General features: G+C 46.9%; 2 protein-coding genes across 3 annotated transcripts; both read left to right on the top strand.

Moving 5' to 3' along the window:
- Window positions 1-130,347: 130,347 nt before the first annotated feature.
- REXO1 (RNA exonuclease 1 homolog) lies at window positions 130,348-476,624 on the top strand. The gene is made up of 16 exons (XM_069218223.1): window positions 130,348-130,659; window positions 160,097-161,871; window positions 178,182-178,280; window positions 196,568-196,823; window positions 199,530-199,678; window positions 199,922-200,059; window positions 236,353-236,476; window positions 237,906-238,019; window positions 258,612-258,749; window positions 259,009-259,122; window positions 273,213-273,286; window positions 294,887-294,997; window positions 335,571-335,686; window positions 335,845-335,983; window positions 429,794-429,914; window positions 476,436-476,624. The coding sequence occupies exons 1-16, from the start codon at window positions 130,461-130,463 to the stop codon at window positions 476,522-476,524; spliced, it is 3,756 nt and encodes a 1,251-aa protein (XP_069074324.1). The 5' UTR covers window positions 130,348-130,460; the 3' UTR covers window positions 476,525-476,624.
- A 28,903-nt stretch (window positions 476,625-505,527) lies between these two features.
- Window positions 505,528-574,957, top strand: LOC138267882 (diencephalon/mesencephalon homeobox protein 1-B-like). Of its 2 annotated transcripts, XM_069217116.1 has the most exons (5): window positions 505,540-505,660; window positions 508,839-509,058; window positions 509,941-510,116; window positions 540,017-540,184; window positions 572,154-574,957. In XM_069217116.1, exons 2-5 carry the CDS (start codon window positions 508,902-508,904, stop codon window positions 572,157-572,159), a joined length of 507 nt encoding a protein of 168 aa, XP_069073217.1. In that variant the 5' UTR covers window positions 505,540-505,660; window positions 508,839-508,901; the 3' UTR covers window positions 572,160-574,957. The 2 variants fall into 2 exon arrangements, with proteins under 2 accessions (XP_069073216.1, XP_069073217.1); XM_069217115.1 differs by lacking the exon at window positions 572,154-574,957 and having other exon boundaries at window positions 505,528-505,660; window positions 540,017-541,159.
- Window positions 574,958-576,716: the final 1,759 nt, after the last annotated feature.

Genomic DNA, 576,716 nt, shown 5'->3' with positions numbered 1-576,716 from the left:
ATGCCCTCGTGGAAGCTGTGTCTGGCCTTGTCTGGTTCGCTGGAGAGGATGAGTTGGGTGTCGTCGGGGTAGGAGATGATGTTTATTCAGTAGCTTCTGACGATGGTGGCTAGCAGGGCCATGTAGACATTGAACAGCATGGGGCTGAGGTAGGATCCTTTGGGCACTCTGCAGGTAGTGGATGTGGGTTCTTCGAGGAAGGGGGCGAGTCTCAGTTGTTGCAGTCTGCCGGAGAGGAAGGATTGGATCCAGTAGAGGGCCTTGTCTCTAATGCCGGCTTGTGGAGTCTTCTTATCAGGATGTGATGGAAGACTGTGTTAAACGCTGACGAGAAATCAAGTAGGATGAGTGCCGCCGTCTCTCCCTTGTCCAGTAGGGAGCGGATGTCGTCTGTTGCGGACAGGAGGGCCATTTCAGTGCGTTGGTTTGACCTGAATCCAGATTGGGAGATGTTGAGGATATTGTGGCTTTCTAAAAACGTGGTGAGTTGGCTGTTTAATGCTTTTTCTATGACCTTCGCAGGAAATGGAAGTAGGGAGATGGGCCTGAAGTTTTTGAGGGTGGTGCGGTCACCCGAAGGTTTCTTGAGCAGGGGGTTGATCTCGGCGTGTTTCAAGCCGTGGGGGAAGGTGGCGGCAGCTAGTGAGCAGTTGCTGGTGAGGCAGAGCTTGGGGTCGATGGTGTCTGCAGCTCTGTTGAAGACATGATGGGGGTATGGGTCCGTGGGGTCCTGCACTCCATAAATGTTACAAAGTTTATTTAACGCTCATGCGTATCAACCAATACGGTCTTCGTAAGAACATATATATATTCACTGGAAAAACAAAACGTTACAGCGCAGTTATAGTGAGGCTCCCATTTTATATGTACAAAACCTGTACATAACTCACACACCTGACATGCAGTTTTTTCGTCAAAAATGTTACTGCAAATACTACATTGATTTCATCGATAATGTTATCAAAGATGTCATGAGTAACGTAATTTGTGGGGTAATAAGCAGTGCATGGCGAGGGTGCGAGTTATAGTTACCTTAGTGCATAAGTTATAGTTACTTGAGATAACTCTAACTATAGCTGGAGAATTTCTATGGTTTTGTACGTTTAAAATGGGAGCCTAACTATAATGTTCCTGTAGCCTTTGTTTTTTTCAATGAATTTCTATGTTTTTTTAACATGTAGTAATTTTCATTAGTGTACGTTAATCCAGCCATTGAGGTGGTGGTCAGGGCAGCGGAGGGGCAGGGGGGACTCCCTGCAGCATATTTACTTCATGTCACGGGGAGGTGGTGGTCCACCGGGTAGCAGGGGGAAGGTTGCAGCGGCCCCCTGCATTAAAATAACAATGCCCCCAAGGCCTTATTAAAAAATAAGCATGGGAGCCAGTGCTTTTTTTTTCCAGTGGATCCACCATGACGTCTGCCGGAAATTTGAAAAAACATGCCTTTTTGCCGCCACCAGAGCTTTTCTTATTGTTTACATTTTCTTTTTGGGACTCGGCTATATAAATTATATATTCAGTTCAGTTCAAAAATGTTATTGTATAGTTGCTATAACATAACAAGTAGCAACTTTCTAATTAAAATCCAATAATCAAAGTGCAATGTGCAAATAACCCATATTCCCTTACAATGCTAATAAAAACCTGCTGCTGGCTGAATCTAGTCAATAGCTAAAAACGATCAAAGTGTAGTCTGCAAGCAACTAATAGGCTATATATCCATTAGAATAAAGGATATAAAAGCTTAAACCCCCTACAAGTAAGCTGGATCCTATGAAATCAGCAAATATGCTCACATTACTGTTGTAGAGGGGGTCAGGAGTGTTCTAAGCTCGGCATGACAATCACATGCTCATGCTGTGGTTGAATGTCCCTACTGAATCAGCTATGATAGGTAGCTAAATTGTTCAAAAGTGTGGTTGGCAAGTGGTCTATGTGCAAATACCATAACTATTACTTATGTGGTAGGCTGAACAGACACTGCAGTTTACCAACTCCTATGACAGTGCTTAGCATTAGATGGCAGACCCCAAAGGGAACACTGGCCATTTTGGAGGGATCCCAGCTTAGATGGCTTACTTTGTTATTAGTGTCTGGCAATGATTGCAACTGGGAGCTGCTGCCCCTGACTGATGAAGCAGGTGTCTAATTGTTTTGACAAATTTAGCGCATCTTGCCAGTGCCCAGGGAGCCAAGGTCTTAAAGCAGATGGAAGTTGCATCCTGCTGTGTATACACCACAGTGGCCAGAAAGACTGGTTTAAGCAAGATTCTCCTTTGATAGTCAAGGGCTGGGCAGTTACATAACAAATGTAACCTTGATTCATACTTGTAATTTCATAGCCTGCAGCCTTTATTGTCTCCTGATCCCATCCAGCCTGGATTAAAGTCTCTTATTGGGAGCACTAATAATCTCATATAAAGGAACTGTCTTCTTATTTTTGCTTTTATGGCTTCCATAAATAAGGTTGTGGTTTCCCCACCAGATAAGTATCATTCAGAGGCTAAAACAGTACCGAAGTATGTCTTGTTAATAGGCCATGTTCCCAGAAGGTCATTTTCAATGCTTGTTGATTACCATTCTCCAAGCAGAATATGCAATAGGTCCATTGTGGAGGACTGCTTCTTCTATCCGTGGGATTGAAATCTCAGTTCTTAATTGGTTGAAACAGGGATTGCCAGGAGATTCAAAAATACATTTCAGGAAGCTTTTTAAAGTGTTTGTTAAGGCTGTTCTGGTTCTAATTAGGCCTGGGTGAAAAACTCTGTTCCGCTGGCGGAGTTCACAAAATTCGGCAACTCCGCATTCTGTGAAAAACGTGGAGTTACCGATAGACTCCGCACTCTGCAACTTAGTGGAGTTTTTTTCTGTTTTTCCCCCATTGGCGTGTGCTTAATGCCATTTCACAGGTGCAGATAGCGAGACGAGAGACTTCCGGTCACTCAGAGCACAAATTAGATTTTTTACCCACCCATGAGATTTAGTGCCACGTCAGCGACTTTCGGCGCATCTTTTGTGGTGTAGGTGAGCGCGATTTACCGCGGCTGCAACCTGGCGAAGCTCAAGCAGCTAAACTCAACGGGAAACAGCCTTAACAACGAAGCTCAAATCACCCTGTGAATTTACAACGCATTCCTTAACCACACAAGTTATTACGACATGCCTTAGGGAAAGCATTGTTGGACTGATGTTGGACATTAAGCCCAACACTTTCCCTACTTTGGTGCTGACTGGAGTTGGAAAATAAATTAAACTATTCCAAAGTCCAGTGCGTCCCCAAGGCAAGTCGCTGTAATGACCTGCGTGGTAAAGGAATGCATTGTAGAAACAAATTTGTGGTTCAGGACGTGTTGTTAAGGCATGAGTGGTAAATGCCTGTGTTGTTCCGATATACAACCAAAATCTACAACTTCCAGTTAAAAATCTTCTCTAATGAACCATTCTCGTTTATTTTTTTGTGCGAGGAGTATTTTAAAAAAACAAATTTTCAACAGCAGGGAGTGACCCAGAGACTCCAACTTCCTGTTCCTCTCCAGGAGGCTTCTCCCAGTGCTTTGACCATCTCCTGGTCACTTTCAACTTGGATTTCAAGCTGGAAGGATCACTTTCTTTGTCTCCTGGATGTATCATTGGATTTAAGGACTTTGTTATATTTGCGATTTCACAAGTTAGCGTAAAAAAGACCTGTATAAGGGTGTTGTATAACTTGTTCGTTTGATGAAGGGCATGCACCAGGATTTATCTGTACTTTTATAAAATTTTTAGAATTTACTGTGGTGGGTGGCCTGCATTTTAAAAACTTTTTTCCTAATTTAGTTTTTGTGGCTTTTTGACTTTTTAATGTTTTTGCTTTACTTTTTTCCCCCTTGATTCTTATCTCTTCCCCCCCAAGCCCTCAGCACCATGGCAAAGCAGGGGAGTGGCAGTGTCAGGCCCCCAACCACCACTGGCAGCTGCCTTCCTTGCAGTGGTGGTGACATGAAGGAGTGCAGCCGGTGCCATTTTTTCTGAAGTGGAGGCGCTGCCATGGTGTTTTATGTGCAGTGCCACCTACCCTCCACCTCGGCAGCAGGTAGCAGGCCTGGGTCTGGGTACCGCCTCGGGGGGCCCCAGCAACGCTAGGAGAGGGTGCGCCAGGCTGTGCTCCACAGCTCTGAGGTCAGGCGCCCCCAGCAACTGCTAATGCACCGGTGGGTCAATATCTTGGCTCGTGAAACAGACCTGCTCGACATGCTAGAGATAGAGGTTGCAGGGCTCGGTGAGTAATAATTAATTATTAGTCGTGTTCTATGCTAATAGTTTCTTACCAAATAGCAATCATGCTGCTCACATGCATTTAAGTTAACTTTATGTTACAAATATATTATGTGATTGTCATAAGTGTGCTCGGCACTACCTAATTATACTTGTTTTTGGCGCTTGCTTGGGCTGATTATAAAGTAATGCAGACACTCCTCCTGTGCCTTATCTAAGCTAGTCATAGTTAATATTTGTATTAGTGGGTTCGCATATTTTCTCACTTCTCTGTGCCTTTATTTTTTGTAGCTCATGCAGTGCCAACTGTCAGGCAATTTCCCAGTGATGTGGAGTAGTTTTGCATCAATGCATCCAATCTATGCGTTGAGAGATTGAGAATGAGATGAGAAGTGTAGAGATCATTCATTGCAATTTATTAGTAATTCTAAAATGTAGTTTAGGAAATCTGGAATAGGGTAGGAAATTTGGAATAGGATGGTCCATGATACTAGTATTATTATTATAATACAGGCGCTCTGAACCTCTGATGTAGAAATGTTACTGTTCGCCTTTTCCTTTAAAAAAAATAATATTCTTGGAGAGATTATTTATTAACTGTACCACTAATATTTTCTAATTTTTTTCTTACATCATTCAGCATCCAGGGGCAGGAAGAGGGCTGGTGAGGTGGGTGAGGGAGGTGAAGCTGCCACCTCCACTTGTGCCAGGCAGATGGCTCTGCTGGCTCCAGTAAGTCCTCCAGTTGTTGTTAATATTAATATTTATGTCCCTAACTTTTACCACTCCACATTTCGAATTCATTTTTACCTTTTTACTGTGCCTGTCTCCTGTTTTTTTCCAATACCACTTCGATCTATCTGTTTCGTAAGTTCTTCTTATCCCTGCATTATCCTATTTACTCATTTTCTATATTTCAAGCTTCTTTACTTCAAACTGTCTGGCTGTACTAGTCTGTCTGTAGCTTCCTTTCTTCTGCTTTGTCTGTGAGCTTTCTCTCTCCTCTTATATATCTTATCTTGTGAAGTGGTGGTACAGCTCAGAGAACCCATGTACTGAAGATTGCATGCCCATGTAAGGGATTCTACACATATTTCGTGAGAAGGCTTTCTTTTTCTTGCTCCAGCTCAATCATTAAAAAAGGGGAAAAAAGGGGTTTTTGACCATGGTCATGTAATTCTTTGTACCCTCCAATGCTGTGTATGTATTATTAGTATACTAGCAGTTGATGATCGTGCACCATGGTTGAAAGTATGAGGAGGATGTCCCCATTGCATTAGACAACCAAGACCATATGTCCTTCATTGACCAATTCTTGCACCCTTTTATTTCTCTTGAAAAACTCAGATTCATCAGTAGCTAGTTTTGCCCCTTAATTACCGAAAGTTTTTTTTTTTACTTGACTAGCTTACTTGTAAAAAAAGACAACCAACAAAATGCCCACCTGATATTTTGATAGAAGAGAAGTCTGTATCCAAAATATAGTGATGTATTGCAGTTGTATTTTGCTATTAAACAAAATCAATAGTGGGAGGCGTATCTGGCGTCTAACTTGTGTAATGTTTATTTCTAGCCACAGTGACCACCAGTGGAGGGGCCAGCAGCGACAGCACAGACGCGGCTGCAGAAGCGGCTGAGGGGGTAGTCTTTGCGGCGGCTGTGGCGGGCGGTGGTAAATGCTATTGCTTGCTTCTTGACAATTAGTAATATATTCACTATGAGGGTGTACTAGTGTTGTTGACTCACTCATCAACACCCTGCTTTAGCAGATGCAGCGGGAGTTAAGTATTAATGGCCTGTTCTATCTGCAATTCAGCAGACTAAGGTTCATAGGATGAACTTGAACTATGATGTGGTTTGGAAAATTGAAAGAAGAATGGAAGGAGAAAGGATGGGTGAAATATAATATGAGTGAAAGGAAATGTGGATGAAAGGGTGCATAATAATCATATAGGTGAGTGAAAAGGATGATAGGATGCATGGGTGGTTGAAGGATGGATGAAAGGGCATACAGGTGAAAGGATGCCTGCCCAGGTGGGTGAAAGGGTACTGGAGAAAGGATTCCATGCTTGGATGAGTGAACAGACTCCTCGGGTGGGTTGGATCTCTTGGATGGGCGAGTGGGTGAAAGGATGCATGGGTGGGTATTGGGTAAATGGATGTTGGTGAAAGGTTGGTTGAGAGCCTCTTTTAGAATTTGAATGGTTTTAAATGGCGAAGAACCGGATGAGAGAATGTAAATCTTAAGTGGTGTGTATCAAAGCCAAGGGTGAAGAATAAGAGTACTAGAAGAACACACTTGCAATGATGAATAGATAAAAGCTTGGAATGAAGAAACAAGGGAGCTCTTCTGGATAGGGGTGTTCTTCTCACGTCTTTACTTGCCTGAAATGACCTTTTTATTAGCTTGGAATGATTTTTTATCAAAGGTTTGATTCAAAGGGTTGGATGGTATTTCTGAATATTCCCTTGACTCACAGTATTTTTCAAGCAAGGCAGGTAATATGTATGCCAGTATCCGTTAACCATCACCTCCCTCCCTCGCTATGGCCATACACCAGTACCACTCATGATGACTTAACAGCTGCATGGTTCAATTCAGCAGAATCGGCACTACATTGTCGGCTGTGCAATGTGCGTCGGTCTGCTTAAGTTAAGTTAATGGGTCAAATACTTTTCAGTGCATGGCAATGCAAAAACAAGGTGCGTTTCCCTTCCCTCCAAGGGTCAGTCGCTTCCTAATACTTCACTCATTTAACCTTTCTTAAGTTAGAGAGAAGAATACTTGGAGAGAGAAGAATACTTGTACTCCATAGTGCAAAATGGCTGTGACTCTAATCACCTTAAAATTGAATGGCCTGGGGTGACCAGCAAATGTACTGCTACTGTGCCACTACACTACATGATCTTAAACAAGTATTCTCCTCAGAGCATTGTTTACAATTTCTCTTTTTTCTTTCTTGATATAGCTATTCCTGCTGGTCCACCATCACGACAGGAAATAGCAGCCAGGCTGTGGCGGCAGAAACTGGAGGCCATGTGAGCCGAGTATCAGCAGCTGGTGGTCCTCGAGGAAGATAAGGCGGCAGCAGCAATCACTGCCAATACTCAGGACCCCAGCCAGCCCTCGGCGCCTCCAGCCATACAACACCAGCGATGCAGTTTCAGGGCAGCCGCCTGCTGTCATACTATTTTCCATCACCATTTTCCAACGCTGCATCCTTCGAAGGCTGCCACTATTAGAGGCCCAGCAGGCATGTATGGAGGGGCTTCTCAAACCAATCTGGGGCTGCCTTTAGTGCCCTCTTCTGCCCCTCTTTTAACCTTTTTAATTTGGTGGGTGGGACTTGTGGGTAGAGAGGGTGGGAATGGATTTTTGGTCTCTGGACTTTTCAACTTTGTTTTGTTTTATATGGACAGTTTTTGGGGGGCATTGGTTGGGGAAAGGGACACTTGTTTGGAGATGGGGCCAGTTGTAGGTGAATGGGGTGGGTATTTATTCTTTTTTTTAGGGACGGGGGAGAATACATATTTATTTACAGCTGTTAATGCCTAAAATCTTTTTTGGGGTGTTTTACTTTGTTCTGCTGCCTTTAATCAACAAGTTTTTCATATCTGCTGATAGTGTATTCCTTTTAGCCCAGCATGTTTTAAAATCTGCTGATAGTGTATAACAATTCATTACGGGGGTAGGTACCCTTGTCCTAATGCTCTCCTAGTCTCTGCAGTGCATTCTGCTAAATTTGAGCCATAGGTGTAGGACAAAGAGATTTGCCATTGCCAATTATATTGCCTAAACTAGAAGTACAACAGTGGTGCATAATTCTCTTACCAGAATAGATGAAGCGAGGGCTGCATGGTTTCTCAAGGTACCATGGCGGTGTGGTAGTATCATGCTAGCGCGCTAACAGTTAAGGCATCGGAAGCGAGGTACCACTCATCCAGGCGAACTCAAATGAAGATCCTGCACACTGAGTTAGTGTTGCTTTCACCACATCCATCCCACCAAGTATGTGATTAATCAGTGGTGTAAATTATTAAGTAACACCTCAGTAAATCACACAGCCCAGGGGAAGAGTATTAGGGATTTGAATAATGGATGGGAAAGGGATTTGGGAACAGGTGTGACAAAAAACAAACACTAGACAACCACAATATTCATCTGGGAAATGATCAGCAGCCTGTTGTGGGAGGAATAGAAACAAGAATTTGCAATGCAATGGGTCTCTCATTTGCTCGAGTTAGTGCTATTAGCGATGCAAACTCCTAACCAGACAGTTCTTGCCACATAAACTGATAATGAAAAGTAAAACAGTTTCACATATGCAAGCCGACGGTCACCATGAGCGTGAAGGAGACTCAGAAAAGAAAACAGAAGTTTGCTTGCAATTAAACATATCAGCAAAAGTGCAATTGTTTATGGAACCAGCAAAAGTAGAATTATCCATGTAACAGTGTCGATGTCATGCAAAGCGCTCGCTTACTGTCCAATGAGATTGTGCTGCATAGGAAATAAAAAGAAACAGTGCAGAAGCCATTTGGAAAACACAGAACCGCATATGTTTTCAGTAGTTTGCCGGTGCTGTAGAGGAGGGCTAAATTTTAAAAGGCAAGCCCATGAACCAACCAAACTGATGGGTGTGGTTAAAAGCACACAGAGAGATTACAACAGGGGCCAGAGCGCTTGCACGCGCTCAACCCTAAAAATGAATATGTGTGACACAGATAACTTTATATTCCATCAGCCCCAGTGAGACCCAAGACGTTAAATATCTAAAAAGCTTTGGTCACCTACGTTTGCAAAAAGGTACATATAATTAATGTTGGACTGAAGCTAACACACAAAGTTCTTAAAAAAAGATTATTGAAAGACAAATTATACTAGTCTGTATTGACACATTGGGTGGTGCATCTGCATTCTTCTTACATTGCCCAGTCAATCTTCTTGGGTGCCTGCCTGAAGCGGTACGATAAGTTAAGCATGAGTGTTATGGTGCATGAGAAGAGAAGGCCTTCGGATTGTAAAACAGAAATGATTATCATGATATTGTAAAATCAAGAAGGATTGAATGGACGGTAAGCTTCATGAGGAGTAGTGTACCAAGAAGACTCAGAGGTGGCAGAGCAAGAGCAAAGATCTTTGCACTCATTCATTTTATGACTGATGTGTGATCAATTAAGTGAGAGCAATTACAACAGCCAACAATTACAGACAAGTGTCTGCATGTATCAGGATGATCAAATTTGCAACCGTCATAGAACATAATGTGACATCATCCATCACATGTCTGACTCCTCCAGTTACCTACAACAACAGGCCCCCCCACCCAACCACATAGTTTCAAGTTTTGAGCCAGCCAGCACACTCACGCAGCAGCATTGCATTTCTCAAATCGAGTAATCAACACACCTCTCACCACAAGTCCACAGATTGGAGTAGGCTTCTTAGACTCATCATCTTCCATGTTGATTTCCATGATGTTGATAACTTCCTTCTTTTAGCAGTTGTTTAAGTTGTCAATTCACACGCAGAGTCCTTCCAACATCCTCCAGACTCTAATTAAAGATTATTATATCCAACTCCATGCCAACTGCTCCCGAGAGTCATAGTCTCCTGACCCAATTAAGATAGAGCGACCTGTAGCACACAGCTGTGTTTAACAACAAGAGAGACATTGAGTACGTTTTTTTGTCTAGACTAGATTCTTGTTTGTTAGCTAAATGGACTGGTCAGGTCTTCTTTGACAAATGTGAACTAAAAAACAAAGCACCAGAAAATAAAGCAGTGTGAAAATGCCGGCAAACAAATTTTGCTGAGTGTCAAAGAGGAAGGAAAAAAAATCACTGTCAGAAAAAAAATGATCACCCATTATTCGGCCACCAAAATTGCAAATCAATCATGACACAAACACAAGCAAGCGTAATACTATAGTTAAACAATAAACACCCACTTTCACTATCTGCCACCACTAGAAATGAGTCACATGAACCATCTCAACACTGAAACAAGTATCCCTCATATCACTTGTTGGGGCATATAGCATTACTTACCTGTTCTAATCAAGCATAGTGGCACATTGCTGATCCTCTTTAATTCATGAAACAAATCCCACATTCGTCAGTAAGTCAAATATCAGGGGTAGTCATGCTAGGGGACAAAAAGGAAGAATAGGCACTTAATGGAGGCAGGCATTGTCTCTCAAATCTCCTTGAAGCTATTTTGGAGTTGGGGCAAGGAGGTCTTCTTTAGTACTCACTGGCCCAACTTCAAACCGGTCATACATGTGCCTAAGACAGTTGCAGTTCATTAGTCATTTAGACAGAAACAAACAATATGAAATAATAATGTTCCCCGAGCTAGCTATATTCTTTTTTTCTCAAAGCAGTTCATCAATAAAAGAAAGTAGAAAGTTCTATGGTGCCCCAGGCTAGTCAGGGAAGTAGAGTTCATCCTCAAACTCAGGTGGTTCGCCAAGACGTTGGTCAGCTAAGACATACCATGACCTGAGTCTGACCAATCACCCTCATCCACCTCCTGTTGTACTTCATGCTGTAATTCGGGGGATCATGGTCAATCTCTCGACGTTTTTGGGTGAGATATTGGTCCTTCTCACTGTGACAACCGCACCAGCTGCACTGAACACATGCTCAGCAGACACCCTTGCTACAGGGCAAGCAAGATACTTTATTGCCAGCCTGCTGAGCACTGGCCATTGGCACCCCTTCCCATACCAACACACCAATAGGTTTTGATCCAGATAAACCTCTGTTGGGTCATCCAGATAGGCCTGGACTATCCTTTCAATAGTCATTGGTGCTCCACCTTGCTCGACCTCTTTTGCCTTTGCCTCTGCAGTGGATTTAAGCCCTGCCTTTAGAAACCAATCAAATGCAGATTTTGGGGCTATTGCTCCTGTTCCTTTTGTTGTGGCTGGTGTTGATTTTGGCTGCTGTGAGCCAACAGCACTGTCTGCAGGCTCTATGGAAGTTGTAGGCTGCACCCCAGAACTTCTGGCTGTGAGTGGGCTTCTAATTTTCAGCCGTTCTTTTTCTAGGTCTCTGGCTTGCTCAGCAATTCATGTCTTTTAGGTTGAAACATGCCTGTCTGAAAAAAGAATGAAAGTGGCCAGTAATTGTTTTACAGAGGGTCAAGAATTGTAGCACAGATGTAATGTTTGGATGAGACAATGTCTCTTTGCAGCCTTGTATTAACAGATAAGCGAAGGATTAAGCTCTCTGCCAACTCCAGCGCATCTTTTTTTTCATCCACACCTGCGTACGGTTCAGACACCTCCATTAGCTGTTTCTGCAGCATATGCACCAGTGGGATAGCTTGGCCTTTGGTGGTACAGTCCTCCTTGCTGACTTCCAGTGTGAACATTTCAAAATGAAGCACCATCTGTCAGGCTTTTGACCAGGACCCATTGGTCCAACGCAATGATGATGCCTTTCACAGTTGCATCCCCTCTTTGCATGACATATTCATTGATCAATCTGTACTGCTCAAACTCAAACTTGTAATAAGTTAAATTCCAACGTGTTGGCATCTCCTGTATGAAGGCTTTAACTGGCATTATATTATCATGCTTAATAATCCTCAACAGCTTACGGGCTTTAAAAGAATGGCTACAATTAGTGCAGTTTCTTCTGCATGCCGACAATAAGTTGCTGACTCAGGGTTCTTTTCTGGGAATGTCCTGTACAATGATATTTATGCAGTGCGCCAAACACAGGACCCTGAAATAGCCAGCATCTGACATGGCCTTATCTATATGACTGCCATTGTCCATGGCAACAAACCCAATGTTAAGCCCTCTGGGTTGTTAAAGTCATCCAAGATGTTTGCAGCTATATGGGATTTCTCCATGGTGAACATAGCTACCTTTGCATGTTTCCGAACACCATTAAAAATGTCAGCAGTGTCAACACCTGCAGATATAATTTCTCAAACCCCCACAAAAGAGATCCAGTGTGCAGTAATGCACATGCAATCAGTGGCTTGACAAGTGGTCCACATGTCTGTCGTCAGGTGGATTGTGTGGACAGCACTCTCCTAAAAAGCTTGTCCAACCAGTTCCAGCACATCGTGATGTAGCACTGGAGCAGCAACTCTGGCGAAATAGGTCTGCTGGGAACCTTCCATTTCAGGCACCACAAATTCTAGAAAGAAAAGGGAGGAAGTCCAATGCTAAACTTTTAGCCAGCTTCCCTTTGCACAACCTTGCTATTGGATGGTTGCGTTTGTCTGCCCCTCCTACCTAAACATGGCAGTAATAGTAGCCTGGATTTCTTTCTTTACTGGTGCCACTGATGCAGACGACTTCAAGGCAGAAGGTAGAGATACGCTCAATGTCAGTCTCTGGGGTAGCCACTGTATGTTCTTTCCTTGGTGTTTTGACCTGACTCTGCTGGGACACGGCTGATTTGTGTAACTAAAAGGTAGCCCTCTTCTTTACCTTCACCTTCCACCATGATCAGATCAGATTCCCTGCTTTCAACACCTTCACCAATACCACTTGCAGGCTTTTGGCCGCTAAGGTGCGTCTCCCAGCGGATTGCATGGTGTTATCTCAAATGGGTTGTTTGGCCTCCGGTTCCAAAGTTTGTACCAAGCTTACCCCTACTAACACTTGCTTGGCAAATGGAGCATGTGGTAATGTTTGGCTCCTTTTCATTAACTGTAAAGAAGTCCCAATCTGGGTTAGTCAACTTTCTAACACTCGGGCCATTGCCAATGTCTGAAGAAGTGGCGGTAGGTGAATGTTGTTTGATGACATTTGCCTCTCTGCAGTGCCTTCCTATGCTGAGGTGTCTGTGGATGTAGGACACAGCCGGGGCCTTGTAAATATGGAAGCTGGTGGAGATAGTGGTATCTGTGCCACATCACTCGGAGCAGGTTGAGAAGATGAGGTAATGTTGGACTCCACTGGGTTTGGGCTAACATCCATGATGGCTGGCTCGTCATCAGACTCGTCATCCTTCTCTTTTCCATCCATAACTCTAAGGCTTTCAGGGACCTTCCTTTTCACTCCTTGCCTCTCCTGGCATGTCTTAAACTGAGTTGGCATCCAAGTGGAGTCTTGATAATCAAGAGGGGCCTGAAGAAGAAGATGACAGAGATCTGGAAGACTGTGGATCTTGTGAAACAGGGGCTTCTTTGGCTTCCTCAGCATGAAGCTCAACATTCTGATGTGCTCCTACTTCAGGAGGAACTGCTTTTGCTGACTGCGGCTGTTGTTGTCCACTGGCCTGAGTTTCCAGCAATGATTGGGTACTACTTTGTGAAAGAGATAAGTCCAATTCAGTGTCACTGCTCGGCTGCCTCTGTGTCTGACATGGGCTTGGGCCTAGTTTGGAATGGGGCCACTGATGCAGAAGTGCTTCTCCCAGCTTGTTCCCAGGTGCTGGTGTGGCAGGCACACGTTTTTGCCCAAAAAAAGGTCTGGGCGACATACCAGTGATGGGAAGCTCCTTCTCATCACTGGCTGCTTTCTTGGTAGCAGCTTTCTTTGGGGCCATCTTGAAGCTGTCAGTTGGCAGTAGCACTTAGCTTCACAAGCTGAAATCAATCAATCAATCAATCATAGTATTTATAAAGCGCGCTATGTACCCGTCAGGGTTTCGAGGCGCTGAGGGGGGGGGGGGGGAGCGCTGCTGATTTAGCGGTCGAAGAGCCAGGTCTTGAGGAGCCTTCTGAATGCGAGGAGGTCCTGGGTCTGGCGAAGAGATGTGGGGAGAGAGTTCCAGGTCTTGGCGGCGAGGAAGGAGAAGGATCTGCCGCCGGATGTCTTGCGCTGGATTCGGGGTACGATGGCGAGGGCGAGGTTGGCGGATCGGAGTTGACGTGTTGGAGTGTAGAAGTTAAGTCTGGTGTTGAGGTAGGAGGGTCCGGTGTTGTGAAGTGCCTTGTGAGCGTGGGTCAGGAGTTTAAAGGTGATCCTCTTGTCTACCGGGAGCCAGTGGAGTTCCTTTAGGTGAGGGGAGATGTGACTTCGGCGGGGTATGTCGAGGATCAGTCGGGCGGAGGCATTTTGGATACGTTGGAGTCGTTTGATGTCTTTGGTTGGGATGCCTGTGTAGAGTGCGTTGCCGTAGTCAAGTCTGCTGCTGACGAGGGCCTGGGTCACCGTCTTTCTGGTTTCTGTTGGAATCCACTTGAAGATTCTGCGGAGCATTCGAAGGGTGTTGAAACAGGAGGAGGAGACGGCGCTGACCTGTTTGGACATGGTGAGGGCGGAGTCCAGGATGAAGCCGAGGTTTCAGAGATATCTGTGTGGTCGTGAGTGTGGTCACGCATCATATTGAGCACAGGTCTTCTGTCTGGCAGTACTGTGGGTGATGTCTCTTTCTCTTCGTGCATCTAAAAGCAAACGTGCAAGAAGAATCAGTGAAACGTGGCATTGTTGCAGTTGCATTAGTAGTAGAAACAGTATCATTTAATGGTTAGTTAACCTATAAATAATCATGAAATAATACAGTGTATCCATTCATAAAACCACACCAACATTAACTTTCAATATCATAAAGCATAACAAAGAGCAACAAATACAACATACAGAATATAACTGTTAGCTTTATGTGCATCAAGTTGGCATGTGGCACTCAGGGAGGTGCTGGTGACAAATGGAATAGTCCTTGAATAACGTAATGTAGCACTACTGTACACCCATGGCAGACCTGGGGCTAATGGGGAAAATAGAAAAAAAATAAAAATAAAAACATATAATTTTTTTTAATATTTTTAATTTATTTAAAAAAAGTAAATCTAAAACCAAGAAAAAAGAATTCAATATTATTATTATATTATTATTATAATAAAATTAAATCAAATAAAGTTAGTGAAACAAATGATAACAAAAAAGAATAACATTTAAAAAAATTGAATTCAATTGCTGATGTACTAGGGGAAGGAGACTACCATGAAAAACCACAGGGATTTGGGAGGCAAGGAGTGGTGCGGGTGAAAAATCCAAAAAATGTATATCATAAAATGTAACACACTGCTCATACAGTATATTTAGTAATAAGCATTGACCTACTAGGCCTGAAGCATAACACACAAAATGGCCGCTGGTCACATGGTCAAACAACAACCAGCAAGGAGTCATTGTCACCACAACAAAGAAGAACTCATGCAGGCCTAAAAGCGCACTGGCTGCTTACACAAAATGACCGCCAGCCACATGGTCAAACAACAACCAGCAAGGAGGCATGGCCACCACAGCAAAGAAGAACACATGCAGGCCTAAAAGCAGACTGGCTGCCTACACAAATGGCCAAAAACCACATGGTCAAACAACAACCAGCAAGGAGACATGACCACCACAACAAAGAAGAACACATGCAGGCCTACTGGCTGCCCACACAAAAGGGCCAACAGCCACATTGTCAAACAACAAGCAGGATGAATACCAAAAACTCATATAGGTATAGGACTATAATTGACTATACAAAAAGGGCCCCTGTCCACATGGCATGGGGTACATAGACAGCTGGTGGCCTATGACAAACTATCGCATGCACTGGCCAGACAAAGAAGGCATTGGTACAGGAGAAAAAACAGCATTAAGTCAGTAATTCCAAAAATGAAAATTAAAGGGGCTAAACTTTTACAACAACACACATCATACAAAAGCATCAAGTATTACCCCACCATACACTGTTTGCAGAAAAAAAATTGAAATACCACCTAACAACATTTTGTTATAGTTAATCCAATGCCATCCATGGTGTTTCGGTTCAACAGACACCACAAACAGTTGTTTCATCATGCACCCATGACTAGTACTGGGCCTACAGCTTGAAAGCCTATTCCATTAGCAGACTAGGCCACTTAACATTAACATAGTGATTAAAATTAATATTGCAAATTTACAAAACAAAACATCAAGAAAATGTAGTGAACTGTAAAAACAAATTCCTTTAGAACACAAATTACAAGTAAAGCTATACCAAGGGATGGGACAGATATAGAAGGAGATAAAACCAGGCCCCAACACCATAACAAGCAAAAAACAAGATGGCCACGCCCATGTCTTGGTGCCATTTGTGTGAGAATTCCAACGGAAGGACATACTTTGCATTGACAGTGACGTTAAACGTCACGTGAACAGGGGCGGCAAGAAGCTCCGCCCGCTAGTGGAACTCCACATAGTGCAACTGAGTTTTTTAGCGACTTTGCGGAGTTCCGCGTAGAGCGGCTACACAAACTCCACCCCAGGCCTAGTTCTAATGTAGAATTTCAACTGGGAAGCTTTTCATTCTAATGATTGATTTACTAGCCCCAGTTCCAACCTTAGTCTGTGCGGTGTGTGTATCTCAGTTGTTCAAGCGTTTTTTTTATATGCTGTATTGTGAATTCGCCCCAAGGTTGAATCCAGTGCTCCTTGGTATGCGTGATGACCATACTGTAATGCTGGGAGTAGCATCACCTTCATTACTTTTAAAGTGGGGGCTGCAGATGTGCTGCTTAGGAAGTGATTCAATTATCAATTCCAGATGTAATTGTGGTAGCTGCTCTACCATTTTCACTAAATCAAACACCCAGGTAATTATAGTTCCTCGATGTGCTGATTATCATGCTGCCCAAGACCACATTGCCATTTTCTTGCAGCGGTATCTCCAAAGATCAGGACTTTTGTTTTGTTCTGATTAACCTGTTAATCATTTGCCTCATTAAATCTGTTCAGGGCACCCACTGCCCGTTGCATTCCTGATTTTGTGTGTCCCATAATCACATATCATCTGAATATTGTATTGTTTGCTGCTTGATGTTTCCTAACTTAGGAAGGACTAGAGAGCTGTAATGCAGTGATTTAACTAAATCAGCTGTGTGGAGGTTAAAGAGCAGAGGGGCCAAAACACAGCCATGCTTTAGTCCACAAATTGTGTAAATTTTACATGTAATCATGCAAGGACTGGTTTTCACCGAACCCATGTCTCCATATACAAGGAGCTTACTTCTCTTAAGAGGTTAGGGGTATGCTCCAGGTCACCCTGTCAAATGCTGCACTATAATTTATAAAGCAGCAAAAGAGAGGTAACCCATTTTTTTGTTGAGCTTGATGTCTGAGGAAAGATAGTGCTAGAATATTATCTACAGTTTATGCCCTGCTGGAATGACAAAAATACCCTCATTTCTTACCCAAACTTCTAACTGATCCAGCAGGGTCGAAGCATAAACTTTTGCTTCAATATCCAATAATGCTAGTGGACGGTAATTTGAGGCTATAGTCCAATCTCCCTTTTAAAATGTTGGGCATAGAATGGACCCTTTCCTGGCTTCTGGAATGATAGCAGTGTAGGAGGCTGGCCTGGCTTGTAGTGGGTACCAAGGGGTACTTACACCTTGCACCAGGTCCAGGTATCCCTTATTAGTGTAGAGGGGTGTCTAGCAGCTTAGGCTGATAGAAAAGGTAGCTTAGCAGAGCAGCTTAGGCTGAACTAGGAGGCGTGTAAAGCTCCTACTATACCACTGGTGTCATATGCACAATATCATAAGAAAACACAATACACAGATAAACTAAAAATAAAGGTACTTTATTTTTATGACAATATGCCAAAAGTATCTCAGTGAGTACCCTCAGTATGAGGATAGCAAATATACACAAGATATATGTGCACAATACCAAAATATGCAGTAATAGCAATAGAAAACAGTGCAAACAATGTATAGTCACAATAGAATGCAATGGGAGCACATAGGGATAGGGGCAACACAAACCATATACTCTAGAAGTGGAATGCGAACCACGAATGGACCCCAAACCTATGTGAGCTTGTAGAGGGTCGCTGGGACTGTAAGAAAACAGTGAGGGTTAGAAAAATAGCCCACCCCAAGACCCTGAAAAGTGGGTGCAAAGTGCACCTAAGTTCCCCAGAGAGCACAGAAGTCGTGATAGGGGAATTCTGCAAGAAAGACCAACACCAGCAATGCAACAATGATGGATTTCCAGACGAGAGTACCTGTGGAACAAGAGGACCAAGTCCAAGAGTCACGATCAAGTTAGGACTGGGCAGATGCCCAGGAAATGCCAGCTGTGGGTGCAAAGAAGCTGCAACTGGATGGTAGAAGCTGTGGATTCTGCAAGAACGAAGAGGGCTAGAAACTTCCCCTTTGGAGGATGGATGTCCCACGTCGTGAAGAAGCTTGCAGAGGTGTTTTCGTGCAGAAAGACCGCAAAGAAGCCTTGCTAGCTGCAAGGGTCGCGGTTAGGGTTTTTGGATGCTGCTGTGGCCCAGGAGGGACCAGGATGTCGCCAATTGGGTGAGGAGACAGAGGGGGCGTCCAGCAAGACAAAGAGCCCACTCAGAAGCAGGCAGCACCCGCAGAAGTGCCAGAACAGGCACTACGAAGTGGAGTGAACCGGAGTGAACCCAAAGTCACAAAGGAAGGTCCCACGATGTCGGAGGACAACTCAGGAGGTCGTGCACTGGAGGTTAGAGTGCCGGGGACCCAGGCTTGGCTGTGCACAAAGGAAATCCTGGAAGAGTGCACAGGAGCCGGAGCAGCTGCAAATCACGCGGTACCCAGCAATGCAGTCTAGCGTGGGGAGGCAAGGACTTACCTCCACCAAACTTGGACTGAAGAGTCACTGGACTGTGGGAGTCACTTGGACAGAGTTGCTGAGTTCAATGGACCTCGCTCGTCGTGCTGAGAGGAGACCCAGAGGACCGGTGAAGCAGTTCTTTGGTGCCTGCGGTTGCAGGGGGAAGATTCTGTCGACCCACAGGAGATTTCTTCGCCGCTTCTAGTGCAGAGAGGAGGCAGACTACCCCCACAGCATGCACCACCATGAAAACAGTCGAGAAGGCGTCAGGATCAGCGTTACAAGGTCGCAGTAGTCGTCTTTGCTACTTTGTTGCAGTTTTGCAGGCTTCCAGCGCGGTCAGCAGTCGATTCCTTGGCAGAAGGTGAAGAGAGAGATGCAGAGGAACTCTGATGAGCTCTTGCATTCGTTATCTAAAGAATTCCCCAAAGCAGAGACCCTAAATAGCCAGAAAAGGAGGTTTGGCTACTTAGGAGAGAGGATAGGCTAGCAACACCTGGAGGAGCCTATCAGAAGGAGTCTCTGACGTCACCTGCTGGCCCTGGCCACTCAGAGCAGTCCAGTGTGCCAGCAGCACCTCTGTTTCCAAGATGGCAGAGGTCTGGAGCACACTGGAGGAGCTCTGGGCACCTCCCAGGGGAGGTACAGGTCATGGGAGTGGTCACTCCCCTTTCCTTTGTCCAGTTTCGCGCCAGAGCAGGGCTGGGGGATCCTTGAACCGGTGTAGACTGGCTTATACAGAGATGGGCACCATCTGTGCCTATCAAAGCATTTCCAGAGGCTGGGGGAGGCTACTCCTCCCCAGCCCTGACACCTTTTTCCAAAGGGAGAGGGTGTAACACCCTCTCTCTGAGGAAGTCCTTTGATCTGCCTTCCTGGGCCAAGCCTGGCTGGACCCCCAGGAGGGCAGAAACCTGTCTGAGGGGTTGGCAGCAACAGCAGCTGCAGTGAAACCCCGGGAAAGGTAGTTTGGAAGTACCCGGGTCTGTGCTAGAGACCCGGGGGATCATGGGATTGTCTCACCAATGCCAGGATGGCATTGGGGGGGGCAATTCCATGATCTTAGACATGTTACATGGCCATATTCGGAGTTACCATTGTGAAGCTATACATAGGTCGTGACATATGTATAGTGCACGCGTGTAATGGTGTCCCCGCACTCACAGTCCAGGGAATTTGCCCTGAATAATGTGGGGGCACCTTGGCTAGTGCCAGGGTGCCCACACACTAAGTAACTTAGCACCCAACCTTTACCAGGTAAAGGTTAGACATATAGGTGACTTATAAGTTACTTAAGTGCAGTGGTAAATGGCTGTGAAATAACGTGGACGTTATTTCACTCAGGCTGCAGTGGCAGGCCTGTGTAAGAATTGTCAGAGCTCCCTATGGGTGGCACAAGAAATGCTGCAGCGCATAGGGATCTCCTGGAACCCCAATACCCTGGGTACCTCAGTACCATATACTAGGGAATTATAAGGGTGTTCCAGTATGCCAATGTAAATTGGTCACTAGCCTGTTAGTGACAATTTGGAAAGAAATGAGAGAGCATAACCACTGAGGTTCTGGTTACGAGAGCCTCAGTGAGACAGTTAGTCATAACACAGGTAACACATACAGGGCACACTTATGAGCACTGGGGCCCTGGCTGGCAGGGTCCCAGTGACACATACAACTAAAACAACATATATACAGTGAAATATGGGGGTAACATGCCAGGCAAGATGGTACTTTCCTACAAGCAGTTTTAAAGGCATGATTAAAAAGTGGAGTCAACAGACTCGCCCAGCTGGAGTAGGCACATTTAAATAGACTCACTGGTAGGCTGTTCGGGCTCGGGCCCCATCAGTTTTCAAGCGTCTGATAATATTTGCAACCATCCTGGAGCTTAGTATGCCTCCTGTGTCGAACGGATTCTCCCCTGCATTTTGTCCTAATCATGCGCATGACTGTCTTGAATTCCCGGCCAAATCTCTACCAACCCAGATTTTGGATCTGCGATGGGGTTAGGCTTCCAGTCTTTTGCCACGTCCTGGCTAGTTGCTGGAAGTAGGTTTACTGTATGGCCCCCATAGACTGAATAAGTTGTGCTGCATTTTCAATTATCAATATCGGGCATTCTCAGGCTTTCAGTCTTGGTATTCCACCTGAAAACAAGGCTCTGTTAAAGGAACTCACACACCCAAATGGGTGTCATGCTTCATCATCGGACAAGCTCCTCGTCAGACCGGCGCTGCAATGTCTGACGGGCACCACCCATAGGGGGGGCTCTTTGCCGGAGATCTTTTTCGATGATGCCTCACTGTCCCGCAAATGAGTAGGGAGGAAGAAGAGGGGAGAGTTAAAAAAAAGATGGAAAAATAGAAATAAAATTGGCTCAGGACCCTTGATAAATGCTGATTTTATTCTATTTGTGTAGGGTAAAGGCCAAGGTTAAAATAACAGAGAAAGTGAGGTAGAGGTAATGCTCAACCACTTTCAAACTACGTGTCTAATGGTAGGGTCAGGACACTGTGAGACCCTACCTCAAAATGGGGTCGACATGTTTCGCGTCCCGGTGGTCCAGGATGGATCCAGTGACGCTTCTTCAGGACCTAGTGTAAAAGAACTTCTCCAATTTTAAAGCTAAATTTAGCTGTTATATAGTGTTGCTAATAGTCAAAAAAAGTAATCGTCAGTCACTTACACAAGTCTATTGTGACCAAGTGTATAGTTCCTAATCGTCACCCTGAAAAAATATCAAATATCAAACATAAGTTATATCCCAAGAAATTTTCTCGAGGCAAACGAAGCAGAATGAACAACAAACTGTGTGGCACACGGTGGTAGTGTATGTGATCGCACAGCCATGCTTAAGTATACAAAAATTATGCTTACCCTCCCAGATTGAGTAGGGGCTTCATGGGATCACGCGGGCCATAAGCCAGATCAGCACAACATACTCTTTGTCATGTCAGAAATTAAAAATGAGGGAACAGTTATAAACATTGTAAGGTATGTCATGCCCTTCACCCAATGGAGAAAAGAAAAAACGAAAAAACACGAAAAAAACAATAGATATTTATGAGTATCACAAGTCAAATCAGAAGAGAGTTCCCTCTGTAGAAAGACATCTTATTCATTTGGTGGTAATGAAAGGAACACTTATTAATGGTGGTTATACTTCAAGTGCATGGGTTTTCAGTGAAGTTGAAACAGTTACTAAATGTCCATAAGTGGTGTTCCTACCTAATCGTGGAACAGACAAATAGTAGATCCACTGTACAGTTAGACTGGTAGTCGTGCATGCCTATTTGCTGCCGGTTCGTTGAAAAACATAAGAAACGGAAGCCTGACAAAAAAACCTTTTTCTCATCAATACGGGCAAAGGGAGCCAACTGCCGCACACATGCCAGAATAACATTCAAACAGCGCGTAAAAGCGCACTTACTTGTTTTGGATCTGGTGGAGGGCGGCTCAACCTACCCCACGGACGCGCTCCCGGCTACCCCCGTGCACTTTATTATGCACTGTGCCAATTTAGCTATGACAGAAAATTTCTTTCAGTTTGAAGACCTGTTATTCCACCAGATTCGAGGTACCTCAATGGGTAGTACCTTTGCTCCCAGTTTAGCGTGTCTCTACATGTATGATTTTGAGAAACAATTCATACTGCCTGAGTCGAACCCTTTTTTTGACAATATTAAATTATGGCGTCGTTACATTGACGACATCCTGGTCATCTGGCAGGGCCCTACCGAGGAGGTAACAGCCTTTACAACTTGGGTCAATAATTTGAACCCCTTTCTACATTTCACATCATCAGTTTCAACAACCACGATCCCGTTTTTAGATCTGATGATCAGTATCGTTGGAGGGAAATTGGAGACCCATACATATAAAAAGATGACAGATCGCAACAGTTTATTATTGTACGATAGTTTTCATCCTAAAGCACTTAGAGACAATTTACCCTTTGGCCAATTTTTACGGCTACGTCGCAATTGCAGTAGTACCAGCTCGTTTGATATACAAGCTACTGAATTAAGACATAAACTAAGCGACCGTCACTACCCCACCAGAGTGGTACATACAGCTTACAAGCGAGCCAAATATAGTGACAGAGACTCACTATTGCATCCGGCACCTCGATATTCAGAAAATAAACTGACCTGTGTCAGCACTTTCACACCATTGTCTAATACCATCAAGAAAATCATCAACCACAGATGGGATATCCTTTGCAGTGGTGGTGTGAATGTCTCGAAACCTGTATTTGCCTTTAAAAGGACTACAAATCTTAAAGATATACTGGTCCACACTCGACCCAAACCTCGGTCCCCGCCCAACAAGCAAGGGACCCTCTGGGGACTACCACCAGTGACTGGCCATTTCCCTTGTGGTAGCTGCAATGTATGCTCACTCACGAAACAACTAGATTCATTGGATTTAGCACCTATTGGCAACTGGCGTTTACTTAAGCACACTAATTGCAACACTAAATATTGTGTATATTTAATAACTTGCCCATGTAACTTACAATATGTTGGGATGACCACAAGAGCGGTTAAACTTAGAATTAATGAACACCGCAGTAACATCCGCTGCGGACGAGCCACTACCAAACTTAGCATGCATTATATTGAAACACAACACAGCCCTGATGACATGTGGTGGGTTGTATTACAGACATGTGCTCACAAGGAGGCTAGGCCCCTCTTTGAACTAGAGCAGCGCTGGGTATTTAGACTTGGGACCCATCAGAGGGGACTGAATGATGATATCCCTTGGATGAGTCTCTCCTCTTGAAACACATGATAGGCATAGTGACTTTTCAATGAGGCAAGTACTTTTGTACTAATTAGTCTATTTTTTGACATTTAGTTATCACTAACCAGTATAAGAAACACTAGTCGACAACTGGTGATAGACTATGAATTGAGAACATATCCCTTCTCCCGATGTCTAATGTAAATGTATCAAATGAGGCACATTGTAACCGTTTCTAAAAGTTTTTTCAAATAACAATGTCTCTACTGCATTATGTAATCACCAATCATCACGAGAAATTGACCTCAAACGATGAAATAGGTCTTTACCCCTTCCGTTGGTTTTTATATAAAGGAACCAATTAGGCGCATTGAAGTCATCCTGGTTATATGTTGAAACCGTTCTTCGACTGTCTGTTGTGACAAATAGATAATTTCTATTCTGTCCCCTTTAAGATGGCCGCCATATCAGAGCCGGACTCTCTATGAGTCCGTCGGCTATTTCTTTGTACGTCGCTTCCGGGACACACCCGCGTCCCTTAGCAACGCAGACAGCGATCTCCGATCGCGCGCGCAGGACGACGTATTCTTAAACCCTGGGCTCGCGCTTCCAGCTAATATCCGGGAGCGCGTCCGTGGGGTAGGTTGAGCCGCCCTCCACCAGATCCAAAACAAGTAAGTGCGCTTTTACGCGCTGTTTGAATGTTATTCTGGCATGTGTGCGGCAGTTGGCTCCCTTTGCCCGTATTGATGAGAAAAAGTTTTTTTTGTCAGGCTTCCGTTTCTTATGTTTTTCAACGAACCGGCAGCAAATAGGCATGCACGACTACCAGTCTAACTGTACAGTGGATCTACTATTTGTCTGTTCCACGATTAGGTAGGAACACCACTTATGGACATTTAGTAACTGTTTCAACTTCACTGAAAACCCATGCACTTGAAGTATAACCACCATTAATAAGTGTTCCTTTCATTACCACCAAATGAATAAGATGTCTTTCTACAGAGGGAACTCTCTTCTGATTTGACTTGTGATACTCATAAATATCTATTGTTTTTTTCGTGTTTTTTCGTTTTTTCTTTTCTCCATTGGGTGAAGGGCATGACATACCTTACAATGTTTATAACTGTTCCCTCATTTTTTATTTCTGACATGACAAAGAGTATGTTGTGCTGATCTGGCTTATGGCCCGCGTGATCCCATGAAGCCCCTACTCAATCTGGGAGGGTAAGCATAATTTTTGTATACTTAAGCATGGCTGTGCGATCACATACACTACCACTGTGTGCCACACAGTTTGTTGTTCATTCTGCTTCGTTTGCCTCGAGAACATTTCTTGGGATATAACTTATGTTTGATATTTGATATTTTTTCAGGGTGACGATTAGGAACTATACACTTGGTCACAATAGACTTGTGTAAGTGACTGACGATTACTTTTTTTGACTATTAGCAACACTATATAACAGCTAAATTTAGCTTTAAAATTGGAGAAGTTCTTTTACACTAGGTCCTGAAGAAGCGTCACTGGATCCATCCTGGACCACCGGGACGCAAAACATGTCGACCCCATTTTGAGGTAGGGTCTCACAGTGTCCTGACCCTACCATTAGACACGTAGTTTGAAAGTGGTTGAGCATTACCTCTACCTCACTTTCTCTGTTATTTTAACCTTGGCCTTTACCCTACACAAATAGAATAAAATCAGCATTTATCAAGGGTCCTGAGCCAATTTTATTTCTATTTTTCCATCTTTTTTTGAACTCTCCCCTCTTCTTCCTCCCTACTCATTTGCGGGACAGTGAGGCATCATCGAAAAAGATCTCCGGCAAAGAGCCCCCCCTATGGGTGGTGCCCGTCAGACATTGCAGCGCCGGTCTGACGAGGAGCTTGTCCGATGATGAAGCATGACACCCATTTGGGTGTGTGAGGACTCTTGCTCCTATTAATTAGGATCCTAGAGTACTTTCCTTAGTTCACCCTTATCTCTTAGGAACAGTGTATCACTTTATAAGTCACATGTATTGGAGGGTATACACTGGACCTTTAATCCTCCTCATCCCCATTATTTTTGTTCTGTTAAAGGAACCCCTAGGAAGGTTGTTTCTTCATGACATACAGTCACATCACAGAACCTTTTGTTTTGAATAGCACCGTAAGGGCAAATGTCTAACATTCTAAACCTTTTTTAATACTTGTGACATTTTTAACTTTGCCCTACATACACCTGGATTGAAGTTAGAACAGTAAATTTGCCTTCTCAGCATCTAGAAAGCTCTCTGCTGCCCAGTGTCCTCTCTGGGGTGGTTGCCGGTGAGGCCAGTGCCCTATCCATAACTGTTCGGGGGCCCCCTTATGCCACCACGGGCCAACAGACACAGTCAGGCTGGATAAACAGACACTGCCCCCTCAGTCTAGGAATAGTGATGTTCTTGTTTACATTTCATGTTTTATTTAGTCTTGTATTTCCTAGGAGTGTTCGCTTTTTCCAGGATGTGTTTCTGTAGTTGTTTTTATGCAGCGTACTATATTACTATGAAAAGAGTCACCTCTATGAATCTGTGAGAGTTCACGCTGTGGGTGGGTGTTTATGACGGCTTCCTGATTAAGAGCTGTGCAGTTCAGGCCGAAGGCAGTGCAGATTTCTCTTAGAGCCCTTCTGTGGGTCATTAAGGGGTTCAGAATATGTGCTCATGTCATGTTTGGCCTCTCTCTTCAGAATCCACTGAGCAATGGTGTGTGTGTGTGGTGGGTGTATGTGTTTTTCTGTTCTATTATAGAACCAGTACAAGTCCCAGAATTGGGTGGAAAATAAACAATGGACAGAGAGAGGCGGGTGAGGTGAAAGCAACACGAGGGAGGGGGACAGCAACACCAGGAGAAGGGTGGGGTGAGTGAGGGGAACTGCGGACATGTGCACTCTAAAAAACTGCATGTAAAAGTACCTGTAAATGCCATTGGAAGGACACTGGACGCAGACAAGAAGGTCCATGTTCCACAGGACAAACATGAAGCCCCAGGAGGAAGGGATGCTGACCAATAAGAAGCTAGGTACGAGGGTGACATCACAGCCAACAATGGCAAGTAATTCTAAGTTATGTGTGGGTGCTAAGCTTGTTTTAAACTTTTTTTTGTTAACAGATTTCACTGCATGTACGCAGTTCAGGCAAAACCTAAAAACCTGGACTGCAGCAGCTCATTACAAATGGACATGGGAAACTATATGGGGGGAGGGGGAGGGTTTGGGGTGGTGGTGCAGATAAAACTGGTATACACAGACAATCATTAAGATGTGCATTTGTGGTGTAATATATATTTAACTTGTATATATATATACAATAAAATACACATAATCTTAATTGTATGGGGCCACACCGGTTTTATCTGTGCACCCCCGCCCCCACACATTTCGGCGCCATTTTGAGGCGCAGCTGTGAGTAGTTAGTTTAGTTAACTTTTTGCTTTGCGATCCGGGACGTGTACTCTCGTGGACAGGCGCAGACACAGCGCTGGCCCGTCAATGACTCTCTTGCGATCAACCAGAGCACAGACAGTGACTGCTCAGGCCACAGCAGTTTTTTCGAAGCACCTGCTCGCCGCGGATGCTCACGGTCGCCCCTGGGCTAGTAAACGGGCTCCATTGTGCTCCGGCAGCTGTCTGTACATGCGGTTCACATACACAAACACAGGACCTCATTATGTGGAATTTGAATAGTGCATGTGTGCGGGGTGTGGGGGCTGGGAAGAGCACGTGGGCCGGTCTGTACAGCTGGGGCGGAGGCACAAAGAAGGCGCGAAATAACGCAAGTAGACGCGCTGCAGGTCACTGTGTCATCATAAATGCGCCTCAAAGGCCAAACTGTGAGCTAGCTTTTGGTATCCAAAACCAACAGCCAAAGAGGAGACCTCACAGCCAGGCAGTATGGGAAGGGAAAAATAAACAGTTCTAGCAACTTCCGAGACACTCTTGCGCCAACTTTTGTAATTGCCCGTTGACACGTAATATGAACACAACTTCAAACAAGTGATCCAAGCAGGCTGGGGGAAACGGCTGCTTCCCAGGGATGTCTTCACTCACCCGGCAGAAGTCACGTTTTTGCAGTTCTTTTCTGCTAAACAACAAAGGATGTGCAGTGAGCATAACAATTAGTTTATTAAAACCGGGAAACATATGCTTTATTATTAAAAACATTTGGGCTTCTTTTTTCAGGCTCGAGAATGGTTTAAAACTCGCGAACCTGATTGTCATCCATATTACTGCTTATTTTCAGCATTTAAGAAATGAAGGGTAAAGGCATAAAAGTCACACCACGTGATATATAATATATATATATATATATATATATATATATATATATAATAGATCCAAAAAAGAAACCACTGCACTCCGTTTCTCCAGAAATAATTACCAGTATTTTAATCAATAGCAACAAATATCAACCAACGCATTTCTACTCCGAAGAGTCTTGTTCACGGCTTCTTCCTTTCCCTGGAGAAGCTAATAGGTGGGTTCCTTTCCTCTGGACAAGTAGGTGGCTCTTTGGGCCTTGGATTAACACGACCTCAGTACTTTTTGGAATGAAATTCATATTCTCCAACACATCATAGTAGAAGTCTCTTCCGAGCAATTCGACTTGTCAAGTGTACACACTTGCCAGGCCTAAACCTTCCCTTTTACTACCTATCAGGCACCCCTAAGGTAGGCCATAGGTAGGCCCAGGGGCAGGGTGCAGTGTATGTTTAAGGTAGGACATTTACATGTGTGTTTTATATGTCCTAACAGTGAAATACTGCCAAATTCGTTTTTCACTGTGCAAGGCCTATCTCTCTCATAGATTAACATGGGGGTTGCCTTTAAATATCCTTAAAGTGCAGATTCCCTTTGAGAGCAGATACAAATTTGGAGTTTAGGATCTCTGAACTCACAATTCAAAAATACATCTTTTAGTGAAGTTGGTTTTTAAATTGTTTGAAAATGCCACTTTTAGAAAGTAGGCATTTTTCTTGCTTAAACCATTCAGTGACTCTGCCTGTTTGTGGATTGTCTGTCTGGGTCAGTTTGACAGTTGGGCTGTTTTGCACCTCTCTAGACAGTGACACAAAGGGGTGCGGGGTTGTAGCCTGCATATCCTGATGAGCCATCTGAGCTAGAAGGGAGGGAGGAGTGGTCGTTCACACCTGAAAGGACTGTGCCTGCCCTCACACAATGCAGTCTCCGATCATCTGGTGTGCGTCTGGGGCCTGGTCTGGACAAGGAAGGATCTTGCAAGCACTTGAGACTTTGTTTTAAGTTTGCCAACTTCAAAGGCAGAACAGGGTATAAGAAGAAGACCCAAAGCCCCAGACTTTTAGAATCTTCCTGGAATCAAGAGGAACCTCTGCCAAGGAGAAGAGCTGAAGGAGCATGTTGCTTTGCTGGGCTGGCCTGCAGTTTATGCTTCTGCCTGAAAAGAGTGCAAAGGGTGAACTTTGCTGTGTGTTCTGCTTGAGAAAGTTCTCCAAAGGGTTGGAATGGAGCTTGTCTCCTGTTGGAAGTCTCAGGGACACCAAAGACTTCAGTTTCCCCAACCTGCAGCACTGGGAACTGTGTGTTTTGTGCTGTTCAAGAGGAGAAACCACTACGACGCCACCAACGAAGCTGCTGGCCGCACGTGACCTGCCAACACCGCACGGAGTCGCATTAGCCCCGCTTCGCACTGCGACCCTGGTCTCACCGACGCCATCATCAGATGACTTCACCGACCCACTGCTCTCACCGTGACCTGTGGGTCCCGCATTCCGGCATCGCCTGCTCACACCGCAGCCTTGGTCTCCCCGATGCTCCTGCTGACACCGGCACCACTGCCTTCACCATGGCCTGTAGACACCACTTGTGAGGAGCATGAAGCACAGTCCCCTCCCTGACCCGCAGCGCCGGTGCACCGACTCCAGCACCATCTACTCCAGTTTCGTCACCAGGCATCCCTACCTGCACCGTGGCCTGTGGACACCGCTTGCGAGGGTCATAAAGCACCGCCTGCACCGTTGGCTTGGGCCTGCCGATGACAGCGGTTCCGCAACGACGACGCCGTTGCCTGCACCGTGACCTGTGGACCTGTTGCACCACCCCGCTTCACACCACAGCCCTGGTCTCACCGACGCCACTGGATGCGTCACCGAGCCGCTGCCTGCACTGTGACCTGTGGGCACTGTACGTCACATCATCCCACTTTGCACCGCAGCCCCAACGCCATCCACACCAGCGCTCCTGACTTCCTCAGCCCAGAGTATGATATGCATCGCGTGTGACTTCAAGGGCCCGACCACTCCTGCACCGACTCTGGAACCAACACCACGACATCAGCGACGCCGCTCACCGGAGCTCACCGCGAGGATCACGGCACCCTACAAATCCAAGGTACTGTTTGTGGGTCTTACTGGCATCGTAGCTGGCCTGCGATGCCGCGGCTGGCCTGAACTGTTGGTTTTGTTGATCACAACGCCGGGATAGCCTTAGGTGGAGCTATTGACTTCAAGGAACTATATTTTTTTAGTAAATCTTGCAAGATTCAAATGTTTAACACTGTATGTTGGATTTTTATCATTTTGGTCTGGTTTTACACAGATAAATATTGGCTATTTTTCTAAAACTTGTGTGGTGTCCTTTTGTAGTGTTTTCACTTGTTTCTGTAGGTTATGTGCAAATGCTTTACACATTGCTGCTGAGGTAAGCCTGACTGCTCGTGCCAAGCTACCAAGGGGGTGAGCGGTTATCTGAGTGGGTATCTCCCTTATCCTGACTAGAGCGAGGGTCCCTACTTGGACAGGGTTCAAACCGACTGCCAACTAGAGATCCCATTTCTAACATTGGTTGTCAGCGGTGAGGATAGGACTTGCATTTGCACTTGACCCACAGTGATTGGTGTACACTACTACCATATTGCGGACCATTACGTGCTACATACAGATTTTTGTTTTCTATTTTTTTTCTCTTTGACCTATTTTTGATCTTGAGTTCAGGTGAACCCCAACGACATAATGTCTCAATCCAGAGCATCTTCAGTTGCATCCCAGGATTTGATTTTTGAGGAGGATAGGTTGGAAACCTATTCCGTAAAAGATCTGAAGGCAGTTTGTAAAAACCTCAAAGTTCAGGTCAGAGGCCTCACAAAAAGGAGGAGCTACAAAAGGCACTGAGGGCCTGGGTAGCCAGCAGAGCTGCCAGTGGGCAGTCTGAGGATCCAAATGGAGAGTCTGCTGACACAAATTCCAGGGAAGATGTACTGAGGGTGCAGGAGCTGCCAGAGGGGGAGGTACCCACTGTACCAAACAGCAGTGGTGTATCAAAAGGACGGACTCCAGAGGAGCTGGAGGACAGGAGAGAAGCCAGGAGGCACCAGATTGAGTTGGAGAGATTACAAATGGAGGCTCAGAGGGAGCAGCGAGCCAAGGAGGAAAGGAAGATGCTTTTGGACCACAAGCTCAAAGTGAAAGAGCTGGATTTGAGGAGCAGGTCCAGCCAGGATGGTGGCAGCAATTCCTCAGTGCAGTCAGACAGAATTGTGCACATTCCTAAAAACATAGGGATAGAGTATAAGAAGGGAAATGACATACAGAGGTGGTTTCAGGGATATGAGTCGTCCATCCACATGTATGGGGTCCCTGAGAAGAATTGGGGAGCAGGATTGTGGAACCACTTCACAGAGGAGGGGAGGGACACTTTTCTAGCTTTGGGTAAGGGGTACAACCTCACGTACGCTGACATGAAGGAGGCCCTTCTCACTCGGTATGGTCTCACTCCCGACAAGTACAGGGATCAGTTTAGGCAGCGTAAGAAAACTGAGTCCCAGACCTAGTTAGAATGTGCAGAGCACTAGATGGTTGGGTGAAGGGCTGTAATGTGACAGATTTTCAGGGGCTGTACAGCTTAATTGTGTGGGAGCACTTGTCTAGTCTGTGTTTTGTGGAGCTGCGCCAGCACTTGACTAATAGTAAGCTGACTGACCCCAGGAAGCTTGCTATGGAGGCAGCCCACTGGGTGAGTACCAGGGTCCACAAGAAGGTTTATGGGGGAGACTCTGCCAAAGGTGGGCAGGGTACCCAGAAGAAGGAGAGGAAAGTCAAGGGAAACGCAGACAGGTCCCAGGATAAGGAGGGAGAAAAAGGGTCCCAGGTCCCTTCTGTCAGGAAGGATGGAGGTTCAGGTAGGTGGTAGCCCACTGCATCCCATTTTCAACCCTAGTACTTTGAGTGTTCCCAGTTAGGACACATGAAAGGGGCCTCTGTCTGTCCTAAGGCAACCTACACTGGTGTCCCCTCTACTGAGGTGGCTAATGTGGCCTTAGGGGGATGTAGTCTCAAGGGGCAGGTCATAGACCATGCCATGATATCCCTTAGTTGGGAGGTTGCTTCAGAGGGTGAGTTGGTGATCCCTGAAGGTGGGTGTCGTCACTTCCACCAGGTAACAGTGAATGGGGTCCCAGTCACTTCTCTGAGGGACAGTGGGGCTAGCCATACCATGATGATGGAAAGGCTTGTCTCCCCAGAGCAGTACACCGGCCAGGTGTGTAGGGTGACACCAGCCCATGGGCAGGACTTCTTCCATCCTATGGCCCTGGTATCCCTAGAGTGGGGTGGTGTGGTGACCCAGAGGTGGGTCATAGTCAGTCCCCAGATGCCCATAGACTGCCTTCTGGGGAATGAGTTGCCCCAGGTGTCAGGGGAACCGGGAGGGGTGGCCCCCAGAAGTGCCCTCACAGTTCAGTTGTCTGGGAGTACCACTCCAGCCCAAGGCGGAAGGTACTTTATCCCAGCAAGAGGTACAGGAGGAGGGTGAGCCCACCCCTGTCCCCTGCTCAGCCTGAGGGTACAGACCCAAAGGTGAGTGGCCAGTCTCAGGATACCACCCCTGGACTGGTAGGAGGTGAAGTGGAAAAAGGGTGCAAGTCTCCTGGGGTTACTGCCCCCCACATTTCAAAACCACAGAGACTAGAGTCCCTAGGATGGCCTGGGGCCTGGCTCTTGGCACTGACAGCTGTCAGTGGCCTCTGTTAGTTGTTATCCTTGTAGTTAGAGTTTTCCTTGGGAGGGGAACTAAAGTCAGACCCCAGGGGACAAAGGGGCCACATCACAATATTGACTCTGGTGGTACTGTCTGCCTACTGGGATGCATCTGTGAGCAAGGTAAGGTTAGGTGCTGCACAGATGGAGTTCTCAGATGAGGAGAAGGGTCCCCCCAGGATTAGTTCAGTGGGTCCTGAGAGTGTTGACCGAAGAATCAACCTGGGTTCAGAGAGGCGTAGTATCTACAGTACTTGTTGTCCCATGGCTATGCTCCTCTAGTCCTGTTTTGAAAATTCAGCATAGCTCAGCCACCTCGTTCTGGTGGAGCTTGTCCATATTTAGACCTCAGGCAAGTTTCCTGGTTTGTCTTGGGGCTGGTTACAGTGAGACTCCGCAGCCCACTGGGTAAGCCTTTGTATCTTGTATCAGTATTGTTACATGCTTTTCCTTCTAATCTGATGATTTAACTCCTTTCACTCTTTGTTTTGACAGATAATTGTGTCTTATATGTGTGTCAAGGAGCCCCTTCTAGTCATAAGAGTCTCTGCCACCCAACCTGCTGGCAAAAATATTCTTTCTGTTGTCTTAATAAAGGAGTGGGGTAATATATAAGGGGAAAATATAGGATTGGGCTTCCTATTCAGTATCTGAGTCTTCAGACATCATAATAGCAGTTTCTGTCCATGGGGCTCACCTTTTCCCAAGTGATGACAGCATTAATAAGGAAATTAGTTACCTCACTAGCTAGCAGCTTGGGTTTGAGTGGCATAAAGTAACATATAATTAAGATTACGTTCTGTAAGAGTTTTTGCTCACCTACATTTCTGTGGGCATGTGATGGATGCTGGAATCGCCCACTATCGGCATACAGAACTGGGAAGGCATCTTTATCAAGAGGGGCAGTTTCTACACCCAAAGGAGAGACAAGACGCCAGGGTGAGCGTTGACGCAGTTGTGGCTGGTTTTAGGGTAGGCGGTGAACTCAGTGTGTTTGCAACTTGGGAGCAGTATAGTATGCACCAGAATAGTGACCTACTGAGAGCCCAATCCTGAGTCATACACAGTTTGAGGTTTTGCTGCAATCCTGGTTTTAGCTTGGGAGTCCATTTTGTGGATACTTTGCCGAATCAAAGATGCATGGTGATACCTTCCTTGGCCATTGCCTCGCTTTGTGTGCCCTTTACCTATTTAAGGATATACTGGGTACTGCTCAGTGTATCACAAGTTTGTCAAGTTGTTGCTCGCTCTGGTGGATTTTCCTGTGAGGCTGAAAATGTAAACCATGCTTTTGTTTCCCTGCTTAGTTTGCTTGGCAGCTCTCAAAGTTTTTTATCATCTGCTACAGATTTTTTTATCAAACTAGTATTCCCAGTTGCTCAATTGTGTGTTCTCACTCTAGTGTTTGTTCCTAATCAACCAGAAGGGAGATCAGGCGAAGTTGAGCTCCAGGGCTTATCTTAGTGCCAGGAAAAGAAGAATGCATTTTTCGAGACCAGCTCTTGACAAATACCCTGCTGTTGTTTTACTGTGAGCTACTAGTTGTGGTTGTGCTGCACAGCCTCTACATAGTTGGGGAAAATCATGACGACGAGGTTCTCAAATCCTGTAATGCCAAAATGTATCGCCCGTTCAAGGATGACATCACAATCCCTGTACCCGAGGAGTCTTGCATGATAGGCCGAGGTGGGGCTTCTGAAATAGAAACAACATTTAGTGGTTTATGTGGCAAGTGTAGAAAATCCATAGGTTCTTCAAAAAACTCTGCAAAATGTAATAATTCCACTGACTGCCTATACCCCTTAACAATGGTGCTATATAATATCTTGCTGCTTGCAGGGTTCAATTTCACATGCATTAGGCTGCACCTTTAGTGACATCGACCACACGTGTAGTGGAGGTTTCTTAGAAAGGCTTTATCCCTCCATCGTGAGCGCTGTGTCCATTTTAGAAGACCGCTTCAACAAAAGAATAATCATGAAGCAATAGGCAGCCCCAGGATGGAACGGCACAATATTGAGTCAAACAACAACTACTTGGAGGAGAGGACCAAGAGTTTTAAAATGCATATACTGGAGAAATTGTGTTTTATGGTCCTGTGATACAGTCACAAAAATTTGTAAAGGCGGTAAACACAGTATGGATGCATCATTCTTCAGAAGAACAGTTCTCCTAAAACAGTTTCTAGAGGACATAAAGTTAAAACCAAGGTCTGTGCAGGGTCCGGTTGCCTTGAGAAGGTAAAAAGTGGCCTGATGTGTTTTACCCCACCTTCAAATGAACTTTTTCATTGACGCCTACTAGGGTTAACCATGGGTGGAAGCTCCTGCCCGACTCACCCTTTGGGACCACATGCACTTCCTTTTCTGCCCTTGGTCTTGGTGGCCATGGAGGAAGCGATAGGATACTTAGGCTTTCCTTAAATGACCCGAAGTAATTCTGGCTCAAGCACAGATGGTAGGTGGTAAAACCTAGAAATATTTGTGTGGGAAAAAAAAACACACAAATATTTCTAGGTTTTGTGAGTTTTGTGACTCACAATGGTTGAAGGTGTGTTATTTCCAATTCCAACCTACAGAATTGGAATGCAGAGTAACTGAATGATATCATCAGCGATCAAGCGGTGTGTGATTTAATTTCACAACTCCTTGAATTGAGGTGAATTGATGGTCATGCATAATGTTTTCTTATATTCCATCATCATCTGAGAGAAATAACCATACAACATGTAAGAGTGCTTGGGCCTCAGCCACTACATTTCCCACGAAATTGAGAAAAGAAGTGACCTCACAGAGGCTGGTGGCCCATGACATCTGCTGAAACATTTGTTACTTTATTACTTAAAATTTGACAACTGTTTCTCATTTTTTTCATGCGAAATTCAAAAGCAGTGTTAAATAAAACGTTGGTAGTGTTGTATACTGAGTGCCACTAGAATTATGCGGCAGGGGAAGGCCAAATTACTAGGCAGTGTAGACAAAATTAGGACGCAAGGAAAGCCAAGTTATGAGGTGTATTGCAGCACTTTCTGCGATGGCATAACTTCATTATTTTCTTATTTTTATGCTTGTTAATACTGTCTGGTCATAGGTTGCACCTCAATAGCACCGGTTTACCACTCAAATATAGCAATAAGCAACAGAAAGAAGATCATTCGACCTTTGCAAACTTGAACCATTTGAGCTAGAAACAATTTTTTGTTGAAATCTGCAGATTAGGTAGCAGGTGCGGGATTATATGGCAGATTCGGCAGATCCATAATTATGGAAAACATGCCACAGCTGCATAATTCCAGTGGCCCTGGGTATAGTTATGAGCAGATAAATGGATGCAGTGCCCGCCTTGGACCCAAAATCAGATGACAGAAATGTTCAAACCAGGCCTGACCTGCTCGGGGCCACGAGCTCCAGGGTCGGCACGTGGCCAGTACTTTTATCTCCCTGCCAGTAAAAATCTGTGACAAGCAGTGAAATACGTTTGTATTCCGCTTTCGAAATAAAATCTTAAACTAGCAAACTCATTAAGAATTCCCTTAAAAAGTATTTGAGAGCTGTCTAAATCGTTTTAAAATGGTTACAAAAGCAACCAGAGGTATCATTGTCATGTTTATAAACAATGCTGCAAAGTTTACACAAATACAATTTCCCTTATCAGCTCTTGACTCTTTCAGAACAGCAAAACATAAATAAATGACTGGTATATTTAAAAATTGGTAACTAGTCCAGGGTGAAGATTCGAGAATTTCATGTTATGCTTGTTAATCGAAATTCCGCATTTATACTAGTTGGCATAATTAGGCACAATTTGCAGTAAAAAGTGACTGTGAATGCTGTTATTTGCTTAAAAAATTACCAGGAATGAACAGGAACAATAGAAAGGCTGTTGTTCATAATGCTCTTGTTTTGAGTGAGCGCTTGCGCCAGAAATGGATGCAAACAATGGCACGAAACATGGGAAAAAAACAAAGGTTACATGGCCGATATAATTAGGAAATAGAATTTTAAAAATCATAGAAATTCACTGAGAAAACTAAAGGTTACAGGGACTTTACAGTTAAGGTCACATTTTTAACATACAAAACCATAAAAATTCACCTGTTATAGTTAGAGTTATCTCAAGTAACTATAACTTGTGCCCTAAGGTAACTATAACCCACACCCCCGCCAAGCACAGTTTTTTCATCTAATATTTTACTGCAAATATTACATTGATGTTATCAAAGATGTCATGAATGCTGTAATTTCTGGGGCAATTAGCAGTGCATGGGAAGGGTGCAAGTTACTTGAACTGGGACTGAAAACCAGGCAATTATTGTGCAGGACTGTTTCATGAGGAGGGTATAACCCCTTCCTAGATCTTCCGTTGGGATTCAATCTTATGATATGAGGGGTTATACATAGTGTTGTTGTTCATGAGATGGACATTTGTTGGAATTGTTATACATTTTTTTGAACTTCCTGAATCCTTATTGAGTAATATATTGAATTGTAACTGTACGGAGTTGTCTTATTCATTAATTGAAGACTGAATCATATGTACGTACACTTTGGGCCTCATTCTGAGGCCGGCGGGCGGCGGTCGCCGCCCGCCTGGCGGGAACCGGCATATGGCCGCTCCGCGGTCGAAAGACCGCAGAGGCCATTCTGGCTTTCCCGCTGGGCTGGCGGGCGACCGCCAGAAGGCCGCCCGCCAGCCCAGCGGGAAACCCCTTCCCACGAGGAAGCCGGCTCCGAATGGAGCCGGCGGAGTGGGAAGGGTGCGACGGGTGCAGTAGCACCCGTCGCAAATTTCAGTGTCTGCTAAGCAGACACTGAAATTCAAAGTGGGGCCCTCTTATGGGGGCCCCTGCAGTGCCCATGCCATTGGCATGGGCACTGCAGGGGCCCCCAGGGGCCCCACAACACCCCTCACCGCCATCCTGTTCCTGACGGTCGGAACCGCCAGGAACAGGATGGCGGTGAGGGGGTCGGAATCCCCCATGGCGGCGCAGCAAGCTGCGCCGCCATGGGGGATTCCTCAGGGCAGCGGAAAACCGGCGGGACACCGCCGGTTTTCCTGTTCTGACCGCGGCCATACCGCCGCGGTCAGAATGCCCTGCGGAGCACCGCCAGCCTGTTGGCGGTGCTCCCGCCGACCCCGACCGCCGGGGTCGGAATGACCCCCTATATCTAAATAATTCCTCTAGGAGCATTTTTAAGTGAGACATTGTCTGTAACCAGTTCCTAGGGGAATACTGGGTTGCCTCTAAGTGTGTAACTTTACAGAGGCGCACTGATAAAGTGAAACTAAAACATCTTCCTTACTACAAACATGGCAGCCATCTTGGAAGAAATAATTAAATAAATGTACTAAAATAGAGCAAGCTAAGTAGATTAAAAAACACTAGGTGACGGGGCACAGGCCTGCAAGCCAAAGGCTAAGCTAAAATCCTGATTCCCATTAAAACTAAATAGGATTCACTACACCCTCCCCATTATCAGAACAAGTATGATGCCATAATGATGACACCAGTGAAAGTGAATGAACCCAAGCTAAAAATGCTCTAGACTAAAACAAACTAAAATCATATTAAGACATAACTAAAATCTATTAAAAACTTATTAGGGATGACCTAAAAAACATCTACACCATCCTGGTCACCACAGCAGGGGTGCTGGCTGACATGGGCAAGACCATGATGGAGGCAGTGGCACAACAAAGGGCCCCTGACACTAGCCACGCCGATGAACAGCTTTCCACCTCTGCTGGCGCTAGTGGACAGGAGGCCCCACCACAGGACCAACAGGCCACCAGCACCCCACCCCCTGCAGAAGGAGAACCACCCTGCAAACAGTCCCTGTGATCCAGGCAGAAGACAGAGAACAATGCCAAGACCCCCACCAGGAAATAGGACTCTCCTGATTGTCACCCTTCTGTCCCACTCTGTCACCCTGTCCACCTTAAACTGCCATTACTCCCCTTCTTATGCCCCATTGGACAATGCACCTGTGATACCAAGAGACTGGACTCTACTGTGGACCGTCCTCCACCATCACCCCAGCCCCTTGCCCCTACCCCCATACTATTTAGCAAACAAAATAAACATAATTGAAATATAAACCATACTGGAGTCAGTGTAATGATTGGAAAGATGTATTCTTACAACATTCTCAAAGCATTGCAACGTCCATGTTCATTGAATTATAGCAATGTATGACAGTTGGTGGGCAGCAGTACACATAGCAGAAGCCAGAATGGGGTACACAGATCTGAAAAAAGGAAACCCAAAGGGAACAGTCAGTGGCCATACACAGACAGTAAGAGGATGCCATGTGCAATGTCCTAAAGTATACTGAAATGTGGAGAGGAGTTACAGTCACTTACCTGTGTGTCACTGGAAGTACTGCTGGATAATGTTTGTTCTGTTGTCCACATCTTCTTCATCTGCCTCCTCTTCCTCACTTTCCACAGGCTCCACCGCTGCCACAATACCATCACCAGGCTCATCCTCCAGCAGGAAAGGCACCTGGCGTCTCAATGCCAGGTTGTGCAACATACAGCATGCCACGATGATCTAGCACACCTTCTTCAGTGAGTAGTACAGGGATCCACCTCTCAGATGGAGGCACTGGAACCTGGCCTTCAGGAGGCCGAGGGTCCGCTCAGTTATCCTCCTTGTTCACCCATGTGCCTCATTGTAACGTTTCTCTGCCCTTGTCCTGGCTTCCTCACTGGGGTCAGTAGCCATGACAGGATGGGGTAACCAGAGTCACCTGTAAATATCGAGGGACAATAGTGAGACACACACTAACCCTTAGGGACAACCCCATACCCAGACACCTACATATACTGTGTGGGGACCTTGGCCTCACCTATTAGCCACACCTGGTGTCTCTGGAGTTGGGCCATCACATAAGGGATGCTGCTATTTCTCAAAATATAGGCGTCATGCACAGAGCCAGGATATTTGGCATTCACACGGGAGATGTACTGGTCCGCCAAACACACCATTTGCATATTCATCGAATGATAGCTTTTTCTATTCCTGTAGACCTGTTCATTTCTGCGGGGGAGGGACAAATGCCACATGTGTACCACCAATGGCACCAATGATGTTGGGGATATGTCCAAGGGCATAGAAGTCAGCTTTTGCTGTGGCCAAATCCTCCACCTTTGGGAACATGGGGGGTCATTCTAACCCTGGCGGTAAAAACCGCCAGGGCGAATGACCGCGGTAGCACCGCCAACAGGCTGGCGGTGCACCGCTGGGCATTCTGACCGCGGCGGTTCAGCCGCGGCCAGAAACGGAAAGTCGGCGGTGTACCGCCGACTTTCCGCTGCCCTTGAGAATCCTCCATGGGGTTTCTGACACCCCCTACCGCCATCCTGTTCCTGGCGGGAGACAGGATGGCGGTAGGGGGTGCCGCGGGGCCCCTGGGGGCCCCTGCAGTGCCCATGCCAATGGCATGGGCACTGCAGGGGCCCCCGTAAGAGGGCCCCAAAAGGAATTTCAGTGTCTGCCTAGCAGACACTGAAATTCGCGACGGTGCTACTGCACCCGTCGCACTCCAGCAACTCCGCCGGCTCCATTCGGAGCCGGCTTCATCGTTGCTGGGTCTTTCCCGCTGTGCTGGCGGGCGGCCTTTTGGCGGTCGCCCGCCAGCACAGCGGGAAAGCCAGAATGGCCGCCGCGGTCTTGTGACCGCGGTGCGGTCATTTGGCGGTAACCGCATGGCGGGCGGCGACCGCCGCCCGCCGCAGTTAGAATCACCGCCATGATGTAGCTGCGCATGTGTTTCAGCAGGGAAGACAACACTCTGGTCAACACGTTAGAGAACATTGGCTGAGACATTCCTGATGCCATGGCCACTTTAGTTTGAAAGGACCCACTTGCCAGGAAATGGAGCACTGACAGGACCTGCACCGGCGGGGGGATTCCGGTGGGGTGGCGGATAGCTGAAATCAGGTCTGGCTCCAATTGGGCACACAGTTCTTGGATTGTGGCACGATGAAGTCTGTATGTGATTATAATGTGTCTGTCCTCCATTGTCAACAGGTCCACCAGGGGTCTGCACACCGGAGGATGCCGCCATCTCATCATCTTCCTCAGCGGTTGTAGCCTATGAAAGAGAACGGTGAGCAGAAGGTCATTTCCCACATAGATAGCACAACTGTGTTTGCATCAATGTCACAGAAGCAGTATGTGTAATCTAGAGTCAGTATATCTGCCAATATGTGCTGTGACGCAGTTAGGTGCCATGTGGCCCCCTGAAATAGCATCTGCCTGACCTGTGAGGAGGGACAAGGGGAAATGAGGTAACTGCACTGGCGTTGTGCAGTGTTGCGGTAGGCAGTCAAACACCGTCGCGCAACTCCGCATTGGTTATCATTGGGCCCTGTGGGTTCCAGGAGCCAATGGCGATGTACACCGGCGGTGATGGTACGCACTGCCGCGGACGTCACCGACATTTTCTAGCTATTCACTCATTTGCTACCTGACCATCAACAGGAGAGGACCTACACTGCAAGTGCTGCTGTGACCTGAGTCTGGAAGCGACAATGGCTAGAGTGTCTGGGGAAAGGGCCCCTGCCTTCACTGCGTAGGAGTTGGAGAAACTGGTGGATGGGGTCCTCCAGACAAACAGGTGAGTACACTGTGAGCATGATGCGTGGGCCATGAATGTAGGGAGTGCTGTGTATGTAAGCCACATGTAGGGGGGGCCGAGGCATCCTGGCCTGAATGTTGCATGAGAGGTGGTCAGTGTATGTGCGTCATGGCATGGGTGGGAACTGGTGGGCAATGAGTATGACGGTCTGGACGGGTGAGTAATTACATTTACTGCTGTCTTTTCCCTCTAGGTCAGCTCCCACCAGAAGAAAGGTATTTGGCGTGCCATCACCAAGGAGGTGCGGACCCTGGGGGGTCTATCACAGGCGAAGCACCCACTGCCGCAAGAGATGGGAGGACCTGCGCCGCTAGACCAAGAAGATGGCGGAGGCCCAGCTGGGGCTGGCCTCCCAACGTGGAAGGGGTGCCCGTCGCACCATGACCCCCCTGTAGGCTATGAAGCACCCCTACCCCAATGGTACAAGTGGCCAACTACTACTGGGCAGGGTACTGTGGGTGTCAGGTGTGCAGGTGCTGGCGTTAGGCATTGTACCCCATGGGCTGGTGACTACTGTAGTGAGTGGTTGGGCATGGCTTAGTGCATAGGGCAGCTCAGTGTGTGTTGTTTACACCAATGGTAGTAGTGTTGCTGGCATTGGCCATGTGCATCATCTGTTTATCCCCCCTTCTTGTTTTGTCACACTGTTCTTGTGTGCATTAGCATAATCTGGCGGAGGAGCAGAGGCACCGGCGACGGAGAGAGTTGCATCCCACATGGCCCATGAGGGTGAATCCACTGAGGGTGAAAGCACCAGTGGGACAGAGGGCGAGGGGAGCTCCATGACAGGGACAGGAGGGGATACCAGTGACAGTGACTCCTCCTCTGATGGAAGCTCCCTGGCAGTGGCAGACACCTCTGTGCCCACCCCAACAACAGGTACAGCCGCCACCCCCCCTACCTGCACCGCCCTCCCAGCAGCCCCTCAGCGTGTTTCCCGTGCCCCTTCACCCAGGAGGGTGGGCATCTCCTTCGCCCCAGGCGCCTCAGGCCCTGCCCCAGTCAGCCCTGCTGCCCTCAGTGAGGAGGCTATTTACCTCCTGAGATCCCTCACTGTTGGGCAGTCAACCATTCTGAATGCCATCCAGGGTGTCGAGAGGCATTTGCAACAAACAAATGCATACCTGGAGGGCATTCATTCTGGCGTGGCGGCCCAACAGAGAGCATTTCAGGCTCTGGCCTCAGCACTGATGGCAGTCATTGTCCCTGTGTCCAGCCTCCCCCCTCCAACTTCCACTACCCAGACACAATCCCCTCTACCTCAGCCTATCCCAAGCACACCTTCAGACCAGCATGCATACACATCAACACACAGAAGTGGCTCAGGAAAACATAAGCACCACACATTATCACACAGGCCCTCACACAAGCACGATGCCCATGCACACATACCAACATCCACTTCCTCCACTGTGTCCCCCTCCTCCTCTTCATCCACCTCCCTCCCATTAGCGTCTCCAGTCACACCTGCATGCACTACATCATCAGCCACTGCCCCTATCACCAGCACGCCCATCACAACACACCCCTCACGAGCAATCACCACCCCTACAACCATGCACAGGTCCCCTGTGTCCTCTACTAGTGTGTCTGTGAGCCCTCCTCCCAAAGTACACAAACGCAGGCACACACCCTCTCAACAGCCATCCACCTCACAACAGCCTCCAGCCCATGCACCTCCACCCAAACTCAGCAGACGTACACCTCCTACAACCACTTCCTCTTCCTTCACTCCCACACCCCCTCCATCTTCCCATCCCAGTGTGTCAAATAAACTTTTCCTGGCTAACATTGACCTGTTCCCTACACCTTCCCCCCGCCGTCCTTCCTTTAGGGCCAGGATGTCTAGATCCTAGCCCAGCACCTCAGCCACCAAATCGGCATCCGCTGTGGTCCCTGCAAGTCCGAGAGGATCGAAGGGGGAACCCGTCATGGCTGCCAGTGTGCCACCTACCGAAGCTCAGGACCACCCGATTCCACCACCTGCCAAGGTAAAGAAGGGGCCGGCATGCAGCAGGGAAAAGACGCACCACACACCCAGCAAGGCCTAATCCAAAACCAAAGAAGACAGTGCCAGGGTCCCAGCAGCGACTACCAAGGTGGGGAAGGGACACAAAAGAAAGGGCAAGTCACCTCAGGGGACGGAGTCTCCTGGTGAGGGACTGGTGACCACCATTTCTCCTGACAGGCCAGCAACCTGTACCACGGTGGGCACCGCCGCAACGACTGCCACCTGCACCGCCACCTACCCTGCCATCTGCACCGCCCCCTGCACCGCTGCTGCCACAACTACAGTCACCGTCACCAGCATCATCCCCTGAGGCTGCTGGAGATGGCCTGGTGTCTCCCTCCACTACTACAGACACCTGCACCACGGGCAGCACCGTCAGCATCTCTGCCGCAGATACCGCCGCAGCCACCGCCACCTGCACCGCCATTTGCACCGCCACGTGCCCAGCCAGTGCCACTACATTGGACATCAGCAGCATCCCCAGTGGGCAGCCGTCCGAGGCTGGAGGAGACATCCTGGACCCTGCACACACCACATGAGGCACCACCACCAGCACTGGCACTACCAGCAATTTGCAGTCTAAGTCGCCGCAGGGTGGAGTGTGGCTCGGCCTCCATGGAGTATCATGCTACCTGTTCCCTCAGACACCCAGGTGAGGGAACAGGAACTGCCACACCCCGGGTGCAGCATCACTGGGCACCATGCCCCCTCCAGAAGCAGTGGAGAGATGCATCCACTCACCCAATCCTTGGCAGGATGAAGCACACTGGGCACAAAGCCCCCTCCAGAACCTGAGGAGAGATGCATCCACTAACCCAATCCTTGGCAGGATGAAGCACACTGGGCACAAGGCCCCCTCCAGAAGACCAGTGGAAGAAGGCATCCACTCACCCCCTCCTTGGCAGGATGAAGCACACTGGGCACAAAGCCCCCTCCAGAACCAGTGGGCAACACACCCACTTGAGCGACTGTGGCTTGCACTCCCCAGGACCAAGCAGTGGGCAACCCACCCACTTGAGAGACTATGGCTTTGCACTCCCCAGGACCAAGCAGTGGGTAACCCACCCACTTGAGAGACTGTGACCTTGCACCCCCCAGGACCAAACAGTGGGCAAACCACCCACTTGAGAGACTGTGGCCTTGCACTCCCCAGGACATCGCTGTGGGCAAACCACCCACTTGAGAGACTGTGGCCTTGCACTCTCCAGGACATCGCTGTGGGCATGTTGCTCCCTCCAGGAGCAGTGGCGTAGTACCATCTTCCGGCTGATTACTCCCCCTCCCTTTCCCCCTGAAGTGCCTGTGTTTTTTCGACCTGATGCCCCTGCAGTGTTCTCTCCGTTTTGAGGCAGGAGTCATGTGTGGGCTTCGCCCATGGTTTTCGGGCCCACTGGTCCACGGACATTTATAAGGGACAGTGTACGGCCTTCTGTACATAATGTAAATATTTGCATATACTGATTTTTTATACTTGTTTGCTATATCTGCATGTTCCAAAATATCACTGATTGAACTCAATTCCTTTTGTCCTTGCGTTCTTCTAGGGGGTTACGGGGTGTATCTGTAATGTTGTTGGATGTGTTGTTGTGTATGGTGTTGTGGGTGAGGGTCGGGGGTGGGGGTGTCGCATGTCGCGTGTGTGTGTCACTTTCTTTTACCTCCCCCCCTCCCATGTGTGCTAGGTGCAGTACTCACCGTCATCGTCGCCGCCGCCTTCTTTCTAATTCCTGGTGTATTAGTAGATACACCAACATGGGGAGGACCTGAAGTTCGGGCTCCATGGCGTCCTGGTTCTTCGTTGAGTGTCGAAAGGTAAGTGGTTCCCCTTCAGTGTACTGTTTCCACCGTGCTTTTGATGTCGTTGGTACCGCCCGGGAAAAGCTGGCAGATTGGCCTGTCATAATACAGTGGGCGGTACATTGTCTTCCGCCTGTCTGTTGGCAGTGACCGCTGCGGTGTTTGTTGCTACCGCCCTGGCGGTCGGAGTATTAAAGTGGTTGTCTATGTTGGCGGTTTCCGCCATGGTCCCATTTTTTTTACCACCGACCTGTTGGCGGTGTTACCGCCGCTTTAACACCGACCGCCAGGGTTGTAATGAGGGCCCTGGTCTCATACCGCAACAGCTTTGTTTATTCAGGACCACATAACTTCCATTCGAAAGTATATGAAATGCTGGACAAATCAAAGAGACGGCCAAGTTTGTGACCCCCGCTTTGCAAAGGCCATGAAGGGACACCTGTTTGCAAATCATTGAATGACTAACAGTAGTCTCACATTAGTTTCCGCTAAGAAAGACCTCTGTTTCCCTGTTCAAACATTTATATTCCAAGGGCAACTCCCACTCTTCTTTAACATAGCTATCGCCTGGTCACTCGTATCTGCCTATGGTAAGATGTTTTAAGCATTTCGAAAAGCGAAAAGTGGAAATGGGCAGATTTATAATGCCATGTATGAGCCATACTATTGATGGACTTTCTGCAGCTGTGAAAGGCAACTTTTCTATATGAAGCATGGTGAAACTCGCTTCTCTTTTGCCATTGTCTGTTGTTCCCTGGATACATTAAAAGCAGCAAACAGGCCACTACTGTTAATGACACAATGGGGGTCATTATGAGCCCGGCGGACGGCGTTAATATGGAGGAAAGTACTGCCAACAGGCTGGCTGTACTTTTCTCCATATTAAGACAGCCAAACCGCCAATGTTCCACACCGACAGCCACGGCGGTAACGACCGCCGGGCTGGAGACTTCAGTCAGGGAATCCCTTCCCTGTCACTGATAGGGGTCTACCCCACCCCCCTCCACAGATTCCCCCCACCCCCTCCTCCCCAGACCCCCACTACATACACACATCTTCATTCACACACGAACACACGCATACACACACTCATTCCCACATTCATCCACGCATGCATACATCCATTCACACACACATCCACACACACTGACATACATACACGCACACGCATTCACACAACACAACATACACTCACACATCCATACATGCACACACAGACAACATGCATCACACACCCACATACACGCACGCACAGACATACACACACACACCCACGCACACCTACAACAACTCCCACCCCCTCCCCTGTCGCAGCACCCGACTTACCTGTTGTCAGGGGGTCCTTTGGCAGGAGACGGGACTGGCGCTGCTGTCAGCAGAAGCGTCCGCCAGCAGAACACCGCCAGACCATATCATGGGTCATGATACGGTCTGCGGTGGTCTACTGGCGTGGCACTGCTGCTGGCAGCAGCGCCACCTTACCGCCATCCACCGGCATGGCCACAGCCAGATTTCTGCCATCATTCTGGTGGAAATCCGGCTGTGGTTATAATAGGGTGGACGGCTGGTAGCTGCCGCGACGGTCTTTTGGCGCCCGTCGCTGCAGAGGTAGGCGGTTTTTACCACCGGAGTCGTAATGTGCCCCAGTGTTATTATGGAAACATATCCTATTGGACAGAGTGTTCATGTCATTATCGACAACAGCTAGCTATTGCCAAATTTTCTTTATCTATCTGCCTTCAATGCGCAGCTGCTTCCATTTGAGAAAGCTTCCACATTTCAATATATATGGCACAGATGTATCTTTTAGAGCGTGGCTTTCTTGTACCTAACAAAAAGTCCTGCAAGTCTATATCTTCAGAAGGATTATCAAGATGTTCTTTAACTGCTGCTTATGTGTTAGTCTGTAACCATTGCTGTCACAGTTTACCCACACTGTATATAGTAACCATACCAGAGTGTTCACCCGAGACAAAGCGAGGGTCCGGCCGGCTAATCTTGAAACCGTCTGAGGAATTAACAAAACATGGCTGACACCCATTCATGTCTATTGGCCACAATAACCATCCGCTGGGACTAGAAAGTGAAGAATTATAGGTACCAACGTGAACCTTTGCATCTAATTCTTGCTTGGTGACATTGAGGAAGGACTGCCAATTGGTGAATTTTGCCGGTGTGGGAATACTGGGCGCATTCATTTCTGTTTTGCTAACTGTCTAATGTCTGCTGAATTGTGTCATTTAAAAAGACCATTTGGACAGGAATAAGGCATGCTCCTCATACACTCTTGACATCAATATTGTTCTTCCAGCATTCATAACCTTCAACTGCAAGTCAGGAAACAAAGGAATCTGAATAAATCAATTTTGTGTCTGTTAGCAACATTTTCCTAATTTTAGAAGGTGGTTAACTTAAAGTAGTATGATTCTGCGTTCTTAACGTCATGCCCAGAAAAATATGCGAATTTATCCGAATAATGTTTTGGGCTCACCACAGGTGGAGTTAAACAGTGTTCCCACTGTGTGTAACTGAATACTGATCTGTGTCTAGTTGCTCGGTACAGGTAGTAATGTCCCCAGTTATTATAACAGAACATTTCTCCATAATTATTTGTGTTGGTGTACACATCATCACTTTCAAATGCAGTGTAATCCTTCAATCAGTTAACATGGAATCAACTGTTTGAACATCCCAGTCATCGGAAACAACACCAGGTGTAATCACATCAGTCATTGAAATTAAAAAAACGTGCCTGACACCCATTCATGTCTATTGGCCACAATAACCATCCGCCAGGACTAGAAAGTAAAGAAATATAGGTACCAACGTGAACCTTTGCATCTAATTCTTGCTAGGTGACGTTGAGGAAGGACTGCCAATTGGTGAATTTTGCCAGTGTGGGAATACTGGGCGCATTCATTTCCTTAATTTTTGCTAACCCTAAACAGGATGTCTGTTGAATTGTGTCATTTAAAAAGATCATTTGGACAGGAATAAGGCATGCTCCCCATATACTCTTGACATCAATAGTGTTCTTCCAGCATTCGTAACCTTTAGCTGCAGTTCAGGAAACAAAGGAATCTGAATAAATCAATTTTGTGTCTGTTAGCAACATTTTCCTAATTTTAGAAGGTGGTAACTTAAAGTAGTATGATTCTGCGTTCTTAACGTCATGCCCAGAAAAATATGTGAATTTATCTGAATAATGTTTTGGGCTCCCAACAGGTGGAGTTGAACAGTGTTCCCACTGTGTGTAACTGAATACTGCTCTGTGCCTAGTTGCTCGGTACAGGTAGTAATGTCCCTAGTTATTAAAACAGAACATTTCTCCATAATTCTTTGTGTTGGTGTACACATCATCATTTTCAAATGCAGTGTAATCCTTCAATTTAGCTAGCATGGAATCAACTGTTTGAACATCCCAGTCATCGGAAACAACACCAGGTGTAATTACATCAGTCATTGAAATTTTAAAGACATATGGACTTTGAATGACCTCAGTAGGCCCGTATATTTCAAATGGAACTTTATCCTACACAATCTCATCAGGAATTGGTACTGCTGAAATGTTCACAAGGGACAAGTCTCTTCGGCCCTAATGTGAGGAAAGATATGGATTTAATATTTCATCCACTGGCTCGACAGAAGTGCATTTAGGAAGATAATGACCATTTATAAGCAAGAAGAAAACAGTCACAAAACCAATCCATAATAGAAAGGCAAACAATGTCAGAAATATCCACAGATAGTTCCATGGAAACGTTAAATAATTATTTTTAAGACATATGTATATAGCTTACGTGTCTTTGAAACAATTTCAGTAGCAGGTGCGGATGAAGTCTAGGAAAAGTCATCAAGGTCGTTGAAATAACCAGAAGAAGTCTCTGCAAACACAGGAGCTGGTGCCTTACTGGTGGTTGGATCCACTTCATGTGGAGGCTCATTGTAGGTGATGTCGTCAGTTTGTGTTGTGTTGGAATAGAAGACAGCCACATCTTGGACAGATGTTGTCATTGAAGTGGTGACTGAAATCAGCAAAAGCTCATTTCTGCCCTTCCCATGCCCAAGGAGGCATTTATAGTATCATTGTACATGCTGTTTAATCAGAAGTTGTTGTTTCTTCTTTGAAGAAGTATGTCCTGTTGGATGGTGAGAGGGGACCGAAAACTACCTAAAGGACCTTTGGGTATACTGTGCAGGATCGGCCACATGATGGAGTTTGATGTTCTCAATGGAGACAAATCTGTTTGCTTTGGAACCAGGCAGCAGTGGTAGAATGACAGTTCTGGTACCTTGTATTCCTAGGACTTGGACCAGTGCTCTGTATGATGGGCTGAATACCTTCTTCACAGTGATCTTTTTACAAACCAGATCCCCAACGCTAGGAATCCAGCCAGTAGACGTTATTGGCAAATCCCTTATTCCTAAGGTGGCAGCACTGGCAGATGACGTATCATCATGAAATGGCTGAAGCTCCTTTAAGACAGTGAGATGTTCATTTATGTCAAAAAGGTGTATCTGCTGCCACTGAACCAGATCCATCTAGATCTTGGACATACATAGGTGTCCCAAAGAGAACCTCATAAAGAATGCATCCTCCCAAGGACCTTCTTGGCAGATTATTCGGTGCTCTCTGGACCCCGTACAAGTGATGAAGCCAGCTGTCGCCAGAACCTAATACTCTAGCTGTTAAGGACTGCTTTAGATCTCTATTCCTCCTCTTCACACCCGAATTTCCCTCGGGATGGTATTTTGAGGAGTAATGGAGTTCAACACCCATCGTCCCCATAGTGTCCCTAAATGCCTTGGAGGCAAAGGCAGGGCCCTGGTCCGAATGGAATGCTGCAATTGCATCTGTACCGGTAAAGATCAGCAAGTCTTTCATAACAGTTAGAGCATCAGTCGACCTCTGAGGCCATACCCACAGGAATCTAGATCAAGAATCTACAGCGACTAAGATGTATTTGTATGCACCATCCTGTTGAGGGGGACCACAATGGGCCAGGTAAACACATTGTAGTGGCCTGTTGGACACTAAGAGGGATGTCTGCGGAGGGTGTTTGATGTTTGAGCCCTTTATCTGCTGGCAGATGTCACAACAAAGGACAATTTGCTTGGTCTGTTTGTATAGACCCAGCTACCAGAAGTGTTTCTGTAAGAGTGTTATTGTGGCAGCAACACCAGCATCTGCATATGCTGCTTTGATGAGATCTAATCTCTGGTCCTGGTTGTGTATCTCTTGATCTCCAACCCCAGGAAGTGTTGCATAAGCAACATTCTGTGCACTGATGTGGTAAGAGTATTTTGTAGGGTATGCTTTGGGAGAGGCTTGCCTTCAGCCGAAGCTTTCATGGCAGCCAAAATTTCATTATCCAATCTTGTCTGGGAACGAGTCACTGCAGCAACAGACGCCGTAGCTACTGCAGATTTGGCCACTTCATTAGCCAATGTGCTGCCAATAACGTGTACACCTACATGTTGGTGACCCAATGTATGGACTACAGGAGCACTCAGTAGCTTATCCTTCTGATCAGCCAACATCCCCCACAGAGTTCTGTGTTTTATGGTGTTCCCTTTGGAATCTCTGAACCTGTTGAATTGCCAATGATTGAGATAATCATTGTAGGACTGGACACAGTAGTACGAATCACAGACAATCAAAGTGAGCTGTCCTGGATCCATGTGTTCTAGTGCTAAGACAAGGGCTTTAAGTTCAGCCAGCTGAACTGTGCAGTCCCCCAGGGGCTGCGTATAGGTATTGTGAGGGTGGAATATACCATCCTTCATCACTCCACCCACGGCTGTGCAAGAGGCTGAGTATTGATATTTAGTACGTACAGCTGGTTGTGCTGAACTCTCAGTGTAAATGACAGTATGGTATCTGTCAAGCGGCAAGATGCCTAGAGGTGTGGGGTACTCCTGTTCGTATTGGAGAAATTCTTGTGTCTGAAGTTTTGGATCAAAGATTTAATCAACATCAGTAGCAATCAGGAATGCTTGCGTTGGTGACGGCCTCTAAGGCTGGCTCCGGGGTAACAACAATTATGCGTTTCCCTTGGACAAGTGGTCTCTCCTTAATGACAGCCATCTGTACTGCAGTCAGAATCTTTCCTGTGGGTGCAAAGCGTTGTTCTGCATTGGAATATAAATGTTATTTATATGCTATGGGCACCATGTTGCCTTTATTAAAGGTGACTTAAGTGAACCCAATGGCACCAGCCACCAGCAATTATTCTGATGACCAAATTTGTTTTATCACAAGTGTGTACGTGTTTTGCTTCTAGCATGTCCTGTTGCAAACTTCTAAGGATGCAGGTGTGTTCTACTGTTCAGTGTCTGCTAGAAAAATCAGGGCCTATTAAGTCATAGAGTGACTTGATGCGTTGTGCATAATCAGAAATGTATGTTCTGCCAAAGTTAAAGAAACCTAGTAAAGACTGTCGTTTCTTGATTGTATTTGGTGGCTGGAGTTGAGCACACTTCTCTAAAAAGTGTGGGGCCAGGCTCTTGCCCTTGTTTGATAGCTCGTATCCCAGGAACAATATGCTGAGAAAGGCTATTTTAGTTTTCCTAAACTTAAATTTGTAACCAAGGTCTGCAAATCCTAGAATGATCCTATCGACCCTGGCAAGATGAATTGTGAAGTCGTCATGATGAGATAGATGTCATCCACATAAGGCAACGCCTCGGGATCAATATCATGCAATGTTGATGTTCCACAACTGAGAACAGCCCAGGGCTGTTCTTGTAGCCTTGGGGCACGCAACAGAAGCATTTTTGTGAGCCAAATGAGAATGCACTCAGGTCTCGATTTTTGTGAGCTAAGTTCTGGCAGAAAAAAACATTGGATATATCCAAGGTTGTTTTATATTTTTTACACACTATGTTATTAATTAGTGCATTGCTGTGTGAATTTTGCATTGCGTATGTGCGTGTACGAATGTGTAAGTGTCTGTAATCTAAGACTATTCTGTATGAATGGTCGGGTTTTGCAAAAAGGGATAATGGGTTATTCGTTGCAGAGACACAGGGCTCAATTACTCCCTGGTACACGAGATGAGAGAGGATCTCCCTCACTGGAGCTTTGGCTTCGTGTTTAACAGGATATTGTGGCTGAGGCTGGGGTGCTGACTAACAGGTATTACATGGCAAGGAGAATTCTTGTCCCAACCTACATGGTTGCAGTATAACGCAGGTGTTTGCGCTAAAGCCCAGTTCACAGCGTAGGCTTGTTTTACCACCTCTGGAACAAGATCAGAGAAAGAAGGCAAAATGACTTCTTCCCCATGTGGGATCGTACGGACATGCTCAGGTTGCCATTCCCTTCCAGCCAGTAGGATATCATAACTAAGTTCATACGAGAATATCGCACTAGTGGTGCCTTCCATGCCTCCCTCAATCTGGATATTTAACTCATAAACCCTGTCGGGTGGAAGAAAGCACCCGTCCACAGTCTCGACTGCAATAAGGTTGCTAGTTGTTGTTACATCCAGATGATCTTTCAGACTCTGGTGACATATCGTGACTTCTGACGCGCTGTCTAGCAGTGTCACTGCCCACGTCTTGTTCTTCAGCAATGTTCTCAAGTGTACTGGCATTTTTAATTGACAGTGCTGCCACCTTTATCTTTTTAAACTGTGGCTTTTGTTGTGGGGACTTATCTTCTTTTCTGTCTGAAGACTGTGGTGAGTCTTCTGTTTCACGTAGTCAGGACGTCGCTCTCACTGGCCCACTCTCTTGCTATGTCTATCTGGTGCGTCCTGAAAGGAACAAGAGGGACGTGAATAAATATATCAGTCAGGAGCATTTATATTTTGCAAATTTCTGACATTATGGTCCTCATTCCAACCCTGGCGGTCTCTGACCGCCAGGGCGGAGGGCAGCGGAAGCACCGCCAACAGGCTGGCGGTGCTTCCTGGGCTATTCTGACAGAAAAGGGGAACCGGCGGTTTCCCGCCGGTTTTCCCCTGGCCCAGGGAATCCTCCATGGCGGCGCTGCTTGCAGCGCCGCCATGGGGATTCCGACCCCCTTCCCGCCAGCCTGTTTCTGGCGGTTTTCACCGCCAGAACCAGGCTGGCGGGAACGGGTGTCGTGGGGCCCCCTAACAGGGCCCCACAAAGATTTTCACTGTCTGCTTAGCAGACAGTGAAAATCGCGACGGGTGCCACTGCACCCGTCGCACCCCTGCAACTCCGCCGGCTCCATTCGGAGCCGGCTTCATTGTTGCAGGGGCTTTCCCGCTGGGCCGGCGGGCGCTCTTTTGGAGGGCGCCCGCTGGCCCAGCGGGAAAGTTGGAATGGCCGCCGCAGTCTTTTGACCGCGGGGCGGTCATTCGGCGGTGACCGCATGGCGGGCGGCGACCGCCGCCCGCCGCGGTCAGAATGACCGCCTATATCTCCTTTGGGAGCTCTCCATGTGTGGAGAATCAGCTCTCTGACTTTGCCTGTCTTTAATTTGTTTTTGTTTATCCCTGCTCTTTTTAGAACCCTCCTGTGCTTGTTTAGTACCTTCCTCAGGGGTGGTACTCTGTATTTTTCGGCTTGGCTCCTAAACTATCCCGTCCATACTGGTATAGGTATCAGAAATGATCTTGGGTAGCTGTTTCTTCTGTTCCAAGTGTGGAATCTCTGAGATGCTGGTGTATAGTCAATGCTACCACTTCACCTTTAATGTTACTGAGCATGATTGAGGAGACTGTGTCGAAGTTACGCATCAATTTAATCCCCAAATCTGGGGCTAGAGCACTGGTGCTCATTCTGAATTTGTTTTAACACTTCCGGTAAATTTGCAAGCGTCTGGGTACCATGTGTGGTAGTATAAATTGCAGCAAAGACTGTACTCCATGTGGTGCAGTCATCCACTGAGGAAACCATCCCAAAGGGCAAGCACATTGTAAGAATTCTATGTTTTCCCTGTGGTCCCGTATGGGGAAACACAGCTTCCAGCTAATTCGTTTTCTGGGCTGTCCAGAACGGGATTTTTTCTCATTCCGGGGGCCCATGATAGAATGTACTGTTTGTGGATTAATCCCAGTAGTAGCCAATTGGTATCCAGCAGGTGCTGGTGCTGCTGGACGTGCTGGTGTTGTGTTCAGAGTTCACATTACGAACTGAACAAGTTGTCTATATAGTGTTCAATGTATAGATTGCATAGATCAGCTGCCTGCATGTTTTGTACACCGGGTGAGGTGTATATGTGGCAAATATGGGTCACGTTGGTCCTTCATTACCTAAGGGACCTAATCTCACAGGTTGTATTACATGTGGTAAAATGCCATTAAACCAGTTGTGGTGGTCCTGATAAGTAATTGGAATCTCAAGATACTGGAATGCGTGATACCGTTGTGGTATGTTTGCAGTTCTGTACGTGTGGAATGTGAATGATCTAGGGTCTTCCTCAGGAAAGGTGACTCAAGAGTAGAATGTTTCTGTTTGGTACGCTTCATTAGCTTCTACAATTAATGTGACGTCCCTGCCCTCTTCTGTTACGCCATATGCTACTAGGTGCAGTGTTAATGCTTGTCTAGCCTTCTCAGGAATGTCTATGGCCTTAGCCATATTGTGAAATGGGTACAGAGATGGAACACCAAGTGGGGTAAATGTCCTTTTAATAGTTTGAGCTCACAACCTACAGCCTAGTTAGGTGCTCCCTGTTCAGCTGAGAAGGATCTTCCCAAAGACCATGGACGTCTCTGTATAATGGTACTTAGGGTACCTGTTGTGTGTGAGACAGTGATACTCAGGGCACCCGTAAATTAGTGCCTAAACACTGTTGTTGGTGGTGCCATGTCATAGTTGGACTCTTGCTCTAGGCATGACTGCTGGTTTAGGGATGACAGCACTTTTGTTTGCTGACAACTATGCCAATCCTACAACAAATTGCAACTGTTGGCCCAACCCTTCCGGCTCACAAGCAGTACCTCACTAAAATCCAAACAGTAGAAAGTGATTTGTGGTAGTCTTTACGCATGGACTCAAAAGTGTGACATCTCAGGGGAGTTGTGGTTAAATAGAGATTACCCTTTTCTCACATGAGCAACAGGTCTCAGTCACACACAGGCAATGAAGGAGATGCAGTAACGTTTTCAATAGGTTTTATTAACAAGACTGCATTCTACTGTAAATTGGATGGGCTGCAATGATTAGGATAATGAACGATGCAAAAAACAGAATGGTAAACAAGAGAGTCATTAATACAAAGACCCCTACCATCTTGCAATAACATGAGATGGGAAACAGATGTGAAATAAACCCTAATACACTAGCATGATGAACCTGATCTCTAACGTAAAGAGAGCTAGGTGTGGTAAACCAAATCTGCCAGTATTATGTCCATGAGAAGAGTCCCCAAAACCTTGTTACCTTGGAATGAGGTCTCTAGATCAGACTCTGTGGTGACACGAAGGTTGGATCTGCATCAAGGCGATGTGTAGCATAGATAGCGTCGATGACATCTGCTAGGAATCCCTCTGATAATCTTGTCTATGTGAGATGTATATAAACAGATCTTGTAGGAGCCCTGACGCAGGTATGTTCTCAAACAATAGATAAGAAGGCATGCTTGGGGTGGCAATTATATAAACAATTCCCTGAAAAGGTACATTGTGTTACTGTCATACGAAATTGAGAACGTACATGATATGAATACCTACGTATTTCATTTATCCTTAACGCTGATAGTGATGCCTTTACAGAGCGGCACTAATAATGTGAAACTAAAACATCTTCCTAACTATAAACATGGCAGCCATCTTGGAATAAATAAATAAATAAATGTGCTAAATAAGAGCAAGCTAAATAGGTTAAAAGTCACTAGGTTACAGAGGAACAGGCTGCAAGCCAAAGGCTAAGCTAAAATCCTCATTCCCATTAAAACGAAATTTAATCCACTACACCAGCGTGCCCCCGCACCATATCTCTCTAAAGCCCCGGGGAGGTGGTGGTCCCCAGGGCTACAGGGGGGGCAGGCAGACCCCACGTTAAATTAGCAATGCCCCAGGGACTTGGCCCGAATGGGGACTTCAAAATAGGAGAGGAGCGAGGGCCTGTGCTTTTTTTTTTTCACAAGGTCTTCTGCAAATTACAGCAACAAGTTTAAAAAAAATCTTTTTAGCTCGGGGGGGGGAGGGTGATCCCTCTGTGACCCCAGTACCAGAGCTAAGGGGCCGCTTGTTTTTAAAAAAACTTTTTTGTGGGTCTCGGCTGAGGCCAAGTTTTAAGATGGCTGCCAACACTTACTGGTTTGAAGTGTTGGCAGCCAATCAGAACTGTGCATTTCCCTGCACAAGCTTGTCATTATTTGTGAAGTGTTGTGGCCAGAGATATACAAATTTATTTTTATTTCAATATCCCCAAAACTACTGGACGGATTTTAAACCAAATAAGCAAAAGCACAATCTGCGTACCGAAAGCCAGTTTTCTACCAAATGTGGTGTAATTCCATCCAGGGGTTCCGGCTGTAGTAATGTCTAAAGGTCCTATGCGAATTAACAGGGGAAAAGCAACTCCCCCCCACCTTTTTTTTCTCGGCCCTCACTTGACAGATCACCCCAAAACTTTCAGTGTGCAACAAGACTCATCAGCACACTTTTTTGGGACAATTTCGTGAGGATTCATCAAGCTGTGCCAAAGATAGAGGAAAGTCAAAAAATGATGTTTCTACGGAACCTGGTCCTAGTTATAACTACCTACTGGCAAGCGCCACTAGGTAATAAAGGATGTTCACTGCGCACAATTACGCAAAAGCAATCATACAAATTTACCACACCTAGCCACGATCAGAATGGGGTTGGGGGCCTAGCTGTGTCATGGCAGACCGTCCAGCATAGGATGTAAGTGGCAGAATGCCAGTCAGTTCCTTTCAACTTCGCACATGCAGAGAGATGCAACTCAGGGGAGTTGTGGTTAAATAGAGATTACCCTTTTCTCACATGAGCAACAGGTCTCAGTCACACACAGGCAATGAAGGAGATACAGTAAAGTTTTCAATAGGTTTTATTAACAAGACTGCATTCTACTGTAAATTGGATGGGCTGCAATGATTAGGATAATGAACGATGCAAAAAACAGAATGGTAAACAAGAGAGTCATTAATACAAAGACCCCTACCATCTTGCAATAACATGAGATGGGAAACAGATGTGAAATAAACCCTAATACACTAGCAGGATGAACCTGATCTCTAACGTAAAGAGAGCTAGGTGTGGTAAACCAAATCTGCCAGTATTATGTCCATGAGAAGAGTCCCCAAAACCTTGTTACCTTGGAATGTGGTCTCTAGATCAGACTCTGTGGTGACACGAAGGTTCGATCTGCATCAAGGCTATATGTAGCATAGATAGCGTCGATGGCATCTGGTAGGAATCCCTCTGATAATCTTGTCTATGTGAGATGTAAATATACAGATCTTGTAGGAGCCCTGACGCAGGTATGTTCCCAAACAATAGATAAGAAGGCATGCTTGGGGTGGCAATTATATAAACAATTCTCTGAAAAGGTACATTGTGTTACTGCCATACGAAATTGAGAACGTACATGATATGAATACCTACGTATTTCATTTATCCTTAACGCTGATAGTGATGCCTTTACAGAGTGGCACTAATAATGTGAAACTAAAACATCTTCCTAACTATAAACATGGCAGCCATCTTGGAAGAAATAAATAAATGTGCTAAATAAGAGCAAGCTAAATAGGTTAAAAGTCACTAGGTTACAGAGGAACAGGCTGCAAGCCAAAGGCTAAGCTAAACTCCTCATTCCCATTAAAACAAAATTTGATCCACTAAACCAGCGTGGCCCCCGCACCATATCTCTCTAAAGCCCCGGGGAGGTGGTGGTCCCCAGGGCAGGCGGACCCCACGTTAAATTAGCAATGCCCCAGGGACTTGGCCCACCTGGGGACTTCAAAATAGGAGAAGAGCGAGGGCCTGTGCTTTAAAAAAAATAATAATAAATCACGAGGTCTTCTGCAAATTACAGCAACAAGTTAAAAAAAATTATTTTTAGCTTGGGGGGGGGAGGGTGGTCCCTCTGTGACCCCAGTACCAGAGCTAAGGGGCCGCTTGTTTTTAAAAAAACTTTTTTGTGGGTCTCGGCTGAGGCCAAGTCTCAAGATGGCTGCCAACACTTACTGGTTTGAAGTGTTGGCAGCCAATCAGAACTGTGCATTTCCCTGCACAAGCTTGTCATTATTTGTGAAGTGTCGTGGCCAGAGATATACAAATTTATTTTTATTTCAATATCCCCAAAACTACTGGACGGATTTTAAAACAAATAAGCAAAAGCACAATCTGCGTACCGAAAGCCAGTTTTCTACCAAAAGTGGTGTAATTCCATCCAGGGGTTCGGGCTGTAGTAATGTCTAAAGGTCCTATGCGAATTAACATGGGAAAAGCAACTCCCCCCCACCTTTTTTTTCTCGGCCCTCACTTGACAGATCACCCCAAAACTTTCAGTGTGCAACAAGACTCATCAGCACACTTTTTTGGGACAATTTTGTGAGGATTCATCAAGCTGTGCCAAAGATAGAGGAAAGTCAAAAAATTATGTTTCTACGGAACCTGGTCCTAGTTATAACTACCTACTGGCAAGCGCTACTAGGTAATAAAGGATGGTCACTGCGCACAATTACGCAAAAGCAATCATACAAATTTACCACACCTAGCCACGACCAGAATGGGGCTGGGGGCCTAGCTGTGTCATGGCAGACCGTCCAGCATAGGATGTAAGTGGCAGAAAGCCAGTCAGTTTCTTTCAACTTCCCACATGCAGAGATCTGCACCGACCACCACATGCAGTTTCTGTTATCATTCTGCTGTTCCCTCCGATTCCTTCCTGGAATAAAACGTCATTTTGTCGGTTTAAAGCAGAATTTAAAAACCAACAGTGCATTTGCCTGGAAGAGCGGGAGAACGCTTGCCAAAACAAATCTGGGTCACTCGGCACACCTACGGACGAGTAAAAGCCCCCCTCGCGTGCAGGCCTGGCATTTAATTCAGCCGCAGCCCTCAGAGGAGTTTAATCGGATCATTAATGCACGGGTTTTTAATCGGATCACTGGGGACAACGGTCTGCGGATTAAAGGGCACCTCAGACAGCAGGCGGAGCTGGGAATCTGCGCGATTAAAGGGGTCGCCCCTCAGGAAGTGATCTCCCTTGTGCAGGCCCAAAAATGTGTTCATTTCCCTCCAGCTGAAGCCTTGGTGCTTGTGTGATTGTGGAAGACTCTGTCTAAAAAACAAAAAGTTTAGGAGTTGCAAAAGTCAATGAAACTATTTTCACAGTCTCGTGCCTGCGGCAGGTGATGTTTCATTGAAGAAGTGCTCTTGGTTATTGGTTAGAAGGCTCAGTAACTTGGCACAATGCGCTTATCTGCTCCAGATTGCCATTTAATAGGCGTCCAGGGGCGACAATGACAGCTGCTCAAGAGGGGGATAAAGAGGTATGAGCCTCTGGCCCCCCATCCGCTTCCCCATTGGAAGCGTCCAGATGGGTAATACTAGCTAGCCTTGAAACTGGTCCAGCCTGGTAAGCTCCAGCCTCAGAGCAGAGGCCACTGACTGAAAACATCCTTGGTCAGTACCAATGGGGATAGTTTATGGCTGCAGGCATTCCCAGGTAAACGTTCCAAATGCCGCCATTTTGCACTGTCCAGACACACTCTTCCAGGGAGATGCACTCAAATGGCTGCTGAACACCTTTTTAGACATTTGCAGCTGGCTGTAAGACTGTCCTACTGAAAAAGAGACAGGCTCAAATGCTCTCTATTTAGGGCGTCGGTTGCTGTAGGCACTGGTGGCCTGTTGGTGGACAAACGGAAATATTTGGTGCGCACTATGGTGCATCTTGCATCGTTCAACTGCATGACGTTCAGAATAGTGTTAAACAGTGCATAATTTGTAAAAAACAATGTGCCGGTGCCCAAAGCTCTCCTCTCAAACACGCGGCTGCTGCAATTAAATGCGCCAACACGGTATACTGAGGCAGCGTAATCCTGAAGTCATCTCGGGGCTCTTTAATCCATTTACAGGCACTCCCTGCCTCTTCAGCTCACTATTGCAGCTTTCTGCTTTCTCCCTTTGTAACGCTTTTCCGTCTTTCTCTTCCTCCGACTTTCCCATGTGTCGTTTGCTCGGAGTAAATGCTTGAGGCAGAAAAATAAGTGCCGGTGATCCGCACCGGAAACAACAAGCACAAATTAAGCACTGGTGTTAAAACCCCTTGAGGGTCTCCTTAGTGTGATGGACCCCCCTCCCCCGAGCACGCGTCTCATTTAGAGATGATGGAATCACGTGTCGAGGTGGCAGAGCCTCACCCGTCTCTGTCCTCGGGAACAGCTTCTTGAGCGCAGACTCCCCAGAACCGCATGCTCCATCCCATGCTGCTGAGACAGGAAAAAAGAATATCGTAATTGAAGGCCCTGAAAGATCATTTCTTCCACGTCTGGGATATTGATTTTTTTTAGGTTTTAAAAAACCCCCACTGCTTTGGAAGTCTGTCTTTGAAAACCAAAATAAAAATGATGACTGACCCTCCGTGCAGCCAAGACTTTGCACATTTTTGCTGACACAGCTCTCGCTGTTGATGGGAAGTGACAAAACAGCCATGCCACTATGTGGGGACGTCTAAATAAGGAGAGAGGGTCACTGAGGGGGCGCCCACAGAGCCTCTAATGAGAACCTTCGGTATAGGAGCATGCGTGGTGAGGAAATGCTAGCCAGTGGCATTCAGCATACTGCATCCCGTGTTGTTTATCTGCATAGATTTCAAAATGGCCTTAGATCTGACCACACTATAAAGTTATGTTCCAATATAATGCCAATGGCACAAAGCGCAAACTGTTAGTAAACTCAGAAGCGTCACTGTATGTGACATTGTCCAGTTATCCAAGCCCACTCTGTGTCTTCTCATATAATCCGGACATTTATTAGTATGAAGCTTCCTTCTAGACTTCCATCACCACCATAAGTCCTTTACACCCTCTACATAAGCATACTGCTGTACATGTAGGCCTACACACTCTTGAATGTGCCAGCGAACAACAAGGCCTCGTAGGTGAGGGCAGAGTTCCAGGAGTGGAAAACAGGTGAATGCATGTGGGATTTAAAGTGACATGCTGCCAATGTATTAGTTTGATTCTTAGGGGGCTGTGTGTCTGCGGCAGGGGTTGGCGAGGGAGGGCTGAGATCAAGCAGTGGAGTGCTTAATTTGTAAAAAAAAAGAACCAAGTACCAAGGCCCTCGTCAGGGGGGCCATTGCAGCTTGCACCATCCATTGCTGCTACCAGTGCTGTCAATTACAGTACTCACAACTACTAACCATCACACGCCTACATGTGTGGCAATTCAGACTATTACAGACCCCAAAAGATATATGAATGGCTTGGCTGGCAGGTATTAAGCATTTTAATGTATATTAACTAACCAACAACTGCTAGTGTGCTCCCCCCTAAATTAGACAAACAGTGCCACCATGTGGGAGATCCTCTTAAGTACCAGTGTTGACAATTAAGTACTGATGCCAAGCACAGGAAACCACTGGCTCAAATTAAGCACTGATGCAGGGACTGTGCAGAGTAGCTGGAAACGACGACAATATTGTGAGAGCACTGTCGAGACCAACACATTGCCAGTGTATTGGCATCGACACTGTGAGGGGTGAAAAGAAAACATGATGACATAGAGGAACTGTGAGGGATGCAAAGAAAACATGGTGATGTAGAGGAACTGCGAGGGATGCAAAGGAAACATGATGATATAGAGGAACTGTGAGGGATGCAAAGAAAACATGATGATATAGAGGAACTGTGAGGGATGCAAAGAAAACATGGTGATATAGAGGAAAGGTAACGCACCCATCTTTTAGGTTGTGGTCTAATGCGCAAGGACGCAGACCCGTAGGGCAGTTCAGAGCTGTTGGTAAGCAGCCTGTTGCTATTTCTGTGGCCCTTGGTTCTCTGTTAGTTGTCAGAGAGTACGGTGTATGTGCAGTGGGTTCTGTTCTGCTGCCGGTAGACAATGGGGTTGAGAAGCAGGGCTGCTGTGAGTTTTCAAACAGAAAAAAGGAAGTTACATGCAGAACCGCAGTTTACAGCAGCACATTCTGCATGTATCAGACTTTCTCCAACATACTTAGATTCAAGTGATTATTTCAATGCTGAGGCATTTTGGTTGTAGTTTGGGCTTTGAAGTGGGACACATTGCACTATGTATGGCAATCGCAAGAGTGTTGGTGGTATGTGTGCACGCTCTTTGTGCAGCCAATATGTGTTGTTGGTCTGGTTGCATTAAAATATGGGATCGGAGAAATCAAGTGTGTTAAAACATTAATGTTTAGGCAGCTGACACGTTACCTTACATTGAAGTGATTACACTTAGGTACATTAAAAGCAATCCCGTTTTTTTCTTTTAAAGCACAGAAATGTATTCACATTACAGGGTTAAAGCACGGCAGGCGCTACCTTATAACCATTTTGCATTGACCAGATCTACTTTCTAACAATAAGAAGAATATTAAGTATTATGTCTGATAAAAAAGCAGGAGTATCGAAAGAGGGGTTTCAAGCTGCTGCTGCCTCAATGGAGCAGGTTAAGAGAGTTTCAAAGTTGTTGCCAACTTGACAGTGTACAAACATGCGTTCACACAGTTATGCCTTCCAGTGATATGAACCACACAACTTCTAATGCGGAATTAGCGAAGTTAGCCAACGTTTCCCTCAAAAGTGCCAACTTTCACACTTATTAATTCTCAAAGTTTGCAGAGTTGCTGAACTTTGCTTGCAGTTTTCTCTGAAAAAGGGGCTTATGTATTTAGATCTCTCTGCCGCCTGCGGTACAGCTTAATCCACTGTTTCGTGGTGGTTGGCCTGTAGGAGTGGGCCTTGCTTTTGTTCCCAACATCTTGCAAGCGTCGGTGGCAGGAGAAGGGAGAAGGAAGCAATGTTTAATATCTAGGTCTTGATAGAAAAATCCAGAGGTTTCAGGGTTGCCAAAATAACACAGTGAAACAAGAACGAAACTAATATAAAATTGATCAGGTTCAGAGGCTTGTTCTGGGTTACAGTGACTCGCTGTGACACGGCAAGTTCAATCTAAAGGAGCCACCTAGTGAATGATGCACAGTAGGTCCCCAAACCCAAGCATAGATTATCAAACAAATGAACATCCTAGAATGCTTATTGGTGGTGACTGCTAGAGATACAGGACTGAGTCAATATGATGTTCTCTTTTCTTCAGTGGGAGACCACTTTAAGACTCTTTGATTGTCCCACAGGGATTTATGTGGTCTCCAGTCTAACTGTATGCAGGCTAAACTCTATTGTTGGGTCCCCCAACCCCCCTCACGCAGGTGCTCTCCTGCAGCAGCCTATTCTGTGCTTTAAGCATGTTTGCCTTTACAATACCAGCCACACAGATCTTGAATAATTCTCTCTTCACCTGTCACACTATAGACCATGAATCCTTCCATGGGGTCTATACGTTCCATCATTACTGTCAGAGATCTCATGTGGTCTGGCCTTTAGTTCTGGGGCAGTCCTAGTGCTAAGATGCTGTTTGGCCTCTGATGAGTTGATAAATTCCTCACTGACACACTACTAGACAACACTAAAACTGAATAGTGAGGGACAGTGGCACCTAGAATGGAAAAGAAGTGACATTGGAAAGAAAGTGCAGTGAGGCCCTCAGTGCTGATATATGATGTGACATGTATTAAATACATTATTGATAGGAACAATTGTGGCTAAAGTTGCCCCTCTCTTGAAAAATTTGATAATAACACAAAATAAAAAATATTATTTACGAAAGGATAAACGCACTACCAGTGACAATAATTGGACCAGCTAGTGAGTATTCCCTGGAATGCCCTGGATGGGCGTACAGGGAATTACATCACGCAGATGTTGTCCCCTAGAGAACATGCACAAGGCACATTAAATTAAAAAATAAAAGGCACAATCAAGAGAAAATTTGTAAAGGCAGGGATTCTAATGCTCAGTGAAGTAATAATAATTGTAATCAGGGTCTGGCAAGAACTTGCATGAAAGAATGTAAAAAAACTAGCAACAGGGAAAGGTGGCTAGCACCTAGCTGCTCTCAATACTCAGTTGTTACAAGAAACAGGACAATTTTACATTGTCCAGCTGCCACAGGCACTCTTGAATTTCAGGTCACAAAAGTAACTTAGTAAGCAGTCACCTATAGCAGTAGAGAAAATATAGGATTACAGCTCAGGTAGGTACAATCATTATTGGGAATACCTAATTACCCAGAAACAGCAAAACACACCACGAGTTTTAGAGACAAACATGGCAGGAGGCAACGCACCTGAGAGGACAGAGAGTTGTCATCAAGTCAAGGCGTAAATGTTGGCTACATAGGTGCCTCCCCGACGTGTGAAGAATGAGCAGCCACCACTGTGTAGAGAGCCATCCGGACTCTCCCATACATTGTATCCTGTTCTGCGCGTCCGGGCGGAGCGCGGAACAGAGGTTATAAAATAAAGACAGGGCTGCGCTGACGCAGTTCTCCCCAGTACCCTTAACCACGGTGTGCGTGTCCCATTATTCCAAGAAGCCGGCCCACTACATTGGCGACAAGCGGTCCTACGAATACCCGTGCCACGCGTCGTCGAGCACCAGGGAATGGTGTTGTGCAGAAGGGGCACGGAGACAACATCAATCCGGCGCCACGCTGAATGAACCTGCGGCGGACCCACACCCCCCTATCTGCGCCAGCCGAGGGACAGGAAGAAGCGCGCCTTGTGTCTCCACCGGAAGAAGCGCGCCTCGTGTCCCCATCGATGAGAGCTGCAGTGCGATCGCAGCCGCTGCCTCACCCGAGCCGGCAGTGTTACTCGCCGTATTGTGGTTTCTCCCGATGCGGCCTGGAGGAACGAAGAGGCCATCCTGACGTCTGCGGTGAGCCTAGCCCTGTGCTCCCGTTAGAAACGCATCAACACCACCTGGGTTGAGGAGTGCGCGCTGAGAGAAACGCGCACACCCTGTTGCCAAGCAACAGCAACAGAAGGCCCAGATCGTGTTCCCGGGAGGAGGGAGCACACCGAGCGGAGCCGGAGGGGCAGAGGGGCAAGTGCCCCGTGTAATCAACAGACATAACTTCGGGGAGCCCCCCAGAAAAAAAATATATAAACAATAAAGAGAAGAAAACACATGTATAAGGACAGACAAGAAAAAGGGTGCATTGAAGGACTCAAATAGTCAGAAAAGTGTCCATATACACAACAAGAGCACAGAGGGAAAAAAAAAAAACAAAGAGAAGAAAAAAATAAATAATAATCCTACATCCTAGTAGCAAGGAAAAAAAAAAAAAAGTGCACACACAAGGGGTGACAAAATGGGTGCACCACAGCAAGAAAATCACCAGCTGCCCGCACAACTGAACACCAGTGCTCACTCCTCAATCACTGCACTGTTCTCGTTCAGCCAACTGACTGACCCGGCCACAGCAGTGCCAAGATGGCGCCTATGGTTAAATCGCCTAGATAACTACTTCTGCGCCACAAGAGAAACAGATGGAGCTGTGCACAGGCCCCTCATGATGCTGATGGGCGGAGATGAGCTACAAGAATTGTTTGATTCACTCCCAGACACAGGCGATAAATCAGACTTTGATGCAGCAGTTGTAGCACTGAACAAACACTTTGACCCGCAACTGAATCCAGACTATGAACACTTCAAACTTCGCCAGGCACAACAAACGGATGTTGAGTCAGTGGACATGTTCTACGCATGACTGAGAAAGCTAGCAAGCCTGTGTGTAGGACTCAATCAGCAAGAGGAGATCCAATGCTCCAATGCTCTGAGAAAACTCATCCTACGCCAGCAAGGCATCTCCCTCGATGAAATCCTGGTCCTGGCACACTCACACAAACTATCAGCGGTCCTGGGAGATGCCATGGTGGCGGTGAGAGGACAAACGTTGGCAGATGTTTCGACCACACGTCCAGTCCAGGTGAAAGAAGAGCGGATAGAGGCCATTCAAACCCGCCAATCACCAGGACGCAGACCAAACTCTTTTAGACCCAGTGAACGCACCTGCGGAAGATGCGGGTATGAACACAAACTAACGATGGGGTGCCCGGCAAAAGGAAAAACATGTAGCCGGTATGGCAAAAATAACCATTTTGCAAAAGTGTGCAAGTCAGGAAGAAACAGGCAAGGAGACCAAAAGGGAAAGGACCCAAAGTCAGGAGCGTAATCAAAGAAAATTACGACTATAGAGAAAACACAGCTCCAGGAATGCCCATCTTTGAGGAAGATGAGGACGAAGGCATCTTTGTAATCTCATTCACTGGTGGGAGACAACAGAAGAAGCGACCGCCCCCCATGAGTAACATACAGGTCAACGGCACGTCAGCTACAGTACTCATGGACACGGGGGCGTCAGTCAACGTAATGGATGACACCCTGTTCCAACAGTTAACCCCTACACCATCTCTTATCCCAACCACCAAAATATACAACTATGGGGGTCGAGAGCCGCTTCCTCTGAAGGACACGGTGGAGGTGTCAGTAACCAGTGGAAAATTCTCAACACAAGCAAAATTTTATGTGATAACGGGAGACCGAGGCACCCTGTTGGGGTGTCACACCGTGGAGGAGCTGGAGTTGGTATTCTTCGCGCGCCACGTATATGACTCCCATGTTGAACATCTCATTAGTGAGTTTGCGCAGCTCTTTGAAGGGTTGGGATGGCTAAAAGGCAAACACATCAAACTCCACATAGACCCAGGTGTCACTCCAGTCGCCCTGAGACACAGCCGTCTACCGTTCCACCTACGACCAGCGGTGGAAAAAGAACTGCAGTTGCTCGAAGACCAGGGAGTAATAGAAAAGGTAGAAGGGCCGACACCGTAGGTTTCGCCTTTGGTGATAGTGCCGAAACCCAAGCAACCTGGAGCTATTTGCCTCTGTGTTGACATGCGCATACCCAACAAAGCCATCCGAAGAGAAAGACACATAACACCTACGATGGATGACATCATAGCAGACCTGAATGGGACGCAGTGGTTCTCGAAATTGGATCTTAATGCTGGTTATCATCAGCTGGAACTGGACCCCGATAGCAGAAACATCACCACCTTCTCAACACATGTGGGGCTCCGGCGGTATAAGAGACTGAGCTTTGGGGTATCTTCGGCAGCTGAAGTGTTCCAGAATGCCATCACAGAGACTTTGTCAGGGCTTCTGGGGGTGATCAACTTGAGTGATGACATCATCATACACTCCAGGACTAGAGACGAACATCATCGCCATCTAAGGGCCACGCTGCAGAGACTAGCGGATGTGGGGCTGACACTTCACAAGAAAAAATATGCGTTTTATCAAACATCGGTGGAATTCTTCGGTTATGTTTTCTCGAAGGATGGTCTACAGGTGGACCCGAGGAAAGCTGATGCCATTCGTCAAGCCCTGATTCCCAAAAACCCCACTGAAGTAAGAAGTTTCTTGGGCATGGCGACATATTGCGGAACGTTCATTCCGCAGCTTGCCACAATGGCGGAACCTATCCGACAGCTCACCAAAGGAGCGCACCGCTGGACCAGTGGAGCCCGGCTGCAGATAAGGCATTTGTGGACATCAAAGCTGCGCTACTGGATAAGTCGACCATGGCCTACTTCAACCTTCACCGACGGACGGAGGTGGTGGTAGACGCCAGCCCAGTGGGTCTTGGGGCCGTTCTTTTCCAGGAACAAAACTAGCAGGAGTGGGTTCCGGTTGCGTACGCCAGCAGGGCACTATCTTCAGTGGAAACACGATATGCCCAGATTGAGCAGGGAGGCCCTAGCGATCCGTGGGCATGCAAACATTTTCACTTGTATATCTACGGGCAAGAATTTCAAGTGGTGACTGATCATAAGCCTTTAGTGTCACTGTTCGCCGGAAGTCCGCGTCTGGTGCCTCCCCGAATAGAACGTTGGACCGTCCTGCCTCAACCCGTACCGGTTCACAGTTGTCTACCGACTTGGGGTGAACAACCCAGCTGATTACTTATCTCGTCACCCGTCCCCGACAACAACAGATGAATACCAAGAGCAAGACGAGGAGAGCACCGAAGTGTTCGTCAGTATGGTCGTACAGTCAGCATGTCCCAATGCCCTTGCTGTAGCAGACATTGTGAATGCCAACAAGGCGGATGTGGTACTGAATCAGGTCAAGGAAGCATTAGATGACAGGAAATGGAAGCACTTCCTAGAAAAGACGAAAGTGTACAACCATGAAAACAAGGTGGCGATGCAGGGGATGTGGAGGGTGTGAGATGAGCTGTCCACGGATAGTCAAGGACTGATTCTTCGGTGAAGGAGAATTGTACTGCCTCAGAGCTTGTGGGCTTGAGTGGTGGAGTTAGCACACCAGGGTCATCAAGGTGCTGCAAAAACCAAGGCGAGGCTGCGCGCCAAGGTGTGGTTACCTGGCATGGACAGCCAGGTTGACGAATTGGTGGGGAAGTGTCATTCATGCGTCATCACATCTGGGGAACCACCCTGCTGCCCAATCATCACCGAACCTGCCAGTCAGAAGCCACGGTCAAAAGTGAGCATGGACTTCGGAAGTTTCCCGGATGGGCGGCTGACAGTCGTCCTTATGGACTCATGTACTAAGTTTCCTGTTGTTAAGGTCATATCATCCACTTCATTCGAGAATGTACGGCCAGTTCTTCAAAAGACATTTGCAATGTTTGGGCTCCCTGACGAGATCAGGACAGACAATGGGCCCCCGTTTCATGGACAAGAGTTTCGGTCCTACCTGGATGGGATGGCCATACGTCATCGCAAGATCATGCCATACTGGCCTTGGGCAAATGGTGACGTTGAAAGATTTATGTGTACTCTGAACCGAGCCCTCAGGATAGGTGTGGAACAAAGAGAAGATGGAGAACAATGCTTGCAGCAGTTCCTGAGTGCTTATCGCCAGGCACCACATAGTACCACTGGGTGTGCACCCGCAGCATTGATGTTCAAAGTCCCACCACAAGATTGCATTCCAGCTGGTCCTCACTGGGTGTCACCACAATTAGATGTAGAAGCCACACAGCAACGCCGAGAACTCACTAATCAGAAGGCCAATGAAAAATGATGAAGTAGACATAGGGACTTCCAGGAAGGTGATAGGGCGGTAGTGAAGAGTCGTCGGGCAGGAGGAAAATTCCAAACACCATTCGAGCCAGAAGCATGGCAGATTATCAGCATTCGAGGATCCATGATAACGGCAGCCCAAGGCAGGTAGAGGGTTACCAGGAACGCGTCACACTTCAGGAGAGCGGGAGTCTCGGCCCCGTCTAAAGAGGAAGGAGAGATGGACGAAGCGACGGGTGTATCCAAGAGCGGCGATGAAGGGACATGGAGTGCTCCGGTAGAGGTACCCTGTTCGCATGATCCGCCGTTTGGAGACACCGGCCATGAAGGATTGCTTATCCGAAGTGGAAAGTGTCATCTGCATCGCAACCCAGCGCCCAACAGTCAGCTGAAGGACTTCGTCTGTAATTTAGATCAGTCCTGAACTATATCTCAACATCACCACCTATCTGTTGGATCCCGGTGGCGTCACGAGTTGGCGACCGGAGAATCACTCTAGGGATCTGGAGTGACCAGTTGACTACTGCGAGCGCCACTCCGGTGCTCGTGTGAACATTGATATTCTTCAGTTCTGTTCTCTGTTCGTTCTGCTTATCCTCTCTATGTTTCTTTTCTTTCTGTTTTTTGTTTAGGTCTCAACCAATCCGGTATTGGATCTTTTCAGTTGGTTACGTTTTATTTTATGTAATCCCTTGCCTTTCTGTGTGAAGTAAAACATAGGACGGATGTAGAGAGCCATCCGGACTCTCCCATACATTGTATCCTGTTCCGCGTGTCCAGGCGGAGCGCGGAACAGAGGTTATAAAATAAAGACGGGGCTGAGCTGACGCAGTTCTCCCCAGTACAACTACACACTGCACAGTCACAGGTCTGTATTTCTAACTACTCAGCATCTGTTGGGGGGCCGACAAAGCTACAGAGGACCATCTATGTTATGTAGTTCTGCATACATCCCTTAAAATATATTGGTCCACTGGGGGGAGCCAGAGTCTGATGAAAGGTTGGAAGCAAGCTTCACATTGACCCTACATTTCGATTAGTGACGCCTGGTGGATCAGTGCATCCGAGATTCATCACATAGAAGTTAGCCGTCTCCCTAAGCAGCCAGAATCTTTTATTCCTCAAGATAAATTCTTGAGCGGTATGATGGCAAAATATTTTAGACAGATCCCTTTATGTAAGAAGCTTGCACCAATTATGCTGACATTCATTGGCTTTTTAGCTACAATTTTTTTCAGCAGACTCTAAACTCATGTCAAGGAGTCATGGCAGAAACCCCCTGAATTTCTTCACATTGGTTCCTTCACTTGGAGAAGAGTGGTGGTCTTATTCTAAACTGAACATTCATTCCTTGTTTGCCCTTGCATCAGGTCGTTGAATGTGTCTGCCTGGACTAATGCTGGTAATTGAGATAACTGTAGCACTTCCAACTACCTGCCCCGGGTGTACGAGTCTCGGGACAGCCTTGCACCGAGCACCGTGCGCACTCGGGCGCCTGTCGGGGGAGCTCCGAAGGTGGATTGCGTTCTTTCAGCGCGACTGAGGGCTCTGGAGTTCAGGCTGAAGGCGGTGCAGGTTTCTGGCAGTGCAGGCCACTATTTCATAAAAGTGTTCTTACTACATTCTCATCCAGTCCTTGGCCTCTCTGCAGAGTGCAAAGAAAGGTCACATGTGTGTGATCTGTAATTATGAATCTGGGAAAGTGTGCGAAGGAATGATGTAGCTTAGAAATGCGGAAAGTACCGCGGGAAACATTTTCTGGGGGAATAGCCCTACACTGAACCCACCATGTGGGAACATGTTGCACTCCTTTGCTTTCTCCATGCAACTTAGATTTCCCATTTTCTTTAGAAGCAGTGTGCTGGAAGTAGGCAGTGGGAGTTGGGGAAGTGGACCACAGCCTACCAAGAAAAATACTGTTTTTTTAAAATTAAGTACTGAGAGGAGGCACATGTTGCTTGTTTGCATTTGGGCCCTTAACACCTTTGCTAAGCTAGTTACGCAGGTCAGTACCCTATGGTTATCAGCAGCGACACACCCAGATCTTCAACGCCCCTTACATAAATGTAGTTTAGTTTATCAGGCAGTAACCATTTTCCTGTTTTGGTGTGCTGACAACAGTGGTGCAATGTTAGCCCCCAGAGCCCCCGTGGTTGGGGGCGGGGAGGGGGGGGTGGCCTGAGCTCCGGGGGGGCCCTCAGTACAGTACCCTGGCCTAAGAGCTCCTGACTGAGTCTGGGGAAGGGTCCCCTCCACGTACTTTGCAGGGGCCCCCCTCAAGTTTCGTTACGCCAGTGGCGGACAGCCACTCGCCATCCAAACACAGGCCTCCATGGGCAACTGCTGAGCCATCGTTGTAGGCTGGCAGCGCGATGATGACTGACCAGACGAGGTGGGGTCTGGGAAACTGCTGTGTCATCAGTGTTTGGTTGGCAGTGCAATGATGTCAGTCCACATGAGGTGGGGTCTGGGCCACTTCTGCGTCATCAGTGTATGGTTGGCGCTGCGATCACGACAGACCACATGAGGAGGAATCTTGGCAACCACTGCGTCATCAGTGTATTGTTGCTGATGCAATGATGACAGGCCAGATGAGGTGGGGTCTGGGCAACTGCTGCGTCATCAGTGTATGGTTGGCGCTGCGATCACGACAGACCACATGAGGAGGAATCTTGGCAACCACTGCGTCATCAGTGTATTGTTGCCTATGCAATGATGACAGGCCAGATGAGGTGGGGTCTGGGCAACTGCTGCGTCATCAGTGTATGGTTGGCGCTGCGATCACGACCGACGAAAGGAGCGAAACATGTCTTCATTGAACTATCACCACTATGCAAAAGAGAAATGAAAAGGAGAGAGCGAATCGCCTTTTGCAGAGTCACAGAGTATGTGCTTCTGTTCTTGGCCTGCCCCAGCCTCATCTGAGCCATGTGCTCCATAACTAGGGCTGCCACTCGGGCCTGGCTGGTGTTTAACAGCAGGGCCAGTAGTTTTAGGTCAAGGTCGATTAAAGGGGAAGCAGTCAACACCAGTATTTTCCACTTTTCAATATATACTTAAAAACCAGATATAGGAAGAAATCACTGGAAAAGTTTTAGAGAGCTGTCTAAATGATTTCAGCTGATAATTTAAAGAGAGACAGAATCGCAAAGTAAAAAATAAATGCAGTGTATTTCAAATAAAGTCTTATTTAAGCAATACATCCTGACTCTTACAGAGTCCAGTGACTTTACCAAAGGGCTGGCATCTTCATCTGAGAAAGGTGGTCACCCTTCCTGTTTGTTATACCGTCCATTCTCCTTCGCATCTGTCACTCATCTTCCTTGCAGTTGTCGCTGGTTCAGTAGCGGAATGCTCCATTCCTAGGTTCCGTACAGTAGGATGCTGATCTTGTGTTCTGGGGGCAGGTGAGGCTGGTGCTGGGAGGAGGAGTTCCTGCGTGTTCGTCCTCTGTGCAACTCCCTACTTGGAGAATAAACTTACCTTTTCTACCTACCGTCTTGGAGGCTTTTATTACATTATTGTTAATATGACATCACCACGCGGGCTGTGCCAATGGGGAAGTAACCCTATCCATAACTTCCTGATGTTATGACGTCACCAATGGGTGATGACAGGGAGTGAGATGACTGATCTGTATAGCACTGTTCATTCTCTCATGCACACTACACGGCAAAGTACTTTTCCAGCTCTGCAATATAGGCTGCATTCTAAAATATGTTTTCATGAAAAAACATCTGACGTCTTTCTGCACATTTTTGCTTCCTGCATCCCACCTACATCTGCATAGGAATGGGCAGTTTCTTCGGCAAGAGTGTGGATTTGATCTGTATGTCATCAAGAGTCCCACAGTACTGTGGAAAACCACCCAATGGATGGCGCAAGTGAATTGTAAAAATGAAGGGGCCCACCGAAATCTGATGAGAGGCAGGACTGAAAGTACATCAGGGCCCACCCCTTAGGTTTCGGCTGCACTGCGTGAGCTTGCACGCTGTGCTTGCGAAACCTTATGTCAATAAAAATAATTCTTATAGAGGCTTAGAACCCACCCCTTACGTAACTATACTTACAATTGGCTGGCTTCCACGTGGCTCTTACTTCACTTAACCTTCCATTGGCTGGCTCCCATGTGGCTCTCTCCTCACTTACCAATGGCTGGCTCCAACGAAGGCTTCCACATCACTCTGCTGGCTAGTGCGTCCTCCACGCCTCTGTCATCTTGCTGTGGAGCCTGGACCAAGTACTGCTTCTGGTGCCCAGTGTCCACGCACCTACAAAGGTACTTTTTTTATTTGCAAATGAAGCACTCATCAGAAAGCATTATTTTGAAGGGTGTTTTTTTACATCCGCATTTGTTAATGACTGACACTGTATACATTTGTATTTTAGAAAATGTATACATTTATGACTGTACAGAATGAATTTCCCAGGCTAACTGCTTGTTCTGCTCTCGCAGGTTTGTACACACAGTGGGCTGCTGTCGTTTGTCCCATCAGCTCCCAGATGTTCTACATTTATCATCAGTGGCACGCACTATCATTTCATATGTTCTTTACCTTTGTGAACCTTTTTCAACAAGATACAATAATATTTTTAGAAGCCGTTCCCTCTGTCCCAGTGCGGGAAGAAGAGAAGCTGGAGAGGCAACTGTCCCTTGGAAGTGGCCAGAGCGCTTAACGCGCTCTTGATTCCCTTAAAATGCTTCTCGTATCAATTGGTTCATAGGGGCCTTAAGGGTAAGGGAGGGTGTGTGTGTGTCTTTCTGTCTGTCTGTGTGTGTGAGCATATGTGTGAGCGTGTGTGTGTGTGTCTGAGCATGTGTGTGTCTGAGCATCTCACTCCATGCTCTGTATGTGTGGTGTGTGAGCAAGTATGTGAGTGTGTTAGCGTGTCTGTGTCTGTGTCTGTGCGCGCACACAGGTGTGTATGTGTTTGTGGATATGTGTGTCTCACTCGATCTCTGTGTCTCTATCTCTCTGCTTTTTTTGCAAAGTTTGATCCACGTATGCCCCACCTACTTTTGAAGATGCCTGTATCAGCCAGACTATAGAAGTGCTCCATAAATGGAAGAATATAAAGCATTTAATAATATGTCGACATAAGTGTTCTATAGTACGTAAAATACAAAACTTAAGAAACTCTTCAAATATATAACTTAAGAAACATGCCAATAGAACCGGTATATAGACTTTGGACATAGGCCATAACAGGCATTGTCTAAAAAGCGCTCTAAAGACTTTCAAACACAACAGGCAATTCTAAAAGCGCTTCTTTGACATTTACATTACGTTTTAAATATTTCCACTGTACATTTAGCCACTTTATTTAAATATGCTTCATTAATCTGTTAATATTGTTTCATTTTCTACTCAGTCATAGACTCCCTGAGGAGGTTTTGCGGACCCCCAGGGGTCCCCCAACGCACAGACACGAAAGACATATACAGAACTTCAAATTATTAACTTAGAAAACACATCTTTGAGCGCTTCATAAAGATTTAGTGCAAAACTTAAATAAATCATGTCTCTAGATTCGCCGTGCAACATATCCTAAAGAAAACATTGAGAAAAGCAATATAATTTGCTTTGCCAATGCTTGTTAAACGAGAGGTTCATGCTGAATTCGTAATATAAAGTGTTGCAGAGCCACCCTTTGAGAAGTAGGAATATTATCTCTCAGACTACATTTTAAATCTTTTACACTCCTCCTTTAAAACCATTCAATTCCCTCGGTATTGTACTGCATTTAAAGATTCCACGCTCTGAAGAATACAGAGCTTCAAGCGCCGGGATGTAACGTGAAAGGGGGCTGCGCGAGGCACTCGCACCAGACAAATGTCAACTTGTTCTCTGAGCATTACAAACTACAACCTCTAGGTAGCCTTGTGAAATAGCTTTCATGTTCGAGTTATGAAGTCAATCAATTGAAAATAATGCTTTTGCTGCCACCCAGTGGTAAAGGTATGGACTGTTATATGTGCTCATTTCAGTGCATCAAATTTGCTTTGGATGAGTCCGTAACAAACAGTGTAGGCCCAAAACTGTTGTTCTCACAATAGACAGTTCCAGTGGTTAATTTGTAAATAAAAACGTGCCGGTGCCCAAAGCTTTCGTCTGAAACACGCAGCTGCTGCAATTATATGTGCGAGCACATATTACCGAGGAAGCTTTCTATATTCTCCTTTTTTGGCGCTTTTTCGGTTTTCTTTTACTTCGCCTTTTCTATATATTTATTTTTCCTCACAGTAAGTACATAATGAAGAAAAATAAGTGCCGGTGCCCTCTACCGGGAACCACCGGCACAAATAAAGCACTGGACAGTTCACTCAGGGACAGGAAGATGGTGGCAAACAAGATACATAGTGCACTCAGGGACAGGAAGATGGTGGCAACATTCATGCTCTAATAATTATTTTTGCATGTATCTATTCTACAGCTTTTATATTGCACAGCAAGATCGAAAAAGACCTAAAAGCTCTTTACAAGAGGACAGTTACCCTTTTCTCAGCAAGCAGGTCACAAAAGAAAAATGAGATAGTGTAATAACAAAAAGAACACATGGCACAAGTTCTGCTTTCTGGTTTCAAAAGGCACCAGCAATTTTGTGACCAGTCTATACAAACCGGCCAACGCACTAATAGGCCAACTCACAAAATGAGAAATCAGGGTGGTTCCCAATCTAACATACCTAGTTAATAGTTATTAGCTTCCCTGGTGGCCATCAACATTTTGAACAGGTGCAGCACCTAGGCTAGAAATGTAGTGCGTCTGCTGCATGCATTGCCAAAACTTACAGCTATGTTATGCTGTGGCTCAGGGGCTCCCCAGAAACAATGACATACTAATCAATGGCAACTTTTAAATAAGTGAACTACTGAAGAATCAACACAAACTGAGGGTCTCCGAGTGACAGCATGCTGACACGAAATATCACTTAAGTGAGAATGGCGTAAGAACTTAGGGCCATATGTACGAATACATTTTCCCATTGACACAGAATGGGAAAAACCCTTTGCTACATCTGGCCCTTAAATATTCACTCACTCACCCAACAATACATTCCACTCAGTAAGTCAAGTGCCTGCTTCAGAGATCTGTCTGTAATGTACACCTTATTTATGCCTTAACTGTACATATTCTATGTGCAACAAATGTTTGTACCAGTCTGCCCTGCTGGATCTGTACTGCAGGCAATGGAAGGCTGGGCTTGCTGCTTGATTTGTACCTGCCCGCTGATAAAGAAATGGATGCTGCTGCCAGCCTAGTTTCACCAGTCCTCTGAAAGAGGGGATCTTGGATTGTGTCTTGCTTAGGAGTGCCTGTTCTATGAAGAAGGGCTGTTTCTACCTATTCTTATGAAGAAACAAAGGATATCTTGAATGCACTTACATAGCATCCCTTCTGAAACAGGGACTGCTTCACAATATTTGATTTGATATACCTATAGTCCTGATGAAGGCTTCTGGCCCCATACCGGCATTGTGTGAGTGCTGAAACATGTTGAAGGAAAAGAGAAGAAGAGTCATGTGCTCCTGTTCTTAATCATGTAAAAGGGAGACAACAGTAAAAACAATCATAGCTCATCCACACAGAATTCTAAAATAGGCCTGTCACTTTAACAAAGATAGAACAAAAATGTGATGACCAGGGACATATCCTAATGTAAATTTGAGAACCCTTACTAGTAAACAGTACAATCAATGAACAGTAGCACTCTTGAATGCTTCCCAGTGCTAGCTATGAACCCACTGATGAATCATACCACACTAAGTAAGCAACCCTAGCAAAATATGTGAGTCAAGTTTACTTATGATTTTACAGGTGATACAAATAGTTTTTGAAATAGACTAGATAGCTTTGTAAAGTCCTAACACATAGCTGACAAGTGGTTAAACATAATGTATAACACCTTTGATCAATTCTGGCATTTTAGCCGAGAGTACTCTGCACTGTACTTTGATCCGATATTGAAAGTGTTAAAAACAGAACTACAAGCTCCGCAAAGCAACATGGTCTTTGCTGAAACACTACAAATGGTTGATTGTATTATATAGCAGAGTGCTACTGGGCAGACTGGTGAAAGGTGAAATAAAATTATTTTTTAGGCAATTTGGGTTTATCAGCCCAGTTGGTGATTTAAGAGGGCCCAGTGCCTCCTTGCGCCACATTAGCATAATTTTTTAATTCTAATGTGGCCCAACGAGGCCAAAATCGATGCGCCATATTTACGAAGTGGCACAATACATGCATTGCACCACTTTGTAACCCCTTGCGCCACATTATGCCTGCACCAGGCATAATGTGCGCAAATTGACGCATTCCCCCATTAGGGTGACTGCAAAAATGGCGCAGTGGAATCTAACAGATTCCAATGTGTCATTTTTTGCGGCTATTTTTAACACCTGCGCAGAGCAGGCTTTAAAAGGGGGCACACCACTGATTTCAATGGGCCCCTATCTATTGTGCAGGATTAGCGCCAACATTCTGGCACTAATCCTACTCAGGACATCTATAGCGTAAAAAATGTTGATGCTATTGCCCCTACCCTGCGCCCTGGTGTGCTGTATATTAAATACAACACACACATTGTGGCAGCAGGGAGGCGCTAAGGAGCTCAAGAAAAGTGGCGCTGCATTGGCTTCAGCGGCTCTTCTCTTAATTCAGGCCCTAAGTATGGCTGACAGGTTTCTGCAGGGGGCCAGTGAATACTACCATACCTGATGAATGGCATACACACAGCCGATTTTCAGGTCTGATACTACTTGCTGTAGGTTTGCTGGACTATTGAGCCCACATCTCCATGGGAAGACCCACATGAGAGAGGTGAATGGAGTGTAAAACGCTGGCAGAGAGAGAGTATGTAGGGCTAAGAGACAGGGAGAAGGGAATGACAAGGCCCAGTGGGAGGTGCTTGATGGGTGCATCATCCAATAAGGGAAGCTTGGTGAGAGAGTTCTGGTGTGCCCCAGTAAATAAGAGTCATTTGAATCTGAGGCCTGAACTCAACTATGAGCACTTGTTGCTTGCACACGTGAGGATATGGTTATCAAAGGCAATCGATCCCTGTCCGCTACCTCATTCAAGAAGGTCTGAAAAGATGCTGATGGACAGCAAGATCCATATTGTAGCAGTGCCATTAAAGGGAGCCATGCACAAGAACAATATTTCATAAACACAACCGCATTAAAACGTGTAGGTGTACTAATGAATGAAGGTGATAGCAAAGTGCAGTATCCAAAGCGCGAGGCTGTAGCGTGGGCGTGGAAAGGGCCATTAGACAGGAAAGTAAGTTGCTATACCTGTGCGAATTGTCATGAGTGATCTCATCAACACAAAAACAAAAGCATAAGAAAAGGAAAGGAAAGAAATAAAAATAATTGTAACAGTTACACCTAATTGATCTTTAAGTTACCAGGCAAGAGTTAACGTTGTGATATTAGGATGGAAGACATGAGTGCACAAGTCTTTTTTGTACAATTACCAGGTGATCCCACACGAGATTAAGACCAAAGGAAGAGTGGTTACAAGATTATGCAGAAGCAGTAGGGGAGACTTTTTACAGCAAGGCAGAAGTTAGCAATGATAAAGCACTGTTAAGTGGCTAAAGGCCAAAGGGTCCTGAAACACCATCCACTTTTTTCTACATGATCCATGGCATCTCTGGTGCTTCATAATCCATGCTACCAGGGTAACTTCCTGGTACAGGGTGGTCAGGGCATCTAGACTTACAGTCTGCCCTTCAAGAGAGCTTTGTGCTCATTGCTTGCGGTCCTCTGCGCCTCGCCCCATTATGGCTTCCAATCAAAGTGCAAAAAGCTGAGAGCAGAAAAAATCCAGGTGCGGTGAGGAAGAGTTGCACAATATTCTTGCCTCCGGTAGACCATCAAGATCAGGACCATTGTGATGCAGGGAGTTTGTTCTTAGTAGAAGTGAGCAGTGGAGCAGGTGAACAGGGTAATCCATCTAAATGAGTTGTATTTAGATGCAGGATGTGCCTCAGCTCTTTAGTGGAATGGGCCCTTCTGTGTGAGGTCCCCCGATATGTATTTAGGATACAACCATCCTTAGAAATGAGTTGTTTGACCTGTGCTGAAAGACATCTTGCGCCCCTTCTGGGTGGTGACGCCACTCGTGATTCGCTAGGCATCCTGGGCTGAGTCCACCTGCTCTGGAGTTCAGAGAGCCTGCCAGGTATTGAACCACCAGGGATTTGCTTTGTTGTTTCAGTCATGTCCAGAGACGCATAGCCTCCTGACAAAGGGTCCACAACACCGTCCTGTTTGTTGCAGTACCACATTGCAGTGGTGTCCATGAACACCAGCACCAGTCTTCCCTTGATGAAGGGTAGAAAGGATTTCAATGCCAGTAGGATAACCCAGAGCTCCAGTAGGTTGATGTGGAGTCTGTATTCTGCCAGAAACAAGATTCCTCTGATCTCCACCTCTCCTAGATGGCCACCCCCTCCCAGGAGTGACGCATCTGTCACTACTGTGAGATATGGCTGGGGAAGGGCGAGGGTTCTGCCTCTCACCCGATCGTTTTTTGTTAGCCACCACTGCAGATCCTTTGCAGATCACTCTGAGATCTGGACCATGTTGGAGAGATTCCCCTGATGCTGCGACCACTGAAACTTAAGGTCCCACTGCAGAGCGCGTTTATGTCATCTGGCATGTGTCACCAGCAGGATGCAGGGGGCCATGAGTCCCAACAGCCTCAGAGTCAGTCTCCCCGAAGTCCAGGATAGATGCTGAAATATTGGTATCAAAGCTGGAATATCCTGGACTCTCCGCTCGGGAGGATAAGCTTGAAACTGCTCTGATGAAAGAGAGCATCTGAGAGGAAGTCAGGTGGAACTTTGGCATGTTTATAGTGAACCCCAGCGAATGCAGGAGGCTCGCCGTAGTCTGGAGGTGGGAGACGAAAGCCTCAGGGAAGCCGGCTTCAACAGTCAGGTATCGCGATAGGTGAAGACTGGAACCCCTTATATCCGCAGATGAGCTGCAACCACCGCCATCATCTTGGTGAACACCTCTAGGGGCGCAGGTAAGGCCAAAGGGAAGCATGTTGAACTAAACGTGCTCTAAACCCCATGGGTAACATCTGTAGGCAGGGAGGATGGGAATGTGGAAATAAGCATCCTGCAAGTCTAATTCTATAATCCGGTTTCCTGGGTCCAGGGCAGACAAGACCTGAGCCAATGTGAGCATTCTGAATTTCTCTTTCTTGAGGAAGAGATTGAAGGCTCGTAGATCTAAAATAGGGAGAAGACCTTTGTCTTTGTTGGGAATCAGAAAATAGCAAGAATAACAATCACAGCCTACTTCTGGAACCAGAGCCCTCTTTATGGCTCCCTTGGCCAAGAGAACCAAAGGAGAGGGAGTAGGCCCTTCAGACAATCTGCAAAACCCACCTGACTGTGTGACGCCGTGCTTTACCGCAGCGTCCCTCTTTCAAACCGCGGTTGGGCCGCCGCTCCGAATATTGGAGTGCCGGTATCGCCACAGCCCGCGTTTCTGTATATCCTTCTTTGTGGCGTGGCCCAGAAAGCACATTTCGTGCTCCCAGTCGCTCCGCTATTCCAGCCTGCTTCCCTGATATTTTTTTTCCCTTACCTGGGGTGGTGGGGAATCCCCTTCTTTCTTTCTTTTTTCTTCTTCTCTTTCCACTTCGCTTCTTTCCTTGTTCTAGTATCCATGTTGTCTTCTTCTTGGAGTTCTTTTTCCCAGCATGCCTTTTTTTATTTTATACTGCTACTTTTTTACTATTCTTTTCTATTCGGCCTTTCCCAATCCAAGATGGTGTGGTTCTTTCTTCCTGTTTGTCACTTCCTGTCTCCTGGTATATAAGCCTTCAGTTCTATTCTTCCTTGCATTGCAAACACTTCCGCTTGGTGGTGATCCTCGCTCCTGTTTCTTTGTGTTCTTCTCCAGTTCCTATTGCTCTTGGTAGAGATTATTCCATTTATTCCCTTCTTTTTCATTATCTTATTCCTCTCTTTCAGGGGTTTCTGTGTAGAGGTTTTTCCCACATTTTGGATTTTGTTCCTCTGGGACCCCTTCTGGAGGGTACGGTCTGCTTAGGCGTTTCCAGTCAAGCAGCATTGTGGCTACTAGAAAGGGTCGCTCTTATCTTGGTCAGTCTAGAACCAGCAGAAGACCGGTGCTCCTTCAAGTTCTTCAGCCAACAGTGGGAAGCAACGTGCAGACTTTGACAGACTGATGTTATGGACTGCCAGTGGGGCAGATGATGGTAAATCCTGCCACCAACTAGGTGCCAATGGTGGTCATGGGGCAGACTAGGTGGGTTTGGAGGCTGCTGCAGTTGGGGAGGGGGCAGTGGACTGACCAAACCACCGGCCACTGGACCCACAAGGTCTGTGGGTACTGCACCCCTGTACATGCACAGGCCGGGAAGAATGCATGGCACGATGGCTGGGTGGGAATTGCATGACTGGAAGTCCCTTCCATAGCCATGAAAGGAGCTCAAGGTAGATTGAGAGGGGGTGGGGGCCCAAGGACCTGGCAATAGCCTGAGAATCCTTGAAGCACTCAAGCTCTGAGTCTGCCTTGTCTACGAAGAGGCAGATGCCACGAAAGTGCCATTGAAGGGCATGCCCATATGGAAAGCTTGGACATCCCCCCAAAAGCCAGACATTCTCAGCGAGGCGTGGTGCATCAAGGCCACTCTCATGGAAACTGCTCTGTCCAGCGAATCGGTTGTATCAAGTCCCCATCAAATTGTGAACTTTGCTGCATCTCTACCATTGGCAACAGCCTGAGACAATACGGTCTGGGCCTCCTCTGGAACCTGTGGCAGTACCCATGTGGGAATAATGGCCCAAAAGGCATGCAGTGTTTATGGACTGCAATACCAGGCTGACGGAATAAAAGATCTTCTTCCCAAATGAGTCCAGTCTCTTGAATTTCTTATCCTGTGGAATGGTAGGGAAAATGCCTTGGAAAGTTGAGGTTTGGACCACCAATCTCTCAGGGGTAGGGTACTGCATGAGGAATGTTGGGTGCCCAGGTGCGGGCGATGGCCACAGGTCATCGCCTTATTCACAGGTGCCCCTGTGCTGGGTTTGGACCAGGTACCCAAAAGGACATCCTTGTGGTCATCATTGGACGGAAGTTCGGATGTGGAGATTCCCGGATGCAGAATCTCTGTCAAGAGATCAGTCTTGACTGCCACAGAGGGTAGCTCAAGGACTGCATAGGAGTATCCCTCCACCATAGTAATGTTAGTAGAGAAAGCATATCATTATCTGGAGAGGTATCCATTACACTGGTTTCACCCAGATCCTCACACCAGTCCATTTCTTCCTCATAGGGTTGGTATTCTAAAGAGTCCAGTGACTCCTCCCAGTCTTCCCGAGGCCTAGCAAAATGGAATAGGGCTCAGGCTCCAGTCTAGGAGGCAAAGCTCCTACCGGCACGGGGCGATGCCCATCTGCCTCTGTGTCAGATTTGGGGATGACAATGGGGATGGCGCCACTGGTGGCAGGAACGTCAGCATGGGGATATGTGCCGGGGAAAGTTGAGACAGTAATACTGGTGCTCATCCACATCCAGGACTGGACCCTTGGGAGCCTATCAGCACCGAAGCCACTGACACAGAACCTGATTGGGCTGCCTCCAACCCCAAAGGACCTGAAAGCGCACCTACAGGGTTGGACTGCCCAGAATTGAGGTGCATGGCCTCATAGAACCCCTTAAGTTGGGCAAGGGTCACTCCCGTAAAGTCAGGAAGGTGCAGAGCTGGCACAGGCTCAGATTCAGAGGATAGAAGCCTAAAATGCTGATGTTTCCTTGTCGCGTTGGATGACCGACAAGGAGGAGTCGAAGACCACTTCGCCTTCTTACTCTTCTTCTTTAACCTCGACTTACCTGATCGTCCTGAGGACGTGGAATGGGATGAAAATTACTTTGGGGACCCTGACCAGTCCCAGGACCTTCCCCTCTACTGGGACCTTGCCCTGTACGGAGTTGCATGCCGGGCCACCATCAGCTTTAGGGACCACTCCCTCAAAGCCTTTGGATGAATGACCCGGCAATCAAAGCACAACTGTGGGTTATGGTTGTACTCCAAACATGCTAAACAAAGGGGGTGAAGGAGGGTTAAAGGGGAGGGTCTATCCTCCTTGAAGCGTCAGTAAACGTATTTAGAGACCCAACCCAGAAGGGGAAAACTTCCACAGAAAAAACGTTTTTTTGTTAGAAAAACCCTCACCCACCAGGGTTACCCTTTGGTGGCAAGCTTCATCATTGGGTTTCTTCCTGTTCTGCTGCAGATGAGGCGTGCTGCGACCGACTGAATACGTGGGAGCACTGTTGGTATCAACAATGTGGATGCTAGAAAAGGATAGGAGTGGTGGGGCCTCGGTAAGTTAAAAATACCCACCTCTGGATGATATTACTAGCTTAATATGTCTCACAGGGGTGGTATGATTAAGAAGGGGTGTCAGGAGGGTGGGTATATTATGTACCTGTCCTCCTTAGTGGTCTACATGTTTCAGAGTTTACCCCTAAACTCCTCTTCAGGACCAAAGTGATCTCCCTAATATCACTCCTCGTGGGCCTACCACTAGTAGAAGTGCCCTCACTATTTACTGTGGTAAGGTGATATATACCAATCAAATTAAATTAAATACTACCAATCAGTGTCAACGCTCTGCTGGGCAAATCTGTGGAAGAAAAGAGAAGATAGAAGACGTAAATGCATCTCTCAGGGGGGTGGTGTTGTTGTCACCATCACCCAGCCAAATGGCATCAGTAGTTCATACATAAAAATGAATACAAGACGTACTACATATAAGAAACACTACAAAACACTTAAAACATATGAGGCATCTCTAAGAAAACACACGTGGTGCATGCGTGACCTACTTTCAGTGTTTATGCTAATTGCATCATAGGTCCTCCGGGAGGGGTGTGTGCTTATACTGTAGTCACACGCTGTAAAATATACACAAATGAAAATGTGGTGAAGGTCAAGCTCAACAAGCGCGTCCTGACCACTGCAGGTGGTCTAGGGCATACAGAGTACTTACTTCCTCAAAGCGACACTCCAGCCAAAAACCTGTGTGGTAGATGTGATATGAATATAATGGACATAGAAGTGAGCAAAGGTACTTAATTATTCTACACCATGGTATAAAGAAGGGTCACTTTAGGCATAGAGCGGTCTAATATTGACGAAATATAAATCTTGGATATGAAGTGGTAGAATGCCAACAAAAGAGAAGTCTTTTTACACTTGGGTATGCATGTGGTATGTTGAACTTTGGCTATGGAGGTGATGTACCAACTCTTGGAGATATGGGGAGTATTCTATGCTATATCTTTGGACACTAACTAACACTTTGCCACTAAGACTATGTGGTGGTGGTTCTCTTTTCTTCCTGTGTAGTTTCTGGTCTGGATTCAAATTAATATTATAAATATGATATGTATATAACATTTTGGACACCGAACTGACCAAAAGAATATTTTTGTTTGGTTATCTTGGAAAATAATAGGATAAAATGTACATATGTTTTCATTTTTTGTGTAATAATTGTATATATATGTTTGTCATGTATTCATTGTTGCTTGTTGTGATTTTCTCAGACTTGAAGAAGTCCAGTCAGAACGAAACACGTGTCGGCTGATGGCTATTCATTTGTTGTTTTTATGTTTTGTATATATATGTATATGTTTATGTATATAAGAAGATTTATTTTCTTTGTATTAAAATTTATATCTGCATGGACATATTCTTTTTTTGGTTAGTTGTATATCTGTATACAGTATTTTCTGGTCAGACTTATGATTGTTTGTTTCATTTAAGGAAGAAAGAGAATCAAACAAGCGTTTTAGGGAAATTTATCATGATACGTTACGTGGTCTCTTCAAAATATTTGATTATCTCTTAAGTAGAGATACTGTTCTGTTTGGTGTGCCCCATTGGCTTGTTTTTGTAGTATTAGAACGGGTTTATTCAAAAACCCGGTTCCACACATCAGGGCAACAATGTGTTTCAATGTATGAGCACCCATAAGCTTCTTCTTACACAATTAGAATGTGCATTGATTTCAACTAATGAGTTGCCAGTTGTTTTTGATTAAAAACCTACTCCTCACCTCACCGTGGCCCGAATAACACCGCAATCCCCGTAGGGATCCGGTATTTGTAATGGAGAACTGCTCAGGCGTCCAGACTTGTCGGCACGTGAGAAGACTTCCAAGATGGCAGTCATTGGTGGCCCAATGAAGGACTACGAGGGTCCTGAATAGTGGATCCCCCTCGAGATGCCTGCATTGATATGGTATCACTGAAGTAGAAAAGTGACACACAAAGAAGTGTCATGGGGAGGGGGGAAGGGTAAAAAGGGGGAAAAAGGGGAGAAGGGTATACAGGAGGGGGTATGAGGAAAAAGGAAAGGTGAAAGAAAAATTAGAAATTATGAAGAAAAAAATAGAATGAAAAAATAAATAAAAAAATAAAAGGGGAGAAAAAAGGGGAGGAGGAAAAAGTAGGGGGGAAGGGAGATACAGAGAGAGGAATGAAGAGGGAGGGGGTCTAATGGAAGGGAAAAAGAAAATTAAAGGAAAAATCAAAATTATAGAAAGAAAAAGAGAGAAGAGGAAGAAAGGGAGGGGGAAGGCAGAAAGAGAAAGAGGGAGGGAGAGGGAGGTTTACGAGATACAAGAAAACATTGTCATTAGTTAAGGCTTCTCTCTTTTTCTTTCTATAATTAAGATTTTTCTTTCAATATTCTCTGTTGAGTCAAGAGTCTGTTTTAGCCCTGGTAAAACTTCAAAAAATATACCAGAAGTGAAACACATCAACCGTCTTGATAAAGGTACCAACATGTGATGCAGGTTTTTAAATGTTCTGACACACAAAGACTAAAGAAAAATAACTGTGTTTGAGAAACATTGGTTTTAGAGTAATGCTGTTCAGACTCTCATTCAGGATTCATTTTTTTATTTGGTGCATGACCCAAATAGTTTCAGCCAGGTGGGGCAATGGGTTTAAGGTGGCACGCTGCTCATTCCAGTTTAGGAAGAGAAAGAGAGCCCGAGTGACAGAACGTTCCCTGTATTCATGAAAACCACATCAGTGATGTGAAGCCCGAGAGGCTCTGAGGGATCCAGATTGCCCACTGTTGTTTCTGCGAGGCATAAGCAGGAATCAAGACTAGGCATTGTTCATATTCTGCAACCCTAGCATTCAGAGTCTCAGCGAATAAGTGGCCCATGCCTAATTTATTTTTAAAAGTTAAGCAATTATATGATGTAACTATCTGCAGTTTAGAGTTCTAAGTTTAAAGTGTTTTATAGTTTTGGATCCAGAAACTCCAAAGGTCTTCAATCTAACTTCAGTCTTCTAAAAGGTGTGCGGTTTTACTGGCCAATATTCTAAGATATAATTGTTGAAAAAACGCCAATAAAACAGATTCTTAAAAAAAGAAAATAGTAATGTAAGTGATAAATGAATGCTTAGGAACCCACTGCTGCTCATAGAACCAAGCGGGGTAAGATTATTAGAATGGAAAAGTATGATGGAGGAACATTTTAAGGAAACGTGGAGACATTATATGATATAGAAATAATACAGAGCTAAAGGAGGAAAGCAAATATTTTTTAAGGTTATAAGCAAGGTCGCTGGAATTATAACACACTGAAGGATGATATTATGTGTCAGTGTTGACTAAGTTATGCAACAAGAACATACACATTATGACATAGAGGCCCTCATTACAACCCTGGCGGTCGGTGATATAGTGGCGGTAATACCGCGAACAGGCCGGCGGTAATAAATCTGAAATAATGATCATGGCAGAAACTGCTCAGACGGTCAGCCACTTTAACACACCGACCACCAGGGCGAAATCAACAGGCACCACGGAGGTAACCGCCTACAGCCAGGCAGAAGACAATGTTCCACCCACTGTATTATGACACACCAATCCACCAGCTTTTCCGGGGCGGTACCAACGACATAAAATGCCTAGCAGAAACACTGCACAGAAGGGAAATGACTCACCTCTGGAGACTCAAGGAAGAACCTCGCCTCCATGGAGCCCGAGTTGCATGTTTTCCTAATGCTCTTCTACGTCCTGCTCCACTACGAACACCAACGCCGGCGAAGACGACCACGGTGAGTACTATCGCCTAGCACACAGAGGAGGGGGCAGGAAAAAGAGAGTGACACACACACGCAACACCCCCAACACCATACACATGACCAGATGCAATAACATTACATATTCACCCCGTACCCCTCAGGAATAATGCAAGGACAAAATGATTTGATGGATGAAAGTGAGTGTAATAAGATAAAGTAGTATAAATACGTGCATCCAAATCAACAAGTATATACATATTACCAAATGTAGGGACACTGCCCAGTCCTCAATGTCCACGGGCCACAGGGCCACATCACAAAGTCCAAGGCCCCACCTCACGCCTGCAACAACACGGAGAGAACACTGCAAGGGCATCAGGTTGAAAATAGGCAGGCACCTCAGGGGGACGTGAAATGGGGGGCACATCAGCCGGAAGATGGTACAACGCCACTGGTCCTGGAGGTGGCAACATGCCCTGTGCTTGGTCCTGGGGAGTGCAAGGCCACAGTCTTTCAAGTGGATGGCTTCTTCCACTGGTTCTGGAGGGGGTATTGTGCCCAGTGAGCTTCATCCTGTGGAGGATGGGGTGAGTGGATGGCTTCTCCACTTGTTCTGGAGGGGGCATTGTGCCCAATGAGCTTCATCCTGTGGAGGATGGGGTGAGTGGATGGTTTCTCCACTAGTTCTGGGGGGGGGGGGCATTGGCCCTGTGATGCAGATCTTGGGGAGTGCAAGGTCACAGTCTCTCATCTGGGTGTCAGACCCACAGGATTTGCAGGGGCCAGGCCACACAACAGCCCATGGATGCAGGACTACACACTATCTGCCGGCAGTGGCGGCTGCTTAGTGGTGGCAGTGGTGGTGCTGCTGGTGGAGCTGGCAGTGGTGGGGGGAGGCTCCAGCCCATCCCCTGCAGACTTGGACGGCTGCCCACTGGGGCTGCTGCTGCTGGCAGTGGTGCTGGCGGCGGTGCTGGCAGTGGTGGTGGGGGCTCCAGCCCATCCCCTGCAGCCTCGGACAGCTGCCCACTGGGGCTGCTGCTGCTGGTGACGGTGCTGGCAGTGGTGGGGGGAGGCTCCAGCCCATCCCCTGCAGCCTCAGATGGCTGCACCACCATGGTTTGTGGTGGGGGCTCAGACTGAGTCCCTACACCAGGCCCCTTGTCTCTACTGCCTGCTGTTGCTGGCCCCTTGCCCCTCCTTTCTGCAGCTGGGGCTGCCTCTTTGCCCTTCTGTCCTGCAGCTGGGGCTGCCTCCTTGCCCTTCCGTCCTGCAGCTGGGGCTGCCTCCTTGTCACCCCGTCCTGCAGCTGGGGCTGCCTCCTTGCCCTTGACGCACTTGGGCTTGGCACCGTGTCCGTCTGGCTGGCTGGTGGCCGGGATCCTTTCCCACCTGGAATAGTTGGGGACACTACCGTGCCCATGGACTGGGTGGCTGAGGTGCTTGCCTGGGTTTTGACCACCCTGGTCTGACATGAGGAAAGGGGGGAAGGCTAGGGAAGAGGACCGTGGTGGAGAGGAAAAGCTTCTTAGGGACATTGGGGTGGGAAGGGGGAGATGCTCTGGGAGTGGAGGAAGAGGGAGTGGTGGTAGGAGGTGTCTCTCTGCTGTGTTTGGGTGCAGGTGCATGGGCTGGATGCTGTTGTGAGGTGGATGGCTGTTGGATGCTTGCGTTTGTGTACTTTGGGAGGAGGGGGCACAGACACAGTGGGCAAGGACACAGGGGACATGTGCATGGATGTGGGGGTGGTGACTGCCAGTCTAGGGCGTGTACTGTCAGGTGTGCTGGTGATGGTGGTAGTGGATGAGGATGTAGTGCATGCAGGTGTGAGTGGAGACGCAACTGGGAGGGAGGTGGACGATGAGGAGGAGGGGGCCACAATGGATGCAGTGGATGTTGGTATGTCTGCTTCTGGATGGTGTTTGTGTGACCTGTGGGATGAAGTGTGGTGCTTGTGTTTGCCATGTCCACTCTTGTGTGGTGTCCTGGGTGAATGCTCGTCTGACTGTGTGATTGGGATAGGTTGGGGTTGAGGGGAATGGGACTGGGAAGAGGAAGTTGGAGGGGGGAGGCTGGAAACAGGGACAATGGCTGCCATCAGAGAGGAGGCCAGAGCCTGGATCGATCTATGTCGGGCCGCCAAGCCAGTGTGAATGCCCTCCAGGAATGCATTTGTCTGCTGCATTTGGGCTGCCAGCCCGTGGATGGCATTCACAATGGTTGACTGCCCAACAGACATGGATCGCAGGAGGTCAATAGCCTCCTCACTCAGGGCAGCAGGGCTAACTGAGGCAGGGCCTGAGGTGCCTGGGGCAGAGGAGATGCCCACCCTCCTGGGTGAGCGGGCATGGGAAACTCGCTGAGGGGCTGCTGGGAGGGCGTTGCTGGTACAGGGGGTGTCGGCTGTACCTGTAGCTGGGGTGGTCACAGAAGTGTCCGCCACCATCAGGGAACTCCCATCAGAGGACGTATCCATGTCCGAACTGTCCCCTCCTGTCTCCGCCGTGGTGCTCCCCTTGCCCTCCATCCCACTGGTGCCCTCACTGTCGGTGGATGCGGCCTCCTGGGTCCTGTGGGAAGCAGCTCCCTCTGTCACCGGTGCCTCTGGTCCTCCGCCAGATGATGCTAATGCACATAAGGACAGGGTGACAAAACAAAAAGGGGGGGAAAGACAAAGGATATACTTGGTCAATGGCGCCAACAACACCACCGTTGGCATACATGACACACTCACACACAAGGAACAGCCCTACGCACTAGGCAATGCACTACCAGTCACAATGCTAGTCACCAGCCCATGGATAGGGACACTAACGCCAATTGCCTCATACCTGAGACCCACAGACCCCTGCCCAGTAGTGGATGCCTACTAGCTTGGTTTGAGTACTTTCACATCAGAACCCTTCCCAACATGGAACCTACCCTACAATGCCAGGCTGGGGCTAGGGACACCCACAGGGCCCCCACCCAGATACCACCCCACTAGGTGCAAGTTGTATATTAGAACACTGTACTCACCCCATTGTGGCTGCTGTGATGCCCCCAAGCGCAGGTGCATTGTCCAAGGGGGCATAGGAAGGGGAGCAATGGCAGTTCAAGGTGGACAGGGTGATAGAATGGGACAGAAGGGTGACAATCAGGAGAGTCTTATTTCCTGGTGGGGGTCTTGGCAATGGTCTCTGGCTTCTGCCTGGATTGCAGGGAACATTTGCAGGGTGGTTCTCCTTCTGCAGGGGGAGGGGTGCTGGTGGCCTGTTGTTCCTGTGGTGGGGCCTCCTGTCCACTAGCGGCAGCGGAGGTGAAGGGCTGTTTGGCGGTTTGGCTAGTGTCAGGGGCCCAGTGGTGTGCCACTGCCTCCCTCATAGCGTTGGCCATGTCTGCCAGCACCCCTGCAATGGAAACCAGGGTATTGTTGATGTCCTTCAAGTCCTCCCTGATCAACAGGTACTGTCCCTCCTGCAGTCACATGTTCTCCTGCAACTTGTCCAGTATCTGGCCCAGCGTATCCTGGGAATGTTGGTATGCTCCCAGGATTGCGGTGAGTGCCTCCTGGAGAGTCGGTTCCCTGGGCCTGTCCTCCCCCTGTCGCACAGCAGTCCTCACCTCTTCGCTGTTGTCCTGTGCCTTTGTCCCCTGAACAGTGTGGCCACTGACCTCAGGTCCCTGATCATCCTGTGGTTGTGGGGTGGCCTTGGGTCCCTGTAGTGGTGGACACACTGCTGATTGACGTGTCTTGGGGTCAGAGGTATGGGCCCACTGGGTGGGTGCTGTGGTGGTAGGCGCTGTGGTGGTGTGAGACTGTGCCTGGGTAACCGACTGTCCGGAGGTCCCTGATGGGCCAGGTTGGTCATCCAGATCCAGACGGCCAGAGCTGCTGTCATCACTGTGTGGGGACTGGATATTGCTGGCGCGTCTTCTCCGTTGACATTGGCTGTAATACCTGTGGGGATGTAATTGCAGTGTTATTGTTTTTGCATGTGACATATTGTGCATGGGTGTGTTGCCCTCTATGGTTGTTATTTGCCTTGTGTGAGTTGTTATTTGGAGGGCTAGGTGATTCTCTACAGTGTGCATGCACTGGTGATAGGTGTCCATGCAGGTCTGTGAGAGGTGTCAATGCATTGGTGTTGCATGCAGGGCTTGGTATTGGGATGAGTGGGTTGTGATGGTGGGGTGTGTGGGGATGGTGGAGTGATGGGAGTGAGGATGAGGGTGGGGGTATGTGATGGCTTGTAGGTAGGGGGGTGATAGTAATAGAGAGTTGACTTACCAGAGTCCAGTCCTCCTCCTACTCCTGCCAGGCCATCAGGATGCATGATTGCCAAGACTTGCTGCTCCCATGTTGTAAGTTGTGGGGGAGGAGGCGGGGGTCCACCGCCTGTCCTCTGTACTGCGAGCTGGTGTCTAGCTTCAATGGAATGTACCTTCCCCCGTAGGTCGTTCCACCTCTTCCTGATGTCATCCCTTGTTCTGGGGTATGGTCCCACGGCGTTGACCCTGTCAACGATTCTCCGCCATAGCTCCATCTTCCTAGCAATGGATATCTGCTGCACCTGTGATCCAAATAGCTGTGCCTCTACCCGGATGATTTCCTCCTCCATGATCCTTAACTCTTCCTCTGAGAACCTGGGGTGTTGTTGTGGTGCCATGGGTGTAGTGTGAGTGGTGTGGGTGAGGGTGTGTGTGGTGATGTGTTGGGGTGTGTGATGTAAGGTGCATGGGTGGTGTATAGGTGATGGTGGTATATGGCTCTGGTTGTGTTGGTGCTCTTGCTGTATCTCTCTCTATTGGCAATTCTTTGTATTTGTAAAGGGTTGTGGGTAATGTGGGTGGGTATTTTATAGTGGTGTGGGTGTGGTGTGTGTATGGGTGTCAGGTGTGTGTAGTTTGAATTGACCAATGTGGTGTTGTTTTGTATGTGTGTGTGTATTCTGAGCATGGAGGTATGTACTGCCAATGGTTTACCACCATTGAATGTCCGCCGGGGTGATTTGTGGGTCATAATGTGATAGGCGTAGTTCTGTTGGTGTAATGGTGTGGGTTTTGATACCGCCAGTTTATCACTGACCTTTGGGCAGGCAGACTTGTGTGTGTGGCTGTATAGTGATGGATTGGTATGTGTGTGTCATAATATGGTTGGTGGTTATCCTCTGCAGCGGCGTTTTGTTGGCGGCAGTCGGCATGGCGGTAAGTGGGATTTACCGCCAATGTCATAATGAGGGCCATAATTCTGCACATTCTTTGGTAGTGTTATTTTGGCATTTCAATATGTTAATACTGTATATGCAAAGGTGTTACCTCATCAGTACTAGCTGGGAAGTTGAATATATTACCCAACAACTGAGTTAACTTATTCCAAGGGTCTGCCACGTCGCATCAGCATGTAACTCTTTCCTTTTAGTAACTTTTGATCGGTTTGTGCAAAAAACGAAATGTTGTTTATTGCTATATGTAGAAATTATGAGCTAGATGGCGGACTATGTGGTAATTGCTGTACATTTATAAGTGAAAATACTGCAGTCACAGTTTTAATGAGAGACATTCAATTAGTGGACCACAGAGGAACTTCCAGAAAAGTTCACCAAGGTGGCCAGTATGGGTAGCAAAACATATGAACAGGTTGGAGCACCTGTACAGAGAACAGATAATCTGGTGGATAAATTGTTCAATAAAGTGATCCTTAATGGGGTTCACCATCTAACAAGGGGACTGAACACTCGAACAATAAACTAATTAACTTGATAGGAAAAGTGAAGGTTATGAGTCTGTTATCATACATGATTTGCGAAGAGTCCTAACCCTCAATCAAAAGGGGGCGAACCAAATTGCTGTGATAGAAGGCAATATGAGAAATAGAATTGTAGCAATTAAATGGTCACCTTAGAAGCCAGTCTCCCCGTCCTCTCTCTCTCATATATATATATATATATATATATATATATATATATATATATATAGACATATATGTATACCAAATCAAACAAAGATCACAAGGACTTTAGAAAGTAGAAAGAAGTAGTTAGAAAATAGAATTACACACACAAAACCATAGAAATTCAGCAGTTATAGTTATTTCAAGTAACTATGGCCCATATTTATACTCTGTTTGCGCCAGATTTGCGTCATTTTTTTTTAACGCAAATTCGGCACTGCAGCTTTCACCACCCTTTGGCTCTGCCAGCGCTGCCAACACAACTTTCATCACACTCCTCGACGTGTGACAATTCAAACTATTCCAGGCCTCTAAAGCTACAAGAATGGCTTGGGCGGCGGGTATTAGTAATTTTTATTGTATATTGAAATAAGCAGCTGTTGTTGTGCTCAACTCTAAATTAGGCAAACAGCACCACTATGCGGCAGACTGTCAGGAGTGCTGGTGTTGACAATTATTTGCTGTGCTGAGCACCGGAAACCACTAGCTCGGAGCGGAGCCCGGCACCCCGGAAGATGGCAGCTCTTTGTTAGAGCTCAGGGAAGACGGAGACAGGGAAGTGGACCATTTAAAGTTTGCCCGTTCTCTTCGCTATACCTTCTTCAAAGAATGTTGCATCGGAAATGGCGAGGACACCACGCAATTATAATTTTATCTTCCTTTACGGGCTATGAACATTTTAGAGGCAAAATAATTATTGCTACAGAGAAATAGAAAATGGCGGCTTGTGGACGCGTCCGAAGCATCTTTGTTCACCATAGCGGAATGTTTTATCTCACACCTCCTCAACACTGGAGAGAAGTATGATCCTGTAGCAACATTAACACTGCTACAATTCTTGTATTTTTAGCCCACAGTTGCAACACTGGGATTTCTGCTAATCTTTGTCCTAACTCTAACTGATGGCGATGTCAGGAACAAGTTTGTGATATTGTTCATATTTCATGGGAATGTTCCAACATTGGTCCATTTTGGTTACAAAATAAACATTATTTAACAAAGTCTTCATCTGTTCTTGTTTCTCTTATGCCTCGTTTATCTTTATTGTGTGATATCACTAACCTGTGAAACATTTCTACACATGTATTTAAGTGGTTGTCTACAGCTATTTGGTTTGGCTCAAATCAATACTTTGTGATACTGGAAATCATATGTTACTCCAATGATTCAATCCTGTTTAAAAGATATGTTCGAAGTAGCCCACTTTGAGAAAGTGAGTCATGAAATTTCTTATGCCTATTTCCTACAATAAGAACTTTTTGATATTCAATGTGAAAATGTCGATGATTACTTGATCATATTAATAGTGTGAACAAATTAGATGTCTGAATATAAGTTTCAACTTGTTATTTTCTGTTTATATAGACATTATGGGGGTTATTCTAACTTTGGAGGAGGTGTTAATCCGTCCCAAAAGTGACGGAAAAGTGACGGATTTACCACCAGCCGTATTACAAGTCCATTATATCCTATGGAACTCGTAATACGGCTGGTGTTATATCCGTCACTTTACCGTCACTTTTGGGACGGATTAACACTCCTCCAAAGTTAGAATAACCCCCTATATTATTATATTTCTTTTACCTACTTATTTCTTTATCACTATTTTTATATTCCGAAATGATTGTCATTAATAATTTGTACACTTTTGATTTGTGTATCTTGTGCACTCTTTTCATATCTGATTTTGTTTTTGTTTGCTTCTGAAAAATTAATAGAAAATTGAAATAAAAAAAGAAAGGAAACCCCTGGCTCAAATCAATCACTGTTTCTATGGTTTTGTGTGTGTAAGGAACAAGTTACTTACCTTCGGTAACGCATTATCTGGTAGAGACTCTATCTAGCTCCAGATTCCTTACCTTTGAATTCCCTGGCGTCGGCTTCGAATCCGGAATCTTTTTGCTGCGCAATACCCTGCTGCGCATGCTGTCGCGTGGCGTCGTTCAGATCCGCATGCGTTGTCCGGTTCCACGTGGCTTTGTCAGCTTCGTTGGAGTCATCTGTGATGTCACATTCGCCTATAAAGGCGCCACCCCGGCACACGTACATCAGTTCTTTTATTCACAACACTTACACACCAGAAGCGCAAAGTCTTAGATAGAACCAACATTTTGGTGGTCATTACAACCCTGGCGGTCGGTGTTAAAGCGGCGGTAAGACCGCCAACATGCCGGCGGGAAAAAAAATTGAATTACGACCATGGAGGAAACCGCCAACAAAGACAGCCACTTTAACACTCCGACCGCCATGGCGGTACAAACAAACAGCTTGGCGGTCACCGCCAACAGACAGGCGGAGGACAATGTACCGCCCACAGTATCACAACCTACCAATCTGCCACCTTTTCCGGGGCGGATTCACCGCGGACAAAGACACGGCGGGAAAAGGACTCCGAAGGGAAAACGCTCACCTCTACACACCACACGAGGAATCCGAACTCCACATCCTGCCAGTCCTTATCTTCTTGCTCCTCTACCAGGAGCATGAACGCCGGCGGCGAAGACCACGGTGAGTACTGCACCTACGATACAGGGGAGGGGGAGGGAAAAACATGGACACACACACGCAACACCCCCACCTTCACCCACGACAACACACACACTAATACATATTGATACATTACAGTTACACCCCCCAGCTTTCCCCCGGGAAGAATGCAAGGACAAAAGGAAATTAGTGTAACCATTGTAATATATTAAAATCCAGTACGCAAAAATATACATATACACTATAAACAAATATATACACCAAGAATTGTAGTCCATTTAGTGCTCCATTGAAGTCCGTGGAACACTGGGCCCACACGGTATGGGCGAGGCCCACACTCAATCCCCGAAATGACGGAGAGAACACTGCAGGGGCATCAGATAGCAATAAAAACAGGCACCTCAGGGGGAAGGGAAAGGGGGGGCACCTCAGCCGATTGAGTGCACAACGCCAAATCCACGAGGGGGCCACATGCCCCCTGTTCCATCCTGGGGAGTGCAAAGCCACAGTCTCTCAAGTCTCTATAGTGGGTGGTTTGCCCACTGTTCCATCCTGGGGAGTGCAAAGCCAAAGTCTCTCAAGTCCTTACAGTTGGTGGTTTGCCCACTGTTCCATCCTGGGGAGTGCAAAGCCACAGTCTCTCAAGTCTTTACAGTGGGTGGGTTGCCCACTGTTCCATCCTGGGGAGTGCAAAGCCGCAGTCTCTCAAGTCTCTACAGTGGGTGGGTTGCCCACTGTTCCATCTTGGGGAGTGCAAAGCCACAGTCTCTCAAGTGGATAACAGTCTCCACTGGTTCGGCGGGGGCTTTTGTGCCCAGAGTGCTTCATCCTGCCATGGACAGAGGTAGTGGATGTGAATCTCCACTGGTTCTGGAGGGGGCATTGTGCCCAGAGTGCTTCATCCTGCCAAGGACTAAGGTAGTGGATGTGATACTCCACTGGTTCTGAAGGGGGCATTGTGCCCAGAGGTCATCATCCTGCCAAGGACTAAGGTAGTGGATGTCTTTCTCCACTGGTTCTGGAGGGGGCTTTGTGCCCAGAGTGCTTCATCCTGCCAAGGACTGAGGTAGTGGATGTCTTTCTCCACTGGTTCTGGAGGGGGCCTTGTGCCCAGAGCGCTTCATCCTGCCAAGGACAGAGGTAGTGGATGTCTTTCTCCACTGGTTCTGGAGGGGTCTTTGTGCCCAGAGTGCTTCATCCTGGATAGGACTGAGGTAGTGGATGTCAATCTCCACTGGTTCTGGAGGGGGCCTGGTGCCCAGAGTGCTTCATCCTGCCAAGGACAGAGGTAGTGGATGTCTTTCTCCACTGGTTCTGGAGGGGGCTTTGTGCCCAGAGTGCTTCATCCTGCTCGTGACGGACTCAGTAGCGTCAGTGCCCTTGGCGCTCATGGGCCAGCGTTGCTTGTGGCGGCGGTGCCCTGTTCAGCGGTGCTTGTGGTGGTGGTGCCCTGTTCAGCAGTGCTTGTTGCGGCGGTGCCCTGTTCAGCGGTGCTTGTGGCATCAGTGCCCTGTTCAGCGGTGCTTGTGGCGAAGGGGTCCTTTGCAGTGACTCAGCTGCTGGCCGTCCTGTTTGGGCCAGCGGGGCTGGTGCTGGCGGTCCTGTCAGGCCCAGCGGGGCTGGTGTTGACACTCCTGTCAGGCCCAGCGGGGCTGGTGCTGGCGGTCCTGTCCCGGGCAGCAGGACTGGTGCTGGCGGTCCTGTCCTGGGTAGCAGGGATGATGGCGGTGGCCTCCTGGGCAGCAGGGCTGGTGCTGGCAGTGACCTCCTGGGCAGCGGGGATGATGGCGGTGGCCTCCTGGGCAGCGAGGATGGTGGCGGTGGCCTCCTGGGCAGCAGGGCTGGTGCTGGCGGTGGCCTCCTGGGCAGCGGGGATGATGACGGTGGCCTCCTGAGCAGCGGGGATGATGGCGGTGGCCTCCTGGGCAGCGGGGATGATGGTGGTGGCCTCCTGGGCAGCGGGGATGATGTTGGTGGCCTCCTGGGCAGCGGGCTGGTGCTGGCCTCCTGGGCAGGTGGCGGTGGCCTCCTGGGCAGCGGGGAGGATGGCGGTCTTCTCTGCCGTGCTGCTCTTCCCAGACTTGCTGACTTTTTTGTGGCCCTTCCCCACCTTGGAAGGTGTCGCAGCTGGCTCCTCACTCCCACCTGTACCCCTGGGAGCGGCTTTGGTGGCTGGAGTTTTCCCCCTCTCCCGCCGGGCACTGTCCAAACTTTGATGCTTGACAGGTGGGGAACTGTCCGTGCTGTGGCTCCGTGCTACACTGGCTGCCCTGGTGGCCGGTGCACTCCAGATTCCGGTGACTACAGGCACCACTGGTCCGGGAGATGTTGTGGCTGAGGTGCTAGGGTGGGACCTGGAGAGTCGGGCCCTAGGAGACGGACGAGGTGGGAGAGGTGAGGGAAAGAGGTCAAGGTTGGACAGGAAAAGTTTCTTGGGAACACTGGGACGGGTAGCTGGAGGGGGTTTGGGAGTGGAGGAAGAGGTTGTGGTTGTAGGAGGTGTTCGTTTGGTGACTTTGGGTGAAGGTGCATGCGCTGGAGGCTGTTGTGAGGTGGATGGCTGTTGGGTGGGTGTGTGCCTGCGTTTGTGTATCTTGGGAGGTCGCGTCACAGACACACTGGGAGAGGACACAAGGGACGTGTGAATGGCAGTGGGGGTGGTGACTGCACGTGAGCGGGGTGTGGTGGTGTGTGTGCTGGTGATGGAAGTAGTGGCTGTAGATGTAGTGCATGCAGGTGTGAGTGGAGACGAGACTGGGAGGGAGGAGGGAGATGAGGAGAAGGGGGACACAGTGGAGGAGGTGGATGTTGGTGTGTCTGCATGTGTGTGATGCTTGCGTGAGTGCCTGTGGGATGTGTGGTGCTTATGTTTGCCTGAGCTTCCCTTGTGTGTTGACGTGTGTGCATGCTGGTCTGAAGGTGTGCTTGGGATAGGCTGAGGTAGAGGGGATTGGGTCTGGGTGGAGGAAGTTGGAGGGGGGAGGCTAGAGACAGGGACAATGGCTGCAATCAGTGCTGAGGCCAGAGTCTGAAAAGCTCGCTGAAGGGCCACCTGACCAGAATGAATGCCCTCCAAGAATGCATTTGTTTGTTGCAACTGCCTCTCTATACCCTGGATGGCATTCAAAATGGTCGACTGCCCACCAGTGAGGGACCTGAGGAGGTCAATGGCCTCCTCACTGAGGGCAGCAGGGGTGACTGGGACAGGGCTGAGGTGCCTGGGGCAAAGGTGATGCCCACCCTCCTGGGTGAGCGGGCACGGGGCAAAGGCTGAGGGGCTGCTGGGAGGGCTGTGCTGGTAGGGGGGGTGGCGGCTGTACCTGTAGATGCGGGGGGCACAGATGTTGCCACCACCACAAGGGAGCTCCCATCAGAGGACGAGTCCGTGTCACTGGTGTCAGCTCCTGTGCCCGCCGTGGAGCTTCCCTCACCCTCCGTCCCACTGGTGAACTCCGAGTCTGTTGTCTCGCCCTCCAGGGCCATGTGGGATGCAGCTCCCTCCTGCTCCGGTGCCACTGCTCCTCCGCCTGATGATGCTCATGCACACAAGAACAGGGAGACCACAAAAAGGGGGGGGGGGGGGCGACAGAAGAAAGACATATTGAGTGCATGCATTACCGCTACCGTTGGCAGACATGACACACACAGAAGCCCCCTGCACTACGCCGCGCACTTGGGCTCCACTGTTCAATCCCTGGAACATGGCCTACAAGGATATGGCCGACATCTGCACACATGGATGACACAGGAGCCTGACTTGGTGTACTTGGCACTGTACACAGGTGGGGTGGGGTGCCACAGGGACTGCCGGAACAAGGGGACCTAACTAGCATACTGGCCCTGGCCTAGGGAAACCCGAAGCCCACCTCCCCTACCCAGACACCTCCACTGCATGCAAAATCAGCAGAATGAGAGTGTACTCACCCCCTTGTGGCTGCTGTGATGCCCTCAAGCACCCATCCAACTCCGGGTACACTACCGCCAGGATCCTGAACATCAGGGGGGTCATGGTGCGATGGGCACCCGTCCCACGTTGGGAGGCCATCCCCAGCTGGGCCTCCGCTGTCTTCTTGCTCCAGCAGCGAATGTCCTCCCATCTTTTACAGCAGTGGGTGCTCCGTCTGTGGTGGACCCCCAGGGTCTGGACTTCCTTGGCAATGGCACGCCAAATATCCTTTTTCTGGTGAGCGCTGACCTACAGGAATTGTACAGGGGGAAAAGAAAAGGTATTACCAACTGCGCCGTCACAGTCATCGGCCCCCATCCCTACCCTTGCCATGTGGCGCATGAACTAACCGTCGTTTCATGCACGCCTCAATCCCCCCCCCCCATCTTTCATCCACCCCACACCACACAGGCATAGCCCATACAGCATGCTCCCAGTGTACTTACCTGTTTGTCTGGAGGACCATAGAGTAGCGTGTACTGGGGGAGGACCCCATCCTCAAGTTTCTCCAACTCCTCCGATGTGAAGGCAGGGGCCCTTTCCCCAGACGCACGAGCCATTGTCTCTTCCAGACTGAGGTCACAGCAGCACTTGCAGTGTAGGTCCCCTCCTGTCGAAGATCAGGTATCGAGTGATTGAACAGATAGAAAATGGCGGTCACGTCCAAGGCGGTGCTTAACGTCACTGCCGGCGTACATCCTCATTGGCTCCTGGGACTCATAGGGTCCAATGTTACCCAACGCAGAATTGCGCTGCGGTGTTCGACCGCCTATCGCGATGGTGTACAACGCCAGCGCAGTTACGTCACATCCCATTGTCCCATTTTACAGGTCAGGCAGCCACCATTTCAGGGGCCCACATGGCTTAATTTTTAACTGCGTCACACATACCTAGGCCTTGCCTCAACACTCATTCAGGCCAAATTTCGGATTATGATTCGTGTTCTGTGTAAGCTGTGTGTACGTACCTCTGAGTTGGTTGACTCTGTGCTCGCTGTTGTCCTTCAGAGGCACCGTCCGCTGGGACATGTGAGGAGATGGCGGCATCCTCCGGTGTACAGACCGCTGGTGGACCTGTTGACAATGGAGGAAAGACGTGTGATCATCACCTACAGGCTTGATCGTGCCACAATCCTGGAACTGTGTGCCCAGTTGGAGCCAGACCTGATGTCAGCTATCCGTCATCCCACAGGAATCCCCCCTCAAGTGCAGGTGCTATCAGTACTCCATTTCCTTACAAGTGGGTAATTTCAAACAACAGTGGCCATAGCATCAGGGATGTCCCAGCCTATGTTTTCCAACTTGTTGTCCAGAGTGTTGTCTGCCCTGCTGAAACACATGCGGAGCTACATTGTTTTCCCTCAGGTGGAGGATTTGCCTACAGTGATAGGTGACTTCTATGCCCTGGGACATATCCCCAACATCATAGGTGCCACTGATGGGACACATGTGGCATTGGTACCCCCCCAGGAGTGAACAGGTGTACAGAAACCAGAAGAGTTATCATTCCATGAATGTGCAGATGGTGTGTTTGGCAGACCAGTACATCTCCCATGTGAATGCCAAATTCCCTGGCTCAGTGCATGACGCTTACATCCTGCGGAATAGCAGCATCCCTTATGTGATGGGTCAACTCCAGAGGCACCGTGTGTGGCTATTAGGTGAGCACCTGGAAGCAAGTCAGTGGGAATGGTTGTCAGGGTCTGGGGATATCCCTACAGGTTAGTGTGTGTCTAACAGTTGTCACTCGCCATTTGCAGGTGACTCTGGTTACCCCAACCTGTCATGGCTACTGGCCCCAGTTAGGAATCCCAAGACAAGGGCAGAGGAACGCTACAATGAGGCCCATGGGCGAACTCGGCGGATTATAGAGCGGACCTTCGGCCTCCTGAAGGCCAGGTTCAGGTGCCTCCATATGACAGGTGGATCCCTATTCTACTCACCAAAGAAGGTGTGCCAGATCATCGTGGCCTGCTGTAGGCTTCACAACTTAGCTTTGCGACGACAGGTGCCTTTTCTGCAGGAGGATGGTCCAGATAGCGGTGTTGTTGCAGCTGTGGAGCCTGTGGACAGTGAAGACGAGGAAGCAGAAGAAGAGGACATCGACAATGTGAACTCAGTGATCCTGCAATATTTCCAGTGAGACACAGGTAAGAATACAAACCTGCCTACTACTTGTTCTTTAATACTACTACCTCTCTACTGTCTGTCGTTTTCACCCAGTGTATGGTCACTGAGTTGTCACTTTCCCTTACGATTTCACAGATGTGGGTCCCACTGTGTGACATCTGCTGTGTTTCCTCATGGACTAGAGCTGTGTGACATAGGTATGTTGACATTACATTTGAAAGAGCATTTTGACACTGTAATTGCTAATACACTATTTCGAAATCACAGACTGACTCCAGATTGTTTTGTGCTTCAAGGGTGTTTATTTAAGTGCTCAATATTGGAGGGGGTTGTAAAATGGTGAGGGTGATGGTGGAGTATTGTCCATGGCAGAGTCCAGTCTATTAGTCTCACAGGTGCATTGCCCAAATGGGCTTAGGAAGTGGAGCTGGGGCAGTTTGAGGATGGACAGGGTGACAAAGTGGGACAGAAGGATGACATTCAGGGTGGTCTCATTTCTTGGCGGGGGTCTTGGCATTGTTCTTTGTCTTTGTACTGGAACTCAGGGACCGTTTGCGGGGTGGTTCTCCCTCTGCAGGGGGTGGGGTGCTGGTGTGGTGGTCCTGTGGCGGGGCGTCCTGTCCACTAGCGCGGATGGAGGTGGTGGGCAGTTCATCGTCCAGGCTAGTGTCAGGGGCCCCTTGTTGTGCCACAGTGTCCCTCCTGGTGTTGAGTACTTCCTTCAGCACCCCTACGATGGTGCCCAGGGTGGAATTGATGGATCTGAGTTCCTCCCTGAAGCCCAAGTACTGTTCCTCCTGCAGGCGCTGGGTCTCCTGAAACTTGGCCAGTATCGTTGCCATCGTCTCCTGGGAGTGGTGGTAGGCTTCCATGATGTTGGAGAGGGCCTCGTGGAGAGTGGGTTCCCTTGGCCTGTCCTCCCCCTGTCGTGCAGCAGCCCTCCCAGTTCCTCTGTGTTCCTGGGCCTCCGTCCCCTGGACTGTGTGCCCACTGCCACTGCCCCCAGGTCCCTGTTGTTGTTGGGGTGGTGGGTTAGCCTGGGTTCCCTGTAGTGGTGGACACACTGCTGATTGATGTGTCCTGGGGACAGAGGTATTGGTCTGCTGGGTGGGTGCTGTGCTGGTGTTTCCAGAGGGGGGAAGCTCTGTGGTGGCCTGTGCCAGTGTGAAGGGAACTGACTGTCCCGAGGTCCCAGATGGGCCGGGCTGGTCATCTATATCCGGTTGGTCAGAGCTGCTGTCATCACTGTGGGCCTCTTCTGTTGGTGGTGTGGACATGTGTGGGCCCTCCTGTCCGGTGACGTTGGGTAGGGGTCCTGCAGGGGTATAAAAGGATGTTTATTACATCTGTGTGTGCTATGGTGTGCAATAGGTGGGTGACCGTGTACCCCAGTGCTTGCATTCCTGTGTGGGACCTTGTGTGATGGTGGTTTAGGGGGGTGTATGTGTATGTGCAGTGGCCATGCATTGGTGATGGGTGTCCATGCTTTGGTGTTGAATGCAGGGCTTGGTGTTGGGATGTGTGGTTTGTGACATTGGGACATTTGTGAGGAGTTGGAGTGATGGGGGTGAGGGTGAGGGTGGGGGTATGTGATAGCATGCAAGTAGGGTGGGGGATGTAATAGTTAAGATTTGACTTACCAGAGTCCATTCCTCCATCTACTTCTGCGAGGCCCTCAGGATGCAGAATCGCCAAGACTTGCTCCTCCCATGTTGTTAGTTGTGGGGGAGGAGGTGGGGGTCCGCCGCCAGTCCACTAAACAGCCAGGTGGTGTCTTGAGACCACGGAACGCACCTTCCCCGTAGATCGTTCTACCTCTTCCTGATGTCATCCCTATTTCTTGGGTGCTGTCCCACTGCGTTGACCCTGTCCGCTATTCTTCGCCATAGCTCCTTCTTCCTAGCTATGGAGGTGTGCTGCACCTGTGATCCGAATAGCTGCAGCTCTACCCGGACGATTTCCTCCACCATGACCCTAAGCTCCTCCTCAGAGAACCTGGGGTGTCTTTGCCGTGCCATGGGGTGGTGTGGGTGATGTGTGGGGTTGTGTGTGTAGTGATAAGTGGGGTGATATGTAGTGGTGTGTTGTGTGAGGTGCGTGGAAGTTCTGTGGGTGATGGTATTGTGTGGATGCTTGGTAGTTGTTTGTGGTGTCTCTCTCTGGCCTTCTCTTGGTAATTTTTGTCATAGGGGTTTGTGGGTGATGTGGGTGTGTGTTTTATATTGTATTGGATGCGTGGGAGTGGTGTGTTTATGTGTATCAGGTGTGTGTATTTTGATTTGTCCAATGTGGCTGTGTTTTGTAAGAGTATGTGTATTTTGAGCGTGGCGGTGTGTACCGCCAATGGAATACCGCGGTTGAAAGACTGCCGCGTGGATTCGTGGGTCGTGACTGTGTGGGCGTATTTCTGTTGGCGTGCCGGTGGATGTTTTGTTTTCGCCAGTTTATCACTGACCTTTGGTGTGGTGGACTTGTGTGGGAGTCTGAATTTTGGCGGATTCCGAGCTGTGGCTCATAATAGCTGTGGTGGATTTCCGCGGCCGCGGCGGTGTGTTGGCAGTCTTCTGCACAGCGGTAAGCGGCTTTTACCACCAATGTTGTAATGACCGCCTTTGTCTGTGCAAAACTAGGGCCCTGAAAGGGATAATCCCTAAGCCTACTAGACATATCCACAGAGCGGGGAGGCACGGGTGGGTGTAAGGAATCTGCAGCTAGATAGAGTCTCTACCAGACAATGCATTACCAAAGGTAAGTAACATGTTCATCTGATAGAGACTTCTAGCTGCATATTCCTTAACCTTTGACTAGATACCCAAGCCATAACCTCCTGGTGGTTGGCTGCGGATACTACTCCTTACACTAAGAAGTCCTCCAGGACTGAACAAGCAAAGTGCCCATCTCTTCGTACCTAACTGTCCAGGAAGTAATGGGTTGCAAATGTGTGCAAAGATGCCCACGTTGTCGCCTGACAGATCTCCAGGACTGGTATGCCTCGAGCTAGCGCAGTGGTAGCAGCTTTGCCCCTGGCAGAATGAGCTCACAAGCCCTCAGGAGGCTGCTTCTTGGCCAGTGCGTAGCAGATTTCGATGCAGGGAATGACCCAGTGTGAAATGGTTAGCTTCTGCATTGCCTGGCCCTTCTTTGCTCCAACATACCACACAAAGAGTTGGTCATCCACCCAGAACTCTTTTTGGCGGTTAAGGTAGAACAACAAAGCTCTTTTTGGGTCCAGTTGATGGAGTCGCCCCTCTTCTTTAGAGGGATACGGTATAGCAAAGAAGGTGGGCAGGGTGATGTTCTGACCCAGATGAAATGGAGTCACCACCTTGGGGAGGAAAGAGGCACGAGTTCTGAGTACCACCTTGTCTGGATAGTAAGATACGGTGGCTTTGATGACAGGGCTTGCATCTCACTCACCCTCTTGGCAGATGTTATTGCCACTAAGAAGGCTGTCTTGATGGTGAGCAGCCGGAGGGGACAGTTGTGCAAAGGCTCGAAGGGAGCACACATCAGAAATGTGAGGGCCGATTTTAAGTCCCATTGGGGAATAAGAAAGGGCATGGGGGAAACATATGTATAAGCCCTTTGAGGAATCTATGTACAATGGGGGATTTAAACCGAGAAGGCTGATCAGGCAGCTGAAAAAATGCCAAAAAGGCAGAGGGATAGCCCTTGAGAGTCCCCAAGGCAGAACCCTGTTGGGCTAGGGAAAGAATGAAGAGAAGACTATCAGAAAGAGAAGCAGAAACAGGGTCAATAGACCTTTCCGTACAATAATATACCAGACTCTCCATGCCCAATCCGGAGCCACTAGGATGACTTGGGCCCAGTCGTTCTTGATCTTCCTGAGAACTCTGGGCAAGAGTGGTATGGGTGGAAAAGCGTACAGGAGATCTGAACTCCACTCGTGACGAAAAGCATCGCTGAGCGATTGCTGCTTTGGAAACTCCAACGTGCAGTACTGCTAACATTGCGCGTTCTCTGCGGAGGCGAACAGATGTAACCAAGGCTCTCCCACTGCTGAAAGAGTCCTTGCGCCACCTCCGGATGGATATACAACTCATGATCTGCTGGGCATCAATGGCTGAGTTCGCCCGCCCTGGCGTTCAGAGAACCTGCCAGGTGTTGAACCACCAGGATCATGTCCTCCTGTTCCAGCCATGTCCAGAGACGCAGAGCCTCTTGACAAAGGATCTACGACCCCACACCGCCATGCTTGTTGCAGTACCACATTGCGGTGGTGTTGTCCATGAACACCTGCACTATCTTCCCTTTCACAAAGGAAGAAATGCTTTCAATGACAGTCGGACCACCCAGAGCTCCAATAAGTTGATATGGAGTCCGGATTCTGCCGGAGACTAGAGGCGTCTGTTCTCTGCCTCTCCTAGATGGCCGCTCCATCGCAGAAGTGATACATCTGTCACTACTGTGAGATCCGGGTGGGGAAGGGAGAGGAGTCTGCCCAATTGCAGTTTACTAACCACCACTGCAGGTCTTTTGCAGTTCCTGCCGAGATCTGAACCGTGTCCGTAAGAGTTCCCTGATGCTGTGCCCACTGGAACTTCAGGTCCCACAGCAGAGCTCTCATATGCCATCTAGCATTTTTGACTAGAAGGATGCAAGAAGCCATGAGTCCCAACAACCTCAGAGTCTGTCTCACCGAAATCCAGGATAGAGGCCCAAACATCGGTATCATAACATGAATATCCTGGACTCGCTGCTCAGGAGGCTAAACCCGCAACTGCGCAGTATCCAGAACAGCTCCAATGAAGGGGAGCTTCTGAAAGGGAGTCAGGTGTCACTTCGGCATGTTTATAGTGAACCTCAGCGAATGGATGAGGTCCGCTGTAGTCTGAAGATGGGTGACAAGAGCTTGGGGAGTAGGAGCCTTCAACAGTCAGTCGTCGAGGTAGGGGAAGACTGAAATCCCCAGCCTGTGCAGATGAGCTGCTACCACCGCCATCACCTTGGTGAACACCCGAGGGGGCACTGGTGAGACCAAAAGGGAGCACGGTAAACTGAGATTTGCTTGTGGCTTACCTTGAACCGCAAGTAATGCCTGTGGGTGTACAGGATGGAGATGCGAAAATATGCATCCTGCAAGTCCAACGCTACCATCTAGTCTCCTTGGTCTAGGGAAGACAAGACCTGAGCTAGAGTGAACATCTTGAATTTCTCATTTTTAAGGAAGAGATTGACGTCCCTTAAATCTAAGATAGGGTGAAGACCCTTGTTCTTTTTTGGAATCAGAAAGTAGCGGGAATAACAACCACTGCCTATCTCTGACATCGGGACCCTTTCTATGGCTCCCCTGGCCAGGAGAGCCGTAACTTTTTCGTGGAGGAAGATTAAATGATCCTCCATCAGCCGCTCTTTTAATGAAGGGATAGAAGGAGGGAAAGACTGAAAGGGGAGAGAATAGCCCTTCTGTATGATCTGCAAGACCCATTTGTCCGATGTTATGAACCACCAGTAAGGGAGATGAAATCAAATTCTTCCTCCAACTGGACGAACATGGTCTTGCAGAACCACACTAGGAGGGCTTGAGTATTGCGGAAGAGGGGAGCTGGGTGGTGGCGACCTCTGGCTAGAGCCTCTGGGTCTGAAGGTACTACAACCTTGTCCCTGCACTGGATGCTGTGAAGCTGAAGGACGGTGGCTGACTTGTGGTTGGCGTGGTACCCCACCCCTCCAGAAGCCTTGAAAGGGGCGATAGGCAGACTGCTGGCGAATGGGCGCCGAGAGGCCCATGGATCTGGCCATGGCTCAAGATTCTTTGAACCGCTCAAGCGCTGTGTCTGCTTTCTCACCAAAAATGTGTGAGCCATCAAAGGGCATGTCCATCAGATTTGCCTGGACATCCCCCAAAAGCCAGTGGTATGCAGTCAGGCGTGGCGACGAAGGGCCGCTGTCGAGGAAATCACCCTGTTCAGCAAGTTGGTCATGCCCAAGCCACACCAAATGGTAAACTTAGCTGCATGTCTCCCATCCTTGACAGCTTCGGTGAGAGTGTTCCCTTCACCCTCTGGGACCTTGGGCAGCACCTGTGCCACTATATCCCATAAAGTATGGGGAAAATGGCCCAACAAGCATGAGGTGTTTACGGACCTCAATGCCAGTTGGAGGAACAAAACATCTTCTTCCCAAGTTGGTCCAGCCTCTTAGATTCCCCCTCAATGGGAGCAGAAGGGAAGGCACCATAGGATGTGTAGGCTTGGACCACCAAGCTCTCCGGGGTGGGGTGTTGGGTGAAGAAACTAGGGTCTGTATGAGCTGGTCGATGGCAGCGGCCAATTTTCCTATTCACAGGAGCCCCTGTGCTGGGTTTGGACCACGTCCCCAGCAGGACATCAGAAAGGGCCTCATTAAAGGGTAACATCAGCTCCGATGTAGCAACCCCCGGCTGAAGCACCTCTGTCAGGATGTTAGGCCTGAACAGCACCGTAGGCAACTCCAGGTCCAAAACCTCAGCCGCTCTACGCACCACCATGGCGTATGATGCCCCCTCCTCCAAAGCCACAGAGGGAGGTGAGAGCATACCAGCATCTGGAGAAGTATCCAGTCCTCTGGCTTCCCGTAGATCCTCACACCCGTCCTGCTCCTCTAATCCATATTCCAAAGGGTCCTCAGACCCCTCTCACTCCTCACCTGTGCCTGGCTGATCAAAATAAGCCTCAGACACTGATCTGAGCCTAGTTGGCGATGTCGAAGTCGGAATCGGCATTGTACGATGTTGTTTCGGCTCCAAATCATCAAGAATGAGGATGGGGCTTCAACAACCGGTGGCTGGTGGTGGTGGGGGGAGCGTTGACGTCAGTCCCAGCACTGGAGGAGGCCGACTGTGAGGAACCGGTGCTGGTCCGGATCTGATATCGGATTCTGGGGTCCCTAATGGCGTTGAGGCCGGAGCCGCTGGCATCGAACCCGATGGGGCCCCTGCTAACCCCATGGGGTCCAAAGACCCACCCGTGGGGGCAGCCCATTCAAAAACAAGGCGCATGGCTTTGTAAAAGTCTTTAATTTGAGAAGGGGTCACTCTGGCTCCCAGATAAGGGGGGAGACATGAAGTTGGTCCTGGCAATGGCTCTGCCGAACTGTGCTCGGAACGTTGACGATCCCGAAATGCCTCATCGGCTGATGGGCATGGCGAAGTCCACTTGGACTATTTCTTCTTCTTGTGCTTCTTCCCCAAGTGCCCCGAGGACCTTGAGTGGGAAGAAGAGGACTTAGGGCTCCTGGAGTGGTCCTGTGACCTCCACCTTGAGCGGGACAGTAACCTCCTAAGAGTTGTGCCGACTGAAGTCGACTGCCAGGTCGCCATGAGCTTTAGAGACCGCTCTCTCAAAGCCTTTGGGGCCATGACCCAGCAGTCAGAATACGACTTCGAGTCATGGTCTCTGTCGAGGCACCAGAGACATACCAAGTGGGGGTCCGTCACCGACATGGCACAATGACAGGTGCCACACAGCTTAAACCCCGTCTTCCTAGATGGCATCTTCTCGCACAGACAAAACAATTATTTGAGAAACGGTCGAAAAAACGCTTGCCAAAAAAGGCAATGGATAGCTCGATCTCAGACTTGCGCTTAACCGGCGGGGAAGGAAAAGAACTAACATACGTGCGCCGGGGTGGTGGCTTTATAGGTGACCCTGACGTCACAGTCGGCTTCAACGATGCTGGCGAAGCAACGTGGAGCCGGACGAAGCACACAGATCTGAATGAAACCACCCGACGGCGTGCGCAGGGTATTGCTCAGCAAAAAGATTCTGGATTCAAAGCTGACGCCAGGGAATTCAAAGGTAACGAATCTGCAGCTAGAAGTCTCTATCAAATATCTGAACTTAACTATAATGTCTCTGCAGCCTTCGTTTTTTCAGTGAATTTCTAAGGACTGTAACTTCCCTGAACCTTTCTCTTTGACACTGAATCTACAATTTTTAATGCTTTTTTCTAACTATAACCTCCCTGCAACCCTTTTCTTTTATTGAACTTTATCAGTGTTTTTTCATATAAATTGTACTACAATGTCACCCTTAAGTTCAATTTACTAAGATACATTTTCACAAGTTTATAAATACATTTTATTCACACATTCATTCTTAGTATAGATTTTATAACTAAAAATTAAAACATTAAGGTAAGATAACTTATGTAGATTTTCTATAAATGCAATGCACCAAGTCTTTATTTTATTCCTCATGTCTCTTCGGAAAAATAAGAGGTTTGATGGTTATATTGCAGGAAGATGTGCAGCAGATCAGTGGATCCATTCCCAACCAAAAGCACACATTCAATACTAAAACAACATCACATTTAATACAAACATAGGCTATTGTAATTTCTATAAGTGTATCACTGCCTGAGTGTGGGTGTGTGAGTGGTGGTATGAGTGACTGTGTGAGTATATGAGTGACACTTTGGGTGTGTGAGTGGGTGTGTAAGTGGCTGTGTGGGTGATCTGTGGGTCTGTGAGTGGGTGTGTGTAAGTTGCTGTATGGGTGTGTGAGTGTTCATGGGCTTGCCTTTCAAAATTTCGTTGTTATCATTGATAAATGCTTTATGTTTGTCCCTCTTTGGGGCAGTTTTGTTACCGCCTTGGCCATTGATCCTCATACATGGATAATTGCATGTTTGCCGATACATTTGACTACGAGTGACCATCTTTTTCCCTTTGTGTCTCTCCTTCGAGCGCACGCTCATGGAGGCCATGGCGCTTTGAATTGGCGTGCTTATGTTAACTGTTTTACTTTTCATTTTCAATTTATGTGGCAAGAAAAGTCCAGTTTTGGGTATATAAACTGTTTCTCTGACCCCATCAAATCAGACACATCTGGATCTATACCTGGAGTCTGTCAGAGGGACCTCCTGGCTGCCCAAAGAACTCATCTAGACTGCTTTACTTAAGCTGGCTGCCCTGCTTGTTGCCCTGCTACCGGCTGGCCTCTGATTCTGCTGGAAGGACAGGCTGGCGGTGCTCCCATGGGCATTCTGACCGCGGCGGTACAGCCGCGGTCAGATACGGGAAACCGGCGGTGTCCCGCCGGTTTCCCGCTGCCCAAGGGAATCCTCCATGGCGGCGCTGTAAGCAGCGCCGCCATGGGGATTCCGACCCCCTTACCGCCAGCCTGGCTCTGGCGGTTTCGACCGCCAGAACCTGGCTGGCGGTAACGGGTGTCGCGGGGCCCCTGCAGTGCCCATGCCACTGGCATGAGCACTGCAGGGGCCCCCTAACAGGGCCCCACCAAGATTTTCAGTGTCTGCCAAGCAGACACTGAAAATCGCGACGGGTGCAACTGCACCCATCGCACCCCTTCCACTCCGCCGGCTCCATTCGGAGCCGGCATCCTCATGGAAGGGGGTTTCCCGCTGGGCTGGCGGGCGGCCTTCTGGCGGTAGCCCGCCAGCCCAGCGGGAAACTCAGAATAACCGCGGCGGTCTTTTGACCGCGCAGCGGTATTCTGGCGGTTCCCGCTTGGCGGGCGGCTCCCGCCGCCCGCCAAGCTCAGAATGACCCCCTCTGTCTTTCTCACAAGTGCTCTCCAAGGGCTTGGATTTAGTTTAAAGACTTCACCAAAAAGAAGAAAATCCCTGTGTGTCAGGAAATTGATGCAAAGCCTGCAGAAGACTATGCAGTGCCTGCCTCGCAGCTGAAATTTCGCTGCATCACCTACTGGATCGACGCAGCGCCTGCTCCTTCTACCAGGGAGTCAAGGATTTTCAATGCATCGTCCCTAGGCATCACAATATCCCCGCATTGCAGTGAGGAGCCATGGCTGTGCCCCTGAAAATCAATGCATCACCTTGCAGCATGGAAAGAAACAGCGCATTGCCGGAAAATCTGATGCAGCACCTTTTTTTCAACGTATCTCCTCTTGTGCAGCCCCGTGCATTGATATTTTTTGCACATCCCAGGTACTGTGTGTTACAAGGATATAACCACTGATTCTTAAGGATTGAGACTCATTAAAACCTTTAATAAGTGCATATTGGATTTATGTTGTTTTTATCTTATTTTATTGAGATAAGTATTATCTATTTTTCTAAGCATGTGTGGTGTATTTGTGTGGTGTTTTCAGTATGTTACTGTATGAGTTATTGCAAGTTAAGCATGTCTGCTCTGTGCCAAGCTACCAGACAGTGAGAACAGGATAATTTGGCTTGTGTTGTGACTTACCCTGAGTAGGATTGTGGTCCCTACTTGGATAGGGTTCATACCTCTGCCAACTAGAAACTCAATTTGTAACATTGGTGATCAGCGTTGAGGAAAGGGCTTGTGTTTGTGCAGTGCCATACAATAGTTACGTGTACACTACCCACCCACAGTCAAATATCAATTTGATTAGTTTTCTTTTTCTGCAGTTTTCCCTGCTTAGACTCTTTTAAATCCTATACATCATGTCCTTGGCTGAGTCCACAAGTGGAGATGGGGAGTTTGACCTGACTAAGCTGGAGGAGTACACAGTTACCCAGCTGAAGGGCTTTTGCATCAGGATGGCAGTACCTACCTGTGGAGCCTCCAAGTAGGAGGAATACCAAAAGGCGCTGAGGACCTGGGCAGAATCCCATTCCCAAGAGCATGATGAGTTGGGGGAGCAAGAGAATGGCTATCTGGAGGAGCTGCCAACAGCAGTGGGGGATAACCCCCATGCAATTGTGCCCCCTGCGAGACCAGGGAGCAGTGTCTCAAGTCACGGCCTGACCACAGAGGAAAAGAGAGAGGAGAGATAATTCATGCTGCAGTTGTTAAGATTAAACATGGAGGCAGAGGAGAGGAAAGCTGAGAGGGAAGCCAAACAAGCTGAGGCTGAAAGCGCCCTGGCTGAGAAGAAACTTTTACTCGCTCATGAACTGAGTCTGGAAGAGATGGAGCTCAAGGCTAGGCAGTCTGAATCTAGCAGTGATATTGGCAGCATACATGCAGGACCTGCTGGAGACAAGAAAGTTTGTATACCCAAGGATTTGGTGCCAAGTTATGTGGTGGGAGCTGACATTGATAAGTGGTTTTCTGGTTATGTAATTGCACGGAGGGCACATTGGGTTACTGAAGAGAACTGGGAAGCGGGTCTGTGGAAACACATGCCTACACTTGGGAGGTACACACTTCTGACATTAGAGGTTGCGGACCAGAACAAGTAGACTCCCATGAAAGCCATTTTGATTGCAAATTTGGACTGCCCCCTAAGAAGTATCTCCAAAGATTCAGGGACAGTAACAAGCTCACCAATCAATCCTGGGTAGACTTCATTGATTACTACTGTAAGGCACTGAATGGCTGAGTGCGGGGCAGCAAAGTCAGAGATCATGTTGGGTTGAACAATTTAATCCTGAGAGAACAAATTATCAGTATTTGTTTTGTAGAGTTGTGCCAGCACCTCGTTGACAGTAAGCTGACTGGGCCCAGGAAGCTTGCTGAGGAGGAGGACCTCTGAGTATTACCAGAGTGTTCAAAAAGGTATCTGGAGGGGACACCCACAAAGTTTGTCAGGGTTCCTAATAGAAGAAAGGGGGGTAGGGACTTAAAAATAAGGAGTTCTCTAAAGGCCCCCAAAATAATTCCCAAGGGAATAGTAGTTACCAGTCCCGGTCTGATCCTAAGAAGAAAGGGTTCTTTGATCACAAGACAGGCAGGTTTGTAACCCAATGTGCACAGTGCTTCAAGTATAGTCACTGTAAGAGCGACTCCAAATGTCCAAAGAGGGCAGAGCTCCCCACTGGTGGGCAGACACCTGGGTTGGCTAGTGTAGTGCTCGGGAGGTGGTAGTCCCAGATAGCTTTGGGGAACAGACAGAGGTAACCCTAGTGTGCCTGGGGGATGCAGATATGCTTCCAAAAGCCTACATGCCTGCCAGTACTTCTAAGTACAGGTAATGGGTCACCACTGATGGGCAATGGGTGGAAGCTGTGCATGACACAGGAGCCAGTATGACTACTGTCAAGGGTCAGCTGGTGTCAGCAGAGCAGGCCTTACCAAACACATTTCACCAAGTCAAGGATGCTGACAATCGTGAGAGCCATGTACCGGTGTCTCTGGTTCCCTTTGAGTGTGGGGGGCGTTTCTGGTACTCTGAAAGTAGCTGTGAGTCCTGCCATGCCTGTTGATTGTCTGTTAGGCAATGACCTAGAGCACATGACCTGGAGAGAGTTAGAGTTCAGGTCATACTTGGAGATGATGGAATTGCCTGAGATGGTCTGTATGACCACACAGTCCATTGTTGCCCAGGAGGGGAGTCAAGTGAGTTTGGAGCCTGGAAGAATGACCCAGACAGCTGCCAAGGAGAGGGGCACAGTGTGCGGGATACCGGTCCCAGAAGTTCCCATGGTGAAGGTTGATGGGGTCCCTGAGGAGGAGGCCCCTGAGCCAACCGGGGAGGACATTGCCGCCCTAGGTGACCTACCTAAGCTTGCTGACTGGAAAGTTGAAGGTCGGCCCACCAGGGAGGCATTCTGCAGAGCACAGAAAGAGTGCCCCACACTTGAGGCGACAGGCCCAGCTCATGCAACAGGTGAAGCCTCTGGGGATCACCTGATTTACTGGGAGAATGATCCCCTACATAGTGAGCCTAAGGCTCTGGGTACTAGGGCAGAAAGTGTGCTGGTGGTCCCCCAGTGTTACCGGGCCTTCCTACTGGGTTTGCCTCATTACATACCCCCGCAGGACATTAAGGGCAAGACAAAACTTTAGCCAGGCTTGTCACCCACTTCTATTGGCTCCGAATGAAGACAGCCTTAGATACATTCTGCAGGTCCTGTCCCACCTGCCAGGCCAGTGGGAAGTCAGGGAAAAGGCTGAAGGCTCCCCTGATCCCACTTCCCCTTGTTGGCACCCCCATTGAAAGGGTGGCAATTGATGTCATTGGTTCATTGGACCCCAAGAGAGCCCTAGGCAACAGGTTAATTCTGGTTTTGGTTGATCATGCCACACTCTACCCAGAGGCAATCCCTCTGAGGACACTGACTGCACATTTGGTGACCAGGACCCTGATGGGAATCTTTACCCCTGTGCGATTCCCCCAAAGAGATGGTGCCTGACAGAAGCACTAACTTTATGTCTGCATATATGAAGTCCATGTGAGATGCGTGTGGTGTAACCTACAAATTCACCACACACTATCACCCTCAATCCAACGGTCTAGTTGAAAGATTCAACAAGGCTGTGAAGGGCATGGTTGCAGGCCTACCTGAGGCCATGAGGGGCAAGTGGGACGTCTGCTTGCCATGCCTTCTCTTTACTTACAGAGAGGTGCCCCAGAAGGGGGTAGGGTTTAATCCCTTTGAGCTTCTCTATGGCTCCTATGTTAGGGGGGCCTCTATGCATTGCCGGAGAGGGATAGGAGAAAGCTCACAGGACAGTCCCCCAGGATATGGTCAGCTTCATGTTGGACTCCACAACCAGATGTAGCGCTTCTATAAAAAGGCCAAGTCAAGAGGTAATGAACCACTGGCATAACCAGAAGGCCACTCTGATGGAATTTCAAACTTGCGACAAAGTATGGGTAATGGAACCAGTAGAGCCCAGAGCTCTCCAGGACCGCTGGGCTGACCCATATGAAGTAAAGGAGCGCAAGGGAGAAACCACTTATTTAGTGGACCTCCAGACCCTTAGGAACCCCATAAGGGTGCTTCATGTGAATAGACTCAAGCCTCACTTTGAGAGGTCTGGAGTGAGCATGCTCCTTGTGACAGATCAGGATGTGGAGGACGAGAGTGAACGTCTCCCTCACCTTCTCTCTGTACGAGAAAGTGATGGGTCAGTGGAGGGTGTTAACTGTAGGAAGCTGGCCTGGTGTTTGGTGAGCACATGTGGAGTTATCACCTTATACTAGGTCCAGGTATCCCCTATTAGTGAGGTGTAGATAGTGTCTAGGAAGCCAGGGCTCTCTAGAGGTAGCTGTGGATGAGCATCCAAGACTTATTTAGGAGACATGCACAGCTTATGCAATACCACTACTGCCACAGGGCACTTACACACATGAAAGAACCGCCAGCTACTTCATTATGGTAACACAAATGCTAAAATACTGTATGGGCAATACTCCACTAGGAGGTGAGGAAACATACTATTATATATACATTAGAAGTCAGTGATTAGCATAGAAAGCAGTAGCAAATAGTAAAACAATAGAAAATAGTGAAGGCCCTGGGGGAGACCAAACCATATACTAAGTAAGCGGAATGTGAAAGTTAGTCCCCCACCCAAGGAAGTGGAATCAGTAAAGGGGAGCTGGAGCAACTAGGAACCCCAAAAGGTAAGTACCTAGGTGCCCCCCCAGCGACCAGTAGAGAGGAGGTAAGTACCTGGTTTTCCCCCAAACCTACAGGAGAACTTTGAAGAAGGATGATGCAAGACCCAGACAAGACTGGAAGAAACCAAAGGTGGATCCTGATAGAAGAGGACCTGCAAAAGAAGGGGACCAAGTCCACTTCAATTTGGAGTGTCCAGCTAAGGCAGGAGCCACTACCCACCCTTCTGTGGATGCAGGACCGGGTCGACTATGGATGAAGAAAGTCAGCAGTGCAGCACAGGAGCAGAAGGGGAGTTCCAGGAGTGTTGCAAGTGATGTCCCATGTCAGTAGTCGTGATGCAATCGGTCAGTGCTGCTAGGAAACCACCAAAAAACCTTGGCAAATGCAAGAGTCATGAAGAAGGTTTTGCAAGGCTGAAGAGGACCAGCAAGGGCCAGGGGACTCGACCCAAGGAGGGGAGTCCGAGGTGACCCTCAGAGGCTGAGAGAGTCACAAGAAGAGGAGACAGCCCCCACAGGTGACCCACAGACAGCAGGGACAGGAATCGCAGTGAGGCTCACTCAGCACACCTGGAGAGGAGTCCCACGTCGCTGGACCAGCAGACAGGAGACTGTGCTTTGCAGAGAAGAGTGCTGGAGACCGGGGCTGCATGGAGCCTGAAGATCCCTTGAAGGAGGAACAAACAAGCCTTGGTAGCTGCAAGAGTCGTGGTGCACAGGGGTACTGTCCTGCGAGGAAAGGCAAGGGTTTACCATCTCCCAAGTTGGACAGCTGGTAGAGAGGACCAAGGGGATCACTCCAGACCACCACCTGTGATGCAGGACCCACGCAGTCGGTTGTCTTTGCAGTTGGTGCCTGCAGATGCTTGGGAGTGACTCCTTCACTCCAAGGGAGATTCCTTCTTGCTTCTTGTGCAGGCTGAAGACTCATCACCCTCAGAGGATGCACAGTCAAGGAAATGTTGCAGTTGCTGGAAGAAGCCAGAGAAACAATGTTGCAGAGCAGAGTTGTAGCTTGGCCATTCCTGTAGGGTCCAGTTGCGGTCCCGGTGGCCAGAAGATTAACTAAATGATGTAGAAGAGTCCTCATGGAATCTTGCATGTCGAATCTGAAGACTCACCTGGGAGGGAAACCCTAAATGGCCCAGAAAGGGGGATTGGTCACCTAGCAAGGTGACCACCTATCAGGAGGGGGCTGTGACATCACCTGCCTGACCTGGCCACTCAGATGCTCCCAGGGGCCTCTGCCCACCTTGGATTCAAGATGGCAGAATCAAGTGGCACCTGGAAGAGCTCTGGGCACCACCCCTGAGGTGGTGATGGACAGGGGAGTGGTCACTCCCCTTTCCATTGTCCAGTTTCACGCCAGAGCAGGGACTGGGGGTCCATGGATTGGTGTAAACCGGTTTATGCAAGGAGGGCACCAAATGTGCCCTTCAAGGTATACTGGTGGCTTGGGGAGGCTACCCTCCCAAGCCTTGTAACACCAATTTTCAAAAGGGAGAGGGTGTTGCCTCCTTCTCCCATTGGAAATCCTTTGTTCTGCCTTCCCCTGCCTGAGGTGCTTAAGCAGCAGGAAGGCAGAAATCCGTTTTGAGGGGATGGCAGCAGCGCAGGTTGCCTGGGAAACCCCAGAAGACTGGTAGGAGCAATGCTGGGGGTCCTCTAAGGAGTCCCCAGAGTGCATGGAATCATACAACCAATACTGGCAACAGTATTGGGGTATGATTCTGACATGCTTGATACCAAACATGCACAGGTTCGGAGTTACCAGTATGTTGCTGGACACAAGTAGTGGACTTGTGCCCAGTAAACAAGTAAAATGGCTTCCCCGCACTTACGAAGCCCAGTGCAATGGAACTGGAGTTCGTTGGGCACTTATGCTCATGCAGAGGTGCCCTCATACACTGGGACTCTGCACCCTTCCCTACCATAGGTGTGACTTACATGCACCTTTTCACACAGGCTGCAATGTCAGGCAGGCAGACACACTTTGATGCCCCAATGCCCTGGGTACCTAAGGACCATATACTGGGGGCTTATAAGGGGGCACCAGTATGCCAATTGTGGAGTGTGTAAAGTCCTAGGCAACCAAATTTAGACGGAGAAAGCGCAATCACTGGGGTCCAAGTTAGCAGAATCCCAGGTAAAACAGTCTAAACATACTGATAGCAGGCAAGGTGGGGGTAACCATGCCAAAAAGAGGGTACTTTCCTGCATATATAAATTATTTTCAAACCAATGAAGAGTATAAAGGTCCAGTGGCCTAAAAAACATCACTATGCAACAATCATAAATGGTAGTAGAAAGTATACAAAATTAATTGGGTGCACAACATCCTATGACAATGATGTCAAGTGACAAGGACTTTACAAAATGAAAAAAGAAACAATATAAAGAATATTAATAAATTACATTTTTCTTCCACTTTGTTTTATGAATTGGAACCTCTCATTCTGCATATTTATAATTGTCATAAAACATTAGATAAGAGATGTAATTGAACACATTTTTAAAGAACATACAATCATTCCATTCAAATCCAGTTGCGGGTTGGATTTTTAGCTGAGATGGACATGAAGTTCTTCATCCAGGTTGAGACCCAGGGGCATTTGCTGTTAAGACGAATAATATATTCTGATTCTAGCATCCTAGAAGCCTCTCCCTGTCCCCACCTCGGCCCTTAGGGTCACCCTGTCAATACCAAAAAATGACAAAAAATCAAGATTCTCTTGGTGGAAACGATTCCAAAGTCTGGCAACAGGATAAGTTTGATTATCATTTCTGATGGGCCTCAAATGCCCCAAAATCCTTTTCTTAACAGGACAAATAGTGCTGCCCACATATTGCAGACCACAAGGACAGGATAGTACATAAACACAAAAGTCACTGTTGCATGTTATAAATGTTTCTATTTTCATAGCTCGCCCCGTTGGTAATTTATAATACTTGCAAGTTTTGCTGTCCTTGCAGGCTTTGCATCTGCCACATTTGAAAAGACCTTGCTGTTCATGTAGCCATCCCTCACTTCTCTGTGCACCCACATAGCTGTGCACCAAAATGTCCTTGGTCGACCTAGATTTCCTCTATGTTATTAAGGGGTGCTGAGATACTACCTTACCTATTGTGTAATCTGATTTAACCAAATGCCAATGTTTACTCAACATATTTCTCACTTGATTGGATTCATCCTTATGAGTGGTAATCAGCCTGATCTGGCTTGTGGTGTTTCTATGTTGTTAGATCCATAGGCCATCCCTGGTTAGTTCATTGACCTTTTCATAGGCTGTATGTAAGACCTTTTCTGGGTAACCTCTCTGAACCTCTCTATCTGAACCTATTGATCATATCTTTTTACATATACATAATTTATATATCCAAAAGCAAAGTGGTCACAAAACAGCACACACTTATTGCTGGTGCAAGTGTTGGGGATTGACCAAGCCTCCTGATTAATGTTCAAGCAAAAAGGCACTGCACTCCCAAGACAATATGTTTTCCAATTATTTAATAGTCGTCGTCAGCACATCAATTCGGACACCACCAACGCGTTTCGACTACTGTCTTGTTCACAGTGGTTTTCAATCAGAAAGTTCCCTCCTAAAGTCGACAATTTGTACTCTGCGGCACAAGAGGGGGTTGTGGGGTTTGTTGTCCATTGTTTATACAAGGAACGAAGCAGTAATTCAGCATTTCTGCTTTTACCCGAAACAGCATGACAAAACCAGATGTATTTACACGGACATTCCAAACTCAGAGAAATCCATTATCCATTTATTACTATTGTTCCAAAATGTCACTATTGCTCAATGCTCGCACATAATCATTTGTGCGCTGATAGTTCATTTGCTCTGATTAGGTATATTACCAATCTGTGTTCGGTTGCCCATCATGCATCAACATTGTGAATTCGATGATTTATTGTGGAGTTGGAAGGGGGACACTGATCTCTTGCATGTGTACTATACACTTGGAGACTGTGCAGATTCTGGCTGGAATGAAACTTCAAATATACCTTGTGAAAACTCCACATTCAAAAGTTCTGGACAAGCATTTCTGGTGAATGTGGTGAGTGTTTGTCCTTAAGTGCTGATATCGATGCAGCCCGTACACTGGCAGGACAATTATACTGCTCAACAACTGTTAATCGTTATGTTAAACAGTGGGTGACTGTGGGAACTGTGACATACTGGTGGCATGATAATTAAACCGGAGCTGCTGGCAATCGAATTCACAATGTTGATGCATGACAGGCAACCGGACTCAGCAAATGAACTATCAGCGCACAAATGGTTATGTACGATCATTGAGCTTTAGCAACATTTTGGAACAACGGTAATAAATAGATTTCTCTGAGTTTGGAATGTCTGTGTAAATAAATCTGGTTTTGTCATGCTGTTTGGGGTAAAATCAGAAATGCTGAATTGCTGCTTTGTTGCTTGTATAAACAAAGGACAACAAATCCCACAGTCCCCTCTTGTGCCTCAGAGTACAAATTGTCAAATTAGGAGGGTGAACTTGCTGATTGAAAACCACTGTGAACAAGACAGTAGCCAAAACGTGTTGGTGGTATCCAAATTGATGTGCTGACAACGACTAATAAATAATTGGATGACATATCTTCTTGGGAGTGCAGTGCCTTTTTGCTTGAACATATATATCTATATTAGAAAACGAAGCTGTCAGTTGTTCGAGTGGTGCACTCATCTGCCGGTGCTTGTGACAGAAGAGACTATCCTCGTAAATATATATTCCAATGAAAAGATTCACAGCACTCCACAAAGTCCAAACTAACAGTCTCTAATCAAGTTGCGCAGCCACCAATGTGTTTCAACTCATCTAGAGTCTTGATCACGGTAGTGAGTCCCTTTTCACTTTCCACATTTATACGATTAATCCAAGCTGCCATTGATGAGGCATTTTCAATAACATAGTACAAAAGTACTATGTAGTAGGAAAAGTGGCTGTCACCCCCAACATAGATTCAAAACTTTGCACGTTCTTTGCAAAATAACTTAAAGACCCTAATAAAGATACCGACTGCTCCTGGAAAGCATGTCAAGACAAATTGCTTGACGTTGTAGCCCATTGGCAAAAGTTATCAAACTGGTAGAAAAGTCAAAACAATCAGGGACCCCCGTTCCCACAGACATAGTGGCAGAGTGGGCACAGAGGGTGATGTGCCTGTTGGGCAAAGCCAACTTTGCCCTGTCGGCGGAGAGATGTTCCCTACTGATTAAAGTGGATCCTAATCTGGGTTAACTATCCTCATCAGAAGCGGGAGCAGTGGCTAAAAGCAATTTATTCAGCAAACCCTTTGTAAAAGAAATGGGGAAATTGTTGCCACCTTGTCTGCGGTGAATAAAGCGTAGACATCAATCAAGAAGAGTTTTCTGGGTAAGGTTTTCACTGGGGCGGGAACAGGAAGGGGTTGCTCCTCCGGCCGCTCTTTCCAGCCAGGCCCCTACAGAGGGCAAGCCCGCCGGAATAATGGGTGGAACGACGGCCGGCAGAGAGGTGGAAAGACAGAGTCAGCCGTGCCAGAGGGGCGCTAACACACCCAGAGGTTTCAACTGTAAGCAGTATCCTTTCTTTCCCTCAAAGGTTAGGGGGAGGCTGAGATTGATTTCATACAGGTGGGTACAAACCACAATGGACCCGTGGGTCCTACAAACGGTACAGGGGGTACAATTGATCAGACCACCTCCAGTGTTTTTTACAGAACAGGATATAGGACTGATCGATGTGGAGATACAGGAGCTGCTCACTGAAGGAGCAATCGAAAGGGCAGTATTGCTCCTTTGGGGCTTTCTCAGCAATCTTTTTTTAATAGAGAAAAAGGACAAGGGCTTTCATCCGGTGATAACCCTGAGAGGTGTCAATGAGTGGCTAGTTTACCACCACTTCAAGATGGAGGGCAATCAACTCGTGAAAGTTCTCTTGCTGCCAAACAACTGGTTGGTGTGTCTAGACCTCAAGGACACGTACCTCATGGTCCCTATGTGTTCCCCTCATTGCTGTTTTCTACAATTCAAGTGGAGGGCCCAGATCTTCAAATTCCGGTCTTTCCCTTTTGGCCTGCCCTCAGCACCTTGGTGCTTCACAAAACTCCTCAAACCAGTGGTGGAGACACTAAGGATGAAAGGCATCAGACTGATTATATACCTCGACGACATCCTCCTGATAGGTCAGTCATGCACCCAATTGTTGTCACACTTGAACACGACTATTGATCTGGGATTCATCATCAATTCTTAGAAATCAGAGTTGACTCCGGCCCAATCATGTTTTTTTTCATAGACTCCACTTCAGGCACCCTGAGTCTCCCAGAATTGAAGATCCACAGGATCAAGAAGTAGCTGTCCAAAGTTCTGAGACGGGACAGGATCTCCCTCAGACAGGCCAGAATAGTTGGCTTATTGTCTTCATCGATTCAAACCCTCTTTCCAGGTCCACTTCAATACAGGGCTTTACAGCATTTGAAAGCAGCTCAGCTCCGGAGAGGCCTCATATACTCGGAACTCATGACCATGACAGGCGAGGCCAGAATGGAACTACACTAGTGGATAAACCATATAGAGGCATAGAACGGCTGAGCTTGGTAATAGAGTCATATGCCAGGCACCATGGCTGGAGTGCCAGATGTGGTTCAATCACCACGGAAGGAACATGGATGGAAGAAGAGTTGAACTTGCATATCAACTGCCTGGAGCTGCTTGTGGGATTCTTTGTGATCCGATCACTGACACAAAATAAGGTCTCCTGTTATGTCCTCCTGCGGATGGACAATACGACAGCGGTCCAACACATCAATCGGTTGGAGGGTTCCCGATCTAGAGCATTAGTGGGGCTGGCCAAGAACTTTGGCACTTCTGCCTCCAACATCAAATTTCGGTGGTGGGAGAATATCTTCCAGGCTCTCTAAACTCAGTAGTGGACTGGAATTTCAGGCACTTCACGGATTCCAGGAACTAGCAAGTGGACCCAGCAACCTTTCAGGCACCGATGGACCGGTGGGGTCCCTGCTGTTTGGACCTATATGCATTCAGACTGAATGCCCAGATTCCTTGGTACGTCAGTTGAAGACTAGACGTGGGTACATTGGGTGTGGACGCCTTCCTGAAGTAATGGACAACAGGTCAAGCCAATGCGTTCCCACCATTTCTTCTAATCCCCAGAGTGGCGGCTTTAGTCCGGAATCAGGGAGCTTTTTGTGTACTGGTGACTTAGATCTGGAAATCCCAGACTTGGTTCACCTCATTTCTGGCGCTATCGTGAATGGAGCCGGTTCGTCTGCCATCATTTCCTGGGATCCTTTGGGACCCCAATGACCGTCCACATCCTCTGCTGTTGCAGAGTCACCTCAATCTCAAGGCATGGAGGATTTCACGCAATGGTGGCAGCATGGCAGTCTTTGAATGAAGCTGAGAGACTCATCCAGCAAACATGGGGCCCAGGAACAGCCAAGCGATACTGGTCGGCCCGGAGCAGATGGGTTTGTTGGTGTGTGGAGAGGCACCTGAATCCTGTGGGGACACAAGTTACAGACATCTTGGATTTCCTAGTGGAACTGTCCAGCTTGGGCCTCGCTTATTGTATGGTGAACTCTTTCAGATCAGCAATTTCAGGAGGTCATCTTCCCATCAACAATATCCTGGTGGGTGAACACCTGTGGGTGTGTAAACTGCTGAAGGGTATCAGAATGGCATGGCCCCAGGAACCTAGATATTTTGGCTTATGAGATGTTAAAATGATACTGCATCTCTTAGCAGGATAATCAGTACCTGTCTAGGAAAGAGCCTTCCACGAAATTGGCCATGTTATTGTGTCTCATCTCTTGCAAGAGATTTTCTGACAGCAGGGCGTTTGACATCACAACTTCACTATTTTGCGAAGGACCAAAACTAGTACCAGGTCAGTCACTTACCCATCTTTTGAGGGTTCTCCTAAACTCTGTGTGGTACAATGCCTAAAGGTTCAGGAGGAGATGACGATGGAGGTACGATCTCCGGGTGAGAAACAAATGCTGATGACCATTATGAAGCAGTTCAAGGCTGTTTCTTTTCCTTTCATTGTCAGGTGGGTAAGATGGATCATGGCAGAGGCCGGGATCGATACCTTTTTGGGGCTAACTCAGCCAGGGGGGCTATGGCATCCAAGGCTTTTCAGGTTGGTAGCAGATTGAAGGACATTATGAGTGTGGCGGATTGGTCCTCATAGTCCACCTTGAAAAAGCATTTCTGGTGGTAAGAAAGCTTTAAAAATGCATAATCCTGTTAAGGACACGGAGGCAAGGATTATCTCCCCACGTCATATTGCAATATGCCTACCCTCCCATATGTCTGGATTACAGGGACTATATATTGCATCTTGTGTAAATTAGTTAGAACATGGATATTGTGATTAACAGTAAGTATCAAGTAACCTGCAATATTATCATGTTTAAATCAATATTGTAAGGTGATGTGGAAATGTGTTTACTGTGTGGTATTATAACAGTGATTTTATCTCACAATATATTTTCTTCATTGGTATGCCAAGAGCTTAGTAATGTGTAGAGATTTCTTGTTTTGTTTCCTGGTCAAGGAATAAGTTGATGGCAATTTAGTTACTGATTACGTAATACGAGTGATTACTTTATTAATATTGTTCTTGAGCTTATTTTTTAACTCCATAGAGGGCTGTGCTTAATGGTTATGTTTCATCCATAGACTCTGACTTCAAGGCAGATTGAACCTGCTTGATCTTAACTTCCTACAGTAAAAAAGAGGAAGGACTGCGTGGGGCAGGGATTTATAGGATATACAGTGTTATTATTGGTTAATGGTTGTCATGGACACTCTCCCCTGCACTCATGGAATTTGTAGTGTTTGATGTTTTTTTCTTTTTAACTTTGAATATGCTGAATAATAAAAGCGAGGCAAGAACTACATAATCCTTGCCTCCGCTTCCTTAATAGAATAAAAAATTGTGTCCTTAATAGAATCTAAAATTCTTGACTATAGCTAGAAAAGTTTTAATTCTATGGCAGGACTGAAGGCTTCGGATTATGCTAGTTTAAAGTCTATTCACCACATCAGACACTACGTCAACAATAGGTGTATGATAAAATACTTTGAATGTAGAATCATTTGATCAGTCTGCTGCTGTCATAATATCCTCCAATCTAGCTCCTGTTGAAAAGGCTTTAGAAGCCATAGCACCTCTGACTGAATGAGCTCCAAAGATGTTTACATGTATACCTGCTTCTGCCAATAACCCTTTGACCCAACTAGCCAAAGTTGCTGCAGTGACTGGTTGAAAAGGCTTCTGCAAAGAAATTAATAATTGACCAGAAACATCCTGTCTGAATTCACGAGTACAATCCTCATAAGCCTTTATACATTGAACAACACATAGCTTTTTATTATGTGGAAAAAACGGACATGAAACACACCTAGATAAAGTCATAGTACAACTGGTAATGGAAAAAGATACTCCTCTCGGAGTAAATACTCTACCTGATAAATACAAAGTTTTGACATCTGAAACTCTTTTACAGGAGAGTGAGCACAGTAACATCATAAGTTACGCTGACAATTGTTTACGGGACAGGTCCTCATTAGAAGGCCAACCTCTAAGAAATTGAAGAACAATGTTAACATCCCATAAAGATGAATATTTTGGTTGAGGGGGTTTCACCATACGAATGCCCCTAAGAATCTTACACATTAAAGGATGTTCCACCACCGGTCTACCCTGAATGTGGGGATGACCAGCTGTATTAATTGTCCTATAAGCCAAACATTGTGAAGCTTAATCAGACAGAAAATTGGCTATGACATGAATCTCTGAGCCCACAGGATCCAGACTCCTTTCACCGCACCAAAATAACAACTTCCTCCAGGCTTGCTCATATCTTTTATGAGTGGAGGGGGGCCAAGACTTGGATAAGAAAAACAGTGCAGTTTCTGAAACTCCAGGCACTTGCCATTGTCTCCTGCCATCAGGGACAATAGTCTCTGTAGAATCAGAGGGTGCGATTTGCCCATCGGATCCTTGAGAAGATCCTCACACACTGGCAGCATCACTGGAAAGTCGCACAAAAGGGCCATCACAGATGGGAACCAAGGCTGTGCTCTCCAATACAGAGTCACCAAAATATTTTTCGCTTGTTGACGAAGTACTTGGGCCAGGACACGCAGATTCATGGGGAAGGTGGGAAAAGCATAAAGCAGATCCCCTAGACAAGGTTGAAGGAACGCATCCGTCCCTGTCGACTGAGGGTCCGGTTTCCAGCTGAAATAACAGGGAAACTGGTTGTTCAACCGGTAAGCAAACTAATCTATCCGACAAGTTCCCCACTGCAGTTGAAGAGCATGGAAAATCTGAGGTCTGAGCTTCCAATCGCTGCCATCCTGCAGGAAGCGTGAGTTCCAATCTGCTGTCGTATTGGACGACCCGGAATGTATTCTGCTATCACCGATATTTGGTGTTGCAGACAATAATGCCAAAAGTCCTTTGCGATCTCTGCTAAAAGGCGAGATCTGGTCCCTCCTTGGCGATTGATATACCTGACTACGGACACACTGTCCATCCGGAGGAGGATGCAACATTGGACTTTGCGAGGGGAAAGGGATCAGATTGCAAATGCCCCTGCTAAGAGTTCCAGACAATTTATGTGGTAGTTCAGCTTCCCAGGGGACCAACGATCCCCGTCTCCACTAAGTCGCAACAAGCTCCCCAGCCCCACCGCCTGGCATCCAACTCTATTATGACATCTGGGCTGGAGGTAAAAATCGCTCTGCCATTCCAGGCATCCATGTGGGAGAGCCACCAAGAGATCTTGGTCTTGGCCTCCTCCGTGAGCGAACCAACTCTGAATACTGTAGACCTTTCTGAAGATGTAAGGAGGGCCCTGTAATGCAGCATACCTGGAAAAAATTGCTTGAATTGAAGAGGCAAGAAGGGCGACGAGTTGTGCCAACATCCTCAATTATATAGTCGGACAGGCAAGGGCTTTCTTGATTGAAGCCTGCTTGCTTAGAGGAAGAAGTAACAGGGCTTTGATTGAGTCTAACTGAAAACCTAAGAACTCTATAGTGTGTGCAGGACCATGTTGGATTTCTCAGAATTGATCATGAACCCGAGATCTTGTAACACTTGGACAGTCCAATTGAGATGACAAAGGATTGTGTCCTTGTCTTGAGCCATAAGAAGGATGTCGTCGAGGCATATGATGAATCTCATACCTCGTTCCCTTAGACATTGTATCACCGGGCGAAGAAGTTTGGTGATTGGAATTGAAGAAAACGTCTGTGGGGAGCGAAAATGGGCACTGAAAGGTATGCATCTTGGAGATCCAAGCGTACCATCCATTTGCCGTTTCTAATCAAGTCTCGGAAAAGATGTTTCTCCTCCATTTTGAAATGGCGTTACACAACCCATGAATTGAAGTGTTTGAGGTTCAACACCAGACGATTGTACTAAGAAAATTGTGCTTACGAACCTGTGAGAAAGAGGCACAGTCTCTACCATCGCCCCTTTCAGAATGAGCGCAATAATCTCTTCCTCAATAAATGCATGATCATCGAGGGAAAAATGAAGAGGGGGAACTCTCTTAATTGGAGAAGCGTAGAACTCTAATTGGAACCCTTGGACAGTTTGTAACAGCCACGGATCTTGTGTGATATTCTCCCAAGCCAGCAGGAACTGTTGATCTCTGCTCCCCAAAACTACTTCGGAGAAGGAAATGATCCTTACCTGAGGGATTGGTATCTTGAGAGGAACCTCCTCCACTGTAACCACTGGGGTAGAAGGTCGCTGAGTCATGAGCGCCTCCTCTGCCCGTTTGAATGGCAAATCTTGAAGCCTGGAATCTACGGTCTGGAGCTCAGCCCCTGATGCACCCAGCCCAGGCAAAAAGAGCATTATTAAAAACCTTTTTAATATTAGTTTGGGCTTTGTCTAGTGCTGTAAATGTCACAACATATTTGCCAAGATCCTTCACAAATTTGTCTCCAAAAAGCATGCCATTAGCTGAGGATCCAGCTTTGTTACTTGCCATGTCTGCCAGTTTAGGGTCCATGCGGATTAGGAAAGATCGCCTTCATTTGGTTGACATTGCGCAGTTCGCGCTGCCCAGAACACAGATAGCGTGCTGCACCATTCCAGTACGACCTTAGGATCCAGTGGGAACTTGTTTCTTTAGATTGAATAGCCAAATCCAAGATTTTTGTTAAAGGCCCTGACAGGTCTAACAACTTATCATGACAACCGCGCCAAGCACGGTCAAGACCCTTTTTTGGGATCTTTGGTGAACTTCTTTAGGAACGTCGCCATGCTGGGATCCAACTCTGGGGTATCCGCCACCTTGTCGACCAAGAAAGGCTGAGGACATTCCGACCGGAGTGTATTGAGCACTTCTTTTTCAAAACTTATGCGCAGCCTGTCCTGCACATAATGGGCCACTTCAACACTAGGGACCCACTCCGTGGAGCATCAATGAATTATATCCTCAGGGTTAAAAAGGAGATTCCGACCACTCGGAGCTGTTACGTCAGGGGTGACATGACGAGATTTGCGTTTCCTTTTTAATGGGGCGGAGTCTGTATGTGAGTCGTCCGACTCGGACTTAAAAGAGGAAGATTGAGCCTACAAATCAACTTGAGATTGAGAGAGCTTGGAAAAAGGACTTGCTGATTCTTGTGGGAACAAATCCTCATACTTGTGGTCATGCAGCACTGAAACTGCCATTTGAGCCAATATTTCAGCTGTGGAAGATAACCCAGAACATAGTAAAGGGAGGCCAGAAACCTCCAAAGGCTCAAAAATTTGCGAGTGAACTTGCTGACTGCCTTCGCCCAAGAGCTCTCTGCTGCCAAAGTTGGTCAAGGGTTGAGTAAATGGCTTTAAGGCCTTGATTAGGGCCCAATTCACGGAGTCCTGCACATGGTGTCCAAGTTTCTCCACCAATCTTTCCTCCATTTGGTACTCAATAGGCACTTCCTGCAGTTCTTCATACTGCTCCTCCTCATCGGAATAGTATACGATGGTGATAGTGCTGGGAGGTATAGAGAAGTTCAAAGGGGGGGGAACCCTAGAGCAGTTGAAATTAAAGAACAAGAAAAGAGCAGCAATATAGCTGCTTAGCCAGTCAGTATATTGTGGAGGGAGCCACCTGCTAATATGCAACACCAAAAAGTATTTTTCCCCCGGGCAAAGCCCTAATAACGCTTATTACAGTCCCGTCTGGCGATGAAAAGAGGCAGAGTGCACTGAAGTGGAATCAAGGTGTTGATCTGAACAGAAAACAAAACTCTTCTGATACAGAACAACACATAAGCGCGTCAGGCGAAATAGAAAGAGTACTGCGTCCTCTATAGCAAATACTTCACGGAAACAAAACCTTCGTCGGCCTCGATCCCATTCCACACCAGCAAGGACAAGGGATCAGGAGATCCCTATAGAGATAACAATGAAGAGCGCGACAACAATGGAAAGAAGCACGCACGCTCGAACAATTTGAATTACAATATAAAAAGCCGACAAACAGCACATATACGAAAAGCACTTATCTGGCTGCTGCAGCAGCAAAGAAAGAGGACGACTCTAGTGTTAAGACTATTTATTTCAACAGAGAAGGGCCATGATTGGCTTGCGTAATGTTCATAGGATATGTAGCCTAAAGTTTTTTATTGTTTTCATTGGCTGCTGTGTTGTCAGTAAAAGAAAGAGAAAGCATAATCCGAAGCCTTCGGTCCTGCCATAGAATTGAAACTTTCCTTTACATGAGCTAGGACATTTCTCAATTTTCCTCTTATTGGTTCCTGCATGCATACTAACGTTGCACTACATTGAAAACCCTATATCAGAAGAGTGATTAACAGTTATTAAGATACTTGGTAAATTCTTAAGAGACCTAATAAGGCAGTTTGACTATGCTTTTTATTTTTTTGTCAAGCTTATAAAATTGTTCCAATAACTCATTTTTTACATTACACAGTACGTACACTCTCGTGTATTATATAACCACTGAAATGTTTGGAATATAATATGAACTCTATTTTTATAATAAGAACCGAACCTCTACTTGATTCAGTAACTCCAATAAAGTAGCGATAATAAAACTAGAGGTAAGCAAATCAGGGCACTCCTGTGTGTCTATCCAACGCATAAACCAATCTAGTATTTGACTGGTTTATGCAATTCTATGGATTCCTTGCCTTAGTCTTTCGTTAAGGTTGTGCTTCGCGTGAGTAGGCCAGCGCCCGCGCACATTTCTTGTCGCCACGGCAACCGCAAGCTGGCGTCTCGCCCTCCTGTGCTGCCATTGTTACGTCAGGCGCAGGTCTTTGATGTCAGCACGTTGTCAGTGAGTCGCTGCGCCCCGCCTACGTTCTTCCAAGCAGAGGCTTCCAAGATGGTGGCGCCTGCGTTGTTTTGTCCCCGGTGAAGCGGCGGGGCCCGGCAGGGATGAGGGCCGTGGCAGGCCGAGGATGCTGAAGTGCACCGGCTTCTTCAGGGGCATCGAGTGTCCCTATGAACGGGCCGGAGGTGAGGGGCGCTGCCGTAGACCCCACTGCCATTTCAGGCACGGGGCCCGAGGCGGAGGCAACAGCAGCAGCAACAACAACAACACCGGCGGTAGCAGCAACAATAACAACAGTAGCAGTAGCGCAGAAAGCGGAGCACAGGGTAAGGCTTCAGGGGCGGAAAGCAGGGGTGGCTTGTGTCACATCCGCCGGTAGTAATGAAACCTACATCAGGTAGACACAGATTGGAGCTGATGGTAAGGCTCACCCGGTGTAATGCATAGGGAGAGCCTGGCAACACCTGTCGGGCGAGGGCTGAAGACAGTACCAACATCACCAGAGTCCCGGCCCGCGGGGCAAAGAAGATAACGGAGCCTTACCCTAGATGTCAGTTGAGATGTCACACTAGAGCAATGGAGTAGAGCTTCATGTAGAGACGAGGGGCAGTAGCGTTATTACCGTGGACCATGATGTTGAGTCTATGATAAGTGATATATAACCAGGGCCGCGTGAACTATACACCGGGGGTTGATCAAATTATGTGGCATGGTTGACTGAATTATGAAGCAAGAAATGTATATTATGCCGTGTTATGCAGTATGTTTTGCGGTTGTATTAGTTCATTTTTGTTGTTGTTATTTTTAAATATGAAGACACTGATCGGATATTTCACTTTATTAGTACCTGTTTACCACCCAGTACAACGGGAAACAGAAAGATGACTGTTAAAGTGAGTCCACTCAGTTGAGGTTACTCAGGAGACCTTTATTAATGCAGCATTCAACACAATGTATACCTGCTCCTTCCAGTCTTCTTTTTTCCTTCTCCAACTGCCGCTCTTAGAATCTCTCGACATCCCACCTTCTAATCTCTGACATCATTAAGTTAATGATGTCAGAGAGCTAAACCAAACCTCAACAATGACCATTCAAGCTTTGCGGAGGGATTTCTACTGCTTGGGAACACGTATTGCCTCTTTTTACTATTTCAAAAAAAAATGTTTTAGATGGTTGAGCTCGAAATAATTTTAAGGTTGTAGAGTAGATGATGGATGTTGCTGGAAATCCATAATTATTCGGAAAACGCAATGGCTTCAGCTTCACAGACACTCCTGTTATCACATCATAGCTCTTGGACACCTAACCCACGCTTTGGGATTGCTCATAGGAGGGGGCTGTTGGTGACTGGCAGAGGCTAAATACGGGCTCTAGAGCGCGCACAAAGTCAGGAGCTAGGCGAAGGACAACAACGCAAATAGATAATAGCAATACATCACCCTACAAGGAACGAGGCTTAACCTAAAGTTCGAAAACACGAGTCAGTAATACAATTTGTGATACTGTAACAACGCTTGTACAGAAAAATGCGGTGAGCATGAAGTCTGGAAGAAGCAACACTGACTTGTTGGATTTTTATCAAGCGGGCCCATTTTACTGGCAGAGGCTGTTATTCCCAGGCTAAAATTACGATCCTATTTGACGGCACAAATTTATATAAAATATATTCCATTTGCTGAAGCTTAAATAATCGAACCAACTACATTCATTCAAACTTTGCATTGTCATATTATGAGTCCCCCCACCCCCTCAAACACAACAGATACAGCTAGAAGGTCTGTTCGGATTTATCTTGACAGAAGCCAAAACATGGGCTAACTGCAAACCTCAGTATTGATATATATCTTAATAATAATAGAGAGCACTCCTCTACACTTATTGTATATGATTTGTCTCCGCCAATCAAAATTTGTTGCTACAGTTGGCACTTCTGAGTGCATTCCTAGAAGTAATTGCCAGAAGAAGATATAATTGTACTCTGGACCTCTGGAATCATGATGATATAGAGGACCATATTGTGCATCAAGCTTGAAAATGTGTGTCAAAGGGCAAATTATGTGGCATGATGCAGCACATTTTGTGAAAGTGTTACTTATTCATTAGGTTGTCATTTTGTTTTCACAATTCTTAACACTGGACATAGGCTTCACCTATTGAGTACCAGTTTAACACCCAAATATAGCAATAGGCAAAAGAAAGGTGACTAGTCAACCTTTGCGACTGGCCTTCCACTGTGCAGCAGCACTTGTCTCCACGTTATTAGTAATATTATTCAGTCAGTTTGAGTTGGAAACTTTTTATTTTGGTTAAACTCTGCAAATTGTGCAGCAGATGATCGATTTTATGGTGATAAGGCAAATCCACAATTATGTGGAAAATGTTGCTGCTGCAAAATTGCATAATTCCATTCGCCTTGATCGTACTTGCCCTACAAAAAAAATAAGCTCATAAATATTTATTTCATTTTTAAAGCACACAGCGTCCACCTACAAGGTCTGTGAGGATTTAGCCAGAGCAAAGCAACATTTCCATCGAAACATAGACTCACTGTGCCACGCTTCTACCAAGCTCTTTCTTTGAAAGTATAGTGAAATAAGTAATCGTGTTTTCTCACTTCTAGATCAACTTGATTCACCAATGTTCATACTAATTCTACAGGGAGCATCATTCTACACTGTTGGTTCTTAACCAGTGGTCTTGGGGCACCAGGGGTCCATGGCTGCTTAGAAAATTAAATATTTAGAGAATAATAAATGTATATAAATGAAGAAGCAACGTGAAAAAATGAAAATTGATGTCTGAAAAGGAAGTTACAAATGGATGGTTTTAAGGGCAAATTCGATGCTCACAGTTGTACAATGATTATGTTAAGTTACACTAAGCAGTCCATCCAGGACAGGGTGGAGCGCTTCATTAGCTTGGAGTTGTGTGAGTACATGGAAGCTTTCTGATATGGACTTAGTGGTTTTGTTTGAGATGCAACGTTAGATACGATTTGTATTAGTGAATGGGTTCCTATTTTTGAAGATTGTGCAATGTTAGCCTGGTTATTGAGACCTTATGTGGTCACCTCTGTAGGAACGATTCCCCAACACGAGGGGTGGATGAACTGCTGAAGGATTGGGCATTATCGGCTAGTGTGGTCAATAAGGGGTACGTTTATTTTACTTTTCATTTCTCTCGTTCGACCACCATCTTTAATTGAAGCCGAGTATAACTTTGAGTTATTTTCACTGATAATCTCATAATATTTGGCAGTGGTAACAAGCAATTTGGATAATAGGGACTGGGAGCTCTTTGATTCCAATACGTATCAAGATTCGATCAAACGGGTACTTTTCATTGGATCTAAGGGTGTCACCCGCAACATTATGCTAACACACAGAGGTTTCCAAAAAATAGTTGACTCCACCTGTGCATGAACTGGACTCTTGTATATAACACTTTATACATATTACTTTTATTACGGGATTTCAGATTTATTTAATCTATCCTTTCCTGTTCTAGCACATAGCTGTTGGTACTTAACAAATGCTGACTATCTATGAAGACATATTATGGGTATGTGAACACGTATAGCATGTTTGCATGAATATTTAGGTATATTAGAGGATCATATTTGTTTCCACGTTTATTACACTGGGGCCTGATTTGACATTTCGTAATGACATAAATATGTAAGGTTGACATTACAATGCTATGTATGTATATTATTTACAGCCCTGGTAAAGTCAATGGGTTACATCCCTATAGACGAAACACATGTTGGCTGGAGTCTGAGTTGAAGAAGACTGCTTTGTGAATGTGAAATAAAACACGAAGATCATATCACAGTGTTGAACATTACAAGACGTGTGCCTTAATTTGTAAAAATGAAGTTAGTATTGTCAGATTGAGTCGAGGGAGAAGTGGAAGTGCATCAAACAGACTATGATATGGACAATGAGTGCTCTCAATTAAATTGAGTACAGGTCCGTCCTTTGAAAATTTCATCCTTCGTGTATTTATTTGATGGAAGCTTGTTCCTGTATTTTTTTGTGCATTGTTTTGCAGTTCAAATCATCAAAAATGCTTATGCTGGTGTCCCTGGTTTCCAGTAATGACTCACTGGGGGAGTCCAGATTCCAACAATTATTCATAGAGGAGTCCCCAGGTTCCAAAAATGATTAGGCATGGTCTGCAGACGTCAATAGGTTAAGAACCCCTGCTCTGCACAATGTAAATTGTCTGATCCAACTAAAGTTGTCACAACAGGTGGCATCAAATTGGTTGCACTCATCTCAATGTATTCCGACTGATTTACAGATGAACACGTGATCATATCATATTTGTCTGTATTCCCTACAAGGTTCAGAAAGTTTTAGCCAGTTCCAAGCAGCATTTTCACTAAAACATGAGCCCATTGTAAACCCCCCATTCCCGGCCCCCCCACCTCGCCTTCTTCAGCCAGTGTATTTCTATGGAGTTGAAGGTAAAACAGTAACCGTGTTGTCTTGCAATAAAGATCAACTTGGCTCACCAATATTCATATTGAATCTAATGAATGGAGCATCCCAATACCCAACCTAAAATAAATTGTCTGAGCTGAGCTAAGTTAGTCACAGCAAGTGGCACCACACGTATCCTCCTCACCTCAGTGTATTCCTATTGAGCCATGGCCGAATAAGTAATCATGCTTGTCCTAGAGGCAAATCACATTGGTTCAAAAGTGTTTTTGAGACACACTACATCCTTCTGCAAAGTCTATAACACAGGGTTTCCTTTGCACTCGACAGGTTACTCTGGCTTTGTATCTAAACATTGATGAATTCCCGCATTTATATCACATTATCTACTGGATTTTCACTCTTGTGTTCCTAGTACTATTCCTTTTAAAGTTCTGCGTTACTGAGGCAACTCATTGACCTTCCCCACCCTTAATATTGAAGTAAAGCATCCTTGTAGGAAACTATCCTTTTTGACATGTTCACACCCCCATTTTGCCTCCAGTACTGAGGTTTTTTGACTGAAGGTACACCAGGGTCCTGCAAACCAGGTCCACAGTGCACTTTCCCTAAAACACGGTAAAATGGTCTAATTGCATACAATTGGCCCACACTATAGCACCCCTGTAATCCATAGTAAATGGTACCTCTGCTTAAGGCATGGGTACTACAGAGGGTCCCTAGAGGCTGCAGCATGTCTTCTGCCACCCTAAGGGAACCCTCTACAAATTGCATGCAAACTGCTACTTTAAGCTGTGTGACAAGGTGCAAACCGTGTGAAAACACAACATGGCACACTCATTGTAAGCCATGCCAAAGTCACTCCATATAATATACGTAAGTCACCCCTGCTGCAGGCCTAGTGTTCTAAGGCAGGGGGCATTATATTTTATGGGAGGACATATCTGCATGCACAGATACGCCCCTTTGATGTCTAGTACGATTGCTAGATGATATAAGTGAACAGGGAAGCCATCTTAAGATATTACTGGTCATTACAAGTTACACAGCAAAATAATAACTTCACTAAAACCTATGGTGTTTGGTATTAAACACCTCATCTTAATAAATCCATACTGATGCCAGCATTGGATTTCTTATGACCTACACCTAGAGGGCATCTTTGAGGTGCCCCCTGAAACCTACTAGTCTTCTAGTGTGCTTGCAGTCTGATATCGACCAGTCTGCTACCGACCAGTTTGCTACCTCAGACAAGTTTCTGACCTCCTGGAGGTGAGAGCTCATGCCCTCAGAGGCCAGAAACAATGCCTGCTCCAGAGGAAGGTGTTATCACCTTCAATAGCAGGATGGCTAGTAAATCAGCATAACTGGGCTGGAGGCTTCAAAACATCTGCCGCCCCTTGATGTGTGACCCTGGCTTCCCCATACCCTGGGGAATGCCACCCCCTTCCCTGACGCCAATTTGGCACCAGGACAGGTGGGAGATTAGCTATGCAGTAGGTGTGTTCCACCTCCAGGCAAGTCACACCCCTGAGGTGGGCTGCCTAATGTGCTCCACGAAAGAAGGGTTACAGCATCTTGTTTTTGGTGGAATTAGGAACTCTAAGACCAGGTTATGCCCACTCATCACTGGAAGTGGTCATAGAGGGTATAGAGACCCCAGGGGTCGGTAGCCCACTGACTACTACTCTTCACTTCTCATAACACCCCCAAATTAGGTATTTAGGTAGCACCCTGACACCAGAAACTTAGATTTGCCTACTACAAGAAGAAGTAGGACAAAGAAGAGACAAAAACACAAGAACTGTGGACTAGCTGTGGGCTTGGCAACAAACCATGCCTGCTCCTGTCAATGGCAAGGACCCAATTCTTCTTGAAGCTGTACATCCTCCAAAGCCTTGAAGTGTTGTGAGCACTTCACCAACCAGCCGGCATCTCCTATGGAGTGGAGGAACCATTTTCCTGCACCTGGAGGCACTAACGGCAACTGCTCAGTCCACCGTCTTGCTGACCATCGGGTCTACTGAGGGTGCTATTCACCAGGAAGAAGATACCGAGTGTTCAGGATTTCAGCCCTGTCAGTCCATCCAATCCTTGAGACGCTGAGGTTACCGGGTACCTCCCTGCACCAATACTTGGGGTACCGATGCCATGTGCAAGCACCAAGACTTGTTTGTGTTCACTTTGAACACCACCGCTGCCAAGACTTACCTGCACCTTCTGTGTTTCTTTCCCCTCTCCTGCAGGTGCACTGGGAACTGTGAGCCTCAAACTTGCCGACCCGCCGAACAAAACTCCAATGCACTGAGATCCCTCAGCCAGAGTCCATTAGAACCAATGGTGTCTCTGTGGTCCTGAGACCCTCAAGTGCAGAGCCCCCTCTTGTGCCCCAGGACCCATTTGCAATCTTTTCTTACCAGTACTTTTCTCCATTGACTTTAGCTTGTAGCATTCAAGGCTACCACCGCTGAAAGCATTTCTCCACCTGGACACACCAACGTTGGTAAACTTGAACTGTTAGTGCTTTCCTGGACCTTAGCCCCTACTTACCCTAAGTCCAGAAGAACAGTCCTGTAAGTCATTTGCAAGTGACCCTAGGCAGTGCATGTTTCTTCCATGGGATAACATTACCACAATCGCGACTCATGCCTGAAATCTGACAGCTGTATTTTCTGTATTTTTAAATATCGCTAACTCAAAGTACTTACCTGATCTCAAAGATCTTATTGTCTAAATTAATATAAAAATCTCTTTTTTATTTTTTCTCAATAGGTCTTGAGTTTCTTTCTGAGTGTGTCACATTATTATTAATTTAAGCTCTGGAAGCAATATAGGTTGCCTTGACCATTTGTATAGTGTACCCCTACATTGGCACATTACATAGGTAGCCAGCTTCCTACAATCCTCTATTACACACAATACTTTTCACAATATAAAGGCTGTAAGCTAGACAAGAGCAACACACAATGCCAATTACTAGTTGACACAATAGCTTGGCATTCCCATGGAGTAAAATGGATTCAGCCTTACTTAAAATCCAGTTAGGTTGAAACACATGCCAGCTGTTTGTCGTTTTCACATGTAACATAGTGTTAGTACTGTACCATAATTTCAACTTTTGAGGGAGAGTAAGTGGGATATTAATGAGGCTTAATTACTAACCAAAAACAGACTCTTGACTAACTTATCTTTACTCCAGAACTTGTTTGGAGTGTACTTCACCCTTCCTTGTATATTTCACTACTGTGGACTCCAAATATTGTGAGACCTTAGCTAGCAGGCTGTTTTTAGGTTCTCCTAGCACCATGTATCTGTTTCTTTATTATACTTGCTGTTTTTTGTATACAACCACTTACAATCTGGGATGTGCAATTGTATCCCCTCACTGCAACCATTGTAATACGATGTTAAATAAAATCTATGCTTTTTCTACATAATTCAGATACAAATCAGTTCTTATGTTGTTTGTACACATCACACTACCTTTGTGATCCATATGGAATAAGCCAGAGCCTAGCAATACACACAGCTAATCAATGTGTTACATTGGCCAAACTCAGTCATTGATATGCACCTGCATCTGAATTTCTAACCTTTGTTCCTCTTAAGATTAACTTGGCTCATAAACATTTATAAACATAGCGCCTCTGCACTGCCCATGTGCAGTGTAGCCACACAAGATATGCTACAAAACATGGCACCAGATGTTTGAGTTTTTCACTGAAAAAAATGTAAATGGCCCCAGTGCGCAGAACGTTTTACCCAGCCTATTACTAACAGATTTCACCATGCCTTGGGTGTCCTGCCCTAGGCAGGATAACTGTCTCCGTGATCAAGTGGTTCTGTGGCGTATGAGCTGATGGGTAAGGGGTTACTACCAGTAGAGGCAGCAGAAGTTCTAGCGATAACACAGCTTTTTTCTGACTGTAAATAGAGCAGCAGAACTACATCTTTAGCAGGACTGGAGGACTCAGTTTATGGCATTCCTCCTGCTCCCCCAAACTCTAAATAAGGCCATAAGTATTCTAGGCCTAAAAAACACTATTTAGAAATAGCCAAGTCTATAAATAAATCCAACAAATAGGACCATTGATTAGAGCCACATGGATTGTCAATTTTAAATCTAACGAAATAAGAATGCATTGTGTTGTAGTCTGTGCACTAAACATAAAGGGTGTTGTTCCTAAAGATCATTTCAGGTATAAATATAAGTTTAAGGCCAAATTTACTTTTAAACCTTTGCCTAGATTCCCAAGTGGATTCCTGACAGGAATAGATAATTTAATACTTCAACTTTCAATGCCACATGTACTTTGAAATCCATAATAATAAATCAAGGGGTTGGAAGTGGGCACGCCAAGGCAGTTTTTCCTTTTTGGGTGGTAACCTTTCCTGGTCGAATGTAGAACTTTCCCGTTTGCTTTTGTAGGTGACCTTTAACCAACCCTCTTAAGGTTAATTTAAGATTAATAGCAGCTAAGCCAGTGTTGCTTTTGCACTATCCTCCTTAAATTGGTTCTAGTTAATTTCCAAGTTGCCGCCTTTGTACTAGAGAAATGAAAATTCTGTTACCTCTAGTGTACATATTCTGATTCTCTTATTATTATTATTATTATTATTATTATTAATAATATATATATTTTTTTTTTGGTAGCTCAAGCTTGGCAGCAAGCAGCGCTGTCTGCAAGATATGTTGTATTGAAAATGGTCTTTTAACCATGCTTATTCTTACCATTCGTTCTTTGTTGTGCTTGTCTTAAATGTTCCATTTTTATTGGTGCATTTTGATAAATGTCCCTCCTGTGCTTGCTTAGGTTCCCGCCCAGGGGATTTCACTAAGAGAACACTTTTGTTGGCCATCACACTGCGTCACAATTCCTCCTCTTGCAGTGTGTGATGGCCCCTCTCCTTCGTTACGAATTGCGAAGGCACCTCTGTGATGTAAATATATCATTGCTGAGTTGCTCTTAAAGCTAATGTTAACATTGTCTGAAGTCATTAAATGTGTTGACTCACGCACAGTGAACAGGAGGGCAGTTCGGAGGTTGGAACAAGTTTGTTTAGCCATGTGAGCTACACACGGACCTGCATTCCAGTGGTGAGCGTTCATACTGATATTATTCCTCCCTTTACCACGCGCCGTTGACATTAAACTGCCAACGAGATGAGTTGCTCACCCATGCAAGGAGGGGCACTGCATAACTCCTGCAAGAGAGCTTCAGTTTAGTTTCCACACAGTTTCGGAGACGTAATAAAGTTGCTATTTATTATCATTGTTACTATCACTACATCTCTGTCCTGTTTTTGTTTATCTCTGTTATTGTTCTTGATGGTACGAATGCAAATATAGTTTGTGAAGATTGACAGGTAAAGAGGTGGTTGTACCAGCTGTGCAGTGTTTTTGTGTTGTTTTTATAGTAACATTATTTATATGTTTTCAGAACCTCTCTCCTTATTAGAGCACCTCGGGCATAGAGGGAGGCAATAGCGGTATCCTGAAGGCGAGGGATGAAAGTTCAGACCTTTTCCCGCCTCGTGCATTCTCGAGCCGATAGTTGAGTGAGGGTTGGTTTTCAGCTATGCATCTATGCCACAAGTACCTAGGCCAGCAGCACCCAAGGCTTATCCCCTTGAACCATTGAAACGTTCCTATCGTCCGAAGACATTTCAAGGTTGGTGCGCACCTTTTTTGATCCTTCACATGGCTCTTTTGTTGTACCTACAATGGAGAGTTGCCATTACACAGGAGTTTGACAGCTTCCCGTCTCATCCATAAATACTACTCTTGTGATTAAGACTGGCGTCACCAGCTTGATTTTTCAGGAGCTTTCATCAGACCAAGAGTTTGTTTGCCATCACAGTGGGTGATGAACCTTTTGCACCAGACTAGGAACGATTTTTTTTTTCTAGACATATTTACTTTGCCAAGCTAGCTCCTCCATCTATGGCATGATCAAAGCAAAAGGTAATATCCTTTGATTTTGTGCTTTCAGGAATTGTGGGCATGAAGATCAGAGCTACTGCCTCAGAGTGTCGGAAGTGGAGGTGCTTTAAACTGTCTGACGATGAAGATGATAAATTTAAGCAAGCCATTTCCTCCTTTGACTGGACATAGAATATACCTCTGATTGGCTCTAGTCCCGGTACACCCTTGAAAAGGTCCTTGATCTACAACCCTATCTAAGCTCTATAGCCTTACCTTGAGTGGCATATATAGAAACTGCTGGTTAACTCCTGCTTTCAAGAAGGAACATTAGTCTACCATGTAGACTGAGAGGCTCTTGCTCTTGACACAAGCAATGGGCAATACTCAGCTGAAGCACTATGATTTTTGCCTCCATGAAGTAAAATCCACTTTTGTCGCCTTAGGCTTCTCTTCCTCTGTGAACGTTCTGTATGGACTGTTTGCCGTAATGAATTACCTCTCCTGCAGGCAGCATTTTCAAAATGGTCCCTTCTCAATCTCTCTTGCTTTTTCTCAAAGAAAGTTCTGGGTATCTGTGGCTCCAGCCCTTGGTATAGTATTCCAGCTCCCTAGCTCAAAACGTGATTTGCTCATTTACTTTGTTTCTACTTTGCATTCTGGGGCTAGTAGTTTAAAATGTTTTTTTTTTTTTTAAGAACGTGATAAAAGGTGGGAACCGGCTCTTGGAGTAGTATTTATAGAGTTGTCCAGCTCCCTAGCTCAAAACGTGATTTGCAGGGCCAGTGGAATTATGTGGCAGAAAGGACCAACATTTGCGGCATAGTTGACTGATTAATGTGGCATAAAAAGACCAGTTATGCTTTTGCAGTGCCAATAGCTCCAGTTCAAGTAAATGCAAGACCTATTGCACTGCAAATGCTTGTCTTCTTTAGGCTGCCACATCTACTCATTCCTCTGATTGGCAGATTAGAACTTTGAAGGAGGCTACACGAAGCAGGGACCTTTCAGTTCAAACTGTACTGCAGTGTAGTTCTTAACTTTGCTGAGGCAAGGCAACTTTTCCCTGTACCCGGAGGCGATCACATCATTGAAAGAGTGTTATTCCAGCTAGAACGTATGACCAGACTGTAAGGAAATGCCTCCTTGGCATGGTTACCCCCTAACATTTTGCCTTTGCTAAGTTATGATTTGAAAGTGTGCTGGGACCCTGCTAACCAGGCCCCAGCACCAGTGTTCTTTCCCTAAACTGTACCTTTGTCTCCACAATTGGCGCAACCCTGGCACTCAGGTAAGTCCCTTGTAACTGGTACCCCTGGTACCAAGGGCCCTGATGCCAGGGGAGATCTCTAAGGGCTGCAGCATGTCTTATGCCACCCTGGGGACCCCTCACTCAGCACATGCACACTGCCTCACAGCTGGTGTGTGCTGGTGGGGAGAAAATGACTGTCGACATGGCACTCCCCTCAGATGCCTTGCCAACCTCATACTGCCTGTGGCATAGGTAAGTCACCCCTCTAGCAGGCCTTACATCCCTAAGGCAGGGTGCACTATACCACAGGTGAGGGCATATGTGCATGAGCACTATGCCCCTACAGTGTCTAAAGCAAAACCTTAGACATTGTAAGTGCAGGGTAGCCATAAGAGTATATGGTCTGGGAGTTTGTCCAACACAAACTCCACAGTTCCATAATGGCTACACTGAAAACTGGGAAGTTTGGTATCAAACTTCTAGCACAATAAATGCACACTGATGCTAGTGTGCATTTTATTGTAACATACACCCAGAGGGCATCTTAGAGATGCCCCCCGAATACCTACCTGACTTCTAGTGTAGGCTGACCAGTTTCTGCCAGCCTGCCACACACCAGACATGTTGCTGGCCACATGGGGAGAGTGCCTTTGTCACTCTGTGGCCAGGAACAAAGCCTGTACTGGGTGGAGGTGCTTCTCACATCCCCCTGCAGGAACTGTAACAGCTGCCGGTGAGCCTCAAAGGCTCACCCCTTTTGTTACAGCGCCCCAAGGCATCCCAGCTAGTGGAGATGCCCGCCCCTCCGGCCACTGCCCCCAATTTTGTCGGCAAGGCTGGAGAAGATAATGAGAAAAACAAGGAGGAGTCACCCAACAGTCAGGACAGCCCCTAAGGTGTCCTGAGCTGAGGTGACCCCTGCCTTGAGAAATCCTCCATCTTGAGTTTAGAGGATTCCCACAATAGGATTAGGGATGTGCCCCCCTCCCCACAGGGCGGAGGCACAAAGAGGGTGTAGCCACCCTCAAGGACAGTGGCCATTGGCTACTGCCCTCCCAGACCTAAACACACCACTAAATTCAGTATTTAGGGGCTCCCCAGATCCCAAGAAATCCGATTCCTGCAACCTGAAGAAAGAAGGACTGCCGACCTACAAGCCTACAGAGGAGGAGGAAAACGACAACTGCTTTGGTCCCAGCCCTACCGGCCTGTCTCCAACTTTGAAAACCTGCTCCAGCGACGTATCCAACAGGGAGCAGCGACCTCTGAAGCCTCAGAGGACTACCCTGGACTACACGACCAAGAAACTCCTGTGAACAGCGGCCCTGTTCAAAACCATCTACTTCTTTGCAACAAAGAAGCAACTTCTAAAGACTCCACGTTTCCCGCCGGAAGCGTGGGACTCTACACTCTGCACCCGATGCCCCCGGCTCGACCTGCGGAAAACCAACACCTCAGGGAGGACTCCCCGGCGACTGCAAGCCCGTGAGTAACCAGAGACGACCCCCCTGAGCCCCCACAGCGACGCCTGCAGAGAGAATCCAGAGGCTCCCCCCTGACCGTGACTGCCTGTAACAAGGGACCCGACGCCTGGAACCAACACTGCACCCGCAGCCCCCAGGACCCGAACTTCGACGCAGGAGTGACCCCCAGGCGTCCCTCTGCCTAGCCCAGGTGGTGGCTGTCCTGAGAAGCCCCCCTGTGCCTGCCTGCACCGCTAGAGTGACCCCCGGGTCCCTCCATTATTTCCTACCTGAAACCAGACGCCTGCTTTGCACACTGCACCTGGGCGCTCCTGTGCCGCTGAGGGTGTGTTTTGTGTGCCTACTTGTGTTTTCCCCCCCCTCACACGTGCTCTACAAAAACCCCCTGGTCTGCTCCCCGAGGACGCAGGCACTTACCTGCTGGCAGACTGGAACAGGAGCACCCCTGTTCTCCATAGGCGCCTGTATGTTTTGGGCACCTCTTTGACCTCTGCACCTGACCGGCCCTGAGCTGCTGGTGTGGTAACTTTGGGGTTGCCTTGAACCCCCAACCGTGGACTGCCTATGCACCAGGACTGAGACTTGTAAGTGTTTTACTTACCTCCTAATCTAACCTTTACTTACCTCCCCCAGGAACTGTTGATTTTTGCACTGTATCCACTTTGAAAATAGCTTATTGCCATTTTTACAAAGACTGTACATGATATTGTTTTCATTCAAACTTCCTAAGGTATCTAAGTGAAGTACCTTACATTTAAAGTTTTTGATGTAAATCTTGAACCTGTGGTTCTTAAAAAATATTTTTCAATATAAAAACCTATTGGCCTGGAGTAAGTCTTTGAGTGTGTGTTCCTCATTTATTGCCTGTGTGTGTAATGCACAACAAATGCTTAACACTACCCTCTGATAAGCCACAAAATAGAGCATTAGAATTATCTACTTTTGCCACTATCTTACCTCTAAGGGGAACCCTTTGACTCTGTGCACACTATTTCTTACTTTGAAATAGTATATACAGAGCCAACTTCCTACACAGACCTATAAACGTGGTTTCTCCTGCTGCGTAGATTAATAAAAGGAGATTCCTAACAAAAGTACCCTAGTACAGCCACCGTATTACATAGCTACAGCCACAAATTATACTTCAGACTTCATTCCACTTGATGGCTCTTAAAGTTTTACAGACAAGTGCTTCATGTTATGCCACTAGATTTTGTAGTGCAGTAGCAGCATTAAGGTCTTAGGGAGGTGTTTTTCTGAATCCAATAAGCCACCTCAAATGCCTTCATAAGCCATGCCCCCTAACGGGTTGTCAAGCAGTTTGGAGTGGTAGCAACTGCCACCGGGACCTGCCCTCTTATCTTTGCAGCGCAGAAGGGTGTTAACTAGCTACAGTAGACAGTAACTTGTGTCTTGTGTGCATGCTACCCTAACCAGTAGCTTACATTGTGTCCTGCTAGCCAGAGGCATGATCATGCAGAGCGCACGCTGGCAGACTGAAATGAACTATCCATACTTGTTAACCCAAGCAACATCAGGTACAAAAAAAAAGTTTTTATTTACTTGGTACACTTTCGATTTACAAAGCTGTAAATTTTTATCACTGTCTGATTCATGTTCTGTATGTAAAAAATAGATTTTGGAAAAAGATACCTGCACATAGTTCTGTTCTGTTGCGTCTAACATTTTCAATATCTTAATATTACTGTTTTGTTTTCTGTGTTGTAGTAGATCAGAATTTAATTGTGAACATTTGCTTTATGAATCTGGAATGCTGGTGTTTGCGATGAATTGTACCTTTACAATTGATTGTGAAAGTCCATTTAATGTGGTCTTTTTGGACAGTCCTCTGATGTCTCTAATCATTCCTGAGGTCTGGCTTTTGGGGTTTCAGTAAAAGCTGGTGATTCATCAGCCTGATCTCAGGTTGCCAGTTCAACCTGTAAATCCTGCTATTGAGAAGACAGAAGAACTTTTTTGCGTTCTGCACATGGTGGGCTGCTCCTACAGTTTAAAGATTTGTTTTTGTTGGCCTCATTTATTAGCATGTGTTGACAGAGTGCCGGGCTGGCTCGTTAAAGGAAAAACTGTTCTGTGTGTTTGGAGACGTTTGCTTTGTTGTGGTTATAAGTTACCACATGGGCTGTCTTTAGGTCAATTGGGTAGTGCGTGCTGCCCTCCTGAGTCTTTTCTCATGCTCTTATCCTTAAAGCTCTCCTTTTGATGTCTTATTTTCTGCACCATCTTGACAGACGCCCCTTCTCTCCCCTCATTCTACCCTGCTTAAGTAAAGGGCAGAGAGAATAGAAGACATTTTGTCTGTTCTCTACGCCATTTCATTTGCCCTGAATTTGGTTCTCTTAATTGTGTCCCAAGGCCAGGAAATCCTATTCTTTGTTCCCAGTTCATGGGACGAAAAGTTAGCTACTTCTAATCATGGTTATACCCTTTCAATTCACGTGAGTTACAGGAATACTTTTTTTTTTATGTTGGAGAGGCTTGAACAATAAATGGAATTTGGTTAGATCCAGACATGAAAGCAAATCTCTTAAATTGTAAACACATCAGTAGTGTTTAATATTTGTGCAGTTTCTGAAGTGCTGTGCTCTCATAGGTTTATTTTCCAGACCTACACATTTCCACCTCATCCTTAATGAGACGGATGGAATTACAAATGTTGTAAATCATCTTACTGATGACTCTACATATCCCATTGCCTGTAGCAGGTTGACACTGACAACTAAGAAGATAGTCTCATTTATCAGTCTGATTATGTGTTTATTATATTTTGCTTTACTTGTTTGTTGAAATGTACATTGTAAGATCTTAAACATTGCATTTGCTGCAAATGATAAGGATTGTGACTACTGCAGCATCACAGACTGGTGTGAAATTAGGCATACCCGAATCGTGTTTAACTTAAACCTAATATATTGGATTTCATGCAAAACAGTCAACTGGGATGACGTTTGGGGAAGCAAAAATGGTAATTGTTTATTAATTTGCTAGCCTGCCACAGACAGCCAACCCCTGCTGCATCCAAGTCTTCAGACTTCTATATCACGGGTTGGCTATAGGGCCTGGCTGGGTGATTTTTATTTTGTATTATTATTATTATTATTATTTTTTTTTAAGTGTATGTGGACCCTGTTTTAAGTGGGTCTCAAGGGCCAGGCTTTGGTACCTTGGACTTGAAATGGACAACATGAGCAAAAAGATTCCGTGTGCAGGGACTGGGGGCTTATTTCTAAACCTGGGCCCACAGAGAGTCTGCAAGCGTGGGTTTGAAGACCATCTGCACATATGTGTAAAATTTGATTTTTTTCAGTCCCACTGACACTGTATTGTAATGCTAATGTCTTGAAAATTACTGAACACATTTTAGCCAAACCACACAACAACACTTCCATGAGTAAAATTTTAGTTTAATGGCTAGTTTGCTATAATTCCATTCAGGGTTTTCTTTTGCAGTGGAGAGAAATTTCTATAGAAGTTTAGATGTGAAGAACAAGTTACTTACCTTCGTTAACGCATTTTTTTGCCAGGGCGTAACAGAACTTAAAACAGAGACATGCCCAGCATGAAATTGTTCGTTTCTGTACTGCCTGACCTTTTTTAGCTCCTACTTCGTCCATGAAGAGATAGTTGTCCTCCTGGAACTTTTTAGTGCGGTAAAGATAGAACAACGCCGCTCTTTATGGGTCTAGGCTGAGTCACTCCTCTTCTTTAGAGGGATGTGGAGGAGCGTAAAAGGTGGGCACTTTGTCTGGAAACACTTAGATAGGGAGGCTTGGATGATAAAGCATGCGGCTCACTCACTTTCCTGGCAGATGTTATTGCCACTAGAAAGGCTGTCTTGATGGTAGCAGCCCAAGCGGAGAATTGCGCAGCAGCTCAAAGGAAGCACAGATGAGCTATGCGAGAACTAAGTTTAGATCCGACTGAGTCAAAATAAACGGTGTAAGTGAAAACATACGTAAAAGCCATTTGAGAAATCTATATACAATAGGGCACTTTTATCAAGAGGGTTTGGTCAGACAGCCACAGGAAGGCGGACAGAGCAGAGGGATAACCTTTTAAGAGTGTCCACAGCACAGCTGGTTAAGTGTAGAAATGAATAGAAGAATATCAGAAAGAGAGGCATATAGAAGGTCATAAAGTCTATGACCCTCTATATGCCTCTCTTTCTGATATTCTTTTTACAAATGTTGTCATCGACAGGTTTACCGTCTTGGTAGAAGGACACCTGGCTGCCAGAATAACAATACAGAATTCTGGAGGAAGGACAAAAGCTAGTAGCTGTCGCTGCTCAACTTCCACTGAAGGAAGTGGAGAGTTGGCAGGTTCGGATGCAGAACACTCACATGCTGCTGTGTGCTGTGACAGAAGATTCCCCCCCAAAAAAGGGGCAGCTTGATTGAAGGATCGTTTTCCAAAGCTTGGGATACCAGAGACTCTGTAGCCCCAAGGATTACTTGGGCCCGGTTATTCCTGATCTTCTTGAGAACTCTGGGCAGAAGTGGTATGGGCAAAAAGCCATAGAGGAGGCCTGAACTCCACTTGAGCCAAAAAGCATCTCTGACCGATAGCCGCCTTGGAAACTCCCAACATGCAAAACTGCTGACATTGCGCGTTCTCTTCGGAAGTGAACAGATCTAACCAAGGCGCTCCCCACAGCTGAAAGAGTTCTCATGTCGCTTTCGAATGGAAATGCTATTTGTGGTACGCTGGGCATCGCCAGCAGAGTTCGGCTGCCCTGGCATCCAGAGAACCTGCCAGGTGTTGAACCACCCAAGTTATGCCCTGCTGCTCCAGCCATGTCCAGAGACGCAGCGCCTCTTGAAAAAGGGTCCCCAACCCCACCCTTGTTTTTGCACTACCACATGGTGGTGGTGGTGTTGTCCGTGAACACCTGCACCGATGTCCACTTGAAAGAAATGCTTTCAATACTAGCCGGATTTTATGGAGCTCCAACAAGTTGATGTGAAGTCTGGATTCCATTGGAAACTAGAATCCTCTGATCTCGACCTTTCCTAGATGCCTGCCCCATCCCAGGAGTGACGCATCTGCCACTACTGTCAGACCTGGTTGGGGAAGGGAGGGGAGTCTGCCTTTGACCCAATTGGGGTTCGTAACCACCACTGTAGGTCTTTTGCAATTTCCTCCGAGATTGGGACCATGCAGGAGCTGTTCCCCTGGTGCTGCGCCCAGTGGAACTTCAATTCCCACTGCAGAGCCTGCATTGGACATCAGGCATGATTCACCAGGAGAATGCAGGAGGTCATGAGGCCCAGCAGTCTGTCATTGTGATTGAACTCAAGGATAGAGGCTGAAACATCTGTATTATATCCTGAATATCCTTGACTTGCTGCTCGGGAGGATACGCCTGAAACTTCAGTGTTTAGAACTGCTCCAATGAAAGGGAGCATCTGAAAATGACTCCGTGTGACTTCAGCACGTTTATAGTGAATCCCAGTGAATGCAAGAGGTCCTCCGTAGACTGAAGATGGGAGATGACAGCCTGGGGGCGAACTCTTTTAACAGCCAGTCATGGAAATAGGGGAAGACTGGAACCCCGGACTTGCGCAGATTAGCTGAGACCACTGTCATCACCTTGGTGAACACCCAAGGGGTGCTGGTAAGGCCAAAGGGGAGGACGGTGAACTGAAAGTGTTTGTGGCATACCTTGAACCATAGGTAACGTCTGGGCAGGCGGGATGGGGATGTGAAAATATGCATCCTGTAAGTCCAACGCTACCAACCAGTCTCCTTGGTCTAGGGCAGACAAGACCTTAGCTAAAGTGATTATCTTTAACTTCTTTTTGAGGAAGAGATTAACGGTTCAGAGGTCTAGAATATTAGGAAGACCCTCGTTCTTCTTGGGAATCAGGAAGTAGCGGGAATAATAACCCCTGCCTACTTCTAAGATTAGAACCTTCTCTATAGCTCCCTCGGCCAAGAGAGCTGTAACTTCGTCTTGGAGGAAAGACATATGATCCTCTGTTGGCTGTTCTTGTGTTGACTATATAGGAGGAAGGGAAAGATAGGAAAGGAAGGGAGGGAGTTAGCCCCTCCTGAATGATCTGCAAGACCCATTTGTCCAATGTAATGGACTGCTTGTGGAGGAGATCATGTTGGATTCTCCCTCCAACTGGGTCCCCATGGGCAAGCAGAACCAGACTAGGAGGGCTTAGAGGCTGCAAGAGCCTGGGGGTTGGAGGCAGACAACATCTGGCTACCAGACCCACGGGGTCAGAATGCAACATGTCCCCGTCCTTGCACAGCTTGGGCAGCTTGTGCAGGATGGTGGCTGGCATGGGGCTGGTGCTGTGGCACGCCCCTTCCGTAGCCATAAAAGTGGCGAAAGGCAGACTGGGGGCGAGGTGTTATTGAGATGCCCAAGAACTTAGCTGTAGCCCGCGAGTCCTTGAAATGCTCCAAGGCCGAGTCTCTTCTCTCCCAAAAGACTAGTCCCGTCGAAGGGCATGTCCATGAGCTTGGCCTGGACATCACCCAAAAAGCCAGATGTTCTCAGCCAGGCATGGCGCCTCAAGGCCACTGTTGAGGAAACCGCTCTGCCCAATGAGTCAGTTGTATCCAAACCACACCATATGGTGAACTTAGCTGCATCCCTCCCATCTTTCACTGCTTGGGAGCGGATAGCCTGGGCCTCCTCTGGGACCTGTGGCACCACTTGTGCAACCATATCCAACAAATTATGGGAATAACAGCCCAACAGGCATTCAGAGTCACCAACCACCTTGCCAAGCTGGTGGAAGAAAAAAATTTCTTGGCTAAGCTATCTAGCCTTTTGGATTCCCTGTCTGAGAGAGCGACAGGGAACGTGTCATGGGAAGTTCAGCACTGGACTACCAAAGTCTTTGGGGTGGAGTGCTGGCTGAGGAAACTAGGATCACCAGGGGCAGGGCGAGGGCAGCGGGTAATTGTCCTGTTTACAGGAACTCCTGTGCTGGACATGGACCGAGTTACCAGCAGGATGTCAGTCAATGCTTCATTAAAGGGCAATAGGGGTTCGGATGAGGAAGCACCAAGCTTAAGCACTTCTGTCAAGAGGTTAGTCTTGACTGCCCCCAAAGGAATGTTCGAGGTCAGGGACCTCCTGCCCTCTTCACCACCATTGCATAGAATGCTTTGCCCCCATAGCCACAGTAGGTGGTGAAAGCATGCCGGTATCTGGAGAGGTGTCTAGTGCACTGGCATCTCCTAGTTCCTCATACCAGTCCAAGAAAGTTGGGGGGTCTAACTGGTATTCTAAAGGGTCCAATGCCCACTCTCCCCTTCTATTTCTGAATGCCCCAGAAAATGCTTAGGCAATGACCTAGGACCAGTGAGCCCTGTCGGTGTGGGAATTGTTGTCGATCAACACCATTCTCACTCAGTCGTGAGGGATCAGAATGGGGCGCAGGGAGCATCGACGTTTGGATTGGTGCCTGAGAAGGTCACCAGATCATGACCAGCACCAATCTGGATTCATGAGACCCCATCAGAACTGATGCTGGAGCTGTCGGAGTGGGGCCTAATGGGGTGACTTTGACCCTGCATGGCCCGAAGGCGCTCCAGAGGAGTTGCCCCGCTCAAATACGAGGTGCATGGCCCCATAGAAGGCTTTCAACTAAGCACTGGTCGCTCTGGCTCCCGAAAATGGGGAGGCTTGGAGTCGGACCTGGCAACAGCTCTGCAGAACTGATAGTAGTCACTCATTGCATCGGCCAACGAGTTGAAATCAGTCTAGATTTCTTCTTTTTGTGCCTCTCCCCCAAGTGTCCTGAGGACCTCGAGTGCGAAGAAGAGGATTTGGGGCTCCTGGAGAAGTCCCGTGACCACCTTCTTGATCGGGACTGAGACCTCCTAGGAGTTGCGCTAGCTGGTGTAGACTGCTGGGCCTCAAGCAGCTTTAGGGACCGCTCCCTCAAAGCTTTTGGCACCATGGCCCGGCAGTCCGAGCACGACTTTGAATTGTGGTTGCGCTCGACACCACAAGAACACCAAGTGCAGGTCCACCTTTCACGTGGCTCAGTGACTGGGGGTAACACGTCTTGAAACCTGCCTTCCTGGAGGACATCCTTTGACACACTATCAAAAATAATTGACAAAACATTTTTAAAAACTGCCAGAAAGAATCAGAGGGGTAACTCTTCTCTGGATCACCACTAACTGGCACAGACAGAAAAGAACTGACGTCCGTGTGCCTGGGTGTCTCATCTATATAGGTGACCACGATTCCTCTTCTGGCGCTAACGATGCCGCACAGAACCGTAAGAAGCCACTCAACGGCACGCAGGGGTGCTGCTCATGCAAACATTTCTGGATACAGTCTGACACCTAGGAAATTCAAATGTAAGGAATCTGCAGCTAAAGGACTCTTATCAGATATGCTGCTTTTTAGAACACAAAGGGTTGTGGAATTCCTATAGCCCAACGTCCAGGACATATTGTTTGGGGTCAGGGTCAACAAGTTTTCAAGTTTATTTTGTCCTTAGGACAAGTATGCCCAACCCCCTGCAGCACAAACCCTTTAGCTGCCAATATACAGTACCATATTAAAGAGCAGGGAGAGGAATTGTCTGCAGTTGAGATAATGTGTCCATATGTTAATGCTGTTTGAAATTGTATTTAAGGTTCATTAATGCAAAGCCTTTACTATTGGGGTGAGCGTTCTTAATAAATGTTGTAAGCTCGGACTGCACTACTGACAGTGGTTGCTGTTAAAAAAATAAGTGTGCACATGTTTGCAAAGTTTAAAATATGAGGCTACGTGTAATGCTCTCTGATTGAATGCAAATTTTTGCAAAAGCTTGTATGAAAGATTGATGCTTTTTGCTTTCAAAATAGAATGTTCACCAGACATACAACTAGGAAAAATGTTCTGCTAAACTATTGTTAAACTTAGGTTCCCTTTTCTTTGAAGCATCATTGAGTAAAATGTATTTATGCGTGCAAAAATACTCATAATCAAGAGTCAGTGTAACCAGTTTCAATAAGATAATGGGAAACGCGAATATAAACATGCACTGGCAAAGCCAATAGGTCCAACCTGGGTGGTCAGTCTTTTGGTTTTGCCGGTGTGTCTGTTTTGACTTGGCTTTTGTAAAACCTTATTGTTGTGGGAGCTGCAGGGCCCTCACCATTGTAAGAAATATTAGCAGAAATGAGAAATATTTTTTGGTCACAATAAGCACACTTTGCTGCAGTAGTTCGTGGCACTGGACAAAACTACTTTGTGTGCTGGTATGCTCCTTGTGAAAGAGTAGATTGCAATCATTGTAACATGAATTTCTAGAGCATTTCTAAGTATTAGCGGGTTCTGAAAGTAGGATCAGTCACAGTGAAGCCGGACGATAGATAGATCATTTTAATAATACTTAAGGTCTTGGTTAACCCCAGACCTAATTAGGTGCCCAGTTCTTGAAGTATGTCCCAAAAGTGCACCCAGGCTGTATGTCTTTGCATTAGTGCGTATTTGTGTATTTTGTGAATTCACAAGAATTTACAAAATTAGACCAGGAAATCGTAGTTCAAGAAAATATTTGTGAATTGTATTTTAGGAAATATACAGGTGTAGATTTGCTCATGTGAAAATCTGTTGGCAGTTTATAAGTTCTCTTTCCCTTTTAACCACTTTTTCCCAGCCCTGGAAGAAGTTTTACTTCTGAACCTTATCAAAAGTAAATTTCCGACCTTTCTCAATATAGGAAAGGATTAGTGAAGAGGTAGTGAAAACACGTAAAACATGCAAGTTAGTAGGTTTGCACAGCCTAAAAAAGGCATTACAACCTTGGAACTATTACTTACCCCGCTACTTCCTGCCCCAGTTTGTAGATCTGCAGAAAGGTGGCCAAATAAAGAAATTTCTAGTATTCAAGTCCTTCTATAATACAAGTCCTGACCTAATCAGGGAGGCTATTATCCTAGCCCTAATATGAGAGTGTTGCCATAATTTGTCGCCACATTACATGTTACCAAAGGGACACGTAGATTTCACAAGACAGGTAGATTTATGAAGCAATCTGGCCCATGGACAAGTAGATATTTTATTGAATGCCACACCTGATGCCCCATAAGTGTTTCGCTCCCAAACGCTTCTGTATATATCATGAGCAAGCTAGCAGTGGCGGATGTCTACAAAGTATTGCGCAGATCCTTAACATTTCGGCAAAGGTATTGGCAAATTAATTATTGTTTTCACCCCACCCTTTAACAAGTTTGCCCCTCTACTTTTAGGATCTACATCGTACTTGAGACTCCTGCACTAAAAGCCATCCCAAATTTCATATAGATTCATTAAAGAGCAGCAAAATTATTTTCATGCACAATCGTTTTCGCACACTCACCCATTCAGCTTTAATTCTTTTGGTGCCCCTGCAGGAAACTTGCCAAGCCAACAGAAGACTAAACATGCTAAATGTCTGTGAAATTTATTATGGGGATTTGTCAAATGATGCCGTAGTTATTGGCAAACTAAACACATTTTTCACCCCTGCTTTTCATTGTGCCCCATTCAAGAATCTGCCCAAACTTAAACATATAAAGATCGGGCTAAACATGCTAAGCATATGCCCTATTTCTTGAAAATCATCAAAATCAACTAAAGTTCTAAGCAAATTCAAAATCCACCTTTCCAAAATTAAAGTTCTTGATGCCCAGAACATATTTTAAAGAAAACTTCTAAAAACCTAGAATGGATTAGACTAGAACATGCAAGGGCACTTCCTACATTAAAGTGTTTACCTCCTTGTCAAGTTTTTATTATAATTCTATGTAGCCATTTTTTATTGAGGAGCAAAGAATGTATTGGAAGGTACAATGGGAAACGTCTTTTTTTTTTTTTTTTAAATTTTTTTTTTTTATTGGGCCCCTGCTTTTGATGCATCTGTACAAAACTTGCTTTTGAGGAACGCAACTTTGTTCATTTTTTTTTTTTTTTTTTGTGGGTGGGGGAAGGGTAGGGAAGCTTCACACAGATTTGTCTAACTGCTCCAAAGTGAGTAAGAAAACAAAAAGCTTTTTCATTTGAAGCTTTGAGCCAACTACAGTTGCTATCACAGTGTGTGTATTGTATGTAATGTCTTTACGTATGTTCGAAGCATGTCTGGCTAAACATTCACTTGCTCCATATACTCCAGCCATGTATGCATTATTGGCCCTAACCATTGCAACTTTTATTATCTTTGAAGAAGTTTGAATCACAAGCCCTGTTGTTAAGTCTTCCTTGTTCTACGATGCACCATGGCTCAGACTCAGCCTTAGATTGTTTTTTTCTGCCATACAGTTTTTTGTCCATGAATGCTTCTCTGGAACTGACACTTTCCTCAAGAGATTATTTGGTGCCAGCTACTTGTACTTTGACCCCCGTGACCGGAGACATCACAGTGCCCACTCAGAGTTTTCCTTACAGGTCCTGGATCTTTTTGTTTTCTGGCAGACACCGACCATTATCCCTTGATGCACTGTGCCTGCGGAGTTTCAGCCTTTGGCGATCCACAAATCATTTCTGTTAACATCTTAGTAAATGCACACCCCTCCAGTTTTACTGTAGGTGTATGAGCAAGTACTGCTTTACGACCACTGTCTCTGCAATCTTTTTCCATCACCAACTCACAACAAAGCCTCCTGCAATGCTTGTTGTGCCTTCTGCTGAAAAAAGACCCTCCTACACCGGTGAGAACCACGACTGGCTCACCGTAAGATGCAGCAGCATGCTTCCCGCAAGTGTCCAGACATTTCAGACCCACAATTGCCTAGATGCTCATCCTGGAGCGGGCTGTCGAAGGTGATGAGAGTTCCATACCCCTGTTTTTGAAGGCATTTAAGGCAAAACAGCAACAAGAGTCTGTGGTAGAATATGCTCTGCTTCTTGCTGCAGATCCCAAAACAAGGTGGACTTCCCCAGGGCTTTTTTAGTGTTCCACACACCACTGTCCGTTTCGACCCCCCCCCCCCCCCCCCCCCCCACCCTCAAGTAAAGTACAGCTTCTGAGGAAGTCTGGTGTGAAGCCCTGCTTGAAGCTGAGAAGAGCTCAAACCTTTGGATCTGGCTTTTCCCACTCCAACTCTCAGGCGTTAAGTGACTGAGTCAGTGCCTCCCAAGGATCTGCTAAAAGCCACTGAACTTGGACACTTTTCAACACAGAGGGCTCTATCTTTGAGAGACTATCTAATCTCCTGTACTCGGAACAAAAGCAATTCTTCATCCACCCGTACACTGGCACCACCATTGTGAAGCCCCAGTGACTGCTTAGAATTTGGAAAATGTTGAGACTGGCCTTTGAGGAGGATTCTCATTTCCAGCCCTCATACCACCTCTTCTGAAGAGTTAGACTTCAGTAAGAGTCCACTTCCACCAATACTTCTCACCTCATGAGCTGCCAAAAACAAACTCTGACCCAGCAGTCCTTACCCCGCAAAGAACTTGTAGAAACAGCCCTTCATGCATGGGAAGGAGAACACCCATTGGAAGATTCTGGTCTAACACCTGATGGCACCTCTAAGGCTTTGCCATCTGATACTGCCTGCTGCCCATTGCCATGTTGACGGAAATGCTAACCACTGATACTAACTATAAGGAGCTCATAGAGTGATACACTCGAGTGAGAAAAAAAATTAGGTCAGCCCTGGTGATGCTGTCTATAATAGTGGTCAGGTTCCCCAGAGTCCCTTGTTGTGCTCATCGCACGCAAAAGGGCCTCAGCACAAACAACTCTGAATGATCGCTTTCTTCCAAGGAGGGGCCTCAGATGCTGCTGGCAAGCACTTAGAACTGGGTGCTTCCACCTTCTGGTGTGTCGCCTATTCAGTAGATCGCTCCTCACAGTAGTATTGTCATCTTTGGTAATGGTTGAAGGAGAACCTATAAAGCACCTTAGAGCATCCCATAATAAGCCAGCTTAAGAGCTGGCAAAGTTACCAGCAATATCGGATGTGCCCAGGACATGGTTGACACTGCTGCCACTGAAATCAACACCAGCAGCCTTCTCTGCAGGTATGTCTGGCATAGAATCTCTGGATTCTGGCCTGAGGTGCCGTAGCATCTCCTCAGTTTCTCTTTTAATGGGCCCATCTGTTCGGTTCCTGTTCGTGCTCAGGCCAGTAGATGCTTGAAGTTCAAGGAGGACACAGATATTGTAAAGTCCATGGATGCCCTCCGGTCCTCTGGTCCAAAGACCACCTTTTGCAGACAGGGGAGCAGGGTCAGACCTTTAAAGACTCCCAATAGACGAAGAACTTCCAGCAAGGTGGCTTTATTGGTAACAGCAGGGTGACTTTTTTTAGGCCTCCTTGGGGAACAAATATTGACGCTGTCCACACAAGCCCACGTCACTTGTATGAAGTTTCTTCCTTTTCTAAGTGGAAGAGTATGGTCACCCAACATCCCACCCTGCCACCATGTCTATAGCTAAGTCTACCATCAGCAAAAGGAGAACTTAGCTCACCAACATGACCGTACTAGGCACCTGGACCACTCATCATCTGGGGCAGCACATCTGCTAACTGGAGTAAGACTTCCTTCTAGCCCTCACAGCTGTCTACCAACTCATCTGAGGCAACACTATCCTGGTACACAAAGACAAACATGGTGACCATGCATTACATGCAGGACCCTCCTGCAACTCTGCACTGGCTCCAGAGCTATGGCATTGGGCAATCTGCAACAGCGTTAATCTGTTGGTTCTGGATTTGCGAGGGGTTGAGAAAAACATCCTGGACCTGCTCAGCAGGACGCATCAACAAGTCAGTGAGTGGGAACTCCACCCACAATTCTTACACAGGTACTTCAATCCGCACGTACCCCCGCCTTAAACCTATCGGCAACCTCAGAAAATGCCAAGTGGTATAACTTCGCCTCTAGGAACATGCACTCCTAGTCTATGGGCAATGGATAAACTGGCCAGGGATATTTTCATGCATTAACCCTTTATCCCGTACATAGTGAAGAAAAAGAGGCCGGTGTCCATGACCATCATCCTACTAGCAGTGATCTGGGTAAGACAGCCTGAATAGTTGTAGAGATGTCAGTCAGCCCCACAAGAAGCTGCTGCTGATGCCATACCTAGGTATCTGTGATCCTACAATTTGGCTACCTCAAACTTTCAAAGGAGTGCATGCTCCACCTGATGGAGGCATGCCACTCCACTACTTATGCTTGATCCACAGCTAAATGGAAGAGATTAATGCACTGCTGTAACACAGGACAGCAATTTAAGGTCTTTGTGCCACATCTAATCTAACACCAGTTCTACAATACTTGCAAAACACGCAACACCCCCTTTAAAATATTTGCTGTCATTAAGGCTTTTATACAGGCCTTGTGGAACTTTAATGTGATTTTTGCTTGACTTGTGGGTTCACGTTACAGAGCTGTACTCTACAGTTTGACTTGGAATGTGGCTTATGGTAGAAACTGCTTCTCCTGCACCTTAGCGAGCTCCAAGCTTTTAAAATACTTAACTGTTCTGTCAGGTTCAGAAGGCTCAGGTGTTCCTTCTAACCAACACCAAGATTCTGCCAAAGTTTGTTTCATCTTTCCACATGAACCAAAGCACTGAGATGACATCTTGTTTCTGCAACCAGAATACGTAGCAGGAAGAGCTCTTCGTACCCTAAATGTTAAGATGATGCTCCTGTGTTACATTGATAGTCTTTTCAGAAGCCACATTACATTTTTGTCTCATTGGCCAAACAAGAGGCACCTCTTATCTAAACTAGGCAATGCTGAGTGGATTGTCAAATGCATCTTATCTTGATATACTGAAACCAAGCTGATACTCGCTGTGCCTGTAGGGCCCACTTCGGATGTAAAAAAAAGGGTGTGGTTTTGGCTTTCTTGGATAACTTCCCGCTAGCTTATATCCATCAAGCTGTCACTTAGTCAATTCATACGTGTTCACCGAGCACTACTGTTTGGATGTTCTAGCCCCTCACCAGGCTTTAGTTGGCCAACCTGTCGTAAGAACATTTCCCAATATTTGCATCCTGCTTGATAGCCAATGTTTTAAGGAGAAACTACTTTACAGTCTATGCGGAGCATGTGTATCTACATATGCTATGAGCGGAAATTGTTACTTAACATGTAACCTTATGTTTGTGAAATGTAGTACTTGTAGATTCACATATGCCCACCCTCCTCACTGAAAGTCAGTGATTATCACAGGTGTTTCAAAAAATTTCACGGCACTACCACTGAGCTACTCTCCCACCGAGCAGCATGCGATCTGAGGTGGAATCTGTGTCCTGGTGCATTAGGGGGCCAGTGGTGTAGTCACAGGAGGTCTTCTGACTCGAACGTCTTAAACGATAATTGGTAAACAGCTGGACCTAACACTAGATAGAAGTATGCAGAGAATCTGACTCTACAGTATTACACACTGTAAAGAGATGGTTACTCGGTAAGTAACCTATTTAGTACATATATTTACACACATACATTACCTTTTTGCTAGCCCGGTGTTTGGTAGATGCCTAGAGATCAGGAATTATGACCCAGTCATAGTTGGGACCTGTAGTGAAGTGTGAGAAGTTTAGCTCGCATGCAGGTGTCGTGGCTCAGAGGGAAGGGTGCTCATCATGTTCCTGTAGCAAGCATGCCACAAGCCAAAACTAACCTCCAAAGACTTCAGGTGTTCAATTGATGGACATAATGTTATTGCCTTTTGGCAGTTCCAGGGGATCAGTGCGTTGAATAAGCTTTAGTCACTCATTAATTTATAAACTACAACCGCAGCTCATCTCATCAGCTTCCCCGTACACTAAGAGAAAATGGTTACTTTTTTGTTGCATTCCTTACTTTACCATACAATTTATTGAGTTGGATAACGTAGGCCTGGGGAAGAGGAATCCCGTCTCTTATGTCTGCAGTTGGTGGGCTTATCCCACTGGTGTGCAGTTCTCTGCCTCTAAAGATGCTGAGGTTAGTGGGGTATTACACAACTTTTCTAAATGATGTTACATAAAATTGATTCAAAGGAGCAAAAACTAGATAAGGTATATTATATCTACAAGATATAATTGAGTGTCAGTTCTTTTGTTTTTATTATACTGTGGGTACAGTTTGTTAAAGTTGTGCATTTGAAAAGTAAGATCCTGTCGGGCCTTGTCCTTTTGGCGCGCCTAAACCTCAGCCTGACTCTGTTCCTAGACTGGTTATCTTTAATTTGTTTTTTCCTCTATTGTTACCCTATACTACTTTCATTCTTTTCATAGGCCTATCATTCAATAACCAAAATATTGTATTTCACGTTCTGTTGCATTATTGCTGAGCGCATATGTGCTAAAATTAGGCTTATGATGCTTGGAGTTGACCAGATGCTTGATTTCTGTCTTCTAAGTCATTTGTGCCCTGCGTGAAGAAAGCTGTACTTAGATCACTCCTATCCAATCAGCCTTCGCTCAAGGACAACCGAGAAATCAATTTTTCAGAAATTAATTTGCAAAAGACATTTGGTTTCTTAAAACTGGCCTATTGGTCACAATCAACAAAGTTTAATTTCAAATTCTGAGCTTTTTGTGAACTACTTTGAAGTTTAAAAATCTGGAGTAAATGGGTGTAATTCTTGGTAAGCCAAGTTGTTGTTTTGTTTGCATTTAAAGCTTATCTTGCTCCAGAACCAAAAAAATAATTACAATTATTTCTTCTTTCTTCAGAACTCACTTATGATCCATACAGCCCTGAACTTTCCAAGGCTTCCACCCGAGAGGAAGAAGTCTCTGCGCAAAATGTTCCAGATTCTCAGCTTGACATCCTGGAACTTGAGAGGGTCAACCAAGCTATTGAAGCAGTCAAGAGTGAGGTGGAGAGGGAACAGAAGAGGTATGCAGAGCTCCTTGAGACCAAGAAAGACTACAGTGTTTCTGAAGCTTCATTGCAAGCTTCCAGAGAAGAACACACAAAAGCCACAGCCAAATCGGACACACCTTCTACTTTAAAATATGACCCGGGCAACTATTCACTGAATAATACCACAAGCTACAACCCTACGCCTCTAACAACTGCTAAAGGGTTGAGCAAGTACTCTTCAAATGCTTCCGATGGTCTGAAGTCTAAAAAATGCCCTATGGAATATGTCCCCATGGTTGTGGCCCATGCTCCTAAGACTCATGCTATAGTGAACAGGAAGTATGTGGTTGACAAGTCAAAGCCGCTCACCGACTTGGAGTATGATCCTTTGTCAAATTACTCAGCCCGGCTTCTAAACAAGGCCAGCAAAGACCAGAAGAGGACCAAAAGAGTTAGGGAGACTAGTCAAGAGGATTCCTACACTCCTTTCTTGAAGAAACACTGCAGCAGTATTACCAGTTTTGAACCATTGGCAAGGTTTTCTGACTCTGAAGATGACCATGATCCAGAGAGCCAGCCCAGCTCTCCAGAATCACAGCCATCCCTTGAAAACAAGCAGTGCAAAACGGTATCCTCTGCAGAAAAGACTCCTAAGGTGGAGAAGCTAGATCAGTCTTCCCGGGAGTTAAAGGAGATGGCAGTGCAGTACAATGTTGAGGATATCAAAAAAACAGACCGAGTAAATGAGGATGGAAATGAAGAAAAAAAGAAACCAGCAAAGGACAGCCAGATGCCTAGCAAAGGTAACAAGATTAAGGAAATGCCAAAAGAGAAAGAAAAGAAAAATGACAGCAGCAAGGGCTCCAATCTGAAGGACATAGGTAACAAAGAAAAGAAGAAAAATGTTGAAAAAGACAAATCTGAGAAGGGAGAAGAAAATTTGAAACTAAAAAGCAGTGAAAAAAACAACAAAGATAAGTTTAAAAAGTCCAAGTTGGATGCCGGTCTAGCAAGGAGTGAAAAACCCAAGTCTGAAAAGCCACACACAGCAAAAAAGGAAAAGTCTCGTTCTTCAAGTGACTCTGTGAAAACTAAAAATGCTGAAGTCAGCAAGAAGTGTGATTCTGAGAAGGGTGGTAATAATAAAACCAAATTAAAACTGAAGGAAGCAGTAATCAAGAATGGCAGACACTCGTCTAGTTCAAAGCACAATGACACCAAAGTGCATAAGTCTGGACAGTCTGCTCTAGAGAAGAAGCAAAAGGTCAGTAAGCTAGAGGACGAGAAGGCAAAACCAGCATCCAAGCAGCGTTCTTTGAGCCACGTCGATTTGTTTGGCGATGAGAGCGATGATGATGAACCAAATCTGTCGCAGTCCGTACCTCAACTCAACTTCAGTTCAGACTCTGAGGAGGATCTTGACACTGTGTTATTGAGTGGAAATCAGAAAAGGAAAAGCTGCAAACAAACAAAGCTAGCAAACTCTAGATCTTCTGCCTCTTCTGAAGCTTCTTCAGATATTGACTACTCCAGCCTCGAAAAGTTATTGGACTTTGACTCTGACCCAATGGAAGAGTGCCTACGAATTTTTAATGAGTCTAGTGATGTGAAAACTGAAGACAAGGGAAGACAGAAGAATCAGGTAATGGATAGTTTGGCTTGTAAGCAGAAGGTCCTAAATGAGGAGGACATAGCTTTGACCAGTCCAATTTATTTTGTAGTTCTTACATTGGTAAGCATAGTGATTGCCATCTATTGCAGCTTTTGGTTTTTCAAGGGTGAGGTTATGCCTTTCCTCTTCAGTTATTTCTATATATGCCAATTACTTCTGGAAGATTTTACAGCTTATTATTCCTGATTAACTCTGAATTCAAGTAACTACTTATCCTCAACGAGCATGTTGAATACTCACAACAAACTGCTTTGGTCTAGGCTATGTTTGCCTTGCTTAAGGCTATTCATCTGGGTAGTCATGTTCTGTTGCAAGCCCCTGGTGCACCCCTCTTCACTATACCTAAGCTACACGACTTGGAAATCATTCAACCTTTTGTGCATGCACATCTGAAAGCTGGGTCTTCCCCCTCTTAGATGTTCCTTTAAATGTGTTTTTACATACTTCTTAAAAAAATTCTCTTTGGTAATGTAGAAAGCCTGAAGTGTCAACATTGCAGCTTTTTAGGCTTGTGATCAATGGTGATAAAAGAATACAGGGCTCTTTCTTGACATCTGTAATTTGTACATAGAACAGCTGTATGATGTTAAGGACGTCTTTCTTTGTAAAGGAAGTGATGGCAGTCGACATGAATGCAATTCCCAGCTCCCCCCCCCCCCCCCCCCCCCCCAAAAAAAAAAGTTCTTTAGCAAAGCTGTCAGGCTCAACTTTTGAAAGCGATGCTTTTTTCGCTAATGCTGTCCTTATTGGCAAACATTTTCAAATGCTGTACAGTTCATGCAAAAGGGGGAAAGGACACAATAGTGTTCCCACCAATGTGTCATGATGCTCCTTCCATCCAGCTGGATAACTTAGATGTGTGCTTATGTTAAAACATACAGCATGACATATTCACTATTAATTTTTCTGTTGTTATCAATTACGGTTTAAAAATGGTGAACACCTGTCTTTGACCAATATATTTAAAACAAGAGCTAAAGCGTGCAAATGCACCTGTTAAGAAGGGAACATGTGTGCAGCAGATTTCAGCTGCCTGGCCCTCCATAATATAATAGAAGAAAGAGACCGAGATGGTCAGGGGAGCAGAGGATGAGAGGAGGTGTGACGTCCACACTACGAGTGGAAGGAGCTAGAGGTGGGCAGCAGAGAATTGGGCAAAATTAAAATAAATAAAGCTGGAAGGTGGTGCAATAGAATTGTTTGTGGTACAGGGGAATTAACTGAGTTATTAGACATAGTTGTTTTCCTTGACAGTTCAGTAAAATTGCTGCTGTTAGTGAGTTACTCTCTGCTAATATTGGTTAATTTCAAGGCCCTTAGCACTTGGGCATGTATGCACAGACGGTTAGTTTGATGAATGGATTATTATGTGCCAATTTCTACCATGTTCTGGTAATTCCTTTGGCCTTTTATTTTAATAGATTCCCTGAAGTACTAAGGTGCAAACCTCAGTGGGTTGGCTGATTGTAGTAATGTTCTGTGTAGCCAGTATGGCCTTTTTGAAACTCATACCAAAACCATGGTTCTCATTTGTTTAAGATAGGGGTAACCTATGTGTTTGGTGAGTTGGGAGGATGGTGTACAAGTTGAATTTTAGCTAGTGAGATTTCATATTTCTGATGTTTTGCTCATTGAGCTTATTTTGACTAAAAATACACTATGAGGAAGTGGGTGGGTTTTCTGAGCTAGGTAATCCATTGTAGTCCCAGGGTCATATTGCATGCAATAGTAATCTCTGTAAATGGAAAAGAGTCTGATCCTTGATTTCAGACATTTGAAATTGGGCCTGAAGGTAACTAATGAATTTCTTGCATAAAGTTTTAGGCGGGATCAAGATGGTAAATTCTGCGGTATTAACTCAGCTATTTTAGATTAAAATTGATGGTTAATGTTTGTAATTAGTTTCAGAACAGAATCTGACCTGGGTGATGTCAGCAGAATGCAGCTAAAGATTGAAGTTGTCTTGCATCAGGATGTATATGTCCGAGAAAGCCTAAGCCCAAATAAGTTGGAGGCCTCCTCACACCCTTCAGTGTGTGCTGGCTGTTGGCCGACGTTGGTGAGGTGTACAAAGGTCTCTCTGCTCTGCACCAGAGGGAGTCCTTTATTTATTGTAACCTCTGGCTGCTGGAAAGGCTTTTTGTAATGACTCTGTATGTAAAGTCAGCTGACGTCATTACACCAAGTGGAAGTGAAAAGAGCCAATGGGCTTGTTTTACTTTCACTGCATCAGTACTCAGGCATATCAGTCCCCCGAGCACTGATTGCTTTGGGAGATGTATTCCTGGAAAAGGGGGGGGGGGGGGTGAGGGAGGGAATCTCCACTTTTCCATTGGTATCTCTTCTTGGGGGGGGTCACCACAGGAGAGTGATTTCCCCCTCCCCCCCCAGTAGGGAACTACCCATTGGAACGCAGGGAAATTAGGTTCTTCTCCCACCACCCCTGAAACATTGTCTTTCTGCCTCCCTCACCCTGAGGAAGTGGATAAGGGGTGAGTACCTCTAATATGGAATGGGGCAGGAGGGTGGGTACCAGAAAGCCCCAAAAGACACCAAGGAAAAGTTTATTTTTTGTGTTTAGCTTTTTTTTTTCCTTCTCCTTTACAAAATGGAGAGGAGTTGGGGATGCCTCATCTTACACATTGGTGGGAACACAATAGTGTGTTCTCACCAGTGTGTCATGACGTTACAGCCAACCCAGCACAATGACCTAACTGTGTGCTTGTGTTACGACATACAGCATGGCATATTTACCATTCCTTTTAAAACATTTTTTTTTAAATTATCTGCAGTTTAGCAATGTTGGACATCTGTTTTCCATCGCTAAATTTTAAAATAATGAATAAAGTGTGCAAAAACACCTGTTAAGAAGGGAACGTCTGTGCAGCAACATACAGCTGCCCGGCCCTTGGGATGGGGGGGATTAAAAATGAAAGACTATGACTGGGATGGTCAGGGGAGCAGTGGGAAAACTGGAGAATAGGAATTCAACAATAGAGTGGCAGGAGCAATGGGGGCAACAGGAGTTGTGCAAAACAAAAAGCTGGAAGGGGGCCCAATTCAATTGTTTGTGGTAGAGGGGAAGTAACATTGAGTTATTAGATATAGTTGTTTTCCTTTACAGTTCATTAACATTGCTGCTGCTAGTTATTATCTGTTAATATTGGTTAATAATAGGATAGGGTGATTACTCACAGAATGCCCCACTGGACACCGAGGACAGTTTGTAACAACAAAAAAATGTACAGGGGGTGGGGGCATAGTCAAACCTCCACCTCCCAAAATGCAGCAACATTTGTGGGGTAGGGTGGGGGGTAGAAAGGTCACTAGAGAAATTAATAAAAAAAAAAATTACAAAAAACTCAAACAACACAAACATTTGCAAGGTAATGTTTTGCATTTGTTTGAGTTAAAGCTATTGGCGTCGCAGCCATGAGAGCTTAAAAAGACACTGAATGGTGGGAGAGGTTACTATTTTGCCACCCCCAATCCCCCTCTTCCCCACACACTCCCCCCAAAAACAAACCTAATGTGGGGACCCAGAGATGACCTAGACAGAGATCATGTTGTGCTGATCGTTTTGATGGTGGTCCCATTGTCCTAGAACCACCACACAGTGAGTTATGGGCAAAATGGTTTTGTAAAAGGAATGCTGCACAAAGCATTATGTGGCGAGTTTCCAAGTGTAGCGAATATTGCAGTATCTTGACTGTAATGCTAAGAACAACCTCTAGAGGATACCATAATAAAAATAGCATTTGTAAAAATAAAAATAAATTTCATGTAACCATAGTCGGACCCTGGAGGGCCTAGCAACATGAAAACAGAATGGCAGAAAGTAATGCAGTGTAACCATATATGTAGCCCCTAGAGGGTGAAGTCCATTACACATTTTCAGGTCTAGCAGGCCTACTGCAGTACTATTACAAACAAGGTCCTTAAAACACAAACTACTCCCAGCTGTAGAAAAAAAAAAAAAAACTTTCCAGTCATGAGAGAGCTTCAAAAGACAAATGATGGGAGGTGTTAGTATTTTGGGGTCTCCCAACCTAGATGGGGAACCAGAGAGGGCCTAGACAGAAAGAGCATGTTGTGCTTTAACAGTTTGGTGGTGGTCCCATTGTCGCAGGAACACCACAGGCTGAGTTATGGGCAACAATGTTTTGAAAAAGAAATGCCCGACGAAGCTTTGTGGGGCGAGCTTCCCAAGTGCAGTTAATATTGTAGTACCAGCTCTCTGTGCCAGGAGAGTCGCATTGAGGATTTCTGTTTTAAATGCTCTAGTTTGTATATTTTTTAACAGCTAAACTTGTACGTAAGTGGTAGTCATGTAAAGCGCTTCTCAGATCGAGTTTGCGCTATATGAAACTTCACTTACTCATGTTAAGCGCTCTTCAGATCGAGTTCGAGCTACATGAAACTTCATATACTTGTGTAAAGTGCTCCTCTGATTGACTGCCTTTAAAAAAAATCTTTTTAAAATGAAAAAGAAGACCCCGCCACCCAAAGATTGCAGCCTTTGTGCGCAGACACCACAAAAAACAGCGGCATGCCCAAAACAAGGAAGAAAAATACAGCCATGCGATGATGCAAAAGAAACAAGCATTTGCAATGCAAAGGGTCTCGCATTTGCTGGAGTTAGAGCTATTAGCGTTATAAACTCCTAACACTACTTTTCTTGCTACATAAATTGAAAGAACAAAAACAAGCACGATCACGCTATGCAAATACCAGGGGCGTGGTTGAAAGCCCAAAAGGAGATTTAAACAGGGAAGGAGCGCTCCACCTTAAAAAGTAGTGCACCACACTAAGGTATATGGCCTATTGTGCAATAATCCATGTAACAGGGTCTGTCTCCAAGGCAGTAACAAAGCAGCCTCAAGGCGGGACAAATGTAAAGCATTTACCTACAAAATCAAGGGCACTTGAAAGGCAGGCCAAGGAACAAATTAGTTATGGACGTGAGGTGGGAGTGGTGCAAGCCCACTGATGTAGATTACAACATGACAAGAGACAGTGCATGCAAGCTGCATAGGCTTGACCTAAAGAAAAGTAGGGGTGTCCACCATGGCTATGCCCCCACCCCAAAAATGCAGCATCAGTCTTTCTGCAGATTGGGCGATTACCCCCACTAGACACCTGAGAAATCTTGTTAAAAAATGTACATGGGTGTGGACTGCCTTAGTCCCACCCCAAAAGGACACAGGCAGTCTTCCTGTCCCCTTGGGGGATGGATAGGGATATTCACCACAATATGCTCCCCTCGCGGGTGGCCTGACCTGGCATTGAACTATACTGTACTACAGAAGTGGCATTAGTGTCTTTCTCCCTGGGGACAGGTAGGAGATTTCTCCCAATTGAGAGGTTGCCTCAAATATCTACCCCGGGAAATGTAGAAAGTCCACCTGACACCAGGGATTTTGCAATTGGGCCAAAAGAATGTGGTACAGGCGTTGCACTCTGCTTTGCCCAATATGGGATGGGTGTGTGGTCCCTGGTGTTTTTTTGTTTTTTGTTTTTTTGTTTAATTATCTGTGAAAATAGATGTATGTGGTAATATGATAGTCCGCTCAGGTGTAGTGGCAAACAACTTGATCATGAGTGGGTACACCATGGAAGATTACAGTAGAAGATTAGAAAATAGTGTGGGGCCTGTCTCAGACTGGCAGAAATAGTGAATAGTTGGCTGATTAGTGTAAAATGACCTTGTTGGAAATCAACTTCATGGACTGTTTTGAAAAATGGAAATGAAAGAAAAGACATGGGAGCGGGTAGACAAAGCCCAATCTCACTAGCAATCAAATGCCCCTTTGCACATCATCTATTACCCAGTTTCTGTTTGATGTTTCAGATCTATAGAGTTCTTCAGTCTGTTTTTCTTTTTTCAGCAACATCTATGAAATTAATGTTGAAGTAAGATGTGGCATCCTTCATGCAGCCTCCAGCATAAGTCTGGGTCCAGTCATGATGATGCAATTTTCAAATTCCTCTTTTTTGAGTTAACAGTAGATAGCCCATCTCACGTAGCAGTTTTCAATCCGTGTTGTCAGCTGACACGGTCGACCAAACTTGTGAAGTAGCGTTTGTGATATGGGGAACCATTTTTTAATTCGGGTGCCAACTTATGAAGGTTAATTACTTGATATTGACTGGACAACTACTCTAGACTTTTATGACTGAGAAGCTCAGAAATGTGGTTGGTCTGGTAAACGTATTCTCATGCCCTGAGGTAGCAGAGAAAATACATGTTGGCTGTACTAGTATAACATTGCGTTGTGATACAGGCTCTAATTATTGATAGGAATACAGTCTGTTTGAATGGAAAACACGACTCACATACTATATAAAGAATTAAAAAAAAAAAAAAATTGAATGATTACAAAACAATTTACTTTGGACTCTGAGTGACATAGAACATTTTATTTTGTCACATTGTATGTCTTTTTGATAATATAAAAAAGTATATTTCATTAAGTACCTAGATTACTTTATTGTGTATAAAATTGCCTACCATTGACTACCCATTAATACTTGTAACAGCTAACACCGTGGGGGCTCTACCTTATAGAAATACTTTGTGATGATAGCATCTATGTAATGCTTTGACAGTTCAAGATCTAGGTAGGTTGCATCAACTGCTGGTCCTTTGAGGTATTTCTCTTATGCCCTTCAGGCCTTGAAAAACCATAAAAATGTTGCTAGACCTGCAGGTGGAGTAACTTAAATAATCTACTTTACCTAACTGTAATGTACTTGACCCATAAAAGGAACTCAAATTATATGATCCTAGGCAAATAGTTTACAGAGTCTCCTTTTTCTTCATTCTCACATATTATACCTTCAAATATGGGAGCTCAATATTTCTGCAGTACACAAAAACCTCTTTTGTCTAATTAAGTAGACTAAAGTTTGCTGCATGTATCCCACATATAGGGGACACATGGCTCATGACTTGCTTTTAGTTTACTAATAGCATTGCCGTTGGGGCAGGAGTGTTTCTCAGTTTGTTTAATCATTAACTTTAAAAAATATATATATTACTAACCAATGATGTGATAGCATACTGTCATCTACACACAGGTAATTTCCAATAAATGTCCAAAAACCTTTCCGCTAACTTGCAGAGTTAATGATAAAACTATATAGTCTATTAATCTGTGGCTTCAGAAAACATGTTCTTTGCACATAAACCCGTAAAGTATTCTGATTTGTTTCATCCTATTAAAATATTTTTTTACCACACAGAAATACAGAAAATTGTATTTTACAACTACTAATATATATTTTGAAATGTTTGCACAGTTGACTTAAATGTTGTGTGTTAGGAAAAATCTGACACCCTGTAGCCTTTTATTTCACACTCTAAACAGCAGGTAAGACAGAATCATGGAACTCTGCAGGCAATTAATCAATCAGTATTTGTAAAGCGGGGCTACTCACCTGTGAAGGTCACATCCGATGAGCCACATCTTGAGGTTCTTCCTGAAAATGGTGAGCGACAGGCTTTGCCTGAGGTACAGGGGGAGGTTGTTCCAGCTCTTCGCTGCAATGTAGGTGTAGTTCCGACGGTGGTTTTGCGGATGCAATGGATGGTGGCCAGGGCCATCTGGGCGGAGTGGAGGAATCTGGCGGGGGTGGAAGGAGCCGCAGTGGTTCAGGTAGGCTGGCCCTGCGTTGTGTATGGCCTTGTACGTGTGGGTGGGAAGCTTGAAGATGATTCGACCGGTAGCCAATGGAGGGTCCTCAGGTTTTGGGATATGTGTGCTCGGCAAGGGAGGTCCCGAATGAGTCTGGCAGCGGCGTTCTGGATGAGTTCTAGTTTTTTGATGTTCTTTGTTGAGGTGCTGGCGTAGAGGGCAGTGCCGTAGTCAAGCTTGCTACTGACTAAGGCGTGGGTGACTTTCAGAGTTAATCTTGAGGCAGCTTTCTCTCATCCAGGTGGTGATGGCTTCTATTCCTGAGTGGAAGTTCCTTTTGGCCAAGTCCGGGTCTTCGGTGAGAGAAATGATGAGTTGAGTGTCATTGGCATATGACACGATGTTCGTACCGTGGCTTCTGACGATGGCAGCGAGAGGGGCCTTGAACAGTGTGTGAATCAGTGAGGATCCTTGGGGGACTCTGTAGTTGATTCCTGTGGGTCTGGGATTGTAGAGCGGGAGTCTGACCCTCTGCGCCCTCCCGGAGAGGAGGGAGTGGATCCATTCCAGGGCTCTTCCGTGGATTCCTATGTCGTGGAGTCTGGTGCGCAGAGAGCTGTGTGAGACCGTGTTGAATGCTGCTGAGAGCTCAAAGAGTATGAGTGCTGCGGTGTGGCCGCGGTCTTAAAGTAATCTGATGTTGGTGCCTGCCAAGAGGGCTGTTTCCGTGCTGTGGTTGCTGCTGAAGCCAGACTTGGAGCTGTCCAGGGAGTTGTTGGCCTTGATGAAATTCCGTAGTTGTGCATTGATTGCTTTCTCTAGTATTTTGGCAGGGTAGGGTAGCAGCGAGATGGGCCGCAAATTCTTTAGTTCTGATGGGTCAGCCAAAGGTATCTTCAGGAGAGGGCATTATTTCGAGTCCTCGTGGAAGGTGACCGTGTTGAGGGAGCAGTTACTGAGTTCCGGAGCTCAGGGCGATGGATGCGCTGGCTCTGATGTAAATGTGGTCCAAGGGGGCTCTGGAGTGGGTGCTTTTCATGTTGTCTATTTCTTCTGTGGTGAGCGTGGGCCAACTGTGGATGGTCTGGGTGGGTTCTGGAGAGATGCGTTGGTCACAGGTTCCAGTGCCAGAATTTTCCAGGAGGAATCTGTTGTAGATGTCCAGGATCTTTTAGTGGAAAAAGAAGGTGAGTTTGTCACAGAGGTCCTGTGATGGGGGAATGCTGGTGGCTTCGGTAGAGGGGGGGAGAGGTCTGTGAACTCGTTGATGACTGAGAAGATTTCCTTAGAGTTGTGTGTGGAGGAGTTAATGCGCTCCCGGAGTGCATTCTTCCTAGCATTCTTGATTTTTTGTCGGTGGGCGGCAGTTGTGGCTCTGAATGCGACTAGATCTTCGCTGGTTTGACTGTTCCTCCATTTTTTTCTGTAAACGTCTGCCGGTACGCTTTCATTCTTGGAGTTCGGTGGTGAACCAGCTGACTTTCTTGAGTACGTGTTTTGGCCGATGTCAGGCGGAGAGGGGCTAGAGTGTCCACGTATTCTGTGATCCATGCGTTGAAATTGCTTGCTGCTGTTTTGGCGTTGTCGGAGGGAGGAGGAAGGGTTTTGGCGAGCGATGAGGTGAGGTGGTCATTGGTGATTTTGTTCCATTTCCTGTGGGTTGGACCTGGAGGTACTGGTGCGGCTGCTGGGTGCGGTGATTGTGAAGCTTATGCATCGGTGGTTGGTCCAGTCTGGGGTGGAGATAGTATCTGGTCATCCGGTTGCTTAAGGTGAAGATGGGGTTCAGTGTGTGTCCAGCGATGTGTGTGGGTGCGGAGATCAGCTGTTTGAGGCCGAGGGTTGCAAGGCTGTGGAGTGGAGCGTTGGTGTTTGGGACGTGTGGTCCTTGAGGTGGAAATTCAGGTTGTCGAGGAGGAGGTAGTCGACTGACGCCAGGACCTGGGGGGGTTGGGGGGGGGGTAGCGATGTCTACAACGTCTGTGAAAGCTGGGCGGGGGCCGGGTGGTCTGTACACCAGAGTGCCGCAGATGGAGGAGTCGTGGTTGGAGTGGACCAGGAAGTGAAGGTGTTCCATGGTGGTGCAGTGTTCTTCTGGGACAGCTTTGACATGTAGCGAGGACTCTGGTGAGTCTTCCGCCAGGGCAGGAGGGCTGGTCCCTCCTTAGGATGCTGTAACCGTCGGGAATGGTGATGACTGGATCCAAGGTGGGGTCCTGGTCTCGGTAAAAAAGCCGATGTCTGGTCGGGCAGTGTCGATCAAGTCCCAGAGTTGGTTGGCGTGTTTGTGGAGGGAGGGGATGTTCAGGAGCAGGCAGTTGATGGGGTTATTGTATTTTTGTGTGCTGGGAGTAGATTCAGCTTGTTGAGGTTGGTGCTGAAGTTGCAGTTCCTGCATGTGAAAGGACCATGGGTGTCCTTGGGGGAGATGGTGCATCAGTTGCTGAGACGTCCAGTGTTGAGGAGGGTCTCTGAGTTGTAAGGGAGGCAGTCCAGGGGGTGGTTTGACAGAGATCTAGGGTTCCTGGTGCTGCAGTACCATTAAGAGGGGGAGTGGGGGGGAGCTGTCAGGTGGGAGGGCAGGAAAGGTTCTTCACAGGGGGGGCAGAGGAAAGAGGGGAGAAAGGAAAAAGGAATAAAGGAGAAACGAGAAAAAAATCAAAATAGTCAGAAAAAGCAAAGTGAAAGAGATACTTACTTGTGATGGACTCTAGACCAACAGGGATGAGGCACAGGGATGAGCCTGCGGGTGGAGGAGGGCCTCAAACAAATTCAGGAGACTCTGTTTGTCTCTGCAAAAGGCAGAGGCAGCAGCAACCAGAGGGCAGCAGATGTTGACCAGGAGGTCAGTGCAGTTCAGAAGGAAGGTTAATTGTAAGACAGATGACTTTTGATCTGTCTGTGAACACAGAGCAAATGTGACATTCAAGCACAAGATTTGAAGGGATCTTTTATTGCACCTCCAGTTTGACTGAAGGGCACACCTGTCTAGTCTTTTTTCTTTTTTTCTTTTTTTTTCTTTCTTTCTGGCTTGACTGTGTAGCTCCCTGTTCTACTTACTGTTGCCAGTTATTTAAAATGTACATACAGTGGAATTTGGTTTTGCCCTGAAGTCCTTCTCTTATCTCATACCATAAGCAGTTTAAAGTCTCATTTACTATGGTATGGAAGTAAAAGTTAATTACTTTCTGTAACAAAATATCTGTTAGAGACATATTCTAGTTGCAGATTCCTTACCTTAGAATTTTTCCCCAGGTGTCAGACTGGATCCGGTGATTTTTCTTCGAGCAATACCCTTGTGCATCGGAAGGTGACGTTGGTCGACTCCATGGGTGTCGTTGGCCTCGTGGTCGCCTTGATGACGTCAGGAATAGTACATAGACGCTGCCTTAGCGCAGTCTCGTCAGTTTCTTTTAACGACTGTCCACGCCAAAGCGCAGAGCCGCTAAGAACACTCAGATTGGTGCGCCAGAGCTAAGAACCTGTAGGGGGAATCCCTGTCCATAGAAATCAGTTTGCAAGTGGGGAGAATGGGTGGGTCGGTAAGAAATCTGCAACTTGATTGCATCACAACCAGATATTTTGTTACCGAAGGTAAGTAACTTGTGCATCTGATAGAGACTTCTAGTTGCAGGTTCCTTACCTTAGAATAGATACACAAGCAGTGCCATCGTCGGAAGTGGGCTGCGAACCAAGATCATTCTAGAAAGTCCTGTAGGACTGAGTGACTAAAGTAGTCGTCCCGACAGACATGTCTAGGCAGTAATGTTTAGCAGACGTTTGCATGGATGCCCACTTAACCATCTGTCAGATATCCAGGACAGGAACTCCACGTGCTAATGCAGTGGAAGCAGCAGTTTCTCTGGTGGAATGAGCGCGCAAGCACTCGGAGGGGGGGTAGGTTCTTGGCCAAAGCATAGCACATCTTGATGCAAAGAAGTATCCATCGAGAGATGGTATGTTTTTGCACTGCCTTCCCTTTCTTCGCACCCACATACCAGACAAAGAGTTGATCATCCACCCGGAAATCTTTAGTTTGATTCGGATAGAACGCCAATGCTCTTTTTGGATCCAGATGGTTGGGGGTCTCCTCCTCATGAGAAGGATGTGGGTGTGCATAAAAAGTAGGCAAGATGATGGACTGGCCTACATTAAAAGGCGTAACAACCTTGCAAAGGAAGGAAGCCTTACTGCGAAACACAGCTTTGTCAGGGTGCGCAGACCAGATTGGAGGCTTTGAAGAAAGCTTGAATCTCACTCCCTCTGCAAGCAGAAGTGATGACAACAAGAAAGACTTTTGAAAGTGAGGAGATGTAAAGGGCAATTGTGCATCGGCTCAAAGGGAGTACAGACAAGATTGAAGTCCCACTGAGGCATGGTAAATGGAGTGGGAGGAAATAAATGGGTGAGACCTTTAAGGAATCGATTGACAATCTGAGATTTAAAGAGTGAGGGCTGATCAGGTAGCCTAAGCAAGGCAGAAGTAATCGATAAATACCCCTTAAGGGTGCCCAAAACAGAGCCCTGCTGGGCCAAAGAAAGAATGAACAAAAGAACCTCAGAGGAGCAGAGAGGGGATCAACAGATTTGTTGGTACACCATTCCACACATTTATGCCGATGACAGACATATACCATTTTGGTGGAGGGATGCCTGGCTGCCAAGATAACATCGCAGACTTCGGGTGGAAGGTCAAAAGTCGTCAACTGCCTCTGCTTAACCTCCACGCATGAAGGCGGAGATTGGAGATGTTCGGGTGGAGAATCATCCTCTGTTGTTGCCTGAAGAGGCAGTCTGAGTGGAGGATCAGTGGCCAGACGCAATAGCTCTGGATGCCATACTCTCTCCGTGCCCAGTCCGGAGCCACCAAGAAAACTTGGGCCCGGTCGTTCCTGATCCTCTGGAGAACTCTGGGCAGAAATGGTATAGACCGAAAGGCGTAAAGGAGGCCGGAGTTCCACTCGAGGCGAAAAGCGTGCCCGAGTGAGTGGCGCCTTGGAAACACCAACGCGCAAAACAGCTGACATTGCGCGTTCTCTGCAGAGGCGAACAGATCTAACCAAGGCTCACCCCACTGCTGAAAGAGACCTTGCGCCACCTGCGGATGGAGACGCCATACATGATCGACTGTGCATCGATGGCTGAGTTTGTCCGCTCTGGCTTTCAGAGAGCACGCCAGATGTTCATCCACCAAGGTAATGCCCTGATGTTCCAGCCATGTCCAGAGGCATAGTGCCTCCTGACAAAGGGTCCAGGACCCTACCCTGCCCTGTTTGTTGCAGTACCACCTGGGAGTAGTGTTGTCAGTGAACACTTGCACTACTTTCCCTTTGAGAGAGGGAAGAAATGCTCATCAATGCAAGCCTGATCGCCCGAGCTGCAGAAGATTTAAATGGAGCCCAGACTCCGCCGGAGACCAGAGGCCCCTGATCTCCGCCTCTCCCATGTGGCTGTCCCAACCCCAAAGTTACGCTGCGCCCACTGGAACTTCAAATCCCACTGCAGGGCCCGCATATGCAATCTGGCATGTGTTACTAGCAGGAGGACATGAGGCCCTGCAGCCTCAGTCACCTGAGAGGGAGTCAGGTGTGACTTCGGTACATTGATAGTGAACCCCAGCGTGTGCAGGAGGCTCGTTGTAGTCTGAAGGTGAAGACGACTTTCTGGGGCGAGACCGTCTTCAACAGCCAGTCGTCGATGTAGGGGAAGACTGAAATCCCCAACCTACGCAGATGAGCCGCAACCACCGCCATCATTTTCGTGAACACCCGACGGGCGCTAGTAAGGCCGAAGGGCAGCAAGGTAAAGTGCTCGTGACCTACCACAAATCGCATGTAACGTCTGTGGGCAGCCAGGATGGCAATACGGAAATAAGAATCCTGCAAGTCAACTGCTGCCACCCAGTCTCCTTGGTCTAAGGCAGACACGACCGGAGCCAGGGTGAGCATTTTACATTTCTCCTTCTTGAGGACGTAATTGAGGTCCCGAAGTTCTAGGATAGAACATAAGCCCTTGTCCTTTTTCGGCACCAGCAAGTAGCGGGAATAACAACCACAACCTACTTCTGGCACAGGGACCTTCTCTACGGCTCCCTTGACCAAGAGAGCCGCGACTTCCTTGCGGAGAAGTGGCAAATGATCCTTCAGAAGATGGCTGGCTGATGGAGGCATGGCTGGTGGGGCCGATTCGAAGGGGAGGGAGTAGCCCTTTTCGAACTATTTGCCAAACCCACCTGTCCGTAGTGATGGATTTCCAGTGGAGCAGGTGATGGCTAATCCTGCTGTCAACTGGATCAGAGTGAGGGGACAGACTAGGAGGGTTTGGAGGCTGCAGCGGGGGCAGGGCTGGACTGGGCAGACCTCTGATTCCCTGTCCGATGACCATGTGGGATTCCACGTCCCTGGCCATGCAGCGGCTGAACAGCATGGGTGGCACAGTGGCTGGGTTGGGGACGTGACACGGAGCCCCTTCTGTGGCCACGAAAGGGTTGAAAGGAGGACTGTTGCACGTGAGGGGCAGCGGAAAGGCTAAGGAACTGATCTGTAGCCCGGGAGTCCTTCAATCTCTCCAAGGCCAAGTCCTCTTTGTCTCCAAAGGGACGGGAGGCATCATAGGGCATGTCCATAAGAGACTGTTGGACAGGCCCCGAAAAACCAGAAGTACGCAACGAGGTGTGGCTCCTCAAGGCCTCTGTTGTAGCAACCGATCTGCCCGGGGAGTCTGTTGTGTCCAGCTCACATCGGATCGTGAACTTCGCTGCATCTCTCCTCCGTGCAGCTTGGGAGACAATAGCACTGGCCTCCTCCAGTATCTGCGGCAGAACTTGCGTGGACGTATCCCACAGAGAGTGGGTATCGCTGCCCAAAAGGCATGTGGAGTTCACAGACCGCGGCAGGAGACTGGAGGAAGAAAACATCTTCTTCCCAAATTGTTCTTGTCTTTTTGATTCCCTTTCTGGGGGTGCGGAAGGGAATGAACCTGGCAGTGTGCTATAGTCCTCTTCACAGGAGCCCCTGTGTTGGGTTTGGATCAAGTACCCAAGAGGACATCGGTGAGGGCGTCATTGAATGGCAGAAGGGGCTCAGATGTGGAAATCCCTGGCTTTAGCACCTCCGTCAGGAGAATTGACCTGACATTACAGTGGGCTGCTTGAGGCAAGGACCTCAGACGCTCTACTGACCACATTAGAATAAGTCGCTCCCTCTCCCGTAGCCACGGTAGGAGGAGACCTCATGCCAGGATCTGGAGAAGTGTCCAGGCCACTGGCCTCGCCCACCTCCTGTGCCCAGTCCAAATTAGGGTCATCATGGTATTCATGAGGATCCAGGAACTCCTCCAAACCTCCCCCAAAATTGTACCCATAAGGAAAAGGGTCCAAATCCGACCTGGGGTGAGTATGCCCATCGAAGACCGAGGTGGCATCGTCCGACGCCGTTCTGACTGAGTTGTCTGGGATGAGGGTTGGGTCGACGTCGATGGTGGGCACCACCGACATCGGGAGTGTCGACAATCAAACCGGCGCCGGGGAAGGTCTCAGTGGCACGACAGGTGTCTGTGAGGATCCTGTGGGGACTTCGGTGGCTGGAGCCGAAGCTGCTGGTGCAGAACCTGAAGACCCCCCCGCCCGACCGAACTCTTTTGGCCCGAAGGTCAGCCTGCCCAAAAATTAGGTGCATAGCTTCATAAAACTCCTTTAATTGGGCAGGGGTCGCTCTGGCTCCCAGAAAGTCGGGGAAGTGCTTAGCGGACCCAGAAGAAGGCTCCGAAGACAGAGGCCTCGAGTGTCGATGCTCCTCCCGCGTCGCATCAGCCGAGCGGCAGGGTGAAGTCGAAGGGTGACAGGACTGCTTCGACTTCTTCTTCTTACCTGTGCCCGAAAGATGAATGGTGGTGGCTTCGCAAGCAGTATTGAGACCTTCCTCTCGCGCGAGACCGGAAACTACGGGTAGTCGATTGCTGAGCTGCCATGGGCTTGAAGGACTGCTCCCTCAAGGCCTTCGGGTGATTGGCCGGCACTGGGAGTGTGACTTCGGGTCGTGGTCGCGCTCCAAACTCCACAGACAGACCGATGTGAATCCATCACCAATGTCATGCGGTGACAGTCTTGGCAAGCTTGAAACTGGTCTTCGGGGACATCTTGACGCACCTAAAACTTACCAAAAAACTTGACAAAACGGTCGTTCTCGGTCAGAAAGACACCAGGGTAGCTCTCTCCAGATCAGTGCATGGTGTGGAAAGAAAAGAACTTACATCACTGTGCTGTGGCAACGTTTATTTACTACCCCCAACGTCATCAGTGACTGACGCCAATTATGTCCGCAGAGTCTACCAATGCAACCTACTGACACACAAGGGTATTGCTCAAAGAAAAATCTCCAGATCCAGACTGACGCCTGGGAGAAAATTCTACTGTAAGGAATCTGCAACTAGAAGTCTCTATCAGATTGGCTGAATTGCAACACAAGTGCCTTTTTTCATCACAAAAGTACAATGAAGCATCAAACTTTAAATTATTCCTAGGATGCAATGTAGCAGAAAGTGATTTTGTTTTTATCCTGCAGAAGGCTTTTAAGTTGGAACTCTAAATACATGCCAGACCTATATTTTGCAATGCTTTTTTAAGAATTCTTGTTTCTCTTACAGCCGCCTAAAGAAGTGAACAGTGAAGACCAGACTGAATCCTCTAGCAGCTTCCTTCCCGGTCAGAAAAGGAGAATTTCGCACCTGGGAAATTCTGGAAATGTAAGTGAGGGAGTTATGAAATACAACCAGTTGTTTTAGTGTTGGAAACAAGAAGTGACCAGGTTTGTTTTAATTTGTGGCCAAAATATCTTTTGAAAACTTAATTGGGAGTGACAAGTGGCTCTTGCATACCCTGCTGATGTTTGTCACGTGCCTACCACCATTGTTCTTGTTTTTAATTTCTTCAATTTGCTTTTTACACTTCTGACCCTCCATTTATAACCTTTTAACGCTCACTGTGTAGTTTTTTGTTTTATTTACCATGCTCTAGGTAGCTTAATATTAGATCATCATGCAAAGGTGAATTTTCTTACTCCATATAAACCTTACCTAGTCTGAGGCTATGTACTGTTCTAAATACTTGTACAGTTACCACCATACCAGAAACCCCCATCGGTGGTACATGTGCACTGAAGAAGTGTTCCTTTTTGTCTTGGTCACCTCTACCCCCTCTTTTGCCTGGAATGAGATGCAGTTTTGACTGAAAGTGCACTGGGTTCCTGCTGTCCCCCATGTCAGATCTCTTTTCCTAAAACTGTGTAATTGTTACCGAATTGGCCATACCTATGGCACCCATGGATCCTCGGGTATGGGTACCAAAGAGGGTCCCCAAGGGCTACAGCATGTATTATGCCACCCTCAGGAACCCCTCACCTAACATATACAGACTGCCATTGAAGGCTGCATGTCTTGGTGCAGCTAAAAGTGAAAACGCAGCATGGCACACAGCCTGTGTGCCATGTCCCCTAACACTGCATGCAATATATGTAAGTCTCCCCTACAGCAGGCCTTGTAGCCCTAAAGCAGGGTGCATTATATTACATGTGAAGACATATCTGTAAGAGCAAATATGCCCCTGCTGTGACTTTCTCGATACTCGGACATAGTGAGTGAGCCATTTTAAGTCATGTTGTGGACACTGGTCAATAAGAGTTCCCAAGCTACATGATGGCTCCATTGAAAATAGGGAGGTTTGGTATCAAACATCTCATATTAATTAACCCTCACTGATGCCAGTGATGGATTTATTAATACAAGCACACATGGCACCTCAGAGGTGCCCCCTGAAAAACCTACCAGTTACCCGTGTGCTGGCTGACCATTTCTAGCTGGCCTGCCACCACCAGACATGTTTCTGACCCCTAGGGGTGAGAGCCTGTGCGCTCAGGCAGATGGAAACAAAGCCTGCTCTGGCAGGGGTGTTAGTATTCCCTCCTAACAGGATGACCTGTGAATTTGCATACCAAGGCAGGGAGCTTCAAAGAACCCCATCTGCTTATGTAGATCTGGAGCTGCTTCCCTGCACCTTTGCAGAAAACCTGAAGAGGACTCTGGGCTGCCAAAACAAACGCCGGACAGCACCACTTCACCTGTGCACCCTAGCCCAAGTCGAAGGGAGCCAACAGTGCCAGCGTGCTCCCCAGCCTCTCCAGAGACAAAGTCCTTTGTACGTTTCCCCACTGCGACCTTCACACCATCGCCGGCATTCTCTTTGTGCAGGCCCCACTCAACCGTGACTGCCTCCAGTGACAGCAACTCTACGGTCCACTGCACCTCTGCATCCGGATGCCCCGGACCTAGGAGAAGAGGTTCACTGGTGTCTGTGCCCCCCCAGGGTTATGAGACTTGAGCCCAGTTGTTGGTTCATCCAGACCGGTCCCCCAGTCTACACCTGCATCCTGTTTCTGTAGGCACCCTCCACTACGAACTCCACCAGTGACAGATACTCGTCAGTCTAAGAATCCTCTGCACTTGGGCACCCTGTACAGAGGCGAAGACAACTGGTATCCCTACATCCTTGAGAACCCTCTTACTGGCTCACCCTGACTGGACCCCCAAGTTCTAACCTGCTGCCTATGTAACTGGACCGATCCCCATTGACTAACAATGGGCACCAGATGCTGTACCATACCTCTGTGCCCGGCCGCCCCAATTGCCCCCTGGTGTGACCTATTGGTGTGTCCTTGACACTTGCCCCATACTTAACTTAAGTTCATGAGATTGGTCCCCATAAGTCGCTGTACTGTACCTGTTTGCCGTATTTGTTTTCCCTCCATACGATAACATTGGGGCTTTTAAGAACTGCACTAAGTGTCGCCTTTTCTAAACTGTAAAAAAAATTCTCGCAAAACGTACTTAATTGACCAAATTGATTCTGGTGCCAAAACATACAGAAAGCTACTTGTTATTTTTTTTATAAATTGGTTTGGATCTCCCTGTTGAGTTGTGTGTCTGTTACTGACTGTGTGTATTTGCAAATGTCTTGCACTCCTCTCAGCCTAAGGTTGCTCGACCACACTACCCTCTAAGACAGCACCTTGGGATTGCTAGAGCAAGCCTCTGCCCACTGGTAAGGGAACCCTGGACTCTTTGCACAGTATACCTCCTTTTAGTGCTCGTCATGTAATTATGATAATGTTTGAAATTGTAAAGCAGTATTTTCTTTTTCTGAATTCTAGGTGCTCCTTAAGAGCCTTTTGCTGGCTGTCCAAGCATCACCTACCATGCATTGTTATCCAGCTAGCCCTATGCTATAATAGGATAGCACACCATACTCAATTATTTTGCTGCTACCCTGCAGCCTAAACAGTTAACACTACGGAAATGAGAATTGCTGACTCAGATTATCTAACACAAATGGTCCGATACAAATCTTGCAACAAAGAGTTCTCCTATGGCAATTACTTTACAGTACTATTACCAACTACATTCTGTTTAACCTGGTCTAGGTCAGTTCCTTGATGGGGCAAATAATAGTAACTGTCAGACCTTGCCATGTTACCTCAGTAACATAAATCACACAGTGACTTTAGTCATTATGTCTATTAGTACTGTAGGAAAGTGCACCTTTTTGACATGGTTACCCCCACTTTTTGGCTGGTATCTGATGTAATTTTTACTGAAAGTGCACTGGGTTCCTGTTAACGAGATCGCCAGTGCCAGATCTCTTTCCTAAAACTGCCCAGTTGTTTCTCTAATTGGCAAAACCTTTAGCACCTCTGTAAGTCTCTAGTAAATGGTACCCCTGGTACCTACGGCCTGGCGTACTAAAGAGGTTCCCTAAGGGCTGCAGCGCGAATTGTGCCACGCTAAGGGACTCCTCACTAAGCACATGACAGGCTGCCACTGCAGGCTGCGTATCTTGGTGCAGACAAAACTGAAAACACAAAATGGCTCACAGGCTGTGCGCCATGTCCCTTAACACTGCACGCAATGGGGGCGTTTAGAAAGTAGCAACTTGCAGTTAAGCACCTACAACTTTCGGGCACAGACCTGGGGGGTTTAGAGTAGCAACAAGGGAGCCACAGGTCTGCACCAAACACAAACCCTCAGCGGCACTGGGGCAGCCTTGTGCAGGGTGCCAACACAGCATCGGGCACCCAACGCTTTTCAGTGAGAACCCCAGGGGTCACAAGGATGCTGCAGGTGTGGGTCCAGGGAGTAGACTGAAGAAAGCCAACTGCCGGACAGGTGAGTAGAGAGCCCACTGGACTTTGCTGAACTGTTAGTTGGGTTCCTCAAGGCCAGGGGGTTGCAGGGGTAGCTTTAGGTGACACCACTCCGACTCACACCGACCAAGCATGCAACCTATGATTCATCTTGGACCCCTCACTATCCATGACTCAGCAAGTCAACGCCATCTCCTCCTCCTGATTCAACACCCTCCTCATGCTCCAAAAGATCTACAAAAGGATACCCACCGAAACCAGAAGAACAGTCACCCAAGCCCTCGTAAGCAGGAAGCTGGATTACGGCAATGCCCTCTACGCAGGAACCACGGCCAAACTCCAGAAGAGGCTGCAATGCATCCAGAACGCCTCCGCACGCCTCATCCTGGACATCCACTGCCAAATCACAGACCACCTGACAAACCTGCAGTGGCTCCCAGTCAACAAGAGAATCACCTTCAAACTCCTCACCCACGCTCACAAAGCACTGTACAACAACACCGGAGCGGAATACTTCTCCTACACGCCGACCTCGCAACCATGCCATGCGTCCGCAGAAGTACAACCGACAGTAGATCATTCTTGCACCTCCCCGCCAAAACGTGGAACAATCTTCCACCCACCTGTGCCAGACCAAAGACCGCCTTACCTTCAGGAAGCTTCTCAAGACCTGGCTGTTTGAGCAGTAGCAGCACCCCCTCCCCCACTCAGTGCCTTGAGACCCTCACGAGTGATTAGTGCGCTTTACAAATTCCTGATTGATTGACAGGAAATCTTAACCAGAGCTAGTTGTGGTCAGGAGGGTCCTCTGGATTTAGGTTGCAGGCTTTGTCGTGTTGGTCAGGAGAGGTCTTCCCGGGGGGACTCTAGGTCGGAATTGCCTCTGGACCTTCTCTGGAATGATGGGCCTCCTGGACACGGGCAGTGGGCGTCAGGTGCAGAGTGGGCAGGACTCATGGATCCGGGGTGGTCTTGGTCCTTCTTGGAGGTTTCTTTGTGGACAGGGCCACTGTCCTCGGGAGATATTGGTCCTTGGATAGGCAGGCAGTCCTGGGGGGGGGGGGGGGGTTGTAGAGGTCGCTGCTCCTGCATGAAGAGGTGTCTTCTGGCAGCAGGATACTTGAAGCTGTAAACAGGCCGGTAGTGTTGGGGCCCAAGTCATTTGTCATCTGGAGTCTTCTCTGCTGGTGCAGCTCTTAAGTCCTCCTTTTGTCAGATTGCCAGGAACCTGAAGAGCAAGGTTCAGGGGTGCCTGAAATACCAGATTTAGGGGTGTTACAGGGGTGAGAGGACAGTACTACTGCGAGGTGGGCACGTTTTTTCTGAAGTAGCCATCTTGGTGATGACATACTTAGGAATTCTGGGACAGGGTTATGTCAATTTCCCACAGGAAGTGGTCATATAGGGGTCATAGTGACCCCACGGGTCAGCCTATTGGCTTCTACCCTACACTTTCCTAACACCCCTAAATTCAGTATTTAGGAGAGCACCTGACACCAGAGAAGCAGATTCTGACTGACTAAGACAGTGGTTTGCAAACTTTTTAATGCTGAGCCTCCCCAGTGAAAGAGATCATCAAATTTTTCATAATTATTCTATTCTTTTGAATCCTCACCCACACTCACAAAGCACTGCACAACACCGGACCAAAATACCTCAATAGACGAGACTCCTTCTACACCCGACCCGGCATCTCTGCTCCACTGACCTTGCCCTTGCAACCGTCCTGCAGCTGAGACTCCAGAAACCCAGAGGACTCCCTGCCTTCAATAAAGACTCAAGACCTCCCATGAACAGCAGACCTGTTCTCAGTGCTTTATTTGTAATTAAAACGTGCCGGTGCTCAAAACTGTCCTCTTAAACACATGGCTGCTGCGATTAAACATGCAAGCACGAAATACTGAGGCAGCGTAATCCTGAAGCCCTCTTAGGCCTCATTAATCCATTTACAACCTCTCCCTGCTCCTTCAGTTCTCTCTTGCAGCTTCCTGTTTTTCCCCTTTCTGACGCTTTTCAGTTTTTCTTTTCCTCCGTCTTTCTCATATGTGTCTTTTGCTTACAGTAAATACTTGAGGCAGAATAAGCAGCGCTGGCCCTAAAAAAATAAAAAGTGCCTGTGCTCTGCACCAGAAACAGCAAGCACAAATTAAGCACTGCCCGTTCTCCAAAATCCTCCCCAAAAAGTTTTCTGAAGCCTACGAAACTGCATAAAACAGACACTTGAAGTCACCAGTGCACCTGCCATCCCCCACCTGGGATGAAGTGGACTACCGATGCCAACAAGGTTCACTAGAGTCCAAGTCCATTTTGATTTCACCCCTCCTGGACTCCTGAAGCCGCCTGCAGCCTCTGCACGCAGGCCCCCTCTCTTCTGTGGTGAGAGAAACCAAACACCTACAACAACCACTGCAGCTGTCGCCTCTGGCCTGAGTTGAAGTCAACAAAGTTCCCCACCTCTCCTGATCTCGAGTCCATTGTGGTTTCACCGCTCCTGGACTCTCCAACAATGCCGGCAGCCTCAGACCACAGGACTCCTCAATCCTGCATGTTCCTGGACACAGAAACCTGACACCAAAGGATACCTCTGCACCCGTCGCCCCTGTCCCGTGGATTAGAGGAGCAAAGGTGCACCTACCTGTTGGTTGACCTCAACTGGCCTCCTAGAGGGACCTGCAGCCTTTATCCACGGAGACTGATCTCCATTGAAATACATTGGGCGCCCAATGCTGTACTGCATCTCTGCACACAGCCGTCCCAGTGGCATCCAGAGTGACCTGTTGGTGTGGTCCTGACCCTTGCCCAAAAGTGCACCTTAAGTCTCAGATTAGTCCTGTAAATCGTCAAGAGTACCTGTAGGAAGTTGGCTCTGTATGTGCTATTTCAAAGTAAGGAATAGCATGCACAGAGTCCAAGGGTTCCCCTTAGAGGTAAAATAGTGGTAAAAATAGATAATACTTATGCTCTATTTTGTGGTAGTGTGGTCGAGCAGTAGGCTTATCCAAGGAGTAGTGTTAAGCATTTGTTGTACATACACATAGACAATAAATGAGGTACACACACTCAGAGACAAATCCAGCCAATAGGTTTTTATATAGAAAAATATCTTTTCTTAGTTTATTTTAAGAACCACAGGTTCAAATTCTACATGTAATATCTCATTCGAAAGGTATTGCAGGTAAGTACTTTAGGAACTTCAAATCATCAAAATTGCATGTATACTTTTCAAGTTATTGACAAATAGCTGTTTTAAAAGTGGACACTTAGTGCAATTTTCACAGTTCCTAGGGGAGGTAAGTATTTGTTAGGTTAACCAGGTAAGTAAGACACTTACAGGGCTTAGTTCTTGGTCCAAGGTAGCCCACCGTTGGGGGTTCAGAGCCACCCCAAAGTCACCACACCAGCAGCTCAGGGCCGGTCAGGTGCAGAGTTCAAAGTGGTGCCCAAAACGCATAGGCTAGAATGGAGAGAAGGGGGTGCCCCGGTTCCGGTCTGCTTGCAGGTAAGTGCCCGCGTCTTCGGAGGGCAGACCAGGGGGGTTTTGTAGGGCACCGGGGGGGACACAAGTCCACACAGAAATTTCACCCTCAGCGGCGCGGGGGCGGCCGGGTGCAGTGTAGAAACAAGCGTCGGGTTCGCAATGTTAGTCTATGAGAGATCTCGGGATCTCTTCAGCGCTGCAGGCAGGCAAGGGGGGGATTCCTCGGGGAAACCTCCACTTGGGCAAGGGAGAGGGACTCCTGGGGGTCACTTCTCCAGTGAAAGTCCGGTCCTTCAGGTCCTGGGGGCTGCGGGTGCAGGGTCTCTCCCAGGCGTCGGGACTTTAGGTTCAAAGAGTCGCGGTCAGGGGAAGCCTCGGGATTCCCTCTGCAGGCGGCGCTGTGGGGGCTCAGGGGGGACAGGTTTTGGTACTCACAGTATCAGAGTAGTCCTGGGGTCCCTCCTGAGGTGTTGGATCGCCACCAGCCGAGTCGGGGTCGCCGGGTGCAGTGTTGCAAGTCTCACGCTTCTTGCGGGGAGCTTGCAGGGTTCTTTAAAGCTGCTGGAAACAAAGTTGCAGCTTTTCTTGGAGCAGGTCCGCTGTCCTCGGGAGTTTCTTGTCTTTTCGAAGCAGGGGCAGTCCTCAGAGGATGTCGAGGTCGCTGGTCCCTTCGGAAGGCGTCGCTGGAGCAGGATCTTTGGAAGGCAGGGGACAGGCCGGTGAGTTTCTGGAGCCAAGGCAGTTGTCGTCTTCTGGTCTTCCGCTGCAGGGGTTTTCAGCTGGGCAGTCCTTCTTCTTGTAGTTGCAGGAATCTAATTTTCTAGGGTTCAGGGTAGCCCTTAAATACTAAATTTAAGGGCGTATTTAGGTCTGGGGGGTTAGTAGCCAATGGCTACTAGCCCTGAGGGTGGGTACACCCTCTTTGTGCCTCCTCCCAAGGGGAGGGGGTCACAATCCTAACCCTATTGGGGGAATCCTCCATCTGCAAGATGGAGGATTTCTAAAAGTCAGAGTCACCTCAGCTCAGGACACCTTAGGGGCTGTCCTGACTGGCCAGTGACTCCTCCTTGTTGCTTTCTTTGTTCCCTCCAGCCTTGCCGCCAAAAGTGGGGGCCGTGGCCGGAGGGGGCGGGCAACTCTTCTAAGCTGGAGTGCCCTGCTGGGCTGTGACAAAGGGGTGAGCCTTTGAGGCTCACCGCCAGGTGTCACAGCTCCTGCCTGGGGGAGGTGTTAGCATCTCCACCCAGTGCAGGCTTTGTTACTGGCCTCAGAGTGACAAAGGCACTCTCCCCATGGGGCCAGCAACAGGTCTCTGGTGTGGCAGGCTGCTGGAACTAGTCAGCCTACACAGACAGTCGGTTAAGTTTCAGGGGGCACCTCTAAGGTGCCCTCTGGGGTGTATTTTGCAATAAAATGTACACTGGCATCAGTGTGCATTTATTGTGCTGAGAAGTTTGATACCAAACTTCCCAGTTTTCAGTGTAGCCATTATGGTGCTGTGGAGTTCGTGTTTGACAGACTCCCAGACCATATACTCTTATGGCTACCCTGCACTTACAATGTCTAAGGTTTTGTTTAGACCCTGTAGGGGTACCATGCTCATGCACTGGTACCCTCACCTATGGTATAGTGCACCCTGCCTTAGGGCTGTAAGGCCTGCTAGAGGGGTGTCTTACCTATACTGCATAGGCAGTGAGAGGCTGGCATGGCACCCTGAGGGGAGTGCCATGTCGACTTACTCGTTTTGTCCTCACTAGCACACACAAGCTGGCAAGCAGTGTGTCTGTGCTGAGTGAGAGGTCTCCAGGGTGGCATAAGACATGCTGCAGCCCTTAGAGATCTTCCTTGGCATCAGGGCCCTTGGTACTAGAAGTACCAGTTACAAGGGACTTATCTGGATGCCAGGGTGTGCCAATTGTGGATACAATGGTACATTTTAGGTGAAGGAACACTGGTGCTGGGGCCTGGTTAGCAGGGTCCCAGCACTCTTCTCAGTCAAGTCAGCATCAGTATCCGGCAAAAAGTGGGGGGTAACTGCAACAGGGAGCCATTTCTTTACACAAGCCCCCCCCAGCCCACAGGCCAGGAGACTCAGCCCAAGCTGGGAGAGTCTTCCTAGTCTGTCAGGCGAGGAAGAGTAGGAGAAATAGGCTGGTTAGTTGCAGGGCCTACTCTGCCTTACATCCTTCTGTTCAGGTCATTCCCTTTGGGGAACTGACCTACTTCCACAGTGATAGGACCTAGTCTGAATTGCCTCTTGTCTGCCTCTTCAATGTCTCCACCCATTCTTTCTATTTTGGTCTTAGAGGTATCCACCTCTGCTAATCTTATCTTGGCCAGGGTTACCCCTAGCTTACCCAGAGAGGTTACCCAGAGCTGGAGTAACCCCACCATGACCAATAGGGTCAGGGGGCCTAACTTGCTATTTGGCATGGGGTCAGACCACCATGCTAAGGATAGTGCAGCCATAAAGGCTAACACCCAGCAGAGGCCACTGACAGCTGTCAGTGCCCAGAACCACACCTTTAGCTCTTCACCTAAATGGGAAGGGGCTAAGTTACAGGCCTCTTTGGGTTCAGGTTGCCTGTCTGCTGTATTAGAGTGGGGGGTTACCACATCTTGTAGTAAACACCCTTCTTCCCCTCTTTCTTCTGTTAGCTGAGGAGCCACCCACTCAGGTTTAACAGTTGCCTGACTAGCCAGGACTTCTTGTGGGTCAGGTTGGACTTTATCAGGGCCATTTTTGGAGTTCTCCACTACTGGAGCAGAATCTCCTTGGCTTGCTGTAACCTTGGCTAAAGGTTGTCCACCCTTCCTACTCTGTTTTCTTTTCTTCTTCTTCTGGGGCCTGCTTGCATTTACTGCAGAGGCAGGACTTCCAGAATCCTTGGGAGAGGACTGGCACTGGACCAGTTCCTCTCTTGGGCTCTGACTAACCTCTGGGTAGTCATTTCCAAGGAGACAATCAAGGGGGAGGTCTGTACTGACTACTACCCTTCTCCAGCTAAGAGTGCCACCCACTTCTATGGGTACTAAAGCCACCGGCCTCTTAGTGACCCTGTCTAGGCTAACTCTTACCCTGGCAGTCTCACCTGGGATGTACTGGTTTGAGAGCACCAGCCTGTCATGCACAATAGTGTGACTGGCACAAGTGTCTCTCAGGGCAGTGGTTGGGATTCCATTCACCAGTAGGTGGTGGAAGTGTCTACTTCCCTCTGGAATCTCCAACTCACCTGTTGGGCCCTGTTTCCAGTTGAAGGCTATGAAGACCTCCTCATCTGAGGAGTCATTTCCCATGGCTACACTGGTTACCCCTGGAATTTTGTTCTGGGGTTTGTTTTTGGGACAAGAAGTGTCCTTGGTGTGGTGCCCAGACTGTTTACAGTTGTGGCACCATGCCTTAGTGGCATCCCAGTTCTTACCCTGGTACCCACCTTTGTTTTGGGTTGTGTCTTGGGGCCCACCCACCTGTTCTGGTTTTTGGGGGCCTACAGAGGACTCTTTTTCTTTGTTTCTAGTGTCACCCACTTTCTCCTGGGGAGTTTTTGTAACCCCTTTCTTTTGGTCACCCCCAGTGGAAGTTTTGGTTACCCTAGTCTTGACCCAGTGGTCTGCCTTCTTTCCCAATTCTTGGGGAGAAATTGGACCTAGGTCTACCAGATACTGATGCAACTTTTCATTGAAGCAGTTACTTAAAATGTGTTCTTTCATAAACAAATTATAAAGCCCAACATAGTCACACACTTCATTTCCAGTTAACCAACCATCTAGTGTTTTTACTGAGTAGTCTACAAAATCAACCCAGGTCTGGCTCGAGGATTTTTGAGCCCCCCTGAATCTAATTCTATACTCCTCAGTGGAGAATCCAAAGCCCTCAATCAGGGTACCCTTCATGAGGTCATAAGATTCTGCATCTTTTCCAGAGAGTGTGAGGAGTCTATCCCTACACTTTCCAGTGAACATTTCCCAAAGGAGAGCACCCCAGTGAGATCTGTTTACTTTTCTGGTTACACAAGCCCTCTCAAAAGCTGTGAACCATTTGGTGATGTCATCACCATCTTCATATTTTGTTACAATCCCTTTGGGGATTTTTAGGATGTCAGGAGAATCTCTGACCCTATTTAAGTTGCTGCCACCATCGATGGGACCTAGACCCATCTCTTTTCTTTCCCTTTCTATGGCTAGGAGCTGCTTTTCCAAAGCCAATCTTTTGACCATCCTGGCTAACAGGGGGTCATCTTCACTGGAGTTATCCTCAGTGATTTCAGAGGTGTTGGTCTCTCCTGTGAGGGAACCAGCATCTCTGACTATTATTTTTGGAGTCAGGGTTTGAGGGACCCTGTTCTCCCTAGATAGGACTGGTAGGGGGGAATTTTCCTCCAAGTCACTATCCTCTTCCTCTGAGTTGCCACCCTCAGAGGGGTTGGCCTTTTCAAACTCTGCCAAAAGCTCCTGGAGCTGTATTTTGGTAGGTTTGGGGCCCATTGTTATTTTCTTTATTTTACAGAGTGACCTTAGCTCCCTCATCTTAAGATGGAGGTAAGGTGTGGTGTCGAGTTCCACCACAGTCACATCTGTGCTAGACATTTTGCTTCTAAAAGTTGGAATACTTTTTAAGAATCTACAACTGGTTCTAGAATCTAATTCAAACTTTTACAAACTTTTAAACTCTAAAAGAAATGCTAAACAGGATCTAACACAAGGCCCTAGCAGGTCTTTTAAGAATTTAGAAAACTTTTCAAATTGCAAAAATCAATTTCTAATGACAATTTTGGAATTTGTCGTGTGATCAGGTATTGGCTGAGTAGTCCAGCAAATGCAAAGTCTTGTACCCCACCGCTGATCCACCAATGTAGGAAGTTGGCTCTGTATGTGCTATTTCAAAGTAAGGAATAGCATGCACAGAGTCCAAGGGTTCCCCTTAGAGGTAAAATAGTGGTAAAAATAGATAATACTTATGCTCTATTTTGTGGTAGTGTGGTCGAGCAGTAGGCTTATCCAAGGAGTAGTGTTAAGCATTTGTTGTACATACACATAGACAATAAATGAGGTACACACACTCAGAGACAAATCCAGCCAATAGGTTTTTATATAGAAAAATATCTTTTCTTAGTTTATTTTAAGAACCACAGGTTCAAATTCTACATGTAATATCTCATTCGAAAGGTATTGCAGGTAAGTACTTTAGGAACTTCAAATCATCAAAATTGCATGTATACTTTTCAAGTTATTGACAAATAGCTGTTTTAAAAGTGGACACTTAGTGCAATTTTCACAGTTCCTAGGGGAGGTAAGTATTTGTTAGGTTAACCAGGTAAGTAAGACACTTACAGGGCTTAGTTCTTGGTCCAAGGTAGCCCACCGTTGGGGGTTCAGAGCCACCCCAAAGTCACCACACCAGCAGCTCAGGGCCGGTCAGGTGCAGAGTTCAAAGTGGTGCCCAAAACGCATAGGCTAGAATGGAGAGAAGGGGGTGCCCCGGTTCCGGTCTGCTTGCAGGTAAGTGCCCGCGTCTTCGGAGGGCAGACCAGGGGGGTTTTGTAGGGCACCGGGGGGGACACAAGTCCACACAGAAATTTCACCCTCAGCGGCGCGGGGGCGGCCGGGTGCAGTGTAGAAACAAGCGTCGGGTTCGCAATGTTAGTCTATGAGAGATCTCGGGATCTCTTCAGCGCTGCAGGCAGGCAAGGGGGGGATTCCTCGGGGAAACCTCCACTTGGGCAAGGGAGAGGGACTCCTGGGGGTCACTTCTCCAGTGAAAGTCCGGTCCTTCAGGTCCTGGGGGCTGCGGGTGCAGGGTCTCTCCCAGGCGTCGGGACTTTAGGTTCAAAGAGTCGCGGTCAGGGGAAGCCTCGGGATTCCCTCTGCAGGCGGCGCTGTGGGGGCTCAGGGGGGACAGGTTTTGGTACTCACAGTATCAGAGTAGTCCTGGGGTCCCTCCTGAGGTGTTGGATCGCCACCAGCCGAGTCGGGGTCGCCGGGTGCAGTGTTGCAAGTCTCACGCTTCTTGCGGGGAGCTTGCAGGGTTCTTTAAAGCTGCTGGAAACAAAGTTGCAGCTTTTCTTGGAGCAGGTCCGCTGTCCTCGGGAGTTTCTTGTCTTTTCGAAGCAGGGGCAGTCCTCAGAGGATGTCGAGGTCGCTGGTCCCTTCGGAAGGCGTCGCTGGAGCAGGATCTTTGGAAGGCAGGGGACAGGCCGGTGAGTTTCTGGAGCCAAGGCAGTTGTCGTCTTCTGGTCTTCCGCTGCAGGGGTTTTCAGCTGGGCAGTCCTTCTTCTTGTAGTTGCAGGAATCTAATTTTCTAGGGTTCAGGGTAGCCCTTAAATACTAAATTTAAGGGCGTATTTAGGTCTGGGGGGTTAGTAGCCAATGGCTACTAGCCCTGAGGGTGGGTAAACCCTCTTTGTGCCTCCTCCCAAGGGGAGGGGGTCACAATCCTAACCCTATTGGGGGAATCCTCCATCTGCAAGATGGAGGATTTCTAAAAGTCAGAGTCACCTCAGCTCAGGACACCTTAGGGGCTGTCCTGACTGGCCAGTGACTCCTCCTTGTTGCTTTCTTTGTTCCCTCCAGCCTTGCCGCCAAAAGTGGGGGCCGTGGCCGGAGGGGGCGGGCAACTCCACTAAGCTGGAGTGCCCTGCTGGGCTGTGACAAAGGGGTGAGCCTTTGAGGCTCACCGCCAGGTGTCACAGCTCCTGCCTGGGGGAGGTGTTAGCATCTCCACCCAGTGCAGGCTTTGTTACTGGCCTCAGAGTGACAAAGGCACTCTCCCCATGGGGCCAGCAACAGGTCTCTGGTGTGGCAGGCTGCTGGAACTAGTCAGCCTACACAGACAGTCGGTTAAGTTTCAGGGGGCACCTCTAAGGTGCCCTCTGGGGTGTATTTTGCAATAAAATGTACACTGGCATCAGTGTGCATTTATTGTGCTGAGAAGTTTGATACCAAACTTCCCAGTTTTCAGTGTAGCCATTATGGTGCTGTGGAGTTCGTGTTTGACAGACTCCCAGACCATATACTCTTATGGCTACCCTGCACTTACAATGTCTAAGGTTTTGTTTAGACCCTGTAGGGGTACCATGCTCATGCACTGGTACCCTCACCTATGGTATAGTGCACCCTGCCTTAGGGCTGTAAGGCCTGCTAGAGGGGTGTCTTACCTATACTGCATAGGCAGTGAGAGGCTGGCATGGCACCCTGAGGGGAGTGCCATGTCGACTTACTCGTTTTGTCCTCACTAGCACACACAAGCTGGCAAGCAGTGTGTCTGTGCTGAGTGAGAGGTCTCCAGGGTGGCATAAGACATGCTGCAGCCCTTAGAGATCTTCCTTGGCATCAGGGCCCTTGGTACTAGAAGTACCAGTTACAAGGGACTTATCTGGATGCCAGGGTGTGCCAATTGTGGATACAATGGTACATTTTAGGTGAAGGAACACTGGTGCTGGGGCCTGGTTAGCAGGGTCCCAGCACTCTTCTCAGTCAAGTCAGCATCAGTATCAGGCAAAAAGTGGGGGGTAACTGCAACAGGGAGCCATTTCTTTACAGTACCTCATTGCAGAGCTTGTTTTTCCTATAACATTGCAGAACTCCGAAATTGTAGTGTCCACTTTTTAAAATGAAAAGAATTAATGTATTAACTGGTGTGGATCTTCTTTTTGAGTCGTGTTGACTATTGTGTGCATTTGTAGATGTCTTGCACTCCTCTGTGTTAAGCCTAGAGCTGCTCGACCACAGTACCTCCAAATAGAGCACTTTGGGATTGCATAGCAAGCCCTCTCCACTCACTGGTGAACTACTGGACCCTTTACATGGTATTCACATACCACCTAAAAGGACAGCTTCCTACAAGTACTCACTGTGGCAAACCGCTGCAGCTAAACACATTATGAAAGTCTAGTTCAGTTTTTTAATTCATAGCGTAGGTGGAAGTGGAAGTAATAAAATCTTGATGTTAGAAATATTCCCATTTTATGGAAAACTAGAGGTGCATATTATGCAGGCTCAAAACGAAATTACTGTGCTGAATGATGCAAAGTTGGCAGTTTAAAAAAAATAAATCTTTATTACCATTATTTCAGCAATACAAGTAAATGTCTCAGTGGAGCAAATCATGTGCAGGTACGCCTTTAACAAATCAAGGATACATCTTCCTCCCGGTCCCAGTCATTATGCATTACCTGACAGGCTACATAATCTGACCAAGCATTACTGAACTTTGGAGCATGAGCTTTCCTAAATGAAGACATGGCTGCACAAGGGGACACCGACCCATCAGTGCGGTTCCCGCTGTGCCGGTTGCGGTATGGCTTCTCCTTAGATCAACTTATTTGCTTTACAAAATCTTACAGCAATTATGCAACATTGGAAGGTTTCAAATGAAAAACGTGCAATGTGGAAACTTTCAGACTGCCTGGTGGTTTCAAATTCCTTTTTTTCTTTTCACAAGAGAACATGGCTCTTCCTTGAGATTAGAACACCAAATTAAGTGTTTACCCATTACAAATAGTTATCTGACCACTGGCCCTTCCAATTATTGACTTGCATGGCCCATGAGCTACTATAGTTTAGACTACACTGCGGTTGTAGCAAGTCTTCGCAAAGAAGTTCCATCCACATGATCGTATTCATTTTTGCCACCTAACAAGGTAAGTTAGCTATTTTTCCCCTTACTACAAATAGGATTTATTTTCTAGGCGTAATAAGGGCTGTGAAAATAGAGTTCTGCTCAGAATGAACCCAGTCTCTTCTTTTCTAACTACAGTTGAACCACCAGGAAACATATATGTAAGAAAGGTATTGCATTATTTTTGGAACTGTTATAGAAATCGTTTCTAAAGCCATGCTTCACAGAGTTTCCCAGCTGATGCTGTAAAGCTTTGCACCATTTCCCAGAAGTGTAGACATTGTTATAGTGCAAAAAAGATTGATTTGTTCTGTCTCTGATAATCATATTTCTTGATATAGTTTCTTATAGAATCATATGAAAGCATATGCATCTCGCTTCTTCTCAGGTTACTAGCTCTCTGATCTAGAATGGTTTTAATTGTTTGTTAGTTGCTTTACTCTTGGCTAGCATCCTCACTGTTCAGCTGCTGTATTCTGGTAGATTTACCTCTTTTCATAGAACACCCTGATCTCATTTTGCTCCCCCCTGTCCTTTTATTAACCCCACATTCTGTATTTGTGCAGTTTACTTTCAAAAGACCACTCCACAAAGAAAGGAACATTCACCCATTCAATTCAGCAGATTACCTAGGAAACGTCCACTGGATATAGGTCTGTAAAATATTTAGACAAGTAGTATTTACCTAGCTTTCAAAATATGCTGAGAATAACATACAGAGGCACTGAGTCAAATATCATTTTCCTCTGGCTTCAACCTGAACCTGTGGTCATGGATGTTGTGCACTTTTTTCAGAGTTAAGTTGAGCAACATATATCTTCCATAGATCTTTGTAAAACAGCGACCAGGTTTTTGATCAGTCTAGATTTACCTAATTCAGTATTAAGGACAATGCTCCTCTTGGCTAAAACCCCTCTGGCAACAGTCCGTCTAATATTCCTCTTCCATCTTGAAGACAATTGTATCCTATCTGGCTTTCACATATTGGAAAACCTTACAGTTCTACCTCTGATAAGAAACCAACTACCTCAGGATTCGCAATAGTTTAAAAACATCGGTATTCTTTTTTTGTCCCTTTTTGCGTTTAGCAGTCATATCATCTCAGTACCCATGTTGAGTTGCTGTTGCCCTCTATAAATATTTATTATCATCATTATTGTGTGCTGTTAGGCATGAATTTATGCCCATAGGCATAGGCTCACCTAGTGTCTGAAGAACTTGTCTTTGTCCACCTAGGCCTCTCCTCTTAAGATCTTGATGTTCACAAGACTCCAGCACCATAATGATACAGATGGATGAGATGAAAGGCAGACCGCAAAACTTTTTTTTTTTTTTTTTTTTGCATTATTAGACACATACTTGAGGCAAGCGAGAGGCAGAACAAGAGCCTTATCCCATCAAAATATACTTGGGAATCATTTTACACTGCCCTGGAAGCTATCATCAACTTCTGAGTGACCCGCAGAATTAGTTTGCTTTAGTGTTGTAGCCCAGGGACCTTAATCTTATACCAGCACATCTGAAATACGAACCCTTTGATTTACTGGTTTCTTGTGTCGTATATTTCATATCACAAAAGGCATTGCTCCAGGTTGCAGTTACACTGGAAATGTAAAGAAATCCCAGTCCCTTGTTTAAAGTTTACAACTCATCCAAAAGTGGTTAAGAAACGGTGGTACTCGAGGCAGGTAGGTGCTGATTTGTGGACAGGTTTAGATGTTTGTATGTAATGGGAAAGAAGTCCTACTATTGAAAAAAGAAAGTAAAGTGTAGTCCGGTTTCTGTATGGACTACGAGAAATTGGTTCATTCAGCGTTTGCTCCAATCCCCTGAGCATTATTCTAAAATATTGCCCAAAAAAGCAAATGTTTATCTATGGCTGACAAAAGTAACCAATGAATCCATCCCTTGGAGACAAGCAGTTATTGCTTTATTGATTGTACGTCAATTGTTATAGAGCAGGGCCGTAAGAGCTGATAGTCCTTAGGGCTTCTGAGGCATACCGTTTCTATCTGTATAATGTGATACTTGGGAAACACCCCTCCTTGTCCCACCTGTTTTGACAGAAATTATTTGAAATGGTTTAGCTCAAGTACTCTTTCCAAAAGCCTTGCCTTTGTTTTCATAATGTTGATGTCGTACACTTTGTTCCTCCTTGAGCAGAACCAGATATCTCCCTTTTGATGACTAGCTTTTCAGTGGAGAAAGTGGATTTGAGTGGGAAGATACACTTTTAGCCAGGTAGAATACCTCCTGTACATTTTATTTCACAAGAATTAATCTCATTACATTTACTCTTTATAGTGCTTCATATCTGTTGCATATTCAGGTGCTGCCCTCCTGACCTAATGAGGGGAAATGCTGTGAATGTGAAGTTGATCTTGCATGATGGCTTGTAAAAGTAACATAAAGCCTGCTTGTAAGAGACTGTTGGCATCTGGTAGCTATGGAGGAGTTCTGATTATAAATGATAAGTCAACAACAGCTTTTTCATAGATTAATGCACCATCTGCAAGGCTTGATAATGCAAAGCCTGTAAATCTAGAAAATGTCAGGCTGCAAAGCTTGTCACAGGTAATTGTCACTTGATTTGCCAGTCAGGAGAAACTTTTTTGTACTCCAGTTCTGTCAATATAATGAATTTTGTTTCTGTAGTATCATTTGTTAATGGAAGACATTGACATGAAGTTAGTTGTATTTATACATTAAGTAAGCTGACAAGTGATACTTCGTGTTGACATAGGCAGACCCGTCTAGCAAACCAGTGATCCGACCATATCGCCGCCCAACAGCTCAAGAGGTTTGTTATCAAAGGATGCGGCAAGCTCAGCAGCAGGCGGCATTGATTGTTGCCCAGCAAAAGACTAGCAAGGAGCAGGAGATGCAGGTGACCTCAAAGGTTAAAAACAATCCTATGTCGGTTCCTGGGGAGAAGAAGAGAATTGCCCATGGGCAAATTGGAACACCAGCCTCCGCATCAAAATCAAACCATTTGAAGGGTATGTAAAATGTTTTAACTGCAGGTGTTAGCATTGCTATGTGCTTATGATAGTTTGGGGGACTCTTTTGGGGAATATTTTAATTCTCCCAGAGCTGACACCACCAGAAGCTTAAGAATCAAGTATATGTACTCAAACCTTCCATGAAGGATTTTTGTACTGCCTGTCAGCCAGATTCTGTTCTTATTTCTGCAGCCAGATTTGCCAATTTCATTATAGGCTGTCAGTTTCTTTATACTTATTAACAGTAGGGTCTAAGGGCCCACTCTTATTCAACAGACGCTTCATATTTAGGCCTGTCTCTCCTCATGGGTGATTTTCACATTTATTCTTTTTTGCCCCTTTGCTTTTGAGGTACTGCAGGGTTCACTGTCAGGTTTTCCAGATTCCTAAGTAGACCACATACTTGTTACAGAGTGACACTAGAGTGGCTTTTAATCAGGTTCTGACAACCTAGTGTCAATAAAACAATGTTGTATTGTTAATGGGTGTGTGCTGTGTATTTTAATTTGAATTCATCTCTGCAAACAGTAGTACTCCATTCCAAATCAGTGTCATTTTTATAAGTCTGTTTTACAACATGATTTTTTTTTGTATTCTTATGCTTTACTCTTTCACCATCTTTTGGTTGTTTCTTTTAGTTTCTCTTTTTTTCTACACCCCATCCACACACAAAGTATTTCCCTCTGCTGCTGGGCCTGCTATGTGGGACCATAAAATGTTAGCTTTTTTTTTTAAGACTGGCACAGCAGCTTCCCCAACAATAAAGTTTTGCAAAAACGATAATAAAAGGGTAATGACAAAGCGAAAAGGTTGGCAGACAACACTAGATCTCTTGTCTTTGTCAATGTTGGTTTCACTCTCAGCTCTCTTTTTTATTGGTAGGAGTTCTTGCCTATCACACATGGGTTTATGGTCTCCTCTGCAAGTGTAAACAGTAATTGTCTTGCTTAACAAAGATTTCCAAAAATGTAGCAAAAAAGATCACCCACACAAAGCCAGATTCAAAAATGCCAAAGGCTCAATTCCAATAAAAACTAGTGTAGCTAATCTGTAGAGATTCCCTGCCGCCAGCCTGCAAAGCGATCTGTGGCAGGGGAATATTTTATCTTTTTCAGTTGTAGTTGTTATTGCCCAATTGTGACAGATTGTGGCAGTACAGTAGAGGCAGCGCAAATAGCAAGAGGCGCTCTTCTGAAGAGTGTACACTGTTGAGGGAGGGGAAAAGGTTCATTGGAAATAAATGGCGTTAAGTTGGTGAGGGTATTTTCTAGAAGTAGAAATGTGACCCAATGGAAAGAGGGGTATATATACTCCAGAAATTCTGAGGTGGGTTGAGGTGTGTTGCTCCTGATGCGGAGGATAGACAAGCTATTTTTTCCACGGTTGCTGAGGTAATTGTGTAATGAAAAAACAGAGGTCCTTCCTAATGTAAACAATAAATCGAATGAGCCAAAACTATTTACCCCCTTGTAATCCGACAAGAGTGAGACAAATATTTTTAGAGCCTTCATGTGCGTTTCTTCTGCTTCTAGTTTTATTATTGTAGATTCAAAAAGCTGTACTGTCTTCTTTGGATTGAGTGACACACCTTACACAGCAACAAAAGTTAGGTTCTTTCTTGTATATGAACACTGTAGAGAACATTTTGGAGAGCAGTGACCCCCACACACTACACTTTAAAGGAACTGTGGGCAGTGTGTGCTGCAGCAGTTGCAGTGATTACTGGTCACTGATTAAACCAGTGCCATGACTATATTTACTGTTTTAGGAAACTAATAGACGCTTGTTTAATGACTGAGAATTAGTAGTCCTCATGGGCTCTATTCGCCATAAAAGGAGATGAGTTGGAGGAGCTCCTAAGAGAAGACTGTCAAGTTGTCGCACTGTTATGTTATGTTATTGTGGAAGGAAGACCCGGCAGATTTAGGTATGGCAGCACTAAGGTGACTCTCCTAGAGAAGATTCTAGTCAGTGGCAGGTGGCGGTATCATTGGAAGGTTTGCGAAAGCTTGGAAGGCTGAAAGGCCTTCATCACAATACACTTATATCAGGATAATGGGGACATTATTGGGGAGCAGACTGTTTCAGAGTTGCAGCTTACGTTATTGTCTTGAAATAGTTATACTGTTGTCTGCCAGTTTTGAGGTACCAAGACACACTTAACAGTCTGCAATCATGCAGGAGCAGGCACATGTCTGTGAGAGGGGGGTTAGTTGGTGATGCTAACTGCAGGCATAGCATGATTGCTGTGTCTGGAGGATAAATGTGTTCACCCGCTGCCTGGATTGCTGGTGATTTACATGCATTGAGTACTTGGTGAGCTATGTGTTTACTATACTTATGTCAGCCAGATTATGATTGATTTGGATCAGTGAGAGGAACAATTAAGTTACATATTTTTAGGGAACATTAGAAATTGGCTGCAGGAAAGCAGATTATTAGTACCAAATCATCCCGCCTTTTCCTCAATCTGTATGTGAGAATTCCAAAACCTTAATTTAAATTGGTGACAGTCTTGGGACAAACCAAGATCATACTCCATCCTGTGTTATCTTGTAGTCAGTGTGCATAATTTATTGCAAGTACCGGTTTAAGTACAAGAACGAAACTGCTACAGAGATGAACTCTGTAACGTATTGCCTAGCTTTCTAAACCGACAAATTCATTTTTGTTCTTTCCTTTTTTTTTTTTTTTTTTTTTTAGAAGTTCAAAAACCTTTTGCTGCTAGCACCGGTAAATCAGTGAATGGGTCTAGCAGTGCTTCCCTGAAGGCTCGCACCTCATCCGGGATGTCTTCTAAGACGACCACTACATCTCTGCAGAAGCGAGTAGCACATGCTCCTTCATTGCAGGTAAAGATACTAACTATTTGGCTTATGGCTCCTTCCATATTCTAGTTTTGACATTCAACATATGTTGTTGCTTGGTGACTTTAGAGGCTAGAGTTTTAGGAAAAGACAATATGAAAGTGAGATATCGCTGAGTGGTTTCATAAGTCAACTTTCTCTAGTGTGCTGAGCTCTCCTTTTTGTGTCGCTGATTGGTTTTAAAGATCAACTTTCTCCAGTGTGCTGTACTCTCCTTTTTGTTTGTAGAGTGCGAGTTTGAAAAGGCCAGTAATTCCTACAGAGTTCGGAGCCAAAGTACCAACAAACATCCGTCAAAGGTATCTGAATCTCTTCATCGACGAGTGTTTAAAGATTGCCTCTTCGGAGCAGGAAGCCTTTGATAAGGTCTGTATCATGGGTTGATTCTAGTTTCTGTGTAGCTGTTTCTTTTTTAAAGAATTGTTTGTAAGTTGGATGAGTGTTATAGTTGTGGAGGATTATCTAGCACCCTTTGAAAAGAAGAATCCCCAGTCGTTATGAGATTTCTGAAGGGACTGACAAACATGTTTCCACCTACCCAATTTGTTATTCCCAAGTTAGCCTGAATCTGACTGGAACAGATGTTTCTACATAGACCACATCAAAGAAATTAGGTATGGACAACCAGCTCCTTAATGTGTACGTAGGCAGCATGTTAGGCAAAGCTGTCCAAAACAAAACATTATCCAGAGGGATAATTTTGTGCATCTAGATGTCCAGTGTCCTGTCTCAAAAGGAATCGCCAGAGCAGTTCATGATTTGTTGAAATATACTTAGGCCTTTATTATGTCTCATGCATGCACCGTTGTTGGTGCTACCCACTGTCCCCCCAGCACAGTCAAATGCTAAGCATCACACAGTGCAATTGGGATGTTTTGTACCAATCCATGCCACCGCAAGCCAAAAGGATGCCTTGGGGCCCACTGATTTTATTATTTTTTTAAGTATGTTAAACACTTTATTAACAGGCACTGCTCGTAGACAGTGCAACTTTGTGGTAGATTTCCTTAAATAAGTGCTGCTGTATAGTAATCAGTTGTGGTGCCAAACACCAACACAAATTAAGGACTAGACCAGAAGGAACATGGGACCATTCCAGCCAGTAGTCTTCTACTTACCACTGGCCAGGGGTATTCCTGTGGTTGAAATCTTTTGTGTGGCAGCGTGGGCTGCTCTGTACACCTTCGCCAAATGCTGTCTGGATTCAGAGGTGAGAAGGGGAGACTATTTTACACTCTCATTGCTTCAGGATTTCCTTGTTGACCATCCTTCAGGCCCACCACCCCAGTGGCATTACTTCTTTGGAATGTATTCAACAGGCAAGGAATCTGCAGGTAGACGTGTCCTTCAGAAGAGAAAGTTAATGATCTTCGGTAACAATCTTTCATTTGGATACAATGTCTACCTACAAATTCCTCACTGATCTCGCCCACCTCTCCATTTCTGAAGAATGATTACTCTAATTTAGGAGGTTCCAAATTAATTTGCTGTACTGCACTGCCACAGTTTGTCATTCTTTTCTCTGCCTCTCAAGGCACAGAAAAAATGAATGTGGAACTGGCTCCAATGATATCTCAGTGGTGTTATTTCTGGGCCAAGACGAAGCCAATGCCCTAGAACAGCATAAGAGCCCTATGCCAGATGTTTCCACATCCAGTTTGGCACTTGGGTAAGAAATCTGCAGCAAGATGGTGTCCGCAAGAAGGATTGCTGTAGAAGGTTAGTAACTTTTTCTTTTCATATGGGTTTTGGCTACATGGAACAGAAAATGTACAGGCGAGGGATTGGATTTTCCTAGGAGATGAAAAATATCCCTTTTAGATTTTGGAAAGAGGGCTATCATAAACTTGCCCAAAAGGACAAATATAATGATTCCAATCTGTCCCTACCCAAGAGTCAAGGCCGAAGGGTGTAAGGCATGTGAGGAATTCTCCCTAGAAGTTGGGGAAAAAACAAATGTGTGCACATTACAAAATGACACTTTTCGAATAGGCTCCCTTAAGGACCTAGGACTGTTGAGCTATGAGAAAATGCTTGAAGAAACTGAGGTGGTAGAGGGCAAGGGGTCACATGTCAAAGAAACAGCATACCTCGAAAAAGGAGTGATGCTGAAAAAGGCACCAAAGGCATAGATCAGATAGACACATGCCCGCATTTACACGTTTGGAGTGGACTGAGATGGAAATTTCAGTCTCAAAGTCCCCTGAAAGTACCTTTTGATGCTGAAACAATCAGCAGTTGTAGTATAAAATCAAAAAAGTCCTGCAAGTTAAAGCATACTGGTGGAGTCCAACCTTCAGACTTTTACTCAGCTGGAAGGAAGAAGAGTTGAATGAGAAACGCACTTCAACACAGATAAAAAAAAAAAAAAACTTCAAGAATGCTGAATGACAAATATATGCACTTGATCCCTAGAACAAAACATGCTGACTTATGGCCAAAGTGACAGACTGCATCCAGGAAAAAAAGCAATGTTAAGAATCCATGAAGAGTTTTTTAGAATTAATTATCGAACACTTTTGTGCTGAGGAGAAACAGAATGAGCAACCAGTGCTGGACACATCCGGGGAGGAGATTGTGTTTTTTCTAAGGCAGTGATGCCTAGTGTGGATAAGAAATATAAACACTTCACACAGGATCCTGCATGCATTGGCAGTAATGCTCCAGCAGGCTCCATCATCCCTCATGCTAATAAGTTGGCTGGTGCCTTCACATCCACAGGGCCGCAACCATATAAAGAATGTAAAAAGGTGGTTGTCGGGAGAAAAATTGAAAGATCCACTGATGAACACTGGCACATATCAAACTCTAGTGCCTTTCTGAAAAGGTATCGACACAAACAGGAGGAGGAAATGGATTGCTTCTTGCAACATCTCCATGACCAATATAAGAAAAGAGCAAAAGCTGTCTTCCAGAAAGGGTGGTCGGTGTGTAACACCTGTGTGAAGTCGGTCCTGAATGCAGCAGACGCAGCCAGTAGTTAACTACTTGAAGGAGACATGCCTGGTTAATGGTTTCTGCGTTCAGAGAGAAAGTACATGGTGGCAGTAGATGACGCCCCCTACAGATGAAGGGTGATACAGCCAAAGGTGATGGGGACACAACAATTTATGGGTTCTTTAAGAAGAGGAATTACAGTTACCATTCTGATGGGCAGTAGTTTCCAGCACAACATAAAGCTAGCCGAGAGCACCCATCCAGTCCATGTACAGGATAAAAGCATACAGTGGCAGTTCCCAAAGCCACTAAGACAGTCATTTCAAAGAAGACCTTGAGGTAAAGGCCAGATTGCCAGAGGGCAGTCCTGTCTACCAAGCGACTCGAATAAGAATGGCCCTAGGCCCCTGGCATATTTCTTACAGGAGTGGAGAAAAAATACCTCTGACAAATGGGTACTGGACAACCTAAAGCATGGCTACTGGAGCTGGAAGACTAACCACCAATTGTCAAGGCAAATAACTTGCAGGAGAGAAACCACGATTTTAGCAAGAGGTAAAAAGGCTTCCTTCACAATGGTGCTGTAGTGGGGGTACCAAACTAATTACACAGCCAGGGAATGTGCTCTGTCTTTCTCATCCCAAAACGGGACTTGACATTGAGAACCATCATAAACCTCAGATTCTTGAATCCATCCAAGAAGTAATCCTACTGTTAATGGAAGGAGATTACATGACGACCTAGATTTTAAGGACACAAACTCCATTCTGTTGATAAACTAGAAGCACCTGGAAAACCTCAGGTTTGTGGTACACAACTCACAATACCACTTCACAGTGCTTCCATTTGGAATACAGTCAACAGTGTTTTGCAGTGTTGGCAGCTCACTTGAGAAGGCAAGGGTTACATGTTCATGCATCTCTGGCCGATGTATCTGGTAAGCGTAATTTTAACTAATCATGTTCCAAGACATTGTATGGACAGTAATACAAATGGCCCACAAACTAGGGTTTTCCCTGAACATACAGAAATAATCCCAGAACAACATGGAGAGATGAGTGTTCTTCTCGTGTAATACAAATGCTCTGCAAACTAGGTGTAGGAAGCTGGCTGTACGAAGTTGGCCTGGTATGTGGTGTGTACCTAAGGTACTTGCACCTTATACCAGGTTTAGGTATCCCCTCTTAGTGAAGTGTAGGCGGTGTCTAGAAGCCAGGCTCTCTAGATGTAGCTGTGGATGAGCAGGGAAGGCTTATCTAGGAGACATGCAAAGCTCATGCAATACCACTGTAGTCACACAGCACTCACACACTTGAAAGAAACCACAGTGTTACAAAAATAAATATACTTTATTTTAGTGGCACAATACCAAAACTTCTAAAACGGCAATACTCCCTTAGGAGGTAAGTAAACATTTTAAATACGTACAATAGAAATCAGAACTAGGCATAGAAAAAGGTAGAAAACAGTGCAAATAGCAATAAGCAATAGTGACCCTAGGAGGAGCCCATACCATATACTTTAAAAAAAAAAAATGTAATGCAAACACAGGACCCCCACCTAGGTAAGTGGAATGTTTAGAGGGGAGCAGGGCGTACTAGAAAACCACAGAGGTATTAAGAGTACCCCAGAGAGACCTGGAAAGCAGTAGTAAATCACTGGAATTTCCCCAAACACCCAAAAAGGAAGAGAAGAAAAGAAACCCAGACAAGACTACAAGAAACCAGCAGTGGATTCCTGGAGAAGACCTGTGGAGAGAGGGGACTAAGTCCAAAAATGTCAATGGCATCTAGGAGGAGTAGAAGCTACTACCCACCCAGCTGTACTTACAGGAGTTGGTTGACGGTGAGGAAGAACAGGTCAGCACTGCAGCCCTGTAACTGGAGAAGAGTTTCTGATGGATGCAGAAGATGTCCCATGCTGGAGTGAAGATTGCAGACGGGTGTTGGTACAGGAATTCCACCAACAAGCCTTGGCAAAGGCAAATTCACAGTTAGTGGTAAACTGGTGCTGCCTGGGACCAGCAAGGCCCAGGAGGATCCAACCCAGGAGGGGGAGTCACAGGGGTCCCTCAGCAACACAGAGGACCCACAGGAGCAGAGGCAGCACCCACAGGAGTCCTACAGGACGGGGACACAAGTTGCAGAAGGAGCCCACGCAGCACTACAGAAAGGGATCCCACGCCGCAGGAGAACCACGCAGAGGGCTGTGCGTCGCAGGAAGGAGTGCTAGGGACTGGAGCTACATGTCACCTGAATATCCCTTGGAGGAGATGCAAACAAGCCTTGGCAGCTGGGGGGATCCACGCAGCCTGTCGTCATTGCAGCAGATGCCTGGGGACGCAGGGGAGTAACTCCTTCACCTCAAGGGAGATTCCTTCTTCTTGTACAAGCTGAAGAGTTGCTGTCTTCTGAGGATGCACAGCTGGGGAAATGTTGCACAGCTGGCAGGAGCCGTGGATTTTTTTTTGTAGAAGAGTCTTCTTCGTGGATTGCTGCATTGTCAGTCCTTGGAGGGTACAGTCTCGGTTCCAGTGGCCAGAAGTCAAAGTGGAGGTTGCAGAGGCATCCTTCTGGAGTCTTGCGAGCTGAATCCGAGGACCCACCCAAGAGAGAGACCCTAAATAGACCCAACAGGGGGATTGGTTACTGTAAGGAAATGCCTCCTTGGCATGGTTGCCCCCTGACTTTTTGCCTTTGCTGATGCTATGTTTACAATTGAAAGTGTGCTGAGGCCTGCTAACCAGGCCCCAGCACCAGTGTTCTTTCCCTAACCTGTACTTTTGTATCCACAATTGGCAGACCCTGGCATCCAGATAAGTCCCTTGTAACTGGTACTTCTAGTACCAAGGGCCCTGATGCCAAGGAAGGTCTCTAAGGGCTGCAGCATGTCTTATGCCACCCTGGAGACCTCTCACTCAGCACAGACACACTGCTTGCCAGCTTGTGTGTGCTAGTGAGGACAAAACGAGTAAGTCGACATGGCACTCCCCTCAGGGTGCCATGCCAGCCTCTCACTGCCTATGCAGTATAGGTAAGGCACCCCTCTAGCAGGCCTTACAGCCCTAAGGCAGGGTGCACTATACCATAGGTGAGGGTACCAGTGCATGAGCATGGTACCCCTACAGTGTCTAAACAAAACCTTAGACATTGTAAGTGCAGGGTAGCCATAAGAGTATATGGTCTGGGAGTCTGTCAAACACGAACTCCACAGCACCATAATGGCTACACTGAAAACTGGGAAGTTTGGTATCAAACTTCTCAGCACAATAAATGCACACTGATGCCAGTGTACATTTTATTGTAAAATACACCCCAGAGGGCACCTTAGAGGTGCCCCCTGAAACTTAACCGACTATCTGTGTAGGCTGACTAGTTTTAGCAGCCTGCCACAAACCGAGACATGTTGCTGGCCCCATGGGGAGAGTGCCTTTGTCACTCTGAGGCCAGTAACAAAGCCTGCACTGGGTGGAGATGCTAACACCTCCCCCAGGCAGGAATTGTCACACCTGGCGGTGAGCCTCAAAGGCTCACCTCCTTTGTGCCAACCCAGCAGGACACTCCAGCTAGTGGAGTTGCCCGCCCCCTCCGGCCAGGCCCCACTTTTGGCGGCAAGGCCGGAGAAAATAATGAGAAAAACAAGGAGGAGTCACTGGCCAGTCAGGACAGCCCCTAAGGTGTCCTGAGCTGAAGTGACTCTAACTTTTAGAAATCCTCCATCTTGCAGATGGAGGATTCCCCCAATAGGGTTAGGATTGTGACCCCCTCCCCTTGGGAGGAGGCACAAAGAGGGTGTACCCACCCTCAGGGCTAGTAGCCATTGGCTACTAACCCCCCAGACCTAAACACGCCCTTAAATTTAGTATTTAAGGGCTACCCTGAACCCTAGAAAATTAGATTCCTGCAACTACAAGAAGAAGGACTGCCCAGCTGAAAACCCCTGCAGCGGAAGACCAGAAGACGACAACTGCCTTGGCTCCAGAAACTCACCGGCCTGTCTCCTACCTTCCAAAGATCCTGCTCCAGCGACGCCTTCCGAAGGGACCAGCGACCTCGACATCCTCTGAGGACTGCCCCTGCTTCGAAAAGACAAGAAACTCCCGAGGACAGCGGACCTGCTCCAAGAAAAGCTGCAACTTTGTTTCCAGCAGCTTTAAAGAACCCTGCAAGCTCCCCGCAAGAAGCGTGAGACTTGCAACACTGCACCCGGCGACCCCGACTCGGCTGGTGGCGATCCAACACCTCAGGAGGGACCCCAGGACTACTCTGATACTGTGAGTACCAAAACCTGTCCCCCCTGAGCCCCCACAGCGCCGCCTGCAGAGGGAATCCCGAGGCTTCCCCTGACCGCGACTCTTTGAACCTAAAGTCCCGACGCCTGGGAGAGACCCTGCACCCGCAGCCCCCAGGACCTGAAGGACCGGACTTTCACTGGAGAAGTGACCCCCAGGAGTCCCTCTCCCTTGCCCAAGTGGAGGTTTCCCCGAGGAATCCCCCCCTTGCCTGCCTGCAGCGCTGAAGAGATCCCGAGATCTCTCATAGACTAACATTGCGAACCCGACGCTTGTTTCTACACTGCACCCGGCCGCCCCCGCGCCGCTGAGGGTGAAATTTCTGTGTGGACTTGTGTCCCCCCCCGGTGCCCTACAAAACCCCCCTGGTCTGCCCTCCGAAGACGCGGGTACTTACCTGCAAGCAGACCGGAACCGGGGCACCCCCTTCTCTCCATTCTAGCCTATGCGTTTTGGGCACCACTTGGAACTCTGCACCTGACCGGCCCTGAGCTGCTGGTGTGGTGACTTTGGGGTTGCTCTGAACCCCCAACGGTGGGCTACCTTGGACCAAGAACTAAGCCCTGTAAGTGTCTTACTTACCTGGTTAACCTAACAAATACTTACCTCCCCTAGGAACTGTGAAAATTGCACTAAGTGTCCACTTTTAAAACAGCTATTTGTCAATAACTTGAAAAGTATACATGCAATTTTGATGATTTGAAGTTCCTAAAGTACTTACCTGCAATACCTTTCGAATGAGATATTACATGTAGAATTTGAACCTGTGGTTCTTAAAATAAACTAAGAAAAGATATTTTTCTATATAAAAACCTATTGGCTGGATTTGTCTCTGAGTGTGTGTACCTCATTTATTGTCTATGTGTATGTACAACAAATGCTTAACACTACTCCTTAGATAAGCCTACTGCTCGACCACACTACCACAAAATAGAGCATTAGTATTATCTATTTTTACCACTATTTTACCTCTAAGGGGAACCCTTGGACTCTGTGCATGCTATTCCTTACTTTGAAATAGCACATACAGAGCCAACTTCCTACAGTTACCTAACCAGGTAAGCACCTATCAGGAGGTGCCTCTGACGTCACTTGCCAGGCCTGGCCATTCAGATGCTCTCAGAGTTCCCTGCCAACCTTGTAAACAAGATGGCAGAACCCAGGGACCCTCTGGAGGAGCTCTGAGCACCACCCCTGGGTTGGTGATGGACAGGGGAGTGTTAACTCCATTGTCCAGTTTCGCTCCAGAGCAGGAGCTGGGGGGGTCCCTGAACCGGTGTGGTCTGGTTTATGCATGGAGGGCACCAAATGTGCCCTTCAAAGCATACCAGTGGCTTGGGGATGCTACCTCTCGCAAGCCAGTCACACCTATTTCCAAAGGGAAGAGGGCGTTACCTCCCTCTCCCAAAGGAAATCCTTTGTTCTGCCTTTTTGGGCTTGAGCAGATCAAGCAGCAGGAGGGAAGAAACATGTCTGAAGGGTGGCAGCAGCTTGGACTGCCCGGCAAAACCTTGTAAGACTGGTGGTAGCAATGCCAGGGGTTCTCTAAGGAGCCCCCAGAGTGCATTGAATCATACTTCCAATGCTTGCAACAGTATTGGGGTATGATTCCAACATGTTTGATATGAAACATGCCTAGGTACGGAGTTCCACTGTATAGTCTATTCCCTGTCGGGATATGGGACACTTCAAGAATTTGGGGTTTTCTCCTTTCATCTCTTTGAGCCATAGAAGGGGCTTGTGGTCTGTCTGAACAATGAAGTGTGTGCCAAACAGGTATGGCCTCAGCTTCTTCAAGGCCCAGACCACAACAAAAGCATCCCTTTCTATAGCTGACCAACGCCACCTCCTGGAGGTCAACATTCTGCTTATGAAAGCAACTGGTTGATCCTGGCTCTGTGTTAAGTTGAGAGAGAACTGCCCCAACCCCGATCTCTTAAGCATCAGTCTGAACTATGAATTTTGAGCCATAATTATTAATGAATGTAGGAAGTTGGCTCTGTATGCACTATTTCAAAGTAAGGAATAGTATGTACAGAGTCCAAGGGTTCCCCTTAGAGGTAAGATAGTGGCAAAAAGAGATAATACTAATGCTCTATTTTGTGGTAGTGTGGTTGAGCAGTAGGCTTATCAAAGGAGTAGTGTTAAGCATTTGTTGTACATACACACAGGCAATAAATGAGGAACACACACTCAGAGACAATTCCAGGCCAATAGGTTTTTGTATAGAAAAATATATTTTCTTAGTTTATTTTAAGAACCACAGGTTCAAATTCTACATGTAATATCTCATTTGAAAGGTATTGCAGGTATGTACTTTAGGAACTTTGAATAATCACAATAGCATATATACTTTTGAAATGAAACACATATAGCTATTTTTAAACTAGACAGTGCAATTTTCAACAGTTCCTGGGGGAGGTAAGTTATTGTTAGTTTTTGCAGGTAAGTAAACCACCTACGGGGTTCAGATTGGGGTCCAAGGTAGCCCACCGTTGGGGGTTCAGAGCAACCCCAAAGTTACCACACCAGCAGCTCAGGGCCGGTCAGGTGCAGAGTTCAAAGTGGTGCCCAAAACACATAGGCTTCAATGGAGAAGGGGGTGCCCCGGTTCCAGTCTGCCAGCAGGTAAGTACCCGCGTCTTCGGATGGCAGACCAGGGGGTTTTTGTAGGGCACCGGGGGGGACACAAGTCAGCACAGAAAGTACACCCTCAGCAGCACGGGGGCAGCCGGGTGCAGTGTGCAAACACGCGTCGGGTTTTCAATAGGTTTCAATGGGAGACCAAGGGGTCTCTTCAGTGATGCAGGCAAGGGGGGGGGGGGCTCCTGGGGGTAGCCACCACCTGGGCAAGGGAGAGGGCCTCCTGGGGGTCACTCCTGCACTAGAGTTCTGATCCTTCAGGTCCTGGGGGCTGCGGGTGCAGGGTCTCTTCCTGGCGTCAGGATTTTGGATTCAGACAGTCGCGGTCAGGGGGAGCCTCGGGACTCCCTCTGCAGGCGTCGCTGTGGGGGCTCAGGGGGGACAACTTTGGTTACTCACAGTCTTGGAGTCACCGGAGGGTCCTCCCTGTAGCTTTGTTTCTCCACCAGCCGAGTCGGGGTCGCCGGGTGCAGTGTTGCAAGTCTCACGCTTCTGGCGGGAATTGCAGGGGTCTCTAAAGTTGCTCCTTTGAAACAAAGTTGCAGTCTTTGGTGAACAGGGCCGCTGTTCTCAGGAGTTTCTTGGTCCTTTTAGAGCAGGGCAGTCCTCTGAGGATTCAGAGGTCGCTGGTCCTGGGGAAAGCGTCGCTGGAGCAGTTTTCTGCCGAAGGGGGGAGACAGGCCGGTAGAGCTGGGGCCAAGGCAGTTGGTGTCTCCGTCTTCTCTGCAGGGTTTTTCAGCTCAGCAGTCCTCTTCTTCTTAGGTTGCAGGAATCTAATTTCCTAGGTTCAGGGGAGCCCCTAAATACAGAATTTAGGGGTGTGTTTAGGTCAGGGAGGGCAGTAGCCAATGGCTACTAGCCCTGAGGGTGGCTACACCCTCTTTGTGCCTCCTCCCAAGGGTAGGGGGTCACATTCCTATCCCTATTGGGGGGGATCCTCCATCTGCAAGATGGAGGATTCCTAAAAGTCAGTCACTTCAGCTCAGGTTGCCTTAGGGGCTGTCCTGACTGGTTAGTGACTCCTCCTTGTTTTTCTCATTATCTCCTCTGGCCTTGCCGCCAAAAGTTGGGCTGTGGCCGGAGGGGGCGGGCAACTCCACTAGCTGGAATGCCCTGTGGCGCTGGAACAAAGGGGGTGAGCCTTTGAGGCTCACCGCCAGGTGTTACAGCTCCTGCAAGGGGGAGGTGATAGCATCTCCACCCAGTGCAGGCTTTGTTACTAGCCACAGAGTGACAAAGGCACTCTCCCCATGTGGCCAGCAACATGTCTCAAGTGTGGCAGGCTGCTAGAACCAGTCAGCCTACACAGGTAGTTGGTTAAGGTTTCAGGGGGCACCTCTAAGGTGCCCTCTGGGGTGTGTTTCACAATAAAATGTACACTGGCATCAGTGTGCATTTATTGTGCTGAGAAGTTTGATACCAAACTTCTCAGTTTTCAGTGTAGCCATTATGGTGCTGTGGAGTTTGTGTTTGACAGACTCCCAGACCATATACTCTTATGGCTACCCTGCACTTACAATGTCTAAGGTTTGGCTTAGTCACTGTAGGGGCACAGTGCTCATGCACTGGTGCCCTCACCTATGGTATAGTGCACCCTGCCTTATGGTTGTAAGGCCTGCTAGAGGGGTGACTTATCTATACTGCATAGGCAGTGTGAGGTTGGCATGGCACCCTGAGGGGAGTGCCATGTCGACTTACTCGTTTTGTCCTCACCAGCACCCACAAGCTGGCAAGCAGTGTGTCTGTGCTGAGTGAGGGGTCCCCAGGGTGGCATAAGATATGCTGCAGCCCTTAGAGACCTTCCCAGGCATCAGGGCCCTTGGTACCAGGGGTACCAGTTACAAGGGACTTACCTGGATGCCAGGATGTGCCAATTGTGAAAACAAAAGTACAGCTTAGGCAAAGAACACTGGTGCTGGGGCCTGGTTAGCAGGCCTCAGCACACTTTCAGTTCAAAACATAGCATCAGCAAAGGCAAAAAGTCAGGGGGTAACCATGCCAAGGAGGCATTTCCTTACAATGAACCTCGTGTAATACCCAGTGAGGCCTAAGAAGGCTCTTACCTGGGTCTGTGTAGTAGAGGGAGTCAATCCAAAATAGTTTGGATCTTGCCCTGCAGTGGTTGAATCTGGCCTCCACCTACCAGGTGGCCCAGATACACTCACTTCCCCTGCCCTATCTGGCCTTGATAGTGAGGCATGCTTTTTGCAGAGCCTCCAAGACATTCCAGAGGTGGACCAGGTGGTCATCCTAGGTGGAGCTGAAGACAGCCATATCGTCCAGTTAAGCTGCACTAAAGGCTTCCAAACCTTGGAGGGCTGTATTCAAAGTGGCAGGTGCATATTTCAGACCAAAGGGCATACCAGGGAATTGATAATGCCCTCCAGTGGTTGAAAATGCAGTCTTTGGATTTTCATCATCTGAGAACTTGATCTGCCGGTATCCTGCTGTCAAGTCAAATGTGCTTAGATACTTGGCATATGCCAGTGTATCTCTTAGCTCATCTGCTCTGGGAATTGGATGGGCATCTGTTTTTTTTTTTTTTTTTTTTTTTTTTTTTTTTTTGTGACCGAGTTGAGCCCTCTGTAATCAACACAAAACCTCATCCCCCTTTTCCCATTTAGGGAGTGAGGTTTTGGAACTGGCCCCACTGGGCTAGCCCAGGGGCTGTCAGAGTGCTCTATGACTCCTAGGTCTAGCATCTTTTTCATGTCTGCTTTGATGCTATCTCTAACATGGTCAGTGAATTTTACTTTTAATAGGCAAACTTTCCCTTGTGTCAATGGTGTGTTCAGAGAAAACAGTTCTGAGAACTGTCCCAGGAGGTTTCTGCAGTCCTTTTTCTGAGGCTCAGAAAGACAGTCTACTAGGACCACCCCTTCCACGGAGCCACCAGCTGCAGTGGTGGTGAAGAGGTCAGGGAGAGGGTCACTCTTCTACCTGTCCCTCATCAGTGGCCATGAGCAGGGTCATGTCAGCCCTGTCATAGTAGGGCTTAAGGTGGTTCACATGAAGCACCCTGAGGGAGCTTATGGGAGTGCCAAGGTCCACTAAATGTGTGACTTTGCCCCTTTTCTCCACTATAGTGTGAGGAACACTCCACTTGTCTTGGAGCGCCCTGGGAGCCACAGGTTCCAGGACCCACACTTTCTGCCCTTGCTGGTACACAGTTAGGACAGCCTTCTGGTCATGCCACTGCTTCTGGCTGTTCTTGGCTGGCCTGAAGGTTTTTAGTGGCTTTTTTCATGTACTCTGCCATACTAAATCTGAGACCAAGTACATTGTCTAAAATGTCTTATTTAGGGAGCTTGAGAGGTTGTTCCCAGCCCTCCCTTACAAAAGCAAGTTGACCCCTAACTGGGTGTCCAAGCAGAAGTTCAAATGGGCTGTAGCCCATTCCCTTCTGAGGATCCTCTGTAAGCAAAATCAGGGCATGGTAGTAGGACATCCCATCTCCTGATTTTTTCAGATAGTCCTATGATCATACCTTTGAGAGCTTTATTGAACCTCTCTACCAAACCATTGGTTTGAGGGTGGTAAGCGGTAGTTAACTTATAAGTTACACCACATTTCTTCCACATCGCCTTAAGGTATGCAGACATAAAGTTTGTACCTCTGTCTGATACCACCTCTTTTGGGAAGCCCACTGTGGAGAAAATTCCCAGGAGGGCTTTTGCCACTGCAGGAGCTGTAGTGGTCCTTAGAGGTATAGCCTCTGGATACCTGGTGGCATAGTCCAACACCACCAGTATAAATCTGTTTCCGGAGGCAGTGGGCCCTCTCAAGAGGAACACCAACCACTGGTGGTGGAATAAGGGGGCCTTTAGGGTGCTACCTGTCTTGCCACTGGCTTGACAGGTGACACAGGAGCGACACAACTCCTTTGTATCTTCAGACATATGGGGCCAGTGAAAGTGTGGGACAAGTCTGTCCCAAGTCTTGCTCTGTCCCAGGTGACCTGACAGGGGTATGTCATGTGCAAGGGTCAACGAAAATTCTCTATACTGCAGAGGTAGTACCAACCTCCTTGTGGCACCAGGTTTGGGTTCCCTTGGCTTTGAGTATAAGAGGTTGTCATCCCAATACACCTTGCGGGTGCCACTTGCATCCCCTGCTTCCTCAAGGCCAGCTTGCTGTCTTAACCCTTCCAGTGTGGGACAGGTTTTCTGTGCCATACTGGATTCTTACCTGGCAGCCCTCCCCCCCCCCCCCCCCCCCTTTCACCTAAGAGTTCAGCTGTGTCAGCTTTCAACTCTTCAGGTGTAGGTTCTGCCAGGTGAGCGGATTCCTCCTCCTCAAGGGGGGAATCCTCACTGGAAGGTGGGGTAGGTGGCAACTTTTTGCTCTTTCTGCACTTGGCTTTAGGAGCCTCTTGGGCCTTTATTTCAAGCTCCAAGTTTCCTTTTTCTTTTTGCTTTTTGGCCTGTGCTCTGGTTGAAGCAATATGTGCCCTGGTATGCCCAGCATTGCTGCATGGGCCTCCAACTCCACTTCAGCCCAAGCTGAAGTCTCCAAGTCATTCACTAGTAGACACTCTACAGGTAGGTCTGTGTACACTATAACTCTCTTGGGGCCAATAATACCTCCCCTCCCCCCTACTCTCTCCCCCCTACCTATTGGCAGCCACTGAGCAGTAGGACGAGCAACCTCACTGACCTGGTCAGTGAACTGCTCTGCCACCTCGTACCTCCACCAGCAAGTGAAGCCCTCCTGTTTGAGGCCCTACTCCACCCGCAGGCTTCTGCGTGCGCCTCATCCCTGGTGTCTAGTGGGAGAGCTCTGCTCTTCTGCTAGTCTTCCCTCTGCCTCTTTTTCTCCCCCCCCCCTCTTTTGACTCTTTCTACTCTGTATGCTGTTCCTTTTGTCTTTAGCTTCCTGCGTTTAATCTCTTCCTCGTTTTTCATCCCTCACTCTGCTCTCTTCACCCCCCCCTCACTCCACTGCCACCGCTGCCCCCGCAGCCCTTCCCCCTTTTTTCACGTCGTTTTCTGCTCCCGCCTCCTAGCCCTCCTCTCACCCCCCCCACATCCGTACTTAATGGCGGCTGCTAAGCGGCTGTGCGCAGCGGGCGTGCCTAAGGCAAGCCCATCTGCGCCAGTCTGTGATGCGACCAGCGCCAGGACCCCTGGTCCTTCCACCCGCCGCCTCTACACAGCAGCTGAACTCATTGCAATCAACCCAGGACTCAACATCTGCAAGCAAGCAGCTCCAGGTAACACACACCGTCCCTTCAGCTGCTTCTGCCTACGTCAAACTTGCACCTCCACCAAGACCCTGGACCCAGCACAACCCACCAGCAACAACTCTCTGACCCCGAAACCCCCGAAGTACATCCTACTCAGCATCTGCTCCCTCCATAAACACGGCACCGAAATCTTGCATTCCTCACCGAGACCTGGACCAACACCTCAGGCCCAGACATTGCCATCGCCATCCCCCAGGGATACAAGATAGCCCGGAAAGATCACCCCAGCCGCCCTGGGGGGAATCGCCAGGCTCAACCTCCGCCTGAACACACACTCCGAGGACTCCAAAAAAAGCCACAAACCTGATGGAACACCTCCACTCAAAGCTACACACCAGCCCGATAGCCACCATCAGGGGAACCATCATGTATTGCCCCCGTCCCCCCAGACCTCGCACACCTCTTGCCGACTTCATCTCTGCACAAGCCATCACAGCCACCAACTACACCTTGCTGGGAGACCTCAACTTTCACCTTGAGAATCTACAAGACCACCAACACTGCATCCCTCTTAGACAGTCTCCACAACATAGTACTCCAACAGATCGTGACAGAGCCAACACACTCTGCAGGACACATCCTCGATCTCATCTTCTCTACGGGAACCTCCACTACCTCCAGCCACACCACGGAACTCCATGGACAGATCACTGATGCATCCACTTCACCTTCAACACACCCACCATCACCAGACCCCAACTCCAGTTATCGCATAAAAACTGGACAAGAATAACCGACTATCAGCTCACCACTGCCCTCGCCGCCCCTAGTATCGCACACAACGATGACACACACACACTGCAGCACGCAAATTCCACAACTGGATCACTGACTGCGCCAACACCATAGACCACCTCAAATATAACACCACCCACGCAAAGGAATCTTGACGCACCTGTCGCCGCCTCGAGAAAATCTGGAGAAACACTAAATCCCCAGAAGCTCACAGCAACTTCAGAGCCGCCGTCACCGCACACCACCAACCAGAAACAAAGCTATCCAAGACAGGATCTCCTCACAAGCATACAACAGCAAGGAACTCTTCATCATCAAGGAGTTCGCCCAACCCAACAGTGAAACAGCAGACATCCCACCCTCAGGACGTATACAACAGACTCAACACCTACTTCCACCACAAAATCAAGACCATCTACGACAGTTTCAACAAGGAGAACCCACACGCACAACCCCCCCCCTTCTCAACCCTGAATCCAACAAACCTACAATCTCTATCTGGACACCCCTCTCCACAGAAGATGCATTGAAAACCATGAAGTCCATACACTCTGGGGCCCCCATGGGCCCATGCCCCCATCACGTCTTCAACAGAGCTGCAGACACCATCGCCCCCAAGCTCCGCCTCACCATCAACTGCTCACTAGCTGCCGCCACCTTCCCCGACGACTGGAAACACGCAGAGATCGACCCCCTCCTCAAGAAAACCTCGGCTGACTTCACCGACCTCAAAAACTTCAGGCCCATCTCCCTACTTCCATTTCCTGCGAAAGTCATTCAAAAAGCAGTCAACAGCCTATTCGCCTTGTTTTAAACCACAACATCCTCGTGATCTTCCAATCCTGATTCAGGTCAAACCACAGCACTGAAACAGCTCTCCTGTCTGCAACAGACGACATCCGCTCCCTACTGGACAAGGGAGGGACAGCGGCACTCATCCTACTTGACCTATTGGCAGCTTTCATCACACCCTGATAAGAAGAATCCACAAAGCTGGCGTCAGAGACAGGGCCCTTGACTGGATCCAGTCTTTACTCTCCGGCAGAACGCAAAGAGTGAGACTCGCCCCCTTCCTCGCAGAACCCACACCCACCACCTGCCGAGTGCCCCAAGGATCCTCCCTCAGCCCCACGCTGTTCAACATCTACATGGCCCCACTAGCCACCATCGTCAAAAGCTATGGAATAAAGATCATCTGCTACGCCGACACCCAACTCATCCTCTCCCTCTCCAACGAACCAGACAAGGCCAGACATAACTTCCATGAAGGCATGAAAGCAGTCGCCAACTGGATGAAACAGCTGCCTTCAACTCGCACAAACAAGACCGAAGTACTCATCCTGGGCCCTCAACTCAACGCATGGAGCGACTCCTGGTGACCTCCCACCCCCGCCAGCCAAGCCTGCAACCTCAGAATCATCCTGGACCCTGACCTCAGCATGAACCATCAGATCAACTAATTCACCTCCACCTGCTTCCGCACCCTCTGCCTCCTACGCAAGACCTTCAAATGGATCCCCCTTGAGCATAGAAAGACAGTCACACACGCCCTCATCACCAGCAGACTTGACTACGGCAACACACTCTACGCCGTAATCAACAAAAAACTCACCTGCAAATTGCAAAACATCCAGAACGCCGCTGCCAGACTGATCCTCGACCTTCCCTGACCCTGCCACATCTCGCAACACCTACGTACACTGCACTGGCTCCCCATAGAGAAAAGAATCACTTTCAACCAAGATCCTCACCTATGCACACAATGCCCTCCACAACACTGGACCAGTGTACTTTAACCAGCGACTCAACTGCCACGTACCCCACAGGGCCCTATGCTCAGCCCAGCTCTCTTGCTGAAGTACCCCACGTCAAGAAAGCCAGAATAGGAGGACACTCCTTCTCCTACCTCGCAGCCACCGCCTGGAACGCCCTACCCATCCACATCAGACAAACCACCTCCCTCCCCAGCTTCACAAAGGAACTGAAGACATGGCTTTTTTAATCCACCTCCAGTACATGCTACACTTGCCCCCCTACCCTCCACCCCCACCCCAGTGCCTTGAGACCCTAACAGGTGAGTAGCTGCGCTTTATAAACATTGATTGATTGATTGATCAATCAATCTAGTGGTAGCAGTGGGTGTTGTAGTGGTTGGTGGCTTGGTGCTTTTCTTAGTACAGGAGCTGTCTCCTGGCCTATGGCCTTTGTTCCTAAAAACATAGCACCAAGGCTTCTTGTTATGGGAAGAGGAGGAAAAGGTTTTGGACCCACCCCCAGAGGAGTTTTGTGGGCTTGGTGTAGACTCTTTAGATATATTTTTGTCCCCACCCGTGTCCTTTGTCTTACCTGCTTCCTTTTTCTTGTCTTTGTCACCACCAGTGTGGGCTTTATTGCTCACCCTTGTTCTTTCCCATTTGTCTGCCTTCTTTCCCAATTCTTGGGGAGAGGTCAGATCTGAGTCTACCAAGTACTGGTGCAAGAAATCAGACTCACGATTATTAAATATATGCTCTCTTAGAATAAGATTGTATAAGCCCTCATAATCAGCGACCTTGCTACCATGTAACCAGCCTTCCAAAGCCTTCACAGAGCAATCCACAAAATCAACCCTATCTTGGGAGCACTCTTTCCTGGTCTCCCTGAACTTTTTCCTGTACTGTTCAGTGGCAAGACCAAACCCATCCAAAAGAGCAGATTTTAACACAGTGTAATTGTCAGCATCATCTTCTCTGACCGTAAAGAGGCTATCCCTTCCTATGTCAGAGAAGGAGAGCTAAAGGCTAGTGTAGGATGCTGGCTTTGTATATACTATATCAAAATGAGCTATAGTGTGCACAGAGTCCAGGGTTTCCCCAAGAAGCTTGACAGAGGCAATAATAGATAATACTAATGCTCTGTTTGTGGTAGTGTGGTCAAGCAGTTAGGCTTATCAGAGGGTAGTTTTAAGCATTTGTTGTACACACACAAGCAATAAGTGTAAGCACACACTAAATGATTTAACTCCAGGCCAATAGGGTTTTATCTTGAAAAAATATTATTTTGTTAATTTAATTTTAGAACCACAAGATTCATTTAGCAGGTAAGTATATTAAATGAAAGGTACTTTGCATAGTAATAGTTGAGACTTTGAATAGATTCAATATTGTACACAGTTTTCATTAAAATGGCAAAAAGCTATTTTAAAAGTGGACACACTGCAATTTTTAACAGTTCCTGGGGAGGTAGGTGCAGTACGATTTCAGAGATCAGTACCACACTTACTGGTTCAGTCACTGGGGCATAGGTAGACCTCTGTTGGGGGTTCAAGGCAACCACAAGCACCCAGCAACACAGGGCCAGTCAAGTGCAGAGGTCAAACAGGAGCCATGGGTGCCTGTGGAGACGGGGGGTACTATGTTTCCAGTCTGCTTGCAGGTAAGTACCTGTGTTGTCAGAGGGCAGACCATGGGGGTTTGGAGGAGTACTGGAAGGGCCCCAAGTAGGCACAAAAACCACACCCTCAGTGGCACGGGGTCGGCCGGATGCAGTGTGCAAATAGGGCGTTGAGTTCTCAATAGAACTCTATGGAGGAACCTGGGGGTCCCTTAGGGGCTGCAGGCAGGGCACAGGGGGGACCTCTCAGGCAATCCACCAACTGGGCAAGGGTGAGTGCTGCCTGCTTGGTCGTTGCTGCACCGGTGGTCGGTTTCTCACGGGCCTGGGGGCTGCGGGTGCAGTGCTTCTCCAGGTGTCGGATATCTCCGTTCCGGGAAGGGGGGGGGGGGGAGACTCACGCTTCTGGAGTGAGGTGGGAGTCCCTTTAAAGATGAATGTATTTTCTTCTGTTTGGGCAGAGCTGCTGCCCACAGGAGTTCTTGGTCCTCGTTGTTGCAGGCAGTCCCCTGGAGGATTTTCAGGGGTGACTGGTCCTATAGAACGCGTTGCTTTCCGGTAGGGCTGGGGCCAAGTCAGTTGTCGTCTCCTTCTCTTCTCTGTGGGGTTTTCAGCTCCGCAGTCCTTCTTATGAGGTCATCAGGAATCTGAAGAGCTGGGTTCAGAGTCGCCACTAAATACTAAATTTAGGGGTGTGTTAAGGTTGGAAGGCAGTAGCCAATGGCAAGTTTATCCATTCACTGAAATGCGGTCCAAACCCCATTTTCATCAGGGGTGCCCGTACAGCCCCTAGGCGAATGCCTGGATTCTGTAAGTGTGGGGAAGCCATCTTAAGCTATGTAGTGGAAACTGGTCAACACGAGTGGTCCAACTACATAATGGCTTCTTCAAACCTAGGTGCGTTTGGTATCAAACATGTTAGAATTATGCAATTTCACCGCTTCCAGTGTTAGTTGCATGATACAATGTACTTTGCTACCATGTACTCTGGGGGTTCCTTAGAGGATCTGTAAGGAAATGCCTCCTTGGCATGGTTGCCCCCTGACTTTTTGCCTTTGCTGATGCTATGTTTACAATTGAAAGTGTGCTGAGGCCTGCTAACCAGGCCCCAGCACCAGTGTTCTTTCCCTAACCTGTACTTTTGTATCCACAATTGGCAGACCCTGGCATCCAGATAAGTCCCTTGTAACTGGTACTTCTAGTACCAAGGGCCCTGATGCCAAGGAAGGTCTCTAAGGGATGCAGCATGTCTTATGCCACCCTGGAGACCTCTCACTCAGCACAGACACACCGCTTGCCAGCTTGTGTGTGCTAGTGAGGACAAAACGAGTAAGTCGACATGGCACTCCCCTCAGGGTGCCATGCCAGCCTCTCACTGCCTATGCAGTATAGGTAAGACACCCCTCTAGCAGGCCTTACAGCCCTAAGGCAGGGTGCACTATACCATAGGTGAGGGTACCAGTGCATGAGCATGGTACCCCTACAGTGTCTAAACAAAACCTTAGACATTGTAAGTGCAGGGTAGCCATAAGAGTATATGGTCTGGGAGTCTGTCAAACACGAACTCCACAGCACCATAATGGCTACACTGAAAACTGGGAAGTTTGGTATCAAACTTCTCAGCACAATAAATGCACACTGATGCCAGTGTACCTTTTATTGTAAAATACACCACAGAGGGCACCTTAGAGGTGCCCCCTGAAACTTAACCGACTATCTGTGTAGGCTGACTAGTTCTAGCAGCCTGCCACAAACCGAGACATGTTGCTGGCCCCATGGGGAGAGTGCCTTTGTCACTCTGAGGCCAGTAACAAAGCCTGCACTGGGTGGAGATGCTAACACCTCTCCCAGGCAGGAATTGTCACACCTGGCGGTGAGCCTCAAAGGCTCACCTCCTTTGTGCCAACCCAGCAGGACACTCCAGCTAGTGGAGTTGCCCGCCCCCTCCGGCCAGGCCCCACTTTTGGCGGCAAGGCCGGAGAAAATAATGAGAATAACAAGGAGGAGTCACTGGCCAGTCAGGACAGCCCCTAAGGTGTCCTGAGCTGAGGTGACTCTAACTTTTAGAAATCCTCCATCTTGCAGATGGAGGATTCCCCCAATAGGGTTAGGATTGTGACCCCCTCCCCTTGGGAGGAGGCACAAAGAGGGTGTACCCACCCTCAGGGCTAGTAGCCATTGGCTACTAACCCCCCAGACCTAAACACGCCCTTAAATTTAGTATTTAAGGGCTACCCTGAACCCTAGAAAATTAGATTCCTGCAACAAGAAGAAGGACTGCCCAGCTGAAAACCCCTGCAGCGGAAGACCAGAAGACGACAACTGCCTTGGCTCCAGAAACTCACCGGCCTGTCTCCTGCCTTCCAAAGATCCTGCTCCAGCGACGCCTTCCGAAGGGACCAGCGACCTCGACATCCTCTGAGGACTGCCCCTGCTTCGAAAAGACAAGAAACTCCCGAGGACAGCGGACCTGCTCCAAGAAAAGCTGCAACTTTGTTTCCAGCAGCTTTAAAGAACCCTGCAAGCTCCCCGCAAGAAGCGTGAGACTTGCAACACTGCACCCGGCGACCCCGACTCGGCTGGTGGCGATCCAACACCTCAGGAGGGACCCCAGGACTACTCTGATACTGTGAGTACCAAAACCTGTCCCCCCTGAGCCCCCACAGCGCCGCCTGCAGAGGGAATCCCGAGGCTTCCCCTGACCGCGACTCTTTGAACCTAAAGTCCCGACGCCTGGGAGAGACCCTGCACCCGCAGCCCCCAGGACCTGAAGGACCGGACTTTCACTGGAGAAGTGACCCCCAGGAGTCCCTCTCCCTTGCCCAAGTGGAGGTTTCCCCGAGGAATTCCCCCCTTGCCTGCCTGCAGCGCTGAAGAGATCCCGAGATCTCTCATAGACTAACATTGCGAACCCGACGCTTGTTTCTACACTGCACCCGGCCGCCCCCGCGCCGCTGAGGGTGAAATTTCTGTGTGGACTTGTGTCCCCCCCGGTGCCCTACAAAACCCCCCTGGTCTGCCCTCCGAAGACGCGGGTACTTACCTGCAAGCAGACCGGAACCGGGGCACCCCCTTCTCTCCATTCTAGCCTATGTGTTTTGGGCACCACTTTGAACTCTGCACCTGACCGGCCCTGAGCTGCTGGTGTGGTGACTTTGGGGTTGCTCTGAACCCCCAACGGTGGGCTACCTTGGACCAAGAACTGAACCCTGTAAGTGTCTTACTTACCTGGTAAAACTAACAAATACTTACCTCCCCTAGGAACTGTGAAAATTGCACTAAGTGTCCACTTTTAAAACAGCTATTTGTGAATAACTTGAAAAGTATACATGCAATTTTGATGATTTGAAGTTCCTAAAGTACTTACCTGCAATACCTTTCGAATGAGCTATTACATGTGGAATTTGAACCTGTGGTTCTTAAAATAAACTAAGAAAAGATATTTTTCTATATAAAAACCTATTGGCTGGATTTGTCTCTGAGTGTGTGTACCTCATTTATTGTCTATGTGTATGTACAACAAATGCTTAACACTACTCCTTGGATAAGCCTACTGCTCGACCACACTACCACAAAATAGAGCATTAGTATTATCTATTTTTACCACTATTTTACCTCTAAGGGGAACCCTTGGACTCTGTGCATGCTATTCCTTACTTTGAAATAGCACATACAGAGCCAACTTCCTACATTGGTGGATCAGCGGTGGGGTACAAGACTTTGCATTTGCTGGACTACTCAGCCAATACCTGATCACACGACAAATTCCAAAATTGTCATTAGAAATTGATCTTTGCAATTTGAAAAGTTTTCTAAATTCTTAAAAGACCTGCTAGGGCCTTGTGTTAGATCCTGTTTAGCATTTCTTTTAGAGTTTAAAAGTTTGTAAAAGTTTGAATTAGATTCTAGAACCAGTTGTAGATTCTTAAAAAAATATTCCAACTTTTAGAAGCAAAATGTCTAGCACAGATGTGAATGTGGTGGAACTCGACACCACACCTTACCTCCATCTACAGATGAGAGAGCTAAGGTCACTCTGTAAACTAAAGAAAATAGCAATGGGCCCCAAACCTACCAAAGTACAGCTCCAGGAGCTTTTGGCAGAGTTTGAAAAGGCCAACCCCTCTGAGGATGGCAACTCAGAGGATGAAGATAGTGACTTGGAGGGAAATTCCCCCCCTCCAGTCCTACTTAGGGAGAGCAGGGCTTCTCAAGCCCTGACTCCACAAATAATAGTCAGAGATGCTGGTTCCCTCACAGGAGGGACCAACAACTCTGAAATCACTGAGGATAACTCCAGTGAAGAGGACATCCAGTTAGCCAGGATGGCCAAAAGATTGGCTTTGGAAAGACAGATCCTAGCCATAGAGAGGGAAAGACAAGAGATGGGCCTAGGACCCATCAATGGTGGCAGCAACATAAATAGGGTCAGAGATTCTCCTGACATGTTGAAAATCCCCAAAGGGATTGTAACTAAATATGAAGATGGTGATGACATCACCAAATGGTTCACAGCTTTTGAGAGGGCTTGTGTAACCAGAAAAGTGAACAGATCTCACTGGGGTGCTCTCCTTTGGGAAATGTTCACAGGAAAGTGTAGGGATAGACTCCTCACACTCTCTGGACAAGATGCAGAATCTTATGACCTCATGAAGGGTACCCTGATTGAGGGCTTTGGATTCTCCACTGAGGAGTACAGGATTAGGTTCAGGGGGGCTCAAAAATCCTCGAGCCAGACCTGGGTTGACTTTGTTGACTACTCAGTGAAAACACTAGATGGTTGGATTCAAGGCAGTGGTGTAAGTAATTATGATGGGCTGTACAATTTATTTGTGAAAGAACACCTGTTAAGTAATTGTTTCAATGATAAACTGCATCAGCATCTGGTAGACCTAGGACCAATTTCTCCCCAAGAATTGGGAAAGAAGGCGGACCATTGGGTCAAGACAAGGGTGTCCAAGACTTCAACAGGGGGTGACCAAAAGAAAGGGGTCACAAAGACTCCCCAGCAGAAGGGTGATGAGACAACCAAAACTAAAAATAGTAAAGAGTCTTCTACAGGCCCCCAAAAACCTGCACAGGAGGGTGGGCCCAGAGCCTCTTCACAAAACAATGGGTACAAGGGTAAAAACTTTGATCCCAAAAAGGCCTGGTGTCATAGCTGTAAACAGCATGGACACCAAACTGGAGACAAGGCCTGTCCCAAGAAAGGTTCCACTCCAAACTCCCATCCAGGTAACACTGGTATGGCTAGTCTCCAAGTGGGATCAACAGTGTGCCCAGAGCAAATCAGGGTCCACACTGAAGCTACTCTAGTTTCTGAGGGTGGGGTGGATTTAGCCACACTAGCTGTCTGGCCGCCTAACATGCAAAAATACAGACAGCAACTCTTAATTAATGGGACTAGAATAGAGGGCCTGAGGGATACAGGTGCCAGTGTCACCATGGTGACAGAGAAACTGGTTTCCCCTGGCCAATACCTGACTGGAAAAACTTACACAGTCACCAACGCTGACAATCAGAGAAAAGTACATCCCATGGCAATGGTTACTTTAGAATGGGGAGGGGTCAATGGCCTGAAACAGGTGGTGGTCTCCTCAAATATCCCAGTGGACTGTCTGCTTGGAAATGACCTGGAGTCCTCAGCATGGGCTGAGGTAGAGCTAAAAACCCATGCAGCAATGCTGGGTATCCCTGAACTGGTGTGTGTGAAAACAAGAGCACAATGCAAGGCACAGGGTGAACAAGTAGAGCTGGAGTCTGGAAGAATGGCCCAGCCTACCAAGAGGAAAGGAAAGTCAGTTGGGAAACCAACTGCAACACAGCAAAAGAAAGGGAACCTCTCTTCTCAGGAAGATGTTCTGCCCTCTGAGGGAACTGAGCCTTTGGAGCTTGAACCTTACCAGGTTGAGCTCTTAGGCCCAGGGGGACCCTCAAGGGAAGAGCTGTGTAAGGGACAAGAAACCTGTCCCTCTCTTGAAGGCCTTAGGCAGCAAGCTGCTGAAGAGTCCAAAGGCAAGAAAAATGGAACACATAGGGTCTATTGGGAAGATGGGCTCCTGTACACTGAGGCCAGAGACCCCAAACCTGGTGCCACTAGGAGAGTGGTAGTGCCTCAGCTGTTCAGAGAGTTCATCCTAACATTGGCCCATGACATTCCCCTTGCTGGACATTTGGGACAAACCAAGACGTGGGAGAGGTTAGTCAACCACTTCTACTGGCCCAATATGTCCAGCATGGTTAAGGAGTTTTGCCTCTCCTGCCCCACCTGTCAAGCCAGTGGTAAGACAGGTGGGCATCCAAAGGCCCCCCTCATTCCACTTCCAGTGGTGGGGGTGCCCTTTGAAAGAGTGGGTGTGGACATAGTTGGTCCACTGGAACCTCCCACAGCCTCAGGAAATATGTATATCCTGGTAGTAGTGGATCATGCTACCAGGTATCCTGAAGCTATTCCCCTTAGGTCAACTACTGCCCCTGCAGTAGCCAAGGCCCTCATTGGTATCTTTACCAGAGTGGGTTTCCCTAAGGAGGTGGTGTCTGACCGAGGTACCAACTTCATGTCAGCATACCTAAAGCACATGTGGAATGAGTGTGGAGTGACTTATAAATTCACTACACCATACCATCCCCAAACTAATGGCTTGGTTGAGAGATTCAACAAGACATTAAAGGGCATGATCATGGGGCTCCCAGAAAAACTCAAAAGGAGATGGGATGTCCTCCTGCCATGTCTGCTTTTCGCTTACAGGGAGGTACCACAGAAGGGAGTAGGGTTCTCACCCTTTGAACTTCTGTTTGGTCATCCTGTAAGGGGACCACTTGCCCTTGTTAAAGAAGGCTGGGAGAGACCTCTCCATGAGCCTAAACAGGACATAGTGGACTATGTACTTGGCCTTCGCTCTAGAATGGCAGAGTACATGGAAAAGGCAACCAAAAACCTTGAGGCCAGCCAACAGCTCCAGAAGTTTTGGTATGACCAAAAGGCTGCACTGGTTGAGTTCCAACCAGGGCAGAAGGTCTGGGTTCTGGAGCCTGTGGCTCCCAGGGCACTCCAGGACAAATGGAGTGGCCCTTACCCAGTACTAGAGAGGAAGAGTCAGGTCACCTACTTGGTGGACCTGGGCACAAGCAGGAGCCCCAAAAGGGTGATCCATGTAAACCGCCTTAAGCTCTTCCACGACAGGGCTGATGTCAATCTGTTGATGGTAACAGATGAGGATCAGGAGGCAGAGAGTGAACCTCTCCCTGATCTTCTGTCATCAGACCCAAAAGATGGTACAGTAGATGGAGTGATCTACTCAGACACCCTCTCTGGCCAACAGCAAGCTGATTGTAGGAGAGTCCTACAACAGTTTCCTGAACTCTTCTCCTTAACCCCTGGTCAGACACACCTGTGTACCCATGATGTGGACACAGGAGACAGCATGCCTGTCAAGAACAAGATCTTTAGACAGTCTGACCATGTTAAGGAAAGCATCAAGGTGGAAGTCCACAAGATGCTGGAATTGGGAGTCATTGAGCGCTCTGACAGCCCCTGGGCTAGCCCAGTGGTCTTAGTCCCCAAACCTCACACCACAGATGGAAAGAAAGAGATGAGGTTTTGTGTGGACTACAGAGGGCTCAATTCTGTCACCAAGACAGATGCTCATCCAATTCCAAGAGCTGATGAGCTCATTGATAAATTAGGTGCTGCCAAATTCCTAAGTACCTTTGACTTGACAGCAGGGTACTGGCAAATAAAAATGGCACCTGGAGCAAAAGAAAAGACAGCATTCTCCACACCTGATGGGCATTATCAGTTTACTGTTATGCCCTTTGGTTTAAAGAATGCCCCTGCCACCTTCCAAAGGTTGGTGAATCAAGTCCTTGCTGGCTTGGAGTCCTTTAGCACAGCTTATCTTGATGATATTGCTGTCTTTAGCTCCACCTGGCAGGATCACCTGGTCCACCTGAGGAAGGTTTTGAAGGCTCTGCAATCTGCAGGCCTCTCTATCAAGGCATCCAAATGCCAGATAGGGCAGGGAACTGTGGTTTACTTGGGACACCTTGTAGGTGGAGGCCAAGTTCAGCCACTCCAACCCAAGATCCAGACTATTCTGGACTGGGTAGCTCCAAAAACCCAGACTCAAGTCAGGGCATTCCTTGGCTTGACTGGGTATTACAGGAGGTTTGTGAAGGGATATGGATCCATTGTGACAGCCCTCACTGAGCTCACCTCCAAGAAAATGCCCAAGAAAGTGAACTGGACTGTGGACTGCCAACAGGCCTTTGACACCCTGAAACAGGCAATGTGCTCAGCACCCGTTCTCAAAGCTCCAGATTATTCTAAGCAGTTCATTGTGCAGACTGATGCCTCTGAACATGGGATAGGGGCAGTTTTGTCCCAAACAAATGATGATGGCCTTGACCAGCCTGTTGCTTTCATTAGCAGGAGGTTACTCCCCAGGGAGCAGCGTTGGAGTGCCATTGAGAGGGAGGCCTTTGCTGTGGTTTGGTCCCTGAAGAAGCTGAGACCATACCTCTTTGGGACTCACTTCCTAGTTCAAACTGACCACAGACCTCTCAAATGGCTGATGCAAATGAAAGGTGAAAATCCTAAACTGTTGAGGTGGTCCATCTCCCTACAGGGAATGGACTTTATAGTGGAACACAGACCTGGGACTGCCCATGCCAATGCAGATGGCCTTTCCAGGTTCTTCCACTTAGAAAATGAAGACTCTCTTGGGAAAGGTTAGTCTCATCCTCTTTCGTTTGGGGGGGGGTTGTGTAAGGAAATGCCTCCTTGGCATGGTTGCCCCCTGACTTTTTGCCTTTGCTGATGCTATGTTTACAATTGAAAGTGTGCTGAGGCCTGCTAACCAGGCCCCAGCACCAGTGTTCTTTCCCTAACCTGTACTTTTGTATCCACAATTGGCAGACCCTGGCATCCAGATAAGTCCCTTGTAACTGGTACTTCTAGTACCAAGGGCCCTGATGCCAAGGAAGGTCTCTAAGGGATGCAGCATGTCTTATGCCACCCTGGAGACCTCTCACTCAGCACAGACACACCGCTTGCCAGCTTGTGTGTGCTAGTGAGGACAAAACGAGTAAGTCGACATGGCACTCCCCTCAGGGTGCCATGCCAGCCTCTCACTGCCTATGCAGTATAGGTAAGACACCCCTCTAGCAGGCCTTACAGCCCTAAGGCAGGGTGCACTATACCATAGGTGAGGGTACCAGTGCATGAGCATGGTACCCCTACAGTGTCTAAACAAAACCTTAGACATTGTAAGTGCAGGGTAGCCATAAGAGTATATGGTCTGGGAGTCTGTCAAACACGAACTCCACAGCACCATAATGGCTACACTGAAAACTGGGAAGTTTGGTATCAAACTTCTCAGCACAATAAATGCACACTGATGCCAGTGTACCTTTTATTGTAAAATACACCACAGAGGGCACCTTAGAGGTGCCCCCTGAAACTTAACCGACTATCTGTGTAGGCTGACTAGTTCTAGCAGCCTGCCACAAACCGAGACATGTTGCTGGCCCCATGGGGAGAGTGCCTTTGTCACTCTGAGGCCAGTAACAAAGCCTGCACTGGGTGGAGATGCTAACACCTCTCCCAGGCAGGAATTGTCACACCTGGCGGTGAGCCTCAAAGGCTCACCTCCTTTGTGCCAACCCAGCAGGACACTCCAGCTAGTGGAGTTGCCCGCCCCCTCCGGCCAGGCCCCACTTTTGGCGGCAAGGCCGGAGAAAATAATGAGAATAACAAGGAGGAGTCACTGGCCAGTCAGGACAGCCCCTAAGGTGTCCTGAGCTGAGGTGACTCTAACTTTTAGAAATCCTCCATCTTGCAGATGGAGGATTCCCCCAATAGGGTTAGGATTGTGACCCCCTCCCCTTGGGAGGAGGCACAAAGAGGGTGTACCCACCCTCAGGGCTAGTAGCCATTGGCTACTAACCCCCCAGACCTAAACACGCCCTTAAATTTAGTATTTAAGGGCTACCCTGAACCCTAGAAAATTAGATTCCTGCAACAAGAAGAAGGACTGCCCAGCTGAAAACCCCTGCAGCGGAAGACCAGAAGACGACAACTGCCTTGGCTCCAGAAACTCACCGGCCTGTCTCCTGCCTTCCAAAGATCCTGCTCCAGCGACGCCTTCCGAAGGGACCAGCGACCTCGACATCCTCTGAGGACTGCCCCTGCTTCGAAAAGACAAGAAACTCCCGAGGACAGCGGACCTGCTCCAAGAAAAGCTGCAACTTTGTTTCCAGCAGCTTTAAAGAACCCTGCAAGCTCCCCGCAAGAAGCGTGAGACTTGCAACACTGCACCCGGCGACCCCGACTCGGCTGGTGGCGATCCAACACCTCAGGAGGGACCCCAGGACTACTCTGATACTGTGAGTACCAAAACCTGTCCCCCCTGAGCCCCCACAGCGCCGCCTGCAGAGGGAATCCCGAGGCTTCCCCTGACCGCGACTCTTTGAACCTAAAGTCCCGACGCCTGGGAGAGACCCTGCACCCGCAGCCCCCAGGACCTGAAGGACCGGACTTTCACTGGAGAAGTGACCCCCAGGAGTCCCTCTCCCTTGCCCAAGTGGAGGTTTCCCCGAGGAATTCCCCCCTTGCCTGCCTGCAGCGCTGAAGAGATCCCGAGATCTCTCATAGACTAACATTGCGAACCCGACGCTTGTTTCTACACTGCACCCGGCCGCCCCCGCGCCGCTGAGGGTGAAATTTCTGTGTGGACTTGTGTCCCCCCCGGTGCCCTACAAAACCCCCCTGGTCTGCCCTCCGAAGACGCGGGTACTTACCTGCAAGCAGACCGGAACCGGGGCACCCCCTTCTCTCCATTCTAGCCTATGTGTTTTGGGCACCACTTTGAACTCTGCACCTGACCGGCCCTGAGCTGCTGGTGTGGTGACTTTGGGGTTGCTCTGAACCCCCAACGGTGGGCTACCTTGGACCAAGAACTGAACCCTGTAAGTGTCTTACTTACCTGGTAAAACTAACAAATACTTACCTCCCCTAGGAACTGTGAAAATTGCACTAAGTGTCCACTTTTAAAACAGCTATTTGTGAATAACTTGAAAAGTATACATGCAATTTTGATGATTTGAAGTTCCTAAAGTACTTACCTGCAATACCTTTCGAATGAGCTATTACATGTGGAATTTGAACCTGTGGTTCTTAAAATAAACTAAGAAAAGATATTTTTCTATATAAAAACCTATTGGCTGGATTTGTCTCTGAGTGTGTGTACCTCATTTATTGTCTATGTGTATGTACAACAAATGCTTAACACTACTCCTTGGATAAGCCTACTGCTCGACCACACTACCACAAAATAGAGCATTAGTATTATCTATTTTTACCACTATTTTACCTCTAAGGGGAACCCTTGGACTCTGTGCATGCTATTCCTTACTTTGAAATAGCACATACAGAGCCAACTTCCTACAGGATCCCTCAGTCCTGCCTGTGCAGCCTTAAGGGGTCTAGCTGCCAGCCGACTCTGCTGCTGACCTCCAGAAATAGTTCTGTCCTCCTGCTGGTGAGCCTGGCTCACGCCGGAGAGGTAGCACAAAGGATTTCCCACAAGGGCGAGGTGTGTCCACCTCCCACTGTCTATTTGGTGTCTAAGGCTGGGATGGAGTAGCCTCTGACCACCACCAGACTGCTTTGAAGGGCACATTTTGTGGCCTCCTTTCATAATCCTGTTTGCGCCAGTTCAAGAACCAACCAGGTTCCCGCTCTGGCACAAAACTACACAAAGGACAGGGCAGTGACCACCCCCCTGTCCAGCTCCTCCCCTGGTGGGAGCCAGGTGGCCACTTTGGTCTGCCATGTTTGAAACAAGATGGGCAGAGGCCCCCCTGGGAGCATCTGACTGGTCAGGCCAGGTAGATGACGTCCCTGACCCCCTCCGATAGGTGGGTCACTTCAGAGAGTGACCAACCCCCTTTTAGGGTTACTTTAGGGCTCCCCCATGGGTGGGTCCTCAGATTCATCGAGCAGGACTCTCTAAGGAACTCTCAGCAAGACATCTTCTGCCCCTGGAACCATTGCTGGTCTACTTTGGAACTGAAACACGTCTGCTTCTGTTGGTAAGGCTCTCATTGCAACATTGTTTCTCTGGATCCTACAAGAATTCTACAACATCCAAGGCTGTGCAACCTCCAGTGTAACAAGGACTCTGTTTGCACCTGGAAGCACAAAGGAATCTCCCTTGGAGTGAAGTAGTCACTCCCCTGCATCCGCAGACATCCCTAAGACCACGTCGACTGGGGTCTGCTGTCCCACGGACATCTGAAGAGACTGCTTCATAGGTGGTGAGTCTGTGGGTTCCCCTAGGTTCTGCTTGTCTTCTGACCAACTTGTGAGACTGTGGGCCCCTCCTCCTACCACTGTACTGGAACCCCTGTGCACACCTACTGTTGCTCTTGCCAAGGCTTGTTGACTTCCTCCTAGAGGTCTTCAGGCACCAAGAAGCCATGGCCTCCAGTACTCTGCAACTCGAAGATCAGCACCTGTCCTGCAACCCCTGACACATGGGGCTTCTGTTTTGTTGTGCTTGTGCCTCCTTGTGACTCCCTGTGTCTGTTGCTTGTGGGTCACTCGTGGCGGCTCCACTGACTTCTGCTGGCCTTCCTGCATGCTGAGGGCCAGCCCTGCCTCACCTCCCACCGAAGAGTAGTGTTTCCTGGACCATGCTGGTCTCCAAATCTTTGCAAACACTTCAGCTCCGGTTTACGTTGCTGGTCACTGACCCTCCTGCAGTCCGACAGCTCGTAGGTGACTGCTGGGATTCTCTGCAGCTCCCGTAGCTGGACTTCTTCATCCACCGACTTGCAGGAACTTCACCTCTAGAAGAGTGAGCTTTGCCCCTTGCACAACCTGGGCACTTAGTCCCTGGGTTCCACCGGCCTGGTCCATGGGTTGTGACAGCAGCTGGACAATCCAAGGCATCCAGTGACTTCAGAGAGAGTTCCTTCTCCCCTCTACATCCGGGTCCCCTGGTGTAGGTACTCATTCTTTCGGGTATCCTGGGGTGGGGGCACTCTCCAACTTTCCTCTTTTCGGCTGGTTTCCGGGTCGTGAATCCCATGAACTCCAGCCACAACTCTGTTTTAGCCTGTGGGACAACTGGGTGGTAACTACCTTGTACCTGGTTGCTGGGGACACTTTCCTCTGGTGTTTGTCTACCTCCAGTCCCTAGCTATCTACCACACTTGGTTGTATTCCCTATTTCACATTCCACTGTTTTTATTATTTGGTCTGGCCCGCTCATAGGGCCCTGTATATTTTATGCTATTTCTGTTGGTTATTTTGTGTAGGTATCTCCAAAGGGAGATATACCAATGCTAGTGTAGTAGAGGTGCTGTAATGAAGTATCCTTTGTTTTTGCAACACTTGTGTGGTTCTTTCTTGTGAGTGAGTTACTGGCTGACTACTGCGTTATTGCAAGTACTTTATATTCCTCCTGGAAAAGCTTCAGCTGCTCAGCTCAGCTACCCCTGCAGAGGTTTTGCTATCTGGACACTTAATCACCAACACTAAGGGTTGCCTGGACTCATTATATGGTGCCACACCTTAGGTGTACACTATAAACTGAGCCAGCCTCCTACAACTCCATATAATATTATGTAAAAAAAAAAAAAAAAACATAGACCAAACCACTTATAACATTTATTACCTTGCCATTTAGGCAATTGTCAAACATTCCAATGAGTGCAAGTAAAATAAATATTCCCACATTGCATAGGTCTTCAAAAACACCATCACTGAGCAGATTATTCCCTCACACTATATATTATATGGTAATTCTGGCAAGGCATAACACCTATTACAGTGAACACTGAGGGCATAAAATGCAGTGGGTGTATGCCAAATGTAATGTCAGTTCAAAACATCCCCATATCAATATCAAGTACAAAGGCCAGACTATGGAATGGAACTCCTGGATAAGTAATGGTATATATTACCCCAAACAACTAGGCACGTTCTCCAATCCTCTGACCTTCGCAACCCTTCAAACATTGTACTACATTGAGGATCAAGAATTCTATAATTTTCTTTAAATCAGAACTGTGCTATGCAAGTCTAATTCTTAGAAGTGCACAACACCCCCTTTGAACACAGCCCTGGCTTCAGGCATCAGTAGGGGGTAAACAAGCCCTTTGTGTGAGGGCAGGACACAGCCTATACAAATGTAAGTGCACCCCAAGTCCCTCTTTCCCAGCCCAGGGCAGCTGGCTGCGTGAATCTACCCATGCAAAATGTGTCTGCCGGCCTGCCATTGCAGCCTGCATGAAAAGGTGCGTGCACCCTTTCACTACAGGTCACTGCACCAGGACACTGTAAGTTTCCCCTATGGTAGGCCCTCCAAGTCCAGAGGGCAAGGTGAAGGTACTTGTGTGTGAGGGCACCCCTGCATGAGCAGAGGTGCCCCTATGAACTCCAGCTCCACTGCACTGGACTTTGTAAGTGCGGGGAAGCCATTTTACTGACCTGTCCAGCTACATAATGGTAACTCCAGTGCTCCTTCCTGCAAAGCACAGTCTCCTTCATGCTGCTCCAGTGATAGGGGACTCTTCTTCAGGTGTGCTGAGTGGGCTGCTCTGTGACTCCTGTGCCTGCTGCCAGTGGGTTGCCTGTGGGGGCTTCCTCCTTTTCTTGTGACTCTCCCAGCTGCTGAGGGTCACCCAGACTCCCCGCCTTGGGTTGAGTCCTCTGGACCTTGCTGTTCCTCTTCAGCCTTGCAAAACATCCCAGTCTCTTGCATTTGTCAAGGCTTGTTGGTGGTTTTCCAGCACCACTAAATGGCTGTATCTTGACCGCCGATGTGAGACATCACTTGCATCACTTCTGGGACTCCTCCTCATCTCCTGTGCTGCACTGCTGACCTTCTTCGTCCACCGTCGGCCTGGTCCTACATTCACTTAAGGGTGGGTAGTGGCTCCTGCCAGACACTCCATTTCAAACTTGACTTGGTCCCCTTCCTTTGTGGGTCCTCTTCTGTCAGGATCCACCTTTGGGTTCTTCCAGTCTTGGCTGGGTCTTGCATAATCCCTTTCCAGAGTCCTCCTGCTAATTTTGAGGAAAACCAGATACTTAAAACCTCTGCTCTTCTGGTTTCTGAGGGTCACACTGGTTCTCAACTCTTGGGATTCCTAGTTCCCCCAGCTCCTTTATACTGATTCCACTTCCTTGGTTGAGGGGGCTGCCTTTCACATTCCACTTTTTTTGTATATAGTTTGGTCCCCCTCTAGGGCCCTCACTATTTGCTATTGCTATTACCAACACTGATTGCTAATGTGTATATAAAAGTGTGTTTACTTATTTCCAGTTGGGGGATTGCCTATTTAGTACTCTAGTATTTGTATTACTATGATAAAGTACCTTTATTTTTGTAACGCTTTGTGGTTCTTTCATGTCTGTAGGTGCTGTGTGACTATAGTGGTATTGAAAAAGCTTTGCATGTGTCCTACGTAAGTCTTAGCTGCTCATCCACAGGAACCTCTAGAGAGCCCTGCTTCCTAGATACTGCGGATACCTGGACTTGGTATAAGGTGATAAAATCATAGATGCTCACCACACACCAGGCCAGCTTCCTACATACACCAGATACATTTACCAAGCATTACTGTCTAGATGTGCTGGGCCGTCAACAGGCCAATGTTGACCAAGCAGTTCTGTTTACACTACTTCAAACTACTGTAATCCCTACAGGTTAGCAACCGCTTATTGAAGAGGACTGCTAGTCAGTCTATGCTAAGCATGTGTATCTACGGCCACACATCTTGAATGAAAAATGTTACTTATCCAGGAAGCATCTTTTTGTGGTATGTAGTGCTGTAGATTCACATGCACCCACCCTCCTCCACGAGCACGTGTTAGTTAATTTTATAAGTGATTACACATTAACTTAGCATGGACATTTTACTCTACCACACTATGCTTCATATTCCATCCTCACCTGCCTTGCGGGAAACAATCTGGAGTCGATGCCCATGCTCATTACCAGCAAGAGGAGCAGTCCCTCTACCTCCTGACTCTGACTTTATTCAAAGAAAAACAGTGTGCATACTTCAGAGTCCAACACTAGGTTTATGCGAAGGATGTGAATCTACATTACTAAATGCCACGAGTAGACGCTTACTGAGTAAGTAACATTTTCCTGTCTTTGGTGCAACACTGATTTCTGTGAAGGCAAAAGCTTTGTGATACAAAAGGTTTTTAGCATTAACAAAACTAGTTTGCCTATTAGTCGTCTAGAATCTCTTCAGCTTTTCAGTCAATTCTATTAATTAGATCGGCAAGCATTGAAGTGATATTTGAGCATGTAACACAGATTACTTAGAAAAATCTGTCAATGAATTTGGAGAATAAATCTGCAGGGACAAAAGTCAAGAAACTGGAAATTCACAGTATTGCCTGTCACACAGTCCTAACTAAACACAGCCTGCTTTGAGGAAGTCCTTTCACCTCCATCCTGCTTTTATGGTATCTGCGTGTGATATTTGTCCCATCTTTAACTCACAGGTTGGATCCACAGAGCAATGTTCTTTGTTTGCTGATCTTATTTTTTTATTTTTATTTTGTGTTATGTTCACAGGATGACTAAGCAGGCACCATAAAGACTTTAGGTCAGGCACAGAGATTAAACTTATTAGCCAATAGTGGAAAAGTAGGGAGAGGAAGAAGTTTATCCAACATCTCAGATAACCTAAACAGTCATAGATTGATGGGTGTTTGTGATCTCAGTTTGAAGAAATCCAGCTAGTCATTATTATTTGCAGGGGTATGTAAGGATGTTTTTGAGCACTTCTGGTTTGTTTCTTCCTTGAAAGATATTAAAGTTTTTGTCTTGTGCTTTCTGGGGCCACAATGTGTTTTACAAGGTGAACTTTTCTGTGCTTTTCTTGCTTTATGGTTTCGCTTCCACTGGTTGTTGCAGATTAGTTTGTGTGATCAAACAAGGGTGAAGAGGTTTCTGTTACATTTCTGCCCATATGCTTGCTTGAGAATGCTGCTGTCAAAGTCAGGAAATAATATGTAATATATAATTTAAAAGTAGAACCCAGTACATCAAAGCCTGCCATAAATTAGTGTGTAGAGCCCAAGACGGGCTTAACTAAATAGGTTTTGTCTGCTCCTTATTTTACAATTGTCAATCATAGTGCATTGAAAATGTTCACAATTGTAATGTTATGTGTTGTTAAATTGGGTTTGAGCCATAAATCAAAAATAGCCTTTCTCCTCTTTCAGCACCCCTAACTTAGTAGTATATTTCAGAAGAATGATGTGACTTGAGTGGCATTCTACAGCAATCAATAGACCTACCAAGCCTTTGATTGGTATATATTTTAGATGCTGGCTTGAGGATGTCAGGTGACATCAGGAAAAGTATGCAGAGGAAGACAGCTTATTATGTTCTATATTTACAGGCACTTTCTGAGGAGAAGATTGTTTACGATCGCAGCTCAAGTCGAAATATCTATCTGAACGTAGCAGTGAACACAGTAAAGAAGTTGAGAAGTTTGACCCCAGGCTCCCCGTCCTCTGTGACAAGTAAGGAAGCTATTGCTAAGTGAACATGTTTCTAGTAGTTCGCATGTTCCCAATACTGTTTTAAATCTTTCATGTGTATTTTTCTCAGAACTTCTGTTTTATCAGCTCTTAGGACTTGCAAAACTGACAGCTCTGAAAAAAATGCTCAGTTTTTTTGAGAGAGCTGTTACTGTAGGAAAACGGATGCACTACTGGATTTACATCTTTACGTATTATCGTTACATTGTCACCATAAATTATCGTTCCACTCATTACTTTTGACCAGTAGCCCAACTTTCATCATTTCACTTACAACTTTATGAATGCAGCGGTACAGGAATAATTTCCCCTTGCTTGAAGTGACTGTCATTGTGTTGATGTCTTGACGGTGAAAGCAAGACTGAAAAAACAAAAGGCTCAGTCATTGTTGGTAGCTCCATTTAAAATGGACACCCTTAGCCTTGGCAAACCGAAGATCACTGAACAAGTGGACTTGGAAAATCTGTAGGTTGTACTGTTAATTTTATTTTTGATTTGCTTTTAGTATTTTATTAAGTTTAACTACATTTTGGTGTCCATGGCTGTCATGTGGTGGTGCCTGGATATGTGTGATGACTCTTGTGTTGAATCCTGCAATATTGTATTTGACAAGAAGCCAAAAAATGTTAATATGCCAGTACACTTGTAAGTGGTCTGCTTAACTACAGTACTTATGAAGTTCTTTGGATCTAATTTTATAGTAACCCAAATTGCTTTGACTGCATTTGATTCAGAAGTAGACTGCTATAGGTCATTGGCATGAACTGTATACCCGATTTGGGTAACTCTAATGATTTTGCGTTTGTCCACTAAATGATGAAATTAGAAAATTGTCTTCAGTCATCTATGGGTTGTAGTCCCCAGTGTGGTGTTTGTCTTTTTTGTTTTTAGAATGTAGGCCCGAAGGAATGCTTAGTATATGAAAAAGTGACTTGTAGATAATCGTAATTTGTCACCCTGGGAATCTTCGCTTAGGTCACAAACACTAGAATAGCCCCACTATTATCTGGTATCCCTGAACTATTTCAGCTTATACACACTATATATTTGCAGAGAAAACTGTGTTTTAAAATGTAGAAAAGTATTGCTGTTTAGTGCTGACTTTTAATATTTTTATTTGTTTTCCGTGTCCAAATAAATCATAAGCCCTTCCTGCTGCCTACATGTTAAGGGAAGCCATGGAACGCTGAAATAGAGTACCACTCATTTTGGAACCTTTGGCTTTAAGATTCCATCCTTGTGTTGATCATTTTTTAATTTATTGTGATGTCTACTTATCAATTTGGTTGAGTTGAAATCCTTTGTGTATACTTGTTATGATCTTTTTGAAATCCCAGTATTCGTTGCTTTTGCACAACTTCATTATTCTGGAACCAGTCAATGCCTGATTGTTACCTTTTTCTTATTTTAGGTCCTGGGAACAAGAAGACTATATCCCATGAGGCTGTATTGGGAGGAAAATTGGCTGCTAAAACCAGCTTTTCTTTAAACCGTTCTGTGAGCCTCCGTGAAGAGGATTTGACAGGTAACCCAAGTGGATTGCAATTCTTTGGTTGTGAATTGAATATATATTCTGTCATCCCCTGCATAAACTCTTTAAACACTTGTAATGTTTCTAATGTTACTTGTAATTCATTTGCCAAGTTTAACTGGTAGATAACCTGTGCATGTTTAAGATTCAGTTTGACACCTACACTGTTTTATTTCTCTATGCCTCAGTTAGTGTCAGAAATAATGTGGCGGGTGTAGCAAAGTCACTGTTTTTGGCATTGTTACCTCCACTTTTTGCTTGTTATCAGTGTGCTTTGACTGTTCTCACTGGGATCTTGCTAACCTGGACCCCAGTCGTATTCTGTCCTCTAAATGTGGTTGCTTTGGTCCCCTTCACATCCCACAATTGGCATACTGGTGTACCCCTGTAAGTCCCTAGTATATGGTACTTGGGTACCCAGGGCATTGGTATGCCAGGGGTCTCCAACAGGCTGCAACATGTATTATGCCACCCATGGGAGCCCATGCAAAACTGTCTGCATGCCTGCCATTGCAACCTGTGCCAAGGTGCATGCACCCTTTCACTGCTGGTCACAACACCAGGTCACTATAAGTCACCCCCATGTTTGGCCCTTTCAGCCCAAAGGTCATGGTGCAGGCTCCTTTGTGTGAGGGCACCCCTACATGAGCAGAGGTGTCCCTACGAACTCCAGTTCCAATGCACTAGACTTTGTAAGTGTAGGGAAGCCATTTTACCAGTGTACTGACCACTGGACCTGTGTTCCAGCTACATATTGGTAACTCCGAACCCAGGCATGTTTGGTATCATACATGTCAGAATCATACCCCAATACTAATGCCAGTATTGGTGGCATGATTACATGCATTCTGGGTCTCCTTAGAGGACCCCCCCAAGGATTGCTCCTACCAGTCTTCCAGGGTTTGCGGGCAGCCCACGCTGCTGCAGCCCCTCAGACAGGTTTCTGCCCTCCTACTGCTTGACCAGCTCAAGCACGGGAAGGCAGAACAAAGGATTTCCTGTGGGAGAGGAGATGCAACATCCTTTCCTTTGGAAATAGGTGTTACAAGTCTGGGGAGAGGTAGCCTCCCCACGCCACTGGCTTGCTTTGAAGGGCACATTAGGTACCCTCCTTGCATAATCCGGTTTGCATCAGTACAGGGACCCCCAGTCCCTGCTCTGGCGCGAAACCACACAGAGGAAAGGGAAGTGACTACTCTCCTGTCCATCACCACCCCAGGGGCTCCTCCAGGTGACCACTTGATTCTGCCATCTTGGAAACAAGATTTTCAGAGGCCCATGGGAGCATCTGGTTGGTCAGTACAGGTGACTGATGTCGGTTACCCCTCCCCTGATAGGTGTTTACCCTGCAGAGTGACCAAGCCCCCTGTTAGGGCTGTTTAGGAACTCCCTTGCAGGTGGGTCCCCAGTTTTGACGTGGAAGACTCCACGAGGACTTCTCTGCATCGACCTCTTCTGCTCCTGGCCACCGGAACCGCTGCAGGACTTCACAGGAACTGAAGAGCCTGCAACTCCTGAGATGACTTCACCTAGCAACATTGTTTCTCTGGCTCCTTCCAGCAATTGCAACATTTCCACGGCTGTGGATCCTCGGGGGCCAGCAAGACTTCAGCTGCAGCAAAGAAGCAAGAAGGAATCTCTCTTGGAGTGAAGGAGTCACTCCCCTGCATCTGCAGGCACCTAAGGCAAAGACGTCTAGCTGCTGGGATCTGCTCTCCAGTGGACCTGCATGGATCCTCCAACACAGGTAGGTGGTTCTGAGTGGTCCTCTCTGTCTTCTGTCCAACTTGAGAGATGATGAGCCCTTGCCTGTCCTTGCAGGACAGAATCCCTGCGCGCCGCGACTCTTGCAGCAACCAAGACCTATTGACTCCTGCTCCGAGGGATCTTCAGGCTCCAAGTAGCCTCGGCCTCCAGTATTTCACCCTTGCAAGGACAGTCTCCTCTCTGCTTCTCCATCGACATGGGACTCCTCTCCAGGTATGCTGACTGGGCCCCACTGCAACTTACTTTGCCTGCTGCCAGTGGGTTGCTTGTGGGGGTTACGACTGCTTCTGCTGACTCTACTGACTACTGAGGGTTAGCCCGGACTGGCCTCCAAGGGTTGAGTCCCTTGTACCTTGCTGGTCCTCTTCAGGTCTGCAAACACTCTTCTGTCAAGATTTGCACTTGCTAAGGCTTGTTGGTGGTCCTCCTGACTACCGGCCCGCCTATGACGGGCATAGGACATCTTCTGCACAACTTCAGGGACTTCTCTGCAGCTCCTGGACTCCACAGCTGATCTTCATTGTAAGGAAATGCCTCCTTGGCATGGTTGCCCCCTGACTTTTTGCCTTTGCTGATGCTATGTTTACAATTGAAAGTGTGCTGAGGCCTGCTAACCAGGCCCCAGCACCAGTGTTCTTTCCCTAACCTGTACTTTTGTATCCACAATTGGCAGACCCTGGCATCCAGATAAGTCCCTTGTAACTGGTACTTCTAGTACCAAGGGCCCTGATGCCAAGGAAGGTCTCTAAGGGCTGCAGCATGTCTTATGCCACCCTGGAGACCTCTCACTCAGCACAGACACACTGCTTGCCAGCTTGTGTGTGCTAGTGAGGACAAAACGAGTAAGTCGACATGGCACTCCCCCTCAGGGTGCCATGCCAGCCTCTCACTGCCTATGCAGTATAGGTAAGCCACCCCTCTAGCAGGCCTTACAGCCCTAAGGCAGGGTGCACTATACCATAGGTGAGGGTACCAGTGCATGAGCATGGTACCCCTACAGTGTCTAAACAAAACCTTAGACATTGTAAGTGCAGGGTAGCCATAAGAGTATATGGTCTGGGAGTCTGTCAAACACGAACTCCACAGCACCATAATGGCTACACTGAAAACTGGGAAGTTTGGTATCAAACTTCTCAGCACAATAAATGCACACTGATGCCAGTGTACATTTTATTGTAAAATACACCCCAGAGGGCACCTTAGAGGTGCCCCCTGAAACTTAACCGACTATCTGTGTAGGCTGACTAGTTTTAGCAGCCTGCCACAAACCGAGACATGTTGCTGGCCCCATGGGGAGAGTGCCTTTGTCACTCTGAGGCCAGTAACAAAGCCTGCACTGGGTGGAGATGCTAACACCTCCCCCAGGCAGGAATTGTCACACCTGGCGGTGAGCCTCAAAGGCTCACCTCCTTTGTGCCAACCCAGCAGGACACTCCAGCTAGTGGAGTTGCCCGCCCCCTCCGGCCAGGCCCCACTTTTGGCGGCAAGGCCGGAGAAAATAATGAGAAAAACAAGGAGGAGTCACTGGCCAGTCAGGACAGCCCCTAAGGTGTCCTGAGCTGAGGTGACTCTAACTTTTAGAAATCCTCCATCTTGCAGATGGAGGATTCCCCCAATAGGGTTAGGATTGTGACCCCCTCCCCTTGGGAGGAGGCACAAAGAGGGTGTACCCACCCTCAGGGCTAGTAGCCATTGGCTACTAACCCCCCAGACCTAAACACGCCCTTAAATTTAGTATTTAAGGGCTACCCTGAACCCTAGAAAATTAGATTCCTGCAACTACAAGAAGGACTGCCCAGCTGAAAACCCCTGCAGCGGAAGACCAGAAGACGACAACTGCCTTGGCTCCAGAAACTCACCGGCCTGTCTCCTGCCTTCCAAAGACCCTGCTCCAGCGACGCCTTCCAAAGGGACCAGCGACCTCGACATCCTCTGAGGACTGCCCCTGCTTCGAAAAGACAAGAAACTCCCGAGGACAGCGGACCTGCTCCAAGAAAAGCTGCAACTTTGTTTCCAGCAGCTTTAAAGAACCCTGCAAGCTCCCCGCAAGAAGCGTGAGACTTGCAACACTGCACCCGGCGACCCCGACTCGGCTGGTGGCGATCCAACACCTCAGGAGGGACCCCAGGACTACTCTGATACTGTGAGTACCAAAACCTGTCCCCCCTGAGCCCCCACAGCGCCGCCTGCAGAGGGAATTCCGAGGCTTCCCCTGACCGCGACTCTTTGAACCTAAAGTCCCGACGCCTGGGAGAGACCCTGCACCCGCAGCCCCCAGGACCTGAAGGACCGGACTTTCACTGGAGAAGTGACCCCCAGGAGTCCCTCTCCCTTGCCCAAGTTGAGGTTTCCCCGAGGAACCCCCCCCTTGCCTGCCTGCAGCGCTGAAGAGATCCTGAGATCTCTCATAGACTAACATTGCGAACCCGACGCTTGTTTCTACACTGCACCCGGCCGCCCCCGCGCCGCTGAGGGTGAAATTTCTGTGTGGGCTTGTGTCCCCCCCGGTGCCCTACAAAACCCCCCTGGTCTGCCCTCCGAAGACGCGGGTACTTACCTGCAAGCAGACCGGAACCGGGGCACCCCCTTCTCTCCATTCTAGCCTGTGTGTTTTGGGCACCACTTTGAACTCTGCACCTGACCGGCCCTGAGCTGCTGGTGTGGTGACTTTGGGGTTGCTCTGAACCCCCAACGGTGGACTACCTTGGACCAAGAACTAAGCCCTGTAAGTGTCTTACTTACCTGGTTAACCTAACAAATACTTACCTCCCCTAGGAACTGTGAAAATTGCACTAAGTGTCCACTTTTAAAACAGCTATTTGTGAATAACTTGAAAAGTATACATGCAATTTTGATGATTTGAAGTTCCTAAAGTACTTACCTGCCATACCTTTCGAATGAGATATTACATGTAGAATTTGAACCTGTGGTTCTTAAAATAAACTAAGAAAAGATATTTTTCTATACAAAAACCTATTGGCTGGATTTGTCTCTGAGTGTGTGTACCTCATTTATTGTCTATGTGTATGTACAACAAATGCTTAACACTACTCCTTGGATAAGCCTACTGCTCGACCACACTACCACAAAATAGAGCATTAGTATTATCTCTTTTTGCCACTATCTTACCTCTAAGGGGAACCCTTGGACTCTGTGCATGCTATTCCTTACTTTGAAATAGCACATACAGAGCCAACTTCCTACATTCATCTTCCACTGTCAACCCGGATCTTCATCCACAGAAAGGTGGATAGTGGCTCCTGCCCCAGCTGAACACTCCTGCTTGGACTGGACTCTGAGCCCTTCTCTTGCAGGTCCTCTTCTTTTGGAATCCACAGTTGGGTTCCACTGGGCTGGTCCTGTTCTTCCAGCTGCCTTCTAAATATTCCACATCCTTGGGCGGGGGACTTAACTTCACATTCCACTATTTTAGTATATGGCTTGGCCACCCCATCGGGCCTTAGCTATTTTCTGGTATTTCTTGCCAATGCTTGTTATTTTTCTATGCCAATTCCTAATACTTACCATGGATATATAGTGTGTACTTACCTCCAGTTGGGGGACTGCCTATAAGTATTCGTCATTGTTACTGTAACAAAATACTTTTATTTTTGCAACACTGTGTGGTACCTTTCATGTGTGATAAGTTGCTGTGTGACTACTGTGGTATTGCAGGTGCTTTACACTCCTCCTATAGTCTTGGTTGCTCATCACAGCTACCACTAGAGAGCCCTGGATTCCTAGACACGGTCTCACTAAGTAATAGGGGGTTCCCTGGACCTGGTATTGTTGCGTAGGTTCTCGTCCTATTGAGGCTATTGGGTTTGTGTGGCATAATCGCCTGAAATGTGGAGTACTAAGTACAATTCCACACCATGTGATCCCTGTTGGCCTAATCCAGGTTTTCCAGCTAACTATCAGCGCCTCATCTTTACCCAAGAAGAAGGATGATTGTGGCAGCCGGGTGCATGACAAGAAAGACCCCTCAGGGGAATCGTGGTTGATCAGATCTCGTCCCTTTCTCTGTTAGATTAATCTCACACCGGCAAAGACAAACGGAGGCAGATTATAGTTCAATAAGGGTTTATTGAAGTAACGACATCTTAGTTAATATGGCATGCATTGCAATAACTAGGATGATAAAACTCAATAAAAGAAAGATTGTGACAAGGAGAGTGAAACACAAAAACAGTCCCACCATACTGTCACTAGATAAATATATATTTATCCTACCTAAGCCATGTTAGAGCATAGCACAATAAGCCTAATCCGCCCTTTGGGTTTCCCCCCTGGGAAGACATCATCCCCCATACCTGAGTAAGGAAGCCTGTAGTCTAGAGAGACACCATCCCCATATAGGCCAGGAGTTCGGCAAGCAGCTGCAGCAAGGCAGTCAGCAAGCAGTTGTGGTCATCTGGATTGAATTCCTCTTAATGTGTATGGGACAAAGGAGTGTTTTTATAATAAAACAGTTGACATTCTAAAAACGTAGGAATGTGTATGTTTCTGTGAATGTTAGGGACACAGCGTACCACTTTTGCCAGCAACTCTAGCTGCAGCCTTGAGGAAGGCACAAAGTGAAATGAATGTCCTGCTAAGAACATAGTGCTTTCCTAGGCGAAGGAGCAAATAGATAGAGAAAATCAAACAACACCGCAAATGTGGCTATTGCTAGAAAAATAAAGCAATACTGAATAAAATGTATCTGGGTTAAAGTGCACAACGGCAGGCCTAGTTTGCTGAAATAACGTGTCTAAAATATGGCTAAAATAGCTATACAACAGTATAAGATGCAAATACCATACGCGTCCACCACACACTAGGCCAGCTTCCTAGAGATGGTATCACAGGGCTGTTCAAATCGTAGATGTTCAAAAAGGAGCAAAAAGATATTCTAGCAGCCCTGTAGTTTGAGTTAAAGTGGATGTGCACATTTAAGAGGAATGTTAATTCTCCAGTATTGAATCTTTCACAGATTCACGTGGTTGAATCATTCCTCGTTGTCGAAGTGGGAGTCCCTGGTATCATAATAAGTAGTGTTCGTTATAATAGGCTTTTAAAAGGAAAGGAAAGCTCAATTTAACAGCCTATCTGTCCTTTCTTAAAAAAAGGACCAAAGCTATACATTGACCAATCAGGCGACAGCACCCTTTAGAATCCTCACCACAGAGGCTCCAGTTCCTCAGATTTTCTACTGCACATCAGGTGATAGGAGTCTACCTGAGCTCTGCTCAGTGTTTATCTTCAGCGGTTACTTCAACTGAATACTTCTCAGGTCAGCCTTAAAAATGATATTTTATTACAGCCTGGGACATTCCCACCATGTCGGGATCTCCAAGGAAAGGCCTTGTTAAGCCATGTAACACCTGTGGTAAAAAAAAAAAAGACTTTACTCAGAAGACCCTCACAGTGAGCGTATTTGTTGTCTCTATCCAGAGCATAAGATTGTGGACTGCAAAATCTGTAGAACTTTCTCACAGAAAACCCTAAAAGACAGAGAAGGTAGACTCCTCTTGTGGTTGCAAAAACCTAAATCAAAAGAACATACGTTCTCTGGGGACGAGAGTGATGACTCTGTGCAAGGTGAGAAATCACACAAGAGAGAAAGATCTTTCGAAACGGAGCCTCCAGGGCCCCACAAAAAAGCACAAAAATAAATCTCATGGAAAAGAGATGATGCCACATAAGAAATCTTCCACAGGAGTCTCTTGTGAGCTTTCAGCACCGGCTAATAGAGAAAGTTCTGTCAGAAAAATGTCGTTATCTCTTCTTTCTACAGCAAAAATAATTCCTGATTTAAAAAAATTACAAATTTAAAAAATTCCTTCACCATCGACAGCCGTCTCATCGACGATGTTCTGGACGACATCTACGGCCAAAACACCAACTTTCACAACGGTGGCATCGCCTATGATAATGTCCTCCTCTCCATTGTCGTCGACAACCATTGTATCCTGCAGGATTGTGACGAGGCCTCCGTCGACTGAAAAAAAAAAAAAAGTAAGATACTACCGTCGACGAGTACTACAACTAGTGTGACATCCTTGCTGTCATTGATACCACCGTCGACGAGGGGGACCAAAAGGTCATCTTTGCTGACAACGCTACTGTTGTCTAAACCACCATCAACTACCTTTTCGCCAACTAGGCTACTGTCTATGACACCATAGTTGATACTATTATCGTCGACAAAGTTACCTCAACAACCACGTTGCCTTCAACAGCCTTGATGCCTGTAACTGGCCTGTCCCCTGCGGACCAACTATTATGTCCAGAGCACAGCTCCCCAGGTAAAGTCACGCCATTTCCACTGCATCATTTATTAGAAGATGAGTCAGAGGATGAAGGACTTTTTGGAGTAGCGCACAGCCCATCCGAATTGCGGATTAAGTACCGGGTTGATGAAGAGGACGATGACCAGTACTATCATTCCAACGTTTACATCACTAAGAACGTCCAAGAGACCTAACAGACCAATACATGATCAAACAGTCCCTATGCCACAGGACTTGATTTTTAACCTGCAAGCAATGCTGCAGGATTACTATAAATGCTTGAACAATCTGCACCTCCATCGCAGCTTCAGCTGCCTGCAAGATCACCTCTACAATGCCGCCTACTCGCCCTTCTTCGCTATCCTTTTCAGAGATTCTGACGTCTACAATGCCATTAGCGGATCCACTGTCGGACAACCAACATACATCGCAGGATGAACAGGAAGAAGGAGAAATAGGAAATCAAGCCTCCACGTCTTCAGAATGGGACAACTACGTCATACAGCCATCATCACCACCACCACAGCCGCCTCCTGTTGACTCTCCAACGGACGACATTGGTGGTTTTCATAGTATAATAGAGCGTGCAGCAAAAAGGTTTCAGTTACCTCTAAACAAACACTGTTTCTTGTATGATTTTAAGGAACCCAGAGAGAAGTCAGTGAAAGAAATACCCATAATAGATTTCATCTGGCAATAGTGTATTCGTACTATGAAGAATCCAGCCACTATTGCAACGGTCATGCCAAGACTGGATAAGAAATATAAAGTTCCAGACAATGCACCAGCTTGTTTAATAGGACATCCGAAGCCAAACTTTGTGATAAGTCAAGCTGCCCAGAGGCGTTCTAAAAACCCATCAGCACCCATTACACCACTATCTGATAGAGATGAGCGCTGACTCGATTCTATTGGAAAATTATTCTATAGTATGGCAGGGCTGACAGTTCGTGCAGCTAATTCTCTTGTGATTCTGGCAAGGTTTGACAGACAAATGTGGTTGGATATGTCGCAATACATAGATCTCTTTCCAGAGGAGCCTAGAGAAGAAGCCAGGAAAATTCTTCTTGAGGGTCAGAAGGCGTCTGCAGAGATCATAGACTGCGCGATTGACATCTCCGCAACAGGTTTCCGGCAGCTAGCAAGGACAGCTGTGCTCAGAAGACAAGCCTGGCTAAAGGCCACACCCTTTAAGCCTGAAGTACAGAGTAAAAGTTGGGACATGCTTTATGGTGGCGAATCACATAGACAAAGCATTACAGGCTATTAAAACTGATACTGACACTGCCAGATCATTGGGTGCATTGCAATCGAAAAGGCAACCCTTTCAAGGAGCCAGAAGCAGGAATACTTTTTCCTTTCATGGAGGTTTTCAACCATATAGACAGCAATATCAACCCTTCCAAGGACAGAACTGTTCTCAATACACTCAGCAGTATAGACAACCGCCTACTGCAGCCTACAAGCATCCAACTAGGGGAAAACAACCCACCACAGGTGAGACTCTTCAAGGAAGCAATGACCTAACACCAGCGCGGGCTAACCTACATTCCCAGTTACTACACAAATTAGGAGGTCGCGTCTCCCAGTTTTAACACCAGTGGGCACTATAACAACGTACAAATGGGTCCTAGATGTCACATCTCGAGGGCACACCCTCGAATTTATCAACAAACCGCCAAATCGCCCGCCGAAGGGTCCACCCCCTCCATGTCTAAAGTAGCTTCTAAAGGAAATTTCCCTCATGCTATCAAAAGGAGCAATAGAAAGAGTACCATCTACTCAAAAGGGAATGGGGTTTATTCCTGTTTCTTTCTCATCAAGAAAAAAATCAGGAGATTGCAGTCCAAAATTAGACCTTCGCAAACTAAACAAATATCTTTTTTTAAAAAAAACAATCCATTCGGATGGACACCATACAGGACATTCTACAACTTATAAATCACAGTGACTATATGAAATCTATAGGCCTCAAAGGTGCGTATTTCCGCATCATCCAAATCATCGAAAATACCTACAATTCCAGGTAGCGGGTGCTCATTTTCAGTTCGAAGTGCTCCCTTTCGGTTTAAAATCACCCCCTCGAATATTTACAAAGATGCTAGGCCCAGCAGCAGTACGTCTGAGGCAAAAAGGAGTTCAAGTGTTCTGATACTTGGACGATTGGTTGATCAAACCTCCTTCACTGCAAACAAGCACAGACCACACATACATGTGTCTCGAGCTGCTCGAAACCTTGGGTCTTACAGAAAATCTTCAGAAGTCCTCTTTGACTTAAAAACAGCCTTGCTAGGTGCAATTATTAACACCAACACAGACAAAGCAATGGCCTCTTCGGACAGACCGATAAGAATACAACAATTAGCTCGCAATCTAGTCAAAAAAAGGTCTGTTTCAGTTCAGATATACAAATCGCTCCTAGGAATGCTATCTTCTTGCATTCCTTTAATTACGAACTGCAGACTTCACATGAGGCCACTCCAAGAGGGGGTACATAAGCAGTGCAAAATATCTTAGGGTTCCTTCAACGACACCATGCAAATAACCCACGTAATGAGATCTTCCATACAGTGGTGGATGCAGAAAGAGAATTTGGCAGAGGGTCTAACTTTTCTGCCCCCAGTGACAGATTACGTAATAACGACAGAAGCGTCACTACACGGCTGGGGCGCGATCCTGCAGGATCTTTCCATCAGTAGGAAATGGACCAATCCCGACAAGAAAATGCACATCAACTATCTCAAACTCAAAGGCATAGCTCTTGCGCTCTGTTCTTTCCTTCTCAGAATCGAAAAATTATCTGCGCTTATCAGAACGGACAGCATCACATGCATGCACTACCTAAACAAGCAGGGGAGAACACGATCAGAAGCCTTGTCGCATCAAGCACAGGAAATCTGGAACTGGGCGACGTAGAACAAAATATCTGAGTGGAACATTTATCAGGAGCATCCAGTGTGCTGGCAGACGCACTGAGCAGATCGACTTCAACCTGCCACGAATGGGAATTAGACCAGCAAACATTGCAGAACATATTAATCCGATGGTACACGCCAAAACTAGACCTCTTCGCCACCAGGCACAGCAGGAAATGCCAGTACTACGCAAGTTGCCATCACCAAAAAGCGTCATGGGGAAGTGCATTTTCGATAAGATGGTCAAAAATATTTGCCTACCCCAAGCCCCCCGCCATTCCTCTAATCACAAGGATACTTTGCAATAATGAAGAGAGAGCCATGCAGTATCATCCTCATAGCTCCCAAATGGCCCAGGCACAGAACTTCTACTGCTATCGGAAAAACCACACATACAGTTACTGTGCAGTCGGGCAATGCTAACAATGAACAAAGGCCAGATCTTGCATCCCAGTCTGAAGCATCCACATTTAGCAGCTTGGCTTCTGAACACCATGAATTTAAAGACCTAGGCATTCCACCTGATTATAGAGATTCTAGCCAAGGCTAGAGCAGAGTCTACCAATAAATCAAATCATCTAAAATGGAAACGTTTTTGTATTTGGTGCTACCAAAAAAAACTTACACCCATTTTCTTCCAATCCTGAACAAAGTTTACCATATCTTTTGCAACTACCAAAATCGGGGCACACACACTCATCCATAAGAGTTCACTTGGCAGCAATATCTCGATTTAGACGAGAGAACAAAACACCCTCCCTATGGTCATCAAGAGTCTATCAAGCAATTTATGAAAGGGCTGTTCAGAGTTTTTCCTACTGTAAGAAAACCACCTCCTACGTGGCATCTTAATATTTTCTTGAGCCAGCTCATGAGAGCCCAATTTGAGCCTATACATAAGGCAGACTTAAAGTATCTTATAGGGAAAACTGCATTGTTGTTAGCACTAACATCTGATAGAAGACTGGGAGAGATACAAGCCTTTACCATTAACGAGCCCTTCATGCAGTTCAAGGAGGACAGTATACTCCTTAGAATGAACCCTAAATTCATACCTAAGATTCCATTGGATTTCTATCTAAATTAATGCATCATTCTAAGAATATTTTCTCCAAATCCCCAGCCGACTGCTGAACAGACGCTTCACGCTTTAGATATTAGAAGTTGCATTAGATTCTATTTACATAGAACACAACAATTTGGCAAATAGAGCCAGTTAGTTGTCTCATATGGAAACTTCAGGAAAGGCTTTCCAGCAACCAAAGCCACAATCGGAAGATGGATTGCTGAAACCATTCAGTTCTGCCATGCAAAGGCAGGGAAACCATTAACTAGTAGGGTGAAACCTCACTTTACGAGAGCGATATCTACATCAACAGCTCTATTTGCGGGTGTGTCTATCCAGCAGATCTGCAGAGCAGTGACATGTTCTAACAGACACACCTTCAGGCAACATTGTTATTTGCAGCATCCAATTTATCAGCCTCTTCCAGTGGGGCCAGCAGTTTTACGACATCTATTTCAATAAGGTGAGCCATAATGTATTTATCTACCCACCATCAGCTTGCTTTGTATATGCATAAGAATTGAAACTATGGACTGCTGACTATTCTGATTCAAGCATGTGAGTCTGAGACAGATTCAATACTGGAGAAGAAAATAAGGTTCGATGGCATCTGTCGCTGTAGATACACATGTTCTGCATAGCTCGCCATCTGGTGTTGGGTCGGAGTGTTACAAGTTGTTTTTCTTCGAAGAAGTCTTTCGAGTCACGGGACCGAGTGACTCCTCCTTCTGTCTCCATTGCGCATGGGCGTCGACTCCATCTTTGATTGTTTTCTTTCCGCCATCGGGTTCGGACGTGTTCCTGTCGCTCCGAGTTTCGGAACGGAAAGTTAGTAAATATCGGAAGATTTTCGTCAGTATTGTTGCGTTTGGGATCGGCGTAGTTAGATTCAACACCGCATCGAAGATCGACGCGCTCCGGTGCCCTTCGGGGTAGTTTTCGATCCCCCGTCGGGGCCTGGTCGGCCCGACCGCGTGTCGAACAACGCCGATGGAACGGACCCCGTTCCGTTTTTGTCCCAAATGCCACAACAAATACCCGTATACAGACCAACATTTGGTCTGTAACCTGTCACCTGAGCACAGTGAGGAGACTTGCGAGGCCTGTCGCGCGTTCCGGTCCTGAAAGACACTCCGTGACCGTTGAGCCAGGAGACTTCAGATGGTGTCCACGCCGACAGAGCACCGAGAGTTCGAGGAACAAGAGGAAGAAGAAACCTTTTCGATCCACGAATCGGACTCCAAGGAATTCGACGATCAAAGAGCCGTGAGTAAGACGTCGAAAACAACACATAAGAAAAGTGACAAGGCCCAGGGGACGCCACTGCCACCAGGCCATGGCTCCACCCATAAATTCGGTGACCGACCATCGGCACCGAAAAAGGCCCAAACAGTGCCGAGATCGTCCGACTCCGGTCGAGACACCGGCACGCAGCCTTCTCGGGATCGAGAAAGTGCTGGAGAAAAGCAACGACTCCGAGATAGCGGTGTAGAAACGGCTCGACGCCGAGACAGCGGCACCGCCGAAGATCGACGCCGAGAGGTTTCGACTCCAAAAAAGAAAAAAGCCACCTCGGAGCCGAAAAAAGATACAGGCAGGGTTTCGGTGCCGAAACAACCCGTAACCGACCCAGGTCCAGGCTCTTATACAGAGGAGCAATCACTGTCCTCTCAGATGCGAAAGCATAGGTTTGAGGAAGAGCTGCAATCCACCGAAGTGGACCATATGCAAAAACGTATTTTCATACAGCAGGCAACAGGAAAAATAAGCACCCTTCCCCCTATTAGGAGAAAAAGGAGACTGGAGTTTCAAACAGACCAGGCGCCACAAACAAAAATGGTGAAAAAGGTGACTCCGCCACCCTCTCCTCCACCTGTAATTAACGTCTCACCAGCGCAAACTCCGTCACATTCCCCGGCTCACACCACCATGAGCCAAGGTGACCAGGATCAAGACGCTTGGGACTTATGACGCCCCAGTGTCGGACAACAGTCCGGAGGCATATCCAACAAAGCCCTCACCACCAGAAGACAGCACAGCATATTCTCAAGTGGTGGCTAGAGCAGCACAATTCCACAACGTAAACCTCCACTCAGAACAAGTCGAGGATGACTTTTTATTCAACACCCTCTCCTCCACCCACAGCTCCTACCAAAGCCTGCCTATGCTGTCAGGTATGCTTCGGCACGCAAAGGAAATCTTCAAGGAGCCGGTCAAAAGTAGGGCAATAACGCCAAGGGTGGAAAAGAAATATAAGGCACCTCCTACAGACCCTGTTTTCATCACCACACAGCTGCCACCAGATTCCGTCGTAGTAGGAGCAGCTCGGAAAAGAGCCAACTCCCACACATCTGGGGATGCACCACCCCCAGATAAAGAGAGCCGCAAGTTCGATGCAGCTGGGAAAAGAGTCGCAGTACAAGCTGCAAACCAGTGGCGCATCGCTAACTCTCAAGCACTACTTGCACGCTATGACAGAGCCCATTGGGATGAGATGCAACACCTCATCGAGCATCTACCCAAGGAACTACAAAAGAGGGCAAAGCAGGTGGTTGAGGAAGGACAGAACATATCAAATAACCAGATACGATCTTCTATGGACGCAGCAGACACAGCTGCAAGAACAATTAATACATCTGTGACCATTAGAAGGCACGCATGGCTAAGAACGTCTGGGTTCAAACCAGAGATACAGCAGGCAGTGCTCAATATGCCATTCAACGAAAAACAACTGTTCGGACCAGAAGTGGACACGGCAATCGAAAAACTTAAAAAAGACACTGACACTGCTAAAGCCATGGGCGCACTCTACTCCCCGCAGAGCAGAGGAACCTACAGCACCTTCCGCAAGACACCCTTTAGAGGGGGGTTTCGGGGTCAGGCCACACAAGCCAGCACCTCGCAGGCAACACCGTCCAGCTACCAGGGACAGTACAGGGGAGGCTTTCGGGGCCAATACAGAGGAGGGCAATTCCCTAGGAATAGAGGAAAATTTCAAAGCCCCAAAACCCCTACAACCAAGCAGTGACTCAGATGTCACTCACCCCCTCCACACAACACCAGTGGGGGGAAGAATAGGTCATTATTACAAAGCATGGGAGGAAATAACTACAGACACTTGGGTCTTAGCAATTATCCAACATGGTTATTGCATAGAATTCCTACAATTCCCTCCAAACATACCACCAAAAGCACAGAATTTATCAAAACAACATTCCGAACTTCTGGAAATAGAAGTTCAAGCACTATTGCAAAAGAATGCAATCGAATTAGTACCAAACACACAAACAAACACAGGAGTCTATTCACTGTACTTCTTAATACCAAAAAAGGACAAAACACTGAGACCAATCCTAGACCTCCGAATACTAAACACCTACATCAAATCAGACCACTTTCACATGGTCACGCTACAAGAAGTGTTACCATTGCTAAAACTACAGGACTACATGACAACCTTAGACCTCAAAGACGCGTATTTCCATATACCAATACATCAATCTCACAGAAAATACCTACGGTTTGTATTCAAAGGAATACATTACCAATTCAAAGTATTGCCTTTTGGTTTAACAACCGCACCAAGAGTCTTTACAAAATGTCTAGCAGTAGTGGCTGCACGCATCAGAAGGCAGCAAATACATGTATTCCCGTATCTAGACGACTGGCTAATCAAAACCAATTCACTAACAAAGTGCTTACAACACACAAATCAAATCATACAAACCCTCTACAAACTAGGTTTCACCGTCAACTTTGCAAAATCCAACATTTTGTCGTGCAAAGTACAACAATACCTGGGAGCCATAATAGACACAACAAAAGGAGTAGCCACTCCAAGTCCACAAAGAATTCAAAATTTCAACAAGATCATACAACGCATGTATCCAACACAAACAATACAAGCAAAGATGATATTACAACTCCTAGGCATGATGTCTTCATGCATAGCCATTGTCCCGAACGCAAGACTACACATGAGGCCCTTACAACAGTGCCTAGCATCACAATGGTCACAAGCACAGGGTCACCTTCTAGATCTGGTGTTGATAGACCGCCAAACTTACCTCTCGCTTCTATGGTGGAACAGTATAAATTTAAACAAAGGGCGGCCATTCCAAGACCCAGTGCCACAATGCGTAATAACAACAGATGCTTCCATGACAGGGTGGGGAGCACACCTCGATCAACACAGCATACAAGGATAATGGAACGTACATCAAACAAAACTGCATATAAATCACCTAGAAATGCTAGCAGTTTTTCAAGCATTAAGGGCTTTCCAACCAATTATAACTCACAAATACATTCTTGTCAAAACAGACAACATGACAACAATGTATTATCTAAACAAACAGGGGGGGACACACTCAACGCAGTTGAGCCTTCTAGCACAGAAGATATGGCGATGGGCAATTCACAACCACATTCGCCTAATAGCGCAGTTTATTCCAGGGATCCAGAATCAACTTGCAGACCATCTCTCTCGAGATCACCAACAGGTCCACGAATGGGAAATTCACCCCCAAATTCTAAACACTTACTTCAGACTCTGGGGAACACCTCAAATAGACTTGTTTGCAACAAGAGAGAACGCAAAATGCCAAAACTTCGCATCCAGATACGCACACAGGCAGTCCCAAGGCAATGCCCTATGGATGAACTGGTCAGGGATATTTGCCTACGCTTTTCCTCCTCTCCCTCTCCTTCCTTATCTGGTAAACAAATTGAGTCAAAACAAACTCAAACTCATTTTAATAGCACCAACTTGGGCAAGGCAACCCTGGTACACAACACTGCTAGACCTATCAGTAGTACCCCACATCAAATTGCCCAACAGGCCGGATCTGTTAACACAACACAACCAACCAACAGATCAGACATCCAGATCCAGCATCGCTGAATCTAGCAATCTGGCTCCTGAAATCCTAGAATTCGGACACTTAGAACTTACCCAAGAATGTATGGAAGTCATAAAGCAAGCCAGAAGGCCATCCACTAGGCACTGCTATGCAAGTAAATGGAAGAGGTTTGTCTGCTACTGCCATCATAATCAGATCCAACCTTTACACGCAACTCCAAAGGATGTAGTGGGTTACTTGCTTCACTTACAAAAATCTAACCTAGCCTTCTCTTCCATTAAAATACACCTTGCGGCAATATCTGCATACCTGCAGACTACCTATTCAACTTCCCTATATAGAATACCAGTCATTAAAGCATTCATGGAAGGCCTTAAAAGAATTATACCACCAAGAACACCACCTGTTCCTTCATGGAACTTAAATGTTGTCTTAACAAGACTCATGGGTCCACCTTTTGAACCCATGCACTCTTGCGAAATACAGTTCCTAACCTGGAAGGTTGCATTTCTCATCGCCATTACATCTCTAAGAAGAGTAAGCGAAATTCAGGCGTTTACAATACAAGAACCTTTTATACAACTACACAAAAATAAAGTCGTCCTAAGGACTAATCCTAAATTTTTACCAAAGGTTATTTCACCGTTCCACCTAAATCAAACAGTGGAACTACCAGTGTTCTTCCCACAGCCAGATTCCGTAGCTGAGAGGGCACTACATACATTAGATGTCAAAAGAGCATTAATGTACTACATTGACAGAACGAAAAACATCAGAAAGACTAAGCAACTATTTATTGCATTCCAAAAACCTCATGCAGGAAAGCCAATATCAAAACAAGGTATAGCCAGATGGATAGTTAAATGCATCCAAATCTGCTACCTTAAAGCAAAACGACAACTGCCCATTACACCAAGGGCACACTCAACCAGAAAAAAAGGTGCTACCATGGCCTTTCTAGGAAACATCCCAATGCAAGAAATATGTAAGGCAGCCACATGGTCTACGCCACACACGTTCACCAAGCACTACTGTGTAGACGTGCTATCCGCACAGCAAGCCACAGTAGGTCAAGCCGTGTTAAGAACATTATTTCAAACCACTTCCATTCCTACAGGCTGAGCCACCGCTTTTGGGGAGATAACTGCTTACTAGTCTATGCAGAACATGTGTATCTACAGCGACAGATGCCATCGAACTGAAAATGTCACTTACCCAGTGTACATCTGTTCGTGGCATCAGTCGCTGGAGATTCACATGTGCCCACCCACCACCCCGGGAGCCTGTAGCAGTTCGGAAGTTAGCTTCAACTTTGTACATTTGTATATATATTATTTTAACCTTAAATAGGTACATACTTAGTCACTCCATTGCATGGGCACTATTACTACAACACAACTCCTACCTCACCCTCTGCGGGGAAAACAATCGAAGATGGAGTCGACGCCCATGCGCAATGGAGACAGAAGGAGGAGTCACTCGGTCCCGTGACTCGAAAGACTTCTTCGAAGAAAAACAACTTGTAACACTCCGACCCAACACCAGATGGCGAGCTATGCAGAACATGTGAATCTCCAGCGACTGATGCCACGAACAGATGTACACTGGGTAAGTGACATTTTCATTACCTGTAACTGCAGTTCTCCAATATTGTAATCTTTCATAGACTCACATGTGACCCACCCTCCTCCCCATAGAGGCTCACCTAGTTATTAGTCCTTCAGTACTAATTCACCTTTGTGCTTGAAAATCTGAGGAACTGGAGCCTCAGTGGTGCTGTTGCCTGATTGGTCAATATATAACTTTGGTCCTTTCTTAAAAAAGGACATAGATAGGCTGTTAAATTGAGCTTTGCTTTCATTTTAAAGCTTATTATAATGTACTCTACTTGATATGATACCGGGGACTCCCACTTCGAACACTGGGAATGATTCCAGCATGTTAATCTATGAAAGCTTACAATACTGGAGAACTGCAGATACAGGTAAGTAACTCATTTTCTTATATTGTTAAAAAAAAAACTAGATGGTTGTTCATAAGTTCTTCAGGTAGAACTATTCATTTTCAAGAATGCCAAGTTCTTCAAAGACCGAATTAGTTAAGACCTTCAAATTGTTAGATCAATGACATGGAAGTAGTCTGTGAAATTGCCACTCAGCAACCTCTTACGAACCAAGTCGATTTCTTAGGCTGTTTTTGCCAAATGTTGTCGGTAACATTGTGTATCTTAAACTACAGGAACTTGGAGAACAGGATAGAGTGGGCTATCTACCAATACTTCATAGGATTGCCATTAACCAGTAACAGTAGGTCTGCCTATTTTTTTTTTCAATGGAAAGACTATATTTTAACAATAAAATGGGGTCAGCTGGTGGCTCTTTAGAAATTTTGATGCTTTTAATTGGGAAAATTAGTATTATATTTTTATACTAAGTAGTCCATTTCCCTTTAAACCTTTTTCTTGAATCCAGCCTCTCCAGGTGAAAGTTCATGCTCAAGTCTTGTTATAACAGGCTTCTATAGCTATTATGTAGCTAATAAAACGAATGCTGAAAACAAGTCAATTCTTTGTGAATTGTGTGACATCCTGCTCCAGTTAGACCACCTCAAACACCCCACTGCAAGATGTATGGTGTTAGTCATAAGTTTTTTACCCTGAAGTTCTCGTCTAAGGAATCCATTTAACTGGAGAACACTTGCTAAATACAAATATGTTAAGCCTACCAGTCATTCAGATATGTAAAGCAACCACCTGGAAAGCTATCCATGAATCTGGGACCATTCTCTTGATTCAGGTTCCAGGACAGGCAGATGTCTGAGTGAATAAGGCCTTTGTGCATAATGTTTTGACCATGTCTTGCAATCTGTTAGCTATTACAGGATGTATTTTTACCAACTGACTAATAAGGAGGTGCCTGTAAAGAGAAGACATGTCTTATTTATTTGTCATCCTAGTTCCCACTTGTTCGAATATTCATTGGAGTTCTAAGCAACTAGCTTTCCATTCTGGCCCAAGCAGTGGAATGGCAATTGAGTTGGGCTCAAGATCCTCTTTTAGCTCTAAAATTACTGAGATCAGATTCAAAGTTGAGCCTAGGAGCCCTGGGGACATAGGTGATGCTGGCACCCTTAAAGGAGTGGTCTCTTCATTTTTAACATTGCAAGCCTCCATATCTTTTCTTTAAAAGATTTTTGGTAATAGTACTGTTCAAGTATCTAAGTAACTAAAGTACATGAAAGTACAGACATAATACAATTTTATATGTTATGATATGTTATATGTTTTGTATTGATGAATCTTCTAGATCTCTGCTAGCCGCCAAAGTCTTCTGCATTTGTTAACCAATTTGCTAAAACGTTGTCACCACCGTGGTAATTCTGATTGTTGGTTGCTGTTGGCGCTCATTTTTGTGCATTATTCTATCCCCTTTTGCAAATCTGAAATACAGAGTTTTAACTGTCCTTTGCCGAATACAGGTGTCACTGATTGATTGTCCCTACAGGGTGCTGGCATATTGTGGATGGTTACAGGTTTAAACACTGTGCCATTGAGTTAACATTATCCGATTATTGTGACATAAAGTAGTGGCTGTTATTTCAGATGCGTGGTTTAATGGTGCCACCATTTAGCACAGTAAGATTGGAAGCCAAATAAATTGAATTTGGTAATGCTTATTTTTGTTGTTCTCTGGTATACCTAGGGGCTGGCTTGTACAACAAACTAAAGGAATATATCCTCACAGAGGAGCAGCTAAAGGAGAATGGTTATCCCTTGCCTCACCCTGAGAAGCCTGGTCGTGCAGTGATATTCACTACAGAGGAGAAGAAGAGCAGTGATGGTAAAACTCAAAATTTTGTCATCTGTTATTGAATCTGAACTTTACTGGGGTATTTGAGAACCCCATTGCTTTCCTTCTGCTGGGAAAATGAGTAAATTTTGGTGCTGGGAAGTACAAATATGGAAATGTGCATGAAAAGGCTTTACTCTCTCTGTAGGTCCTTCCCTAAGGCCTCAACTGGACACGTTAACCTGTTCCCAGAGTAAGAGTCCTAAAATGTAAGTTTTACCATATTGATTTATCTTCTCTTTTCTTTTAGCTTTATGCAGGGTTTGTTGTCGCTGTGGAGCTGAGTACTTTGTTTCTGTCAGTGGGAACTGTATTCGAAAGGAGGAGTGTGTCCACCACTGGGGAAGACTGCGCCGGCAGCGAGGTAGGTCCAAACAGTTACTTTTATGGACATTTGGTTATTTGTTGGTGCAGGGTTGTAATTGGGCTAGTAAGAGTCTTTGGGGAACACTGCAACCTAACGAGTAGTTTGTAGTCTTTTAGGACACCTTTTTAAAATCAGTCTTCTAAGTGTCTTCCTGTTGGTTTTAATGCAGCTCATTAGGTCACTCATACAGTATGGAGGAGTTGTAGGTTGGTTTATGGTGTATTCAAGAAATTGGATTATTATTTGTAGTGGCATAGGAAAGAGGCTTACCTCAAGGCAGTGTGTCAAGTATTAACATGACACCATCTTTCTCAGTCAAATGAGAATGAAGTCTGACATTCTCAGTAAACCTGTACTTTCAACAGGAGCAGTCTGTCAGCTGATTCCCTTGTGTTCTACTGCAGCCTCCCAGAGTGTTCTCAAGAACAGCTATAGCGCTAACAGTCTTATGTATGACAAAAGTGTGGCACACCTTAAGCCATCTTGATTTAATCAAACTGGTAAAGCTTAAAACATTTAATTTAGAAAGAAACCAAAGGAGGGGGTTCATTTTGTCGTAGAAATTGTGGTTAGCGCTGTAAAAAAGAAAAATTAGGGCACGTTTTAAGTGAGTTCTCAAATATCTTACTCTTCTATTTCATTGAAACATTTTGACATGTAGACGGAAACATGCACTTTCATCACCAGCAGCAGACTGCCAGTTCACTCCCTGGTGATCAGCAGTGTTTTAATGAGCAACTATAGTGCGTACATTGCCATCTTGATGAAATCGAAGTAGAAAACTGAAAGCATTTTCTACTGAGAATACTGCAGTAAATGAGGAAATTAGGGAGCTTTGTTACAAATAATTCTCCCAAGATGGCCACCAGAGGAAAAAAGCCTAAATGAAGCACAAATACCACCTAAATGTAGCCCAAGTGTAGCTCAATAACGCAAGTATGCAAAACAGAATCTTTTTTTTTTTTTTTTTTGCAGTTTTATATAGCACAAACTTGACCCACCGGTATTGGAGTGCTCGACATGAGCATCAGTTAAATTGCTCTAGGACACATTCCATTTGGGCTTTAGGATGTTGAGCTGATGTTGAAACGCAAATGTGGTTCCCCCATTACAAAGTCTGCAACTCTGGCTTTAACGCCACATTCGCTCACCTAAGTGTAATATATAATCAAGTGATCAACTGGATAACAAAAACATCAAGATAGCAAATAATTTAAGAGTACTTTATCACTATTTGTAGAAAAGTGCCTCTTTTTGACAGTTACCCCACACTTTTTGCCTGGTATCCGATGTGATTTTGACAAAGTGCACTGGGTTCCTGCTAACCAGGTCCCCAGTGCCAGATCTCCTTCTCAAAACTGAACAGTTGTTTCCCCAATTTGCAAAGCCTTTAGCACCCTCTAAGTCCCTAGTAAATGGTACCCCTGGTACCTAGGGCCTGAGGTGCTTAAGAGGGTCCACAAGGGATGCAGCACAAATTGTGCCACTCTAAGGGACCTCTAACCAAGCACATGACAGACTACCATTGCAGGCTGTGTGTCGTGGTGCAGACAAAAGTGAAAACACAAGGCACTCGGCCTGTGTGCCATATCCCCTAACACTGCATGCATTATATGTAAGTCACCTCTCTAGCAGGCCTTACAGCTCCAAGGCAGGGTGCGATTTATTACATGTGAGGGCATATCTGCATGAGCAGATATGCCCCCTGCTATGTCTGTCAGTTCTCTTACATGGTAAGTTAATGGGAAACCATTTTAAATGCATGTGCTGGACACTGGTCAATACGAGTTCCCCAGCTACTTGTTGGCTTCTCTGAAGATAGGGATGTTTGGTATCAAACATCTTATATTGGTGAACCCACACTGATGCCAGTGTTGGATTTACCAATGCCTGCACCCAGAGGGCACCTTAGAAGTGTCCCCTGAAACCCTAACAGCATCTGATGGTGCTTGCTGACCAGTTTCTGCCAGCCTGCCACCAGAGACACCGTTGTGGACCCCCAGGGTGTGAGAGCCCTCTGCTCTCAGTAGGTCCAGAACAAAAGCCTGCTCAGGAAGCGGGTGTAGTACCCCCTCCCACAGGATGACCTGCTGATTGGCTTTCCTGAGGTGGAAAGCCTCAGCGGGCTGCTGACTTTGAAATGCAAATCTGGCTCCTCCCACAGGAGAGGAAGCCACTCCCCCTTCTAAGCCCATTTGGCACCTGGACAGGTGGGAAAATCAGCTAGTCAGGCAGGCGTGCCACCTGAGGCTGGTACCACCCCTAAGGTGGGCTACTGCGAGGTGGGCACAGTTTTTCAGAAGTAGCCATCATGGTGATGGCATATGTGGGAATTCTGGGGCAGGGCGATGCCCACTTCCAACAAAGTGGTCATATAAGGGGCGTAGTGACCCCAGACGTCAGTAGCCCAATTGTCTACACACCTCTAACACTCCTGAATTCAGTATTTAGGGGCACCCCTTGCACCAGAGAAACAGATCCTGACAACCTAGAAGACAAAAGACACCGAAGTGCCGTCACAGCAGAAAGGAGGAAAGAAGCAGCTAACCTGTAACCAGCCCCGTCCACCTGTGTGTATCCCTTGTCGAAATCTGCACCAAAGTCGACATCGCCTTGCAGCTGTGACTCTAGAAAACTGGGAGGCATGCCTGCTTTCAGTAAAGACTCAAGACCTCCTGTGAACAGCAGATCTGTTGTCTAAAAACCCCTCAAAGAAGGGACTCTGAAGCCTCTGGAACTGCCAGGACCTGATGCCTGAAGTTACCACTGAACCCACTGTCTCCGACCTGAGGAAGTGGACCACCGGTGCCAACAAGATTCTCCAGCTCCCCAGAGCCCGAGCCTATTGTGGGTTCAACCCTCCTGTGCTTCCCGAAGTAGCCTCTGCCTGGAGGCCTCCTCTCTGGCGGACTCTGTAGTGCAAGAACCTAAAACACCCATTGCACTCATCGCCTCAGGCTCGAGTTGAAGGGGCCCCTCATGTCAACAGTGTCCCCAGCTCTCCTGAGCTAGAGTCAACTGATTTCACCCCTCCTTGACTCCTCAACGACACCTGCAGCCTCAGACCACAGGACCCCTCAACCGCGAGTGCTCCCGGACACACAAGCCCAAAACCAAAGGACACCTTTGAACCTGTTGCCCCTATCCCATGGAGAAGAGGACCAAAGGCGCACCTATGTCCCCGAACACCCCACGTTTGTAACATACCTGTTGGCTGACCTCGACTGGCCTCCTAGCCAGAACCTGCAGCCTTTTTCTGCAGAGACTGATCTCATAGATAGGGCACCAACACCGTACTCACCTCAGCAGTCTGGCCACCCCTGTGCCGCCCAGAATGACCTGTTGGGTGTGGTCCTGACCCTTGCCCAGTACTCACCTTAAGTCTCAGAGAATGGTCCTGTAAGTAGTCATACAGTATCTGATTGCATAACTTGTTTTTCCTTCCAAAGAATAACATTTCAAAACGTACTTACCTGAACAATTTCTTTCTGATGCCTAAACATATCCAAAGATACCTGCTATTTTTTTCATAAATTGTTGTGCATCTCCTTCTTGAGTTGTGCGCCTTATTTATTAGCTATTTTATTTGTAGATGTTTTGCATTTCTCTGTGTTAAGCCTAAGGCTGCTCGACCACACTAACCCTAAATAGAGGACTTTTGGATTGCATAGCAAGCCATGTCCTCTCACTGGGGAACCCCTGAACCCTTTACACGGTATTCACATACCACATAAAGGGCCAACTTCCTACTCTATTTGAGAACTCAGGAAATATATTCTCATTTTGTTTTTTTGGTGCACTAACTGTGATTTCTATGGGAATAGGACTTTCATTTTTATGTTTTGCCTGCACGTGTGCTTGCAAAATCTATTGTGGAAAATAAAAAAAACCATAAAAAGGGGGTTCGAACCTGCACCATACTTACCTGAACTTAACATTGGCTTAGTCCAACAGTGCTCTGATTTACGTGCTTGTGATTGGCCAGCATGTCATTTGCTTTGACTTCCTACTCTCTGCTACTTGCTGCTTTGCCGCCGTGTTGCCTCGGGACTAAGTACTCCTTCCGGTCACTGCCATTGGCTAATGTTCATCAGTGACCTTCTGTAGGAAGTTGGCTCTGTATGTGCTATTTCAAAGTAAGGAATAGCATGCACAGAGTCCAAGGGTTCCCCTTAGAGGTAAAATAGTGGTAAAAAGAGATAATACTAATGCTCTATTTTGTGGTAGAGTGGTCGAGCAGTAGGCTTATCCAAGGAGTAGTGTTAAGCATTTGTTGTACATACACATAGACAATAAATGAGGTACACACACTCAGAGACAAATCCAGCCAATAGGTTTTGTTATAGAAAAATATCTTTTCTTAGTTTATTTTAAGAACCACAGGTTCAAATCTAACATGTAATATCTTGTTTGAAAGGTATTGCAGGTAAGTACATTAGGAACTTTGAATCATTTCAATTGCATGTATACTTTTCAAGTTATTCACAAATAGCTATTTCAAAAGTGGACACTTAGTGCAATTTTCACAGTTCCTGGGGGAGGTAAGTTTTTGTTAGTTTTACCAGGTAAGTAGGACACTTACAGGGTTCAGTTCTTGGTCCAAGGTAGCCCACCGTTGGGGGTTCAGAGCAACCCCAAAGTTACCACACCAGCAGCTCAGGGCCGGTCAGGTGCAGAGTTCAAAGTGGTGCCCAAAACGCATAGGCTTCAATGGAGAGAGGGGGGTGCCCCGGTTCCAGTCTGCCAGCAGGTAAGTACCCGCGTCTTCGGAGGGCAGACCAGGGGGGTTTTGTAGGGCACCGGGGGGGACACAAGCCCACACAGAAATTTCACCCTCAGCGGCGCGGGGGCGGCCGGGTGCAGTGTTAGAACAAGCGTCGGGTTTGCAATGGAAGTCAATGAGAGATCAAGGGATCTCTTCAGCGCTGCAGGCAGGCAAGGGGGGGCTTCCTCGGGGAAACTTCCACTTGGGCAAGGGAGAGGGACTCCTGGGGGTCACTTCTGCAGTGAAAGTCCGGTCCTTCAGGTCCTGGGGGCTGCGGGTGCAGGGTCTTTTCCAGGCGTCGGGACTTAGGTTTCAGAGAGTCGCGGTCAGGGGAAGCCTCGGGATTCCCTCTGCAGGCGGCGCTGTGGGGGCTCAGGGGGGACAGGTTTTGGTACTCACAGTCGTAGAGTAGTCCGGGGGTCCTCCCTGAGGTGTTGGTTCTCCACCAGCCGAGTCGGGGTCGCCGGGTGCAGTGTTGCAAGTCTCACGCTTCTTGCGGGGAGATTGCAGGGTTCTTTAAAGCTGCTCCTTTGGATAAAGTTGCAGTCTTTTTGGAGCAGGTCCGCTGTCCTCGGGAGTTTCTTGTCGTCGTCGAAGCAGGGCAGTCCTCAGAGGATTCAGAGGTCGCTGGTCCCTTTGGAAGGCGTCGCTGGAGCAGAGTTCTTTGGAAGGCAGGAGACAGGCCGGTGAGTTTCTGGAGCCAAGGCAGTTGTTGTCTTCTGGTCTTCCTCTGCAGGGGTTTTCAGCTAGGCAGTCCTTCTTGTTGTTGCAGGAATCTAATTTTCTAGGGTTCAGGGTAGCCCTTAAATACTAAATTTAAGGGCGTGTTTAGGTCTGGGGGGTTAGTAGCCAATGGCTACTAGCCCTGAGGGTGGGTACACCCTCTTTGTGCCTCCTCCCAAGGGGAGGGGGTCACAATCCTAACCCTATTGGGGGAATCCTCCATCTGCAAGATGGAGGATTTCTAAAAGTTAGTCACCTCAGCTCAGGACACCTTAGGGGCTGTCCTGACTGGCCAGTGACTCCTCCTTGTTATTCTCCTTATTTTCTCCGGCCTTGCCGCCAAAAGTGGGGGCCGGGGCCGGAGGGGGCGGGCAACTCCACTAGCTGGAGTGTCCTGCGGTGCTGTGACAAAGGGGTGAGCCTTTGAGGCTCACCGCCAGGTGTTACAGCTCCTGCCTGGGGGTGGTGTTAGCATCTCCACCCAGTGCAGGCTTTGTTACTGGCCTCAGAGTGACAAAGGCACTCTCCCCATGGGGCCAGCAACATGTCTCTAGTGTGGCAGGCTGCTGGAACTAGTCAGCCTACACAGACAGTCGGTTAAGTTTCAGGGGGCACCTCTAAGGTGCCCTCTGGGGTGTATTTTGCAATAAAATGTACACTGGCATCAGTGTGCATTTATTGTGCTGAGAAGTTTGATACCAAACTTCCCAGTTTTCAGTGTAGCCATTATGGTGCTGTGGAGTTCGTGCAAAACAGACTCCCAGACCATATACTCTTATGGCTACCCTGCACTTACAATGTCTAAGGTTTTGTTTAGACACTGTAGGGGTACCATGCTCATGCACCGGTACCCTCACCTATGGTATAGTGCACCCTGCCTTAGGGCTGTAAGGCCTGCTAGAGGGGTGACTGACCTATACTTGCATAGGCAGTGAGAGGCTGGCATGGCACCCTGAGGGGAGTGCCATATCGACTTACTCGTTTTGTTCTCACTAGCACACACAAGCTGGCAAGCAGTGTGTCTGTGCTGAGTGAGAGGCCTCCAGGGTGGCATAAGACATGCTGCAGCCCTTAGAGACCTTCCTTGGCATCAGGGCCCTTGGTACTAGAAGTACCAGTTACAAGGGACTTATCTGGATGCCAGGGTCTGCCAATTGTGGATACAAAAGTACAGGTTAGGGAAAGAACACTGGTGCTGGGGCCTGGTTAGCAGGCCTCAGCACACTTTCAATTGTAAACATAGCATCAGCAAAGGCAAAAAGTCAGGGGGCAACCATGCCAAGGAGGCATTTCCTTACACCTTCCACTGAACATATGCCTCCATAGGTACTCTTATGTTTACTTTCACTCACCCCCATTCGACTCCTGAGCACATCATCCCCACTGGACTAATCACGGTGAGAAAGGACACTTTCTAATGCGCTAATGCAGAATAGCATTGGCAAGTTTGAAAGCCCCCTTTGAGCAGTATTTGATTGGTCCTAAAATACCTTGGCTTAATTGCAGTTTTGCCAGCAACTGTGGGTGTTGTTTGTGGCACCCTCACACCCACCCCAAAAAGTGTTTCCAGGCCTCCCTGCTGGCAGACGAGCTCTGTTATATGTGCACAGGCACACCCCGGCATATTTTGCCACATGTATCCAATTTACGGAAGCGACAAACATAAAAACAACAAAAAAAAACACATTCTGCTTTTACGCATATTTACTAAACTTGAATCAGACGCAGTTTCCTTACTCACAAAGATCCTGCTCTCTGTTGTCTAATCCCATCAAATGTAGAAATCATAGAAAGTGTTTGCAATAAATGTGTGTCCTTTTCTCTTTGAGACACAAACCATCTGTTTGGGTCTCCTGGTTAAGGGCTTGTTCAGGCCGTGGTGGTCAGCCCTGTGTGGGAAATGAAACAACTTGGTGCTCTTGTTGGGGCTGTGGGGGGTGTTGGTCATAAGGGGTAGGAATGGACTGCCAAGCCTGGAACATCCCACAGAATCCTAACTACTAAATTCAAAGGAATGCATCTCAAATTCCAGGACTCCCTCTGGAATTAAATAATATAATCTAGAAAAACCTTGAACAGAATAGGATACAAGTACATTTATTGAGTTGCTTCAGTCTCACCTTGACCACAGTCCCAGTGATCCTTTGGGGTACGTTAGTGTAAAGAAGCTTTGATTGAAGTGGAGGTATTCAACATAGGTCCAGTGGTCCAGATCCAGGTCATATTTTCAGGATACCTACTGACAAATAGACATAATTTTGCTTTGGGTCCACTGCATATTCATTTTTATATGTATACATCATGAGCATTTGGCATGGATCCACCTTTCTGGAACCAACACTGTTCACCGCTGGATGAAGTTGAACTTTGTGAAAGGAAGGCCTGGGTTTCTTCTCTGTGCTTGACTTGAAGATTAAAAAGTCTCCATATAGTTATTGCTCAGTTTGCAGTTGTTTCAAAAATCATAATTCACTTGTGTAGTCATGTCCTGGAACAAGTCAATATCACATTGATGCTGTAATGCCAGTGATTCATAGATTTCATCCAATGGGAAGCCCACAAAATGGGTGTTAAATTGGTACTAATGATGTGCATCCAACGCCCATATAATGTTACCAAGTGCAAACATGATAAAATAATGAACTAATATTACAAAATGTGCCACATTATGCTGCATAATTTGCCTTTCCATGCCTCATTTATTCAACCTGCCGCATAATCTGGCCCTCTCATGCAGCATAATTACCATGTCCCCGGTTATGAGTAGATGATAAATGTATGGATGATGGGTATGTGTGTGGAATATGGGTGGGTTGAATGAATCAGTGTTGATTGCATGTTCGATGGATGTTTAAACTGCTTCATTCCTTGTCACACACTTCTGAAACCCCTTAAAAATGTGGAAAGTATCTTTAAGGCAGGCACTAAAATCACAAACACTTGAGTAACTAATTCAGGTAATAACAAACTGTCCATCATGTACAAAAACATTAACAAAGACAGAGAGGTTTTGCATAGGTGATCTGTATATTTTAGCAACAAACAAATTGTGTCTAACCCAAACAGTTCAAAAGTTACTACAAATGCAGTGACGTGTTGCTGCTCAGTGGAAAGCCCCTTGCTAACCTGGACTGGTCACCTTTCTTTTTCTTATTTAAAACAAAGGAAACTCACCAGCACCAACCTGTTTTTCCTAAAATCCCCTCCAACAGTAATCCAACGACGCCTCTGCACTCCTTCAGACAAATATAACTAAGTGAATTTATGGATTTGGTCAAAGCAAGCAGGCCTTCCGGCTGCCCTTCTGACTTTTTTGTCCAGCACACAGCATCAAGAACATTCTTTTATCTACCTCTGCTGCCACTCCAGTAAGAAGAATCTTCCATAATTTTTTAACTATGGGAACATTTCCTGAAGATCTTAAAAAGGCATATAAATGCCCTTTATTAAAGAAAACCAACTTGGACCCATTTGACCCCAATAACTACAGACCAATTACAAATGTACCTTTCCTCAGCAAACTGATAGAGCAGCATTCACCCAGATGTCACAGTTCATTGAAGATAACGCCATACTTTCAGACTACCAAACTGGATCCCCCCCCCCCCAGGAAGAGGCAGTGAATCTGCACGTCTCGCCATCTGGGATGGTCTTAAAATAGCCTACCGCCGTGGAGTTGCTGCACTACTACTACTTGACCTCTCAGCTGCCTGATATACTCTTGACTATGGCACCTTAATTCAAAGACTCCACAAAGCTGGCATGGAAGGGACTGCTCTTGAGTGGATCACATCTTATCTTCAAAACAGAACTAATATAATCTATTCTTCTACTTTCTTGTCCAAACCCTACTTCACGAAAGCAGGGTGTCCCTCAGGGCTCAATCGTCTCACCTATGCTTTTCGAAATCTGCATGATGTCATTACGCAAATTGATCAAAGTATTTCAACTCGCATGCTACAACTATGCAGATCACACACAAATACTCCATAAATTGGAGTGTCCCAAAGACATTGGAAACTCACAAATCTACAGTTGCCTCAAAGCCGTTGATCAGTGGATGACTTGGACCCATCTAAAACTGAATACTTCCAAAACAGGAAAACTACATGCGGCAACTGGCAAGATGACCCACTCTGCACCTGGCCAGACAATATGGAACCACCTCCTCAAGTATTTAAGGAAGTTTAAAACCTTAGAATTACCATGGACTCTAAGTTAACAATAAATTTCCAAGTGGACAAATTAGCAAGATCAAGTTTCATCACCTTGAAAACTCTGCGACACATCTTCCCCCACCTGTGATTTCCACACAAGGTCCAGGCTACTATCTCTCTTGTACTAGCTAAATTGGATTACGCCAAAGGCCTCTACCATGGAGCATCTCTATCTATTATGAAAAAACTACAACGCATTCAGAACTCCGCTACCAGACTACTACTACTACATGTAAACCTACTAGCCCATATCTGCCCTGCCTTGAGGGCACTACATTAGTTACCAGTTGCCAGAAGATCCACCTTCAAGCTGCTTTGTACCATCCACAAAGCAATATATGGAACAGGACAGTTTTTCATCAGATAAAAACCCACCAGATACATTCAACAAAGAAATGTGCTCAAGACTGGCACACCGCCTTAAAACACCACCATACAAGAAAGACAATAGGTGGTACATCCTTCTCTGTTCCAGTGGCCAAACAATGGAACTCATTACCCCCAAATACAAGATCCACGGATAACTATCTCATCTTGAGAAGACTACTCAAGAGTTGACACTTTCCTTCATAACCACCATATCCAAACAGCAATGGACTGCATATGCCTGTATTGGTAAACATTTGTGATCTAATTATGTGTATATATCTAGATATGTGTATTTCTTTAAGAAATGTGTAATATGCATAATTACTATTTTATAATAAAATTTATACATACTCTCTAAGCTTGTTTAACAAATATTTTATTCACAGTTAAATGTCTGTATATGTGTGCATATACGTGTATATATAAGTATGTATATAATGTATGAATGTGTATGTACATGTGTATACTATTCTATGCTTAACATGTTCATAGGTCATTGCATAGTTCCTAGATTAGTTGTTAGATTAGATACTTTAATCTCTTCATTTTATCTATCACAGTGAGCAAATGTTAATTTAACTGTATGTCTGCAAGCATTTCGCTATTGAAATATTGAGGGAAGGTAAAATGTTACAAAAGTACACCATTAAATTAACTTCAAATATTGCAAATCTTGAAAGTCTTTGTTTATACAACTTTAAATCTGAAATTATTATATCCATTATTATATTCCTTACATATATATTCTCTTACTGTGTATTTACGTATCTATTTATTACTTTAGTCCAGTGTACAAGAGAAAAACAAAAAAAATACTCTCAAGCTTTACAAGCATCACCCTGTACCTCTATCAATCTTTCCTCCAACCCCACTCCTCCCAAACCCATTCTACTACTATAAACTCCAAAATAACCCTACCTAAGCTCTTCCCTCCTCGAACCCTCCTGGCTCACCCCAAACCTCAGTATACTACTATGATCTCCCAAACAACCGTACTAAAATATCCTCATTTATCTCACCTTTGACTCATCCAGAAACCCTTTTACTATTATGATCTCCCCTACACACTTCTACAGGCTCTTCCTTCCTCCATCCCTCCTTTACTCATCACGCCTCATCCTGTTACTATAAACTCCAAATTAACACTTCTGTATTCTTCCCTCCTCTATCCCTCCATTACTGGTATTCAATCCTACTAACAAACTTGCATATCTTCTGCTCAAATTACCTTGTACTTATACTGTACTTCTATTTCTCTATACTAATCCACCACTAATCCTTTTGGGTTCCGTAGTAGCTTGCTACTTGGCGAAAAGCGCGTTGATGCCTCGTCGAGTAAGAAGCTCTATATAAATGCAATTACAATATGCAGTACCAAATAGCAATAAATTCAAAATGCAAAACAATAGCAATCCCAAACCAAATTAGAAAAATAAGTAAAATGTAATAAAGAAAAGAAACCAAAATAACAATCCATAAAAGGGGAACTAGAGAGCGATTATTAATATTTTTTTTTGTTTTAAGTAGCATTAGCACCAGAAAGCTCTGGTGTTAATAAAGTAAAAAAGTTGATGGGAGGAATGCTTAAAATAAGTCTAATCATTGGAATCGCTCAAGTTAGCCTTCCATCCTATTGATCTTTTGGCTAACTTAGACTTTGAACTATACAAATCAGTTTTGGCCCTTCTGCAGTAGAAACAGCCATCACTGCCAAGCCAGGTCCTCTCTCTGTATACTGTAGTGTAAGTCAGTTGTTGGAGTAGACCGGGACCTTTCGGCAATTTGAGACTGACCTCGATGGAACACGACTTGGATACATAAACCAGGTTTGTCCTGATTGAAGATTTTACCTTCTTGGTCCTTTGTGTCTATCCACTTCAGGACTACACTTCTAGAGCTCCACAGGACCTAAGCAAGGCACTTAAAAACGTACTGGATGTCAGCAGGCAGAGGCCAACATCACATTCCAGTCCTGGTCCTGTTGCCACTGTTCAGCTGGGTACTTCTAGGAAAAGCCTCTTCACGTTTGTTGTCTGCTTCTAGCCACACAGGTGGTCAGCCAACTGACCCTTGAAGTCCATTTATTTGACTGAGATACAAAAGGAAGCAGGTCTAATCCTCTTCTGATCATCTGTAGGCCCAGAAAGTGTTCTGAAGGTGGGTGTCTGAAGGTGCCAAATTTGTGCCTGGCATGACCTGCTGGGTCAGATGATTTGTGGCCCAACTCTTGCTAATGCGTTAAACATTAGTTGATCCAATCCTACTCATTTTTTCAGTAGTTCTTGTTTGCCCTACTTCCGACACGCCCAGAATGCAATATTTTTGGTCATTATCAAGATCGCAAAAGTCTTCAGCCACACTAAAATTGGACTCTGAGGGCTAGGGTCTGTGTTTAGAGAATACTGTGGTAATCCTAGTGCCCTCCCACATCTAACACTGAAATACAGTTTGTACTACAAACCCAGATGCAGAAGACTGGTATGACAAAATCTGTATCATTCAGCAACCAGTTGGATACAGCAGAATAGTCTTGGCAATCTTGCTCCTTCCATTCAAGTGCACCCCAGATGTGTGTGAACCCAGCAGACCTGCAAGCAGGATTTGTCAAAGTTGACGACCACCTGCCCGGCCTTGCACACTGTGAGGAGTTATCGCTACCTATTCAGGTTTGTTTCCTCCTGGCATGCATTTCACACCTATTCAAGGCTAGTCACTGGCTGGGAGAAATTGGAGAGCCAATGCATGTTGGCCTCTAGAACTTCAGGCAAGAAATGGTAACGTTCTAAAAGCAAATTTTCCTTAATATTTGTGAACTATCAAACTTCACAACTAAATTTGATTGTTAGTAACTATTGAAAACAGATCGTACAATATTGTTTTAGCTGGTGCCATTCCTGAGATAGTTTTAATGCTTCAATCTAAACTGTTTTTCTACATAGGACAACTAGGCCTGTCACAGTAAAAATTTATTTTTTTAGCGTTTTCACTGTAGGGGCATTAATTTTCATCATGTCTCACTTTTTAATACTGTGCCCCCTTCCTTGTGGGCTACAATGCTTACATAGTGGTGACTCACTAATATTTAATAGTAAGGTTTTCGTCTGTCAAGGTGGTTTATTTTGACAGATCGGGCTGCAAGTTTAAAACTGCAGCAGTCCGGCTACAGTGGTTGGCTTGAAGTTCTGTTTGCTTTGCCACTGTAGTGTATGGCACAGTAGGCGATGCAGTGCACTAATGGCATTTGACTTCCAAGCCCTAGGTACAACTTGTGCCACATATCGGGTACCTGTAGGTAAATTAAATATACTGGTTAGGAATGTGCCAATTTGACCATGTTTAAAGGGGAAGCACAAACACTCTAAGCACAGGCACTCTACTACTGGATAGCAGGGGTAAAGTGCACAGAGTTCTACAGCCAGCAGACAATAGGGTCCAGCCAAAGGCAAAAAATCTAGTGTCACTATACAGAAAAGGCAGATTTCCTGCAGAGCATTTTATTTATCAGTTAGTTACTGCTTCTGTTCCCCTGAAGTAGGGGTGAAATGACTTTGCTTCAACGCTCACTGAAAGCTTTTCTTCCATTGTCAGCCTTCTGTAATATTTTCTCAATTGTGGAAGTACTGTACACCTTAGTTAAGAGGATGTTGAATACTCATGTCTTCTCTGCGACATCTTATCCTCCTTGAGGTTATGACAGTTTCCACCCTCACGGTTCAGGAGGACTACTGTGCTGAGTATCATTTCAGAGCAAATATTTATTGTTCCCCCTCTTGTAGGTTTTCCTGACGTGTCATTTTATTTTATTCCCAGTGATTATGCATAGATCTCAGAGTATATTGCCATTCTTGTTTCCCTTGGAACCAGAACTTTGAAATGTGAGAGTCAATATATCCCAAAACATTTTTTTTAAAGTTATAATATAACTATGTGGTTTATTTAACCTCTCATCAAGGTGCCATCTCTATTATAACTGTTTACCTTTTTTAATGTACTAACTATGTTTCTTTTTTCAGTGCCTGGTGGGTGGGAAACCCATTACAGTTGCTGTTCAGGTGCCGTGGGCACACCAGGATGCCAAGTAGCCAAAGTAAGCAATCCAAGATACACATTTTTTTTTTAGACCTATATCTGTATTTCAGAAGTGCTGGGAGATCGCAGAACTTGCAGTTTCTGGTTCTGCTTTCTCCCATAAGTCTGCAGTCGGCTGTTCTGAGTGGTGGGTCAAGGGCTTCTTCTTTTTTTTTTTTTTTTTTTAAGAAGTGGCACCATTACACGTGCAGTCTGGTGCTTAGGTTTAGCTGGTGAATGCTGCAAATGAAGCACTTTGTGTTAATTTTGCATAAAATATGTCTATAGGAAGCTGGGTTCTGGTTGCAGTACCCCCCTACTTTTTGCCTGGCTTTTGACACAACTTTGGCTGAACTTCACTGGGTTCCTACCAACCAAGTCCCCAGTGCCAGTGTGCCTTCCTCACAACAAGACACTTGGTCACCAAGTCCCTAAATGGCCTGGCCCTTCAGCACCTATGTACATCCCTAGTAAATGGTACCCCTGGTACCTAGGGCATGGTTAATGAAGAGGGGCCCTAAGAGCTGCAGCACAATTTGTGTCACTCTGAAGGACCCAGCACCAAACACATGTAGACTGCCATTGCAGACTGTGTGACAAGGTGCTCCCTAAAAATGAAAACACAACACAGCACATGGCCTGGGTGCCATGTCCCCTAAACACTGCATGTAATATTTGTAAGGCACCCTTACAACAGGCCTAAGGCAGGGTGCGTTATATTGCGTGTGGCCATATCTGCCAGAGCAGATATGTCCCTGCTGTGTCTTTGTTGGTTCTTAGACATGGTAAGTGAACATTGAAGCCTTTTAAATACATGTGCTGGACACTGGTCAATACGGGCTCCCCAGTTACATGATGGGCTGCATTGAAAATAGGGATGTTTGGTATCGAAGATCTCATATTAATAAATCCTCACTGATTCCAGTGACAGATTTATTAATATATGCACCCCGAGGGCACCTTAGAGGTGCCCCCTGAATACCTGCTGACTGCTGGTGCGCTCACTTAACAGTTCTAACCTGTCTGCCACCAACAGACAAGATTCTGACACCTAAGGGAGAGAGCCTTGTCTCTCTGGAGGTCAGAAACGAAGCCTACTCGTTCAGGTGTATTACACACCCCTCCACTGGATGAAATGCATTCCTCGGCAGGAGCTTCAAAGAAGCCCACTCCCTTTGGTATGCAGAACTTGCCTTCCTCACGGGGAGCTAATGACCTCCCCTGCCCCAGAGACCATCTGGCACCTGGACGGTTGGGAAAATTAGCTATGTAGGAGGCGTGTTAAATTTCCAGACAGTACACACCCCCAGGGAGATCAGCCTGAACTGGACACAGAGTAGGAAATTCTTAGGTGTGGTGGAATTTAATACCTCTAGACAGGGTGATGTCCACTCCCTACAGGGGTGCAGTAACCCGAAGGGTAAGAAGTTCATTGGCTATTACCCTTCACTCCCCTTAATGCCCCTGAATTGAGTATTTAGGGAACCCCCTGATACCAGATCCTCAAATCTTTGCTGAACACAAAAGAAGTGAACAAGACGCCAACCCTGCCTGTCTGCCGCATGTGACCCTTGCGGAGCAACTGACCTGCCCTGCAGGCTCCAAGAAACCAGGAGAGCTGCCAGTGCTTCATAAATCACCAAGTAGAACTCCCTTGGAGCAGAGCAGTTGCTTGAAAAACCCAACACCGGACAGCACCACTGCACCCGAGCCGCCTAATTTGAGCTGAAGTGGGCCAACGGTGTCAGTGGAGTCCTCAGGTCCTCCAGAAACAAAACCCACATAGTTTGCCCACTGTGGACTTCACAACGGCATCTGCAGCCTGTTTCTGCAGACCCCCCTCCCCACAACTGCATGTGACTTTGAGGCAAAGACCCAACGCCTTTGCACCAGTCTGCCCCAGACTGAGGAGAAGAAAACCAAGGGTGTCCCCATGTCTCCCAGACTCGTGAGACCTGGGCCCACTTGTTGGGTTTGTCGTTCTGAACCTCCAGTCTACACCTGCAGACTCTCTGTGGGGCCCCTGCAACTCCAAGTAACACTAGCAGTGGACCAGATGCCAGAAGACCCACTGCACCCGAGCCCCACAGATGGAGAAGTGGACAGACTGTGTCTTCACATGCTCGAGGACCTCAAGGGTCAAGCCCCTCTGTGGGTTCCACCAGACTGACCTCCTATTGGCAGCAGCTTCCCGACTAGACTGTTTCCTATTAAAATGATTGGGACACCCAACGCCAAAACACCTCTGGTCCCAGACTCACCAGAGCCTCCCAAGGTGACCTGTTAATGTGGCCTTGGACCCTGCCCCATACTCAGTCCTGGAAAATGGCCCCATAAGTTGCTGTGAAGTCTCTGGATACAGTACATGTTTTTTCCCCATAGGATAACATTACCACACCCAAAAAGTGCACTGTCAACTTTTAAAAACTGTATATCTGTAAGTACTCACCCGATTCCTCTGATCTTGGTATCAAAGTTTATATAAAAGTATGTTTTATCTTTATAAATTGGTGTTGGACTTCTTAATTAAGTGTCTCATTTACTGTATGAGTTATGTGCCTTACATGCTTAGCACTACCCTCTAATAGGCCTAACTGTTCACACAACCCAAAAAGAGAGCATTTGGGATGTCATTTGTACCTCTGTGATATCTTTGGGGATTGCTTAGATTCTTTGCATAATGTACATCATTTTGGTCCACTATATAAAGAGCCAGAACGTCTGTCTTCCTGCATGGTAATTTGCTTGTTCACGACACTATCTAGTTGTGGAACTGGAAAAGGTTGTGAGAGCTGTTAAACAGTGCTGTGTAAGCCTATTACCATGCGCTCAGTTGTTCTGCCTATGTGGGCACTACCGCGTCCTCTCTGGGACTCGGCAGCTTTCTACGCTGTGCCCCTGGTTTAATTTTTCTCAACATTTTTTGCTGCTTTCCTGCTCTTTTCCTCTGGCTTAAGTAACTTGATATGTAATACCATGTTTTATCAGCATTGTGTTTTGTTCCACTGACCATTTGTAGTAGCTGACTGATAACTGCTGTTTATACTATTTGGTGATCACTCATCCAGTGCATGCTCTTTGAATGCCAAAATAAGTATCTGGTCCCATAATCTTATGACATGCCTGCAGGGATATGGTCATTGAGGTGGCTACAGGGATCAAACTTCTTTTGGTCCAGTTTATTCTTCTGGTCATATGTTTGCAGGTGTCCTTGTCCAGTAACAGCTTTTGTTGTGAAGTAGGGAGAGAGGTTGCTGTGGATTTACCTAGTAGTGGCACTACACAAGGTATTAGTTAACAAGTGAAGGATGAAGGTGTAGGAAGCTGGCCTCGTGTCTGGTGGACCCATATGGTGTTATCACCCTATTCCGGGTATCTGCTATTAGTGAGGTGTAGTCAGTGTCTAGGAAGCCAGGCTCTCTAGAGGTAGCTGTTAATGAGCAGCCAAGGCTTATCTAGGAGACATGCAAAGCTCATGCAATACCATTCAGTCACATGGCACTTACACACACGAAAGAACCACACAGTGTTACAAAAATAAAGGTACTTTATTTTAGTGATACAAATACCAAAATACTATATAGGCAATACTCTACTAGCAGGTTAGTAAACACACTAGTTCGATGGCATCTGTCGCTGTAGATACGCATGTTCTGCAATAGCTCGCCATCTGGTGTTGGGCCGGAGTGTTACAAGTTGTTTTTCTTCGAAGAAGTCTTTCGAGTCACGGGACCGAGTGACTCCTCCTTTTGTCTCCATTGCGCATGGGCGTCGACTCCATCTTCGATTGTTTTTTTTCCGCCATCGGGTTCGGACGTGTTCCTGTCGCTCCGAGTTTCGGAACGGAAAATTAGCTAATTTCGGAAGATTTTCGTCGGTATTGTTGCGTTCGGGATCGGCGTACTTAGATTCCACACCGCATCGAAGATCGAAGAGCTCCGGTGCCCTTCGGGGTAGTTTTTCGATCCTCCGTCGGGGCCTGGTCGGCCCGACCGCGTGCTGAAGAACGCCGATGGAACGGACCCCGTTCCGTTTCTGCCCCAAATGCCACAATAAATACCCCTACACAGACCAACACTTGGTCTGCAACCTGTGCCTGTCACCTGAGCACAGCGAAGACACCTGCGAGGCCTGTCGTGCGTTCCGGTCCCGAAAAACACTCCGAGACCGTCGAGCCAGAAGACTTCAGATGGTGTCCGCACCGACAGCCCAACGGGAGTTCGAGGAACAGGAAGAGGAAGGTACCTTCTCGATCCAAGACTCAGACTCCGAAGGATTCGACGATACACAAACCGTGAGTAAGACGTCGAAATCCACTCAGAAGAACATTTACAAGGCCCAGGGGACGCCACTGCCACCAGGCCATGGCTCCACCCATAAATTCGGTGACCGACCGTCGGCACCGAAAAAGGCCCAAACAGTGCCGAGATCGTCCGACTCCGGTCGAGACACCGGCACGCAGCCTTCTCGGGACCGAGAAAGTGCTGGAGACAAGCCTCGACACCGAGATGCCGGTGTGGACACGGCTCGACGCCGAGACAGCGGCACCGAAACAGATCGACGCCGAGAGGTTTCGGCCCCGAAAAAGAGAAAAGTCACCTCGGAGCCGAAAAAACACGCAGACAGGGTTTCGATGCCGAAACAAACTGCAAGCGACCCAGCTTCAGGCTCTTATACAGAAGAGCACTCGCTAACCTCCCAAATGCAGAAGCATAGGTTTGAGGAAGAGCTACAAGCAACTGATGTGGACCATACGCAAAAGCGTATCTTCATACAGCAGGGGACAGGAAAAATAAGCACCCTTCCCCCCATTAGGAGAAAGAGAAGGTTGGAGTTCCAGACGGAACAGACACCACAACCAAAAGTGGTGAAAAGAGTTACCCCACCACCCTCTCCTCCGCCCGTGATTAACGTCTCACCAGCACAAACTCCATCACACTCCCCAGCTCACACCACCATGAGCCAGGGTGACCAAGATCAGGACGCATGGGACCTATACGACGCCCCAGTGTCAGATAACAGTCCGGAGGCATACCCTACAAAGCCATCTCCACCAGAAGACAGCACCGCGTATTCTCAAGTGGTGGCTAGAGCAGCACAATTTCACAACGTAAGCCTCCACTCAGAACAGGTCGAGGATGATTTCTTATTCAACACACTCTCCTCCACCCACAGCTCATACCAAAGCCTGCCTATGCTCCCTGGTATGCTCCGGCACGCAAAAGACATCTTTAAGGAGCCGGTCAAAAGTAGGGCAATCACACCAAGGGTGGAAAAAAAGTATAAGGCGCCTCCTACAGACCCGGCTTTCATCACTACACAGCTGCCACCAGACTCTGTCGTTGTAGGAGCAGCTAGGAAAAGGGCCAACTCTCACACATCTGGAGATGCACCACCCCCAGATAAAGAAAGCCGCAAGTTCGATGCAGCTGGTAAAAGAGTCGCAGCACAAGCTGCAAACCAGTGGCGCATCGCGAACTCCCAGGCACTACTTGCGCGCTATGACAGAGCCCACTGGGACGAGATGCAACATCTCATTGAACATCTGCCCAAGGACTTACAAAATAGGGCAAAACAAGTGGTTGAGGAGGGACAGACCATCTCCAACAACCAGATACGCTCCTCCATGGACGCTGCAGATACAGCTGCACGGACAATTAATACATCTGTAACTATCAGAAGGCATGCATGGCTCCGAACGTCTGGATTTAAACCAGAGATTCAACAAGCAGTTCTCAATATGCCTTTTAATGAAAAAGAACTGTTCGGTCCAGAAGTGGACACAGCGATTGAGAAACTCAAAAAAGATACGGACACTGCCAAAGCCATGGGCGCACTCTACTCCCCGCAGAGCAGAGGGAATTACAGCACATTCCGTAAAACGCCCTTTCGAGGGGGGTTTCGGGGTCAAAGCACACAAGCCAGCACCTCACAAGCCACACCGTCCAGTTACCAGGGACAGTATAGAGGAGGTTTTCGGGGACAATATAGAGGAGGGCAATTCCCTAGAAATAGAGGAAGATTTCAAAGCCCCAAAGCCCCTACTACTAAACAGTGACTCACAGGTCACTCACCCCCTCCACACAACACCAGTGGGGGGAAGAATAGGTCATTATTACAAAGCATGGGAGGAAATCACTACAGACACTTGGGTTCTAGCAATTATCCAACATGGTTATTGCATAGAATTTCTACAATTCCCTCCAAACATACCACCAAAAGCACAAAATTTAACAACACACCATTCCAATCTCCTGGAGATAGAAGTGCAGGCACTATTGCAAAAGAATGCAATCGAATTAGTGCCAAACACACAAATAAACACAGGAGTTTACTCACTGTACTTTCTGATACCAAAGAAGGACAAAACACTGAGACCAATCCTAGACCTCAGAGTAGTGAACACTTTCATCAAATCAGACCACTTCCACATGGTCACACTACAAGAAGTATTGCCATTGCTAAAACTACACGACTACATGGCAACTTTAGCCCTCAAGGATGCTTATTTCCATATACCAATACACCCATCGCACAGGAAATACCTAAGGTTTGTATTCAAAGGAATACATTACCAATTCAAGGTACTGCCTTTCGGATTAACAACCGCACCAAGAGTCTTTACCAAATGTCTAGCGGTAGTCGCTGCACACATAAGAAGGCAGCAAATACATGTGTTCCCATATTTGGACGACTGGCTAATCAAGGCCCATTCGTTCATACAGTGCTCAAATCACACAAATCAGATCATACAAACCCTCTTCAAACTCGGGTTCACCGTCAACTTTACAAAATCCAACATTCTGCCGCGCAAGGTACAACAATACCTAGGAGCCATAATAGACACATCAAAGGGAGTAGCCACTCCAAGTCCACAAAGAATTCTAAATTTCAACACCATCATACAACGCATGTATCCAACACAAAAGATACAGGCAAAGATGGTATTACAACTCCTAGGCATGATGTCATCATGCATAGCCATTGTCCCAAACGCAAGACTGCACATGAGGCCCTTACAACAATGCCTAGCATCACAGTGGTCTCAAGCACAGGGTCACCTTCTAGATCTGGTGTTAATAGACCGCCAAACTTACCTCTCGCTTCTGTGGTGGAACAACATAAATTTAAACAAGGGGCGGCCTTTCCAAGACCCAGTGCCACAATACGTAATAACAGATGCTTCCATGACAGGGTGGGGAGCACACCTCGATCAACACAGCATACAAGGACAATGGAACGTACATCAAACAAAACTGCATATCAATCACCTAGAACTTCTAGCAGTTTTTCAAGCACTAAAAGCTTTCCAACCAATAATAGTTCACAAATACATTCTCGTCAAAACAGACAACATGACAACAATGTATTATCTAAACAAGCAGGGGGGGACGCACTCCACGCAGTTAAGCCTGCTAGCACAAAAAATTTGGCATTGGGCAATTCACAACCAAATTCGCCTAATTGCACAGTTTATACCAGGGATCCAAAATCAACTCGCAGACAATCTCTCTCGAGATCACCAACAGGTCCACGAATGGGAAATTCACCCCCAAATTCTGAACACTTATTTCAAACTCTGGGGAACACCTCAGATAGACTTGTTTGCGACAAGGGAGAACGCAAGATGCCAAAACTTCGCATCCAGATACCCACACAAACAATCCCAAGGCAATGCCCTATGGATGAACTGGTCAGGGATATTTGCTTACGCTTTTCCTCCTCTCCCTCTCCTTCCTTACCTGGTAAACAAACTCAGTCAAAGCAAACTCAAACTCATATTGATAGCACCAACTTGGGCAAGGCAACCCTGGTACACAACGCTGCTAGACCTATCAGTGGTTCCCTGCATCAAATTGCCCAACAGGCCAGATCTGTTGACACAGCACAACCAAAAGATCAGACACCCAGATCCAGCATCGCTGAATCTAGCAATCTGGCTCCTGAAATCCTAGAATTCGGGCACTTACAACTTACCGAAGAATGTATGGAAGTCATAAAACAAGCCAGAAGGCCATCCACCAGGCACTGCTATGCAAGTAAATGGAAGAGGTTTGTTTGCTACTGCCATATTAATCAAATACAACCATTACACACAACTCCAGAACATGTAGTGGGTTACTTGCTTCACTTACAAAAATCTAACCTAGCTTTCTCTTCCATTAAAATTCACCTTGCAGCAATATCTGCATACCTGCAGACTACCTATTCAACTTCCCTATATAAGATACCAGTCATTAAAGCATTCATGGAGGGCCTTAGGAGAATTATACCACCAAGAACACTACCTGTTCCTTCATGGAACCTAAATGTTGTCCTAACTAGACTTATGGGTCCACCTTTTGAACCCATGCACTCCTGCGACATACAGTTCCTAACCTGGAAGGTGGCATTTCTCATCGCCATTACTTCCCTAAGAAGAGTAAGCGAGATTCAGGCGTTTACAATACAGGAACCTTTTATACAACTACACAAAAATAAAGTCGTCCTAAGGACCAATCCTAAATTTTTGCCAAAGGTTATTTCACCGTTCCATCTAAATCAAACAGTGGAACTTCCAGTGTTCTTTCCACAGCCAGATACCGTAGCTGAAAGGGCACTACATACATTAGATGTCAAAAGAGCATTGATGTATTACATTGACAGAACAAAAAACATCAGAAAGACTAAACAACTCTTTATTGCATTTCAAAAACCTCATGCAGGAAACCCAATTTCAAAACAAGGTATAGCCAGATGGATAGTTAAATGCATCCAAATCTGCTACCTTAAAGCTAAACGACAGCTGCCCATTACACCAAGGGCACACTCAACCAGAAAGAAAGGTGCTACCATGGCCTTTCTAGGAAACATCCCAATGCAAGAAATATGTAAGGCAGCCACATGGTCTACGCCTCACACATTCACCAAGCACTACTATGTAGACGTGTTATCCGCACAACAAGCCACAGTAGGTCAAGCCGTATTAAGAACATTATTTCAGACTACTTCCACTCCTACAGGCTGATCCACCGCTTTTGGGGAAATAACTGCTTACTAGTCTATGCAGAACATGCGTATCTACAGCGACAGATGCCATCGAACTGAAAATGTCACTTACCCAGTGTACATCTGTTCGTGGCATCAGTCGCAGTAGATTCGCATGTGCCCACCCGCCTCCCCGGGAGCCTGTAGCAGTTTGGAAGTTACCTTCAATTATTTATATATGTATCATCTCAACCTTAAATAGGTGCATACTTAGTCACTCCATTGCATGGGCACTATTACTACAATTCAACTCCTACCTCACCCTCTGCGGGGGAAAAACAATCGAAGATGGAGTCGACGCCCATGCGCAATGGAGACAAAAGGAGGAGTCACTCGGTCCTGTGACTCGAAAGACTTCTTCGAAGAAAAACAACTTGTAACACTCCGGCCCAACACCAGATGGCGAGCTATTGCAGAACATGCGAATCTACTGCGACTGATGCCACGAACAGATGTACACTGGGTAAGTGACATTTTCATTATATACACCTTAGTTGTCAGGAGTGAGCTTAGAAAGCAATAGAAAACAGTTCAATAGACAGCAGTGTCCCTAGGGGGAGCCCAAACCTTAGACTAAAAAAAATAGAATGCCAATAATGGACCCTCACCCAGGTAAGTGAAATCTGTAGAGGTGAGCTGGAGGAACTAGGAACCCCAAAAGGTAAGTATCAGAGTGCCCCCCAGCAACTAGGAGAGAAGAAGCAAGTACCTGTTTTTTTCCCAAAGCCACAGAGCAAATTTGGAAAAGGACTGTGCAAGATCCAAGCAAAGCTGCAAGAAACAGAAAATGGATTCAGACAGAGGAGGACCTGCAAATGAAGAGGACCAAGTCTAGTTCTAGTTGGAGTGTCCGGTTGAGGCAGAAGGCACTACCCATCTTTCTGGAGACACAGGACCAGGTTGACGGTGAATACCAGGAGTCGGCTATGCAGCACAGGAGCAGAGGAAGAGTTCCAGAAGTGAAACAGTAAGTGTCCCATGTCGGAAGAAGAGTTGCAGTCCGTCAGTGGTGTGGAAAAAACACCAACCAGCCTTGGCAAAGGCAAAAGTTGCAGAAGATTTGCAGAGCTGCGAGGACCAGGAAGGTCTGAGGGGACTACACCTAAGGATGGGTAGTCCCAGGCATCCCCCAGCAGTCAGGAGAGCAAGAAGTCGTAGATGCAGCCCCCTCAGTCAGCAGGCACAGGAGTCGCAGTGAGTCCCATTCCCACACCTGGAAAGGAGTCTCATGTTGGTGGAGCAGCAGGCAACAGACTTCGTGTTGCCGGGAAGCGTGCTGGATTCCGGGGCTACACAGAGCCTGAAGATCCCTCTGAAGAGGAGCCAACAAGCCTTGGTAGCTGCAAGAGTTGCGGTGCACAGGGGACCTGTCCTGTAAGGAGAGGCAAAGACTTGCCACCTCCAAAGTTGGACAGCTGGTAGAGGGGACCACTTGGGATCACCACCTGTGTTGCAGGATCCACGCAGAGTTGCAGGAGAGAGGACCCATGTGGCCAGTCATTGTTGCAGCTGGTGCCTGCAGATGCAGGGGAGTGACTCCTTCACTCTAAGGGAGATTCCTTCTTGCTTCGTGGTGCAGACTGAAGACTTGTTGCCCTCAGAGGATGGGAAATGTTGCAGTTGCTGGAAGGAGCCAGACAAACAATGTTGCAGAGCAAAGGCATCCCTGGAGCTGCAGATTGTAGGTTCCTGTGAAGTCCAGTTGCGGTTCCAGTAGCCAGAAATCGAAGTAAACGTTGCAGAGGAGTCCTGCTGGAATCTTGCACATCGCATCCTTACCCACCCAAGAAAGAGACCCTATAAAGCCCTAAAAGGGGTATTGGTCACCTAGCAAGGTGACCAATTATGAGGAGGGGGCTGTAACGTCACCTGCCTGACCACTCAGATGCTCCCAGAGGCCTCTGCCCATCTTGGATTCAAGATGGCAGAACCAAGTGGCCACCTGGAGGAGCTCTGGGTACCACCCTTGGGGTGGTGACGAACAGGGGAGTGGTAACTCCCCTTTCCATTGTCCAGTTTTGCGCCAGAGCAGGGACTGGAGGTCCCTGAACCGGTGCAGACTTGTTTATGCAAGGCAGGCCTGCAGATACACTTTGCATGGGCTCCCATGGGTGACATAATACATGCTGCAGCCCATGGGTAACCCCTGGTGCCCCAATGCCCTGGCCTGGGTATCTAGGTACCATATACTTGGGATTTCTTTGGGGGCACCAGTATGCCAATTGTGGGGTGTAAAAAGTTAGGGACAACCAAACCCAGAGTGAGAGAGCACAGTTACTGGGGTCCTGGTTAGCAGGATCCCAGTAAAAACAGTAAAAACACCCTGACATCATGCAAAAAGTGGGGGTAACCATGCCAAAAAGAGGGTACTTTCCTACAGAAGGCATCTGACACCACATTATTTGCCCCCCATTCCTGACAGACTGATATGACTAGTTTTACTTGTCAAGTGTAGGAAAGGAGAGTTGAGGCTGGTAGGTGAAAGCCTCCTCAGAACCCCACTCATGCAGTGATCTTATTGCATTCCACTCTGTCTGAGTGCCAGGATCCCTTGCTGAAGTTTGTACCATCATATTGAGCCTCCCTGGAGAGGTGTGTTGCAGGTGTAAAGCCCACCTCCCTCCATGGGCGAAAAGTTAGGAGGACCCCATTTCATTCTGGTAAGGGGTTTGTACTGGGGATTAGGGTCTCTTATCTCCTTTAGAGAGTACAGTTTTGTTCATGCCATCCACTCACTGTCCGCCTGGGCAAGCTTAGGCTCTGCTTGATGTTGGAAGTTGTACATTAGTTGTGACTGGCTTCATCACAATTGAAAAAGAAAAATCAAGATTGCCCCAGTGCTCTTCCTGGATATGTTTCTCCAGTATGACATGAGATAGACAAGGTGTATCTCGAGATTCACTTCCATTTCTGAGTCTTCCTCCCCATTTATCCTACATAGAAGTCTTGTTGGGAAGTTGCCATACCACTGAAGCAGCACTCAACAGATCCACAAACCTTTTGACATCTGTTTTCATTCTGGAGGGGATATAGCCTACACTGAAATCTCAGATGCTGTTAGACATTAGCTCCTTTGGGGACAGCAGGTATGTCTTGTCTGCCTCCTTAAGACTCCGTTGCTTCAGGATTCGGATAGAGCACTCCGAGATGTCCTCTAGGGTGGATAGGTCTTTGACCCATCTGATTATGAGCAGTCTGATCAGCGGCATTGTTTTTTGGCCAAGACGTTCAAGAAATATACATGATACTATGCAGCAGAAGTTTGACCTTCCAGCATTACTTTTTGTACCTGAGCTTAAATTCTTATTCCTGTGCTTGGGCTACAGATTTGTAGCAACTAGGAGAGAAAATGTGAAGCACAATTCACAGTATTTGGAGCAATAAAAACAGACCGAAATGAGTGTGTTTTGAGTTGTTGGAAGAAAAAGTATGTGGATCAAAAAGAATACCTAAGTTATGAGCAGAGGTGATGGGAATAGGGGCAGTGCCTTCGGATAGCCACAAAGGAGGATTTTAAACCAAATCCTTACCAAATACGAGCCCGTCAGTGTATTTGCCGAATATAAACACAAGGGGTTATCATTCATCCAGGAAGATGGCTCACCTACAGTCTAGAGAAATATTATGTGAACATTAGATCTAACTGCCTTAAAATCAACTAAATGTTTTCCATGTATGCATATTGAATGAGACCTATTCTTGAATGTGAGAGGCAAATATTAACTGGGGCTAAGGGTAGGACTTTGTGACGCATTATATGCTTTAGGTTTGAATCATAAGCAGAAGAGCGTGTAAAAGAATGGCTGAGATTTATCACACAAATGTGATCCAGTCAAGGGCAGTGTCACTGATACCCGTAGCAGCCAGCTGATCAAACATACTGGATTGAGAGGAAGTATCATATGCAACAAAATGGTACAATAAAATCAGACCCACATCTCTGTCTCGTTCCAGGATCATGCATATATCATTGGTGGCAGAAGCCAGAATGAGCTATGCTCTGAGGGGAGCAGATTTCAGATAGAGATTGAAGAATTTATGTCACTCAACTAAGTCAGAAAAGAACAAGTTATTTTCCTTGGGTAAAACCTTATTTGGTTGGAACTCCAGGTCTCTGACTGGATACGGACATTTTTTCATGAGCTGTTCTACTGCATGCTGGTAGGTGGTGTCGTTAATCTCTCCGTCATGTCATCTGCGACTGTAGTGCCACCCATGCGAACGGATTCCTGGTTCTTTTTGTGACTTTCCACGCCAGAAGCATGGAACCACGATGGATACTAACCACTGGTGTGGAAAACTAAGGCCCTGAAAGGATAACAGTTCTGTCCCTAGAAATCCGTTCGCGGCGAGGCTGAGTGGGTCAATATGGAATCTGCGGCTAGATAGTCTCTACCAGATAAGATGTTACTAAGGTAAGTAACTTGTTCCTCTGATAGACTTTTCCTGCAGATTTCGTACCTTAAAATAGATACCCAAGCAGTACCATCCCCAAAGGTGTGGTTCTGTGGACCAATGTCACATGAAGTCCTGCAGGACTGAATGGGCAAAGTGCCTGTCTCAGCGGACCTGGCTATCCTGGCAGGAGTGCTTTCTGAACGTGTGCAAGGAGGCCCATGTTGCTGCCTGGCAGATATCTAGGATCGGAACACTGTGTGTTAACACAGTGATAGCAGCTTTAGCTCTGGTAGGATTATCACGCAAACCTCAGGGAGGTTGCTTCTTGGCTAATGTGCAGCAAATCTTAATGCAGATCTATCTGGAGATGGTCCTCTTCTGCAAGGCCTGAACTTTTTGCTCCAGCAAACCCCATGAATAGTTGGTCATCCACCTAGAACTCTTGTGTGCGGTCAAGGTAGAACAACAGTGTTTTTGGGTCAAGATGGTCAAGTCATTCTTCTTTGGAAGGATGCAGAGTACTTTAAAAGTAGGTAGGGTGTTGGATTGGCCTACATGAAATAGTGACTACTTTTGGAAGAAAGGCTCTTCCGCGAAGCAGCAGTTTGTCAGGACAGGGGTGAGACAAAGTGGCTTTGATGACCAAGCCTGAAGCCCACTAATCCTCCAGGCAGGTGTTATCGCCATGAGGAAGATTGTCTTGATGGTAAGTAGCCTGAGAGGGCAGTTATGAAGCGGCTGAAAAGGAGCGCATATAAGAAATGTCAATACAAGATTCCGCTCCCAGTGAGACATAAAGGGTGAAGGAGGGAACAGATGTTGAAGACTTTTTAAGAATCTATAATAAACAGAGGGATGTCTGATCAGGCAACCACAAGAGAGATAGCTCTTAAGAGTGCCCAGAGCAGAGCCCTGCTGGGCAAGGTAAAGAACAAAAAAAAGACCTTTGGAAACTGGGGCAGAAGGGTGTTCAGTATGTTTTTTGGAACACCGTGCCACATATTTTTGCCAACGACAGGCATATACTAACTTGTCTTAGTGAAGGGATGCCTGGCTGCCAACATAATGTCACAAACTTCAAGAGGAAGGTTAAAAACAGTCAGTTGCCATTGTTCATTCTCCATGCAAGAAGGCAAAGAGTTGACAGGTTCGGGTAGATGACCCTCCCTTTCTGCTGCGACACAAGATTCTCCTGAAGAGGCAGTCTGATCGGAGGTTGAAAGACCATGCTGAGCAGCTCAGGCTAACAGACTCTCCATGCCCAGCCCGGAACCACATGGATAACTTAAGCCTGATCGTCCCTTCTCTTCTTGAGAACTCTGGGTACTAGTGGTATGTGTGGAAAGGTGTTCAGGATGCCTGAGCTCCACTCAAGACCTAAAGCGTCTCCCCGAGAGCCGCCTTGGAAACTCGAGTGCACAGAACTGTTATATTGCACATTCTCGTGGTGGCTAATAGATCTAACCAAGGCTGCTCCTCACTGCTGAAAGAGACCTTGCACCACCTCCGGATGGGGACACCATTCATAATTCGCTAGGCACCTTCGGCTGAGTTTGTCCGCTCTCAGGGGTTGAACTACCAGGGACATGCTCTGACTTCCAGCTATACTATATCCAGAGATGGAGGCCATCTTAATAAAGGGCCTACGAACCCACTCCTCCTTGTTTGTTGTGGTACCACATGGCAGTGTTGTTGTCTGTGAACAACTGCACTAGCTTTTCCTTGACAGATGGTTGAAAGGCTTTCAGTGCCAGATCGACCGAAACTCCAACAGTCTGATGTTGAGTCCAGATCCTGCCGGAGATCAGAGTCCTGATCTCCACCTCTTCCACATGGCCACCTCATCTCAGGAGTGACACATCTATCACTACTGTTGGATTTGGTTGGGGGAGAGAGAGAGATATGCCGCTTACCCACTTAGTTTGTTAGCCACCGCTTCAGATCTTTTGCAATTCCCTCCGAGATCTGGGCCATGTTGGAGAGATTCCCTAATGCTGCACCCACTTGGACTTAAGGTCCCACTGCAGAGCCCGCATATGCCAGCGAGCATGTTACCAGCAGGATGAAAGAGGCCATATGTCCAGCAGCCTTGGAATCCGTTTCACTGAAATCCAGGATAGACGCTGAAACATTGCTATCACATTCTCATTATCCCGGACTCGCCACTTGGGAAGATAAGCCCAAACTGCACCATCTCCAGAACAGCTGTGATGAAAGGCAGCAACGGAGAGGGTGTCAGATGTGACTTAAACACGTTGATTGTTTTCCAAAGAGCCGAGAGCCATCAAAGGGCATATTCATGAGAGATATTTGGACTTCTGCATGAAACCCAGTCGTTCTCAACCAAGTGTGGTGCCGTAAGGCCACCATCAGCTCTGCGTAGTGAGTCGGTGGTGTCCAGTCCACACGTAATTGTGAATTTTGCTGCATCTCTCTCATTAACAACAGCCTGGAAAATTACGTCCAGGGTCTGCTCCAGAAGTGATGGCAGAGCCTGGGCAACTGTATCCCACAGTTGGCAATAGCGGCCTAAAAGGCACGTGGTGTTCACAGACTGCTATGCCAGGCTGGTGGGCGTAAACACCTTTTTCCCTGTGGGTGCAGCCTTTTGGATTCCCTATCTGGGGGTGCATTAGGGAATGCACAAGGGTTTACATGGGATGTAAGTGCTTGGACAACCAAGCTCTTTGGGGAAGGGTGTTGGGTGAGCAAGTTTAGGCCGCCTGGAGCAGGATGGTGGCAGCAGTCAATTATCCTATTCACAGGAGGCCCTGTGCTGGGCTTTGACTGGGTCCTAAGAAGGATGTCCGTGAGGGCCCTCGTTGGATGGGAGTAGGGGTTCTGAGGAGGATGTTCCCAGTTGTAGCACATCTGTCAAGACGTTAGTCTTAACTGCCACTGAGGACAACTGAATGTCAACGACCTCAGCTGCCCTCCGCTTCAGCATAGTGAAGGGGGCTCCCTCCTCTGTAGCCACGGTAGGCAGGGAAAGCATGCCAGTATTTTGAGAAGTGTCTAGTCCACTGGCCTCACCCAGATCATAAGGCTGTGGTATTCTTCTGGGTCCATCGCCTTAGGGCGGCTGTCGATGCCCTTCTGGATCTGTTTGGGAGTCTGGGATGAGGATTGGGAAGGCAACGGCAGTGTCGACATCGGGACCAGCACTAGGAAAGGTCGACATGGCATGACTGGTGTCGGTCCGGATCCAACATTGGATCCTTAGGGCCCTGCTGGCGTTGAGGCGGCAGCTGTCGGCGCGTAACTCTTGAGCCCCCTTCTGATCCCTCAGGCCCCAAGGAGCAGCTGAGGGAACAGGCGGCTGTAGGAAAACACCCCTTTTTGACATGATCACACCCACTTTTTGCCTGGTATTTGATGCAGTTTTGCCCGCAAGTACTCTGAGTTCCTGTTAATCAGATCCCCAGTGCCAGAATTCTCTCCCTAAAATGATGCAGCATGCTTTGTGCCACTGTCAGAAACCCCTCACCTAGCACACACAGACTGCCATTGCAGGCTGCGTGTCTTGATGCAGCTAATAGTGAAAACGCAACATGGCACACCGCATGTGTTATGCCCTCTAACACTGCGTGCAATATATGTAAGTCACTCCCACAGCAGGTTGATGTCTTTCATTGCATGTGAGGACATATCTGTATGAGCAGATATGCCCCTGCTATGTCTTTGTCGAATTTTAGACATTGAGTGAACAGGGAAGCCATTTTAAGTACATGTGCTGCACACTGGTCACTACGAGTTCCCCAGTTACATGATGGCATCTCTGAAACTAGGGACGTTACATATCAAATATTTTGTATTAAACTCTTGCAGATGCCAGTGATGGATTTATTAATTCATGCACCCAAAGGGCACTTTAGAGGTGCCCCCTGAAAACCTGCCAACTACCTGCGTGGGGGACTAACTAGTTTTAGCCAGCCTGCCATCACCAGACCCAAGTCTGACCTCCTAGAGAGCCCTTAATCTCGGATCGTCAACCACAAAGCCTGCTTTAGGAGAGGTATTTACACACCCCACCCAAGAGGATGACCTGCAGATCTGCATTCTAAGGCAGGGGGCTTCAAAGAATCCCACTGCTATTGGTATGCAGATCTGGCTTCACTCACAGGAGAGATGCCGACCACTCCTTGCCCTGTGCCCACCCCTCAGGTCAGTCCCACCCCTAAGGTGAGCTGACTGATATGGATACAACATTTAGAAATCTGTCATCTTGGTGTGGCTTTGCCAGAATTAGGAACTTTGGGATAGGCTTATGCCCACTTCCCATAGGAAGTGGTCATATAGGGGGTGCAGTGACCCCAGGGATAAGTAGCCCATTGGCTAATACCCTACACTTCATGAAACACCTCTAAATGCACTATTTTGGGGAGCCCCTGGCACCAGGAAAGCACATTCAGCTGACCTACGAAGAAAGACAACAGCCAAGAGCTGCAAAAACAAAGCCTGAGGAAGAAGCACATGACTTGGCCCCAACCCTGCCGGCCTGTCTGCTTTTCCCGCTTATTTGTGCTGAAGTTGACCAGTCCTGCAAGCCGCCGTGCCTCCAAGTGCCTGGAATGCCTGCCCGCCTTCAAAAAGACCTGGAAACTCCTATGGCGCAGCGGAGGTGTTCCCCTGCATCTTGCAGGCACCCCAAGACAACTGCAAGGACTCTGGTCAACAGAAAATGTCCACAGAAAACCTGACACTGGAAAGCACCGCTGCACCTCTGCCACCTAGCCCGAATTGATCCAGAGACCAAGCTAACCTTGGGCTAGCCCACTGTGGACTGACCAACAATGTCTGCAGTCTCTGCACGCATGCCCTCTGAACTGCGAGTGCTCCAGTGGCAAAAACTGGACACCTGCAACCACGTCCCTTGGAGAAGAGGACTGACGGTGTTGCCACGTCCCTAGACATCTCAAGATTGGAATCCACTACTTGGTTCCCCTGACTAAATTCCCAGTCCTCACCTGCAGCCTCTTTTCGCCTGGACCGATCCCCATTGATTAACATTGCGCACTGGACACCATCCTACACTTCTGCACCCGGCCGCCCCAGTGCCACCTGGTGTGACCTTTTGGTGTGGTCTTGGTCCTTGCCTAATACTTAACGTAGGTCCAGAAGATTGGTCCTGTAAGTTGCTGCATTATACCTAAATGCAGTACTTGATTTTCTTGCCTTATGGTAACAATGGAGCATTTCAGCGATTGCACTATCAACATTTCTAAATTGTAAAGATTTTTACTGCAAAATTTTCTTATCTGATTGTAACCGGGATGAACCAACAAGGGGGTTCAATTCTTGCGATGCTCTGGGACACCTATGGTCCTCTTCTCGGTCCGGTACGGCCTAGTGCAGAGGTACAGTGGACTTTTTGGGTTTCCGTCAATGGAAGCGACCCTGGTGGGGGAGGGTGGGGGTCACCTGCAGAAAGAGGCTGCAGGCGTGGACTTTGGTTCCAGTCCACCGAACCAACAAGTAGGGCTCAGGGACATAGGGACACCTTTAGTCCTCTTTGGTCCAAAGCGGACGGGTGTAGAGGTGCAGTGGACTGTTGGGTGTCAATCACCGGAGGCGGTTGTGGTGGAAGGGGGCTTGCACAAAGAGGCTGCAGGCTTTGGCATGAAGGTTGCAGTTGGGAGACCCATAATGGACTTTGTCTCTGGAGGGGCTGAGGACCGTGCTGACATTGTTGGCCCACTTCAACACTGGCTAGGGAGCACGGGTGCAGTGGTGCTGGCGTTTGGGTTTTGGCAGTCCAGAGTCCTCTGTGTTTCTTGGGCTGCCCGCAAGATGCAGGGAAGCGGCTCCATTACTCCACAGGAGTTCCTGGTTCTGGGGTGAAGGCTGGCAGTCCTCCAGGGCTTTTGGAAACACAAGCAGATGCAGGACCAGGTGTCTTTGTCGCAGTTGTCAGTCAGCTGGCAAGGTTGGCGTAGAGTCTGTCACTGGTCTTCAGTTCTTGCTTTTACATCTCTGGAGTGTCTTCATCCTCAGGTCGGCAGGATCTTGATTTTCTGGTTCCAGGGGCTCCCCTAAATGCTGTATTTAGGGGCTTTAAAAGAGCGTAGGGTGGAAGCCAATGAACTACGTTCTCCTGGAGTCACTAGGCCCCCTGTATGACTATTTCCTGAGGGAAGTGGGCATAACCCTGTCCCAGAGTTCATAGTTCTACCATCACCAAGATGGCAAACTTGTAAATTCTGTGTAAACATCAGGCAGCTCACCTTAGGGATAGAGCTGATCTGAGGGGTGAACACTCCTCTGACTACTAATTTTCCTGCTTGTCCAGGTGGCAAATGGTCCCTGGGTCAGAGGGGTCACCAACCCCTCTGAGGAAAGCCAGACCTGCATACCAAGGGTGAGGGTGTCTGCTCTTTGAAGCCCCCTACCTTGGAATGGAGATTTGCAGGTTATCCTGTTTGGGGGGGCGGTGGAGGGGCTAGCACCCCTGCCAGAACAGGCTGGCTAAAACTAGTCGGCCAGTACACCAGCAGCTGGGTGCCCTCTGGGTGCATGTATCATTTTATCTATCACTGGAATCAGTGAGTGTTTATTAATGCAAGATGCTTGATATCAAACATTCCTAGTTTCAGTGAAGCCACCATGTAGCTTGGGAACTCGTATTGCCTAGTGCCCACCACATGTACTTGAAATGGCTTCCCTGATCACATGCTATGTCTAAAAATCAACAAAGACATAGCAGGTGCATATCTGCTCTTGCAGATATGCCCACACATGCAATATAATGCACCCTGCCTTAGAGTTGGAAGGTCTTCTGTAGGGGTATTTACATATTTTGCATGCAGTGTTAGTGAGCATGGCACTATTTCACTTTTAGCTCCACCAAGACACGCAGCCTGCAATGGCAGTCTGCTTGATCTAGGTGAGCAGTTCCTGAGAGTGGCACAATACATGCTGCAGCCCTAAGGGACCCACTTTGGTACCTCTGCTCTAGGTACCTGGATGCCATTTACTAGGGACTTGCAGGGGTGCCAAATGCATGGCCAAGTGGGGAACACTTGTACAGTTTTTAGGGGAAGTGAACTGGACTGGGGACCCGGATAGCAGGAATCCAGTGCACTTTCAATCAAACTGCATCACATACCAGGCAAAAAGTGGGGATGACTGTGTCAAAAAGAAGCACTTTCATACTGGTACAGTAGAGCAAGGGTGAGTTTACAGTGTCAGTGTTAAATGTATGTTGCTCATTTCATAGGCAAATCTTTAAGAAAAACAGCATAGTAGCAGAGAGTGAGCTTCCATATTAACCTGCTTTAAGAATCTCTCAAAAGGTAGGTGGCAAGTTTTCATGTTCCCTTAATGAAATCACTAAGTTCTCTTAAATGCACTTAAAGTGCTGCACTACTTTTCAAGAGGAAGCTGATGTAAAATAGTGAAGTTAAATATCTAACCTGGATTAATTTTCTTAGCTATATATTTGTGATTAAAGGTTTAATATATACATTTAACATCTCTGGTGGTTGTTTTAATCGTGGTGCCGTGGATAGAATTTTTGTGCAGCAGCAGGAATTTGTCTTGGGGTTATGTGATTGTACTTGAAGCTGGTACTTCACTGTTAAAGCAGAGAGTCAATGAAGCCCTATGCTCCGTTAAACGTTGTGTGTTGTCACAGTTTCTGCAGACTCCTGACAAGGGAAGGTTGGATCTAGGGTGCAGTTTAGCAAGCTATGTACTCTGTCAGCTAAGACCATGTACAGCTTTCTACATGATGAAGTCAGTTTATACCTTTCCTGTTGTACATGGCTGTGGCCTCTATAAAACATACATGCTTGTGCTGGAACCAAGTCCAACTCCCAATGCTTCCCGGAGGAGTAGGACTTTTCACAGTCATTAAACCCAGTCCCTAGGACGTAGTGCCTATGGCTGTGCTTCATTCTTTGCCTATGTCAGCTTCTGCATCTTCTAGGATATAGAACCCATAGCTTTCCACAGTTCATTGAGATCTTTAAGACCCTTCTACCAACTTTATCATCCTTTACGTTCTTACGATGGCAAGATCCCCTCTCTCGCAGTACCCACTTAGCCATTTCATAACACTGGTGAAGCCTTTGGTGGTCAAGCACACCACTGCATTCTACGGGCTCACTTAGTGTGCATCAGAAACATTACTATCTGCAGCCACGTCTTAGTAAAGATTTTATAAATAATTACAGATCTTTTGTTTGCTTTAAAGCAACATGTCCAGGATGGTCGTAAAGATCAGCTTGATGGTTTTGTGAAGACCTTTGAAAAGGAGATTCCTGCTGATGGCTGCCCTGGAACGTTTGCCTTGGACTGTGAGATGGTGAGTTACTTAAGCTTATGCTCCAGGCTTTTTCCAGTCATGGGCCAATCACTTTTTACAGTATGTTTCAGTTTGCAATTTCCAGCTTGTGCTTTACTTCCACTGCACATACTAGGCTTTAACTATCTTTTCTCATTGCTTGACTGCTCTGACTAAATAAACTATTGCAAACATGTCTGGCAATTGCCGTTGTTTCATGTCTGTTTGTCTATGCTGAACATTGCTTGTTTATTGTAAAATGTCACATCACTAGATGCACTTTCTTAAAATGAATCCTGTTTTGTGGCATGGGCCATGCCTTTCTTTTCACTGCAGTGCTCTACCATGATTACCAGAAGAACACTAGACAGACAAGCCTGAGGCTTCTTGGGTGGTGCTAATTCTCTTTGGCATAAGTGTGGGTTACACAAGAGTGTTCTAAGGGGTAGCATGTTTAAGGGAGCATAAATATTGTATGGACAGCTATACAGTTACTCCCTTTTTGCTTTTTCCCCATTTTGCCTTCTTCCCACTCTGAGCTTCACAGTTTGACGGTGTTTGGTTGTGATTGCACCGAAAGTTCCCTTACTGCTAGTGGAGGATTATCGCTCACTCACCAGTTACAGACTAGACTGGCAGATGGTGTTTTGTTTTGATAGTGCAGGGGAAGACGCCTTACCTCCTACATCCCTGGACACATCTTCAATATTAGTGGTTTTTGGTGGATATTTTAAGATATTTTGATCCAGCACATTGACAATAATGTCAGGTTTGTCATGCAGGGGTGGCATTAACAGTTCAAAGTTTTACTGTTTCTCACAAAGCCTTCACGAAGGGTATGTACCAAGACATTGCCAGCTGGACTTGCTAACATAAGATACAAGACGTTGGGATAGGAATATTCTTTTGCATGGTGTGCAAGTGTGTACCTTTACCCTGGGTGTGTATCCGCATCTGGTATCCTGACTTTTGTGTTTCAGCTTGGTGCCACACTAATCTACCTTGTGCGACAGCCCCAGGCCTGTCCTAGTAGGATGCCCCAACAAGTCCATGAATGGAAACTCCACCCACAAGTCCTTCAAAAATACTTCCAAAGGTGGGAAAATCCTCAAATAGATCTTTTCTCCACAGAAGAAAATGCAAAATGGCCAATGTTTGTGTCCAGTTACCCTCACCCTCTCTCAAAGGGCAGTGTTCCATGGACGTATTGATCAGGGATATTTGTTACGCTTTTACACCTCTCCCACTCATTTTTGGTTTACAAGTTCAGACAGACTTCACTAACTATGATACTGGGAGAGCCTACATGGGCACGTCAACCTTGGTTCACAACACTTCTAGACCTCAAGTTCCTCACGAGAAGCTCCCCAACAGGCTGGATCTTCTCACACAGGACCATGGACAGATCAGGCATCCAGACCCCACATCGCTCAATCTAGCGATTCATAGAATTTGGTTTTCTTAATTTACCTCCTGAATGTGTTTTAAATGTTGAAGGAACCATGCAGACCGACAACTAGAGCATGTTATGCAGCAAAATGGAAGCGTTTTGTTTGCTACTGCCAGTCCAAACACATTGAGCCAATTAGGGCATCTGTCCAAGAAATTATTTGCTACTTGCTTCATTTGCAGCAACCTAACTTGACTTCTACTTCGATCAGATTACATCTTGCAGCTATAGCTGCATACTTAGAAAATAGAGAACATACTTTTCATTGTTTGAAATCTCGTTTATTAAAGCTTTCATGGAAGGACTTAAAAGGGTAATTCCGCCTAGACTTCAACCTGTTCCATCATGGAATCTTACCATTGCACTCACTAGGCTCACGGGTCCTCCATTTGAGCCACTTCACTCATGTCCTATTAAGTTCCTTTCCTGGAAGGTAGCCTTTCTGGTTGCAATGACATCGCATAAATATGTCAGTGAGCTCCAGCCATTAACTCTAGAGGAACCTTTCTTTCAAATACATAAAGATAAGGTGATCTTTCGCACAAATCTAATATGCCTACCAAAAGTGGTGTCTCAATTTCATATCAATCAGACGATTGATTTGCCAGTTTTTCCCCCACAACCTGTTTCAGAAGCAGAGAAGGGTACTCTACACTTTAGACGTAAAGAGGACACTCATGTATTATATTTGCAGAACAAAGCAGTTTAAGAAAACAAAACAAGTCTTTGTGGCTTTTGCCTTGCCATTCAAGGGCAATCCAATTTCCCCCAAAAAGGCATAGCTAGATGGATTGTTAAATGTATACAAACATGTTAGGCTAAGGCAAAAAGACAATTGCCACAAAATCCTAAGGCACATTCCAGTAGGAAAAAAGTTGCTACTACAGCATTTTTGGGAAATATTTAGTTCGATGGCATCTGTCGCTGAAGATTCACATGTTGTGCATAGCCCGCCATCTGGTGTTGGGTCGGAGTGTTACAAGTTGTTTTTCTTCGAAGAAGTCTTTCGAGTCACGGGACCGAGTGACTCCTCCTCTTCGTCTCCATTGCGCATGGGCGTCGACTCCATCTTCGATTGTTTTCTTTCCGCCATCGGGTTCGGACGTGTTCCTGTCGCTCCGAGTTTCGAAACGGAACGTTAGCTATCTATCGGAAGATTACGTCGGTATTGCTGCGTTCGGGATCGGCTTAGATTGAATCGACACCGCATCGAAGATTGAAGAGCTCCGGTGCCCTTCGGGGTAGCTTCCGATCCCCCGTCGGGGCCTGGTCGGCCCGACCGCGTGTACAACAACGCTGATGGAACGGACCCCGTTCTGTTTCTGTCCCAAATGCCACAACAAATACCCGTATACAGACCAACATTTGGTCTGTAACCTGTGCCTGTCGCCTGAGCACAGTGAAGAGACTTGCAAGGCCTGTTGTGCGTTCCGGTCCCGAAAGACACTTCGTGACCGTCGAGCCAGAAGACTTCAGATGGCGTCCACGCCGACAGCGCACCAAGAGTTCGAGGAACAAGAGGAAGAAGAAACCTTCTCGATCCACGAATCGGACTCCGAGGAATTCGACGATCCAAGAACTGTGAGTAAGACGTCGAAGAAGCAAAAGAAAAGTGACAAGGCCCAGGGGACGCCACTGCCACCAGGCCATGGCTCGACCCATAAATTCGGTGACCGACCATCGGCACCGAAAAAGGCCGACACAGTGCCGAGATCGTCCGACTCCGGTCGAGACACCGGCACGCAACCTTCTCGGGACCGAGAAAGTGCTGCTGAAAAGGATCGACGCCGAGATAGCGGTGCCGAAACAGCTCGACGCCGAGACAGCGGCACCGAGGAAGATCGACGCCGAGAGGTTTCGACTCTAAAAAAGAAGAAGGTCACCTCGGAGACGAAAAAGCATACAGACAGGGTTTCGGTGCCGAAACGACCCGCAACCGACCCAGTTACCGGTTCCTATTCAGAGGAGCAGTCCTTGTCCTCTCAGATGCGAAAGCATAGATTTGAGGAAGAGTTGCAATCCACCGAAGTGGACCATATACAGAAACGTATTTTCATACAGGAAGGAACAGGGAAAATAAGCACCCTTCCCCCTATTAGGAGAAAAAGGAGACTGGAGTTTCAGACCGACCAAGCACCACAAACAAAAATGGTGAAAAAGGTAACTCCGCCACCCTCTCCTCCACCTGTAACTAACGTTTCGCCAGCACAAACTCCATCACATTCCCCGGCTCACACCACCGTGAGCCAAGGTGACCAGGACCAAGACGCTTGGGACTTATACGACGCCCCAGTGTCGGACAACAGTCCAGAGGCGTATCCCACAAAGCCCTCACCACCAGAAGACAGCACAGCTTATTCACAAGTGGTGGCTAGAGCGGCAGAGTTCCACAACGTAAACCTCCACTCAGAACCAGTCGAGGATGACTTCTTAATCAACACCCTCTCATCCACCCACAGCTCCTACCAAAGCCTGCCTATGCTCCCAGGAATGCTTCGGCACGCAAAGGAAATCTTCAAGGAGCCGGTCAAGAGTAGGGCAATCACACCAAGGGTTGAAAAGAAATACAAAGCGCCTCCCACAGACCCTGTTTTCATCACCACACAGCTGCCACCAGATTCTGTCGTAGTAGGAGCCGCTCGCAAGAGAGCCAACTCCCACACATCTGGGGATGCACCACCCCCAGATAAAGAGCCGTAAATTCGATGCAGCCGGAAAGAGAGTCGCAGTACAAGCTGCAAACCAGTGGCGCATCACTAACTCTCAAGCACTACTTGCACGCTATGACAGAGCCCATTGGGACGAGATGCAACACCTCATTGAGCATCTGTAGGAAAGTACCATCTTGCCTGGCATGTTACCCCCATTTTTCACTGTATATATGTTGTTTTAGTTGTATGTGTCACTGGGACCCTGGTAACCCAGGGCCCCAGTGCTCATAAGTGTGCCTGAATGTGTTACCTGTGTAGTGACTAACTGTCTCACTGAGGCTCTGCTAATCAGAACCTCAGTGGTTATGCTCTCTCATTTCTTTCCAAATTGTCACTAACAGGCTAGTGACCATTTTTACCAATTTACATTGGCTTACTGGAACACCCTTATAATTCCCTAGTATATGGTACTAAGGTACCCAGGGTATTGGGGTTCCAGGAGATCCCTATGGGCTGCAGCATTTCTTTTGCCACCCATAGGGAGCTCTGACAATTCTTACACAGGCCTGCCACTGCAGCCTGAGTGAAATAACGTCCACGTTATTTCACAGCCATTTTACACTGCACTTAAGTAACTTATAAGTCACCTATATGTCTAACCTTTACCTGGTAAAGGTTAGGTGCAAAGTTACTTAGTGTGAGGGCACCCTGGCACTAGCCAAGGTGCCCCCACATTGTTCAGAGCCAATTCCCTGAACTTTGTGAGTGCGGGGACACCATTACACGCGTGCACTACATATAGGTCACTACCTATATGTAGCTTCACAATGGTAACTCCGAATATGGCCATGTAACATGTCTAAGATCATGGAATTGCCCCCTCTATGCCATCCTGGCATTGTTGGTACAATTCCATGATCCCAGTGGTCTGTAGCACAGACCCTGGTACTGCCAAACTGCCCTTCCTGGGGTTTCACTGCAGCTGCTGCTGCTGCCAACCCCTCAGACAGGCATCTGCCCTCCTGGGGTCCAGCCAGGCCTGGCCCAGGATGGCAGAACAAAGAACTTCCTCTGAGAGAGGGTGTGACACCCTCTCCCTTTGGAAAATGGTGTGAAGGCAGGGGAGGAGTAGCCTCCCCCAGCCTCTGGAAATGCTTTGTTGGGCACAGATGTGCCCAATTCTGCATAAGCCAGTCTACACCGGTTCAGGGACCCCTTAGCCCCTGCTCTGGCGCGAAACTGGACAAAGGAAAGGGGAGTGACCACTCCCCTGACCTGCACCTCCCCTGGGAGGTGTCCAGAGCTCCTCCAGTGTGCTCCAGACCTCTGCCATCTTGGAAACAGAGGTGCTGCTGGCACACTGGACTGCTCTGAGTGGCCAGTGCCACCAGGTGACGTCAGAGACTCCTTGTGATAGGCTCCTTCAGGTGTTAGTAGCCTATCCTCTCTCCTAGGTAGCCAAACCCTCTTTTCTGGCTATTTAGGGTCTCTGTCTCTGGGGAAACTTCAGATAACGAATGCAAGAGCTCATCCGAGTTCCTCTGCATCTCTCTCTTCACCTTCTGATAAGGAATCGACTGCTGACCGCGCTGGAAGCCTGCAAACCTGCAACATAGTAGCAAAGACGACTACTGCAACTCTGTAACGCTGATCCTGCCGCCTTCTCGACTGTTTTCCTGCTTGTGCATGCTGTGGGGGTAGTCTGCCTCCTCTCTGCACCAGAAGCTCCGAAGAAATCTCCAGTGGGTCGACGGAATCTTCCCCCTGCAACCGCAGGCACCAAAAAGCTGCATTACCGGTCCCTTGGGTCTCCTCTCAGCACGACGAGCGAGGTCCCTCGAATCCAGCGACTCTGTCCAAGTGACCCCCACAGTCCAGTGACTCTTCAGCCCAAGTTTGGTGGAGGTAAGTCCTTGCCTCACCTCGCTGGGCTGCATTGCTGGGAACCGCGACTTCTGATGGATACAACTACCTGTGGATTCCTCACCTCATGAATACTCCCATGGCGCCAGCATTCTACGGAAATCTTCTTACTAGTCTCTGCACGTCGACGAGGACGTCACTGTCTCGCACGCGACGCCGTCTGACGTCATACAGGCAATAAGAGGTCCTCGACGACGTGCGGACGTCAGTTCCCTTTTTTCCGTGCATTCGAAACGGTTATCTTCGAGGGAGCAACTGTTACTCTTGCGGTTACAGTGTATATCTTGCTGCGTACTCTTTCTCTGTGGAAATAATGTTGCAGAGAAAGTCTGGATTTAAGCCTTGTCGTGAGTGCGGAGGCAAGATGTCGGTGACGGATCCTCATTCCGATTGCCTTTGGTGTTTGAGCTCCGACCACGACGTCTCGACTTGTGATTCATGTCAGCACATGAATCCGAAGGCCCTTAAAGAACGTGAGGCGAAGCTGTTTATGGCCAAGTCAAAGGAGAAGCATCACAAGAAGTCTTCTCCAAGACATCGGCGTCATCGAGACTCCCGGCGCCGTAGAGAATCTCGGCGTCATTCAAGGGAGGCTCGTTCCAGGTCTCCGGATCGGCGCCGAAAGACATGGGAGATCAGCCCCACGGTGACGCCGCATCCTTCGACGCCGTTGCCCTCTCCGGCGTCACCAACTTCGCCTGGACAGGCGTCGGTGATTGAGGTATTGGAGCCTCAAGTGTTTTCTCCGGCGCAGACGCCGAGGCCGACGTCGGGGTCGCCTCCGAGACAGGCACCCCAGTATCCGGCTTTTCCCACCCCTGGAGCCGATAGTTCCGCATTCTTGAATGCGATGTATGCCATCTTCCAACAGATGGCTCCAGGGGGTGCTCCGGCTGGGCCTTTGGCCTTTTCTTTGGGTGATCCTGCGCCTCTTCGGCCGGCACCCTTTATGCCCTTTCTCCCGTTTGGGAACGTGGGCTCGGCGCCGGTGGCCGCTCCGGTGTCTTCGGAGGGATTGGCCCCAGGGATTTCCATCCCGTCGACGTCGAGATTTCGGCCTGTGACTCCGGTGGGTCCATCTGTTTCAGCTGCTCTTCAGTCGGCGCCGAAGTTACCCGTGGCGCCGGATGCGGCGTCGGTGGCTTCGGAAGATCGGCGCCGATCTCCGACTTCGGCGGAGGCATTGTCGACTCCGCGGATTGAGCAACGACTGCATTCAAGGAGGCGTGCTCTCCGGGTACTAGAAGAGCAGGAGTACCAACGAGCCCTAGAGGAAGGAGAGCTAGAGGACTCGGGTGATGGGCTGCGTGGACTGGAGTCGGCCAGTGGGCTGGACACTTCCCCTGAGTGGGACCTTTCGTCCCCGGGGGAATATACTGAGGAAGCTGCTTCCTTTCATACAGTGGTACGGAAGGCAGCTAGTTTTTTGGACCTGCCTTTGCCGGTGGTGGAGGCGAAACAAAACCTTTTGACAGAGGTGTTGCATCCGGCCTCAGCCGCGGCGGAGCCTCTGTTACCTTTTAATGACGCTCTGCTGGATCCGGTTTTAGAGGTGTGGAAGAGGCCGGCATCTTCCCCAGCAGTTCACAGAGCCGTGGCCAGGAGGTATCGGACGGCTCCAACTGATCCTGGTTTCCTATCTAGGCACCCTACGCCGGAGAGCTTGGTAGTGCAGGCCTCCTGTTCGTCCAAGTCAGCGCCTGGTTCTTTCCCGACGGTGCCTGGGGACAGAGACTCAAAAAAGCTAGAGGCGCAGTCGAAGAAGATTTTTTCGTCCTGCAGTCTGGCGTTAAAAGCCACTAATGCGACCTGTATCCTGGGGAGGTATATTCCTGCTCTGATGGATGACATCTCCTCTTCGTTTACAGAGCTTCCCCAGGGTCTTTTGGATCTTGTCTCTGATGCCCAGGCTGCTGCGACCCAAATTATCCAGACGGGACTGGATACCACCGACTCGGTAGCCAGAGCAATGGGCACAACTGTGGTGGAAAGGAGACAGGCCTGGCTCCGTAACTCTGGCTTTTCGGCAGATGTACAGTCCACATTGTTGGATCTCCCGTTTGATGGGGACAAACTGTTTGGGGCTAAGGCTGATTCGGCCTTGGAACGTTTTAAGGAGAGCAGGGCCACGGCTAAGTCGTTGGGACTCCAAGCTCCTTCTTCCACGGCCTCTTCCAGATTCTTCAGGAGGTTTCGTGGATTTGGGCGTGGCTCTTCCTCCTCTTCCTTTCGGGGAAGATATCAGCAACCTGCCTCTTCCCATCCCTATAGATCTTTTAGGGGGAGGGGTAGGGTCCGCACCAGGGGAGCCTCTCAGCAGCACTCTGCCTCTTCCTCATCCTCTGGCGGGGTGCAGCAGGGGAAGCAGCCTTAGGCTTCCACCATTTCCCACTCACTCCTCTCCTGTAGGGGGAAGATTACAGCATTTTCTCACCAAATGGGAGACTGTTACGTCGGACACTTGGGTTCTCAGTGTTGTGGGAAAAGGCTACACCCTTCCCTTTCGGGAGTTTCCGCCCCTCATCCCGCCCCGCCCTTCGTATTGTTCACTAGAACACCTCCTGTTGCTAGAACAGGAGGTAGAAGTCCTCCTTTTAAAGGGCGCGGTGGAGTTGGTCCCGGAGCAGGAAAGGGGTCAAGGAGTTTACTCAAGGTATTTCCTGATTCCCAAGAAGGATGGTCGTTTGAGACCAATTCTGGACCTGAGGATCTTGAATTGGTTCCTCAAGCAGGAAAAGTTCAAGATGCTGACCCTAGCACAGGTGCTTTTGGCGTTGAACATGGAAGACTGGATGGTGTCTGTCGACTTGCAGGATGCTTACTTTCATATCCCGATACTCAAGTCACACAGGAAGTATCTCCGGTTTGTGGTGGGATCGCAACACTACCAGTTTGCGGTCCTTCCGTTTGGTCTTACTTCAGCACCTCGAGTCTTCACGAAGGTGATGTCGGTGGTTGCGGCAGAGCTCAGAAGGAAGGGGATAGCAGTATTCCCTTACTTGGACGATTGGTTGATCAAAGCCAAGTCCCCGGAGCTTGTGTTGCGTCATCTGCAGTCAACAACCCAGTTGTTGTTCGACCTGGGCTTTTCGGTGAACGAGCCCAAATCTCACCTAGAGCCCTCTCAGCGCCTCCTGTTCATAGGGGCAGTACTGGATACAACATTGGGTCGGGCCTTTCCTCCGCCTCAGCGGATTCAAGATATTCAGGATTTGGTTCCAATGTTTCGAAATGGAGCGGTAGTTCCAGTCCTCAAGGTCCTTCGTCTGCTCGGTCTTTTTGCCTCCTGCATTCTGTTGGTCACGCATGCTCGCTGGCACATGAGGGCTCTTCAGTGGTGCCTCCGAAGGCAGTGGTCTCAACACAGAGGGGATCTAGAGGGTACTGTCAAGATCTCCAGAGATGCTGCTGTGGATTTGAAGTGGTGGATTGCAAGCAACAATCTTTCACAAGGAAAGCCGTTCCAGCAGTCGCCACCAGTGGCCACAGTCATAACGGATGCTTCCACTCTAGGGTGGGGAGCTCATCTGGGGGATCTGGAGATCAAAGGTCTTTGGTCTCCAGAGGAACAGATGTTTCACATCAATCTGTTAGAGTTACGGGCTGTACGTCTGGCTCTCAAGGCCTTCCTCCCTTCCCTTCGTGGTCAGTCGGTACAGGTCCTAACGGACAATACTACCACGATGTGGTACATAAACAAGCAGGGAGGAGTGGGGTCGTACCTTCTCTGCAGAGAAGCTCTTCGACTATGGTCCTGGGCAAAGGACCATCGGATTTGCTTGATAGCAAACCATCTGGCCGGAGTCTTGAACGTGCGTGCGGACAGTCTCAGTCGCCACTTCTCGGCAGACCACGAGTGGCGTCTCCATCCAGATCAAGTCCGTTTAATCTTCCAGAAGTGGGGGTTTCCTCGGGTAGATCTGTTCGCCACTCGAGAGAACGCGCATTGTCCGTTGTTCTGCAGCCTTCAGTATCCGATGCAGGAAGCGTTGGGGGACGCGTTTCAAATGACCTGGTGCGGCCAGTTGCTTTACGCGTTTCCTCCCATACCCTTGATTCCTCAAGTATTGAGGAAGATTCGCCAAGACCGGGCTCTAGTAATCTTAATAGCTCCGGATTGGCCAAGGAGGGTGTGGTACTCCGACCTTCTCCAACTCTCAACGTGCCCGCCGCTCCGTCTCCCTTTCAGGGCAGACCTCCTCTCACAGTCGCAGGGGCAGGTTCTACACCCCAACCTCCAGAGTCTGCACCTACATGCCTGGAGATTGAACGGGGCAACCTGAGTTCCTTCTCTCTCCCGCCTGAGGTAGTGGATGTTATATTAGCGGCCAGGCGACACTCCACTAAATCTATCTATGCTAATAGGTGGTCTAAATTTGTTGCGTGGTGTGGAGAGAGGCAGATTGATCCCTTACATGCTCATCTATCGGACATTTTGTCTTTTGCTCTATCTCTGGCGCAAAAAGGTTGTGCAGTGGCTACCATTAAAGGTTATTTATCGGCCTTGTCAGCCTTCATATGTCTTCCAGACCAACCATCTTTATTTAAATCCCCTATTGTTATCAGATTCTTGAAAGGTCTTCTAAATCAATATCCTCCAAAGCCATTCGTTATGCCGCAATGGGATTTGTCCTTAATCCTGACTTTCCTTATGGGGTCCCCTTTTGAACCTATGCATTCTTGCCCCTTGAGGTATTTGGTTTTAAAAACAGTCTTCCTGATAGGTATAACATCAGCAAGGAGAGTGAGTGAGTTGCAGGCCTTATCAGTAAAACCCCCTTATACAACTTTTTATGGGGATAAGGTGGTGTTGAGGACCAAGGCTGCTTTCCTCCCGAAGGTTGTTTCACCCTTCCATTTGGCTCAGGCAATTACTTTGTCCACGTTCTATCCTCCGCCTCATCCTTCCAAAGAGGAAGAAAGACTGCACCGTCTGGACCCAAAGAGAGCGTTGAGCTTCTTTATCGATAGAACAAGGGATTTCAGGCTGGAGGATCAGCTGTTTATTGGATACGTGGGCAAGAGGAGAGGAAAGGCAGTCCACAAGAGAACACTATCCAGGTGGGTTGTTCTTTGCATTAAAATATGTTACTCTTTGGCAAAGAAGGATCCTCCTGAGGGCATTAGAGCTCATTCCACCAGAGCTAAGTCGGCCACTTCGCCCTTAGCCAGAGGTGTTCCTGTGGTCAACATCTGCAAGGCCGCAACTTGGTCGTCCCTTCACACTTTTGCAAAACATTACTGTTTAGATTCTGAGGTTAGAAGGGACGGCCATTTTGCACGGTCAGTGCTGCAGGATTTCTTGGTTTGACCATTTAGGCACCCACCGCCGGGCGTGGTACTGCTTTGGGACTCTATTCATGAGGTGAGGAATCCACAGGTAGTTGTATCCATCAGAAGAACGAGTTACTTACCTTTGGTAACGACTTTTCTGGTGGATACATTAGCTACCTGTGGATTCCTCACGGTCCCACCCGCCTCCCCGTTGCTTTTATGGTCTTGCCAAGTAATCCTTGAGTGCGCTCCTCTTGGTCCTTGAGGGTGCGATAGATGTATATATATAATATATTTATATATATATAGGTATATGTGTATATATCTTTATGTATATACTTGGTGTGTGTATATATTTTAAAAGAGAGTTTTATATATATATATATATATATGTACATAAAAAGATTTACAGTTATTCATACAACGTGGTGTATTTTTACAATATAATGGATGTTGCTTTGTTCTTTCATTGCATTGCCTGGTTGTTCTCATGCACGTAAAAAATGATTGGTACTGACGTCCGCACGTCGTCGAGGACCTCTTATTGCCTGTATGACGTCAGACGGCGTCGCGTGCGAGACAGTGACGTCCTCGTCGACGTGCAGAGACTAGTAAGAAGATTTCCGTAGAATGCTGGCGCCATGGGAGTATTCATGAGGTGAGGAATCCACAGGTAGCTAATGTATCCACCAGAAAAGTCGTTACCGAAGGTAAGTAACTCGTTCTTTGCAGCTACTCCGGCCCCTGTGCACTTCCGGTGGAAATCCTTTGTGCACAGCCAAGCCTGGGTCCACGGCACTCTAACCTGCATTGCACGACTTTCTAAGTTGGTCTCCGGCGACGTGGGACTCCTTTGTGCAACTTCGGCGAGCACCGTTTCACGCATCCTCGTAGTGCTTGTTTCTGGCACTTCTCCGGGTGCTACCTGCTTCAGTGAGGGCTCTTTGTCTTGCTCGACGTCCCCTCTCTCTTCAGGTCCAATTTGCGACCTCCTGGTCCCTCCTGGGCCCCAGCAGCGTCCAAAAACGCCAAACGCACGATTTGCGACTAGCAAGGCTTGTTGGCGTCCTTTCGGCGGGAAAACACTTCTGCACGACTCTCCAAGGCGAGAGGGATCCGTCCACCAAAGGGGAAGTCTCTAGCCCTTTTCGTTCCTGCAGAAACCTCAGCTTCTTCTGTCCAGTAGAAGCTTCTTTGCACCCGCAGCTGGCATTTCCTGGGCATCTGCCCATCTCCGACTTGCTTGTGACTTTTGGACTTGGTCCCCTTGTTCCACAGGTACCCTAGATTGGAAATCCACAGTTGTTGCATTGCTGGTTTGTGTCTTTCCTGCATTATTCCTCTAACACAACTTCTTTGTTCTTAGGGGAACTTTAGTGCACTTTGCACTCAATTTTCAGGGTCTTGGGGAGGGTTATTTTTCTAACTCTCACTATTTTCTAATAGTCCCAGCGACCCTCTACAAGGTCACATAGGTTTGGGGTCCATTCGTGGTTCGCATTCCACTTTTGGAGTATATGGTTTGTGTTGCCCCTATCCCTATGTTTCCCCATTGCATCCTATTGTAACTATACATTGTTTGCACTGTTTTCTAAGACTATACTGCATAGGTTTGCTATTGTGTATATATATCTTGTGTATATTTCCTATCCTCTCACTGAGGGTACACTCTAAGATACTTTGGCATATTGTCATAAAAATAAAGTACCTTTATTTTTAGTATAACTGTGTATTGTGTTTTCTTATGATATTGTGCATATGACACTAAGTGGTACTGTAGTAGCTTCACACGTCTCCTAGTTCAGCCTAAGCTGCTCTGCTAAGCTACCATTATCTATCAGCCTAAGATGCTAGACACCCTATACACTAATAAGGGATAACTGGGCCTGGTGCAAGGTGCAAGTACCCCTTGGTACTCACTACAAGCCAGTCCAGCCTCCTACAGCATCTACCCAAGGAACTACAAAAGAGGGCGAAACAGGTGGTTGAGGAAGGACAGAACATATCTAATAATCAGATACGCTCCTCTATGGATGCAGCAGACACAGCTGCAAGGTCAATTAACACATCTGTGACTATAAGAAGGCACGCATGGCTACGAACGTCTGGTTTTAAACCAGAGATACAGCAGGCAGTGCTCAATATGCCCTTCAATGAGAAACAACTGTTCGGACCAGAGGTGGACACGGCAATTGAGAAACTGAAAAAGGACACTGACACTGCTAAAGCCATGGGCGCACTCTACTCCCCGCAGAGCAGAGGCACTTACAGCACCTTCCGCGAGACAACCTTTAGAGGGGGGTTTCGGGGTCAGGCCACACAAGCCAGCACCTCACAGGCAACACCGTCCAGCTACCAGGGACAGTACAGGGGAGGTTTTCGGGGCCAATATAGAGGGGGACAATTCCCTAGGAATAGGGGAAAATTTCAAAGCCCCAAAACCCCTACAACCAAGCAGTGACTCACATGTCACTCATCCCCTCCACACAACACCAGTGGGGGGAAGAATAGGTCATTACTACCAAGCATGGAAAGAAATAACTACAGACACTTGGGTCTTAGCAATTATCCAACATGGTTATTGCATAGAATTTCTACAAATCCCTCCAAACATACCACCAAAAGCACAGAATTTATCGAAACAACATTCCGACCTTCTAGAAATAGAAGTCCAAGCATTATTGCAAAAGAATGCAATCGAACTAGTACCAAAGTCACAAATAAACACAGGAGTTTATTCACTCTACTTCTTAATACCAAAAAAGGACAAAACACTGAGACCAATCCTAGACCTCCGAATACTAAACACCTACATCAAATCAGATCACTTTCACATGGTCACGCTACAAGAAGTGTTACCATTGCTAAAACTACAGGACTACATGACAACCTTAGACCTCAAAGACGCGTATTTCCATATACCAATACATCAGTCGCACAGGAAATACCTAAGGTTTGTATTCAAAGGAATACATTACCAGTTCAAAGTATTGCCGTTTGGTTTAAAAACCGCACCAAGAGTCTTTACAAAATGTCTAGCAGTAGTGGCTGAACACATCAGAAGGCAGCAAATACACGTATTCCCGTATCTAGACGACTGGCTAATCAAGACCAACTCACTGACAAGGTGCTCACACCACACAAATCAGGTCATACAAAACCTCTACAAACTTGGTTTCACCGTCAACTTTGCAAAATCACACATTCTGCCTTGCAAGGTACAACAATACCTAGGAGCCATAATAGACACAACAAAAGGAGTAGCCACTCCAAGTCCACAAAGAATTCAAAATTTCAACAATATCATACGACGCATGTACCCAACACAAAAAGTACAAGCAAAAATGATATTACAACTCCTAGGCATGATGTCCTCATGCATAGCCATTGTCCCGAACGCAAGACTGCACATGAGGCCCTTACAACAGTGCCTAGCATCACAATGGTCACAAGCACAGGGTCACCTTTTAGATCTGGTGTTGATAGACCGCCAAACATATCTCTCGCTTCTATGGTGGAACAGTATAAATTTAACCAAAGGGCGGCCTTTCCAAGACCCAGTGCCACATTACGTAATAACAACAGATGCTTCCATGACTGGGTGGGGAGCACACCTCGATCAACACAGCATACAAGGACAATGGAACGTTCATCAAACAAAACTGCATATAAATCACCTAGAACTGCTAGCAGTGTTTCAAGCACTAAAGGCTTTCCAACCAATCATAACTCACAAATACATTCTTGTCAAAACAGACAACATGACAACAATGTATTATCTAAACAAACAGGGGGGGACACACTCAACGCAGTTGAACCTTCTAGCACAGAAGATATGGCGATGGGCAATTCACAACCACATTCGCCTAATAGCACAGTTTATTCCAGGGATCCAGAATCAACTTGCAGACAATCTCTCTCGAGATCACCAACAGGTCCACGAATGGGAAATTCACCCCCAAATTCTAAACACTTACTTCAGACTTTGGGGAACGCCTCAAATAGACTTGTTTGCAACAAAAGAGAACGCAAAATGCCAAAACTTCGCATCCAGATACCCACACAGGCAGTCCCAGGGCAATGCCCTATGGATGAACTGGTCAGGGATATTTGCATACGCTTTTCCCCCTCTCCCTCTCCTTCCTTATCTAGTAAACAAATTGAGTCAAAACAAACTCAAACTCCTATTGATAGCACCAACTTGGGCAAGGCAACCCTGGTACACAACACTGCTAGACCTATCAGTAGTACCCCACATCAAATTGCCCAACAGGCCAGATCTGTTAACACAACACAACCAACAGATCAGGCATCCAGATCCAGCATCGCTGAATCTAGCAATCTGGCTCCTGAAATCCTAGAATTCGGACACTTAGAACTTACCCAAGAATGTATGGAAGTCATAAAGCAAGCCAGAAGGCCATCCACTAGGCACTGCTATGCAAGCAAATGGAAGAGGTTTGTTTGCTACTGCCATCATAATCAGATCCAACCATTACACGCATCTCCAAAGGATGTAGTGGGTTACTTGCTACACTTTCAAAAATCTAACCTAGCTTTCTCTTCCATTAAAATACACCTTGCGGCAATATCTGCATACCTGCAGGTTACCTATTCAACTTCACTATATAGGATACCAGTCATTAAAGCATTTATGGAAGGCCTTAAAAGACTTATACCACCAAGGACACCACCCGTTCCTTCATGGAACCTCAGTGTTGTCCTAACAAGACTCATGGGTCCACCTTTCGAACCCATGCACTCTTGCGAAATACAGTTCCTAACCTGGAAAGTTGCATTTCTCATCGCCATCACATCTCTACGAAGAGTAAGCGAAATTCAAGTGTTTACAATACAAGAACCTTTTATCCAACTACACAAAAATAAGGTAGTCCTAAGGACTAATCCTAAATTTTTACCAAAGGTTATTTCACCGTTCCACCTAAATCAAACGGTAGAACTACCAGTGTTCTTCCCACAGCCAGATTCTGTAGCTGAGAGGGCACTACATACATTAGATGTCAAAAGAGCATTAATGTACTACATTGACAGAACAAAAAACATCAGGAAAACTAAACAACTATTTATTGCATTCCAAAAACCTCATGCAGGAAACCCAATATCAAAACAAGGTATAGCCAGATGGATAGTTAAGTGCATCCAAATCTGCTACCTTAAAGCAAAACGACAGCTGCCCATTACACCAAGGGCACACTCAACCAGAAAGAAAGGTGCTACCATGGCCTTTCTAGGAAATATTCCAATGAACGAAATATGTAAGGCAGCCACATGGTCTACGCCTCACACGTTCACCAAGCACTACTGTATAAACGTGCTATCCGCACAACAAGCCACAGTAGGTCAAGCCGTGTTAAGAACCTTATTTCAAACTACTTCCACTCCTACAGGCTGAGCCACCGCTTTTGGGGAGATAACTGCTTACTAGTCTATGCACAACATGTGTATCTCCAGCGACAGATGCCATCGAACTGAAAATGTCACTTACCCAGTGTACATCTGTTCGTGGCATCAGTCGCTGAAGATTCACATGTGCCCACCCGCCTCCCCGGGAGCCTGTAGCAGTTCGGAAGTTAGCTTAAGCTCTGTACATTTGTAAATATATTATTTAAACCTTTAATAGGTACATACTTAGTCACTCCATTGCATGGGCACTGTTACTACAACACAACTCCTACCTCACCCTCTGCGGGGAAAACAATTGAAGATGGGGTCGACGCCCATGCGCAATGGAGACGAAGAGGAGGAGTCACTCGGTCCCGTGACTCGAAAGACTTCTTCGAAGAAAAACAACTTGTAACACTCCGACCCAACACCAGATGGCGGGCTATGCACAACATGTGAATCTTCAGCGACTGATGCCACGAACAGATGTACACTGGGTAAGTGACATTTTCATTTTGCTGATATAAGCAGAGCAGCTACTTGGTCTACACTACACACATTAAAAAGCATTATTGTGTGGATGTACAAGGCAGAGAGCAAGAAAATGTAGGTCAAGCTGTCCTAAGAACACTTTTCCAGACAGCTGCAACTCCCACAGACTAGCCACTACTTTTTGGACAAACTGCTTGACAGTCTATGCAAAGCATGTGTATCTCAGCCACACATGCCACAGAACGATAAATGTTACTTACCCAGAAGACATCTGTTGGTGGCATGTAATGCTTTAGAATCACATGCACCCACCCTCCTCTCCGGACACCTATGGGCGTTGCGGTTACCTTATATTGTATATATTTATATTTATGTAGATACACTTGCATGGACATCTTTTTCTATACTTCCTTCTCATTCCTCCTTCGCGCCTGTGGGAAAAGAATCTAAGAAATCTGGACCCAACACTAGATGGCGGGATAATGCAAAGCATGTGAATTTGCAGCACTGCATGCCGCAAATAGATGTCTGCGGAGTAAGTAACATTTTCCTTACCTGCAGGACTAGTTTTGCAGCTTGAACAATTCTCTACATTCACATGCCCCCACACCATGCACCTCCCCATAACACTGTGAGATTTAAACATAAAGGGAGAGAAAATAATACATTTTCTGAGCTGGTTATTAAGCTCTAAAACAACACAAGGGACTAAGAAGGAGAAAAAAAGAATCAGAAGATGGTGATCACATAGTAGGTTATTGAGGGTGTAAGTCTGATATCATGAGGAATGGCACTACCCACCCATTACTTGATGCCCAAGTGTGGAAAACCAGTAAAGAGGAAATTTAAAGACCCAAACACTAGATGGACTGAGTAATACACAGCATCTGAATCCATAAACGTTTTCAAGCTACAAAACGATTGTTATAGATAAGTAACCTTTTAATTTCCACCTAGGATGACATTCGCCTATTAAGCTGCATGGTCCTTATGGTGCTCAGTGACTGCTCATAAGAGCTAGGCTCTGTCAGTTCGGCCTTGCTGTTTGCCTTCTTGTTTGGGGAGTTTGCTAATCTTTCATAGCATTTATGTTAACTCCCATTGAAATGAAAGGAAAGATGACACAGCAGGTCTTCCTCTTGTGTCAAAGGCATGTTCCCAGTATTCCTGATGGACCTAAGCATGCTCGGCCTACTTATGTCAGTGTCTCTGCTGGAACATGCAGAGGAGCCATTCACCAGATGAGTGAATTACTGGCTTACGGTGGCGGGTATGTAGCCTACTATGTTGGCAGTACTAAGAAACCAAAACCTTCTAAAAGTAAGATGGTGTTCTGTTTGAGTTTTTTTTTTTTCCTGGACTTTGGGCAGGAATGCAGATGAAGGGTCAGTTCCAATCTGACAAGATATTTTGGTTTATCCTAAGACATCCAGGGACAGGTTTCTCTTTGTGCTAGGTGACATTCAGCACAAGATAAGTAGGGGCAAAGGCAGGGACATTGATTTGAGAAGTGAACAGAATATGGATTTTCCCTATTGGCCAGGTGTAGGTTTTGGAGGGGAGGGACCAATGGAACAAGTGGCATAAGAGTTGTTCTAGCCAGTGAAGTCAGTTGTAATAATGTGTGATCTGTGAGCTTTGCTATGGGTGGAAGCCTTACAGCTTGCTATAATTTTTTGTAATACTGAGAAGTTGCTGGTCCTGGTAATCTGTTGATTATGCATGAAACATTGCTTTTGAGTGAGTTTTTGGTTTATAATGCATTTGTAGGTAGGGACCTATCTATCAGTACCCTCTAGTTATGAGCTTTGGCAGTCTTTTCCATTTATGGTTCAATGAATAGGCTGCACCTGTGGCCCAATATTCCACTCTGGCTTTCTCTGGGCACAACGTTTGTAAGCATCTAGTTGACACTGTCTCCAGGCACCCTTTGCCCCTGCCTTGTGCGTGTGTTTCGCTCACCTCCAGCACTTGTTGTCATGACCTCTAGCTATGCCCAGCAGGTGCTGAGCACAGGTTGTACCTGTAGGAAGCTGGCCTGGTGTGTGGTGGACACCTGTGGTGTTGTCACCTTACACCAGGTCCGCATATCCCCTATTAGTGAAGTGTAGGTAGTATCTAGGAAGCTAGGGCTCTCTAAAGGTAGCTGTGGATGAGCAGCCAAGACTTAATCTAGGAGACATGCAAAGCTTATGCAATACCACGATAGACACACAGCAACTTATCACACATTGAGAGAACCACACAATGTTAAAAAAATAAAGGTACTTTATTATGGTAACATAACACTAGAATACAATAATTAGAGGCAGTCCCCCAGCCCCCCTCCCCCCCCCCCCAAACTGGAGGTAAGTACACACTAGATATGTACCCAATAGCAACCAGAAATTAGCATAAAAACAACATGCATTGGCAATAGTTAGTGAAAATAGTCAGGGCCCTAGGGGAGGGCCAAACCTTGTACTAAGAAAGTGGAATGTTAGATGCAGTCCCCCACCCAAGGATGTGGAGTTGTTAGAGGGGAGCTTCAAGAAGTAGGAAACCCAACAGGTGAGTACCTGAGTGACCCCCAGTGACCAGGAGAGCAGAGGTAAGTACCTAGTTTCCCCAAGTTCTAACAGGAGGACTTAGGAAAAGGATTATGCAAGAACTGGACAAGTCTAGAAGGTACCTACTGTGAATTCCAAAAGAGGAGGACCTGCAAAAGAAGGGGACAGAGTCCAGTCCACAATGGAGTGTCCAGTGGGGGCAGGAGCTACTACCCACCCTTCTGTGGATGAAGAACCGGGGCGGGGGGGGGGAGGGGAAGACCAGCTGTGGAGCCCAGGAGCTGAAGAATGCTTGGAGCAGTGCATATGGTGTCCCACGGTGGTTGTTGGGTTGCAGATGGTCAGTGGTGTTGGAGAACCACCAACAAGCCTTGGCAAATTCTAGAGGAGCAAATGAAGAGTTTCAAGGCTGAAGAGGACCAACAAGGCTCAGGGGACTTGACCCTTGGTGACCCTCAGCAGTTGGGAGAGCCAGCAGAAGCAGTTGCAGCCCCCAAAGGCAACCCACTGACAAGCAGGCACAGTAAGTTGCAGTGAGACCCAATCAGCACACCTGGAGAGGAGTCCCACGTTGCTGGAGCAGCAGAGAGGAGACTGGGCTTGGCAGGAGGAAGTGCTGGGGGCTGAAGATCCCTTGGAGCAGGAGACAACAACCCTTGGTAGTTGCAAGAGTTGCGGTGCACAGGGTTACTGGCCTGCAAGGAGAGGCAAGGGCTTACCATCTCCCAAGCGGGCCGAGAGGACCAAGGGGACCACTCCAGACCATCACCTGTGATGCCGGATCCATGCAGTTCCAGAGGAGAGCAGATCCCCGCAGCAGGACATTGTTGCTGCAGGAGCCTGCAGATGCAGGGGAGTGACTCCTTCACTCCAAGGGAGATTCCTTCTTGCTTCTTGGTGTGGGCTAGTGTCTCGTCAACCCCAGAGGTTGCACATCTGGGGAAATGTTGCAGTTGCTGGAAGGGGTTGAAGAAACAATGTTGCAATGCAAAGTTGTCGCCAGAGTTGCAGCTTTGCGGGTCCTGAAGAGTCCAATTTCAGTTCCAGTGGCCAGAAGTCCAACTAAACAATGCAGAGGAGACCTAGTGCAGTCTTGCATGTTGAATCTGGGGTTCCACCCTGAAGGAGTCCCTAAATAGCCCTCGAAGGGGTTTGGTCATCTTGCAAGGTGACCATCTATCAGGAGGGGGCTGTGACATCACCTGACTGACCTGGCCATTACGATTCTCCCAGGGGCCTCTGCACATCTTGGTTTCAAGAGGGCAGAATTAAGTGGCCACCTGGGGGTGCTCTGGGCACCACCCTGGGGTGGTGATGCACAGGGGAGCAGTCACTCCGCTTTCCTTTGTCCAGTTTCATGCCAGAGCAGGGACTGTGGGTCCCTGGACTGGTGCAAACCGATTTACGCAAAGAGGGCACCAAGTGTGCCTTCAAAGTATACCAGTGGCTTGGGGAGGCTACCCCTGTCAAGTCTTGTAACACCTGTGTTCGATGACATGTGTATCTGTAGATGCACATGCGTTGTATAATTCTGCCATCTAGTGTTCAGCTCTGAGTGTTACAAGTTGTTTTTCTTCCAAGAAGGTTTTTTTTTTAGTCACAAATTTGAGTGACTCCTCCTCTCAGTAATACTGCGCATGGGCATTGAGTCCTTTGTTAGATTGTTTTCTCTCCGCCGTCTGGTTCGGACGTGTTTCCTCTCGCTCAGATGGATCTCGGTTTGGGCCTTCTAAACTTTTTCTACCTTTCTATAATACTGTCAGCATTGTTTCGCTCACGTTTTCTATCTGTAGTGGATCCGATTAAAACCTTCAGGGTTGATTTATTTTCGTCCTTGAAAGGGGCCTTGCCCTTTTAGGGCCCTCTTCAGTGTCAGGCCTATTGAACGGACTGCATTTCGATTCTGTCCTCGGTGTCACGCCAAGTCCCCGTACACCTACCAGCATTTAGTGTGCAATCTGTGCTTATCTCCCGAACATCGAGAGGAGACTTGTGACACCTACAGGTTGTTTAGATCGAAGAAGACTCTCCAGGACCAAAGAGCACATCGGCTGGTAATGGCGTCCAAGTCTACAGAGGACACACCAGACATTTTCGGTGAGGAACACGTGCAAGAGGAGGTTGAACCGAGTACGGCGCTTTCCATTAGAGACTTGTAGTCCAACCACGACTCTGATGTGGACAGCCACCCTATAACTCCGGCGTAGTGCATGAGTACACCTGTCCCGTCACACAACCCAATGATATATAAAAAAGTCTCCAGCACTCGTCGGTCCTCCACTGCCATCGGGCCATGGTCAGATCCGAAAAAATAAGTCCAGATGACCAACCTTTTGGGTTCGGCACCGAGAATGAAGACCAAAGTGCTTTTGGCACTGGCAAAACAGTCTGGTCCAGCTGCTTAGGCGTTGAGCCGAAAACTACAGACATCCATTTTGGAACCGAATATACATTCATCTGTTTTGGAGACAATTTCGGTCCAAGTAAAACACTCGCCGCTTAAGACTTCGGAACCCAAAGCGCCAAGTGGGGAAATTAGTACTTTGTCACAAGAAACCTCAAAATACTGCCATTTCTAGAGGTTATGGATGTTCGATAGAGCAAATTACAAATATAAAAGGGCACAGGAAAGATAATTGCATCTCCTCCAGTGACTATAAAAAGAAAATTATCCTTTCCAGAACCCTAGATGTTGGACCTCCACTAAAAAAGGTCTCAAAGAACAAAGAGAATAGATGATGCAGCAGAAACAACCTTTGCCACCATATTCTCCTTCTTCCCCCCACACCACCACCATCACCCACATACCAGATGTAAATCTCTCCACAGACATCCTCAACATCATCACACAGGGATAATTTCAGTGATATTCAACAGTACACAGATCCATGGGATCTATAGGACACTGATCCCATTACGTTAAATAAACCAGATTTATACCCTGTTAGAACTTTTCCTCCAGAAGACAGTACAGCATAAAATCGGGTCATAGTGAGAGCAGTTCCATTCCATAATGTGCAGATTTCACTGACCCCCATAGAGGATGATTTTCTCATTAATAATCTCTCATCCACTCATAAAGAGTATCAATGTCTCCCAATGCTACCTTGGATGCTCAGGTATTCAACAACAAAAAATGTTTAAAGAACCACTGAAGGCCAGGATTATCACTCCTAGAGTTGATTACAAATATAAACTAGCTCCATCAGACCCAGTCTTCATAAGAGCTTGGTTACCACTAGATGCCTTAGTGGCTGTGGCAGCAAGAAAAAGGGCCAATCAACAGGGGATTCTTCTCCTCCAGATAAAGAGAGCAATAAGCTAGATGCTGTAGAAAAAAGGGTTGCCTCACAAGCAGCGAACCACTGGAGAGTAGCCAACTCTCAAGCTCTTTTAGCCAGGTATGATTGGGCCCACTGGAACAAGATGGAAGAGTTGCTTCAATACCTTGCACCGGAAGCTGGGACAGCAGATAGTTACGGAGCGATAAACGATCTCAGATAATGCCATTAGATGTACAACAGATGGAGCTGACGCTGCTGCATAAATACCAGCATAGTTATTATTAGAAGATATGTGTAAGGAAATGCCTCCTTGGCATGGTTACCCCCAGAGTTTTTGCCTTCGCTGCTGCCAAGTTATGATTTAAAAGTGTGCTGAGGCCTGCTAACCAGGCCCCAGCACTAGTGTTCTTTCCCTAAAACTGTAACTTTGTCTCCACAGTTGGCACACCCTGGCACCCAGGTAAGTCCCTTGTAACTGGTACCCCTGGTACCAAGGGCCCTGATGCCAGCGAAGGTCTCTAAGGGCTGCAGCATGTCTTATGCCACCCTGTGGGACCCCTCACTCAGCACAGACACACTGCTTTTCCAGCTTGTGTGTGGTGGTGGGGAGAAAATGACTAAGTCGACATGGCACTCCCCTCAGGTTGCCATGCCAACTTCACGCTGCCTATGGCATAGATAAGTCACCCCTCCAGCAGGCCTTACAGCCCTAAGGCAGGGTGCACTATACCACAGGTGAGGGCATAGGTGCATGAGCACTATGCCCCTACAGTTTCTACGCAAACCCTTAGACATTGTAAGTGCAGGGTAGCCATAAGAGTATATTGTCTGGGAGTCTGTCATACACGAACTCCACAGCACCATAATGGCTACACTGAAAACTGGGAAGTTTGGTATCAAACTTCTCAGCACAATAAATGCACACTGATGCCAGTGTACATTTTATTGTGAAATACACCCAGAGGGCATCTTAGAGATGCCCCCTGAAAACATGCCCGACTTCCAGTGTGGGCTGACTAGGTTTGCCAGCCTGCCACACTCTGTGGCTAGTAACAAAGCCTGTACTGGGTGCTTCTCACCTCCCCCTGCAGGAACTGTAACACCTGGGTGTGAGCCTCAAAGGCTAACCCCTTTTGTTACAGCGCCACAGGGCATCCCAGCTAGTGGAGATGCCCGCCCGCTCCGGCCACGGCCCCACTTTTGGCGGCAAGGCCGAAGGAGATAATGAGAAAAACAAGGAGTCGTCACTGGCCAGTCAGGACAACCCCTAAGGTGTCCTGAGCTGAGGTGACTCTGACTTTTAGAAATCCTCCATCTTGCAGATGGAGGATTCCCCCAATAGGATTAGGGATGTGCCCCCCTCCCCTCAGGGAGGAGGCACAAAGAGGGTGTAGCCACCCTAAGGGCTAGTAGCCATTGGCTACTAACCCCCTAGACCCAAAAACACCCCCTAAATTGAGTATTTAGGGGCCCCCAGAACCAAGCAAGATAGATTCCTGCAACCTGAAGACGAAGAAGGACTGCTGACATGAAGCCCTGCAGAGAAGACGGAGACACCAACTGCTTTGGCCCCAGCCCTACCGGCCTGTCTCCCCACTTAAGAAATACTGCAACAGCGACGCGTCCCCCAGGGTTCAGCGACCTCTGAAGCCTCAGAGGACTACCCTGCATCTAAAAGGACCAAGAACTCCCGAGGACAGCGGCCCTGTTCCACAAAGACTAAAACTTGCAACAAAGAAACAATTTTTAAAGGACTCCACGTTTCCCGCCGGAAGCGGGAGACTTTCCACTCTGCACCCGACGCCCCAGCTCGACCTGCGGAGAAACAACACTACAGGGAGGACTCCCCGGCGACTGCGAGCCAGTGAGTAGCCAGAGTTGACCCCCCCCCCCCCCCTGAGCCCCCACAGCGACGCCTGCAGAAGGAATCCAGAGGCTCCGCCTGACCGCAACTGCCTGCTTCAAAGAACCCGACGCCTGGTGAAGACACTGCACCCGCAGCCCCCAGGACCTGAAGGATCCGACCTCCAGTGCAGAAGCAACCCCCAGGTGGCTCTCTTCTTTGCCCAGGTGGTGGCTACCCCGAGGAGCCCCCCCCCTTGCCTGCCTGCTTGCTGAAGAGACCCCTGGGTCTCCCATTGAAACCAATTGCAAACCCGACGCCTGTTTGCCCTCTGCACCCGGCCGCCCCTATGCCGCTGAGGGTGTACTTTTTGTGCTGACTTGTGTTCCCCCCCCCCCTCCCCGGTGCCCTACAAAACCCCCTGGTCTGCCCTCCGAAGTCGCGGGTACTTACATGCTGGCAGACTGGAACCGGGGCACCCCCTTCTCCATTGAAGCCTATGCGTTTTGGGCACCACTTTGACCTCTGCACCTGACTGGCTCTGAGCTGCTGGTGTGGTAACTTTGGGGTTGCCCTGAACCCCCAACGGTGGGCTACTTTGGACCCAACTTTAAACCCTGTATGTGTTTTACTTACCTGCAAAACTAACCAATACTTACTTCCCCCAGGAACTGTTGAAAATTTCACTGTTTAGTTTTAAAATAGCTTATTGCCATTTTTGCCAGAACTGTGTATGATGTTGTGTTGATTCAAAGTTCCTAAGATACCTGAGTGAAATACCTTTCATTTAAAGTATTACTTGTAAATCTTGAACCTGTGGTTCTTAAAATAAACTAAGAAAAAATATTTTTCTATATAAAAACCTATTGGCCTGGAATTGTCTTTGAGTGTGTTCCTCATTTATTGTCTGTGTGTGAACAACAAATGCTTAACACTACCGTCTGATAAGCCTACTGCTCGACCACACTACCACAAAATAGAGCATTAGAATTATCTCTTTTTGCCACTATTTTACCTCTAAGGGGAACCCTTGGACTCTGTGCACACTATTTCTTACTTTGAAATAGTATATACAGAGCCAACTTCCTACAATATGCATGGCTCAGATGTTCAGTCTTCAAACCTGAAATTTAACAGGCAGTTTTAAACATGCCTTGCAAAAAGGAACATCTATTTGGGCCAGAAGTGGACACAACCATAGAACGTTAAAGAAAGATTGGGAAACAGCTGACGCAGTGGAGGGCATTATATTCTACACCTGCTAGAGGTACCTTTCGCAGACCACTATTCAGAAGTGGCTTCAAGCAAACAGCCCCAGATTCAGCATCCACTTCACAACAGAAACAAACCATACAATTTTATTCAAGAGGTTCCTTTTGAGGCTCATACAGAGGGCCCAATAATAGAGGAAGAGGCAAGTCATCCACTTCCAGAACTTCCTCCACTGCAGCCAAACAGTGACTCACTCACCATCCCCACAGCACATATATCTCCTGTGGGAGGGAGGCTGGTACATTTTTATCCTAATGGCAAAACATCGCTATAGATAAATGGGTTCTATCAATTATCCAATCTGGTTATTGTCTGGAACTCATTACCACGCCACCAAACATTCCCCCTTGTTCACACACTTATTCAGGAAATTCGCAAATTACTGGAAGAGGCGGTACAGTCACTACTACTCAAAGGAGCCATAGAGCTAGTACCCATAATCCCAACAGGGATCAGGATTAGTGTCACTACACTTCCTAGTACCAAAAAAGATGGCACATCAAGGCCAATTCTAGATCTCCAGCATCTCAACCTAATCATTCTTTCAGTACACTTTCACATGGTCACTCAACAAGATGTCATACCCTTACTGCAAAAAGATTACATGATGGCATTAGATCTCAAGGATGCATATTTCCACATTCCCATACATCCAGCACTTCGCAAGTGCCTAAGTTTTGTCATTGCAGGAAAGCACCATCAATTAAAAGTACTACCATTCGGAGTAACCACAGCACCAAGGGTGTTCAACAAATGCTTAGTGGTAGTTGTAGCCTTCCTCAGAAGACAACACATACATGTCTTCCCATACCTGGACGACTGGCTAATAAAAGCCAATACAAGCCAATTATGTCAACAGCACTCTCAATACACGATAGATCTTCTTCACAAGTTGGGATTCACCATCAATTATCTCAAATCCCATCTAAAACCATTACAAATAAAGCCGTATTTGGGAGCAATTCTCAACACGTGCTCAGGATTAGCATACCCGGATCTAGTTAGGATTCAAGCATTTTAAGATCTAAAAGCTCAGCTGCATCACAACCACACTTGCACAGTGAAATTAGTGATTAAGCTATTAGGAATGATGGCCTTCTGCATAGCCATAGTTATAAATGCAAGACTGCACATGCAACCATTACAGCAGTGCCTCTCAACAGTGGTCTCAGTCACAAGGTCTGCTTCAGAATCTAGTGTTGTTGGACCGGCAGACACCAACCTCTCAAAAGAGTGGCCCTTCCAGGACCCTGTTCCTCAGACCACAATTGTAAGGAAATGCCTCCTGGGCATGGTTAACCCCTGACTTTTTGCCTTTGCTGATGCTAAGTTATGACTTGAAAGTGTGCTGAGGCCTGCTAACCAGGCCCCAGCACCAGTGTTCTTTCCCTAAACTGTACCTTTGTCTCCACAGTTGGCACAACCCTGGCACCCAGGTAAGTCCCTTGTAACTGGTACCCCTGGTACCAAGGGCCCTGATGCCAGGGAAGGTCTCTAAGGGCTGCAGCATGTCTTATGCCACCCTAGGCACCCCTCACTCAGCACAGACACACTGCTTGCCAGCTTGTGTTTGTACTGGTGGGGAGAAAATGACTAGGTTGACATGGCACTCCCCTCAGGGTGCCATGCCAACCTCACACTGCCTGTTGCTCAGGTAAGTCACCCTCTAGCAGTCCTTACAGCCCTAAGGCAGGGTGCACTATACCACAGGTGAGGGCATAGGTGCCTGAGGAGGATTGGGATTTATATGACATGGATCCTATTCCAGATAATGATCCTGACTTATACCCCTCCAAGCAATAGAATTGGTCCCACATTCTCAACAAGGAACAGGAGTATACTCATTATACTTCCTCATTCCCCAAAAAAAGATGGCACTCTAAGGCCTATCCTGGACCTCAGCTCTCTCAATCTATACATCCTGTCAGAACACTTTCACGTGGTAACTGCAGGACGTCATTCCACTACTACAGAAACAAGATTACATGATTGCTTTAGATCTCAAAGATGTGAATTCCCATATACCCTTTCATCTAGCTCACAGAAAATACCTCAGGTTCGTCATAGCAAGAAAACATTATCAGTTCAAAGTTCTGCCATTCGACATAACAGCTCCAATAGTGTTCACAAAATGCCTAGCAGTAGTAGCAGTCTACTTAAGAAGACAACACATTCACGTCTTTCCACATCTAGACGATTGGCTAATAAAATCAAGCAATTTTACACGATGCCAACAACGCACTAAGTATGTAATAGAAACCCTACATACAGTAGAGTTCACTCTATATTACCAGAAATCTCACCTTCAACCAGCACAGGTACAACCTTACCTAGGTGCTATTTTAAATACACAAAAAGCCCTAGCATATCCAAATACACAAAGGATACACGCTTTCCAAAATCTCATACCACACATACAGCCAAATCAACAATGCACTGTAAGATTTATCATGAAGATTCTAGGAATGATAGCATCTTGCATAGCGATAGTTCCACATGCAAGACTCAACATGAGGCCTTTACAACAATGCCTCTCACAACAATGGTCTCAGGCACACGGTCACTTACAAGATCTAGTGTTGATGGACCGCCAAATGCACACGTCCCTTCAGTGGTGAAATCTCAGCAATCTAATGAAGGTGCGGTCTTTTTAAGACCCTGTGCCTCAGACCACAATAACAGACACATCAATGATAGGTTGGGAAGCTCATTTCGACATCCATACCATTCAAGGGAAATTGGATTCCAAACAGAAAGAATTTCATTTAAACCATTTAGAATCATTAGCTGTGTTGCTTGCTCTAAAAGCATTTCAACCCCTTCTCAAACACAAGATTGTGCTGATAAAAAAAAGACAACATGACGACCATGTATTACCTCAAAAAACAAGGCGGGACGCATTCATCTCAACTGTCCCTGCTAGTCCAGACAATATGGAAATGGGCAATTCACAATCACATTCATCTGTTAGCAGAATACATTCCAGGAATAAACAATCAGCTGGCGGATCTCCTAAGCAGGAACCACCAACAAACACACGAATGGGAGATTCACTTAAAGGTACTTCAGAAGTATTTTCCAAAGTGGGGAACACCAGAAATAGACTTATTTGCAACAAGTGAAAATGCTAAATAACAAATCTTTGCATCCAGACACCCACATCCCTTATCCAAGGGCAATGCTGTATGGATCAATTGGTCAGGGATATTTGCTTACGCTTTTCCCCTTCTCCTACTCCTTCCCTTTCTGGTCAACAAACTATGTCAGACATATCTGACCATGATACTCATAGCACCAACTTGGGCACGTCAACATTGGTACACAACAGTCCTAGACTTGTCTGTAGTACCTCTTTCCAAACTCCCAAACAGACCAGATTTGTTAACACAAAACAAAGGTCAAATCAGGCATCCAAACTTACTCCAGTATTGGAACTTTCATAGATTCACATGCTTGAATCATTCCCCGTCGTCGAGATGGGAGTCCCGGTATAATTTTCATAAGTAATGTTAAAACATATTGAAGAGAAAAAGGCCCTAGGCCTCTTCAATTTGATAGTCTATCAGAGTCATTTTGTGAAAAGGACCAAACTTGATCCTCCACCAATCAGGCGACAGCACCCTTCAGAACCTCCTGAGAGAAGCTCTAGCACCTCAGATCTTCTACCGCACGTCGTGCTAGGGAGTCTCTTCAGAGCTCTGCTCTGTTTTCACACTTTTATACAGCTCTTTTTCTCTCAGAGAAACTCATTTATTAGATTTGTCAGCTATTTTTCAACTGTCTGACAAGGAAAAGAAAAGTCTCTTTAGAGACTGCAAGACTTGTGGGAAGAAAAGACTTCATTCTGAAGATCCTCATCAAGATTGTATTTACTGCCTCTATCCAGATCATTCAGCCAAGGACTGTAAGATTTGCCGTACTTTTTCTTCTAAGACCTTAAAGGATAGAGAAGGCAGATTATTAATATGGCTGCAGAAACTGAAACATAGGAAGGATCCAGTTTCTGATTCTGAGAGTGAGGAATCAACATCCAAGAGATCAACTAAAAGGGCAAGATCACGCTCTAGATCTCCCTCACAAACCTCAAGGAAAGCCCTCAAAAAGACTGCCTCAGGGTCTTATAAGGGTCGCAGCCCATCTTCTTCCCCAACTAAACTCTCAAGTAAGGAGGGGAAAAGACATTCTTCCAGTTCTGAGAGGCACAGGAAATCCTCATCTGTTCCACCATCTGTGCCTTTCAAAAAGCCATCTTCTGTGACTGGAAAAAAGGCCTCGTTGACGGCACCGTCGGTGGGCGCATTGCCGACGACTCCAGCTACTTTAGGTGTTCCATCGTCCACGGCTCCGTCGGCGACATCGTCGATGAGTACACCACCGTCGACGAGAACTACGACGACGACTTCAGCGTCGACGACCGTCTACACCTATTCATCGTCGACGGTGCTGATGTCAGTGTCAGCTTTACTGTCGACGATGACTTCGTCGACGGTAGACTCGTCGGCGAAGCTTGCGGCTATTAAAATAACAGTGCGTCGAGCGTCGACGGCACCTTCTACGACAGTCAGTTTACACGTCGTCGACGAGGGAAAAATATCAAAAGAGAACAGAAAAATTAACTCCAACCCACACTTCACCTAGTAAGGTATCCTCCCTGGTACCAGTACATCTTTTGGAGGGAGATGAAGATTCAGATGAAGATGGGCCTTTTGGTACAGCCCACAGCCCCTCTGAATTAAATGTAAAATATCAGGAAGAGGAGGAATATGAGGAAGCTTATGATCCCCAGGCTTCCTTGGAGCATCAGCAGTATCAACAGGGAACGTATATCCCTTCCGACCTGCTTACTGGCCTTAGAGCCATGTTGGTGGATTATAACAGAAGGTTTCCTCCACAAGGAGAACAGCCTCATCCATCGCCCATTTCTGGTCCTTCTACTCCACATCAAAGACCAACGTCTTTGCATCTTACAGATGTGGCCACCCCAGACATGACAATTCCCCAAGACACTGACATTTCAGAAGGAGATCAAGAAGAAGGCGAACTCGCAGATACTCACTCAGAGTGGGACGAATATATTATTCCTGCTCCATCTTCTCCTTCTCATTCGAAGGTGGAGTCCCCACCTGAAGACATTGGAGGTTTTCATAATCTCCTAGAGAGGGCAGCCAAGCGTTTTGCATTACCGCTACCTACGAAGCAAACAGATTGTTTCCTTTATGATTTTAAAGAACCCTTCCAGAAGTCTGTGCGCTCCATCCCGATGGTGAACTACTTGTGGGAAGAAGGACTTAAAGTCATGACTAATCCAGCAACAGTCACAGCAGTTTTACCACGTCTGGATAAAAAATACAAAGCTCCTGATGATGCCCCAACATGCTTGACAGGCCATCCTCCTCCAGATTCGGTAGTAGCTCAAGCGGCTCAAAGAATCCTTCTGCTCCTATTTCCGCGCCCCCAGATAAGGAGGGTAGAAGGTTAGATAACATAGGAAAAAGATTCTCTTCTATGGCCAGCCTAGTGCTTAGAGCGGCCAACTCCTTGGCTATTTTGTCTCGATACGACAGACAGCTTTGGGCGGATATTGCACCTTTCATTAATCAACTGCCGGAAGACGTAAAATCAGAGGCAAATAAGACGGTGCAAGAGGGTCAACGCACGTCTGCAGAGCTTATAGACTGTGCAATGGATATAGCGACCACTGCTTTCAGACAGCTTGCAGGTGCTGCTGTATTAAGAAGACAAGGCTGGCTCAAAGCCACCTCATTTCGTCCAGAAGTCCAGAATAAGATCCTAGACTTACCCTTTGATGGCCAAGCGTTATTTGGGAAACATGTGGACGAAGCCCTACAGTCAATTAAAACGGACACGGACACTGCAAGGTCACTAGGGACCCTGCAATATCGGAAATCGTCCTTTCGTCCTAGGGGGCGCGGCCAGCCTTCTTACAGAGGGGGATATCAGCAACAGAGATACTCTTCCCATCCATCATCTTCACAACAATTTCGGCCATACTATTCCCAAAGACAACCGACTCAACCAGCCTATAATAGACCAGCAGGCCGTGGACGCTCAACCCGCCCTGCTAAGGATTCAGCTCGTAGAACCTGATTTTTTCGAGGCGCCGGCTACGCCCAATCTTCCTCCTGTCACCCTGGACGGAAGAATTTCCTTATTTCTCAGTCAATGGCAAACCATTACATCAGACAAGTGGGTCCTACAATTAGTGGAACGGGGCCATACTTTAGAATTTGTCCAGAAACCTCCGTCCAACCCTCCCCGCAGGACTCCTTCAAGATACCCACAACAACTCAAAGAAGAGGTCTACAAGCTCCTTCTCAAGGGAGCTATAGAGAAGGTGCCTCGGGATCAACAAGGAACAGGATTTTATTCCAGCTTCTTCATAATTCGAAAAAAGTGGAAGGATTGGAGACCGATCCTCGATTTAAGGCAACTGAATGTACACCTAAAGAAGCAATCGTTTCGAATGATCAGCCTGCAAGACGTCCTTCTGCGTCTCAATCAGAGAGATTTTATGTCATCGCTAGACCTCAAGGACGCATACTTCCACATACCAATCCACCCTGCCCACAGAAAGTATCTGAGATTTACCGTAGCCGGGAGCCATTATCAATATCGCGTCCTTCCCTTCGGGCTCAAATCAGCCCCAAGAATATTTACCAAATGCCTAGCACCAGTGGCAGCCTTTCTCAGGAGAAGAAAGCACCAGGTCTTTCCATACTTAGATGACTGGTTAATAAAGGCAAAGACTTACACAGGAGCACACAAATCAACAAGAAAGTGCGTTTCCTTGCTGACCAATCTCGGATTCACGATCAACTGGGAGAAGTCCAACCCTCTACCAGGCCGCAGTATTACTTTTCTGGGAGCAAAACTGAACACGGAATCCGGCATTGCATGTCCCACGTTAGAGAGACAACAAAGGTTACTAACCCTAGGGAGTTTCATACACAAAAGACGAAAGGTTACAGTCCGTCTCTTCAAATCACTATTGGGCATGATGTCTTCATGCATACCTCTGATCCCTCTGTGTCGGCTAAAGATGCGCCCCTTGCAGGAGCAGCTAAACCGTCAATGGCTTCAAGTATCAGGAACTTTCGAAGACCAGATACAAATTACTCCGAAAATGATCAAAACTCTCAAGTGGTGGTCTCAAAAGCATCATCTCTCAATCGGTCTCTCGTTTCTTCAACAGCCAACCCTGTGGACCATAACAACAGATGCCTCACTGGAAGGCTGGGGCGCAGTATTACAGAACCTGAAAATAAGTGGCAAATGGCCAACTCATCTGGCATCAAGGCATATCAATTGGCTAGAACTCAGGGCAGTGCACCTTGCTTTACAAGCGTTTCTCCCAAGAATCCATGGATCGCGAGTGGTGATAAGAACGGACAACACCACTACAATGCACTATCTCAACAAACAAGGAGGTACAAGATCTCTCACCCTCTCCAGGAAAGCCCAAGCGATCTGGAACTGGGCCTCGCAGCAAGGCTTCACACTATCGGCGGTGCACTTGCCGGGAATAAACAACAAGGCAGCAGATGCACTCAGCAGACAGAAATCGGACTGCCACGAGTGGGAACTAGACCAGACGGTACTCACCCAGATTTTTTCCCAGTGCGAAGAAGGACAACGCCAAATGCCAGTTCTTCGCAAGTTGGCATCACCAAAAGGGATCTTGGGGGAATGCGTTTTCGATAGTCTGGTCAGACATCTTTGCTTACGCCTTTCCTCCCATTCCGTTGATCCCAAGGGTCCTCACGAAGATGAAAACAGAACCGTGCACTCTCATACTGATAGCCCCGTACTGCCGTGCCAACATTGGTTCAGAGAGCTCCTCATTCTCTCAGTCAAACCTCATTCCGCTGGAGCCGTTACCTCATTTACTAACAATGAACAACGCCCAAGTTCGACACCCCGATCCGCAGTCAATGCGGTTAGCGGCATGGCTCCTCACCACAGAGAATTTGCGCATTTGAATATCCTGCAGGACTGCAGAGATATTTTGTCACAGGCCAGAGCGGATAGCACTAACAAGGCGTATCAGTGTAAATGGAAGAGATTCTGTGCCTGGTGTCATCAGCGTCAAATCGACCCTTTGCTTTCACCACCAGAAGAGATTTTGCCGTATCTCTTAGAGTTAGCTCGATCTGGCCTAGCACACTCGTCCATTAAAGTTCATGTAGCAGCCATAGCTGCATACAGACGTTCAGATGACACACCCTCGCTCTTCTCTCTTCTCGGCTGATTAAGAGATTTCTAAAGGGGCTGTTCAGGGTTTACCCTCCTTTCAGACCTCCACCTCCTTCGTGGAACCTGAACATTGTTTTGGCTCAACTGATGAAGCATCCTTTTGAACCGATCCACCGTGCTTCCCTCAAACATTTATCGTGGAAGGTTGCCTCATTGATAGCTCTTACATCAGCTAGGCGGGTCAGTGAGGTACAAGCGCTCTCCATCCAAGAGCCATTCCTACAGTTTAAACAAGATAGACTACTAATGCGCACTAACCCGCATTTTATTCCAAAGGTTCCGTCAGACTTTCACATTAACGAACCTTTGGTCTTCAAGTCTTTTTTCCCTCATCCATCTACTCCAGCGGAGAGAGCATTACACTCTCTAGACGTGAAAAGATGCGTTCAATTTTATTTGGACAGGACAAAAGCTTTTCGGCGCTCTAATCCGCTATTTGTGGCGTACAGTGCCCCTTGGAAGGGGTACCCGCTATCTAAGCAGAGTATTTCAAGATGGATCGCCTCTGCTATTCGCTTCTGCCATCAGGCAGCGGGCAAACCTTTGCAGTCATCTGTGCATGCTCACTCGACGAGAAAAGTCTCATAGTCAGCGGCACTGTTTGCCGGAGTGCCACTACAAGACATATGTAGGGCAGCAACATGGTGAGCTGTCATACCTTTACTAAGCACTATTGCTTGGAGTCCCTCTCGCACGGAGAAGTAGCAGTGGGCCAAGCGGTTCTCAGGAATCTCTTCAGGTGAAGGTGAGCCATTTCTCCTACATCCCTCCATCCTAGAAAAGGTATGCACATTAAAAAAAAAAAAAAAAAAAAGAAATGTATCTAAAGATAATAGAACACTATCATAATCCCATAAGTAAACGGGTTATCAGATATTGATCAGGTTATATTACTGTCTTATGTTTTAATACTGGTTTGTTATTTAAATTTCATCATGTATCTTCACAGGAATATCCCTATTTATATTAGAGATAAAAAGATACTTATATTTATGTATATATACGTGTGTATAGATAGATGTGTATATATGTATATCTATATATAGATATATATGTAGGGACATATGTCAGTACACTCAAATACTTCATCACTTTATACATGATGATGATAAGGTTTTGTGGTCTAAGATAACCTGTTTATTAAAAGGGCTGTCATTTTACAATGTGCATAGTTATTGCTTTCTACTCTGATTCAAGCATGTGAATCTATGAAAGTTCCAATACTGAAGTAAGAAAATAAGTTACTTACCTGTAACTGTAGTTCTCCAGTATTGGAATCTTTCATAGATTCACATGCGACCCACCCACCTCCCCGGAGAAGCTCACTTCACCTCTTTCTTTCTAGTAGTACATATACTCATCGTAATATACGCACTTATGCGTGGAAAATCTGAGGTGCTAGAGCTTCTCTCAGGAGGTTCTGAAGGGTGCTGTCGCCTGATTGGTGGAGGATCAAGTTTGGTCCTTTTCACAAAATGACTGATAGACTATCAAATTGAAGAGGCCTAGGGCCTTTTTCTCTTCAATATGTTTTAACATTACTTATGAAAATTATACCGGGACTCCCATCTCGACGACGGGGAATGATTCAAGCATGTGAATCTATGAAAGATTCCCATACTGGAGAACTACAGTTACAGGTAAGTAACTTATTTTCATCAGTGCTCTCAATTTAGCGATTTGGCTCCTGAAGTCATAGAATTTGGATACCTAAAACTTCCATCAGAATGTATGGAAGTGCTTAAACAGGCAGGTAAACCTACTACTAGACAATGTTATACTAACAGATGGAAAATATTTGTTTACTACTGTCAATCTAAAAACACTGATCCGCTTACAGCATCAATACAAGATATTGTATGCTACCTACTTTATTTGCAAAAATCAAATTTGGCTTTCTCATCCATCGAAATTAATCTTACTGCAATATCTGCATACTTGCAGACTATTCAGCACACTTCTCTATTCAGAGTTCCTGTTATTAAAGCCTTCATGGAAGGATTAAAAGCATTATTCCACCTAGAACACCACCTGTTCCTACTTGACATCTAAATATCATACTTACCAGACTCATGGGCCCACCTTTTGAACCCATGCACTCTTGTCAAATTCAATTTTTGACATGGAAGGTTGCCCTCCTCGTAGCTATTACTTCATTACGAAGAGTTAGTGAAATACAAGCGCAAACTCTTGAGGAAGCTTTTTTCCAAGTACACAAACATTAAGTTGTACTTAGAACAAATCACAAATTTCTCCCAAAAGTAGTATCTCCTTTTCACATCAACCAAACAGTGGAATTGCCAGTCTTCTTTCCACAGCCTGACTCAGTTGCAGAAAGAGCCCTTCATACTCTGGATCTCAAAAGAGCTCTTATGTACCATATAGATTGAACAAAAGATTTAAAGGAAAACAAAACAACTTTTTGTTGCTTTTCACCAACCACATAAAGGCAATCCTATCTCTAAACAAGGGTTAGCAAGATGGATTGTTAGATGCATACAAAGATGTTACATTAAGGCAAAAAGACAACTTTTGATCACGCCTACAGCACATTCTACAAGAAAGAAAGATGCGTCTATGGCATTCTTAGGAAACATACCAATGGCTGATATATGTAAAGCTGCCGCAAGGTCTTCTACTCATACATTTACAAAACATTATTGTGTAGATGTATTTTCAAAGCAACAGGCCAGTTGGCCAAGCTGTCTTACAAACACTATTTCGAACAACTTCAACTCCTACAGGCTAGCCACTGCTATTTTTTGGGAGGTTTAACTGCTTTGTAGTCTATGCATAGCATGTGTATCTGCAGCTACACATGCCACCGAACGGAAAATGTCACTTACCCAGTGTATATCTGTTCGTGGCATGTAGTGCTGCAGATTCACATGCACCCTTCCTCCTCCCCGGAAGCCTGTAGTCGCTTAAGTTTATCATTTGTACATATGTAGATAAATTTACATATGCACGGACATCTCTTTATATTCTTATACTCTATCACTCCTTCCTTCACCCTTTGCGGGAAAACAGTCTAACAATGGAGTCTATGCCCATGCGCACTGTAACCGAGAAGAGGAGTCACTCGATCCTGTGGCTCCAAAAAGACTTCTTCGAAGAAAAACAACTTGTAATACTCCGAGCCCAACACTAGATATCGGAAGTGCTATGCATAGCATGTAAATATGCAGCACTACATGCCACGAACAGATGTATACTGGGTAAGTGACATTTTCTATATGCATTGCAAGGAAATCTAATTTCTTATATCTATTTATATACACATGTACACACTCTTTACTTCACCGGCCTGCGGGAAAACAATCTAACAAAGCACTTGATGCCCATGCGCAGTATTACCGAGAGGATGAGTCACTCGATCTTGTGACTCAAAAACCTTCTTCAAAGAAAAACAACGTGTAACCCTCGGAGCCCAACACTAGATGGTGGATTTATGCAAAGCATGTGAATCTACAGCACTACATGCCATGAACCGATGTCTACGGGTAAGTAACATTTACTTTCCAAGGGCAAGACTGTTACCTCCCTCTCCCACAGGAAATACCTTGTTCTCCCTTCCCCTGTCTGAGGGGTGGCAGCAGCACGGGCTGCCCGGAATACCCCAGCAGCCTGGTAGAAGTAATACTGGGGGTCCTCTGAGGAGCCCTCAGAGTGAATGGAATCATCCAACCAATACTGGCAACAGTATTGTGGTATGATTCAGACCTGTTTGATATCAAACATGCCCAGGTTTGGAGTTAGCTTTATGTAGCTGGACACAGTACATGGGTAAAATGGCATCCCCGCACTTACAACGTCCAGTGCAATGGAACTAGACTTTGCAGGGGCACCTCTGCTCATGCAGGGGTGCCCTCACACCCAGGGACCTGCACTTTGCCCCTGGGCTAGGATGTCCTGCCAAAGGGATGACTTACAGTGACCTGGTGCAGTGACCTGTGGTGAAAAGGTGCATGTACCTTTTCACACAGGCTGCAAAGGCAGGCCTGCAGACACATTCTGCATGGGCTCCCATGAGTGGCAAAATACATGCTGCAGCCCATGGGGAGCCCCTGGTGCCCCAATGCTCTGGGTACCTAGGTACCATATACTAGGGAATTATAACAGACTTATAAGGGGCACTATTATGCCAATTGTGTGGTGTACAAAGTCCTAGGCAACCAAACTTCGAGGGAGAGAGCACAGTCACCTGGTTCGCAGGATCCCAAACAGTTTAAGCATACTGATAGCAAGCAAAAAGTGGGGGTAACCATGCCAAAAACAGGATACCTTCCTACAGTGCCCCTCAGCCAAGCTCTATGAATAATACACCACTGCCTCTACCAGGAAAGCATATCCTTCTGTGGGCACAGGGTACCAGGTGCTAGCGTAGTCCATGCTTCACCCCCAGCCTTCCCTGGTGCTTGTCTACAGTACTTCCCTGGGCAATTTTCACCTATAATTTTACAATGCACCATTAAACATGTCACTTATTTTAATTTGGAAGGAACTAAGCCTCTATTAATTTAAAACACCAGATTAGTAATCTACTATTTATTAGTGAGGAATAGAAACGTTAGCTATGTCTTCCAGACTAATAGTGATAGCATGACAGCTATCTCAAAAGATCATTGTTTTACACAATATATAGTCTTATCAGTGTTAACATAAATCATGTTGAATCAGCTAAGTTAGACATGGTGCTACAATAAAGTTCATTTGTGACTCTCAGACATTTATTAAATGTATAACTTGGTGTTTAGCTTTGGAGGCCAATTGTCCCAGGAATAGAGGAAAGAAATAGAATTGTCTTTGTAGTTTGCGTGGACATAGTCCAAAACATATTAGATGTGTTATTTACATGTGATAAATATATGTAATTAAAATGATATGAAACTGTTTTTAAACAAAGGTTTGTATGCTGCAAAAGATGATTTCTCGTTATTACAGATTGCATACATTTTTTAAAAAAAAACATTAAGGGCTTCCATTGTATACTGTGTTCCATTTTTCCTTGAAAGAATGGTCATGATTTTACTAAAAATATAAAATCACCTTACAATAGTCAGGCTGAATTTCATTAAAAAAAAGCATGTTGTGTAATCCTGGTGGCACCACACCCCTTGAAATTCATAATCCATCATCTACCTTTCCAAGATCAGATGTTAGTGAGCATTTAATTTTTGGGCCTTTTCCTGCATATTTGTATGCTGTTATAAACTCTATTACTGTTTTTCTATGACTGCATACAATTACATTACCAGCTGGTACTAAGAACAGGGCATAGCCCTGTCTCCTATACAGATTCTTACCGTTGCAGAATTTGGGTTGGGGAAGATAAGGTTATAATTAGAGCTACATTAATGCTCTTGCATCCTAGGTTTGCATTGAAAGAAAGAACACTGAATGCTGTTTGTGGCTCTCTTTGATAAATGTATCCATATTTCCTAGCATTTAAAGGCATGTTCTGCCCTCTAGGGATTGCTACTTTGCCTCTTTTGGCTTGATGTGCCAAATCCGATACCCAAAGGAACCAGGAATAGTTGTTTCTTAAGTTTGTACTTTAGAAATTATCGTAAGTTCCCAGACATCATGTAGTATCACAAAATGTCACTCTTGCTCGGCTCCTAGGAAGAGTCCAATTCCTCGTTCGGTCATAAAATTGGGAAGTCTAAGGACTAAAGGCACCTTCCTGTCCAGTTATGCATTAATAAAAAATGTACTGAAAGATCCTGCAAAAAGTGATTTACATCACCTGCAGATGAAATGTGCATGCCAAATTGGTGCCATTATGTTTGACATGTTTCTATAGTTTATTCTACATCTTTGAGAATTGAATGGAGGATAAATTTGTGTGGTCATCTTGCTATAAACTTGACTAATGTTCTTGATACTTTCAAGAATCTCCTCACTGCATACGTAGATTTGTAAAGATAATACTGGCTTGTACAATCAAAAGTGCCCAGGCAAGTAACTTGGAAAAAAATAACTTTTATTTTGGAAGTTGTGTATTCTGTGGGATTGTTTTCAAGATGTGGAGCTCTGCTTTAGGAAGATGACTGTTTTGAGGGTATTTGAAGGCCCTTCCATAACATTTTGTTTGGTTAGGAAGGAACCTCCTAATCTTTGTTGCCTATTTCAGTTTCATTATTCTTGCTTTGCTGAACTGTGAATTGTTATTACAGTGCTACACCAAGCAAGGTCTGGAGCTAACAAGAGTAACGGTCATCAATTCTGAACTAAAGGTAGTGTACGACACCTTTGTCAAACCGGAAAACAAAGTGGTTGATTACAACACACGGTGAGTAGTTGTATTTGGTGAGCGTTTCTTCACCCATGTCATGGTAAAAGTAAATTTTTAGCTAAACCGAAATTAGGCTGCTTTTTATATCTCTGGTAATGAATTGTTATTTCTGTCAGATTCCGTGCACCTGAGTAATGCGTCCTCTTTTGCTATAGGTTTTCTGGGGTGACTGAAGAAGATCTGGAGAACACACTAATCACCCTGCGTGATGTGCAGGCCGTATTATTAAACATGTTCTGCTCTCAGACTATCCTAATTGGGCACAGCTTGGAGAGTGACTTATTTGCACTAAAGGTGAGTTTTTTTTAATCTGTTTAAAATTGTTTTAAGCCGTTTTGAGGTGTATCTCTACTCACTGCAATCCTTAATTGGAGTTATACTCTTCTAGATTTTGTCCTGCTAACTTGACGAGATATTTCTAAAATAAAAAAAATGCACTTTCCTTAAACATTGGTTACTAGCAACTGAGATCGTCAAGCGATCAAGACCTTCCGCTTGCTTCTTGGACACTTCATTACAGGTAGGCATATAAACTAACTTGAAAACTCAAAACAATTTAGATCTTCACACTGCCCTATGTAGTATTTAAGTAGTCTTATATTGAGCACAATTAAGGATTAATAAGGTTTTCCACTCTTCCTATAGTTACAGCATGCAAAATCGAACTTTTAGCAGCTGGTGCTCTAGTCTCTGTGAAATTAAACACTTTGCTTATCAGATAATTGTAGAGTTCTCAGTTGTGCTGTTTTGGCTAAGTCTTGTCCATTTTTTTTAAAACTAATAAAACCAGTTAGTAATTAGAGGTATCAGATTACCTAGTTCTTGCAATTAACATCTCTGCAGCTCCCCAACATTTGTAATACTAGAAAATAGTTTGCAGTAGATATGTCTTCTAATTGTGGATTCCTAATCCCAAGTGTAAGGAAATGCCTCCTTGGCATGGTTACCCCCTGACTTTTTACCTTTGCTGATGCTATGTTTTGAATTGAAAGTGTGCTGAGGCCTGCTAACCAGGCCCCAGCACCAATGTTCTTTCCCTAACCTGTACTTTTGTATCCACAATTGGCACACCCTGGCATCCAGGTAAGTCCCTTGTATCTGGTACCCCTGGTACCAAGGGCCCTGATGCCAGGGAAGGTCTCTAAGGGCTGCAGCATATCTTATGCCACCCTGGGGACCCCTCACTCAGCACAGACACACTGCTTGCCAGCTTGTGTGTGCTGGTGAGGACAACACTAGTAAGTCGACATGGCACTCCCCTCAGGGTGCCATGCCAACCTCACACTGCCTATGCAGTATAGATAAGTCACCCCTCTAGCAGGCCTTACAGCCCTAAGGCAGGGTGCACTATACCATAGGTGAGGGCACCCGTGCATGAGCACTGTGCCCCTACAGTGTCTAAGCCAAACCTTAGACATTGTAAGTGCAGGGTAGCCATAAGAGTATATGGTCTGGGAGTCTGTCAAACACGAACTCCACAGCACCATAATGGCTACACTGAAAACTGGGAAGATTGGTATCAAACTTCTCAGCACAATAAATGCACACTGATGCCAGTGTACATTTTATTGTAAAATACACCCCAGACGGCACCTTAGAGGTGCCCCCTGAAACCTTAACCAACTACCTGTGTAGGCTGACTGGTTCCAGCAGCCTGCCACACTCTAGACATGTTGCTGGCCCCATGGGGAGAGTGCCTTTGTCACTCTGAGGCCAGTAAAAAAGCCTGCACTGGGTGGAGATGCTAACACCTCCCCCAGGCAGGAGCTGTAACACCTGGCGGTGAGCCTCAAAGGCTCACCCCCTTTGTTCCAGCACCACAGGGCACTCCAGCTAGTGGAGTTGCCCGCCCCCTCCGGTCACGGCCCCACTTTTGGCGGCAAGGCCGGAGGAAATAATGAGAATAACAAGGAGGAGTCACTGGCCAGTCAGGACAGCCCCTAAGGTGTCCTGAGCTGAAGTGACTCTAACTTTTAGAAATCCTCCATCTTGCAGATGGAGGATTCCCCCAATAGGGATAGGAATGTGACCCCCTCCCCTTGGGAGGAGGCACAAAGAGGGTGTTCCCACCCTCAGGGCTAGTAGCCATTGGCTACTAACCCCCCAGACCTAAACACGCCCTTAAATTTAGTATTTAAGGGCTCCCCTGAACCTAAGAATTTAGATTCCTGCAACTTACAGAAGAAGAGGACTGCTGAGCTGAAAAACCCCTGCAGAAGAAGAAAGAAGACACCAACTGCTTTGGCCCCAGTCCTACCTGCCTGTCTCCTGCCTTCAGAAGAAAACTGCTCCAGCGACGTTTTCCTAAGGACCAGCGACCTCTGAATCCTCAGAGGACTGCCCTGCTTCCAAGAGACCAAGAAACTCCCGAGAACAGCAGCCCTGTTCAACAAAGACTGCAACTTTGTTTCCAGAGGAGCAGATTTAAAGACCCCTGCAATCCCCGCAAGAAGCGTGAGACTTGCAACACTGCACCCGGCGACCCCGACTCGACTGGTGAAGAAACAACACCTCAGGGAGGACCCTCTGGCGACTCCGAGACTGTGAGTAACCAAAGTTTTCCCCCCTGATCCCCCACAGTGACGCCTGCAGAGGGAATCCCGAGGCTCCCCCTGACCGCGACTGCCTGACACTGAAATCCTGACGCCTGGAAAAGACCCTGCACCCGCAGCCCCCAGGACCTGAAGGATCGGAACTCCAGTGCAGGAGTGACCCCCAGGAGGCCCTCTCCCTTGCCCAGGTGGTGGCTACCCGAGGAGCCCCCCCTTTGCCTGCCTGCCTGCACCGCTGAAGAGACCCCTTGGTCTCTCATTGAAAACCATTGGAAACCCGACGTGTTTGCACACTGCACCCGGCCGCCCCCGCGCTGCTGAGGGTGTACTTTTTGTGCTGACTCATGTCCCCCCCCCCCCCGGTGCCCTACAAAACCCCCCTGGTCTGCCCTCCGAAGACGCGGGTACTTACCTGCTGGCAGACTGGAACCGGGGCACCCCCTTACCTCAATTGAAGCCTATGTGTTTTGGGCACCTCTTTGACCTCTGCACCTGACCGTCCCTGAGCTGCTGGTATGGTGACTTTGGGGTTGCTCTGAACCCCCAACGGTGGGCTACCTTGGACCCCAATTTGAACCCCGTAGGTGGTTTACTTACCTGCAAGAACTAACATTACTTTACCTCCCCCAGGAACTGTGAAAATTGCACTAAGTGTCCACTTTTGAAATAGCTATATGTGTTGTATGTAAAAATTATATATGCTATTGTGATTATTCAAAGTTCCTAAAGTACTTACCTACAATACCTTTCAAATGAGATATTACATGTAGAATTTGAACCTGTGGTTCTTAAAATAAACTAAGAAAAGATATTTTTCTATACAAAAACCTATTGGCTGGAATTGTCTGAGTGTGTGTTCCTCATTTATTGCCTGTGTGTGTGTACAACAAATGCTTAACACTACTCCTTTGATAAGCCTACTGCTCGACCACACTACCACAAAATAGAGCATTAGTATTATCTCTTTTTGCCACTATCTTACCTCTAAGGGGAACCCTTGGGCTCTGTGCATACTATTCCTTACTTTGAAATAGTGCATACAGAGCCAACTTCCTACACCAAGTAAAAGTACTTTCGTCTTTTGGTAACATGAACTCCAGTACCCCCTTAACATGCCCCAACACTTCGTTCCAGTAGATCTGCATTAGGGTGCACCCCCACTAAATCTGTGAAAAAGAACCTCCTACTTTTGTACAGCAGCAACGTATTGGGTACTTGAGGATAAACCTTATACAAGCGCTGTAATGTTACATACTATTGACACATGCTTTTTATGCACTTATGACCGGTATTAGATGCTCTTGAAGGCCTCTGCGAAATGTAACCATAACCCTTTCTCTTGATCAGAATCTGTTTCACAAGATAATACCATTGTTCGATGGCATCTGTCGCTGGAGATACACATGTCGTGCATAGCCCGCCATCTGGTGTTGGGTCGGAGTGTTACAAGTTGTTTTTCTTCGAAGAAGTCTTTCGAGTCACGGGACCGAGTGACTCCTCCTCTTCGTCTCCATTGCGCATGGGCGTCGACTACATCTTCGATTGTTTTCTTTCCGCCATCGGGTTCAGACGTGTTCCTGTCGCTCCGAGTTTCGGAACGGAAAGTTAGCTATCTATCGGAAGATTACGGCGGTATTGTTGCGTTCGGGATCGGCTTAGATTGAATCGACACCGCATCGAAGATTGAAGAGCTCCGGTGCCCTTCGTGGTAGCTTCCGATCCCCCGTCGGGGCCTGGTCGGCCCGACTGCATGTACAACAACGCTGATGGAACGGACCCCGTTCCGTTTCTGTCCCAAATGCCACAACAAATACCCGTATACAGACCAACATTTGGTCTGTAACCTGTGCCTGTCGCCTGAGCACAGTGAAGAGACTTGCGAGGCCTGTCGTGCGTTCCGGTCCCGAAAGACACTTCGTGACCGTCGAGCCAGAAGACTTCAGATGGCGTCCACGCCGACAGCGCACCGAGAGTTCGAGGAACAAGAGGAAGAAGAAACCTTCTCGATCCACGAATCGGACTCCGAGGAATTCGACGATCCAAGAACTGTGAGTAAGACGTCGAAGAAGCAAAAGAAAAGTGACAAGGCCCAGGGGACGCCACTGCCACCAGGCCATGGCTCGACCCATAAATTCGGTGACCGACTGTAAGGAAATGCCTCCTTGGCATGGTTACCTCCTGACTTTTTGCCTTTGCTGATGCTATGTTTTGAATTGAAAGTGTGCTGAGGCCTGCTAACCAGGCCCCAGCCCCAGTGTTCTTTCCCTAACCTGTACTTTTGATTCCACAATTGGCACACCCTGGCACCCAGATAAGTCCCTTGTAACTGGTACCTCTGGTACCAAGGGCTCTGATGCCAGGGAAGGTCTCTAAGGGCTGCAGCATGTATTATGCCACCCTAGAGACCCCTCACCCAGCACAGACACACTGCTTACCAGCTTGTGTGTGCTACTGAGAACAAAATGAGTAAGTCGACATGGCACTCCCCTCAGGGTGCCATGCCAGCCTCTCACTGCCTATGCAGTATAGGTAAGACACCCCTCTAGCAGGCCTTACAGCCCTAAGGCAGGGTGCACTATACCATGGGTGAGGGTACCAGTGCATGAGCACTGTGCCCCGTCAGTGTCTAAGCAAAACCTTAGACATTGTAAGTGCAGGGTAGCCATAAGAGTATATGGTCTGGGAGTCTGTTTTACACGAACTCCACAGCACCATAATGGCTACACTGAAAACTGGGAAGTTTGGTATCAAACTTCTCAGCACAATAAATGCACACTAATGCCAGTGTACATTTTATTGTAAAATACACCACAGAGGGCACCTTAGAGGTGCCCCCTGAAACTTAACCGACTATCTGTGTAGGCTGACTGGTTCCAGCAGCCTGCCACACTAGAGACATGTTGCTGGCCCCATGGGGAGAGTGCCTTTGTCACTCTGAGGCCAGTAACAAAGCCTGCACTGGGTGGAGATGCTAACACCTCCCCCAGGCAGGAGCTGTAACACCTGGCGGTGAGCCTCAAAGGCTCACCCCTTTGTCACAGCACCGCAGGGCACTCCAGCTAGTGGAGTTGCCCGCCCCCTCCGGCCCCGGCCCCCACTTTTGGCGGCAAGGCCGGAGAAAATAATGAGAATAACAAGGAGGAGTCACTGGCCAGTCAGGACAGCCCCTAAGGTGTCCTGAGCTGAGGTGACTCTAACTTTTAGAAATCCTCCATCTTGCAGATGGAGGATTCCCCCAATAGGATTAGGGATGTGACCCCCTCCCCTTGGGAGGAGGCACAAAGAGGGTGTACCCACCCTCAGGGCTAGTAGCCATTGGCTACTAACCCCCCAGACCTAAACACGCCCTTAAATTTAGTATTTAAGGGCTCTCCCTGAACCTAGAAACTAGATTCCTGCAACAACAAGAAGGACTGCCTAGCTGAAAACCCCTGCAGAGGAAGACCAGAAGACAACAACTGCCTTGGCTCCAGAAACTCACCGGCCTGTCACCTGCCTCCCAAAGAACTCTGCTCCAGCGACGCCTTCCAAAGGGACCAGCGACCTCTGAATCCTCTGAGGACTGCCCTGCTTCGACGACGACAAGAAACTCCCGAGGACAGCGGACCTGCTCCAAAAAGACTGCAACTTTATCCAAAGGAGCAGCTTTAAAGAACCCTGCAATCTCCCCGCAAGAAGCGTGAGACTTGCAACACTGCACCCGGCGACCCCGACTCGGCTGGTGGAGAACCAACACCTCAGGGAGGACCCCCGGACTACTCTACGACTGTGAGTACCAAAACCTGTCCCCCCTAAGCCCCCACAGCGCCGCCTGCAGAGGGAATCCCGAGGCTTCCCCTGACCGCGACTCTCTGAAACCTAAGTCCCGACGCCTGGAAAAGACCCTGCACCCGCAGCCCCCAGGACCTGAAGGTCCGGACTTTCACTGCAGAAGTGACCCCCAGGAGTCCCTCTCCCTTGCCCAAGTGGAGGTTTCCCCGAGGAAGCCCCCCCCTTGCCTGCCTGCAGCGCTAAAGAGATCCCTTGATCTCTCATTGACTTCCATTGCGAACCCGACGCTTGTTCTAACACTGCACCCGGCCGCCCCCGCGCCGCTGAGGGTGAAATTTCTGTGTGGGCTTGTGTCCCCCCCGGTGCCCTACAAAACCCCCCTGGTCTGCCCTCCGAAGACGCGGGTACTTACCTGCTGGCAGACTGGAACCGGGGCACCCCCTTCTCTCCATTGAAGCCTATGCGTTTTGGGCACCACTTTGAACTCTGCACCTGACCGGCCCTGAGCTGCTGGTGTGGTAACTTTGGGGTTGCTCTGAACCCCCAACGGTGGGCTACCTTGGACCAAGAACTGAACCCTGTAAGTGTCGTACTTACCTGGTAAAACTAACAAAAACTTACCTCCCCCAGGAACTGTGAAAATTGCACTGTGTCCACTTTTAAAATAGCTATTTGTGAATAACTTGAAAAGTATACATGCAATTGAAATGATTCAAAGTTCCTAATGTACTTACCTGCAATACCTTTCAAACAAGATATTACATGTTAAATTTGAGCCTGTGGTTCTTAAAAATAAACTAAGAAAATATATTTTTCTATACAAAACCTATTGGCTGGATTTGTCTCTGAGTGTGTGTACCTCATTTATTGTCTAGGTGTATGTACAACAAATGCTTAACACTACTCCTTGGATAAGCCTACTGCTCGACCACACTACCACAAACTAGAGCATTAGTATTATCTCTTTTTACCACTATTTTACCTCTAAGGGGAACCCTTGGACTCTGTGCATGCTATTTGTAAGGAAATGCCTCCTTGGCATGGTTGCCCCCTGACTTTTTGCCTTTGCTGATGCTATGTTTACAATTGAAAGTGTGCTGAGGCCTGCTAACCAGGCCCCAGCACCAGTGTTCTTTCCCTAACCTGTACTTTTGTATCCACAATTGGCAGACCCTGGCATCCAGATAAGTCCCTTGTAAACTGGTACTTCTAGTACCAAGGGCCCTGATGCCAAGGAAGGTCTCTAGGGGCTGCAGCATGTCTTATGCCACCCTGGAGACCTCTCACTCAGCACAGACACACTGCTTGCCAGCTTGTGTGTGCTAGTGAGGACAAAACGAGTAAGTCGACATGGCACTCCCCTCAGGGTGCCATGCCAGCCTCTCACTGCCTATGCAGTATAGGTAAGACACCCCTCTAGCAGGCCTTACAGCCCTAAGGCTGGGTGCACTATACCATAGGTGAGGGTACCAGTGCATGAGCATGGTACCCCTACAGTGTCTAAACAAAACCTTAGACATTGTAAGTGCAGGGTAGCCATAAGAGTATATGGTCTGGGAGTCTGTCAAACACGAACTCCACAGCACCATAATGGCTACACTGAAAACTGGGAAGTTTGGTATCAAACTTCTCAGCACAATAAATGCACACTGATGCCAGTGTACATTTTGTTGCAAAATACACCCCAGAGGGCACCTTAGAGGTGCCCCCTGAAACTTAACCGACTGTCTGTGTAGGCTGACTAGTTCCAGCAGCCTGCCACACCAGAGACATGTTGCTGGCCCCATGGGGAGAGTGCCTTTGTCACTCTGAGGCCAGTAACAAAGCCTGCACTGGGTGGAGATGCTAACACCTCCCCCAGGCAGGAGCTGTGACACCTGGCGGTGAGCCTCAAAGGCTCACCCCTTTGTCACAGCCCAGCAGGGCACTCCAGCTTAGTGGAGTTGCCCGCCCCCTCCGGCCACGGCCCCCACTTTTGGCGGCAAGGCTGGAGGGAACAAAGAAAGCAACAAGGAGGAGTCACTGGCCAGTCAGGACAGCCCCTAAGGTGTCCTGAGCTGAGGTGACTCTAACTTTTAGAAATCCTCCATCTTGCAGATGGAGGATTCCCCCAATAGGGTTAGGATTGTGACCCCCTCCCCTTGGGAGGAGGCACAAAGAGGGTATACCCACCCTCAGGGCTAGTAGCCATTGGCTACTAACCCCCCAGACCTAAACACGCCCTTAAATTTAGTATTTAAGGGCTACCCTGAACCCTAGAAAATTAGATTCCTGCAACTACAAGAAGAAGGACTGCCTAGCTGAAAACCCCTGCAGAGGAAGACCAGAAGACAACAACTGCCTTGGCTCCAGAAACTCACCGGCCTGTCTCCTGCCTTCCAAAGAACTCTGCTCCAGCGACGCCTTCCAAGGGACCAGCGACCTCTGACTCCTCTGAGGACTGCCCTGCTTCGAAAAAGACAAGAAACTCCCGAGGACAGCGGACCTGCTCCAAAAAGACTGCAACTTTGTTTCAAGAAGCAGCTTTAAAGAACCCTGCAACTCCCCGCAAGAAGCGTGAGACTTGCAACACTGCACCCGGCGACGCCGACTCGGCTGGTGGAGAACAAACACCTCAGGGAGGACCCCCGGACTACTCTCCGACTGTGAGTACCAAAACCTGTCCCCCCTGAGCCCCCACAGCGCCGCCTGCAGAGGGAATCCCCCGAGGCTTCCCCTGACCGCGACTCTCTGAAACCTAAGTCCCGACGCCTGGAAAAGACCCTGCACCCGCAGCCCCCAGGACCTGAAGGACCGGACTTTCACTGGAGAAGTGACCCCCAGGAGTCCCTCTCCCTTGCCCAAGTGGAGGTTTCCCCGAGGAAGCCCCCCCCTTGCCTGCCTGCAGCGCTGAAGAGATCCGTTGATCTCTCATAGACTAACATTGCAAACCCGACGCTTGTTTCTACACTGCACCCGGCCGCCCCCGCGCTGCTGAGGGTGAAATTTCTGTGTGGGCTTGTGTCCCCCCCGGTGCCCTACAAAACCCCCCTGGTCTGCCCTCCGAAGACGCGGGTACTTACCTGCAAGCAGACCGGAACCGGGGCACCCCCTTCTCTCCATTCTAGCCTATGCGTTTTGGGCACCACTTTGAACTCTGCACCTGACCGGCCCTGAGCTGCTGGTGTGGTAACTTTGGGGTTGCTCTGAACCCCCAACGGTGGGCTACCTTGGACCAAGAACTGAACCCTGTAAGTGTCTTACTTACCTGGTAAAACTAACAAAAACTTACCTCCCCCAGGAACTGTGAAAATTGCACTAAGTGTCCACTTTTGAAATAGCTATTTGTGAATAACTTGAAAAGTATACATGCAATTGAAATGATTCAAAGTTCCTAATGTACTTACCTGCAATACCTTTCAAACAAGATATTACATGTTAAATTTGAACCTGTGGTTCTTAAAATAAACTAAGAAAAGATATTTTTCTATACAAAACCTATTGGCTGGATTTGTCTCTGAGTGTGTGTACCTCATTTATTGTCTATGTGTATGTACAACAAATGCTTAACACTACTCCTTGGATAAGCCTACTGCTCGACCACACTACCACAAAATAGAGCATTAGTATTATCTATTTTTACCACTATTTTACCTCTAAGGGGAACCCTTGGACTCTGTGCATGCTATTCCTTTCTTTGAAATAGCACATACAGAGCCAACTTCCTACATTGGTGGATCAGCGGTGGGGTACAAGACTTTGCATTTGCTGGACTACTCAGCCAATACCTGATCACACGACAAATTCCAAAATTGGCATTAGAAATTGATTTTTGCAATTTGAAAAGTTTTCTAAATTCTTAAAAGACCTGCTAGGGCCTTGTGTTAGATCCTGTTTAGCATTTCTTTTAGAGTTTAAAAGTTTGGTAAAAGTTTGAATTAGATTCTAGAACCAGTTTTAGATTCTTAAAAAGTATTCCAACTTTTAGAAGCAAAATGTCTAGCACAGATGTGACTGTGGTGGAACTCGACACCACACCTTACCTCCATCTTAAGATGAGGGAGCTAAGGTCACTCTGTAAAATAAAGAAAATAACAATGGGCCCCAAACCTACCAAAATACAGCTCCAGGAGCTTTTGGCAGAGTTTGAAAAGGCCAACCCCTCTGAGGGTGGCAACTCAGAGGAAGAGGATAGTGAATTGGAGGAAGATTCCCCCCTACCAGTCCTATCTAGGGAGGACAGGACCTCTCAAGCCCTGACTCCAAAAATACTAGTCAGAGATGCTGGCTCCCTCACAGGAGGGACCAGCACCTCTGAAATCACTGAGGATAACTCCAGTGAAGAGGACATCCAGTTAGCCAGGATGGCCAAAAGATTGGCTTTGGAAAGACAGATCCTAGCCATAGAGAGGGAAAGACAAGAGATGGGCCTAGGACCCATCAATGGTGGCAGCAACATAAATAGGGTCAGAGATTCTCCTGACATGTTGAAAATCCCTAAAGGGATTGTAACTAAATATGAAGATGGTGATGACATCACCAAATGGTTCACAGCTTTTGAGAGGGCTTGTGTAACCAGAAAAGTGAACAGATCTCACTGGGGTGCTCTCCTTTGGGAAATGTTCACAGGAAAGTGTAGGGATAGACTCCTCACACTCTCTGGAAAAGATGCAGAATCTTATGACCTCATGAAGGGTACCCTGATTGAGGGCTTTGGATTCTCCACTGAGGAGTATAGGATTAGATTCAGGGGGGCTCAAAAATCCTCGAGCCAGACCTGGGTTGACTTTGTAGACTACTCAGTAAAAACACTAGATGGTTGGATTCAAGGCAGTGGTGTAAGTAATTATGATGGGCTGTACAATTTATTTGTGAAAGAACACCTGTTAAGTAATTGTTTCAATGATAAACTGCATCAGCATCTGGTAGACCTAGGACCAATTTCTCCCCAAGAATTGGGAAAGAAGGCGGACCATTGGGTCAAGACTAGGGTGTCCAAAACTTCCACAGGGGGTGACCAAAAGAAAGGGGTCACAAAACCTCCCCAGGGGAAAGGTGGTGAGACAGCCAAAAATAAAAATAGTCAAGAGTCTTCTAAAGGCCCCCAAAAACCTGCACAGGAGGGTGGGCCCAGAGCCTCTTCACAAAACAATCCTGGGTACAAGGGTAAAAACTTTGATCCCAAAAAGGCCTGGTGTCGAAACTGTAGTCAGTCTGGACACCAAACTGGAGACAAGGCCTGTCCCAAGAAAAGTTCCACTCCAAACTCCAATCCAGGTAACACTGGAATGGCTAGTCTCCAAGTGGGATCAACAGTGTGCCCAGAGCAAATCAGGGTCCACACTAAAGCTACTCTAGTCTCTGAGGGTGGGGTGGATTTAGCCACTCTAGCTGCCTGGCCGCCTAACATGCAAAAATACAGGCAGCAGCTCTTTATTAATGGGACAAGTGTAGAGGGCCTGAGGGATACAGGTGCCAGTGTCACCATGGTGACAGAGAAACTGGTTTCCCCTGGCCAATACCTGACTGGAATAACTTATACAGTCACCAATGCTGACAATCAAACTAAAGCACATCCCATGGCAATGGTAACTTTAGAATGGGGAGGGGTCAATGGCCTGAAACAGGTGGTGGTCTCCTCAAACATCCCAGTAGACTGTCTGCTTGGAAATGACCTGGAGTCCTCAGCATGGGCTGAGGTAGAACTAAAAACCCATGCAGCCATGTTGGGTATCCCTGAACTGGTGTGTGTAAAAACAAGAGCACAATGCAAGGCACAGGGTGAAAAAGTAGAGCTGGAGTCTGGAAAAATGGCCCAGCCTACCAAGAGAAAAGGAAAGTCAGTTGGGAAACCAACTGCAACACAGTCAGAAAAAGAGAACCTCTCTTCTCAGGAAGAAGTTCTGCCCTCTGAGGGAACTGAGCCTTTGGAGCTTGAACCTTATCAGGTTGAGCTCTTAGGCCCAGGGGGACCCTCAAGGGAAGAGCTGTGTAAGGGACAAGAAACCTGTCCCTCTCTGGAAGGCCTTAGGCAGCAAGCTGCTGAAGAGTCCAAGGGCAAGAAAAATGGAACACATAGGGTCTATTGGGAAGATGGACTCCTGTACACTGAGGCCAGAGACCCCAAACCTGGTGCCACTAGGAGAGTGGTAGTGCCTCAGTCGTTCAGAGAGTTTATTCTGACCTTAGCCCATGATATTCCCCTTGCTGGGCATTTGGGACAAACCAAGACGTGGGAGAGGTTAGTCAACCACTTCTACTGGCCCAATATGTCCCAGAAGGTTAAGGAGTTTTGCCTCTCCTGCCCCACCTGTCAATCCAGTGGTAAGACAGGTGGGCACCCAAAGGCCCCCCTCATTCCACTTCCAGTGGTGGGGGTCCCCTTTGAAAGAGTGGGTGTGGACATAGTTGGTCCACTGGAACCTCCCACAGCCTCAGGAAATATGTACGTCCTAGTAGTAGTGGATCATGCTACTAGGTATCCTGAAGCTATTCCCCTTAGGTCGACTACTGCCCCTGCAGTAGCCAAGGCCCTCATTGGTATCTTTACCAGAGTGGGTTTCCCTAAGGAGGTGGTGTCTGACAGAGGTACCAACTTCATGTCAGCATACCTAAAACACATGTGGAATGAGTGTGGAGTGACTTACAAATTCACTACACCATACCATCCACAAACTAATGGCTTAGTTGAGAGATTCAACAAGACATTAAAAGGCATGATCATGGGGCTCCCAGAAAAACTCAAAAGGAGATGGGATGTCCTCTTGCCATGTCTGCTTTTTGCTTACAGAGAGGTGCCACAGAAGGGAGTAGGATTCTCACCCTTTGAACTTCTGTTTGGCCACCCTGTAAGGGGACCACTTGCTCTTGTTAAAGAAGGCTGGGAGAGACCTCTTCATGAGCCTAAACAAGACATAGTGGACTATGTACTTGGCCTTCGCTCTAGAATGGCAGAGTACATGGAAAAGGCAACCAAAAACCTTGAGGCCAGCCAACAGCTCCAGAAGTTTTGGTATGACCAAAAGGCTGCACTGGTTGAGTTCCAACCAGGGCAGAAAGTCTGGGTTCTGGAGCCTGTGGCTCCCAGGGCACTCCAGGACAAATGGAGTGGCCCTTACCCAGTGTTAGAAAGGAAGAGTCAGGTCACCTACCTGGTGGACCTGGGCACAAGCAGGAGCCCCAAGAGGGTGATCCATGTGAACCGCCTTAAGCTCTTCCATGACAGGGCTGATGTGAATCTGTTGATGGTAACAGATGAGGATCAGGAGGCAGAGAGTGAACCTCTCCCTGATCTTCTATCATCAGACCCAAAAGATGGCTCAGTAGATGGAGTGATCTACTCAGACACCCTCTCTGGCCAACAGCAAGCTGATTGTAGGAGAGTCCTACAACAGTTTCCTGAACTCTTCTCCTTAACCCCTGGTCAGACACACCTGTGTACCCATGATGTGGACACAGGAGACAGCATGCCTGTCAAAAACAAAATCTTTAGACAGTCTGACCATGTTAAGGAAAGCATCAAGGTGGAAGTCCACAAGATGCTGGAATTGGGAGTAATTGAGCGCTCTGACAGCCCCTGGGCTAGCCCAGTGGTCTTAGTCCCCAAACCTCACACCAAAGATGGAAAGAAAGAGATGAGGTTTTGTGTGGACTACAGAGGGCTCAATTCTGTCACCAAGACAGATGCTCATCCAATCCCTAGAGCTGATGAGCTCATAGATAAATTAGGTGCTGCCAAATTCTTAAGTACCTTTGACTTGACAGCAGGGTACTGGCAAATAAAAATGGCACCTGGAGCAAAAGAGAAAACAGCATTCTCCACACCTGATGGGCATTACCAGTTTACTGTTATGCCCTTTGGTTTAAAGAATGCCCCTGCCACCTTCCAAAGGTTGGTGAATCAAGTCCTTGCTGGCTTGGAGTCCTTTAGCACAGCTTATCTTGATGATATTGCTGTCTTTAGCTCCACCTGGCAGGATCACCTGGTCCACCTGAAGAAGGTTTTGAAGGCTCTGCAATCTGCAGGCCTCTCTATCAAGGCATCCAAATGCCAGATAGGGCAGGTGTAGGAAGTTGGCTCTGTATGTGCTATTTCAAAGTAAGGAATAGCATGCACAGAGTCCAAGGGTTCCCCTTAGAGGTAAAATAGTGGTAAAAATAGATAATACTAATGCTCTATTTTGTGGTAGTGTGGTCGAGCAGTAGGCTTATCCAAGGAGTAGTGTTAAGCATTTGTTGTACATACACATAGACAATAAATGAGGTACACACACTCAGAGACAAATCCAGCCAATAGGTTTTTATATAGAAAAATATCTTTTCTTAGTTTATTTTAAGAACCACAGGTTCAAATTCTACATGTAATAGCTCATTCGAAAGGTATTGCAGGTAAGTACTTTAGGAACTTCAAATCATCAAAATTGCATGTATACTTTTCAAGTTATTCACAAATAGTTGTTTTAAAAGTGGACACTTAGTGCAATTTTCACAGTTCCTAGGGGAGGTAAGTATTTGTTAGTTTTACCAGGTAAGTAAGACACTTACAGGGTTCAGTTCTTGGTCCAAGGTAGCCCACCGTTGGGGGTTCAGAGCAACCCCAAAGTCACCACACCAGCAGCTCAGGGCCGGTCAGGTGCAGAGTTCAAAGTGGTGCCCAAAACACATAGGCTAGAATGGAGAGAAGGGGGTGCCCCGGTTCCGGTCTGCTTGCAGGTAAGTACCCGCGTCTTCGGAGGGCAGACCAGGGGGGTTTTGTAGGGCACCGGGGGGGACACAAGTCCACACAGAACTTTCACCCTCAGCGGCGCGGGGGCGGCCGGGTGCAGTGTAGAAACAAGCGTCGGGTTCGCAATGTTAGTCTATGAGAGATCTCGGGATCTCTTCAGCGCTGCAGGCAGGCAAGGGGGGGGTTCCTCGGGGAAACCTCCACTTGGGCAAGGGAGAGGGACTCCTGGGGGTCACTTCTCCAGTGAAAGTCCGGTCCTTCAGGTCCTGGGGGCTGCGGGTGCAGGGTCTCTCCCAGGCGTCGGGACTTTAGATTCAAAGAGTCGCGGTCAGGGGAAGCCTCGGGATTCCCTCTGCAGGCGGCGCTGTGGGGGCTCAGGGGGGACAGGTTTTGGTACTCACAGTATCAGAGTAGTCCTGGGGTCCCTCCTGAGGTGTCGGGTCTCCACCAGCCGAGTCGGGGTCGCCGGGTGCAGTGTTGCAAGTCTCACGCTTCTTGCGGGGAGCTTGCAGGGTTCTTTAAAGCTGCTGGAAACAAAGTTGCAGCTTTTCTTTGGAGCAGGTCCGCTGTCCTCGGGAGTTTCTTGTCTTTTCGAAGCAGGGGCAGTCCTCAGAGGATGTCGAGGTCGCTGGTCCCTTTGGAAGGCGTCGCTGGAGCAGGATCTTTGGAAGGCAGGAGACAGGCCGGTGAGTTTCTGGAGCCAAGGCAGTTGTCGTCTTCGGGTCTTCCTCTGCAGGGGTTTTTCAGCTAGGCAGTCCTTCTTCTTGTAGTTGCAGGAATCTAATTTTCTAGGGTTCAGGGTAGCCCTTAAATACTAAATTTAAGGGCGTGTTTAGGTCTGGGGGGTTAGTAGCCAATGGCTACTAGCCCTGAGGGTGGGTACACCCTCTTTGTGCCTCCTCCCAAGGGGAGGGGGTCACAATCCTAACCCTATTGGGGGAATCCTCCATCTGCAAGATGGAGGATTTCTAAAAGTCAGAGTCACCTCAGCTCAGGACACCTTAGGGGCTGTCCTGACTGGCCAGTGACTCCTCCTTGTTTTTCTCATTATTTTCTCCGGCCTTGCCGCCAAAAGTGGGGCCTGGCCGGAGGGGGCGGGCAACTCCACTAGCTGGAGTGTCCTGCTGGGTTGGCACAAAGGAGGTGAGCCTTTGAGGCTCACCGCCAGGTGTGACAATTCCTGCCTGGGGGAGGTGTTAGCATCTCCACCCAGTGCAGGCTTTGTTACTGGCCTCAGAGTGACAAAGGCACTCTCCCCATGGGGCCAGCAACATGTCTCGGTTTGTGGCAGGCTGCTAAAACTAGTCAGCCTACACAGATAGTCGGTTAAGTTTCAGGGGGCACCTCTAAGGTGCCCTCTGTGGTGTATTTTACAATAAAATGTACACTGGCATCAGTGTGCATTTATTGTGCTGAGAAGTTTGATACCAAACTTCCCAGTTTTCAGTGTAGCCATTATGGTGCTGTGGAGTTCGTGTTTGACAGACTCCCAGACCATATACTCTTATGGCTACCCTGCACTTACAATGTCTAAGGTTTTGTTTAGACACTGTAGGGGTACCATGCTCATGCACTGGTACCCTCACCTATGGTATAGTGCACCCTGCCTTAGGGCTGTAAGGCCTGCTAGAGGGGTGTCTTACCTATACTGCATAGGCAGTGAGAGGCTGGCATGGCACCCTGAGGGGAGTGCCATGTCGACTTACTTGTTTTGTCTTCACTAGCACACACAAGCTGGCAAGCAGGGTGTCTGTGCTGAGTGAGAGGTCTCCAGGGTGGCATAAGACATGCTGCAGCCCTTAGAGACCTTCCTTGGCATCAGGGCCCTTGGTACTAGAAGTACCAGTTACAAGGGACTTATCTGGATGCCAGGGTCTGCCAATTGTGGATACAAAAGTACAGGTTAGGGAAAGAACACTGGTGCTGGGACCTGGTTAGCAGGCCTCAGCACACTTTCAATTGTAAACATAGCATCAGCAAAGGCAAAAAGTCAGGGGGCAACCATGCCAATGAGGCATTTCCTTACACAACCCCCCCCCAAACGAAAGAGGATGAGACTAACCTTTCCCAAGAGAGTCTTCATTTTCTAAGTGGAAGAACCTGGAAAGGCCATCTGCATTGGCATGGGCAGTCCCAGGTCTGTGTTCCACTATAAAGTCCATTCCCTGTAGGGAGATGGACCACCTCAACAGTTTAGGATTTTCACCTTTCATTTGCATCAGCCATTTGAGAGGTCTGTGGTCAGTTTGAACTAGGAAGTGAGTCCCAAAGAGGTATGGTCTCAGCTTCTTCAGGGACCAAACCACAGCAAAGGCCTCCCTCTCAATGGCACTCCAACGCTGCTCCCTGGGGAGTAACCTCCTGCTAATGAAAGCAACAGGCTGGTCAAGGCCATCATCATTTGTTTGGGACAAAACTGCCCCTATCCCATGTTCAGAGGCATCAGTCTGCACAATGAACTGCTTTGAATAATCTGGAGCTTTGAGAACTGGTGCTGAGCACATTGCCTGTTTCAGGGTGTCAAAGGCCTGTTGGCATTCCACAGTCCAGTTTACTTTCTTGGGCATTTTCTTGGAGGTGAGTTCAGTGAGGGCGGTCACAATGGATCCATATCCCTTCACAAACCTCCTGTAGTACCCAGTCAAGCCAAGGAATGCCCTGACTTGAGTCTGGGTTTTTGGAGCTACCCAGTCCAGAATAGTCTGGATCTTGGGTTGGAGTGGCTGGACTTGGCCTCCACCTACAAGGTGTCCCAAGTAAACCACAGTTCCCTGCCCTATCTGGCATTTGGATGCCTTGATAGAGAGGCCTGCAGATTGCAGAGCCTTCAAAACCTTCCTCAGGTGGACCAGGTGATCCTGCCAGGTGGAGCTAAAGACAGCAATATCATCAAGATAAGCTGTGCTAAAGGACTCCAAGCCAGCAAGGACTTGATTCACCAACCTTTGGAAGGTGGCAGGGGCATTCTTTAAACCAAAGGGCATAACAGTAAACTGATAATGCCCATCAGGTGTGGAGAATGCTGTCTTTTCTTTTGCTCCAGGTGCCATTTTTATTTGCCAGTACCCTGCTGTCAAGTCAAAGGTACTTAGAAATTTGGCAGCACCTAATTTATCAATGAGCTCATCAGCTCTTGGAATTGGATGAGCATCTGTCTTGGTGACAGAATTGAGCCCTCTGTAGTCCACACAAAACCTCATCTCTTTCTTTCCATCTGTGGTGTGAGGTTTGGGGACTAAGACCACTGGGCTAGCCCAGGGGCTGTCAGAGCGCTCAATGACTCCCAATTCCAGCATCTTGTGGACTTCCACCTTGATGCTTTCCTTAACATGGTCAGACTGTCTAAAGATTTTGTTCTTGACAGGCATGCTGTCTCCTGTGTCCACATCATGGGTACACAGGTGTGTCTGACCAGGGGTTAAGGAGAAGAGTTCAGGAAACTGTTGTAGGACTCTCCTACAATCAGCTTGCTGTTGGCCAGAGAGGGTGTCTGAGTAGATCACTCCATCTACTGTACCATCTTTTGGGTCTGATGACAGAAGATCAGGGAGAGGTTCACTCTCTGCCTCCTGATCCTCATCTGTTACCATCAACAGATTGACATCAGCCCTGTCGTGGAAGAGCTTAAGGCGGTTTACATGGATCACCCTTTTGGGGCTCCTGCTTGTGCCCAGGTCCACCAAGTAGGTGACCTGACTCTTCCTCTCTAGTACTGGGTAAGGGCCACTCCATTTGTCCTGGAGTGCCCTGGGAGCCACAGGCTCCAGAACCCAGACCTTCTGCCCTGGTTGGAACTCAACCAGTGCAGCCTTTTGGTCATACCAAAACTTCTGGAGCTGTTGGCTGGCCTCAAGGTTTTTGGTTGCCTTTTCCATGTACTCTGCCATTCTAGAGCGAAGGCCAAGTACATAGTCCACTATGTCCTGTTTAGGCTCATGGAGAGGTCTCTCCCAGCCTTCTTTAACAAGGGCAAGTGGTCCCCTTACAGGATGACCAAACAGAAGTTCAAAGGGTGAGAACCCTACTCCCTTCTGTGGTACCTCCCTGTAAGCGAAAAGCAGACATGGCAGGAGGACATCCCATCTCCTTTTGAGTTTTTCTGGGAGCCCCATGATCATGCCCTTTAATGTCTTGTTGAATCTCTCAACCAAGCCATTAGTTTGTGGATGGTATGGTGTAGTGAATTTATAAGTCACTCCACACTCATTCCACATGTGCTTTAGGTATGCTGACATGAAGTTGGTACCTCGGTCAGACACCACCTCCTTAGGGAAACCCACTCTGGTAAAGATACCAATGAGGGCCTTGGCTACTGCAGGGGCAGTAGTTGACCTAAGGGGAATAGCTTCAGGATACCTGGTAGCATGATCCACTACTACCAGGATATACATATTTCCTGAGGCTGTGGGAGGTTCCAGTGGACCAACTATGTCCACACCCACTCTTTCAAAGGGCACCCCCACCACTGGAAGTGGAATGAGGGGGGCCTTCGGATGCCCACCTGTCTTACCACTGGCTTGACAGGTGGGGCAGGAGAGGCAAAACTCCTTAACCATGCTGGACATATTGGGCCAGTAGAAGTGGTTGACTAACCTCTCCCACGTCTTGGTTTGTCCCAAATGTCCAGCAAGGGGAATGTCATGGGCCAATGTTAGGATGAACTCTCTGAACAGCTGAGGCACTACCACTCTCCTAGTGGCACCAGGTTTGGGGTCTCTGGCCTCAGTGTACAGGAGCCCATCTTCCCAATAGACCCTATGTGTTCCATTTTTCTTGCCTTTGGACTCTTCAGCAGCTTGCTGCCTAAGGCCTTCAAGAGAGGGACAGGTTTCTTGTCCCTTACACAGCTCTTCCCTTGAGGGTCCCCCTGGGCCTAAGAGCTCAACCTGATAAGGTTCAAGTTCCAAAGGCTCAGTTCCCTCAGAGGGCAGAACTTCTTCCTGAGAAGAGAGGTTCCCTTTCTTTTGCTGTGTTGCAGTTGGTTTCCCAACTGACTTTCCTGTTCTCTTGGTAGGCTGGGCCATTTTTCCAGACTCCAGCTCTACTTTTTCACCCTGTGCCTTGCATTGTGCTCTTGTTTTCACACACACCAGTTCAGGGATACCCAGCATTGCTGCATGGGTTTTTAGCTCTACCTCAGCCCATGCTGAGGACTCCAGGTCATTTCCAAGCAGACAGTCCACTGGGATATTTGAGGAGACCACCACCTGTTTCAGGCCATTGACCCCTCCCCATTCTAAAGTAACCATTGCCATGGGATGTACTTTTCTCTGATTGTCAGCGTTGGTGACTGTGTAAGTTTTTCCAGTCAGGTATTGGCCAGGGGAAACCAGTTTCTCTGTCACCATGGTGACACTGGCACCTGTATCCCTCAGGCCCTCTATTCTAGTCCCATTAATTAAGAGTTGCTGTCTGTATTTTTGCATGTTAGGCGGCCAGACAGCTAGTGTGGCTAAATCCACCCCACCCTCAGAAACTAGAGTAGCTTCAGTGTGGACCCTGATTTGCTCTGGGCACACTGTTGATCCCACTTGGAGACTAGCCATACCAGTGTTACCTGGATGGGAGTTTGGAGTGGAACCTTTCTTGGGACAGGCCTTGTCTCCAGTTTGGTGTCCATGCTGTTTACAGCTATGACACCAGGCCTTTTTGGGATCAAAGTTTTTACCCTTGTACCCATTGTTTTGTGAAGAGGCTCTGGGCCCACCCTCCTGTGCAGGTTTTTGGGGGCCTGTAGAAGACTCTTTACTATTTTTAGTTTTGGTTGTCTCATCACCCTTCTGCTGGGGAGTCTTTGTGACCCCTTTCTTTTGGTCACCCCCTGTTGAAGTCTTGGACACCCTTGTCTTGACCCAATGGTCCGCCTTCTTTCCCAATTCTTGGGGAGAAATTGGTCCTAGGTCTACCAGATGCTGATGCAGTTTATCATTGAAACAATTACTTAACAGGTGTTCTTTCACAAATAAATTGTACAGCCCATCATAATTACTTACACCACTGCCTTGAATCCAACCATCTAGTGTTTTCACTGAGTAGTCAACAAAGTCAACCCAGGTCTGGCTCGAGGATTTTTGAGCCCCCCTGAACCTAATCCTGTACTCCTCAGTGGAGAATCCAAAGCCCTCAATCAGGGTACCCTTCATGAGGTCATAAGATTCTGCATCTTGTCCAGAGAGTGTGAGGAGTCTATCCCTACACTTTCCTGTGAACATTTCCCAAAGGAGAGCACCCCAGTGAGATCTGTTCACTTTTCTGGTTACACAAGCCCTCTCAAAAGCTGTGAACCATTTGGTGATGTCATCACCATCTTCATATTTAGTTACAATCCCTTTGGGGATTTTCAACATGTCAGGAGAATCTCTGACCCTATTTATGTTGCTGCCACCATTGATGGGTCCTAGGCCCATCTCTTGTCTTTCCCTCTCTATGGCTAGGATCTGTCTTTCCAAAGCCAATCTTTTGGCCATCCTGGCTAACTGGATGTCCTCTTCACTGGAGTTATCCTCAGTGATTTCAGAGTTGTTGGTCCCTCCTGTGAGGGAACCAGCATCTCTGACTATTATTTGTGGAGTCAGGGCTTGAGAAGCCCTGCTCTCCCTAAGTAGGACTGGAGGGGGGGAATTTCCCTCCAAGTCACTATCTTCATCCTCTGAGTTGCCATCCTCAGAGGGGTTGGCCTTTTCAAACTCTGCCAACAGCTCCTGGAGCTGTACTTTGGTAGGTTTGGGGCCCATTGCTATTTTCTTTAGTTTACAGAGTGACCTTAGCTCTCTCATCTGTAGATGGAGGTAAGGTGTGGTGTCGAGTTCCACCACATTCACATCTGTGCTAGACATTTTGCTTCTAAAAGTTGGAATACTTTTTAAGAATCTACAACTGGTTCTAGAATCTAATTCAAACTTTTACAAACTTTTAAACTCTAAAAGAAATGCTAAACAGGATCTAACACAAGGCCCTAGCAGGTCTTTTAAGAATTTAGAAAACTTTTCAAATTGCAAAAATCAATTTCTAATGACAATTTTGGAATTTGTCGTGTGATCAGGTATTGGCTGAGTAGTCCAGCAAATGCAAAGTCTTGTATCCCACCGCTGCCACCAATGTAGGAAGTTGGCTCTGTATGTGCTATTTCAAAGTAAGGAATAGCATGCACAGAGTCCAAGGGTTCCCCTTAGAGGTAAAATAGTGGTAAAAATAGATAATACTAATGCTCTATTTTGTGGTAGTGTGGTCGAGCAGTAGGCTTATCCAAGGAGTAGTGTTAAGCATTTGTTGTACATACACATAGACAATAAATGAGGTACACACACTCAGAGACAAATCCAGCCAATAGGTTTTTATATAGAAAAATATCTTTTCTTAGTTTATTTTAAGAACCACAGGTTCAAATTCTACATGTAATAGCTCATTCGAAAGGTATTGCAGGTAAGTACTTTAGGAACTTCAAATCATCAAAATTGCATGTATACTTTTCAAGTTATTCACAAATAGTTGTTTTAAAAGTGGACACTTAGTGCAATTTTCACAGTTCCTAGGGGAGGTAAGTATTTGTTAGTTTTACCAGGTAAGTAAGACACTTACAGGGTTCAGTTCTTGGTCCAAGGTAGCCCACCGTTGGGGGTTCAGAGCAACCCCAAAGTCACCACACCAGCAGCTCAGGGCCGGTCAGGTGCAGAGTTCAAAGTGGTGCCCAAAACACATAGGCTAGAATGGAGAGAAGGGGGTGCCCCGGTTCCGGTCTGCTTGCAGGTAAGTACCCGCGTCTTCGGAGGGCAGACCAGGGGGGTTTTGTAGGGCACCGGGGGGGACACAAGTCCACACAGAACTTTCACCCTCAGCGGCGCGGGGGCGGCCGGGTGCAGTGTAGAAACAAGCGTCGGGTTCGCAATGTTAGTCTATGAGAGATCTCGGGATCTCTTCAGCGCTGCAGGCAGGCAAGGGGGGGGTTCCTCGGGGAAACCTCCACTTGGGCAAGGGAGAGGGACTCCTGGGGGTCACTTCTCCAGTGAAAGTCCGGTCCTTCAGGTCCTGGGGGCTGCGGGTGCAGGGTCTCTCCCAGGCGTCGGGACTTTAGATTCAAAGAGTCGCGGTCAGGGGAAGCCTCGGGATTCCCTCTGCAGGCGGCGCTGTGGGGGCTCAGGGGGGACAGGTTTTGGTACTCACAGTATCAGAGTAGTCCTGGGGTCCCTCCTGAGGTGTCGGGTCTCCACCAGCCGAGTCGGGGTCGCCGGGTGCAGTGTTGCAAGTCTCACGCTTCTTGCGGGGAGCTTGCAGGGTTCTTTAAAGCTGCTGGAAACAAAGTTGCAGCTTTTCTTTGGAGCAGGTCCGCTGTCCTCGGGAGTTTCTTGTCTTTTCGAAGCAGGGGCAGTCCTCAGAGGATGTCGAGGTCGCTGGTCCCTTTGGAAGGCGTCGCTGGAGCAGGATCTTTGGAAGGCAGGAGACAGGCCGGTGAGTTTCTGGAGCCAAGGCAGTTGTCGTCTTCGGGTCTTCCTCTGCAGGGGTTTTTCAGCTAGGCAGTCCTTCTTCTTGTAGTTGCAGGAATCTAATTTTCTAGGGTTCAGGGTAGCCCTTAAATACTAAATTTAAGGGCGTGTTTAGGTCTGGGGGGTTAGTAGCCAATGGCTACTAGCCCTGAGGGTGGGTACACCCTCTTTGTGCCTCCTCCCAAGGGGAGGGGGTCACAATCCTAACCCTATTGGGGGAATCCTCCATCTGCAAGATGGAGGATTTCTAAAAGTCAGAGTCACCTCAGCTCAGGACACCTTAGGGGCTGTCCTGACTGGCCAGTGACTCCTCCTTGTTTTTCTCATTATTTTCTCCGGCCTTGCCGCCAAAAGTGGGGCCTGGCCGGAGGGGGCGGGCAACTCCACTAGCTGGAGTGTCCTGCTGGGTTGGCACAAAGGAGGTGAGCCTTTGAGGCTCACCGCCAGGTGTGACAATTCCTGCCTGGGGGAGGTGTTAGCATCTCCACCCAGTGCAGGCTTTGTTACTGGCCTCAGAGTGACAAAGGCACTCTCCCCATGGGGCCAGCAACATGTCTCGGTTTGTGGCAGGCTGCTAAAACTAGTCAGCCTACACAGATAGTCGGTTAAGTTTCAGGGGGCACCTCTAAGGTGCCCTCTGTGGTGTATTTTACAATAAAATGTACACTGGCATCAGTGTGCATTTATTGTGCTGAGAAGTTTGATACCAAACTTCCCAGTTTTCAGTGTAGCCATTATGGTGCTGTGGAGTTCGTGTTTGACAGACTCCCAGACCATATACTCTTATGGCTACCCTGCACTTACAATGTCTAAGGTTTTGTTTAGACACTGTAGGGGTACCATGCTCATGCACTGGTACCCTCACCTATGGTATAGTGCACCCTGCCTTAGGGCTGTAAGGCCTGCTAGAGGGGTGTCTTACCTATACTGCATAGGCAGTGAGAGGCTGGCATGGCACCCTGAGGGGAGTGCCATGTCGACTTACTTGTTTTGTCTTCACTAGCACACACAAGCTGGCAAGCAGGGTGTCTGTGCTGAGTGAGAGGTCTCCAGGGTGGCATAAGACATGCTGCAGCCCTTCGAGACCTTCCTTGGCATCAGGGCCCTTGGTACTAGAAGTACCAGTTACAAGGGACTTATCTGGATGCCAGGGTCTGCCAATTGTGGATACAAAAGTACAGGTTAGGGAAAGAACACTGGTGCTGGGACCTGGTTAGCAGGCCTCAGCACACTTTCAATTGTAAACATAGCATCAGCAAAGGCAAAAAGTCAGGGGGCAACCATGCCAATGAGGCATTTCCTTACAGCAGGGAACTGTGGTTTACTTGGGCCACCTTGTAGGTGGAGGCCAAGTTCAGCCACTCCAACCCAAGATCCAGACTATTCTGGACTGGGTAGCTCCAAAAACCCAGACTCAAGTCAGGGCATTCCTTGGCTTGACTGGGTATTACAGGAGGTTTGTGAAGGGATATGGATCCATTGTGGCAGCCCTCACTGAACTCACCTCCAAGAAAATGCCCAAGAAAGTGAACTGGACTGTGGAATGCCAACAGGCCTTTGACACCCTGAAACAAGCAATGTGCTCAGCACCAGTTCTAAAAGCTCCAGATTATTCTAAGCAGTTCATTGTGCAGACAGATGCCTCTGAACATGGGATAGGGGCAGTTTTGTCCCAAACAAATGATGATGGCCTTGACCAGCCTGTTGCTTTCATTAGCAGGAGGTTACTCCCCAGGGAGCAGCGTTGGAGTGCCATTGAGAGGGAGGCCTTTGCTGTGGTTTGGTCCCTGAAGAAGCTGAGACCATACCTCTTTGGGACTCACTTCCTAGTTCAAACTGACCACAGACCTCTCAAATGGCTGATGCAAATGAAAGGTGAAAATCCTAAACTGTTGAGGTGGTCCATCTCCCTACAGGGAATGGACTTTATAGTGGAACAAAGACCTGGGACTGCCCATGCCAATGCAGATGGCCTTTCCAGGTTCTTCCACTTAGAAAATGAAGACTCTCTTGGGAAAGGTTAGTCTCATCCTCTTTCGTTTGGGGGGGGGGGGTTGTGTAAGGAAATGCCTCCTTGGCATGGTTGCCCCCTGACTTTTTGCCTTTGCTGATGCTATGTTTACAATTGAAAGTGTGCTGAGGCCTGCTAACCAGGCCCCAGCACCAGTGTTCTTTCCCTAACCTGTACTTTTGTATCCACAATTGGCAGACCCTGGCATCCAGATAAGTCCCTTGTAAACTGGTACTTCTAGTACTAAGGGCCCTGATGCCAAGGAAGGTCTCTAAGGGCTGCAGCATGTCTTATGCCACCCTGGAGACCTCTCACTCAGCACAGACACACTGCTTGCCAGCTTGTGTGTGCTAGTGAGGACAAAACGAGTAAGTCGACATGGCACTCCCCTCAGGGTGCCATGCCAGCCTCTCACTGCCTATGCAGTATAGGTAAGACACCCCTCTAGCAGGCCTTACAGCCCTAAGGCAGGGTGCACTATACCATAGGTGAGGGTACCAGTGCATGAGCATGGTACCCCTACAGTGTCTAAACAAAACCTTAGACATTGTAAGTGCAGGGTAGCCATAAGAGTATATGGTCTGGGAGTCTGTCAAACACGAACTCCACAGCACCATAATGGCTACACTGAAAACTGGGAAGTTTGGTATCAAACTTCTCAGCACAATAAATGCACACTGATGCCAGTGTACATTTTGTTGCAAAATACACCCCAGAGGGCACCTTAGAGGTGCCCCCTGAAACTTAACCGACTGTCTGTGTAGGCTGACTAGTTCCAGCAGCCTGCCACACCAGAGACATGTTGCTGGCCCCATGGGGAGAGTGCCTTTGTCACTCTGAGGCCAGTAACAAAGCCTGCACTGGGTGGAGATGCTAACACCTCCCCCAGGCAGGAGCTGTGACACCTGGCGGTGAGCCTCAAAGGCTCACCCCTTTGTCACAGCCCAGCAGGGCACTCCAGCTTAGTGGAGTTGCCCGCCCCCTCCGGCCACGGCCCCCACTTTTGGCGGCAAGGCTGGAGGGAACAAAGAAAGCAACAAGGAGGAGTCACTGGCCAGTCAGGACAGCCCCTAAGGTGTCCTGAGCTGAGGTGACTCTAACTTTTAGAAATCCTCCATCTTGCAGATGGAGGATTCCCCCAATAGGGTTAGGATTGTGACCCCCTCCCCTTGGGAGGAGGCACAAAGAGGGTGTACCCACCCTCAGGGCTAGTAGCCATTGGCTACTAACCCCCAGACCTAAACACGCCCTTAAATTTAGTATTTAAGGGCTACCCTGAACCCTAGAAAATTAGATTCCTGCAACTACAAGAAGAAGGACTGCCTAGCTGAAAACCCCTGCAGAGGAAGACCAGAAGACAACAACTGCCTTGGCTCCAGAAACTCACCGGCCTGTCTCCTGCCTTCCAAAGAACTCTGCTCCAGCGACGCCTTCCAAGGGACCAGTGACCTCTGACTCCTCTGAGGACTGCCCTGCTTCGAAAAAGACAAGAAACTCCCGAGGACAGCGGACCTGCTCCAAAAAGACTGCAACTTTGTTTCAAGAAGCAGCTTTAAAGAACCCTGCAACTCCCCGCAAGAAGCGTGAGACTTGCAACACTGCACCCGGCGACCCCGACTCGGCTGGTGGAGAACCAACACCTCAGGGAGGACCCCCGGACTACTCTCCGACTGTGAGTACCAAAACCTGTCCCCCCTGAGCCCCCACAGCGCCGCCTGCAGAGGGAATCCCGAGGCTTCCCCTGACCGCGACTCTCTGAAACCTAAGTCCCGACGCCTGGAAAAGACCCTGCACCCGCAGCCCCCAGGACCTGAAGGACCGGACTTTCACTGGAGAAGTGACCCCCAGGAGTCCCTCTCCCTTGCCCAAGTGGAGGTTTCCCCGAGGAAGCCCCCCCCTTGCCTGCCTGCAGCGCTGAAGAGATCCGTTGATCTCTCATAGACTAACATTGCAAACCCGACGCTTGTTTCTACACTGCACCCGGCCGCCCCCGCGCTGCTGAGGGTGAAATTTCTGTGTGGGCTTGTGTCCCCCCCGGTGCCCTACAAAACCCCCCTGGTCTGCCCTCCGAAGACGCGGGTACTTACCTGCAAGCAGACCGGAACCGGGGCACCCCCTTCTCTCCATTCTAGCCTATGCGTTTTGGGCACCACTTTGAACTCTGTCCCTGACCGGCCCTGAGCTGCTGGTGTGGTAACTTTGGGGTTGCTCTGAACCCCCAACGGTGGGCTACCTTGGACCAAGAACTGAACCCTGTAAGTGTCTTACTTACCTGGTAAAACTAACAAAAACTTACCTCCCCCAGGAACTGTGAAAATTGCACTAAGTGTCCACTTTTGAAATAGCTATTTGTGAATAACTTGAAAAGTATACATGCAATTGAAATGATTCAAAGTTCCTAATGTACTTACCTGCAATACCTTTCAAACAAGATATTACATGTTAAATTTGAACCTGTGGTTCTTAAAATAAACTAAGAAAAGATATTTTTCTATACAAAACCTATTGGCTGGATTTGTCTCTGAGTGTGTGTACCTCATTTATTGTCTATGTGTATGTACAACAAATGCTTAACACTACTCCTTGGATAAGCCTACTGCTCGACCACACTACCACAAAATAGAGCATTAGTATTATCTATTTTTACCACTATTTTACCTCTAAGGGGAACCCTTGGACTCTGTGCAATGCTATTCCTTACTTTGAAATAGCACATACAGAGCCAACTTCCTACACTATTCCTTACTTTGAAATAGCACATTCAGAGCCAACTTCCTACACCGACCATCGGCACCGAAAAAGGCCGACACAGTGCCGAGATCGTCCGACTCCGGTCGAGACACCGGCACGCAGCCTTCTCGGGACCGAGAAAGTGCTGCTGAAAAGGATCGACGCCGAGATAGCGGTGCCGAAACGACCCGCAACCGACCCAGTTACCGGTTCCTATTCAGAGGAGCAGTCCTTGTCCTCTCAGATGCGAAAGCATAGATTTGAGGAAGAGTTGCAATCCACCGAAGTGGACCATATGCAGAAACGTATTTTCATACAGGAAGGAACAGGGAAAATAAGCACCCTTCCCCCTATTAGGAGAAAAAGGAGACTGGAGTTTCAGACAGACCAAGCACCACAAACAAAAATGGTGAAAAAGGTAACTCCGCCACCCTCTCCTCCACCTGTAACTAACGTTTCGCCAGCACAAACTCCATCACATTCCCCGGCTCACACCACCGTGAGCCAAGGTGACCAGGACCAAGACGCTTGGGACTTATACGACGCCCCAGTGTCGGACAACAGTCCAGAGGCGTATCCCACAAAGCCCTCACCACCAGAAGACAGCACAGCTTATTCACAAGTGGTGGCTAGAGCGGCAGAGTTCCACAACGTAAACCTCCACTCAGAACCAGTCGAGGATGACTTCTTATTCAACACCCTCTCATCCACCCACAGCTCCTACCAAAGCCTGCCTATGCTCCCAGGAATGCTTCGGCACGCAAAGGAAATCTTCAAGGAGCCGGTCAAGAGTAGGGCAATCACACCAAGGGTTGAAAAGAAATACAAAGCGCCTCCCGCAGACCCTGTTTTCATCACCACACAGCTGCCACCAGATTCTGTTGTAGTAGGAGCCGCTCGCAAGAGAGCCAACTCCCACACATCTGGGGATGCACCACCCCCAGATAAAGAGAGCCGCAAGTTCGATGCAGCCGGAAAGAGTCGCAGTACAGGCTGCAAACCAGTGGCACATCGCGAACTCTCAAGCACTACTTGCGCGCTATGACAGAGCCCATTGGGACGAGATGCAACACCTCATTGAGCATCTACCCAAGGAACTACAAAAGAGGGCGAAACAGGTGGTTGAGGAAGGACAGAACATATCTAATAATCAGATACGCTCCTCTATGGACGCAGCAGACACAGCTGCAAGGACAATTAACACATCTGTGACTATAAGAAGGCACGCATGGCTACGAACGTCTGGTTTTAAACCAGAGATACAGCAGGCAGTGCTCAATATGCCCTTCAATGAGAAACAACTGTTCGGACCACAGGTGGACACGGCAATTGAGAAACTGAAAAAGGACACTGACACTGCTAAAGCCATGGGCGCACTCTACTCCCTGCAGAGCAGAGGCACTTACAGCTCCTTCCGCAAGACAACCTTTAGAGGGGGGTTTCGGGGTCAGGCCACACAAGCCAGCACCTCACAGGCAACACCGTCCAGCTACCAGGGACAGTACAGGGGAGGTTTTCGGGGCCAATATTGAGGGGGACAATTCCCTAGGAATAGGGGAAAATTTAAAAGCCCCAAAACCCCTACAACCAAGCAGTGACTCACATGTCACTCATCCCCTCCACACAACACCAGTGGGGGATAGAATAGGTCATTACTACCAAGCATGGAAGAAATAACTACAGACACTTGGGTCTTAGCAATTATCCAACATGGTTATTGCATAGAATTTCTACAAATCCCTCCAAACATACCACCAAAAGCACAGAATTTATCGAAACAACATTCCGACCTTCTAGAAATAGAAGTCCAAGCATTATTGCAAAAGAATGCAATCGAACTAGTACCAAAGTCACAAATAAACACAGGAGTTTATTCACTCTACTTCTTAATACCAAAAAAGGACAAAACACTGAGACCAATCCTAGACCTCCGAATACTAAACACCTACATCAAATCAGATCACTTTCACATGGTCACGCTACAAGAAGTGTTACCATTGCTAAAACTACAGGACTACATGACAACCTTAGACCTCAAAGACGCGTATTTCCATATACCAATACATCAGTCGCACAGGAAATACCTAAGGTTTGTATTCAAAGGAATACATTACCAGTTCAAAGTATTGCCGTTTGGTTTAACAACCGCACCAAGAGTCTTTACAAAATGTCTATCAGTAGTGGCTGCACACATCAGAAGGCAGCAAATACACGTATTCCCGTATCTAGACGACTGGCTAATCAAGACCAACTCACTGACAAGGTGCTCACACCACACAAATCAGGTCATACAAAACCTCTACAAACTTGGTTTCACCGTCAACTTTGCAAAATCACACATTCTGCCTTGCAAGGTACAACAATACCTAGGAGCCATAATAGACACAACAAAAGGACTAGCCACTCCAAGTCCACAAAGAATTCAAAATTTCAACAATATCATACGACGCATGTACCCAACACAAAAAGTACAAGCAAAAATGATATTACAACTCCTAGGCATGATGTCCTCATGCATAGCCATTGTCCCGAACGCAAGACTGCACATGAGGCCCTTACAATAGTGCCTAGCATCACAATGGTCACAAGCACAGGGTCACCTTTTAGATCTGGTGTTGATAGACCGCCAAACATATCTCTCGCTTCTATGGTGGAACAGTATAAATTTAACCAAAGGGCGGCCTTTCCAAGACCCAGTGCCACATTACGTAATAACAACAGATGCTTCCATGACTGGGTGGGGAGCACACCTCGATCAACACAGCATACAAGGACAATGGAACGTTCATCAAACAAAACTGCATATAAATCACCTAGAACTGCTAGCAGTTTTTCAAGCACTAAAGGCTTTCCAACCAATCATAACTCACAAATACATTCTTGTCAAAACAGACAACATGACAACAATGTATTATCTAAACAAACAGGGGGGGACACACTCAACGCAGTTGAACCTTCTAGCACAGAAGATATGGCGATGGGCAATTCACAACCACATTCGCCTAATAGCACAGTTTATTCCAGGGATCCAGAATCAACTTGCAGACAATCTCTCTCGAGATCACCAACAGGTCCACGAATGGGAAATTCACCCCCAAATTCTAAACACTTACTTCAGACTTTGGGGAACGCCTCAAATAGACTTGTTTGCAACAAAAGAGAACGCAAAATGCCAAAACTTCGCATCCAGATACCCACACAGGCAGTCCCAGGGCAATGCCCTATGGATGAACTGGTCAGGGATATTTGCATACGCTTTCCCCCTCTCCCTCTCCTTCCTTATCTAGTAAACAAATTGAGTCAAAACAAACTGAAACTCATATTGATAGCACCAACTTGGGCAAGGCAACCCTGGTACACAACACTGCTAGACCTATCAGTAGTACCCCACATCAAATTGCCCAACAGGCCAGATCTGTTAACACAACACAACCAACAGATCAGGCATCCAGATCCAGCATCGCTGAATCTAGCAATCTGGCTCCTGAAATCCTAGAATTTGGACACTTAGAACTTACCCAAGAATGTATGGAAGTCATAAAGCAAGCCAGAAGGCCATCCACTAGGCACTGCTATGCAAGCAAATGGAAGAGGTTTGTTTGCTACTGCCATCATAATCAGATCCAACCATTACACGCATCTCCAAAGGATGTAGTGGGTTACTTGCTACACTTACAAAAATCTAACCTAGCTTTCTCTTCCATTAAAATACACCTTGCGGCAATATCTGCATACCTGCAGGTTACCTATTCAACTTCACTATATAGGATACCAGTTATTAAAGCATTTATGGAAGGCCTTAAAAGAATTATACCACCAAGGACACCACCCGTTCCTTCATGGAACCTCAATGTTGTCCTAACAAGACTCATGGGTCCACCTTTCGAACCCATGCACTCTTGCTGTAGGAAGTTGGCTCTGTATGTGCTATTTCAAAGTAAGGAATAGCATGCACAGAGTCCAAGGGTTCCCCTTAGAGGTAAAATAGTGGTAAAAAGAGATAATACTAATGCTCTAGTTTGTGGTAGTGTGGTCGAGCAGTAGGCTTATCCAAGGAGTAGTGTTAAGCATTTGTTGTACATACACATAGACAATAAATGAGGTACACACACTCAGAGTCAAATCCAGCCAATAGGTTTTGTTATAGAAAAATATATTTTCTTAGTTTATTTTAAGAACCACAGGTTCAAATTTAACATGTAATATCTTGTTTGAAAGGTATTGCAGCTAAGTACATTAGGAACTTTGAATCATTTCAATTGCATGTATACTTTTCAAGTTATTCACAAATAGCTATTTTAAAAGTGGACACTTAGTGCAATTTTCACAGTTCCTGGGGGAGGTAAGTTTTTGTTAGTTTTACCAGGTAAGTAAGACACTTACAGGGTTCAGTTCTTGGTCCAAGGTAGCCCACCGTTGGGGGTTCAGAGCAACCCCAAAGTTACCACACCAGCAGCTCAGGGCCGGTCAGGTGCAGAGTTCAAAGTGGTGCCCAAAACGCATAGGCTTCAATGGAGAGAAGGGGGTGCCCCGGTTCCAGTCTGCCAGCAGGTAAGTACCCGCGTCTTCGGAGGGCAGACCAGGGGGGTTTTGTAGGGCACCGGGGGGGACACAAGCCCACACAGAAATTTCACCCTCAGCGGCGCGGGGGCGGCCGGGTGCAGTGTTAGAACAAGCGTCGGGTTCGCAATGGAAGTCAATGAGAGATCAAGGGATCTCTTCAGCGCTGCAGGCAGGCAAGGGGGGGCTTCCTCGGGGAAACCTCCACTTGGGCGAGGGAGAGGGACTCCTGGGGGTCACTTCTGCAGTGAAAGTCCAGTCCTTCAGGTCCTGGGGGCTGCGGGTGCAGGGTCTTTTCCAGGCGTCGGGACTTAGGTTTCAGAGAGTCGCGGTCAGGGGAAGCCTCGGGATTCCCTCTGCAGGCGGCGCTGTGGGGGCTCAGCGGGGACAGGTTTTGGTACTCACAGTCGTAGAGTAGTCCGGGGGTCCTCCCTGAGGTGTTGGTTCTCCACCAACCGAGTCGGGGTCGCCGGGTGCAGTGTTGCAAGTCTCACGCTTCTTGCGGGGAGATTGCAGGGTTCTTTAAAGCTGCTTCTTTGGATAAAGTTGCAGTCTTTTTGGAGCAGGTCCGCTGTCCTCGGGAGTTTCTTGTCGTCGTCGAAGCAGGGCAGTCCTCAGGGGATTCAGAGGTCGCTGGTCCCTTTGGAAGGCGTCGCTGGAGCAGAGTTCTTTGGAAGGCAGGATACAGGCCGGTGAGTTTCTGGAGCCAAGGCAGTTGTTGTCTTCTGGTCTTCCTCTGCAGGGGTTTTCAGCTAGGCAGTCCTTCTTCTTGTAGTTGCAGGAATCTAGTTTCTAGGTTCAGGGAGAGCCCTTAAATACTAAATTTAAGGGCGTGTTTAGGTCTGGGGGGTTAGTAGCCAATGGCTACTAGCCCTGAGGGCGGGTACACCCTCTTTGTGCCTCCTCCCAAGGGGAGGGGGTCACATCCCTAATCCTATTGGGGGAATCCTCCATCTGCAAGATGGAGGATTTCTAAAAGTTAGTCACCTCAGCTCAGGACACCTTAGGGGCTGTCCTGACTGACCAGTGACTCCTGCTTGTTACTTTCTTTGTTTCCTCCAGCCTTGCCACCAAAAGTGGGGGCCGTGGCCAGAGGGGGCGGCCAACTCCACTAAGCTGGAGTGCCCTGCTGTGCTGTGACAAAGGGGTGAGCCTTTGAGGCTCACCGCCAGGTGTTACAGCTCCTGCCTGGGGGAGGTGTTAGCATCTCCACCCAGTGCAGGCTTTGTTACTGGCCTCAGAGTGACAAAGGCACTCTCCCCATGGGGCCAGCAACATGTCTCTAGTGTGGCAGGCTGCTGGAACCAGTCAGCCTACACTGAACAATTGGGTAAAATACAGGGGGCATCTCTAAGATGCTCTCTGTGTGCATTTTTTAATAAATCCAACACTGGCATCAGTGTGGGTTTATTATTCTGAGAAGTTTGATACTAAACTTCCCAGTATTCAGTGTAGCCATTATGGAGCTGTGGAGTTCGTGTTTGACAGACTCCCAGCCCATATACTCTTATGGCTACCCTGCACTTACAATGTCTAAGGTTTTGCTTAGACACTGTAGGGGCATAGTGCTCATGCACATATGCCCTCACCTGTGGTATAGTGCACCCTGCCTTAGGGCTGTAAGGCCTACTAGAGGGGTGACTTACCTTGCCACAGGCAGTGGGAGGTTGGCATGGCACCCTGAGGGGAGTGCCATGTCGACTTAGTCATTTTCTCCCCACCAGCACACACCAGCTGGCAAGCAGTGCGTCTGTGCTGAGTGAGGGGTCCCTAGGGTGGCATAAGACATGCTGCAGCCCTTAGAGACCTTCCCTGGCATCAGGGCCCTTGGTACCAGGGGTACCAGTTACAAGGGACTTACCTAAGTGCCAGGGTTGTGCCAATGGTGGAAACAATGGTACATTTTAGGTGAAAGAACACTGGTGCTGGGGCCTGGTTAGCAGGGTCCCAGCACACTTCTCAGTCAAGTCAGCATCAGTATCAGGCAAAAAGTGGGGGGTAACTGCAACAGGGAGCCATTTCTTTACACTTGCGAAATACAGTTCCTAACCTGGAAAGTTGCATTTCTCATCGCCATCACATCTCTACGAAGAGTAAGCGAAATTCAAGCGTTTACAATACAAGAACCTTTTATCCAACTACACAAAAATAAGGTAGTCCTAAGGACTAATCCTAAATTTTTACCAAAGGTTATTTCACCGTTCCACCTAAATCAAACGGTAGAACTACCAGTGTTCTTCCAACAGCCAGATTCCGTAGCTGAGAGGGCACTACATACATTAGATGTCAAAAGAGCATTAATGTACTACATTGACAGAACAAAAAACATCAGGAAAACTAAACAACTATTTATTGCATTCCAAAAACCTCATGCGGGAAACCCAATATCAAAACAAGGTATAGCCAGATGGATAGTTAAGTGCATCCAAATCTGCTACCTTAAAGCAAAACGACAGCTGCCCATTACACCAAGGGCACACTCAACCAGAAAGAAAGGTGCTACCATGGCCTTTCTAGGAAATATGCCAATGAACGAAATATGTAAGGCAGCCACATGGTCTACGCCTCACACGTTCAGCAAGCACTACTGTATAGACGTGCTATCCGCACAACAAGCCACAGTAGGTCAAGCCGTGTTAAGAACCTTATTTCAAACTACTTCCACTCCTACAGGCTGAGCCACCGCTTTTGGGGAGATAACTGCTTACTAGTCTATGCACAATATGTGTATCTCCAGCGACAGATGCCATCGAACTGAAAATGTCACTTACCCAGTGTACATCTGTTGGTGGCATCAGTCGCTGAAGATTCACATGTGCCCACCCGCCTCCCCGGGAGCCTGTAGCAGTTCGGAAGTTAGCTTAAGCTCTGTACATTTGTAAATATATTATTTAAACCTTTAATAGGTACATACTTAGTCACTCCATTGCATGGGCACTGTTACTACAACACAACTCCTACCTCACCCTCTGCGGGGAAAACAATCGAAGATGGAGTCGACGCCCATGCGCAATGGAGACGAAGAGGAGGAGTCACTCGGTCCCGTGACTCGAAAGACTTCTTCGAAGAAAAACAACTTGTAACACTCCGACCCAACACCAGATGGCGGGCTATGCACAACATGTGAATCTTCAGCGACTGATGCCACGAACAGATGTACACTGGGTAAGTGACATTTTCATTTTGTGTTCTGGTTAGTGTGTAAGAAACTTGAAGATATTGAAGACCATGCCGCTAGACTACTATACTTTCTTATAAAATATTCCGATTTTGTTAATTCTCTGAATGCTGCCAGCTTGCTCTGTGGTACACGGCCCAGTGACTCAGCTGAATGTATTGCATCCCGTCATGTTTACTTAAGTAATATTATTTCTAGCAGCCCCTAACTGATATTATGTGGCCTTGTGAAAACAATGTTGTACAGTATCCTGGATTCTTTTGTTGAATGCCTCATGAACAGTCACTGATGCAAAGTGAGTGTTACTAAGGATGGGAATGTTGAGTAAGAGAAATGTTATGCATCCTTTGGTTGTAGTTGCACACCATACTTCCGGGTCTATCTGAGGTGGTTAACTCTAGGAGTGGTCTGGCCACAGAGGATCTATCCATTAATATCAATTTCTTCTTTGTCAATCCATTTCACTACTACTTAGATATGTGCCACTTGGCAATATTGTAATGTTTGGGCAGGTAAGACCTCTTCGCCCACCCTCCTAGAGTCCCAAGTGTGTGTGTGTGTGTGTGTATGTATATATATATATATATATATATATATATATATATATATGTTTTATGGCATGTGTAGCTGCAGATACACATGCTGTGCACATCCCACCATCTAGTGTTGGGCTCGGAGTATTACAAGTTGTTTTTCTTCGAAGAAGTCTTTTCAAGTCACGAGATCGAGGGAGTCCTCCCATTTCGGCTCCATTGCGCATGGGCGTCGACTCCATCTTAGATTGTTTTTTTTTCCGCCATCGGGTTCGGACGTGTTCCTTTTCGCTCCGGGTTTCGGGTTGGAAAGTTAGTTAGAATCTCGGAAAAATCATTGGTATTGTTTGCGTTCGGTATCGGGTTAGTTATAATTCATCGACACTGACTTTTGAAGAGCTCCGGTGGGCCTTCGGGGTTTTTCGATCCCCCGTCGGGGCCTGGTCGGCCCTGCCACGTGTCTCTTCAAGGCTGATGGAACGGACCCCATTCCGCTTCTGCCCAAAATGCCATAACAAGTATCCATACACAGATCAGCATCTGGTCTGTAACTTGTGTTTGTCGCCAGAACACAAGGAAGATACTTGTGAAGCCTGTCGAGCGTTTCAGTCCAGGAAGACACTAAGAGACCGAAGAGCAAGAAGACTGCAGATGGCATCGGCGCCGACAGGACAAGGGCGTTTCGAGGAGGAAGAAGAAACCTTTTCCATCCAGGAATCTGACTCGGACGAGCTCGATCCCGAAGAAATGCCGAAAACCATGAGTAAGACGTCGAAACATAAAACTCACGAGAAGACCACAAAGGGGACGCCACCGCCAACAGGCCATGGCTTAACCCGAAAAATAGGTGACCGAACATCGGCACCGAAAAAGGGCACGCTGGTGTCGAAGTCATCCGACTCCGGTCGAGATACCGCCACACAGCAATCTCGGGCCCGAGATAGCGGCTCCGAGCAAGTTTGGCACCGAGACAGCGGCACCGAAATAAGTCGGCACCGAGAGACAACGACGCCGAAAATAAAAAAGGTTTTGTCGGAACCGAAAGAAGTAGCCGAAAAGGTTTCGATACAGAAACATCCGGCCTCGGAACCGAAATCAAGTTCCTACACAGGAACAAGGACTGTCCTCACAAATGAAAATACATAGATTTGGACAGGAATTGGAGACAATGGAGCCAGACTACACCCAAAGAAGGCTCCACATCCAAAAAGAAACAGGGAAGATCAGCACTCTCCCTCCTATTAGGATGAAACGCAAACTTGCCTTCCAGGAGAAAGACAAGCAGCCACAGGCAAAGGTGGCTAAACAAGTAAGCCCGCCACCGTCTCCACAACGCTCGCCGCAACCATCACCCGTAGCCACTCCACCTATGATGCAATCCCCGACTCATACAGGGATGAGTCAAGATGAACCTGACGCGTGGGATCTTTATGATGCGCCAGTGTCAGATAATAGTCCTGACTGTTATCCAGCTAGACCGTTGCCACCAGAAGATAGTACAGCCTACGCACAGGTGGTGTCGAGGGCAGCGGCATTTCATAATGTCAGCCTGCATGCAGAGCCCATTGAAGACCACTTTCTATTTAATACACTGTCGTCCACACACAGCCAGTACCAGAGTCTCCCCATGCTACCTGGAATGCTAAAACACTCCAAACAAGTGTTTGAGGACCCTGTAAAAGGAAGGGCCATTACTAGTCAAGAGTGGAGAAAAAATATAAACCGCCACCAACAGACCTCGTGTACATCACACAACAGCTAACACCGGACTCAGTTGTAGTAGGGGCAGCTCGCAAGAGAGCGAACTCACATACTTCAGGAGATGCACCACCTCCAGATAAAGAAAGTCGAAAATTCGACGCAGCAGGGAAAAGGGTGGTGGCACAGGCAGCAAACCAGTGGCGTTTTGCAAACTCACAGGCTTTGTTGGCCAGACACGATAGGGCTCATTGGGACGAAATGCAACACTTTATAGAACATTTGCCCAAAGAGTTCCAGAAGAGAGCACAGCAAGTAGTAGAAGAAGGACAGAGTACCTCCAACAATCAGATACGGTCAGCAATGGATGCAGCAGACACAGCTGTTAGAACTGTCAACACAGCAGTGACAATAAGGAGAAATGCATGGCTGCGTACATCAGGATTTAAACCAGAATACAGCAAGCTGTGCTGAATATGCCATTTAACAGACAGCAGTTGTTTGGGCCGGAGGTGGACACTGCTATCGAAAAACTTAAAAAGACACTGATGCGGCCAAAGCCATGGGCGCACTCTACTCCCCACAGAGCAGAGGCACATTTCGAAAAACACAGTTTCGAGGGGGGTTTCGAGGGCAAAGCACAGAACCCACAACCTCACAAACAAGGCCCACTTATCAGAGCCAATATCTGCGGGGAAGTTTTCGGGGACAATATAGAGGGGGACAGTTCCAAAAAAGTAGTGGAAAGTTCCAAAGTCCCAAAACTCCACAAAACAAACAGTGACTTACACGTCACAAATCCCCAACACGTAACACCTGTGGGGGGGGAGACTAACCAAGTTCTACAAACAATGGGAGGAAATAACAACAGATACTTGGGTATTAGCAATTATCCAGCATGGTTATTGCATAGAATTTCTCAATTTCCCTCCAAATGTCCCACCGAAAACACACAATGTCTAAACAACACACATACCTTGTACAACTGGAAGTACAAGCATTGTTACAAAAAGAAGCAATAGAATTAGTACCAGTTCATCAGAAATGAACAGAAATTTACTCTCTGTACTTTCTCATACCCAAAAAGGACAAAACTCTAAGACCTATATTAGATCTCAGAACGTTAAACACCTACATCAGATCAGATCACTTTCACATGGTGACATTACAGGACGTAATCCCATTGCTCAAACAGCAAGACTACATGACAACACTAGACCTAAAGGATGCATACTTCCATATACCGATACATCCTTCACACAGAAAGTACCTAAGGTTTGTATTCCAAGGGGTACATTACCAATTCAAGGTGTTGCCATTTGGGATAACAACTGCGCCAAGAGTTTTTACAAAATGCCTGGCAGTGGTAGCTGCGCATATCAGAAGACAGCAAATACACGTGTTCCCATACCTAGACGATTGGCTAATCAAAACCAACATGCAAAAAAGGTGTTCACAACACCCAAAGTATGTTATCGACACACTCCACAAACTAGGTTTCTCAATCAACTACACAAAGTCGCACATTCAGCCGTGCCAAACACAGCAATACTTAGGGGCGACAATCGACACAACAAAAGGGGTTGCCACTCCAAGTCCACAAAGGGTACAAGCCTTTCACAAGGTAATACAGGTCATGTATCCAGAACAAAAAATACAGGTCAAGATGGTAATGAAACTACTAGGCATGATGTCCTCATGCATAGCCATTGTCCCAAACGCCAGATTGCACATGCGGCCCTTACAACAGTGCCTAGCATCACAATGGTCACAGGCACAGGGTCAACTTCTAGATCTAGTGTTGATAGACCGCCAAACATACACCTCGCTTCTATGGTGGAGCAACATAAATTTAAACCAAGGGCGGCCTTTCCAAGACCCAGTGCCTCAATACGTAATAACTACGGATGCCTCCATGATAGGATGGGGAGCTCATCTCAATCAACACAGCATCCAGGGACAATGGGACACTCAGCAAAGACAACTTCACATAAATCAGTTAGAACTACTGGCAGTATTTCTAGCGCTAAAAGCATTTAAACCCATAATAAGACAAAAACACATCCTTGTCAAAACAGACAACATGACAACGATGTATTATCTAGACAAACCAGGAGGAACACACTCAACTCAGTTGTGTCTTCTAGCACCGAAAATATGGTATTGGGCGATTCACAACCACATTCGCCTAATAGCACAGTTTATTCCAGGGATTCAGAATCAGTTAGCAGACAATCTTTCTCAGGATCATCAACAGATCCACGAATGGGAGATTCACCCCGAGATACTAAACACTTACTTCCAAAGATGGGGAACACCACAAATAGACCTATTTGCAACAAAAGAAAACGCAAAATGCCAAAACTTTGCATCCAGATAACCACAAGATCAGTCTCAAGGCAATGTGTTATGGATGAGTTGGTCAGGGATATTTGCATACGCTTTTCCCCCTCTCCCACTCCTTCCATATCTAGTAAACAAATTGAGTCAAAACAAACTCAAACTCATACTAATAGCACCAACTTCAGCAAGACAACCTTGGTCCACAACACTACTAGACCTCTCAGTAGTGCCTCATGTCAAACTACCAAACAAACCAGATCTGTTAACTCAACACAAACAACAGATCAGACACCCAAATCCAGCATCGCTGAATCTAGCAATTTGGCTCCTGAAATCTTAGAATTCGGACACTTAGACCTTACACAGGAATGTATGGAGGTCATAAAACAAGCTAGGAAACCAACCACTAGACATTGCTATGCAAATAAGTGGAAAAGATGTGTTTATTATTGCCACAATAATCAAATCCAGCCATTACACGCATCTGCTAAAGACATTGTAAGCTACTTACTACATTTGCAAAAGTCAAAGCTAGCTTTTTCATCCATTAAAATACATCTTACCGCAATTTCAGCTTATCTGCAAATTACACACTCAACTTCATTATTTAGGATACCACTCATTAAAGCATTTATGGAAGGCCTAAAGAGAATTATACCACCAAGAACACCACCAGTTCCTTCGTAGAACCTCAACATTGTCTTAACTCGCCTCATGGGTCCACCCTTCGAAACCTATGCACTCATGTGAAATGCAATACTTAACATGGAAGGTTGCATTCCTAATTGCTATCACATCTCTAAGAAGAGTAAGTGAGATACATGCATTTACCATACAAGAACCATTTATTCAGATACACAGGCATAAAGTAGTCTTACGAACAAATCCTAAATTCTTAACAAAAGTCATATCACCGTTCCACTTGAACCAAACAGTAGAACTACCAGTGTTCTTTCCACAACCAGATTCTGTAGCTGAAAGAGCACTACATACATTAAACATCAAAAGATCGTTAATGTACTACATTGACAGAACAAAACTAATTCGAAAAACAAAACAATTATTTATTGCTTTCCAAAAACCTCATACAGGAAATCCAATTTCTAAACAAGGCATTGCTAGATGGATAGTTAAGTGCATTCAAACCTGTTATCTTAAAGCAAAAAGAGAACTGCCTATTACACCAAGGGCTCACTCAACTAGAAAGAAAGGTGATACCATGGCTTTTCTAGGAAATATTCCAATGACCGAAATATGTAAGGCAGCTACATGGTCTACGCCTCATACATTTACCAAACACTACTCTGTAGATGTGTTAACGGCACAACAAGCCACAGTAGGTCAAACAGTACTACGAACATTGTTTCAAACAACTTCAACTCCTACAAGCTGAACCACCGCTTTTGGGGAGATAACTGCTTACTAGTCTATGCACAGCATGTGTATCTGCAACTACACATGCCATCGAACGGAAAATGTCACTTACCCAGTGTACATCTGTTCGTGGCATTAGTCGCTGCAGATTCACATGCGCCCACCTGCATCCCCGGGAGCCTTTGCCGTTTAGAAGTTGATATTGAACATTTGTAAATTTGTAAATATATTACTTTAAACTACATTATGTACATACGTATTCACTCCATTGCATGGGCACTATTACTAGCATACACAACTCCTACCTCACCCTCTGCGGGGAAAACAATCTAAGATGGAGTCGACGCCCATGCGCAATGGAGCCGAAATGGGAGGAGTCCCTCGATCTCGTGACTCGAAAAGACTTCTGCGAAGAAAAACAACTTGTAACACTCCGAGCCCAACACTAGATGGCGGGATGTGCATAGCATGTGAATCTGCAGCGACTAATGCCACGAACAGATGTACACTGGGTAAGTGACATTTTCCATATATATATTTATATATATATATATATGTGTTCAATGGCATGTGTAGCTGCAGATACAAATGCTATGCATAGGAGGTCTGCCATTTAGTGTTGGGATTGGAGTGTTACAAGTTGTTTTTCTGCGAAGAAGTGTTTTCGAGTCATGGGCTTGAGTGACGACGACTCTTCGGCTCCATTGCGCATGGGCATCGACTCCATGTTAGATTGTTTTCTTTCCGCCATCAGGTTCGGACGTGTTTCCTTTCGCTCCGATAGTTCGATTCGGGAAAGCTTAAAACTCATTTCTTGTCGGTATTGTTTTCGATCGCGTTACACCTTCGATCAACACTTCCATACCGTTGAAACAAACATCATTACTCGCCCTTCGGGGCACGCGCCCAACTCTGGCCTCGTTGGGCCGACCGCGTGGAAGCCTGATGGATCGGACTCCATTCCGATTCTGTCCTCGGTGCCACGATAAATTCCCTTATACGGACCAACACCTCGTCTGTAATCTCTGCCTTTCACCCAACCATCAGGAAGAAACTTGTGAGGCCTGCAGATCCCTCCGGTCAAAAAGACGCTCTGAGACAGAAGAGCACGGAGACTCGCGATGGCATCAAAGAGCACCGAACATCTCGACATCGAAGAGGAAGAAATTGTGCAGACTGCAGTCTCCGTTCGAGGATCCGACTCCGACCAGGATTCCGAGGAGGACAGACCAGTCACGGCAGGGCAGTCCGTGAGTACGCCTGCCCCTGTGTCATCTAAGCCCAAACATAAGGCCTTGGTAATGCCACTGCCGGAAGGCCAGGGCTCGACCCGAAAGAAAATGCTCGGTGACCAACCCACCAGCTCGGCACCGAAGTACGCAACCCCTCCGAAGCCATCGGACTCAAGCCGAAGCTCCGTCTCCAAACCAAGCAAACACTGTTCTTCCGAGTCGAAATCTCAAATAATTTTCGGAGCCGAGACCATCTTCAACCCCATCTTTTAGATACCGAAAAAGCCAACTTCGGAGCCGAAAAAACCTAGTTATATTGAGTAGCATGAACTTTCACAAGCACTTAAAGCCACAAAACTACTGAGGAGGACTCACAAATAGAAGCAATGGATGAAAGGCAAGCCAGGATTCATATCCATAAAGAAACTGGTAGAATTTTAACTGCATCACCTCCAAAACCAAAGAGGAAATTAGCCTTTCAAGAGGAATTGGACACTACACAGCCTCCAGCTAAAGTGCCAAAAACAAAGGAGAGACCTCCACCTCTTCAATTTTCTCCTCAGTCTCCTCCTCATTCTCCACATCTACATATCTCTTCTCCTATCAGTCATACACCTATGCAGTCACCATCGCACTCATTTGATTCGCAGCAGGACAATGTGGATCCATGGGATCTTTATTATCCAGACCCCATTCGAGACAATAACCCAAATTGCTATCCCCCTAAGCCTTTACCACCAGAGGATAGTACAGGCTACACTCAAGTAATAGCTAGGGTGGCAACATATCACAGTGCCATCATGCATACTGAGCCATTAGAGGATGAATTCTTATTTAATACACTCTCCTCCAAGCATGCAACATCAGTCGCTTCCTATGCTCCCCGGCATGCTAAAACATGCTGACCAAATATATAGCGAGCCTATAAAGGCAAGTCTAATTACTCCTAGGGTGGAGAAGAAATATAAGCCACCTCCTTACGATCCTGTCTATATTACCCAACAACTACCTCCAGACTCAGTAGTGGTAAGCGCTGCCAGGAAGAGGGCAAACTTGCAGTCCTCAGGTGATGCACTCCCACCAGACAAAGAAAGTAGGAAGTTTGATGCTGCAGGGAAGAGGGTGGCATCTCAGGCAGCCAACCAGTGGAGAATAGCCAACTCTCAGGCATTGTTGGCTAGATATGATAGGGCCCACTTGGACGAGACGAAAGACATAATCCAACATCTCCCCAAGGAACAGCAAAAAAGGGCACAATAGATAGTAGAGGAAGGGCAAGCCATCACAAGTAATCAGATCTTCCATAGACTCTGCACATAAAGGCAGCCAGAACCATCAACACTGCTCTAACCATAAGGCGACATGCATGGCTTAGGTCTTCAGGATTCAAGCCTGAAATCCAACAGGCAGTGCTCAATATGCCATTCAACCAAAAACAACTTTTTGGCCCAGAGGTTGACACTGCAAGTGAAAAGATAAAAATGGATTCAGACACCGTATAAGCCATGGGTGCACTGTATACCACACAATACAGGAGATCCTTTCTTAAAACCCCAATTTAGAGGTGGATTTAGAGCCCAAACTGCCGAGGCATCCACCTCACAGCCAAAGTCGGCCTACCAACCTCAATACCAACAAGGTGGTTTCACAAGCACTTATAGAGGCCAGTACCCCAGAGGCAGGGGAAAGTATGAAACATCAAAACAAGCCTCACAACAAACTAAGCAACGTCTTGTGCCATTCCTTCCCAATTCACACCTCCCCTGTGGGGGAGGGGGAGAGACTACAAAAGTTCCACAACAATTGGCTAAACATTACCACAGACAGCTGGGTATTATCAATTATCCGCAATGGCCATTGCATAGAATTGACACAAATTCCACCAAAACCACACAAGCTGTCCACAGACCATATCACTCTGCTGCAGGAAGAAGTCAAATCTCTATTACTCAAACAAGCAATAGAAGCTGTGCCACAAAATCAAATAGGGACGGGAGTTTACTCATTGTATTTCCTCATTCCCAAAAAGAACGGAACCTTAAGGCCAATATTAGATCTCAGAACCCTCAATCTTTACATCCTGTCAGAAACATTCACATTTTGACACTACAGGATGTTATCCCACTACTTCAGCAACACGATTTCATGGCAACATTAGACCTCAGATGCGTATTTTTTCTCATACCCATCCATCCTGCGCACAGAAAATATCTCAGGTTTGTCAATCAAGGAAAGCGTTATCAGTTCAAAGTGTTACCCTTCAGAATAACAACAGCTCCGAGGGTATTCACAAAATGCCTGGCGGTAGTCGCATCCTACCTAAGAAGACAACACATTCATGTCTTTCCATATCTAGACGATTGGCTAATAAAATCAAACAGTCATACACAGTGTCAAAACTATGCACATTATGTAATACAAACCCCGCACACCCTAGGGTTCTCCATAAACTACCAGAAGTCACAACTACAACCTGTGCAAATTCAACAGTATTTAGGGGCAATGCTAAATACTCAAAAAGCGCTTGCAAGCCCATATCCACAAAGAATACAAGCATTTCACAATATATTGGCACAAATACAGACAGGTCAACAGTACACTGTCAAATTTGTGATGAAAGTATTGGGCATGATGGCATCCTGTATTGCGATTGTTCCACATGCCAAGACTAAACATGCAGCCCTTGCAACAGTGCCTTGCACAACAATTGTCACAAGCACAGGGTCAACTTCAAGATCTGGTGTTGATAGACCGCCAAACATAGATGTCCCTTCAGTGGGGGAATTCCACAAATCTAAACAAAGGGTGGCCATTTCAAGACCCTGTGCCTCAGAACCTACTTACAACAGATGCATCAATGATTGTCCTAGCACTCAAAGCACTCAAAGCTTTTCAGCCTCTCCTTATTCACAAAAAAGTCTTGATCAAAACAGACAACATGACCACCATGTATTATCTAAACAAACAAGGAGGGACACATTCGTCCCAACTCTCCCTCCTAACTCAAAAAATTTGGAAATGGGCAATACACAAATTCACCTGGTAGCACAGTACATTCCAGGCATACACAACCAATTAGCAGATGTTCTCAGCAGAATTCATCAACAAACACACGAGTGGGAGATTCACCCTCAAGTACTTCAAAAATACTTCCATCAATGGGGAACACCAGACATAGATCTGTTTGCCACCATCGAAAACGCAAAATGCCAAAACTTCCCATACAGATACCCGCATCCCCTATCCAAGGGCAATGCTCTATGGATCAATTGGTCAGGGATATTTGCTTATGCTTTTTCCCCTCTCCCACTCATTCCATTTCTAGTCAACAAACTGTGTCAAAACACGCTCAATCTGATACTCATAGCACCAGAGTGGGCATGTCAGCCGTGGTACACAACACTATTAAACCTGTTAGTAGTACCAAACTCCCAAACAGACCAGATCTGTTGACACAAAACAAAGGGCAGATCAGGCATCCAAATCCCAACACACTCAATCTAGTGATTTGGCTCCTGAGGTCATAGAATTTAGGTATCTACAACTACCAACTGAATGGAAGTAACTAAGCAAGAAAACCCACTACCAGACAGTGCTATGCCAACAAATGGAAAAGCTTTGTATATTACTGTCAATCTAAACAAATTGCCCCTCTTTCAGCATCAATACAAGATATTGTATGCTATTTGCTTCATTTGCAAAAATCAAATTTAGCTTTTTCTTCCTTAAAAATCCATTCACTGCAATTTCCGCATATTTGCAAAATATACAGCACAGCTCTTTATTTAGAGTTCCTGTTATCAAAGCCTTCATGGAAGGTTTAAAACGCATCATCCCACCTATAACACCTGCAATGCCTTTGTGGAATCTAAACATAGTGCTTACGCGACTTATGGGCCCACCATTAGAAACTATGCTCTCAATTCAAATGCAATTCTTAACATGGAAAGTTGCCTTCCTAGCAGCAATTACATAATTGCGAAGAGTTAGTGAAATTCAAGCTTTCACAATTAAAGAACCGTTCCTACAAGTACATAAACATAAAGTCGTACTACGAACTAACCCTAAATTTCTTCCTAAAGTAGTATCACCCTTTCATATCATTCAAACAGTGGAACTACCAGTCTTCTTCCCACAGCCAGATTCTGTGGCAGAAAGAGCTCTGCATACATCAGATATTAAAAGAGCTCTCATGTTCTACATAGATAGAACAAAACCATTCAGGAAAACTAAACCGCTATTTGTAGTTTTTCAAAAACCTCATACTGGTAACCCATTTCAAAACAAGGTTTAGCAAGCTGGATAGTTAAATGCATCCAAACATGTTACCTTAAAGCTAAAAGACAACTCTTAGTTGCACCTAAAGCACATTCTACAAGGAAAAAAGGGGCTACAATGGCCTTCTTAGGAAATATACCAATTGCTGAAATATGTAAAGTAGCTACTTGGTCAACACCATATACATTTGGTCAACACCATATACATTTACTAAGCATTATTGTGTAGATGTTTTAGCAGCGCAGCAAGCCACAGTAGGTCAAGCTGTACTAAGAACATTATTTCAAACAACTTCAACTCCTACAGGCTAACCACCGCTTTTATGGGAGGAATAACTGCATTCTAGTCCATGCACAGCATGTGTATCTGCAGCAACACATGCCATCGAACGCAAAATGTCACGCAGTGTACATCTGTTTGTGACATGTTCCGCTGCAGATTCACATGCACCCTCCTACCTCCCGGGAAGCCTTTAGCCGTTTAAGTTAAACAAACACTTGTGTGTATGTATATGTATATAATATGTATATGTGTATTGTAGGAAGTTGGCTCTGTATGTGCTATTTCAAAGTAAGGAATAGCATGCACAGAGTCCAAGGGTTCCCCTTAGAGGTAAAATAGTGGTAAAAATAGATAATACTAATGCTCTATTTTGTGGTAGTGTGGTCGAGCAGTAGGCTTATCCAAGGAGTAGTGTTAAGCATTTGTTGTACATACACAAGACAATAAATGAGGCACACACACTCAGAGACAAATCCAGCCAATAGGTTTGTATATAGAAAAATATCTTTTCTTAGTTTATTTTAAGAACCACAGGTTCAAATTCTACATGTAATATCTCATTCGAAAGGTATTGCAGGTAAGTACTTTAGGAACTTCAAATCATCAAAATTGCATGTATACTTTTCAAGTTATTGACAAATAGCTGTTTTAAAAGTGGACACTTAGTGCAATTTTCACAGTTCCTGGGGGAGGTAAGTTTTCGTTAGTTTTACCAGGTAAGTAGGACACTTACAGGGTTCAGTTCTTGGTCCAAGGTAGCCCACCGTTGGGGGTTCAGAGCAACCCCAAAGTCACCACACCAGCAGCTCAGGGCCGGTCAGGTGCAGAGTTCAAAGTGGTGCCCAAAACACCTAGGCTAGAATGGAGAGAAGGGGGTGCCCCGGTTCCGGTCTGCTTGCAGGTAAGTACCCGCGTCTTCGGAGGGCAGACCAGGGGGGTTTTGTAGGGCACCGGGGGGGACACAAGCCCACACAGAAATTTCACCCTCAGCAGCGCGGGGGCGGCCGGGTGCAGTGTAGAAACAAGCGTCGGGTTTGTAATGGAAGTCAATGGGAGATCTCGGGATCTCTTCAGCGCTGCAGGCAGGCAAGGGGGGGGTTCCTCGGGGAAACCTCCACTTGGGCAAGGGAGAGGGACTCCTGGGGGTCACTTCTCCAGTGAAAGTCCGGTCCTTCAGGTCCTGGGGGCTGCGGGTGCAGGGTCTCTCCCAGGTGTCGGGACTTTGGTTTCAAAGAGTCGCGGTCAGGGGAAGCCTCGGGATTCCCTCTGCAGGCGGCGCTGTGGGGGCTCAGGGGGGACAGGTTTTTGTACTCACAGTCTTAGAGTAGTCCTGGGGTCCCTCCTGAGGTGTTGGATCGCCACCAACCGAGTCGGGGTCGCCGGGTGCAGTGTTGCAAGTCTCACGCCTTTTGCGGGGAGCTTGCAAGGTTCTTTAAAGCTGCTGGAAACAAAGTTGCAGCTTTTCTTTGGAGCAGGTCCGCTGTCCTCGGGAGTTTCTTGTCTTTTCGAAGCAGGGGCAGTCCTCAGAGGATGTCGAGGTCGCTGGTCCCTTTGGAAGGCGTCGCTGGAGCAGGATCTTTGGAAGGCAGGAGACAGGCCGGTGAGTTTCTGGAGCCAAGGCAGTTGTCGTCTTCTGGTCTTCCTCTGCAGGGGTTTTTCAGCTAGGCAGTCCTTCTTCTTGTAGTTGCAGGAATCTAATTTTCTAGGGTTCAGGGTAGCCCTTAAATACTAAATTTAAGGGCGTGTTTAGGTCTGGGGGGTTAGTAGCCAATGGCTACTAGCCCTGAGGGTGGGTACACCCTCTTTGTGCCTCCTCCCAAGGGGAGGGGGTCACAATCCTAACCCTATTGGGGGAATCCTCCATCTGCAAGATGGAGGATTTCTAAAAGTCAGAGTCACCTCAGCTCAGGACACCTTAGGGGCTGTCCTGACTGGCCAGTGACTCCTCCTTGTTGCTTTCTTTGTTCCCTCCAGCCTTGCCGCCAAAAGTGGGGGCCGTGGCCGGAGGGGGCGGGCAACTCCACTAAGCTGGAGTGCCCTGCTGGGCTGTGACAAAGGGGTGAGCCTTTGAGGCTCACCGCCAGGTGTCACAGCTCCTGCCTGGGGGAGGTGTTAGCATCTCCACCCAGTGCAGGCTTTGTTACTGGCCTCAGAGTGACAAAGGCACTCTCCCCATGGGGCCAGCAACATGTCTCTAGTGTGGCAGGCTGCTGGAACCAGTCAGCCTACACAGATAGTTGGTTAAGTTTCAGGGGGCACCTCTAAGGTGCCCTCTGTGGTGTATTTTACAATAAAATGTACACTGGCATCAGTGTGCATTTATTGTGCTGAGAAGTTTGATACCAAACTTCCCAGTTTTCAGTGTAGCCATTATGGTGCTGTGGAGTTCGTGTTTGACAGACTCCCAGACCATATACTCTTATGGCTACCCTGCACTTACAATGTCTAAGGTTTTGTTTAGACACTGTAGGGGTACCATGCTCATGCACTGGTACCCTCACCTATGGTATAGTGCACCCTGCCTTAGGGCTGTAAGGCCTGCTAGAGGGGTGGCTTACCTATACTGCATAGGCAGTGAGAGGCTGGCATGGCACCCTGAGGGGAGTGCCATGTCGACTTACTCGTTTTGTCCTCACTAGCACACACAAGCTGGCAAGCAGTGTGTCTGTGCTGAGTGAGAGGTCTCCAGGGTGGCATAAGACATGCTGCAGCCCTTAGAGACCTTCCTTGGCATCAGGGCCCTTGGTACTAGAAGTACCAGTTACAAGGGACTTATCTGGATGCCAGGGTCTGCCAATTGTGGATACAAAAGTACAGGTTAGGGAAAGAACACTGGTGCTGGGGCCTGGTTAGCAGGCCTCAGCACACTTTCAATTGTAAACATAGCATCAGCAAAGGCAAAAAGTCAGGGGGCAACCATGCCAAGGAGGCATTTCCTTACACAACCCCCCCCCAAACGAAAGAGGATGAGACTAACCTTTCCCAAGAGAGTCTTCATTTTCTAAGTGGAAGAACCTGGAAAGGCCATCTGCATTGGCATGGGCAGTCCCAGGTCTGTGTTCCACTATAAAGTCCATTCCCTGTAGGGAGATGGACCACCTCAACAGTTTAGGATTTTCACCTTTCATTTGCATCAGCCATTTGAGAGGTCTGTGGTCAGTTTGAACTAGGAAGTGAGTCCCAAAGAGGTATGGTCTCAGCTTCTTCAGGGACCAAACCACAGCAAAGGCCTCCCTCTCAATGGCACTCCAACGCTGCTCCCTGGGGAGTAACCTCCTGCTAATGAAAGCAACAGGCTGGTCAAGGCCATCATCATTTGTTTGGGACAAAACTGCCCCTATCCCATGTTCAGAGGCATCAGTCTGCACAATGAACTGCTTAGAATAATCTGGAGCTTTGAGAACTGGTGCTGAGCACATTGCCTGTTTCAGGGTGTCAAAGGCCTGTTGGCATTCCACAGTCCAGTTTACTTTCTTGGGCATTTTCTTGGAGGTGAGTTCAGTGAGGGCTGTCACAATGGATCCATATCCCTTCACAAACCTCCTGTAGTACCCAGTCAAGCCAAGGAATGCCCTGACTTGAGTCTGGGTTTTTGGAGCTACCCAGTCCAGAATAGTCTGGATCTTGGGTTGGAGTGGCTGAACTTGGCCTCCACCTACAAGGTGTCCCAAGTAAACCACAGTTCCCTGCCCTATCTGGCATTTGGATGCCTTGATAGAGAGGCCTGCAGATTGCAGAGCCTTCAAAACCTTCCTCAGGTGGACCAGGTGATCCTGCCAGGTGGAGCTAAAGACAGCAATATCATCAAGATAAGCTGTGCTAAAGGACTCCAAGCCAGCAAGGACTTGATTCACCAACCTTTGGAAGGTGGCAGGGGCATTCTTTAAACCAAAGGGCATAACAGTAAACTGATAATGCCCATCAGGTGTGGAGAATGCTGTCTTTTCTTTTGCTCCAGGTGCCATTTTTATTTGCCAGTACCCTGCTGTCAAGTCAAAGGTACTTAGAAATTTGGCAGCACCTAATTTATCAATGAGCTCATCAGCTCTTGGAATTGGATGGGCATCTGTCTTGGTGACAGAATTGAGCCCTCTGTAGTCCACACAAAACCTCATCTCTTTCTTTCCATCTTTGGTGTGAGGTTTGGGGACTAAGACCACTGGGCTAGCCCAGGGGCTGTCAGAGCGCTCAATGACTCCCAATTCCAGCATCTTGTGGACTTCCACCTTGATGCTTTCTTTAACATGGTCAGATTGTCTAAAGATTTTGTTCTTGACAGGCATGCTGTCTCCTGTGTCCACATCATGGGTACACAGGTGTGTCTGACCAGGGGTTAAGGAAAAGAGTTCAGGAAACTGTTGTAGGACTCTCCTACAATCAGCTTGCTGTTGGCCAGAGAGGGTGTCTGAGTAGATCACTCCATCTACTGTACCATCTTTTGGGTCTGATGACAGAAGATCAGGGAGAGGTTCACTCTCTGCCTCCTGATCCTCATCTGTTACCATCAACAGATTGACATCAGCCCTGTCGTGGAAGAGCTTAAGGCGGTTTACATGGATCACCCTTTTGGGGCTCCTGCTTGTGCCCAGGTCCACCAAGTAGGTGACCTGACTCTTCCTCTCTAGTACTGGGTAAGGGCCACTCCATTTGTCCTGGAGTGCCCTGGGAGCCACAGGCTCCAGAACCCAGACCTTCTGCCCTGGTTGGAACTCAACCAGTGCAGCCTTTTGGTCATACCAAAACTTCTGGAGCTGTTGGCTGGCCTCAAGGTTTTTGGTTGCCTTTTCCATGTACTCTGCCATTCTAGAGCGAAGGCCAAGTACATAGTCCACTATGTCCTGTTTAGGCTCATGGAGAGGTCTCTCCCAGCCTTCTTTAACAAGGGCAAGTGGTCCCCTTACAGGATGACCAAACAGAAGTTCAAAGGGTGAGAACCCTACTCCCTTCTGTGGTACCTCCCTGTAAGCGAAAAGCAGACATGGCAGGAGGACATCCCATCTCCTTTTGAGTTTTTCTGGGAGCCCCATGATCATGCCTTTTAATGTCTTGTTGAATCTCTCAACTAAGCCATTAGTTTGTGGATGGTAAGGTGTAGTGAATTTATAAGTCACTCCACACTCATTCCACATGTGCTTTAGGTATGCTGACATGAAGTTGGTACCTCTGTCAGACACCACCTCCTTAGGGAAACCCACTCTGGTAAAGATACCAATGAGGGCCTTGGCTACTGCAGGGGCAGTAGTTGACCTAAGGGGAATAGCTTCAGGATACCTGGTAGCATGATCCACTACTACCAGGATATACATATTTCCTGAGGCTGTGGGAGGTTCCAGTGGACCAACTATGTCCACACCCACTCTTTCAAAGGGAACCCCCACCACTGGAAGTGGAATGAGGGGGGCCTTTGGATGCCCACCTGTCTTACCACTGGCTTGACAGGTGGGGCAGGAGAGGCAAAACTCCTTAACCATGTTGGACATATTGGGCCAGTAGAAGTGGTTGACTAACCTCTCCCACGTCTTGGTTTGTCCCAAATGTCCAGCAAGGGGAATGTCATGGGCCAATGTTAGGATGAATTCTCTGAACAGCTGAGGCACTACCACTCTCCTAGTGGCACCAGGTTTGGGGTCTCTGGCCTCAGTGTACAGGAGTCCATCTTCCCAATAGACCCTATGTGTTCCATTTTTCTTGCCCTTGGACTCTTCAGCAGCTTGCTGCCTAAGGCCTTCAAGAGAGGGACAGGTTTCTTGTCCCTTACACAGCTCCTCCCTTGAGGGTCCCCCTGGGCCTAAGAGCTCAACCTGATAAGGTTCAAGCCCCAAAGGCTCAGTTCCCTCAGAGGGCAGAACTTCTTCCTGAGAAGAGAGGTTCCCTTTCTTTTGCTGTGTTGCAGTTGGTTTCCCAACTGACTTTCCTGTTCTCTTGGTAGGCTGGGCCATTTTTCCAGACTCCAGCTCTACTTTTTCACCCTGTGCCTTGCATTGTGCTCTTGTTTTCACACACACCAGTTCAGGGATACCCAGCATTGCTGCATGGGTTTTTAGTTCTACCTCAGCCCATGCTGAGGACTCCAGGTCATTTCCAAGCAGACAGTCCACTGGGATATTTGAGGAGACCACCACCTGTTTCAGGCCATTGACCCCTCCCCATTCTAAAGTAACCATTGCCATGGGATGTACTTTTCTCTGATTGTCAGCGTTGGTGACTGTGTAGGTTTTTCCAGTCAGGTATTGGCCAGGGGAAACCAGTTTCTCTGTCACCATGGTGACACTGGCACCTGTATCCCTCAGGCCCTCTATTCTAGTCCCATTAATTAAGAGTTGCTGTCTGTATTTTTGCATGTTAGGCGGCCAGACAGCTAGTGTGGCTAAATCCACCCCACCCTCAGAAACTAGAGTAGCTTCAGTGTGAACCCTGATTTGCTCTGGGCACACTGTTGATCCCACTTGGAGACTAGCCATACCAGTGTTACCTGGATGGGAGTTTGGAGTGGAACCTTTCTTGGGACAGGCCTTGTCTCCAGTTTGGTGTCCATGCTGTTTACAGCTATGACACCAGGCCTTTTTGGGATCAAAGTTTTTACCCTTGTACCCATTGTTTTGTGAAGAGGCTCTGGGCCCACCCTCCTGTGCAGGTTTTTGGGGGCCTGTAGAAGACTCTTTACTATTTTTAGTTTTGGTTGTCTCATCACCCTTCTGCTGGGGAGTCTTTGTGACCCCTTTCTTTTGGTCACCCCCTGTTGAAGTCTTGGACACCCTTGTCTTGACCCAATGGTCCGCCTTCTTTCCCAATTCTTGGGGAGAAATTGGTCCTAGGTCTACCAGATGCTGATGCAGTTTATCATTGAAACAATTACTTAACAGGTGTTCTTTCACAAATAAATTGTACAGCCCATCATAATTATTTACACCACTGCCTTGAATCCAACCATCTAGTGTTTTCACTGAGTAGTCAACAAAGTCAACCCAGGTCTGGCTCGAGGATTTTTGAGCCCCCCTGAACCTAATCCTGTACTCCTCAGTGGAGAATCCAAAGCCCTCAATCAGGGTACCCTTCATGAGGTCATAAGATTCTGCATCTTGTCCAGAGAGTGTGAGGAGTCTATCCCTACACTTTCCTGTGAACATTTCCCAAAGGAGAGCACCCCAGTGAGATCTGTTCACTTTTCTGGTTACACAAGCCCTCTCAAAAGCTGTGAACCATTTGGTGATGTCATCACCATCTTCATATTTAGTTACAATCCCTTTAGGGATTTTCAACATGTCAGGAGAATCTCTGACCCTATTTATGTTGCTGCCACCATTGATGGGTCCTAGGCCCATCTCTTGTCTTTCCCTCTCTATGGCTAGGATCTGTCTTTCCAAAGCCAATCTTTTGGCCATCCTGGCTAACTGGATGTCCTCTTCACTGGGGCTATCCTCAGTGATTTCAGAGGTGTTGGTCTCTCCTGTGAGGGAACCAGCATCTCTGACTATTATTTTAGGAGTCAGGGTTTGAGGGACCCTGTTCTCCCTAGATAGGACTGGTAGGGGGGAATTGTCCTCCAAGTCACTATCCTCTTCCTCTGAGTTGCCACCCTCAGAGGGGTTGGCCTTTTCAAACTCTGCCAAAAGCTCCTGGAGCTGTATTTTGGTAGGTTTGGGGCCCATTGTTATTTTCTTTATTTTACAGAGTGACCTTAGCTCCCTCATCTTAAGATGGAGGTAAGGTGTGGTGTCGAGTTCCACCACAGTCACATCTGTGCTAGACATTATGCTTCTAAAAGTTGGAATACTTTTTAAGAAACTAAAACTGGTTCTAGAATCTAATTCAAACTTTTAACAAACTTTTAAACTCTAAAAGAAATGCTAAACAGGATCTAACACAAGGCCCTAGCAGGTCTTTTAAGAATTTAGAAAACTTTTCAAATTGCAAAAATCAATTTCTAATGACAATTTTGGAATTTGTCGTGTGATCAGGTATTGGCTGAGTAGTCCAGCAAATGCAAAGTCTTGTACCCCACCGCTGATCCACCAATGTAGGAAGTTGGCTCTGTATGTGCTATTTCAAAGTAAGGAATAGCATGCACAGAGTCCAAGGGTTCCCCTTAGAGGTAAAATAGTGGTAAAAATAGATAATACTAATGCTCTATTTTGTGGTAGTGTGGTCGAGCAGTAGGCTTATCCAAGGAGTAGTGTTAAGCATTTGTTGTACATACACAAGACAATAAATGAGGCACACACACTCAGAGACAAATCCAGCCAATAGGTTTGTATATAGAAAAATATCTTTTCTTAGTTTATTTTAAGAACCACAGGTTCAAATTCTACATGTAATATCTCATTCGAAAGGTATTGCAGGTAAGTACTTTAGGAACTTCAAATCATCAAAATTGCATGTATACTTTTCAAGTTATTGACAAATAGCTGTTTTAAAAGTGGACACTTAGTGCAATTTTCACAGTTCCTGGGGGAGGTAAGTTTTCGTTAGTTTTACCAGGTAAGTAGGACACTTACAGGGCTTAGTTCTTGGTCCAAGGTAGCCCACCGTTGGGGGTTCAGAGCAACCCCAAAGTCACCACACCAGCAGCTCAGGGCCGGTCAGGTGCAGAGTTCAAAGTGGTGCCCAAAACACCTAGGCTAGAATGGAGAGAAGGGGGTGCCCCGGTTCCGGTCTGCTTGCAGGTAAGTACCCGCGTCTTCGGAGGGCAGACCAGGGGGGTTTTGTAGGGCACCGGGGGGGACACAAGCCCACACAGAAATTTCACCCTCAGCAGCGCGGGGGCGGCCGGGTGCAGTGTAGAAACAAGCGTCGGGTTTGTAATGGAAGTCAATGGGAGATCTCGGGATCTCTTCAGCGCTGCAGGCAGGCAAGGGGGGGGTTCCTCGGGGAAACCTCCACTTGGGCAAGGGAGAGGGACTCCTGGGGGTCACTTCTCCAGTGAAAGTCCGGTCCTTCAGGTCCTGGGGGCTGCGGGTGCAGGGTCTCTCCCAGGTGTCGGGACTTTGGTTTCAAAGAGTCGCGGTCAGGGGAAGCCTCGGGATTCCCTCTGCAGGCGGCGCTGTGGGGGCTCAGGGGGGACAGGTTTTTGTACTCACAGTCTTAGAGTAGTCCTGGGGTCCCTCCTGAGGTGTTGGATCGCCACCAACCGAGTCGGGGTCGCCGGGTGCAGTGTTGCAAGTCTCACGCCTTTTGCGGGGAGCTTGCAAGGTTCTTTAAAGCTGCTGGAAACAAAGTTGCAGCTTTTCTTTGGAGCAGGTCCGCTGTCCTCGGGAGTTTCTTGTCTTTTCGAAGCAGGGGCAGTCCTCAGAGGATGTCGAGGTCGCTGGTCCCTTTGGAAGGCGTCGCTGGAGCAGGATCTTTGGAAGGCAGGAGACAGGCCGGTGAGTTTCTGGAGCCAAGGCAGTTGTCGTCTTCTGGTCTTCCTCTGCAGGGGTTTTTCAGCTAGGCAGTCCTTCTTCTTGTAGTTGCAGGAATCTAATTTTCTAGGGTTCAGGGTAGCCCTTAAATACTAAATTTAAGGGCGTGTTTAGGTCTGGGGGGTTAGTAGCCAATGGCTACTAGCCCTGAGGGTGGGTACACCCTCTTTGTGCCTCCTCCCAAGGGGAGGGGGTCACAATCCTAACCCTATTGGGGGAATCCTCCATCTGCAAGATGGAGGATTTCTAAAAGTCAGAGTCACCTCAGCTCAGGACACCTTAGGGGCTGTCCTGACTGGCCAGTGACTCCTCCTTGTTGCTTTCTTTGTTCCCTCCAGCCTTGCCGCCAAAAGTGGGGGCCGTGGCCGGAGGGGGCGGGCAACTCCACTAAGCTGGAGTGCCCTGCTGGGCTGTGACAAAGGGGTGATCCTTTGAGGCTCACCGCCAGGTGTCACAGCTCCTGCCTGGGGGAGGTGTTAGCATCTCCACCCAGTGCAGGCTTTGTTACTGGCCTCAGAGTGACAAAGGCACTCTCCCCATGGGGCCAGCAACATGTCTCTAGTGTGGCAGGCTGCTGGAACCAGTCAGCCTACACAGATAGTTGGTTAAGTTTCAGGGGGCACCTCTAAGGTGCCCTCTGTGGTGTATTTTACAATAAAATGTACACTGGCATCAGTGTGCATTTATTGTGCTGAGAAGTTTGATACCAAACTTCCCAGTTTTCAGTGTAGCCATTATGGTGCTGTGGAGTTCGTGTTTGACAGACTCCCAGACCATATACTCTTATGGCTACCCTGCACTTACAATGTCTAAGGTTTTGTTTAGACACTGTAGGGGTACCATGCTCATGCACTGGTACCCTCACCTATGGTATAGTGCACCCTGCCTTAGGGCTGTAAGGCCTGCTAGAGGGGTGGCTTACCTATACTGCATAGGCAGTGAGAGGCTGGCATGGCACCCTGAGGGGAGTGCCATGTCGACTTACTCGTTTTGTCCTCACTAGCACACACAAGCTGGCAAGCAGTGTGTCTGTGCTGAGTGAGAGGTCTCCAGGGTGGCATAAGACATGCTGCAGCCCTTAGAGACCTTCCTTGGCATCAGGGCCCTTGGTACTAGAAGTACCAGTTACAAGGGACTTATCTGGATGCCAGGGTCTGCCAATTGTGGATACAAAAGTACAGGTTAGGGAAAGAACACTGGTGCTGGGGCCTGGTTAGCAGGCCTCAGCACACTTTCAATTGTAAACATAGCATCAGCAAAGGCAAAAAGTCAGGGGGCAACCATGCCAAGGAGGCATTTCCTTACATGTATAATATATGTTCGATGGCATGTGTAGCTGCAGATACACATGCTGTGCACTGTTCCTGCCATCTAGTGTTGGGCTCGGAGTGTTACAAGTTGTTTTTCTTCGAAGAAGTCTTTTCGAGTCACGGGACCGAGTGACTCCTCACTTTCGGCTCCATTGCGCATGGGCATCGACTCCATCTTAGATTGTTTTTCTTCCGCCATCGGGTTCGGACAAAACACTAAGGCCAATATTAGATCTCAGAACTCTTAACCTTTTCATCAAATCAGAACACTTCCACATGGTCACACTACAAGATGTAGTCCCCTTACTAAAACACGGAGAATACATGTCAACACTGGATCTAAAAAATGAGTATTTCCATATACCCATCCATCCATCTCACAGAAAATACCTCAGGTTTGTCAAATAGGGCAAACATTACCAATTCAAGGTATTGCCCTTCGGGATAACAGCAGCACCCAGAGTATTTACAAAATGCCTCGCTGTAGTAGCAGCTCATATAAGGAGACATCAGCACGTATTCCCATATCTCGACGATTGGATAATAAAAGCCAACACTAAACATCGGTGTCAAAATCACACACAGTATGTAATAGATACCCTACACAGACTAGGGTTCTCTATAAATTACCAAAAATCTCACTTACAACCATCCCAACTACAACAATACTTGGGAGCAACACTCAACACACAAAGAGCAATTGCCACTCCAAACCCACAAAGAGTTCAATCATTCCAAACCATGGTATCAAACATACAAACAAATCAGCACTACACAGTCAGATTTGTCATGAAACTCCTAGGCATGATGGCGTCATGCATCACAATTGTCCCAAACGCACGCCTACACATGCAGCCCTTACAGCAGTGCCTTGCAAACCAGTGGACGCAGGCACAGGGTCAACTCCAAGATCTAGTGTTGATAGACCGCCAAACACACTATTCGCTTCAATGGTGGAACCCTGTAAATTTAAACAAAGGGCGGCCTTTTTAAGACCCTGTGCCTCACGCCATTCTTACAACAGATGCGTCAATGATTAGGTGGGGAGCACACCTCAACAATCACAATATACAAGGGCAATGGGACAGTCATCAAAGACAACTACACATAAATCACTTAGAACTGCTCGCAGTCTTCCTAACACTAAAAGCTTTTCCACCTCTTCTAGTTCACAAACACATTCTTGTCAGAACAGACAATATGACAACAATGATCTACCTAAACGAACAGGGGGGAACACACTCATCCCAACTATGCCTTCTAGCACAAAAGATTTGGCATTGGGCAATTCACAACAACATTCGCCTAATAGCGCAATATATTCCAGGCATTCACAATTAATTAGCCGACTATCTCAGTCGAGATCACCAGCAAACTCACAAGTCGGAAATTAATCCTCAGGTACTACAAGAATACTTTCACCACTGGGGGACACCAGACATAGATCTGTTCGCAACAAAACAAAACGCAAAATGCCAAAACTTCGCATCCAGGTACCCACACCGTCAGTCCAAGGGCAATGCTCTATGGATCAATTGGTCAGTGATATTTGCTTACGCTTTTCCCCCTTTCCTTCTGTAGGAAGTTGGCTCTGTATGCACTATTTCAAAGTAAGGAATAGTATGCACAGAGTCCAAGGGTTCCCCTTAGAGGTAAGATAGTGGCAAAAAGAGATAATACTAATGCTCTATTTTGTGGTAGTGTGGTCGAGCAGTAGGCTTATCAAAGGAGTAGTGTTAAGCATTTGTTGTACATACACACAGGCAATAAATGAGGAACACACACTCCGAGCCAAATCCAGCCAATAGGTTTTGTTATAGAAAAATATATTTTCTTAGTTTATTTTAAGAACCACAGGTTCACATTCTACATGTAATATCTCATTTGAAAGGTATTGCAGGTAAGTACTTTAGGAACTTTGAATCATTACATTAGCATGTATACTTTTTACATAAAACACAATAAGCTGTTTTAAAAGTGGACACAGTGCAATTTTCACAGTTCCTGGGGGAGGTAAAGTATTGTTATTTTTAACAGGTAAGTAAATCACTTACAGGTCTCAGTTTTGGGTCCAAGGTAGCCCACCGTTGGGGGTTCAGAGCAACCCCAAAGTTACCACACCAGCAGCTCAGGGCCGGTCAGGTGCAGAGGTCAAAGAGGTGCCCAAAACACATAGGCTTCAATGGAGAGAAGGGGGTGCCCCGGTTCCAGTCTGCCAGCAGGTAAGTACCCGCGTCTTCGGAGGGCAGACCAGGTGGGGTTTTGTAGGGAACCGGGGGGGGACACAAGTCAGCACAAAAAGTACACCCTCAGCAGCGCGGGGGCGGCCGGGTGCAGTGTGCAAACACGCGTCGGTTTTCAATGGTTTTCAATGAGAGACCAAGGGGTCTCTTCAGCGGTGCAGGCAGGCAAGGGGGGGTCTCCTCGGGGTAGCCACCACCTGGGCAAGGGAGAGGGCCTCCTGGGGGGTCACTCCTGCACAGAAGTTCCGTTCCTTCAGGTGCTGGGGGCTGCGGGTGCAGGGTCTTTTCCAGCTGTCGGGACTTTAGGTTCAGGCAGTCGCGGTCAGGGGGGAGCCTCGGGATTCCCTCTGCAGGCGTCGCTGTGGGGGCTCAGGTGGGACAACTTTGGTTACTCACTGTAGGAAGTTGGCTCTGTATGTGCTATTTCAAAGTAAGGAATAGCATGCACAGAGTCCAAGGGTTCCCCTTAGAGGTAAAATAGTGGTAAAAAGAGATAATACTAATGCTCTATTTTGTGGTAGTGTGGTCGAGCAGTAGGCTTATCCAAGGAGTAGTGTTAAGCATTTGTTGTACATACACATAGACAATAAATGAGGTACACACACTCAGAGACAAATCCAGCCAATAGGTTTTTATATTGAAAAATATCTTTTCTTAGTTTATTTTAAGAACCACAGGTTCAAATTCTACATGTAATATCTCATTCGAAAGGTATTGCAGGTAAGTACTTTAGGAACTTCAAATCATCAAAATTGCATGTATACTTTTCAAGTTATTCACAAATAGCTGTTTTAAAAGTGGACACTTAGTGCAATTTTCACAGTTCCTAGGGGAGGTAAGTATTTGTTAGGTTAACCAGGTAAGTAAGACTCTTACAGGGCTTAGTTCTTGGTCCAAGGTAGCCCACCGTTGGGGGTTCAGAGCAACCCCAAAGTCACCACACCAGCTGCTCAGGGCCGGTCAGGTGCAGAGTTCAAAGTGGTGCCCAAAATGCATAGGCTTCAATGGAGAGAGGGGGGTGCCCCGGTTCCGGTCTGCTTGCAGGTAAGTACCCGCGTCTTCGGAGGGCAGACCAGGGGGGTTTTGTAGGGCACCGGGGGGGACACAAGCCCACACAGGAATTTCACCCTCAGCGGCGCGGGGGCGGCCGGGTGCAGTGTTAGAACAAGCGTCGGGTTCGCAATGTAAGTCAATGAGAGATCAAGGGATCTCTTCAGCGCTGCAGGCAGGCAAGGGGGGGCTTCCTCGGGGAAACCTCCACTTGGGCAAAGGAGAGGGACTCCTGGGGGTCACTTCTGCAGTGGAAGTCCGGTCCTTCAGGTCCTGGGGGCTGCGGGTGCAGGGTCTTTTCCAGGCGTCGGGACTTAGGTTTCAGAGAGTCGCGGTCAGGGGAAGCCTCGGGATTCCCTCTGCAGGCGGCGCTGTGGGGGCTCAGGGGGGACAGGTTTTGGTACTCACAGTCGTAGAGTAGTCCGGGGGTCCTCCCTGAGGTGTTGGTTCTCCACCAGCCGAGTCGGGGTCGCCGGGTGCAGTGTTGCAAGTCTCACGCTTCTTACGGGGAGATTGCAGGGTTCTTTAAAGCTGCTCCTTTGGATAAAGTTGCAGTCTTTTTGGAGCAGGTCCGCTGTCCTCAGGAGTTTCTTGTCGTCGTCGAAGCAGGGCAGTCCTCAGAGGATTCAGAGGTCGCTGGTCCCTTTGGAATGCGTCGCTGGAGCAGAGTTCTTTGGAAGGCAGGAGACAGGCCGGTGAGTTTCTGGAGCCAATGCAGTTGTTGTCTTCTGGTCTTCCTCTGCAGGGGTTTTCAGCTAGGCAGTCCTTCTTCTTGTTGTTGCAGGAATCTAATTTTCTAGGGTTCAGGGTAGCCCTTAAATACTAAATTTAAGGGCGTGTTTAGGTCTGGGGGGTTAGTAGCCAATGGCTTCTAGCCCTGAGGGTGGGTACACCCTCTTTGTGCCTCCTCCCAAGGGGAGGGGGTCACAATCCTAACCCTATTGGGGGAATCCTCCATCTGCAAGATGGAGGATTTCTAAAAGTTAGAGTCACTTCAGCTCAGGACACCTTAGGGGCTGTCCTGACTGGCCAGTGACTCCTCCTTGTTGCTTTCTTTGTTCCCTCCAGCCTTGCCGCCAAAAGTGGGGGCCGTGGCCGGAGGGGGCGGGCAACTCCACTAAGCTGGAGTGCCCTGCTGGGCTGTGACAAAGGGGTGAGCCTTTGAGGCTCACCGCCAGGTGTCACAGCTCCTGCCTGGGGGAGGTGTTAGCATCTCCACCCAGTGCAGGCTTTGTTACTGGCCTCAGAGTGACAAAGGCACTCTCCCCATGGGGCCAGCAACATGTCTCTAGTGTGGCAGGCTGCTGGAACCAGTCAGCCTACACAGATAGTTGGTTAAGTTTCAGGGGGCACCTCTAAGGTGCCCTCGGTGGTGTATTTTACAATAAAATGTACACTGGCATCAGTGTGCATTTATTGTGCTGAGAAGTTTGATACCAAACTTCCCAGTTTTCAGTGTAGCCATTATGGTGCTGTGGAGTTCGTGTAAAACAGACTCCCAGACCATATACTCTTATGGCTACCCTGCACTTACAATGTCTAAGGTTTTGTTTAGACACTGTAGGGGCACAGTGCTCATGCACTGGTACCCTCACCTATGGTATAGTGCACCCTGCCTTAGGGCTGTAAGGCCTGCTAGAGGGGTGTCTTACCTATACTGCATAGGCAGTGAGAGGCTGGCATGGCACCCTGAGGGGAGTGCCATGTCGACTTACTCATTTTGTTCTTACTAGCACACACAGGCTTGTAAGCAGTGTGTCTGTGCTGAGTGAGGGGTCTCTAGGGTGGCATAAGACATGCTGCAGCCCTTAGAGACCTTTCTTGGCATCAGGGCCCTTGGTACTAGAAGTACCAGTTACAAGGGACTTATCTGAATGCCAGGGTGTGCCAATTATGGATACAATGGTACATTTTAGGTGAAGGAACACTGGTGCTGGGGCCTGGTTAGCAGGGTCCCAGCACACTTCTCAGTCAAGTCAGCATCAGTATCAGGCAAAAAGTGGGGGGTAACTGCAACAGGGAGCCATTTCTTTACACTCACGGTCTTGGAGTCGCCGGAGGGTCCTCCCTGAGGTGTTGGTTCTCCACCAGTCGAGTCGGGGTCGCCGGGTGCAGTGTTGCAAGTCTCACGCTTCTTGCGGGGATTTGCAGGGGTCTTTAAATCTGCTCCTCTGTAACAAAGTTGCAGTTCTTTTTGGAGCAGTGCCGCTGTCATCAGGAGTTTCTTGTCTTTCTTGAAGCAGGGCAGACCTCAGAAGATTCACAGGTCGCTGGTCCCTTGGAAAGCGTCGCTGGAGCAGGTTTCTTTGGAAGGCAGGAGACAGGCCGGTAAGTCTGGGGCCAAAGCAGTTGGTGTCTTCTGTTCTTCCTCTGCAGGGGTTTTTCAGCTCAGCAGTCCTCTTCTTGTAGTTTCAGGAATCTAAATTCTTAGGTTCAGGGGAGCCCTTAAATACTAAATTTAAGGGTGTGTTTAGGTCTGGGGGGTTAGTAGCCAATGGCTACTAGCCCTGAGGGTGGGTACACCCTCTTTGTGCCTCCTCCCAAGGGGAGGGGGGTCACATTCCTATCCCTATTGGGGGAATCCTCCATCTGCAAGATGGAGGATTTCTAAAAGTCAGAGTCACCTCAGCTCAGGACACCTTAGGGGCTGTCCTGACTGGCCAGTGACTCCTCCTTGTTTTTCTCATTATCTCCTCCTGGACTTGCCGCCAAAAGTGGGGGCTGTGTCCAGGAGGCGGGCATCTCCACTAGCTGGAGTGCCCTGGGGCATTGTAACACGAATCTTGAGCCTTTGAAGCTCACTGCTAGGTGTTACTGTTCCTGCAGGGGGGAGGTGTGAAGCACCTCCACCCAGAGCAGGCTTTGTTTCTGTCCTCAGAGAGCACAAAGGCTCTCACCGCATGGGGTCAGAAACTCGTGTCTCAGCAGCAGGCTGGCACAGACCAGTCAGTCCTGCACTGAACAATTGGGTAAAATACAGGGGGTATCTCTAAGATGCCCTCTGTGTGCATTTTTTAATAAATCCAACACTGGCATCAATGTGGGTTTATTATTCTGAGAAGTTTGATACTAAACTTCCCAGTATTCAGTGTAGCCATTATGGAGCTGTGGAGTTCGTTTTTGACAGACTCCCAGCCCATATACTCTTATGGCTACCCTGCACTTACAATGTCTAAGGTTTTGCTTAGACACTGTAGGGGCATAGTGCTCATGCACATATGCCCTCACCTGTGTTATAGTGCACCCTGCCTTAGGGCTGTAAGGCCTACTAGAGGGGTGACTTACCTATGCCACAGGCAGTGGGAGGTTGGCATGGCACCCTGAGGGGAGTGCCATGTCGACTTAGTCATTTTCTCCCCACCAGCACACACAAGCTGGCAAGCAGTGTGTCTGTGCTGAGTGAGGGGTCCCTAGGGTGGCATAAGACTTGCTGCAGCCCTTAGAGACCTTCCCTGGCATCAGGGCCCTTGGTACCAGGGGTACCAGTTACGAGGGACTTACCTAGGTGCCAGGGTTGTGCCAATTGTGAAAACAATGGTATATTTTAGGTGAAAGAACACTGGTGATGGGGCCTGGTTAGCAGGGCCCCAGCACACTTCTCAGTCAAGTCAGCATCAGTATCAGGCAAAAAGTGGGGGGTAACTGCAACAGGGAGCCATTTCTTTACACCTTCCTTTCCTAGTCAACAAACTAAGTCAAAACAAACTCAAACTAATACTCATAGCACCAACATGGGCACGCCAGCTGTGGTACACCACACTGTTGGACCTCATCAAACTCCCAAACAGACCAGATCTGTTAACACAACACAAACAACAGATCAGACACCCCAATCCAGCAACGCTCAACCTAGCAATCTGGCTCCTGAAGTCTTAGTTTGGCTATCTAAATCTTCCAAATGAGTGTATGGAAGTCATTGAACAGGCAAGAAAACCTACCACAAGGCATTGCTATGCTAATAAATGGAAAAGGTTTGTTTTCTACTGCCAAGCAAACCAAATCACACTGTTAGATGCCTCCATACAAGACATTGTGAATTTTTTACTACACCTACAAAAAGCAAATCTCGCTTTTTCTTCCATCAAAATTCATCTCACTGCAATCTCTGCTTACTTGCAGATTAAAAACACAAAATCACTATTTAGAATACCAGTTATTAAAGCCCTTATGGAAGGACTAAAAAGGATCATACCTCCAAGAACCCCACCGGTACCCTTGTGGAATCTTAATATCGTACTTACATAACTCATGGGTCCACCTTTTGAACCCATGCATTCTTGCCAAATCCAATTCTTAACTTGGAAGGTAGCATTTCTAATAGCCATCACTTCACTACGAAGAGTTAGCGAAATACAGGTTTTTCACATTGAAGAACCCTTTATACAAGTACACAAACATAAAGTGGTTCTCTGCACAAATCCAAAATTTCTGCCTAAAGTCATTTCACAGTTTCATTTAAACCAAACTGTGGAGCTCCCAGTCTTCTTTCCACAGCCAGACTCAGTAGCAGAAAGAGCGCTGCATACATTAGACATAAAAAGAGCACTAATGTACTATATAGACAGAACAAAAACATTTCGTAAAACTAAGCAGTTGTTCGTCGCTTTCCAAAAACCCCATGCTGGTAACCCTATATCCAAACAAGGTATAGCCAGATGGATAGTTAAATGCATACAAACATGTTACCTAAAAGCTAAAAGAGAGCTACTCATTACACCAAAGGCACACTCCACTAGGAAGAAAGGGGCAACAATGGCCTTTCTAGGTAACATACCAATGACAGAGATTTGTAAGGCAGCCACTTGGTCTACACCTCATATGTTTACCAATCACTACTGTGTAGATGTGTTAGCAACACAACAAGCCACAGTAGGACAGGCTGTACTAAGAACATTATTTCAAACAACTTCAACTCCTACAGGCTGACCACCGCTTTTGGGAGGATTACTGCTTTGTAGTCTATGCACAGCATGTGGATCTGTAGCTACACATGCCATCGAACGGAAAATGTCACTTACCCAGTGTACATCTGTTCGTAGCATGTTCCGCTGCAGATTCACATGTGCCCTCCCACCTCCCCGGAAGCCTGTAGCCGTTTAAGTTGCAATTAGAAATTGTATGTATATATGTAAATAAACATTCCTTTAGCACAAACTATGAACATACATATCTATTCCATTGCATGGACATCTTTACTATTCTCATTCTACCACTCCTACCTCACCCTATGCGGGAAAACAATCTAAGATGGAGTCGATGCCCATGCCCAATGGTGCCGAAAGGAGTAGTCACTTGATTCCGTGACTCGAAAACAGTTCTTCGAAGAAAAACAACTTGTAACACTCTGAGCCCAAGACTAGATGGCACACGTTTGCACAGCATGTGAATCTGCAGCGGAACATGCCACGAACAGATGTACACTGGGTAAGTGACATTTTTCATATAGATAGATAGCTATATATATGTTCGGTGGCATGTGTAGCTGCAGATACACATGCTGTGCATTATCCTGCCATCTAGTGTTGGGCTCGGAGTGTTACAAGTTGTTTTTCTTCAAAAGTCTTTTCGAGTCACAGGACCGAGTGACTCCTCCCTTTCGGCTCCATTGTGCATGGGCGTCGACTCCATCTTAGATTGTTTTCTTTCCGCCATCGGGTTCGGACGTGTTCCTCTTTGCTCCGTATTTTGAATCGGGAAAGTTAGCTAAAGTATTGAAAATTTGACGGCATTGTTATCGTTCCGTACCGGGTTAGTGTTAGTGTATCGGCACCGACATCAAGACTGCTTTGGCCCTTCGGGGCTTCCACTCTTCACCGAGGGCTAGTCGGTCCGACCACACCTGTCGTCCCAGACTAATGGACCGACCCCCTTCCATTTCTGTCCTAAGTGTCACGCACAGTATCCTTATACAGACCAGCACCGGGTCTGTAATCTGTGTTTATCACCTGAACACAGAGAGGATACTTGCGAAGCTTGCCGAGCGTTCCGATCGAAAAAGACCTTGAGGGATCGACACGCAAGAAGACTACAAATGGTGTTGAAACCGAAAGAACAGCTCGACGTCGGATAGGAGGAAAGCATCTCCATCCAGGAGACTGACTCGGATGAATCCGAAAGTGAACGACCCTCAACGGTGCAACGAACCGTGAGTAAACCTGCCCCGTCCAAAACTAAGGGTCACACCAAAACATTTAAGGCCATGGGGACGCCACCGCCAGCAGGCCATGGCTCAACCCACCGAAAGGAAGGTGACCAAACGTCGGCATTGAAAAAGGCCAAAGAATTGCCGAAGACTTCCGACTCTGGTCGAGAATTCGGCACCGAACGATCTCGACACTGAGAGTTTGATTGGCCCAAAAGAAGGAAAATATCTTCGGAACCGAAAAAGACTAACAGAAACCTCGGTACCGAAAAAAGCAGCCTCAGAGCCGAAAAGAAGCTCTTATACAGAAGAGCAAGGACTTTCCAGCCAATTCAAGGAAAGACATCGATTCGAGCAGGAGTTAGGTAACGAAGAACCTGACCATACACAAAGGAGGTTACATATCCAAGGAGAGACTGGAAAAATACAAACTTTACCTCCACTCAAATCAAAAATGAAACTTGAATTTCAGGAGACAGAAATGCAACCTAAGGCAAAAGTGGTTAGAGACAAATCTCCACCACCAATGTTCTCACCACAACCGTCCCCACCGCACTCGCCACAACTGTCACCCGTGGGAACACCTATAATGCAGTCACCCACACATACTGGGATGACACAAGATGATGCTGATGTATGGGACTTATATGATGCACCAGTATCGAATAACAGTCTGGATTGTTATCCAACAAAGCAGTCACCACCAGAAGACAGTACTGCATATACGCAGGTACTATCCAGGGCAGCTATGTTCCACAACATAGCAATGCACACAGAGCCAGTGGAGGATGATTTCCTGTTTAACACTCTGGCATCCACCCACGCTTCCTATCAGAGTCTGCCAATGCTCCCGGGCATGCTCAAGCACGCAAAACAGATCTTCCAGGAGCCTTTAAAGGGAAGGGCTATCACGCCTAGAGTTGAGAAAGTACAAACCTCCCCCAACAGATCCTGTGTTCATAACACAACTTACACCGGACTCAGTGGTTGTAGGTGCGGCAAGAAAAAGAGCAAACTCTGTCTTCAGGAGACACTCCACCACATGACAAAAAAAGCAGAAAATTCAACGCAGCGGGCAAGCGAGTGGCAGCACAAGCAACCAATCAATGGCGGATTGCAAATTCTCAAGCCCTACTTGCACGCTACGACAGGGCACACTGGGACGAGATGCAAGACATCATAAAGCACTTGCCCAAGGAACACCAAAACGTGCCCACCAAGTAGTAGAAGGAGAGGCCATATCTAACAACCAGATAAGGTCCTCACTAGACTCGGCAGACACGGCAGCACGAACTGTCAACACGACTGTAACCATTCGCAGGCATGCATGGCTGAGAAGTTCTGGATTCAAGCCAGAGATTCAACAAGCTCTCACCGTCCTCTGTGCCCTGTTTTCCCACCGCTGCAACCCCTGCGGCCCCACCCCCCAACCCTCTCATTCGTCAAGCCCTCCCAGCTGCCACTCCCACCCTCCCCTCTTATGGCAGCTGCGGAGCGGCCGCGCCCCTGGCGCACCATAGGTAAGCCCGTGTGCGCCCGTCCATGCCAAGACCGCGCCAGTCCCCCTGGCCCCCTCAGACACACCTACTCCCCCCTCACCCTCCACTCTCTCAACCCAGGGCCCCGCCCCACATGCACCCCATCTAGCCCCACACACACACACTCATGGCCCGTTCACCTGCCACACTTGTCACTTCTCCTGCTCCTCATTCCTCACACCGCACACCAACCATAGCGACCCCACCTTCAACAAACACAACACCCCAACACAAGTCTCACCCACCCTGCCCCCACCAACCAACCCCGCAGCACACCAGCCCACAACCAGAACACACCCCGCAACAACACCCTCACACACCACACCAACACCACCCACCACAACCACCTCAACTGCCTGCTCCTCAACATCCGCTCCCTTCACAAACATGCCATAGAACTCTGGGACCTCATCACGTCACACTCAGCTGACATCGCCTTCCTCACGGAAACCTGGACTAACCCCTCCTCAGAACCCGACATAGCCTTAGCCACCCCCAAGGGATACAAACTCCAACACAAAGACCGCCATCCTACACAGAGACACCATCAAAAGTCACCACTAGCTCCCAAGACACTATCGACAACGCTGAACACATGCACTTCCTCATCCACATTAACAACTCCACCCTCAGAGGTACACTAATCTACAGACCACCTGGACCCCGCCCTGCCTTCTGCGACACCATCGCCGACAGAATCAGCTTGCACGCCCTCACAGCCACAGACTACATCATCCTCGGTGATTTCAAGTTTCACTTAGAAAACCTACAAGACCACAACACTACCTCCCTCATAGACAACCTCACCAACCTCAGACTCAAACAACTGGTCACCGCACCCACCCACTCAGCAGGACTCACACTCAACACAATTTTCACCGCAAGCCAACACATAGCCTACACCCACACCACCGAACTCCTCTGGACTGACCGCCACTGCGTCCACTTCTCCTTCACCAAACACCCCACACACTACTATCAACACACCACACCCTACCGCATGTGGGACAAGATCCCCACAGAACGACTAAACTTCCAACTGGCCCATAAACCCCCCCTCCCACCCCCCCAAACACCAGCGACCCCAACACAGGAGCACACAACCTCTCCAAATGGATCGCTACCTGCACAGACACACTAGCCCCCCTCAGAAAACACATCGCCACCCGCAACATCAAGAACGCCCCATGGTTCACCCCTGAACTCCAAGACTCCAAGCGCAAATCCCGCCAAGCTGAGAAAGTATGGCGACTAGAACCTTCCACAACCAACTTCTCCACCCTCAAAACCACCATTCGCACCCATCACCTACTCATACGCACCGCGAAAAGAGATCCCTACAAGTCACGCCTTGACGACAACTTTCAAAACAGCAAAGAACTCTTCACCATCATCAATGAACTTGCCAAACCCAAAGCCAACATAGACCACACACACACAGCCCCTATGTGACGCCCTTTCCAACCACTTCCTCCACAAAATCCTGGACATCCACAACAGCTTCATACCACACACACACACACACACACACACACACACACACACACACACACACACACACACACCCCTCACTCACCCAACCCCCACTCATGACCCCCCCACCACACTCTCCACATGGACCCCCATCACATACGAAGAAACCGAAAAAACCATGAACTCAATCCTCTCCAGCTCCCCCTCCGAACCCTGCCCACACCGCATCTACAACAAAGCTAGCCCAACCAACGCCCCCATACTCTACAACATCATCAACTCCTCTTTCAACTCCGCCACATACCCAGATCCCTGGAAGCACGCAGAAATCACAGCTCTCCTGAAAAAAACCCAAGCCGACCCGGAGATCCTCTCCAACTACCGCCCCATCTCCCTCCTCCCTTTCCCCGCCAAGGTTGCAGAGAAATTAGTCAACGCCCGCCTATCCCACTTCCTCAAAGCAAACAACACTCTTGACCCCTCACAATCCGGGTTTCGCAAAAACCACAGCACGGAAACCGCCCCCATCGCATGCACTGACAACATCAGGACCAAAGTCGACAAAGGCGAGACCGTAGCACTCATCCTCCTAGACCTCTCCACAGCCTTTGACACAGTCTGCCACCACACACTCCGCACACGCCTCCACAACATAGGAATTCGCCACAGAGCCTTAGACTGGCTCACCTCCTTCCTCACCGACCGGACCCAGAGAGTCCGCCTTCCACCCTTCCACTCCAACACTACCAAGATCACCTGCGGAGTCCCGCAAGGGTCCTCTCTCAGCCCCACACTCTTCAACATCTACATGATCCCCCTAGCCAACATCCTCCGAGCACACAGAATCACTATCCTCTCCTATGCAGATGACACCCAACTCATCCTCTCCCTCACCCGCAACCCCACCACCGCCAAAACCAACCTACACGCCGCTCTCCTCGACACCGCCAACTGGATGACCACTAACCTCCTCAAGCTCATCTCCAACAAAACCGAGATCATCTTCGGACCCAACAAAAGCACATGGAACGACTCCTGGTGGCCCACCACCTTATGCCCTGCACCCACCCCCCCGCAAACCACGCACGCAACCTCTGCATCATCCTTGACCCCTCTCCCTCCCCGAGACACAGCAAATCAATGCTCTAACCTCCTCCTGCTTCCACACACTCCGCACTCTAAAAAAAAAAAAAAAAAAAAAAAATCCCCTGCATCCAACGCACCACCACAGGAGGCAGGTCTTTCTCCTACCTCGCCCCCAAAACCTGGAACTCCCTCCCCACAGACCTTCACAAAACCAAAGACCTCCTGGTCTTCAGAAAGAACCTCAAGACATGGTTGTTCGGTCAGTGACCCTTCCCCACCCCCCCCCCACCCCCCAGCGCCTTGAGACCCTCACGGGTGAGTAGCGCAATCTACAAATGTATTTGTTGATTGAACAAGCGGTGTTGAATATGCAGTTTAATCAACAACAGTTTTTTGGGCCGGAACTCGACACAGCCATTGAGAAATTGAAAAAAGACACGGACACGGCCATGGGCACGCTTTATTCCCCACAAGTCAGAGGCACCTTTTAGAAAACCACAATTCAGAGGAGGGTTTCAGCAACAAACATCTGAGCCTTCCACCTCTCAAACCAGACCCACCTATCAGGCATAATACCAAAGGGGAGGGTTTTGTGGTTCCTATAGAGGACAATTCCCAAGAGGAAGGGGAATGTTCCAAACAACCAAACCAAGCCAGACCAAACAGTGACTCCAATGTCACAGGACCCCAACACTTGTCACCAGTGGGGGGGAGGCTAACCACAAACTACCAAAACTGGACACATATTACCACAGACGCATGGGTCCTATCAATTATCCAACATGGTTATTGCATAGAATTCACAAAATTCCCGCCAGATGTGCCACCCAAAACGCACAATCTGTCCCAACAACACTTAGACCTATTACAAATAGAGGTACACACTGCTACAAAAACAAGCAATAGAGCTCGTACCCAATCATCAGAAAGGAACAGGCGTCTACTCACTATATTTCCTGATTCCAAAAAAGGACAAAATGTTAAGACCTATCTTAGATCTCAGAACACTGAATCACTTCATCAAATCAGACCACTTCCACATGGTAACACTTCAAGACGTAGTTCCCTTATTAAAAAAGGAGGAATACATGACAACATTGGATCTCAAGGATGCGTATTTCCACATACCCATCCATCCTTCTCACAGAAAATACTTAAGGTTTGTAATGCTACCGTTCGGAATAACAACAGCCCCAAGGGTATTCACAAAATGCCTAGCAGTAGTAGCCGCTCACATAAAGAGGCAGCACATGCACGTGTTCCCATATTTAGACGACTGGCTAATAAAAACCAACACTCAACAACAGTGTCTTCTTCACACGCAATACGTCATAGAAACTCTACACAAACTGGGGTTCTCTATAAATTACAAGAAATCACATCTGCAACCATCCCAAATACAACAATACTTGGGAGCAACACTCAACACACAAAGGGCAGTTGCCACTCCAAGTCCACAGAGAGTCCAATCGTTCCAAAATGTAAGATCAAGCATACAATCAAATCAACACTACACGGTAAGGTTTGTAATCAAACTTCTAGGCATGATGTCCTCATGCATAGCCATTGTCCCAGATGCAAGATTACACATGCGGCCCTTACAACCGTGCCTAGCAAAACAATGGACACAAGCACAGGGTCAACTTCAAGATCTAGGCCCTCATTATGACTCCGGCGGGCGGCAGAGGCCGCCCGCCAGAATTCCGCCCTCCGTAATACCGCTCCGCGGTCAGAAGACCGCAGAGGGTATTATGAGTTTTTCCCTGGGCTGGCGGGCGGTCTCCAAAAGACCGCCCGCCAGCCCAGGGAAAAACTCCCTTCCCACGAGGATGCCGGCTCGTAATAGAGCCGGCGGAGTGGGAAGGTGCGACGGGTGCTGTTGCACCCGTCGCGTATTTCACTGTCTGCAAGGCAGACAGTGAAATACATTTTGGGGCCCTCTTACGGGGGCCCCTGCAGTGCCCATGCCGTTGGCATGGGCACTGCAGGGGCCCCCAGGGGCACCGCGACTCCCCCTCCCGCCATCCGGTTCCCGGCGGGAGAGCCGCCAGGAACTGGATGGCGGGAGGGGGAGTCGGAATCCCCAAGCCGGCGCAGCAAGCTGCGCCGGCTTGGAGGATTCCTTGGGGGCAGCGGGAAACCGGCGGGAGACCGCCGGTTTCCCTTCTCTGACCGCGGCTAAGCCGCCGCGGTCAGAATGCCCCGCGGGGCACCGCCGGCACCTCCGCGTCCAGCGGCCCTGGCGGTTACAAACCGCCAGGGTCGTAATGAGGGCCCTAGTGTTGATAGACCGCCAAACACACTCCTCACTTCAATGGTGGAACCCTATAAATTTAAACAAAGGGCGGCCATTCCAAGATGCAGTGCCTCAAGCTGTTATCACAACAGATGCTTCCATGATGGGTCTGGGAGCACACCTCAACAATCACAGCATACAGGGTCAATGGGACAATCAACAAAAATAACTTCACATAAATCATTTGGAACTGCTAGCGGTTTTTCTAGCATTAAAAGCATTTCAACAACTTGTAGCCCACAAACACATTCTTGTCAAAACGGACAACATGACAACAATGTATTATCTCAACAAACAAGAGGGGACACACTCGTCACAACTGTGTCTCTTAGCACAAAAGATTTGGCATTGGGCAATTCACAACCACATTCGCCTCATGGCACAATACATACCAGGCATTCAGAATCAGTTAGCCGACAATCTTAGTCGAGATCACCAGCAAACTCACGAATGGGAAATACATCCCCAGATCCTACAGGATCACTTCCACCGCTGGGGAACACCAAACAAAGACCTATTCGCAACAAAAGAAAACGCAAAATGCCAAAACTTCGCGTCCAGGTACCCACACCCTCAGTCCAAGGGCAATGCACTATGGATCAGTTGGTCAGGGATATTTGCTTACGCTTTTCCCCCTCTCCCACTCATTCCTTATCTGGTCAACAAACTAAGTCAAAACAAACTCAAACTAATACTCATAGCACCAACCTGGGCTCGCCAACCGTGGTACACAACACTATTGGACTTATCAGTAGTACCCCACAGCAAACTACCAAACATACCAGATCTGTTAACACAACACAAACAACAGATCAGACACCCGAATCCAGCATCGCTCAATCTAGCAATCTGGCTCCTGAAGTCTTGAAATTTGGACATTTAAATCTTACACAAGAGTGTATGGAGGTCATTAAACAAGCCAGAAAACCTACAACAAGACATTGTTACGCAAACAAATGGAAGAGATTCGTTTGCTACTGCCACACTAATCAAATTCAACCACTACATGCCTCCACAAAGGACATTGTAAGCTATTTGTTACACTTACAAAAGTCTAATCTAGCATTTTCTTCCATGAAAATCCATCTCACTGCAATATCTGCCTATCTGCAGATTACACATACAACATCACTTTTTAGAATCCCAGTCATTAAAGCATTTATGGAGGGACTAAAAAGAATCATACCCCCAAGGACACCACCAATACCTTCGTGGAACCTTAATATTGTATTAACACGACTCATGGGCCCACCATTTGAAGCCATGCTCTCTTGTCAAATTCAATATCTAACTTGGAAAGTAGCCTTTCTAATAGCTATCACATCACGTAGAAGAGTGAGTGAAATACAAGCATTTACTATCCAAGAACCCTTTATACAAATACATAAACATAAAGTGGTTCTCCGTACAAATCCTAAATTCTTACCCAAGGTCATATCACCATTCCATCTAACCCAACCTGTGGAACTCCCAATCTTCTTTCCACAACCAGACTCATTAGCTGAAAGGTCCTTACATACATTAGACCTAAAAAGAGCACTAATGTATTACATTGACAGAACAAAACAATTTCGTAAAACAAAACAATTGTTTGTGGCTTTCCAAAATGCTCATACAGGTAACCCTATATCCAAACAAGGCATTGCCAGATGGATTGTTAAATGTATTCAAAATTGCTACATTAAAGCAAAAAGAGAATTACCTATTACACCAAGAGCACATTCCACTAGAAAGAAAGGCGCCACCATGGTTTTTCTTGGGAATATACCAATGACAGAAATTTGTAAGGCAGCCACCTGGTCTATGCCACATACATTTACTAAGCATTACTGTGTAGACGTGTTAACAACACAACAGGCCACAGTAGGACAGGCTGTATTAAGAACATTATTTCAGACAACTTCAACTCCTACAGGCTAAACCACTGCATTTTGGGGAGATAACTGCTTAGTAGTCTATGCACAGCATGTGTATCTGCAGCTACACATGCCACCGAACGGAAAATGTTACTTACCCAGTGTACATCTGTTCGTGGCATGAGACGCTGCAGATTCACATGTGCCCTCCCACCTCCCCGGTAGCCTGTAGCCGTTTTTAGTTGCAGAACAATTGTAAATATGTAAATAAATAATATTTGAATAGACATTAGATACATACATTACTACTCCATTGCATGGGCACCTCTAGTATACTCACAACTCCTACCTCACCCTCTGCGGGGAAAACAATCTAAGATGGAGTCGACACCCATGCGCAATGGAGCCTAAAGGGAGGAGTCACTCTGTCCTGTGACTCGAAAAGACTTCTTCGAAGAAAAACAACTTGTAACACCCCGAGCCCAACACTAGATGGCAGGATAATGCACAGCATGTGAATCTGCAGCGTCTCATGCCACGAACAGATGTACACTGGGTAAGTGACATTTTCCATATCTGACAATTTTACTTTGGATTCGCCTACTAAGGTTTTGCACTTTGGTTCATTATTTCGTTTGGCTCCAGCAACCCACTTGGGGCAAAATGAAAAAATTGCAGGACCACCACAACCAGCATGCACTGCTTACTTGAGAGGCCCACTGGGGCGGACTGGTATTTAAAGAGACTAATCAGGTGCCTGTAATTAGACAGGCTGAAGCCATGCAGGTCTTTTCAGTAAGAAAGAAATGTCTGGAACACTTCCAGCACTGGCTGCACCTATGAGGGTGAAACACTTTTATATTTTTCTCTGCTGAAGAAAGGATTGACCTAGAAACACATGTCCAGAGATGATTTTATAACTTAAGGCCTGGAATAATGAAACTGCTTAAAGAATTCACTGTGAGTTGCTGGCTTTGTTTTTTCTTCCCGTTTATATAACCTGTTGGGAGTGCGCTTTCACATGAGGACAACTTCGTTTTTGATATTTAACTGGCCTGTCCAGTCGGGAAAGCAGCACCACTGCACATCGTAGCAGGTCTGTGTGACTAAAAATGGATTGTCACATAAGAGCAGTCAGGTTGGGATATTCACAGCAAATCTGACAATTTTACTTTGGATTCGCCTACAAAGGTTTTGCACTTTGGTTCATTATTCCGTTTGGCTCCAGCAACCCACTTGGGGCAAAATGAAAAAATTGCAGGACCACCACAACCAGCATGCACTGCTCACTTGAGAGGCCCACTGGGGCGGACTGGTATTTAAAGAGACTAATCAGGTGCCTGTAATTAGACAAGCTGAAGCCATGCCGGTCTTTTCAGTAAGAAAGAAATGCCTGGAACACTTCCAGCACTGGCTGCACCTGTGAGGGTGAAACACTTTTATATTTTTCTCTGCTGAAGAAAGGATTGACCTAGAAACACGTGTCCAGAGATGATTTTATAACTTAAGGCCTGGAATAATGAAACTGCTTAAAGAATTCACTGTGAGTTGCTGGCTTTTTTTCTTCCCGTTTATATAACCTGTTGGGAATGCGCTTTCACATGAGGACAACTTCGTTTTTGATATATATATATATATATATATATATATATATATATATATATATATATATATATATATATATATATGTATATGTTCGATGGCATGTGTAGCTGCAGATACACATGCTGTGCACAGTCCGCCATCTGGTGTTGGGCTCGGAGTGTTACAAGTTGTTTTTCTTCGAAGAAGTCTTTTCGAGTCACGAGACCGAGGGACTCCTTCCATTTCGACTCCATTGCGCATGGGCGTCGACTCCATCTTAGATTGTTTTTTTTCCGCCATCGGGTTCGGACGTGTTCCTTTTCACTCTGTGTTTCGGGTCGGAAAGTTAGTTAGAATCTCGGAAAAAAACGTCAGTATTGTTTGCGTTCGGTATCGGGTTAGTTAGAACAAATCAACACCGAATTCTGAAGAGCTCCGGTGGCCCTTCGGGGTTTTTTCGATTCCCCCGTCGGGGCCTGGTCGGGTCGGGTCGGCCCGGCCACACGTGACTTCAAGGCTGATGGAACGGACCCCATTCCGCTTCTGCCCAAAATGCCATAACAAGTATCCGTATACAGATCAGCATCTGGTCTGTAACTTGTGCTTGTCTCCCGAGCACAAGGAAGATACTTGTGAAGCCTGTCGAGCGTTTCGGTCGAGAAAGACATTAAGAGACCGAAGAGCCAGAAGATTGCAAATGGCGTCGACGCCGACAGGACAAGAGCGTTTCGAGGAGGAAGAAGAAGCTTTCTCCATCCACGAGTCGGACTCGGAAGAGCTCGAGGCCGAAGAAACGCCAAAAACCGTGAGTAAGACGTCGAAACATAAGACTCACGAGAAGTCAACAAAAGCCCAGGGGACGCCACCGCCAACAGGCCATGGCTTAACCTGAAAAATAGGTGACCGATCATCGGCACTGAAAAAGGGCACGCTTGTGGCGAAGTCATCCGACTCAGGTCGAGATACCGCCACACAGCAACCTCGGACCCGAGACAGCGGCTCTGAAAATATTCGGCACCGAGACAGCGGCACCGAAGAAGTTCGGCACCGAGACACCACGCCGAAAATAAAAAAGGTTTCTTCGGAGCCTAAAAAGACATCCGAAAAAGTTTCGGTTCCGAAACATCCAGCCTCGGAGCCGAAAACAGGTTCCTACACAGAGGAACAAGGATTAACCTCCCAAATGCAAAAGCATAGATTCGGAGAGGAACTTGAAGCTGTAGAGCCAGACTATACACAAAGAAGGCTCCACATTCATGAGGACACAGGGAAGATAACCACTCTTCCCCCAATTAAAATAAAAAGAAAACTTGCCTTTCATCAAAAGGACAAGCAGCCACAGGCAAAAGTGGCAAGGAAAACAACTCCACCACCGTCTCCACCACCATCAATACACGCATCACCAGTAACAACTCCACCACTGATGCACTCCCCAGCTCATACTACAATGAGTCAGGATGATCCCGATGCATGGGACCTTTACGACGCCCCAGTATCAGACAACAGCCCAGACTCGTACCCTGCAAGACCGTCCCCACCTGAGGACAGTACATCTTACACACAGGTGGTCGCAAGAGCAGCTGCTTTTCACAACGTCAACTTGCATTCCGAACCAATTGAGGATGATTTTTTGTTTAACACCCTATCATCCACCCATAGCCAGTACCAAAGCCTACCTATGCTCCCAGGAATGCTAAAACATTCAAAACAAATCTTTTAAGATCCTGTTAAAGGCAGAGCCATAACTCCAAGGGTGGAGAAAAAATACAAGCCACCGCCAACAGATCCCGTTTATATTACAACGCAATTGACACCAGACTCGGTAGTTGTCGGGGCAGCTCGTAAGAGAGCGAACTCTCATACCTCAGGGGACGCACCACCTCCAGACAAGGAGAGTCGCAAATTTGATGCAGCGGGCAAAAGGGTGGCAGCACAAGCAGCAAACCAATGGCGCATTGCCAATTCACAAGCACTTTTGGCAAGATATGATAGAGCTCATTGGGATGAGATGCAGCATTTCATAGAACACTTACCCAAAGAGTTCCAGAAAAGGGCGCAACAGGTGGTGGAAGAAGGACAAAGTATCTCAAATAATCCGATACGGTCTTCAATGGATGCAGCAGATACGGCTGCAAGGACAGTAAACACTGCAATAACAATAAGAAGGCACGCATGGCTGCGTACTTCGGGGTTCAAGCCGGAAATTCAACAAGCCGTGCTAAATATGCCCTTTAATGAACAGCAGTTGTTTGGGCCGGAAGTCGACACTGCTATTGAAAAACTCAGGAAAGACACTGATACAGCCAAAGCCATGGGCACACTCTACTCCCCGCAGAGCAGAGGCACTTTTCGCAAAACACCTTTTAGGGGAGGGTTTCGAGGTCAACCAACAGAAATCACAACATCACAAGCAAGGCCCACTTACCAGAGCCAATATCAGCGGGGAGGTTTTCGGGGGCAATATAGAGGAGGCCAATTCCAGAAGAATAGGGGAAAGTTCCAAAGCCCCAAAACTCCTCAAAATAAACAGTGACTTACAAGTCACACAACCCCATCACATAACACCTGTGGGGGGGAGACTAAGCCAATTTTACAAACATTGGGAGGAAATAACAACAGACACTTGGGTCTTAGCAATTATCCAGCATGGTTATTGCATAGAATTTCTCAAATTCCCTCCAAACATCCCACCGAAAACACACAGTAGGTCAAAACAACATATAGACCTTCTAGTACTAGAAGTTCAAGCATTGTTACAAAAAGAAGCAATAGAATTAGTACCAAATCTACAAATAAACACAGGAGTTTACTCACTGTACTTTCGAATACCCAAAAAGGACGGCAGTCTGAGACCAATACTAGATCTCAGAACACTAAATACCTACATCATATCAGACCACTTGCACATGGTTACATTACAAGACGTAGTCCCACTGCTCAAACAACAAGACTACATGACAACACTAGACCTAAAGGATGCGTATTTCCATATACCAATACATCCTTCACACAGAAAATACCTAAGGTGCGTATTCCAAGGAATACATTACCAATTCAAAGTGTTGCCATTCGGAATAACAACTGCGCCAAGAGTTTTTACAAAATGCCTGGCGGTAGTAGCTGCACATATCAGAAGGCAGCAAATACATGTGTTCCCGTACTTAGACGACTGGTTAATCAAAACCAACACGCTAAGACAGTGTTCACAGCACACAAAATATGTCATACAAATCCTCCACAAACTAGGTTTCTCAATCAACTACACAAAGTCACACCTTATGCAGTGTCAAACACAGCAATACTTAGGAGCGACAATCAACACAGCAAAAGGGATTGCCACTCCAAGTCCACAAAGGGTTCAAACATTTCACAATGTAATACAGGCCATGTACCAAAAACAAAGGGTACAAGTCAAAATGGTAATGAAACTGCTAGGCATGATGTCTTCATGCATAGCCATTGTCCCAAACGCAAGGTTGCACATGCAGCCCTTACAACAGTGCCTAGCATCACAATGGTCACAAGCACAGGGTCAGCTTCTAGATCTGGTGTTGATAGACCGCCAAACATACATCTCGCTTCTATGGTGGAACAGTATAAATTTAAACCAAGGGCGGCCTTTCCAAGACCCAGTGCCACAATACGTCATCACGACAGATGCTTCCATGACAGGATGGGGAGCACACCTCAATCAACACAGCATCCAAGGACAATGGGACATACATCAAAGACAGTTTCACATAAATCACTTAGAACTGTTAGCGGTATTTCTAGCGCTGAAAGCATTTCAGCCCATAATAACCCAAAAATACATTCTAGTCAAAACAGACAACATGACAACAATGTATTACTTAAACAAACCGGGAGGGACGCAATCAACACAGTTGTCTCCTTACACAAAAAATATGGCATTGGGCGATTCACAACCACATTCGCCTAATAGCACAATTTATTCCAGGAATTCAGAACCAGTTAGCGGACAATCTCTCTCGGGATCACCAACAAATCCACGAATGGGAGATTCACCCCCAAATAATAAAAACTTACTTTCAAATTTGGGGAACACCTCAAATAGATCTATTTGCAACAAAGGAAAACTCAAAATGCCAAAACTTCGCATCCAGGTACCCACAGGACCAATCCCAAAGCAATGCTCTATGGATGAACTGGTCAGGGATATTTGCGTACGCTTTTCCCCCTCTCCCGCTCCTTCCATATCTAGTAAACCGGTTGAGTCAAAACAAACTCAAACTCATACTAATAGCACCAACATGGGCGAGGCAACCTTGGTACACAACACTACTAGACCTTTCAGTAGTACCTCATGTCAAACTACCCAACAGACCAGATCTGTTAACACAACACAAACAACAGATCAGACATCCAAATCCAGCATCTCTGAATCTAGCAATTTGGCTCCTGAAATCCTAGAATTCGGACACTTAGACCTCACACAAGAATATATGGAGGTCATAAGACAAGCTAGGAAACCTACCACTAGACACTGCTATGCAAATAAGTGGAAAAGATTTGTTTATTACTGCCAAAATAATCAAATCCAGCCATTACATGCATCTCCAAAAGATATAGTAGGATATTTACTACATTTACAAAAATCAAATCTAGCTTTCTCTTCCATAAAGATACATCTTACCGCAATATCAGCTTACCTGCAAATTACTCATTCAACTTCATTATTTAGAATACCAGTCATAAAAGCGTTTATGGAAGGCCTAAAGAGAATTATACCACCAAACACGCCACCTGTTCCTTCATGGAACCTCAACATTGTCTTAACACGACTCATGGGTCCACCATTTGAACCCATGCATTCTTGTGAAATGCAATACTTAATGTGGAAAGTTGCGTTTTTAATTGCCATCACATCTCTAAGAAGAGTGAGTGAAATTCAAGCTTTTACCATACAAGAACCATTTATTCAAATACACAAAAATAAAATAGTCCTACGAACAAATCCAAAATGTTTACCAAAGGTAATCTCACCGTTCCACTTGAATCAAACGGTAGAATTACCAGTGTTCTTCCCACAGCCAGATTCTATAGCTGAAAGAGCACTACATACATTAGACATCAAAAGAGCGCTAATGTATTACATTGACAGAACAAAACTAATTCGAAAAACAAAACAACTATTTATTGCTTTTCAAAAACCTCATACAGGAAATCCAATTTCAAAACAAGGCATTGCTAGATGGATAGGTAAATGCATTCAAACCTGCTATATTAAAGCAAAGAGAGAGCTGCCTATTACACCAAAGGCACACTCAACCAGAAAGAAAGGTGCTACCATGGCCTTTCTAGGAAATATTCCAATGAACAAAATATGTAAGGCAGCAACATGGTCTACGCCTCATACATTTACCAAGCCCTACTGTGTGGATGTGTTAACTGCACAACAGGCCACAGTAGGTCAAGCTGTACTAAGAACATTATGTTCGATGGCATCTGTCGCTGTAGATACGCATGTTCTGCAATAGCTCGCCATCTGGTGTTGGGCTGGAGTGTTACAAGTTGTTTTTCTTCGAAGAAGTCTTTCGAGTCACAGGACCGAGTGACTCCTCCTTTTGTCTCCATTGCGCATGGGCGTCGACTCCATCTTCGATTGTTTTTTTTCCGCCATCGGGTTCGGACGTGTTCCTGTCGCTCCGAGTTTCGGAACGGAAAATTAGCTAATTTCGGAAGATTTTCGTCGGTATTGTTGCGTTCGGGATCGGCGTACTTAGATTCCACACCGCATCGAAGATCGGAGAGCTCCGGTGCCCTTCGGGGTAGTTTTTTCGATCCTCCGTCGGGGCCTGGTCGGCCCGACCGCGTGCTGAAGAACGCCGATGGAACGGACCCCGTTCCGTTTCTGCCCCAAATGCCACAATAAATACCCCTACACAGACCAACACTTGGTCTGCAACCTGTGCCTGTCACCTGAGCACAGCGAAGACACCTGCGAGGCCTGTCATGCGTTCCGGTCCCGAAAAACACTCCGAGACCGTCGAGCCAGAAGACTTCAAATGGCGTCCGCTCCGACAGCCCAACGGGAGTTCGAGGAACAAGAAGAGGAAGGTACCTTCTCGTTCCAAGACTCAGACTCCGAAGGATTCGACGATACACAAACCGTGAGTAAGACGTCGAAATCCACTCAAAGGAACATTTACAAGGCCCAGGGGACGCCACTGCCACCAGGCCATGGCTCGACCCATAAAATCGGTGACCGACCGTCGGCACCGAAAAAGGCCCAAACAGTGCCGAGATCGTCCGACTCCGGTCGAGACACCGGCACGCAGCCTTCTCGGGACCGAGAAAGTGCTGGAGACAAGCCTCGACACCGAGATGCCGGTGTGGACACGGCTCGACGCCGAGACAGCGGCACCGAAACAGATCGACGCCGAGAGGTTTCGGCCCCGAAAAGGAAAAAAGTCACCTCGGAGCCGAAAAAACACGCAGACAAAGTTTCGATGCCGAAACAGACTGCAAGCGACCCAGCTTCAGGCTCTTATACAGAAGAGCACTCGCTAACCTCCCAAATGCAGAAGCATAGGTTTGAGGAAGAGCTACAAGCAACTGATGTGGACCATACGCAAAAGCGTATCTTCATTCAGCAGGGGACAGGAAAAATAAGCACCCTTCCCCCCATTAGGAGAAAGAGAAGGTTGGAGTTCCAGACGGAACAAACACCACAACCAAAAGTGGTGAAAAGAGTTACACCACCACCCTCTCCTCCGCCCGTGATTGACGTTTCACCAGCACAAACTCCATCACACTCCCCAGCTCACACCACCATGAGCCAGGGTAACCAAGATCAGGACGCATGGGACCTATATGACGCCCCAGTGTCAGATAACAGTCCGGAGGCATACCCTACAAAGCCGTCTCCACCAGAAGACAGCACCGCGTACTCTCAAGTGGTGGCTAGAGCAGCACAATTTCACCACGTAAGCCTCCACTCAGAACAGGTCGAGGATGATTTCTTATTCAACACACTCTCCTCCACCCACAGCTCATACCAAAGCCTGCCTATGCTCCCTGGTATGCTCCGGCACGCAAAAGACATCTTTAAGGAGCCGGTCAAAAGTAGGGCAATCACACCAAGGGTGGAAAAAAAGTATAAGCCGCCTCCTACGGACCCGGTTTTCATCACTACACAGCTGCCACCAGACTCTGTCGTTGTAGGAGCAGCTAGGAAAAGGGCCAACTCTCACACATCTGGAGATGCACCACCCCCAGATAAAGAAAGCCGCAAGTTCGATGCAGCTGGTAAAAGAGTCGCAGCACAAGCTGCAAACCAGTGGCGCATCGCGAACTCCCAGGCACTACTTGCGCGCTATGACAGAGCCCACTGGGACGAGATGCAACATCTCATTGAACATCTGCCCAAGGACTTACAAAATAGGGCAAAACAAGTGGTTGAAGAGGGACAGACCATCTCCAACAACCAGATACGCTCCTCCATGGACGCTGCAGATACAGCTGCACGGACAATTAATACATCTGTAACTATCAGAAGGCATGCATGGCTCCGAACGTCTGGATTTAAACCAGAGATTCAACAAGCAGTTCTCAATATGCCTTTTAATGAAAAAGAACTGTTCGGTCCAGAAGTGGACACAGCGATTGAGAAACTCAAAAAAGATACAGACACTGCCAAAGCCATGGGCGCACTCTACTCCCCGCAGAGCAGAGGGAATTACAGCACATTCCGTAAAACGCCCTTTCGAGGGGGGTTTCGGGGTCAAAGCACACAAGCCAGCACCTCACAAGCCACACCGTCCAGTTACCAGGGACAGTATAGAGGAGGTTTTCGGGCACAATATAGAGGAGGGCAATTCCCTAGAAATAGAGGGAGATTTCAAAGCCCCAAAACCCCTACTACTAAACAGTGACTCACATGTCACTCACCCCCTCCACACAACACCAGTGGGGGGAAGAATAGGTCATTATTACAAAGCATGGGAGAAAATCACTACAGACACTTGGGTTCTAGCAATTATCCAACATGGTTATTGCATAGAATTTCTACAATTCCCTCCAAACATACCACCAAAAGCACAAAATCTAACAACACACCATTCCAATCTCCTGGAGATAGAAGTGCAGGCACTATTGCAAAAGAATGCAATCGAATTAGTGCCAAACACACAAATAAACACAGGAGTTTACTCACTGTACTTTCTGATACCAAAGAAGGACAAAACACTGAGACCAATCCTAGACCTCAGAGTAGTGAACACTTTCATCAAATCAGACCACTTCCACATGGTCACACTACAAGAAGTATTGCCATTGCTAAAACTACACGACTACATGGCAACTTTAGACCTCAAGGATGCTTATTTCCATATACCAATACACCCATCGCACAGGAAATACCTAAGGTTTGTATTCAAAGGAATACATTACCAATTCAAGGTACTGCCTTTCGGATTAACAACCGCACCAAGAGTCTTTACCAAATGTCTAGCGGTAGTCGCTGCACACATAAGAAGGCAGCAAATACATGTGTTCCCATATTTGGACGACTGGCTAATCAAGGCCCATTCGTTCATACAGTGCTCAAATCACACAAATCAGATCATACAAACCCTCTTCAAACTCGGGTTCACCGTCAACTTTACAAAATCCAACATTCTGCCGCGCAAGGTACAACAATACCTAGGAGCCATAATAGACACATCAAAGGGAGTAGCCACTCCAAGTCCACAAAGAATTCTAAATTTCAACACCATCATACAACGCATGTATCCAACACAAAAGATACAGGCAAAGATGGTATTACAACTCCTAGGCATGATGTCTTCATGCATAGCCATTGTCCCAAACGCAAGACTGCACATGAGGCCCTTACAACAATGCCTAGCATCACAGTGGTTTCAAGCACAGGGTCACCTTCTAGATCTGGTGTTAATAGACCGCCAAACCTACCTCTCGCTTCTGTGGTGGAACAACATAAATTTAAACAAGGGGCGGCCTTTCCAAGACCCAGTGCCACAATACGTAATAACAACAGATGCTTCCATGACAGGGTGGGGAGCACACCTCGATCAACACAGCATACAAGGACAATGGAACGTACATCAAACAAAACTGCATATCAATCACCTAGAACTTCTAGCAGTTTTTCAAGCACTAAAAGCCTTCCAACCAATAATAGTTCACAAATACATTCTCGTCAAAACAGACAACATGACAACAATGTATTATCTAAACAAGCAGGGGGGGACGCACTCCACGCAGTTAAGCCTGCTAGCACAAAAAATTTGGCATTGGGCAATTCACAACCAAATTCGCCTAATAGCACAGTTTATACCAGAGATCCAAAATCAACTCGCAGACAATCTCTCTCGAGATCATCAACAGGTCCACGAATGGGAAATTCACCCCCAAATTCTGAACACTTATTTCAAACTCTGGGGAACACCTCAGATAGACTTGTTTGCGACAAGGGAGAACGCAAAATGCCAAAACTTCGCATCCAGATACCCACACAAACAATCCCAAGGCAATGCCCTATGGATGAACTGGTCAGGGATATTTGCTTACGCTTTTCCTCCTCTCCCTCTCCTTCCTTACCTGGTAAACAAACTCAGTCAAAGCAAACTCAAACTCATATTGATAGCACCAACTTGGCTAAGGCAACCCTGGTACACAACGCTGCTAGACCTATCAGTGGTACCCTGCATCAAATTGCCCAACAGGCCAGATCTGTTGACACAGCACAACCAAAAGATCAGACACCCAGATCCAGCATCGCTGAATCTAGCAATCTGGCTCCTGAAATCCTAGAATTCGGGCACTTACAACTTACCCAAGAATGTATGGAAGTCATAAAACAGGCCAGAAGGCCATCCACCAGGCACTGTTATGCAAGTAAATGGAAGAGGTTTGTTTGCTACTGCCATATTAATCAAATACAACCATTACACACAACTCCAGAACATGTAGTGGGTTACTTGCTTCACTTACAAAAATCTAACCTAGCTTTCTCTTCCATTAAAATACACCTTGCAGCAATTTCTGCATACCTGCAGACTACCTATTCAACTTCCCTATATAAGATACCAGTCATTAAAGCATTCATGGAGGGCCTTAGGAGAATTAGACCACCAAGAACACTACCTGTTCCTTCATGGAACCTAAATGTTGTCCTAACTAGACTTATGGGTCCACCTTTTGAACCCATGCACTCCTGCGACATACAGTTCCTAACCTGGAAGGTGGCATTTCTCATCGCCATTACTTCCCTAAGAAGAGTAAGCGAGATTCAGGCGTTTACAATACAGGAACCTTTTATACAACTACACAAAAATAAAGTCGTCTTAAGGACCAATCCTAAATTTTTGCCAAAGGTTATTTCACCGTTCCATCTAAATCAAACAGTGGAACTTCCAGTGTTCTTTCCACAGCCAGATACCGTAGCTGAAAGGGCGCTACATACATTAGATGTCAAAAGAGCATTGATGTATTACATTGACAGAACAAAAAACATCAGAAAGACTAAACAACTCTTTATTGCATTTCAAAAACCTCATGCAGGAAACCCAATTTCAAAACAAGGTATAGCCAGATGGATAGTTAAATGCATCCAAATCTGCTACCTTAAAGCTAAACGACAGCTGCCCATTACACCAAGGGCACACTCAACCAGAAAGAAAGGTGCTACCATGGCCTTTCTAGGAAACATCCCAATGCAAGAAATATGTAAGGCAGCCACATGGTCTACGCCTCACACATTCACCAAGCACTACTGTGTAGACGTGTTATCCGCACAACAAGCCACAGTAGGTCAAGCTGTATTAAGAACATTATTTCAGACTACTTCCACTCCTACAGGCTGATCCACCGCTTTTGGGGAAATAACTGCTTACTAGTCTATGCAGAACATGCGTATCTACAGCGACAGATGCCATCGAACTGAAAATGTCACTTACCCAGTGTACATCTGTTCGTGGCATCAGTCGCAGTAGATTCGCATGTGCCCACCCGCCTCCCCGGGAGCCTGTAGCAGTTTGGAAGTTACCTTCAATTATTTATATATGTATCATCTCAACCTTAAATAGGTGCATACTTAGTCACTCCATTGCATGGGCACTATTACTACAATTCAACTCCTACCTCACCCTCTGCGGGGAAAAACAATCGAAGATGGAGTCGACGCCCATGCGCAATGGAGACAAAAGGAGGAGTCACTCTGTCCCGTGACTCGAAAGACTTCTTCGAAGAAAAACAACTTGTAACACTCCGGCCCAACACCAGATGGCGAGCTATTGCAGAACATGCGAATCTACTGCGACTGATGCCACGAACAGATGTACACTGGGTAAGTGACATTTTCATTCAAACAACTTCAACTCCTACAGGCTGAACCACCGCTTTTGGGGAGATAACTGCTTACTAGTCTATGCACAGCATGTGTATCTGCAGATACACATGCCATCGAACGGAAAATGTCACTTACCCAGTGTACATCTGTTCGTGGCATTAGTCGCTGCAGATTCACATGCGCCCACCCGCCTCCCCGGCAGCCTGTAGCCGTTTAGAAGTAGATCTTGAACATTTGTACATTTGTAAATATATTACTTTAAGCTTCATTATGTACATACGTATTCACTCCACTGCATGGGCACTATTACTAGCATACACAACTCCTACCTCACCCTCTGCGGGGAAAACAATCTAAGATGGAGTCGACGCCCATGCGCAATGGAGTCGAAATGGGAGGAGTCCCTTGGTCTCGTGACTCGAAAAGACTTCTTCGAAGAAAAACAACTTGTAACACTCCGAGCCCAACACCAGATGGCAGACTGTGCACAGCATGTGAATCTGCAGCGACTAATGCCACGAATAGATGTACACTGGGTAAGTGACATTTTCCATATATATATATATATATATATATATATATATATATATATATATATATATATATATATATATATATAACCACCTTCTCACCTTAGCTATTCAAACAAAACACTTCAGAGTACTGCAATCATTCTATGTTACACTGATATTCCATGTATGCCTTGCTATTAACATGTCTTAAGTCTTAACCATATTTATTGTCAGTGGGAGTAAACATTCGGTCTCAAATTCATAATTGAAGGTTAGTGCACTTAAATATAAAAGGTCATCAAACTACATATTGTCTATTTTTCAAAACTGATATAACCTTATTCTGGATTGGTGCTTAGCATTAGCTGTTATATCCTGTGCCTTTGCGACCTTGTACCTTTTCACTGAGATTATACTTTTGATTCTGTGTGGACCAACATTTGCAGGTGTGCAAAGTCCTCTACTGCATGATGCAGTCTGTTTCCTTTTTTGTTTTCAAAGTTATTTATTTTTTATTCTTTTTACTCATACGCTAACTTGTTTGCTGTAAGCCACTACACTTAGTTTGCAGCAGAACATTCTAAGTAGTTGAAAAGTAAGGCTCCTGGGACACCTGAGTTGGAAACAGCGGGAAGTTCTTGACCATTTGTAGGAAAGTACCCCTTTGACATGGTCACCCTCACTTTTTGCCCAGTATTTTGATGCCATTTTGACAAAACGCATTGGGTTCCTGCTAAACAGGTCCCGAGTGCCAGATCTCTTTCCCTAAAACTGTGCAGTTGTTCCTCAATAAGGAATACATTTGGCCCCACTGCATGTCCCTAGTAAATGATACCCCTGGTACCTAGGGCATGGGTACCAAAGGGGGTCCCCAAGGGCTGCAGCCTGTATTGTGCCACCACTCAGGGACCTCTCACCTTGGACATGCAGAATGCAATTGCAGGCTGCGTGTCTTGGTGGAACTAAAAGTGAAAACACAACATATTACACAGCCTGTGTGCCATGCCCAGTAACAATGCATGCAATCTATGCATGTCACCCCTCTAGCAGACCTTACAGCCCTAAAGCAGGGTGTATTACATTGCATGTGAGGGCATACCTGCATGAGCAGATATGCCCCTGCTATGTCTTTCTTGATTCTGATGATGTCCCCAAACTTCTCAAGATTGGAACCCACTTATTGATTCACCTGGACTGGACTGCCAGTCCCTGTCTGGAGTGCCTTTCAACCAGACCAGTCCCCATTGACTAACATTGGGCACCGGCGCTGTACTGCATCTCTGCACTTGGATGCCTCATTGCCGCCTGGTGTGACCTATTGATGTGGCCTTGGACCTTGCCCTATACCTATCTCCAGGAGATTGGTCCTGTTAGTCGCTGTACTATGCCTGTATATGCAGTATTTGTTTTTTCTCCATAGGATAACATTGCATCTTTCAAGAATCACACTGTTGACTCTTATAAACTGTAACAAGTTTTCTTGTAAAATGTACTTACCTGATCGTACTGATTCTGGTGCATAAATATATAAAGATACTTGTAATTTTTGTAAATTGGTGTGAATCTCCTTATTGAGTTGTCTCATTTATTGACTGTGTGTATTTGCAGGTGTCTCCTCTCCAATAAGCCTAAGGCTGCTCGACCACACTACCCCCTAAAAGAGCACTTTGGGATTGCTAGAGCAAGTCCCTGGCCAATAGTAAGGGAACCCCTGGACTCTTTGCACCGTATACCTCATTTTGGTATATTATATGAAGAGCCGGCTTACTACACCATTCTTTACCAGAATTGTAATACAGGGAGTGCAGAATTATTAGGCAAGTTGTATTTTTGAGGATTAATTTTATTATTGAACAACAACCATGTTCTCAATGAACCCAAAAAACTCATTAATATCAAAGCTGAATATTTTTGGAAGTAGTTTTTAGTTTGTTTTTAGTTTTAGCTATGTTAGGGGGATATCTGTGTGTGCAGGTGACTATTACTGTGCATAATTATTAGGCAACTCAACAAAAAAATATATATACCCATTTCAATTATTTATTATTACCAGTGAAACCAATATAACATCTCAACATTCACAAATATACATTTCTGACATTCAAAAACAAAACAAAATAAAATCAGTGACCAATATAGCCACCTTTCTTTGCAAGGACACTCAAAAGCCTGCCATCCATGGATTCTGTCAGTGTTTTGATCTGTTCACCATCAACATTGCGTGCAGCAGCAACCACAGCCTCCCAGACACTGTTCAGAGAGGTGTACTGTTTTCCCTCCTTGTAAATCTCACATTTGATGATGGACCACAGGTTCTCAATGGGGTTCAGATCAGGTGAACAAGGAGGCCATGTCATTAGATTTCCTTCTTTTATACCCTTTCTTGCCAGCCACGCTGTGGAGTACTTGGACGCGTGTGATGGAGCATTGTCCTGCATGAAAATCATGTTTTTCTTGAAGGATGCAGACTTCTTCCTGTACCACTGCTTGAAGAAGGTGTCTTCCAGGAACTGGCAGTAGGACTGGGAGTTGAGCTTGACTCCATCCTCAACCCCAAAAGGCCCCACAAGCTCATCTTTGATGATACCAGCCCAAACCAGTACTCCACCTTGCTGGCGTCTGAGTCGGACTGGAGCTCTCTGCCCTTTACCAATCCAGCCACGGGCCCATCCATCTGGCCCATCAAGACTCACTCTCATTTCATCAGTCCATAAAACCTTAGAAAAATCAGTCTTGAGATATTTCTTGGCCCAGTCTTGACGTTTCAGCTTGTGTGTCTTGTTCAGTGGTGGTCGTCTTTCAGCCTTTCTTACCTTGGCCATGTCTCTGAGTATTGCACACCTTGTGCTTTTGGGCACTCCAGTGATGTTGCAGCTCTGAAATATGGCCAAACTGGTGGCAAGTGGCATCGTGGCAGCTGCACGCTTGACTTTTCTCAGTTCATGGGCAGTTATTTTGCGCCTTGGTTTTTCCACACGCTTCTTGCGACCCTGTTGACTATTTTGAATGAAACGCTTGATTGTTCGATGATCACGCTTCAGAAGCTTTGCAATTTTAAGAGTGCTGCATCCCTCTGCAAGATATCTCACTATTTTTGACTTTTCTGAGCCTGTCAAGTCCTTCTTTTGACCCATTTTGCCAAAGGAAAGGAAGTTGCCTAATAATTATGCAAACCTGATATAGGGTGTTGATGTCATTAGACCACACCCCTTCTCATTACAGAGATGCACATCACCTAATATGCTTAATTGGTAGTAGGCTTTCGAGCCTATACAGCTTGGAGTAAGACAACATGCATAAAGAGGATGATGTGGTCAAAATACTCATTTGCCTAATAATTCTGCACTCCCTGTAAGGTCCCTGTACTTCCAGTTCTAGGATATGTCTAACAAAAGCAACAGTACAGAGTTTCGACAGGTCATCATTTTCCCATTCATCTGTGTAGCCAAGACCTAACCAAGAGATCCCTTTTAACGAGAATAGTAATCAGAACAGGATCCCACATCTATGATTTTAATGACAAGTCCTTTGTGGTGGATAGTAGTCCATCAGATGAGCAAATCAATCAATTAAAGTGTCTGGAATACACTGGTGCTGTAAACACCTAGTCAATACAGTATCATTAACTGGGTACATCTGTTTAACTTGTTATTCCTGCAGTTCATCAGGCTTCAGTCATATTCCTCTCCTAAGATGTTGGTTTTCTCTGATTAGTATATAAGAATATTAGAATTGTATGAGGACCAGTACAATAGACTCCTTAACTGTGCGCAGTATGAATCTCTCCATACCAAGCTTCTCGCATCATCTTTTCAAAAGATATAAATAAAAATGGAAGAAGCACTTGAGCACAACACGGTTACGATATCTGTTGCGAGTGATTGTAGAATTTTAAGGTATATAGTCTAAATTTCACATAAATGTTCTCGCTTGTGTTTCGAGAAAATACCAGGAAGAAATGTTCCTATCTTATTTTGTCAAAACAGTTATGAGAAGACACTAGCTTGGCTCATCAGAGTACAAAGATATACAAAAATAATCAGATCAGGGTGTGTAGCACAATTGATTAGTGTTTCTGTTGAAGTATATAGCAACCATTTGGACACACTCATTTCAATATTGAATTGAGTTTTAATGTATATTCATATGGAATCACAGAGCTTTTTATTGGCTAACCTCATCCATGAATGCCAATTTTTTATAGTTGGTGTCTTCTTTTGTGCGAGTCAGATGGAAGGAAACACTGACCCATCATTTAACATCTTAGTGCTTTCCCAGGGTGCCTTGTACAAATACAGCTCACTCACTGCATGTAATTCTACATTCTAGCTACAGAGTTCTACAGTAGGAGTTCTGTTATAGAGCTGCCCAAAAATTAAAATGTCATAAAAAGTATTATATAATTTTATGAATTACTATTTTGTGCTCTATTTCAAGCCATCATGCACTCAAGTGATGTTGAAAATTGCCTGTGGCACAAAATGGGTCCAGTCATACAGTATCTGTTTCCCACGTGGTTTTGCATATCACCAGTGTTAATTTTTCTCTGTCCCCACAGCTCATCCACTGTACAGTGGTAGATACAGCCATTGTCTTCCCGCATCGACTGGGTTTGCCTTACAAGCGCGCTCTAAGGACATTAATGGCAGACTACCTCAAACGCATCATCCAAGACAATGGTGAGGCAGCATGGAAAGTGATGTTCACAAACCTGTAACATTGCCAATAGTAAATAATAATAAGTATAATAATAATAATAATAATGAAATGAATGTCTGTCCATTATGTAGTTTTGGATTAACGGAGGTTACGCAATGTCAGGCAGTATGCACAGCTCCGACTTTCTCACATTTTCAGTCTTGTAAACAGGTATTTGGTGCTCATCTAGTATCTTGTAGTGCATTTATGTTCTGGGAATAGATGAAGAAGCTGTTATAGTGAGGTAAAGAGAGGTTCTACAACTCAGCATCTTTTAAAATGGGAGGGGAAAAAAACTTAAGTGGTCAAATTCACAATCTGGAATTTTAAAGCGATTTAAAGAAGGTGCCTGCGCTTCAAGACAGACATACATTGAAGAAGGGAAAGGGTGAACAAGAAAGTCTGCATGGGTTTCCTAAACTGATTCGGTGTGTATACCCTTGATATGCCTGGAGAGGAGAGTTCCATAATGAACCATCTTCCTTTGTACTGAACATAAGGGCAGGCGTCTATTTAAATTGTCTGCTAAATGAGAAGATTTCATTTAGAGACAGCAGTATGGCTGGAATAAGTAACCCCTTTCCTTGACATTGTGGAGAAGTGTTTTACCTCCTCCTCCTTTGAAAACTCTGTAAGAAGACATCCATTGCAATTATGGTGGTCTCAAGATAGTTGCTTTTAGTTGTGCTCTTGCGACAGAAGTTTAAAATGCAGCAATATTTCAATAAAATGCATGTGGTGAATCCATTAAACGACTTGCGTGGGGAATCCTGTATTTCGTGTAAACTCTCAACAAATGTTTGATGGTGTCAAACCAAATCAGCTTGACTTCAGATATATAGATCATATCTGCTCATTGTGATTATCATGGCATGAGCTTGATGTGTTCTTCCTGGTTGAGATGCATGTGTCTCAGGCCTGAGGTAAAACATGAAATTAGTAAGCCTTTTTTCAGATAGGACCTTATTTGGCACACTTGCAGATGAGGAAATGGCTTAGGTGAAAGGGAAACCCTAAAGGCTTGTAGGCCTAGAAAAGGAAGAGCAAAGAAAACAGTCTTAGAGACCTTATGATCAGTGTTTTACCGGCAGAGGGTTCACACCCCTAAGGCTCAGCACCAACATCAGCAGAGGTAGCTTTATCATGAACAAAGGTTCCAAACCGGGTGGTGGTGGGTGGGGTTTCCATCATTTTGCAAGCGAGTATGCCACCTGCAGAAGCCGGAGAGTTAATCTGCCTTTATTCCATATTTCATGGAGGAGTGGACCTATATCACAAAAGAAACCGGTTCTGAATATTGGTAAAAATTATTATATTTTTGGATTCAGGCATCCTCCTCTGTCTCCAGCCATACCACTAAAAATGCCTTTCTCATAAGATATGGATAACCATCAGCAAGAGGTTGATAGCTACTGGTAGGGACCGGGCCATATTGCAAGTACCCTCTGACAAAAATTGGTAATTTATTCCATCTACTTTATAATGAAAAAAAGAAAGACCCCCAAGAACAAAATCAGATCTTTTTCTGGACCTAACACTCTCCTACAGATGGATATGGAGGAAGAAATTCCGGGTGCTGGTACTTCGTCAATTTTACTCACTCCATTAGGGGAATTGACTATGCACCATTAAACTTCAAGATGTCCGTTTTCATGTACCCATAGCAAAGAAAAAATGAAAAGTCTTGAGATTTGTAGTGTGAAACAGCAATTCCCAATGCATTGTCCTTGTATTTGGCTTGGTCAGCAACTAGAAACTCCTCAAAGTGCATAACTGCTGTTGCAGTCTCTCATGGGACAGAGAAGAGGTTTGTCTTCCCATATCTAGAAGATTTGCTGAGCAAGGCCTATTTATCGCAACAGGCTTATCAGCTTGTCTAACACATGGTTTGTCTATCAGCTGGAATAAGGAGATGGTTGAGAACGTCACTGTCAACCCTAATGCATTTGTAGCATTATTTGTAACAGTACTGGATGCTTCAAAAGAGTGACCTTATCCAACTTTGGCTATCCCTCTGATTCATAATCTTCTGAAAATCATCAGTCTGACAGTAAGGTAAATCTCATGACATCTGGGCTTGATGGAATCATGCATTTTCTTGAAACTGAATGCCGTCTCCACATGAGGCCAACCAATAGTGCCAGTTCTCAGACAAATAAGGAATGGTTTATTACCTGTAATCCCAGTTCTCTCTCTCAGGGAAATCATCATTGAAGTCATAAGCTTTGAATAGTTCCCCCCCAAGTACAGGGATCCTGGAGCACTTCCTATAATATATGTTAAGTGTAGATGTTTGCCTTTATTGAGAAAGGTCTGGCGAAACACTTTGAATATTGTGCTGCCTGTAAGACAGGCTGTAATGACCAATTTCTTCAGATTGTGTTAGCAAAAAGGTAACTAATCTATATTGTCATCTACATTTAAGTCAAATGAATTGGAAAAAGGTTATTTGACTACTTAAATATTTCGCAACCCTTTTTTAAAAGGAGAAAGATGAAAGAAAAGAGGACATTGTAGCACCATGGGCTTGCCCTTATGTAAGTGTAAAAATAGCCTCTGCGCCGTAAGGGCCCAGATATCACCATTATGCCATCATGTTCTGAAGGTGGCAGTTGCTTCATTTTGTTTTTTGCCAAGATGTGGTAGTGTCAGAGAGGTCTGATAATTGTCTCTGTAATTTCCACTGGAGAGGAGGGAGGGCCCCCTATGACTTCAATGGGGATTCACCCAAGAGAGAACATGGATCACGGGTAAGAAACAGTTTCTTCTCTCACAAGGGCTCTCCATTGATGGTTATAAGCTTGAATAGAGTAGCAAGCCCATCCCCACCAAAGAGTGGTGAAAAGGACAGAAAACCCAATGAACTGACCAGGTTAAGGAAATACATTAGTCAGAGGCCTGTCCCACTTGAGCATCTTTTCTAGCATCTGAATTCAAACAATAGTTTTGGTGAAAGTGTGACCAGGTCACTGTGTAGCCACTTTATAAATCTCACTTGTTGGAATATTTCTCATTTAGGCCGCTGTAGCTGCTTTCTTTCCAGTGGAATGTGCTTTAGGTCTACCGGACTGAAACTTATTTGCATTCTGATAGCATAACTGAATGCAAGACACTATCCATCGGGATATAGGCTGTTCGGGTGCAGCTAAACCTGTATGTGTCTGGCCCATAGTTTGCAAACAATTGGTCCAACTTGCAGATCTCTTTTGTTTTGTCCACGTAAAACTTTAAGACTCGCTTGACATCTAGAGAATGCAGAGTACTTTCAACTGGTGTAGAAAGGTGCTGAAAGACGTTAGGTAAAGAAATGGTCTCATTAACTTGAAAATCCTAAATAACTTTCGGTAGGAATTTTGGATGAGTCCACATGATCACTTTACTAGGAAGAAAAACCTGTGTATGGTTTGTGAGAACATAACACCTGAATTTAGCTAACACCGCATGCTGATGTATTCTCTATGAGGAAATCCGCTTTTCAAGAGATGTTGCAACAAGCATTTATGAATAGGCACAAAAAGGGCCTGCATGAGCGGTGAAAGGACCATATTCAGCTCCCAGGGAGAAGATGGACGCCTTATGGGAGGGAAAACCTTTTTCAAACCCTCTAAAAAAAAAAAATCCTTGTTAACAGACAGTAATTGCCCAAAAATTAACTTATGTAGAAGAGAATGGTAAACCTGACTTGGCCAGGTAAAGCAAGTATGAAAGAATTGCTTCTTCTTGTCACTTGGTTTGATCAAAGTTCTTGTCAGAACACCAGAAAGAGAAGCTCTTCCTTTTGAATGAATCAGCAGAATGTGTTGATGGACATTAACAGTCTCATGGCACATTAAAATGCCCATATTCTACTAGCTCAGGAGCCATGCTGCCAAACTTAAAGGAGAGATTGAGGTGAACCATCTGGCCTCCAAACTTCGTGAGAAGGTCCCGTCTGCACGGGAGCCTCGGGTGAACTCTCTGACATGTGGAGAAGGTCTGTCAACCGCCCATTCCTGAGGCCACTCCGGAGCTATCAAGATTTTTCTGGCCCTCAAATAAGACAGTTTGAGAACTGATGGAGTTGGGGTTATCGGAATAAAGGTGTGAGAGGTCAGCAGATCAGTTGATCCATAGGGCATTCCCCAGTGTCCCCTGTTAGTAGTACCTCGAGGCGGAGCGTGGGCTTTTTTTCTGCAGCGATGAATAAATCTATGTGGGGAATGCCCCACATGCTACAAATCATTTGCACAAGTGTATTGTGAAAGACATTAGTGGTTTTCCTGAAGGACTCTGCTAAGAGTCTGCTTGAACATTTTGAACACCTGGGAGATGAGTTGCATTGATCCGCAGGTCTCTGGCTATCATGTTCCCCCTTGCTTGTTGAGGTAGTACATGGTTGGCATGTTGTCTGTCTGAACAAGCAGGGATTGCGTCTCAAAGGACAGGAGAAAAGTCTTCAGTGCTAAGTGAACTGCTTGTAGGCAAGGAGGTTGATGTGATAAATCATCTCCCTCCAAGGCCATGTTCCCTGGATTTGTAGGTGATCCATATGTGCTCCCCAACCTAACAGAGGCATCTGTGACCCTCGTCTGAGAGAGAACATCCTGATGAAACGGCATCCCTTGAAGTAGGTTGGTCGGGGAATACCACTATTTCAGGGACTGTTTTGCCTTGGGAGATAATGTGATCTTGGCCTCCCAGTTGCCTGAATATTGATCCCATTGACCCTCCAGACACTCTTGAAGTAGCCTCATGTAGAGACGGGCATTCGGGATCCGAAAAAATGCATAAAGCCATCGATCCATGGAGAAATGACAGTGTTCTCGCTGTAGAATTAAAGACTTTCATGAGCGCCACACTTAAGATGGATTGATAAGTCTTTCCTCCAAAGGATACACTTTTGCTTGTACAGTGTAGATGATGGCACGTAGGTAATGCTGAGACTGAACTGAGGTAGAGGTTGATTTGTTGTGATTCACCTGAAGTCCTAACCGGTGGAGAAGATTGCTCGTCAGCTGATAATGAAATTGGGCTTCTTGTGGTGTTGACGCTTTGATTAGCCAATCGTCTAGATCTGGATAGACTAATATTCTGAGTTTTCAGACATGTGCGGCAACCACAGCCATGCACCTTGAGAACGTTTTGGCAGCTTATTTGAGGGTGAATGGAAGCACTTTGTACAGGTAGTGATCGTGACCTAGGACAAGCCTCAAGAATTAGCTATGTTTTCTGGCTATTGGAACATGGAAGTACGTATCTGGAAGGTCTATCAAACAGAGCTGGTCCCCTTGATGTATTTGGGGATAAATCTGATGCAGTGCAAGCATTCTAAATTTCTCTCTCTGAACTCATTTGATTGCTAGCTTCAAATCTAGAATGGATCTGAATTCGTTTTTGGGGGTCTTTTCTTTTCATCAAAAAATAACTGGAGTAAATCTCTGTGCCTCGTTGTCTGGGAGGAACAATCTTCACTGCTAGTTTGTGTAGAAGGATGTTAAAGCCCGAGTGCAGTATGCAGATGTTGATTGAATGGTTTTGGTGGAATATTTGTCAGATGACTGGTAAACCTGAGACAATACCCATTTGTATGAAAAAGGTGAACTTCCACCAGCAGATGACATGAGTAATAATGAGTGGGATGCTATATCATACTTAATGAAGCCAGCCCACACAAGGAATTGGATGATATAGCCAGATTTCATGCTCTAATGGAGAGCGCTGCCAAAAAGTTCAATTTACCGATGACTTTGGAAGAAAAGCAATGCTTAATTTATGATGTCAAGGAGCAGCCATGCAAGACCATAAATTCTGTACCCATATTGGATTTTGTCAGGTCAGAAGGGCTAAAACTGATAAACACTGACCACAGCCCCAGCAGTGATACCACGACTAGTGAAGAAATGTAGAGTCCCAGAATCAGGTGCAGCTTGCCTTTCAGACCATCCAAAACCAGACTGTCACAACAACAGCAGTCCACAGAAGATAAGTACACAATTGCACCATCTTCACTTCCTCCTGACAAGGGCGCAAGTCAAATATATAATTTGGGCTGCAGAATATGTTTGATGGAGGCATTATCCAGTAAGGCTGCTAATGCTTTAACGATCTTTGACAATATGATTGCCACATGTGGCATGACATCTTGTCACTATTCACCCTCATCCCAGGGGAAAAAACTAAGCTGCTAAGACAATTTTAAAGAAGATGAAACAATGTTGACATCTTTCATTGCTGCAGCAATGGACATTTCAAATAACATGCATCAGTTAGCAAGCTTATGCAGCAGTTTTGAAGAGGCAGGGTTTGTTTAGGTCCACAAGTTCAAACAAAGATCCTCGACATGGCATTTAGTGGCCTCAACCGTTTGGGAAAGCATGTGGATGAGGCTTACCTATACATTAAAACTGAGATAGCGCAAAATCAGTAGTAATGTTGCAATACAGTTGACACAGCTCTGCTACTTTTTCTCGCTCTTGTAGATACCAAGCCTACAGAGGAATATTTAATCAACATGGAGGCCAGGGGTGACCATACTATCCTCAACGGCAAACCGTTTATGACCAAGGACATACAGCCAAATACAAGCATATGGAAAATCACCTGGATGGATAGGAGCTCCTCTCAGTTATGCCCCAATAATCCACAAGAGAGCTTGCCTCTCAGCAGCTCCCATTCTGCTTCCCCTGTAACACCCCCAGCCTGCTTCCCCACCCTCTCACTGTCTCAATCCCAGCAAGGTGTGCGGGGGAGGGAGGGAGGGAGAATTTCCCTTTTTGCTTGCACGGTAGTCTATAACATTGGTCACGTGCATGCAGCAGATTGTACGTATTGGACATGTGTTGGAACTTGTACAAAGAACACCTGACTGACCATCAAAAAAGCAACATCTCTAATTAAGGGATATGCAACAGGACATTCTCGTCCTCAAGTTAGTGATAGAAGAGGTCCCCAAAGAAACCAGGAATTTTATGCCAGATTTTTATTTTGATATTTTCTTTTTTGTTGTTAGAGAAGAGAACGTGACGAGGCTGATTATAGACCGTAGACACCCAAACAAGACTCTAAAAGACAGTCTGGACCTTCAAAATATGTATTTCCAAATTCCAATACACCAAAAGTGCAGGAAGTACCTCCTTATTCAGCGGCAGGACAGCACTACTAATTCAAGACCTCCTCCCAAGTGGAAGAGATAAAGAAAGTCAATATTCCTCTCTTTTAGTATCATTTCACTTCTTCATAAAAATAGGAGCAACTACCACTGAGAGCATGATGGGATATTGGAGAGTAGTGAGCCCTTAAAACCACAGACGGTTTTCAGTTTACATGGCTGTAGTCTGTATAGCATCATAGTCCTTTTTTTTCATGCCTTCATTTCTTTTTAAAAAGTTTTTGTGATAATGTTTTATTCTGTGTCACTTAAATTCCTGACAACTGCAGTTTTGTTATTTTATTTTTTTTAAGTAAATTGACTTAGCCAGTATAGCCTGTTTAAACTACTAAATTATTGCTTTGAAGATATGGTCTTTGTCAAAGAAAGGCAAATGGAGAATGTGTTTTTTTTTCTTTGAAAAAGTGCTCTGGGATCCAGCATGTTGGGCTATTCAGTGTTTATTTTTTTCAAATAAGATTTCTCTGAAGGAAAACTGGGATCACAAGTAAGCTTCAATTCCTTTTAATCTGAAAAATGTTGTAAATTGTGTAAATCTGGTGTAGGGTAATGGCAAAAGTTGTAATGCTTTTTAGAGCTGAAGAAGCAAAGATTTGTTAGGAGTGAAGGAATTTGTTGGGAGTGAAGGATTTTTTGTGCTTTTAACGTCTTGATCAATAGAATCTTCAGGGTTGCCGACAAAGTGATTTAGTGAATGAAAATAGGGACTGATATCACTTGAAAATGTTTGTGCGTACTCAAGAGCATGAAAATGAATGAAAAACTGTGAAGTTTCTTATGATTGTGTGACAAGAACCTTTCTGTGATAATGGGCGTCCTTTTCTTATCCCAGTAGTAACTGTTAGGGAGGAGAAGTGTGAGCTTTATGAAAAGTGTACGTTTTAGGGGGGATAAGTTGAATGATAAAACAGAATTTTGGTGAGTCCGGGCTCTAGGTTTCCCAAATTTGTATAGTGCATTTTCATTTGTGTGACCAGTAGCACTTTCGGTTTCCAGGCTACTTTTTCAACTCTGGGATTTTCATTGACAATAGTGACAGGATTCTGTTCATATTGTGTTTCATACTGTTTATATTGTGTTTCATACTGTTTATATTGTGTTTCATACTGTTTATATTGTGTTTCATACTGTTTATATTGTGTTTCATACTGTTTATATTGTGTTTCATACTGTTTATATTGTGTTTCATACTGTTTATATTGTGTTTCATACTGTTTATATTGTGTTTCATACTGTTTATATTGTGTTTCATACTGTTTAGAGGGGAGTCGTAACAGATATTGGTCAGCAAGGTTGGAGTAGGCAGACAGTGTAGTGTGGTTTATATTAGATATTGATAAGCTACATCCTTTTGCAATTATATGATTGCTGAAGTATTTTTCTGATAGTTTCCTTCGGCTACAGTACAGGGTTGTCCATTTGTTAAGAATGCGGTAGCTAATAAGGTTTGAGACATTTTTGCTTGTTTTGAATCTTTAGGTACAGTGCTATGTATAGAGGAGTGGTTGACCTTATCATACGGTTTTCTCTTCCGCATGAGAGAAGTGTGGGTTGGTTAGAATAAATGAATATCCTGACGGTGGTACCAAACCCTTTCAGAGGTGCATGGTGTCGCAGGAAGTTGTCTAATATGCAGCAGGATCTGTTTTACTCATGTGGATGTGTTGCTTAGGTGACAGAGGTCGCCACAGACATCTATAGACAGATGTGCTGTTGAGGTGACAGATGCTTAGCCAGCCGTATGGCTTGAAAAAAAGTGCTGTTGAGGTGTCAAATGCTTGCCTGTCTATATGATCTTTGGACCATGTTGTACGTGTTTTTGGTGGCAAGGGTTGTGTCAGATACATACTGTTGAAGTAGTTTGGCACATGGATGTTGTTGAGGTAATGATGCTTGTAGGAAGATGGGCATCTGTGTGGTAGTTCAATACAGTTTAAAGGGTCCAAGTGTTCCCCAATGCTTGGACAGGGCTTGCTATGCAATGCCAAAGTGCTCTATATGGAAGTAGTGTGGTTGAGCAGCCTTGGGCTTAACACAGAGGAGTGTAAGACATTTATAAATTCACACAGTAGTCAAATGACTCAGAACTCAAAAAGGAGATCCAACCTCCAGGAGTTAAGGTGTGTAGTGGGCAAGGTTGAAGGCAGCACCAGCAGTACACTACCAGTGGCACAGGGCGGCCGTATGCAGGGTACCAAACTGTATTGGGTGCCCAATGCATTTCAGTGGAGATTGTTCACTACGAAAACAGTGGGGCTCAGGCCTCAGGATTCTCGTGCACAGGTAGGCACCTTTGGTCCTCTTCTCCACAGCTCAGGGGTGATGGGTGCAGAGGTGTCCTTAGGTGTCAGGTTTACCTTACCTGAGTGGTGGTGGGTAGGGAGGGAGGAGAGGGTTGGGTTGGTCTGTGTGCAGAGGCTGCAGGTGTCATTGGGAAGTTCTGGAGGGGTGAAACCACGATGGACTCAGACTCTGGAGGGCTAGCAGTCGTCGCAGGTTTCTGGAGAGACCACTGCAGGACGAGTCAACTTTGCTGCAGGTTTTCAATGAGGGATGCAGACAGGCCGGCGGAGTTGAAATCCGGTCAGCTGCTTTTTTTTCCTCCTTCTGCTTTCATGGCTCTTCAGGGTCATTGGTCGTCAAAGGTTATCAGGATATGCTTCTCTGGTGCCAGGGGCTCGCCTAAATACTGAAGTTAGGGGTGTGTAGGGTAGTAGCCAATGGGCTACTTACCCTTGGGGTTACTAAGCCCCCTATTGGCCACTTCCTGTGAGAAGTGGGCATAACCTTGTCCCAGCATTCCTAGGTATGCCATTGCCAAAATGGCTACCTCTGAAGTTTCATGTCAACCTTGCAATAGTCTACCTTATGGGTGGTACTATTCAGGGGAGTGGCACGCCTACTTGACTAGCTAATTTTCCCACCTGTCCAGGTACCAAGTGGCTCTGGAAAGGAGTGGCGGCTTCCTCTCCTATGAGGGGAGCCATATTCACATTTCAAAAGTGGCAGCCCATTGAGGCTTGCCGCCTTATGAAGGCTAATCAGCAGGTCATCCTGTGGGAGGAGGTGTTACACCCTCATCCCAGATAGGCTTTTGCTCTGAATCTCCTGAGAGCAGAAGGCTCTCATTCTCTGGGTCCCAAACAGTGTCCTGGGTGGCAGGCTGGCAGAAACTGGTCAGCGGGCACACAAGAGGCTGGTAGGGTTTCAGGGGGCACTTCTAAGGTGTCCTCTGGGTGCATGTATTGGTAAATCCTACACTGGCATTGGTGTGGTTTCAATAATATGAGATATTTGATACCAAACATCCCTATCTTCAGACCAAACATCCCTATCTTCAGTGAAGCCATCATGTAGCTGGGGAACTCGTATTGACCAGGGTCCAGCACATGCATTTAAATGCCTTCCTTGGCTACTTAGTACGCCTGAGAATCAAGAGACACTGCAGGGGCGTATCTACTTGTGCAGATATGCCCTCACATGTAATATAACTCACCTTACCTTAGGGCTGTAAGGCCTGGTAGAGGGGTGACTTACATATATTGCATAAAGTGTTACGGGACATAGCACATAGACTGCTGCAGCCCTTAGGGACCCTCTTTAGTACGCCAGGCCCTAGGTACCAGGGGTACCATTTACTAAGGACTTAAAGAGGGTACTAAAGGTTTTGCCAACTGTCATTTTGGGGGAAAGAACACTGGCACTGGGGACCTGATTGGTAGAGTCTCAGTGCACTTCAGTCAAAGTAACATCAAATATCAGGCAAAAAGTGGGTGGTGATACTGCAACAAAGGACCCAGTTCCCTACAGTGCTCAGCTATTAACTATATGGCTTATAGCAACGTTGTTTGTGTGATCATGCTGAGGATTGTATTTATTGTGTGCTTTTAGCATGTTGTGTAGATCTTGGAGTTTTTGTTGACCAGGCTCAGATGGACTAGTGTCATTGTTTAAGCGATTGTATCTTTGTCAGTTGCTGAATTGTCCTTTCGGAGAAAAGCATATAGAGGTTTACACAGGAGGATTTGTCAAACTTAATTACTGATAGTTCTTGTTCAACAGTATACAAATCTAGATTAAAGTCATAAATGCTTGATCTCAGGATCCCAGAGAAGGAAGTGGCTGTCTGTGTGTGTGTGTCTCTCTCCTCTCACCCTCCCCCCATGCCCCCCCCCCCCCCCCCCACACACACACACACACACACACACACACACACACACACACACACACACACACACACACACACATTAAGAAAGATAAAATTTGAAGCATATGCCCCAGTCAGGCTTTGGTATTTATATGGGTTTGAAAAAGCCTACATGTGAATTTTTTGTGTGTATTTGTATAATTAATGTTTAAATGTAGATACATTAATGCAGCCTTTCTAGGGGGTTAATTTTTTTTTTTTTTTTCAAAATGTCCAGCCAGAGTTTATTTTTTATAAGTGAGCTCCTGGCATCTTTGCAGTAAAACCGTGACTTCACTGTTGCAATGGAACGGAAAATATGTACAGGAATTGGAAGGTAATGGAACTGGATATGCAAAAGTCATGGAAAGCTAAAAGTACACATCATATTTACAGAGCCAGCATCTTGCACACCGCATGGTGCCTTATACTGGGAGTTGCTAAAAAGCCTCAGTTATTTTGATGGGTCTATATGGATCCCTATTGAACATTGTTTTACCATCCTAGGACTCGTACCGGGGACGGATTGGTTGTTCATTCTTATGATATTGAATTACAGATAGGTAGCTTTTCTTTCTCCGTTTGGTTCGGAGGTGTGTTTCTGCTCGCTCCGAGATTTTGATTCGGAAAACTTTGTAAAACTCTTTTCGTCTCTATTGTATAGATCGGGTTCATCATCTTCCATCGACACAGCAGTACTGTCGAGAAAACAACTTTGGCCGCCCTTCGGGCGTACGTGCCCAACTCGGGCCTATTCGGACCGACCGCGTGGAAAGCCTCATGGATCGGACTCCATTCCGATTCTGTCCTGGGTGCCACGCGAAGTACCCATACACAGACCAGCATTTGGTTTGCAACCTCTGCATTTCCCCAGACCATTGGGAAGAAAACTGCGAGGCCTGTCGATCCTTCCGATCGAAAAAGACTCTAAGAGACCGAAGAGCAAGAAGGCTCGAAATGGCGTCAAAGAGCAGGGAACATCTTAACGTAGAAGAGGAAGAATTGATGCAGACAGCAGTCTCAGTCCGAGATTCGGGGCAGGAATCCGAGGAAGACAGACCAGTCACAGCAGGAAAACATGCGAGTACGTCTGCCCCTGCGCCCTGACAAAAGTAAAAACAAAAAGCCTTGGGTACGCCACTGCCGAAAGGCCATGGCTCGGCCCGAAAAGACAGTCAGTGACCGTCCTCGCAGTTTGGCACCGAAAAAGGCCACACCTCCGAAAACCTCGGAGACCACAAAAAGCTCAGTTTCCGACTCCAGTAGACATCAATTTTCGGAGTCGAAAACAAGAAAGCCCGTTTCGGAGCCGAAACCTTCGTCGTCCTCATCTTTTTTCGATCCCGAAAAAGCACACTTCGAAGCCGAAAAGACCAACATACACAGAGGAGCATTGACTTTCAAAAAGACTTAAAGCCACAAAACCTCTGAAGAAGAGTTAGAGGTAGAACCAATTCTAGAAATTATGGATGAAAGGCAATCCAGGATCCACATCCATAAAGAAACAGGAAGAATTCTTACAGCACCTCCTTTAAAAACAAAGAAGTTAGCTTTTCGGGAGGAATTGGACACTATGGAGCTTCCAGCTAAAGTGCCAAAGCAGAAGTAGAAACCACCACCTCCTCAGTCTTCTCCTCACTCTCCTCCTCATTCTCCTCGCCTACCGACCTCTCCTCCACCCAGCCCTACACCAATGCATTCACCCACTCATCCATATGATTCACAACAGGACAATGTTGATCCATGGGATCTTTGACACTGATCCCACTCCAAATAATGATCCAAACAGCTATCCCTCTAAACCATCACCACCTGAGGATAGTACTGTCTATAACCAGGTGATAGCTAGGGCTGCAGATATCATGGTGTTACCATGCATACAGAGCCACTACGAGAGGATTTTTTATTCAACACTCTATCCTCAACTCATTATAGGTACCAAGGCATCTCAATGCTCCCAGGCATGGTAAAACATGCAGATCAGATCTTTAACAAACCAGTAAAGACACGCATCATAACAACTAGAATAGAGAAGAAATATAATTACTCCAGTATTGGAACTTTCATAGATTCACATGCTTGAATCATTCCCCGTCATCGAGATGGGAGTCCCAGTATAATTTTCTTAAGTAATGTTTAAACATATTGAAGAGAAAAAGGCCCTAGGCCTCTTCAATTTGATAGTCTATCAGAGTCATTTTGTGAAAAGGACCAAACTTGATCCTCCACCAATCAGGCGACAGCACCCTTCAGAACCTTCTGAGAGAAGCTCTAGCACCTCAGATTTTCTACCGCACGTCGTGCTAGGGAGTCTCTTCAGAGCTCTGCTCTGTTTTCACACTTTTATTCAGCTCTTTTTCTCTCAGAGAAACTCATTTATTTGATTTGTCAGCTATTTTTCAACTATGTCTGACAAGGAAAAGAAAAGTCTCTTTAGAGACTGCAAGACTTGTGGGAAGAAAAGACTTCATTCTGAAGATCCTCATCAAGATTGCATTTACTGCCTCTATCCAGATCATTCAGCCAAGGACTGTAAGATTTGCCGTACTTTTTCTTCTAAGACCTTAAAGGATAGAGAAGGCAGATTATTAATATGGCTACTGAAACATAGGAAGGATCCAGTTTCTGATTCTGAGAGTGAGGAATCATCAACATCCAAGAGATCAACTAAAAGGGCAAGATCACGCTCTAGATCTCCCTCACAAACCTCAAGGAAAGCCCTCAAAAAGACTGCCTCAGGGTCTTATAAGGGTCGCAGCCCATCTTCTTCCCCAACTAAACTCTCAAGTAAGGAGGGGAAAAGACATTCTTCCAGTTCTGAGAGGCACAGGAAATCCTCATCTGTTCCACCATCTGTGCCTTTCAAAAAGCCATCTTCTGTGACTGGAAAAAAGGCCTCGTCGACGGATTCCCCGTCGACGGCACCGTCGGTGGGCGCATTGCCGACGACTCCAGCTACTTTAGGTGTTCCATCGTCCACGGCTCCGTCAGCGACATCGTCGATGAGTACACCACTGTCGACGAGAACTACAACGACGACTTCAGCGTCGACGACCGTCTACACCTATTCATCGTCGACGGCGCTGATGTCAGTGTCAGCTTTACTGTCGACAATGACTTCGTCGACGGTAGACTCGTCGGCGAAGCTTGTGGCTATTAAAATAACAGTGCGTCCAGCGTCGACGGCACCGTCTACGACAAAGTCAGTTTACACGTCGTCGACGAGGGAAAAATATCAAAAGAGAACAGAAAAATTAACTCCAACCTAGTAAGGTATCCTCCCTGGTACCAGTACATCTTTTGGAGGGAGATGAAGATTCAGATGAAGATGGGCCTTTTGGTACAGCCCACAGCCCCTCTGAATTAAATGTAAAATATCAGGAAGAGGAGGGATCCCCAGGCTTCCTTGGGGCATCAGCAGTATCAACAGGGAACGTATATCCCTTCCGACCTGCTTACTGGCCTTAGAGCCATGTTGGTGGATTATAACAGAAGGTTTCCTCCACAAGGAGAACAGCCTCATCCATCGCCCATTTCTGGTCCTTCTACTCCACATCAAAGACCAACGTCTTTGCATCTTACAGATGTGGCCACCCCAGACATGACAATTCCCCAAGACACTGACATTTCAGAAGGAGTTCAAGGAGAACTCACAGATACTCACTCAGAGTGGGATGAGTATATTATTCCTGCTCCATCTTCTCCTTCTCATTCGAAGGTGGAGTCCCCATCTGAAGACATTGGAGGTTTTCATAATCTCCTAGAGAGGGCAGCCAAGCGTTTTGCATTACCGCTACCTACGAAGCAAACAGATTGTTTCCTTTATGATTTTAAAGAACCCTTCCAGAAGTCTGTGCGCTCCATCCCGATGGTGAACTACTTGTGGGAAGAAGGACTTAAAGTCATGACTAATCCAGCAACAGTCACAGCAGTTTTACCACGTCTGGATAAGAAATACAAAGCTCCTGATGATGCCCCAACATGCTTGACAGGCCATCCTCCTCCAGATTCGGTAGTAGCTCAAGCGGCTCAAAGAAGATCAAAGAATCCTTCTGCTCCGATTTCCGCGCCCCCAGATAAGGAGGGTAGAAGGTTAGATAACATAGGAAAAAGATTCTCTTCTATGGCCAGCCTAGTGCTTAGAGCTGCCACCTCCTTGGCTATTTTGTCTCGATACGACAGACAGCTTTGGGCGGATATTGCACCTTTCATTAATCAACTGCCGGAAGACGTAAAATCAGAGGCAAATAAGACGGTGCAAGAGGGTCAACGCACGTCTGCAGAGCTTATAGACTGTGCAATGGATATAGCGACCACTGCTTTCAGACAGCTTGCAGGTGCTGCTGTATTAAGAAGACAAGGCTGGCTCAAAGCCACCTCATTTCGTCCAGAAGTCCAGAATAAGATCCTAGACTTACCCTTTGATGGCCAAGCGTTATTTGGGAAACATGTGGACAAAGCCCTACAGTCAATTAAAACGGACACGGACACTGCAAGGTCACTAGGGACCCTGCAATATCGGAAATCGTCCTTTCGTCCTAGGGGGCGCGGCCAGCCCTCTTACAGAGGGGGATATCAGCAACAGAGATACTCTTCCTATCCATCATCTTCACAACAATTTCGGCCATACTATTCCCAAAGACAACCGACTCAACCAGCCTATAATAGACCGGCAGGCCGTGGACGCTCAACCCGCCCTGCTAAGGATTCAGCTCGTAGAACCTGATGTTTTCGAGGCGCCGGCTACGCCCAGTCTTCCTCCTGTCACCCTGGGCTGAAGAATTTCCTTATTTCTCAGTCAATGGCAAACCATTACGTCAGACAAGTGGGTCCTACATTTAGTGGAACGAGGCCATACTTTAGAATTTGTCCAAAAACCTCCCTCCAACCCTCCCCGCAGGACTCCGTCAAGATACCCTCAACAACTCAAAGAAGAGGTCTACAAGCTCCTTCTCAAGGGAGCTATAGAGAAGGTGCCTCGGGATCAACGAGGAACAGGATTTTATTCCAGGTTCTTCATAATTCGAAAAAAGTGGAAGGATTGGAGACCGATCCTCGATTTAAGGCAACTGAATGTATACCTAAAGAAGCAATCGTTTCGAATGATCAGCCTGCAAGACGTCCTTCTGCGTCTCAATCAAAGAGATTTTATGTCATCGCTAGACCTCAAGGACGCATACTTCCACATACCAATCCACCCTGCCCACAGAAAGTATCTGAGATTTACCGTAGCCGGGAGCCATTATCAATATCGCGTCCTTCCCTTCGGGCTCAAATCAGCCCCAAGAATATTTACCAAATGCCTAGCACCAGTGGCAGCCTTTCTCAGGAGAAGAAAGCACCAGGTCTTTCCATACTTAGACGACTGGTTAATAAAGGCAAAGACTTACACAGGAGCACACAAGTCAACAAGAAAGTGCGTTTCCTTGCTGACCAATCTCGGATTCACGATCAACTGGGAGAAGTCCAACCCTCTACCAGGCCGCAGTATTACTTTTCTGGGAGCAAAACTGAACACGGAATCCGGCATTGCATGTCCCACGTTAGAGAGACAACAAAGGTTACTAACCCTAGGGAGTTTCATACACAAAAGACGAAAGGTTACAGTCCGTCTCTTCAAATCACTATTGGGCATGATGTCTTCATGCATACCTCTGATCCCTCTGTGTCGGCTAAAGATGCGCCCCTTGCAGGAGCAGCTAAACCGTCAATGGCTTCAAGTATCAGGAACTTTCGAAGACCAGATACAAATTACTCCGATAATGATCAAAACTCTCAAGTGGTGGTCTCAAAAGCATCATCTCTCAGTCGGTCTCTCGTTTCTTCAACAGCCAACCCCGTGGACCATAACAACAGATGCCTCACTGGAAGGCTGGGGCGCAGTATTACAGAACCTGAAAATAAGTGGCAAATGGCCAACTCATCTGGCATCAAGGCATATCAATTGGCTAGAACTCAGGGCAGTGCACCTTGCTTTACCAGCGTTTCTCCCAAGAATCCATGGATCGCGAGTGGTGATAAGAACGGACAACACCACTACGATGCACTATCTCAACAAACAAGGAGGTACAAGATCTCTCACCCTCTCCAGGGAAGCCCAAGCGATCTGGAACTGGGCCTCGCAGCAAGGCGTCACACTATCGGCGGTGCACTTGCCGGGAATAAACAACAAGGCAGCAGATGCACTCAGCAGACAGAAATCGGACTGCCACGAGTGGGAACTAGACCAGACGTTACTCACCCAGATTTTTTTCCCAGTGGGGAACACCAACAGTGGATCTGTTTGCGAAGGAGGACAACGCCAAATGCCAGTTCTTCGCAAGTTGGCATCACCAAAAGGGATCTTGGGGGAATGCGTTTTCGATAGTCTGGTCAGACATCTTTGCTTACGCCTTTCCTCCCATTCCGTTGATCCCAAGGGTCCTCACGAAGATGAAAACAGAACCGTGCACTCTCATACTGATAGCCCCGTACTGGCCGCGCCAACATTGGTTCACAGAGCTCCTCATTCTCTCAGTCAAACCTCATATTCCGCTGGAGCCGTTACCTCATTTACTAACAACGAACAACGACCAAGTTCGACACCCCGATCCGCAGTCAATGCGGTTAGCGGCATGGCTCCTCACCACAGAGAATTTGCGCATTTGAATATTCCGCAGGACTGCAGAGATATTTTGGCCCAGGCCAGAGCGGATAGCACTTACAAGGCGTATCAGTGTAAATGGAAGAGATTCTGTGCCTGGTGTCATCAGCGTCAAATCGACCCTTTTCTTTCACCACCAGAAGAGATTTTGCTGTATCTCTTAGAGTTAGCTCGATCTGGCCTAGCACACTCGTCCATTAAAGTTCATGTAGCAGCCATAGCTGCATACAGACGTTCAGATGACACACCCTCGCTCTTCTCTTCTCGGCTGATTAAGAGATTTCTAAAGGGGCTGTTCAGGGTTTACCCTCCTTTCAGACCTCCACCTCCTTCGTGGAACCTGACCATTGTTTTGGCACAACTGATGAAGCATCCTTTTGAACCGATACACCGTGCTTCCCTCAAACATTTATTGTGGAAGGTTGCCTTATTGATAGCTCTTACATCAGCTAGGCGGGTCAGTGAGGTACAAGCGCTCTCCATCCAAGAGCCATTCCTACAGTTTAAACAAGATAGACTACTAATGCGCACTAACCCGCATTTTATTCCAAAGGTTCCGTCAGACTTTCACATTAACGAACCTTTGGTCTTTAAGTCTTTTTTCCCTCATCCATCTACTCCAGCGGAGAGAGCATTACACTCTCTAGACGTGAAAAGATGCGTTCAATTTTATTTGGACAGGACAAAAGCTTTTCGGCGCTCTAATCAGCTATTTGTGGCGTACAGTGCCCCTAGGAAGGGGTACCCGCTATCTAAGCAGAGTATTTCAAGATGGATCGCCTCTGCTATTCGCTTCTGCCATCAGACAGCGGGCAAACCTTTGCAGTCATCTGTGCATGCTCACTCGACGAGAAAAGTCTCGTCAGCGGCACTGTTTGCCGGAGTGCCACTACAAGACATATGTAGGCAGCAACATGGAAGAGCTGTCATACCTTTACTAAGCACTATTGCTTGGAGTCCCTCTCGCACGGAGAAGTAGCAGTGGGCCAAGCGGTTCTCGGGAATCTCTTCAGGTGAAGGTGAGCCATTTCTCCTACATCCCTCCATCCTAGAAAAGGTATGCACATTTAAAAAAAAAAAAAAAAAAAAATGTATCTAAAGATAATAGAACACTATCATAATCCCATAAGTAAGCGGGTTATCAGATATTGATCAGGTTACATTACTGTCTTATGTTTTAATACTGGTTTGTTATTTAAATTTCATCATGTATCTTCACAGGAATATCCCTATTTATATTAGAGATAAAAAGATACTTATATTTATGTATATATACGTGTGTATAGATAGATGTGTATATATGTATATCTATATATAGATATATATGTAGGGACATATGTCAGTACACTCATATACTTCATCACTTTATACATGATGATGATAAGGTTTTGTGGTCCAAGATAACCTGTTTATTAAAAGGGTTGTCATTTTACAATGTGCATAGTTATTGCTTTCTACTCTGATTCAAGCATGTGAATCTATGAAAGTTCCAATACTGGAGTAAGAAAATAAGTTACTTACCTGTAACTGTAGTTCTCCAGTATTGGAATCTCTCATAGATTCACATGCGACCCACCCACCTCCCCGGAGAAGCTCACTTCACCTCTTTCTTTCTAGTAGTACATATACTCATCGTAATATACGCACTTGTGTGTGGAAAATCTGAGGTGCTAGAGCTTCTCTCAGGAGGTTCTGAAGGGTGCTGTCGCCTGATTGGTGGAGGATCAAGTTTGGTCCTTTTCACAAAATGACTCTGATAGACTATCAAATTGAAGAGGCCTAGGGCCTTTTTCTCTTCAATATGTTTTAACATTACTTATGAAAATTATACCGGGACTCCCATCTCGACGACGGGGAATGATTCAAGCATGTGAATCTATGAAAGATTCCAATACTGGAGAACTACAGTTACAGGTAAGTAACTTATTTTCACCTGCACCCTCTGACCCTGATTATATCACCCATCAGGTACCTCTTGACTCTGTTGTAGTTAGCGCTGCAAGGAAGAGGGCAAATAGTAAGTCATCAGGAGATGCACCCCCTCCTGATACAGAAAGCAGAAAATTTGATGGTGCAGGGAAAAGAGTTGCGTCCCAGGCAGCAAATCGGTGGAGGATAGCCAACTCGCAAGCACTATTAGCTCACTATGACAGAGCCCATTGGGACGAGATGCAGGACATAATACAGCATCTCCCCAAAGAGCACCAGAAAAGGGCGCAACAGGTAGTGGAGGAAGGGCAAGCCATTACAAACAACCAGATAAGATCTGCCCTAGATGCAGCAGATACAGCTGCTAGGAGTGTCAACACTGCAGTCACTATACGGAGACATGCATGGCTCCGATCTTCTGGATTCAAGCCAGGAATACAGCAGTCTGTATTGAACATGCTGTTCGACAAGAAACATCTTTTTGGGCCAGAAGTAGACACAGCTATCGAAAGATTGCGAAAAGACTCTGACACAGGTTTCAGAGCACAGCCCTCAGAGGCATCAACCTCTCAGACAAAGCCAACCTACCAACCGCAATACCAACATGGTAGTTTTAGAGGCACATATAGAGGGTGTAGGAGGCTGGCCTGGTTTGTAGTGGTACCAAGGGGTACTTACACTCTGCACCAGGTCCAGTTATCCCTTATTAGTGAGGAAGAGGTGTCTAGCAGATTAGGCTGATAGAAAAGGGTAGCTTAGCAGAGCAGCTTAGGCTGAACTAGGAGACGTGTAAAGCTCCTACTATACCACTGGTGTCATGTGCACAATATCATAAGATAACTCAATACACAGATATACTAAAAATAAAGGTACTTTATTTTTATGACAATATGCCAAAAGTATCTCAGTTAGTACCCTCAGTATGAGGATAGCAAATATACACAAGATATATGTACACAATACCAAAATTATGCAGTAATAGCAATAGAAAACAGTGCAAGCAATGTACAGTCACAATAGATTGCAATGGGAGCACATAGGTATAGGGGCAACACAAACCATATACTCTAGAAGTGGAATGTGAAACACGAATGGACCCCAAACCTATGTGAGCTTGTAGAGGGTCGCTGGGACTGTAAGAAAACAGTGAGGGTTAGAAAAATAGCCCACCCCAAGACCCTGAAAAGTGGGTGCAAAGTGCACCTAAGTTCCCCAGAGAGCACAGAAGTCGTGATAGGGGAATTCTGCAAGGAAGACCAGCAATGCAACAACGATGGATTTCCAGACGAGAGTAACTGTGGAACAAGGGGACCAAGTCCAAGGGTCACACTCAAGTCGGGAGTAGGCAGATGCTCAGGAAATGCCAGCTGTGGGTGCAAAGAAGCTGCCACCGGATGGTAGAAGCTGTGGATTCTGCAAGAACGAAGAGGACTAGGAACTTCCCCTTTGGAGGATGGATGTCCCACGTCGTGAAGAAGCTTGCAGAGGTGTTTCCGTGCAGAAAGACCGCAAACAAGCCTTGCTAGCTGCAAGGGTCGCGGTTAGGGTTTTTGGATGCTGCTGTGGCCCAGGAGGGACCAGGATGTCGCCAATTGTGTGAAGAGACAGAGGGGGCGTCCAGCAAGACAAAGAGCCCACTCAGAAGCAAGCAGCACCTGCAGAAGTGCCGGAACAGGCACTACGAAGAAGAGTGAACCGGAGCTCACTCGAAGTCACAAAAGAAGGTCCCATGACGCCGGAGGACAACTCAGGAGGTCGTGCACTGCAGGTTAGAGTGTCGGGGACCCAGGCTTGGCTGTGCACCAAGGAAATCCTGGAAGAGTGCACAGGAGCCGGAGCAGCTGCAAATCACGCGGTACCCAGCAATGCAGTCTAGCGTGGGGAGGCAAGGACTTACCTCCACCAAACTTGGACTGAAGAGTCACTGGACTGTGGGAGTCACTTGGACAGAGTTGCTGAGTTCCAGGGACCACGCTTGTCGTGCTGAGAGGGTACCCAGAGGACCGGTGATGCAGTCTTTTGGTGCCTGCGGTTGCAGGGGGAAGATTCCGTCGACCCACGGGAGGTTTCTTCGGAGCTTCTAGTGCAGAGAGGAGGCAGACTACCCCCACAGCATGCACCACAAGGAAAACAGTCGAGAAGGCGGCCGGATCAGCGATACAAGGTTGCAGTAGTCATCTTTGCTACTTTGTTGCGGTTTTGCAGGCGTCCAGAGCAGTCAGCGGTCGATTCCTTGGCAGAAGGTGAAGAGAGAGATGCAGAGGAACTCTGAGCTCTTGCATTCATTATCTAAAGAATTCCCCAAAGCAGAGACCCTAAATAGCCAGAAAAGGAGGTTTGGCTACCTAGGAAGGAGGATAGGCTAGCAACACAGGTAAGAGCCTATCAGAAGGAGTCTCTGATGTCACCTGCTGGCCCTGGCCACTCAGAGCAGTCCAGTGTGCCAGCAGCACCTCTGTTTCCAAGATGGCAGAGGTCTGGAGCACACTGGAGGAGCTCTGGGCACCTCCCAGGGGAGGTGCAGGTCAGGGGAGTGGTCACTCCCCTCTCCTATGTCCAGTTTCGCGCCAGAGCAGGGCTGGGGGAATCCCTGAGCCGGTGTAGACTGGCTTATGCAGAGATGGGCACCATCTGTGCCCATCAAAGCATTTCCAGAGGCTGGGGGAGGCTACTCCTCCCCAGCCCTGACACCTTTTTCCAAAGGGAGAAGGTGTAACACCCTCTCTCTGAGGAAGTCCTTTGTCCTGCCTTCCTGGGCCAAGCCTGGCTGGACCCCAGGAGGGCAGAAACCTGTCTGAGGGGTTGGCAGCAGCTGCAGTGAAACCCCGGGAAAGGTAGTTTGGCAGTACCCGGGTCTGTGCTAGAGACTCGGGGGATCATGGAATTGTCTCCCCAATGCCAGAATGGCATTGGGGTGACAATTCCATGATCTTAGACATGTTACATGGCCATGTTCGGAGTTACCATTGTGACGCTATACATATGTAGTGACATATGTATAGTGCCCGCGTGTAATGGTGTCCCCGCACTCACAAAGTCCGGGGAATTTGCCCTGAACAATGTGGGGGGCACCTTGGCTAGTGCCAGGGTGCCCACACACTAAGTAACTTAGCACCCAACCTTTACCAGGTAAAGGTTAGACATATAGGTGACTTATAAGTTACTTAAGTGCAGTGGTAAATGGCTGTGAAATAACGTGGACATTGTTTCACTCAGGCTGCAGTGGCAGGCCTGTGTAAGAATTGTCAGAGCTCTCTATGGGTGGCAAAAGAAATGCTGCAGCCCATAGGGATTTCCTGGTACCCCAATACCCTAGGTACCTCAGTACCATATACTAGGGAATTATAAGGGTGTTCCAGTATGCCAATATGAATTGGTGAAATTGGTCACTAGCCTGTTAGTGACAATTTGTACAGAGAGAGCATAACCACTGAGGTTCTGGTTAGCAGAGCCTCAGTGAGACAGTTAGGCATCACACAGGGAACACATACATCTAGGTCACAAACTTATGAGCACTGGGTCCCAGTGAGACAGTGAAAACACCCTGACATACACTCACAAACAGGCCAAAAGTGGGGGTAACAAGGCTAGAAAGAGGCTACTTTCTCACAGAGGGCAATAGCCCAAAAATAGAGGACAATTCCAGGCGTCTAAGCAGCCTCCACAATACCCAAAACAGTGACTTCCCTCATTCCCTTCCACTCCACACCTCTCCTGTGGGGGGGGGGGGACTACAACAGTTCCACACAAATGGGCAAAATATTACCACAGACAACTGGGTGCTATCAATTATCCGCATTGGCTATTGCCTGGAATTGATAAACACTCTTCCACCAAGGTTACACAAACTATCCACAGAACACACAGTTCTGTTACAAGAAGAGGTCCAATCTCTACTAATCAAACAAGCAATAGAATTGGTTCCACAGTCTCGGATAGGAACAGGAGTTTATTCACTATACTTTCTAATTCCCCAAAACATGGCATCCTCAGGCCAATATTACACCTCAGGCCCCTCAATCTTTACATCCAGTCAGAACATTTTCACTTGGTAACTTTACAGGATGTCATCCCACTACCACAAAAACAAGATTTCATGACAGCCTTAGACCTCAAAGATGTGTATTTTCACATACCCATCCATCCTGCACACAGAAAATACCTCAGGTTTTTAATTCTTGGAAAACACTACCAATTACCCTTTGGAATAACAACAGCGCCAAGGGTATTCACAAAGTGCTTGGCAGTAGTGGCAGCCTACCTAAGAAGACAACATAGATATGTATTTCCATATCTAGACGATTGGCTAATAAAATCAAGCAGTCATACACAATGCCAAAATCATACGCATTATGTAATACAAACCTTACACACACTAGGATTCTCAATAAACTACCAAAAATCGTACCTTCAACCAGCACAAATACAACTGTATTTGGGTGCAATACTAAATACTCCACAAGCTTTAGCATATCTGTAAGGAAATACCTCCTTGGCATGGTGACTCCCTAACATTTTGCCTTTGCTGATGCTAAGTTATGATTTGAAAGTGTGCTGGGTCCCTGCTAACCAGACCCCAGCGCCAGTGTTTTTTCCCTAAACTGTACCTTTGTCTCCACAATTGGCACAACCCTGGCACTCAGGTAAGTCCCTTGTAACTGGTACCCCTGGTACCAAAGGCCCTGATGCCAGGGAAGGTCTCTATGCGCTGCAGCAGGTCTTATGCCACCCTAGGGACCCCTCACTCAGCACATGCACACTGCTTCCCAGCTTGTGTGTGCTGGTGGGGAGAAAATTGCTTAAGTCGACATGGCACTCCCCTCAGAGTGCCATGCCAACCACACACGGCCTGTGGCATAGGTAAGTCACCCCTCTAGCAGGCCTTACAGCCCTAAGGCAGGGTGCACTATACCACAGTTGAGAGCATATATGCATGAGCACTATGCCCCTACAGTGTCTGAGCAAAACCTTACATTGTAAGTGCAGGGTAGCCATAAGAGTATATGGTCTGGGAGTTTGTCAGACACGAACGCCACAGTTCCATAATGGCTACACTGAAAACTGGTACGTTTGGTATCAAACTTCTCAGCTCAATTTATTGTAAAATACACCCAGGGGGCATCTTAAAGATGCCCCCTGAAAACATACCCGACTTCTAGTGTAGGCTGACCAGTTCCTGCCAGCCTGCCACACACCAGACATGTTGCTGGCCACATGGGGAGGGTGCCTTTGTCACTCTCTGGCCAGGCCAGCTTGTGTGTGCTGGTGGGGAGAAAATTGCTTAAGTCGACATGGCACTCCCCTCAGAGTGCCATGCCAACCACACACGGCCTGTGGCATAGGTAAGTCACCCCTCTAGCAGGCCTTACAGCCCTAAGGCAGGGTGCACTATACCACAGTTGAGAGCATATATGCATGAGCACTATGCCCCTACAGTGTCTGAGCAAAACCTTACATTGTAAGTGCAGGGTAGCCATAAGAGTATATGGTCTGGGAGTTTGTCAGACACGAACGCCACAGTTCCATAATGGCTACACTGAAAACTGGTACGTTTGGTATCAAACTTCTCAGCTCAATTTATTGTAAAATACACCCAGGGGGCATCTTAAAGATGCCCCCTGAAAACATACCCGACTTCTAGTGTAGGCTGACCAGTTCCTGCCAGCCTGCCACACACCAGACATGTTGCTGGCCACATGGGGAGGGTGCCTTTGTCACTCTCTGGCCAGGAACAAAGCCTGTACTCGGTGGAGGTGCTTCTCGCCTTCCCCTGCAGGAACTGTAACACCTGGCGGTGAGCATCAAAGGCTCACCCCTTTTGTTACAGCGCCCCAGGGCATCCCAGCTAGTGGAGATGCCCGCCCCTCCGGCCACTGCCCCCACTTTTGGTAGCAAGGCTGGAGGAGATGATGAGAAAAACAAGGAGGAGTCACCCACCAGTCAGGACAGCCCCTAAGGTGTCCTCCACTGAGGTGACCCCTGCCTTGAGAAATCCTCCATCTTGAGTTTGGAGGATTTCCCCAATAGGATTAGGGATGTGCCCCCCTCCCCACAGGGAGGAGGCACAAAGAGGGTGTAGCCACCCTCAAAGACAGCCATTGGCTACTGCCCTCCCAGACCTAAACACACCCCTAAATTCAGTATTTAGGGGCTCCCCAGATCCCAGGAAATCAGATTCCTGCAACCAGAAGAAAGGACTGCTGACCTACAAGCCTGCAGAGAAGCAGGAAGGCGACAACTGATCTGGCCCCAGCCCTACCGGCCTGTCTCCAACTTCGAAAACCTGTTCCAGCGACGCATCTGACAGGGACCAGCGACCTCTGAAGCCTCAGAGGACTGCCCTGGACTACAAGACCAAGAAACTCCAGTGAACAGCGGCCCTGTTCAAAATATGCAACTTCTTTGCAACAAAGAAGCAACTTCCAAGTACTTCACGTTTCCCGCCGGAAGCGTGAGACTCTACACTCTGCACCCGACGCCCCCGGCTCGACCTGCAGAAAACCAACACCTCAGGGAGGACTCCCCATGAGTAACCAGAGACGTCCCCCTGAGCCCCCACAGCGACGCATACAGAGAGAATCCAGAGGCTCCCCCCTGACCACTACTGCCTGTAACAAGGGACTCGACGCCTGGAACCAACACTGCACCTGCAACCCCCAGGACCTGAAGGAACCGAACTTCAGCGCAGGAGTGACCCCCAGGCGAACCTCTGCCTTGCCCAGGTGGTGGCTGTCCTGAGAAGCCCCCCCTGTGCCTGCCTGCACCGCTAGAGTGACCCCCGAGTCCCTCCATTGAAACCTATACAAAACCAGACGCCTGCTTTGCACACTGCACCCGGCTGCCTCTGTGCCGCTGAGGGCGTGTTTTGTGTGCCTACTTGTCCCCCCCAGTGCTCTACAAAACCCCCCTGGTCTGCCCCCCGAGGACGCAGGTACTTACCTGCTGGCAGACCGGAACCGGAGCACCCCTGTTCTCCATAGGCACCTATGTGTTTTGGGCACCTCTTTGACCTCTGCACCTGACTGGCCCTGAGCTGCTGGTGTGATAACTTTGGGGTTGCCTTGAACCCCCAACGGTGGGCTGCCTATACCCCAAACTTGAGACTTGTATGTGTTTTATTTACTTTCAAAACTAACCTTTACTTACCTCCCCCAGGAACTGTTGATTTTTGCACTGTCCACTTTGAAAATAGCTTATTGCCATTTATACAAAGATTGTACATGATATTGTTTTCATTCAAAGTTCCTAAAGTATCTAAGTGAAGTACCTTACGTTTAAAGTATTAACTGTAAATCTTGAACCTGTGGTTCTTAAAATAAACTAAGAAAATATATTTTTCAATATAAAAACCTATTGGCCTGTAATTTGTCTTTGAGTGTGTGTTCCTCATTTATTGCCTGTGTGTGTACAACAAATGCTTAACACTACCCTCTGATAAGCCTACTGCTCGACCACACTACCACAAAATAGAGCATTAGAATTATCTACTTTTGCCACTATCTTACCTTTAAGGGGAACCCTTGGATTCTGTGCACACTATTTCTTACTTTGAAATAGTATATACAGAGCCAACTTCCTACAATATCCAAATACACAAAGTATACAAGCTTTCCAAAATATAATCACACAAATACGAACAAATCAACAATACAGTGTCAGATTTGTCATGAAAATTTTAGGAATGATGGCATCATGTATTGCAATTGTTCCACACGCAAGACTAAACATGCAGCCCTTACAACAGTGCCTTGAACAACAATGGTCACATGCACCTGGTCAACTCCAAGATCTAGTGTTGATAGACCACCAAACATACATGTCCCTCTAGTGGTGGAATTCCATAAATCTAAAAAAAAAAAAAAAAAAAAGGGCCGCCGTTTAAAGACCCTGTGTTTCAGACCATAATTAAAACAGATGCATCAATGATTGGTTGGGGAGCTCACCTAAACAATCCCAGCATTCAAGGGCAATGGGATGTCAAACACAAACAGCTACTCATAAAACACTTGGAGTTATTAGCTGTTTTTCCAGCACTCAAAGCATTTCAACCTCTTCTCACACAGAAGAATGTTCTTATCAAAACAGACATGACAACTATGTATTATCTCAACAAACAGGGAGGGACACATTCATCCCAACTGTCCCTTCTAGCCCAGAAAATTTGGAAATGGGCAATCCACAACCAAATTCATCTATTAGCACAATACATTCAGGGATGTGGAATTCCTATGACATCTTGTTTGGGGTCAAGGGCAACAAGTTTTTATGTTTACTTTGTCCTTGGGACAAGTAGGCCCAACCCTCTGCAGCACAAACCCTTTGGCTGCCTGTTTACAGAGAGTGGAACTCTCTGCAGTTGTGGTAATGTGTTTCCAAAAGATGATGCTGTTCGAACTTGTATTTATGGTTCATTATTTGAAAACCTTCATTATTAGAGTGAGTGCTGTAAATAAATGTTTTAAGGTCACACTTCACTACTGACGTTGGTTCCAGTACAAAAAAAAAAAAAACGTGTATGCACATGTTTGAAAAGTTTAGGCTATGAGGCTAAGTATAATGATCCCAGAATGCTCTCTGATTAGATGCAAATGAAGTGTCATTTAGTAAAATGTTTTGATGCGTGCTAGTATTTCCCAAAAATATTTTAATGGAAAATCAGTGTAACCATTTTCAACACCATTATGGGAAGCATGAAAATAAACAAACACTGGCAAAGCCAACTGATCTGACATATTTTTATAAGTCTTTTAGTTTCATCAATGCCTGTCTTGTTTTGACATGGCTTTTGTAACACTTTATTGTTGTGGGAGCTACCAGGCCCTCAACATTGTAACAAACACTGGCAAAACCCCCCCAAAACGTTTTTGAACTCTAAAAGCACACGTTGCCACCAGTGGCATAACAAAGGCCCCGCAGCCGCACTCCAGGGGGCCCCTTCAGCACAGCACCTGCCCTGAGTGAGTCTGGAGAGGGGGCTCCTCCATGTTCTTTGCAAAGGGGCACCCTCCAGTTTCGTTACGTCACGGATTGCCACTGTAGTTCCTGACACTAAACAAAACTACTTTGTGTGCCAATATGCTCCTTGTGGAAGAGAAGAATGCGATCACTCACAGTAAAGCCAGCCGTAAGAGAGAGAAATAGAAGTTTAATAAAAACAAAATGTCTTTGTTAACACCAGACCTAATTAGGGACCAAGACCCACATGCAAAAAGCACATTGCGATGCACAAACCCAGTTTTGCGATTCGGTAACCTGGTTACCGAATCGCAAAACGGGTTTGCGACTCGCAATTAGGAAGGGGTGTTCCCTTCCTAATTGCGACTCGCAGTGCAATGTAGGATTGTTTTACGAACGCGGGCGCAAACCAATCGTAGTTTGCACCCATTTCAAATGGGTGCTAACACTTTCACAAAAGGGAATGGGTCCCACTGGGACCCCTTCCCCATTGTGAATGTCACTGTAAACATTTTTTGAGAGCAGGCAGTGGTCCTGCAGACCACTGCCTGCTCTGAAAAAATGAAACGAAAACGTTTCATTTTTCGTTTTTGTATTGCATCTCGTTTTCCTTTGAGGAAAACGGGCTGCATTACAAAAAAAAAATGCTTTATTGAAAAGCAGTCACAGACATGGTGGTCTGCTGTCTCCAGCAGGCCACCATCCCTGTGAGGCCGTCATTCGCAAGGGGGTCGCAAATTGAGACCCACCTCATGATTATTCATGAGGTGTGCAATTGCGAAGCCCTTGCGAATCACAGATGGTGTCAGGGACACCATCCTACATTCGGATTTGCGACTCGCAATTTGCGGGTCGCAAATCTGAACCTACCTACATGTGGCCCCAAATTCTTAAAGAAAGTCACAAAAGTGCACCCATGGTATATGTCGTACCCCTATAAAATATTTGTGAACTGTATTTTAGCATGGGTAAATACGCATGTGTAGATTTGCTCATGTGAAAATCTATTGAGCATTTGCAAGTTCATTTTCCCTCCAGCCACTTTCTTCCCAACCCTGGAAGAAGTTCTAATTCTGCCATTGTCAGGAGTAAATGTCCAACCTTTCATATTATGGGAAAATATTAGAGAGAAGCTGGTGAAAATCTTTAAAACATGCAGGTTAGTAGGTTTGCAGACTCAAAGGCATTCCAGCCCTGGAACTATTGCTTACTGCTTCCTCCAGCCCCAGTATGCAGATCTGCAGAAAGGTGGAAAAATAAGGAAATTGCTACAGTAGGGATTGAAACTGCAAGTATTCAAGCCCTACTATGGTAGTAGCCCTGGCATAATTAGAGAGGCTATTATCAGAGCTCTTACATAATGAGATTGCTGCCATAATTTGGCGCCACACTACATGGCACCAAAGGGACAAGTAGATCTTTTTACAGGACAAGTAGATTTGAGAAGCAACCTGTCCTGTGGACAAGTAGATATTTTAATAAATTCCACACCCCTGTACATTCCAGTTGGCAGATAGCCTCAGCAGAAATCACCAACAATCTCACGAATGGGAGATTCATCCTCAAGTACTTCAAAAATACTTTCAAAAGCGGGGAACACCAAACATAGACCTGTTCGCAACAAGCAAACACAAAATGCCACAACCTTGCATCCAGGCACCCACATCCTCTATCCAAGGGCAGTGCTCTATGGATCAATTGGTCAGGGATATTTGCTTCCGCTTTTCCCCCTCTCCCACTCCTTCCGTTTCTAGTCAACAAGTTGCGTCAAACTTCACTCAACATGATACTCCATAGCACCAACATGGGCACGTCAACCGTGGTACACATTATTAGATCTGTTGGTAGTACCACACGCCAAACTCCCGACCAGACCTGTTGACACAAAACAGAGGTCAAATCAGGCATCCAAATCCCAAGACACTCAATCTAGCATGAGGTCATAGAGTTTGGATATTTACAACTCCCATCGTAATGTATGGAAGTTATGAAGCAAGCAAGAAAACCCACTACTAGACAGTGTTATGCAAACAAATGGAAAAGATTTGTATATTACTGTCAATCCAAAAATATAGACCCTCTTACAGCATGAATACAAGATATTGTATGTTATTTACTGCATTTACAAAAATCAAATTTAGCATTTCAATAAAAATTAATCTTTCTGCAATTTCAGCATATTTACAGAATATACAACATAACTCTTTATTTAGAGTTCCTGTCATTAAAGCTTTTATGGAAGGTTTAAAACGCATCATTCCACCCAGAACACCACCAGTTCCTTCCTGGAATCTAAATATAGTGCTTACAAGACTTATAGGACCACCATTTGAGCCTATGCACTTGTGCCAAATTCAATTTCTAACATGGAAGGTTGCCTTCCTAGTGACAATTACTTCAAGAAGAGTAAGTGAAATCCAAGCCTTTACTCTTGAAGAACTTTTCTTCCAAGTGCACAAACATAAGGTTGTACTAAGAACAAATACAAAATTTCTACCAAAAGTTGTATCACTATTTCATATAAATCTAACAGTGGAACTGCCAGTCTTCTCCCCACAGCCAGATTCTGTAGCAGAAAGAGCTCTACATACATTAGAAATCAAAAGAGCTTTAATATACTATATAGACAGAACTAAACCGTTTAGCAAGTCTAAACAACTATTTGTAGCTTTCCAAAAACCACATACAGGCAATCCTATATCAAAACAAGGTTTTGCACGATGGATTGTAAGGTGCATCCAAACATGCTATATTAAAGCAAAAAGACAGATTTTAGTTACTCCCAAAGCACATTCTACAAGGAATAAAGGTGCAACAATGGCTTTTTTAGGGAATATACCAATGACTGAAATATGTAAAGCAGCTACATGGTCAACACCACATACATTCACTAAACACTACTGTCTAGACGTATTATCACAACAAGAAGCCACAGTAGATCAAGCTGTTCTAAGAACATTATTTCAAAAACTTCAACTCCTACAGGCCGACCACTGCTAATTTATGGTAGAACAAACTGTAGTCTTGCACAGCATGTGTATCTGCAGCTACACATGCCATTGAACAAAAAATGTCACTTACCCAATGTACATCTGTTCATGGCATGTTCTGCTGCAGATTCTCATGCACCCTCCCTCCTCCCCAGAAGCCTGTATTTGTTTAAGTTACAAGCATTTGTACATATGTAGATACATTTACATTTGCATGGACATCTTACTTTATACCTATATACTCTATCACTCCTTCCTTTACCCTCTGTGGGAAAACACTAACAAAGGAGTCGAAAAGAGTTCTTCAAAGAAAAACAACTTGTAACACTCCGAGCCCAACACTAGATGGTGGACTAATGCACAGCATGTGAATCTGCAGCAGAACATGCCACGAACAGTTGTAAGTGACATTATTTATTCAGTGCTATGTGTAGCTGCAGATACACATTTGCATACGTCCACCATGTAATGTTGGGCTCGGAGTGTTCCAAGTTGTTTTTCTTCTAACAAGATTTTTCGAATCACGAGATTGAGGGACTCCTCCTCTCGGTGATAGTGCACATGGGCATTGAGTCCTTTGTTAGATTGTTTACTTTCTGCCATTGGGTTTGGACGTGTTTCCTCTCGATCCAGTCAATCTCGGTTCGGTAATTCAGAACTTATTCTACTCCTTCTATAATATCGTCTGTATTGTTTTCGATCGGGTTTCCATCTATACTCGATCTGATTTAGACCATCGGAGTCGAATTTCACGTCCTTACAAGGGCAACGCCATTTAAGGGCCTACTTCAATGTGAATCTGATGGAACAGACTGTTTCGATTCTGTCTTCGGTGTCACGCTAAATTTCCATACACTGATCAGCATTCTGTGTGCAATCTTTGTCTACCTCCAGACCATCAAAAGGACAGTTGTGACGCCTGTAGGACTTTTCGATCAAAAAAGACCCTTCTGAACGGTAGAGCTCATCTTCTCAAAATGGCATCCTGATCCATAGAAAACACACTGGATATCTTCGGTGGAGAACATGCCCAGGAAGAAGTTTGTCAAGGGGCAGTCTGTTCCATCCAAGACTCAGACTCCGATGAACACTGACGACAGCCACTACGTGCCTCTGGCACAGTACGTGAGTACAACTGCCCCATCGCACCCCACAAAAAAAGATTAAAAAGACTCCAGCACTAGTTGTCAATCTGCCCCTGTTTTCGGCCATGGTCAGATGCGAAAAGAAAGTCCGGATAACCAACCTTCAGGTTCGGCATTGAGATTTGACTAAGGTGCACTCTGCTTTGACCAAACCGATTCCTGCACCAGTCTCTGAGTCGAGCCGAAAATCCGAAAGCACATCTTCAGAGCCAAAATGATCAGCAAAATGTTTGGCGCCTAAAAATATTATAACATCTGCGGAGCCAACACTTTTGGTTCGACCGAAACACAAACTTTCGGAGTCGAAAGCCATGGGTAGTAAAGAAATGACTTCTACCTAGGAATACATAGACATGCAACCTATTTTAGAGGTGGTGGACGCCAGCAACAAATACACAAATGGGAAATTCACCCAAAATGTCTACCCAAAGTGGTTTCACTATTTCACATCAGTCAGTTACTGAATTGCCAGTCTTCTTTCCACAGCCAGATTCAGTTGCTGAAAGAGCTCTTCATACTCTTGCTGTCAAGAGCTCTCATGTATTATTTAGATAGAAGAAAAGATTTTAGAAAACCTAAACAGCTTTTTTGAGGCTTTTCAGCAACCTCATAAGGGTAATCCTATTTCAAAACAGGGATTAGCCAGATGGATAGTAAAGTGTATTCAAATTTGCTATCTTATAGCTAAAAATCAACTATTAGTAACTCCTATAGCAACACTCTACTAGAAAGAAATAAGCTTCAATGGCATTCTCAGGAAATATACCAATGGCAGACATATGCAAAGCAGCCACATGGTCCACACCACATACATTTACTAAACATTACTATGTGGATGTGTGATCTCGCCAACAAGCAAATGTTGGCCAAGCGGTGCTTAAAAACTATTTCAAACTACTCCAACTCCTACAGGCTAGCCACCGCTTATTTTAGGAGGGGACTGCTTTTCAGTCTATGCAAAGCATGTGTATCTGCAGCTACATATACCGTTGAACGGAAATGTCACGTTCTATGGCATATGTTGCTGCAGATACACATGTTTGGCACAGTCCGCTGCCTGGTGTTGGGCTCGGAGTATTACAAGTTGTTTTTCTTCGAAGAAGTCTTTTTGGTCACGGGACCGAAGGACTCCTCCCTCTTTGGCTCCATTGCGCATGGGCGTCGACTCCATCTTAGATTGTTTTTTTTCCGCTGTCGGGTTCGGACGTATTCCTTTTCGCTCCGTGTTTCGGTTCGGAAAGTTAGTCAGAATCTCGGAAGAAAGCGTCGGTATTGTTCCGTTCGGTATCGGGATAGTTAGGTACATCGACACCGATCATCGGAAGACTTTGGGGCAGTTTCGATCCCCCATCGGGGCCTGGTCGGCCCGACCGCGTGCGACATCGAAGCCGATGGAACGGACCCCGTTTCGTTTCTGCCCAAAATGTCACAGTAAGTATCCTTATACAGATCAGCACTTGGTCTGTAACTTGTGCTTGTCCCCCGAGCACAAGGAGGATACCTGTGAAGCCTGTCGAGCCTTCCGGTCCAGAAAAACACTCCGGGACCGAAGAGCCAGGCGTCACCAAATGGCGCCCACGTCGACAAAACAACGTTTCGACGACGAAGAGGAAACATTCTCGGTTCCGGAATCAGAATCCGGAGACTCCGACGTCGAACAACAGCAACAAACTGTGAGTAAGACGTCGAAAAGTAAATCCATCGACAAACCAAAAGCCCAGGGGACGCCACTGCCAACAGGCCATGGCTCGACCCATAAATCAGGCGACCCGTCGAAGGGGCCGAAAAAGGGCACGCCCATAGCGAAGACACCCGACTCCGGTCGAGGGACCGCCATGGAGCAACCTCGGAGCCGAGAAAGCGGCTCCGAGAGACAAAAACAAGATACCGGCACCGAAAGACATCGGCACCGAGAATCCGTGCCGAAAGGAACAAAAATTCTGTCGGTGCCGAAACCGAAAAAACATTCTCTCTCGGCGCCGAAAAATACCACACCTTCATCCTACTCAGAGGAACAAGGACTAAGTGGCCAAATGCACAAATTTGGACAAGAGCTCCAAAGTGTAGAATCGGACTACACACAAAAGAGACTGTGCATCCAGCAAGATACAGGGAAGATATCAACCCTTCCCCCAATCATGAGGAAAAGAAAGATCGGACTTCCAAAGGATGACACACAACCACAAGCCAAAGTGGTTAAAAAAGTCACGCCTCCGCCCTCTCCTCCACAGGCATCGCCGGCACAAACACCGCCACAAATGCACTCACCAGCGCAAACTACCATAAGTCATGACGATCAGGATCAAGACGCTTGGGACCTGTATGACACCCCAGTGCCGGACAATGATCCCGAGTCATACCCCACAAAGCCGTCACCGCCAGAGGACAGTACCTCATACTCGCAACTGGTGGCTAGGGCTGCAGACTTCCACAATGTCCAACTGCATTCCGATCCTATAGAGGATGATTTCTTATTTAACACCCTCTCGGCTACACATAGCCAATATCAATGTCTCCCAATGCTACCAGGGATGTTACGGCACGCAAAACAAATTTTTGAGGAGCCCGTAAAATCAAGAGCCATCACCCCAAGGGTGGATAAGAAATACAAACCACCACCCACAGACCCAGTGTTTATTACTTCACAGTTACCACCCGACTCTGTGGTAGTAGGGGCAGCTCGCAAAAGAGCAAATTCACATACATCTGGCGACGCCCCACCTCCGGACAAAGAAAGCAGAAAATTTGACGCGGCAGGGAAAAGAGTGGCGTCACAGGCAGCCAACCAGTGGCGCATCGCAAATTCACAAGCGCTGCTGGCCAGATATGACCGCGCACACTGGGACGAGATGCAACTTCTCGTAGACCATCTTCCCCAGGAATACCAAAAAAGGGCGCAGCAAATAGTGGAAGAGGGACAAACGATCTCAAACAATCAAATCCGCTCTTCACTAGACGCAGCCGATACTGCAGCAAGAACAGTCAACACTGCTGTCACCATAAGGAGACACGCTTGGCTACGCACTTCAGGCTTCAAACCTGAAATCCAGCAGGCTGTCCTTAATATGCCCTTCAACGAGAAACAACTGTTTGGCTCGGAAGTGGATACAGCCATTGAAAAACTTAAAAAGGACACAGACACGGCCAAAGCCATGGGCGCACTCTACTCCCCGCAGAGCAGAGGCTCTTTCAGAAAAACTCCATTTAGAGGGGGGTTTCGTGGCCAACCCACAGACACCACCAGCCAACAATCAAGAACCACACCATATCAGGGTTCCTTCCAAAGGGGTGGTTTCAGGGGTTATCGGGGGGGTCAATTCCCAAGGAGTAGGGGAAGATTCCAGACTCCAAAAACACCTCCACCTAAACAGTGACTTTCAAGTCACGCAACCCCTTCACTCAACACCAGTGGGGGGAAGACTAAGCCAATTCTACCAAGCTTGGCAACAGATTACAACAGACAATTGGGTATTAGCAATAATCCAACATGGCTATTGCATAGAATTCCACAACTTCCCACCAAACATCCCCCCCAAAACACGCAAAATGTCACAACATCATTTAGAACTTTTAGGACTAGAAGTTCAAGCACTACTGCAAAAGGATGCAATAGAATTAGTACCAGTACAACAAAAAAACACAGGAGTTTACTCCCTGTACTTTCTAATTCCAAAAAGAGACGAAACATTAAGACCAATATTAGATCTCAGGACACTAAATACCTACATCATATCGGACCATTTTCACATGGTCACACTACAAGACATCATTCCACTGCTCAAACAGCAAGATTACATGACCACATTAGACCTAAAGGATGCGTACTTTCATATACCAATACACCCTTCTCACAGAAAGTACCTACGGTTCGTATTCAAAGGAATACATTACCAATTCAAGGTGTTGCCATTCGGAATAACAACTGCACCAAGAGTGTTCACAAAATGTCTAGCAGTAGTAGCAGCACACATCAGGAGACAACAGATACATGTGTTCCCTTACCTAGACGACTGGCTAATCAAAACCAACACAGTAAAAAAATGCGCAAACGACACCACCTTTGTCATACAAACCCTTCACAAACTGGGGTTTTCCATCAACTACACAAAATCACACCTAGAACCGTGTCAAACACAACAATATCTAGGAGCAACCATCAACACATCAAAAGGAATTGCCACTCCAAGTCCACAAAGAGTGCAAGCATTCCACAAGCTAATAAGTGCTATGTTTCCAAACCAAAAGATACAAGCAAAACTTGTGCTAAAACTTCTAGGCATGATGTCATCATGCATAGCCATTGTCCCAAACGCAAGACTACACATGCGACCCTTACAACAGTGTCTAGCATCACAATGGTCACAGGCACAGGGTCAACTTCAAAATCTGGTGTTGGTAGACCGCCAAACATACCTCTCGCTTCTATGGTGGAACAGCAAAAATGTAAACAAAGGGCGGACATTTCAGGACCCAGTGCCTCAATACGTTATAACAACAGATGCTTCCATGACAGGGTGGGGAGCACACCTCAATCACCACAGCATTCAAGGACAATGGGATATACACGAAACAAAACTTCATATCAATTACCTAGAACTGTTGGCAGTATTTCTAGCGTTAAAAGCCTTCCAACCCATAATAACACACAAATACATTCTTGTCAAAACAGACAACATGACAACAATGTATTATCTAAACAAACAAGGAGGAACACACTCAACACAATTGTGCCTCCTAACACAAAAAATTTGGCAGTGGGCGATTCACAACAACATTCGCCTAATAGCACAATTTATTCCAGGAATACAAAACCAACTAGCAGACAACCTTTCGCGAGACCACCAACAAGTCCACGAATGGGAAATTCACCCCCAAGTTCTGAACAAGTACTTTCAAATTTGGGGAACACCCCAGATAGATTTGTTCGCAACAAGAGAAAACTCAAAATGCCAAAACTTCGCATCCAGGTACCCACACCGCGAATCACAAGGCAATGCTCTATGGATGAATTGGTCAGGGATATTTGCGTACGCTTTTCCCCCTCTCCCTCTCCTTCCATATCTAGTAAACAAGTTGAGTCAAAACCAACTCAAACTCATACTGATAGCACCCACATGGGCAAGACAACCTTGGTATACAACTCTACTAGACCTTTCACTAGTACCGCATGTCAAACTACCCAACAGGCCAGATCTGTTAACACAACACAAACAACAGATCAGACATCCAAACCCAGCATCATTGAATCTGGCAATTTGGCTCCTGAAATCCTAGAATTTGGACACTTGGACCTCACACAAGAATGCATGGAGGTCATAAAACAAGCTAGAAAACCTTCCACTAGACACTGCTATGCATCTAAGTGGAAAAGATTTGTTTACTACTGCCATGCCAATCAAATACAACCAGTACATGCCTCTACTAAAGACATAGTAGGATACTTACTACATTTGCAAAAAGCGAATCTCGCTTTTTCATCTATAAAAATACACCTCGCAGCTATATCTGCTTACCTACAAACTACTCATTCATCGTCTCTATTTAGAATACCAGTTATTAAAGCATTCATGGAAGGGCTAAAAAGAATTATACCACCAAGAACACCACCAGTTCCTTCATGGAACCTTAACATCGTCTTAACAAGACTCATGGGTCCCCCTTTCGAACCCATGCATTCCTGTGAAATGCAATATCTAACCTGGAAGGTCGCATTTCTCATTGCAATCACATCCCTCAGAAGAGTAAGTGAAATACAGGCATTTACCATACAAGAACCATTTATTCAAATACACAACAATAAAATAGTTCTAAGAACAAATCCTAAATTTCTGCCAAAAGTAATCTCACCATTCCATTTAAATCAAACAGTAGAATTGCCAGTGTTCTTCCCACAACCAAATTCTGTGGCTGAAAGGGCACTACATACATTGGACATCAAAAGAGCACTAATGTATTACATTGACAGAACAAAGCTAATCAGGAAAACAAAACAACTGTTCATAGCTTTTCAAAAACCACACATAGGAAATCCAATCTCTAAACAAGGCATTGCTAGATGGATAGTCAGGTGCATTCAAACATGCTATCTTAAAGCCAAAAGAGAATTGCCTATTACACCAAAGGCACACTCAACCAGAAAGAAAGGTGCTACAATGGCCTTTCTAGGAAACATTCCTATGAGCGAAATATGTAAGGCTGCAACCTGGTCTACGCCTCATACGTTTACTAAACACTACTGTGTAGACGTACTAAATGCACAACAAGCTACAGTGGGCCAAGCTGTACTAAGAACATTATTCCAAACTACTTCAACTCCTACAGGCTAAACCACCGCTTTTAGGGGAGGTAACTGCTTTACAGTCTATGCCAAACATGTGTATCTGCAGCAACATATGCCATCGAACTGAAAATGTCACTTACCCAGTGTACATCTGTTCGTGGCATTAGTCGCTGCAGATTCACATGTACCCTCCCACCTCCCCGGGAAGCCTGTAGCCGTTTAGAAGTAGATCATAAACCTTAAACATCTGAACATTTGTAAATAATTTTTAGAAACTCTTATCATACATACATATTCACTCCATTGCATGGGCACTATTTATACCAAACAACTCCATCCTCACCCTCTGCGGGGAAAACAATCTAAGATGGAGTCGACGCCCATGCGCAATGGAGCCAAAGAGGGAGGAGTCCTTCGGTCCCGTGACCAAAAAGACTTCTTCGAAGAAAAACAACTTGTAATACTCCGAGCCCAACACCAGGCAGCGGACTGTGCCAAACATGTGAATCTGCAGCGACTAATGCCACGAACAGATGTACACTGGGTAAGTGACATTTTCATTACCCAGTAGACATCTGTTCATGGCATGTAATGCTGCAGATTCACATGTGCCATTCCTCCTCGCCGGAAGCCTGTAGCCGTTGTAGTCCTTTCTTTATGCAAATATGTATATACACTGCATGGACATCTTCTTTTCTTTTTATTTATTTATCCTGTATGAAAACCATCTAACAAAGGACTTGATGCCCATGCGCACTGTCACCGAGAGTAGTCACCACTCTATCTCGTGACTCGAAAAAGCTTCTTCGAAGAAAGTAAACTTGTAACAGTCCGAGCCCAACACTAGATGGCGGACTTATGCAAAGCATGTGAATCTGCAGCACTACATGCCACAAACAGATGTTTACCGGGTAAGTGACACTAAATTAAATATATATATATATGGATATAAATATATAGATATATAGATTTATAATTAGGAATTAGTACAAGAAGCAACAAACATTGGTAAGAAATAGTGAGGGCCCTAGGGGATGGCCGAACCATATACCAAAATAGTGTAATGCAAAGTGAAGTCCCCACCCAAGGATATGGAGTCATTAGAGGGGAGCTGGGAGAACACGGGACCCCAAGAGGTTAATACCTTAGTGACCCCTGCAACCCGGAGAGCAGAGGTAAATACCTGGTTTTCCCAAGGACTAAGAAAATGGATTGTGCAAGAACAGGACCAGACCAGCGGAACCCAAAGGTGGGTTCTGGAAGAGGAGGACCTGCAAAAGAAGGGGGATGGAGTCCAGGCCACGATGGAGTGTCCAGTTGGGGCAGGAGCCACTAGCCACCATTCTGAGGATGAAGCTTCTGGTCGATGCGGAGAGATGAAGTTCAGCTATGGAGTCCAGGAGCTGCAGAGAAGTTCTTGGAGCCATGCAGATGATGTCCCTCATCATTCGCTGGGTTGCAGTTGGTCAGTGGTCTGGAGAACCACCAACAAGCCTTGGCAAAAGAAGGGGAGGGGCGAACCATATACCAAAATAGTGTAATGCAAAGTGAAGTCCCCCACCCAAGGATATGGAGTCATTAGAGGGGAGCTGGGAGAACACGGGACCCCATGAGGTGAATACCTTAGTGACCCCTGCAACGCGGAGAGCAGAGGTAAATACCTGGTTTTCCCAAGGACCAAGAAAATGGATTGTGCAAGAACAGGACCAGACCAGCGGAACCCAAAGGTGGGTTCTGGAAGAGGAGGACCTGCAAAAGAAGGGGGACGGAGTCCAGGCCACGATGGAGTGTCCAGTTGGGGCAGGAGCCACTAGCCACCCTTCTGTGGATGAAGCTTCTGGTCGATGCGGAGAGATGAAGTTCAGCTATGGAGTCCAGGAGCTGCAGGGAAGTTCTTGGAGCCATGCAGATGATGTCCCTCATCATTCACTGGGTTGCAGTTGGTCAGTGGTCTGGAGAACCACCAACAAGCCTTGGCAAAAGAAGAGTTGCAAGGCTGAAGAGGACCAGCAAGGTCCAGGGGACTTGATTCTTGGAGGGGAGTCCGGGCTGACCCTCAGCAGTCGGGAGAGCCAACAGAAGCAGTTGCAGCCCCCACAGGCGACCCACTGACAGCAGGCACAGTAAGTGGCAGTGAGGCCCAATCAGCACACCTGGAGAGGAGTCCCACGTCGCTGGAGCAGCAGAGAGGAGACTGTCCTTGGAAGGATGAAGTGCTGGAGGCCAGGGCTACTCGGAACGTGAAGGTCTGTTGGAGCCGGAGACAATAAGCTTTGGTTGCTGCTAGAGTCGCGGTGCACAGGGGTACTGTCACCGTCTCCCAAGATAGACATTGGGCAGAGAGGACCAGTGGGACCACTCCAGACTGCCACCTATGATGCAGGATCCACACAGTTCCAGAGAAACATAGATCCATGCAGCCGTTGCTGTAGGTGCCTGCAGATGCAGGGGAGTGACTCCTTCACTCCAAGGGAAATTCCTTTTTGTTTCCTAGTGCAGCTGAAGTCTTGCCGACCCCAGCGGTTGCACAGCCGGGGAAATGTTGCAGTTGCTGGAAGGAGCTGAGGAACAATGTTGCAAGGCGAGGTAGTCTCAAGAGTTGTAGTATTGTCAGTTCTGGTGGCCAGGAGCAGAAGTAGGCAATGCAGAGGAGTCCGGGCGAGTCTTGCACACCGAGGCTGGTGACACACCAGCAAGGGAGTCCCAAAATAACCCTGACATGGGGTTTGGTCACTTTGCACGGTAACCACGTATCAGAGGGGGTCACTGACATCACCTGTCTGACCTGGCCATTCAGATGCTCCCAGGGGCCTCTGCACATCTTACTTTCAAGATGGCAGAATTGAGTGGCCCTCTGGAGGAGCTCTGGGGTGGTGATGGACAGGGGAGTGGTCACTCCCCTTTTCTTTGTCCAGTTTCGTGCCAGAGCAGGGACTGGTGGTCCCTGGGCTGGTGAAAAACGATTTATGCCAGGAGGGCACCAAATGTGCCCTTAAAAGCATACCAGTGGCTTGGGGGGGAGGCTACCCCTCCCAAGCCTTGTAACACCTATTCTCAAAGGTGAGGGTGTTGCCTCCCTCTCTCTAAGGTAATCCTTTGTTCTGCCTTCCTCTGCTTGAGCTGGTCCAGTAGCAGGAGGGCAGAAACATGTCTGAAGGGTGGCAGCAGTGTAGGTTGCCCGGAAAAGCCCAAAAAACAGTATGAGCATTGCTGGGGGGGGGGGGGGGTCCTCTAATGAGCCCCCAGAGTGCATGGAATCATACAACCAATGCTGGCATTCTGACATGTTTGTTGCCAAACATGTCCTGGTTCGGAGTCGCCATTATGTAGCTGGACATAGGCTAACCTGTGTCCATTACATGGGTAAAGTGGCTTCCCCGCACTTATGAAGTCCAGGAAAATGTAGCTGAGTTTCTTAGGGGCATACAGATACCTGCACCCTTCCCTCTGAGCTAGGAGGGAGTGCCATAGGGGTGACTTAGAGTGACCTGTAGTGCAAGGGTGCATGCACCTTTTGACGCAGGCTGCAATGGCAGGTCTGGAGACACATTTTGCTTGGGCTCCCATGGGTGGCACAATACATGCTGCAGCCCATGGGGAACCCCTGGTGCCCCAATGCCCTGGATATCCAAATACTATATACTAGGGACTTATATGGGGGAACCAGTATGCTAATTGTGTGTTGTGTGGAGTCCTGAGCAACCAAATTTAGAGGGAGAGCACAGTCACTGGGGTCCTGGTTATCAGGACCCCAGTGAACACAGTCAAAAACACACTGATGGCAGGCAAAAAGTGGGGGGTAACCATGCCAAAAAGAGGGTACTTTCCTGCCCTACAGTGTCCTTGTATGCGGTCAGGTGGTGGCGGTTGACTAGGCCTTTGTCGTTGACGTCGTGATCATCGTTATAAGTGTATCCAAATAACAGTGAAAAATTATCCTTGTAATGTAAACAATCCAAACCGACAAAAGTGAATGTATATACCAAGTGTATCCAACCGATCCCACAAGCTCACGAACGAAGAGGAGAGTACTCCCTGTCGTACCGTGTGTCTTTTTCACTGTTATTTAGATACACTTTTACAGTGAATGCTAGCCCTGAAGAAGTCAGCTGCGTCTTATGCAGCATTGACGAAACACGTGTTGGTGTTGTTTTGTGTACTGCAAAGTTACTGATAATTCAAGAATGAGTAGAAGTTAATTATAAAATACTGACTGATTTGTCAATCACATGGAAGCTATCCGAACACTTCGGATGAAAAAATAAAGTTTGGAACAATTTTGTATGGAAAATTAGATCTTCTGGCTTTACTTGTGTGCTTGAAGCTAATAAAACTTTAAATAGATTGAGGAAAAAAAAGGGTGGTACCAGGATTGCTGCCTTTATACTTAGTGTACTGGCGCCGGGGAAGGTCCCAATGGCACGACCGGCGTTGGTCGGATCCAGTAACAGATCCTGGGGTGCCCTCTGGAGCCGAGGTTGAAGCCGCCGGCGCAGATCACGAGGGGGCCCCTGCTGACCCTACTGGGCCCGGAGGGTCAGACTGCCAAAATATCAGGCCCGTGGCCTTGTAAAACTCTGAGTTGGGCAGGGGTGGCTCCAGCTCCTAGAAATACAGGGAGGCCTGGAGCTGACCTAGAAGCAGGCTCCATGATGGTGGCCTAGATTGATGACGCTGCTCCTGTGTTCTCATCGCCCGAGCGATGGAAGTCAAAGAATGTTTATTCTTCTTCGACTTCTTGTGCCCCAAATGTCCTGACTATTTGGAGTAGGACGAGTGGTGATGGCTCTGCAGGAGGTCTTGTGACCTTTCTCTGGAGCAAGACCGGGAGCGTCACGGAGCCCAGCGCCTGGCCAAATTAAAATGAGCTTTACGGGGACCGCTCCCTCAAAGCCTTCGGCCCAGCACTTGGAGCACAACTTTGGGTCATGGTCGCACTCCAGATACAATCAAGCAATCAGTATTTATAGAGCGTGGCTACTCACCCGTGAGGTTCTGAAAAGGGGGCAGGGGGAGGTTTGGGGCAGGGAGGGGCCTCATCTGAAGAGCCACGTCTTGAGGTTCTTCCTGAAAATGGTGATCGACTGGCTTTGTCTGAGGTTCAGGGGGCGGTTGTTCCAGCTCTTCGCTGCAGTGTAGGTAAAAGATTGTCCTCCGGCAGTGGTTTTGTTGTTGCGGGGGCGGTGGCTAAGGCTATCTGGGCGGAGAGGAGGGATCTGGCGAGGTTGTGGAAGGAGACGCGGTGGTCCAGGTAGGCTTGTCCTGCGTTGTTTATGGCTTTGTACGTGTGGGTGAGAAGCTTGAAGGTGATTCGCTTCTCCACCGGTAGCCAGTGGAGGGTCCTCAGGTGTTGGGAGATGTGTTCTTGGTGAGGGAGGTCCAAAATGAGTCTGGCGGCGGCATTCTGGATGAAGTTTTTTGATGTTCCTAGTTGAGGTGCCGGAGTAGAGGGCATTGCCGGAGTCGAGCTTTCTCGTGACTAAGGCGTGGGTGACTATCCTCAGACAGTCTGCTGGGATCCATCTGAAGATCTTCCGGAGTTTGCAGTGTGTGTGCCAGGCAGGAGGAGGTTACAGATTTTACCTGGCGGGTCATGGATAGAGATGAGTCGAGGATGATTCCTAAGTTGCGGGCATGCTCGATCGGCACAGGGGGGTTGCTGAGGGATGTAGGTCACCATGAGTCGTCCCAAGCTGAGTTGGCGTTTCCAAAGATGATGAGCTCCGTCTTGTCGGAGTTGAGCTTTGAGGCAGCTTTCTCTCATCCAGGTGTCGACGGCTTCCATTCTTGCGTGAAAGTTCTTTGACACTACAAGTACACGAGGGACAGATCCGTCATAAACATCATGTGGTGACATGACTCACACGGCTTGAATCTGGTCTTCCAGGATGACACGTTGATGCACCAGGTGATCAAAAAACTTTGACAAAACGTCAGTCAAAAAACGACTGAGGGTAGCTCTTCTATGGGTCGGTGCGTAGGCTGATGCGGAAAGAACCGATGTCAGCGCATTACCACGACGCCAATGATGGATGCCACTTGACAGCACACAAGGATACTGCTTGAAGTAAAATCTCCAGAACCAATCTGATGCCTGGGGGGAATTCTAAGGTAGGGAATCTGTAATTAGAGTAAGGAATCTGCACCTAGAAGTCTCTGTCAAATACTGCTCATACAATAGGCAACCACTTATGCTCGAGCATCACTTTGAAGCATAACTTACTGTACTTACCAGATAGGCTTGAGTAGCCATCTATTCGTTATTTGGTTACTCATGCATGAGCAGTCTTCTATTCAGGCGCCGTGCTCTCTCTTAGCACTACAGCCTGAGTGCACATCAATCTAACCCCAGTCTCACGTCTATGCAGAGCACTCCGAAAATCAACACCCGCTCTTCTTACTTGCCCTTTAAAATGAAACACTGGTGTAACATTGAGATCTCTGCACATGCACGCAGCACTTATGCTTTATAAATATTTCAACAGCATTTAGAAACTGCTAAATGCGTATTAATTGCTGCCGTAACCCATACCTAACCGGCCCAGACTTGATTACACAACATGTAGCATTCTTTAGGACCCAATGCACAACCGCAACATCTTAATGACTTGTATTGTCGATCTCACTTCTGGACATCATACGGGCGCGACCGTAGTCTCTTCATTTTCCAAAGGCAAGCTCACTCCACCAAGTAAGTAACTGTGCTAAATAATTACTAGGGAGTCCAAGGCAGAGATGACAAGGTCTAGTAAGTTTCCTTTCAAATGAGGGGGTGGTTTGGGGGGGATGGAGGGGGTCTCTGTGTCTCAGATGGTAGGTGGGATGGAGATGAGGTATGAAGGAGTCTTTTGTGGCTTTAGTTAAGATGATCTATGGTGCTGGCACCAGTTAAGGATAGTGGTTTAAACAGTCAGCGATGATCAGAAGCCTGGTAGTTAAAAATGTGTGTGCGCTTCAGTTGAATGGATATAATTAAAGTAAGTTAGGAATTGTTGCATGAATTGAAAATTAATAGTGGATTGCTTATTTTATGAATGAGTACTTAAGAACACTTTATTATTATAGTATTTAATTAAAATGAGACAAAAATGAATCCGTATTTGGTAAGTAATTGGTCTTCAATAGCAAACGTTTGCTTGTTTTTTTTTTGTTGTAAAGATACTGGTCAGTCACTGCTTCCGAAGACTCACTAATAAATCTTTTGCTGTCGTTTGTTTGTCCCAACAGTGGATGGGCATGATTCGAGCGAAGATGCTTGCTCTTGCATGGAACTGATGATCTGGAAGATCAAAGAAGATGCAAAAGTGAAACGATGACTACTTGTGCCATCTCTCCCGCGCTCTCTGCTAACACTCCCTCTCGTCCAGGAAGCCGTGTAATAAATATGGAGAGAGGTTGCTATTCACCTCATAGAAACTCAGCACACACTGCTCGGTGTTTCCCAGAGACTCGTAGATTCCAGCACCTACTGTGCTTGGGGTTGGTGAGTGGTGTTAGTCTAATGGAAACATGAACCAGGCAGTGGTTTATTTTTTAACGGAGAGGTAAACAGAGTGTTAGTCCTTCTTACAGTGGGCAGTGAAGGGGTTAACCTCTCCTTGTTCATGTGGACAGTAGGCGGGCCTAAGAGATCATCTTGCCCCGTAATGGCAGTGGAAAGCCAAAGGTACAGTCGTCTGCTGAGAAGAGGCAAGGAGCTGCTACAAAGATCTTGGGGCAGAGGTTGCCTAAGACAATGGTTGGTCCATTAGCCAAAGCAGGTGTACGTGACACCCCCATCCTCACACATTATTTACCCTCTGTTTGTTTTGTGATGGGTGACGGCCTTGGTGATGCCGAAAAGAACCTGGGCAAAGTAGGATGTGAAGAATGTTTTTTTTTTCTTTCTCAAATGTTTTTCATCCATATCGTATCCACTCCTGGTCGCTGTAGGAATGAAAACCAAACGCAAAGATGTTTTTCTTGGAGGGGCTCGAACTTCAGACTTGGGAACCCTGTTACCGCTGGCAGTACTGTGAAAGCTGAAGCATATGGAAGAGTTTTTGATAGCGAGGATACGGTAGAGCAGGATTGTTTGCAAATTAATTACAATTCCTAGTGAAGAAGGTGCCTTCACCATTTCTCCAATGCCATATTGTAACGAGGGAGAAGGGGATTGTCATTCAAAAGTTCTTGTTTCTTTTTAGTTGAATGAAAGCCCCAGATTTTGAGCAGAAAGTTATTTTCATAGCATGAAATGTTGGAAAAGACTGATAGGTCTGGATTTTCGCGCCGGTTTGCGTGACGAGTTGGAGCCTGTATGTCTCACTTCAGTCTCGGTCTGTACACTTGGGGGCGCTGATGTCGGCAGAATATTGCCGTGTTTGAGAAGCTATGCTGAGCTGGTCAGCACATCACACATACCTGGCTGTACTAGGAGACATGTGGGATGGCGGCCAGTTCGGCTGGAGCGTGTCACTGCTGGTCCGGGAGCTCCAGGGTCACCGGCTGGGAGAGCTGCATTGTCTTGGGCCCGGATCAGTATTCCCAAGTATTGGAGATGAGGCAGCTTTCGGCTGCAGGCTGCAGCATGTCTTATGGTAATACCCAGTGTTAACGTCCCCAGGTGCCAAGGCTGGGACCTGAGCCCTGTCCTGGAGGAGATGCCACGCAGGGAGTGCCAGGGAAAGCTGACCTTCCTGGGGCAGGAAGCCCAGTGCTGGTGGTCTTCTGGGCGAGTTCTGTTGGTGAAACGCACGATTACTTGAAGATTATCCTGTATTAGACATGGGTTAAGACCCCGTCCTTTTAATTTTTGGATTGCCGAACGGTTAGTGCTGCGACGGGTTTCGTTCCGTTAGACCCCGAGGCAGCAGGGTTAGAGGTGTCCCCTTTTCAAGTTTTACTTGTGCCATATAAATCCGCCATGTAAATTCTGCCACACCCTCAAATACTGTCGGATGAAGGATGTTTTAGAACATTGTCGTTTTTTTCTGCCCGTGGTAGACTTTTTTCCCCCGAATATTATTTTATTGAACTGTTGGTTCCTGCAGATGTTTTAGTTTGCATATTCAGCACACGTACTGTATTGGTTTTTTAGTATGACAGCTTCCGGGTAGAATGAAACGCGTCATGGCATGGTCTGTCCCAGCTGTGCCCCTTGCCACATCCCTCTCCTGTGCACTGGTCCAGGAAGCTCTGCCATGAGTACCCGCTCCGGATAGGAAGGTAGTCTTTTCTTCTCACAAAGGAACGAGCTATTTTTGCACATTATAAGAATTTAATTTACTACCCCCCCGAGTGTTCTAACCCCCTTTAAAATGTGTGATTCCCCCAGAAGTAAAAAAAAAACGGGATCGGTGCAGGGTGTCTGCATGGGTGGAGAAACTGGTTGTGCATTCTAATTTTCAAGCTGTCTTTCCTTGCACTGAATGTCCCCCCTGCTCTCAGTCAACCGAGTTAATTGAATGATGAATGAGCACCAGTTCACTTGCTAAAATCGTTGTCCCTTATAAAAGGGGACAATAATTCGGTTGACCTCTAGGCAGCCAGCTCTACAACCAGGGCTCCTCCCACCGGAGCAGGCAGTGCTGGAAGAAGTCGCTCCAGCATTTACTGACCGAACACCTGATTGCACAAGCATCGCCGGTGATCAGAGGATGGGATTGGGCTGTTGCGATTATGCTGCACTGCTTAAAGCATGTTACTCATCTTCAAAGTAGCCCTTGAAATATATAGAAATTGGCTGAAATCTATGAATCTAAATCTGTAGAAAGTTTAGGGTGACAAAATAGTTGTACTAAACAGTCATCAGCTATGTCGTATCCTTTGTTGAAAAATGTAGCTTTAGACTGCATTGGTGTTTCTGTTTCCACAGTTTGCAAAATATTTTCAGTTGTAGGCAAGAGAAAACAAACTGAACATAGTCCTAGCATTTCTGGAGGCGCAACATACTCTCGAGGCCAGCTGCCTCCAGGCTATCCATTCGTTATTGAGTTGTGCTGCAGAACTGTAATCCCGACCGTAGGTGTTCAGTTTCCTCAGGCTAGTACACGTTGTGTTTCTAGAGAAACCAGTAGAATGCACAGACTTGAGTCGTCTTTAATTTGTTTCGTCTGTGCTACAAACCCCTTACGTTTGAACTTCAAAAACTATAGTCGATACTATATCTGCCTTATGAAAGCTCTCGCTGAGCCTTGAAAAACATGAAACAATAGTCTGAACAAAAACAAGATGGTGTGCAGTACCTTTTTAAAACAAGGCCTCTAAGAAACCCGTGTGACTGGGATTGTGCTAACTATACTGTTGATTATCGGAAGTTGAAGTTTTAGTCGTTTTTACATTAATTGAGTTTTTCTTTGAATGTTCCTTAATCCCAAATCGTAAAGTGATAGAGCGGTGTACGTCCAGAAGTCATATGCATGCCGGGTATCGCAGAGATCCACGATAACCCTACAGGTGTTCAGTCTGCATGAACATTCTAGTTTTCAGTTAGCCAAAACATCTAGCTCAAGTCTAGGTTTTAGCGTGTCGACAACCTCCAAAATAAAAATGGGCATCTTACATAGATACTATATGACATTAAGCAAGTGTGCAAAAGTTGCCATTGTTAAACGAGGAAAAAGCAAACAGCAAAAATGTAGCCCTCTAGAAAGTGACTTCGCAGGATGCCTGATGTGTTCGTGGGTATATTAGACTTTCAGGGCATTTATTACAGAAACGTGGGCCTTGCAGTATTAAGACTTCTCATCAGAATACATAGCAGCCCTCGTGCAGGAGGCTGCGTACTTCTCAATCGAAAGGATTCTTAAAAAAAAAAAAAAAAAAAAAAAAAAATTGGAAAAAACAAACAAACCCACAGACTTCTCTTCTTAACAGTAGGTCTGACACCTTTGCATGGTGTAGACTCATTGTTAATCCATCCTTTTGGGGGAACTGGGGTTCATACACGTTAGGCTGTTCTGCATATCCTTAAAGAACTGCGTGAATGCTGCTACCTTAAGGTGGTCTGTTAATACAAAATGATAACAGATAACTTCAAATCGAAGGCAGGAAAAAATACTCCAACCGTGAGCACTTACATTGGGAAGTTGCTTTACCATGTTTTCCAGGCAGTGTGGTTCTTCTGTCACATCGTGTAAAGTACCTGCTGCATATGCATAATGTGCCATACCACATCCTTGGGCGTGGTCCCAAAAGAGTTGCTCTTCATACTCTCGTCTTCTGTGCTGGACAGTTTTATGTTCTGATGCACAAGCTAAAACCAGTGTTTAGTACGAATCTTTCCCCACAGTGAATACAAACCGGGTCCGATGAATCGCCAGTTGATATGGGTCCTGGACGCCACCAGCTCGCAAGTTGACACCTGCATGTGTGTTGTTGCAGTATTATAGAACTCCTGTCACTGTCTGCTTCAATCTGTTGAGTAAAATGGTATTTAGGTTCCACTGGAAATAATGCACCGTGCTCCTGCACACTGTGAAGGAACCTCTCTGCACCACGTTTCACCTAACCGTGTAGACACGTGAGGTATCATTAAGGTGTCTACGTATCCCCGTGGCTTAGAAAGGAGAGCCAGGCTGATGGAACACGCACAGCTGTTAAAAAGATGGTTCTTTTTGGCAGAAGGTAGAACTGTGGTTCACACGGAAGTGCCTTTTACAATAGCGTGAGCCCGAGGGGGATGGGGAGAGGACCATCGGTGCAGACAGATTTAATGTGACCGAGTAATTCTTCTGAAGTTACGAGTAAAGCCGTACTTCTCAGTTGCTTAACATCGTGCCCCACAGTAGTGACATTTTTGCAGTGGTCCTAGCTGCAAGACCAGCCACATTGGCTCTTGTGCATTTCATACTTGTTCAGGGGGATCTGCATTTCAATCTAGTGTTGGGTGGACTAATGTTTCAGACTCGATTTTTGCCAGAGTGCGCAACTTCCGTTTTACCAGACATTTCCTTATCTTGTGCACTTGTTCCGTGAACCTTTGCCTCCTCTCCTCCAATTTGAAAGTGTGGATGACGTCAAATATGACTCCAGGCTCATACAAGGACCCCTTGGACGCTGCTGCTGGCCTGTCGCAGTGGAACTGAAGGCCGCTTGGTTCACAAGACCTGTGCAACTTTTCACAGATCAAAATACGAGTTAAAAGGTGTAGCACTGTAAAAATATATATATGTACACTTATAATTAGTTTAACAAATGTAGGTATTTTGTATATAAATCTAACGTTCACTTTTTGTATTTTTTTTTAAATTAAAAGTTTGTAAACGTTAACTGTCTGTGTGAAATGTTAACGCGTTGTGTACTATTGCAACAATATCATGGTAATTGGTATGCAGCATCACTGATAAAACAATCTATACTTTATTTCCAGGAGATGGGTATCCACTCCACAAACCTTCCAGCATTAGGCCGAACTTGAATTTTTACCTGGGCCATTTGCATGCCTGATTCAAATATGCATGTAAAATGGGGTCTCTGATTGCAGTCGCCCAGCTGATTGCCTAAAAGCTCTCCCCCGAAGAGAACTGTGCCATGGATACAACAGTTGGGGGTAGACCTTTTTTTTCAGTTGTCTCGAGCCCGAGAAAATCTGTTTCATGGAGTAATTTGTTAGTTTCTTGCTAAAGTATATTTTTCCCCCACTTCGTTTTCTATGTTTGATCTGGGGGAAAATAATGTTCCTGTACGTGGCTACTGAATATTTGTTACCTGTCATTGTGAATTGGATATATCCAAACTATAACCCTGTGCTAAGCCCTTCCTATCCATGGATTTTGTAATGTGTTGGTGTGTTCTTTGCCACAGTGCTTGGGCTGCGGGAGAGGGACATGCTAGTGGTTTTCAGATTCATCTTTTGGGACTGTCTTCACTCCGGTGCTTAAGAGACTATCAGTCATGCAACTTGCACCTGTACTTGACAAAGACCCACTGGGTCTGCCTAGTGCTCAAGTGCATTGCTTCATTTTACATTCTCTAATGAAAGACAGTCTGATGGATACTACTGCCTACAAGTCCTCACCTCATAATTCTTCCCAGGTGACATGTTGATCTGGAAATAGCTCTCATCTACCAGTAGGTGCCACCACAGCTCCAGCTACACTCCTGACCCGCCTAGATGTGACTTCATGGAGCAGTATTGTTAGCCACCCCAGCAGTGTTCTAATGGAAAATGATGGGGCACCCCTGCAGAATGTGATAGGGGGTCTCTGAGCCATCCATATCTCAAAAGTATACATTGGCCTTGAGCTGAGTGTGGACCCCTAAAGAATTTGAGGCCTCTTGAAGGGTTGGGGCCGTTAAATAGAAGAAATACTTTTATCATTGTTAATTATATTGTGTGTTGGTTGTTGGTGTAACCATGTCAAAAAGAGGCTCTTTCCTACAAAATGAGACACAACTAAGTGAGCAGCTTTGAGGACCTTCAATCAGGTTTTCCACTGATTAGGGAATGCTTTTTTTTTTAGATGTCTGCTCCAACAGTGTATCTAGTACAGTCCGTAATCTAGTCTGGCACACCTCGGGAGGACCTTATCTTTTGCTGTTGGGGCCAAGGTGCACCAAGTAAAGAGAAAATTGCTTCAGCTCCAAGAATTGAGCGTTCCAAAATATTCCTACAGATTCAAGCGTTCCCCAGCCAGAAAAACTCAGAGGTTTCTGCAACTCAATGGTTCCCATGCATCACATTAATCTCCAAACTTCACTCTGCTTGTGGGTGATTGATTTTGAAGACTCCCCCCCCCCCCCCCCCCCCCAATACTGATGGCTGTTGTCTGATGAGCAGTTCCAAAGGAGAAATCAGATCCCAAGACTTTAATCCAGAGTGATCCCCAGCTGTAGTAGTGAATCTTCTCAAATCAATGTTGTATAAGACCGAGGAGAAGGCCAGGTGCCAAGAGAAAGGATAAGATAGAAAGGTAATTGATTAAAACAATTGAATGTCCCATCAATCACAGAACGGTCAACACAATGGGAGCAACACTACATGGTTTGTAGAAGTCTCACAGAATGGTAGTCATGTTTGCCCAGGCTGCTCCAAATTTACTTGCACTACTCTGCCTACTTATCCACAAGCCTTCCTGTCCACAAGTTCTTTAAGCGCACCCCACCACCCCCCCCCCCCCCCCCCCCCCACAAGGAAAGAGTTCCTGGAATGTGAATATAGCCCCTCAGCTAGTCACACTGTTGCAGCAAGGCTGTTGCTACATCTCTGAAGGGCACCATGTGACAAAGGCCCAAGTATTCTAATCAAGGGATGAGCCCTGAACATCTGTAAACAGCAACAAAAAAAAAACTTGATCCAGAATAAAAAAAACAAAATCACTAGTTTTAAAGAATAATCTGTATGACACAAGTCAATAAACTGCTGTTAGAAATGGGGTCTGTTGTTGGCAGTCGGTTTGCACCCTGTCCAGGTAGGGACCCTCACTCCAGTCAGGAGAAGAGAGATACCCGCTCAGATAACCCCTGCTCACCCCCTTTGTAGCTTGGCATGAGCAGTCAGGCTTATCCCAGAAGCAATGTGTAAAGCATTTGCACATAACACACAGTAATAAGTGAAAATACGACAAAAGGACACCACACCCGTTGTTATAAAACAAGACCAAATACGATAAAAATCCATCATACAGTAAAACAAAATATGAATTCTGCAGCATTTACTCAAAACGACAGTTCCTTGAAGTCGATAGCTCCACCTGGGGCTATCACGGCGTCCTGACCAACAAAACCAACAGTTCAGGCCGGCCGCGGCATTGCGGGCCAGCTACAGTGTCTAGAAGACCTGCAAACAGTACCTTGGATTTGCATGGCGTCATGATCCTCGCAGTGAGCTCCGGAGAGCGGCGTCACTGACGTTGCGGTATCGGTTCTGGAGTCAGTGCAGTAGTTGTCAGGCCCTTGAGGTCTCACACGTTGTAGATCGAACTCCAGGCTGATGGAAGTCAGGTGTGCCGGCGTGGATGGCGTCGGGGCTGCAGTGTGAAGCGGGAGGATGCCACATGCGGTGCCCACAGGTCACGGTGCAGGCAGCGTTGCCGTTGCTGAAGCGCTCTTGTCGATAGGCCCAAGCCAGGGGTGCGGGGCGGGACGGGACGGTGCTTCGTGACCCTCATGAGCGGTGACCACAGGCCACGGTGCAGGCAGGATGCCTGGTGATGACACAGGAGTCGATGGTGCTGGCATCTGTGGACTGGGGCTGCGGTGCAGGATGGGACAGTGCTTCGTGTACCTCACGAGTGGTGTCCACAGGCCACGGTGCCGGTGTCAACAGGAGCAGCGTTGTCGGGGATGCCCAAGCTGCGGTGTGAGCAGGTGATGCCGGAGTGCGGGGCCCACAGGTCGCGGTGCGAGCAGCGGCTCGGTGAAGTCGTCCGATGACTGCGTCGCAAAGAGCAGGGTCGCGGTGCGAAGTGGGGCAATGTGACTCTGTGTGGCGTCGGCATGTCACGGTGCAGGCCAGCGGTGTTGTTTGCAGCATCGCGTGGGTTCTCCTCTTGAACAGCACAAAACACACAGTTCCCAGTGCTGCAGGTCGAAGAAGCTGAAGTCTTTGGTGTCCCTGAGACTTCCAACAGGAGGCAAGCTCTACTCCAAGCCCTTGGAGAATTTTCTCAAGCAAGACACACAGCAAAGTTCACCCTTTGCACTCTTTTCAGGCAGAAGCAGCAACTGCAGACCAGTCCAGCAAAGCAACACAGCCAAGGGACAGTACTCCTCCTTCAGCTCTCCTCTTGGGCAGAGGTTCCGCTTGATTCCAGAAAGATTCTAACATTCTGGGGTTTTGGGTCTTCTTCTTATACCCAGTTCTGCCTTTGAAGTTGGCAAACTTCAAAGCAAAGTCTCAAGTGTTTGCAAGATCATTCCTTGTCCAGGCCAGGTCCCAGATGCACACCAGGGGGTCGGAGACTGCATTCTGTGAGGGCAGGTACAGTCTTTCAGGTGTGAAGGACCACTCCTCCCTCCTCTCTAGCTTAGATGGCTCATCAGGATATGCAGGCTACACCCCTACCCCATTTTGTGTCACTGTCTAGAGAGGTGCAAAACAGCCCAGCTGTCAAACTGACCCAGACAGGCAATCCACAAACAGGCAGAGTCACAGAATGGTATAAGCAAGAAAATGCCTACTTTCTAAAAGTGGTATTTTCAAACAGACAATTTAAAAACCAACTTCACTAAAAGATGTATTTTTAAATTGTGAGTTCAGAGACCCTAAACTCCACATTTGTATCTACTCTCAAAGGGAATCTGCAGGCAGCTCCCATGTTAACCTATGAGAGAGAGAAGCCTTGCACAGTGAAAACCGAATTTGGCAGTATTTCACTGTTAGGACATATAAAACACACACGTGCAAAAAAGAAATAACGGAGAAATAAAAACGTGTCCTTGTTACTCTAACTTTGCATGTGCACCGTTTTTGGCACAAACCCATGTTTCCAACTCTTTATAAATTTGGGTTTGTTGCAAAGTTGATGGGTGGGTGGACTGGAACGTGCACGCATGACCCATGTTAGTCCTACCTGATGCAAAGTAATCAGTGCACCGAAATGTGGTGTTGCATTTCTTTTTTTAATACAAAAATCAAGGAAAACAACATTTACATGGCTTTTTATATACCAGAAAGGATTTTGCCTCTGGGCAGTGTCAAAAAAGTGACACAACCAACACAGAATCTTTGTAAATCGGGACCTAAATACATTAAGTTCCTCATCATGATGAACAAGCTAAAAGCACTTAGTGAAAGCAGAATGACAAGAAAAACCAACGCAGACATAGGAGACCTGGCTCATAACCCCAGACTAACTACCAAGCATAGAATGTATTTATTTGGGAGGGAAGTCATACCACAACAGTGCTTAATTTGTAAGAGGAAGAGTGCTGGTGCCCGAAGTCCAACTCAGAAGCCCGCGGTCGCTGCCACGGACAGTCGTCATGGTGGACAGCATGGCTGCGTGGCTCTGAATGTACCCCAGGTCTCTTTAACCCGCTGCCAGGCACTCCCTCCGCCTTTAGCTCACTCCCGCGGGTACCTGCTTTCTCCCTCAGGGCCGCTTTTCCATCTTTCTCTTCATCCTTCTTTCCCGTTTGTGTGTGTTTTCCTTCTTTTTCTCTCGGTAAATGTCAGATCAGGAGAGGTGCTCTAAAATAGGTGCCGGTGGCAACCATCTGCTCAAATTAAGCCCTGCACTCCATCTTCCCTGAAGCCCCTGTCTGCAATCTGTGTACAATTTACAGTTTTGTCCTTGTCGCTGAGCCGGAGTCCGAGGTCTGTGGACTTTGTTGGGTTGTTTAGAAGTGTGTTAGCTTGGGTGGGTGGTGGCCGGTGATATAACCCTGGCAGGCCGGGGCTTCCAGGATAACATTACATAAATCCAACGGAGGTGGATGATTTGGGAATGGGGTTTGGGGCCGCGCAAAACCGGATCAAAGGCTCAGTCGTATATTTCAAAGTAATCTCCCCAAAGCCATGGTGGCAGGGCGAGAGGGGCCTTGACGGGGCCGTCTGCGGAGAGCCCCGGCTGGCAGCTGTGGCCGGCGCCCTGACCACCAACAATCGATGGGAGACGGTCCTTGACACCGCCCTGTCACTTGGTAAAGCACCTCTTAACCAGCTTACCCTGTGGCCCCAGCAGGGCCGGGCGGATTTGCAGCAAAGCCCCGATAGGTGATCAATACTTCCGCCTCCTCTGACGGGTCCCGAGCAGGTCGCGGCGCTGAGCCCCCGCCAGTGCCGGCCGAGAATCAGACGGGAGCCCCGCAGAAGAAAGAGCGGCCACGGAGGGGATAATGAGCCTTTAAAGAGGGGATCGATCTGCGCGCGGCACCTTTGACCCCTCCGGCTTGGCCCGGTCTATGGAGGGGTCGCTGCGCAGACGTCGGCTGAATGCGGCTCTGCAGGGGCCGCGGCACCACGCTGGGCAAACGCTTAACCCAAAGACCCACTGACGAGACCCGGGAAATTGGCTGCCACGCACAGGCCGCGACACAAGACCCCAGCCGCCCCTCCGGGCCCGGAGCTTGGAGTAAGACGCCTCTGAGCTCCTCTGAAGTTCAGGGTATGAACTGGAAGAGCTGCTCCGCCAACAGGGGAGGTCAGGGCTCGCTTTCCACTAGCACTACAAATTCTCAAAACAAAAAAGTTTTTCCGGCAGTCTGAAAACTACACGTCTAGGCTCCTCTCAAGCTAGCCATAGCTACCATTGCTGCAGCTGGTGCAGCGGCACAGGTGCCCATAGCCCTTAGGGGGGGCAACTGAACCCTGAAAATTACTCTTTTTACAAAGCAACCGTAGTTAAAGCGGTAATTTTCCTTGCACGCTCCTAGGCCCGTGGCATCCTTCACTACACTGACATTGAGGAATGGCGTGCCGCAAACTGCTTGAACGCTTGGTCAGGGGTAGTAAGGGCTATATAATTACAATTGAGTGCAGTGGAGTGGCACTGAGTGAAGTGGCAGTGTGTGGAGTGCAGTGGAATAGCACTGTATGGAGTGGTGTGGATTGGAGTGACTGTGTGTAGTAGAGTGGAATGGAATGAAGTGGAGTGGAATTTAGTCGGGCTGCTATTGTCTGGAGTGTCATTGTGTGGAACTGCATGGTGTGGCATGTGACATTCTGTGGAGTGGCATTGATTGCAACTGTGTGGCGTGAAGCAGAGTGGAGTGGCTTTGTGTGACATGGATTGGATTTGTGTGGCATTGTGTGATATTGTCTGATGTGGAGCGGAGTGGCATTGTGTGGTGTGGAGTAGTGTTGTATGGTACTGAGTTGAGTGGAAATGGGTGGAGTGGAATGGTAATGTGTGTTATTGAGTGGAGTAGAGTAGACTTGTGTGGCATTGATTGGAGTGGGACTGGATGGTTTGGACTGGAATTGCTTGGCATTGTGTAGCATTGTGTTGGGTGAAGTGGTATTGTGTAGCCCGGGCTAGAAAGAGTTTGTGTGGTGTGGAGTGAATTGTGTGAAGCGGAGTGGAAATATGAGGAGGAGAGTGGAGTGGCTTTCTGTGGAGTGGAACTGTGTGGAATAGACTGGAATTGTGCAGAGTGGGTGGAGTGGAATTATATGGAGTGAAACTTTTTGGAGGGGCAATATGTGGTGTGGAGTGGCATTATCTGTTGTGGAGTGGAATTGTGTGGCACTGAGTGGCATGGATTGGAATTGTGTGGTGTGGACTGGAGTATAGTGGCATTCAGTGGAGTGGAATTGTGTTGAGTATAGTGCAACTGTGTGGCGAGCAGAGTGGAATGGTTTGCCTTATGCAGCATGGAGTGAAAATTTATGGAGTGGTATTGTGTGGTGTGGAATTGTGTGGCATTGAGAGGCATTGTGTGGAGTGGAGCGACATTGTGTGGAGTGGCACTGAGTGATGTGGTGTGGAATTGTGTGGCACGAAGGGAGTCCCATTGTGTGGCGTGAATTGGAATTGTGTGGCAGAGTGGAGTGGCATTGTGTGGCATGAAATGGAATTGTGTGGAGTAGAATTGTATGGCATTTATGTGGAATGGCATTGTGTGTTATGGAGGGGCATTGTGAGGCACTGTGTGTCGTAGAGTGGATTTGTGTGGCATTGTTTGCTGTGGAGTGGAATTGGATAGCTTTGTGTGGGTGTGGAGTGGAAGTGTGTGGAACTGTGTAGAGTGGAATTGTTCTGCATTGTGTAGTGTGGAGTGGAATTGTGTGGAGTGGAATTGTTCTGCATTGTGTAGTGTGGAGTGGAATTGTGTGGAGTAGACTGGTATTATGTGAAGTGGCATTGTGTGGTGTGGAGTGGTTTATGGCACTGAGTTGAGTCGAAATGGGTGGAGTGGAATGGTATTGTGTGTTATTGAGTGGAGTCGAGTAGACTTGTGTGGCATTGAGTGGAGTGGGACTGGATGGTTTGGACTGGAATTGCGTGGCATTATGTGGAGTGGAATTGCGTAGCATTGTGTGGCGTGAAGTGGTATTGTGTAGCGCGGGCTAGAAAGAGTTTGTGTGGTGTGGAGTGAATTGTGTGGAGTGGAATTATGGGGAGTAGAGTGGAGTGGCTTTCTGTGGAGTGGAACTGTGCGGAATAAACTGGAATTGCGCAGAGTGGGTGGAGTGGAAATGTATGGAGTGAAACTTTTTGGAGTGGCAATGTGTGGTGTGGAGTGGAATTGTGTGGCACTGAGTGGCATGGATTGGAATTGTGTGGTGTGGACTGGAGTATAGTGGCATTCAGTGGAGTGGAATTGTGTTGAGTATAGTGAAACTGTGTGGCGAGCGGAGTGGAATGGTTTGTCTTATGCAGCATGGAGTGGAAATTTGTGGAGTGGTATTGTGTGGTGTGGAATTGTGCGGCATGAAGGGAGTCCCATTGTGTGCCGTGAATTGGAATTGTGTGGCACTGAGTGGAGTGGAGTGGCATTGTGTGGCATGAAATGGAATTGTGTGGAGTAAAATTGTATGGCATTTCTGTGGAATGGCATTGTGTGTTATGGAGGGGCATTGTATAGCTTTGTGTGGGTGTGGAGTGGAAGTGTGTGGAACTGTGTAGAGTGGAATTGTTTTGCATTGTGTAGTGTGGAGTGGAATTGTGTGGAGTAGAGTGTTATTATGTGAAGTGGCATTGTGTGGCGTGGATTCGATTTATGTGGAATTGAGTTGAGTGGCATTGTGTAGAGTAGATTAGAGTGGAATTGTGTGGCATGAAATGGAATTCTGTATAGTGAGGTGGAATTGTGTGTAGTGGAGTAGAGTGGAATTGCATTCCATTTGTGTGTAGTGGAGTGGCATTGTGTGACGTGGAGTGGAATGGAATTGTGTGGCATTGAGTTGCATGGAGTGGAATTGTGTGGAGTGGATTTGTGTTGCATTGTGTAGCTTTGAGTGGAATTGTGTGGTGTAGAGCAGAGTCACATTGAATGGAGTGAACTGCTATTATGTGGAATAAAGAGGAGTGGCATTGTGTCCGGTGGACTAGAATTGTGTGGAATGGAGTACAATTGTGTAGAGTAGAGTCTGATTGAGGGGAGTGAATTATGTGGCATGGAGTGGAGGAGCATTGTGTGGGGTGGAGAGCAGTTGTGTAGCGTGAAGGATGCAGCGTGGAATTGTGTGGCATTGTATGGAGTGAAAGTATGTAGTGTTGTGTGGATTAAGTGGAATTGTGTCATGAAGTGGGATTCTGTACAGTAAGGTGGAATTGTGTGTAGTGAGTGGACTGTAAATGCGTGGCATTTGTGTGTAGTGGAGTGTCATTGTGTGATGTGGAGTGGAAAGGAATTGTGTGGCTTAGATTTGCATGGAATGGAATTGTGTTGAGCAGATTTCTGTTGCATTGTGTAGCTTGGAGTGGAATTGTGTGGAGCAAAATTGCGTGGTGTAGAGTGGAGTGGTATTGTATAGAGTGAATTGCTATAATGTGGAGTAGAGAGGAGTGGCCCTGTGTGGGGTGGACCAGAAGTTTGAGGAATAGAGTAGAATTGTGTGGAGTAGAGGGGCATTGAGTGTAGTGGAATTAATTGGCATGGAGTGGCATTTTGCGGGGTGGAATGCAACTGTGTAGCTTGAAGTGATGCAGAGTGGAATTGTGTGGCATTGTATGGAGTGGAAGTATGTGGTATTGTGTGGATTGAGTGGAATTGGATGGCATAGTATTTTGTGGAGTGCAATTATGCAGCATGGAGTGATGCAGAGTGGAATTGTGTGGCATTGTATGGAGTGGAAGTACGTGGTGTTGTGTGGATTGAGTGGAATTGTGTGGCATGGTATTGTGTGGTGTGGAGTGCAATTATGCAGCATAGACTGATGCAGAGTGGAACTCTAGCACTGTATGGAGTGGAATTGTGTGGATTGACTAGAATTGTTTGACCTGGAGTGGAGTAGCACTGTGTGTCGTGAATTGGCATGGCGTGGATTAGCCTGCTTCTTTTGTTTCCTAAAGTTAACATAACATGTATTTGTAAAGCTCATGTTCACCCGTTTGTATGTTGGCGCTGAATAACAGATGTTTATTTTTAGCCAACTCAAGAGTACTCATTTTATCGACCTCAGAAGGAATAGTTTTTTATCTATAACTCCAGTTCTCTCATAGGTGTATTTTCATTATAGTCATAAGCACTGAATAGTCCTGCACATGTGCGGGGACCCCGGAGCACTTCTTCACAGTAGATCCTCTTAAGTGGAGATATTCGCCTTTCTTCGGTATGGCCTGCAGAGTCACTTAAGAGAGAATGTCATAATGCAGTCTATAGGAGAAGGCTACAATGGCCCAATTTTGTCCTGTCCAAAGGGGAGGAGGGAGGGTTGCTTATGACTATAATGGAAATGCCCTACGAAAGAGCTGGAGTTACAGGTAAGAAACTATTCTTTCTCTCGTATTTATAGTTATAAGCACTGAATAGAGTAGCAAGCCCATCCCTGCTTAAGGCAGTGGAGGGGACAAAAAAACAGTGCAATTACATGCAAACAGATTCCTGGGGGTAGGCCTGTGCTGCTTGAGCATCTGCTTTAGCATCTGTATCTAAGCAGTAGTGTTGGGTAAATGTATTGTCAGATCTCTAGGTGGCTGCTTTGCAAATCTCTTGGATAGGGATATTTCTTACCAAAGCAGTTGTATCCACTTTACCTCTGGTGGAGTGTGCTTTAGGCTTACCTGAAAGCGTTTTATCAGCCTTTTGATAATATGAGAGAATGCAAGAAACAATCCATCGGGATATGGATGGTTTAGAAGAGACCAAAAGTGTATGGACCAGGCCGTAGTTGATAAATAGTTGGTTCGATTTAGGTATGTCTCCTGTCTTGAATTTCAAAACTTGCTTTACATCCAGAGAATAGAGAGATCTTTCCAATGGAGTAGAGGGATTCTGGAAGAATTTTAGAAGAGATATGGTCTGATTAACATGAAAATCCAAAATAACCATCTGGAGAAATTTTGGATTAGTTCTCATAACTACCTTCTTGGAGTGAAAGACTGTGTATGGTTCATGAGAACAGATTGCCTGGATTTCACTAACCCTGCGAGCCAATGTTATAGCTACCAGGAAAGCTGTTATCCAGGAAAGGAATTGTAGGGATGTTTTGAGAATAAGTTTGAAATTATCATGTATCAGACAAGAGAGTACAATATTAAGCTCCCAGGGAGGAGAAGGATGCTTAGTGGGATGGAAAACCTTTTTCAAACCCTCTAGAAAATCATTGATGACTGGGATTCTGAAAAAAAGAGGCGTGTGGAGGATATTTTCTGTAATCTGTGAGGGCTGCCAACTGAACCATTATAGAAGATAACTGCAAGCCAGATTTTGCCGGATGGAGTGAGTATGGCAGCTTAACGTCTTCCTGGCAAGAAATGGGGGCCACGTTCTTGGAGGAACACCACATGCAGAATCTTTTCCACTTGAAGGCATAGGCAGAACGGGTGGAAGACCGCTTAGCCTCTTTAAGGATGTCAGTGCACTCCTTTGGCAGATTCAAGTGACCATACTGTTCTATCTCATGAGCCATGCTGCCAAATTCAAGGAGGAGAGATTTGGATGTAGTATCTGGCCTTGGAACTTCGTCAGGAAGACTCTCCTGTATGGCAGCCTCAGATGTGGACAGATGGACCAGTGAAGAAGGTCCGTGAACCACCAATGGCGTGGCCACTGCTGAGCGATTGGTATTACGGAATCGGTGGAAACACGTAAATAAATTTGCTGGACCAGTCGATCCATAGGGCATTCCTCAGAGTCCCTAGTTGATAGTACCTCAAGGCAAAGCCTTGGCATTTTTTATTTTCTGTGGTGGCAAACAGGTCGATGGAAGGTGTGCCCCACAGATTAAATAAGTTGTGAACGACGTCATCGTGCAAAACCCACTCGTGATTTTCTTGCAGAATCCTGCTGAGAGAGTCTGCCTGAGTATTTTGTACACCTGGGAGATGCGTAGCGATCATGGTTAGATTCCTGGCTAAGAGCCATTTTCATATTGCCTGGGCTTCGTGCGAAAGCGGTCTGGATCTCTTCCCTCCCTGCTTATTGAGATAGTAGATGGTAGTTGTATTGTCCTTTTGTACTAGCAGGGAGTTGGTTTTGAAGGACAGTTGAAATTCTTTGTGCGCCAGATGGACTGCTCGAAGCTCCAGGAGATTGATGTGGTATGTGGACTCTCTCTCTGACCATGTGCCCTGAATTTGGAGGTTGTCCACGTGAGCCCCTAACCTAGAAGTGAGGCATCCATTACTATCATTTGTGGGGGAACCTCCTGGTGAAAGGGCATGCTCCGAAGCGGGTTCTTTGGTGAGCACCACCCCTTCAGAGATATCTTTGCATGAAGAGACAGTGTTATCCTGTCCTCCCAATTTCCGGTCAGTTGATCCCACTGGTCCTCAAGACATTCCTGCGGTGCTCGCATGTGGAGATGAGCATTCAGTGTGAGGAAGATGCAGGATGCCATCGAGCCCCGGAGAGAGGATACTGTCCGCACTGTTGGACGGCAAACTGTCATGAGACAGTGACATTTATGAAGGATCGATAAATGTCTCTCCTCCGCAAGATACACTCTTGCCTGTAATGTGTCGATGGTTGCTCCCAGGTAGTGCTATATCTGAACCGGGATAGGATTTGACATGCTGAGGTTTATCTGAAGGCCTAATCTGTTCAGAAGGCTGCAAGTCCAGTGACAGTGAAGCTGAGCTTCTTGCAATGTGGAAGCTTTGATCAGCCAATTGTCTAAGTAGGGGTAGACAAATATTTTGTTTTTCCTGAGATGCGCATCCACCACTGCCATGCACTTCGTTCTGGGTGCTGACTTGAGATCAAACGGGAGGACTTTGTACAGGTAGTGATCTTGACCTACTACAAACCTCAAGAACTTGTGATGCTTTCTGGCAATTGGAATGTGAAAAGTATGCATCTTGGAGGTCGATGGAACAAAGCCAATCCCCTTGGTGTAGCTGGGGATAAATTTGCTGTAAAGGCAGCATCTGGAACTTTTCTCGCCGAATCCACTTGTTGACTGATTTGAGGTCGAGAATGGGTATGAATTCGTTCTTGTCTCTCTTTTATACCAGGAACTACCTGGAGTAAGTGCAAGTTCCCCGTTGGTGGTGAGGGACAGGTTCCACCACTTGTTTCTGTAAAAGGATATTGATCTTCGACTGAAGTAGAGAGAGTTGAAAAGTGGACGGTCTCGGAGGGATGGACGGTGGAGGGCTGGTAAATCTGAGACAATATCCATTTTGTACAATATTCATAACCCAGGCATCTTTTGTTATTCTTTGCCACTCGGCCAAATGAAATGATATGCTTCCCCCCACTGGAGTGGGTAACAGAATAGGGGGAAGTAACGACTCAGGGTTTGGAAGCGGAAGGCTATTTTCCTCCATGAGTGGTCTGCTGGGTGGATCTTCCCCATGGCCTGTTTACTCTGGTACTGGTGGTGGGGGCGCTGCTGTTGTTGATGGATGCCACTTTGGTGTCTTCCCCTCTGAGGGGTTTGAACCCTCTGGGTATAGTTTCTTCTTTGCTAGGGTCTGAAAGATTACGTTGTTCTCTGGATCTTCCCAGGCTGACAGCTCTCAAGGTCTCCATCTCAGCCTTTATCCTCACCATCTCATCATCTGCATGGCTTCCAAAAAAGTTTGTGCGCGAGAATGGAAGATTTAGAATCCTCTGCTGAGCCTCTGGTTTCAAAGAGGTGAGACAAAGCCACAAATGCCTTCTGACAGCAACCTTATGGCAGTAATCATGTGCTGCAAGGAGCGAGGAATCCGCTGCAGTACTAATTATTTGGTCGGAGGCAAGCAGGCCTTCATTAAGAATGTCTTGAAAATCCTGTCTTTTATCTCTTGGGAGATAGTCCACAAATTGTTGTATGGAGTCCCATAACTCCCTGTCATATCTTCTTAACAGAGCCATAGCGCTTGCGGCCTTTATTGAGGTTGCTGTTGTAGTGCAGACTTTTCGCCCAACTGAATCAATTCATCAGCTCTCCTTATCGGGAGGTACCGTATACAAATGAGTAGTGGCATGTTTTTTAGCTGCTACTACTATGACTGAGTCCAGCGTTGGATTTGTTCGCAGGAAAGCTGGATCCTGTTCTGGAGGGTGGTACTTCTTTTGAAGCCTGGAAGGGGCAGGCGTGACTGCAGCTGGTGTTAAAAGCAATTCCTTGGCTGGTTCTAATAAGACAGGTACAAAAGGCAACAGAGGTCTACATGCTGACCTGTGTTGCAAGGTCTCAAAGATGTTTGAAGTTGTCGGTGTTGGAGTCGACATTGGGATATTCAGCTTTGCAGCTCCTCTCATTAGAACGTCTTGAAGCCTTGTAATGTCATCCACAGGTGATGTGTGGTGGTGGGGAGTCTCACAATGTCGGAGAGTAACAGGTATCAAGGGTGTGCCTTGACCAAGATCTCCTAGAACTATGTCGATGATGTGAATGCATTGAGTGAGATGAGGGTCTCGAACTGCTGATCTAGAATGAGTTGTGGACTTCAGAACTGTTGGCAGAGGTACTATCTGCGGTGATGGAGGAGGCAGAGTAGCTTGAGGAGATGGCACTGTCAGCGGAGAACCAGGTGCAACTTGTGAAGGGGAGTATGTTCTCAAATACTCAGAGTCTGGGGATGTATAGATGCGCCTTCTCTTGCATCTTGCCTCCTGGAGTCGTGAGAAGGTTGTATAACGTCTCAACATTGATCTATCTCTGTGTCTCGACATCGACCTGCTTGTCAATGGCGATAAACGTCGACACCTCGACGTTGGTATCAATTTCGAAGTCGACCTCCTATGGAGTCTTTACAGCGACCTAGCTGAAGGCGAGTGCTGCAGTGATGTCGGACTCCTTGATGTCGATAGAGGTCTTGTAGCTCTCAAAGTCGATGCCCCATGTCTCAACAGCGAACTACATTGTCTTCTCGATAGCGAATAGACGGTGAACATGTTGGGTCCTTACCTCTCCTCAGTGTCCTCAATGTTGATCAGGACCTATGCTGTTTTTCAGCCGTTTTTTGCCTGGGATGCTCACCAGATACAGAAGATAAAGTCCTGTTAGAGGTATGAGCCACTCCTTCCTCTGAAGTCCCTCTTACAGACTGCGTCTGTTGTCTTCTTCTTTCCTCTGTTCCATGGAGGCAAATCTTCTCTCTGTCGCTGAGGGTGCAGCTGGTGAAGGTCTTGCACTGTTGACACGACACAGGAATACGAGTGTCTGGTAGACAGATGATACACACCTCATGAGGGTCTGCCTTGGTCTTCTTCCTTCCACAGAATGGACACCTATAAAAAAGAGAAAGCATTTTTAGAGAAAAAACATTTACGTTCTGTCAGAAAAAAAGACAGAAAATATTGGTAAAGATGAGAAACTTCAAATAAACTAGCTGTCACAAAAGTTCTGGAGTTAATTTTGAAGAAAAAAGCTAAATTTTGGCCAAGCTCAATGTTCCAGGGTCCTGTCAGCAAGAACCGGAAAAAAGAACTGAAGCAGCTGTCACCTGCTCATCATAATGGGACATTGGTGGTCTCTGGCTTCTTAAAGACACAGCCTCTATTTTCATTCATATAATGGCAGCCTTTGGAGCTACACTGTCCTGGTTTCTTCATCTCTGTAACCCCAAAAAAGGGTTTGTGAAAGACATTTATGCTGTTTCTGTACTGAAACACTATCAAATTTATACACATGTAATCTCCTGGCCCTTTTATTAATTAAAGATGAAGAAATGGACCATTGTATCCTTCTTTTATAGGCTGCAGTATGACTTTCTCTCTTAAGTGACTCTGCAGGCCTTACTGAAGAAAGGCGAACATTTCCACTTAAGAGGATATACGAGGAGCAACATTTGACCCTGCTTGCAGGTAGGTCGCTCCCCGCTTTGCCCTCTGCGCCACCTCCTTCTCCCGTCCTCTCTCTGCCTCCAATCCCCGCCGCTGCGGCCCCTCCCGCCTCCCCCCTTCCTTCTCTCACCGTTCTTTACCTCCAATCCCCGCCGCTGCGTCCCCTCCCCCCTCCTTCTCTCACCGTTCTTTACCTCCAATCCCCGCCGCTGCCTCCCCTGCGGCCCCTCCCACCTCCCCCCTCCTTCTCTCACCGTTCTTTACCTCCAATTCCCGCTGCTGCGGCCCCTCCCGCCTCCCCCCTCCTTTTCTCACCGTTCTTTACCTCCAATCCCCGCCGCTGTGTCCCCTGCGGCTCCTCCCGCCTCCTCCTCTCACCGTTCTTTACCTCCAATCCCCGCCGCTGCGTCCCCTGCGGCCCCACCCCCCAGCCCTCTCATAGGACAGGCCCTCCTGCCTCCCAGCTGCCACTCCCACCCTCCCCTCCTCTTATGGCAGCCGCGGCGAAGCCGATGCGCGCAGTGGGTGCGCTGCTGGCGCGCCAAAGGCAAGCCCGTCCGCGCCTGGGCCGCGCCCAGCGCCAGAACCCCTGGCCCTCCCAGACACACCCACTCCACCCTCACCCTCCACTCCCTCAACCCAGGCCCCCACCCCTCATGCACCACCTCTAGCCCCACACACACTCATGGCCCCTTCACCTGCTACACCTGCCACTTCTCCTGCTCATCGTCCCTCACACCACACACCAACCATAGCGACCCCACCCTCAACAAACACAAACACCCCCAACACAAAACTCACACACCCTGCCCCCACCAACCAACCCCGCAGCACACCAGCCCACAACCAGAACACACCCCGCAACAACACCCTCACGCACCACACCAACGCCACCCACCACAACCACCTGAACTGCCTGCTACTCAACATCCACTCCCTTCACAAACATGCCATAGAACTCTGGGACCTCATCACTACACACTCACCTGACATCTCCTTCCTCACGGAAACCTGGACCAACCTCTCCTCAGAACCCGACATAGCCATAGCCACCCCCAAGGGATACAAACTCCAATGCAAAGACCGCCTAAACAAGCCAGGCGGAGGCATCGCCATCCTACACAGAGACACCATCAAAGTCACCACCAGCTCCCAAGACACTATCGGCAACACTGAACACATGCACTTCCTCGTCCACATCAACAACAACTCCACCCTCAAAGGTACACTAATCTACAGACCACCCGGACCATGCCCCGCCTTCTGCGACACCATCGCAGACAGCATCAGCCCGTACGCCCTCACCTCCGCAGACTACATCATCCTCAGTGATTTCAACTTTCACTTAGAAAACCCACAAGACCACAACACTACCTCCCTCATAGACAACCTCAACAACCTCGGACTCAAACAACTGGTCACCGCACCCACCCACTCCGCAGGACACACGCTGGACGCAATCTTCACCTCAAGCCAACATGTAGCCTACACCCACACCACCAAACTCCTCTGGACAGACCACCGCTGTGTCTACTTCTCCTTCACCAAACCCCCCACACACTACCATAAACACACCACACCCTACTGCATGTGGGACAAGATCCCCACAGAGCGACTAAACTCCCAACTGGCCCATAACACCCCCCCCCCACCCCCCCACACCAACGACCCCAACGCAGGAGCACACAACCTCTCCAAATGGATCACTACCTGCGCAGACACACTATCACCCCTCAGAAGACACATCACCACCCGCAACATCAAGAACGCCCCATGGTTCACCCCTGAACTCCAAGACTCCAAACGCAAATGCCGCCAAGCTGAGAAAATATGGAAACTAGAACCCTCCTCAACCAACTTCTCCACACTCAAAACCAACATTCGCACCCATCACCAACTCATCCGCACCGCTAAAAGAGTTCACTACAAGACACGCCTTGACAACAACTCCCAAAACAGCAAAGAACTCTTCACCATCATCAACGAACTTGTCAAACCCAAAGCCAGCAACATAGACCCCACACACACACAGCCCCTATGCGACGCCCTTTCCAACCACTTCCTCCACAAAATCCTGGATATCCACAACAGCTTCACATCACACACACCCACCACACATACCCCTCTCCCACCCAACTCGACCCCCACTCAAGACCCCCCCCAACACACTATCCACATGGACCCCAACCACACATGAAGAAACCGAACAAACCATGAACTCCATCCACTCCGGCTCCCCCTCCGACCCCTGTCCACACCGCATCTACAACAAAGCTAGCCCTACCATCGCCCCCATACTCTACAACATAATCAACTCCTCTTTTGACTCCGCCACCTACCCAGACCGCTGGAAGCACGCGGAAATTACTGCTCTCCTAAAAAACTAAAAAACGAAGCCGACCCGGAGATCCTCTCCAACTACCGCCCCATCTCCCTCCTCCCGTTCCCCACCAAGGTTGCAGAGAAATTAGTCAACACTCGCCTATCCCACTTCCTCGAAGAAACCAACACCCTCGACCCCTCACAATCTGGGTTCCGCAAGAACCACAGCACAGAAACCGTCCTCATCGCATGCACTGACGACATCAGGACCAAAGTCGACAAAGGCAAAAACGGCGCACTCGTCCTCCTAGACCTCTCCGCAGCTTTTGACACCGTCTGCCACCACACACTCCGCACACGCCTCCACAACATAGGAATCCGCCACAAAGCCTTAGACTGGCTCTCCTCCTTCCTCACCGACCGAACCCAGAGAGTCCGCCTCCCGCCCTTTCACTCCAACACTACCAAGATCACCTGCGGAGTCCCCCAAGGGTCCTCTCTCAGCCCCACACTCTTCAACATCTACATGATCCCCCTAGCCAACATTCTCCGAGCACACGGAATCACCATCCTCTCATATGCAGATGACACCCAACTCATCCTCTCCCTCACCCGCAACCCCACCACCGCCAAAACCAACCTACACGCCGCTCTCCTAGACACCGCCAACTGGATGACCACTAACCATCTCAAGCTCAACTCAAACAAAACCGAAGTCATCATCTTTGGCCCCAACAAAACCACATGGGACGCCTCCTGGTGGCCCACCGCCCTAGGCCCCAGACCCTCCCCCGCAACCCACGCACGGAACCTTGGCATCATCCTCTACCCCGCCCTCTCCATGACACAGCAAATCAATGCTCTAATCTCCTCCTGCTTCCACACACTCCGCACACTAAAAAAATCCTTCAAATGGATCCCCAGAGACCAGAAAGACAGTCACCCATGCACTCATCAGCAGCAGACTGGACTACGGCAACGCCCTTTACGCCGGCACCACACTCAAACTCAAACTCCAAAGAATCCAGAACACAGCCGCGCGCCTCATCCTTGGCCTCCCCCGACACGAACGAATCTCACCACACCTCAAATCCCTACACTGGCTCCCCATAGACAAGAGAATCACATTCAAGATCCTCATACACGCACACAAATCCCTCCACAACACCGGCCCAACCTACCTCAATGAAAGAGTAAACTTCCACACTCCCACACGCAACCTCCGATCAGCCGACCTCGCCCTAGCCACAGTTCCCCGCATCCAGCACACCACCACAGGAGGCAGGTCTTTCTCCTACCTCGCCCCCAAAACCTGGAACTCCCTCCCCACCAACCTTCGCAAAACCAAAGTCCTACTGGTCTTCAGAAAGAACCTCAAGACTTGGCTGTTCGACCAGTGACCCTCCCTGGCCCGGCTCCCCCCCCCCCCCCCCCAGCGCCTTGAGACCCTCACGGGTGAGTAGCGCGCTCTACAAATTTCTTTGATTGATTGATTGATTGTGAAGAAGTGGTCTGGGGTCCCCGCACGTGGGCGGGACTATTCAGTGCTTATGACTATAATGGAAATCCCCTATGAGAGAACCTCAATGAAAGGCTGAGGGGACCCAGTGGGATTTGAACCTGTGACCATGAGGTCAAACACAGGCCCCTAGCGTGGACACATTAGTCCACTGAGCCACTAGACCCACTCAAGTTTGGAGTCCAGTTTCCTCCTTAAGTAAAAGTTACAGTTTTCTGATTTTATTACCTCTATAGTGAGGAAGATCTGAGGGTGTTCTTTAATCTTTTTCCTGGTGAATTGTGTTGCCAGTTACACTTATGTTGAGATCTACCTGCTAGTCGCTGGACCAGCGAACAGTTTACGAGGGTTGCTGAAAGGTTCTCAACCACTTCCTTTTGACTGGATAATCAAGGACAACTGCCAGCATCAACAGAGTGTGAGGCCCGTCTTAAGTCCGTGGGGCATTATTCGTGAATAGATTGAAGAGAACTGGGCAAATGTAACGCCCTGAGGCTTTTCTACAAGGACAGGGCACACCGATGAGCACCCCGCTTGTACTCCAGCATGAAAGGTGCCTCTGCCAGGTTGCAGATTGGCAGGATTGCCAAGTAGCTTGACATGTTTGTCCATGTGCTTCAAACTAGTTTTGTTGGCACTTGCATGAGATAGTGTAGCAGATGCGTGAGGGTATGCGGAGCCTTCGGGCCATCTTGAAGGTGTGGTGAGTGGGTACAATGACTATAACTTCATCACTCGGAGCCAGCCCCTGCCCCCCTTCCCTCTTCTCTGACTCTACTCCTTCCCCAAACTTCTTCCCACCTTCCCCACTTTCTATGACCAGTTCTTTTCATTAGGGACAAGCCACCAATCCTTCCCCGCTCTCCTGCCTGCTTTATCCTCAGCACCCCCACTTCATCACCCAGTGACCCCACTTCTCCTTCTCCCCCTCTGTCCCTCCGCAGCCTTACATTGGGGCTCAGCACAGGAGGCCTGGGCGGCCCCCAGTCTTCCCTCCTCTTTAAACAGCAAATCTTTGCTAATCCCCCCGGGCGGGTGACAAAGGCCCCTGGCCTCTAATCCTATCTCATTCAAAGGGCGGTGGATTTTCACCAAGGGTTTAACAAAACAACTTATTTGTGTGGAACACTAATGTGCGCTGACAGCCAGAGAGGGGTTGCTAGGAAGGACCCCAATCTGAGAGCCCAGCAGGACCCGAGGATCTATTTCTGAAACTGAAAGCATCAAAAGTTGTATCAGGTTCCAATCTGGAAGGGTCGCCGAGGGTTCCATGATTAGAGAATAATAGGAAGGGGCAGTGTTAGGAAAACCCAAAGCCGTAAAGGTTCTGAATCACTTCATAACACTCCCAAGCTACCATTAGCAGAACCTTGTCCACAGACCGGGATCGGGCCTTATACTTCATCATCAGACTGCGACCCAGAGTCAGGCAAAGAATGGAAGAAAATCACAGGAGAAGGTGGAAGAGACGGGTAGGAAAGCTGTGACAGAGGGAGGAGGCAGGCAGGGGAGAGAGCCTGCACGAGTGAGACGAAGAGACCGGAGGAGCAGGGTTGTGGAAGAAGCAGCCAAGAGGGGGAGTCCAGACTAGAGAGCCCCGGCATTCAGCAACACTGGTGGTGGGCGCGTGAGAAACAACTCTGGGCCCCTGCATAGATTTCTCTGTATAAAGAAAGCAAGGCTTGTCTGTGTAAGTGCTGAGACTTCCATAGTCAAGGCGCTAGAATTCGAATTGATTTAAACAGTCAGAAATCCATGCTTTTGGTTAACAGTGGCAGATAGTGGTGTTATCGAAAAGGGATTAAAACACAATACACCAGGTGAGGCTGTTGGCATGGGCGTCCTTTGCGCGCCTTTGGAAGCTGCGCTACACTGCTCATGTGTGTGTTTGTGACCCGAGCTGTGAGTTTGTCCTCCAGTGAACTTGACAATCACACAAGCCCAGTTGAGGTACTCTTGTATTCCTCCATTGAGACATCAGCTCTAGGACCTTACCTTAAGAGGACACCCATAGTGTACCCCTCTTTCTGAAAGTGACTGCCATCCTCCGGCAGCGAGCGGTTGACAGTGGTGGCAGGGTTAAATCTTCCCACAGTGCCATCAGGAGAGCCTTGTCTATAAACGCATTCAGACCTCATACAAAACATTGGAAGTAAAATTACTTTAATAGCGGGGAATCCAGAAAACAGGCTTACAAGTCAGTCTTTTCAGAATTTGAGAACTGTGTTATGGAAAAGTCACTATCCACCAAGCACACTCACACAAGACAAAAGACAACGTTTTTGGGTGAGGCCTTACGGAGAGAGAACATCACAAACCCAGTGAGTTCTAGAGTGAAGAGAAAAAAACACCCTGACACAAGTGACCCCAGGGTTAAGACGGGGTCTGTTACTGAGAGCAAGACCTGGAGCTGAGAAGGCACGATATTTAATGTTGGGTCTGAGTGACGAGAAGACACACTAGACCTGCTCAGGCGTAGGGTGTGTGGGTGAAACACTACAAGAGGTGAAGTCTAGAGAATGGAGAAAACAAAAACAACACTCAGTAGGCCTTCGGTGAAGGCAGGATAGAATAATACTGTTATTCGGGCCAAGAGTGAATAAAATGTGTAATAGTCCATGCTAATTCTAAGATGCAGAATTGAGACTGTACAGACGTCAGCTGAAGCACAGAGTGACGAGAAGACACAATAGCAATGTACCAAGTGAGGTCTAGCGCAAGAAGAAGAGCGAAAACTCCAGGTGAGATCTTAAGACTAGCACAGATGCGAAGAACCAGGAGGCCTAGAGAGAAGCGGAGAAACAACGCACGGGGTGAGGTATAAAATAAAGAGAAGAAACAATAAATCAGGTGATGCCTAGAGTGAGGAGGAGAAACAACGCACCCGGTAAAGAATAGAATGGAAAGGAGAAACATATCAGGTGAGGCTTAGGGTGGAGAGGAGAAACAGCACACCGGTGAGGTATAAAGTGAAAAGAAGACACAATATATCAGGTGAGGCCTAAAGTGAAAAGGCGAAACAACACACCAGTGAGACCTAGAGTTAACGGGAGGAACAATACATCAGGTGAGGCCTAGAGTGAAAAGGCGAAACAACACGTAAGAGAGGTATAGAATGAAAAGGCAAAACAATATCCCATCTGAGGCCTAGGGTGGAGAGAACAATACATCAGCTGAGGCCTAGGGTAAAGAGGAGAAAGAATACACCAGGTGAGGGTGAGATGGAGGAAAGGCAAAAATAGATGCGTTCTAGAGGGAAGAGACGACAACAACACATTCATTCTAGATTAAAGAGAAGACAATGCACGCTCTAGAGTTAAGAGGAGACGCTTAACCAAGTTAAGAGAAGCTGCAATTCTCAGGATGGGGTCTAAAGAGAAGAAATTACGAAATACACTAAGTTAGATGTAGATTTAAAAAAGAAGATGTTATTCACCAACTGAGGTCTAGAGCGAAGATGCATCAGGCAGGGGTTGGAGTTAAGAGAAGACCCAATTCTCCAGGAGATTCTCAGGCTAGAGGCAGGAGGCTGTAAGACTTGTTGCTAAGGTCAAGAGAAAACAAATGCTGCAAAACTCATGGTTACCCGATGATGAAGACACAAGACAATAATGATGGGGCTTAGAGCGAAGAAAAAAACATACTATTAGTGAGTTCTAGAGCCAAGGCAAAGCACAGTAATACAGATGAGCAAAAAGAAGTCACAATACTCCAGGTGAGATGTGTGGTGTGGAGATCAAACATTGCTAATGCTGAACCCTAGTGTGAAGAGGAAACACAATACTTGAGGTGATTTCTACAGGCAGAGAAGACAAAATACTACCGGTGCGGACAATAAAAGATGCAGTGCCCCATGCAAGGCGTGAGGAGTGACGTGGAGACAATACTAATGGCCTTTCTGAAGAAGTAACAATACTCCAGGTAAGTTGTCAAGCCAAGAGAAGACCTAATACAACAGGTGAGTTCTAGTCAACCCATGCGAGTTCTAAAATAGAGGTGCATTATATAAGTGGTGTCTAAGAGACAGAATAGATGTGAAGTCTGACGAGGGAGGATGAATAAATGGGTGAAAGTGTCTCAACACGGACATAAAAAACGAGACAAGGTGTCTGGTTAAAGATCAAATGACTGGACAAAGGTGTCTGATCGGAAACAGAAGAGATGTCGAACTGTGTCAGATTGCACTTAGAAGAGATGGAAGACGTTGCCCGATAAGGGACGGAATAATTAAGTTTTATCATTACAGACAAAAATGATGAGTGAGTCCTAAGAAACAGAATTGAGGAGTGACTGCGTCTGATTGCACATGAAGGTGTCTGTCTTGAAACAGAATAGACGGTGGAAGGTGTCTGACTAGAGCTAGAAGACGGTCGATTGATCACCGGCAGAATGGATAGCTGAGAGATGCGGATGTTATTTAGAGAGCTGTCGCTGATCCCATCATTGAGTTTGAATGGAGATAACACGACCCTACTCACAGGCAGACTGCACACAACTCCTGACAACCCTTCTTGTTCCCTAAAGGGACTTAGGCCCTCTTTAGCCACAGCCGAGGAATAACCGCCAATTGAATAGAAACTGCAAGGGGTCTTATCCTTCAAAACACATCGCCCCCATCCACCCCCCAATACTGCAAAACTTTAATCCTGTCGAATGCGCCACTTTTCCGATTGGCTGGCGCCCCGCAGGCAGGACGGTGATGGGAATGGGAGGGGAGGGGCGGGTACCTATATAAACCCAAGGGGTGAGAAGGCTCAGGTTTATCTTGGGCAGAGGGGTACTTTGGTGTGCGGGGACCGGGTGCCGCGGCAGAAGAGACCCCTGTCCGAGGAGAGGACCCTGACCCCGCCGCGGTGAGGTGAGACTGCTGCTAAACGTGGGCCCGGTCAGCGGGGCCGGGCGCCAAGCCTTCATCCCAGTGCTTAATTTGTGCTTGTTGTTTCCGGTGCTGAGCACCGGGACTTATTTGTGAGGGCCGGGGCTATTCTTATGCCTCAAGCATTTGCTGCGAGCAAAAGACACATATGGGAAAGACGGAAGCAGGAAAAACTAAAAAGCGTCAGAAAGGGAGAAAGTAGAAAGTTGCTGGATGAGCTGAAGGGCCAGGGGTGGCCGTAAATGGATTGAAGAGGCCCGTGATGGCTTCAGGATTACGCTGCCTCAGTATTCAGTGCTGGCAGATTTAATTACTGCAGCCTCGTGTTTAAGAGAAGGGCTTTGAGCACCGGCCCTTCTTTATTTACAAATTAAGCACTGCTTCATCCTCACCTATGCGAGGAGCTGCGAAGTGACCGGTGGGGAGGGGTCCTTTCCACTTCCCCTCCACCCCACTCCCTTCCTTCCTCCCACCTGCACACACCCCTTTTCCTGGGAGTAACTGTTGTTTGTTGCCGCTGATGCTGTTGTGTGTGCAGGGCCAGCTTTAACCCTGGTGGTGCCCTGTGCGACAGTCTTTTTTGCCCCCCGTCCTCCTCCATGATCTCTCGGATTACACTATCGTCCGGCAAAAGCGCCTCTCAGCTCTCCAAGCCCCTCTGTCACACACATTATTTGTTGTGAAGGGCTGGTTAAGGCTGGCTTTACGAATCCACTCAGCTAGCCACATAAACTACAGACCTGTTCTTTGCAGCATGCATATTAACCCTCAGAGCTACCTTATGGCGAGTCAAAACTGCTACCGAACAAAACTCCCTCCCTCTCTCTCAGGAACATTAATCACAATCTTTATCTTGGCATTTTTATAGTTGCCTTACAACTGGATGCACAAGGAACTCTGCTTCAGGTGCGTGTGTGTGCGGTGTAAGACTGGTGCTCACGAGTGTAAGAGACACGGTCGGTGTAATATTGGCTGATGTGTCCCACTGGAGCTGTCCACTCGTGAGCAGCGCTGCCGGTCTGGCAGTGGGGTTGGGGGTGTTATACTGCTGGGTGCCAGTGGTGCTGATGTCTGTAGCTGTAGTGCTGTCGTGTTTACACTGCTCTGCGGTGTGTCGCGGGGGCATCAGTGTGCAGTGCTGCTGCTGTGTGGGCCCAGCCCTGCCTTCGCGCTATCACTATGGTGCTGACTGCAGCATGCAGGAGGGCTTCCGGTTTACTGCTAAAGAGCTCAGTGGGTTGCAGGAGGGCAGGGGTGCTGCTGGCAGTGCTGTACCCGGTGTCCTGGTAGTTCTGTTGGGGGTAACAGTGATCTTGTTGCACTGGTTCTGTTGGGTGGCACAATGTTGCTATTGTTTGCACCGATGTTATGTTGCAGCAGTGATGTAGGTGTTAGTGCTTGTACTGTGGTTCACAAGAGTGTTGCAGTTATGCGCTTCACGGAGCTGTTGCTCCTAATATTGATGATGGGGGTGCACCACTGGTTTTGTGGTTTATCTTAACAGCAGTGGCGCTGCTGGTTTACCAGTTGTTGGCAGCGGTCCTGCGGTGCTGTTGAGTGCCAGAGTTGTTCCACTTGTTGAGCACCAGAGAACTTGTGCTCTTGGTTCTAACGGTGGCGCTGTTGTTTGTGACAATGCTGGTGCTCTGGTATTCCTTAGTAATGCTAGTTCTACCAGCAGTACTGTACGTAGTAACAGCGGTGCTGCTGGGTGCAAACATGGTCCACTTGACACTTAGGACTCCACTGTTTTGTGTTGGGTGTAACATTGTTGCTGTGGATTGGAAGTGTGGTTGGTTGTTCTTCAAAATCGTACGGTTGCTGTATTTTTGTCCAATGATATTGTTGTGAGTAAATGGTCTGATGTTGGTAGCAAAAGTGTTTTGGTTGACTGTGCCAGTGGTCCTGTGTTTTTTTTTAGTGCTTTAGGCTGTACCCGTTGTGCTGGTGGTTTTCCTGGGGTGTAATTGATACTTAGGTTATGGTTACACTTCGGCCAGATGACTGAGACCCCCGAACAAGCCCCTGTTTTTGCTGGTGTAGGGATTCTCAACTGCACCCGGTAATCTCTATACGTGACAAACCCGCCTCCCCGTGGTCCATATCAGGGGGTCAGACCTCCGACCGACATTGGGGTACAATAGCTGATAAATGCCAAGCCCTGAGAGTTTGGCAAGCGAACATACACACCTATATGTGAAGCCCTGCTTTGAAAGGCTAAACTCGCAATAGCCAATAATGATCACACCTGATAAATACTCAACCCTCGGGTATCAGATTTTATTGGACGCGATGATCATCTCCAGCCCACTCAACGTTGGCGCACAGTGCACGTGCAGCGCTATAGTAATAGCCAAAAACCAGCCCGGACATGACATCATGTTTTGTCCTTCCCTAAGTCATTATCCAGCGACATAGGCCGGTCAGTGAGCCTGGGATGGGGTGAGACAATCTCTCAGGCACATAATGTTAAAATACATTGGCCAACAGCGCAGGGCGCACGTGAAGGGCTTAGGGGCAGCGGAAAGGGAGAAGAATGCGGTTTGGCAGGCTACTGGGTGAGAGGAAACACAATATTTTGAGAAATACCCAACATTCTCCAGAGATTTCCAGAGGGAGTGTGTGTGCGTTTGTGTCTGTGTGTAAAAATCCCCGGTGAAATCCGACTGACACTGCACCCACCATACCCGAATGAAAGCCCCTGCACCCAACTATCTGTCACAAAATACATTTATTAGGGGTGTAGCACCCCAACACCCCTCTGAAAGTACGCCCTCGTCATTGTCAGAATGATCGCACCTGTGGCACCCTGGCACAGTGGGTGGATCTGGGTGTCACATTACAGATAAGGCTGCACCTCTGTGCCATACTGGGTAACTCTCAGTGTCCTATCATGATGTGATGTTTAGGTCAGTGTGATACCTCAGTCGGTTGAGATTGTATTGCAGCGATCGGTGAGTGCTAAGGTTAGAGGACAAAATATTTAATGTCTACTATGCGTACATTAAATGTAGGTAATGATGGGGCCAATTACTTAAGCACCAAGAAGCCGTTTGTGCTGTGCGCTATTGCAATATGGAAAGCATCGCCTAGGCAATGCCTTGCCTTTGTAGACGAGGCCGAGTTGGTATGATTGCTTCTTTTGCTTCTGTTTGTTCAGATACAGAGAGGGAGCTGCCCGCGGACTCCCGTGGCCGTTCACCTGTGCCCGTGAAGGCCCAGGATGTACTACCTGGAGGGGAGTAGTTACCAGGTACCTGCAGGAGGAACAGCGAGCCCTTTGTCCCTCTTCTACAGCTGGCAGCAGCAGACCCTGGACTCCTATCCGAGCCTCCAAGCATCGCCCCTGCAGACCATATCCTTGGTGGACCACCTGGCAGGTAGGGTGGAGGCGAGGGAGGGCTCCCCTTTATTACCTAAGAGGCTGGGATGTGAGTGAGTGTGCGAGAGAGCGGCTAGACTCCAATACAAAGTCCATCTACTCGCTCTTATGTGCAGCAAGTGAGAGGGTTAGACAGGGTGATACCACGTGCCACTTGACCCCTAATGACCAGATAAATCCTGTGTCACCCTTAACCCCGTCACAGCCTCCTATTCGCTGCTGAGCTTGGGCAAGGGAAAGAGGTGAGTGGGAAATGCAGAAAGACACTAATGCTCTCACAGCCTTCTCTGCCTCCTTGAGTTGTGAGAGCAGAAGGGGCCGCCAAGGGTACCAAAGATCAGGCAACATCTATTCCAGCTACCCTGCTGCTCTTAATTGGCGTCCATGGCTGTGCTAAGAGGTGGTGGTTACTTGCCTGTATTTTTACATGCTGCCACCCTCTAGTACAGTGGTCTCCAAACTTTTTAATGTCGCGCCCCCCCCCCAGTTGAAAATTAAAAATCATTGTCTCCCCTCAGAATTTTTTACAATTATTTTATAAAGATTGCAATGTCTAAATATGTCTATTCCTATTTAAACATTGCAGTTAAGTACTGTTACCTTTTTAAAAATGTAACAACATGCTTCTGCTTAAAACAAAGGCCTGTAATCTGTATAATGCTTCTTTTGGCCAGAGTCTGCCCCCGCCCCCCCCCCCCCCCCCCCCACGGACCACTTGAGGCCCCCCAGTTTGAAGGCCTCTGCTCTAGTACTATTTGATGACTGCCGGGTGACTTCCGGTGTGCACGTACTTGCCCCAGCAGCGCGTGGCCCGCCCTTCCTTCCCTTGCTCTGGTGACCGCTGTGGCCTTCTGATTTGCCCGCTTGGTATGTTCCGTAGAAGTCCTGCTGGAGGCGCGCTATGGAAGTCACCTGAAACATCGCCGCAGCCGCACCGCCTTCACCACCCCCCAGCTTGAAGCACTGGAGAAGGCCTTCGAGAGAACACAGTACCCTGATGTGGCCACGAGAGAGCAGCTGGCCCACTACGTCAACTTGCCCGAAGCCAGAGTCCAGGTACTGGGCCTTATTTCTGTAAATGTTCTTGTGACCTTATTTCCGATGTATGTATGAAGCTGCTCCAGTTATCACCTTTGTCATGAAACGTATTCTCAGATGAGTACCAGTGGTGGCATGTGACCTCTAAGGTGGTGGGGTGCAATACCCAGATTCTTGCAGACAAGAAAAGTTAGCAAGCTGATTTCTTCTGTTTGGGTTTGGAAGGTTCCCTCATTCAGCAAGAACATTTTGAAAACGTGGGTTAAATAATGCAATCTAAAGAGTATTTGTTACATACATTTGCTCAAACGCCATTGGTTCTGAAAGGGCACTCTTTAAATATCTAAGTCCATTCATAGTTTACCACAAGATGAAGCTTGAAGCTGCCTAAGAGTTGACCCCATTTTTTTCTAACTGGGCAGTGGGTGCCCTCACATGTTAATCGTCCCAGGATCAGCATTTGTTATGGGTGCTCCCCATATGCTGTGTTGCCATTGATGCTATCCGTTTACCACCACTCACCCATATGTCAAACCTTACCTCTAGTATGTCAGGGCCAGCAATGTGCCATGGTTGTCTGCCCTCCCTCCATGTGCCATGGTTCTTTTAAAGGCAAGTATAATCTCCATTATGCCAGTGCCAGAACTTTGCAACGAGTGTGCTGAATGCCAAGCATTACTTATAGTGTACCAATGTCAGCATTTAGCCATTGGTGCCCTTTGTGCCAAGAGTTATCTTCAATATGCCAATGCCTGCATTTTTTAATGAGCGCCTCTTATGTCACGATTTTCTTGTAATATGAGAGCAGCAGCGTTTTGCCTTGCCTGCCCCTATTCCTGGAATTACCTCTGGACGCTGGCACCATGCCACTGTATGCCAGGCGTGTCTCTGGAAGCCGCAATCACCTTGGAGCACAGAGCCAGCAGCAGATTCACACACTCACTCACTCTTGTTCACTTATATTCAGTCACTCGCTTGCCCTCGTTCTCACTCACACACTCCCTCACTCCATCTTCCTTGCACTCCCTCCCACTCATTTTCACTCCTGAATTCTCCCTCACACTGCCACTCTCACTCACTTGCACGTTTAATCTCACACTCACTGTCACTCTCACCCATGCAGACTCACGAATTCTCACTCAGTTACACAGTCTCTCACTTAGTCTCAGTTCCCCGTCACTCACTTTGACTCACACTGTTATACCTGCTCGGCTGCACCAGTCTGCTTTAGCCCCTCAGCCGCCAGTGCATGGCCGGTACCACACAATGTGCACATTACAACGTCTATAGCACAGAGCATTGACCTTTACCGTGCATTGTACTGCGTTGTTGTACTACTACTACACACACACACACGTATATATATATATATATATATATATATATATATATATATATAGAGAGAGAGAGAGAGATTTTGTACACATCCTTAAATGAGGGTGAGACCCTCACAAACCTCTTTTTTGTTATAAAAGATAAAATATACACATACATATGTTCATATATTTATTTTATTTTTTCTATTTAAAATGAGGGGAATCTATCTATCTATCTATCTAACTATCTGTCTCTCTCTTCCTGCCTCAATCATTGAAGCGGGAAAATGAATGCCCGAACCTGCTTTCAGCTTCTTCCTTTTTCATCCCATCCTTTTCTGTTTCATCAGAGGGTAGGATGGGATCAATGGGGCTCCTGACCCCACACACCAGGCGACGAGATGGGTGAGATGACAGACTGATTGACATTTTTTTTGTATTGTATAGTATTTATATAGCGCTTACTACCCCTGACAAGACGTCAAAGCGCTTTTCGGCAAGTAGCATGCTACTCCGGAACCCAAAAGTAATTAGTGGTGGATTAGCATAGGGAAATAGGAGTACAGTTTTAGTATTATTATGAGTTAATTTGAGGCGCGGATATGCACGTTTGTTAGTTGGATTGACTGGAGTAATGGAGGGGTGAAAGAGGGAAGAATCCAGAAGTGTTAATTGGGAGTTTATGGTAATAAGATTTAGGCTTGGGATGAGTAAAGGGAGGATGGAGGACGGAAGAGTCTGTGGAAAAGGTTAGGGAGATCATAGTAGCAGGGTGAGATAAATGAGGGAGAATATAGTAGGGTTGTTTGGGAGATCATGGTAGTAAAGTGAGTTTTGGGTGAGTTAGATGTGGAAGAGGGAGGAGCTGAGGCAGGGTTATTTAGGAGATGAAAGTAGTAGAATGGATTTGAGATGAGTCAGAGTGGGAATGGAGGATAAATTGATACAGACATGACATATGGTTATGGGTAGACAAAGTGTGATATAAAATGAGAGCAGGGATTCATAAGTATCTAGTATAACAACATATCTAGGAGTTATGACCTAGGAACATGTTAAGCATAGAATAACACACACATATGTACATACATATACATGTTTAAATCATGAGTGTAGGAAGTTGGCTCTGTATATACTATTTCAAAGTAAGAAATATTGTGCACAGAGTCCAAGGGTTCCCCTTAGAGGTAAGATAGTGGCAAAAAGAGATAATTCGAATGCTCTATTTTCGTGGTAGTGTGGTCGAGCAGTAGGCTTATCAGAGAGTAGTGTTAAGCATTTGCTGTACACACACAGGCAATAAATGAGGAACACACACTCAAAGACTTATTCCAGGCCAATAGGTTTTTATATAGAAAAATATCTTTTCTTAGCTTATTTTAAGAACCACAGGTTCAAGATTTACAAGTAATACTTCAAATGAAAGACATTTCACTCAGGTATTCTATGAACTTTGAATAATCACAATAGCATGTACAGTTTTGACAAAAATGGCAATAAGCTATTTTAAAATTGGACACTGCAAAAATCAACAGTTCCTGGGGGAGGTAAGTATTTGTTAAGTTCACAGGTAAGTAAAACACTTACAGGGTTCAAATTTGGGTCCAAGGTAACCCACCGTTGGGGGTTCAAGGCAACCCCAAAGTTACCATACCAGGAGCTCAGGGCCGGTCAGGTGCAGAGGTCAAAGTGGTGCCCAAAACACATAGGCTTCAATGGAAACAGGGGTGCCCCGGTTCCAGTCTGCCAGCAGGTAAGTACCCACGTCTTCAGAGGGCAGACCAGGGGGGTTTTGTAGGGCACCAGGGGGGACACAAGTAGGCACAGAAAGTACACCCTCAGCGGCACAGGGGTGGCCGGGTGCAGAATGCAACAGGCGTCAGGTTTCAGATAGGAATCAATGGGGAGACCCGGGGGTCTCTTCAACGATGCAGGCAGGCACAGGGGGGGCTCCTCGGGATAGTCACCACCTAGGCTAGGCAGAGGGTCGCTTGGGGGTTGCTCCTGCACTGGAGTTCGGTTTCTTCAGGTCCTGGGGGCTGTGGCTGCAGTACTGGTTCCAGGCGTCGGGTTCCTTGTTACAGGCAGTCACGGTCAGGGGGAGCCTCTGGATTTCCTCTGCAGGCGTCGCTGTGGGGGCTCAGGGGGGTCAACTCTGTCTACTCACGGGCTCGCAGTCGCCGGGGAGTCCTCCCTGTAGTGTTAGTTTTCCGCAGGTCGAGCCAGGGGCGTCGGGTGCAGAGTGGAAAGTCTCACGCTTCCGGCAGGAAATGTGAAGTCTTTAAAGTTGCTTCTTTGTTGCAGAAAGTTGCAGTTTGTTGAACAGGGCCGCTGTTCTCAGGAGCTTCTTGGTCCTCTGAGGCTTCAGAGAGCGCTGGACCCTGTTGGATGCGTTGCTGTTGCAGTTTTTGTCGAAGTGGGGAGACAGGCCGGTGGGCCAAATCAGTTGTCGTCTCCGTCTTCACTGCAGGGCTTCAGGTCAGCAGTCCTTCTTCTTCTGTAGGTTGCAGGAATCTATCTTTCTCGGTTCTGGGGGCCCCTAAATCCTGGATTTAGGGGTGTGTTTAGGTCTGGGAGGGCAGTAGCCAATGGCTACTGTCCTTGAGGGTGGCTACACCGTCTTTGTGCCTCCTCCCTGTGGGGATGGGGGCACATCCCTAATCCTATTGGGGGAATCCTCCTTCTACAAGATGGAGGATTTCTAAAAGTAAGAGTCACCTCAGTTCAGGACACCTTAGGGGCCGTCCTGACTGGGGGGTGACTCCTCCTTGTTTTTCTCATTATCTCCTCCAGCCTTGCCGCCAAAAGTGGGGGCAGTGGCCGTAGGGACGGGCATCTCCACTAACTGGGATGCCCTGTGGCGCTGTAACAAAGGGGGTGAGCCTTTGAGGCTCACCGCCAGGTATTTCAGTTCCTGCAGGGGGAGGTGAGAAGCACTTCCACCCAGTACAGGCTTTGTCCCTGGCCACAGAGTGACAAAGGCACTCCCCCCATGTGGCCAGCAACATGTCTGGTGTGTGGCAGGCTGGGAGAAACTAGTCATCCCACACTAGAAGTCGGGTGTGTTTTCAGTGGGCATCTCTAAGATGCCTTCTGGGTGTATTTTACAATAAAGTGCACACTGGCATCAGTGTGCATTTATTGTGCTGAGAAGTTTGATACCAAACTTCCCAGTTTTCAGTGTAGCCATTATGGTGCTGTGGAGTTCGTGTGTGACAGACTCCCAGACCATATACTCTTATGGCTACCCTGCACTTACAATGTCTAAGGGTTTGCTTAGACACTGTAGGGGCATAGTGCTCATGCACATATGCCCTCACCTGTGGTATAGTGCACCCTGCCTTAGGGCTGTAAGGCCTTCTAGAGGGGTGACTTACCTATGCCACAGGCAGTGTGAGGTTGGCATGGCATTCTGAGTTGAGTGCCATGTCGACTTAGTTTTTTTCTCCCCACCAGCACACACAAGCTGTGAAGCAGTGTGTATGTGCTGAGTGAGGGGTCCCTAGGGTGGCATACGACATGCTGCAGCCCTTAGAGACCTTCACTGGCATCAGGGCCCTTGGTACCAAGGGTACCAGTTACAAGGGGCTTATCTGAGTGCCAAGGTTGTGCCAATTGTGGAGACAAAGGTACAGTTTAGGGAAAGAACACTGGTGCTAGGGCCTGGTTAGCAGGGTCCCAGCACACTTTCAAATCATAACTTAGCATCAGCAAAGGCAAAAAGTCAGGGGGTAACCATGCCAAGGAGGCATTTCTTTACAATGATTAAATATAAATTAAACAGGTTTAAAGAGTATGCCTGTAGTTTATTGTTATGACATAGTAGCAATACATAATTTGTAAAAAAAAACTATATATCTAGAATATACCCATAATCAGCTAAAAAATATTTATCAACATAGGCATATGCAGTCCATAGCTGTTTGAATATGGTGGTTATGAAGGAAAGAGCCAACTCGAGTAGTTTTCTGCAGTCAAGATAGTTATCTGTGGCTCTTATAGTTGGGGATAATGAATTTCATAGCTTGGCTGCTTGAACAGAGAAGGATGTACCACCTATAGTCTTTTTCTTGTATGGTGGTGTTCTGAGGCGTGTTGCAAATCTTGAGTGGAGGTTTCTTCGTTCAATGTATTTGGTTATTTTGTTTCTGATAAAAAAGCGGTCCTGTTCCATGTATAGCTTTGTGGGTGATACAAAGCAGCTTGAAGGTGCATCTTCTGGCAATGGGTAACCAGTGTAGTGCTCTCAAGGCAGGGCAGATGTGGGCTTGTGGCTTTACATGTAATAGTAGCCTGGCTGTGGAGTTCTGAATACGTTGTAGTTTTTTCATAATAGATAGAGAAGATCCATGGTAGAGGCCATTGGCACAATCCAGTTTGGATCGTACAAGCGAGATAGTAGCTTGCACCTTGTGTGGAAATCCGAGGTGGGGGAAGTATAGAATTGTCTTCAATGAATTGTGACATCTGGTCGAATGCTGCTCTTTCTATCAGTTTGCCCAGGAAAGGTCCATTTGTGATTGGTCTATAGTTGTTGGGGTCTAGGTTTGTTTTCTTTAATAACGGTCGTATGTATGCCTTTTTCAGGTCTACAGGAAAAGTTCCTGTAGTTAGAGTTGTTGACGATTCTTCTTACAGGTGTGGCAGCAGAAGTAGATAAAATAATGTTCTTGGAGATGTGTGGTGGGCAAGGGTCAGAAGGGCAACCGTTAACCAAATCTGCTTGGTTTGACCAAATCCATAAATTCACCTTGTGATATTTGTTTGAAGGACTGTAGAGGCTGGGTTGGTTTATTCTTAGAGGGTATTTTAGGAAAGGGGTTGGTGCTGATGTTTTTCTTCTGTTTTAAATAGGAGTCCAATGTGTCTGCCTTGGTTGTGTAATGAGTTGCCAGTTTTTGTGAAATCTTGAGTAGTGGGATGACTTCCTTCCATGGATGTATGTTTTCGAAATTCATTGAGAATTTTATAAAATTCTTTGGTTGCAGGTTTAGCATTTTGAATTCTGTCTGAGTAGTACCTTTTTTTTAGCCTTTTTGATTGATGATTTGTATATTCTGTTAAGTTTGTGTTGCTGCAGTTTGTCTTGACTGTTTGTTTTGAGCCAGGTCCGCTGCAACTTTGATTTGTTGCTTTACCTTTTTAAGTTCTGTGTTTCTACAAGGTGTTGGTTTTCTTTTGTCCTGTTTAGTTTTTTCTGAGTGGTATTAGGATATCAAAAGCTTCCTGTAGCCACTCAAAGTTTTGGAACAGAATTAATTGTATCTAGATCTGTGTTGGCTGCTAGTTATGTTTCTAAGTCATCAAAATTGAGTTTGCTCCAAGGTCGATAGGTGCATGAATGTAAGTAGTTGTGGGGTGTGTTTGTGGAGTTTTATCAAATGGTGGTCTGACCAAGTGATTGGCGTGATGCTATGAACGGTAAGTTTAGGCTTAGCAAAAATTACATTTAGGATGTGTCCAGCGCTGTGTGTGGGATTGTGTACAATCTGATGTAGGTTCAATGTGACTAGGCCAGTGGTGATAGCTTTTGGATGGGGCATATTGGGTTTGTCAAACCAAATGTTTAGGTCCCCAAGAATGCATAGGTTTGAGTATAATGTAATAAGGTTTGAGACTGTATCTGGAAAAGCGTCTGGGAATGTTGAGTTGTTAGGTGGAGGTCTGTAAAGGAGGAGAAAGTTACAGGAGGAAGTTGGAGTACGGTGGCATCTGGTGAGGAGGGCTTCACAACCTTGTATGGAAATGTCCGTTTTACTGAGATTTATTGCTTACTTGAATATAATAGCTAGTCCACCTCCTCTCTTGCCTATGATTCCAAAGACCTTTGATTTTGAGGTTGTGGAGATGAGCATCCCATGTGCGAATCAAATCTTTGTGAGACGGTCTTGGGGAACAGGGTCTACCAACACAAACCCTCCAAATGACCCTGTGCTTGAGACCATTGGCGTGAGACATTCCTGCAACAGACGAATGTGTAGTCATGAGTGTGCGACAAGTGCGATGGAAGAAGCCATCATTCCCAGAAGTTACATAACTACCCTCACTGTAACCTGCTGATTGGGGTGAAAGTGAATAATTTACATTTGGAAGTTCTGTATCCTTACTGAATTTGGATAAGCTACTCTATTGTGGGTATTGATAATAGCCCCGGGGTAAGGTTGAACCTATAGTGGGGTGAGCTGGGACTTCTGGAAGTTGATTGTGAACCGTAACGATGAAGCAGATCTAATGTGGCTTGTATCCGATTGAAACATTGTGGATGAGAGCTGGCTTTGATGAGCCAGTCATTGAGATATGGGTATACATGAACGCTTTGCCTGTGTAGATGAGCTGCCACTACCGCTAGGAATTTCTAAACACTCTTGGTGCTGTGGTGACCCCAAATGGAAGCACTTAGAACTGATAATGCTGTCCCTGGATGACAAATCTGAGGTATTTGCGATGCGCTGGATGTATAGGAATTTGAAAGTAGGCATCCTTTAGGTCTAGTGCTGAGAGAAAGTTGCCTTGTTATATTGAAGGCAGCACACCCTGTAAAGCGACCAGATGAAAATGTTCTGACAGGATGTAATGGTTTAAGGGTCTGAGATCTAATATGAGTCTTAGTGAGCCATCCTTTTTGGGGATTAGCAAATAAAGGGAGTAAACTCATGTTCCTTGTTGTTGAAAGGGAAAAGGTTATTTTGCTTCTTTGAGGAGTAAAGCCTGTACCTCTTGTTGTAGAACTATGTAATCCAGTGAGAGAGTATGACGATTAGGAGATATGTTTGGAGGTGTGGAAAGGAGCTCCAGGCAAAAGCCATGTTGGATATTATCCAACACCCACTGATCTGTTATACTTTTTTGCCAATTGTGTAGGAAGTATTGAAGTCGCCCTCCCACTGGTGTTAAACGAGCTGTTGGAAGCTGCAGAGTCACTGTTTAGGGACCGTGCCAGATGCTTGAGGGGGAAGATGTTTTGCCTCTACCTCAGAATCCACTCCCACTTTAAGATCCTCTGTTGGAGGATGTATGAGATTGTACTCTATTATGTGAGAAAGATGTCTTCCCTGCCGCAGGCTTGGAGGGTAGTTTATACTGCGGTTTACGGAAATACCACAAGAGGAAGGGAATTGAAGTGCTCCCATAGATTTAGCCACCTCATTCTTTTTTCATTTTTTCCAAGGTCTGATCTAGTTGGGGCCCGAAAAGGTGTTCTTTGTCTAATGGAACATTTAAGAATGTTTACTGCACTTCTTGCTTGAACCTCGAGATACGGAGCCATGCATGTCTGCATTAGTAAAACACTAGTATTAATGCTCCTAGTTCCTGTATCAGCGGAGGCTAGGGCACATCAAATAGCATTATTAGAAATGAGGCCCCTCGTTAACTATTTCTTGCCTCTTATTCCTCTGCTCTTCTAGGAGATATTGGAGTAACTGCTCCATTTCATCCCAGTGGGGACGGTCGTATCTGGATAGAAGTCCCTGTGTATTGGCAATTCACCAATGATTTGCTGCTTGAGCAGCAACACACTTACCCGATGCATCAATAATTCCACTTTGTCAGGAGGTGGTGAATCCTGAGAGGCTTGTGAATTTGCTCTTTTCCTAGCACTAGAGACCACCATAAGAGTCTTCTGGTATTTACCTCGTATGTGGGATCTGAGAAAGAGGCTTTGTATTTTGTCTCAACTCAGAGTAAGAATGCAAGCCTTAGCAGGATCCTGGAAAATATCATCCACATGTCTGAGCATTCCCTTCAGCATAGGGAGATTGTGTGAATTTATGAGAAGCTGTTAGTGTCTCAAAAAGAAAGTCATCTTCTGTAGGATCTTTGTGGAGGGGTACCTGCTGATATGCAGCAGCCCTCCCTTCTAACTCTTGAAAAGATGTAAGGTCTTCAGGTGGTGAAGGTCTAACTGGGTAGATTTCTACATAAGGATTGATATACGTGTCCACATCATACTGTGACCATGGATCTCTGTCCTCCTGGAAATGTGATGTATCACTAATCTCATGGATATCTTGACCTTGGTGAGGAGACCCTTGTGAAGATATTACTAATGAGTCTTCTATAGAGTGTTGCGGAGCGGGAGTTGAAGTGGATGAATCTCCTGCAGCTCCTTGTCCACACTTTTTTTTTTTTTAGGTTCATGTGTCCAAAGTTTCCTCAAAGGTAAGCTGTTTTTTAGGAGGAGTAGTTTTTACCAATACCCTTCCAGTACGAGGCTGGATATCTAGTTGGGACTGCCTCCCTTGGAGCCGTTGCTTAGATTTCTAAAGGATCGGCTCCAGGAATTTTCAGCTCCAAAGTAAGTTTCAGATCACATTTTTCAGTACTAGAGGTTTTCGTTTTCAATGCCGAAGATGTTGGTGCCGATGCGGGCAGTCTTTTTGGTGCAGAGTGTGATGTGGAAGGTTTTGGTGCCATCAACACTGCTCTTTGAATGGAAGCTTCAGTTTCAAATTTTTGTTTCGTGTTGATGCCGAATGCAGGACAAACTTTTCAATGCCTGCCATGGCCAGAAAGCAGTGGTGGCTCAACAGCTTCCGGTATGCAAACTTAATCTTTTGGGTGGAGCAGGGGCATGTTGACCCAGAGGGACCTCCATTTCTAGAGTCATTTCAGCCTCTGAATCTGAGTTTTGGAACGAAATCGCCTCCTCTTCAGCAGCTGATGCCCTTTGAATCTCCTGCTCCGTATCAGACATGATGTCCTGCACCTCAAAAATATCTGGCATTTCCTTCAAATCCAGTCTCTGCATTTCACATCAATGAGCTCTTTGATCTCGTAGAATTTTCGTCAACTTGAACGATTGGCAGGCCTTCGTCTTCCTCTCAGTGTTCTGGCGATAGGCAGACGTTACACACCTGATTGTGATCAGTCCAAGGTAATTTGTGGAGTGACACTTTGGACAGAAAAGGAATGGCAGCAGTTCTATCGTTTTTCATTCCCAATTATGTGAATGGAGAAAGTAGCTGACCAGGGGGCCTCCATTGAAAAAGTTATTTGTACAGTTTTTTTCCCCCCAGATCCCTGAACACAATGTTAGAAAGAATAACGCTATTGAAACAATACAGAACCTAAGGTGCCTAAGACCATTTCGGGCCAGAGCTCCGAGAGAACACGACCGGACCCGACAGTGGGAGAGAGAGGAGTCACTATGGCCTGTGACTTGAGAGCAACAAACAAACACAAGTTGCAACCTTCCAGACCAAACACTAGATGTACCTACCAACCCCCCCTACACATCTCCCCCCCCCACATGATAGATATATAGTCAGAGGGAGCAAATTTGTATTTCTTATCAGATACTCCTAGAGCGGACAGGCTCTGTAAAACATGTCAGCGTGATGAAGCAAGCCAGGTGGCATTGGTAGGAACTGAGTAACCCTATGTGTAGAAGTAAGGGTATCGAAGTGAAAGTCCAGTTCGATAGTGACTATGTAATTCTACATTATGAAAGGCAGCAGCTCATGGCACTACTGTTGGTATGAAGTAGTGTCCTCTGGTAGTGATGATTATTAGAGCGATAGGGTAAGGATCATAAGTATCCCAAGGGTCAGGGTTGTGTTGTGGCCCACCTAAATCTCCCCCAGCAAATAAGGAGGAACCCTGAGGAGTATAATCTCCCGATGTAGGAGAGGTGGGAGAATGAGGAGGCGAGGGAGGTGGAAGGAGGAGATGGACAAGGCCTATATGGTAGACTAGGGGCCTTGTCCCTCTTCTTCTAAGGTGGAGGAGTGTCCAAAGCTTCCTTTTCAAAAAGTACAAGTGATGAGGCAATAATGCATCCTGTACCCTCCTTCATTTGGAGACAGAGCTCACATGCGTCCATAGTCTCTAGCATAGGCTCCACAGGAGAAGGGGTAGCAGAAGACTGGCTTGAGTCTCTCTTGTCCGATGATCTCTGTGCCGTGTGTTTCGGCACCTGAGATTTTAGTGGGTGTGATACAGCATCGAAGTGTACAATGGAGGTGTTCGGCTTGAGACGGAGACACTCTCAGTCCAAGGAAAAGGAGGTCGAAGCTAAGGGCGGTGGCTTGGTCTTGGCAGATGTTTTCTCTGCAAAGCCTGACAGATGGGCAGCCTAAGTAGCCTTTCTGTTCTGACCATGGACTGTTGGCAGTGGTGGACCGGCGACCTTGAGAAGGGGTCTTTTTAGAGCCCTGGGGTGGGCAGGAGGAACCATGGTACTAACAGGATGCACTGAGGTAATCTCATGGCTTTCAATCTCTGAATGGACGGTGGAGTCGCAAGTGTCTTGAATGGAAAGGTCCTCCTGCGGGGAGCTCCTCCTGTGTGTGTTTCTCCCCAAAGATGTCCATGGTATCATCCAAAGTCTTGTGCACCATTTCCAATCAGCGTTCTCTTTGGTCCCGAAGAGTCTTTGATCAGAATTGATTTGAAGACATCACAGGTAGCCTCGTGATGACCAGAGTAGCGGCAGAGATCACACACCAAACGACAGTTGGTGTGAGGAAATTGTGTAGTACCGGGGGTAGAAGGAGAATGGAGTCCATTCCATCAGGTCTTGTCCGTCAGTGTTGCATGGAAGATAGACCCAATCTGGGTGCAGATGCCCCAAATGGCACGTGGTCAGGGCCTGGACTGATGAGCTGAAGCGAGAGCAAAGGTGGAAGAAGCACAAGTGAAAATAATACCTTAAAAATAGGATAAGATGGAGGAAAGATTTAAAAAATGAGCGAGTCGAAGGACGGAGCAAAGACAGGTCACAACTCCGGACCAAACACTAAATGGCAGGGGTATGCAGAGCATATGATCTACAGCCACACATGCCATCAAACATTGTGTTATGCTGGGGTGAATTAATAACAGTAGACTGGGCACAGGGAACCAGATGCCCCCTCAGTACTGCTGCACTCAAAAGAGGGACCAGGATTTCAGTTGTCTCCCCCGTGAAGAAAGACTCTAAGTTTTCAAGACAATCCAGGACATGAGTAACGAAAATCAACAGCCCTTGCCCAAGCCACAATCGCTATGGGACACGAGGGCCAATTTCATAGCTGGGGGCTCACATAGGTGAATCATGTACAAATGCATTCCAGACAAGAAACCTTGTTAAAGCGGCAACAAGGTGTTAACTACAAAGGTGTTCCAGCAGGATAACAAAAAGGAAATGGGACATTTCTCCTGCAGGAATTAAACCAGTGGAGGGATACATTGATATGAAAGGATGGAACGGATTTAGGCAACAAATGAAGAAGATCTGTTACGTTCCGGAAAACAAACAAATCATAGAAAAAAATAATGAGGTGTAAGTGACATCCCCATTCTCCTGAGCTGGCGAACCAGACTGGGGTCGCATAAGGATATGGTGACAAACTGTTGTACTTCTGTATGAAAAGTTGGGAACAATTCTAACTATGACATCAATAATAGTGTTGAAACATTAACTGTTGCACATGTACAGCCACCTATAGGAGCTAAGACAAACTAGGTGTAATCAGTATGCTGAACTGGAAAAAAACACACTTATGCAACACACTGGTATATAAAACAGACAAAATAAGGGTTATGAAGAAGGATGGCCCACGTCATGGTGCTCCACAGTGTAGGAATGGAAGCTAAGCTCAGCCCGCAAGAACAGATCACACTGAAAAGCAGACAGAGAATAAAGGCTGCGAGACAAGTCCGTGCGAATGTAGCACTGCACGGGGCAGCCTCACAATCCCCCACACCCTAAACAAAGGTGCAAACCAAGGTAGTTCTTTGCCATGAACATTTCTAAAACGGTTGAAAGCTTACCCTTGAATGCTTTTGAACACTGAGTGCAATTTCAAACAGTTCATTTGATTTTAGCTCCTTGATGCTTAAGGGCTGAAGCCTCAGGTGCCTTTGGCTAGCATGCAACGCGTCACAAGGGAGGCACCTGGGCATGTCAGGTCCGAGACCAGGGCTGTGTCAGTGCCAGCCCTTCACATCTGTTTCATGGCATTCACACGCACCTCTTTGGATCTGTGCCAGCCATCAGGGAGAATCACTCCCTCAGGAAGGTGCGTGAGCCTGGCTAACAGTGAGGGATTACACAATAAAAGAAAGGGCTAGAAACAAAAGGGGACAGAGCCCAGACTACACGATTTGTACACACCATTTCGGATTACTTTCTACTGTTTATCTCACAATAGAAGGATAAACTTATAGCACCTAGAAAGTCGGGCAAATGGCTCTTTTTGTGCCTCTTTCCATGGCCAGAGTCCTGGGTATCCCTGGGCTAAAACGGCAGGGGCCCCATTTACTGCTGCAAGCAGAGGTGGCTGCTGAGCGTCCAGTGTCACCCTGAACTGTGGCCAGCTTTTATCTCCCACTAATCCACGGAGCTTGGGGAAGGGATTCTTTATCCAAAGCCACTGAAACAAAGGGAGGTAAAGAGAGCATCTTAAGGCTCAGTTCTTGCATCCCCCTGTTCAACATCCAGATGGAACTTCCAGCCTCCGCCCTAAATCATTCACCGCCTGTCACTTTTATGCAGACAACACGCAACTTTAGTTAAAATTAACATTCCCCAAAGGTATTGAGATACTATCATAAGGTCTCATTGAAAGCCTCCCATCACCCGAATGTAAACCAAATGAAAACGGAATACCTCTCTTCTCCCCCCCAAGTGCAACAACCTGTGCAAAAGTGGTTCAAGCAAAGCTCCGTTATTAATTGTTGCCCAATCACTGTCAACTTTGCAAAATCACTAGGCTTTATCTTGGACAAACACTTCAACTTCCAACTAAGTATCAACAGTCTCACCAAGGGAGCAAAGATTCAACTCAATCTGCTTAGAAGTATCAAACAATTCATCCTTGGCAATGATTTCAAAGAAGTGACGGGGCACGAATATTGTCAAGATTAGGCTGTAGGATCGCCCTACTAGCAGGGATGCGTAAATTACATTTGATTCGCCTCAAAGCAGCCCAGCATGGAGCATAGACCACTCACTGAATGAAGGAAAAGAGGCCATATATCTGCCATTCAGACCTCACGGAATTGGCTCCTCAAAGAAGCAAGGGTTGTGTTCTGACACGCTTTACTCATACAGCACTTCTCCTGGAACGCCATACTATCTTAGATGTAAACTAAAGATTTCAGGAGGTGCGTGACAGCTGAGAGGGTCAGAAACCGTCCTGCTTGAATCTCGAGCTAAGAGGAACACTAATAGTCTGAAACACTCATTCACCAAGAATCTCGAACTCCATTCCCCTGAAGGTCAGGAGAATTCACAACTCCCTCCTATGATCAGTATAAAGATGAGCTGAAAATCCTCTTATTAAATTGCTTCTGCCAGCGAGGTCTGTTAAAGGTTAGAGAAAAAATCTATTTCCCTCTCCTCCCATTGTCCTCATGCCAACTCAACCTGCCACTCTTGGCCACTTCCACTGAATCTGTAATCATGACATCTGCAGATCTGGAAGAGCAGTTTCTGGATGCAAGTGGTTGCCACAAAGGTCAGCAATTATATACTAGGGACACTGATCAGAAGCCAGAGGTTATCATCGGTTTCCAAGCGTACTCTCAGTATCCCTGAGGTGGATTCCAGATACCAGTAAAGCCTACAAGAAGCTGGAGATGATGGTCGTAAGTCGACGGTGACTCCATCAGGCCAAAAATTGCCATAATTATGCCTGCCACACTCCTCATTATGGCACAGTCATAGAAGACACACTTATGTTTAAACACTCTCACACAGGTACTACCTTCAATATGAGGATCAGACTAGTCACCAGCATGGGCTATACATGCCCATGTACTACATGTGTATACACACACTCTCGTTCTGATACACACACACACTTCACATATGCACAATACGCACACACGTATGTTATTTCACTTTCGAGTCACACATCTCATTTCTCTTTAAGGGCTCAGAAGGCTGGACTTCACAACTATAGTTCCATGGTGAGGCTCTGATTGCAGCAACCTAGGCAGTACCATAGCACAGAAGACACAATCTGCAAAGTGCCACCAAAAAGCAGGCATCATGAAATGCGCTGCCACTGCTGATTCTGCTGTTGCCACAACTGCTCATGCCCTTTCTCTATTCAGTACCCACTGGGCAGCCACACCCTCCCTTTGGGGTGGTACTGAGTACATGTGCAGCAGGCACCACCAGGTTACTGCCAGCTTTAGGGCTCGGTAAATAAGTCACCCCAAGCACAGGCAAATTCCTGACCATGGCATAGCTTAGTTCTCTTTCCCTTCGCTTTAAATATCCACCTTGTTCTCCATTCTCACATGTTATCTTATGTTACTGGCATTTGTTATGCCATTGGTTATGCACTGGCATGTGTGTGAATCCTGCTACCATTATTATGGCACCAAAGTACTTTCTCAACCTGTGCTTACTTTGCTGTGCATCTGAGGATGCCTCCCCTCGAAGGTGTCTGTTTTTGTTTGGTGCTTTGTGTAAGTTAGTGTCCTATAAGTAAAAATAAGTTTGCCAAATGGCTTTCTGTACTTTTTCTTTGGATGAGATAATCCTTTGCTTGTTAGTCTGCCAGAGAAAGTGTTTTACATAAATGAATCACAATCCTGATGGATAATTACGATGACATGCTGTTCTTATGAGGGTGTATTATTTTTATACTGCTTTTATTGGAGCGGCTGTAGGGTGTGTTGCTTCTCTGTATGACGGTGCTGTTAGAGATGTCATGCACACTCGGTGACCTGAGGAAAGGTCAGAGGGTTAGGCTCAAGGTGTGGGACGAAGCTACCTGAGTAGTGTCCAAAGAGTTGAGAATGCTGCACACTTAAGGACTCGCCTATTCTGCGTGGAGCAGGAACTGTGAGACCTGGAGTCTCAGTACTTCACCTCAAAGGACCCTCATACACTGTAAACTAGTCTGAGTACCAAGATGATACACAGGGGCAAACTCATTATCTCCATGAGGAGGCCACTGTGTGAGGATACAGGAAGGGAGACAGGGCTGGGAAACCTCCTGCATCCTTTCGTAAGAACCAATGCAGTTGTTACATCAATGATCTCCTCGACGATGCGGGACAACTCTGCCTCTCCAGCGAGGGTATCATGCGCAAGATGCTGTCATCACTGATCTCCTCAGCGATGAGGGCCAACTCTGCCTCTCCAGCAAGGGTATCATGCACGAGATGCTGTCATCACTGATCTCCTCGACGATGAGGGACAGTCACCACTGATCTCCTCAGCGATGAGGGACAACTCTGCCTCTCCAGCGAGGGTATCATGCGTGAGATGCTGTCATCACTGATCTCCTCAGCGATGAGGGCCAACTCTGCCTCTCCAGCGAGGGTATCATGCACTAGATGCTGTCATCACTGATCTCCTCGACGATGAGGGTCACTCATCACTGATCTCCTCAGCGATGAGGGACAACTGTGTCTCTCCAGTGAGGGTATCATGCGCGAGATACTGCCATACTCTGCTGTGCCGCTTAGTTCTACCCTCACTGCTCCCCCAGATGAGGTGACTAAGTACTTTGATTCTATCCAACTACTGTCCCTGGATGAGGCGCACAGACAATACCTAGATGTGCTGTTTGATGAAGAGGATATTGTCCCTGCAATCTGGCCCATACCTAGCAGCAAGGCTCCGGGACTGGATGGCCACACCACCCAGATTTATAGAGAATACATAAAAATATTGGCCCCACACCTGCAGTCTATGTACTTGAACACTACAGCCACTGTTATGCTTCCTCCGTCGGTGAGAGAGACGCTACTGGTCACTGTACTTAAACCAGAAAAGACCAGCAATGAATGTGATTCTTACCGAACGCTGTCATTGGTTAATATGGATAATAAAGTCCTGACCAGGCTCACTGTGGCCCTAGTTAGCAAGGGAGGTGCTCTGGACATGGAACTTTATTACTACTGCGCACAAGCTCAATATCTCCAACGGTGGCTCTGTCCAAAGCCCTATATGCTGCACATTGCAGTGGAGACTGATAATACTACCCCATGAGAACCGTAATCTGATCTGTCCTGTGTGCCAGTGATGTGAGGTTGACAGGGTGACGGGTGAGATGTATGGTATGGGATGGCCTCTGCCACTGGGCCCGCCTGACTACCTGTACTCATTGGCCCTACAATTAGCCTGGAACCTGGCTCTACCACTCTCATCAGATGAGTGGGGTTACCAGCATCTAAAACACATAAAGCTGGAGGTGGTTGGAGATCTGTACCAAGCAGGGAGCTTTGCAAAACTGTGCGATAGCCAGTCAACTATTGTTTGCACACCCTTGATATCTTACATTACGGGATGCACAGATGATTGTCTGAATCTGTTCTGGTGCCTGTGGCATTTTGTAAATGCACCATTAATTCAGAATTTACTGGATATAGAGATGTACTTGCTCTGTGTTTGTGTTCTGCAATTTGGAAAAAATACTTAAAAAAATTATCTTAATGGTGTCTGGGAGTTGCGGAGCTGAGCCGTAGCGCCTTCTGCAAATGCTGTCCTACACTCTAAGTGGTCTGATACCAACAATGCAAGTTTTCACATTTAACATAAATTAAATGTTCCTTCAGATGCTACCCCTCTCCCTATAAAATGGAATCTTTGTAAAAATGTATGTTCTGAATTTGGTGTTTTGGGATTCGGTCTTTGTTGCATGTTTAAGTTGTCCTGAGCAGGCTCATTTTAATCAATAAACTAGCCCGTGCTTAGGCTTGCTGGCAAGTCCATGAGTCAGACATTAATGTCCTTCTCTCAGATATGTCCAAGCTGCCTGCCCCTACATCACTCTTGAAGACAGTCCTTAGGATTGCATAAGGTTATCACTCTGCAGGCTGCTGTAATCTACTGAGAGTGGGCGCATGTATATAACCCAAGGAGCCCCATAATCTAAAATCCTGCAACAAGCACAGGTATTTGCCCCAAAGACTAGAGTGCACAGTTTTATGGCACCTCCTTCATTAAAGCTACTTACTTCCAAAGGAGGCCTGTATTCTTGCTCACAAACTTAAAAGTAGCTCATCACATTGCCTTTTTTGGCAAATGCCTAAAGAGTCTTGGATACGAATTTAAAAAAGGTAGCCTTACCCGTCAATTTAGAATGATTGGCGAGGAGCTACACAGTAAAATTCAGGTAAAAACGACTGCAATAAAAAAATAAAACAGCCAAAGTACCATAAATTCACAAAATATCCTATGAAGATAAACCCAAATGTTAGACCTGACAGCCTTAGGGTGGTCACCCCTAACTTTTGCCTGCCTCCCTCCACTTTTTAGACACTGTTTTTGCTGGTTTTTAGACTCTGCGCACTTTACCACTGCTAACCAGTGCTAAAGTGCATATGCTCTCTTCCTTTAAACATGGTAACCTTGGATCACACCAAATTGGACTATTTGATTTACTTATAAGTCCCTAGTAGAGTGCACTATATGTGCCCAGGGCCTGTAGATTAAATGCTACTAGTGGGCCTGCAGCACTGGTTGTGCCACCCACTTTAGTAGCCCCTTTTACCTTGTGTCAGGCCTGCCATTGCAAGGCCTGTGTGTGCAGTTTCACTGTCACTTCGACTTGGCATTTAAAAGTACTTGCCAAGCCTAAAACTCCTCTTTTTCTACATATAAGTCACCCCTAATGTGTGCCCTAGGTAACCTATAGAGCAGGGTGCTGTGTGGATAAAAGGCAGGACATGTACCTGTGTAGTTTACATGTCCTGGTAGTGTAAAACTCCTAAATTTGTTTTTACACTACTGTGAGGCCTGCTCCCTTCATAGGCTAACATTGGGGCTGCCCTCATACATTGTTGAAGTGGTAGCTGCTGATCTGAAAGGAGTAGGAAGGTCATATTTAGTATGGCCAGAATGGTAATAGAAAATCCTGCTGACTGGTGGAGTTGGATTTAATATTACTATTTTAGAAATGCCACTTTTAGAAAGTGAGCATTTCTCGGCACTTAAATCTTTCTGTGCCTTACAATCCACGTGTGGCTGGGTTTAGTTGACAGCTCCTTGTGCATTCACTCAGACACACCCCAAACACAGGGTACTCAGCCTCACTTGCATACATCTGCATTTTGAATGGGTCTTCCTGGGCTGGGAGGGTCGAGGGCCTGCTCTCACACAAAGGACTGCCACACCCCCTACTGGGACCCTGGCAGACAAGATTGAACTGAAAGGGGACCTGGTGCACTTCTAAGCCACTCTTTGAAGTCTCCCCCACTTCAAAGGCACATTTGGGTATAAAACAGGGCCTCTGCCCTACCACCACAGACACTTCCTGGAGAAGAAACCTGAACAAGAACCTGCACCCTGACAGGAAGAACTGCCTGGCTGCCTAAAGGACTCACCTGACTGCTTTCTACAACGGACTGCTGCCTTGCTGTTGCCCTGCTGTCTTGCTGATTTCTTGCTTTGCTACAGAAGTGCTCTCCAAGGGCTTGGATAGAGCTTGCCTCCTGTTCCCTGAAGTCTCAGGACTAAAAGACTTCTCTCTTGCAACTGGACTCCTTGTGCAGCGAAAAATTCGATGCACAGCTTGTTCCGTGGTGAAAAATGCACTGCACACTGAACCGGAAAGATGCTACTCGACTTCGCGAGGAAAAGATCGACGCAGCGCCTGTGGTGCGACCGGAACTTCGACACATGGCGCGCCTGGACAATGCAGCCCGACTTCTAGAGGGGAAATCGACGCAGCGCCTGCCGTGAGGGAGAAAATTCCACGCATCGCCTACCGGAACGATGCACAGCCGGTAAACAAGCCCAGGATTCCACGCACAGACCCTGGGGTGTCTGAAAACCACGCAACCCGAAGAGGAGACCCATCCGCACGCCGGAAATCGATGCAACGTCATCCCCTCGTGGAAAATAGCATCGCAAGTCCGTGTGTGAAGGGGCGAAACCAACGCACACACCATTTTTCAATGCATCTCTTCCTCTGCAGCCCTTTGCGGAGATTTTTCACTCCAACCAGGTGGTTTGTGCTTGAAAGAGACTTTGTTTACTTTTAAAGAGACTTAAGACACTTTATATCACTTTCCAGTGATATCTTTACATTTTCTTATTGTATCTTTGATCGTTTTGACCTGCAAATATCCGGATAAATATTATATATTTTTATAAACACTGTGTGGTGTATTTTTGTGGTGCTATATAGTGTTATTGTATGATTTATTGCCCAAATACTTTACACATTGCCTTCTAAGTTAAGCCTGACTGCTCAGTGCCAAGCTACCAGAGGGTGGGCACAGGATAATTTGGATTGTGTGTGACTTACCCTGACTAGAGTGAGGGTCCTTGCTAGGCCAGGGAGTAACCTGACTGCCAACCAAAGACCCCATTTCTAACATTGGTGGCAGCGGTGGGATAGGGCTTGTATTTGTGCAGTGACATACAGTAGCTAAGTATTTCACTACCTACCCACAGTTGAAGGTCAACTTGATTCTTATCTCTTTTTGCAAATTCGCTTTTCCTGACAATTTTCTAAAACCTAAATCCTCACTCAACATGTCTCTGGCTGGGTCTCAAGCAGGAGATTTTGACCTAGCCCTGTTGGAGACATATACTGTCAAACAACTAAAAGGGTTCTGCAGGGAGATGAGTGTACCCACCCAAGGGGCCTCCAGAAAGGAGGACTTTCAAGTGGCGCTGAGGGCCTGGGCAGAAGCCCATTTAGAGGACGATGCTGAGGAGGAGCAGCCAGAAGATGGCCCCCCAGAAGATTTTTTGCCATCAGTGGGTGATGTTACCACTGCAGTTGTGCCCCCTTCCAGACCAGGGAGCAGTGTCTCTGATCAAGGCCTGACCGCAGAGGAAAGGAGAGTGGAGAGGGAGTTCCAATTGCAAACAGCAAGACTGAAAATTGAGGCTCAACAGGAAGAAAGAAGGGCAGAGAGAGCCTTGGCTGAAAATAAACTTTTGTTGGCTCATGAACTGAGTCTCAAGGAGCTGGATCTCAAGGCAAAGCAGTCTGAATCCAGCAGTAACGGTGGCAGCATACAGACAGGACCTGCTGGAGAAAAGAAGGTTTGTATACCCAAAAATGTGGTGCCCAGTTTTGTGGTGGGAGATGACATACATAAATGGTTAGCTGCTTATGAAGTTGCACTAAGGTCTCATGAGGTTCCTTAAGGGCAATGGGGTACAGCTCAGTGGAGTTATGTGCCACCATTGGGGAGGGACACACTTATCACATTGGACAGACCAGATCAAAACACATACCCACTTCAGAAAGCCATTTTACTTGCCAAGTTTGGGCTGACCCCTGAGAAATACAGTCAAAGGTTCAGGGACAGCACCAAACTATCCACACAAACATGGGTAGATTTCTTTGACTTTTCCAGTAAGGCACTGAATGGATGGGTGCGGGCTGCAAAGTAGATGATTACACAGGATTGTATAGTTTGATTCTGAGAGAGCATATGCTCAGTATTTGTTTTACAGAGTTGCGCCCACACCTAGTAGACAGTAGGCTGACTGAGCCCAGTAAGCTTGCTGAGGAGGCAGACCTCTGGACTAGTGCCAGAGTGTCCAGAAAGGTATCTGGGGGGGACACCCACAAAGGTGGTCAGGGTTCCCATCAGAAAAAAGAGGGGGGAGAAAAACTTAAAAACAAGTAGTTCTCAAAAGGCCCCCAAAATAGTTCCCAAGGGAGTAGTGGTAACCAGTCCTGGTCTGATTCTCAAAAGAAAGGTTTTACTGACCATAAGACAGGGAATTTTGTACCCCACTGTAAAGAGTGCAATAAGTATGGGCACTCTGAGGGCGACTTCAAGTGTCCCAAGAGGGCACAGCCTCCCAAAGGAGGGCAGACACCTGGGTTGGCTAGCGTAGTGCTCGGGGAGGAGATGGTCCCAGTCAGTTTTGGGGAGCAGACAGAGGTAACCCTAGTGTCCCTGGGGGATGCAGAGATGGTGCCAAAAACCTACATGCCTGCCAATACTTCCAAGTATAGACAGTGGGTCACCATCAATGGGCAAAGGGTGGAGGCTCTGCGTGACATAGGAGCCAGCATGACTACTGTCAAGGCTCAGCTGGTGTCAGCTGAGCAGGTCATCCCAAATACATTCCACGGAGTCATAGTCGCTGACAGTTGTGAGAGCCACCTACCGGTAGCTCTGGTTCACTTTGAGTGGGGGGGGGGTCTCTGGTACTCTAAAAGTAGCTGTGAGTCCTGCCATGCCTGTAGATTGTCTGTTAGGCAACAACCTTGAGCACACTACCTGGAAGGAGGTAGAGCTATGGTCTCACTTGGAGATGTTGGGTTTGCCTGAGTGGGTCTGCATGACCACACGGTCCATGGCTGCTCGAGAGGGGAATCAAGGGCGTCTGGAGTCTGGAACAATGGCCCAGACAACTGCCAAGAGGAGGGGCAAGGGGCGCGGGAAACCGGTCCCAGAAGTTCCCGCAGTGGTTGACAGGGTTCCTGAGGAGGAGGCCCCCGAGCCAACTGGGGAAGACATTGCCGCCCTATGTGACCTACCTGAGCTTGCTGGCTGGCAAGTTGAGGGTGGGCCCACCAGGGAGGAATTCTGCAAGGCGCAGAAAGAATGTCCCACTCTAGAGGGCATGAGGAAGCAAGCCTCAGCCCAAGCAGCAGGTGAAACCTCTGGCAATCACCACATATATTGGGAGAATGATCTCCTATACAGTGAGCCTAAGGTTCCAACCATTGGGGCAGCGCGTGCGCTGGTGGTCCCCCAGTGTTACCGGACCTTCCTACTGGGACTGGCTCATGACATTCCCCTGGCAGGACATTTGGGGCAAGACAAGACCTTTGCCAGGCTTGTCACCCACTGCTATTGGCCCAGAATGAGGACAAACTCAGATACGTTCTGTAGGTCCTGTCCTACCTGCCAGGCCAGTGGTAAAACAGGAAAAAGGGTTAAGGCCCCCCTGATTCCACTTCCTGTCGTTGGCACCCCCTTTGAAAGGGTGGGCATCGACATTGTTGGTCCATTGGACCCCAAAACTGCCCTAGGCAACAGGTTCATCCTGGTTTTGGTGGACCATGCCACCCATTACCCAGAGGCAATCCCTCTGAGGACCGTAACTGCACCGGTGGTGACCAGAACTCTAATGGGGATATTTACCCGTGTGGGATTCCCAAAGGAGATAGTGTCTGACAGAGGCACTAACTTCATGTCTGCATACATGAAGTCTATGTGGGATGCGTGTGGTGTAACCTACAAGTTCACCACACCCTATCACCCCCAATCTAACGGTCTTGTGGAGAGATTCAACAAGACCTTGAAAGGCATGATCGCAGGCCTCCCTGAGGAGTAAGTGGGACGTCCTCTTACCATGCCTTCTCTTTTCTTACAGAGAGGTACCCCAAAAGGGGGTAGGGTTCAGTCCCTTTGAGTTCCTCTATGGCTACCCTGTCAGGGGACCCTTAAGCATTGTCAAGGAGGGGTTGGAGAAAGCTCCAAAGGCACCCCCTCAGGATGTGGTCATCTACATGCTAGCCCTCCACAACCAGATGAACCGCTTCTGGAAAGTGGCCAAGAGTAACCTTGAGGCAAGTCAAGAGGTAATGAAACGCTGGTATGACCAGAAGGCAACCCTGATAGAGTTTCAACCTGGAGACAAAGCCTAGAGCTCTCCAGGACCGCTGGTCTGGCCCATTTGAAGGGAAGGAGCGGAAAGGGGAGGCCACTTACCTAGTGGACCTCCAATCCCCTAGGAACCCCATAAGGGTGCTCCATGTCAACTGACTGAAGCCTCATTTTGAGAGGTCTGAAGTCAACATGCTTCTGGTGACAGATGAGGGGGCGGAAGAGGAGAGTGAACCTCTCCCCGACCTCGCTGCCAAGGAAGGTGATGGGTCAGTGGAGGGTGTCATTCTCTCTGACTCCCTGACCCTAGACAAGAGAGGGGGCTGCTACCAGTTACTGGAACAGTACTCCTCCCTGTTTTCTCTCACCCCTGGACGCACACACTTGTGTGTCCATGATATTGACACGGGAAACAGCCCCCCTGTAAAAAACAAAATTTACAGGTTGTCAGACAAGGTGAAGGCCAGCATCAAAGAGGAAGTCTCCAAGATGTTGGCTCTAGGGGTTAGTGAGAAGTCTAGCAGTCCCTGGGTCAGCCCTGTGGTGCTGGTATCCAAGGCTGCTGCCAAGCCAGAACTTAGGTTCTGCGTGGACTACCGGGGTCTCAATTCAGTCACACGGACTGACGCTCACCCCATCCCCCGAGCTGATGAGCTCGTAGACAGGCTAGACGCTGCCAAATTCCTCAGTACTTTTGGTCTCACATCAGGGTACTGGCAGATCGCCTTGACTGAGGGGGCTCAAGAGAGATCAGCATTTTGCACACCTGAGGGCCATTACCAATTCCGGGTGATGCCCTTTGGGTTGAAAAATGCCCCGCTACCTTCCAACGGTTGGTTAACGGGATCCTAGCTGGCAAGGATGCCTTCTGCGCAGCCTACCTGGACGACATTGCAGTCCATAGTGACAGCTGGGAGGAACACCTGCTCCACCTCAAGGAGGCACTTCAGGCCCTGCAACAGACAGGCCTGACCATCAAGGCCAGTAAGTGCCAGATTGGGCAGGGTTCCGTGGTGTACTTGGGACATCTAGTAGGTGGTGGCAAGGTGCAGCCACTCCCGGCCAAGATTGAAACTATCAAGGCCTGGCAACCACCTAGAACCCAAACAGAGGTGAGAGCCTTCTTAGGCCTCACCGGATATTACCACAGATTTGTCAAGGGCTATGGAACCATGGTGACACCCTTGACAGAACTCACATCCAAAAAGTAACCTAGGTTGGTGACTTGGACAGAGGCTTGTCAGAAAGCCTTTGACTCCCTGAAGGAAGCCATGTGCACGGCCCCCGTGCTCAAGGCCCCTGACTACTCCAAGGAATTTATCGTGCAGACAGACGCTTCAGAGCATGGCATAGGGGCGGTCCTAGCACAGCTAAACGAGGAGGGCCTAGACCAACCAGTAGTCTTTATTAGCAGAAGACTATTATCACGGGAACAGAGGTGGAATGCTATTGAAAGAGAAGCCTTTGCTGTGGTCTGGGCACTGAAGAAGCTGAGACCACACCTGTTTGGGACTCACTTCCGGGTTCAGACAGACCACAGGCCCCTCAGATGGCTCATGCAGATGAGGGGTGAAAATCCAAAACTCTTGAGGTGGTCCATTTCCCTACAGGGGATGGACTTTACGGTGGAGCATCGCCCAGGGGTTGACCACGCCAGTGCTGATGGTCTCGCCAGATACTTCCGCCTTAGCGATGAGAGCTCCCAGGAGGTTGGGTAGCTCTCCCCACTTTCAGCTGGGGGGGACACATGTTAGACCTGACAGCCTTAGGGTGGTCACCCCTAACTTTTTGCTTGCCTCCCTCCACTTTTTGGACACTGTTTTTGCTGGTTTTTAGACTCTGCACACTTTACCACTGCTAACCAGTGCTAAAGTACATTTGCTCTCTCCCTTTAAACATGGTAACCTTGGATCACACCAAATTGGACTATTTGATTTACTTATAAGTCCCTAGTAGAGTGCACTATATGTGCCCAGGGCCTGTAGATTAAATGCTACTAGTGGGCCTGCAGCACTGGTTGTACCACCCACTTTAGTAGCCCCTTTTACCTTGTCACAGGCCTGCCATTGCAAGGTCAGTTTCACTGTCACTTCGACTTGGCATTTAAAAGTACTTGCCAAGTCTAAAACTCCCCTTTTTCTACATATAAGTCACCCCTAATGTGTGCCTTAGGTAACCCCTAGAGCAGGGTGCTGTGTGGATAAAAGGCAGGACATGTACCTGTGTAGTTTACATGTCCTGGTAGTGTAAAACTCCTAAATTTGTTTTTACACTACTGTGAGGCCTGCTCCCTTCATAGGCTAACATTGGGGCTGCCCTCATACATTGTTGAAGTGGTAGCTGATGATCTGAAAGGAGTAGAAAGGTCATATTTAGTATGTCCAGAATGGTGATAGAAAATACTGCTGACTGGTGAAGTTGGATTTAATATTACTATTTTAGAAATGCCACTTTTAGAAAGTGAGCATTTCTCTGCACTTAAATCTTTCTGTGCCTTACAATCCACGTCTGGCTGGGTTTAGTTGACAGCTCCTTGTGCATTCACTCAGACACACCCCAAACACAGGGTACTCAGCCTCACTTGCATACATCTGCATTTTGAATGGGTCTTCCTGGGCTGGGAGGGTGGAGGGCCTGCTCTCACACAAAGGACGGCCACACCCCCTACTAGGACCCTGGCAGACAGGATTGAACTGAAAGGGGACCTGGTGCACTTCTAAGCCACTCTTTGAAGTCTCCCCCACTTCAAAGGCACATTTGGGTATAAAACAGGGCCTCTGCCCTACCACCACAGACACTTCCTGGAGAAGAAACCTGAACCAGAACCTGTACCCTGACAAGAAGAACTGCCTGGCTGCCTAAAGGACTCACCTGACTGCTTTCTACAAAGGACTGCTGCCTTGCTGTTGCCCTGCTGTCTTTCTGATTTCTTGCTTTGCTGCATAAGTGCTCTCCAAGGGCTTGGATAGAGCTTGCCTCCTGTTCCCTGAAGTCTCAGGACCAAAAAGACTTCTCTCTTGCAACTGGACCCCTTGTGCGGCGAAAAATTAGACGCACAGCTTATTTCGCTGTGAATAATTTCCCGCATGCCGAACCGGAAAGACGCCGCTCGACTTCGTGAGGAAAAGATCGACGCAGCGCCTGCGGTGCGACCAGAACTTCGACGCACGGCCCGCCTGGACAACGCCACCCGACTTCCAGAGGGGAAATCGATGCAGCGCCTGCCATGAGGGAGAAAATTCCACGCATCGCCCACCGGAACGACGCGCAGCCGGTAAACCCCGGGGCATCTGAAAATCCCGCAACCCGAAGAGGCGACCTGTCCGCGCGCCGGAAATCGACGCAACATCTTCCCAGCGTGGAAAATAACGACGCAAGTCCGTGTGTGAAGGGGGGAAACCAACGCACACACCATTTTTCCACGCATCTCCTCCTCTGCGGCACTTTGCTGAGATTTTTCACTCCAACCAGGTACTTTGTGCTCTAGAGAGACTTTGTTTACTTTTAAAGAGACTTAGGACACTTTATATCACTTTCCGGTGATATCTTTACTTTTTCTTATTGTATCTTTGACCGTTTTGACCTGCAAATATCCAGATAAATATTATATATTTTTATAAACACTGTGTGGTGTATTTTTGTGGTGCTATATAGTGTTATTGTATGATTTATTGCACAAATACTTTACACATTGCCTTCTAAGTTAAGCCTGACTGCTCAGTGCCAAGCTACCAGAGGGTGGGCACAGGATAATTTGGATTGTGTGTGACTTACCCTGACTAGAGTGAGGGTCCTTGCTTGGACAGGGGGTAACCTGACTGCCAACCAAAGACCCCATTTCTAACACCAAAGAATTGCTTGAATTGAAAAAAATAAATGTTAATAATTACATCCAATCGAACATAAGGAGATCAAAGAAGAGGGGAGGGGGAAGTTGTCAAAAAACGTATGACCGGCCTGAGACACTGACTGATTAGGAGTTTGCTTCTTTCAAACCAGTGGATTATCAGGGTGGTTCTGATCATAATTCCTTAACCCGATGAGAATGGATAGCATGTTGTATGCAGCCTCTTGACTGGATGGGATTGGATGCCAAATTGTCAAGGAAAAACAATTGTGGGACAAAACTATTGAGGCTTAAATATCAAGAACCAAAATACCATGAAGGTAAATGCATATAGGCAAGTATAGATTTACTATTCTTAACTCCTCGTCTACGTACCTTGAAGATATGTATTGCCATAGTACATGTATGTGAAGTCAAATATAGTGATGTATACTTACCTAAATATGCTTACCTTTGCAATATTTATGTTCAAGATATTTATGCCTCGATCATTTGTGCATCAAGTTTTCTCAATATTATGATGGCACATCATAGAGTAGTTGATCCAAAACACCAGCCTCATTTGAAAGGGAGCCCATTCAGAATTTAGTTCTGGCTGCAAACACTAGTCAGAGAGATATTTCAAGATAGGTGTAATGTGATCACGTAATTCTAGTTCCTAGGTTAGGATGGCTTTCACTTTAGGTGCACCTTTCTGGTAAGTGGTGCACATTCCAGAAGTCAAACTATCATATTAACACCCCTGTCCGCCCTTGATATCGCCAGTGTCTATATTTCGAACACAATAAACCTGCTAGAATAAAGGGTTACGAAGACTTCGGAGATAGCATTGGTACAGGCTAGTTTTTCTTCTGTATTTGAGTGTGCAATAAAAGCTTCGAATTAAGTAAGAAAATGCAAAGCAAAGATCATGCCCATGTACAGCCGTCAAGTGGGTTAGCTGTAACATTTCTGACTGAACTGGCCACAATGGAATTTACCTGGAACTGGCTGGATAGGGTATCTCGCCTAATTTTTCTAAAGACCAGCCACAACGTGAATACAACTTTTGACTTGTATGAATCCAATAACATAGTCTCTCAACATCATTCACGAATTCATCCATAATATAATTCATCCTTAATCAGGATTCATGCGTCTTTCCTAAATGCCAGTACCTAAAATGATATCATACATGCCTTTGAAAAACACACCAATATTAATTGGAAATTGCCATTTGCCGTTCATTAAATCCCTCTTTGATTGACATTGTCCAATACTGGTGACACTCATCTGTATTCTCATTGACACTGTCTTCTGCTAAGCACATCTTTCCTCATTAGGCCTCCTCTGTTGACCTGTGCTTCTCTTCTAATTAGAAATTGCCCCAACAGCCCCTCATGTGTCATGTTATTGGTCATCTCTCACTTGTTTGTTTTCTGATTGGACATTGCCTTTGGTGCTCCATTGATTACCTTTGGAGTAGACATGGCCTTTAGCCACCAGTGGACATTTTGTTCAGCTGTGACATGTTTCTTTCCCATTGGACAATGCCTTTAGCTTCTCACTGCTCGCTTCACATTGGACATTGCCTTCAGGTGTTATTTGGTTCTCTTGTCACTGAATTTACCTTCAACTATTTATTGTTTTGCTTCTCATTGGTCTTTTCTTTTTATGGTTCCTTGTTAGCCTCCTCAACATACAGTGCCTTCGGCTTTTGTACTGTTTCCATTGAACATTGCCTTCTACAGTCCGTCTTCCCTCTGAATATGCGTTGCTTTTGATAGAAGAGGGTTTGGCTTTTCATAGTACGTGGCTTTTGGCCGTTTCTTGCTTGTTTTCAAGTCAGACATTTCCTTTGACCACTCCGTGTTAGGCTTCTCATAACATTTTGCCTTTGGCAGTCACATTTTGTCTGGAGTATTGCCTTCGGCTGTTCGTAACGCCACATTGCCTTTAGGTTTCTCCGCGTAGCTTCCTCTTACACTTATGCTGGGCGTTGCTTCCGCTCACCCTTATTTTACCACTGGACTTTGTATCCAGTTGTCCACTCTTTGTCCTCTCAGTGGACGCTGTTCTTTGTTGTCTCTTCTTAGTGTCCCCAACCACCTTTTGCTTTTTCTCAGTCTGTTCTATAAAACAATTTGGACTGGGTGCTGAGTGATCACTTAACCTGGCAAGACCAGCACCAACCTTCCCTTTTTCCTGTTTATGTTCATTTTCTTATTTTCTATCACTGAATCATCGAAAGTTTGCTGATGCATGATTTAAATCAATGTTGTTGTTTCTTTCCTTAGGTCTGGTTTAAAAACCGCCGTGCCAAGTTCCGCAAATGTCAACTCTGTGAGATAAATAAGAAGCCGAAGGTGAGAGACTCCAGTCCACTGAGAGTGGAAGTCCTAACCAGCAAGGAAAAGGCATCAACACCAGCAAGTGAAAGCCTGCAACGTGCAACAGATTCACATGTGAGTGGGAACCTTTGTGTGCCCTCAAGGAAAGACCTCTGTTTGCTTCCCGCCACCCCCCCGCTGAAGTCTCAGGGGGTACATCTGTTGGCTAGAGCCCCTGAATTGCAGCCAATGCCAGGGCCCAGGGAAGATCTAGGGCTGGCATCTGCTCAGGTTGCAGATGTTCGGAGGCTGGGTTACTTTGCTCCCTTTCCGTTGCTGCCATACTCCTGGTTATAGGTGAACACAGGGAGGTTGGTCTTCCCTAATACCAGCTTGGAGGATGTCTTTTGCAGCCCCCTGCATCCAGGATCCCAAGTGGGATGGAACCCACTGTGACAACATTTGCAGTTGAAAAGACTGTGAGACAGTGATTAGCAGTTTCCTTTACCCAAGCAACATCACACACCCCTGTTATTGCAAGAGATGCACTTGTCTCCTACCCTTGCTTCACTCAATGATGTTTGGTGCTGAGTCAAGGCACCAGCAGACCCAGCGTATCGGTCTGCTGCATGCACAGCAGACACGTTATGTTCACCAGTGTGTCATTTTGTGGTGATTCTTTCTTCTGGATGATACGGCACTTCTTAAGAGAACACCGGGGCTTGTAATACAACAATTCTGGCGCTTCTCAGGGGGCCTGGGTGCTTCCTAAATGACAGTTTCAGCACTTCCTATCGGGGAACTGTCACTTCCATGGTAACCGTCAGGACACTTCTCTGCAGTTAATGGGACAGTTCTAGAAATCCTCAGTAGACCTGCTTAGTTTATTTATTTTATAATTGTGGTAATTTACACAGTGCCAATTCAAGAATGTTAAAAACGTGATTCAGCCTCGACCAAAGAAATGGAAATTAGGTAGGAACAAAATGTACATTTTGCCCATGATGTATTCGAAATTAGACACATTTTGTATTTTGGGAAGATTGAAAAATGTATTTACCTTTCCAAAACCTGCCTGTGGCAGAAAATAAAAAAGTACATTTTTTTGAACAGTTTTCACCTAAAAATGTTTTTTGCCGGGATTTTTTTTTTATCTGTCAAATGTATTTTCTTGGGATTTCTTTTCTTGTAGGTTTATTTTTCTATTTTCACAAATTTATCAAAAGGGCCATCCAGAGTAGAGAATAAAATAGTTGTCTTTAGACAGTCCTGTGTCTCTAACGATCACCAACAATAGGCTTTCTAGAATATTGCCTTGTTTTACAGTGCGACTCGGTATTCTGAGATGTGTTGATAGATCATTCACTGGATGGTCCTTTTGAAGGGGAACCGTTGCAAGTCCCAGCATCCCCATTAAAAACAGCAAGTATGGACAGGAGAACTGATGCTTGCTAAGGCCAACCGAAAGAAAAGGAGGTCATGAGTATCAAGGCATTGGTTTCAAAGCTTCGGTGCCTATGTTTTGCTGATGGTTTGGGGTGGTGGGCACCACCTCTTACTTTTGGGGTCCGTTGGAAACGAAAGATAGGAAAGGAGGGATTCAATAGAACACGTAAGGTTGAAAAATAATGAACCAGGAACTGAAGGCTTGGGTGAAGACAGAGAACTGTGGTGGAAACATAAGTAATCAACCTTGTGTTTTGGCAACCCCAGAAATTGTCAGAACTAGTGGATGTGGATTCTGAGGAAAAACTGTGGGCACCTGGACTTATTTTTATTTATTTATTAATATGTTTACAAATAAAACCCTGGTGCAGAAGCCTACTCCTGCCAGTTCTGATCAATGCTTCATGCTCATCCGCCAGCCACAAGCCTTTGAATCAAAACTGCTGAGTTGTGGCCTAACAGGATGCATGCTGCGAGGGGAAAAAGGCATGCTTGGCGACACCAAGGTCCGTACAAGCTCATCTAAAGCGGCAGGCCAGAGACGGTATAGAGTGCTTGTCAAAGGACATAGTGGCCTTGAAATTATGGACCAGTCTCCAGCCGGACCTTTACGTCTGAAAGACACTAGACAATTGTTACCACAGGAACTCAACCGTGCCACCATGCAATACAAAACGTCTGATCTGGAGGCAGGGAAGATAGGACCCCAACAGTGTTGCTTTGTGAATAAAGCCCTGAGTGCTGACATCGTTGTGAGACCCCAGGCCTTATATGGTAAAATCTTTTTTTGCAAACTTTCAGATTCTGACTTTTTATCTTCCTTACTTTTATCTTCGATCTTTGGACCTCAAAATGGTAGAAACAGAGATCCATGTCTCCCTAACACATGCCTACAAACAGTATGAGGGGATGGCCAGACACAGAACTTCATAATGTCTTGTGGAGCCAGAGGCGCACCACCAGCAAGCAAAGCAACACTGCCTCGATCAGTAAATATGAGTGAAGGTAGCAACCTCTGGACTCAAACCCTAGAAGACCAGAGAGAAACTCAGAACCGGGACAAATGCGAACTGAGTTGCGTGAAGACAAGGTCCAAGGAATACCCAAATTAACCAACAGAAATCCACAAATTTATTCAGCCTCTAGGAGCAGGGATACATGCAGACCCCTAAAAATGCTAGGTCCCCCCGAAACCGAGTCTCCTCAAAGTACATATGAACAGCATAACAGAGACATGTAAACAAGGTATCTGTCAAGAACACGCAAAATGTAATTGACGTGCAGTGATGTCTAGAGCTTGCGTTTTGTATACCTCACCTTACAGATTCTGGGTTACTGTTATAAGCTGCAATGCAATGCATTCTCTTGAACGTCACAGCAGAATGCCAAAGAAGCAGATATATTACAGTAAAAGTGAATGTAAGCTAAAGTTGGCATTTTCCTTCTTGCAACGAGAGGGAGAAAAAACGAAAGCAAATAGTCGAAGTGTCAGGCAGACTTACATCCTGACAATACCACGCTCGCTTTCACTAGCAGACGGCAAATTCCACCTTGACTCTAATGAGAGAACTGTAGTCCTTTTTAGCCTTCATTACTGCATCCAGCAAAAAGCCCTTTAGGTCCAGTGTGTAGGAAGCTGGCTCTGTACATAGTATACCAAAATGAGATATACAGCGCAAAGAGTCCAGAGGTTCCCTTACTAGGGGACAAGGGCGTACTCTAGCAATCCCAAGGTGCTCTTTTAGGGGGTAGTGTAGGTGAGCAGCCTTAGGCTTATCAGAGACTAAGGCCCATATTTATACCTTTTAAGCGCCGCATTAGCATCGTTTTTTGACGCAAAATTGGCGTAAACTTACAAAATACAATTGCATTTTGTAAGTTTGCGCTGCTTTTGCGTAAAAAAATGCCACAAATGCGGCGCTAAAAAAGTAGAAATATGGGCCTAAGTGTTAGACGCTTACCATAGGCACACAGTCAAAAAATGAGACACCTGACTCAATAAGGAGATCTACATCAATTTACAAAATTAACAAGTATCTTTATATATAAGTAGGCACCAAAATCAATACTGTAGGAAGCTGGCTTTGTATATCCTATCTCAAAGTGAGAGATAGTGTTCACAGAGTCCAGGGGTTCCCCCAGAGGCTTGACAGAGGCAACAATAGATAATACTAATGCTCTATTTGTGGTAGTGTGGTCGAGAAGTAGGCTCATCAGAGGGTAGTGTTAAGCATTTGTTGTACACACACAGGCAATAAAGGAGGAACACACACTCAGAGACTTAACTCCAGGCCAATATGTTTTTATATCTATAGAAAAATATTATTTTCTTAATTAACTTTAGAACCACAAGATTGAGATTTCAAGTAAGTACATAAATTGTAAGGTACTTGGCATACGTAAAAATAGAACTTTGAATGAAAACAGTAATGTACGCAGTTTGGCATAAAATGGCAATAAGCTATTTTAAAAGTGGACACAGTGCAATTTCAACAGTTCCTGGGGGAGGTAAGTAAAGGTTAGTTTGTCAGGTAAATAAAGCACTTACAAGTTCAGCCTCTTTGGGAACCCCTGGATTCTGTGCAAACTATCTCTCACTTTGAGATAGTATATACAGAGCCAGCTTCCTACAAGTACAATCATGTAATTTATGTTTTGCAAGAGAAATTCTGTCAAGTTTCAAAAGTCGACACAGTTCCTATTTCAGAAGCTGCAATGTCATCCTATGGAGGAAAAACAAATACTTCATACAGGTATAGTACAGCGACTTATGGGACCAATCTCCTGGACTTAGGGTAAGTCTGGGGTGAGGTCCAAAGCAGCACCAACAGGTCACCTCAAGTGGCTGGGGACACCTTAGGTCCTTTTCTCCATGGGCCAGGGGGGACAGGTGCAGATTTGTCTTGTGGTGTTGTGTTTCCGTCACTGGGAGCACTTGTGGTCGAGTGGGGCATGCAAACAGACGCTGCAGGTGGCCTCGGTCAGTACACAGCAGGTAAGTCCAAGGTGAACTTTGTCTCTGGAGGGCTGCACCACTGGCCCACTTCAGCTCAGGCTAGGCGGCATAGGTGCAGTGGTGCTTTCTGCTGTCAGGTGTTTGGCGGTCCAGAGTCCTCAGAGTTCTCTTGGAGTGCCTGCAAGATACAGGGAAGCAGCTTATCTACTCCACGTGGTGGAGATCCTGAGTCTTTGTTGAAGGTAGACAGTCCTCCCAGGCTTTTGGAGGCACAACAGCTTGCAGCACGAGACGATTTTGGCGCAAATTTGCAGGAACATCAGACAAGCGGCTCTTGAGCGTCCTATTTCTTCAGAGGTCATTAGGTATCTGATTTCCCGGTGTCAGGGGTTCCCTTAAATACCAAATTTAGGGGTGTTTAGGGGAGTGTATGGTAGTAGCTAATGGGCTACTTACCTCTCTGGCCATTAACCCCCTATATGACCACTTCATGTGGCAAGTGGGCATAACCCTGTTCCAGAGTTCCTAGTTCTGCCATCACAAAGATGGCAGACTTTCTCAAGTTGTGTCCACATCAGACAGCTCACCCTAGGGGTGGGACTGACCTCACAGATGGGCATGCCTCTCTGACTACTAATTTTCCTGCCTGTCCAGGTGCCACATAGGCCCTGGGGCAGGAGGCCAGCACCCTCTCCTTTGAGAGAAGCCAGATCTCCATTTCAAGGGCTGTGGCTTCTTTGAAGCCTCTTGCCTTGGAATGCATATTTACAGGACATCCTGTGGGGAGGGGTGTGCTACCACCTCTCCCAGAGCAGGCTTTGTTCCTATCTGCCCGAGATCAAAGGCTCTCCCCCTTGGGGGTCAGAAACCTGTCTGCTAGTTTGAACTAGTCAGCCAGCATACGGGTAAGTGGTAGGTTTTTCAGGGGTCTCCTTTAAGGTGCCCTCTGAGTTTACTTATTGATAAATACATCACTGGATCAGTGAGGGTTTATTAATACAAGATGTTTGATACAAAACATCCCTATTTTCGGTGAAGCAATCATATAGCTGGGAAATTCACATTAACCAGTCTCCAGCATATGTACTTACAATGGCTTCCCTGTTCACTCACTATGTCTAAGAATTGACGAAGACATAGCAGGGGCATATCTGCTCTTGTGGTGATGTCCTCAAATGTAATATAATTCACCCAGCCTTAGGGCTGTAAAGCCTGCTGTAGGGTCACTTATATATATTGCATACAGTCAGACATGGTGCCATGTTGTTTTTTTCACTTTTAGCTGCACCAGGACACGCAGCCTGCAATGGCAGTCTGCATGTGCTAGGTGAGGGGTCTCTGAGGGTGGCACAATTCATGCTGTAGCCCTGGTGGACCCTCTTTGGTACCCATGCCCTTGGTATGAGGACTACCATTTACTAGGGACTTACAAGAGTGCCAAAAGTATTGCCATTAGGGTAACAATTGCACAATTTTAGGGAAAGAGATCTGGCACTGGGGACCTGGACAGCAGGACCCCAGTACACTTTCAGTCAAAACTGCTTCAATTACCAGGCAAAAATGTAGATTTTCCTAGTAATTTATGACGGAAAGACTTAATTTTATTAAAGACACGAGGCGAATATTATGCGTTCTTTTCTTACTTTATTTTAAACAGCAGCAGTCAAGAAACTACAGCTCCCAGGAGGATTAGCGTCAGACTAACCAATGGGAGTAAAACAGAAACTAAGAACTAGTCCAATCAGCATACACCATCAACCATAGAGAGTACCCTTGACTGCAAGCAGCCCTCTTTTCTTGAGCGAGTAAGTCAGATAGAATCATAAAACAACGGGTAAATGAGTCCCACAATCGCCAATGCCAAGGAGACTGAACAAAACTCTTGGACCACCGTGATGAGACGAGAGGCGGATGAAGGAGGCAGAGGGTCCTGTAAAGGTTGCGCTGATGCATCCGCAGATTTCTTCTTGAAGGGAGAAAGGGAGAAGCCAACGACGTTATCCGGAAGCTGGAGGAAGTGCAGGAGTCGCTGGGAGGGAGAAAGAAGTACATATTAACAGAAGTACTTGAGGTGGGATAATATTCGCCTCCGTGTCTTTAATAAAATTAAGACTTTCCGTCATAAATTACTAGGAAAATCTACATTTTATGACAAGACCGGAGGCTCTATTATACGAGTTTAAAGCATATCAATAACTACAGAAGAAGCAGTTCTAACAGGTTTACAATAAAAAGTCTTAAAAACATTGTCATTAGTCCAATCTGCCGACCTGAGAATGTCCTCCAAACTAGATCCTAAAGCGAACGCTTTAGAGGCCATAGCTCCCCTGGAAGAATGGGCCCCATACACCGAAGTGTCAATACCCGCTAGGGACATGATCAATCTGACCCAACGGGCTAGGGTTGCAGAAGTAACCGGGTTATGAGGTTTGCGAAAGGAAATTAGTAGTTGGGAAGAGGAAGACGTTCTCAGGTTGACAGTTCTTTTCTCGTATTCTTTCAAACAAAGACCCACACATAATTTTGGTTTATCAGGGAAAAAGGGATAGAACACCGAATGTAAGTTAGTTTTGGTGCGCTTGGCGATGTGAAACAATACACCTGAGGGTAAAAACTGACGGGCAGAAACATCTAGAGCCCTAACATCAGAAACCCTTTTGATGGAAATTAGGCATAGGAGCATAGTGAGTTTGGCAGACAGCATTTTTAGGGAAAGACTCGAATTGTCAGACCAAGAAAGAAAGAGATTCAGAACCAATGAAACATCCCAGACGTGGGAGTATTTGGCAGAAGGGGGCCTAGAGAGTTTGACCCCCTTTAAAAGGCGACAAATTAAGGGATGAATCCCAATAGGATTGCCATCAATATTAGAGTGGTTCATAGAGATAGCGGATCTATAAAGGTTGATAGTACGATATGATTTACCCAGTCCTGCCTGAGCCGCTAAAAAATGAATAATCAGATTTAGATCCGCTGAAAAGGGATCGGCACATTTTCCCACACACCAGCTTGCCCAAAGAGACCAAGCTGATCTGTAGGCTCGCCTTGTGCCAGGCGCCCAGGCATTGTTGATGAGCTCTGAAGCTTCCGACGAAATCGGGAAGGACCGCTGGGCAGCCCTGAAATGAGCCAAGCTGATAGGACTAATGATTTGTTGAGAATAAGATTGTGGGGCCGACCGAGTGGATCTAGGAGGAGAGACGGAAAAGAGGGGAGTAGGATCGGGAAATCCACCGCGAGCTCTAGAAGGGGAGGAAACCACACCTGAGATTGCCAAAAGGGGGCTATCAGAACAAGGGACGTCATTTGGCGCCTGACCTGGTTTAAAACCCTGTTGATTAGAATAAAAGGAGGGAAAGCATAATTGAGGGAATTGGACCAATCCTGAAGGAAAGCGTCTGTAGCTAAGGCCAACGGGTCCGGACGCCAACTGAAGAAACGAGGAAGTTGAGAGTTGATTCTGGACGCAAAGAGATCCACCTGAAAGGGCCCCCATTTTCTCTCGATTTGGTGAAAGACGGAACAGTGTAATTTCCAATCGCTGGAATCCGAGATATGTGGGGAATGCCAATCCGCATTGGAGTTCAGAGAGCCTGGGAGATACTCGGCGAGAAGGGAAAATTTGTGGGACAGACAAAACTCCCAGAGGCTCTTGGCCAGAAGAGCAAGGGGTCTGGACCTGGTGCCACCTAGATGGTTTATGTAACGAACTGCGGAAATGTTGTCCATGCGGAGCAGAATGGAGCAACTTGCTCTGTCCTTCGTAAAACTTCGGATCGCAAAGGAGCCTGCAAGAAGCTGTAAACAATTTATGTGCAATCTGGACTTTTCTGCGGTCCATGTACCGCCAGTCGAGATTGAGCCACAACGGGCGCCCCAACCGGTGAGACTTGCATCGGATTCTAATACAAGATCGGGCACAGAGGGGAAGATGGATCTGCCGTTCCAGGCCTCTAAATGGGATATCCACCATTGGATTTCGAGTAGAGATTCTTGATCTAGATAGACAAGGTCGGAGAAAGCCAAACCTCGACGAAGGTGAAGGATCTTGAGATGCTGAAGGGCGCGATAGTGAAGGGGTCCTGGGAATATGGCCTGGATAGAAGAAGAAAGAAGGCCGACGACTCTTGCAAGAGTTCTGAGAGAAATAGAGTATTTCTGGAGAATTGAAACCAATTCTCTTTTGATTGCAGAAACCTTGTCCCGTGGAAGAGACAGGGAAGCCGAAACTGAATCGATTCGGAAGCCTAGGAATTCTATTTGTTGGGAAGGAACCACAATAGATTTCTCGAGATTTAAGAGGAAACCAAGCTCTGTTAGGAGAGTGGAAGTTATCTGAAGCTGGGACAGGAGAGAAGATTTGTTTTGATGCATAATAAGGATATCGTCGAGATAGATAATGAGTCTGAACCCCAGAGATCGAAGGAAAGATACGACCGGCTTTAAGAGCTTCGTGAAACACCACGGAGCTGATGAAAGGCCGAAAGGAAGGGAGGAAAATTGATACGTTTTTGAATTCCAAAGAAATTGTAAATATTTTCTGTGAGAAGGATGGATCGGGATAGTGAGGTATGCATCTTGGAGATCCAGTCTGACAAGCCAGTCGCCTTGGAGTAAAATATCCCTGAGATGGATAATAGTCTCCATTTTGAAGTGTCGATAGACGACGAACTGGTTGAAGGATTTTAGATTGATTACAGGTCTTAGCTTTTTGTTCTTTTTGTGAACGAGAAAGATAGAACTGATGAAACCGGAGGAGTCTGGAATGCAGCTTTGGATGGCATCTTTTTCTAGCAGTGATTGGATTTCCGAAGAGATTAGAGATGACATCTCGAGGGAGAACCTTGGAACAGGAGGGGGACTTGACTGGAAAGGAGGAAAGAGAAATTCGATGCGATAGCCCTGGACAGTGGAAAGAACCCATGGGTCTGAAGAAATTGACCTCCATTTTTGCAGGAAGAATCAAAGTCGACCTCCCACGGGAGGGCCAGAACGTTGGCTTACCTGAGGTATTGGCCGCTCTGGAGATGCGCTGGCCCCGGTTGTGGAAACCCCTTGATCGTTGGGGATAGAAATGGGGTTTGAACTCTTGGTTGTAATAGGAGGAAGGGTTGGAGTATCCTCTGGAGCCTTGGTTTCTGTATTGGCGGCCGGTAAAGCGACTCCTACCTCTACCGGCCCGGGAAAAAACACGTTGGTTGAAAACCTTCTTCAAGGATTGCTGGGCCTTACCGATAGACGAAAAAGTAGAGACGAAACGACTAAGGTCCTTGATGAAAGAATCTCCAAACAGTTTGCCATCGGCCTGGATACCAGGATCCCTGGTAGCAAGATTAGCTAACTTAGGGTCCATGCGGAGAAGGAGACCCTTGCGTCTCTCATGGATAATGGCCGAGTTAGCATTGCCCAAAAGACAAAATGCTCTTTGGGTCCAAAGAGAAAGGTCTAATGGATCGATGGGAGGATCCTCCAATCGAGCCGACTCGGCTAAGTCGAGAATTCTGGCAAGCGGACCGACCACATCGAGGAGTTTGTCTTGGCACGTGGTCCAGGCTTTGTCAACCCCTTTACGGGGATCCTTTCCATATTTTGTAAAAAATGTGATGAGGGACTCATCAATAGCCGGAGTCACAGTAATGTTAGAGTCCAGAGAAGGTCGAGGACATTCAGACCTGAGTTTGGAGCGAGTCTGTTTATCCAAAGGAAGACGTAAGCGGGAAGAAATATATTCAGCCACGTGATCCAAAGGAAACCACTCCGTGGAATTAGGGTGATGAATAAGGGACGGGTCGAACATGGGAACACCTTCGGCATCAACCACACTGGTAGAGGGCACGCTAGAGGAAAGTTTCGAACGTTTGGAGGGGGGAGAAGAATGAGAAAACGTGTCATCCGGATTATCTGACAAAGATAATTCGTCCAAGCCCTCTTCGTCCGTGTCCAAAACCCTCGTAACAGCAATCTTTTTTGGCGCTAATAAATGTTTAGACTTTACTTTACATTTGGCATGTGAGCTCGACTTTTTAGAAGAATTCCCCTCCTTAGACGGAGGCCTGGGAGGAACCAAGTCCTCATTCTGGTGTGAGGCAAGCTCACTCTCTGCATGTGCGCCTTTCGCTGTTTTAAAAGACGAGATTATTTTGCGTTTTCTGCCTTCCCCCGCAGAATGGGCCATGGGTTTGGACATCATGGATATTACAGAACTCTCAATGTTCTTAGACATCGTAACCATAGATGCTTTTAATGCATTTTTAACTGAGGATTTTATAAATTTGTTCAAGTCCTGTTTAAAAAACTCATTATCCTCAGAATCTGAATTAACAGATGAAGTATCTGTATTCCTCTTGCTTGCGAGCTGACAGCCTGCCCAAAGGAGTAATAAAACGTTTCTGAAGCACTGAGGTAAATAAGGGGTTAATAGCGAGCAAAACGCTCTATGGAACTGAAAAGCCCTCCCTTGGGCGGGGCCGAGAAAGAGAGAGGGAGGAAATGCTGTGACGTGAGGCTGAAGTGTCCCGGAACAGCACGGGCCAGCAACAGGAGGACGCTGCTTCGGCAGAAGACAAAGAGAGAACCGCTCCGGAGACGCGTGGGGACGCTCTACCGGACCGGAAAGCTTCGCGGAGGGTCTCCACAGAAACGGAGCGGCTCGCCTGTCGGACGCGCACTAGGAAATGCGCTGACAGGACGGGGAGCTTTCAAATGGAACGCGCGGCGGCGCGCGCTGTACACTTAGACCAACAGTAACGCGGGGGGGAAGGGGGTCGGAAAAAGCCCGAAATTGCAACGTCTTATGATTCTACAGGAACTGACACATGAATATAACAATAGGCATGCAAAAGTAATAAAATTAGACAAATAAGTAAACGCAAGAGCTGAAGAGTGTACTTATCTTGACTGCGAGCAGCAAGAAAAGAGGGCTGCTTGCAGTCAAGGGTACTCTCTATGGTTGATGGTGTATGCTGATTGGACTAGTTCTTAGTTTCTGTTTTACTCCCATTGGTTAGTCTGACGCTAATCCTCCTGGGAGCTGTAGTTTCTTGACTGCTGCTGTTTAAAATAAAGTAAGAAAAGAACGCATAATAGAGCCTCCGGTCTTGTCATAAAATTAGGGTTGACCATTCCAAAAAGGTCGACTTTCCTATACAGTGTAATTACAAACCATGCCTTGATAAAAGTTGGCAAAGTCCACCTTTTCCCACTGTCACTGAGGAGTAGCTTTGAGCATGCAGCAGAACGGCTGTCTGTGTTCCAGTCTTCAGGCTGCCCCACCACAATGTGCCATTGCAACGAGGCAGGGCCTGGAGATTTGGGGCAGTCTGGAGCTATGGCCTGTGTGGGGGACATGATGGGTAGAACAAGAGACTCTTTTGGGAATAGGGAGGAGAGCTCATATGGAGGGGGAAGTGATATGCCTTGGGAGGGGTTTCCGATGGAGGATGCTGCAGAGCAGTAGCTGTGCATCTGGTACCAATGGCAGTCTCTTGCGGCAACAGGAACAACTGTCTAGTTGTGAGTTGGAGGACTTTGTAACTTCACACACCAATATAAAGATGGGGTACATGGACATCTTATGGGTGTCTCGATTCCTCCAATGTATCAATATATACTAAACTCTTATCCTCCAGTCATTGTTCAGTTTCGCTTACCATTCTTTGAACTTAAGAGTCCTGGGGTAGTCAAGGGGCATGAGAGTCAATTCAAGAATCTCTGTGGCACACAGAGCACTGTTCTCTAAAGAGTTTAGGCCTGTTATGAAAGCAGGTGTGAAGGGTCAGACAGAGGTCTGGAGGAAGAAATGTCTATATTTTACAGATGCACCTTGACAAGGATTGGTCAATGGTTCAATTCTTCTTACTATCTGAAGTCCCCGGTGCATAGCTACATGTTTTGCAAATTCTTTTAGAACTTTCCAATGTGCTCTGATGGAATTTCTAGAGCACGCAGGGTTCCTACGGAAAAATCAGTTATCTATTTTCACCAAGATATTGAGATTTCCCATGAAAGGATGATTGAAAATTTCGAGACAAAATAAACATACATTATGGGGACTGAAAATATTTTTGTGTATGCACTCGTAAGGAAAAATGCCATAGGCCAGAGCCATGCGTGTAATAATGTGCACATTTGCTACTGGTGCTACTCTGCTTTCAGTATTAAGGAAGTTTCCCATTGCAACAATATGGGGTCTCCCTTTGAATGTTACATGTGGATTAGGATTGACTGCATCAACACATATGTTCACAGGGACAAGAGAATGTGACTGTGCGACTCCGGTTGTATCAGTCCATGTGGCTGTGTTGGAGAGAACCTACCAAGGGCCGTATGAGAACTGATTCACAGCTCACATCAACTATAAGACCTCTCTCCACCTTTGTCTCTCTGCTGGAGACCCTACCTTTCCCTTTACAGCTCTCAAACCCCATCCGCCACACACACATTATTTAGGTAGCCACCACTTGCCATGATTTTATGCACTGCTTTAAATACAAGCGCATTCCTTCTGCGGGTGTGGTTGCTTGGCACCTGGATCTTGGTTCCTAGAACTTCGGTGACAACTCTCTTGTTCATACTCAGCATAAAGCACACAGTGGGCATTGCTTTCATTATCAAGAGCTTGCGTTTCCCAAGAAATGTTGCCACATTGGGCGGAGAACACAGATGGTGTTACATGTGGTATGAAGCTTCATGGTAACCTGAGACCCCGCAATTAAGCTTTGTGTGTTCTCCTTGCATGCGGGCAAGCAATAGTAGATGTATAGCTGCTGGCATTCACAGCTTCAGGACAACCAGAAAGAACATCCAAGGTCTCAAGGGGCTCAGGTGGCAGAACATGGACTTCAAGTGCAGTGTGGTGATGAAGGACCTATGACAACATTTAGGGTATGATAAAGTAGGTGCACATGGCTAGAAGTGGTATGCATCGTAACAGAACACCACAGCATCCACAGAGTGAGCTAGGGCAGTGCTTGTGTTCAAAGGCAATATTGTAACTCATCATTAAGCAAAGTTTGTGTGCATGTCTCTGTGTTTCTGCCTTGACAATATCAATAACTACATGTAGGAAGCTGGCTTTCTGTATAGTGTGCTAAAAAGAAGTACACTGTGCAGAGAGCCCAGTGAATCCCCAGTTGGTTTGCAGAGGCAAAAGTAGTAAGGCCTAATGCTCTATTTGTGGTAGTGTGCGCGAGCAGTTAGGCCTATCAAGGAGTCGTATTAAAAAGGAGAAGCATCCCCAGAATCCTTGGCAGAGGACTGGCACTGGACCAGCTCCTCTTTTGGGCTCTGACCGGCATCTGGGTGGTCATTTCCAAGCAGACAGTCAATACTAAGGGCCTGATTCTAACTTTGGAGGACGGTGTTAAACCGTCCCAAAAGTGGCGGATATACCACCTACCGTATTACGAGTCCATTATATCCTATGGAACTCGTAATACGGTAGGTGGTATATCCGCCACTTTTGGGACGGTTTAACACCGTCCTCCAAAGTTAGAATCAGGCCCTAAGTCTGTACTGACTACCACCCTTCTCCAACTATTTCTAGGGGCACTAAAGCCACAGGCCTAACATTGACCTCCCCTGGGATAACTTTTACCCTGGCAGTCTCATCTGTGATTTACTGGTTTGAAAGTATCAGCCTGTCATGCACAACTGTGTGACTGGAACAGGTATCTCTCAGAACAGTGGTTGGGATTCCATACACCAGTAGGTGGTGGAAGTGCCTACTCCCCTCTGGAATTTCCAACTCATCTGTTGGACCCACTTTCCAGTTAAACGCTAAGAGGACTTTCTCATCTGAGGAATCACCCCCTATGGCTACACTGGCAACCCCTGGGGGTTTACTAGTGAGGTTGTTTTTAGGACAAGAAGTGCTCTTGGTCTGGTGCCCTGTCTGTTTGCAGTCATGGGACCATGCCTTAGTGACAATCCGTTTTTTTACCCTGCTAACCACTTTTGTTTTGTGAGGTGTCTTCAGACCAACCCTCTTACACAGATTTTTGGGGGCCTACAGATAACTCCTTTTTTTATTTCTAGGGTTATCCGCCTTTTTTTCTTGGTCGGGGCGGTCCTCGTGTCTTTCCTTTGGTCACCCCCACCAGTCCTAGTCCTGGACACCTTAGATCTAACCCAATGATCAGCCTTCTTCCACAGCTCTTAGGGAGAGATTGGCCCCAGTTCTAACCTGGTACTGGTGCAACTTTTCCTAAACACAATTACTCAAAAGATGCTCTTTCATTATTAAATTGTAAAGCCCTTCATAACCATGCACATTGCTCCCTTTAACCAGCCACATAGGGGGTCATTCTGACCCTGGCCGCCACCGACCACGGGAGCACCGCCAACAGGCTGGCGGTGCTCCCACGAGCATTCTGACCGCGGCGTTCAGCCGCGGTCAGAAGCGGAAGGTCGGAGGTCTCCCGCCGACTTCCCGCTGCTCGGGGGAATCCTCCATGGCTGCGGAGCGCGCTCCGCAGCCATGGGGATTCTGACACCCCCTACCGCCATCCTGTTCCTGGCGGGAGGCGGTAGGGGGTGCTGCGGGGCCCCTGGGGGCCCCTGCAGTGCCCATGCCAATGGCATGGGCACTGCAGGGGCCCCCGTAAGAGGGCCCCACTGTGTATTTCAGTGTCTGCAATGCAGACACTGAAATACGCGACGGGTGCAAACTGCACCCGTCGCACCCCTGCAACTACACCGGCTCAATTCTGAGCCGGCGTCCTCGTTGCAGGGGCATTTCCTCTGGGCCGGCGGGCGCTCTTTTGGAGAGCGCCCGCCGGCCCAGAGGAAATGTCTGAATGGCCGCCGCGGTCTTTTGACCGCGGTGCGGTCATTTGGCGGCTCCCTCCGCCCGCCGGGCTCAGAATGAGCCCCATAGTGTTCTCACTGAGAAGTCCACAAATACAACCCAAGACTGACTCTGGGTTTTTTGAGTCTCAATGAATTTGATTCTGTATTCCTCAGGAGTCAACCAAAATCCCTTAATCAGTGTAGCCTTCATGAGATCATATGAGGTTGCAGCTGACTCATTCAGTGTAAGGAGTCTATCCCTACACTTTCCTGAAAACAGTTCCCAAAGGAGAGTTTCCCAGTGAGCTTTCTTAAGTCTTCTGGAAACACAGGCCCTCTCATAGGCTGTGAACCATCTTGTGATATCACCCCGCCCACATATTCTGGAACAATTACTTTGGGGATTTTAGGGTCAAAGTGTTCTACTCTGTCCCTAGTTATAAGACTGCTGCCACCATTTATGGATGCTAAATCCATTTCTCTTCTTTCTTTTTCTGTAGCTAAGATTCTGTCTTCTAGGGGAAGTCTCCTAGCTAATCTTTCTAAAACAATCTCTTCTTCAGAGATTTTCCCTAGATCTTGAGGAACCTGAGCCATCCTCACTAGAGGGGGTGTCCTAGACACTTGGGGTACAGGTCCCACTCTTTCAAGCGAGGAAGGGTCCAGTTTCTCCTCACTTGCACTGCCCTGATCTACAGGGTCAGTGGCCTCATCAGTAGAATGGGTCTACTCATACTCTGTCAACAGCTCCTGGAGCTTTTTGGAGGTCGGGTTTGAGCCTGTTTTAATTTTGTACCCTTTACAGAGGGTCCTTAACTGCTTGTGAGAAAGCTTCAGATAAGGGTTGAGGCCGAGCTCCCCAACCCTTTCCTCTGACGTACTCATTATTCTACTAAAGTTGGGGCGTTTTTTTGAATGGACAAAAATACCTAAGACAAGTTTTGCAGTCCTAAGTAAAGTAAGTTGTAAGTTTTGCTGTTGAGCTACAGGGACCTAACCAGGGCCCTAACAGCACTTTTAAGAATGTGGAAAAATACCCAATTAAAAAAATGCAATTTAACTAAAGGCAATATTTGGATTTACTTGTGTATTCACTTATTGACTAAGTGGTATCAGTAAATGCAAAGTTGCAGACTCCACCGCTGTTCCACCAGTGTAGAAAGCTGGCTCTCTATCTAGTGTACTAAAAGGAATTACACTGTTCAGAGAGTCCAGTGAATCCCCAGTTAGTTTGCAGAGGCAAAAATGGATAGGTCTAATGCTCTATTTGTGGTAGTGTGGGCGGGCAGGAAGGCTTATCAAGGAGTCGTGTTAAGCATTTGTTGTAATCACAGAGGCAATAAATGAGACATACACTCAATGAATCTGACACCAATTCAGAAAACTAACATTTGCTGTTATATCTGCGATGACCAAAGAACTTTGTAGGTAAGCAGTTTGAAAAATAAAAAATACTTTCAGTTTCAAAAATAGACACAGTGCAATTTCCAGAGTCTTCGATGTTAACCTATGGAAGGAAAACAAGAATGTAGTTTTGAAGGTAAGTACTTGACTTACAAATCCAGTCTTTGAGGTTTTAGGTCAACACCAGACAAGGTTTAAATCAGCATCAAGAGTGCACCCACAGTGACACAGGGGCGGCCAGGTGCAGAGGTCAGATTTGGGTGCTCAATGTTAACCAATGGAGACTGGGGGTGCACGAAGATGCACGAAGATGCTCTGCTCACAGGTGAGTAAAGTGGGGCCACAAGGCAGCACCAAACTTACATCCTCGGCAGCGCAGGGGTGGCTGGGTGCAGAGTGCCAACACAGTGGTGGGCTCCCAATGTTAACCAATGGAGACTGGGGGTAACTGAAGATGCACTGCTCACCGGTGAGTAAAGTGGTTTCTGGGGTCGGCCTCCTGGGGCTGAGGCAAGCACAGGCGGGGGCCACAAGGCAGCACCAAACTTACACCCTCTGCGGCACAGTGGCGGTCGGGTGCAGAGTACCAACATGCCGTCAGGAACCCAATGCGTGAATAGGGGAGATCAGTTTCAGAAAAAGGCTGCAGGCTCGGGCCAGGAGGCGGAACAAAGAAAACCCACAGCTGCCTAGGGAAGTTCTGATGTTGTAGGACTCAGGGACATCATCAGACCAGCTCCCCAAAGTCGGGCGGCTCCGGATACAAGGGTGTCCTTTGACGTCGGAAAACAGCTCACTAGGCAGTCGCAGTCAGGGGGTCTTCAGATTGAGGCTGCAGGTGTCGAGGTAGAGTCCGGCAGGGGTCACCAATGGTGGACTCGGGCTCAGAATTGCTGCGTAACCTTTGCAGAACCAGTGGGCCTCTTGGACTCGGATTGTGGTCGTCTGGTGCAGAGGTGGGTCCAAATGCGGTTCCTTGGGGCCGAGTTCTTTGTCTTTGAGGTTGGCTTCTTTTGAACAGGTCCACTGTTCTATGAAGATCTTGGTCTTTATCGAAGGCAGGCAATACTCGCAAGAATTTGGAGGTCACTGGGCTGAAGTATAGGTCATCTTTTGGTGCAGTATTGTTGAGGGCTGCAGACAGGCCGGTAGGGGCTGGGGCCAAGGTGTCTTCAGTCTTCTCTGCTGGGGTGATGCTGTAGAGTCCGGCTCTTCTTAGGTCATCAGGAATCTGAGTTCTAGGGTTCAGGGATGCCCCTAAATACTGACTATGGGGAGTGCCAAGCCATTGGGCTGACCATCTTTAGGGTGACTACATCCTTTCTATGACCAAGTCCTTTGGGAAGTGGGCATAGCCCTAACCCTATTGGCCTAATTCCTTCCACACACAATGGAGGAATTTGAAAGGTAGGGTCCACTTCAGCTCATCCACCTTAGGGGTGGGACTGGCATGAAGTGGGCACACCCCTTAATCTGCCTAATTTTGTCACCAGTCCTGTCACCAAAAATGGGGTATGGAACTGGGGGTCGCCCTTCTCTACCATTTGGAGAGGCCTTGGTCACATTACAAAAGTGGCAAGGCCTTCAAAGCTCCACACCCTGGAATCTCAATCCTGCCTGGATGAAGTGTGCGCACCACCGCCTAGAGCAGACCTTTGTTCTGAGCCCTCAAGAGCATTGACTCTCACCTCAGGGGGGCAGATCTCTGTCTAAGGTGGCTGCACTGGTTTTGATCACTCAGTGTCCAAGCTAGGAGTTGGTAGTGTTTCAGGAGGCACATCTAGGGTGCACTCTGCATGCATTTTATAATAAATCCATCACTGGGGTCAGTGTGGGTTTATTGTTCTGAGGATGTTTGAGACCAAAATCCCAAGATTCAGAGATGACATCATGTAGCCGGGGAACTTGCAATGGCCAGTGTCCCGCACATGCATTTATAATGGCTTCCCTGATCACTTGCTATGTCTGAGAATCGACAAGGACAAAACGGGCATATCTGCTCAAGCAGTTATGCCCTCACATGCAATATGATGCACCCTGCCTTAGGGCTACAATGCCTGCCAGAAGGGTGACTTACATATATTACCTGTAGTTTTAGGGGACATGGCACACAGGCTATGTGCCATGTCATGTTTTCATTTTAGTTCTGCATCAAGACACGCAGCTTGCAATGGCAGTGCATTATGCACTTGGTGACAGGGCCTCTGAGAGTGTCACAATCTGTGCTGCAGCCTTCAGGAGCCTCCCTTTAGTACCCTTTGCCTTAGGTACCAGGGGTACCACTTACTAGGGACTTAGGGCCATATGTACGAACACTTTTTCCCATAGACACAGAATGGGTAAAAACGTTTGCTACATCTGGCCCTTACAGTGGTAGCTAAAGGTGCTGCCAGTTGTGCAAACCAGTTTGGAGGTTTAGGGGATAGAACACTGGCACTGGGGAGCTAGTTAGCAGGAAGCCAGTGCACTACAGTCAAAGTTGCATCCAAAAACCAGGCAAAAAGTGGGGGGTGAGGGGTCTGCAACCAGAACCCAGCTCCCTACACCACAACATGAGCAAGTCTGTTGGTCTTATTCACAAATGGGTTTGTGCATCAATGATGTACTTCAATCAATCAATCAACATTTATAAAGCGTGTCTTATCACCCAGAGGGTCTCAAGGCGCTTAACAAAGCCAGAGCCCCATATTTATACTTTCTTTGCGCCGCATTTGCGTCATTTCTTTACGCAAAAGCGGCACAAACTTACAAAATATAATTGTATATTGTAAGTTTGTGCCGCTTTTGCGTAAAAAAATGACGCAAATGTGGTGCAAGAAAAGTATAAATATGGGCCTTAATGTGCCCAGTACAAGATGCCAAAATTGATTTGCTGAGTTCGGGGAATTTTAAGTACCTGCGGTGCAAACATGGAAAATCTTCAGTCTGATGGAGTTTCTATATTTGGAAATGCTGGTATAATTGGACATCCACAGATTTGTTATTATGTTGGTATTTTCTAATCCCTGGCAGGTAGATTCCTGTCATGAAAATGCATGCACATATGTTTGTAGTGTAAACAGGAGTGAGTGCATTTCTAGGATGACAATCGGGATGGACTATCCTTATATTTAAAACATCTAAATTTCCCTAAGGCAGAAAACAGGAAGAAAAGTTGCATGAAAGTGATACTTGCTTGCAGGGGCCCAATGTTTTCGAATATTGAGACTGCCTAGTCTACATTCCTGCTTATGTCTCTTTTTCCCAACACTGCTCTTCTCTTTATCTCTCTCTTTCAGGTTTTTTTCATGTCTGTACTCGTGTCACTTTTTTCCTTTCTTTCGCTTCCTCCTTTCTTTTTTGCCTTCACCTCTTGTGCTGAGTCAATGTCTGAGGATGAAAAAAAAGTCCTAATCTGAAAATGAAAATTGGTGCCCACTGCCTGCAACCACTAGCACAGCTTAAGCACTGTTGCTACTGTGCTTGCACTGTTAAGGGAAATTGCCACTGCAACAGTCTAGCATCTCCCACAGGTTGCATGTGGACCAGGATTGATTTCATAAAGACTTCTGTCCCCATAGACAGGATTGTGGGCTCACCTAAGCCTGGTTAGTTCAGCCCATGTGACCCTGTGATCGCGGGACACTTCCTGAGAGAATTTTCCATTCATATTGGATGGTGAAAGCTGTTGATATGCCGACAGGAGAAGTAAACAATGGGGGTGAGGCTACAGAGCGCACAATTTTTTTTTGCATGTGCTGGAAAGAGCGGAGGGTCAGGCGTCTGTGTGCCTGCCTTGCTGCTGCAATCTAGGCTTAGGACGGATGCTTGTAGAGGTCAAAGACTTGTGAGCGATAACAAAAGAAGGTACTAAATTATTTACCTGTAACTGTAGTTCTCCAATATTGGAGTCCTTCATAGATTCACATGCTTGAATCATTCCCCGTCATTGAGATCAGAGTCTCTGGTACCTTTGAAAAGTAATGTCACCATAGACATAAACATAGAGGCTTAGTCCTTTCAGTTTAGTTCCATATCAGAGTCATTATTCAAAAAAGGACTAAACTTAAGAGTCAACTAATCAGGAGACACTACCCTGTAGAACCTTTCATAGCACTAGCGCTTACAAGCAGTATTGTACTGACAGATAAAGGTGAGCTTCTCATGGGAGGCGGGTGGGTCGCATGTCAATCTATGAAAGATTTCAATGGTGGAGAACTAGTCACAGGTAAGTAACTTATTTCCTCACTCCAGTATTAGAACTTTCATAGATTCACATGCTTGAATCAGAGTGGAGAGCAGTATTAAGCAATTTTTCTAAAATACAACAGATCTTATGGTGCAAAAGATAATACACGTATACAAATAGAACATAAAATGTGCATAATAGGTAAGTGGATGGTGGGTAGAAAGAAATGGCTCATCTTTATTGAAAAAGATGCCACAGAACCGCTTGTTTAAGGACTTCTGAATCAAAGCAGCAATGTTGCATGAAGGTGTGATCAGTCTTCCAGGTTGCTGCTCTGCAGATATCTGGTAACGATACACCCGCAAACAACGCCATAGATTTGGATAGAGCTCTTGTGGAGTGAGATAATTACTTTTGAATGCAAAGGTCTGCTAGCTTTCTGATAACAGAAGAGAATGACGCTAGAGATCCATCTAGAGATACTTTGTTTTGTCAGAGGGAAACGCTTTCTAGGTGCGCTTTATGCTGTGACGAGTTTGTTGGACTTACAAAAAGTTTTAGTTTGGTCTAGATAAGCACCTTTTGATATCCAGAGAGTGCAATGCTCATTCAGCTGACATCTGAGGATATGGGAAAAAAATATTTCAGAATTACAGGCTCATTGATATGAAAGTCCGATGGGACTTCAGGAATGAATTCAGAGTTTGTGCGTAGGATAACCCTATTGTCCCTGAAATAAAGGAAAGGTTCTTGGATGGTGAAAGCTTGAATTTCACTAACTTGCCTAACCGATGTGAGGGCAAGAAGAGCTACTTTCCAGGAGAGGAACTTTATATCCGTTTTATGGATAGGCTTGAAAGGATGTTTCATCAGTTGTGAATGTACTGTGTTAAGCTACTACAGCGAAGGAGGCGGCTTCACCAGTGGGAATGTCATGAACAATCCTTTCAGGAATTCTTTAATGAGCCTCACAGGCCATAGAGATGGTGTTTTTGGTGATCTTCTAAAGTGAGAGAGGGCTGCGAGGTGTACCTTAATAGAGGAATGTGCTAAGCCTGACTGAGCAAGGTGTAACAGTTAAGGTAAAATCTCTTCAGGCGACGAAGAGCTGGGATGAACTTTAGGTCTCTGATACCATATGCAAAACCTTTTCCACTTTTAAGTGATACGTTCTATTGGTACTGTCTGCCCTTGCTCTGGCTAGTATCTCCCTACAATCTGAAGGACTGTTCAGGTGTCCGAATTAGTGAAACTCATAATCCAGGCTGCTAACCGAAGAGACGTGGGGCCTGGATGTTGAACTTGTCCCTGGTTCATCATTAATAGCGATGGGATTGGTTTGAGTGGAATGTGACGCTGCACTAAAACGACAAGAAACTCCATGAACCAGTGCTGGCGCAGCCACGCTGGAGCTGTGAGTGTCATCTTGCAGGGCTCAGCCTTCATCTTCCTGAAAACTTTTGAAGGAGAGGAATTGGAGGAAAGGTGTAGGGAAATATGCCAGACCATGCAATCGAAAATGCATTCCCCCACAACCCCGGATGGGTATGCCAGCTTGTGAAGAATTGGCATTGTGGGTGGTCGAAAAGAGACTGAGATTTGGTTTGCCCCTTTGAAGAAAGATTTGGTCCAGTGTGTGCTGGTCCAGTTCCCACTTGAGACAAGATATTTTCGGCCTGCTCAAAGTTGTTTTGGTTCTCAGGTACATGTTCTGCAGTCAGATATATCTTTTGAAAGAGTGCACCATTTCCAGATTAGTTGAACTTCCTGGGACAGCAGGCGAGATCTGGTGTCACCTTGCTTGTTTATGTAGTGCATTGTTGTTGTGTTATCTGTTCTTATGAGGACTGAGGACTGTCGTATCCTGGGAAGGAACACCTTGGAATAGGTCATTGTCAACGGCTGGTGTCCTTGCCCTGCCATTTGGATTTTCTTCTGGGAGGAGGTCTGACATAGGCTGCAGATGGTGGTTGTAGTTGCTGATATTGGGACCGAAACTGTTGGTCAGAGGAGGAATATGTGGGATAACGGTATTGCTGGTATCCCCCTCTAGTTTTGTTTCTCCATTTTATCATTTTAAAACATATAAAATAACAAACACATAACAATACAGTTCAAACATGGAAACTGTCCTACCTGTAAGTGGTAGAACGCCAGTACAAATCATATATATTATTATAGTTTCCAATCAGAGGGCAAACAAGCATTGGCAAGCAAAAGACAATTAGTACTGAAACAGTCAGACTTACAGGAGAAGAATTAATTCAACATGAGCTGGCATCATTACTGTAGAAGTCTGTGATGTTGGAGGAGAGGTGGCTAATGTAGACAAGCAGTCCCTCTACGGTTGCCAAATGTCTCTAGGTCTAGACATCACAGGCTGTAGTGAGGCACAGAGTTCGCTATTAGTGTTGCCATACGTGAGACTAGCTAACCAGGAATGAACGCTAGGTGCATATTTGGATCCCCATCGAACTGCAATCTCCCATTTAGCCAGCAGGAGCGATTTCACAGTGAGGGGTCTTATTGACTTTCGTAAGTCACTGTGTAGCCGAGAAGGGCTGAAAGTGGGTTAGGTCGCAGAGGCCAACCAACAATAGCCGACAATTTGTCATATACCTTGCACCAAAAGGGATTAACGTTAGGGCAGGTCCAGGTCATATGTAAAAAATCAGTGATCAAAGCACAGCATTTGGGGCAAGCGGCAGAGCAGCTCGGGTCCATTCGAGCAGTGCCTCTGGGGGTGATATATGCCCTTCTAAGGAATTTGAAGTGTACTAGCTTGTGGCGTTGGTTAGGTGAGATGAATCTAGTCAGTGCGCAGCATGTCCCTCAGACTTTTTGGGATAGTGGACGACCCAGATCTCTCTCCCAGGATTCCCTCAGCCATGCATCCTGAACTGGGAGAGCCTTGATACAAACTAAATATAGTCTGGATACCAAGCGCGCCCCCGAGTCCACCGTAAGCAACTAGGTGGTGCAAACTCGGCCAGAGCCAACAGATATGTAGTGTAACGTGCATGCATGGCGCGTTGTAGACGGCACACTGCAAAGTGTTGCAACTGTGTGGCGCCTGTGAAATGAGTATCTGTACTGCATGAAAAAATTTGTTTATCTGGGAAAACATCACCTAAGGTGTGAAGTACAAGTTACTTACCTTCGGTAACGAAATGTCTGCTAGAGACATATTCTAGTTGCAGATTCCTTACCTTTGAATTTCCCCAGGCGTCAGACTGGATCCGGAGATTTTTCTTCGAGCAGTACCTCTGTACGCCGTCAGGTGGTGTCGGTCGACTCCACGGGCGACATTGGCGTTGTGTTCGCTGTGATGACGTCGGGATCGTATATAGGCACCACCCCGGCACGCTGACGTCAGTTTCTTTTCACGACTTTCCACGCCACTAGCACAGTGCCATGAAGAACACTGAGAGTGGTGCACCAAAACTAGGGCTCTTAAGGGAAAGTTCCTGTCCCTAGAAATCAGTTTGCAGTGCGGGGAGAATGGGCAGGTCGGTAAGGAATCTGCAACTAGAATATGTCTATACCAGATATTTCGTTACCGAAGGTAAGTAACTTGTATATCTGATAGAGACTTCTAGTTGCAGATTCTTTAACTTTGAATAGATACCTGAGCAATACCATCCCCGGTGGTGGGCCTGCGAACCAAGATCACACCAAAAAGTCGTGCTGGACCGAACGGCCAAAGTAGCTGTCCCTTCGGATCTGATTGTCTAGGCAGTAGTGCTTGGTAAAAGTGTGCAGAGATGCCCACGTTAATGCCTGACAAATATCCAGGACTGGAACGCCCTGTGCTAGCGCTGTTGTAGCTGCAGTAGATCAGGTGGAGTGAGCTCGAAAACCTTCAGGAGGTTGCTTCTAAGCCAGAGCGTAGCACATCTCTGATCTCTGACTCTCCTATGTGGCCGACCCATCCCAGGAGTGACGCGGTTGGATGCCCCTTCCGTATCCACAAAAGGGGCGAAAGGCGGACTGCTGGGGTCTAGGTGTGGGCGCGAGGCCAAGGGACCGGGCCATGGCTCGGGAATCCTTTAAGCGCTTGATCGCCGAGTCCGCCTTGTCTCCGAAGAGACGTGTGCCATGAAAGGGCATGTCCATCAAGGATTGCTGGATATCCCCCGAAAAGCCAGATGTTCTCAGCCAGGCATGGGGTCTGAATGCCACCGTCGATGCAACCAATCTGCCCAGAAAGTTGGTCGTATCCAGTCCACAATGAATCATGAACTTAGCTGCATCCCTTCCATCTGTTACTGCTTGGGAAAGGACAGTCCGGGCCTCCTCCGGAACTGCAGGCAGCACTTGCGTGACCGTATCCTAGAGAGTATGGGAATAGCGGCCAAAAAAGCATGCAGTGTTCACGGACCGCAGCGCTAGACTGTTGGAAGAAAACAACTTCTTCCCCAAATTAGCCACTCTTTTTGATTCCCTATCTAGGGGTGCAGCAGGGAATACGCCAGATGAAGAAGCCTGGATGACAAGGCTCTCAGGAGCGGGGTGTTGGGTCAGGAATTTTGGGTCTGACGGCGCAGGCCAATGGCAGCGGGCAATCGTCCTATTCACAGGAGCCCCTGTGCTGGGTCTGGACCAAGTACCCAAAAGGACATCTGTCAGTGCTTCATTAAAGGGTTGATGTGGCTCAGAAGAGGAGGACCCCGGCTGAAGCACGTCAGTTAGGATGTTAGGCCTAACCTCCACAGAAGGTAGCTTGCGGTCCAGGACCTCAGCCGCCCTTCTCACCACCATAGAATAAGAAGCACCCTCCTCCGTAGCCACGCAAGAAAGAGAACGCATACTAGTGTCAGGGGAGGTGTCTAGACCATTGGCATCACCCAAATCCTGCACCCAGTCCATTTGTGGGTCAAGCTGGTATTCTAAAGGGTCCAGCATCCCCTCCATACTCTCCCCATATCCATACCCACAAGAATAAGGGATCAACCCTGGGCCCAGGAGAGCCCATAGAGAATGGAATCGGCATTGATCAACGTCGTTTCGGCTCCGGGTTGTCAGGTATGAGGATGGGATCTACGTCGATTGTGGGCCCAACCGACGTCGGGAGCATCGACATAGACCCGATGCCGGGGAAGGTCACCGTGGCACGACCGGCATCGGGACGGATCCGCAATTGGATCCGAAGGGGCCCTCTGGAGCCGTGGCCAAAGCTGACAGCTTTAAAAACCGAGGGGACCCCAACCGACTTACCTGTGCCCGAAGGCTCCAAAGGATCACTCAAAAATGAGGCGCATGGCCTCGTAAAATTCCTTAGGCTGGCCGCGGGTGGCTCCGGCTCCCGGGAAGTCGGAGGCCTAGAGCATCAACGCTCTTCCCGCATCGTATCATCTGATCAACGGGGTGAAGTCATAGAACGCTTGTCCTTCTTCGACTTTTTTCTTTTTGTGACCCGAATGTCCCCATGATTTGAAGGACGAAGAGTGGTGGTGACTCCGCGGTCGGTCTCGAGACCTTCCTCTCGAACGGGCCGTGAGCGCTGCGGAGTCGAGTGTCAGGCAGCCATGAGCTTGAGGGATCGCTCTCTCAAAGCTTTAGGGTTCATGGCCCGACACTCGGAGCATGACTTTGGGCCGTGATCGCACTCCAGGCACCAGAGACATACGAGGTGCAGATCCGTTACCGACATGGTTCGGTGACAGGAGTCGCAGGGCTTAGATCCGGTCTTGCGGGACATCCCTTGACACATCCACATACTCGTCCAAAAATGTCAACAAAAGTGTCGACGTAGTTAAAAAATGAGTGAGGAACCTCTTCTCCGGATCTGCGCGTAGGCTGACGCGGAAAGAAAATAACTGACGTCCGCGACGTCATCACGGCGAACAGATGCCAACGACGCCTGCGGAGTTGACCGACGCCGCCTGACGACTCACAGAGGTACTGCTCGAGGAAAAATCTCCAGATCCAGTCTGACGCCTGGGGAAATTCAAAGGTAAGGAATCTGCAACTAGAAGTCTCTATCAGATGTTGAAAAGCACTTAATGTACGCCGCACCAACGACTCCTATGTAATGTGTATAAATGGATTACTAATCAAGGTCAGTGCTGGGGAGTACAGTGTGTCGCAGTGAAACAAGTGAGCCAGTTTATGCCATACCCAGCTAGTTGCGGAAATATTTTGAATATTTCTGCGATGTAGCAGAACACCCCTGGGCAAAAGGGCACCCAGCGGGACAGGAGCTGACAGGTCCCGCTCCGGGATAGAGTTGGGAAGGCGGGCATCAGGAAGATACCAGTGATACGTGAATTGACGTTGCGCCACCAAGTAGTAAAGCTGGAAGTGGGGGACCCCAAATCCATCCCACTCATACGGGAGAGTGAGGACCTCCCATCGAATGCGCGTATGTTTATCCGTCCATACCAGTCAAATGATCAAGCTGCGAAGAGTAGCAAAAAAGGAATTAGTAAGCTGGATCGGAATAGTCAAAAATAGATACAGAAATTGTGGGAGAACCACCATTTTTATGAGCGATATCCGGCCCGCAAGAGATCGGCAGCTTTACCCATCTATCCACCTGTGTGGTGAATCTCTCCAATGCAGGTCTATAATTGAGCCATATCACCTGTTCCTTGTCTCTGTTTATATGAATACCTAAGTATTTTGCCGAGTCAGGGCACCAGCACAAAGGGAAACTCTGTCTCAGGAGGACGGGTAATGTCAGTCAGCGGAAAAAGCTCTGACTTACTCCAATTGATATGCAGCCCAGAGAATTCACCAAAGTGAGTCACTTCTGCCAATATTGGTGTAAGATTTGTGTCTGGATGGCGAATGAACAGTAGAATATCGTCTGCATATCAATCAATCAATCATTCATTTGTAGAGTGCGCTACTCACCTGTGAGGGTCTCAAGGCGCTGAGTGGGGAGGGGGCGGGGGAGATGCTACTGCTCGAACAGCCAGGTCTTGAGGGGTTTCCTGTAGGTCAGCAGGTCCTGGTTCTGTCGTAGGTGGATGGGAAGGGTGCTCCAGGTCTTGGCGGCGAGGTGGGAGAACAATCTGCCGCCGGCTGTAATCCTGTGGATGCGAGGAACGGTGGCGAGGTTGGCGGAGCGGAGTTGACGGTTGGGGGTGTAGAAGGTGAGTCATTCGTTGAGGTAAGCTGGGCTGGCGTTGCGGAGTGCTTTGTGGGCGTGGGTGAGGAGCTTGAAGGTGATCCTCTTGTTGACGGGGAGCCAGTGTAGGTCTCTCAGGTGGGCTGAGATGTAGTTGCGGCGTGCGATGTCGAGGATGAGGCGTGCGGAGGCGTTCTGTATACGTTGCAGTCTTTTCTGGAGTTTGGCCATGGTTCCTGCGTAGAGAGTGTTGCCGTAGTCCAGTCTGCTGCTGACAAGGGCCTGGGTGACCTCTGGTTTCGGGTGGGGATCCACCTGAAGATCTGCAGGACATGCAAAGGGTGTTGAAGCAGGATAATGAGATGACGTTGACTTGATGGGTCATGGTGAGCGATGAGTCCAGGATGAATCCCAGGTTGCGTGCGTGGTTGGTGGGCGTCAGTGCGGTTCCTAGGGTGGCCAGCCACCAGGAGTCGCCCCAGGCAGAGGGTGTGGAGCCGAGGATGAGGATCTCGGTCTTGTCCGAGTTCAGCTTCAGGCGACTGCTCTCCATCCAGTCGGCGATGGCCTTCATTCCATTGTGGAGGTTAATTTTGGCGGTGGCAGGGTCCTTGGTGAGTGAGAGGATCAGCTGGGTGTTGTCGGCATAAGAGACGATGTTGAGGTTGTGTGATCGGACGATGTTGGCGAGCGGTGCCATGTAGATGTTGAAGAGGGTCGGGCTGAGGGAGGATCCTTGGGGGACGCCGCAGATGGTTTCGGTGGCTTCAGATCGGAAGGGAGGGAGGCGGACTCTCTGGGTTCTGTCGGTGAGGATGGATGTAATCCAGTCCAGGGCTTTGTGGTGGATCCCTGCGTTGTGGAGGCGTGTGCGTAGGGTGTGGTGGCAGACAGTGTCAAAGGTGGCCTAGAGGTCTAGGAGGATGAGGGCCGCCATTTCGCCTCTGTCTAGCATGGTCCTGATGTCAGCAGCGGCAACGATGAGGGCAGTCTCTGTGCTGTGGTTGCTGTGGAAACCGGATTGAGACAGGTCCAGAGTGTTGTTGTCTTCAAGGAAGCAGGTCAGTTGACCGTTGACGATCTTCTCGATCACCAGGAGTGGTCCACTGGTCCATTGCAGTCCCCTGTGAATATGTCCCTTACGTAAGTGACGCACCAGGGGATCCACTGCCAGAATAAAGAGCAAAGGTGGCAGAGGGCACCCCTGCTGTGTGCCGCGTGTTATGGGGAAAAAGGAGGAGAGCTCACCATTAAGCTGTATCGCTGCTGTGGGCTGAATGTACAACAGGAAAATCAGTTTGGTGTAGCCTCGGTGAAACCCGAGCTTACTAAGGACAGCGTGTAAAAAGGGCCACTCAAGTGAATCGAGAGCCTTTTCGGCTTCCAATAAGGCAATCGCCGCCAGAACCTCTGGGGACACTCTGTTTATCACTGCAAAGACAGTGCAAAGATTGATAGAGGTAGAGCGCTGTGGAACAAAGCCAGGCTGAGCGGGGTGATAATCAGATCCCACAAGAGGGAGAGCCAGGTGGTGATCATTTTGGCCGAAATCGTATTGTCGAAATTTATCAGGGAAAGGGGGCGATATGACCCACAATATAGAAGGTCTAAACCAGGTTTCGGCAAAAGGGCAATAACCCCCTCTCTCATTGATGCAGGGAGAGCCCCAGCCTCCAGAGCCTCATCATACACCAATACAAGATGAGGGCTAAGAACATCTTTGTATTTCTTGTAAAACACCCTGGTAAACCCATCCAACCCCGGGGCACGCATCCCATCCAGCGAATCTATTGCCTGTGACACCTCCTCAGCAAGGAAGGGTTCATTAAGGAACTGCTGTTGGGCGGATGTTAACCAGACCATAGCATTGTCATCTAGATAGTCTTATAAAGCGGGACCCGGCAGCCCCGCTTGCGTTGTATAGAGCATGGAGTAATATTTGAGAAGCTCCACCAGGACATCAGCAGTAATGATGGCAGCTCTGCCGTAAGGCCTTTTAATTTTGAGTATACGGTGCATATCACCTGACAGAATAAAAATGATTCAAAGCATGCAGCCACCGTCCACCAAGAAAGGAATGATGTCCTTCCTGGGGATAATGAACTACTGCCGCCAGTGGATCCCTGAGTACAGATCCTATGATGCATTTTTGAGGAAATGCACACTACAGGATGCACCCAACAACATTGTATGGACTAATGAACTTGCAGAATGTTTCAAGAAACTGAAAGGGACATTGTGTACTGCACCAGCATTGGGGCTCCCTGATTACAAACTACCCTTCCATCTCTATGTGTCAGAGCAAGACGGCATTGCAAATGGTGTACTGACACAGCAGCATGGCTCTGGAAAAAGACCTGTGGCATATTACTCTGTGACTTTGCCTTCGGCAGTGACTGGGCATCCAGCCTGTTTGAGAGTAGTGGCGGCAGCTGCTGTAATGGTAGAGAGGGCGGCTCCCATTGTGATGGACTACCCTTGTATTGTTTATGTGCCACATTCGGTACAGTTGTTGTTGTCATCAGCAGCAACACAGCATTTTTCGGCAGCCAGGCGCACAGGTTATGAGGTCACGTTGTTGTCTAACACTAATATTACCATTAAAAAATGCCCCCCCTGTTAATTTGGCAACATTATTACCTGCCATAGGTGATTCTGATGAGACCCCTGACCATGATTGTGTTGAGGTTGTAGAAACATGCACCACACCCAGACCAGATTTACAACAGACACCTTTAGAAAAGGCAGACTATGAGTGGTAAACTGATGGTTCCTCCAGTAGACTAACCGACACCGATTACAGAGCAGGGTATGCGATAACAACAGTAAACACCATAATTGAAAGTGCAGCTCTGCCCCCTGGCACATCTGCCCAGCAAGCTGAGCTGTATGCTGTAACAAGAGCATGCATCCTAGCCGACGGGAAAACTGTTAACATTTATACTGACTCACGTTATGCCTTTGGAGTTGTACACGATTTTGGCCAGCTGTGGCAGTATCGTGGTTTCATAACAGCAGCAGGGCGCCTCATCCAAAATGGCCTTTTAGTAAAGAACTTGTTAAAAGCAATACTAATACCCAACAGCATAGCAGTCATAAAATGCGAGGCACATACAGGGGCTAACACCAAGATAGCCAGAGGAAACGCCAAGGCTGACACAGCAGCAAGAGAAAGCATGTTACAGCCAGTACAAATTGTGCCCCTAATGGCAAAAAGCATTAAAAAAATTCAGCTTATTCAGAGACAGTTGTTGCTAGCTGATGTAAAGGAAGCACAATGGTCTGCAGCACTAGCTGAGGAAAGAGTGTGGACTGATGCTGGGTGTTTGCAAAATGATGAGGGATTGTGGGTCCACCAGGATGGGAGACCTGTGGCTCCACGTAGTATGTTCCTTCCCCTTGCAAGGATTGCTCATGGACCCACTCACATGGCACAAGGGGGGATGAATGAGCTAATTAGACAGGAATGATTTGCACCAGGGATAACAGCCTTCACTGCACAATTCTGCTCACATTGTCTTGTCTGTGCCCAGCATACTAAGGGCCGGTCCCCTGCTACACATGATCACTTACCAGTACCACAGGGGCCGTTTACCAATGTCCAAATAGACTTTGCCTATATGCCCCCAGTGAATGGATTCAAATATTTGCTGGTGTGTGTGGATACATTTTCAAAATGGGTGGAGGCGTTTCCCACAAGGAAGAATGATGCGGCAACTGTGGGGCGATGCTTGATGAAAGATATCATACCCCGATTTGGGGTCCCCCAAGGCATTAATAGCGACAGAGGGGGTGAATTTGTGGCTGCAGTGGTGCAAAAGATGTGTGAATGTTTGGGAATAGAGTGGAAACTGCATGCCCCTTACCACCCCCAAAGTTCAGGACAGGTGGAGAGGATGAACTCCACTATAAAAAATAGATTAGCAAAAACAACTGATGCAACAGGCCTGAAATGGCCTGATGCTCTGCCTTTAGTGCTGCATGCCATAAGGGCAACTCCATCTAGGACAACCCTTTTGTCTCCCCATGAGGTACTGATGGGGCGGCCTATGTCTGTGGGGTTGAGGTTGGCTCTCCCAGCATCTCAAGCAGCACTGCTGTGGACAGATGAAAACATTTCTGACTATGCTATAAAATTGTCATCAGTCTTGAGGCATCACCATCTCCAGGTGAAGGGAGCCTTGCCCCATCCGTCCTCAGAGCCCACACATCCTTTTAAAGCTGGAGACATAGTCATGGTGAGAAAAATAAAAGATGTTTCTCTTAGTTCTAGGTGGACTGGACCACACCTTGTGCTCCTGGTGACGCGGACGGCGGTGAAGGTACAGGGACGTCCTGAGTGGATTCACGGCACTAGGTGCAGATCCTCACCATCAACAACACAGACCGACGTGCCTGCAACGGATGAGCACATGCAACCCGTGGAGCAGCGCAGCATACCAGAAAAAGGGGAGACAGACCAGACCGTTCCCAAGAGCCACGCTGAGGGTCCGTCATGAAGTGTCAGGTGACACAAACTGAAGCAGTTGAGTGAAGCACACAACGTAGTCTCGAAGAAAGGTGATAGTCACACCTGCAGAAAAATAGACTGAAGAGGACACCGCAGGGCAGGTCCGTGAAACCGCCCTTGAACAAGACTACTGCAGACTAGTAGGGGAAGACGAGACTGAACAGACTTCATATCTATAACTTTTGAAAAAAAAAATGCATTGCATAGTACAAATAATTTTAGTACCTTAATTTTGTATGTACTAACAGTATTTAGACAAACAGCTGACCATCCCCTCATTGCGGTACATGAGAAAGTAGCCCAAGTCTTAGGTCTTGAAAACTGCTGGATGTGTAGAGAATTATCCAGACACCCCAATGACCCCATTGGCTTACATGGGACACCTGTGCCTATACAGAATTATGCACAAGGAAAAGGATGCCTTTTACCAAATGTAACTTGGGACTGTGGAGAAGGAAGGATTGGATGGTACCCACGTTGTACCATACAGCCCAATATTCAAGCTGAATACCCAGTGTCACATATGAGAGAAAACAATGCAGAGGACAGTGCTTTTCCTGTATGTATAAAGCATCAAGTTTCAGGATGTAACCCAGCTTCCCGATACTTAGGATACCTCGCAAGTAGCAAGTGTCCTAACATATTAGAATTTGATGATACCACGGGTAATTGGAATATAAAGGACAGACAGTTAATAAGTAGGATCTGGACAACTAAGAGACAAGGAAAGAAAGTTACCTACACTTTACATTACTGGAACATCACTATTCTTGGAGAAACACTGTTGATAACACCTGATGGTCTTCTATATGATCCACTAATTGAACAAAAAAATGATTATACTAGGGCACCAAATGTGATTTCTAAAATATTCGAATATCCTTTATGGTCAGCTCGCTGCTCTTACGTGGCGCCGTGGGCAAATGTTACTTTTATAAACTCTGCATGGATTGATTATAAATGGTGTGACCAATTTCAGAACTCTTTCCCTGACGGGGTAGGCCTTCCTCTCAGTAAATATCACACATTGGACACACAGTTACAGGGCAGTATGTATTTCATTTGTGGAACTAAGGCTTACAAGGTGCTTCCGCGGCACTGGGAAGGCATGTGTGCTATTTCTTATCTAACATCAAACATTTCAGTTGTGCCACATATTGCAGCGCATGAGCCATTAAACTTGGGGAGTTTTGCTCATAGGTATCAAAGAGATATACATACACCTATTCTGGAGGCTAGACAAGGTCTATTTTTTTGAGCTAATGCGTATATTAATCCCTGGATATGGCGTATATGATTTGGAATTGGCCCTTGTTAACATGTCTGCTGAGCTAGCCATAGCATTCAATGCAACAAGAGATGCACTTCAAGAGTTGCAGGTGGAAATTAATTCAGTGGCTGCCATGACTATCCAACATAGAATTGCCCTTGACCTCCTGACACTACAACAAGGAGGACTGTGCGTTTTGTTGAATTCCTCTTGCTGTTATTTTTTAAATGAAAGTGGAAACATAGCAAGGGATGTCACCCAAATTAAAAAAGCAGTTAGAACATTTCATGGAGCAGAGAAAATTTCTGATTCTGATGATTGGTCCTGGCTTTGGTCATGGATACCAACAGGATGGCTGAAGAGCTTAGTTCTAGCACTATTCGGTATCTTTATAACAATAGTGGTACTTTTGTGTTGCCTCCAGTGCTGTTGCTCCATGCTCCAACAGTTCTGTAGTAAGAACATCTATTCATTTTCTGCAGTTAAAGTCCTACATCCTACAGAGCAGGAGATAGCCCTCAGATATCTTACAATACAACAAGATGTAGAGGAAGTACACAAAGAAATGTTTGATTTAATGGCTATCGACCCATAACACATGAATGCTTTAGATTAGATACTAGCATATCATTTAGTCTATGTTTAAATAATAAATACCTCATAGGTGTATATCTAGATGACAATATATGTGTTTCATCTGAACAAAATGTGTAATGCCATCCAAAGATATGTATTTTTGATACGTTATTACTATGTTTCTGCAATGTATACATATATATTTTTGCAATCAAGTATGATATTACTATCAAAAAGGAGATATTGTTGGGAAAAATATATATGTACCTATAGATATGATACTTTAGTTCCAACTCTCTCCTCCCTTATCTGAATCCCAGTAAGACTTCCCTACTGACCTCTCTGACACCTATGCCAGTTGTACAAACAAACCTCTCCAAGCCACGTTGTTAAGTTTAGCTCGGTCTCACACTTTAAGTTCAGCCAGCAACCCAGCCCCCATTTCTTTAGGGACCACCTGTTGTCTGTTCACGTGCTCATGCTCACACTGCATTCTGTATATTTTTACACTATTGACTTCTAGTTTTGTATGTGCAGCATTTCTTTTGTATGTGCGTGCCCATGTTTGGACTGTGTCCCCTTTTGGGGTTGTGCTGTGACAGCACTTATTAACATATATAAGCGCCTGACTTATACGCCTCAGGGCGGAAGATGCCAGCTTGTAAGACGTTACACTGGGATGTGCGTCTGCCTTCAGCCTTGGCCTGCCAATAAACCTTGGTACCTCATGAAAGCATTTCATCTGTTCCGGAGCCTTGCCTGGTGTTTTTGTTTTCTTTGCGTCACTCTGAGGAGGGTTGAAAAATAGTTTCCTAACACCCCCCAGGTCTGTCCCCCTCTCCATATCTGTGGGCTGTTGTATACTTGCCCATGTAGAGCACCTCCTGTGCTGCCAATGCATTATACTCATCGAGCAAGGACTTATGACAACTTAGTTAGGGGGCGATATCGGCAGCCTCCGTTTCACGGTCAATATCAGCAAGCTGTGCCTCCACCTGTGCAAGATCACAACGTATATTGTGCAAGACACCAGAGTGTGTGGAAATGCAGATGCCTCTGGTATATGCCTTAAAGGCATCCCATAGCACTGCCCAGGTACCCACGGAGCTCTCGTTTAATCAAAAAAAGTCAACCACTGTGTAGGAAGTTGGCTCTGTATATTCTATCTCAAAGTGAGAGATAGTGTGCACAGAGTCCAAGGGTTCCCCTTAGAGGATGATAGTGGCAAAATTAGATAATTTCAATGCTCTATGTTGTGGTAGTGTGGTCGAGCATTATGCTTATCAGAGGGTAGTGTTAAGCATTTGTTGTACACACACAAGCAATAAATGAGGAACACACACTCAAAGACTTAACTCCAGGCCAATAGTTTTTATATAGAAAAATATATTTTCTTAATTTTTTTTAGAACCACAAGATTCAAGATTTGAAGTAAATACATAAAATGCAAGGTACTCCACATAGGTAAGTAAGAAAGTTTGAATTAAAGCAGTAATACACACAGTATAGGTTAAAATGGCAATAAGCTATTTTAAAAGTGGACACTGCAAAAATCAACAGTTCCTGGGGGAGGTAAGTATGGTTAAGTTTCTGAGGTAAGTAAAGCACTTACAAGTTCAGTCTCCTGGGCATAAGCAGCCCACCGTTGGGGGTTCAAGGCAACCCCAAAGTCACTGCACCAGCAACACAGGGCCGGTCAGGTGCAGAGGTCAAAGAAGGGCCCAAAACATATAGGTGCCTATGGAGAACAGGGGTGCTCCGGTTCCGGTCTGCTGGCAGGTAAGTACCCGCGTCCTCGAAGAGCAGACCAGGGGGGGTTTGTAGAGAACTGGGGGGACACAAACAGGCACACAAAACCCACCCTCAGCGGCACAAGGGCGGCCGGGTGCAGTGTGCAAAGTTGGCATTGGGTTTGCTATAGAAAGCAATGGAGGGACCCGGGGGTCACTTAGGCGATGCAGGCAGGGCACAGGGGGGCTTTTGGGCCAGCCACCAACTGGGCTAGGAAGAGGGCCGCCTGCTGGTCACTCCTGCACTGGAGTTGATTCCTCTCGGTCCTCGGGGCTGCGGGTGCAGTGCGTTGTCCAGGCGTCGGATTCTTTGTTCCAGGCAGTCGCTGTCAGGGGGAGCCCCTCGATCCTCTCTGCAGGCGTCGCTGTGGGAGTGCAGGGGGGTCGTCTCAGGTTACTCACGAGGTCGCAGTCGCGTGGGAGTCCTCTCTGTGTTGGTTCTCTGGAGCTCGAGCCGGGGGCGTCGGGTGCAGAGTGTGAAGTCTCACGCTTCCGGGCGGGAAGAGTGAGTTCTTTAAAAGTTGCCTCAAAGTTGCAAAAATGTTGCTGTTGGTGAACAGTGCCGCTGTTCTCTGGAGTTTCTTGGTCCTTCTGTTCAGGGCAGTCCTCTGAGTCCTCAGAGGTCGCTGGTCCCTGTCGGATGCGTCGCTGTGCAGGTTCTTTGAGTCTGGGGACAGGCCGGTA

This window comes from Pleurodeles waltl, chromosome 12, assembly GCF_031143425.1.
Source record: "Pleurodeles waltl isolate 20211129_DDA chromosome 12, aPleWal1.hap1.20221129, whole genome shotgun sequence".
Taxonomy (NCBI): domain Eukaryota; kingdom Metazoa; phylum Chordata; class Amphibia; order Caudata; family Salamandridae; genus Pleurodeles; species Pleurodeles waltl.
The sequence above is the reverse complement of the archived record's forward strand: the minus strand, read 5'-3'. Positions and strand labels throughout refer to the sequence as shown.

Excerpts from the sequence above, each read along its gene's own strand:
- REXO1 (XM_069218223.1), top strand. The coding sequence starts at position 130,461 with ATGCTGAAGTGCACCGGCTTCTTCAGGGGCATCGAGTGTCCCTATGAA. Across the intron at positions 199,679-199,921 it reads CACATGCTCCTTCATTGCAG|AGTGCGAGTTTGAAAAGGCC; the intron begins GTAAAGATACTA and ends TTTTGTTTGTAG. Across the intron at positions 273,287-294,886 it reads CAGGATGCCAAGTAGCCAAA|CAACATGTCCAGGATGGTCG; the intron begins GTAAGCAATCCA and ends TTTGCTTTAAAG.
- LOC138267882 (XM_069217115.1), top strand. The coding sequence starts at position 508,902 with ATGTACTACCTGGAGGGGAGTAGTTACCAGGTACCTGCAGGAGGAACA. Across the intron at positions 509,059-509,940 it reads CTTGGTGGACCACCTGGCAG|AAGTCCTGCTGGAGGCGCGC; the intron begins GTAGGGTGGAGG and ends TATGTTCCGTAG. Across the intron at positions 510,117-540,016 it reads TGCCCGAAGCCAGAGTCCAG|GTCTGGTTTAAAAACCGCCG; the intron begins GTACTGGGCCTT and ends TTCTTTCCTTAG.